The following is a 452,052-nucleotide window of genomic DNA, read 5'->3' on the forward strand; positions in this document are numbered from 1 at the left end:
TTGGTGCATTTATTGTTGCTCTCTGGGTCTTCACTTACAAAAAATCCACAATAAATAGTACAAGAGAGGAATAGTTCATGGATTCAGAGACCTTTCAGAAATTGGATGGTGGAGAGGAAGAAACATTTCCTAAAATGTTAGATGTGGGTCTTCATCTTCAAGAGGATGTGCAGCGTCCATCATTAAGGACCCTCATCATCTGAAACATGCCCTTTTCTCATTACTACCATCAGGAAGGAGGTACAGGAGCCTGAAATCCTACACCCATCATTTCAGGAATAGCTTCTTCTCCTCCGCTATCGGATTTATGAATGGTCCATCAATTCTACCTCACTATTCCTCTTCTGCTCTATTTATTTATTTTTTATAACATATTGTAATTTTTAAATTTTGCATTGTACTGCTACCACAAAACAATTCATTTCATCATATACCATATGTCGGTGTAATAATCCTGATACTAATTCTGACCTCAGTGAATTCATTGTCGGGTCTCTGGTCCTCAAGCCTGTGTTTGGGGACGGTCTCCATGTCTCTCTAATTCTCACAGGTCCTCCAGAAGTTGCCCTCCTCCTCTCTGAACTCGGACCTCAGGAAATTGTGGGCTGCAGACTCCCCACCTGAGAGCTGAGTCTATATGAAAGGGTTTTCTTTCCTTCCTCTCCTGAGGACCCGCTCTGCGTCGGTCTATTCGTTGTGGTGCAGAGAGCTGTCACATTCCTACAGCTCCCAATGTCTCCCCCCACACGTGACAGCCCAGGCACTGTAGACACACACACACCCGTTCTCCTGTTGTCCATTGTCCCTACAGTCTCGTCCCATCCTTTCCTCCAGTTCAACAGCAGCCTGCGATTGCCTGTTAGCTTGGGAAAAGATAAAGATATAGATCATCTTTACTTCAAAACATACAATGAAATGTGTTGTCTCTGTTAACGTCCAACACAGTTCGAAATGTGCTGGGGGCAGCCCAACAGTGTTGCTACACACCTGGCAATGATGCAGCATGCCCACAGCTTACCAACCCTGACCCGAATGTCTTCTTGGAATGTGGGAGGAAATCGGACCACCTGGAGGAAAACCACATGATTACAGGGAGAACTTGTAAACTCCGTACAGACAGTGTCAGGAACTGAACCTTGATCTTCTGATCACTTGTGCTGTAAGGTGTTATACTAACTACATTACTGTGCTGCCCTCAAAACATCACCATGCCATCCCATTCCTCCAAGGACTGACCTAGACATCAATCTCTGAGCATATCCTGAAACTAAAGATCTCTCCGTGCATCATTTCTTTTAGAGGCCCTGATGTTTGTCACTTTCCACCCTCTGAAATGACCCAGCAAGTGACTCAGTTGCAACTTTACTGTAAACAGAGGAAGAGTAAAATGGGGTGAAGCACCCAGCATCAACCTGGACTCTGGATCGGAACCCAGTCAGGTTGTTCCAAGCCTGGCCAAGCATGCAACATTCTCCGCACAAATATCCAGGGACAGGGACAGGGAGAGCCGTCTCCCAGACTGAGGGAATGTGATTGCTCTGTACACATCACCTGATGGACAGATACAGAGCCGATCCTCAGGAAAAATCATTTCACACAGAGGCAGCAACCAACTCCTTTCATTGACTCTCAGGTGGGGAGTCTGCTGTCCACACCTTCATGTGGTATGAGTTTAGGGAGGAGAAGGACAACTTCTGCTGGGCTTGTGAGGAATACAAGGACATAGAGATGACACCAAGGATGGGAAAGGATCAGGAAAATTACCGGTTATTTTCTCCAGCAATAGTTCTGCAGGAAACCTCTGAGGAATTATTCTGAGCTTCTAATTTCACCAATGGGTTCACACTCACATTTTTCCCTCCAGGCACCTGGATCTGAAGAATTATGAGGAAAGGTAAGGGAATGTGAAGCATCCAGTGACAAAGAGAATGTCTCTCTCTCTCTGCCTCTGATGATAATTCTTTCATCAATGCTTCCCAGCAATGTGTTGTTCAAGCTTCCTGAGAATTCCACCTGAAGGATATAATTTGTGCAGAGCTTTCTTGACTTGAGCTCACCTAATGTAGCCAGAGAAGATAATCTGTCTCAGCACCCACAGAACTGAGAGAAAGAAAACATCTGTCCTTCCCTGTCTGGTGGCTCTGATCAAAAGTAGGTAAAAGGATGATTCTGGCTCAAGTGTGTTAGCTCTCCAGGTCTAATAGCTACCAGTACAAGTTAGCCATGACATGTAGTAATCTGGCCTCTTTACTGGAGGTACTGTGGATTCCCACTCTGTCAATGGTCAGGAGTGTGGTTATATGCAGGTTGGATGTCACAAGCCCTGCACCTGCATTTGTTAATTGTCATCTTATCTAGAGTCATTGAGCCCTTGTGCTTCCTGTTTAATCTTGTCAAGCTTATTTTGACTGCCATGGGTTTTCCGAGTCCTGTGATTATTTAAAACGGACCCACAAAACTCACCTTTTACCTTTCAGACTTTTAGAGTCTTAGTGCGATGAAAGTTGCTCTCCTTGCCTGGCCTCGGTGATGCTAAGCCGCCGAGCTAATGGACCACATGTTGTCTCTCCTGGGAAGTCACCGGTCCTTGTTTTATTGTTAAAGAACTCTTCATGCAGCGAATGCCTGATCAAGTTCGCATAGCCCTAGCTAATCCAACCGTGAAGGACTATAGGGAGTTTGCTAAAATAGCTGATAGTCTACACTCAGCTAGGCAGCGGTGTATCATTCCTTCTCCTTTCTCTACCTTAATAAACGCGGTCAGCAAGGACCCGAACTCAAGGACGCCAGCAGCGGCGAAATAGACGGTGCCGGGCCTGTGTTTTTACCACGCTCGCTTTGGTACAAACGGTAGGAAATGCCGACAACCTTGCAGCTTCGAAAGTGCCAGTGCTTCAGGACATCAGAGGTCAGTGAACATCGTGGGTTCCAGCAGATTGTCCTCTGCTCGTTACGGACACCCATTCACGGGTGCTCAAGTGAGTGTGCTGCCGACATCGCCTGTTGATTGGCAGGCAAAGAACAACAAAACCTCGCTGGAGACTGCCAATGGCAGCACGATCCAGACTTGGGGGACACGACGGGTGACGCTCTGCTTCAGAGGGCGATGTAACAAACGTCACTTTGTCCTGGCTGAATTGGCTAGACTTCTGCTCGGTGCATATTTCCTGTGTGCCCAAGGATCTGATAACTGCTGGCTTCTGACGTTGGGTCTCAGCGGCTGTCTACGAGAGGCAGTCAGCCACAGCATTATTTTCCCATTGATATATTGTATATCAGTTGTAAGCTCTGATATGTAGGCCAGGTGCCATTGCTGCCGCGCAGACCAAGGGTCTGATATACTGTGTGGGGTCAAACAAGCACTGTCAACTGGCGACCCTCCAGAAGAAAACAAAAATGGTGCACTGTCAGATAGAGACCGAGAAGCTCACAGTCAAACGGTGAGTGGCTGCCGCACGCCTCCGACCGACTGTTCGTGCACAGCACCCACACCATAGACTGTAAGGTCAGTAATAATGGCTACAGGTGCGTTGAGGAGTGGGTACGCCAGTCGGGCCGCGTTGGAAAGAGCTTGTCTGGTATCATCAACTGTCATGGCCATGTCGGCTGATCAGTCAAGCACGTGAATAGGGTTATTGTCTTTAATCTCACTATACAGGGGAAGCATAACTACAGCAGTTCACGGAATGAAGCGGTGACAGAAATTCAACATGCCTGTAGTTTATTACTAATGCGGGGTGGTGGGAAATCCATAATAGCGGCTAATTTTAATAGGAGGGTTTTCGCGCCTTCTGCAGAGATACAAAGGCCGAGAAAGTCAATGGTTGGCAACCCAAACTGTCATTCAGCAGGATTAATAATCAACCCACGTTGACTTTGCGATCGAAAAGTGTGCGGAGTTGAGATACGTATTCGGACTTTAATGCACTGGCGATAAGTCTGTCATTCAAGCAAACAAAAAGAAAATCTAAGTCTTTTAATAGAAGGTTTTGGAATCGGCCATTGGAAATACTGTGCTGCATTTTTCAGCCCAAACGGGGTTATCGCTGCCGTTTTGGGAACGTCCTCCGAGCACTCCAACACCTGAAGGTAGCCCCTAACTGGATTGACATTGAAAAAAGTAACTGTCCGGCTAAAGAAAAGTCACGGATGTGTGGGACTGGGTAACAATCGGGGGGTGGTAGCCTCATTAAGGCGGAGGTAATCACCACAAAGGCTGCAACCACCGTCAGACTGAGGGACCCTATGGATGTCACAACCACGGATTCGGCAGCGCAGTAGATACGGAAATTGCGCTTGTGAATTTGTGCGCGTCAGGAAATTATTATTTAACCGTTATAGTATTTAACTCTATTCCTGTCGTCGTAGTGCTTGTCGAGACTTGGACAGAGCATAGCAACGCTTTGCTGTTGGTTTGTATTCGGCCTTCCCTGAGATATTGGACTTTTAAATCAACCGACTCTGAAGACTAGCGGTTTTCGTTTAATGTTTGGATGTTTTTAGCCGCATTGTAGGCTTTGTTTTCCTTTGAGTTTTAGTTAACGGCCGTGTTTGGGCTTAGCGTTTATTGTTTTATTTTCCCTTTAATACTGTTCGTATTAACGTCCGTGAACTATCGACCTGCTTCAGTGTCGCTCACTCTGCACTTGGGCCATATCCGAACCGGGCTGACGACAAGTCTCGACCAGAAAGATGGACCCAGCAGAGAGAGAGCAGCTGAACTCGACCGTGAGAGTCATTGGTCAGGTAGGGGATAAGCTACAGGCAGTGGAATCTCTTCTCGGTGAAGTTACGGAGGCAATGAGGCAGATAACCTCATGCCGACAAGCCCAGTCTCACTTGGAGGAACAGGTATCGTCCCTAGCCGCAGCTGTTCAACAGCTCACCACAGACAATCGGACTCGGGTGTCTGTGATTTCCACACTCACAGCTGCTGTTCACGAACTTACTTGTGAACAGCCAGCATCAGCTGACAATCATTAATGCTCAATTAATGCCAGCTCAATTCAGCAGCTTCAGGCCACCTCAGTCCCACTCCCAGCATCTCGTAGGACTTCCTTTTTCTGCTGCACTGACAATCTGTGCTACTAATGCTTCTGCTCCCGCGCCCGGACCAGAGTCGACTCCCACGACCATTCAGGAACCGAGTATTCCACCAACAGGCAGATATTCTGGTGATCCCGATCGTTGCAGGAATTTTATTACCCAATGCGAGCTGACACTCCAAGCCCAGCCTGGTCGTTTTGGTGATGATACACAAAAATTGGCATACATGGTCAATCTTCTTGATGGACCTCCACTCAGCCTGTTCAACACTTTACAGGAGCAAAGACACCCCACACCCCAGTCGTTCCGACATTTCATGGCGGAGTTAAGGAGGGTTTTTGATCTTTCAGTACGGGGTCAAGAGGCTGCCCACCGACTCTTGGAACTGCGCCAAGGCAGAGGAACGGTGAGGGCCTATGCAGTCTGTCACGTACCCCGTGACCGGGTTAAGAACCAGCAGAAATGGAAAACACCTTGGAGTCTGGTATTAGCGTAAACTAATAGTGTTTATTAGTAAACTAAGCAATACAGTACTATAAAATGCAAATATATGAAACAGGTTAGCAATGATATATACAGAAGTGTGGAAATAGGAACCAAAACCAGACTCTTTCGAAGTTAGGGGTAAATGGATGGAGTCTTACAATGGTGAAGAGTTCAGTTCAGTTCAGGTTGAGGTAGTTGTTTGAGTATCGTTGGAGAGAGAGAGGGGTGATTGTCATCGATCTTCCCGTTGTCTTCCTGTTGTGGTCACTGACTATGACCATACCACGTACGACCATTCTTCAGTGGTAGAACTATCACCCAGGCAAGGGAGGACACACAAATAGTTCTCCACCGGTTGCACCTTCTCACACTAAGCTACCGATCAATTCCCCAAATCGATCCTCCAAACCCCCACCTTCACGTGGGTGCACAGTGCTCGCTCAGTGTCCCGTGGTGTGTCTGCCTGTGTCTTAGCAGACCTGCTTTTTATCACCACATGCTGGACACTGGCTGTCCATCAACTGGCTCCACCCTGCCATCTCTGCAGGAATCTTAACAAGCAGGCAAAAGTGTCCTTGGAGAAAAGTAAACAATCAGCCGAGGAACCATACCATTAAATCTTGTCTCGCTCTCTCTCGCATTTGCGCTGGATGCCTTCCCCCCCCCCCCCCCAATAGCAGCACAGTTCATAGGGTCAATTCTGGACCCTGTTTCAAACTTGGTTTGCCCATCACACCTCCCCCCCCCCTTAGGAAATTTTTACGGGGGTAAAAATTTAAATGTAAATGTACATTGCAGAGTCGAATGCAATACATAAGTAGTCATCAATTAACAGAGTAAAACAGATATAACTTCAAATCTAACATCTAGATAAACAATCAGCAATCACGTTGTCAGTACCCTTTATATGTTTTATTTTGAGGTCATACTCTTGTAATATCAGACTCCAATTCAGCAACCTACTATTATCTTTTAAATTAGTCAGAAACACCAGTGGATTATGGTCAGTGTAAACTATTAGTGGCTTCTGTGCAGGACAAACATAAACTACAAAATGCTGTAAAGCCAGAATAAGGGAGAGTAATTCTTTCTCCACAGTGGAGTAATTTTTCTGGTGTACATTAAATTTTCTGGAGAAATAAGCCACTGGGTGTTTAATTTCATCCTCATCTTTCTGTAGCAATACTGCCCCGGCAGCCTCATCACTAGCATCCATTGCTAGAGAGAAGGGTTTTGAAAAGTCAGGTGCTTTGAGCACAGGATGGTAACACAATATAGTTTTCAGCCTCTCAAAGGCTTCTTGGCAAGGGTCAGTCCATACAAATTTCTCCCTCTTTCCCAAGAGCTTGGTAAGAGGAAGAGTGATATCTGCACAGTTTTTACAAAACTTCCGGTAATACCCTACCATTCCTAAAAACCTTCTCAGAGCTTTCTTGTCAGTCGGAACGGGGACTTCAGAAATAGCCTGCACCTTAGCTTGTGCTGGAACCAGCTGACCCTGACCTACTACATACCCCAGATATGTGACAGTAGCATAGCCGAACTCAGTTTTGGTGAGGTTCACTGTTAGATTGGCTTCAGACAGCCGTTTGAACAGCTTTTCCACAGCCACAATGTGCTCTTCCCACGTGTCACTCCAGACCACTAATTTGTCGATTATAAGCCCCTATGTTTTCTAAACCTCTAATTACCGAGTCAATCATCCTTTGAAATGTCCCTGGAGCATTTTTTATTCCAAAAGGCAAAACATTATACTCAAACAACCATGATGGTGTGACAAATGCTGGAATTTCTCTAGCCCTGTCAGTTAAAGGAACACACCAATATCCTTTCAGCAAGTCAATTTTTATGATGTACCTAGCCTTTCCCACTCTATCAATACAGTCATCTACCATCGGGATAGGATAAGGATCAGTCTTTGTGATGTTATTCACTTTCCTGTAATCAGTACAGAACCTCACACTACCATCGGGTTTCGGAACAATCACGCACGGGGATGCCCAGTCCGAGGTAGATCGCCTAATAATACCTGCAGCTAGCATATGTTCAATTTCTCTTTCCATCAATTTGCTCTTTTCTAAATTCATTCTATAGGGATGTTGCTTAATGGGCTGGGCTGAATTGACAATAACTTCATGTACTGCGACCATGCATTGCCTCGGGATATCTGGACATAAATCTGTATGCCGGTTAATTAACTTTGGCAGCTGCACTCTCTGTGTAGACTCCAAGTGACAGACCTTATCAGTAAAGTAGGTCAAAATAACAGAATTCTCCAGTCTGGTGGACATTATATTTAACTTATTAAAATGCTCCTGCCCCTCATCAGATTCCACAACCTCATTTGTTTTCATGACAGCACTGACTGGTACTGTTTTAGAGTCATGATAAGGTTTGAGCATACTCACGTGAACTAATTGATTAGGTTTGCGTCTATCAGGAGTTTTGATAACATAGTTCAAAGAGTCAATCTTTTTAATTACCTCATATGGACCCTGGAATCTCGCTTGGAGGGGGTTGGCCATTAAGGGAAACAAAACCAGGACCTTATCACCAACCTTAAACACCTGTTCTTGTGCTCTTTTATCATACCAATGCTTCATTTTGACTTGGGAGTCTTGTAAATTTTCCCTTGCAAGGTCGCATACCTTACTAAGCCTCTCGCGGAATTTTAGAACATAGTCAATCACACTGACGTGCACTGTTGGGTTAGTCCACTGCTCTCTGGGCAAGGTCAATGGTCCTGAAACCAATCCAGACTTTAAATTTACCTTATTCAAAAGTTCAGAAACACTTTTCTCAATATCTTCAATAATATTCACATCACCAGCTTTTATCTCATCATTAACTTTTAGAACACCTTCTAACACAAGTAACTGAGAATACTCAATTTCCACTGGCACCAGGGTTAACCCCTCACTCACTGAACCAAGTCCATCTGACACAAAAGGACTGCATTCCTTTTTAACTAAGTCAGACACCTCAGACCTTACCTGAGTCTCAACACAAGGTTCAGTACCCTGAGAATCCACAAGTACCTCAACAACCTGAACACAGGCAAACGGGACAGCTGCCTCTTCTAGGCTACCAATACCAGTCCCAGTTTCAAATTCCAGGTTCCCCTGATCCTCCCAACTACTCTCTGGGGAAACTCCCATCCGGAGTAAACTCAACCTTGCGGGTTAAAACAACCTCGTCTGCCAACCCAGCAGACCGCCGCAAGGTAGTGGCATTCTTTTCATCTCGGAATGCCCTTTCATCATCAGGAAGACACTTAAATTCTTCAGTTGCAAACAGCTCTTTCAAGCTATAAAAATCATCAGTGTCCAACACTGAACCGCCCAGCTGCCACATCTCCCTCTCACTCTCCTCCGCCTTACTATCCTCCAAATCCTGTTGCTACAGGGACAGTAAGAAAGTCTCGGATAAATCAATGTTTGTCTCAGCAGCCTTTTTCGACATGCTTCTGGTTACCGTGCAGGCAGGATAAACTTCAGCATCTACGGGCGGGTTCTCAGCAGCCGCAGGCTTACTCATTAGTTGCACTGCTGAGTACACATTCCCACCTGCAAGGTCGTTACCCAGCAAGACATCCACATCATCCATCGGTAGTTCAGACTGCACCCCTATTGTGACTGGTCCGGATACTAAGTCACATTTCAGAAATATTTTATGCAAAGGTACGGCCTCAGTCCCTTTTCCAATGCCTGTTATCACATTCACTTCACCAGTCTCCGTCTCAGCACTGAATTCCAACACTTTCCTTAGGATCAATGACTGACAAGCCCCGGTGTCTCTCCAAATTCTCACTGGATCCGGGGTTGACCCCTCCTTTACAGATACCAACCCGTTCAAAATAAACCTCTCGCGTCCTTCCTGAACTCCGTCTGACCCCTGCTTCCTTAGCGGTCTGTTAACTGGCTCAATGCAGGCAGTTGGGGTTGTCACCTTTCCTTTTCCTTTATCTCTTTTTGGAGCGAAACACTTAGACGCTATGTGACCAGCCTTCCCACAGTTAAAACACGTTAAACTGGGGAACTTCCCTCCAGACTGCTTCTCATCCTCCTTACCTTTCCCACTAGTCCCCGGCTTACTTTCTGACTTAGCCGGTGGGCTCTCTCTATTATCTCTACTACCCCTCTGGTAGCTCTGGCTCGAGGAAAACTTTACCTTATGGGTTAAGGCATACTCGTCCACTAACTTGACAGACGTGGACAGGGTTTCTGCCGCTTTCTCATCTAAGTACGTCCTCATACCCTCAGGGACGCAACTTTTAAACTGCTCAATCAGCATCAACTGTTTCAGTTTGTCAATATCCTCAATGGCCCCTTTTGAGGTGCACCAGCGATCAAAGTACATCTGCATCTCACGGGCAAACTCCAGATATGTGCGGTCCCACGACTTCCTCAAATTTTGGAACCTTTGTCTGTATGCCTCCGGAACCAACTTGTAAATCTTAAGTATAGCCCCCTTTACTTCATCGTAATCCCTTGCGTCTTCCGCAGACAATGCTGAATAAGCTTGTTCAGCCTTCCCCTTAAGTACACTTTGTAACAAAACAGCCCACTTCTCCTTCGGCCAGTTCTGATTCATAGCGACTTTCTCAAAATGTAGAAAATACCTATCGACATCAGTTTCCTCAAACGGGGGTACCAACTTAATTTCCTGACTAACCTTGAAACCCCCCGACTGGGTCTATCACTTGTCCCCCTTCTCGCAATGACTTTATCTTTGCCAGCTCAAACCGCCTCTCTTTTTCTCTTTCTTCACTCTGTCGTTCTGCTTCTTCTCTCTGTCTTTCTACCTCCAGTTTCTTTACTTGTAACTCAAACTCGTGCTGTTGTGCTCTTTTCTTCTCGGCCTCGAGCCTCAATCTTTCTATCTGAACCTGGGGCTCAACCCTGATAGGTTTACTTTCAGGAAACAACTCCAACTCCTCTACGTGAAACACCTCCTTGGATACATAATACTCGGCTATGGCTCTCTGCATTTCTGACTTCCTCACTGTCGGCTTCACCTTCAAAAGTTTTAACCTTCTCGCAATACTCAGCAGCTCCAACTTCCTGGCATCCTCTAATGCCTCTAAGGTTGGCTCCGCCAAAAATATATCAATGTCCATTTCTGCTGATTTTCCACACAACCAAATAAATTAAGGGAATTCATTCCAATCAATTCAACAAGCCCCCCACACAAATTTGTTCAGATCCCGGACAAAGGCCCCAATTTTGTCACGTAACCCGTGACCAGGTTAAGAACCAGCAGAAATGGAAAAAACCTTGGAGCCTGGTATTACCATAAACTAATAGTATTTATTAGTAAACTAAGCAATACAGTACTATAAAATGCAAATATATGAAACAGGTTAGCAATGATATATACAGAAGTGTGGAAATAGGAACCAAAACCTCTTTCAAAGAGAGGGGTAAATGGATGGAGTCTTACAATGGTGAAGAGTTCAGGTTGAGGTAGTAGTTTGAGTATCGTTGGGGGAGGAGAGAGAGAGGGGCGATGCCATTGCTATCGATCTTCCCATTGTCTTCCTATTGTGGTCACCGACTATGACCATACCACGTACGACCATTCTTCAGTGGTAGAACTATCACCCAGGCAAGGGAGGACACACAAATAGTTCTCCACCGGTCGCACCTTCTCACACTGTGAGCCATTGATCGATTCCCTGAATCGATCCTCCAAACCCCCACCTTCATGTGGGTGCACAAAGCTCATTCAGTGTCCCATGGTGTGTCTGCCTGTGTCTTAGCAGACCTGCTTTTTATCTCCACATGCTGGACACTGGCTGTCTATCAACCGGCTCTGTCCTGCTGTCTCTGCAGGAATCTTAACAAGCAGGCAAAAGTGTCCTTGGAGAAAAGTAAACAATCAGCCGAGGAACCATAACATTAAGTCTTGTCTCTCTCCCTCTCTCATTTGCGCTGGATGCCTCCCCCTCCCCTCTCTCTCAATAGCAGCACAGTTCATAGGGTTAATTCTGGACCCCGTTTAAAACTTGGTTTGCCCATCACAAGTCAAATTCCGTACCCTTGCAGTAGAGACGGGATGGACTGAGATATCACTCATAACTGCCTTCCAGCGTGGTCTGAATGCAGGAGTCCAGCATGAGATCGCTGTCCGGGGTGAGTAGGGTAGTCTAGATGACCTGATTAATCTGGCTATTCGAGTTGACGACCGGGTAACTGAGTGGCGCAGGGAAAGAATGTTTCAAACTTCCTACGCGCCGCCAGATCACCATCCTTCCCTGCCCTCTCCCCCTCCTTCACCACCCAGCACCCAGCCCACCGAGGAGCCTATGCAAGTGGGACGCATGCGCCTGTCTCAGGAGGAACGAGAGTGGTTCCTGCCTTTACTGTGGTGATCCAGGACTCTTCCGGGTGGCATGTTCCAAATGTCCAGTGAAAGAGAATACCGGTCAGCAGGGAGGGGAATCGTGATGGGTCAGTTCTCTCATCAGTCAGCTTCCCCTAATTCTGTAATGCTCGCAGCTTCCTGGTCATGGAGATCTCAGGCCCATGAACTTTAGGCATTTATCGATTCTGGAGCAGCCGGAAATCTCATGGACATCTCTCTCGCTCAAAGATGGGGAGTTCCAACTCAGAAATTAAGAGTAAAGGTCAATGTCAAGGCGCTGGACAGTCGACCTCTGGGAACCAGTCAGATCCAGCTTTCCACCCAACCCCTCCAACTGGTGCTCGAAGGCGACCATCATGAAGAAATATCTTTCTATCTGGTTAATTCACCTGAACTGCCACTGGTACTTGGTCTCCCCTGGTTATCCCAATATAAGATCGATTGGTCTCTGAAGGTACTCCAAGGGTGGGGACTGGCATGCCCATCTACTTGTCTGGGTCCAGCTCAGGCTCCGTTCCATGAATCCCCTCTTGTGTCAGCTAAGGATGTGGACCTGTCTGGGATTCCAGCTGAATATGTGGATCTCCTTGATGTTTTCAGTAAAAGAAAGGCCACTAGCCTGCCCCCACACCGGCGATACGACTGTGCCATAGATCTACCTGGCACTTGTCCAGCTCTTTTTCCCCCTCTCGTCCTGAAACAGTGGCCATGGAGGAATACATTAAGGAGGCATTGAGCATGGGGTTGATCCGTCCGTCAACCTTGCCAGCAGGAGCGGGCTTCTTCTTTGTGAGTAAAAAAGATGGCAAACTCCATCCCTGCATCGATTATCGGCCCCTGAACAACATCACTGTGAGGAACCGCTACCCTCTTCCCTTGCTGGCGTCTGCGTTTGAACATCTCCAGGGAGCAACAATATTTTCCAAAATTGATCTGTGCAATGCTTGCAATCTGATTCGCATAAGAGAAGGGGATGAGTGGAAAACAGCTTTCGGCACCTCTAGTGGCCGCTGTGAATACCTGGTGATGCCTTTTGGTCTGGCCTATGACCCCGCTGTATTCCAGGCCTTGGTGAACGATGTTCTCAGGGACGTTGAACTAGTTTGTGTTTGGGTGTTTAGATGACATCCTTATCTATTCCCGCTGTCATCAGGAGCACGCCCAGCATGCCCGGAGAGTACTCAGATGCCTTCTTGAAAATGACCTGTATGCCAAACCTGAAAAATGTGATTTCCATAAAGACCAATGTCGTTTTGGGGCTATATACTTACCCCATCCAGTGTTCGAATGGACCCTAGTGAAGTTCAGGAAGTTGCAGAGTGGCCCAAACCATCTACAGTCAAACAGGTACGACGCTTCATGGGGCATGCCAACTCTTATCGCCGCTTCATCCGGAATTTCGGCTCCATCGCAGATCCAGTTAACACACTGTGCAAGAAGACCTCAGCAGGATTCCGTTGGACGGACGATGCCGACCAAGCATTTTCCGAGCTAAGGCGACGTTTCACCTCCATCCAGTATTCCATGTTTCCCAGCTTAAGCCGGTTACTACCTCGCACCTGGCCCCAGTCACCCCACCTGCCGCTCCTCCCCGCCTAGTAGATGGTTCCCTTGTCTATACTGTGCGGAGACTCCTGGCATTTAGCTGGGTACATGGTAAGGACCAGTACCTTGTGGACTGGGAAGGGTATGCCCAGAGGAACCTACTTGGATCACAGCAAAGGACCTCTTGGATAAGTCGCTGATCCGGGACTTCCAGCGGACACAGGTCCGTGGCGCCTCAGGGGCTGCGCCAAGAGAAGGGGGCCCTGTCACAACCACAGATACGGCAACGCGGCAATTGCACATTGAATTTGCACGTGTCAGGTAATTATTATGTAATCGTGATAGTATTTAACTCTATTCCTGTCAACGTAGTCCTTGTCGAGACTTGGACAGAGCATAGCAACGCTTCGCTGCTGGTTTGTACCGGCCTTCCCTGAGATATTGGACATTCAAAATCAACTGACTCTGAAGACTAGTGGTATCCATTTAATGTCTGGATGTTCTTTTCAGCCGCAGTACAGGCTTCATTTTCCTTTGAGATTTTTAGCTAACGGCCCCATTTGGCCTAGTGTTTATTGTTTATTTTCCCTTTAACACTGTTCGCATTAACGTCCGTGAACTATCGACCTGCTTCAGTGTCGCTCACTCTGCACTTGGGCCATATCCGAACCATGGTGACAATGGAGGGGCAAAGCCCAGCGTACAATGCAGCATCTATAGGAAGAAGTACAGTCGACGTTTCGGACCGAGACCCTTCGTCAGGACTAACTGAAAGAAGAGATTTCAAGATGGCAGTATCTCCCTATAGATGCTGCCTGGCCTGCTGCGTTCCACCAGCATTTTGTGTGTGTTGTTGTTTGAATTTCCAGCATCTGCAGATTTCCTCGTGTTTATCCTACAGAAGGTCTACTTGAGGAGCACAGGCATGGACTGGCAGGCCAGTTGTAGAAATGTGGTACTTGGCCCCATCTTTTGTGATGGTACTGATGAATGTGTGCTGGGTAGAGTTTTGGAATTCACCCAGCAGTCGAGTAAGCTCATATGCGGTGGTGCATATGCCATCGTGTCTGGACCCTACTGCATTGGTGACCTCCAGCGAGGTTTTGTTCCTTACTTGCCAATCAATGGACGATGCCGTCAGCACACTCTCACTTGAGCAGCGGTGTCACACAGGAATCGTCACCCTGAAAAGTTGTCCGTAATGAACAGAAGACAATCCTGGCAGCTGGAACCCACGGTGCTCACAGACCTCTGACGTCCTGAAGCACTGGCCTTTTCAAAGCTGCAAGACCGTCTGAACTTAGCGCTTGTACCAAAGCGAACGTGGTAAAAACACAGCCCCAGTATCATCTATTTCGCAGCTGCAGACATCCTTGAGTTCGGGTCCTTGCTGACCGGGTTTATTAATGTAGAGAATGGAGAAGGAATGATGCACCGCTACCGAGCTGAGTGTAGAATATCAGGCATTTTGGCAAACTCCCTATAGTCCTTCACAGGTGCATTAGAGGGGTATGCAAACTCGATCAGGCATTTGCTGCTCGAAGAGATCTTAAACAATAAAACAAGGATGGTGATTTCCCTGTGGAGACAGCATGTGGTCCATTAGCTCCGGTGGCTCAGCATCACTGTCTAATGACAGACACACCCACAACATGTAGACACATCCCTGACCAGTGATGGGCACCACCAACATAACCACATCCCTGATCAATGATGCACACATCCCAAACGTATAACCACAGGACTGACCAATGATAGGCACACCCCCAACATATAACCATACCATGGCCAATTATTCCCAAAACACAGGAACCCCGCAATTAGTGCTAATCGGAAGTCCACTTTAAATAATCACAGTACACAGAAAACTCATGGCAGTCAAAATAAGCTTGACAAGATTAAACAGGAAGCACAAGGGCTCAATGACTCTAGATAAGATGACAATTAACAAATGCAGGTGCAGGGCTTGTGACACCCAACCTGCATATAACCACACTCCTGACTATTGACAGAGTGGGAATCCACAGTACCTCCAGTAAAGAGGCAAGATCACTACATGTCATGGCTAACAAGTACTGGTAGCTATTAGACCTGGAGAGCTAACACACTTGAGCCAGAATCATCCTTTTACCTACTTTTGATCAGAGCCACCAGACATGGAAGGACAGATGTTTTCTTTCTCTCAGTTCTGTGGGTGCTGAGACAGATTATCTTCTCTGGCTACATTAGGTGAGCTCAAGTCAAGAAAGCTCTGCACAAATTATATCCTTCAGGTGGAATTCTCAGGAAGCTTGAACAACACATTGCAGGGAAGCAATGATGAAAGAATTATCATCAAAGGCAGAGAGGGAGGACATTCTCTTTGTCACTGGATGCTTCACATTCCCTTACCTTTCCTCATAATTCTTAAGATCCAGGTGCCTGGAGGGGAAAATGTGAGTGTGAACCCATTGGTGAAATTAGAAGCTCAGAATAATTCCTCAGAGACTCCCCACCTGAGAGTCAATGAAAAGAGTTAGTTGCTGCCTCTACGTGAAACAATTTTTCCAAAGGATCCTGAGTGCAAATCCATCAGGCAATATGGGACAACTCTCCCAGTCCCTGAACATTTGTCCAGAGAATGTTCCAATGTTTGGAGCAACTTGACTGGGTTCCGAACCAGAGTCCAGTTTCATGCTGGGTGGTTCACCCCAGTTTTATTCTTCCTCTGCTTACAAATAAAGTTGCAACTGAGTCACTTGCTGTGTCATTTCAGAGGGTGGTAAGTGACAAACACCAGGGTCTGTGAAAGAAATGATGCACAGAGAGATCTTTACTTTCTGGAGACTCCCAGAGATTGGCGTCTAGGTCAATCCCTGGAGGAACTGGATGGCATGGTGCTGAATTGTGTGCGTCACAGTAACATAGTTAGCATAACACTTTACAGCATGCGTGATCAGAAGATCAGGGTTCAATTCCTGACACTATCTGTAAGGAGTTTACAAGTTCTCCCTGTGATCGTGTGGTTTTCCTCCAGGTACTCCAATTTCCTCCCAAATTCCAAAAAGACATTCGGGTCAGGGTTGGTAAGCAGTGGGCGTTCTACATTGTTACCAAGAGAGTAGCAACGCTTGTGGGCTGCCCCCAGCACATCTTTAAGCTGTGTTAGATGTTAACACAAACAACACATTTCATTAAAAACACAAAATGCTGGCAGAACTCAGCAGGCCAGACAGTATCTATGGGAGGAGGTAGTGACGACGTTTCGGGCCGAAACCCTTCATTGTATGTTTCAATGTACATGTGATTAATTAAGCTGATCTATATCTTTACCTTTATCCAAGATGACCAGCAATTGCAGGCTGTTGTTGAACTGGAGGGAAGGATGGGACAAGACTGTAGGGACAGGAATGGACAACAGGAGAACGGGTGTGTGTGTGTCTACAGTGCCTGGGCTGTCACGTGTGGGGGGAGACATTGAGAGCTGTAGGAATGTGACGGCTCTCTGCACCACAATGAATAGACCGACGCAGAGCGGGTCCTCTGGAGAGGAAGGAAAGAAAACCCTTTCATATAGACGCAGCTCTCAGGTGGGGAGTCTGCAGCCCACAATTTCCTGAGGTCCGAGTTCAGAGAGGAGGAGGGCAACTTCTGGAGGACCTGTGAGAATTAGAGAGGCATGGAGACCGTCCCCAAACACAGGCTTGATGATGAGAGACCCAACAATGAATTCACCAAGGGCAGAATTAGAATCAGGCTTAGGACACTGACATTCAGTATATCATGAAATGAATTCTTTTGTGGCAGCAGTACAGTGCAAACATAAAACTGAGTATATGTTACAAAATTAAATAAATAGAGTAGGAGATGACTAGCAAAGTACAATTCATGGAACAGTCATAAATCTGATGGCAGAGGAGAAGTAGCTATTCCTGAAATGATGGGTGTAGGGCTTCAGGCTCCTGTACCTCCTTCCTGATGGTAGAAATGAGAAAAGGGCATGTCCCAGATGGTGAGGGTCCTGAATGATGGACTCTCCCTTCGTAAAGCTCTACCTCTGGAAGATGAAGACCCACATCTACGTTTGAGGAAATGTTTCTTCTTCTCCACCCTCTGATTTCTGAATGGTCTATGAATCCATGAACAGTACCTCACTATTCTCTTGTACTGCTTATTTATGGATTTATTGTAACTGAAGGCCCAGAGAACAACAATAAACTCACCAAGATCCAGGTCCCAAAGGAGGTAGATTTTCACTTTGTGGTCTCCACCGTTTCCCACTCCACCCAGAGCAGAGAGGATGGAGGGGGACCATGGGTGGAGGAAATGTCTATGAAGGATGAGGTTGGGTGGAGAAGCTCCAGAGGTGGAGTTAAGAGAAGTTAATATGACTGTGAAGGTCAGAAGGATGGGGGTTGAAAGGAGAGTTATGTAGAGAGAAGTAGGGGCTTAGGAGAGGTCAGGAATGGGTGTGTACCTTAGCAAAGTCGCATTAACTTCAATAGAAATGAGTAAATAGCAATGTCCTAAACAAGACACTTTTATCTTCAATAGGAGGTTCACAATGGAAGGAACCAGTGGACAATAATGATTGTTCCTATAATTCCCTGTAGGTGCACCTCAACTCACAGAATGGAGGGAGTATCCTTAGGGCAAGGAGGCTTTGACCTGGCCAAAAACAGGGTCTATGGACCAACAGAGAGAGAGATTCCTTCTCTCATTTCCTGAGATTCCAGTTCTACTGGGCCTCCTACAACAGACATTGGTGGAATGGTGGGGAAGAATGGACATTGAATCCTCCAGCCCCTGCACCCAGGAGCTGTGCTGGTTGTGGGGAATATTTGGGCTGGAAGACGGCCTTGCTTGGAGACAGTGAACTTATCTCTGAGGGCGGTGAGCTGATCTAACAGGCTGCGCCAAGAACACATCTCATGGGTCTTCAGATCAGTCGAGGGCAGACCCCTGAAGTAACCTCTGTAGTTCGTGTTGCCACATCCATCACTCTGGTATGACAGGGGTTCATTCCTCTCAGCATGTGATAGTCCACTTTAAACCCTCTTTCTAAAGTTCAAAATCTCATTCACTTTTAATTGTTATACATTGCACTGTTAGTGCAATATGATTTATTTATTTAAGATATTTTGACTTTATGAATTTTGATCAACAGTACAATGATTTTCAGGGATGAATAAATTAGTAAATAAAGAGCTTTATTCCAATTTTTAAAATATCTTATATATTTCTTGTACGGATGGTTTTAAAGGGGATGTAGCACACAAGAGTGGCAGTGAATTTCCACTTATAAAGGCAGAAGATGAGAAGGCATGATGCTTCTCAGGTGATAAGTTATCCAATAACAGGATATCTGTGCAAAACTTGGAAATGTTGCAAAAATACTGAAATTTATTAAAAATCACACTCATAATTTCAACAAACCTCACACATTCCTATACAGACTCACTTTCATATTCACACTTATAGACGTCAAGTTAGATTGTGCCTTTTCACAAGCGCATACAAGCCATATAATTCTGGAGTTGTGCCAGTCCTGCAATGCAGCTCACAGCTCACAGTGGGTCTTGAACCCACAATCTTCAGAGCACGATGCACTGTGAGGGCCAATGAGAATGAAAAAAGATGCTTCACTGAGAAGAATGTTGTCATTAGATCTTGCAGGCCTCTGCTTGGAATCTTTTACAAGTCTAGATAAAACAAAATGAGATTGCTATTACTTGTCTTGCTCCAGACAAAATTGAGTTAAGACCAACTTTGAGGGGGTAGAATTCTTCTATTCACTGCCCTGGGGGTTCTGCCAGAAGAGTCAAAGCTCCTTGGGATTCATGGTCAGCAGGAGGGCTTGAATGGGAACAAGAACCACAGAGTGTTCATCACCTTTGTTGGCCCACAATGGTCTGTTGGAACTCTGACAGCTCCTTGTGTGCAGTAGGCAAAGGATGGGGCAATGACAAGATACCTTGCCGAGACCCTGCATACATCACTCCCAGCAAGGGGAGCAAGCTACCTTAATATTTACTCATCAGATTCACGCATCAGATCTCATGCAACAGCAGAGGGCAGCAAAAGGCAAATGGAGGCAGAAACATACCCAGCATTTCCTTGGATCAGAGCTTTAGCTGTGTGGGTTCACTGTCCATTGTCAGGAGCAGTAACTCCACCAATGTAGGACATAAATTGGTGCAACAACACACACAAAATGCTGGTGGAACACAGCAGGCCAGGCAGCATCTATAGGGAGAAGCGCTGTCGACGTTTCGGGCCGAGGCCCTTAGTCAGGACTAACCGAAAGGAAAGATAGATAGATAGATAGATACTTTATTCATCCCCATGGGGAAATTCAACTTTTTTTTTCCAATGTCCCATACACTTGTTGTAGCAAAACTAATTACATACAATACTTAACTCAGTAAAAAATATGATATGCATCTAAATCACTATCTCAAAAAGCATTAATAATAGCTTTTAAAAAGTTCTTAAGTCCTGGCGGTTGAATTGTAAAGCCTAATGGCATTGGGGAGTATTGATCTCTTCATCCTGTCTGAGGAGCATTGCATCAATAGTAACCTGTCGCTGAAACTGCTTCTCTGTCTCTGGATGGTGCTATGTAGAGGATGTTCAGAGTTATCCATAATTGACCGTAGCCTACTCAGCGCCCTTCGCTCAGCTACCGATGTTAAACTCTCCAGTACTTTGCCCACGACAGAGCCCGCCTTCCTTACCAGCTTATTAAGACGTGAGGCGTCCCTCTTCTTAATGCTTCCTCCCCAACACGCCACTACAAAGAAGAGGGCGCTCTCCACAACTGACCTATAGAACATCTTCAGCATCTCACTACAGACATTAAATGACGCCAACCTTCTAAGGAAGTACAGTCGACTCTGTGCCTTCCTGCACAAGGCATCTGTGTTGGCAGTCCAGTCTAGCTTCTCGTCTAGTAAGAAATTTGAAAGCAGTGGGGGGAGGGGGAAATGCGAAATGATAGGAGAAGACCAGAGGGGGTGGGTTGAAGCTAAGAGTTGGAAAGGTGATTGGCGAAAGTGATACAGAGCTGGAGAAGGGAAAGGATCATGGGACGGGAGGCCTCAGGAGAAAGAAAGGAGGGGGGGGGAGCACCAGAGGGAGATGGAGAACAGACAAACAACTAAATATGTCAGGGATGGGGTAAGAAGGGGAGGAGGGGCATTAACGGAAGTTAGAGAAGTCAATGTTCATGCCATCAGGTTGGAGGCTACCCAGCCGGTATATAAGGTGTTGTTTCTCCAACCTGAGTTTGGATTCATTTTGACAATAGAGGAGGCCATGGATAGACATATCAGAATGGGAATGGGATGTGGAATTAAAATGTGTGGCCACTGGGAGATCCTGCTTTTTCTGGCGGACCGAGCATAGGTGTTCAGCGAAACGGTCTCTCAGTCTGCGTCGGGTCTCACCAATATATAAAAGGCCACACCGGGAGCACCGGACGCAGTGTACCACACCAGCCAACTCACAGGTGAAGTGTCACCTCACCTGGAAGGACTGTCTGGGGCCCTGAATGGTGGTGAGGGAGGAAGTTTAAGGGCAGGTGTAGCACTTGTTCCGTTTACAAGGATAAGTGCCAGGAGGGAGATCGGTGGGAAGGGATGGGGGGGACGAGTGGACAAGGGAGTCGCGTAGGGAGCGATCCCTGCAAAAAGCAGAAAGGGGGGGAGTGAAAAATGTGTTTGGTAGTGGGATCCCATTGGAGGTGGTGGAAGTTACAGAGAATTATATGTTGGACCTGGAGGCTGGTGGGGTGGTAGGTAAGGACAAGGGGTACCCTATCCCGAGTGGGGTGGCGGGTGGATGGGGTGAGGGCAGATGTGCGGGAAATGGGAGAGATGCGTTTGAGAGCAGAGTTGATGGTGGACAAAGGGAAGCCCCTTTGTTTAAAAAAGGAAGACATCTCCTTCGTCCTGGAATGAAAAGCTTCATCCCGAGAGCAGATGTGGCGGAGACGGAGGAATTGTGAGAAGGGGATAGCATTTTTGCAAGAGACAGGGTGGGAAGAGGAATAGTCCAGGTAGCTGTGAGAGTCTGTAGGCTTATAGTAGATATCAGTAGATAGGCCGTCTCCAGAGATGGAGACAGAAAGATCAAGAAAGGGGAGGGAGGTGTCGGAAATGGACCAGGTAAATTTGAGGGCAGGGTGAAATTGGTGGTTCAGGGGGCTCTGTGGGTCTCGAGCTGAGATCACGAGAGGATGTTGTAGGAATCCAGCAATGTGTCGGGCCCTCTATTGTCACCAAGTGATTCACAGTCATAGATTTCCTTCTCAGGAGACCAATCATTATGGATCAGTCATAACATCTCCTCCTCACTGACAGTCAAGGATGTGTGCTGAGCTCATGGCTCTACTCTGTCCAAACTCCTGTGGCTAGGCCCTGCTCAAATACCATCTACTTCATTAGGAGTTCGAGGAGACTCAAGAAGGTGCATCCATCTTTAAAGACCCTCACCATCCGGGACATGTCTTCTTCTTGTTACCATCATCAGGGACGAGGATAGGAGTCTTCTATCATCAGATTTCTGAACACACCATGAACTCTATCCAGCCGCCTTTTGCATTATTTATTTTGTAACTCCTGGTAACTTTTATGTATTGCAGAGTTCTGGGACCAGAAAACAAGTAATTTCACAACATATGTCAATGATAATAAACTTGTGTTGTAGGGGAAAGAATTGTGAGGGTAATAATTAGTAAATAGTGCTGTGTATTGTGAAACCACAGACAAAAGCAGAGACATAAAATGCAGAAGCGAGGACACCCAAGTTTCAGTAACTTCACTAATTATGCAATAGCATGTACTCACTATTGTGATAGAAAATTGGATTTATTGCTATACCTATGGATAATCATTTTATTCTGCAATTTGACCTGAACTCAATTAACTGTCCCTGTAGATGCCATTCTGTTGTCAAAATATAGTTTTACAGGTAATCTCATCAACTGAGAATGTAAAAGCTGCATCAAATTCACGTTCAGCTAGATCAACTTTGCCTGGTTTCCTGGTGTTCAAATGGTTAATTTAATATCAGAGAAAGTATGCAGAATATAGCCTGAAACTCTCACTCTTCTCAGACATCCACAAAACAAATTACACCAAGGATTAATTGACAGGAATATCAGAATCACAAGACCCACCCTTCCCTCTCCCATGCACAAGCATTGACCCCCTGGACTAACTAGTCTATGCCAAACAGGATGTCCTATCCAAGCTTATCATATTTCTCTGATTTGAGCCCCAATTTCTCTGAAAGCTTCCTATCCATTTACATCCAACTACCATTTAAAAGTTGTTTTTGTACCTAACTCAAGCAATTCCTCTGGCTGCTCATTCCACATGTATACTACAGTAAATGTGGCTGAACTGGTTCAGTTAGTTAATGGTGACAGCTCCAGGATGTTGATGGAAGGGACTCAATGACATCATTGAATCTCAGGGATAAGTGGATTGATGTGCTCTTGATGGGGGTGGTGATTGTGAATTATTTCCCATTTCTCAGCCTATGCCTGATTGGAGGAATGAAGGTTCCGAAAACATTCACTCTTTCTCACTCTACAGATGTCATAAGAGACCATCAATGTTTGGGTGGATGATCTTTCATTGGAGGAGTTTTGATGGAAGATCAACAACTCAAATCACTCAATTTATTTCAGCCTCCGTGGACACAGCCTGACCGTCTGAAGGTTTCTGTCTTTCTGGAGAAAGCTTCTCACCTCAGTCGTGTTCATCACCATCTGTGAGGAATCTGTGGTGATGCTTTTCTGTTTACTGGTCAACCATTTCCGTAATTCATCAACCACCTTCAATGAAATGAGAATGATACATTAGTCACACCCAGTTTTAACGAATTTTATTTTTGCACAATTAAATTGTTTGATTCTTTGAGCTAGTCATGAGTTTTGAAGCTGTCTTCCAATTTCTGTTATTTATTTTTGCAATGGTCATCGCTATCTATTTTTGTGATGGTTATGCAAATATCATAATGTGGTTTTGAGTGGTGAGAGAAATCTTTACACACCAACTATTATTTTGTGGCATGCTTTAAAGAATTTGTTAATTCCTACCTAGTAGAATAAAACTACATTTCACTCACCCTTCAGAGTCCCAAAGCCAATTAATTTTATTTAGAATTCAATTTTATATTTTAACTACATCCCATTGGCACCTCCAATGGATCACTCAGACAGAACCAAGTCCACCAAATTTCTTTTATCAAAGAACAATGAAATCATGATCTTTGAAAAAATTTACAGAGAGGTAGAGAGCTTCTGGGTAAGGAGGTAAAAGTTTATCAAGGGGGGATGAAAAAGAACTTTAAGGGCACAATCACATCAGCCTGATCTTATTAAATGGCGATGAAAACCTGAAGGACCATGTGGCTGACTCTTGCTTCAAATTCATGCTTCAGTAAAAGACTCTCTAACCATTCATCACTATGATGATTATATGCGGAGAGTAAGATCAGGAGGAGAAATTCATAGAGTTGTGGAGTCATAGAGCAATACTGTTTGGATAGAGGCACTTGGACCCGACAAGCTCATGCCAACGATGGTGCCCATGCCGTTATTCCAAATTCCTGTGTTGCACCATCAGACATTGAAGCAGAATTAGTCCATTCGGCCCATTGAGTCTGCTCCTTTCAACCCATGACCCTCAAATCCCCAACCCTCCGTGTACATATCCAAATACTTCTTAAATGATACCACTGTACCTGCCTCAACCACTTCTTCTGGCAGCTCATTCCATTTACTCACTACCCTCTACCCCTCAGGTCCCTTTTAAATTTTTCCCCTCCCATCCTAAATCTATGCCTCTAGTTCTGGTCTTCTAACCATGTGGAAAAGCCTTATCATCCATCTTATATATGTTTCTCATTCATTTAAAAATTTCTGCAAGGTTGACTCTCGTTCTGCTACATTCCAAGGAACAGAAACCTAAGCTGGTCAACCTCTCCCCATAACTCAGGCCCTCTAGCCCTGGAAACATCCTCAAATATTGTCTGCACTCTTTCCATTTTAACCACTACTTTCTGATAACAGAATGACCAAAACTATACACAGTATTCCAATTGCATCCTCACCAACAACTAAAGAAACTGCAAACTACTGTTCAATCTCCAATGCTCAATGCCCTGACTAATGAAGGCCAGTGTGCCAAATGCCTTTTTCACCACCCTGTCCACCTGACACTGCTTTCAAACTCATACTCCTAGGTTCCTCTGATCCTTTACATCCCAGTTGCCCAAACATTCGCAGTATGTGTCTGTAGGGAAGAGATTCTTACCCAGCGATTGAAAACACAGTAAATAAGGAAAACGAACAGACCCTGGAGACTGTTGATGACCGTGAATAAGTGGGAGAACACTGCAGTGCTCTTATCAACTTGAAGTATTCCAAAGATCCACGTGGATCCCAAAACAAACATCCGTGCTGCAGCTTTAATGGTTAGGGTTCTGTAGAGAAGAAGGAAAAAGAAACCAGGTGAATGAAAATCACAGGAATGATGAAATTCCTTTCATGTGGGATCTTTCATACCCACAGGACTTTCTCAGCAGCCAACAGCACATTCTTGTGTTTATTGGATACATTGCTGGGCCCCAGGCATCACTGGAAAGGATATTGCTTATTGCATCAACACTGCCCTTGAGAAGATGGTGGTGTGTCACTGCCTGGAAGTGCTGCTTTCCTTCTGGTGCAGGAGCTCCATGAAATGGTGGGAAAATGAGTCCCAGGATTTAGACCCAGTTACAGCAGAGGAGCAGTGATATATTTCCAATTCAGGATGCTGTGTTACATAAGACAGGAAGCAGGTGCAGAAATTGCCTCTTTGAACCTTCCCTGTGATTTGGTAAGATCACGGTTGGTCTAATCTAATCTTGGCTTCCACAATGCTCTCCTGTTCTCCACAAACCCATTGACACTCCCATTTGTCAATTTCTGCCTTAAAAATATTCAGTAACTGCATATATGCATCATTCTATGTCAATTCATTATCTTTCAAGTTAAGAAGTCTCTCCTGATTCCACTTTGTAATGTGTCACCCCCTATCCGGAAAGTGTCCATTACTCTAAGTAATGAACACCATCCTCTCACACCTTCTCTATCCCCTTCATAATCTTCAATTTTGCAAAGTGGGCCATTCTCAACCTTCTAAACTATAATGAGTGAAGTTCCATTCTGCTTAAATGTCTCTCAAACATCAACCCAGCCTAGGAATCAGCCTGGTAAACTTTCTCTGCAGTGCACACCAGTTAATTTGTGCACAAACAGCAACACAACAATGTGAGATCATCTGGTCATGTTAATTTTGAGTAAATTGACCTCTTCTTTTCATGAAGAACCCAGAGGCCAAGAGTTGGGTTTGGAATGCCTGATGCATCAGACACCAATGATAGGCCAGCGGGTTATTGTCTTTGGCCTGTGATCAAACCTCAGTGTTAGTAGAAAAGATTTGATCAACTGACTGCTAGGGCTCCATGCTAGTAGAGCTTGGGAAATAGGGCTGATATGCTTCAGTTATGTTTAGGGTGGCTGATGGATTTGGTTGTGATGCTACCACATACCCTCTGGCTCCATAAACAAGAATGGATCCTGAGGGTGAGTGGGAAGAAGCCTTCAGAGCTGCTGAGAATCACCTCATCTGTCTATGCAATCTATCCCCAGAAGGAGTACTTCTGTCATTAAGAAACATCCAAATCCTTCGGAAAACCCAATGGCTCCTCCTTATCTACCATATTTATTATTAGATTCATGATAGGAACCATGAGCTTCCCTTCATGATACAGTGTTGGCTCTGCTTGGTCATGCTCAGATTATTGAAGTGTCTCCTGAATGAGACCTTAATGATGTGTCCCATCTTTTAGTGATACCATCAACCTTACATTGTCTGTGCACCCATTCCTGATCATTGGGTTTCAGGGTAAGTGGCAGCAACCGTGTCAGTCCTGACACTGTTCTCAAATGGCATGGATGCAAGTATATTTCCCCCAGGCATCTTCAGCCAATGACTGAACTCTGGCCGACTAGCTCCCCACTTCCAATCTCGCATCGGCAGAGATCAGCACCATGGACAGAGACCCTTGCTGGGAACCTGCTAACTCTCACCCCATTTACTCACCAGGAATCAATTGTAAAACAATATACTAGTATTAAAGATAGAGTAGATTTGCTGTTACAAATCAACAAATATCATGACATACACTCAGTGGTCACTTTATTAGACACACCTGTAAACCTGTTAGTTAATACAAATATCTAATCAGCCAATCATGTAGCAGCAATTCAATGCGTAAAAGCATGCAGACAGGGTCAAAAGGTTCAGTTGTTAATGAGAATGGGAAAGAAAATGAACTAAGTGATTTTGACTGTGGAATAGCAGTTGGTGCCAGATGGGGTGGCTTGAGTATCTCAAAATTTGCTGTTATCATGGGATTTTCATGCACAACAGTATCTAGAATTTACAGAGAATGGTGCAATTTGTTTTAATCCAGTGAATGGCTGTTCTGTGGGCAAAAACACATTTTTAATGTCAGCGGTCAGAGTAGAATAGACTAACAGGTTCAAGCTGTAAAGAAGGTAACAGTAACTCAAATAACCACACATTATAACACTGAAGTTCAGAACACACAACACATCAAACCTTGAAGCAGATGGGCTACTGCAGCTGAAGATGTTGGTGTATCTAATAGATATGCCTAACAATGTGGCCGCTAGTATGTCTGTGATAATAAAGTTTTTCAGTGCTAACAAACCTGATTCTGATTCTGAAAGGTGAGGTATGTGCAAGGAGATCTTGGTGTCCCCTCCCTATAGTTATCTAAAGAGGATACAAGTGCATATATTTACTCTGTAACATCAAGGATGCCTCAGACATTTGGGACCTAGCCACATGGGTCATGTGCCGTTGGCTCTCAGTAGGAGTGTCTCTGTGTTTTGCCAGATCATGAACAACAGCAGCTTCCATGTCAGGACTCTGCCCCATGACAGGGTCCTGAGAGGCTGGGCTAGTGATGAACACATAGTGGAACATAGAACAGAGTACATGGCACAATACAGACCCTACAGCTCATGATATTGTGCTAAACTTTTCACCTTCTCCAAGATTAAGCTAACTCTTCCCTCCCACATAGGGCTTCATTCTTCTTTCATCCATGTGCCTATCTAAGAGTCCTTCAAATGCCCCTAATGGCCACTATATGCCTCATATCATCTTATATACATCCATCAAATCACTTACTTGGTTTCCTTAAGCTTCGACACCTCCTTGTTGCGCGAGTTGAAATGGCGTCTCAGTAAGTAGAGAGTTGAAAATAAAAGGACTGTATTGACCTGGAAAGAGAGAAAGAGAGAGTGCGAGAGAGGGAGAGATTACAAGAAAGAAAGAGTGTGTGAGAGTGAGAGAGTGTGTGAGAGAATGATGGAGGGAAAAAGTGAGAGAGACTGAGAGAAAGACTGATTTTCATGAGCAAGACAGAACGGATCCCCCAAATCCCACACTGAATCCACCCCTCCTACTTTCCATTCTCACTCACTGACACTCACACTTAACTCCTCAATGATCTCTCTTTCTTTATCTAAAACTCTACTTGTCCCCACAAAATGCTGCAGCATTGATGCAAAGAAGTACAGTTGATATTTTGGGCCAAGACCCTTCAGCAGTACTGGGGAGATTCAAACTTCTCAAGGGTAGATATCCCTGGAAGTGACTTAGCAGCGTAGTAATTAAATCACAAACAAGAGTAAATCTGCAGATGCTGGAAAGCCAAGCAACGCACACTAATTGCCCCTGAAGAGTCTCGGCCCGAAAGGTCGACTGTACTTTTATCCACGGATGCTGCCTGGTCAGCGGATTTCCTCCAGCATTATCTGTCCGTTATTTCAATTTTCAGCATCTGCAGCTTTTCTCTGTTTCTGCTTGTCCCCCTTGTCTCCCCCTCAGACTCTCCACTCATATATTTTGGCAAACCAACTTTCTTCTAGTTGTAACCCAGGAGATGGGGTTTTCCACATAATCTGGATCCTAGGAAACCCAAGAGAAGAATTAACTGGGAATTGTTCACCCTTCACCACTGTGATGAGTCATTGGGATCTGTGAGATGGGAATTCCAGGCCAGAAGGTTGGGAAGCAGCCCCCAGTTTCTCTGTTTCTTTCCTCCACCCTGCCCTGAATCAATGACCCGGTGCCCCTCAACCTGCCTATTCCTCCTCACTGCTCTTCTTAATTATGCAGACAGACACAACCAAACCCAAGGACTAGGCCCACCCTACTCAGTGATAATTAATAGGACGATGAAGATGGTGGAAAGAGATACCATACTTCAACAACAGGAATTGCTTTTAGATCAAAATCTTTCATCATCTCCAAAGTGTGAAGCATTTGATGAACTGTCCCAACACTTGGGGTAAAGTGGTATCTAATCTGCAAATGTGCCGATGTCTCAAAGGGACGAAAGCAACCATGAAGATTCCGTTATCACTGGGCCCAGTGCACACACGACTCAGAGAGGGTCTGGGGGTGGGGGGTGGAACTAATGGAGGAAACTACCCAGGATGTGCAGGCTGGGTGCATCCCTTGTGTTGGTCAGTGGCTGGAGTTCAGGATAACACAGGGTTCAGGTTGATGGGGGCAGTGACACAGGGTTTGAAGAGAAAGCAATAGATCAGAGGTCAAAGGCCAGCCCCTAGGTCAGAGGTGCGATTCACACACACCTGAGGGCCAGGTTCACTGATATTTCTTCAGTTATCAAATGTGCTGACCACGCTGAGTGTCAGACACATTAACATTGAGAGGACACGATGCTTCTCACAGTCCGTGAGTGATTCGTGAGGGGTTGTTACACTGGACACAGCCCCACAGCAGAGGCACCACCCTTGACTGTGGTCCTTCCCCACTGAGCTTTTGCAGTGTCTGCACCGAGCTTCAGTGCATCCCCCAAGCTCGTCCTTCTCAACCCTGGGCACCGAGAGACTCCAGAGCACAGTGATATCTGGTGTCTGTGAACCCTGGGCATAGAGACACACCATGTAGACACACACAGGGGCCTGAAAGTGAAGCACACAACAAGAGAGAACCCTGGTCTGGAATGGCTGGTGTGTAGAGAGAAACAGGAAGCTTACCAGAATCACGAAACAGACCGGACCCTGGAAACTCCAGTTAAACCCCGACTCGTGCTTCAGCCAACAGCTGTGAAGATGGAAGAGTTTCGTCACTGGGTGGCAGTCAGTTTGTGAAATACATTGAGAACATCAGCGGATCTACATTGCAGGAAATTGGCAGCCAATCTCTGCATGGCAAGATCCCAAACAATAGCAGTGCGCTGATGACCAATCAATGCCATTGGTTAAGGGACGTTGGCCTGAATGTGGGGAAAAACAGGCTGTGTTCTTCTTTGATATAGTTTTGTTTGATAAGTTCTGTCTGTCTGAAACTACAGACAGGACTTGACTCTGATATCTCCTCCAATGACAATGTGACTCCCCCTCAGCTCTGCACTGGAACTCAGTCTCTGTCCAGAGTTGGGCATCTGCTGTAAAACTGGCAGGGTGGAGCCATTTAGCACAGAATGGACTTGAGAAGGACGGGGAGGGGCACCACCCCGTCTCCCCCTCGCTCCACATGCAGAGACTAGGGTTAATAGTGACCAAGTCCAACAGCATCGGGCAGCTGGTGTTTCAACAGAAACCTTGTTTGTCTCTCTCATTGTGGCCATTCCCCGAAGAAGTTGAGGAAATGATTGGCCATTAGCCTATCAGCTCTGCAATGTTTTGTGATGCTGGGATCTCAGCCAAACTCACTTCTGCAGGTCCTTGGATAGAGATCAGTGGGATATCAGGTCACTGCAAACTCTCCCCTTTGATCACAGGTTAACAGGCTGCCGAGGTGGATGGACACTTGTTCTATCAGGGTGTAAAGACTGTGGACCTAAACTAGGGAAATGGGATCCAGTCAGGGTAGATTGAGATGCCAAATGGTCTTCTCCTTTTCCCCTATGATTCCTGGGATTCTCCTCTGGCCCATGGCCAATCTCAGACTTCTCAGTGGTTCAGCAACTGAGAAAGCATCAAAGGGGAGTTGATGGGAATGTATGGGAGGATAAGATGCAGGGGTAGAGGGAGATAGGGAGAGGGGCAATGGGACTGATGGGCTAAATCTGCATGAAGCCAGCATGGACCAGATGGACCAAATGGCCTCTATCTGCATCACTGTCGGTTGTATCACTATCACATTTCCTTATCATTTAATACTCACTCAGTCTCTGTTCCATAGCCTTCAGGGTTTATTGCCGCTGAGATAATGACGATCAAAGCAGGAACAGCATAAGCAGAAACGTACAGGTATCTTGGTTTGATGATATGTCTGCGAGTGTAATTGGTGACTGTCAGGTGACTGGATGTGATAAAAAGCTGCAAACTGTCCAGGAACATCCAGACGAAGACGGCAAGGAAGAGGTAATGCAGACACCCGGCAATCAGGGCGCACACAACCTAAAGAAAGAGACAACACAGTGGATAGTGAGCAGCTCGGGGCAAAAGCAGAGGGCAGTCAGAGACAGGGACGCAGGCAGGAACATGCAGAGACACACAGACGGTTACAGACAAGTGAAAGAAACAGAGAGAGATAACCACAGCTAAAGATATTCACACGGACACAGTGAAAAACACAGAGTCAGAAACGGACTGACATTGGAACTGGAACACAGAGCGAAACACAACGTTTTCCAGCTCCCCCTTACGTCTTCTCTTCTCCTCACCTGCCCATCACTTCCCTCTAGTTCCCATCCTTCCACTTCCCCCAAGCTCCACATTCCTGTCCGATCAGATTCCTTTTCCTTCAGCCCTTTAACATTTACACCTATCACCTCCCAGCTGCTGTATTCGTACCCACCCCCACCACCCACACTCCTTCCCCATCACCTCATCTCACCTATCACCTCCCAGCTGCTGTATTCGTACCCCACACTCCCCACCACCCACACTCCTTCCCCGTCACCTCATCTCACCTATCACCTGCCAGCTTGTATTCCTTCCTCCTCCTCTCCCTCTGATTCTGACATCTGCCACCTTCCTTTCCAATCCTGATGAAGGGTCTCAGCCTGAAATCTCAACTGTTTATTCCCTCCATAGATGCTGCCTGACCCGCTGAGTTTCTCCAGCGTTTTGTGTATGTAACTCAGAGATACTAACACAGAGACACTGAAATAAATCAGTACACCAACACATGTACACAATGGAAGAGATAATGTGCAAACATATAAAGAACACGGTGGTGATACACACCAAAGATTTATTAATGAGTAGTAATTCAGTGATACAATTAGAATAATACACAAAGGAGATGGAGGAACTCCAAGGGTCAGTAGGTATCTATGAAGGGACACGGACATTAGACGTTTCACATTGCCTGACCTCCTCTGTTCCTCCAGCTCCTTTGTGATTTGCTCCAGGTTTCCAGTGTTTACAAACTCTTGTGAGTCCATAAACTTAGAACAACTTTGGTACTTTTTACAAAATATCTTGTTGCAGCTCCAGATCTGCAAAGTGTGCTGATGTCACTCATTCTCCAGTGACCGGGAAACTCAGTGACACGGTTAATCCACTGCACCCCAGGGTGAATGTGAATGGGGAGGTTTGGACCATGAGGTCATTGGGCAGGAGGGCAGAGGGAGGGAAAGGGCAACGTTCTGTGGTGACAAGACCGTGGGGAAGGGGAGGGTCTCCAATGCTCGGAGGCTTTGGCCACTATTGCAATGAGGATCTGATTAAAGGGAAGGCACGTTGGTCATGATGAGTCAATGGAAGGAGAGGACACCAGAGGAGAGTGGTGGGAGAGCATGGACTGAGATCCCACCACTCCCACATTAAGTCTGGCTTTTCTGCAGAATTTGACTAACTGCACATTCAGAAGACATCTGAGAATTAGAGGTGGTAATTTGGATTTCTTACCGGCTGTTTAATCCGTATTCCGATCAGAAAGATGAACTGTGCCAGGAAGAGGGTGATACTTAGGTGCTTGTGGAGATTGGTGTTAGCATTCTGGATGGATTTGCAGTTGACAAATATGGCGATGGAGGCAGCGAGGCAGAGCAGGGAGATGATGAGGCCCATGTAGGTGATCATCTCCAAGTGCCAGTCGTCAATCTGCAAGCACAAAGTGGGGAACCACGCTCAGGAATCGGCTGTGATAGAGTCTCCAGGGACAGCATTAGACGGAGTTACTGCAAGTTCACACTCATGGGATGTCCAGCCCCTACAGTCCTGTGTCAGTGATTCTGCTCCACACATGGCTCCTCCATCTTCTCTTTATACAACCCATCAATTCACCCCTCCACCACTTATCACTTGATCCTGACAATCCAGGATCTCTGATACTGAACCCTTACTCTGTAAACTTAAAGTAAGATTCGCTTTATTTGTCACATGTAGATCAAAACATCAGTACATATTGTGAAATGTGTTATTTTATGTTGATAAACAACCCAGACCGAGGATCGTGCTGGGAGCAGCTGACAAATGCTGCCACTCTTCCAGCACTAATTTAGCATGTCCACAACTCACTAACCCGAACCCAAACGTATGTCATCAGAACGTGGGAGGGAATCAGGGCACCTCGAGGCAACTCTCGCGGTCACGGGGAGAAAGTACAAACCCCTTACAGGCAGCGGTGGGAATCAAACCGCAACTGGTGATCACTGGTGGTACAAAGCGATTGTGCTCACCACTACACTACCGTGTTGCCCACATCTGATACCGTACTGTATCCCTGGCACAACTAATAAAGGCAGGAAGGCTACAGTGCCACCCATAACTAATACCGTACCATAACCTTGGCACGTCTACCAAAGGTAGGAGCAATAATTGATCTGCTGGAGGAACTCAGCGGGTCGAGCAGCGTCTGTGGGAGGAGAGGAACTGTCGCTGTTTTGGTTTGAAACCCTGAATCAGAACCAGAACATCAACTCAGTCCTGATATGGGGTTCGAACCTGAAATTTTGACAATTCCTTTCCCCCTACAGATGCTGCTCGACCTGATAAGTTCCTCCAGCAGATTGTTTGTTGCTCCTCAGTCCAGCGTCGGTGGTCCCTCGAGTATCTGTAATAAGGGTAGGAATTACATCATGAATGATGAGGACCTGGTGTGTGGAGGAACAGTGTGTACAAGTCAATGTATTCTCGAATAAAGGTCACTAAGGCAGTAAAGAAGGCATCGGTTACTTCCCTGTATTAGTCAGGCAATAAAATATAAATACAGTACAGGCAGGAAATGCAAAACTTTAAGCAACATTGTCTAGACAACAGCTAGGGTACCGCTGAGTGATTTGCTACACTTGTTCTCTGTAACTGTGGCTACGTAATTTCCTGAGAAATGGTGACAGAGCGACTCCTCCTCTTACAAGCCTCCTACCAACATTTGGTGGTTATCCTGTCTCCCTCCGCACTATGGGAAAGTGTCATGAAAAGTATCAGTGCAGAGGGTGAAGAGGTGATTCACGAAGCCCTAGGTCACCCAACCTATCCTTATAAGACATGCTTTCCAATCTGGCAAATCCCCCCTAAATCTTCCACATCATTCCTATAGTGAGGCAAACAGAACTGAACACAGTTCTCCGAGAGCGATCTAACCCACAGTTATATCGAGTTGGAATATTTCTTTGTGGTTCTTGAACTCACTCACCCACCACCCCCCCACCATCTGACTAAGGAAGGCCACCACACCATATGCCTTCTGAACCATCCTTTTGACTTGCATGGATCAGTGTTTTGTTTTCCTTGCAGCAGAGGGTGCTGATGGAGCACAGAGTGAATAGATACTGGGAAAATTTACACCATAGCAGAAGAGTCGAAATGCAGACGGCAGAGGTTGAGCGGGTGGGGTAAGGAATTTGAAGGGATTTGTGGAAGGATTGTTTTCACCCATTGGGACACACTGCCTTGAGGGGGTGGCAGAGGCAGGTGCATCACCACATTTCAGCGACATCTAGACGAGGATTTGTATCACCAGTATATAGAAAGCTACAGAACAAATTTTAATGTAGGTGACCCTCGATGATCAGCATGGAGAATGTGGGCTGAAGGGTCTGTTTCTGTGTTTGTGTCTCTCTCACTCTGACTCTCTTCATTCACCCTTTTCATCTGACTACAGATTTTTCTGTTGAATGATTTCTTACCTCAGTCTGAACTGGAGCCATTAAAACAGCAAAGCTTGTCAGATGGTTACACTGGCAGATTATATGGGTCTGATTGGAATGGATCCGTTCACAACCATCAGATAACCAGACACTTCTCTCTTTGGTATTACTCCAATAGACACATTCTGGCTCTTCGCCATCTTCCTTTTCCTGTTTCCAGATAAGGACAAATTCTTTTAACCATTATTGACAACATTTTAAGAGCAAGTTAAATATTTATATATCCCAAAGTAGTAAAAAGGCAGAAATTGTTAGGTACGCCCCAATCCCATAGATACAGCAAACAGAATGATCTCCTGTAGGTGGGAAACAAGTCACAGAACTGCACTCAACACAAAAGAGGGAATATCATTCTAACCAATCCCATGACACTGTTCCATCAAACAGCCACGGGACAGGAGACACTGGTTAGAAACAGAGCGAAGCTCCGTCTACTTTGTCCCATGACACTGACTTGCCGAGGGGTAGACAATATAAATGGAAAATGCAACTCCTAGAATATCCCAACAAACTTTTGAAGTGCAGGTAATAAAATTAGAAAAGATTACCTTTATTTGCCACATGAACATCAAACCTTTGAAACATACAGTGAAATGCATCATTTGTGTCAATGACCAACACAGTCTTTGATGAAACCCATGTGGTCACAAAGAGAAAGAACAAGCTCCTTACAGACACTGGCAGGAATTGAACCCGCCTTATTGCTGGCACTGTAAAGTGTTATGTCAACCACTCTGCTACTGTGCAAACTCGATGGCTGAATGGGTAATTACAGTAATGCAGTAATGGGTATTTTCCTTTCAATGAACTGGCGGTTGTACTTTGTAACCAGTTACTCAATGACCTGAGAAATGACAGCAAGGGACTCCTCCTTTGATGTGTCTCACCACCAGTCTCTAAACATTCCCCCATCTCTCTCAGATGAGGGATCTCCACTTCCTCTATCAGGCCTCATTGTACTGTCCCTGAGTAATGGTGACTGGAAAGGCCACCATAAACTGACCTGAAATGGCCCAAACCTAGTTTCCATGGAAATGTTATATCTAAACCCAGGATCTGTGCCTGTTCAGCCTCCCATTTTGCATTTTAGCAGGAAGCTCATTTTCAATTGGGGAACATCACAGATTGTATCTACAAACCTGGTTGAGTTTCAGAGTCAAATTGAACTTTTCCTTCCGATTAGAGCTGATGGCCTTGTTGCTGATGATGGCGGCTATCACCTTGGAGTTTAATGACACATTGTTCTGAGATGGATGGCCGCCTTTAACCTCTTGGTTCAGCAGGGATTCCAAGTCTTTGAATACAATTAAGGAAACAGCCTGAAACTCTGTGGAGATAATAGATCAGCCTTTGGTGAATGTGGAGAAACATCACTGTAACACTGCAGCAACTGGATATAAAGGCAGGTCAACACAAAACACGTCCATTGCAGTAGCGCTTTGTAAGTCTTTTGAGTATTAAGATCGATGGGGAGGGAGAAGGAGATCATCATGTGGGCTGCTTTATTGTGGATGGTGTTAAGTCAATTTCTGTTGGTTAAGCTATACTCTTCCAGGTAAATGGGAGTCTATCACATTCCTGACTTGTGTCTTGTGGATGGTTCAAAATCTGGAGATCCACAGAAAATTGTGCCTTTCTGGGAAAGGATACAAGACCTTAAGACCAAGGATCAGAATTAGGCCATTCAGCCCATCGAGTTTGCTGCACCATTCCATTATGGCCGATTTATTATCCCTCTCAACCCAATTCTCCTTCTTTCTCCCCTTAAACTTCGATGCCTTGCTAACCAGAATCAGAATTAGGTTTAATACAGAGACAACTCTTTTTCCTTTATTAGGGAGAGAGAAAGTCTGGGGTATGTTGAATTACCAGGTGAAGGAGTAGTCTTTGGGGTACTGCAAATCTGTGTCTTTATTGTTCCTTTGCTGCACGTCCAGTGCTTGGTAGGGGGCACCGATTCTTTTTTGTTGGTGGGAGAGGGGGAGCTGAGGGGTACTTTGGGGTTCTTACATTTAACTGTCATTCATTCTTTGGGGCACTCCTCTGTTTTTGTGAATGATTGCAAAGAAAAAGAATTTCAGGATGTTTACTGTATACATTTCTCTGATATTAAATATACCTATAAAACCTTTGAAACATCTGAAACCTTTAAAACCTTAATATCACTGGCATATGTTGTGAAATTTGTTGTTCTTATCATCGCCCTCATATGTTAACCCTTTCATCCCCATAGTCATTCTATTGAACTTCCTGCTGACCCTCTTCATGATCAGATGAGCAGATATCCTGAACGTAGCAAATATCAGTCAGTCTGCAATCTACATGTTAAGGTCCATAAGACCATAAGAAATAGAAGCAGAATTAGGCCATTTGGTCCATCAAGTCTGCTCCACCATTCAAATATGGCTGATCCTTTTTTTCCCAAGGATTATTGAAATATTACAACTAAAATATCCAATATCTCAGTTGCCACATCTCTTTAATGATCACAGGATCAAGATGCATGCATCAACCTTGAATTCTATCAGTCTACCTGATACCAATTCTCTCATGATGGTGACCGTATTTAATTCATTCTGGTATTATCCTCATTCATGGAATGTTCATAATGGTTTCCAGTGCCAATGATCGCCAGTTGAACTCCCCACCACTAATCTCACACTTACTTTATCAGCCTCATTTTCAAAGGTGCAGTGTTTACCCGGATCTCTCTTTCCTTTCTGTAGTTAAAGCTTCTATTTCTCACGATTTACATTCTCTCATGTTTCCTGTCCTTTGGGGCAACAACAATCTGTCTACTGCTAAATGTTGCCCTTGTTTTCTCTTTCACTGTCTGCTGGTAGATCGACCAGTCCACATCTCCCTCCCACACACAGGATCCCGATATGAATAGGGGTGCAAGGGGTCAAGCCAGAGCTTTGGCCTCAACCAAACTTTGCCAAACAAGTTTTCTAGTGATCACCGCATTGCTTTTGTGGGATCTTCTCTGCAAAATTGGCAGGTGCATGTCCTGCATCTATACGGTAACCACAGTTCTAAGATCACAGAATGCTCTGGGTCATCCCAATTGGGATGTGAGGGTGATATAGAGATGGAAATCATTCACTATTTACAACAAACAAAGCCCATCCCCACTCTGTATCATTCCTACTGATGGGAAGAGCTGTCTGACTCTTCAGCATGTCCAGCACCAGATCTCGCAAGGTTGACACCTGATAACAAAGAACCACCCATAATCACGACACAAAACTTGGGGAAAAAAAGTAAATTGTGAGGAACTTAGGAAGAGGAAAGGTGTCAGAGCCAGAGTACAGAAACAGCAGGTACTGAAAGCCAAATTAACAGTAATTACTCTGAACAGCAGAGCAGGTATTTTACAATGATTGTGAATGAGGATTGCTGGTGAGCAAGCATGGAACCGTCCCACAAGGGGCAAGGCAAGCTGAGAGGTTACTAATGTCATCTTCAGCTTTAACTTGGACTGGATGAAAACCAAGGAGGTCTTTGAAATGAGACTACTGCATCCAACACCAAGGAAGGTAGGAAGGTATCACAACAGTCCTGAGTATGAGGTATGAGCGCGCGCACACACACACACACACACACACACACACACACACACACACACACACACACACACACACACACACACACACACACACACACACACACACACACACACACACACACACACCATCTATGGAAGGGAATAATTTGACATTTTGGGGTGAGATCCTTCATCAGGACTGTTTAGGAAGGGGCAGAAGGTGGAAGGAGACTGTGGACTGAGATTGTTACTGAGGTGATTAGGAAAGAGGCACGAATAATCCTGAAGAATTTTAATAAAAGGAGGAGAGTTAGTGATCAGAGATAACAAGAAACAATCCATACACAGCCTGAAGCCTTTGCAAAGTCAGCAGGGATATGGGACCACATGGAGAGCTCTTTGAAAGAGCCTCTGCAAGCAAGATGAGCCAAATGGGCTAGTGCAGTTTCCCACTTTAACTTCAACATACTTGAGCCCTAAAATACAAATGAGGATCAGTACCTGTGGAAACTGCTTGATTAGAGCTTGAATGACCAGATCATTACGTTGAACTTTTGCGGTCATGATCGGGCTGTGCATATGACTGAGAGTCACCACTCCCAGAACCTGCCCTGCCTCAGTGGTCTCTCAGGTTCATACGGAGTTTGATACCATAAATTGGATCTTAATGTCAATTACACATGGATTAAAATCAGTGGCCGAACACTGCTCATTCTGAACTACGTTTGGTTTCTACTCAAGGCAGAATTGTCTTCACCGAGGTTTACACAATAAGATCAAACACAGCAGCATATTTTGATGTAGCGGAACACAGACTGATCCCACAGAGTAATAGTTCAGTCAACAACCTGGGCAAGGTAGAACATCCCCTGTGAATGAGTCTGTAAATCACTGGCCAAACTCATTCTTATACCATGTACACAAGCATGGGAAAAAGACAGAACATTTACCAATGTTATTTTCTCCAGCAATGGTTCTCCAGTAAATCTCGAAGGAATTATTCTGAGTTTCCAATTTCACCAGTTGGTCTCCACTCGCATTGTTCCTTTCAGGCACCTTGACCTTAAGAACTATGAGGAAAGTTAAAGTAAGGTGAAGCATTCAGAGGCAAAAAGGATGTTCTCTCTCTCTCTCTCCCTCTCTCCCTCTCTCTCTCCGCTGATAACTCTTTAATCAATGCCTCTCTGCAAAGTCTTGTTCAGGCTTTCTGAGAATCCCATCTGATGGATACAATTTGCAATTGGGCTTTCTTGGGCTGAATTAGCTCATTGTAGAAAACAATTAGTCTCAGCTCCCACAGAACTGAGAGAAAATACTCATGCATATTCTTCACTGTCTGGTGGCACTGATCAAAAGCAGGTAAAATGATAAATTCTGGCTCAAGCATGTTAGATCCCCAGGTCTAATATCTTACCAGCACCTCCTATCCTTGGCACAGACAGTGATCTTGACTCTTTATGAGAGATAGTGAGGATTCCCACTCCTATATCGCGAACACAGAACCTACACTGAAGTTTCATAACTTCAGTCTTTTTCTCAACTTCAGAACGTCCTCCTAGATGTTATTTTTGAAGTGTGGTGGAATTAACATAAAAGATGATTGAGCTACTTTGTGTTTGGTTACCATGCTAAGAGGAACTGCAGAGAAGATAGAGCAGGAAGATGCAGTCGATGAGGAACATCAGATCCATTGACAGACCAGAGAATGTTCTTCACTGTTCTTCTTTAGCAGTGAAGGTTGTGAGATAATTTGATAAAAATCTTCAAGATTGTCAATGGTTTGGGCAGTGTTAATGAAGAGAAAGTTCTTTCATTAAAGAAGGGTGGAGAACCAATAAATAGAGGTTTAAATGTGACTATTGTTGAACCAGGGGTGCCAGGAGGGAAACCCTTTCCACACAGAGAGTGGTCATGCAACTCACAGCTTGGTTGGGAAGTGGAAACATTTCAAGTTTTCAAGTGAGAAAATATGTGGAGTGTTGGAGAGATTGTAATTACAAGGCAATCAAGAAACAGAGGATGACCAGACTGTAATGTCCCTGTAGAGACCTAGTATGGGTTCAATGTGCAGAATGACCTGCACAACAATGCTCCTATGATACTACAGTGGGGGGGAACATCTTGGACTAGGATATTTGCAGACAGTGAGGTCACAAAGAAATTAAATAACTCTTTATATAATGTGAAAGAGGGTTTGGGGATACATCTTGTCTGGAATACAAAGCAGAAAAGGTTGGTTAAAGTGAACGTAGGTCCCTTGGAGAACAAGAAGGGGGAATTAATATTGGGAAATGAGCAATTGGCCGAGGCTGTGAATGACTATTTTGTGTGGGTCTTCACGGTGAAGGGCATGCCTAACATGCCAAAGAGAGATGATATGGATGCGATGGGAGGTGAGGACCTCGATACAATAGCTGTCACGAGGAGGTAATGCTGATCAAACTTGTGAATCTGAAGATGAACAAGTCCCCTGGTCCTGATGGAATGCACCCCGGGGCACTGAAAGAAATGGCAGAAGTTATAGTAGAGGCTTTGGTGATAATTTACTAAAATTCTCTGGACTCTGGGCAGGTCCTGGCAGAATAGAAAACAGCAAGTGTCACGCCACTGTTAAAAATAGGACGTAGGCAAAAGGCAAATAATTATCGGCCAGTTAGTTTGACATCTGTAGTTGGAAAATGCCTGAAGCTATCATTAAAGAAGAAATAGCAAAGCATCTGGAAAGAAATGGATCCATCAGACAGACAAAGCATAGATTCAGCAAAGGCAGGTCCTATTTGACAAACTTACTGGAGCTCTTTGAGAATATAAAGAGCACAGTGGATAGAGGGGAACAGATGGACGTTATTTACGTGGATTTCCAGAAGGCATTCAATAAGGTGTCACATAAAAGACTTATCCATAAGATAAGGATGCATAGAGTTGGGGGTGTTGGATAGAGGATTGATAAACTAATATAAAGCAGAGAGTTGGGATGCATGGATGTTACTGTAGTTGGCAATCAGCGGCGAACGGTGTGCACAGGGGTCAGTACTGTGCCCACAAATGTCCTCGATATACATTAATGATCTGGAAGAGGGGACCAAGTGGAGTATATCTAAGTTTGCTGATGACACAAAATAGAGTGGAAAAGCAAATTGTGCAAAAGATATGGAGAGTCTGCAGAGAGATATAGATAGATTAAGTGAATGGGCAAGGATCTTGCAGATGGAGTACAACATTGGTAAATGCGAGTTCATCTGCTTTGGAATGAAAACTGGAAGAGCAGATTATTATCTAAATTGTAAAAAAAAAAATGCTGCTGTCCAGAGGGACTTGGAAGTGTTTGTGCATGAAACTTTGGTTTGCAGGTGCAACCGGCTATCAAGAAGGCAAGTGGAATGTTGGCCTTCATTGCAAGAGGAATTGACGATAAGAGCAGGAAGGTTATGCTGCAACTGTAGAAAGCGGCCAGTGAGTGAGTGGGCCAGTGAGTGAGTGGGCCAGTGAGTGAGTGGGCCAGTGAAGGAGTGGGCCAGTGAAGGAGTGGGCCAGTGAAGGAGTGGGCCAGTGAGTGAGTGGGCCAGTGAAGGAGTGGGCCAGTGAAGGAGTGGGCCAGTGAGTGAGTGGGCCAGTGAAGGAGTGGGCCAGTGAGTGAGTGGGCCAGTGAGTGAGTGGGCCAGTGAAGGAGTGGGCCAGTGAGTGAGTGGGCCAGTGAGTGAGTGGGCCAGTGAGGGAGTGGGCCAGTGAAGGAGTGGGCCAGTGAAGGAGTGGGCCAGTGAGTGAGTGGGCCAGTGAGTGAGTGGGCCAGTGAGTGAGTGGGCCAGTGAAGGAGTGGGCCAGTGAAGGAGTGGGCCAGTGAAGGAGTGGGCCAGTGAGTGAGTGGGCCAGTGAGTGAGTGGGCCAGTGAAGGAGTGGGCCAGTGAAGGAGTGGGCCAGTGAAGGAGTGGGCCAGTGCGTGAGTGGGCCAGTGAGTGAGTGGGCCAGTGAAGGAGTGGGCCAGTGAGTGAGTGGGCCAGTGAGTGAGTGGGCCAGTGAAGGAGTGGGCCAGTGAAGGAGTGGGCCAGTGAGTGAGTGGGCCAGTGAAGGAGTGGGCCAGTGAAGGAGTGGGCCAGTGAGTGAGTGGGCCAGTGAGTGAGTGGGCCAGTGTGTGAGTGGGCCAGTGTGTGAGTGGGCCAGTGAGTGAGTGGGCCAGTGAGTGAGTGGGCCAGTGAAGGAGTGGGCCAGTGAGTGAGTGGGCCAGTGAGTGAGTGGGCCAGTGAAGGAGTGGGCCAGTGAAGGAGTGGGCCAGTGAAGGAGTGGGCCAGTGAGTGAGTGGGCCAGTGAAGGAGTGGGCCAGTGAGTGAGTGGGCCAGTGAGTGAGTGGGCCAGTGAAGGAGTGGGCCAGTGAAGGAGTGGGCCAGTGAGTGAGTGGGCCAGTGAGTGAGTGGGCCAGTGTGTGAGTGGGCCAGTGAGTGAGTGGGCCAGTGAGTGAGTGGGCCAGTGAGTGAGTGGGCCAGTGAGGGAGTGGGCCAGTGAGTGAGTGGGCCAGTGAAGGAGTGGGCCAGTGAAGGAGTGGGCCAGTGAGTGAGTGGGCCAGTGAAGGAGTGGGCCAGTGAAGGAGTGGGCCAGTGAGTGAGTGGGCCAGTGAAGGAGTGGGCCAGTGAGTGAGTGGGCCAGTGAAGGAGTGGGCCAGTGAGTGAGTGGGCCAGTGAAGGAGTGGGCCAGTGAAGGAGTGGGCCAGTGAGTGAGTGGGCCAGTGAGTGAGTGGGCCAGTGAAGGAGTGGGCCAGTGAAGGAGTGGGCCAGTGAGTGAGTGGGCCAGTGAAGGAGTGGGCCAGTGAAGGAGTGGGCCAGTGAGTGAGTGGGCCAGTGAAGGAGTGGGCCAGTGAAGGAGTGGGCCAGTGAGTGAGTGGGCCAGTGAAGGAGTGGGCCAGTGAGTGAGTGGGCCAGTGAGTGAGTGGGCCAGTGAGTGAGTGGGCCAGTGAGTGAGTGGGCCAGTGAAGGAGTGGGCCAGTGAGTGAGTGGGCCAGTGAGGGAGTGGGCCAGTGAGTGAGTGGGCCAGTGAGTGAGTGGGCCAGTGAAGGAGTGGGCCAGTGAAGGAGTGGGCCAGTGAAGGAGTGGGCCAGTGAGTGAGTGGGCCAGTGAAGGAGTGGGCCAGTGAAGGAGTGGGCCAGTGAGTGAGTGGGCCAGTGAGTGAGTGGGCCAGTGAAGGAGTGGGCCAGTGAAGGAGTGGGCCAGTGAGTGAGTGGGCCAGTGAGTGAGTGGGCCAGCGAGTGAGTGGGCCAGTCAGTGAGTGGGCCAGTCAGTGAGTGGGCCAGTCAGTGAGTGGGCCAGTGAAGGAGTGGGCCAGTGAGTGAGTGGGCCAGTGAGTGAGTGGGCCAGTGAGTGAGTGGGCCAGTGAAGGAGTGGGCCAGTGAAGGAGTGGGCCAATGAGTGAGTGGGCCAGTGAAGGAGTGGGCCAGTGAGTGAGTGGGCCAGTGAAGGAGTGGGCCAGTGAAGGAGTGGGCCAGTGAAGGAGTGGGCCAGTGAGTGAGTGGGCCAGTGAAGGAGTGGGCCAGTGAGGGAGTGGGCCAGTGAGGGAGTGGGCCAGTGAAGGAGTGGGCCAGTGAGTGAGTGGGCCAGTGAAGGAGTGGGCCAGTGAAGGAGTGGGCCAGTGAAGGAGTGGGCCAGTGAGTGAGTGGGCCAGTGAAGGAGTGGGCCAGTGAAGGAGTGGGCCAGTGAGTGAGTGAGTGGGCCAGTGAAGGAATGGGCCAGTGAGTGAGTGGGCCAGTGAGTGAGTGGGCCAGTGAAGGAGTGGGCCAGTGAAGGAGTGGGCCAGTCAGTGAGTGGGCCAGTCAGTGAGTGGGCCAGTGAAGGAGTGGGCCAGTGAAGGAGTGGGCCAGTGAAGGAGTGGGCCAGTGAGTGAGTGGGCCAGTGAGTGAGTGGGCCAGTGAAGGAGTGGGCCAGTGAAGGAGTGGGCCAGTGAGTGAGTGGGCCAGTGAGTGAGTGGGCCAGTGAGTGAGTGGGCCAGTGAAGGAGTGGAGATTTGAGGCTTTGACTCGAGAGATTCCGGCAGTTTTGGCAGTTGGACTGTGCAATCAAGTCAATCAAGATTTGAATAGCTCAGCAGAAAGCCGTTGATCAGACAATCAAGATTTGAATAGCTCAGACTCAGCAGAAAGCAGCTGATTCAGCAATCGAGTTCAGGTGACCAAGCAGTTCGAAAAGCTCAAACAAATAAATAGGGGGGTAGCTCAAGCGGAGCGGCTTGTGGAAAGTGCCCAGTGAGTGGGTGGGCCAGTGAAGGAGTGGAGATTTGAGGCTTTGACTCGAGAGGCTTCGACAAGAAGAGGCGGAGGACGAGCTTGTTCCCAGTTAGTCTTTACAATGCCTGCTGAGACGGTGATGTGCCTCTCCTGTGAGATGTGGCAGTCTTGGGGGAACTCCCCTCTCCCGCAGAGTCACATCTGCCAGAAGTGCTTGCGGCTGGGAAGACCGTGTGAGGAATCTGGAGCAGCAGCTGGATGACCTTCGACTCATAAGGGAGAATGAGGCAGTCATAGATGAGAGCTACAGGGAGGTAGTCACACCTGGGCTGCCGGAAGAAGGTCGTTGGGTGACAGTCCGAGGGGGGAAAGCGAAGGAGAGTAGACAGGTAGTGCAGAGCACCCCTGTATCCATTACCCTGAATAATAAGTTTACCGTCCTGGATGCTGTTGGCGAGGACGACCGACCAGGTGTGAGCCACGGTGGCAGGGCCTCTGGCACTGAGTCTGACCCTGTGGTGCAGAAGGGTGGCACGGAGAAGAGGAGAGCTGTCATCATTGGAGACTCTATAGTCAGGGGAGCAGACAGGAGATATTGTGGACGTGAGAAGGACACCTGCATGGTTTGTTGCCTCCCGGGTGCCAGGGTCCGGGATGTCTCTGACCGGGTGCATGACACCCTGGTACAAGAGGGAAAACAATCAGAAGTCGTGATACATGTTGGTACCAATGACATAGGCAGGAAGAGGGATGAGATCCTGAAGTGTGAGTTTTGGGAATTAGGCAGAAGGCTGAAGAACAGGACCTCAAGGGTGGTGTTCTCTGGATTGCTGCCAGTGCTACGTGATAATGATGGTAAGAATTGGAGGAGATGGCAGTTGAATGCGTGGCTGAGGAGTTGGTGCAAGGGGCAGGGTTTTAGATTTTTGGATCATTGGGATCTCTTCTGGGGAGGGTGGGACCTGTACAGATTGGATGGGTTGCAACTGAACTCGAGGGGGAGCAATATCCTTGCAGGTAGGTTTACTAGCATGGTTCGGGAGGGTTTAAACTAATTTGCAAGGGGGATGGGACCCAGAGTGAGAGAGCAGTGAAAGAAGTGCATGGAGTAAAGCCAGATCTAACATATAAAGAGACTTTGAGGAAAGAGAAGCAGAATAAAGGGTGTAAAGGTAGTAAGGTAGAAGGGCTAAAGTGCGTGTACTTCAGTGCAAGAAGCATCAGGAACAAAGGTGATGAACTGAGAGCTTGGATGCATGCATGGAATTATGATGTAGTGGCCATTATGGAGACTTGGCTGGCACCAGGGCAGGAATGGATTCTCAATATTCCTGGATTTCAGTGCTTTAAAAGGGATGGGGGGGGGAGGGGAGAAGGGGTGGCATTACTGGTCAGGGATACTATTACAGCTACTGAAAGGGTGGGTAATGTAGCAGGATCCTCTTTTGAGTCAGTATGGGTGTAAGTCAGGAACAGGAAGGGCGCAGTTACTCTATTGGGAGTATTCTATAGGCATCCTGATAACAGCAGAGATCCCAAGGAGCAGACTGGGAGGCAGATTTTGGAAAGGTGCAAAAATAACAGGGTTGTTATCATGAGTGACTTTAACTTCCCTAATATTGATTGGCACTTGATTAGTTCCAAGGGTTTAGATGGGGCAGAGTTTGTTAGGTGTGTCCAGGATGGATTCCTGTCACAGTATGTTGACAGGCCAACTAGGGGGAATGCTAGTACTAGGTAACGAACCGGGTCAGGTCACAGATCTGTCAGTGGGTGAGCATCTGGGGGACAGTGATCACCGCTCCCTGGCCTTTAGCATTATCATGGAAAAAGATAGAATCAGAGAGGACAGGAAAATTTTTAATTGGGGAAGGGCAAATTATGAGGCTATAAGGCTAGAACTTGCAGGTGTGAATTGGGATGATATTTTTGCAGGAAATGTACTATGGACATGTGGTCAATGTTTAAGGTTCTCTTGCAGGATGTTAGGGATAAATCTGTCCCGGTGAGGAAGATAAAGAATGGTAGGGTGAAGGAACCATGGGTGACAAGTGAAGTGGAAAATCTAGTCAGGTGGAAGAAGGCAGCATACATGAGGTTTAGGAAGCAAGGATCAGATGGGTCTGTTGAGGAATATAGGGTAGCAAGAAAGGAGCTTAAAAAGGGGCTGAGAAGAGCAAGAAGGGGGCATGAGAAGGCCTTGGCGAGTAGGGTAAAAGAAAACCCCACGGCATTCTTCAATTATGTGAAGAACAAAAGGATGACAGGAGTGAAGGTAGGACCGATTAGAGATAAAAGTGGGAAGATGTGCCTGGAGGCTGAGGAAGTGAGCGAGGTCCTCAATGAATACTTCTCTTTGGTATTCACCACTGAGAGGGAACTTGATGACGGTGAGGACAATATGAGTGAGGTTGACGTTCTGGAGCATGTTAATATTAAAAGAGAAGAGGTGTTGGAGTTGTTAAAATACATTAGGACGGATAAGTCCCCGGGGCCTGACGGAATATCCCCCAGGCTGCTCCATGGGGCGAGGGAAGAGATTGCTGAACCTCTGGCTAGGATCTTTATGTCCTCGTTGTCCACGGGAATGGTACCGGAGGATTGGAGGGAGGCGAATGTTGTTGCCTTATTCAAAACAGGTAGCAGGGATAGTCCAGGTAATTATAGACCAGTGAACCTTACGTCTGTGGTGGGAAAGCTGTTGGAAAAGATTCTTAGAGATAGGATCTATGAGCATTTAGAGAATCATGGTCTGATCAGGGACAGTCAGCATGGCTTTGTGAAGGGTAGATCATGCCTAACAAGCCTGATAGAGTTCTTTGAGGAGGTGACCAGGCATATAGTTGAGGGTAGTGCAGTGGATGTGATCTACATGGATTTTAGTAAGGCATTTGACAAGGTTCCACACGGTAGGCTTATTCAGAAAGTCAGAAGGCATGGGATCCAGGGAAGTTTGGCCAGGTGGATTCAGAATTGGCTTTCTGCAGAAGGCAGAGGGTTGTGGTGGAGGGAGTACATTCAGATTGGAGGGTTGTGACTAGTGGTGTCCCACAAGGATCTGTTCTGGGACCGCTACTTTTTATGATTTTTATTAACGACCTGGATGTGGGGGTAGAAGGGTGGGTTGGCAAGTTTGCAGACGACACAAAGGTTGGTGGTGTTGTAGATAGTGTAGAGGATTGTCGAAGATTGCAGAGAGATATTGATAGGATGCAGAAGTGGGCTGAGAAGTGGCAGATGGAGTTCAACCCGGAGAAGTGTGAGGTGGTACACTTTGGAAGGACAAACTCCAAGGCAGAGTACAAAGTAAATGGCAGGATACTTGGTAGTGCAGAGGAGCAGAGGGATCTGGGGGTACATGTCCACAGATCCCTGAAAGTTGCCTCACAGGTAGATAGGGTAGTTAAGAAAGCTTATGGGGTGTTAGCTTTCATAAGTTGAGGGATAGAGTTTAAGAGACACGATGTATTGATGCAGCTCTATAAAACTCTAGTTAGGCCACATTTGGAGTACTCTGTCCAGTTCTGGGCGCCTCACTATAGGAAGGATGTGGAAGCACTGGAAAGGGTACAGAGGAGATTTACCAGGATGCTGCCTGGTTTAGAGAGTATGGATTATGATCAGAGATTAAGGGAGCTAGGGCTTTACTCTTTGGAGAGAAGGAGGATGAGAGGAGACATGATAGAGGTATACAAGATATTAAGAGGAATAGATAGAGTGGACAGCCAGTGCCTCTTCCCCAGGGCACCACTGCTCAGTACAAGAGGACATGGCTTTAAGGTAAGGGGTGGGAAGTTCAAGGGGGATATTAGAGGAAGGTTTTTCACTCAGAGAGTGGTTGATGTATGGAATGCACTGCCTGAGTCAGTGGTGGAGGCAGATACACTAGTGAAGTTTAAGAGACTACTAGACAGGTATATGGAGGAATTTAAGGTGTGGGAGGCAGGGTTTGAGGGTCGGCACAACATTGTGGGCCGAAGGGCCTGTAATGTGCTGTACTATTCTATGTTCTATGTACAGGATACTGGTGAGGCCGCACCTGGAGTACTGCGTGCAATTCTGTCTCCTTACTTGAGGAAGGATATACTGGCTTTGGAGGCAATGCAGAGGAGATTCACCAGATTGATTCCAGAGATGAGGGGGTTAGACTATGAGGAGAGATTAAATCACCTGGGTCTGTACTCAGTGGAATTCAGAAGAATGAGAGGAGATCTTAAGGAAACATTTAAAAGACATGAAAGACATAGATAAGGTAGAGGCAGGAAAGTTGTTTCCACTGGTAGCTGAGACGAGAACTAGGGGAAGTAGCCACAAGATTCGTGGGAGTAGATTTAGGATGGAGATGAGGAATTTACCGCTTTTGATTCTCAGAGAGCGGTAAATCTGTGGAATTCTCTGCCCAAAGAAGCAGTGGAAACTACCTCAATAAATATATTTAAGACAAAGTTGGATAGATTTTTGCATAGTTGGGGAATTAAGAGTCATGGGGAAAAGACAGGTACCATAGAACCATAGAACACTACAGCACAGTACAGGCCCTTCAGCCCTCCATGTTGTGCCGACCGATATAATCCTTAAAAAAATACTAAACCCACACTACCCCATAACCCTCCATTTTTCTTTCATCCATGTGCCTGTCCAAGAGGCTCTTAAATATCCCTAATGTTTTAGCCTCCACCACGATCCCTGGCAAGTCATTCTGGGCACTTACAACCCTCTGTGTAAAAAACTTGCTCCCGATGTCTCCCCTAAACTTCCTTCCCTTAATTTTGTACATATGCCCTCTGGTGTTTGCTATTGGTGCCCTGGGAAACAGGTACTGACTATCCACTCTATCTATGTCTCTCATAATCTTGTAGACCTCTATCAAGTCCCCTCTCATTCTTCTACGCTCCAATGAGAAAAGTCCCAGCTCTGCTAAACTTGCTTCATATGACTTGTTCCCCAAACCAGGCAACATCCTGGTAAATCCCCTCTGCACCCTCTCCATAGCTTCCTCATCCTTCCTATAATGAGGTGACCAGAAATGAACACAATACTCTTAAGTGCAGTCTCACCAGAGATTTGTAGAGTTACAACATGACCTCTCTACTCTTGAACTCAATACCCCTGTTAATGAAGCCTAGCATCCCATAGGCCTTCTTGACTACCCTATCAACCTGTGCAGAAACCTTGAGGGATATATGGATTTGAACCCAAGGTCCCTTTGTTCATCCACACTCTTAAGTAACTGACCATTAATCCTGTACTCAGTCTTCTGGTTTGTCCTTCCAAAATGCATCACCTCACACTTGTCTGGATTGAACTCCATCTGAAATTTTTCTGCCCAACTCTGCAGCCTGTCTATATCCTCTTGTAACCTTCGACCACCTACAGTTCCATCCATAACTCCTCCGATCTTCGTGTCATCCGCAAACTTACTCACCCATCCTACCACCTCCACATCCAGGTCATTTATAAAAATCACAAATAGCAGGGGTCCCAGGACAGATCCCTGTGGCACTCCACTAGTCACCGACCTCCAGGCAGAATACTTTCCTTCCACAGCTACCCTCTGCTTTCTTCCTTTAAGACAATTTTTTTATCCAAACAGCCAAGGTTCCACTTATCCCATGCTTCATGACTTTCTGGATGAGTCTCTCATGAGGGACCTTGTCAAATGCTTTGCTAAAGTCCATGTAGACCGCATTCACTGCCCTACCCTCATCAATTTCTTTTGTTACCTCTTCAAAAAACTCAATCAGGCTCGTGAGGCACGATCTTCACTTCACAAAGGCATGTTGACTATCCATGAGTAGACTGTACTTCTCCAAATGCTCATAGATCCTATCCTTAAGAATCCTTTCCAGTAGTTTGCATACCACCGTCGTAAGACTCACCGGTCTATAGTTCCCAGGTTTCTTCCTATTACCTTTTTTAAACAAGGGAACTACATTTGCCATTCTCCAGTCCTCTGGCACTTCCCCTGCAGCCAAAGAGGATTCAAAGATCATAGCTAATGCTCCTGAGATCTCTTCTCTCAATTCCCACAACAGTCTGGGGTGTATCATATCCGGCCATGGGGATTTATCAATCTTAATGTTTTTAAGAAGATCCAGCACTTCTTCTTCCTTAATCTTCACATTGTCCAGCACACAGGCCCGCTCTACTTCGACTTCATCCTGATCAAGATCCTTTTCACTTGTGAATACTGAAGCAAAGTATTCATTTAGGACCTCCCCAACCTCCTCCGTTTCCAGGCACATGTTGCCCTCTTTATCCTTTAGCGGTCCCACCTTCGTTCTCGTCATCCTCCTATTCTTCACATACGCATAGAACGCCTTGGGGTTCTCCTTAATCCTACATGCCAAGGCTTTCTCATGCCCCCTTCGAGCTCTCCTAAGTCCTTTCTTTAGCTCCTTCCTGGCTACCCTGTATTTCTCATAAGCCCCTCCTACTGCTTGCTTCTTATATCTAACATATGCTTCCTTTTTCCTCTTGACAAGTTGCCTCACATGTTTAGTCAGCCACGGTTCCCTTTTCCTACCATTTTTTCCTTGCCTCAGTGGGACAAACCTATCCTGAACCCAGCTCATGTGATCCCTACACTTCTCCCACATTACTTCTGTGCTTTCCCCTTTGAACATCTGTTTCCAATTTACTCTCGCTAGTCCCTGCCTCATCCCTTCAAAGTTAGCTCTTCCCCAGTTAAGCACTTTACCATTTTGTCTGATTTTCTCCCTTTCCGTAGCTATGCTGAAGCTAAGGGAGTTGTGGTCACTCTCACCAAAATGCTCCCCCACCAAGAGGTCTGTCACCTGACCAGGTTCATTACCCAGAACTAGATCCAGTACAGCCTCTCCTCTCATCAGCCGGCCCACATACTGTGTCAGGAATCCTTCTTGAATACACCTGACAAATTCAGCCCCATCTATCCCCCGTGAACTCAGGAGGTGCCAGTCAATATGAGGGAAGTTGAAATCACCCATAACTACTACCCTGTATTTCCTGCACCATTCTAAAATCTGCCTGCTTATCTGCTCCTCGGTGTCCTGAGGGCTATTTGGAGGCCTATAGACTACTCCCGGTACAGTGATTGATCCCTTCCTATTTCTGACTTCCACCCAGACTACTCCGTGGACACTCCTTCCTTTCTATAGCCGTGATACTATCCCTGACCAGTGATGCCCTTTTCTACCTCCCATCCTGTTCCTTTTAAAACACCTGAACCCCGGGACCTGCATCATCCAATCCTGCCCTTCCTCCAACCAAGTTTCAGTAACGGCCACAACATCGTAACTCCACGTACTAATTCATGCTCTAAGTTTATCCTCCTTGTTCCTAATACTCCTAGCACTGAAGTAGACACATTTCAACCCCTTTAACTGGCTACAATTATGTTCTGTCCCCTGCCTGTCCTTCCTCATCAACTCAGAACTCTTAGCATCATGCCCTTGTCCTTCTACCTTAATCCCCGCACTCACATTCTGATTCCCACCCCCTGCCAAACTAGTTTAAACCACTTTATCAAACCTGCCCACCAGGATATTGGTCCCCCTGGGATTCAAGTGCAACCCGTCCTTTTTGTGCAGGTCACACCCGCCCCAAAAGAGGTCCCAATGATCCAGAAATCTGAATCCCTGCCCCCTGCTCTAATCCCTCAGCCACGCATTAATCCTCCACCTCATTCTATTCCTATTCTCACTGTCATGTGGCACAGGCAGTAATCCCGAGATTACTACCTTTGAGGTCCTGCTTTTCAACTTCCTTCCTAACTCCCTGTAGTCTTCTTTCAGGACCTCTTCCCTTTTCCTACCTATGTCATTAGTACCAATATGTACCACGACCTCTGGCTGTTCTCCCTCCCACCGCAGGATATCTTGGACGCGATCAGAAACATCCCGGACCCTGGCACCTGGGAGGCAAATTACCATCCGAGTTTCTTTCCTGCGTCCACAGAATCACCTGTCTGAACCCCTGACTATAGAGTCCCCTGTCACTACTGCCTTCCTCTTCCTTTCCCTAGCCTTCTGAGCCACAGGGCCAGATTCTGTGCCAGAGGTACGGCCACTGTTGCTTCCCCCAGGTAGGCCGCTCCCCCCAACAGTACTCAAACAGGAGTACTTATTACTAAGGGGTACAGCCACAGGGGTAATCTCTAGTACCTGACTCTTACCCTTCCCTCTCCTGACTGTGACCCACTTGTCTGTCCCCCGTGGCCCCGGAGTGACCACCTGTCTGTAACTCCTCTCTATCACCTCCTCACTCTCCCTGACCAGACGAAGGTCATTGAGCTGCATCTCCAGTTCCCTAACACGGTCCCTTAGGAGTTGCATCTCGATGCACTGTGTGCAGATGTGGCCGTCCGGGATGCCGGAAGATTCCAGGACTTCCCACATCTGACACCGACCACAGAAAACTGGCCTCACACACATACTACCTCCTTTAGCAATCAGCAACTGCCTCACCTCGTCCCGTTACTGCCAAAGCTCGTGGAGCCAAAGCCTTCTCACTCCGCTGCCTCTGACACTGCTGCCCGCTGGATATGACTGCCTTCTTTTTAAACTGTTCGCTCTCAACTGGCTGATGTCACACGCCTGCGCAGTCTGGCCTCTCTCTTCCCCCAAGAACTCAAAATGTCTTCCCGCTGGAAATCCTTAGGTGCTTTCCCGCTGCCTTCTTTTTCCGGTAGGTGGAGATGAGCCCATGGCCAGATCAGCCATGATCTTATTGAATGGTGGAGCAGGCTTGATGGGCCAGATAGACTACTCCTGCTCCTATTTCTTATGTTCTTATGCTCTAACCCTTGGTATAATTCTTCTGCTTTTCTATAACTTAGTGCCTTGTATTCACAGTGACAGAGCAGGTGACAGATTGTCCCATGCCTCAGTTCTACACTGGATGGAGAACTAGACACTATGTTCTAGAGACAGCAGCGAGCGTGGGAACAGAAAGAATGGGACTACACTTAGTTGCTGGCAAAGTCAACACCATATAAGCAAGAAACAGCCTCTTTCATTGATCATTTCTGCTGAGTTCTGGGAAACAGGAAACTTGGCTGACAGTGATCTCATTATCAGATTTCCTGGGAAGATGTCGTAACATGTGCAAAACATGAGAACTGACTCTCACCGTCAGTGACACAGCAAGTTTCAGCACAGCCTTCCAAAGCAACCTCATGTAACCAGAAATAAAAGCAGAAAATGTTGGTCAAATCAGCAGGTCAGGCATCCACTTTATAATGAAAAACGGTTAACTTCTTCAACATGAACATTAACTGTTTCTCTTTCCACGGACGCTGTCTGACCAGTCAACTACTTCCAGCATTTTCCTTTCTTCCATATTTCCTGTCGCTTGATTGATTTTTAAGCTTTAGAAATATTAAACAAAGATTTCTATCAAGAGCCAACACGTTAGTCATTTTCAAAACCAGATGATTATTTAGAAATTAATCTCCACATTTCCTTCCTTTAGCTTGAAACTAGTTTCACAGACTCGATAACTAGCAATGAGGGTCTTTGCTTCAGTGGTTAGTGTTTTCAGAGTCCAATACTTTACCGAAAGAGTCTGTTTCTATGGTCTTTGACTTTGAACTGGGTAGTTTCAGAGCAATCGCCATTGCCATGTTCTCCAAGAGCTCCACTATGGCCGTTGCCACCGTCAGTCTTTGAGTGGTGTTCATGCTCTCCAGCCGCGAACTATTAAGAACATTGTTTACAAACGTTGTCAAATCCTAGAGGTGAAAAGGAACACTTAATAAATTAAGAAGCAAAATACTACAGATGCTGGATGTCTAAAAAGTGGAAAAAGTTGGTTTTCCAATGAAGGGTCATTGAACAAGAACATTAGTTCTGTTTCCCTCTCCACAGATGCTGCCTGACCTTTTGAGTCCAGCAATTTCCATTTGCTCTTCCCCCAGTTCTGTGGAAGGGTGACTAACACAAAATGTTGACTAGTTTCTCTTTCCATCGATACTGCCAGACTGGCTGAGTTTTTCCAGCATTTTTGACTTTAATAGGAACTAGCGGTGGAAAGAATGAGAAGCTGCACGTTCCTGGGTGTCAATGTTCTCGAGATTCTATTCTAGGCCCAACACATTAATGTGATCATGAAAACACGTTGGTGGTTATACTTCATTAGAAGTTTGAGAGATTTGGTATGTCACCAAACCTTCCAGCAGATTTATGCAATGAATTCTGACTGGTTACAGTACTGCCTGGAATGGAGGCGCCAATAACAGGGTTGAACGAGTCTGAAAAGGGTTGTCCAGTCCGCCAGACCCATCATGGTACAACACTCCCAACCATTGAGGACATCTTCAAAAGGTAGTGCCTCAAGAATGCAGCATCCATCACTCAGGACCATCACCACCAGGACAAGCTCTCTTCTCATAACTACCATCAAGGAGATAGAGAAGCCTAAAGATGCACACTCAGCATTTCAGGAACAGCTTCTTTCACTACCATCAGATTTCTGAATGGTCTGTGATCCTCACTATTCCACTTTTGCACTATTTATTTATAATAATTTTAAAGTTCAAAGTACATTTAATATCAAAGTATATATACTATATACAACCTTAAGATTAATTTCCTTACAGGCAACAACAAAACAAAGAAACCCAACAGAACTCGATCAAAATGAAAACAGTCAAATTATAATTATTTGTTATGTCTTGTACTGTACAATTACTCAAAACAACAGATTTCACGACATGTCAGTGATGATAAACTTTATTCTGTGATTCTCAACACTGAACTAACTCCACAACCAATAGACTCTTTTTCAAGGACTCTATGACTCAGTATTATTTATTTACAAGATTTATTTTCTTTTGCACACTGGTCATTTGTCACCCTTTGTTATTTATAGTTTTTAATAAATTGTATTGTATGTCTTTATTTTCCAGTGAATGCCTGTAAGGAAATGAAACTCAGTGTTGTATATGGCGACGTATATGTACTTTGATAATAAATTTACTTTGAACATTGGCAGTTCTATTAGTTTTCCTTTAACAAGTTATTTTCTTCAATAAAGGATTTGTATGCCTTTCTGTTTTTTATTTCTACTGTATTATTTATTGAATCTTTCTCCACCTACATTCCTTTTTTCTCCCCCTTCTACTCCAACACCCTTTTTCTCTCCCTTCACTTCCAACTTTGACTACCTCTCTTTCTCCATTGCCTTCTGTTTCACTGCTCCCACTTTCTCAACCATTTCCCTTTCTCCACCTCTTTTTGATCCCTTCACGTTGACCCTCATCCTCTGGTAACCAGCAGAGTGCAGACACTATATGGCAAGTGCAATGTTGTATTGTGAATATCCTATGATTCCATGAGAAAGGTGATGTAAGAACATTCCACTATTCCTTAAAACCCATGCAACCTAACTCCATCTGGTGATCTTCCCCCATCCCGTTACTACCTCCAGTTAACAAAACCCATCCCTCACGGGTCTAGAATCCACCTTTGACCCAACATTGATGGGTCACTGAGGAGTGTTCTGCGTTTCCACCATCATCTGGGTGTACAAGTCTTTTCAAATTTCACTCCTGAAAGGCATGGCTCTAACTTTCAGACTCTGCCCTCTTGTTCTGCTCTCCCTACCCCGACCACACTCCATTCTCCCTCCCTTCACATCTACTCCTCTCCTGCTCTGTTTTCCATAATACATAGATCATAGCACAGTACAGAACAGGAACAGACCATTCAGCCCACAATATCTGTGCTGAACATGATGTCAAATTAAAACCATTTCTCTTCTGTATCCACATGATCTATATCCCTCCATTCCCTGAAACGTCATGTGTTTATTGAACAGTGTCTTAAACACCACTATTCCCACCATTACCTCTGACAGCCTGTTCCTGACATCCAACACTCTGTGTAAAAACCTGTCCCACACATCGGTTTTAAACTTCCCCACTCTCACCTTAAATGCATGTCCTACAGTATTTGGTGTTTCTACCCTGGGAGGAAGATTCTGACTGTTTACTCTGTCTATGCCTCTCTCAGCCTCTGCCTCTGATGCTCCAGAGAAAATGACCCAAGTCTGTCCAGCGTCTTCTTATAGGTTGTAATGTGAAAACAACAAATCACCTTGCCAGTTCTGGCAGAAAAAATCCCTCCCCCCCCCCCCCCCCACCCCAAGTACTGTACTTTTTAGATACAGTATCTATGCCCCTCTTTCTGACAATGTATTCAAGATCCTCTGGCTGAGAAAAGTATCTGTTCAACTTCCTTCCCAACCTCCTGCCAAATACTTCATGTCCATTGTTACTGATGTTTCTGGATAGGTGAAAAGACCTTTACATATCCTCAGTGCTCTCTGCTTCAAGAAAGCCAACTTTATCAATCATTCCTCAGTCAAAATCCTCCTGACTATATCCTTGTAAATATCCTCTTTACTCTCTCCACCTCAGGAACACACCACTTTTACCCCAGGATAAAATTGTTGGGCTTCTAATTCCTTACCTTGGTATCATTTGTCCCACTGAAATTCTGACAGACTTTATTACGGTAGCAATCAGCTAACTTCAGCACATCTTCTGCAGAGTTTAACTGGGTGGAGGAACAAGACAACAGTTAAATATACCAGGACATCCAAACAAACAGAAATAATCAAAAGTAACATGCAGGGTTTCGGCCCGAAACGTCATCGCTACCTCCTCCCATAGATGCTGTCTGGCCTGCTGAGTTCTGCCAGCATTTTGTGTTTTTATCATATAAGCCTATCTCTTTGTTGAATATGGATTATAAAATAATAGCAAAAATTTTATCTAATAGATTATCTAAATATTTACCAAAATTAATACATATGGATCAAACAGGCTTTATTAAAAATAGACAATCGGCAGATAATGTAACTCGGTTACTTAGCATAATTCATTTGGCACAAAAGAGGGAGGAAACGAGCGTGACAGTTGCTTTGGATGCAGAAAAAGCATTTGATAGATTGGAATGGGACTTTTTATTTAAGGTATTGGAAAAATACGGGTTAGGAAAATCTTTTATAAACTGGATTAAAACCTTAAATACTAATCCCAAAGCTAAAATAGTGACAAATGGCCAAATTTCAACATCATTCCAGTTAACAAGGTCAACTAGACAAGGCTGTCCATTATCACCTGCCCTATTTGTATTGGCAATAGAACCATTAACTGAATTAATTAGAACTGATTCAGATATTACAGGCTTTAGAGTTAACCAGGAGGAATATAAGATAAATCTATTTGCTGATGATGTTCTGATTTATCTAACAAACCCATTGCATTCATTGCATAAATTATCTTTCAGCTTGGAAGAATATGGGAAAATATCAGGGTATAAAGTAAACTGGGATAAAAGTGAAATTTTACCCCTTACTAAAGGAGATTATAGTAAATGTCGATTAGTAACTCAATTTAGATGGCTGATAAATAGTATAAAATATTTAGGTATAAGAGTTGATAATAACATAAGAATTTATATAAATTAAATTATTTGCCATTATTGAAAAAAATTCAAGAAGATCTTGATAAATGGATGATGTTACCAATAACATTAATAGGTAGAGTTAATGCTGTAAAAATGAATATATTTCCTAGATTACAATATTTATTCCAAACATTACCAATACAACTACCGCAGAAGTTTTTTCAAGAGCTGAATAAATGTGTGAGGAAGTTTCTTTGGAAAGATAAGATGTCAAGAATATCGTTGGAAAAATTGACATGTAAATTTGACCTAGGAGGGTTACAACTCCCAAATTTTAATAATTATTATAAAGCAAATCAACAGATTTATTGTATCTTTTTTTGATGAAGATAAACCAACATGGATTAGAATAGAGTTAGATAAGATAGGAGAAAATATACCAAAAGATTTTATATATAAATGGGAATCCAGATGGATACGGGAAAAGAAAGAATCTCTTATACTAAAACATTTGATTGATTTATAGAATAAGATAAATGTTGATGATGAGATAAAGAAATCTTTATTAGCAAAGAGACCCCTAATTCAAAATAGACATTACTTTTACAATGGATAACCAACTTTTATATAGCTGGTTTCAAAAAAGGATTAGATATATAGGTGACTATTTTGAAGGAAATTGATGTCATTTGATCAACTAAAAGATAAATATCAAATATCAAATAACACTCTTTTCTGTTATTTCCAATTAAGGGCTTACTTAAGAGATAAACTGGGTCAAACAATGTTAATGCCGAAGCCTAATGAAATAGAAATTTTAATTCAAAAAGGAAAAATTTAAAAATTTACTTATTGTATGTACAATTTGATTCAAAAACAGACAATTAAACAAGGAATTCATAAGTCAAGACAAAAATGAGAAACTGATTTGAATATTAAAATTGATGAATTAAGTTGGTCAAGACTATGCCTTGACAGTATGACAAATAAAATAAATGTCCGACTTAGATTACTACAATATAATTTTTTTACATCAATTATATATTACACCACAAAAAATAAATAAATTAAACCCAAATTTATCTGATCAATGTTTACTATATAATCAAGAAATTGGTACTTTTTTACATTCTTCTTGGTCTTATTTTAAAATTCAACCGTTTTGGATAAATTTAAGAGTTTTATTGGAACAAATCATTGGAATACAACTTCCACATAACCCAATATTATTTTTACTAGGTGATATTGAAGGGATAAAACTGAAACTTAAATTGAACAAATATCAGAAAAAAATTATAAAAATTGCATTGACAGTAGCCAAAAAGGCTATTACAGTTACTTGGAAATCAGATTCATACTTAACTATGGACCGTTGGAATAATGAAATTTTTAGTTGCATTCCACTTGAAAAAATTACTTATAATTTAAGAAATGAATATGATATATTTCTGAAAATTTGGCATCCTTATTTACAGAAGATAGGATTAAATATATAGGCCCTTTGAAGATAAAGTTATTAGCCATTTGGGGAAAGAAATAAATATATATATTAAAGTTATTTTCAATTCCATGGAGCATGTGGGGATCTTCCAACATCCAGGCAATCTTTCTGTCTTTCTTCTTTCTTTTTCTCTTTTCTTCTTTTTTCTTTTCATTTCAGATGGGGATGTAAAGGGAGGAAGGGTTAAGGGGAGGGGGAGGGCTGATATTATACTCAATTATTCTATTATACTATTCATTCTAAGTAATTATCTTAAAAATTGAATAAAAAATATATATTAAAAAAGGATAGAAAAATGGTAAAAAAAATGAATTCAGACAGCATGGAAACAGGCTCTTCAGCCCATTGAGTCTATGCTGACCCTCAAACTTCCATTTATGCTAATGCTAAATTCATTCCTTTACATTCTCTTTACATTATGAAAGAAACATTTATGAGGCTCTTAAATAAGGACAAGAATGTGCAGAGAATCATAGATATGGATGTTGTGTAGGCACAGCGGATTAGTTTAGATAGGTGATTAATTACTAGTTTCCAGCACTTTCGTTCCTGAAAGGCATGGCCCTAACTTTCAGACTCTTTCTGGGACCTTCCTATGCCCTCTCTACCCCGTCCACACTCCTCTCTTCACATCTGCTCCTCTCTAGCTCTGTTTTCCATAATACATAGATCATAGCACAGTACAGCACAGGAACAGGCCATTCAGCCCACAATATCTGTGCTGAACATGATGCCAATTTAAAACTAATTCTCTTCGGTACCCACATGATCACTGACAGCCCAAGAAACACTGTTGACTCTGGTGAGGACTGTATATGCAGGAAAACATTCCAACAGATCCACATCCAGGGATAATGGAAGTTAAGTTTGCGCCTTGGAGAAACGGAGTGAGTGAACATCAGAAGAACTTTTCATACCTGCTGGGCGTTTGCTGAATAATCCAAGTTGCACTGCGACGGTGTAGAGTTCTGCTTCTCAGAGACAGGACAGGAAAGTGGATCCACTGGAATGAAGATGGCATTTGAGAGATCAGTGCATCTACCTGCCGACTCTACCCCCACCTTCCTGCTGTTCACTGATCAGGCAGGGAAGCACTGACCTCTGTAACTCCAAGCTGGTGTACTCCCACAACGAGCAGCATCAGACCCGGACACACAGGACTGTGACTTGACACCACATCTTCCTGACCCCAAGAACAACTGTGGATGCCTTGCCCAATCCCACACCCACTGGCACCCAAAGGAACCGATACCATGGTTGGCATTGTACTTGAAATGTTGGCACAAGCCACACTAATGTGGAAATGTTGGTATGGGCCTCATTGCTGGTTTGGGAGGGACAATTTGTAAACATCTCCACAGCCATGAAACCAGTTAAATGTGTAAGTGATCAGCCCTTTCAGGTTGGAGGAACAACACCTCATATTCTGTCTGGTTAGCCTCCAACCTGACAGCATAAACACTGAATTCTCAAACTCCCAGTAATTTCTCACCCTCCCCCTTCTCACTTTTCCATTCCCTACTCTGGCTCTCCTCTTATCCCTTCTCTTCTCCTCAGCAACCTATCATCTCCCTCTGGTGTCCCTCCTCCTCCCCTTTCTCCCTCAGTTCACTCTCCTCCCCTATAAGCTTTCTCTTCTTCAGCCCATTTTACTTTCTCCACCTCTCTCCTCCCAGCTTCTTACTTCCTACCTCCTCCCTCTCCCACCTACATTCTCCCTCACCTGACTTCACCAATCACCTGTCAGCTTGTCCCCTTCTCTTCCCCCACCTTCTTATTCTGGCTTCTTCACACTTCCTCTCCAGTCCTGATGAAGGGTCTCAGCCCAAAATGACGACTGTTTATTTCCTCTTATTAGATGCTACCTGACCGGCGAGTTCCTCCAACATTTTCTGTGTGTGACATCAGGACACATGTTTGATGTGAAGTTGTTTCAATGGACTGGGGTGAGACCATTCAGCACCAAGTGACAAGGTGCTGAATTTAATTATCTCCACTATACATTAAATAATCTTGTCCACACTCCCCCATCTCTCCAACCCCACTCTCTGCTCACTCATCACCTTCCCACCGCTCACTGAGACCAGTCCAACCTGTTCCTCCTGCAACTGACCTGCGGACTGAGGCCATGGGGCTGAACATCGTGGGGTGAGCTGCCCGTGTCTGAGATCAGTCTGAGGACTGGGGCCAGGGGGCTGAACATCGTGGGGTGAGCTGCCCGTGTCTGAGATCAGTCTGAGGACTGGGGCCAGGGGGCTGAACATTGTGGGGTGAGCTGCCCGTGTCTGAGATCAGTCTGAGGACTGGGGTCAGGGGGGCTGAACATCGTGGGGTGAGCTGCCCGTGTCTGAGATCAGTCTGAGGACTGGGGCCAGGGGGCTGAACATCGTGGGGTGAGCTGCCCGTGTCTGAGATCAGTCTGAGGACTGGGGTCAGGGGGGCTGAACATCGTGGGGTGAGCTGCCCGTGTCTGAGATCAGTCTGAGGACTGGGGCCAGGGGGCTGAACATCGTGGGGTGAGCTGCCCGTGTCTGAGATCAGTCAGAGGACTGGGGCCAGGGGGCTGAACATCGTGGGGTGAGCTGCCCGTGTCTGAGATCAGTCTGAGGACTGGGGCCAGGGGGCTGAACATCGTGGGGTGAGCTGCCCGTGTCTGAGATCAGTCTGAGGACTGGGGCCAGGGGGCTGAACATCGTGGGGTGAGGTGCCCGTGTCTGAGATCAGTCTGAGGACTGGGGTCAGGGGGATGAACATCGTGGGGTGAGCTGCCCCTGTCTGAGATCAGTCTGAGGACTGGCGCTCTGGGGTCATGAGGAATTCCTCATCAGAGTGCTGCAGACCTTTGGAATTCAGTCAGCCCTGGTTTCTCAAAAGTCTATAGAAATTCAAGGCTGACCTTTGTAGTTCTTTGGACACCAAAGGTGCTGGGGATCGGGCGGAGTTGTGGAGTTTAGAATTGGTGGGGAATGGTTATTTACTTGACCCTGTTGTGGAGGATCGGGCTTGAGGACAGGGAGCTGGCAGAATCATGGGGAGAGTATGAAAAAAATAGAATGGGACTATCTTCTTTGTCTTGACAAACAATAGATCATGTTATCAATGAGGAACCGATTGGTTGGGTGCTAATCGTCTGAGAGACAACATGATTAGCGGCACGCACAACACGCTGGAGGAACTCAGCATGTCGGGCAGCATCTGTGGAAACGAACAGTCAACGTTTCCGGCCGAGATCCTTCGGCTTGTTTGCTACTCTGATCAATGAGTAACCTATTGGTTAGGTGCTAATGCTGTATAAATTGCAGAAACAGTGTCTGGAGACAGGCTGACCTCATGTGATTGGATTTATAGTATAAATTTGAATTGTAACCTCATGTTGATGGAGACATGTGGAAAGGTTCCCCGTGAATTCACGAATTAAGGCAGTAGCTAGCTTCGAGCCTACTTTGTGCTTGATCAGTACTAAATTCTCTAACAGAATCTGGCAACAAGGATGGGATCCCTATGACATGTGATCCCAATGAACCCATCAGAGAAGCCTTCATATCGTCAATATCGGACCAGCATGCCCGCCCATGAGACTTGTTTGAAAGATAGAGGTCAGACCGGGGTAGGGACCGGAGCTGCCCCATACCGGCCGGTGATCATCTCTGAGTTCAGACTCAGAACAAGACAGGCTTTGGAAGAAGAGTCCTGAGAGCTCTGATTAAAAGATGGTATTAAAATGAAGGCAATTAAAGGACGATATTAAAATGAAGGCAACTGAGACCTTGAGATTAGAACCTAGATCCATTGGCCAATGGAAAAGGGAAAGAAAATTATATGGAGAATACGATTGTATGTCTTTGAGTGTACATCTCTGTTTGTCTTAAGGGCTTACATCCTTTGTAGAGAATAGTTAACAGGCAGGTAAATTAGATAACAAGAACGGCAAACCCCAGAAAGGAAATCTGAAAAATAATTCTGAATCAACACCACACGCCAGGACTTGGTCTGCTGATCCCTTAACGACAACACCCACAAACAGGAATACCCGATAGAAGATAGAAACAATATATGAAGACGGAGCAGCTCTTAGGGGACCCGTTTGCTCCCCAGGGTCGCCCGCGGACAAGATTTCCTTGGAAACGGAAGATAGCAGGTACTCTAACTCTCTCCAGGGATCTCTCTGGGTGGAGTGGTGAGGATTGGTTTTATGGCAGACCCTTTGATCTAAAAAAAGATTCAATATTCCAGACTCACTCCCCTAACTGACGCAGCCCCAGACTCACTCCCCACTGTTCACTACGCACCCTAGACTGGGCCAGCTCCAGACTCACTCCCCACTGTTCACTACGCACCCTAGACTGGGCCAGCTCCAGACTCACTCCCCACCATTCCCTACACACATTGCACTGACCCAGCCTCCACTCCCACTGTCCTTTACACACTCTACGGTGACCCAGCCTCACTCTCCAACCCCCACTGTCCCCAAAACACCCCTCACTGACCCAGCCCCAGCCTCACTCCTCACAATCCACTACCCACCCCAAAGTGTCTCGTTGACAGTCAATGATACTCAGAAACTTGTAGAGACACAAGATGTTCTGTAGATATTGGAAATCCAGAGCAACACACCTACAACTCAGCAGCTTTGTCAGAGACTGCGTAGGGAGAAATGGAGTTGATGTTTCAAAGTTTAAAACCCTTCACTAACGCTTTGAAACACAAATTAATTTTCTTTGCACAGGATCTCCCTGACTTGTATTTCCAGCATTGTCTATTTTGATTCTCAGCTCTCAGTAATCATTCTATTTTCACCTGTACAGGCCAGCTGAGTGTCTCCCTGCTTCTGGTGATATCCAGCTTTGCAGACGCAGTAAAAAGACCCAGCAGAGTTGCGACAGGTCGTGTTCACTCCGCACGCATTTTTATTCTGGCATTCATCCACATCTGTTGTAGAGAGGAAGAGAGGTACAAATATTACCAACACAGATGTAGTCATAGAGTCATAGAGGACTACAGCACAGAAACAGGCCCTGCTGCCCATCTAGTCTGTGCTGAACTGTTATTCTGTCAGCCCCATTGACCTGCACGCAGAACATAGCCCTCCATACCCCTCGCATCTATGTACTTATTCAAATTACTGTTAAATGTTGAAATTGAAACTGTTTCCAATACTTCCACTGGCAGCTCGTTCCACTCTCACTCCACCCCTCTGAGTGAAGATGATGATAATGATTACTGGAAAGTGAATGGTGTATGGAGTCCCACAGGAACATCACTCAGATCTTTGTTCCTCATACTCTACATCACACATTATTAACCATTTCCTGAATGGATTCCCCTGGATCTAGCATCAGGGAGGCACAGTGCTGCATCTACTACAGATGCTGCTCCACAGGCCACAGCACCCCGGGTCCAAATGGAATTCAAGTTCCTCCGCAGCAGTTGCAATTTAGGAAATGACTTGTCATTGGGAGATCTCTCTCTAAAATGAACAAGTTGTCTTAAAAAGTCATCCATAATATCCTGGAATGACCCTCTGGATTCACGATAGGTGTTCGATGTTCGAGGCCTGGTGTTTGGTGAATACTGTCCCCTGGAATAAATGCTGACGATTGAGGTCTGATGGTCCAATCAGAAGTCCAGAAGTCAAGGCCCATTGGCTGGAGCCAGATCTGCAGATCTCCATGAGTCCACTGGAGAGGAAGAAACCTGGTGTCTGTAGGCCAAAGTCTGGTCCACTCGAGGCCTGTCCTGGGGTTAAAGGCTTGAATTTGGGATGCTGTGCTGGATTAGTAATGACCACAGCAGCTAAAACTTTCAACCATTTTGGATGTGATCCTAAAGGTTGTGTTGCATCGTTTCCTGTTTCCAAAGTTTTATGCACACTTGACAAATAATCCAGAATCTTGAAACCTGAATCTCAAGGATGGAAATATGGTGACCTTGCTTAGTCTAGCCTATGTGATAAGGACCACCAATGTGGTAACTCACAAACTCCCCATGAAAGGATCTGGAAGTCAAGCAATGAATGCCTTTTACTGATGTAATTGAACCTTATAAACCTGTGAAGTCTATCACCACAGCAAAGGGCATTAAACAGATGAAAAACACCCACTTCTGAAATGTTCATCTCCCTGATTTGGAAAGAATTGGGAATTCTTTCCCCATTACACAATCTGGCAATTCCCACCTACAGCCCTTTAGTGCATTTTTTCCAGAATAACTGCAGAAATACAAGTACTGTAGTCAGCTTTTAAGCAAGCTCTCCAGTGTGAAATGCAAATCAAGTCTGCAGAAAGTGCTGAGCAGATCAAGTTGTGTCAGAGTACAGTAAGTGTGTAGAACTGCACACTGATAAATTACAACAGAACAAGCCAATTCTGAAAGAAACAGCAAAGACAAGTGCAGTAAGAATCCTAATAATGTAATAATAATCCTAAGATGTTGGCCAGAGAGCACAAGGATGAAATGTGTGATGTGTGGGTGAAGGGTGACGTGGGTGCTATCTGACCAGGGTATTGTCTCTACAGACCTGAGCCTGTAGTGCCTGAAGCAACGGACACGTGATGGGTCAACCTGGACAAACGATCGACCCAAGTAGTGGTGGAGCACTACAGCATAAAAGAATGAACACACCTCTGGTGAGGTGTCTTGGATTTGGGCTCACCGCAGGTTAGGTTGCGACTGACGCTGTGGACCAATTGGGATTGGACACTCACAGACCTCCGTTGATACCCCTGCCCCCCCTTACCCCATCCCTATCTATAATTTTAGTCTGCTTCTCTTTCTCTCTCTTCCCCCCCCCTCACTACAATCTCCCCCAGCTCTACCTTTCTTTCTCTTTTATTTCCCATAATTCTCCACCTTCACCTAGCCCATTTCCCTCCAGCCTATCACTTCCCAGCTCTCTACTTCATCCCTCCCCCCACTTCTTATCCCCCCTCGACCATCCCATGTTACTTCACTCCTGATGAAGGGTTTCAGCCCGAAATGTCGTCACTACCTCCTCCCATAGATGCTGTCTGGCTTGCTGAGTTCTGCCAGAATTTTGTGTTTTTATTTATTTCCAGCATCTGCAGATTCACTCATGTTGCACTACAATCACCAAGATCCTTTTCCATAGTGAACACTGAAGCAAGGTATTCATTAAGTACCTCTGCTATTTCTTCCGGTTCCATACACACTTTCCCACTGTCACACTTGATAGGTCCTATTCTTTCACATCTTATCCTCTTGCTCTTTATATACTTGTAGAATGCCTTGGTGTTTTCCTTAATCCTGCTCACCAAGGCCTTCTCGTGGCTCCTTCTGACTCTCCTAATTTCCTTCTTAAGCTCCTTCCTGTTAGCCTTATAATCTTCTAGATCTCTAACATTACCTAGCTCTCTGAACCTTTTGTAAGCTTTTCTTTTCTTTCTTTCTTTCTTTTTAAATCTTTTTATTAATTTTTTAAAACATTAGTGAAATATGAATACAAAACGTTTGAGAGTACATAATTAATAGTTTAAATAAACAATCAGATATGTAATAATCAATATATAATGCCTCCCAAACTCATAGTATTAATGTAAAAGAGTCGAAAAAAAGAAAAAAAACCCCAACAAAAACTAAAAGAAAACTTTAAAAAAAACTAACCAACATGGGCAATTGCATAATGTTAAATACATACAGTAGTGCCGATAACTCCGAACCTCCATCCAAATAATTAAGGATAATAACAGTAAGGTTTAGGATCAGACCATTTAACTCATATGAAAATGTTGAATAAATGGTCTCCAAGTTTCCTCAAATTTAACTGAAGAATCAAAAACCACACTTCTAATTTTTTCTAAACTCAGACAAGAAATAGTTTGAGAAAACCACTGAAATACAGTTGGTGGGTTAATTTCTTTCCAATTCAGTAAAATAGATCTTCTAGCCATTAATGTAACAAATGCAATCATTCGTTGAGATGAAGCGGATAGACGATTATTATCTATCATTGGTAAACGAAAAATTGCAGTAAAAGGATGCGGTTGGAGATTGATATTTAAAACTCTTGAGATAATATTAAAAATATCTTTCCAATAATTTTTTTTTTTTGTAAACAAGGACAAGACCAAAACATATGAGTCAGTAAAGCAACATCAGAATGACATCTGTCACAGGTTGAATTAACATAAGAATAAAATCGAGCAAGTTTATCTTTAGACATGTGAGCTCTATGTACAACCTTAAATTGTATTAGGGCATGTTTAGCACAAATAGAGGATGAATTTACCAATGATAAAAAATTTTCCCATTCCTCAGTAGATATAGGACAATGCAATTCTTCTTGCTATTCCTTCTTAATTTTTCCTGATACATCTGGCTGTACACTCATAATCATATTATAAATGATAGCTACTAAACCCTTTTGACAAGGATTGAGGGCTAAAATTCTTTCTGTAATGTCCAATGGACATTCTTTCGAAAAAGACTTTAATTCATTATACAGAAAATTTCTAACTTGCAAATATCTAAAAAAAATGGGTTTTAGGTAAATTATATTTATTAGATAGCTGTTCAAAGGACTTAATGTTATCATCCAAAAACAGATCACGAAAACATGTTATACCTTTTGTTTTCCATAAAAGAAAAGCTTGATCTATAGATGAAGGCCGAAAAAAGTAGTTAGATATTATAGGACATGACAGCATAAACTTATTCAAGCCAAAAAATTTACGAAATTGAAACCAAATTCGTAGTGTATACTTGACTATAGGATTACTGGTAGTTATCTGTTTATTCATTTTGAATAATGAAAAAGGAAGTGAAGATCCTAAGACTGAGATCAACGAAAAATCTTGCACAGATTTACATTCCAAATTTACCCATTGTGGGCAAGCAGCTGTAGTCAATTCTTGTGTCCAGAATATTAAATACCGTATATTAACTGCCCAATAGTAAAATCTTAAGTTCGGTAGAGCCAAGCCGCCCTCCTTCTTAGGCTTCTGTAAATATTTTTTGCCTAGTCTAGGATTTTTGTTCTGCCACAAATAAGAAGATATTTTAGAGTCAACCATATCAAAAAAAGATTTAGGAATAAAAATTGGTAATGCTTGAAATAAATATAAAAATTTAGGTAGTATCATCATCTTAATGGCATTAACTCTGCCTACCAAAGACAAAGATAATGGAGACCACCTATTAACCAGTTGCTTAATTTGATCGATTAAAGGTAGAAAATTAATTTTAAATAAATCTTTATGTTTTTTAGTAATTTTAATACCTAAATAAGTAAAATAATCTGTAACAATTCTATATGGTACATGATTATAAATTGGAACATGCATATTTAATGGAAATAGTTCACTCTTATTAAAATTCAATTTATAACCAGAAAAGTTACTAAATTGAGCGAGCAAAGAAGAAATAGCAGGAATAGATCTTTCAGGGTCAGATATATATAATAACAAGTCATCCGCATATAATGATACCTTATACGTCGTCTCCCCACGGGTAATACCAAAAATATTGGGTGATTCACGAATAGCTATAGCCAAGGGTTCTAAAGCAGTGTCAAATAATAAAGGACTTAAAGGACAACCTTGCCTTGTACCACGAAATAGCTGAAAAAAAGGGGATCTTTGATTATTGGTAAAAACCGAAGCTAAGGGTTTATGGTATATTAATTTAATCCATGAAATAAATTTTGAACTAAAATTAAAATGTTGCATTGTATTAAATAAATATGGCCATTCGACTCTATCAAATGCTTTTTCGGCATCTAAAGAAATGACACATTCTGGTATTTTCGATGAAGAGGTATAAATAATATTAATTAATTTTCTAATATTAAAAGATGAATAGCGATTTTTAATAAATCCAGTCTGATCTTCAGAAATAATTCGAGGTAATATATTTTCTAATCTAATAGCCAAAATTTTACTAAAAATCTTAAAATCCGTATTCAACAAGGATATAGGCCGATAGGATGCGCATTCAGTAGGGTCTTTATCTTTTTTAAGAATTAAAGAAATAGAAGCTTCATAAAAAGATTGTGGTAGTTTACCTATACTTAATGCATCTTTAAAATTTTTACAAAGCCAAGGAGAAAGTATGGAAGAAAAAGATTTGAAAAATTCTGTAGAAAAACCATCTGGACCAGAAGCTTTACCCGAATTCATTGAAAAAATAGCCTTTTCTATTTCAGACTCCATAATAGGTGTGTCCAAAAATACACTATCCTCAACAGTTACTTTTGGAATATTCAATTTCCTTAAAAATTCATTTATTATAGAAGAGTCCTTAGTACATTCTGATTGATATAAGGAATTATAAAAATCTTGAAAGGCTTTATTTATCTCTTTGTGATCGATCGTCAAAGTACCATCTTGTTTACGAATCCTAGTAATCTGTCATTTATCCGAAACAATTTTCAATTGGTTAGCTAGTAATTTACCAGACTTATCTCCATATATATAGAATTGGGCTTTTGATTTAATTAACTGACTTTCAATCGAGGAGGATAATAGTAAGCTATGCTCCATTTGAAGTTCCACTCTTTCTTTATAAAGTTCTTTGCTAGGGGTCATTGAATAAATCTTGTCAATTGCTTTAATTTTATCAACTAGTGTTAATATTTTAGAATTAGTTTGTTTCCTAACTCCAGCAGAATATGAAATAATCTGTCCTCGAATATATGCCTTAAAAGTATCCCACAAAGTTCCAATAGAGATCTCTGCTGTAAAATTTGTTGAGAAAAACAAATCAATTTGCTGTTTAATAAAGTTGACAAAGTCAGGATCCTGCAATAAAACAGGATTAAACCTCCAACCTTTAGTATTAATATATGAATCCGTCATCTTAATAGATAACTTCAAAGGTGCATGATCAGATATGGTAATAGAGTCATATTTACAATCTATAACATCTGTAAGTAAATGGTGATCAATGAAAAAGTAATCAATTCTTGAGTAATTATGGTAAACATGGGAAAAGTATGAAAATTCTTTGTCGTTAGGGTGTAAAAAACGCCAAATTTCACAAATAGCTGAATCAATCATAAAAGAGTTAATGAGAGGCCGATTTATTCGGAAGAGTTTGGGTGGGCTTGGATCTATCCATCAAAGGGTTTAAACAACAGTTAAACTCCCCACCCATTATCAATCTGTATTGATTCAAATTAGGAAAGGATGTAAATAAACATTTAAAAAATTCAGGACAATCAGTAATTGGAGCATAAACATTAACTAAAACAACTTTTTGATTAAAAAGTAGACCAGTAATAAGCAAAAATCTACCTTGCGGATCTGAAATTGTTTCATGATGTATAAAAGAAGTTGATGAATCTATAAAAATAGAAACACCTCTTACTTTGGCTTGCGAATTTGAGTGATACTGTTGGCCCTTCCAAAACCTAAACAACCGTTGACTATCCACCTTCCTTACATGAGTCTCTTGTACAAAAATAACATTAGCATTCATTCTATGGAATACTTTTTCCATTTGATCGGATGATTTAAACCATTAGTATTCCAAGAAACAAAGTTAATAGTCCTATCCATATTGACAATATTTATTACAATTAACACATAAGTTTGAAAAAAAAGTTAACTCATGAACCCGGAAGAAGGAAGTAAGTTCAAGGAGAAACCGGAAGTCACGGCACTGCAACCATTTTTGTAGTTTCATATAAGCCCATGAAATAAAACTAAGCAGAAAGCAGGCAAAAAGAAAAGAAAAAAGAAAAATCACCCTCCCTCCACCCTCAGAACCCCTGGAAAAAAGCCAAAAAGAGGCAAGCAAGCAATCTAATACTAAAATTACCCCCATGTCTCAAGACGGCAACTCAGACATAACAAAGTTAAAAAAAAATACAAACAACCCACATTATAAGAGAGGGTTGGTATAACAAAAGTTAAAATATAAAATTAGTATTATAAATGTATATAAACAAAAGGGTTAAAAAGGAATTAAAACGATAAAACCCATAAATGACTAATACTGGATTGGTATTTTAAATGAAAGTTTAGAACTTTCAAACACATCAAAACAGATATGACGTTCCCAGCACTAAAGTCTGTCGGGAAGAAGAAACGACATTTTTTTTTTAATCTTAATATTTAAATGTTAAGAGTATAAAAAAAGTATATATCAGCTTAAAAAGAAAAGCAAAAAGGAGAAAAAAAACCCTAATAAGTTATTTTCAACACTAATAGATTAGTAATATGGAAAAATAATAAAGTCAAAATAAACCAAGCAAAAAAAAAGCTTTAACCGTATATAAGAAATACATGTAAGCCATACCCAAAAAAAACCCAAACATCATTCTATAACAGATCCAAATCTATAGGCTAAATTACATTAGTCAGCCCAATAGAATGTCATTGTTCCAGAAAACTTTGAGCATCCGCTGGAGATTTAAACAGCCGAAAAGTTCCGTCCCCAAGAGTGACTCTCAAATGTGCTGGAAATAACAGCGCTTGCTTGCAGCCTTTCTGGTGAAATTTTGACATAACCGATCTAAAAGCCCTTCTTGCCCTTAAAACTTCAGGGCTATAGTCTTCCAGAATGCGAAATTTAAACTCTTGATAGCAAATCATACCCTTTTTTCGAGCCGCCCGAATCAAACGTTCTTTGGTATGAGGGTAATGGATCCGAAGAATTACATGTCGTGGATTCAAACTTGAATCAGACCGAAAGCGGGAAACACGGTGTGCCCGATCGATTACCGGGGGAGAGTCCAGTACCTCTTGACCCAAGACATCCATTAGAAATTTAGAGAAGAAAACGGTAAGATCACCGCTCTCAAATTTTTCCGGAATCCCAATTAATCGAAGATTTTGTCTTCGAGAGCGATTTTCCAAATCAGTAATTTTAACTTTATAACGATCCATCTGTTGAGAAGTCGAAGTTTGCTCTTCTTGTATTTTTTCAATTATATGATCTTTCTTGCGAGCGGCTTCTTCAAGAACCAAAATACTTGCTTGTTGTTTTTGTGATTCCAATGAAAGTGTTTGGAGCTTTTCTTCAGCTAATTTCAAACGTTCATCAAACTGAAAAAACTTTACGGTTATTTTTCTCTCCAGTTCTTCAAATTTGTCTTCTATAAGCTTCACAATTGATTCTAAAGTTATCGGTTCTTTCGTCTGTTTCGATTCTTTTGCTCTAGACATTTCAGCAAGTTGAGAATAATTCAAATAGTTAAAAAGAAAAATTCTGTATGTTTAGACCCCTTTAGAATAAGTATAAGAAGATCCTTTAAGGGGTGTTTGTAGGTTAAAAAGACGTAAAAGGTTTGGAGCAAAGCCTAGAAGCAGTTTACTCCATGAGCGCCATCTTGAGACCTCCTTTTTTTCTTGACTAGCTTTACTACAGCCTTTGTACACCACGGTTCCTGTACCCTACCATAACTTCCCTGTCTCATTGCAACGTACCTATGCAGAACTCCACACAAATATCCCCTGAACATTTCCCACATTTCTTCCGTACCTTTCCCTGAGAACATCTGTTCCCAATATAAGCTTCCAAGTTCCTGCCTGATAGCGTCATAATTACCCTTACTCCAATTAAACACTTTTCTAACTTGTCAGTTCCTAACTCTCTCCAATGCTATTGTAAAGAAGATAAAATTATGAGCACTATCTCCAAAATGCTCTCCCACTGAGAGATCTGACACCTGACCAGGTTCATTTTCCAATACCATCAAGTACAGTCTCTCCTCTTGTAGGTTTATCTACATATTGTGTCAAGAAACCTTCCCGAACACAGCTAACAAACTCCACCCCATCTAAACCCCTTGCTCTAGGGAGATGCCAATCGATATTTGGGAAATTAAGATCTCCCACCACGACAACTCTGTTATTATTACACCTTTGTTATTAATACTGTTGCTGCCAAACAAGACATTTCACAACAGATGTCAATGACAATAAACAGAAATCTGAATCTGATTCTGATGGAGTCATGTATTAATGACCGAGTATAACTGGGGTGACAATGGGCAGTGGGACAGTGAACAGGATGCCAGTAAATCTGCTCACCTTTAATATGGCCCTGAGAATGGGTTGAGATTGGGGCAGAACATAGTATTAATGGTAAGACTCTTGCCAGTGTGAAGGATCAGAGGGATCTTGGGGTCCAAGTCCATAGGACGCTCAAAGCAGCTGCGCAGGTTGACTCTGTGGTTAAGAAGGCATACAGCGTATTGGCCTTCATCAATTGTGAAATTGAATTTAGGAGCCAAGAGGTAATGTTGCAGATACATAGGACCCTGGTCAGACCCCACTTGGAGTACTGTGCTCAGTTCTGGTCGCCTCACCACAGGAAGGATGGGGAAGCCATAGAAAGGGTGCAGAGGAGATTTACAAGGATGTTGTCTGGATTGGGGAGCATGCCTTATGAGAATACGTTGCGTGAACTCAGCCTTTTCTCCTTGGAGCGAAGGAGATGAGAGGTGACCTGATAGAGGTGTACAAGATGATGAGAGGCATTGATTGTGTGGTTGGTCAGAGGCTTTTTCCCAGGGCAGAAATGGTTGCCACAAGAGGACACAGGTTTAAGGTGCTGGGGAGTAGGTAAAGAGGAGATGTCAGGGGTAAGTTTTTTACTCAGAGACTGGTGAGTGCGTGGAATGGGCTACCGGCAATGGAGATGGAGGCGGATAAGATAGGGTCTTTTAAGAGGCTTTTAGATAGGTACATGGAGCTTAGTAAAATAGAGGGCTATGGGTAACCCTAGGTAATTTCTAAAGTAAGTATATGTTCGGCACAGCATAGGTAAGCCCAGTAATTTCTAAGGTAGGGACATGTTCAGCACAACTTTGTGGGCCAAAGGGCCTGCATTGTGCTGTAGGTTTTCTATGTTTCTATGTTTCTATCACATCTCAGTCCCAATAGCTCTCCCAGCCCCTCCACTGAATGGGCTCCAAGAGTAAGATGTTGTTCCATGTGGGAATTTGGGATGCAGGATTGGAGTAGTAATGACCACAAGAGCTAAAACTGTCAGTCCAATCAGACACCGTTCTCAAAGTTGTGTTGCATGATCTCCTGTTTCCAAAGGACCTGTTTAGTGAATAAATTCTTGTCCATGTATCTAAAAACATTTGGAAACAATGATAACACAAATAAAACCCAGTTGTTTACCAACCACACGATTTACACAATGCAGATCCTGTGAGTTAATTCTTTAATTCCAAGAATATCTTCAAGACAATCCAGGAATTTTGATAACACCCACACAGCCTTGTGATTAATTCTCACTTTCATGGTGATATAAAGTCTCTACCTTCACAAAGCACCCCTGCAGTGAGGCTGACTGTCACTGGAGATGCCTGAAAACCTGCATTGCAGTTGCACAGGTAGGAACCCGATGTGTTGTAACAAGTTGTGAGGGGGTGACACGGAGAGGCTTCACACTCAATGATATCTCCTACTCATCTCTCACTTTCAGTGGCCAATGGTGTGGCTTTAGTTCACATGGACCAAACTACATGTGAACTTTGGTGGGACCTGATGAAGACACCTTGCTTCAATTCTGTCCTGATCATCTCTCTCACCTTTTCTCCAGTCCATCAACAATTGCATACAATCATACAGAAATGAGAACATTATCATTTTCGATGCCAGTTTCAAAGCTGCTCCTCTTTTCTCATGGTCCATTGCTGACTCTTACCCTCCTTCTCACGATCACATCCATGTCCGCATGAATTACTCAGCTCCTCACTGAACCTGCACCTAGAGGGTGACTGTTTAATTCACAGTCTCTAACACATTCACAACTAATAATTCAGAACTTGAATTTTATTCTTGACTTCATAGTTATTTAAAGTCCTCACCTTCACAGCCCTGATTGATTGCATTGTACCCATCCTTGCATACACACTTGTAAGAACCAACTGTGTTCCAACACTTTTTGCGAGGTCCACATGAAGTCGTTTCACATTCATTGATATCTGTGTAAAGAGGAAAAATTCTTTACAATCGTAAACATTTTGCTCTCCATTACAAGTGGATTCTACTGTAGTTGGTGGAATTTAGAAAATTACATCCGGGTGCCACGGTAACAAGCGGATAGCCCAACGTTATTACAACTCAGTGCATTCCGAAGTTCAGAGATCAATTCTGACACTGTCTGGGAGGAGCTTGTACATTCTCCCCAGGAGTGTGTGGATTTCCTCCAAGTGTTGTGGTTTCCTCCCAATTTCCAAAGACGTAATGGTTGTAGGCTAATTGGTTATTGTAAAATGTCCTGTGATCAGGCTAGGGTTAAATAGGTGGGTTGCTACAGTGTGGCTCATTGGACCATAAGGCCTGTTCCATACTATATCACTAAGTAAATAAATAACATTAAAGTTGACTTTTGTAGTGATGTGAATTTTAAAAAGTGCCAGATTGTCTTCAAAACCATTTGGTTCACACATACCCTTCATGGAAGGCCACCCACTGTCCTCACTGGTCCATGGGTCAAGTCCAGACCCACCAATGTGCTTGACATATACATATCGATCCCATCTTCACACCAACGATCCCCCCCCCCCCCAAATTAAATGCAGCATCTCCAAATTTGTGGATGACACGAAGCTGGGCGGCAGTGTTAGCTGTGAGGAGGATGCTAAGAGGATGCAGGGTGACTTGGATAGGTTAGGTGAGTGGGCAAATTCATGGCAGATGCAATTTAATGTGGATAAATGTGAGGTTATCCACTTTGGTTGCAAGAACAGGAAAACAGATTATTATCTGAACAGTGGCCGATTAGGAAAAGGGGAGGTGCAACGAGACCTGGGTGTCATTGTACACCAGTCATTGAAGGTGGGCCTGCAGGTACAGCAGGCGGTGAAAAAGGCAAATGGTATGTTGGCATTCATAGCAAAGGGATTTGAGTACAGGAGAAGGGAGGTTCTACTGCAGTTGTACAAGGCCTTGGTGAGACCGCACCTAGAGTATTGTGTGCAGTTTTGGTCCCCTAATCTGAGGAAAGACATTCTTGCCATAGAGGGAGTACAAAGAAGATTCACCAGATTGATTCCTGGGATGGCAGGACTTTCATATGAAGAAAGACTGGATCGATTAGGCTTATACTCACTGGAATTTAGAAGACTGAGGGGGGATCTTATTGAAACATATAAAATTCTAAAGGGATTGGACAGGCTAGATGCAGGAAGATTGTTTCCGATGTTGGGGAAGTCCAGAACGAGGGGTCACAGTTTAAGGATAAAGGGGAAGCCTTTTAGGACCGAGATGAGGAAAAACTTCTTCACACAGAGAGTGGTGAACCTGTGGAATTCTCTGCCACAGGAAACAGTTGAGGCCGGTTCATTGGCTATATTTAAGAGGAAGTTAGATATGGCCCTTGTGGCTAAAGGGATCGGGGGTATGGAGAGAAAGCAGGTACAGGGTTCTGAGTTGGATGATCAGCCATGATCATACTGAATGGCGGTGCAGGCTCGAAGGGCTGAATGGCCTACTCCTGCACCTATTTTCTATGTTTCTATGTTTCTATGAATACTGTGTAGCACTACCATTACGTTAAATCAACTGGTTAAAAAGGCATATGGTGTGTTGGCCTTCATTAGTTGGGGATTTGTGTTCAAGAGATGTGAGGAAATGTTGCAGCTCTATAAAACTCTGGTTAGACCACACTTCACAATCATCCATACTGGAATTTATGTATTTCCTGGAGTGGTACTCATTGAGGGGTGTATGGGGTGTCTAGGGAGGGGTAGCACCTCTGATGGGGAGGGGGGTGTGCTGTGCCCTTTTTCAGGGCAGCTCATCCATCTTTGGTCCCCACCTGGCACTCAGCTCTCACCTGTGGCTCCAAGTAGCTGTAACACACGCAGAGGCCACGCCCTGGTAAACCGTCTCGGCAGACGGGCCAAACCAGGTGAGGGTAGACGACGGGTCTTCGACCCTCGGTGAGGTAGAGGATCTGTCTGACCCAGTGTGTGAAGTCTGGCCCTGGCAGATTGAGCGGAGGAGACCAATTAATGGTCCAACGGTCAAGAAGGCGGCCAGCAGGTGTTGGTGGAGCGCTAAGAGCATGACAAGACATGTAGACATCTTGATCATCCACCGCAAGAGGTGGTGATCTCTTTAAACTCACCCGGCAGAAGGCAAAAGCAAACCACCGCTGTAACCTGCCACGTACATGATTGCCCAATATGTCGGAGCGGCGTGGAGGCGACCTAACGATGACAACGTACTCATTGAGGTCTTCTGCTGCTGTAGGTCATTCACTTAAAGGTTCAATATATTGTGCATTCAGAGATGTCCTTCTGCACACCATTGATGTAACACATCGTTATTTCAATCACTGTCACCTTCCTGTCCGTTTGAACCAGTCTGGCCATTCTCCTCTGGCCTTTCTGTTGTGTATTTAATATTTCAGAAATATTTGAGTAATATTGTAAATATATTCTTTGATTAAGTGTTCTGGATCATTTAAACGAAACAAAATGTACACGTGTTATCCCTGGCTCTGTCTCCGTGGTTTTGCTTTTAATTAGTTTTATGTTTCAGAGTTACAAAACATAACACTTTCTCATTACAAGGTGTTTTCACTCACAGAACTGCCAATCACTGGATGCTCTAGAGTCTTGTGTGTGAAAATCCAGGAGATCAGCAGTTTCTGAGATACTCAAACCACCCCGTCTGGCACCAACAATCATTCCACAGCCAAAGTCAGTTACATCACATTTCTACCCCATCCTGACATTTGGTCTGAACAACAGTTGAACCCTTTGACCATGTCTGCATGCTTTTGTGCATTGAATCGCTGCCACATGATTGGAAGATTGGACATTTGCATTAATGAGCAGGTGTACATGTGTACCTAATAAAGTGGGCACTGAGTGTACATTCATTGACACCATTAATTGGACTGTATCATCAACTTAAACCTCAACCAAACTCAGTCACCTGAGGGAATTTAAAACTCACCATAACATTTGTTTAGTGATGGATCAAATTGATAACCCGGTTGACAGCTGTGATTTTGGGACAGAATGTCTCGGAACATACCACAGCACAAGATAACTAGAAGAAAGAAAATGAGGCAGTTAAACGTTTGTTCCGCCATTTTTATTCCTTCTCTCCTGAAACACAGCACCCCAATACTGAACATAACCAGGGCTGATGACAGCTATGGGAGGGAGAGAGAGTTAATAGCCCCACCTCCTGAGATGGGTAAAACCAGTCCTTGGATTGATGGCGTTGAACACAGAAGTGTCAGTGCTTTGTTCTCAGTGACCAAAATCCAGCCACCGGTATTGACTTCTGACACTGGTGTCCAAAGCTCACATGACTCCACATCACCTGTTGAAGTTATCTACACTGGGTCGAGAGGATGATGGTTATAAGGTAATAACTTCCTGAAACTGGTGGCATGAGAAATAAGTTTGCCTTCATTTGCACATTGGTTGTTTGTCAGTCTTTGTTTATGTAGAGTTTTATGTAAATTTTACTGTGTTGCTTTATTTTCTCATAAAAGTCTTCAAAAAATAAATCTCAGGATAGTACATGGTAACTTATATATACTGTGATAATAAATTTACTTTTAACTTTGAAGTGATAAATATTAACTAATACCCAAACAAGGTGTTATGAGATAGAATTTGTGAGTTCATGGACATTTCAGAAATCTAATGACAGGACTGATGGCAGCTGTTTGGAAAACATTGAGTGTAGGTCTTCAGGCTCTGTACTGCTTTGTTGATGGGACTATTGAGAAGAGGGGAAGTCCTGGATGGTGAGATACAGGAACCTTAGATCCCACAACACCAGGTTCAGGAACAGTTATTACCCAGCAACCATCAGGCTCCTAAACTACCAGGGATAACTTCACTCTCCTCAATGATGAACTGATTCCACAACCTGTTGACTCACTTTCAGGAACTCTACATCTCATGTTCTCTGTATTATATACTTACTTTTTTTTATTATTTGCATGATTTGAACTGTTTTGCAGATTGGTTGTTTGTCATTCTTTATTATTTATAGTGTTTCATAAATTCTATTGTATTTATTTATGTTCCAGTAAATGCCTGCAAGAAAATTATTTCCAAGGTAGTATATGGTGACATATGCTTACTTTGATAATAAATTTACTTTGAGCTTAAGATTTCCAGTTTAACTGTAATTTTCTCTCAACTGTCAACAAAGGAACTAATTATTTTCTGTCACATCCCTCCAAAAGATGACCTCCAACGATTGGAGTGTTACACCATTGGACTTGCCAGCAAGCTCCACTGCATCAACATGAACATCAACATATCCTGGGCTCAATACAACCAATGTGCAAATGAAAGCAAACTTCAGTCATGAACAAAGCACATCAGTAGCTATACTTTGTTAGGAGTTTGAGGACATTTGGTATGTCAACAAAGACTTGCAAATTTCTATGGAGGAGAGTAGTCCGACTGGTTGCATCACCGCCCGGTGTGGAGGCTCCAACGTACAGAATCAAAAGAGTCAGCAGAAGGCAGCAGACTCAGCCGGTTCCATCACAAGCACCACCCTCCCATCATCAAGGACATTTTCAAAAGACCGTCATCAAAAGGCAACATTCTTCATTAAAGAATCTCACCATTCAGGACATACCCTCTTCTCATTACTACCTTTCAACAACTGCAGTACTACGCTGTAGATGTTCTGCAATTCATTGGTGGCCAGCATACTATTCTATGTTGTACTCTGCTGGGGCAGCAGGGTGAGAGCAGCTGATGCCAAGATCAATAAGCTCATCAGGAAGGCTGGTTCTGTTCTGGGGGTGGTACTGGATTCCCTGGTGGTCGTGTATGGAGGAGGATGCTGTAGAAGCTACGGAGCCTTATGGACACTCTGGACAAACAGAGGAGCACCTTTAGTAATGGACTGATTCCACCGAGGTGCACCACGGAACACCACAGGAGATCCTTTCTCCCTGTGGCTATAAGACTCTACAACTCCTCCTCCTCAAATATGTAAGTACATGGTTTCTTTACACACCTGTATTTTGCACGATGACTTTTAAATGCACATTTGTATTATTTTTCATACCTCAATACTTACATTTTGTATTTTAAAGTATATATTTCTGACTGAACAATCTTGCAACAATGGTTTCCTTCAGGATAAATTAAGTTTTATCTTATCTTATTGGGAAGAGGTACAGAATCATAAAGGCACACACTGTACATTTTGGGAACAGCTTCTTTCCCACTATCTTCAAACTTCTGAAAAGTCCAAAATCCCATGAACACTACCTCATTGTTCCTTCTTTTTGTACCATGCATTTATTTTATAATTTATAGTAATGTTATGTCTGCTCTGTACTCCTGACATAAAACACAAATTTCATGTCATATAAGACAGTGATAATAAATCTGGTTCTGATTCTTCTGTGCCAATTTCTCAAGGATTCAATGCCTCAATTTTGCAAATATTTATCTATTTCCACCTTAAATATTCCTAATGATCCAGCCTACACCAACCTTGTGAATTCAGAGATCCAGGGATTCTCTATCCTCAGGGAAGAAATTTCTGTGCATCACAACATGGTGCCACAGGAGGTAAACTTGGTTTTCCTGGAATTTTTCTCCCCTGGGAGATAAACAGACAAAAGGAAATAGTTGCAAGATAACGGGATGGTCATTTCTCTTGCAACTAAAGCACGAGAAAATCTGCAGATGCTGGAAATCCAAGCAACAACCACAAAATGCTGGAGGAACTCAGCAGGCCAGGCGGCATCTACAGAAAAGATTAAATAGTCAACGTTTTGGGCCAAGACTCTTGAACAGGACTGGGAAGGAAGGGGAGAAGTCAGAGTAAGAAGGTGGGAGGAGGGGAGGAAGAAGTACAAGGTGGCAGGTGATAGATCAGTCTAAGAGAGGGGTAGGGGTGAAGTAAAGAGCTGGGAAATTGATTGGTGAAAGAGAAAAAGGACTGTAGAAGGAGGAAACTGATAGGAAAGGACAGAAGACCATGGAAGAAAGGGGGAGGAACACCAGTGGGAGGTGATGGGCAGGAAAGGAGATTAGGTAAGAGAAGGAAACAGAAATGGGGAATGGTGAAGGGGGGGCAATTATTGTAAGTTAGATAAATCGATATTCATGCCATCAGGTTAGAGGCTATCCAAAAGGAAAATAAGATGACAAAGGGATGCTGGAAATGGACCGAGTGAATTTACAGGCAGGGTGGAAGTTGGAGGCAAATTTGAAAAAATCGACGAGCTCAGCAAGGGTTCAGGAAGCAGCCTCAGTGGAGTCATTAATATAGCATTGGAAGAGTTGGGGAGGCAAGTCCATTCACATAACCAACGAAAAGGCAGGCATAGCTGGTTTGAAGGAACTGGGATTGGCTGTAAGATGGAGGAGAGTGGTGATGGAGGGGAGTTGGTTGGGTCTGTTACCCAGAAAGAAGCAGAGAGCTTTAGGGCCATCCTAATGAGTGATGGATGATTACAGGGACTGGACACTCAAAGTGAAAATGAGACCATCGGGGCCAGGGAACGTAAAGTCATTGAAAAGTTTCAGTGTGTGTGAAGTGTCAGGCACATAGGTTGGAAGGGACTGAACTAGGAGGATAAAACAAAGTTGAGGTATGTAGACACAAGTTCAGTGGGACAGGAACAGGCAGAAACAATGGGTCTACCTGGACAGTCAGGTTTATGGACTTTGGGAAGGAGGTAGAAATGGGAGGTGCGGGGTAAGGGAACTCTCAGGCTAGTGGTAGTGGGTCGGAGATCCTCAGAGTCAATGAGGTCGGTGATGGTGCATGAGACAATGGCCTGGTGCTCCTTAATGGAGTCCTGCTCAAGGGGCAGGTAAAAGATGTCTGAGAGTTGCTGCCTGGCCTCAGCAAGGTACAGGTCAGACCGTCAGCACACCACTTATCTGCAGGTTTGGTGGTGACAGCGCGGAGAGAGTGAAAAGCTACACGTTCAAAGGGACTGAGGTTAGATTGTAAAGATGAGTGTTACGGTTCATATGGTTGATCGGCAGTCAGTGATAAAAAGACCCAGAGCAGAGTGTCCAGGAAGAGAAGGCGGGTTGAAGACAGGAGAAGGGGCCATCGGTGCAGGCTGGAGAGTTCTTGCCTGCAGGGACAGAGATAGAGGCAATGGAAGAAGAGTTCGGCATTATTGCGGGCATGGCGGGTGCTGGGGGACAAAGGTAAGGCTCTTGCTGAGGGCAGAACGTTCACACGTTCAGAAGGAGTGAGGTTGGAATTGTAGAAAGGAGTGCTAAAGTTGTTACGGTTGATGTGTCATCAAAAGTTAGCGATAAAAAGACCCAGAGAAGGCAGAAGACCAGATCAGGGTGTCCAGCAAGAGGAGAAGGGGTCATTGGTGGAGGCTGTAGAGAAGTAGGAATGGAGATGGAAGCAACAGAAGAGCTCAGCATCATTGCAGGCATGGGGGACAAAGGTGAGACTCTCACTAAGTTCCACCTCAGAGAGGGGAAGGTCAGAAAGAATTAAGAAGACTCAGCATGGATGAGAGCTAGGATCAGAGAAGGGAAGAGGTTTGGTAGTACCTGAGGAGGGATGAAGGTTGGGTTGTTCAATCATCAACTCACGGTCCCAACTCATTATCTGTAAGTTACCACTAAATGTCTCTAGCAGGAAGGGGAAAGCATTGATATGGGAGTGGGACAAAAACAGAGGCTCCATGGATCCAGGAGCTGTGGCGGGGCTTGAGAGACCCATTCCCATGGAAACTATTTCTGTGGCAATGCCTGCTTTCTTGCTGCTGCAGACATTTAGTGGTGAATTACAGGCAGTGAGTTGGGACAGTGAGGTGATAAAGCATTGATCAACACGAAATGTAAATGTAAACTGATTTGCCAGTAACTTTAGTAAAGCTGTACACCAGCTTCTTTCTGATGTGCTCGCAAGTACTGCGGAGGAATCCCATCAGTCCCAATATCCCACAAAGTAATTCCAAGGCCACGTTGTCTGCTTCATACTTGCTCATGCTCCAATGTCTAACAAGAGGTGGAGATCAGTGAGGGTACATGGACACAATTTACTCGGATGTTTGTTGTATTCAGAGTATGAAAGAAGAGGTTTGTTATCTGTTTGCCGATGAATAATGTTTGCTGACATAGCGACACAGTTTCACAAGGGTGGGGAAGATATCTGGATTCAGCAGCTCTAAAACGTTTTGCATTGGGTTGAAGGTGGCAATTCAGCCTATTGAGTCTCTGCTGGCTCGCAGAGCAATCCCAACTATTGCCCAATCACCCATACTCTGTCCGACCACACAAGTTACAACGGCCAATTAATCTCCAACTTGCACAACTTTGGGATGTGGGAGGAAACAAACTCATCATCAGGAAAACTGCAGACACCAATTCTTATATTCTTGGCTTAACTCTTTCAAGATTAAACAAAAGAGATGCTGGAAATATTGAGCAACAGTTCTGATGAAGAGTCTTGGCTCGAAACATCGACTGTTTACTTTCCTACAAATATGCTGTCTGGGTTTCTGAGTTACTCGTTACAGTTTCAAATCCTTTTATGCCAAGATAAATCAACCGAGGAATTGCTAGACATTGATAAAGAACTGTAAAGCGCAGTACAGGCCCTTCGGCCCAAGATGTTGTGCCGACATTTTAACTTATTCTAAGAACTATCTAACTCCTCCCTTCCACATAACCATCCACTTTTCTTTCATCCATGTGTGTATCTGAGTGTCTCTTTGTGTATCTTCCGGTTTAAGAAGACGTTGGTGAACCTCAGCGACTTCTGTCTGGTGGTTAACGAAACAAGGAAAGCAACTAAATATTTCGTTAAGCATACTTCTTCTGGAAAACAATCATCCCAAGTAATTGTCTATAACTTCCCTTTGGACTTGGAGGCAATTCGATGTGGCAGAACTGAGGCAAGGTGCGGAATTATCGCTGAGAGCATGGAAGAGTGTGAAAGGTCGGGCACAGGCCAAATTGAAGCCAAGGGGTCCAGGCACCAGAACAGATCAACACCATTGAACACAACGTGCAGACGCAGATTTACAGGCTGAATCAAGATGGCAAAGTCCGTGTAACCGTTTGGCAGAACTTGCTGTTCGGACGGAGACTTCAGCACCGGGACAGATTGAAAAGCTCAGGCCTGAAGCAAGGTATGAGCCGGTTCTGATCGCTGCTCTACAGCGTTTACTCAGCTCTGCGCTGGACTCTGGGACTCTCTTTCAGTTCAGAAACACTATTTGTTTGTGGTCACTGTCTGTATGGTGTTTGTTTTTCATCGCACGTTGGGTGTTCAATGGTCTTCTTTTTATGGGTTAAACATAGAAACATAGAAAACCTACAGCACAATACAGGCCCTTCAACACACAATGCTGTGCTGAACATGTACTTACGTTAGAAATTACCTGGGGTTACCCATAGCTATTTTTCTAAGCTCCATGTACTTATCCAGGAATCTCTTAAAAGACCCTACTTTATCCACCTCCACCACTGTTGTCGGCAGCCCATTCCACACACTCACCATTCTCTGTGTAAAAAACATACCCCTGACATCTCCTCTGTACCTACTTCCAAGCACCTTAAAGCTGTGCCCTCTCGTGCTAGCCATTTCAGCTCTGGGAAAAAGCCTCTGACTATCCACATGATCAATGCCCCTCATCATCTTATACACCTCTACCAGGTCACCTCTCATCTTCCGTCGCTCCAAGCAAAAAAGGCCGAGTTCACTCAACTTATTCTCATAAGGCATGTTCCCCAATCCAAGCAATATCCTTGTAAATCTCCTCTGCACCCTTTCTATAGTTTCCACATCCTTCTTGTAGTGAGCTGACCAGAAACGAACACAGTACTCCAAGTGGGAACTGACCAGGGTCCTATATAGCTGTAACATTACCTCACGGCTCTTGAACTCAATCCCACGGTTGAAGGCCAATACCCTGTATGCCTTCTTAACCACGGAGTCAACCTGCACAACAGCTTTGAGTGTCCTATGGACTCAGACCCTCTGATCCATAACACTACAAAGAGTCTTACCATTAATACTATATTCCGCCATCACATTTAACCTACCAAAATGAACCGCCTCATAGTTATCTGGGTTGAACTCCATCTCCCACTTCTCAGCCCAGTTTTGCATCCTATCAATGTCCTGCTGTAACCTCTGACAGCCCTCCACACTATCCACAACATCCCCAACCTTTGTGTCATCAGCAAATTTACTAACCCATCCCTCCACTTCCTCATCCCAGAAGGGTTCCCAGAACAGATCCCTGAGGCACACCACTGGTCACCGACCTCCACGCAGAATATGACCCGTCTACAACCACTCTTTGCCTTCTGTGAGCAAGCAAGTTCTGGATCCACAAAGTAATGTCCCCTTGGATCCCATGCCTCCTTACTTTCTCAATAAGCCTTGCATGAGGTACCTTATCAAATGCCTTGCTGAAATCCAAATACACTACATCTACTACTCTACCTTCATCAATGTGTTTAGTCACATCCTCAAAAAATTCAATCAGGCTCGTAAGGCACAACCTGCCTTTCAAAAAGCCATGCTGACTATCCCTAATCATATTATGCTTCTCCAAATGTTCATAAATCCTGCCTCTCAGGATCTTTTCCATCAAATTACCAAACACTGAAGTAAGACTTACTGGTCTATAATTTCCTAGGCTATCTCTACTCCCTTTCTTGAACAAAGTAACAACATCTGCAACCCTTCAGTCCTCCAGAACCTCCCCTGTCCCTGTTGATGATGCAAAGATCATTGCTAGAGGCTCAGCAATCTCCTCCCTCACCAGCCTGGGGTACATCTCATCAGGTAACAAAGACTTATCCAACTTGATGTTTTCCAAAAGCTCCAGCACATCCTCTTTCTTAATATCTATATGCACAATCATTTCAATCCACTGTAAATCATCCCTACAATCGCCAAGATCCTTTTCCATAGTGAACACTGAAGCAAAGTATTCATTAAGTACCTTAGTTATCTGCTCTGGTTCCATACACACTTTTCCACTGTCACATTTGATTGGTCCTATTCTCTCATGTCTTATCCTCTTGCTCTTCACATACTTGTAGAATGCCTTGGGGTTTTCCTTAATCCTGCTCACCAAGGCCTTCTCATGGTCCCTTCTGTCTCTCCTAATTTCATTCTTGAGCTCCTTCCTGCTAACCTTATAATCTTCTAGATTCCTATCATTACCTAATTATTTTAAACCTTTCACAAACTTTTCTTCTCTCCTCGACTAGATTTTCAACAGCCTTTGTACACCAAGGTTCCTGTACCCTCCCATCCTTTCCCTGTCTCATTGGAATGTACCTATGCAGAAAGCCACTATATATATATATATAGTTTATTTTTAGCTTCTTTGTTTCATGGCTGCCTGTCAGGAGATGAATCTCAAGGTAGGCCTGCTAATGGTACACCTCCATGGCATAAAAGTTGGTCAAGAATCCCATGAAATACTTCCAGACCAGTGACTATGTGGGTTAAATACAGAGTAACACTCCCTCTGTACCGTCCCATTAAACATATCCTGAGCAGGGATATTGTGGGTTAAATACAGAGTAACACTCCCTCTGTACCGTCCCATTAAACATATCCTGAGCAGGGATATTGTGGGTTAAATACATGGTAAATCTCCCTCTGTACCGTCTCATTAAACATATCCTGAGCAGGGATATTGTGGGTTAAATACATGGTAAATCTCCCTCTGCAGTGTGCCACAAGCTGCTGGGGCACTGGAGCAGGAATCTGATCACAGACCCAGTACTGTGCACACAGTGATATTAATTGAGTAACAAATCCTGAGGTGCAAACAAAGTCAGCGTCAAAGTTCAGGCAGAGATCAAAAGATCCAGAGAAATCCAAAAACCAGAATCAGGCAGGGTTGATATTCAGAGGGACAAAGTTCAAATACAAATGCTGGAAAGGCTCAGGAAAATTCTTTGGCAACAAACAGGTGAAAACACAGGACTGAAATACACTGAACAATAAACAGAGAGGCGGATGATAGGTGGAGCACAATGAAACACAGGTGGCAGCAATACAGGTAATAATGAGAAATAGGTGAGAGACGGAGTACTCCGTAATACAGGGGCCAGAGCAGAGCAGGAGCGGGGACAGGAGCACATGGCAATACAAACCACAGATTGACAGCTAAGGGGAAACACACAAAAAGACAGAGTTCAACTGGAGGTACTGACACAAGCACATCTGAGGCAGGGACATCATGGGGTAAGTACAGAATGAAGCTTTCTTCACATTGTCCCATAAATATATCATGGGCAGAGACAACATGAGTTATATACAGAGTGAAGCCACCTCTACCACATCCAATCACACAGATGTGAGGGGGCAGACCAGAGGCTGAGGTCTGGTGTGGAATTCCTGGATAAGGGCACAGATTGAGAGCCTGACTGAAGCTGTGAAAGAGTCTGTCCCAGGACAAAGGTACCAGGGTTTGGAGAGTCCACTAACAGACCTGCAGCTCATAATGTACTAAAATTCATTTGGAAAGTCCCAGATAATTTGAACTGTGACTTCCTCTTCTAACTGGTGGGGAAATGGTGGAGGCTTCATCACCAGATCATGAGGATATACTCGATGACAACCCCTCCTACACGTAGAAACTTAGAAGATAGGATGAGACCTTTCAACCCTTCAAGCCTGTGCTGTCAGTATGATAATTATAGCTGGCCCTCCATCTCTGCCCATTTTCCTATTTCTGTCCCCAGTCAAGGATCCAGAGGGAATAGGAGACTTGGCCTATACCTTTAACAGACTGTTCTCGCCTAATCAATCAAGCCAGGATGCACACACAGTTTGTGGGACGACCTTCCAAACATTGGCTCAGATACTCCCCAACATTGGTGGAACCGACCATTGTCCTCCACCAGCTCTCAGGAAGTCAGTCTCCAGGCCAGGCCAGGATGACCTTGGAGAACTTCAGGGCTTTCTAGAAGCAAACACTTGGGAAAACCAGATGACTGGCAGATATCACTCTCGTGACACAGGGTGGTTGTTGCCATGTTACTGATTCATGTGCCAGCCAAAAGCCATTCAGCCCAAGTCAGAGTAATCCCTTCTGACTTCTACCTGGCTGAGGTCCAGCACCAACTCTTTTTACTTACCCCTCGAAAAGGAACCCACTAAGGAACACCAGGCCACCGTTGCCCACACTACCACCAACCTTTTTGGCTCTGAGGATCTCCCATCCACCACCACCAACCTCATAGTTCCTGCACCCCACACCTCCTATTTCTACCTCCTACCCAAGATCCACAAACTCATTTCACACATGTCTGCTTACTCCATCCTCCCACCACCCTCCCAGGGATAGGGTTCCTCTTGTCCTCACCTAATATCCCTCCAGCCTCTGTGCCCAGCACATAATTCTCCAAAACTTCCACCACCTCCAATGGGATCCCACCACCAAGCACATCTTCCCACCCCACCACCCCCAACCACCACTTTCTGTTTTCCGCAGGGATCGCTCCCTATGCAACTCCTTTGTCCACTTGTCCCTCCTGACACTTACCCTTGCAAGCGGAACAGGTGATACAGCTGCCCCTACACCTCCTCCCTCGTGACCATCTAAGGTCCTAAACAGTCCTTCCAGGTGAGGCGACACTTTACCTGCAAGTCTGTTGGGGTCATTTACTGTGTTCGGTGCTCACAGTGTGGCCTGCTGTACATCGGTGAGATTGACGTAGATTGGGAGACCGCTTCACTGAGCATCTACAATCTATCCGCCAGAACAAGTGGGATCTCACAGTGGCACCTTTCTAATTTCACTTCCCATTCCCTATCCATTATGTCCATCCATGGCCTCCTCCACTGTTGTGATGAGGCCACATTTAGGTTGGCGGAACAACACCTTATACTCCGTTTGGGCAGCCTCCAACCTGATGGCATGAACATTAATTTCTCAAACTTCCAGTAATGCTCCCAACCCCAACCCACATCCGCACCCCTTTTCCATTACCCATCCCTTTCTTCCCCCCTCATCTCATCTCACCAATCAACTTCCTAGCTCTTTACTTCATCCCTCCCCCGGTGGTTCTCACTCCCCTAGCCCGCCTTTTAAATCTACTCCTCAGCTTTTTTTCTCCTGTTCTGCTGAAGGGGTTCGGCCCGAAATATCAACTGTACTTTATTCCATAGATGTTCCCTTACCAGCTGAGTACCTCCAGAATTTTGTTTCTGGTGCTTGGATTTCCAGCATCTGCAGATTTTCTCTTCTTCGTGTCCTATTTCCCTTCTTATTTCCCTGTTTCCTGGCAATATTCTCCCTCGGATGACCATCAATTCCCCTTTGGTTATTTTGCTTTTTACCTACACTAAGAGGTAGTTTCCAGTAAGAATTAACCCTGTTTATTCTTGAGATGTGAGAGGCAACTGGAACACCCAGAGGAACCTCGTGTTCACAGGAAGAACGTGCAAAGTCCACAGACAGTCCCTGAGATCAAGACTAAACCTTGGTCCGCTGACTCTCACTTCCTCAGAAGCTCGAGTCTAGTCACCTCCCTCAGCACCGATTGCAGCATTTTTGCTCAGAGATCATTCACCCACTGGGCCATGTGCTGGTCCTTTTAGGGTGATGTCTATTTTGTCTGAGATCTGGTCCAACATCCTCAGAGAGTTGGTCCACCGATTTCCTCTCCCTCTTCAACCAGGAGAAGGTGCTCAAAGGGATGGGCAAAGAATACCTTTACTGGACTCTGGACTCATTCAACTGGCCCAGGACTTACTTCTGAACACTGCCACAGAACAGGCCCCTCGGTATTCTGCTGAACTAATTAAATTAGTAAAGAAATTAAACTAATCACTGCTGACAACACAATGTCCATGTGCAGATTAACTGCCACCTGACATCACCCTCTCCATATCCGCAACTGATCAACGGTTTGTTGTCTTTTGCACATTGGTCGTTTGTCTATCTTGTTCTGTGCGTTTTTCATTGATTTTATTGTACTTCTTTGTTCTACTGTGAATGCCCGTAAGTTAATGAATCTCAGGGCAGTATTTGGTGACATACACATACTTGGATAAGCAATTTACTTTCAACTTTGAACAGAAACTTGACAAACAACCAATGTGGAAAAGAAGACAAAATGCCAGCTATTCTCCACTGTTCTGTGCACTCACCTGTACCTAAAAAGGACACAAAGGTCTCTGTCAAGAGCCCAGTGATCATAAGCTTATAAAACTTTACTTTTATAGCAGGAAAACAGGCCCTTCAGCCCAACTGGTCCATGCTGGTCCATCCTCCCTGCTAGTTTCAGTAGCCTACATCTGGCCCCAAACCCTCTGAGCCTTTCCACCTTCCCCCCATGTACCTATCAAAATCCCTCTTAACGGTTGAAATTGTGCCCACCTTGACTACTTTCTCTTATAGCTCACTCCAGGTGCTCACACCCTCCATGAAAAGAATTTACCTTTACAGACAGTGTAATGAGAATTTCCCACCCCTACCAATGGAGGATGACTCCCATCTTCAGCCATCCTCCTCTTCCTGAACACCTTGCTCTGGTCTACAAAGTTCGAAGAAATTTATTATCAAAGCACGTATATGTCACCGTATTGATATTCATTTTCTTGTGGGCATTCACAGCAGATACAAAGAAACGCAACAGAATCAATGAAATGCTACACACAAAGACAGACAAACAACTGATGTGCAAAAGATGATAAGCTGTGCAAATAGAAAACAAAATAAATCATAATAAATACATAAATAATATTGAGAACATGCATGCTTATTGCTTTGGAGCTTTGTATCTCTAACTGACAACAGGTCATCAACTGTCAACTTCAGCACACCTCTCTCTTACTTGAACCTGATGACCTTTGAGCCCTCCGCCCTCTCTGTTCCAATCCCAATCTGCCCATCAACCCTACTGAGAAAAAGGGTTCTATTGTAGTCTTGAAAATGGAAAGGAATGGACAAGCAACAGGAATATGATGAGGAAAGTTAAGGGAGAGGGGAAGACAAAGGGCAACAGGAGGGAGGAGGAAGAAGGGAGGTAGAAGAGTGGAGAGGGGAGGGAAAAGAGTAGGCCAGAGACAGAAAGAGAAATATTCTAGAACTAACACTTACCCAGAAGAGGCAGGCAGCTGCTCATGTTGCCGAGACCCATTCTCTGCACAACTCGCCCTTTCTAGTGTCAGCTGTCACTGTGAGCTCTGGGTTTTATACTCCGTATAATCTCACCATCACACTGACTCATCAATGCAGAAGGAAATGAAACTCTCTTCCCGTCCTGATGAAATTCTCAGCCCAAAACATCAACTCCTTACTCCCCTCCATAGTTGCTGCCTGACCTGCTGAGTCCCTCCAGCATTTTGTGTGTGTTAGACTGGATTTTCAGTATCTGCAAAATCTCTTGTGTAAAGTGCGGCATTGTGGCATTATGTCCCAACCATCAATTCAATAGGGGGCCGTGCACAAAGTCGTTGAGAGCAAGGTTTTTGCTGAGACACCACTGAAGTCACGCCTGTATGCCTATTCACCACCATCTGAAATTCTGCCAACAAAGTTTCTATCCTCAGCACATTTATAGCTGGTATTTGAGGTATGCCCAGCTACACAGTCATGGGTGTAGAGAGAGTAGACCACTGGGCTAAGCGTTCATCCCTGAGGTACACCAGTGTCAATTGTCAGTGAGTTGGAGATGTTATTTCTGATCTGCTCAGATTGGTCTTCCAGTTAGGAAGTCGAGGATCTAATTACAGAGGCTCAGGATCTGGAGATTTTCAATCAGAACTGTGGGAAAAATTGTGTTAAAAGCTGAGCTGTAGTCAGTAAACAGTGTCCCAACATAGGTATTTGTATTATCCAGTAGGTGCAAGGCTGCATGAGGAGCCAATGAGATCGTATCCACCGTAGACCTATTATGGCGATAAGCAAATTGCACTGGGTCCAGGTCCTTACTGAGATGGGAGTTAATTGTAGCAATAACTAACCTCTCAAAACACTTCATCACTATATATGTGAGTGCTTCTGCACGATAGTCATTAAGGCAGATCACCTGCTCTTCTTGGGCACTGGTATAATTGCTGCCCTTTTGAAGCAGGTAGGAACTCCCACTGTAGCAACAAGAGATTGAAAACCCCTCCCAATCAGCCCAAGACCCTTCATCAGGTCTGGAAATGAAGGGGGAAGAGGCCAGAATAAGGAGGTGGGGGAGGGGAGGAGTACAAGCTGTCAGGTGAAGGGGAAGGTGAGTGTGTGGGAGAGGGGGTTGAAGTCACAAGCCGGGGGGGGGGTGATCATTGGAAGAGGTAAAGAACGGGTAAAGGGAAAACCATGGAAGAAAGGGAAGGAGGACAGGAACAAGACGGAGAGATGAGCAGGTGAGGAGAAGGGGCAAGAAGGTAACCAGAATGGAAAAATAGAGAAGGAGGGAGGGGAAGCAAGAGGAGGGAGAAAGGTAACTTCACATAATTCCCCCTTCCTCTTTCACTCGTTTTCCATTCCCGTCATTACCCTCTTACCCTTTTTCCTCTCATCTTCCTTTCTCCTCCCTCTCATCCCCCTCTGTCCTTCCCTTTCTTCCAAGGTCCTCTTTCCTCTCCAATCAGATTTCTTCTTCTTCTTCAGCCCTTTATCTCTTCCACCTATTCCCCCACCCATCTTCTTACTTCATCCCTCCTATTCACCTTCCCCTTCACCTGGTCTAACCTATCACCTGCTAGCTTGTTTCCCTTCCCCTCCCCTCCCCCACCTTCTTGGTAATGCCCCTTTGCTTTCCCATCCAGAAGAGGGTCTCAACTCAAAATATCGACTGTCTATTTCCCTCCATAGATGATACATGACCTGCTGGGTTTCAGTCATGAGTTCCAGCTGCTGGAACAATACAGACTGTGGGGGGAGCTTCCAGATGGAAGTCCTGAATGAGTTTTACTTGTTTCACTGACATTTGGTCTTCTGTAGTTAGAGTGACCATAACATTGGGGGCTTATCAAGAAAACACAATCAACATCCTTTAACAAATCAGAATCAGGTTTATTATAACCGGCATGTCATGTGAAATTTGTTAACTTAGCAGCTGCAGTTCAATGTAATACATAATATAGAATAATAATAATAAAATAATAAGAATAATAAATAGATTAAATAAATTACAGTATACATATATTGAATAGATTAAAAATTGTGTAAAAACTGAAATAATACATATTTAAAAAGTAGGGTAGTGTTCACAGGTTCAATGTCCATTTAGGAATTGAATGGCAGAGGAGAAGAAGCTGTTCCTGAATCACAGAGTGTGTGCCTTCAGGCTTCTGTACCTCCTACCTGATTGTAACAGTGAGAAAAGGGCATGCCCTGGGTGCTGGAGGTCCTTAATAATGGACACCGCCTTTCTGAGACACTGCTCCTTGGAGATGTTCTGGGTACTTTGTAGGCTAGTACCCAAGATGGAGCTGACTAAATTTACAACCCTCTGCAGCTTCTTTCAGTCCTGTGCAGTAGCCCCTCCATACCAGACAATGATGCAGCCTGTCAGAATGCTCTCCACAGTACATCTATGGAAGTTTTTGAGTGTATTTGTTAACATACCAAATCTCTTCAAACTCCTACTAAAGTATAGCCACAGTCTTGCTTTCTTTATAACTACTTCGATATGTTGGGACCAGGTTAGATCCTCAGAGATCTTGACACCCAGGAACTTGAAGCAACTCACTCTCTCCACTTCTGATCCTTCTGTGAGGATCAAATGAAGGTTACAGCCTCCACCCAGTCCAAACAACATACTGTAAACGATTAATTTTGTCTCTGCTACTCTAAAACCATTGTGAGAAGGATGTTGAAGAGATAAGCAAGAAATTTACAGAAACTGGGCTCAAGGCTTGGGCTGATGTTTAGATTAGCCGTGGACAGTGAAAACACAGGATGCGGTGTGAATGGGAACAATGCTCAGGAAACTACACGTATGCACCAACATCTATGTATGTGGACGGGGGGAAAAAAGTTTGTAGCCTGTATTTTACCCCCAGGGACAGCTAGGAGTGATGTTGTGTTGAATCCATCTTGTTTATATTTCTTTGTCCAATCACCTACACTCAGTGGCCACTTTATGAGTTACCCCCTGTACACAATAAAGTGGCCACGAAATGTATGTTCATGGTCTTCTGCTGCTGTAGCAGACCCACTTCACATTCACTGTGTTGTGCATTTAGAGATGCTCTTCTGCACGGCAGTGTTGCAATGCAGTTATTTGAATTACTGTTACCTTCCTGTCATCTTGAACCAGTCTGGCCATTCTCCTCTGACGTCTCTCATTAACAAGGTGTTTTTCACCCACAGAACTGTTGCTCACTGAATGGTTTTAGTTTATCACACCATTCTCTGTAAACTCTGGAGACTGTTGTGCCTGAAAATACCAGGAAATCAGCTCTGAGAAACTCAAACCACCCCGTTTGGCAACAAAAATCATTCTGCAATCCGTCATTTAAATCACTTTTCACCTCATTCTGATGTTCGGTCTAAACCTTTTGACCCTGTCTGCATGCTTTTGTGCATTGAGTTGCTGCCACATGATTGGCAGATGAGATTGTTATGAATGTGGAGCAACTCTGAGGGGCCGAAGGGTGCAAAGTCGCCCCCTCCTTTTTGAGAATCGCAAGATTGCTATTATTTCAGGTCTAAGACCCAGGAAATGAGAGAGAGAGACGCAGAATACACAACCAGGTGGAATGTCTCCTGACATAAGTGGAACGGAACCACTGATTACTGCTATTGTCTCTTGGAGAAGGAATTGTGTATTGAGTACTGTACTATTCATTGAAACCCCTCAGGCAACAACCAGAGTGGTCTGGTTGAGGGATTGCATCATCCCAACCTGATTGACATCTGAGACCCCATGAGTGAGGATAAAAGACGGGTCTGGGGAACACACCTTAGACACACCAGGAGAAACGCTAGAAATCCAGTGACAGCGTTTTATAGCAAAAGCCGGTGAGAGCTCGTGTGTGTCCTCCCTTGCCTGGGTGGCGGGCTCATCACGGAAGAACGGTTTAGCTAAAGGAGAGGTCATACTTGAACGGCCACAGCAACGAGACACCGATGGATCGAAATCATAAAGGAAGGTTGGCAAAACACTTAGCGGTAACTGTTCCCATTCTCCTATCTCTCTCTCTCTCCAACAATTGCAACACAGCGACAAACAAACGATGGCAGCCTGTGTGAACTGAAACGAACTGTATATTCCCATCGGACAATTCATTATCCCCTAGACAACAATAGAGCTTGTTTCTTATTGATTATTATTATACCCGCACTTTTAGGTTTAGTATTGACGACGTATATTATCTGTATATTTGCATTGATATTATTTTTGTGTATTTTAACTAATAAATACTGTTAAAAATAGTATCATCAGACTCCAACGGACGCCTCTATCTTTGCTGGTAAGTAACCCAGTTACGGGGTTCGTAACAAGATACTTACATTAACGAGCAGGTATACAGGTGTAGTGAATAAAATGGCCACTGAGTGTGTGTCTCATAGTGGTGGACACCTCCACCATGGGGAAGTGATTTTGTACTTTCTGCCCCAGTTATGCTGCCTATAGAGTTCCAGTTAAAATCAGATCAGACCTGATCCCGTTGACGGTGGATCAGGTTTGAGGAACTGATTCTCTTTGCTGTTTCCTGATGATGAGGAATTGCAACGATTAGCAACTTTTGCAGTGTTGAATTGGACTGGGGCGCCACAGTAACACAACACTATCACAGGTCGGGGTGTCAGAGTTCAGAGTTCAATTCCAGTGCTGTCTGTAAGGAGTTTGTTCATTCTCCCCGTGGGTTTCCCCCAGCTGCTCTGGTTTCTTCCACAGTCCAAAGACGCACTGATTGGGGGGGGGGGGGGGGTTAATTGGTCCTTGTAAATTGACCTGTGATTAGGCTCGGGTTAAATCAGTGGATTGTCGGGAGGAGTAGTTTGTTTGGTCAGAAGGGCCTGTTCCATCCACACTGTATCTCTACATAAAATAAGCAAAATAATTGTTATTCCCCTTGTAGTTTAATTTTCTTACGCTTTTTGGTATTTTATATAATTAACTATATAATGTACATGTAATTGCTCATTGTGTTTTTAATGCATTTGCATCTTTCTAGAAACTTCTCAGTTTCGGTGGTGGAAATCACATTACTTGAATCGGGGCTTTCTTATTGGTTAATTTAAGCAATGGAATTTGAGTGGTTTTGGAATAAGAGAACCAGACCATGTTGGTTTGTTCTCTTTTGTCTCGTCTCCTTTGATCATCTGCACGGAACTTTGCCTCAATCAACTGGGGATATTGTCAAGAATCCCTGCCGCTCTTGGCTATTCCTTTTTCTCTCTTCTACCTTCTGGGAGAAGATACAGGAGCTTGAAAGCTCGGAACTCCGGACACAAAAACAGATTCTTCCCCACTGCAATCAGATTCCTGAACCAGTCACCTCTTTCACGCACCCTTCCCGGTGAGGCTACCACACACTCAGACTCTTCACTCTACCTCTCCCGGTACCTTTCACATTGCTTTCAGTACCGTTTCAGAATGCATGGCCATCGTTGTGTCATTCTGTTGTCCCGTGCTCATGTGGGATTTACATTCAGTGACCACTTTATGAGGTGCACCTGCACATCTGCCCTTTAATGCAAATATCTCATCGGCCAATCATGTGGTGGCAACTCAATGCATAAAGCGTACAGACATGGTCAAGAGGTTCATTTGTTGTTCAGCCCAAACATCACAATGGGGAGGAAGTGTGATCTAAATGACTTTGACTGTGGAATGAATGTTGGTGCCAAACAGGGTGAATTGAGTTTCTCAGAAACAGTTGACTGTCTGGTATTTTCACGCACAACAGTCTCCAGAGTTTACAGAGAATGGTGCAAAAAACTAAAACCATCCAGTGAGCAGCAGTTCTGTGGGTGAAAATGCCTTGCTAATGAGAGAGGTCAGAGGAGAATGGCCAGACTGGTTCACGTTGACAGGAAGACAATAGTAACTCAAATACAACATGTTACAACAGTGTTGTACCTAAGATCATTTCCAAACACACAACACATAATAAGGCTACAGCAACAGAAGACCACAAACATGCAGAGTTACACTCAGTGGTGTAGGGTAATGTACAGCGATGCTAGAAAGTTTGTGAACCCGGTAGAATGTTCCCTATTTATATATATATATATATTTATAGATAGATAGATAGATATATAAATGACCTAAAATGTAATCAGATCATCACCTAAGTCCAAAAACTACATAAAGAGAACCCAATTCAATAAATAACACAAAAACTTTATACTTGTTCATTTATTTATTGGAAAAATGATCCAATATTACATGTATTTGTTGGAAAAAGTATGTGAACCTTTGCTTTCAGTAATTGGTGTGACCCCTTGTACAGTGATAACTTCAACCAAACGTTTCTGGTCACTGTTAATCAGTCCTGCACATCAGCTTGGAGGAATTTTAGACCATTCCTGCTTACAAAACTGCTTCAACTCTGGGTTGTTAGTGGGCTTCCTTGCATGAACTGCTTGCTTCAGGTCCTTCCAAAACATTTCTATAGGATTAAGGTCAGGACTTTGACTCGGCCATACCAAAATACTAATTTTCTTCTTTTTAAACCAATCTGTTGTTGATTTACTCTTGACTTTCAGATTATTGTTTTATTGCAATATCCAACTTCTAATGAGCTTCAGGTGATGGACTGCTCCCCTGACATTCTCCCATAAAATGCCTCGATACAATTTTGAATTCATTGCTTTCTCAATGATTGGAAAGCAGCTCCAAACCATGATGCACCTTCCACCATGCTTCACAGTTGGAATGAGGTTTTGGTGTTGGTGTACAGTGACATTTTTCCTCCAAACAGAGAAGTGTGCATTTCTGCCAAAGAGTTAAACATTTGATTCATCTGTCCACAGAACGTTGTCCCAAAAGTGTTGTAGAACATCCAGGTAGTCTTTTGCAAACTTGAGATGTATGACAATGTGTTTTTTAGAGAGCAGTGGTTCCTTTGTGGTGTCTTTCCACGAACATCATTCTTGTTCAGTACTTTTCTTCTAGTGGACACGTAAAAAGAGACTTTAGAAAGTTCTGGAGATTTCTGGAAGTCTTTTGCTGTTACCCTTGGGTTCTTTTTCACTTCCTTCAGCATTGCACGTTGTGCTCTCAGTGTGATCTTTGCAGGGTACCCACTCCTAGGGAAAGGAGCAACAGTACTGAATTTTCTCCGTTTGTGGATAATTTCTCATACTGTGGACTGACGAACACTCAGATCTTTAGAAATGCTTTTGCAGCTTTTCCAGCTTCATGCCTCTCTACAATTCTCTTTCTAAGGTCCTGTGAAAATTATTTTGATTGAGGTATGGTTCACATAAACAGAGCAAGCTCTGTCTATAACGTGACTTTGTGTGTCATTTTTATACAGCAAGCTACCCCTACAACACACTCTAATCTCATCTCATTGATTGGAACACCCAATTCCAAGTAGCTTCTGTGGAAGACATTACCCCAGAGGTTCACATACTTTTTCCAACTAATACATGTAATATTGGATCATTTTTCTCAATGTAAATTAACAAGTGTAATGTTTTTCTATTATTTATTTAATTGGGTTCTGTTTATCTAGTTTTAGGACTTGTGAGAAGATCTGATCACCTTTTAAGTCATATTTATGTAGAAATCGAGAAAATTCTACAAGGTTCACAAAATTTCTAGCACCACTGTAACACACACAAAATGCTGAAGAAACTGATCAGGCCAGGCAACTTCTATGGAAAAGAGTACAGTCAACATTTCTGGCCAAGGTCCATCAGCAGGACTGGAGGAAAAAAGGGATGAGGAGTAGAATTAAAAGGTGGGGAAGGGGAGGGAGAAACACAAGATGGTAGGTGAAACCAGGTGGGGGAGGAGTGAAGTAAAAATCTGGGAAGTTGATTGGTGAAGGAGATACAGGGCTGGAGAAGAGGGAATCTAATAGGAAAGGACAGAAGGCTAGGGAAGAAAGAAAAGGGAGGGGAGCACCAGAGAGAGATGATGGGCAGGCAAGGAAATAAGCTGAGAGAGGGGAAAGGGAATGGGGAATGATGAAGGGGGGCAGGGGACCCTTACCAGAAGTTTGAGAAGTTGATGTTCAGGTTGGAGGCCACCCAGACAGAAGACAAGGTGTTGTTCCTCCAACTTGAGCATGGCCTGATTACGACCGTAGAGGAGGTCATGGATTGACATCGGAATGGGAATGAGAAGTGGAATTAAAATGGGTGGCCACTGGGAGATCTCACTTCTTCTGGCAGATGGAGCTTAGATGCTCAGTGAACGTAAGAACATAAGAAATAGGAGCAGAAGTAGGCCATCTGGCCCATCGAGCCTGCTCCACCATTCCGTAAGAAGATGAAAGCAGTCTCCCAATCTACATTGGGTCTCACCGATATACAAGAGGCCAAGCAGGAGCACCTGACATGGTATATGACCCCAGCAGACTCACAGGTGGTGTTACCTCACCTGAAAGGACTGTTTGGGACCCTGAATGATAGTAAGGGAGGAGGTGAAGGGGCAGGTGTAGCATTTGTTCCACTTGCAAAGGTAAGTGCCAGGAGAGGAGAGAGAAAGGGACAAATGGACAAGGGAGTCACATCAGGACTGATCCTTGCGGAAAGCAGAAAGTGGGGGAGAAGGAAAGATGTGCTTGGTGGTGGGATCCACTGGAGATGGCGGAAGTTTAAGAGAATTATATGCTGGAGGCATAGACTGGTGGGATAGTAGATGAGGACAAGAGGAACCCTATCCCTGGAAGGGTAATGGGAGGATGGGCTGAGAGCAGACATGTGTGAAATGGAAGAGATGCAGTTGAGGGCAGCTTTGATGGTGGAGGAAGGGAAGCCCCTTTCTTTGAAGAAGGAGGGCATCTCCTTCATTCTGGAATGAAAAGTCTCATCCTGAGAGCAGATGCGGCTGAGGTGGAGGAATTGAGTGAAGTGGATGCTGTTTTACAAATAACAGGATGGGAAGAGTTATAGGCAAGGTAGCTGTGAGAGTCTCTGAGTTTATAATAGATATCAGTAGATAAGCTGTCTCCAGAGATAGACAGAGAGACTGAGACAGAGGAGGGAGATGGTGGAAATGGACCAGGTAAATTTGAGGGCAGGGTGGAAGTTGGAGGCAAAGCTGATGAAGTCAATGAGCTTGGCATGGGTACATAATTCATAACCACTGACATTGAATTGGGGTTCAGGTGGCCGAAATTTTACCTTTTTACGGACTTTTGGATTATCGGAGTCTGTGCACACAAAACAGTTGTCCTTGCCCGACTCCGGCAATGCTAATCTATCAGAGCTATTGGAACACGTGTTGTCTCTCCTGGGAAATCACCATCCTCATTTTATTTTTATAGAACTTTCATGCAGCAAATGCCTGATCAAGTTTGCATAGCCCTTGAAAATGCGCCCGTGAAGGACTGTAGCGAGCTTGCTAAAATGGCTGATAGTCTACACCCAGCTAGGCAGCGGTGCATCATTCCTCCTCTTCCCCTTCCCTGCCTCAGTAAGCCCTGTCAGCCGGGCCCCCAGCATCAGGGCGACCGCGACTGTGTTCTTACCACGCTCGGTTTGATACGAATGCTAGGAAGCGCTGACTGCCTTGCAGCTTCGACAGTGCCAGTGCTCGGACTATCAGAGGTCTGGGAACACCATGGGTTCCGGCTGCCGGGGTGGTCTACTGTTCATTATGGACACCCTTTCGTGGTGACGCTTCCCGTGTGACACGGGTGCTCAAGCGAGTGTGCTGCTGATGAGAAAGCAGCGAGTGACGATACTTCGCTGGAGGCTGCCGACAGCAGCGCGATCCAGACTTACGGGACACGACGGGTGACGCTCTGCTTCAGTGGGCGATGTTACTTGTGGGACTTTGTCCTGGCTAAAGTGACTAGACCTCTGCTCGGTGCGGATTTCCTGTGTGCCCAAGGACTGTCAGTCGATCTTTAAGAACTGCCGAATTGTGGATGTCAAGGACTTTGGGTCGTTACCCTGCCCCCCCCCCCCCCCACCCACCCAGTAAGTTCCCCACAATGACCGGAGTTATTGGTGAATTTCTGTCACCGCTTCATTCCACGAGCTGCTGACCTTATCCTCCCCCGTATAGTGAGTGCACTTAAAGGCAACGTCCCTAATCACATGCTTGATTGGTCACGGATTTGACCAGGGAATTTGATGATACCAAACAAGCTCTTTCCAACACGACCCGACTCCAGACATCCCACCCTGCAAAAATTCATTTCAGGGAGGTAGCACCATCAATTTGCGGGAGAGAGGTGGGATGTCTGCAATAGAGAAGCTCCTTAGCAGCGAGTCAGCTAGTTTAAATAACGTTAGCTATGCTAACGAACGAATGACACCTGTTAAACTCACCTCAACAGTCATTTAACCCACCACGGGCAATAGAAAAGTCACTGTTGCAAACGGTGCAGCGAGCAACACTGTCATTATTTTTTACCTCTATTAGGCAGCTTTAGTGTAGTCTGGGGTGAAGTACCTTTCATAATTTCTTTCTATGGAACACTCTGCCATGGTGCGCCCTCGCTCTCTCTCCCTCTCCCTCACCCACTCACTCACTCGCTCACTCACTCGCTCGCTCTCAAAAAAAATCGATTTCCGGGACATTGTATGTAATTTGCGGGCGTCGGGGAGCCGGAACTTCCTGGAGAGGTAGGATGTTTGCCCGCTCCCCAATGCACTTGTCGCCATTACTACTGACGCTTCAGACCGTTCTGTGGGTGCTGTGCAAGAACCGTTGGTCGGAGCCGCTCACCTTCTCCAGCCGGCTGCTCCAACCCGCTGAGAGGAAGTACCGCACGGTTGACTATAAGTTTCTCAGTCTCTATCTGGCTGTCCACCATCATCATTTTCTTCTAGATCCAGAGGGTCCCCATTTCACAGCGTTCATTGACCACAAACCCCTCGTGCATGTGATGGCCAAAATATCAGACCCTTGGTCTGCAAGTCAGCAACACCACCTGAACTACATCTCAGAGTTCACAACTGATGTACCACGTATCAACCGGAAAATTAATGCCGTAGTTGATTGCCTCTCGCGGTGAGCCACATAGAGGTTGATTAAGCCAGCATGGCAGCCAACCAAGCTACCGACCCCGAGCTCCAGGCTTACCAAACAACAGTCATAGGCCTGCGGTTTGCTGACATTAAGTTTGGGGAAGCTGTGGTTTCTTTCCTCTGCAATATCTCAAACAGTCACCCTCGCCCCACAGTGCCCACAAACTGGAGATGGACTGTTTTTGACTCCATACATGGCCTCTTGTGTACAGGCCGGAAGGCCTCACAGAAACTGGTTACACTAAAGTTTGTGTGGCAAGGCCTTAGGAAGGACATGCATGATTGGACTGCAGCCTGTGTGAGAGTGCCAATGGGCAAAATTTGACCATCAAGATTGGCATCTTTTGAGGACCCTGAGCAACAGTTTGACCATGTCAATGTGGACCTTGTTGGTCATCTTCTCCCCCACCCACCACGCACCCCAGTTTTACCTCCCTCCTTACCATGGTGGACAGTACCACCAGGTGGCCAGAGGTCATCTCTCCAGATTCGACGACGGCCACAGACGTGGCTCGGGCATTCATCAGCACCTGGGTTGCACGGTTTGGCACCCCATCTGATATTTCCTCTGACCAAGGTCCTCAATTCATATGAAACCTCTGGGCTGCAATGACCCAGAATCTCGGGGTGAGGGTACATCACACTCTGGCGAATCACATGCAGTCCAATGGCCTTTCCGAGCAGTTTCACCACTCCTCAAAGGCTGCTCTGAGGGCTTCCCCAGTGGATGAGTGTTGGGCTGATCATCTCCCGTGGGTCCTGCTGGGGCTCAACACGGCTCTAAAAGAGGACCTGCGTTCACCTGCGGCCGAGTTGGTATAAGGGCAGCGGTTATCAGTGCCGGGTGATTTTATTCCTGACACTACGACCATCTGGTCAGCCTCTCAACAGCATTCCACCCTCCTCAGTAAATTTAATTCCTTTACACCTATTCTTACCTTCTACCATGGTGTACAGCACTTCTGGGTTCCTATTGGCCAATGTTCTACCTCATTTGTTTTTATCCACCATGACGCACCATCCCCTGAGGCCCCATAATGATGGCCCATTCCACATTTTGGATAAGAAGGGTAAACTTGGACGTATTTCAGTAGATTGCCTTAAACCTGCCCACCAAGATTTCGAAGATTCTGCTACCGTGCCCCTGCCGTCACGACACGACCCTGAGCGCGTCAGCACACCTGCGGTTCCTCCACCCATGGACCATGGCATCCGAGCAGGGCGGCTCGTCCGAGCTCCGGACAGGTTTACAATGCCAGTTTTGATGAACTCTGAGGGGGACTGTGTACGGTAATGTAATTGGTGGAAACATACAGAATTCACAACCACTGACAATCAGCTGGGATTCACTTTAAGAGGTTGTTCTGATGTGATGACGTATAACATGGAATTTTGTTACCGCGCTTTGTGTTCAGTGTTTTAGGGTACAATACGTGAATTGTTACTGTTTTTCAAAAACATAAAAACTTCACATCGTTTTATTTGTGAAAATATACAGTGACCACTTTATTAAGTACAGGAGGCACAGAATAACGTGGCCATTCGGTGTATTATTGCTGTGTATACTGTTTACTCTGTGGGCTTCTTGCAAACAAGGAACTTCACTGCAGCCTGTATATAACAAAAGGATAAGCTAAACTAAACTAGAGGCAGATACATGAGGGAAATTGAAGCAACTCTTAGATAGGGATGTGGATGATCGAAAACTGGAGGGCTATGTTGGAGGAAATAGTTTGATCTTATAGTAGGTTAAAGGGTCAGCACAACATTGTGGGCCGAAGGGCCTGTACTATGTTGTATTGTTCTATGTTCTGATCTATTTGGAAGTGCTCAAGTATTTGAGTGTTTCACTGAGCCTCATGGTTAAGGTCTTGATCACAATGTAATGGATAGACCTGATTCACTGGTGTATGGTCCTGTGCAACCGGTGTTGTTGTTGGTGTCAGTGGAAGGGTTTCAGGGACCTAGACAGAGAAACCTGTGTTTTAATGAGGAATATTTCAGGGAAGTGGATTGTTACAGAACAAAATCTGGTTGCAAAGTTTCACAAAGTTCCTGCTGTTACGTACCCGTGGGTATCTTGTACTTGTCACGTGACAGTGGTGTTGAAGCTATACTGGACTTAAGGTAATGGTCTTGTGATGGTGGCGTGATATCATTTTCCCACCAGTAGAGGTCATGTGACAGTTTTTTTTACAGGGTATAAAAGGAGGACCCCTCCCTGTGAGGAGGGGCAGTTCGTGGCTGGATTTGCCATTACGACTCCATGCCACTGCATGGTCCAATATTATGACACAGTTTGGTTGAAAGGTGGAGTTTTATTTAATGCCTAAAGTTTAAAAGGTCATTGCCGGCAGTTTCTTTATAATACTGCCAGTTAAAAGTCAGTGGAGAGTGAAGATCGGAGTTCAGGAGTTAAAAGATCGAGGAAAGTCGATTTCGATGGTGAAACAGGTTCGACCTTGTTTGATCCTCATTCAGAAGGAATTCGTTGGCTGTGTCCATGTTAACCCCTGCAAATAATAGCAGAAAGGGTTGGGTACAGTTTTGTAAAGGAAAGATCAGTGCCTTTAAGCTGTTTCATTTTCATCTTCGTAAATTCTCCGGGAACAGTATAGTTCGACTGGGAACCGCCGCAACACAACACGAAAGAGAATTTAAATCGTCTAAAAAGTCTCTCCTTTAATGGACTGTAAGCATTTTGAACTTTCGCAGTACTACTTTGAAGAACTGTTATTGCAACATTGCTTTAAGAACTGTTTTTGCTTTATCGCTTTAAGAACTGTTTAAGCTGCCGCACAGCAGCTGATTTCCGGTTGCATTAGCTGTTTGTTTACTTTTGGGGGTTTGTTTTTCAGTGTTTAATAAACGTTTTGTTTGTTATTAAAAAAAAACCCTGCCTCACTTATATATTTGTTGTTGCTGAATCCGTGTCATAAATATGGGGGCTCATCCGGGATGAACCATTTTTTGAGTTTACATGCTTGTTAAATTTTGAATCGGTGTTTTGGAAAAGGGGAATACTCGATTCTTTTGTTTGATTGGCTTGTGAGTGGTATTCAGCAACAATGAATATTGATGAGTTTCTGGCTTCACCAGACGCGGAGTTATTAGCGAAAGCGAAAAAAAATGAGGTGTCTGAGATAGCTAGTAGATTGGAACTTAAAGGTATTTCAAGGTCTACATCAAAGGCTCTAATACAGAGAAAAATCGCTTCACACTCTGTGGATTCGGGTGATTTTGATGAATCAATTTTAGAGTCGTTTCCAATAAGTAATCTAGAGATGCAGTTGCAAATCGAACAAATGAAGTTGGAACAAAGTAAAGCAGAATTGGAGTGTTGTAGGTTAGAAGCTGAAAGTAAAGAGAGGGATTTTGAATATGCAATGGTGGAATTAAGGTCTGAGAATCAGTCTTCTGTTTCTAAAAAACCGTTTGTTGTTAGTCAAGAAATTAAATTGGTCCCTCCATTTAGTGAAACAGAAGTAGAAAGATATTTCCAACATTTTGAAACGATTGCTCAGATTTCAGAGTGGCCAAAAGATAAATGGTCAGTGTTGTTACAGAGTGTAATTAAAGGCAAAGCACAACAAGTTTACACAGCTTTAAATGCTGCGCAAGCACTTGATTATGATATTGTGAAACAGCAGATTTTGAAAGCATATGAATTGGTCCCAGAAGCGTATATAGAAAGATTCAGAAGTTTGAAGAAGTCTGTGGAAAAACCTTATGTGGAATTTGCCTATGATAAAGCTGTGTGTTTTGAGAGATGGGTTTCCTCTAAAAATATAAATGGCGACTATAATAAATTGAAAGAGCTGATTTTAATGGAGGAATTTAAAAGAAGCATCCCTGTTGAAGTAAGGACCTACTTAAATGAGAGGGATACTGATACATTGCAGGACTCTGCTAGATTAGCTGATGAGTATGTTTTAATCCATAAGAATAAATTTCCTCAGGGCAGAATTTTTAAGAGGAAAAATAACATGGAGACTCTAGGTAAATCAGAAATTAAATCAGAAGTTAATGAGAAAGGTAAGGAGGAAGGAAAGCCTGTGAAGGAAAGACAGTTTGGTCCTATTTGTAACTATTGTAAGAAACCTGGCCATGTAATAGCTAACTGTTTCCGATTGAAAAAGAAAGAGAAGGAAGCAGTCCCAGATGCTTGTGTGCAACATACTGAAACACCTGTAAAATTACAGGGTTTGATAAACACAAATGAAGTTTTGTTAGAGTCTGACCAAGTTAAAAAGGGATTTTATAACTGAAGGGTTTCTATCCTTGAAAGAAGGATCTACTCTGGTGCCAATAAAAATCCTTGTGATACTGGAGCTTCTCAATCACTGATGTTAGACAGCGTATTGAAGTTTAATGAAGAGTCTGATACTGGTGAGGTAAATTATATACGAGGTGTTGGGAGTGCCTTTATGCCTGTACATTTGCATAAAGTAAATTTAAAGTCAGGGTTAGTTACAGGACTTGTTAAAGTAGGATTACAACCTAGCTTACCTGTGAAGGATATTTCTTTATTGTTAGGTAATGACTTGGCAGGTGGACGTTTTTCCTGAAGTGCATTTGACAATGGAGTCAGAGGAACCACAGATGAATTCTAACACAGATTCTTCCTGTGTTGTGACTAGAGCTATGGCTAAAAAGATTGATGCACAGAATGAGGTTGTTACTCATGACTGTTCAACTCAGGATTCAAGTTTTGAGGATGTGTCAGAGACTTTCCTACCTTCATTGTTTGAACAAGATTATTGGAGTAAGTCTGACTATGAAGATTTATCTCTGTCTCGAAAGGAGATGATAGCAGAGCAGAATAGAGACCCTGAGATTATAAAATTAAGAGAACAAGCTCTACCAGATAGTGAGATTGAGAAGGTGCCAGTAGGATATTATTTTGAAAAAGGTGTGTTGATGAGGAAGTGGAGATCGCCTACAATTCCTGCAAGTGATGAATGGAATATTGTTTACCAGGTAGTTGTCCCTAAAGTTTATCGAAATGAGATTTTGACTTTAGCTCATAGTGTGCCCTTAGGTGGACATCAAGGGGTAAGGAAAACTGTGGACAAGATTTTAAAACATTTTTACTGGCCTGGTCTAAGAAAAGATGTGGCGATATTTTGTAGAACATGCCATACTTGTCAAATTGTGGGTAAACCAAATCAAGTTACACCAGTGGCCCCACTGCAACCTATTCCAGCATTTGGTGAACCGTTTTCTAAAGTTATTGTAGATTGTGTTGGTCCATTACCAAAAACAAAAACTGGTTATCAGTATTTGTTGACTATCATGTGTACTTCGTCTAGGTTTCCAGAGGCAGTACCACTTAGGAATATAACAGCTAAAACTGTGGCAAAGGCTCTGATAAAATTCTTTACTTATTTTGGATTACCTAAGGAAATACAAACTGATCAAGGCAGTAATTTTATGTCTGGATTGTTTCAACAGATAGTTTATAAATTGGGAGCTAAGCAAATCACTTCGTCTGCATACCATCCGGAATCGCAAGGTGCCTTGGAGAGGTTTCATTCTACCCTCAAGAATATGATTAGGACATATTGTGTGGAAAATGAAAGTGATTGGGATGAGGGTATAAACTTACTTTTATTTGCAGTAAGGGAATCGGTACAAGAATCTTTAGGTTTCAGTCCATTTGAACTTGTATTTGGGCATAGAGTTAGAGGACCTTTAGCTTTATTAAAAGAACAGTGGATTAGTAAGGAAGTACACACTAATTTGTTGGACTATGTTTTGAAATTTAAGGACAGGTTACATAAAGCTTGTAGCTTAGCCAAGGAAAATTTAAAATTGGCTCAGGAGAAAATAAAAACTTGGTATAATAAAGAAGCCATTCCACATTTTGGATAAGAAGGGTAAACTTGGACGTATTTCAGTAGATTGCCTTAAACCTGCCCACCAAGATTTCGAAGATTCCGCTACTGTGCCTCTGCCGTCACGACATGACCCTGAGAACGTCAGCACACCTGCGGTTCCTCCACACATGGACCATGGCATCCGAGCCGGGCCGCTCGTCCGAGCTCCGGACAGGTTTACAATGCCAGTTTTGATGAACTCTGAGGGGGACTGTGTACGGTAATGTAATTGGTGGAAACATACAGAATTCACAACCACTGACAATCAGTTGGGATTCACTTTAAGATGCTGTTCTGACGTGATGACGTATAACATGGAATTTTGTTACCACACTTTGTGTTCAGTGTTTTGGGGTACAATACATGAATTGTTACTGTTTTTCATAAACATAAAACACTTCACATCGTTTTATTTGCAAAAGTATACAGTGGCTACCTTATTAAGTACAGGAGGCACAGAATAACGTGGCCATTCGGTATATTATTGCTGTGTATACTGTTTACTCTGTGGGCTTCTTGCAAACAAGGAACTTCACTGCAGCCTGTATATAACAACAGGATAAGCTAAACTAAACTAGAGGCAGATACATGAGGGAAATTTAAGCAACTCTTAGATAGGGATGTGGATGATCGAAAACTGGAGGGCTATGTTGGAGGAAATAGGTAGTTTGATCTTATAGTAGGTTAAAGGGTCAGCACAACATTGTGGGCCGAAGGGTCTGTACTATGTTGTATTGTCCTATGTTCTAATCTATTTGGAAGTGCTCAAGTATTTGAGTGTTTCACTGAGCCTCATGGTTAAGGTCTTGATCACAATGTAATGGACAGCCTGATTCACTGATGTATGGTCCTGTTCAACCGGTGTTGTTGTTGGTGTCAGTGGAAGGGTTTCAGGGACCTAGACAGAGAAACCTGTGTTTTAATGAGGAATATTTCAGGGAAGTGGATTGTTACAGAACAAAATCTGGTTGCAAAGTTTCACAAAGTTCCTGCTGTTACGTACCCGTGGGTATCTTGTACTTGTCACGTGACAGTGGTGTTGAAGCTATACTGGCCTTAAGGTAATGGTCTTGTGATGGTGGCGTGACATCATTTTCCCACCAGTAGAGGTCATGTGACAGGTTTTTTTTACAGGGTATAAAAGGAGGACCTCTCCCTGTGAGGAGGGGCAGTTCATGGCTGGATTTGCCATTTTGACTCCATGCCACTGCATGGTCCAATATTATGACACAGTTTGGTTGAAAGGTGGAGTTTTATTTAATGCCTAAAGTTTGAAAGGTCATTGCCGGCAGTTTCTTTATAATACTGCCAGTTAAAAGTCAGTGAAGAGTGAAGATCGGAGTTCAGGAGTTAAAAGATCGAGGAAAGTCGATTTCGATGGTGAAACAGGTTCGACCTTGTTTGATCCTCATTCAGAAGGAATTCGTTGGCTGTGTCCATGTTAACCCCTGCAAATAAAAGCAGAAAGGGTTGGGTACAGTTTTGTAAAGGAAAGGTCAGTGCCTTTAAGCTGTTTCATTTTCATCTTCGTAAATTCTCCAGGAAAAGTATAGTTCGACTGGGAACCGCCGCAACACGTGAAAGAGAATTTAAATCGTCTAAAAAGTCTCTCCTTTAATGGACTGTAAGCATTTTGAACTTTCGCAGTACTACTTTGAAGAACTGTTTTTGCAACATTGCTTTAAGAACTGTTTAAGCTGCTGCACAGCAGCTGATTTCCGGTTGCATTAGCTGTTTGTTTACTTTTGGGGTTTGTTTTTCAGTGTTTAATGTTTTATTTGTTATTAAAACCCTGCCTCACTTATATATTTGTTGTTGCTGAATCCGTAACACTGCAGAATTCCTGTCTACCCCACCCTCATGTCCTTCAGCAGGGCAAGGGGGTGAACCAGTTATAAAAGGGTATAAGAGCATTCTAACTGGCTGCATCACTGTCTGGTTTGGGGGGGGGGCACTACACAGCAGTGGGAAAAAGCTGCAGAAGGTTCAAACTCAGCCAGCTGTATCATGAGCACTATCCTCCCCAGTATCGAGGATATCTTCAAAAGATGATGCCTCAAGAAGGGGGCATTTATCATTGGGGAACCCCATCACTCCGGACATGCTCTCTTCTCATTGCTGCCATTGGGGAGGAGGTACAGGAGCAGGAAGATACACACTAAATATCTTAGGAATAGCTTTGTCCTCTCTGCATTGAATTTCTGAACAGACAATCAACCAGCCCATGAACACCACCTCAGTATCTTTGTTCAGATTGATTATTGTAATTTACAGTTTTTAATGGATTGCACTGTAATGCTGCTGAAAAACAACAAATTGCATGACATAGGCCAGCGATATTAAACCTAATTCTGATTCTGAATAAAGGACAGCTTGAAGAATTGTGCAGGGACACACACACACACACACTCACACACACACACACACACACACACACACACACACACACACACACACACACACACACTCACACACACACATGCACACACACACACGCACACGGTGATATACCTATCTTGAGAAATACTTATTATAATGTGGATTTTATATTACTTAGTTGTTATTCTTTATTCACTCACTTACTCCTTTATCCCCATCAAAATGAGAATATATATATGTAATATGTGTGTGTATGTATATATATATATATATATTTGTGTGTGTGTGTGCATGTGTGTGTGTATAAGTACACGGGGAAATCTTTTCTGTTTAATGGATTTGTTCACTGACTTTTATGAATACTGCAATGGGGGCCCTCAACTTACAAGTAGGAGGGGTTATCCCCCACAGCTAGACATTTCCTCTAGCTCAACGCAGGGTCATTTACTAGAGACCTCAGCCTTGGAATCACACGTTTGTTGCCATTTTTGTTATTATTTACATTTCTTGGTTCTTATTTGTTCAGGGAGTAGATCGATTAAGTTTTATTCTAATTTCAATGATACATTGACAGATAAATACAAATATGGCTAAGGACAAGGTAAAATTCATTTCTTTTAATGTCAATGGGCTGTTAAATCCAATCAAACGTAAGAGAATTTTATCCAATTTGGAACAATTTGATTCATACTGGGAAAAATGGTTTAACTACATAATGCCTCATAGGCCCGATTTTATTCTCACAAATCAATGAATCTGTTGGAAAAGAAAAGATCACTCCCTACTTGTACATAGTTCTTTCCTTTTGCTTGTTTTTTCTTTCCACTCTTTTCTATAAGTGTGGACTTCAGATAAATACTATGTGGAGATTTGTGATATATATGATTATATAATATATATGTACAAGGTCTGAAATACATCTTATGGAAATGTTTGTTTGATGATGAACTTCAATAAAAAAATAAATTACAAAAAAAAAATTGGTCATTGTAAATTTTCATGTGATTAGGCTCAGATTAAATCGGGGAATTGCTGGGCCGGGCATCTCGAAGGGCTGGATTGGCCTATCCTACGCTGTATCTCAATAATAATAAATAAAAGAAGGGATTAGGTTAGTCAGGCATTTACCTAGTTTATCAGTTCAGTACAACATTGTGGGCTGAATGGCCTGTTCCTGTGTTGTACTGTCCCTATAGTACTTTCTGCCCGTTACACCGCTGGCATTTAGGGCAGCAATGAAGTTCCTCCATCTGTCTGTGTAGAAGGTTTCTTCATTGCTGTTTCTGTAACAATTGTTTTTTTACCAGTCAGGGTGGCTCGTCCAGAGCTTAACCCCTGAATATGGAGAACCAGTGGACAACTCTTCATCAGGCCTCTACCCTTTGACCTGTTTAGCACGGGTAGCCCTACGAGCACAATGTCCTGACTCCAGCCAACATTGCTCTCAGAATCACTGAGGCACACAAGCCTCCAAACCACAACCAGGCTGTGGTGCTCTTGGAGGATGTTACTATCGGACTCAACAGAAATAGTGTGAAAGTGGAGGATGAGCCATGATGTGGATGAACAGAGGAGCAGATCTGAAGGGTCAGATGTCCTGTGCCTGCTCTTTATTCTTCTGAACCAGCTGATCAGAACTGAGACAGGATCGCTCAGTGGGCTTGAACTGGGAGGTGGGAATTGAAATTCCATGGTCTCTTGTGTTCCACACTGTGAGAACAGGTTTCAATGAGAAAAACCAAAACTGAAATAAAGACATTATCAGATGATCAGAATTTGATGATCTTCATGGCTTACACATCTGTAATGTTTATCCATTTGTAAATTATTTTTGGATCACCCTTTCTCTATGAGACAAGTGGCTCCCAGTGTTGACTGTCCCCCAAAATCACACGTTACTGTGGCTGGAAAAGCTTCTGCCTCACATCTCCGGTGATCCAGGTTCGATCCTTACCTAAGGAACTGTGTGTGAGGAGTTTGAGTTTGTTACTGCCCCTGGTAGATCTCGTCCAGTCCGTCAGTGGTAAAGACATCGCCACCATGGAGTTCTGCCACAAGAAAGCAGCATCCATCAACAAGGACCCCCACCATCCCGGCCAGGCTCTCTTCTCATCACTACATCATGCAGAAGGTACTGTAGCCATAAGTCCCACACCATCAGGTTCAGGAACAGTTATTACCCCTACAACTATCAGGCTCCTGAATTGGTGTGGATAACTTCACTCACCTCAACTCTGAACTGATTCCACAACCTACAGACCCACTTTTAAGAACTCAGCAACTTATGTTCTCGGTATTATTTATTTTTATTTCTACAATTTATCCGCTTTAGCACATTGGTTGTTGGTCAGTCTATGTTTCAGTATAATTTTTTAATAAATTCTATTGTTTTATTTTCCTGTGAATGCCCATGAAAGTGAATCTTGGGATAGTTTATGGTAACATACACATACTTTAATAATAAATTTACTTTGACTTTTTCGATCATTCAGTTCATGAACTTACCAGCAAAACCCTAATCACTCCCTCACCACGACAACACCATGACCCCTTAGTGCTACAGTAAACATCTTCTCTAAACTCCTAATTGTAACATCTTGTAATTGTTTAATCTGATGCTCTATAATGCTACCCTAAACAACAAATTCCACAGCATAAGCCAGTGATAATAAACCTGATTCTGTTTCTTCTTTCTTGCATAGTTTGATAATTAATGTTAATTTATGTTTCTCTTGTGAGTGATATGTAACTGATGCTATGTACCTGTGATATTATTGCAAGTAAGTTTTTCATTGCACTTGTCCTGTTATGTACCCGTGGCACATGACAGTGGTACCCTTGTCACGTGACTGGTGTTGAAGCTATACTGGACTTGGGGTAATGGTCTTGTGATGGTGGAGTGACGTCATTTTCCCGCCAGTAGAGGTCATGTGACAGTTTTTTTTTACAGGGTATAAAAGGAGGACCCCTCCCTGTGAGGAGGGGCAGTTCGTGGCTGGATTTGCAATGTTGACTTCATGCCACTGCGTGATTTAATGTTATGACGCAGTTTAGTTGAAAGATGGAGTTTTATTTAATGCCTAAAGTTTAAAAGGTCATTGCCAGCAGTTTCTTTATAATACTCCTAGTTGAGAATCAGTGGAGAGTGAAGATCGGAGTTCGGGAGTTAAAAGATCGAGGAAAGTCGATTTCGACGGTGAAACAGGTTCGACCTTGTTTGATCCTCATTCGGAAGGAATTCGTTGACTGTTCTCGTGTTAATCCCTGTGAAATAGCAGAAAGGATTGAGTACAGTGTTGTAAAGGAAAGGTCAGTGCCTTTAAGCCGTTACATTTCATCTTCGTAAATTCTCCGTGGGTAAAGTATAGTTCGACTGGGAATCGCAGCGACACGACGTGAAAGAGAATTTAAATCATCTTAAAAAGTCTCTCCCTTAAATGGACTGTAAGCATTTTGAACTTTTGCAATACTACTTTGAAGAACTGTTTTTGCAACATCACTTTAAGAACTGTTTAAGCTTCATTGCTTTTAGAACTGTTTAAGCTGCCACACAGCAGCTGACTTCCGGTTACGTGAGTGTTTTGTTTACTTTTGGGGGTTTTTCAGTGTTTAATAAACATGTTATTTGTTATAAAAACCCCTGCCTCACTCATATATTTATTGTTGCTGAATCCGTAACAGTCCATACATGAATTATACACATGACAATAAACTGGACTTTGTGCAACAGAACATATTTCGAACCAGTCGTCACCCATTTTACTTCTACTTCCCATTCCCATTCCAGATGTCAGAACATGGCCTCCTCTACTGCCACAATGAGTCCACACTCAGGTTGGAGGAGTGATATCTTATATTCCTTTTGGGTAGCCTCCAACCTGATGGCATGAATATCAATTTCTCAAACTTTCAGCGATTTCCACCCCCCCCCCCCCACCTTTCACCGTTTCCCATTCTTGTTTCCCTCTCACACTTTCTCTTCGTACCTCCCTTCACCTCCCTTTGGTTCTCCCTCCCCTTCCCTTTCTTCCATGGTCTTCTGTCGGATTCCCCCTTCTCCAGTTATTTATCTCTTCCGCCAATCAACTTCCCAGCTCTTTACTTCACCCCCTTCCTCTCTCCCCGTTTCTGAGTGTGCCCACAGGAAGAATAATCTCAGGGTTGTATGTGGTGACATGTACATACCCTGACAATAACTTTTACTTTGATCTTTGACACCTTGTACTTCTTCCTCCCTTCCACCCACCTTCTTAATCTGACTACTTCGCCCCTTCCAAGCAACACACACAAAATGCTGGAGGAACTCAGCAGGTCAGGCAGCATCTACGGAAAAGAGTACAATTGATGTTTTGGGCCGAGACCCTTCAGCAGGACTGGAGAAAAAAAGATGAAGAGAAGATTTTAAAGGTGGGGAGGGGAGAGATAAACACAAAATGATAGGTGAAACCAGGAGGGGGAGGGATGAAGTAAATAGCTGGGAAGTCGATTGGTGGAAGAGATACAGGGCTGGAGATGGGGGAATCTGAGAGGTGAGGATCGAAGACCATGCAAGAAAGAAAGGGGAAGGGGAGAAGAGCACCAGAGGGAGGCAATGGGCAGGCAAGGAGATAAAGTGAGGGAGAGAAATTGGAACGATGAATGGTGAAGAGGGGAGCATTACCGAAAGTTCAAGAAATCAATGTTCATGCCATCAGGTTGGAAGATACCCAGATGGAATAAGAGATGTTGTTCTTCCAACCTGAGTGGCCTCATCGCGACAATTGAGGGGGCTATGGATGGGAATGGGAATTAAAATGGGTGGCCTCTGGGAGATACTGCTTCTTCTGGGGGATGAAACTTAGGTGCTCGGTGAAAAGGTCTCCCAATCTACATTAGGTATCACCGATATACAGGAGGCCACAGTAGGAGCAATGGACACAGTATATGACCCAAGCAGATTCGCAGGTGAATTGTCACCTCACCTGGAAGGACTGTTTGGGGCTCTGATTGGTCGTGAGGGAGGAGGTGTAGGGGCAGGTGTAGTATTCCGCTTTCAAGGATAAGTGCCAGGAGGGAGATCGGTGGGAAGGGATGGGGGGGACGAATGGACAAGGGAGTCGCGTAGGGAGCGATTCCTGCAAAAAGCAGAAAGTGGGGGTGGGGAGGAAGATGTGATTGGTGGTGGGATTGCATTGAAGATGGTGGAAGTTTCAGAGAATTATGTACTGGACCCAGAGGCTGATGGGGAGGTAGGTGAGGGAAGAGGAACCCCAAGCCTGGTAAGGTGGCAGGGGAATGGGGTAAGAGCAGACATGCATGAAATGGAAGAGATACAGTTGAGGGCAGTGTTGGTAGTGGAGGAAGGGAAGCCCCTTTCACTGAAAAAGGAGGACATCTCCTTCGTTCTAGAATGGAAAGCCTCATCCTAAGAGCAGATGTGGCAGAGACGGAAGAATTGAGAGAAGGGGGTAGTGTTTTTACAAGTAGCAGGGTGGGACGAGGTATAGTACAGGTAGCTGTGACAGTCCATGGGTTCGTAATAGACATCAGTGGATAAGCTGTCTCCAGAGATAGAGACAGTGAGATCGAGAAAAGGGAGGGAGGTGTTGGAAATGGACCAGGTGAATTTGAGGGCAGGGTGGAATTTGGGGGCAAAGTTGATGAAGTCAACAAGCTCTGCACATAAAGCGAAATGATATTGGCTCAAAGGATCAGGATAACGAAACAATTTGGGTAGAAATAAGAAATAGTAAAGGGAAAAAAGCAGTGGTGGGAGTAGTCTATAGGCCTCCAAACAGCTTTAACTCAGTTGGTCGGAGCATAAATCAGGAAATAGTTGGGGCTTGTAATAAGGGAACAGCTATAATTATGGGGGATTTTAACTTTCATATTGACTGGACTAATCAAGTCGGACACGGCAGCCTTGAAGAAGAGTTTATTGAGTATATTCGGGATGGGTTCCTTGAACAATACGTTACTGAGCCAACCAGGGGGCAAGCAGTCTTAGATCTGGTCCTGTGTAATGAGACAGGACTAATAAAAAATGTCCTAGTAAAGGATCCCCTTGGAATGAGTGACCATAACATGGTCGAATTCCATATTCAATTAGAGGATGAGAGGGTTGGATCTCAAACAAGCGTACTGAGCTTAAATAAAGGAGACTATGATGGTATGAGAGCGGAATTGCTTAAGATGGATTGGGAAAATAGATTAAAGGGTAGATCGGTACTTGATCAGTGGTGTATATTTAAGGAGTTATTTTACAACTATCAAGAAAAATATATTCCACTGAAGAAAAAAGGGTGTAAAAGAAAAAATAGTTATCCGTGGCTAAGTAAAGAAATAAAGTAAAGTATACGACTAAAAAGAAAGTTATATAAGGTAGCTAAATCTAGTGGGAAGACTGAAGATCGAGAAGCTTTTAAAGATCAGCAGCAAATAACAAAAAGATTGATTAAGAAGGGGAAGATAGATTATGAAAGTAAATTGGCGAAAAACATAAAAGCAGATAGTAAGAGTTTTTATAGTTACATAAAAAGAAAAAGGGTGGCTAAAGTAAATGTTGGTCCCTAGAAGATGAGACCGGGAAATTAATGGTAGGGGACATGGAGATGGCGGAAACGCTGAACAAATATTTTGTATCAGTTTTTACAGTAGAGGACACTCAAAATATCCCAACACTGGATAAACAGGGGGCTCTAGGGGGAGAGAAGCTAACTACGATTCAAATCACCAAGGAAATGGTACTTGATAAATTAATGGGACTGAAGGTGGATAAATCCCCTGGACCAGATGGCTTGCATCCTAGGGTCTTAAGGGAAGTGGCGGTCGGGATTGTGGATGCATTAGTGATAATTTTTCAAAACTAGCTGGACTCGGCAATGGTCCCGGCAGATTGGAAAAATGCTAATGTAACTCCTTTATTTAAAAAGGGCAATAGACAAGGCTGGGAATTATAGGCCAGTTAGCCTAACATCTGTGGTTGGCAAAATGTTGGAATCGATAATTAAGGAAACAGTAACAGGGCATTTGGATAAACATAGCTTAATAGGACAAAGTCAGCATGGCTTTACAAAAGGGAAGTCATGTTTAACAAATTTGTTGGAGTTCTTTGAGGACATAACATATAGGGTAGATAAAGGGGAATCAGTGGATGTGGTGTATTTGGACTTCCAAAAGGCATTTGACAAGGTGCCACACCAAAGATTATTACTTAAAGTAAAAAATCATGGGATTGGGGATAATATTCTGGCATGGGTGGAGGATTGGCTTTCTAACAGAAAACAGAGAGTTGGGATAAATGGTTTATTCTCAGACTGGCAGTTGGTGACTAGTGGTGTTCCGCAGGGGTCGGTGTTGGGACCCCAACTCTTTACAATCTATATTAATGATTTGGAGAAAGGGACTAAGTGCAACGTATCAAAGTTTGCTGATGACACAAAGATGGGAGGGAGTGTAATGAGTGCGGAGGACATTGAAACCCTGCAGGGGGACATAGATAGGCTGAGTGATTGGGCAGACATTTGGCAGATGAAATATAATACTGACAAGTGTGAGGTCTTGCACTTTGGCAGGAAAAATAATAGAGCAAGTTATTATCTAAATGGAGAGAAACTGGAAAGTGCTTCTGTGCAAAGGGGTCTGGGGGTCCTGGTGCAGGAAACACAAAAAGTTAGTGTGCAAGTGCAGCAAGTGGTCAAGAAGGCCAATGGAATGCTGGCTTTTATTGCTAGGGGGATGGAGTATAAGAACAGGGAGGTCTTACTGCAGTTGTACCGGGTATTGGTGAGACCACACCTGGAGTACTGCGTGCAGTTCTGGTGTCCATATTTAAGAAAGGACATACTGGCTCTAGAGGCAGTGCAGAGAAGGTTCACTAGGTTAATTCCGGGGATGGGTGGGTTGATGTATGATGAGAGGTTGAGTAGATTGGGACTCTACTCATTGGAGTTCCGAAGAATGAGAGGCGATCTTATTGAAACATATAAGATTGTGAAGGGGCTTGATCAGGTGGATGTGGGGAGAATGTTCCCAATGATGGGTGAAACTAGGACTAGGGGGCATAATCTTAAAATAAGGGGATGCTGTTCCAGGACTGAGATGCGGAGAAATTTCTTCACTCAGAGGGTAGTGGGGCTGTGGAATTTACTGCCCCAGAGAGCTGTGGAAGCTACTACACTCAATAAATTCAAAACGGAGATAGACATTTTTCTGGATAAAAATGGCATTAGGGGATACGGTGAGCGAGCAGGTAAGTGGACATGAGGCTAGGTTTAGATCAGCCATGTGATCTCCTGGACCAGTTTTCGATAGCCCAGATGGGTCGGAGAGGAATTTTCCTGATTTTTTTCTCCTCAATTGGCAACTCGTTTTTTTTTCCCCGGGTGATCACATGGGTTTGGGCGGGATGAATAATAAAATAAAATGGGCGGCATGGTGCCCTGTTGGTTGGCACTGTTGCCTTGTGGGATTCGGTGAAAACTAGGGTTAAGATTGGATCAGCCATGATCTTGTTGAATGGCGGAGCAGGCTTGAGGGGCCAATTGGCCTACTCCTGCTCCTATCTCTTATGTTCTTATATTCTTATGCATGGGTGCAGGAAGCAGCACCAATGCAGTTGTCAATGCAGTGTAGGAAAAGTGGGTGATGGACACCAGTGTAGGCTTGGAACATAGACTGTTCCATGTAGCCAACAAAAAGGCAGGCACAGCTGGGACCCATGCGAGCGCCTCTGGCTACCTCTTTTGGTTGAAGGAAGTGGGAAGAGCCAAGGGAGAAATTATTGAGAATGAGGACAGGTACCACCAAACGGAGGAGAGTGGTGATGGAGGGGAACTCATTGGGTCCAGTGTCTGGAAAGAAGCAGGGATCTTTGAGGCCTTCCTGGTGGGGGACGGAGGTGTATAGGGACTGGACAGCCACAGTGAAATTAAGATGATGGGGGCCAGGAAACGAATCAATGAAAAATCCAGAGCTTGTGAAGTGTCACAAATATCAGTAGGAAGGGACTGAGGTTGGGGGGGGAGGGAGGGAAATAAGACGGAGTCCAGGTATGCAGATATGAATTCAGTGGGGCAGAAACAAGCTGAAACAATAGGTCTACCTGGGCAAGTGGGTTTGTAGATCTTGTGCAGGAGGCTGAAACAAGAGGTGCAGCTTGCGAGGCTTATGAAGGGTCTCGGCTCAAAACGCCCCAGGCATAGATGCTGCCTGACCTGCTGAGCTCCTCCAGCACATTGTGTGTATCACTCTCGATCTCCAGCATGGTGCAGGACCTCTTGTGTCTATGTGGCTAACTGGCGCCACCAACTGGGCTTTATTGATACTGCAGCACTTTTTGCCATAAATTCCAATACATGAATGCTCACCAACTACAGGTAATGGAAGGAGTTTTTCACACCTTATTGTAGCTTCTTTAACATTGTCTTCTTGAAAAAACTTAGAAATATTGTAAGAACCTGTACAGGCTTCCATCTGTTTATACAGAATGCACACACAGAGACAGACTGTCGAGCATGTGGCAGTGTTTCTCTTCCTCAAAATCCACTCCCACTATCAGTCTATCATTCTGTTCCTTTATCATCTTTCCTCTAAATTCTTCAATTCCATTCACCCCAACTCGGAGGGATTTCCACTTATCATTCAATCGATAGGTAAAGAGGTCTGTCCATAAACCATGAGACATTAAGAGCAGAATTAGGCCATTTGGCCCATTGACTCTGCTCTGCCATTCAACGATGACTGGATTTTTAAGTCCATTCTTCCAACTTCTCCCTGTAATCCTTAAAACCCCTTACCAATCATCAACTTATCAATCTAACTTAAATACACACAATGATTTTGCCTCCACAACTACTAGTGGTAATGAATTCCATTGATTCACCTCTCCCTGACTTTGTCCAGTCTGAGTCTGTACCCTTGTACCCTAACAATGCAAATATCCTCTCCATCCTCTCCCTCCACGTCTGTGAGGCCGGTGTTCTGTACTGGGTGTCAGACCCCCAGCCTCCCGGACGGCCACATCTGCACACGGTGCATCGAGCTGCAGCTCCTTAGGGACCGTGTTAGGAAACTGGAGATGCAGCTCGGTGACCTTCGTCTGATCAGGGAGAATGAGGAGGTGATAGAGAGGAGCTATAGGCAAGTAGTCACACCGGGGCCTCAGGAGACAGATGAGTGGGTAACAGTCAGGAGAGGGAAGGGCAGGAGTCAGATACTAGAGAGTACCTTGTGGCTGTACCCCTTAAGAATAAGTACTCCTGTTTGAGTACTATTGGGGGGACAGCCTACCTGGGGGAAGCCTCTGGCACAGAGTCTGGCCCTGTGGCTCAGAAGGGTAGGGAAAGGAAGAAGGCAGCAGTAAGAGGGGGTCAGACAGGTGATTCTGTGGATGCAGGAAATAAACTTGGATGGTAGTTTGCCTCACAGGTGCCAGGGTCGGGGATGTTTCTAATCGTGTCCATTATATCCTGAAGTGCGAAAGTGAACAGCCCAAGGTCGTGGTACATATTAGTACCAAGACGTAGGTAGGAAAGGGAGGAGGTCCTGAAATCAGACTACAGGGATTTAGGAAGGAAGTCGAGAAACAGGACCTCAAATGTAGTAATCTCAGGATTACTGCCTGTGCCATGCGACAGCGAGTATAGAAATAGAGGCAGGTAGAGGATAAATGAGGGTTTGAAGCAGGGGGCAGGGATTCAGATTTCTGGATCATTTGGGCCTCTTTTGGGGCAGGCGTGACCTGCACAAAAAGGACGAGTTGCACTTGAATCCGAGGGGGACCAATATCCTGTTGGGGAAAGTTTAAACTAGAATTGCTGGGGGGTGAGAACTGAACTGAAGTGATGGAGGAAGGGGCAGTTGGTTCACAAATAGAGAAAGCTTGCAGACAGTGCAAGAGGGAAGATAAGCAGGTAATAGAGAAGGGACACACTCAGACTGATGGTTTTGAGATGTGTCTATTTTAATGCAAGAAACATCATGAACAAAGTGGATGAGTTTAGAGCGTGGATCAGTACTTGGAGCTGTGATGTTGTGGCCATTACAGAGACTTGGATGGCACATGGGCAGGAATGCTTACTTAGAGTGCCAGTCTTTAAGTGTTTCAAAAAGGATAGGGAGGGAGGCAGAAGAGGTGGGGGCGTGGCACTGTTGATCAGAGATAGTGTCACGGCTGCAGAAAAGGAGGAAATCATGGAGGGATTGTCTACTGAGTCTCTGTGGGTGGAAGTTAAAAACAGGAAGGGGTCAATAACTCTACTGGGTGTTTTTTATAGACCACCCAATAGTAACAGGGACATCGAGGAGCAGGTAGGGAGACAGATTCTAGAAAGGTGTAATAATAACAGAGTTGTCATGGTGGGAGATTTTAATTTCCCAAATATTGATTGGCATCTTGCTAGAGCAAGGGGTTTAGATGAGGTGGAGTTTGTTAGGTGTGTTTCAGAAGGTTTCTTGACACAATATGTAGATAAGCCTACAAGAGGAGAAGCTGTACTTGATCTGGTACTGGGAAATGAATCTGGTCAGGTGTCAGGTCTCTCAGTGGGAGAATATTTTGGAGATAGTGATCACAATTCTATCTCCTTTACCATAGCATTGGAGAGGGATAGGAACAGACAACTTAGGAAAGTGTTTAATTGGAGTAAGGGGAGTTATGAAGCTATCAGGCAGGAACTTGGATGCATAAATTGGGAACAGATATTCTCAGGGAAATGTATGGCAGAAATGTGGCAAGTGTTCAGGGGATATTTGCATGTGTCAAGCCACTGGAGCAGGGATCCAGTACTATGCATACAGTCACATTTTTTGAGTAACAAATCCTGAGGTGCAAACAAAGTCGGCGTCAAAGTTCAGGCAGAGATCAAAACATCCAGAGAAATCTAAAAACCAGAATCAGGGAAACAGGCAGAGTCAATATTCAGATAGACAGAGTTCAGATACAAATGAAGGAAAAGCTCAGGAAAATTCACTGGCACAATCTAGTAACAAACAGGTGAAAACACAGGACTGAAATACACTGAGCAATAAACAGAGAGGCAGATGATAGGTGGAGCACAATGAGACACAGGTGGCAGCAATACAGGCAATAATGAGAAACTGATAAGAGACAGAGTACTCAGTGATACAGGGGCTGGAGTAGACAGGAGCACATGGCAATACAAAGCCACAGACTGTCAGCTAGGAGGAAACACTCAAAAAGACAGAGTTCAACTGGAGGTACTGACAGCGTGGCGTTCTGCATAGGTACATTCCAATGAGACAGGGAAAGGATGGTAGAGTACAGGAACTGTGGTGTACAAAGTCTGTTGAAAGTCAAGTCAAGAAGAAAAGAAAAGCTTACAAAAGGTTCAAAAAACTAGGTAATGATAGAGATCTAGAAGATTATAAGGCAGGAGCTTAAGAATGAAATTAGGAGAGCTAGAAGGGACCATTAGAAGGCCTTGGCAAGCAGAATTAAGGAAAACCCCAAGGCATTCTACAAGTATGTGAAGAGCAAGAGGATAGAATGTGAGCGAATGGGGCCAATTAAGTGTGACAGTGGAAAAATGTGTATGGAACTGAAGGAGGTAGCTGAGGTATTTACTGAATACTTTGCTTCAGTATTCACTATGGAAAAGGATCTTGGTGATTGTAGGGATGACTTACAGTGGATTGAAAAGCTTGAGCATATGGTTATTAAGAAAGAGGATGTGCTGGAGCTGTAAGAAAGCATCAAGTTGGATAAGTCTCTGGGACTGGACGAGATGTACCCCAGGCTACTTTGGGAGGCAAGGGAGGAGATTGCTGAGCTTCTGGCGATGATCTTTGCATCATCAACAGGGTCGGGGGAGGTTCCAGAAGATTTAAGGGTTGCAGATGTCATTCCATTATTCAAGAAAGAGAGTAGAGATAGCCCAGGAAATTATAGACCATGGAGTCTTACTTCAGTAGCTGGTAAGTTGATGGAAAAGATCCTATGAGGCAGGATTTATGAACATTTGGAAAGGTGTAATATGATTAGGAACAGTCAGCATGGTTTTGTCAAAGGCCTTACGAGCCTGATTGAATTTTTTGAGGATGTGACTAAACACATTGATGAAGGTAGAGCAGTAGATGTAGTGTATATGGTTTTCAGCAAGGCATTTGATAAAGTACTCCATGCAGGGCTTATTGAGAAAGTAAGGAGGCATGGGATTCAAGGGGACCTTGTTTTGTGGATCCAGAATTGGCTTACGGAAGGCAAAGAGTGGTTTTAGATGGGTCATATTCTGCACGGTGATCAGTGGTGTGCTAGGGCTCTGTTCTGGGACCCCTTCTCTTCGTGATTTTTATAAATGACCTGGTGTGAAGTGAAGGGATGGGTTAGTAAATTTTCTGATGACACAAAGGTTGGGGGTGTTATGTATAATGTGGAGGGCTGTGAGAGAAATTGATAGGATGCAAAACTGGCCTGAGAAGTGGCAGATGGAGTTCAACCCAGATAACTGTGAGGTGGTTCATTTTGGTAGGTCAAATATGATGACAGAATATAGTATTAATGGTAAGATTCTTGGCATTGCGCGGATCAGAGAGATCTTGGGGTCCGAGTCCATAGGACGCTCAAAGCTGCTGCACAGATTGACTCTGTGGTTAAGAAGGCATGCAGTGCATTGACCTTCATCAACCGTGAGACTGAGTTTAAGAGCTGAGAGGTAATGTTACAGCTATATAGGACCCTGGTCAGACCCCATTTGAAGTACTATGCTCAGTCCTGGTCACCTCAGTACAGAAAGGATGTGGCAACTACAGAAAGGGGGCAGAGGAGATCTACAAGAATGTTGCCTGATTTGGGGAGCAGGTCTTACAAGAATAGGTTGAGTGAACTTGGCCCTTTCTCCTTGGAGTGACAGAGGATGAGTTGACCTGATAGAGGTGGATAAGATGATGAGAGGCATTGATTGTGTGGCTTTTTCCCAGGGCTGAAATGGCTAGCACGAGAGCGTATAGTTTTAAGGTGCTTGGAAGTAGGTACAGAGGAGATGTCAGGGGTAAGTTTTCTATGCAGAGAATGGTGAGTGCGTGGAATGGGCTGCCAGCGATGGTAGTGGAGGCTGATACGATAGTCTTTTAAGAGACTCCTCAGTAGGTATCTGGAGCTTAGAAAAATAGAGGGCTATGGGTAACCCTGGGTAATTTCTAAGGTAGGGACATGTTCGGCACAGCATTAGGTGCCGAAGGGCCTGTATTGTGCTGTAGTATTTTTTCTATGTTCCTATGTCTGCTGTATCCAAGCCTCTCTATCTGGTAGGTTTTCAATAAGATCCCCTCTCATCCTTCTGAATTCCTGGCCAAGAGACATCAAATGCCCTCTTTTGTTAACCCTTTCATTCTCAGCGCCATCCTTATGGACCACTGTAGCTCCAACTGCCAGTGAATCCTTATCTTAGACCAAAGTCAGCACAGATTGGTGACCACACCTCCTTCTCAGTGACAATCAACACAAGCACACTTCAAGATTGGGTACTTTTCCCTCTGCTCTACTTCCCTCTACACATAAGAAACACCTAACATTCCATGCCCAGAGGGCATTTCAGTAAATCAGATCACTTGGCTGTCCTTCTCCTACCTGCATCCAGCCAGAGGTCAAACAGCAAAGCTCCAGAGATCAGGATAACAAGGACATGGCCACAGGAGGCAGAGGAGGAGCTACGGGATTGGTGGATTAGGTCATGTTCAAGGACTCATCAGTGGATCTGAATCAATACGCCATGGTTAGAACAGATTTTATTAAACAGTTGTAGATGAGTGTGTCCCAACAAAACCATTCCGAGTCTTCCTCAATTAGAAGAATCGGATGAGCCATGAGATCTACAATCTGCTGAGGGCCAGATCAGAGACATTCAAGTCCGGTGACCAAGAAAGTTACAAGAGCTCCAGGAGCAAGCTCTGGAAGCCATCTCTTGGATGAAGTGGATTAAACTTGAATCAACAAAGAATGGTCAACAGCTGTGGCAGGGCTTGAATGCTATCACCCCTTATATAGTTAAATCAAGCGACAGGCTTCACTTCCAGGTGAGCTCTATGCCTTTTATTCTTGTTTTGACCTCAAAGCATGGATGAATCATCAGAAACTCCCACAGCCCCTGATGATGCTGGGATTTCAGACTCTGAGGCTGACATGCAAACAGCCTTCAGGAAGGTGAACCCACAAAAAGCAAAAACCAGCCCAACTGGCCAAGTACTAAAAACCTGTGCTGGTCAACCGGCTGCGGTGTTCACTGAGATCTTTAGCCTCTCATTTCGGCAGTCTGAGGTACTTCACTGCTTCAAGCAGGTTTCAATTATACTAGTGCCCAAGAAGAACGTGGTAATCTGCCTCAATTACTATCATCCAGGAGCACTTACATCCACAATCATGAAGTGTTTTGAGAGGTTGCTGATGAAATATATCAACTCCTGCCTGAGAAGTGACTTAGTTCTGCTCCAATTTATCTACCGGAGAGGCCATCTCATTAGCTCTTCACTCAACTGTGGAACATCTGGACAGCAAAGATGCATACATCATGATGCTCTTTATCGACTACAGCTTTACCAATGTTCTTTATGGAATACCCCCTTGTTCAATTGAACCCTTGATTTCCTCACTGAAAAGCCCCAGAAAGTTTGAATTGGGAACAACATCTCCTCCACAATCTCCATCAGCACATGTGCACCATAAGGTTGTGTGCTTCGACCCCTGCTCAACTCGCTTTGCATTTATGACTGTGTGGCTAAACGCAGCTCCAATGTCATGTTCAAGTTTTCTGATCACACTACTGTTGTAGGCCAAATTGAATCATTATGTAGGAGGAAGACTGGAAATCTGGCTGAGTGGTGCCGTAACAACAACTTCTTACTCAACATTAGCAAAACCAAGGAGCTGATTATTTTCTTCAGGAATGGGAAACCAGAGGGAAACCATGAGCCAGTCCTCATCGGAGGATCAGAGATGGAGAGAGTCAGAAAGATTAAATTACGCTATGTTATTATTTCAAAGGACCTGTCCTGGGCCCAGCAAGTAAGTGCAATTACAAAGAAAGCACAGTAGTGCCTTTTACTTCCTTAGAAGTTTGTGAAGATTCAGTGTGACATCTAAAACTTTGACTAACTTCCATGGATGGGTAGTGGAGAGTATATTGTCTGGCTGCACCACAACCTGGTATGGAAACACCGATGCCCTTGAACTCTGACCAACAACGAATCTGGATGTCAGAAGTTTGCGAGGAGGGGAATTCATCCAGGTCCACAGCCCGAGTAGCAAAAAGCTTATCTGAGCTCTTACCAGTGATGGTTTAGCATTTGGGATTGATGAGCAAGAGCAAATTAAAGGAAGGCAGGTGAAAGCACAGTAGCCATAGTCTGAGTGGTGAGAGTTAGAGTGTTGAGGCTTTAGCTCGTCGAGTCTTCAACAAGGAGAGGCTTCAGTCAGAGAAGGTAAACAAAAAAGCTCTAGGTGAAGTTTTTTTTTGCCCTTCCCTTCTTTACACCTGCTCGTGCCAGACAGGATAGTTGAATGCTCCTCTTGCAGGATGTGGTATGGTAGAGAGGCCTCCAGTGTCCCCGATGACTACAACTGCAAGAAGTGCATCCAGTTGCAGCTTCTAAATCTGCGTTAAGGAGCTGGAGGTGAAACAGATGAACTCCAGATCATTCAGGGGGTTGAAAGAGTTATAGGTTAGACATAGAGAGGTAGTTAACCTAAGGTGGAGGACACAGGAAACTGGGTGACAGTCAGGAAGGGGGAAGGGATAAGGAGGTTAAGGGCAGGACCTCCAGTGTTGTGAGCTCAGGATTGCTACTCGTGCCATGTGCAAGTGAGGCCAGAACTAGGAATATTATGCAGTTTAACATATGGCTAAGGAGCTGGTGTACGAGAGAGGGCATAAGATTTTTGGATCATTGTGTTCTCTTCCCGGGAAGGTGGAACCTGTACAAAAGGGATGGTTCACACCTGAAATGGACAGGAGCTACTATCCTAGAGGGAAGGTTTTTTAATGCTGCACGGTGGGGTTTAAACTAGAGTTGCAGCGGAATGGGAACCAGATTGCTAGAACAGTTAGTGGGAGGTTGTGGAGATAGATGTTGATAAGACCTCAGATTAAGTCAGGAATCATAAGGTTGAGCAGGATGCGACTAATGCCCTGAGCTGTGAATACTTCAATGCGAGAAGAATCATAGGAAAGGTGGATGAGCTCAGGCCGTGCATCAACACCTGGAATAACGACATTGTGGCCATTAGTGAGACTTGGTTGCAGGAGAGGCAGGACTGGCAGCTGAGTATTCTGGAGTTTCCCTTGTTTTAGACATGGCCGAGCAGGAGGATTTAAAGGAAGAGGGGTGGTATTACTAGTCAGGGAAAATGTCACATCAGTATTCTGTCAGGTCAGACTGGAGAACTTGACTAATGAGGCATTATGAGTGGAACTGAGAAATAAGAAAGGTATGACCACATTAGTGGGGCTATATTGTAGACCACCCAATAGTCATCGGGATTTAGTGGATAAATTTGTAAAGAGATCGTAAGAACATAAGAACCAGGAGCAGGAGTAGTCTATCCGGCCCATCGAGCCTGCTCCGCCATTCAATAAGATCATGGCTGATCTGGCCATGGGCTCATCTCCACCTATCTGTCTTTTCCCCAGAACCCTTAATTCCCCTAATACGTAAAAATCTATCCAACCTTGTCCTAAATATATTTACTGAGGTTGCCTCCACTGCTTCATTAGGCAGAGAATTCCACAGATTCACCACTCTCTGGGAAAAGCAGTTCCTCCTCATCTCAGTCCTAAATTTACTTCCCCAAACCTTGAAGCTATGTCCCCTAGTTCTAATCTTAACCACCATTGGAGACAACTTTCCTGCCTCTATCTTATCTATCCCTTTCATAATTTAAGCTGTTTCTATAAGACCTCCTCTCATTCTTCTGAATACCAGGGAATACGGTCCCAGGTGACTCAATCTCTCCTCATAATCTAACCCCATCGTCTCTGGAATCAGCCTGGTGAACCTCCTCTGCACTACCTCCAAAGCCAGTATATCCCTCTTCAAATAAGGAGACCAGAACTACACACAGTACTCCAGATGTGGCCTCACCAGTACCCTATACAGTTGCAGCATAAGCTCCCTGATCTTAAATTCATTCCCTCTAGCAATGAAGGCCAACATTCCATTTGCCTTCCTGATGGTCTGCTGCACCTGCAAACCAACATAAGGTTGTTATAGTAGGTGATTTTAACTTCCACATATTGACTGGAATACTATAGAAGGACTAGATGAGATAGAGTTTGTCATCTGTTCAGGAGAGTTTCCTTCATCAGTACATAGAAGTCCCAACGAGAGAGTGTGCGATACTGGATCTGTTATTAGGGAATGAAACAGAACAGGTGTCATTAGTTTGAGTAGGGGAACACTTTGATTCTAGTGACCACAATGCCATTAGTTTCAAAGTAAATATGCAAAAAGATAGATCTGGTGCATAGGCTGAGATTCTAAATTGGAGAAAGGCCAATTTTGATGGTATCAGAAATGATTTGGCAAGCGTGCATTGGGACAGACTGGTTTCTAACAAAGGTGTACTTGGTAAGTCGGAGGCCTTCAACATTGAAATTTTCAGGGTATACGCCTGCAGAATAAAAAGTAAAGATAACAAGTGTAGGGAACTTTGGTTTCCAAGCGATATTTAGGACCTCGTTAAGATTTTTAAAAAGGAGGTACATAGCAGGTATAGGCAAGCAGGAACAAATGAGGTGCTTGCAGAGTATGAGAAATGCAAGAAAACACTTAAGAAAGAAATCAGGAGGGCTAAAAGAAGGAATGAATTTGCTTTATCAGACAAGGTGAAGGAGAATCCTCAGGGATTCTACAGATATGTTAAGAGCTAAAGGATTGGTCCTCTGGAATATCTAAATGGTAATCCATGTGCACAGCCAAAACAGACGGAGGAGATCTTAAATGAATTTTTTGCATCTGTATTTACTCAGGAGATGGACACAGAGTCTATAGCAGTGAGGCAAAGCAACATCAAGTTCCTGGATCCTGCACAGATTACAGAGGAGGAGGTGTTTGTTACCCTGAGGCAAATCAGGGTGGATAAGTCCCTAGGGCCTGACAAGGTGTTCCCTTGGACCTGTGGGAAGCAAATGCAGAAATTGTCGGGGCTCTGGTAGAGATATTTAAATTAACCTTAGCAACAGGGGAGGTGCCAGAGGATTGGAGGATGGCCCATGTTATTCCGCTGTTTAAAAAATGCTCTAAATATAAACCAGGAAATTAGAGGCTGGTGAGTCTGACATCAGTTGTAGGAAAGTTATTGGGAGTTATTCTAAGGGACCAGATACATAAGTATTTGATAGACGTGGACGGATTAAGGATAGTCAGCATGATTTCATGTGTGGAGGGTCACATCTGATCTATCTTGTAGAGTTTTTTGAGGAAGTTACCTGGAAAGTAGATGAAGGCAAGGCAGTGGATGTTGTCTACTTGTACTTTAGTAAGGCATTAACAAGTTGGTCAAGAAGGTTCAGTCGCTCAGCATTCAAGATGAAGTGGTAAATTAGATTAAACATTGGCTTTGTGGGAGAAGCCAGGGAGTGTTAGTAGATGGTTGCCTCTCTGATTGGAGGCCTGTGACTAATGTTATGCCACAGGGATTGGTACTGGGTCCTTCGCTGTTTGTCGTCCATATCAATGATCTGGATGATAATCTGGTTAACTGGATCAGCAAATTTGTGGATGACACTAAGATCGGGGGTGTAGTGGACAGTGAGGAAGCTATCATGCCTTACAGATGGATCTACATCCGTTGGAAAGATGAGTTGAAAAATGGTAGATGGAATTTAATGCAGACAAGTGTGAGGTTTGCACTTTGGTAGGACGAACCAGGGTAGGTCTTACACAGTAAACTGTAGGACACTGAGGAGTGTGGTAGATCAAAGAGATCTGGGAATACAGGTACATAATTTGTTGAAAGTAGCTTCACAGGTAGGTAGGATTGTAAAGAAAGCTTTTGGGACATTGGCCTTCATAAATCAAAGTATGTTATGTCATGTGGGATGGGATGTTATGTTGAAGTTGTATAAGACATTGGTGAGGCCTAATTTGGAGTATTGTATGTAGTTTTGGTCACCTACCTACGGGGAAGATGTAAACAAGATTGAAAGAGTACAGAGAAAGTTTACAAGGATATTGCTGGGTCTGGAGAACCTGAGTTATAAAGAAGATTGAATAGCTTAGGACTGTATTCCTTAGAACGTAGCAGATTGAGAGGAGATTTGATAGAGGTATACAAAATTATGAGGGGTATAGATAGGGTAAATGTAAGCAGGCTTTATCCACAGAGAATGGGTGGGACTGCAACCTGGTTATGGTTATGGGTTAAGGGTGAAAGATGAAAAGTTTAAGGGAAGCATGAGGGGAAACTTCTTCACTCAGAGGGTCGTGAGAGTGTGGAACGAGCTGCCAGCACAAGTGGTGCATGTGAGCTTAATTTCAACATTTAAAAGAAGTTTGGATAGGTACATGGATAATAGAGATACGGAGAGCTATGGTCCCTGTGCAGGTCAGTAGGAGTAGGCAGTTTAAGTGATCTTGGCATGGAATAGATGACCTGAAGAGCCTGTTTCTGTGCTGTACTTCTCTAAGACTCTATAAAAGGAAAATCCCACAAAAGGTAGTGGATATGGCCCAGTCCATCGCAGATATAGGACTCACACCAGCAGGTTCAGGAACAGTCATTACCCCTCAACCTCAACTTCACTTGCCCCATCATTGAAATGTTCCCACAACCTATGGACTCACTTTTAAGGTCTTTTCATCTAATGTTCTTGATTGTTTATTTATTTATTATTATAAAAACATTTCTTCTCAGCTCTAGCTGGTAAAACCTGAGGTGCCGGAAGAGCAAGCACTCTCGTTTCTCAATTGCTAGGGACTTTCAGTCTATTCTGGTGGTGTTTAGTATTGTGGCTTTCTGAAAATTTACAGTACAAGATATTGCTGTGTAGCCGTAATTGTTTAATGCTATTGTGTAGTGCCTTTGGGATGATACCAGCTGTAGATATTACTATTGGGATAATGTATACCCTGTTCATGTTCCATAGTCTTTCAGTTTCCTCTTTTAATTCTGCATATTTCTGGTGTTTTTCCACTTACTGGTTTCTGTAAGTTATGCATGTTTGAAATGGCTGTATCTATTAAGTAAGCTGTTCTTGCTTTTTTATCTTGTATTATTATATCTGGACAGTTATGGATTGTCCTGTCTGTAATAATGGATTGGTTGTAACTTGTGGGGTTCTGAATCTAAACCTGAATGAGGCTTGTATTTATAGTAAGGTGTGATTTCTTTTATGAGTTTGCATTTTAAAGCAAGATTTTTGCCATTTGATTGTGCCTGTGTAAGTAACCAGACTGTGTTAAACTGCTACGGGATCCTGTATTGTACTTGGATTGTTTCTGTTTTTCTTGGCATTCTCTACATTTATCATCTTGTATTTTTTGGTCTTCTATTGTGTATTTTTCAGATTCAGATTCAGATTCAGTTTATTGTCATTTAGAAACCACAAATGCAATGCAGTTTAAAAATGAGACAACGTTCCCCCAGAATGATATCACAAAAGCATATGACAAAACAGACTACACCAGAAAATCCACGTAATGTTTGGCAATCCCCAATCCAGAGTCCAGAGAGGTTGCTGCGTATTAATATCACGTTACCGTCTAGCGCATTCCCCGGAAAGGAGCTCCAAATTCACCAGACAAAAACAAGACCAAAAACTAAAGCTACAAGACCTGCACAAAACCATATAGTTACAACAGTGCAAACAATAGCATAATTGATTTTAAAAAACCAGACTATGGGCACAGTAAAAATAGTCCAAGATGTTAAAGGACTGTAAGTTCAAAAGAAATCACCACAGTTTCCACAAGTCCCTAGGGTCCCAACAGACTCGCCATCCCACGCCAGTGGCAGAAGGGAATACCCCCGCTATGGACTTCCAAGGCGCCGCCCGACTCAGCCTCACAGACGCAGCACACACCGAAAGCGACCCGAGTCTGTCGAACCTCCGAGCCGACGACCATCCCCTCCGGCACAGCTTCTCCGAGCACCATCCTCTGCTGAGCATATTAAGACGGCCCCGCCAACGGTCATTGGCAACGCGACCCTGAGGACTGGGGGCCTGTTCTTCCCAGCAGAGTCCTGGACCTCACAGCAGCAGCAACAGCAGCAACGAAGAAGGTCTTCCTGGAATTTCCCGATGTTTCTCCGTGCTCCCACGTCCGTTTTCAATCAATTATAATTGCGCACAGCACTCCACTTCACAAATAACAGATAATCAGCTCCGGAGTGGCCACTGCAAGCTGCGTCGTGCCGCCATCTTGGATATATTTTTTGAGTTAACCACCTGGTCCTGTATTGCCACAAGGAACCCTTTTGTTTCTGGGAAGAGTCTCCAACTCCGAGCCAGGTGTTGAATGCCCCCTTGTTGACAGTTAGTCTGCTCAGATCATGTGGATGTCTTCCATGGAGTGTCAAGCTCTTCTATTAACTTCTTCTTCAAAAGTGATAATTTCTTCATTTTCCTGGATGGTGCTCTCATTCACATTTAGTGGTATATACTTATCGGAATTGACATGCTTGCATGGAATGCTGAATCCTGCTTTTGGTGATGAAAATATATCCTTCGACGTTTTATCTGACTGTTGTGTAGATTTTTAATGTCTTTATTCCACTTCCCCCTTCTGTCCTAGGTAGTGGTAATCTAAGTGTATTTGAATGTACGGTACATATGTTTCCTAAAATTTGTCTTTTTCAGTTCTTATTTTTCTTTGTAAATTTTCCAAATCCGTTTCAGGCCAAGATATTATGCCAAAAGAATATGTTAATATACATAGGTATAGCAAAAGTTTTTATTGCCTTTGTCATAATTTTACTGTTGAGCTCTGTTTGACAGATTTTCTTAAGCCGTGAAGTAAATTCCATCAAAAGTTTTTCCTTTATCGCACTATGATCTATTTTCTTCGCTTGTTGATATCCCAGATACTTATGTTTCACATTCATCCACCAGTTGTATCATATCCTGACGCTCTGTTCTGTATTCTATTAGCTCTTTTGCATCTTTCTTTACGTTTAATGTTCCCCAGTCCAGAGATTATGTTTATATCTTTCAAAAATAGTTCTACTATTTGAATAAATTGTTTTAGCTTTACTGATGATGGAGTATATCATTTCAAATCATCCGTGTATAGAAGGTGTGTTAAGGAATAACTTATTTCATTGTTTCTGATTTAATACCCAATTTTTGTCTAATTCAGTAAATTAGAGATCAGGTTTAAAGTTACACAGGGCCATAGTGGACTTAGGGAGTCGCCTTAGAAAAAGCCTTGGTTTATTTTAGTAACAGTGGTTGTTCTTTTTTGGTTGTTGATAGATAGTGAGGTTATAGTACGACTATTTTTTTTTGTATTTACACAGTTTGTTGCCTTTTGCACATTGGTTGAATGTCCAAGTTGGTTCAAAGTTCAAAGCAAAATTTATTGTCAGAGTACATACATGTCACCACATACAACCCTGAGATTCTTTTTCTACGGACATACTTAGCAAATCTATAGAATAGTAACTGTAAGCCGTAAACATCAGGAACCATTACCTGTAAATAAACTGTGTAAATGCAGATATAAATAAATAGCAATAAATAACAAGAATGAAATAACAGAAACCTTAAATGAATGTAGCTATCCCCTTTTGTTCAAAAGACTGAAGGTTGAGTGGTCGTAACTGTTCTTGAACCTGGTGGTGTGAGACCTGAGGCTCTTGTACCTTCTACCTGATGGCAGCAGTGAGTAAAGAGCTTGACTGGGTGATGAGGATCTTTGATAATGATACTGCTTTTCTAAGTCAACGTTTCATGTAGATATGCTCAGTGGTTGGGATTGTTTTATCCATGATGTATTATGGTTATTATTTTATTAATGATTTATTGAGTATGTCCACAAGAAAATGAATCTCAGGATTGCATATGGTGACATATACAGTTGCAAGAGTAAGTTGTGAACCCTTCGCCATTCCCTGGTTTTCTGCATTAATTACTCAGAAAATGTGGTCTGATCTTCATCTAAGTCACAATAATAGATAAACACAATCTACCTAAATGAATAACACACTGACAATTGTACTTCTCCTTGTCAATACTGAGTACTCCATTTAAACAATCACAGCCGAGTTTCAAAAATGTATGTGAACCTCTGGGGTGACGTCTTTTACAAAAGCTATTTAGAGTCGGGTGTTCCAATCAATGAGATGAGATTGGAGGTGTGGGTTGGAGAGGTGCCCTGCCTTATAAAAAAGGCACACAAAGTCAGGTTACTGACAGAACCTGTGCTTCGCAAGGAAAATCTCTTTATGTACACCATGCCTCAATCAAAACAACTTTCAGAGGACCTTGGAAGAAGAATTGTAGAGCTACATGAAGCTGGAAAAGGCTACTAAAGCTTATCTAAAGACCTGAGTGTTCATCAATCCACAGTAAGAGCAATTGTCTCCAAATGGAGGAAATTCAGTACTGTTGCTATTCACCCCAAGAGTGGCCATCCTGCAAAGATCACGCCAAGAGCACAACGTGCAATGCTGAAGGAGGTGAAAGAGAACCCAGGAGTAACAGCAAAAGACCAGTAGAAATCTCTAGAACTTGCTAAAATCTCTATTCATGTGTTCACTATAAGAAAAGCACTGAGAAGGCCTTGGCAGACAGGAAGAAGGAAAACCCCAAGACATTCTACAAGAGGATAAGATGTGAGAGAATAAGACCAATCAAATGTGACAGTGGAAAAGTGTGTATGGAACTGGAGGAGACAGCAGAGGTACTTAATGAATACTTTGCTTCAGTATTCACTACGGAAAAGGAACTTGGAGAGTGTAGGGATGATTTACAGTGGACTGAAAAGCTTGAGCATGTAGATATTAAGAAAGAAGATGTGCTGGAGCTTTTGGAAAGCATTAAGTTGGATAAGTCACCGGGACTGGATGAGATGAACCCCAGGCTACTGTGGGAGGCAAAAGAGGAGATTGCTAAGCCTCTGGTAATGATCTTTGCATCATCAGTGGGGTCGGGAGAGATTCCAGAGGATTGGAGGGTTGCGAATGTTGTTCCATTATTTAAGAAAGAGAGTAGAGATAGCCCAGGAAATTATAGACCAGTGAGTCGTACTTCAGTGGTTGGTAAGATGATGGAGAAGATACTTAGAGGCAGGATTTATGAACATTTGGAGAGGCATAATATGATAGAAATAATCAGCATGGCTTTGTGAAAGGCAGGTCGTGCCTTATGAGCCTGATTTAATTTTTTGAGGATGTGACTAAACACATTGATGAAGGTAGAGCAGTAGATGTAGTGTATATGGATTTCAGCAAGGCATTTGATAAGGTACCCCATGCAAGGCTTATTGAGAAAGTAAGGAGGCATGGGATCCAAGGGGACATTGCTTTGTAGATCCAAAATTGGCTTGCCCAGAGAAGGCAAAGAGTGGTTGTAGACAAGTCATATTCTGCATGGAGGTCGGTGACCAGAGGTGTGCCTCAGGGGTCTGTTCTGGGACCCTCTCTCTTTGTGAATTTTATAAATGACCTGGATGAGGAAGCGGAGGGATGGGTTAGTAAATTTGCAGATGACACAAAGGTTGGGGGTGTTGTGGATAGTGTGGAGGGTTGTCAGAGATTACAACGGGATATTGATAGGATGCAAAGCTGGGCTGAGAAGTGGCAGATGGAATTCAACCCAGATAAGTGCGAGGTGGTTCATTTTGGTAGATCAAATATGATGGCAGAATATAGTATTAATGGTAATAGTCTTGGCAGTGTGGAGGATCAGAGGAATCTTGGGGTCCGAGTCCATAGGACACTCAAAGCTGCTGCACAGGTTAACTCTGTGGTTAAGAAAGCATACAGTGTACTGGCCTTCATCAATCATGGGATTGAGTTTAGGAGCCGAGAGGTAATGTTGCAGCTATATAGGACCCTGGTCAGACCCGCTTGGAGTTCTGTGCTCAGTTCTGGTCACCTCATTATAGGAAGGATGTGGAAACCATAGAAAGGGTGCAGAGGAGATTTACAAGGATGTTGCCTGGATTGGGGAGCATGCCTTATGAGAATAGATTGAGTGAACTCGGCCTTTTTTCCTTGGAGTGACGGAGGATGAGAGGTGACCTAATAGAGGTGTATAAGATGATGAGAGGCATTGATCGTGTGGATAGTCTGAGGCTTCTTCCCAGGGCTGAAATAGCTAGCACGAGAGGACACAGGTTTAAGGTGCTTGGAATTAGGTACAGAGGAGATGTCAGGGGTAAGTTTTTTACACAGGGTAGTGAGTGCGTGGAATGAGCTGCCAGCGACAGTGGTGGAGGCAGATACAATAGGGTCTTTTAAGAGACTCCTGGACAGGTACATGGAGCTCAGGAAAATAGAGTGCTATGGGTAACCCAAGGTAATTTCTAAGGTAAGGACATGTTCGGCACAGCTTTATGGGCCAAAGGGCCTGTATTGTGCTGCAGGCTTTCTGTTTCTATGTTTCTAATATGTACTTCCCCCTTTAGAATATTGTGATCCCAATCCTGGAAACTGGGAGGCAACATACCATCTGGGCATCTCTTTCACTTCCACAGAGTCTCCTGGGGGGTACTTTTCTAATTATCGGATCTCCTATCATTACTGCATACCTCTTGTCCCCATTCCCTCCTGAGCCACAGGGACAGACGCTGCCAGAGACCAGGTCACTGCAGCTTCCCTCTGGTAGGTAATCACCCCCAACAGTATTGAAAATTATATACTGGACTTATTATTGAGGGGAACTGCCACAGGGGTACTCCACATGGGCTGCCTTTTATCTTTCCCTCTCCTGACTGTCACCCAGCTACCTGCCTCCTGCAACTTAGACAGGACTATCTCCCTGTAGCTCCTATCTATCACCTTATTCTCCCGAATGAGCCACAGGTCATCCAGCGGCAGCTCCAGTTCCTTAATACCATCTCTAAAGAGCAGCAGCTCGACGCATTTGTGCAGATGTAGTTATCAGGGAGACTGGAGGTCTCCCAGAGTTCCCACATCTCGCACAAAGAACTTGCCGCTAACTCTGGGTCCATTCTCAATGCACCGGCTATATACTAATAGACAAAGAAAGGTGGGGGGGGGGGGGGAGCCTCTGCCTGTCCTTGCCAAAGCCTGTTGAGTCAAAGCCTCTCACTCTAACCCTGGCCCACTCACTCAGAGGCTGCTGCACTTACTCCTCACTTCTTTTTATTGGCCCTTGTTAAGTTTCTAATAACCCAAGCAATTTCCCACTCCACAGACGTCTCGTCAAGCCACGCTCACCTTTGAAAACTGGCACATAAACTCCACAAGGAACTGACTCCAACTCTCTCTGTGACCTCCTGCTGTGCCAATACTTCAGAGCACCAGCAATCAGAGTTCAGTTCCCACCGCTGCCTGTAAGGAGCTTGTACATTCTGCCCATGACCACTGGGCTTCCCCTGGGTGCTCTGGGTTCTTCCCGCTTTAGTAGGTTAATTGGTCACACGGGTGTAATTGGGTAGCACGGGCTCATTGGACCAGGGCCTGTTACCATGCTGCAAATGTCTAAATAATACAAATAAATAAATAAGTTGCGTGGTTTGCGGCAGAGTTTTAGGAGTAAAGATTAGGGTTAATAAGTTATGGGCGTGTTATGTTGGTGGCAGAAGCATAGCAAAACCTCTGGGCTGTCCCCAGCACATCCCCAGATGTGTTGGCCATTGACACAAACAATGCATTTCACCTTATGTTTTACTGTACATGTGATAAATAAAGCTAGTCTTTTTACTTCATTTCCCCCCCCCCCAACCTGGTCTCACCTATCAACTGCTAGCTTATACTCCTTCCCCCCCACCCCACCCCACCCCAGACACATTCCTCTTCCGGCTTCTTTTCCAGTCCTGCTGAAGGGTCTTGGCCCGAAATGTTGACTGCTTATTCCCCTCCACAGATACTGCCTGACTTGCTGAGTTGTGTGGGTGCTGCTCTCCATCCAATGGACTTGGTTACACCTACTCTAAAGTCTCTGCAGTCATTGTGGGTAAACAGTTAAGGGTTTTTACATATTCATTTAGTTTCCTGGGAGATGTTCTTTCTGTCAGTGGGAGTGCAATACTAAAGTTGATTTTGGGTATCCCAGATTTTGGTGTATGGGAATTTATTTTTGAGCATTTTAAGTCATCTCCGCAGTTGTTTAATAGCAGTCTGGGATCTTTGTGGGTGGTTATTAATGCTAATTGAGAAGATAACATATTAAATTTCTGGGCTTAGTTCCAACATCTCCAGGACAAATTTAGCATGAATAAATTTGGCTATTTGAAAACTGTCCAATTGTTTGCACTAGGATTAGGGTGAGGGCTAGGTTTCTGATTAGAGTGAGGGTTTCTGATTAGAGTGAGGGTTTCTGATTAAGGTGAGGGTTTCTGATTAGGGTAAGGGTTTATAATTAGGGTGAGGGTTAGGTTTCTGATTAGGGTGAGGGTTTTGATTAGGGCAAAGGTTAGGTTTCTGATTAGAGTGAGGGTTTCTGATTAGGGTAAGGGTTTCTGATTAGGGTAAGGGTTTTGATTAGGGTGAGGGTGAGGGTTTTGATTAGGGCAAAGGTTAGGATTCTGATTAGAGTGAGGGTTTCTGATTAGGGTAAGGGTTTATGATTAGGGTAAGGGTTTTGATTAGGGTGAGGGTTAGGTTTATGATTAGAGTGAGGGTTAGGGTAATAAAAGGGGTTTATCAATCCGATAGGATCAGCCATCATCCTAATCATGAGTAAGGAGCTGGGGGCTCAGAGGAAGTGCCAAGTTATCCGTGAGAAGATTTCCTACCTAGGGAAATGAAACTGAGAACCAGTCATGATATATTTCCATTCATGGTGATGGATATGTACAATAAGAAAAGATGTACTTATACAGGATCCTTCAAGATTTTCCAAGGCGCACTACAACCAGTGAACGGTAGAATGTAGAACACAGAATGCATAGATGCAATATTCCTATTCAATGGAGACACCTCCTCCCTCATCACCTATCAGGGCCCTAAACAGTCCTTCCTGGTGAGGCAGCACTTCACCTATAGGTCTGTTGGGGTCAACTACTGTATCCGGTGTTCCTGCTGTGGCCTCCACTACATCGGTAAGATCAGACACAGATTGAGGGATCGTTCAGTGAGCACCTTCACTCCATCTGTCGCAGCAGGTTCTCCGAGTGTTCACCCATTTCAATTCCACACTGGCATGCTTGTCCACAGCCTCCTCTACTGCCATGTTGAAGCCAGATGCAGGCTGAAGGAGCAACACCTCATTCCATCCTGGTAGTCTCCTATTTGATAGCATCAACTTCGATTTCTCTAACTTCTGCTAACCACTCCCCTCTGTTTTCCTCCCCCACCCCCAGCTTGTTTTCCATTATTCCTGTAGCATTCACAACCCTTCTCTCCTACTACCCTATCCTGATAACATGCTCATCTTCTGTCTCAGGTTCTCCACCTCCTTCCCCTCATTCCATGGTCAACTGTCCTCTCCAATCAGATTCCTTCCTCAGCGCTTTACCTTTTCCACCTATCATATCATTCACCCCTGTCCCACCCACCTACCTGTCCCCTCTCACTTGGACTCACCTATCACCTGCCAGCTTGTGGTCCTTCCCCTCCCCTACCTTTTAATTCTGTCTTCTGCCCTCTTCCTTTCCAGTCCTAATGAAGGGTCTCGGCCCAAAATGTCAAACCTTCATTTCCCTCCATAAAAGCTGCCTGACCTGCTGAGTTCCTCCTGGTTTTTTTGTGTGTATTACCCATGCAATGGAGCCATTTGACCTGCGTTGGCCAAATACTCCTCTAAAACTTTGACTGGAGTCATTGACAAACACCAAAAGATCTGCGGATGCTGGAAATCCAAAGCAACACACACAAAATGCTGGAGGAACTCAGCGGGCCAGGCAGCATCTGTGGAAAAGAGTAAACAGTTGACGTTGACTCGGCGAAACATCGACTGTTTACTCTTTTCCATAGATGCTGCCAGGCCTGCTGAGTTCCTCCAGCATTTTGAAGTAATTGATATAAGCTGCAGTCTACCATCACTGCAGGACCTGTATGTGTCCAGGACAAAGAATTGGGCAGGAAATATCACTACCCACCCTGCAAACTGCCTTTTCCAAATATTACCTTCTGGAAAGTTCTACAGGACTATTAAAACAAAAACCACACCATCTTAAAAGTTTTTTCCCCAAGATAGTTAATCTAATTAACCAATCTAGTTACCCACCCACTCCCTCTTATCTATTACCCTGGTCACTGCACTGCACTGTTAACACTTTATACCACTTTTTATAATGAATGCTACTTTCATTGAAAAAATATGCTGGTATTTATGCACATTTTATTTCACATCCGTACTTTAACCTCTAACTTTGTTTTTCTATAATACTTTAATCTTTAAAAGTGTTGAATGTTGTTTTTTGTTGCAAGTCACGCCCTGACCAACATATCACAGCAAGTTGCTAATGCAGTGGATTCCAGTTAATTTGGAGCACATTGGGTCCAATATATTTTGGCCCAATTAAGCAACTGCCCCAATTAGCTAAATTTTCATGGGGATAGTTAAAAAGCTATTAAAAATAAGACAAACTACCATTTAACTGCAACAAATTGCATGTTTAAATGAAATACAGAACAAATTAGAACACAACCTATACTACTACGTACTATAAAACTGTTGTTTCCTAATAGTTATCGACAGAGGAATTTGTCCAGTGTACACTGCTGTGACCTTTGTTTAACTTTAAATGAACAAAATCAGCACAGACACATAGAGCAGATAAGGGACTACCTTCATACAATGCTTTAGACCAGGGGTGTCAAACTCATTTTAGGTCACGGGCCGGATTGAGCAAAATGCAGCTTCATGCGGGCCGGATCAGTTGGACGCGTGCAAACGCAGCTTTCGTTGCCTCCATTTTTTCAGCCTGCTCTCATGTGTCTCAGTCTCTGCTATAACTACAAAGTGTTTCACTTTACAAATTCCGTTTCTTATGAAGAAGACTGCCGAGCAAGACTGCCGAATAAACACTAAAAACCCTGAAAACCTGGTACCTGAATAAACTCAGCATTAGCCATATCATACGCCATAGGCGCTTCGATTACTGGGGCCAGCTTTAATAGTAATTAGATATTATCTCGCGGGCCAAAGATAATTCCACCACGGGCCCTGAGTTTGACATATATGCTTTAGACAATTACATCCTCCAAACCTTCATTTTCATTGTAATGTTCCAGATAATTGTCAGTACCTTCAAATTCTTTGTAGTTCCTAACCTGTTGAAGTAGTGAAATTGCTACTGTGGGAAGTGGCCTTGATGAATTTTTCCATGTTTTGAGAGGGTATGATAAGCATTAGTTCGATGTGCTCTTGCCTAGGGTGGAAATTGCATCATTGCATCCTGAAAGTGTGAAGAAACATTTTCTAGAATAGTTTTTCGACTTATTTGATTGGGGCGGGGGGGTTGGTCTTTGTGGGGTTTTTTTGCCTCTTCCAGAGCATAGGAGTGGTGAGTCTGGGGGTAACTTAGTGAATTGTCCTGAGAGTAAGTGTGTGTGTGTGTGTGGGGGGGGGGGCGGGTGTATGTGTCAGGCTTAATGGCCCAGCTGGTCTCTTAAAATCAAGTCTAGAGTCATGTGCACAAGTACAAGGAAAAACTTACAGCTGCATCACAGGCAAATACACTTATGGCCACCTGTACACCTGTTTGTTAATGCAACTATTTAACCAGCCAATCATGTGGCAGCAACTCAGTGCAAACACGGTCAAAAGATTCATTTGTTGTTCAAACCAAACATCAGAATGGGGAAGAAATGTGATCTAAGTGTTTCTGACCATGGAAGAATGTTCTGTCAAATGGGGTGCTTTGAGTATTTAAGAAACTGCTTGTAGGAGCCGTGTGTTCTGTTACGTATTTATGATGATTATTATAGTCACACTAGTGGGGGTGTGGTAAAAGCAAAGGAAATAATTCTCACTTATTTTGTAGCAGCTTGTGGCTTGTGACCGGTGGAGGTCATATTGTTACTGATCACTCGATATCACTGAGATAATACTTAATACCGCTTCGTAATTGAATGTTTGTTAATTGCTAATAAAAGATCGATATAAGAAATTCATCTCTTTGGAAGAATCGTTTCACTGGAGCTGAGGGTCTGTCATGCAAGTATAACAATCCTGTGCCAGTCGCAGGTTAGTGGCAATTATTTTGATTCTTGGATTCGTTTTTGCTACTACATTCCTGGGATTTTCACGCACAGCAGTCTATAGAGTTTACAGAGAATGGTGTGAAAAACAAAAAGCATCCAGTGCACAACAATTCTGTGAATGAAATCGCTTTGTTAATGAGAGAGTCAGAGGAGAGTAGTCAAACTGGTTCAAGCTGACAGGAAGGCAACAGTAACTCAAATAATCACGTGTGACAACACTGATGTGTAGAACAGCATTGCTAAGCACACAAAACGTCAAACCTTGAAGTGGATAGGCTACAAAAGCAGAAGACCACGAAAATACACTCAGTGGCCACTTTATTAGGTACAGGGGTACCCCTGTACCTAATAAAGTGGCCACTGAGTGTATATTCAGGGTTAAGGACTGTAAACTGTATTGCCACAGATATGCTTATCCAAAGTAAATTTTCCTTCAAGGTTAGTTTGACGTCCAGGGGAAGATAGCAGTATGATTGGCACAGAAGATTAGATCGGGTTTCCACCCATCCAGGATTATCTTGGATTCTCTAGGAATTGAAAGGTAATCTCTCAGACACTGCCTCAGCTACCAAACCCCAGGAGTCATGGTGGCATCAAAAAAATAAATTGCTGACGTTTTGAAGAGAAATCTTTCACTGGATAGGGTAGGTAAAGGCATGATATCAAGTGACGAAAACTTCTGTGATATGTCAAACCAACCTTAATAACCCTAGGCTCAAACGGTCCAACTCAAACAGAACATGGAAAATTATGGGGAAGAACTCAGCAGGTCAGGCAGTATGTGTGGAGAGAGAGAGAGAGAGACCAAGTTACAACTTCAGGTTGAGAATTGGATTTATTTATCACATGTACAGTGGCATGCAAAAGTTTGGGCACCCCGATCAAAATTTCTGTTACTGTGAATAGTTAAGTGAGTAGAAGATGAACCGATCTCCAAAAGTCATAAAGTTAAAGATGAAACATTCTTTTCAACATTTTAAGCAAGATTAGTGTATTATTTTTGTTTTGAGCAATTTTAGAATGAAAAAATAGGAAAGGAGCACCATGCAAAAGTTTGGGCACCCCAAGAGATTTGAGCTCTCAAATAACTTTTACCAAGGTCTCAGACCTTAATTAGCTTGTTAGGGCTAGGGCTTGTTCACAGTCATTGTTAGAAAAGGCCAGGTGATGCAAATTTCAAAGCTTTATAAATACCCTGACGCCTCAAACCTTGTCCCAACAATCAGCAGCCATGGGCTCCTCTAAGCAGCTGCCTAGCACTCTGAAAATTAAAATAAATGATGCCCACAAAGCAGGAGAAGGCTATAAGAAGATAACAAAGCGTTTTCAGGTAGCCGTTTCCTCAGTTCATAATGTAATTAAGAAATGGCAGTTAACAGGAATGGTGGAGGTCAAGTTGAGGTCTGGAAGACCAAGAAAACTTTCTGAGAGAACTGCTCATAGGATTGCTAGAAAGGCAAATCAAAACGCCCGTTTCACTGCAAAAGACCTGCAGGAAGATTTAGCAGACTCTAGAGCGGTGGTGCACTGTTCTACTGAGCAGTGACACCCGCACAGATATGACCTCTATGGAAGAGTCATCAGAAGAAAACCTTTCCTGTGTCCTCACCACAAAATTCAGCTTCAGAAGTTTGCAAAGGAACATCTAAACAAGCCTGATGCATTTTGGAAACCAGTCCTGTGGACTGATGAATTTAAAATAGAACTTTTTGGCCGCAATAAGCAAGGGTATGTTTGGAGAAAAAAGGGTGCAGAATTTAAATGAAAAGAACACCCCTCCAACTGTTAAGCACGGGAGTGGATCGGTCATGCTTTAGGCTTGTGATGCAGCCAGTGGCACGGGGAACATTTCACTGGAAGAGGGAAGAATGAATTCAATTAAATACCAGCAAATTCTGGAAGCAAACATCACACCGTCTGTAAAAGAGCTGAAGATGAAAAGAGGATGGCTTCTACAACAGGATAATGATCCTAAACACACCTCAAAATCCACAATGGACTACCTCAAGAGGTGCAAGCTGAAGGTTTTGCCATGGCCCTCACAGTCCCCCGACCTAAATGTCATCGAAAATCTGTGGATAGACCTCAAAAGAGCAGTGCATGCAAGACAGCCCAAGAATCTCACAGAACTAGAAGCCTTTTGCAAGGAAGAATGGGCAAAAATCCCCCAAACAAGAATTTAACGGGCTACAGAAAGCATTTACAAGCTGTGATACTTGCCCACTAAGTACTGATGATGCAAGGTGCCCAAACTTTTGCTTCGGGCCCTTTTCCTTTTTTGTTAATTTGAAACTGTAAAAGATGGAAATAAAAAAGTAATCTTGCTTAAAATATTAAAGAAATGTGTCATCTTTAACTTTATGCCTTTTGGAAATCAGGTCATCTTTTACTCGTTTAGCTATTCACAGTAACAGAAATTTTGACTGGGGTGCCCAAACTTTTGCATGTCACTGTACATTGGAAACTACAGTGAAATGCATTGTTTGTGTTAACAACTAAGGGTGTGCTGGGAGCAGCCCACAAGTTTCACCACACATTCCAGCGCCGATATAGCACGTCCACAGCGCTCGGCAGAACACAGAACACAACAAAACAGAACGTACTGAGCGACAAAGCAGCAACAGCACCATATTGAAGGCATAAAATTGGGAGGAAATTGCCTAAACGATGCTGGTGATGTTGGAATTAAAGAAGGTAATACATCTCCACCACATTCCACTGAATCTGCGAGCCACATGCTGGAAATAATGTATGTGGTGCACCACAGAATGATTTCTCTATTATCTGCATACAAGCAACTCATCCAAGTCTATACTTGTAATGTGTTGTCACAGCACAGAAGCGTAGCAGTTAGCATTACGCTTTCCAGCGCTAGTTAGTAGTGATCGGGTTTCAATTCCTGCCGCGGTCTGTGAGGAGTTTGTACATTCTCCCTGTGACCATGTTGGTTTCCTCTGGATTTTCCAGTTTACTCGCACATTCCACAGACACGGAGTTAGTAGGTTGTGGGCATGCTATGTTGATGCTGGAAGCTTGGCGGTGCTTGTGGACTGCCCCCAGCACAATCCCCAGACAGCAAAACACTGCCTTTCACTGTATGTTTCAATGTACTGTACATGTTACAAATAAAACTCCCCTTTAATCGTGCAGCAAGTCCGATCCACGCAGCAACCACCACAACTCAACATCCTTACACTTGGACGTCACTGGTGGAGGGTTTAAGCTTCAAGAGCAACCAAGCCCCAGTTTAACACTGCTGCAGATATAATAATCTAAATAATGTGATTGTAAAATATTAATTACAAACAGAGGACCTGCATTGTCATGTTGGTCTGGATGAAATACTGAGCACCTATAGAATTTTAGATGACATGCCAAAATTGCACAACTTCTCTACTCTCTTAGAAGTTTGCGCAGATTCGGCATGTTATCTAAAACTCTGACAAACTTTTGTCGATGCACAGTGGAGAGTATCCTGACTGGTGGCATCACAGCCTGGTATGGAAACACCAATGCCCAAGCATACAAAATGTGGTGGGTACAGCCCAGGCCGTCACAGGCAAATCCCTTCCCACCACTGAGCTCATCTACATGGAGCACCACCACCAGAAAGCAGCGTCCATCATCGAGGTCCTCTCACTATCCAGACCATGCTCCCTTCTCGCTGCTGCCACTTGACAGGAGGTACAGGAGCCTTAGTTTTGTACCACCAAGTTTAGTAACAGTTATTATCCTTCAACCATCAGACTCCTGAACAGAGTGGATAACTTCACCTACCTCAGCACTGAACTGATCGGAGAACACAAACAACAGACACCTCGCTTTCCACTCATGTTCTCTGTATTACTGATTTACTTATTTTTTTGTATTTGCACGGCCTGTCTTTTACACATTGGTTGCGTGTCAGTCTGTTTGTGCGTAGTTTTCATTGATTCCATTGTACTTCTTTGTTCTACTGTGAATGCCCGCAAGAAAATGGATCTCAGGGTAGAACATGGTGACATGTACGTACTTTGAACTTTGAGCAGGATTGGCAGGACACCCTGATCGAACTGGAATGTTGTTTTAGAATATCTAACCAAAGTGAATTTCACACATTTAGTTTGATGCCATTGTACTAAGATTAAGGAATTAGGCTTTGCAGAGTCTATGAGGGAAGGGAGAGGATGGGGAGGGGTGTTGTCCACTGCTTTCAAGGAAGATGTATGTCAGCAGGCTGCAGAAAGTTTTCGAAGTTTTAGAAATGTTAGAGGAGGAGGTAAAGGAGGTGGTGGGGGAGTTGCACCACTAATCAGAGACAATATCACAACTGCACTGAGGGGAGACATGGTGGAGGGGTCAGACACTGAGTCCATTTGGGTGGAACTCGGGAATAGGAAGGGTGCAATCACACTGATGGATTTGTACTGCAGACCCCCTAATAGTTACCAGGACATTGATGAACGGATATGTAATCAGATTAAGGAAATTTGTAAAAATAACGTGTTGTTGTCCTCTGGGGAATTTCAGCTTCCCTAATATAAACTGGGACCTTCTTAGTGTAAGAAGCTCAGAGTGTATCCAGGAAGGTTTCTTAAATCAATAAGTAGACGTCCAACAAGAAGAGGGGCCATAGTGGACCTGGTGTTGGATAATGAGCCTGGCCAGGTGACTGACCTTTCAGTGGATGAACAGTTAGGGTACAGTGACCACTACTCCTAACTTTCAGGATAGATATAGATAAGGATAGGTATGGTCTTCGTGAGAGTTTTAAATTGGAGTAGGGCAAATTGCGAGGGCATCAGGCAGGAACTAAGAAGCATAAATTTTTATGGTAAGTCCACATCAGACATGTGAAGTGTGTTTAAAGATCGATTGCACAAAGTACAGGAAAGTTATGTTCCTGTTAGAAGGAAGGACAGGGATGGAAAGACAAGAGAACCTTGGATTTCCAAGAGAGGTGATGAATTTAGTCAAGAAGAAAAAGGAAGTGTATGTAAAGCTTCAGAAGTTAGGATCAAACAAAGCACATGAGGAGTATGAAGAATCCAGAAAAGAACTAAAGAAGGGAATCAGGAAAGCCAGGAGGGACCAGGAACAGTCCTTGGCAAGAAGGATTAAGGTGAATCCCAAGGCATCAAGAGTAAAAGGATAACTAGGGAGAAGGTGGGACCACTCAAGGATAAAGGGGGGAACATTTGCATGAATGCAGAGAATGTGAGTGAGGTAGTTAATAAGTACTTTGCTTCAGTATTTACCAAGGAAAAGGATATGGAGGACCAGGACATCAGTGCAGAGTGTATAAATACTTCAGGGCATTTAGAGTAAGGAGGAGTAAGTGTTGGACCTCCTAATGAGTATTATGGTGGATAAGTCCCCAGGGCCTGATGGGATTTACCCCAGGTTATTGAAAGAGGCAGGAGATGAGATTACTGGGCCCTTGACCAGTATCTCCATGTCCAGTCTAGTCACAGGCGAGGTTCCAGAAGACTGGCAAGTGGCTAATGTTGTACCTCTATTTAAGAAGGAAACAAGGGAGCTATAGGTGATGAGTCTCATGTCAGTTGTAGGAAAATTGCTGGAGAAAATTCTTAGTGATAGGTATATGAGAATTTGGAAACCCATGGCCTAATTAGGGAGAGCTAGTATGGCTCTGTGTGTGGCAGATCGTACCTAACCAACTTGATTGAGTTGTTTGATAAGGTGATGAGAGAGATTGATGAGGGGTAGGGCAGTGGATGGTGTCTACATGGATTTTAGTAAGGCGTTTGACAAAGTTCCTCACTAGAGGCTAATCCAGAAAATGCATGGAATCTGCGACAAATAGATTAGATTAGATTCAACTTTATTGTCATTGTGCCGAGTACAGATACAAAGCCAATGAAATGCAGTTAGCATCTAACCAGAAATGCAAAGAATAGTGTTATTTACAAAATAACTGCAAATAAAAAGTGTTACAGCAACAAATATAAAAGTACTGAGACAGTACAATATGGGTGCAATACTGCTCAGCGTTGTGCCGTGAGGTTCAGCAGGGTCACAGCCTCAGGGAAGAAGCTCTTCCTATGCCTGCTGGTGCGGGAGCGGAGGCTCCTGTAGCGCCTACCGGATGGGAGGAGAGTAAAAAGTCCATAGTTAGGGTGAGATGCATCTTTGATAATGCTTTTCGCCCTGCCCAGGCAGCGTTTATGTTAGGTGTTCTTATTGGTGGGCAATTGGGTGCCGATAGTCCACTGGGCAGTTTTCACCACGTGCTGGAGTGCTTTACGGTCCGATACGGGATCATTGCCATACCACACTGAGATGCAGCTGGTGAGCATGCTCTCAATGGTACAGCGGTAAAAGTCCATCAGTATCCTGGGGCAGAGGTGAGCTTTCTTGATGCTCCGCAAGAAATAAAGGTGCTGTTGCACCTTTTTGCTTAGGATGGAGGAGTTCAGGGACCAGGTGAGATCCTCGGAAATGTGGACACCAAGGATTCAAATAGGTGATTTGGATTCAGGACTGACTTGCACATAGAAGACAGAGTAGTGGCTGAAGGGATTTATTTGAGCTGGAGATCTGTAATTACTGGAGTTCCACAGGGATCTGTGCTGGGACCTCTGCTGTTTGTGATGTATATAAATGACTTGGATGAAAATGTAAACGAGTGGGTTAGTAAATTTGTGGAGGATACCAGGATTGGTGGAGCTCTGGATATTATAGAAGACTGGCAAATAATACAGCACAATATAGATCAGTTGCAGATATGGGCTAAGAAATGGCAGATGGAGTTTAACCCAAATAAATGTGAGGAGTTGCACCTTAGGAGGGCAAATGCAAGGAGACAGTGCACTATAAAGGGCAAGGACTTTGACAGTGTTGCTGAGCAGAGAGATCTTGAGATCCAAGTTCATATCTAGTTGGCAGTAGCTGCACAGGTCGACAAGGTGGTTAAGAAAGCTTATGGAATGCTTACTTTTATTAGTCGAAGCATTGAATTCAAAGGTCAGGAGGTTATGTTAAAACTTTATAAAACTCTGGTGAGGCCACATCCAGAGTATTGCATCCAGTTCTGGTCACCTCACTATAGGAAGGGTGTTTAGGCTTTGGAGAGGGTGCAGAAAAAGTTTATCACGATGAACTCTGGCTTAGAGGGCATATGATGTCACGAGAGGCTGGATAAACCTATTGTTTTCTCTGGACTGCCTGAGGCTGAGTGGAGATCTGATAGAGGTTTACAAGATTATGATTGACATAGATAGAGTGGACAGAGAGTATCTGTTTCCCAGGGTTGATATGTCTAACACCAGAGAGCATGCATTGAATGTGCGAGGGGATAGGGTCAAGGGGGATGTGAGGTGGAATTTTTTTTACTCAGGGAGTGGTGGGTGCCTGGTAAGGTGGTAGAGGCAAATACATTAGAGGCTTTTAAGAGATGTTTGGATAGACACATGGATGTGAGCAAGAGGGAGGGATGTGGATATGGTGTAGGTATGAGGGATTAGTAGTTGGGTGTTTTCGATTTGCTTTTTAGCTGGGTCAGCACAACAATGTGGGCCAAATGGCTCATTCCTGTGTTGTACTGTTCTAAGGGATGGACATGAAGTGAGAGGACGTAAGTGTGGCAGAGGAGTAAGCAATCTCATCCTCTCTCACCTCTTTAAGTTCCACCATCAGTAACTTCATCTCCTTAGTTCCCACTTTTCCATACTTCCCTCCACATCCCACCACTTCCACCAAGATTTGGACAGCCCTCCCACAACTGAAAGCACAGACATGAGGCACTGCCTCAGGAAAGTAGCTTCTCTCCTCGAAGATCCCCACTATCCGGGTCAGGACCTCCTCTCACAGCTGCCACCAGGCTCAGGAACAGCTACTTTCTTGAAGTGACCTTCACAAACTTAATTCTGCCTCAGAAAAACTCCAGCCCACCTTTTGCACTTCCATGGTGTTGTCCCTGAATGCGCTATTGCTTACACTAATGTCTTGGTTTTTTTTTTGTTTTTTTCCCTTCACAATCCCGAGTAATTTATATCCTATGTTTTGTGTGAATCTACATGCTGGTAATGTTGCTGCAAGCATTGTCTTTCATTGTAGCTGTACCTCACCATGCTTGTGCATGTGACGATGAACTCAAGTCGACTTGACTCCCAATTCCAGTCTGTGAGGAGAGCTGTAAATGCAGGTTGATATTGAGTTTGTTCCTGCATCATACCTGGTGGCACAAATACAAATTTCTGTATAACATCAAACCACTACCAAAGTCCTGTACACTGTGCTGGACATCTCATTACAGGAACAGGCAATGGGAAGGTGAGAGTATGACCGACAGTGCCGGGGATGGAGACTGGTTGGCTAGGATGGCTTTTCACTGAAGAAAAATGTCATTAGAAATATCACAAACCACCCCAGTCTCTCCCATCACCTGTCTCCCACACCCTCTTCATCCCCAACCCTTCTAGACTCACCTCACCAACTCCATAACCCAAGCCTCAGCTACCAAATCGAAATCTTTGATCTCACTCAAACTCCGCTGTACACGCCACACCCTAAATCCTTCACCCTGACCCCAAACTCCTGCCTTAGTGATTCTCGAGCCTCTCCAGCCTTACACCCCAACCTTGCACCCTACTTTGTTTACCCATCTTGCTTTGTGATCTTCCCTTCTACACCCTACATTGTGCCCCCTTATGCACCTCACTTTATTGCCCCCTCTTTGTGCACCTCACTTTTTGCACCCACGTTGGTTCCCCCCTTGGGTATCTAACATTGTGATTCCCTCCTGTGTACCCTATACTGTATTGCATCCTGTCCCTTCATCTGTATGGTTCCCCCAATACACCCCACTATGTGAAACCACGTCCCCTCCCGCACCGTGCACCCCATTCTAAGGTCGCACTGTTCTCTGAATTTGTGACCCTCCCCTCCTGCACCCCTGCCACCATCGCTGTCATTCCGTGCAGAACGGAAACACAGGGCCCGGACGCGTGACTGGCAGCCAGCCCGGCCAATCCCAGCCGGTGGTCCTCCCCTTGGGACCCCGGCCACTCTCGGGCTACCGGCCAATGGACGGGGTGGAGAGGCGGGCTCCTGATCCGACGGACGGCCGCGCGCCCAATAGGACGCGTCGGTGGGCGGTACGTCCGCCCCAGCGCGTTGGGGCTGAGCCTGGGATTTCCCAGCCAGTAATGGATGCCACTTGGCTGGGATTGCAATGGAGCAGCACTGAGATTGTAGCAGGGTCTGCAGTTTCCAGCAACATTCAGCAGGCTCTGAGTGCAGGGACCCAACAAGGAGAGAGTGCAGCCTGAGGGATTTCAGGTGCAAAAACCCATCTTCCTCCAAAGCCCTGTATGTGGTTTATCCCATTGCAAAACAAAAGTGGGATTTGATTGTCTTGAATGAAAAAGTGCATATTGGCATGGAAGTGCTTTTCATTGTACAGTGACATTGCACTGAGCTGCACTTATATTTCTTGGCTGTAAAGTTTCAGGTGCATAGAAATTAATTTTGGAGAATTGAAGATTGAAGAGTGTGTCTTTATTGTAGTTGCTGAACTGTGAGTCTTGGTACAGTGACTGTTGTAAAGTGGACCTCTTAAAGAAATGTTCCCCACCCAGACTATGGATGGTGTTATTGTGTCTTCCAAGGGCAAGGTGTCTATTGTGATCTGTTGCGAGGGAGGGGTTGGATTCACAGCTAAGCGCTGTCTCAGAGCTAAATGTGTGAATGAGCCGTGACACGTAAAGGTGGATTCTCGTTGCATTGTCTCGTTGCTGTCCCCTGCGTGGACAAACCCTGAAGTTGCAACCATCTGAATTATTTGATTATGATCAGTTGTCTTGTGTTTAAATTAAATTGATCAAATACCATTTTTCTTTAAATGTCTATGTTGTGTCACCTGTACAATAAGGGAATTGTTAGTCCCCTAGAATGTCATTATGCAGCTGTTGTACTTTGAAATACTGTGCATGTCTATTAAATGAATAAGAGAGTGAAGCATTGTTTCTGAATGATGTAAAGGAAATAGCATGCTATTTTAATATTGTATTGAGGTACTGGCTGGTGTTTGAAACAATACAATTGGTCTTTAACAGCCCTGATCCAGCCAGGGCAATAGGGCAGAGCTCCCATTCTTAATCACACTGAGTGTGAAAATTGTGCTTATGTCACTGATGGGCGAAGGGCAGGTTTTGGTTTGATTGCGGTTTTTACTGCTCAGCGCTGGTCACCCATGCATCATTACCTCAAACAGGAGAGCAAAGAGAGGATTAAATAAAGGACAGTACTCTGTTATTACATTGTGTGAAACTGTGCTATTTTTGTATATAATGTGAAACTATACTATTTCTGTATGTTGTGCTGGCAGGTCTCCTGTGACATTGCTCAAGACAGTTTGGATAATGCACTGCTCTGTAAAGACTGCACAGTTCCACCACATAATGCAAAATGTATGTTTCAACTCCTAAGGTAAATTTCAGCCTTGCAGCTGGTTTTGATTTTTTAAAGACATCAATATTTGTAAGACTTTCAGAATTATTGTAATTTTCATATACTGTATCAAGGATAGCTCCATTTTGCTCATTTTACAATTACAATAGCTTAAATTTGTTACAAGTATTGCAGTAGATTCAAACTAGAGTTGTTTTAAACTAGTAGAAGCACATACAGTCAGTGGCCACTGTATTATGTATCCCCAGTTCAAATGGTTCAACTTAATGTCAGAGAATGGATACAGTATACAATCTGAAATCCTTGCTCTTCACAGACATCCACAAAGCAGGGGGAAAAAATTAACAACAGAAAAATATTAGAACCCCAAAGATCACCTCCCCTCCCCTCCCATGCACAAGCAAAGCATCAAGCCTCCCTCCACTTGTCCCAGCAGAAAGCATCAGGCCCCCCCCCCCACCACTCTCCAAGCTCCCAAAGACCATGAACTATAGTCCATCAAGGACTACTGTTCATTCCGAAACTCCAACATCTCAATGGGCTCTCTCTCTCACTAACGAGGGTAAGAATGATATCCCTCCTGCCACAGTGAGGAGGGGAGGCCAACTTCTCACTGTTTCAATGTTACAGTCTGCAGAATCACTTATAAAGTACTTTAAAGAAAGTGGCCGCTGAGAGTATGTTCGTGGTCTTCTGCTGCTGTAGCCCAACCACTTCAAGGTTCAACATGTTGTGCGTTCAGAGATGCTCTTCTGCACACCGCTGTTGTAACGTGGTTATTTGAGTTACTGTTGCTTTGAACCTCTGCCCTCTCTCATTAACAAGGTACTATCACCCACAGAACTACCGCTCACTGGATACACTTCTTGTTTCTCGCACGATTCTCTCTAAACTCTAGAGACTGTTCTGCGTGAAAATCCCAGAGATCGGCAGTTTTCAAGCTACTCAAACTTCCCTTTCCCTGTCTGGCACCAGTAATCATTCTACAGTCAAAGACACTTGGATCACGTTTCTTCCCCATTCGGGTGTTTGGTCTGAACAACAACTGAACCTCTTGACCATGGATTGAGATGCTGCCACATGATTGGTTGATTATATATTTGCATTAACGAGCAGGTTTTACCTGATAAAGTGGACACTGAGTTCATCTCTCAGTATTGCGAAGAGTACACTTATAGTTCCATGTAATGCACAATGTCTTCTTTTGCACATTGGTTGTTTGTCAATCTTTGTTTATTTGCAGTTTTCAAAATGCTATCGTATTTCATTATTTTTCTATAGGTGACTGTAAGAAATGAATGTCAAGGTAGTATATGGTGACATATAGGTACTTTCATAATAAATTTACTTGCATTTGACTTTCAATTTCAAAGGCAGCTCTATTTTCCTCCGTAACCAATTTCCTACTTTCAAGCAGGGGCTTTTTGTCGGGGCATACTCAGTAGTCTTTTTCCACTGTTGTGTAGATCATGTGGCGTAGACCACAAGTAGACTAGTAGCAAAAACCAGTTAAAGTTCAGTGAAGGTGTGACGTGTCAGAGTCTGCCTGATTAATGTGAAATATGAGCCACTCAGTCTGATTGCTGGGACCAAGGGTAGATGATGGACACTTCCTCTTTGTCATCCACCGTCCTTGACGTTTCTGGTTTGAGATGATGCCCATAATGCACAAAAGCATGTAATAAGGCCATTCGTCCCATCAAGTCCGCTCTGCTATTCCATCATAGCTGATTCATTATCCTTCTCAACCCCATTCTCCTGCCTTCTCCCCGTAACCTTTTAAAGCCCTTACTAATCAAGAACCTATCAACCTCTGCTTTAAAGACAACCAAGGATTTGGCCACCACCGCTGTCTGTGGTAATGAATTCCACAGGTTCACCACTCTCTGGTGAAAAAAATTCCTCCTCATCTCTCAAAGTCACTTTCTTCCCTGAGATTCATTTTCTTTCAGGCTCTTATAGGAAAATAAAGAAATATTAGAATTTGTGAAAAATTATGTGTAAAGACTGACAAACAACCGATGTGCGAAAGAGAACAATTTGTGCAATAAAGAAACAATACTGAGAACATGAGTTGTAGAGTCCTTGAGAGTGAGTCTGCAGGGTGTGGAATCAGTTCAGAGTTGAGCTGAGTGAAGTTATCCACACCGGTTCAGAAGCCTGATGGAACTGGTTTATTACTGTCACGTGTACAGGGAAAAGCTTGTCTTGCACACTGTTCGTACAGATCCAATGCATTGAGGTAAAATGATCGTGCAGAGTGCTTGTGCTCCTTCCCCTGCCCCCACCACCTTATTCTGGCATCTCCCCGCCCTGCCCTTGCAGGCTTGTTGAAGCATCTCGGCGGTCTTTTTATTCCCCTCTGTAGGTGCTGTCTGACCTGCTGAGTTCCTCACTGTATGTGCGTGGCAGCTGCAGAATCCCTTGTGTTAGCAATGCAGAATAAAGTGCAGCAACTACAGAGCAAGTGCAGTGCTGGTAGACAATAAGGAGCAGGATCACAGTGAGGCACATTGTGAAATCAAGAGTCCATTTTATCGTACTGCTCTGTGGCTATGACGTTCCCCTCTGGGGCTAGTGATTGGGGCAGTGATACGTTGCTAAGGTGAGGACAAGAGAAAAGAGGCTGAAGTAATCCAGGAACGATGTTACTAGGAGAAAGACCATCAAGGACTGGTAATATATTATCTCTATTCTGTGCTTCTTAAGGGTAACCTTTCAATAACCAGCATCAGCTCATTATGGATGTTGTCGCAGAGGGATTCAACAGAGATGAGGACTGACGGAGGACCCCATCAGTTGCGAAACTGGCAGTCATGATGTCTGTCACAGAAAAGTCTTACCCTTCCTCAACGACAGAGTGACAGGTCAGATTTCTCTCTTCTCTTCCCCGAGCAATTCTACCGAGGGGTTTTTTAAATTATAATTCGGGGGTGGGGGGGAGATTGCTGTGGAACTGCCTCAGTTTGTGGAAGTAATAATAAATGATCTGGGGGAGATCAGCGAGCCACGCAGCATCTCGGGGGAGGAAGGACCTGTCGAGGTTCTAGGTTGAAACCCTGCATTGGGACTCTGGCAGGGTTTTGACCCGAAAAGTTGAAAATTCCTCTGTCACCCATTGACCTGATCTCTAGATACAACTCAGTATTATTTATTTACTTTTATTTATGATTTGCACATTTTGCTTTCTTTTGCACACTGGTTGTTTGTCAATCTTTGTAATCTAGTCTTTCACAAATTCTCCTGTATTTATTTCATTAAACTCCTGCAAGGAAACGAATCTCCGGCCTGTGTTATGGTGACCTGCACGTACTCCAGTAATAAGCTTGCTCTGAACTTTGAGTTCCTCCAGCACATAGTGTGTGGCTCTGAATTCCAGCATTTGCATCTCTTGCCAGTTGAAAGTAAAAATTGGATGAGCTTACCGAAAGTTGCTGGGTGGTATTAATCAGACTCTGATTATCCACGCTTTGCTTTCACTTTTTTGTTGCGAAGAAGTTCCATGTGGAGATGTGGCAAACAGCCCGATACCACTTGGGCAGAAAGTGGCTCTGGTTCCTACTGGCCTGTTTGTACCCAGCTGTTCACTAACTTTGGAAGCTGCGTGCAGGTGTATTGATCATGTACTAAGTTGCGTCCTCGCACAATATTTATTTCCTTTCTCTGTCTTTTTTTGTCTTCTCAGGCAGGCTCCCTTCACCCTCCCCACCAACTCCCTACTCACACCTAGTTTTATCTGTTGCCTCTGTTTTCTCATTGTCTCAACCTGTCAGCCACGACCACCTGCCACAGTCACTCACCCTCACCCCTCTCCTCCCCTACCTGGCCCGTTATCTGTCCCATCCCCCAGTAACCTAGGGCTTCTGTCTCACCAGAGCTTCCCTGGACGTGACATCAATGTAATTGGACTGGGACAGGCTACTGGTAATGTTCACACCGAGGAACCTGAAGCTCTCTACCCCAACACTGTTGATGTAAAGAGGAGCATTTGCACCGTAACCCCCTTGGCTGGTGTGTATAGTTCCTGGTGTGCAGATGAGTCTTGAGGGGTGGGGAAGCTGATGAGAACATGGGGAGAATTGGAAAAAAGTGGATTAACATAGAGTTAGTGTAAACACTCTTGCTGGTTTACCAAAGGACCTGTTTCTGAGCTGCAGTTCAGCCCTGGGTTACGAAAGGATGCTATTCCTGATAACTGTCTGTGTCCTGGACTGTCCACGAGTCAGGAATTTGGCCTCCTGGCAATATATCTAAATAAAAACACAAGCCAACCAAGGGAATCCTGTGGTTAATTGGGGCATTTAATTTAAACTTGAGTCAGATTTCTCTGCACAATGCAGTGATACCATTGTGAGCCAAGTTCCCACACAGCAGATGCTACCTGCAGTTTTGCAGCAGCCAGCAAATTCAACCCACTGCCCTCCCAAACACTCGCCCGTTTGTCCGGATTGTACATAAGTCAAGTGTTTGTAACATGGGGAGGACTAGTATAGGAGTCTTTGACTCTCTATGAGTTGATCATAGTGTATTACAGCACCTACACGGGCCCTTTGGCCCATCTAGTCCATGCCTAGTCCCATCTACACCTGGATCGTTTCCCTTCGAACCCTGCCTATCAATGCCCCAATCCAAAACTTGCTTAAATGTTACAGTTGAACCTGCAGCTGCCACTTCTGCTGGCAGCTTGTTCCACGCACATACCACCCTCTGAATGAAGAAAATCCCCCTCAGGTTCCCTGTCAATATTTCACCTTTCACCCTAAACCTGTGACCTCAAGTTCTGATCTCACCCAGTCTGAGGAGGGAAAGGCTGCTGTAGAGTCTAATGACCTGATGGTGGCTCATTAATCCTGCTCCGACATCGGGATGCAGTAGAGACCTGCCTGTTTCAGACGCATTGGATATAGAACACTACCCCACAGTCCCATCCTTTTGGTCCACGATGTTGTGCCGACCTTTTAACCTACTCCAAGACCAGCCTAACATCCTCTACCACCATGCCTGGCAGAGCATTCACCACTCTGTGTAAAAAAAAAACAGAACACAAATTTTGCTGACATCTCCCCCCTATACTTTCTTGCAATCACCTTGAAAATATGTGCTCTCGTATAGGCCATTGCCACCCCGGGAAAAGGCACTGGCTGTCCACTCTAATCTGTGCCTCTTATCAGCTCGTGAACCTCTATCACTAAGTGTCTCATCCTCCTTCACTTCAGAAAAGCCCAGGAGGCAGCAACGTTTATTTGCTGGAAGGTATTGCTGACAGTTGGCTTGCGGAGAATCATCACACCCCCACAAGCCAGCTATCACTGCGCCAAACATTTAGCCAGGGTGAAAATAGGAGCGGGAGTAGGCCTTTCGGCCCATTCCATCCAGTTTGATCATGGCTGATTACTGCAGGTCTTCTCTGTATCAGATTCCCATGGACCTCAATAACCTAATTTTTCAAAGTTACCTACCTGCAGTTTAAATGCTTACAATGAGCTTGCCTCCACGGCACAGAGTTCCAGATATTAACTATCGTCTGCAAGAACGGGATAGCTTTAAATGGCTCCATGTTCCCTCACTTAAGGAGCTCCCACAAGTGAAAACATCTCAGCATCAACTCTGGCACCAGCTGAAGCCCATGTGTGTGGAGAGCTTTTCTGAACATCCAGCTCTCAGTCACTTTGCTGTGTGACCGACGGTGGCTATTGCATGATCAAGTCAGTTACTAAGAAAGAAACTCGCACACGAGCCACCAAGGCTGCCAGTGATGTATTAAACGTGAAGTGAGTACTTCCCTCTGTGGATGCCACCCAGCTTGCTGGATTCATCCAGCGTTTGTGTGTGGTCTCAGGATTTCCGACATCTGCAGAACCCCTTGTGCCTCTGATCGCATGAGGGTGCAGGCCCAACACTGATGGCATCAGGGCGGAAATGGCTAATAGGAGAGGGCATCATTTTAAGATGATTGGAGGAAAGTATGGGGGGCGGGAGGGGGTGTCAGAAACACAAGAGCTTCTGCAGATGCCGGAAATCCAGAGCTGACACACAAAATGCTGGAGCAACTCAGCAGTCAGACAGCATCTATGGAGAGGAATAAACAGTCAACGTTTCAGGATGAGACCCTTCATCAGGACTGGAAAAGGAGGAGGGAGAAGCCAGTGGGGGCGGGGAGGGGAGGGAAGGAATGCAAGCTGCCACTAGGTGAAGCCAGGCGGGGGAGAGGGGCTGAAGTGAGAAGCTGGCAGGTGATGGGTGGAAGGGGTAAAGGGCTGAAGAAGAATCTGATAAGAGAGGAGATGAGAGGTAGTTATTTTTTAATTACACAATGTGGTGGGTGTATGGAATGCACTGTCAGGGGTGGTGGTAGAGGCAGATATATAAGGTATATATTTAAGGTAGAGTCACTTAAGAGACTCTGAGATTGGCATGTGAATGAAATGAAAATGAAGGGCTATGTGGGAGTAGTAAAATGTTAGCACAATATCATGAGCCAAAAGGCCTGTACTATTTGGTACCGTTCGATAGATATCACTACTTGCCACCAAGATTGAGCAAATTCTGAGACTGACACCAAAATGTTATGCGAATCAGTTCAAGAGCCCATCGTTCTTCCAGACTCCAAAGACCAAAGGAGGCACTGAGTCCCACGGGGTGGAAGCAGGTCACCCTACCCCTTCCCCTCACACCAGAGCTCCTTAAACCACCACCATTTCTCTTTCATTCAGGTGTCTACCGCCAATCCCACCACTGTCCTGTCAGGAGTTTGTGCGTTCTCCCCGTGACCGCACGGGATTCCTCCAGGTGCTCCGGTTTCCTCCCACATCCCACAGGCGTCGGTTAGGGTTGGTAAATTGCGGGCACGCAGTGTTGGCATCGGAAGTGTTCTCCCTCGCGCAATCCTCACCGCTTTGATTTGACACAAACAATGCATTTCACTGTATGTTTCAATGTACGTTTGACAAATAGAACTAATCTTTTACCTTTAACTTTACACTCTAATGTTTATAGCCAGCACCCGACGTAGGGAACGAATCCAGTGAGGCAGCAGGACTCTGATGTGATAAAGTAGCCTGTAAGATGTCCTTCTGAATTTGACTTCCCTTTTAGTTTAACAGCTTTAGAATGGGTTATAAATTGTCATTTAAATGTTGGCAACAGAGAGGTTCCAGGTAAAGGGTCTCGACCCAAAGCATTGATGGTCTGTGTCCCTCCGCAGAAGCTGCCTGACCTGCTGAGTTCCTTTGTCATCTTTTGTGTACCTGAAGGTTCCCTTGACCCAATCTCCAACCGCAAAGTCAGAGTAGGAACGAGTGTGTGTTTGAGCAGTCGTCAGGTTTGTGTAGAAACTAACAGCATTATAGCAGTCCTTCCTACCTCCCTTCCCTCTCACCCAGCTTCACCCATCACTTTCCAGCTTGTATTCTTTTCTCTACCCACTTCCTTCCCCTTCCTTTCCAATCTTGAGGGGGAAGGGTCACAGCCTGAAACAGCAACTCTTTATTCCCCTCCATAGATGCTGCCTTACCTGCTGAGCTCCACCGGCATTGTGTAGCATCAAAGCAGATTGTGTTTGTCAATGTTTCTGCTCTCTACATACCTACATTATCTCACCAGCAACATTTCCCTCCATCCCTATTCCCTCGTGCATCTTGCTTTCCCTTAATATATTAATGACATTTGCCTCAAGCACTCTGTGTACTAATAGCTCCAGTCAGGAGAACATAGAATTCTACAGCACAGTACAAACCCTTCACCCCTGATATCGTATTGACCTTATAACCTACTCCAATATCAATCTAGGCCTTCCCTCCCATATAGCCCTCCATTTCTCTTTTTTCCATGTGGCTATCAAAGGGTCTGTTAAATGCCCTAATGAATCAGCATCCACCCCCGTTCCATGCATTTACCAAGCTCAACGTAAAAACAACTGCCTCTGCCATCCTCTGGTACTCTTCTCCAATCATCTTAAAATTACGCTCTCCCGTATTAACCATTGCTTCCCTGGGAAAAGGTGCTGGCTCTCAGTCTAATCATCTTGTACATCTCCAGCAAGTTGCCTCTCACCTTGCTTCACTCCAGAGAGAAGCCCTAGCTCACTTAAAGTCATGCTCTCTAATTTAGGGAGTATTCATGTGAACTTCTTTTCTAAAACTTCCACGTTCTTCCTACTCTATAATGAGTGAATAAAGAGCTTCCTGAAATTCTTAGTAGGTGAGTTATCGATCACTTTACCCTCTCGATATCTGCTCTGCCAGATAAGCATATCTGCCCTATCAACGTCTTTCATAAGCTTAAAGGCTTCCACTGGATCTGATGAGGTGAAGCAAGGCCATTGAGTTTACACCAGCTGTCAAGATCCCACTTATACAGAGGCTACACAAATCCCACTTCATTCTTTCCACTTTCCTCTACCCATTGTCTTCCTCTCCTCCCACACCTGATTCCAACACACCTCTACACACGGGCAGTTCTTAAAGCTCACCACGTGGGTTTCCTCCCACAGTCCAAAGACCTACCAACTGGTAGGTTAATTGGTCCTGTGATTACATTGGGGAATTGCTGGGCAGCATGGCTCAAAGGGCTTATTCCCTTTCTCCCAGTTTCTCCTATCACCTGCCTCCTTGTACTTCTTCCTCCCCTCCTCCCACCTTCCTACTCGGATTTCTCCGCTTTTTTTTCCAGACCTGACAAAGAGTCTCAAGCCAAAACATTAACTGTTGACTCTTTTCCTTAGATGCTGCCTAAACTGCTGAGTTCCTCCAGCACTGTGTGTGTGTGTGTGTGTGTGTGTGTGGCTTTGGATTTCCAGCATCTGCAGATTTTCTCATGTCTGTGAAATTAAAAAATCCCAGGAGATCAACAATTTTTCAGATACTCAAACCACTCTGGCATCAATAATCATTGAAAGTTCAAAATTAAAAGTAAATTTGTTATCAAAGTATTTATATGTCACTACATACAACCCTGAGATTCATTTTCTTGTGGACATACTCAAAAAATCTATAATAGAGTAATAACCATAATAGAATCAAATTGTGTGTTCAGTTAGTGTGCAAAAGACAGCAAGGTGTGCAAATGCAAAAAGTCAAGAAATAGTGATAATAAATAAATAAGCAATAAGTATTGAGAACGTGAGATGAAGAGTCCTTGAAAGTGAGTCCATAGGTTGTGGGAACATTTCAGTGATTGGGTGAGTGAAGTTCTCACCTTTGGTTAAAGAGCATGTGGTTGAGGGATTCCATGGTCAAAGTCACTTAGATCACATTTCTTCCCCATTCTCATGCTTGGTCTGAACAATATCATGTTTCAATTCCCACTCATGTTTGTAAATTCTCCCCGTGACCGCGTGGATCTCCTCCGGGTGCTCCGGTTTCCTCCCACGTCCCAAAGACGTGAGGGTTGGTAGGTTAGATGGGTCACATGGGTGTAATGGGGTGGCATTGGTTGTTAGGCCGGAAGGGCCTGTCACCATGCAGGATCTCTAAAATAAAACTTTTTTAAACAGAAATCAGTTTGCGATTTGTGTAAATGGCCGGTTGATGGTCCATAGGCTGAAGAGCCTGTTTCTGTACCTCTCTATGGCTCTGTAACTTCTAGCCATCAGTGATGATTCTTGCCCTTCAATCACAATGTTTGTACAGAACACAATGCCAAGTTAAGCCAAGACCTCTGTAAGAGAACTTGCCACAGACCTTCCCCCTTTTACCTTTAATGCATTTCTCTGGCTCTGTGATTCCTGTGCTGTGTGACTGCGACGCTGCAGCTAGTGGGCTTTGCATTGCACCTGTGCATACACGTGCATGTGACAATAAACTGAAGTTTCACTTCAAAAGAGCATCAAAACAGAATTAATACATACGGCGACAGGACTATCCCTTGGACAGATTGGTAGCTGCTAATCAGGCTCGGACACAAGCTAAGTCTGTCAATGGAAAAGGAGCAGGAGAGGAATGTAAAATTAGTGAGTTATGGCCAGTCTGACATCTGGCAAGAAGATCATATCCCACAGGGCCTCACACTGTGCTCTATTTATAGATAAGTGTTAAAGGTTAATTAAGCAAAGGTGTAAAAATGTTGGGTTTAATGAGGCATGGTGTTCCTTTGTGGGTTGGTTCCAATGGAGCCAGCGGCATAGAAGGTGCTAATTAATTTAGGAAGATATGAAGGGATTTGGAATTTATTTTGCGGTATGTTTCTCTCTGCTCCTAGATCGGGGAGTGAAAGCGGCTCTCTCCAGCTGTCAATGGGTTAACTTGATGCTCAGATTGAACAGCAGCAGTTAAAGAGAAGAGAGGTTCTAATGATAGCTCGTCAACATTTAGGGTGCCGCACTGTACTGTAGCAGTACAGCCCAGGGCGTCAGATTTCAGAGTTCAGTCGCTGAATGTACAGACATCCTCTGTCATGACGCTTATACATTCTTCCCACGAGAACGTGGTTTCCTCCGGTTGTTCCAGTTTCCTCCCACAGTCCAAAGACACCCCTGTCAATAGGTTTATTGGTCGCTGTAAATTGTCCTGTGATTAGGTTAGGGTTAAGTAGGTGGGCTGCGGGTGGTGAGCTCGTTTGGCTGGAAGGGCCTGTTCTGCACCTTATCCCTAAATACATAAACTAGAATAAAACACTTATCCTGGAAAAAATGCAAAAACAGAAACCACTGGAAACACTCAGCAGGTCAGGCAGCATCTGCGGAGAATGAAACACAAGTTAACACTTCAGGTCAAAGACTCTTCATCAATAAGAGTCACGATTATTTATCATAGAACATAGAACAGCTCCTTGGACCCACAATGATGTGCCAAACCAATTAAATTAGTAATCTAATAACCAACTCAGCTAATCGCTTCTGTATACACAATGTCCATATCCTTCCATTCTTCTCACAGTTCTGTGTCTATCTCAATGTCTATTAAAAGTCCCAAATGTATCTGCCTGTATTACCACCCCAGGCAGCACTTTCCAGGCATCCACTACTCTCTTTTTTTTAAAAAAAAACTTGCCCCTCACACGTCTACTTTGAAATTACCCCCCTCACGTTAAATGCATGCCCTCTGGTATTAGACATTTCACCCCTGGGAAAAAGATACAATCTGTTTACTCTGTCTGTGCCTCTCATAATTCTTGTAAACGTGTATCAGATCTCCCATCGGCCTCTGCTGCCGCAGAGAAAACAACCAAGTTTGTTCAACCTCTTGGATGAAATGTACCCGTTGGAATATACAGTGAAATCTGTCATTTGCATTAACGATCAACAAACCCGAGAGTGTGCTGGGGACAGCCTGCAAGAGTGGCCACACATTCCAGCGTCAAGAAAAGTTTACTTTAAGTCGCAAGGTGTGGGTGAATGGCGGGGGAATATTTCAAGAGGATGAGGTCAGGATTATCGTGGTAATCTGGTGTTGGTGAAGCCGTCCTTATGAGTTGCTGATGTAGCCAATGTACTAAAAAGGAAACAATTATCTGGGTCACCGATATACTGTTGTTTGCTTCTTGTCTGTGCTGGGTAATAGAGATTTCACAGGGTTTATCCCTTAATATTTTACAATTAGACAATTGCTTCAGACTAGCAACTGTAAGCAAAGAAGAAGCACAAAAATAGAAAGGTTACCCATATGAGAATGGATAAGGTTAATTAGGTTTGGACAGACATAGGTGCAGAGTAAAGCCATTCGGTTCATTGAGTCTGCTGATTTTCCCACTCAACCTCGTTCTCCTGCCTTCTTCCTGTAACCTTTGACACCCTTGCTAATCAAGAACCTACCAACCTCCGTTTTAAATATACCCAATGACTTGGCCTCCACAGCTCTCTGTGGCAATGAATTCCACAGATCCACCACCCTGTGGCTGAAGGAATTCCACTTCGGCTCTGTTCTAAATCTCTCTATTCTGAGACTGTGCCTTCTGGTCCTAGACCGCCTCACTATTGGAAACGCACTCTCCACATCCACTCTATTTCGGCCTTTCAGTATTAGGTATGTTTCAATGAGAACGCCCCTCATTCTTCTAAACGGCAGCAAGTACAGGCTCAGAGCCATTAAACACTCCTCTTCATCCCTGGGATCATTTTCATAAACCTCCTCTAGCTCCTTAAATGGGCCATGATTGAACCCATGGGTATTGGGAGAAGGGAGTTTCCATCTATGGGAGCAGAGAGAAGAAATTGACAAATAAATTACAAATCTCTTCATATTTTCCAACATATAACTCAATTAGTGACGTGTTCCAAAGAACTATAAAGCTGCACCTATCTGATGTTTTTCACTCCTCGGGATATCCCAATCCATTTCAAAGCAAATTAATTACACTAGCACGAGGTTGTAATGTAGGAATACAACAGCTCTCACAGGCAGCGATGTGCTAAGGGGAAGACACAAGATGCTAGAAATCTTGGACAACACGCACAAAATGGTGGAGGAACTCAGTAGGTCACGCGCCATCTATTGTGGGGAGGGTGGGGGACGAAGAACAGCTATGCTCTTTGGTAGGAGCTGAAGAATAAATATTGGCTCAGGTTTCAGGGCCAAGGAACTGCTCCTCTTTGAAATGGTGTCTTGAAAACATTAAACTGCACGTCAGGGTGGACTGGGCCTCAGTTTACATCTGAAAGATGACACCTAACTCACGTACTCAGCTCTCTGGAGTGAGAGCTGAACCCACAGCCACCTTGCACTGATGTGAGGACAAGACCCACCGAATAACCTCTGACCCCCATAAAGTCAACAAACAATGATTTTATTGTTCTCCATTTTTACCCCATGTTGAAGTTTTCCTCACCAAGCTACTGAACATATCAAACTGATGCAGATAGGGTTAAATATTTCCAATCAGGAAGCTCATGTTAATGGCCTAATTGTTGGCAGCGCATTGAGAATGTTTAAGAGAAACTTATAAATCAAATCCATCATGTAACGTAACTTCCCATTCTGCACTCAGAAAAGCAGCCAACGTAATCCAGGGCTACTTTACAGCCTGGTCTTTTTCCATTTCTCCGCTCTCTCTCAACGGGCATAAAATACAAAGGCTTAAAGACACTTCTATCTCACTGATCGGACTCTTGAATAGACCTCATGCACTAAAAGGTGAAGCCTTGATCTCCCAATTTACCTCCTCATGTGCTTTGCACTTCATTTGCCCACTTGCACTTCCTCTCTAACTACAACACGACATTTTGCATTCTGCTTTCTTTTTACCACGTCATTGTGATAGCATGTGGCTGGATCTGTCTGGAGCAAAGCTCAAAGTACATTAATTATCAAAGTATGTATACCCTATACAAACCCTGAGGTTCGTCTTCTTGCAAAGAAACACAGTAAGAATCCACGAAAGAAAGCCGACACAACAAAAACTGTCAAAAATCCAGTGTCGTTAAAAAAAAAAGAACAGATCGTGCAAACAATAAAAAAGCAAATGGTTAATACAGGATGCTGCAATGCCAGGTCGTACAGTCAGTTTAAAAACTCAACTCCCAAAGGGAAATTACAGGCTGCAGATTACAGTGATTGTAGTCCAGAAAACGTATACTTAATAAAATAGTAGTTTTCTTTGCTGCCCGCAAAATGTTGCTTTGTCTCTCTAGCACCAACTTTGTCAGAATTGTCCCTGTCAAACTTTTCACAGTATATGACAATAATAAGCTAAAGCAAACCAATAACAGGTGTCCCCGATTGTTCTCCTCCCACCTTCTTATTCCAGCTTCTACCCCTTTTCTTTCCAGACCTGATGAAGGGTCTTGGCCTGGAATGTCAACTCTTTATTCCCTTCCATCAATGCTGCCTGGTTTGCTGAGTCCTTCCACCATCTTGGGTTTGTTGTTCAAGAGGGGAGCTTGTCGGTTTTCAAGGTAGAGCTGGGGGGTGGGGGATGCAAGTTAGGAGCTTGGTAAAGACTGGCAATACATCGGTAGTCCACAAATTAGTTGATTTTTTTGGGCCCTTTATCTAAGAAAGGATGGTGCTGGCATTGGAGAGAGTCCAGAGGAGGTTCATGAGAATGATCCCAGGAATGAAAGGGTTAGCGTATGAGGAGCATTTGGTGGCTCTGGGCCTGTACTCACTGGGGTTTAGACAAATTGGGGCAGGGTGTGGGGAGAGATCTAATTGAAATATGAAATATTGAAAGACCTAGATGGAGTGGACTTGGAGAGGATGTTTTGCGTAGTGGAGCACAGCCTCAGAGTAGAAGGACATCCCTTTAGACAGAGATGAAAATGAATTTCTTTAGCCAGAGAGTGGTAAATCTGGTGAATACATTGTACAAATGGCTGTGGAGGCCAAATCATTGGGTATATAGAGCTGAGGTGATAAGTTCTTGATTAGTAAGGGTGTAAACATTTATGGGGAGAAGGCAGGAGAATGGAATTGAGAGGGTAATAAATCAGCCGTGATCAAATGGCAGAGCGGACTCGATGGGCCTAATTCTGTTCTTGTGTCTTATGGCATTATGATCTAATTAGAATCATTGATGGGATTGAATTTGGTGAATAAACCATGTGATTATTGGACATAGAAGTAATGATATTATAAATCTCTTCTCTTCCAGCTGTCAAGGTCATTGAAAGTATAAGACAGTTTGCAAGAGGGCACAGTTGTTGCATCAGTTCAATGGAGAAAAACAGTCATCAGGAATTAATACAATGGGACGAAGAGCTGCAGACCAACATCAACAAGGGGTTTTGCAGCCCCGATGACGTGTTGAATCTGTCCGGAGATCAAGCCATCAATGCTAGACTTCTGCAACGTAATCCGGGAGGGGAGAGCGGTGCCAGTTTGCACGTAAGGGGCATGGGGGAGACACGTGGTGGAACCACCTGTCTTCCAGAGTGTGAACAGTCCCTTGAGGGTGTCCCAGCACTGCTGAGGACTCCGCCAGGCTCAAGACCCAGGGTGGAATTTGAGAGCCAGTACTCGGACTGCCCTAGCTATAAGCCAATGAGCCCATTAGAGCGACAGGTCCACGTTGGACACAAGGAGCAAATTCACTCTGATCCAGAGCCTGTGAGAACCAAACTTGGACCCGCTCCAACACACCCCATGTTAAACGAGAACTTGACTTCTGGCCCAAGCCAATGTGGCCAATCAAGTTCTTTCTCCACTTGTCTGCCGGAGAATATCTTGGACGGAATAAATCTGAACATGTCAGAGGTGGGAGGTAAGGAGTTGTTGGCAACCTACATGCAAGATGAACAGGACATGCACACGTTAAATACAGTTCGTGGCACTGCTGTGGATGGGATATTGTATAGGTTTGATTTGTCTTGTGAGAGAGAAGGAAGCCAGTACACGCCGCTGGATCAGATGACCTACGAGTATGATGTAGCCTGCGGAGAGGAGGTGCAGTATACTTCCTTGGATCCGGTCTCTTACAGCTTCGATGTGTCTTGTGAGCCCGGAGAAGACATGGATACTTCTGTCAATCCAATGTCCTATGAGTTTGAAGTTGCTTGTGCAGGAGACGATGAGGAAATGGGGTGCTTTAATCAAGGTTCCCTTGGCGATGGCAAGGAAGATGCTGCGTTGTCAGCTGACAGTGGCGGAAAGGCGAGTAGTGACTCGCACAGCGCTCTCTGCTCTTGGCCTGAAACAGAGCTTGTCACCAGTCCTCTCAAGCATCAAAGTAACGTGGAGAGTTCCTCCAGCATTACGTCTGGAAGGAATGAAGGCGGCTCCAAGGTCATGGCTGCGAATGAGATTTCCGTCATTATGTCCCGAGACCAGGCATTGCCGGTGATGGAGGTCCATCAGACAGATCGAGCTCTGTCGAGTCTGGGCGCAGGTAATAGTGCTAAGTCAGAGAGACCCAGTGCAGAATTTAAAACACCCCAGGTACTAGGATTGGTTCATTATTGGCATACATATGTACCAAGATAGAATGAAAAGCTTGTCTTGCATACAGCCTGTTCCTCTGCTGATTTCCTCCAGCGTTGTGCATGTGTTGTTTTGCATTCTGTTCATACAAATCAGAATCATTACGTAGTACATCGAGGTAGAACAATGCAGAATAAAGTATAAAAGCTACCGAGAAAGTGCATAATGTTCGTAGTAAAGAGTCCAATTTATTGTAGGAGGCCATTCAGTAGTATAACAGTGGGATAGAAGCTGTCCCTGGGCCTGATGACGTGCTTTCGGGCTTCCTTTTGCCCGTTGGGAGACGGGAGTATGGAGTCCAGGGCGGGTGGGGTCTTTGATGATGCTGGCTGCTTTACTGAGGCAGCGAGAAGGGTAGACAGTTCGTGGAGGGGAGGCTGGCTTGCACGGTGTGTTGAGCTGTCTCCACAACTCTCTGCCGTTTCTTGCAGAGCAGTTGCGTCGACAAAAATTGGCCAAGAACAAAAGGAGAGACCACACCGATCCTAAATAAATTTTAGAATGTTAAACAAAAATATAAAGAAGGAGAAGGTCAGGCCGTGGAAGAAGGAGGGCTACCTGGAATTGGAGTGAGGATTCTGGGGAATACCTAGTAAAGGTGCTCATAAGCTTACTTGACCATTACATCAACGTGATTGGACGAGAACAGGTTGTCGGTAATGTTCATTCCCAGGAACCTAAAGCTCTCAACCCTCAAGGTCAAAAAAACTGTTCCAGAAAATGCTTCTGCACAACTTAGTGAAGCGATTTCCAACACTGGCAAGAAAATGTTGGTAAACCTCAGTGCTGATGAGGATTTGCTGTTTTTTGTAGAGGTTCTCTCTCCACAGACGCTGCCTAGCCTGCTGAGCTTTCCGACATCTTCTGTTTTTGTTTCATAATGCCATAGAACTGTAAGACCTTGGAGCGGAATTAGGCCATTCGGTCTATTGAGTCTGGTCTGCCATTCCAACATGGCTGATTTATTATCCCTCTCAACCCCATTCTCCTGCCTTCATCCTGTAATCAACAACCACTACTTTAAATATACCCAATAACTTGGCATCCATGGCAATTAATTCCACAGATTCACCACCCTCTGGCTAAAGAAATCAGTCCTCACCTCTGGAGTTGTCCAGGGTTGTCCTTGTATTTTGAGACTGTGCGCTCTGGTCCTAAGTTCCCCCAATATTCTATCTAGTCCTTTCAGTATTCAATAGGTTCCAATGAAATCCCCCACCCCCACCATTCTTCGAAAGAATGAGTTTCAGATTTACAGCATTGGCATTTTGTTTTGATGTGTGACGCAGAATTTAATCTGTTCACGTATTTTTAAACAAACACGTTAAATGCATCTTGAATTTAGCAATGAGTATGCTTGATGCTGGCATTAAAATTGGAAATATACTCCTCTTCATTTAGAAAAGAATTGTTTGCTGATAGTTTCCTGTGCGTTACTTCTTGCTGGGATATTGCAGAATACTTCCTTATCGGAGTCCTGATGAAGGGTCTCAGTCCGAAATATTGACTATTTACTCCCCTCCGTAGTTGCTGCCTCGTCTGCTGAGCTCCTCCAGCATTTTGTGCTTGCTCATGTGCTCTTTAAACACAGGCTCTGGCTGTGTGCACGTTCGTGACTGAGAGTTCCACTGTGCCGAAGTAGTGAAATTGTTTCTGGCATCTCCAAGCTTCAATGCCTGAAACATCAGAGATCAAAACAGTTCTTTCTGCTTATTTCTCGCCAACAATCAGTGACAAAAAACACTGCTTTTTCGAGCACAAACACACACAACTAATACGATTTTAAAACGATTTGTTTTAAGCTGGGAGTAGAGTATAACAGCCACACAAGTAGTGCACGTGACTGCCGCTGGCTGGAAACTGTTCAACAACAGTCTCCTGTCACAATTAAGTGGCAGAGTGTCCCAAATAAACGAAGAGAATCCCAGCTATTTTCTCTTTTTTTTTTATTTTTTAAGATTTGTCCCAAATGGGCCACTGCCCCAATTAGCCGATGGCCCAATTAATTGGAATTCACTGTACATGTAAATGTATATGGCGAATAAAATTGATCGTTGATCCATGATATTGGGATACTGATACAGCAGAATCACATCAATAGATTACTCACATCAAATCGAAAACTTCCTAAGTAAGCCATTGTACAACATTAATATTATTTTGTACCTGTTGCTGAGTCAAGTCAACCCAGTGCAAGGATTGAATTAAACTTGGTAGATTTGGAGTTCTCTGTCATGTATTGCACGTCTCTAGAGCTACTGTGAGAAGTGGCCTTGGTGAATTTTTCCATGTTTTGAGAGGTTATGATAAGCATTAGTTCGATGTGCTCTCGCCTAGGGTGGAAATTGCATCATTGCATCCTGAAAGTGTGAAGAAACATTTTCTAGAATAGTTTTTCGACTTATTTGATTGGGGGGGGGGGGGGGGGGGTTGGTCTTTGTGGGGTTTTTTTTGCCTCTTCCAGAGCATAGGAGTGGTGAGCCTGGGGGTAACTTAGTGAATTGTCCTGAGAGTAAGTGTGTGTGTGTGTGGGGGGGGGGGGGGTGGGTGTATGTGTCAGGCTTAATGGCCCAGCTGGTCTCTTAAAATCAAGTCTAGAGTCATGTGCACAAGTACAAGGAAAAACTTACAGCTGCATCACAGGCAAATACACTTATGGCCACCTGTACACCTGTTTGTTAATGCAACTATTTAATCAGCCAATCATGTGGCAGCAACTCAGTGCAAACACGGTCAAAAGATTCATTTGTTGTTCAAACCAAACATCAGAATGGGGAAGAAATGTGATCTAAGCGACTTTGACTGTGGAATGATTGTTGGAGCCAGACGAGGCGGTTTGAGTATCTCAGAAACTGCTGATCTCCTGGGATTTTCACACTCAATAGTCTCTAGAGTTTACAGGGAGTGGTGCAAAAAACTAAAAAAACATGCAGTGAACGGTAGTTCTATGGGCGCAAGTGCCTTGTTAACGAGAGAGGTCAGAGGAGAACGGTGAAACTGGTTCAAGGTGACAGTAACTCAGATAACCAGGCATTACAGCAGTGGTGTGTAGAGGCACATCTATCAGCATCAGACCTCGAAGTGGATGAGCTACAGCAGCAAAGGAACATACACTTAGTGGCGACATTATTGGTTACAGGAGATACCTTATAAAGTGGCTACTGACTGCAGGTTCAGGCAGCACACAGAACTTAAATTATATAAAGGTCGTTGGCTGCTGTTTACTTTCACTGCAGAACTTGTATGTGTCCTGGGCAAAGTAAAATCATTGCTGGCTCTACCCACCCTGCAAACTGCCTTTTCCAAAAACTCCCTTCTAAAAAGTGCTATAGGGCCATTAAAATAAAAACTTCATCCTGTCTTAAAGGTTTCTTCCCCTGGGCAGTTAATCTGATCAACTAGTTCACTTAGCTCCCCACCCGCCTCTATCTGTTACCCTGACCCTGCACTGTAAACACTTCAAACCATTGTTTATATTGTACATACATGCTGGCATTTATGTACTTGTGCACATTTTATCCAATATCTGTACTTTAACCTCTAAATTATTTTATATAATTCGTTATTCTTTATAATTGTTGAATATTGTTTTGTGTTGCATGTTGTGCCCAGACCAACACACTACAGTAAATTCCGATTACATGTAAATATATATGGTGAATAAATTAATACAAATTATAAAAGTTTTTTTTAAAACTGTGCCAAACCAGGCATAGTGCAATCAGAGGCAAGTCCATGGTAGTGTAAGAGGTATTGTTCCATAGTGTTCAGTTGCTGAGGTAGGGTTAGGGTTGTACAGGTTAGTTCAAGAACCTGATGGTTGTATGAAAGTACGCAGCTGTGGCTGAACCTGGTGTTTTGGGACTTCAGGCAATCAGCAGTGAGAAGAGGGTATGACCCGGATGGTGAGGATCATTGATGACAGAGGCCAGCTTTGTTGCCATTGTAGTGATACATTAATAAAAGCTTTGGCTAGCGTGTGGTTTCCAGGGTTACTGTGTCTCCAAGCACTTAGGTTTCGGCTTGTAACCTGACAGTCGCTACAAGACATCCTGCTGAATGTGTGGCCCAGTTACCGTTGTATCAAATGTCAGCATTCCTCAAACTGCTACTTGCTCTGAATGAAATATTGTTGCAAAGTCTCCTTTCTCTGAAGAGCCAGCAGCCACCCACGTGGGTTCTTTCTGCTGCAGTTACAATGTTTCCAGTGTACAGAGTGCAACTCGGGAACAACTGAGTCAGCAGGGCAGATAACAGTCTCAAATTGTAAATGGGCACTGCACTGACTTCCCGCTGTCGCAGTCCTCTCCTCTGAGCATCTCACCTGGAAAATCGGGGCTTTGTTTTTGTCTGGTCCCCAGGGTGCAGTGGAAAACATAAAACACAAGAGATTCTGCAGATGTTGAAAGTCCAGAGCAACACACACACACACACACACAAAACGCTGGGATAACTCAGCAGGTCAGGCAGCGTCAATAAATAGTTGGCGTATTGGGCCAAAACCCTTCACCAGGACTGACGGGGAGGGAGAGAAGCCAGAACAAGAAAGTGGGGGTATGGGGAGGAGTACAAGCTGGCAGATGATTAGTGAAGGCAGCCGAGGGGGAAGGTGTGTGGGCGAAGTGATAGGAGAAGAAGGTAATGGTAAGCTGCAAGATGATAGGTGAAGAAGAAATCTGATAGGAAAGGAGAGTGGGCCATTGGCACTGTTCCCTCTAAGCTGTATGGGTGCTCAGCAGTGCAGTAACTGAAATGCTCCCGTGCACATAGCCTTTGTTGCCGAACAGCTGGAATTTTCATTTATATAATGTTAATATAGTTGTGAAATACCTTGTAATTATTTCTACGTTAATGAATACAATCCATACATTTTCAAAATAATAAATGTAATACAACCTTTACTTTGAAGCATTTTAGAGCTTCAATGTATTTACATTGTCAATGGTTCAAGTTACAACATTGTTACAAATTGTAACAATAAACACAGAATGGAAGTTGGTAGCTCATTATTAATAAACTGCCAGCCCACTGAACGCTGACGCCATCTCGTCAAAATATTTTACTTTTGGCATTATGTCTGTCAATTGTTTTGACTGCCTGACATCATTTATCTGCAACAACCCCTCATTTTTTCCCCAGCTACATGGACCAACCATTGTTCTGAGCAGGAACTTTTCCCGTGGCCTGAAAACTACACGGCACTTTAGACCATAGGATACAGGAGTAGAATGAGGCCATTTGGCCCATGGTAGGAGACTACTCCACCATTTCATCATGGCCGGTCCAATCTTCTTCTCAGCCCCAATCTTCTGCCTCCTTCCCCCCCCTCCCCATATCCCTTCATGTCCTGACCAATCAAGGTTCTAACAAACTCTGCCTTAAAATATGTGTAAAGATTTGGATTCCACAGCTTCCTGTCACAAATAATTCCACAGATTTATCACTCTCTGGCTAAAGAAATTCCTCCTTATCTCTATTCTAAGAGTCTTAGACTCTCCCACGATAGGGAACATCCTCTCCATATTCATTCTATCAAGGCCTTTCACCATTCGATGGGTTTCAATGAGGTCATCTCTCATTCTTGTGAATTCTAGTGAATACGGGCCCAGAGCCATCAAACGCTCTTCATATGACAAACTGTTCAATCTTGAAATTATTTTTGTTAACCTCCTCTGAACCCTCTTCAGTTTCAGCACATCCTTTATAAGATAAGGGGCCCAAAACTACTCACAATATTCCAAGTGAGACCTCACCAGTGCTTTATAAAGCCTCAACATTACATCCTTGCGTTTATATTCTCGTCCTCTTGAAATGAATGCTAACATCACATTTGTCTTCCTCACCACAGACTCAACCTGCAAATAACCTTTAAGGAATCCTGCACGAGGACTCCCAAGTCTCTTTGCACCTCAGTTTTTATTTGTATTTTCTCTTCAAATAGTCAACCCTTTCTTCTACCAAAGTGCGTGATCATACACTTCCCAACACTGAATACCATCTTCCATTTCTTTGCCCATTCTCCTAATCTTACTAAGTCCTTATGTAGCCTCTCTACTTCCTCAAAACTACCTACCCCTGCACCTATCTTCATATCGTCTGCAAACTTTGTAACAAAGCCATCAATTCTATCATCAAAATCATTGGCACGTAACGTAAAAATAATCGGTCCCAATCCTGTGGAACATCACTAGTCACTGCAACCAACCAGAAAAGACTCTCTTTATTCCCACTCTTTGCCTCCTGCCAATCAGCTTCTGCATGGTCCATGCTGGAATCTTCCCTGTAATACCATGGGCTCGTGGCTTGCTAAGCAGCCTCATGTGTGGCATCTTATCAAAGGCCTTCTGAAAATCCAAGTACACAACATCAAACAATTCTCCTTTGTCTATTGTGCTTGTTATTTCTTCAAAGAGTTCCAACTGGTTTTTCAGGCAAGATTTTCCCTTGAGGAAATGATGCTGACTGGGGTCTATTTTATCAAGTAATGGCTCTGACACCTGGAACTCACACCATACTGCTGGAGTCTCCCACAGTGAAGACTAGTGCTTATTCAGTTTGTCCACCATTTCATTATCCCCTAGTATTACCTCTCCAGCATTGTTTTCCAGCAGTCCAAAACCCACTCTCATCTCTCTGTACACTTTAAGTAACTCAAGAAACTTTTGACATCCTCTTTAATATTATTGGATAGCTTACTTTCGTATTCCATCTTTACCTTGTTAATGACTTTTTTAGTTGCCTTCTGTTGATTTTTAAAAGCTTCCCAATCCTCTAACTTCCTTCAAATTTTTGCTCTATTATATGTTGGCTCACTCTTGTTAGCCATTGTGTGTCGTCTTGCCTTTAGAAAACTTCTTCCTCTTCGGGATGTATATATTCTGTATCTTCCGAATTGCTTCCAGAAATTCCAGCCGGTGCAGCTCTGCCGTCATCCCTACCAATGTTCTTTTCCAATCAATTCTGGCCAACTCCTCTCTCGTTTGCCTCTGTAATCTCTTTTACTCCACTGTAATACTGATATATCTAACTTTATATTCTCCTTCTCAAATTTCAGGGTGAATTTGATCAGATTATGATCACTAGCCCCTAAGGGTTCTTTTACCCTTGAGCTCGCTAATCAGTTCCGGTTCATTGCAAAACACACAATCTGGAATAGCTGAATCCCTAGTGGGCTCAATCACGAACTGCTCTAAAAAGCCATCTCGCTGGCGTTCTAGAAATTCCTCCTCTTGGAATCCAATACCTACCCGATTTTCCCAATCTACTTGCAATCTTTTGCTTTGAAACTCATCCTGTTGACTGCAATTTTGCCCTATGAACAGCCTCTGCTCACTACACATTGCCTCTGTTTGTAAACCGAAAACCTCACCTTCAGCACTGTCACTCTGATTCTCATCCCCCTGCCAAATTAGTTTCAACCCACCTGAACAGCCCTAGCCAACTTGCCCGCAAGGATATCGAAATTCCCCATGACTATTGTAACATTGTTCTTTTGGCTTGCATTTTCTATGTCCCATTGTAATTTGTAGACCACAAATTAGACCATGTCCTTACTACTGTTTGGGGGTCTGTATACAACTCCCATCAGGGTCTTTTTACTCTCGCAGTTCCTTAGCTCTATCAAAAATGATTCAACACCTTCCAGCCCCTTTCTAATGATTTGATTTCATTTTTACCAACAGAGCAATGCTGCCTCCTCTGCCTCCTGTCCTTTTGCTACAATGTAAATATTTGGACATTAAGCTCCCAGCTATAATCTTCTTTCAGCCATGATTTAGTGATTTCTACAGCATCATACATGCCAGACTGTAATTGTGCTACAAGTTCATGTATCTTATTCCATATACGGTGCACTTTCAGATACAACACCCTCAGTCCTGTATTCACCCTTTGCGAATTTTCAGCCTTTTGCTTTGAAACTCATCCTGTTGACTGCAATTTTGCCCTATGAACAGCCTCTGCTCACTACACATTGCCTCTGTTTGTAAACCGAAAACCTCACCTTCAGCACTGTCACTCTGATTCTCATCCCCCTGCCAAATTAGTTTCAACCCACCTGAACAACCCTAGCCAACTTGCCCGCAAGGATATTAAACCCCCTCTGGTTCGGGTGCAACCCATCCCTTTTGTACAGGTCATACCTTCCCCGGAAGAGATACCAATGATCCACAAATCTGAACCCCTGCCCCCTACACCAGTTACTTAGCCACGTATTCACCTGGCAAACTGTTCTATTCTTACCGTCACTGGCACATGGCCAGAGATTACTACACTTAAGATCCTGTTTCTCATCTTTCTACCTAGCTTCCTAAAATCTCTCTTCAGGACCTCCTCACCTTGTCACTATGTCATTGGTGCCAATATGTACCAGGACTTCTGGCTGCTCACACTTACCATTGAGAATGCCATGGACACTATCCAAGAGATCCCTGATCCTGGCACCAGGGAGGCAACGTACCATTTGGGTGTCTCTATTGCACCACAGAACCTCGTCTTTGTTTCTCTGACTAGGTAATCTCCTATCAACAGTGCAGTCCTCCTCACCTCTCTGCTCTTCTGAGCCACTGCACCAGATTAAATGCCACTGTATCTAAAGTTATATACTTATTATTGAGGGGAATGGCCACAGTGTGCTCTGCACTGGCTGTGCATTTCCTTGTTTTTTGTAATTTATTTTTTATTGAAGTTCATCATCGAACAAACATTTCCATAAGATGTATTTCAGATATTGTACATATATATCATATAGTCATATATGCCACAAATCTCCGCATAATATTTATCTGAGGTATACACTTATAGAAAAGAGAGGGAAGAAAGAACAAGCTAAAGGAGAAAATTATGCACAAGTAGGGAGTGATCTTTTTTTTTACAACATATTCATTGATTTGTGAGGAAAAAATCAGGCCTATGAGGCATTATGTAGTTAAACCATTTTTCCCAGTATGAATCAAATTGTTCCAGCTTATGATTAACAGATGCTGTTATCTTCTCCATTTTGTAGATGTCCAATGTAATTTCCATCTATGCATTTAAAGTTGGGCTCTCCTGTGATAACCATTTTCTAGTAAGAGTTTTTTTTAACCAGCCACCAGCAGTATATTCATTAAATATTTATCTCTTTTCAACCATTCTTGAGGTATATACCCAAAATATATGGTCTTACTTTCTAAAGGTATTTCACATTTACAGATGTCTTGTAGGACATTGTGTATCCCACTCCAATAGTCTTTGATAACGGGGCATTCCCAGAAAATATGATAATGGTTTGCATTTTGTTTTCCACAATTTATCCAGCAAACTGGGAGGTTACTATCATAATGGGATTTCTGAGAGGGTGTAATAAAATATCTTATCAAGTTTTTCCATCCGAACTCCCTCCATTTTTGTGAACTGGTACTCTTCCATTGGTACCTCCATATTATTGTCCATTCTTCCTCAGATATAATTATTCCACCTTCCTTCTCCCATTTTGTTTTAATGTATGAAGTCGAATGTGTTTTAAGATTCGACTAACCCTTATATAGGCTTGAAATGATTCTACTACTGTTATCTGATTTATATGACAGACAGGCATACTTTATTGATCTCGAGGCAAATTGGGTTTCATTACAGCCTCACCAAGAATAGTGAAGAAATATAGCAATATAAAACCATAAATAATTAATAATAAGTTAATCATGCCAAGTGGAAATAATTCCAGGACCAGCCTATTGGCTCAGGGTGTCTGACACTCCGAGGGAGGATATGTAAAGTTTGATGGCCACAGGTAGGAATGACTTCCTATGCCACTCAGTGTTACATCTCGGTGGAATGAGTCTCTGGCTGAATGTACTCCTGTGGCTAACCAGTACATTATGGAGTGGATGGGAGTCATTGTCCAAGATGGCATGCAACTTGGACAGCATCCTCTTTTCAGACACCACCATCAGAGAGTCCAGTTCCAACCCCACAACATCACTGGCCTTACGAATGAGTTTGTTGATTCTGTTGCTTTTCTAAAGAGCTCTATCAAACATGTTCTTGCCTTGGTTACATTTTTAACCGTCCTAATAACATATTGTCAGATCTGTAAGTACCGATAAAAATCTTGTTTTTCTAATAAGTGTTTCTCTTTAAGCATTTCAAAACTGAACAGTGTTCCTTCTTTCATTATGTTGCAAAGAACTGTTATTCCTTTAGCTGTCCAGACGTTAAATCTAGCATCCAATTTATTTGGTGTAAAATCCGAGTCATATGCACACCGTATAAGAATTGCAATATCTCCCACTAATTTATATTCTCTTATAATAGTTTTCCATATTTTAAGAGTCCATTTCACCCATGGGTTATCAATAGTATTTATGTACCTTTATAGGTTGTTATCAGCCAAAATTGCCTGTATGCAGATGGAAGTATCCCCTCAATGTTTTTCTATTGAGCATCATATGATGGGTTGCATCAACATATCACAGCTCTCAACTGTGCTGCAAAATAATAATCTCTAAGAGAAGGGAGGCCCCATCTCTCCCCCCCCCCCCCCCTTTCCTTGGCTAATTGAAAAGTTTTGAGACAAACTCTAGGCTTTACCCTGCCAAATATATCTTGATAACATTTTGTTCCATTCATTGAATTGATTTTGATTAATCTCTATTGGTAGGGTCTGAAAGAGATATAATAGTCTGGGCAGTATTCATTTTAATAGATTCAATCCTTGAACTGAGACAAAAAGGAATTAGGTTCCATCTTGTTATATCTTCCTTAATTTTTTTATATATAGGCTGATAATTGCATTCTGATAATTTTGCCAAATCTTTTGGCATAATGATGCCCAAATATTTGAAAGACTCTGTTTGCCATGCCCAGGGATATCTACTTTCATTTTCTCTTGGTGGGCTATAGTTATATGAGAGTAATTGGATTTTATCTATGTTGATTTTGTATCCTGATAATTGACCATATTGTTCAAAGGATTGCATCAATTTAGGTGAAGAGTATGTTGGTTGTCCTAGATAGATCAAAATGTCATCTGCGTAGCAGGCCAATTTATGCTCTGTTCCTTTAATAGTAATTCCCCTGATATCTTCATTTTGTCTGATGTATTGAGCTCATGTTTCCAGATATAATGCGAAGAGTAGCGGTGACCATGCACAACCCTGTCTCATGCCCCTTTCTAGGGTAAGACTATTTGATAAATATCCATTAATTTTAATCCTAGCAGTAGGGTTGTCATATAGTGCCTGTATAGTTTTAATAATTGTGTCATGGAAACCAAATCTATGTAAAACTCTGTGAAGAAAATTCCAATTAGCTGAATCAAATGTCTTTTCAGCATCCACGTTTATCATTATTACTTCGATTTTATTTTTTTGTATATGGTCCATAATGTGAAGTGTCCTTCATATATTGTCTTGTGTTTGGTGTTGTTGTATAAAATCTGTCTGATCGTTACATATCAGTATGAGTAGAAACTCTTCTAATCGTTTGGCCATGATGGAGGGAAATAATCTATAATCTACATTAAGAGTGGATATTGGTCTAAATGACCCACATTCCATTTTATCCTTGTCTTCTTTTGGTATAGCTGAGATTATCGCTTCCTTCCAGCTGGGTGGCATTTGTGCCTTTTTTAGAGCCCATTTCAGTGTGGGGAGTAAGACATGAATTAACTCATTTTAAAATTCTTTGTACCACTCTGCCGTATACCCATCTGATCCTGGTGACTTGCTTAATTTAAACCTACTAATTGCAGCTTTTAGTTCAACTTCAGTTATGTCAGCGATCATCGTTCTGTTTTGTTCTTCACTTAAAGTGGGTAACTCTAGAGAATTCAGGAAGGTGTCAATTTGGGTTCTGTTTCTCCCTGGAACTTTGGAATATAGAGTTTTGTAGAACGCTTCGAAAGCTTCTTGAATTTCACTTAGCATTTTTTTTAATCATTTTTGTTCTTGGATCCCTAATTCTATGAATTGTATTTTCTGCTATATTTTTTTTCAGTTTCCACGCCAGTATTTTCATAGACTTAGATCCATTTTCATAATATCTCTGTTTCAGAAGCATTAAATTTTTCCCGATTTCTTGTGTAGCCAAACTATTAATTTCATTCCTAATTTTTAAAATTTCCTCTATTGTATCCTGTGCCAAATTCAATTTGTTTTTTTTTTCTAGTTCCTTCAGCCTATTTTGTAATTCCTCTAATGTTTTATTCCTTAATTTTTTCTTATATGAAGATATTGCTATAATTTTTCCTCTTAAAACAGCCTTCAGAGTATCCCATAGAATGGGAGGTGAAACCTCTCCGTTATCATTGAATTCTAAGTAAAGACCAATTTCTTTTTTAATTTGTTCCTTAAAGTAGGAATCATTGAGTAGACTTGAATTTAGTTTCCAAATAGTATTCTTTGGCTGTAGGTCAAAATCAACAGATAAATATATTGGTGCATGGTCACTTATATCTATTGTCCCAATTCCACAGGTGTTTATTTTGTCTTTGTGTTTTCCAAATGTTATGAAATAGTCTATTCTTGTATATACAGAATGGGGGGAGCAGAATAATGAGTGTAATCCCTTCTGTTGGGGAAAAGGTCCCTCCATATATCAACTAGACCAACATCCTCAGAAAGTGTATTAACTTTCTTTTGTAAGGATTTCATTTCATAGGGTTTTCTATTGGAAGAGTCTAACTTTGGTTGTAATTGTAAATTTAAGTCTCCCCCACCTATCAGGAGACTTTCTGTTTCCGTTACCATAATATTAGTAATTTTCTGAAAGAAACTAATATCACTTCCTGGGGGGTGCATATATATTCAATAGAGTAACTGAATTTCTGTCTATATTCCCCCTTAACAGAATATATCTGCCCTCCTTGTCTCCCATTTAGAATACTTTTTCAAAATTCAGCTTGCTTCAGATGAGAATAGCAACTCTTCTCCTATGTCCTGATTTATATGAAGAGAAAAACAAATTAGTGAAGCCCATTCTCTTTAGTTTTCCATGCTCATTATCACTTAAGTGAGTTTCCTGTAAATATACTAGATGGGCTTGTTCTTTTTTCATTTTGGATAGAATTTTACTTTTTCCTTAGCCATGTGTATTTATCTGTCAATATATCATTGAAATTAGCAGAATAAAACTTAATCGATCTACTCCCTGAACAAATACGAACCAAGAAACGCGAATAATAAAAAAAAGTCAGCAAAGGTGTGATTCCAAGACTGAGGTCTCTAGTAGATGACCCTGGGTTGAGCTAGAGGAAATGTCTAGCTGTGGGGGATAGCCCCTCCTACCTGTGTGTTGAGGGCCCCCATTGCAGAACCCATAAAAGTAAACAAATCAATATCCATTACACAGAAAAGATGTCCCTGTGTATTCCTCCCATATATATATTCATTCTCATTTAGGTGGGGAAAAAGGAGTAAATGAATGAATAAAAAAGAATAATTGAATAATATAAAATCCCCATTATGGTAAGTATTCCTTCAGATAGGTATATCAACATCTATTTTTGCTTCTGTTTAGCTTATCAACACATTTAAAGTTAGCCAAACCTTATGGCTCTACTGGAGGGGGTGAGGACTGTCTTCGGAAAACTCACAGTCTCTTCCTGATATATTTCTCTCATCCTCCTCCCATCCCCTGCTTTCTCGATTCTCTCACTATTTTCCAAGCAGAGCGGGATAACTGCTAGGCCAGGTGTTCCCTCGGTTTGATCCCGCTGACGGGCAACCCTCTGGCCTTCATGTCTGTAGTCGCCTCTTCCACTGTCTGATATAGTTGGATCCCATTGTAGTAAAACACCTGCAGGGTACGGAGTTTGGAATCTAATCTTTCCTTGCTTTAATATTCGCTTTACTTCAGAGTATTCTTTACGTTTCTACAGGACCACTGGGGGGTAATCTTGATCAAAATATATTAATTTGCCATCCAAAAACACCCTCTTCTTTCCCTAGGCACTTCGTAGAATCTCCACCTTGGTATTGTATCGAAGGAATCTAATTACTATTAAGCATGGCTTATCTTCTCTGTCTCCAGTAGGCCTCGGGGCAAGCGCACGATGCGCCCTCTGAATTTCAAGCTCCATAGTCAAAGGAATCTCCAGCGCGTCTCGCAGCAACTTTCGTACAAACTCCATTATAGACAAACCCTCTGCTCCTTCGGGAACATTGTTTATCCTGATTTTTTTTGCCATGATCTTCCCTCCTGGTCAAGCAGTTTACTTTCTTGTTGATTTAATATTTTTATCATCTTACTTAGTATCCGTTCCATGTTTTGCACATGATCGTCCACCTTCTCAATTTGTGTCTCTGCCACCGCTATTTTTTGATTGACGTGGGCAAGCTCTGGCTTGATATCATTTAGTTGTTGTTTTATATCTTTTTGGAACTCGCATATCTCATCCAGAATTTTTATCATATTTGCCGCTTCGCCTGAGAGAGGCCCATCGTCAGCCTGGCTACCATGCAGTCAGGTAGGAGAGCCGCTCGCTGCACCCCTCTCGGCCGCAGGCTCCGCAGTGATGCTTTTTTTATCTCCATTCTTTTTCCCCATTCTTGCACCCTTTATTAATTCAGATATTTTTGAAAGATCTTATATTTGATGGATTAACGGGGCAAAATGTGCGGAGGTGCTATTGATTTCAGCTGCCATTCTGGACGATGACATTACTGGAATCCCCTGGCTGTGCATTTCCACTCTTTCTCCTGGCAGTCACCCAGTTACCTGTCTCCTACACCCTAGGGGTGACTACCTCCCTGTAGCTCCTCTAACCTCCTCATTCTCCCATGTGAGATGAAGGTTTTTAATCCAATTCCTTTATATATTCTCTCGGGAGCTGCAGCTTGGTGCATCTGCTGCAGATGTGTTTATCTGGGAGACCTTAACTGTTAAGAAAATCGCAGCTGCATAGCAACAAAGGTTAGGTGCATGGGAGCATTTCAGTTAGTGCGCGGCCATGCACACACACAGCTTAGAGTGAACAGTGCTTACTTGTGTTATGAGTTGTGGTTTGTGTTTGTTTGATTTGAAAAATTGTATATTTTAACTTTCTGGTAAGCGATCTTTCAAAAAATAATAATCTAATAATTTTAAATTAAAAAATCGTTAGAACAAAAAAACCGTGCAGTTGTCAGGCCATGTAAAACTTTTCTCCTCAGAGCAATGGTTGGTCTGTGCAGCTGTTTAAAAAACATAGAGGGAATGGTAAGCATGGAAGAATGGGAAGCAGGAGGGACACCAGAAGGAGAAGATAGGCAGGTGAAGAAAAGAGATGGGTTAAGAGGGGAGCCAGAATGGCAAATGGAAAAAAGGTGGGGGTGGGGGGGGAAGTAATTACTGGAAGTTAGAAAAGTTGATGTTCATGCCTTCAGGTTGGAGGCTGCCTGGACAGAGTATGTTGCTCCTCCATCCTGAGAGCGGCCTCATTGTGGGAGTAGAGGCGGCCATGGACCGATGTGTCAGAATGGGAAGTAGAATTAAAACGGGTGACCAGGAGGAAACAACCTTGTTTATCATTAAACCAAGATATTATATGACAAAGGGTTAACGTGGAACAGTGCAGCACAGGAACAGTCCCATCAGCCACAATATCTGCACAGAACACATTGACAAATCATACTGTCTCTTTTGCCTGTACATGATCTATATCCCTCCATCCCGTGTATATTCATGCATCTGTCTAACAGCTCCTAAGTGCCACAGTCGCATTTGCTTCCCCTGACAGCTCATTCCACTCTCACTTTTTTTAAAAAAAACTTGCTGTACACATCCCTGTAAATCTTCCCCCCTCACTTTAGATGTATGCCCTCTAGTGCTTGACATTTTTTCCCCGGGGAATAGATTGTGACTATTTACCCAATCAATGCTACTCATAAGTTTACAAACTTTATCAGGTCTCCCCCCAGCCTCTGCCACTCCAGAGAAGATTTTTTTTTTATCGAAGTACATATATTTTCTTGCGAGCATTCACAGTAGATACAAAGAAACACAATAGAATCAATGAAAATTGCACTAAACAAAGGCAAACAACCAATGTGCACAAGACAACAAACTGTGCAAATAGAATAATAATAAATAATATTGTGAACATGATTTGTAGTGTTCTTGAAAGTCAGTCCATAGGTTGTGAAATCAGTTCAATGTAGGGGTGAGTGGAATTGTCCATGCCGGTTCAAGAGCCGGATGTTTGAAGGATTAATAACTGTTCCTAAACCTGGTGGTGTGGGAGTTGAGGCTTCTGAACCTCCTTCCTGATGACAGCAGCGAGAAGAACAGGGCCTGAGGGGTGGGGGTCCTTAATGATGGACGCCACTTTCGTGTGACAGTACTCCTTGGCTTCTCCTGTGATGGTCTGGTCTGTAGACCTTTCCATGTTGTTTCCATACCAGGTCGTGATACAACCAGTCAGCATACTCTCCACTACACATCTGTTGAAGTTTGTCAATTTTCAGATGGCTTGCAGAATCCCTGGACCCCACTGCTGCCGATCGTTGTAACTGTCGAAATCCGCCATGTCCTTCTCCAGAGAAGATGACCCAAGTTTGTTCAACCTCATGCCCTCTGATCCAGGCAGCATCTTGGTAGCCCTCTTCCATACCCTTTCCAAAGCCTACACATCCTTCCTACAACGGGACAACCAGAACTGCACACAAGGACAGCCACTTCCCTTCAACCATTTGGTTCTTGAACCAATCTGTGCAACCTTAAACTCCACAGTTTAGCTACACTATGACCACAACAATCACTTTGCACTAAAATTTAATATATTCTAATTGTGTTCTTTCCTGTACATGATTGGGAGTCAAAGCTGAGTTTAGTCAGTGTTGAATATATTGTCATATGAAGTAAATAAATATTTATACAGCTACATTATGACTTTGTTACTCTTATACTCTGTGTCCTGGTAAATGAAGGCAAGCATGCCATATGCCTTCTTTACCATCCTATCTACGTGCACTGCCACTTTGAGGGAGCTGTGGACTTGGACCCCAAGATAGAGTAAGTAAGGAGAGAGATATTTGCTGGGGTCTTTGGTAGGTAATAAAGATTTTGGCTAATTGGCAAAAGGCTGAACGTGACCCCAAAAAAGGGTGATGGAGGCAGATTCAATGTTACTTTTTAAAAAGAAATAAGGGTATTACATCTGAGGAGGAATATCCAGGTTGTAGGGAGGATAAATAATTAGCATAGATTCAACGGAACAGAAGTAAAAAAGGAGTTAACTTAAGTTGTTGAATTCGGCATGAGAACAGAGAACGATATGTAGAGGCAGAAGATGAGCTGCTGGTTTCCATTGGACCATAAGACACGGGAGCAGAGCTCGGACATTCAATCCCCATCGAGTCTGCTCTGCCACTCGATCATGGCTGATTTATTTTCCCTCTTGTTGCACTGATCATTCCGGCGGCTCTGCGAAACTCGACTGAGAGTGGCGGGTGGGTCGAGGGGTTCGGAGCAAGCTTTCCCATGGACTTAACTTAATTTCTACCCACAGAGATGAAGGGGTCTCCGGACAGCGGTGAACCAGTGACACTTCGCTACCACCGGTACCTGAGCAGCCCACAGGACGTGGAGCCGAGTCAGTAAGTGCCTATCCGCCATAGCTTCCTTGTTCTGCCTTCCCTGTTTAGTGGCGTTTGTGTAAACGAGCTATCATGTCATTCTGAACTAGAAACCGGGAAGATGCTGCATCGTTCCAACCACTTTGGTGTCTTTCTTCAGTAGCCCCAGTGATCTCCTGAACTGGTCCAAGGGCAGTCACATTCAAACTGCCCCGAGGTTCATTTCCTTGCAGGCGTTTACAGGACAGGAAAAGAAATGGCAATAGAATTATCAAAGAAAAACTATACATAAACAGACAAAGACCGGGCAAAAGCAGACAGACAGTGCACGTTAAAGTGACAGTGAGAACCTGAGCCCTTGAAAATGAGTCTGTAGGTTGTAGAATCAGTTCAGAGTTGAAGTGAGTCAAGTTCACTCTAGTTCATGAGCCCAGTGGTTGCAGGGTAATAACTGTTCCTGATCCCTGCTGGTGTGGTACCAAAGGCTCCAGTACCTCCTACCCAATGGTAGTAGCAAGAAGAGAGCATGGCCTGGGTGGTGGCGGATTTTGATAATGGTCTTGTGGCAGAACTTCACGTAACTGTGCTCAGTGGTGGAGAGGGCTTTGTCTGTGATGGACTGGTCTGTGCCTTCCGTTTCCTGTTTCCTGAATTCAAACTATTTATTCCTCTTGCAGGAGAGTAGTGGCTGCAGGAAAAGCTTGGGTGGAAGAGGGTGTACAGGGATAAGGCAGAGAGTAATTATTTAGTCTTGATGCTTTAGGTGCTCTTAACTCGGCGTGTTGGCATTATGACAAGTTGACTTTTGACTGCCCATTGTATGCCGTCTCACTTTGCGACTGGAAAGTTGCGACTGGTGTTGTACCACTGGCCACTTCATTAGGCACACCTGTAGCCAATCATGTGGCAGCAACTCAGTGCATAAAAGCATGCAGGCATGGTCAAGAGGTTCAGTAGGTGTTCCAACCAAACATCAGAATGAGGAAGAAATGTGATCTCAGTGACTTTGACCGTGGAATAGTTGTTGGTGCCAGACAGGGTGGTTTGAGTATCTCAAATGCTGTTGATCTTCTGGGATTTTAATGCACAACAGTCTCTGGAATTTACAGAGAATGGTGCGAAAAACAAAAAAAAAAGCAACCAGTGAACGGCAGTTCTGTGGGTGAAAAACACCTTGTTAATGAGAGAGGTCAGAGGAGAATGGCCAGACTGGGTCATTAACAGGAGGGCAACATTAATTCAAATAACCACACATTACAACAGTGGTGTGCAGAAGAGCATCTCTGAATGCACAATCTGTTGAACCTAGAAGTGGGTGGGCTACAGCGGTGGAAGGCCATGAACGTACACAAATACACTCAGTGGCCACTTTATTAGGAATCTCCTGTACCTAGTAAAGAGGCTGTCCGAGTGTATATGGAGGATTTGGATGTGAATGTAGCAGGGACAGTTAGTACATTTGTAAATGACACAGCATTAGTGGGGTTTTCGATAGCGAGGGGGTTAGTCGTAGGCAACAGAATGATATTGATCAATTGGTTGTCAGAGCAATGGAAGATGCAGTTTAAGCCTAAGTGTGAGGTGATACCTTGCAGCATGTTCCACGCACCCACCACACTCTGTATAAAAGTGATTTGCCCCTGATCTCCCTTCCTATACTTTCCATCAATCACCTTAAAATTACGCATCCTCATTCTTGGTCAGTACATTACGTAGTGTAAGCATTACGGAGAAAAAAAAACACACAAAAGCATCGTAGCCTTGATGTGGCCCCCTGAGATGATCAAAATTGTTTATTGTCATTCCTCAGTACACAAGTGTAAAGGAGAACAAAATGGTTGTTCCTCCAGATCTGATGCAGCATAAATAACACAATAAAAAAGATAAATCTGAAAGTAATCCAATGAAACAATGTGCAAGCAAATATTTGATGTCCTTGCCATTGCTCAAGAGGCTTCCCCACCCAACTCCTGCCCAAATCTTAACATTTGATCTGGACTTCACTTAACATCTGTGATTGATGGAGGAGGGATGTAGTCTTTTCAAAGACTGAGACTGGATTGTATTGCACGATTAATGAGTTGTGGGTGGAGCCCTTTGTACTGCCACAGTGGTATCGCATGCTCGCTGCCATTGGCCTAATGCAAAGCAAGGGGTGGGGAGAGGGTTGCAGTCACCAGTCACCTTGCTGCAGGCACACGCACAAAATAAACAAGAGTCACTGCTCCCGGTAACGCTGTCTCGCTCTGTTTCTGTGGACAGGTCAAAGATGGATGAGCACTTCGCTGAGCAGTGTGTTGATGGCAGCACAGAAGCAACCAGTGCCTCGGTGGCCAGCTACGCTCCAAGCCTCTGCCAAGCTGCGTCCTGGGACAGTGCAACGTCCATGAGGGCGGACGGTGTGGGAAGCCCCACCCTGTCCGTGGGAGGGATCTCTGCGGGGTGTGATGTTGAATCTTCAGGGGCCACCTCAGCTCTTCAGTTAAGCAGAAATCCTTCGGCTGTCGATGGTGACCCTCCTGTCCTCTCTGCCTCGGGCAGTCCTGAGGGGCCTGGACCAAGTGGCCAGGTGGTGCAGGCTGCTGAAGGAGAAACTGAGACAATTCCACCAGCATACTCTTTGTTTGCTGAGAAGGAGAGATTTCAGGGAGGGTTTGCTGGTCAAAATGGTGATGTCTTGACTGAAGGTACATCAGTCCAAACACATCTGACATTGAGTCCATCCAGACAGGGTCAGCGCAGTGGAGAAGGTCTGGAGTCACCCCCAGCCGATTCCCCCGGCCTTTTCTCGCTACAGGTTTCCATGGCGAGGGAGGAGCACTCCATTCCCCGTTCAGCCTCAATGGAGTCCTTGTGCAGGCCAGCAGCCAAGACATTCAGGAAGGAGAATCTGGGAGGACCAGGAGAAGATACGAGGGCAAGTTCCGGCTCTGACTCCGAAGGGACATCGGAAAGGCTCCATTCCCCTGAAAACGAGGAGACAGCTCCCTCCAAAGAGTCAGGAGCACCAGAGTCGGCCTCCTCATCCAATGTGTCAGCTTTGGTTGTCAGCCAAGAACCAGATTTGAAACAGTTGGACGATTGTCCAGAAATGCCTGAAAAAGCCCAAGCAGAAGTGCGGCAGGAGTGTGAGAACGAGGAACAAGGCACTGAGGGGCGGCAAGACTGGGAGAGCCAAGAACTTGTGGTAGAATGTGATGCAATTTCTAAAGAGGCTCTACCCCCACTTTCTGGTTCAGGGTCGGAAGAACCGTTAGAGCCGCGAGCTAACCTTCCAGACCAGCTCAAGGTCAGTAAGCACCAGAACGTTGCCACAGATTACCCGATGGAATGCGCCAAACCAGTGGAGGGACAAGTGGCGGCCAGTGTGTGTGATGGGGTGGAAGGTTCCCCACTGACATCTGCTGAGGTGCCGGGGAAGGCCGGAGCCTTTGGCGAACCCGTCCAGCTTTACACCTGCACCAAGTGCAGCGTTTACTTCCAGGTCAAGGGGCACCTTCGCAGGCACATGCTCGACCACTTTGATGGGCAGGGCAGCGAGGGCTCGGTGGGGGGGGCGCACCCTTTCAGTTGCCAGGAGTGTGGCTATTCCTTCTGTGAGCCGGCATCCCTCCAGTCCCACATGAGCCAGCACCAGGCGCGCAGGGTCAGCTTCATGGAGGCCATCCAGGAGCTGGCAGAGCCCCGAGCAAAGGGCTCTATCCGCACCACGGGTGCCAGCCCCCCCTCGTCACTGGGGGAGCACGAAGGGGTACACTCCCACCCGGGAAAGCTCTGCAAGGCCCAGGCGACAGCGGGCAAAGAGCAGCAGGAGCATGGTTTGCTCCTCCAACCGGACGTTTCTCGGGAGGTCAGTGTTCCGTGTCCGCCCGGCCCCAGGCCACTGCCTCCGGCCCCGAGAGGAGAACCGCATGCGGGCAAGGACTATCCCCATACCCGCCGGGACGAGGCAGGCTGTGTGAAGCTGAGTCAGCCGCCCCTCTATCAGCGGAAGCCCGGCTGGCCCCTGGGCAGAACAGCTTGGCTACCCGCTCACCAGGGGTCTGGGGAACCACCCGGACCTTCTGACAAATGGGAAAGCCCCCAAAGGTTCCTGCCGGGCATTCCGGAGCGAGTGCCACCACCTTCCGCTGCCAAGGACCTGTGCCACTATCGGGCCAGGCAGCCCCTGCTGCAAGGCGGAATGAAGAGCACCGGTTTCAAAATGCACTCAGCCATAGGCATGGCCAGGAAGGTCCGTCCGCATGTTGTCCAGTACACATCACCCGTGGGCCTGTGCCAGTACCCTGGGTTGCAAGAAGGTGCCAGGCCGGCCCTTCTCCCCTTGCCTGAAGAAAGTTATCATCCTCAAAAAACTGACTCCACTGCCGACCTGCACTGGAAGGGAATGGAGGCGGGCAACGAAGTGGGTACAAATCTCGGAGCCACCTTAACCTACAGGAAAGTGGTGATTGACCACTTCTTGCCCAGGATGAGTGGCAGTGGCCGTGCAGCCCACAAAGATTTGGAGACAGGAGATGCAGAAGCAGCAGTGGGAAGCAGAGCCTGTCACGCTCCGGCAGAGCCTTGGCCGGAGGATCCCGAGCAGAAGGCACCAGGGTCAGCAGGGCTCGCTGGTGGTGCCCGAAGCCCTCGTGTGAGGAAGAGAAGGAAATCTGGAGAGCCGTCTGCAGCTTCCTGCAGGCCCAGAGCAGTGAAGAGGCGCACGAAGGAGATGCTGGCAGCCGTCAACATTCCCTCAGACCTCCCTGTCGACCAACGGCAGCAGCTGGTGAGAATGACGCCATTAATATTGCTGGAGAAAATAGACAACCAGTCAGAAAGCAAACCGGCTTCGGAGGACCAGGGGCTGGAATCCAATTTAGAACCATTAGGCATCTGTCCAGAGAATGAACTTGCAAATGGTCTTTCACAGGAGCCGACAGAAACCCATTCAGTTCACAAACCTACAAATGTCTTTTCTCAACTTGAACCCATGGACACCCAATCACACTGTAAACCTGCCAACAACCATTCGCAACACAAGTCCATTGAAACCCATTTGTATGACTCAACAGAAGACCAATCATCATGTAAATCCTTAAACAGCCACCCACAACACATATCTTTAGAGACCCATTCACATGAGCCCATGGAGATCCATTCGCTTTACAACCCCACTAATAGCCATTCACTGCGAGAGAAAATGCATTCACGTTGTGAATCTGTCTGCAGCCATTCACAGCCTGATGTCTTGAGCAACTGTTCACAGTCTCACCCCTTCTCTGAAGAAAGGGAATTGGATTCTTCTTTGGAAGTGCAAGCTGACAGGGCGATCTTCTGGGAAGTACCCAGTGAAGATATGACAATGGATCTGATGAAAAAGTCAAAAGATCTTTTGAGCCGGAACTTATTACGGATGTTTCCATTAGAAGAGAGAGAATGCCCCTACTGTCCGGATAAATTCCACACCGGGATTGGCCTGGCCAATCATGTGCGAGGGCACCTCAAACGGGTTGGCATTAGCTACAACACACGCCATTTTGTTAGTGCAGAAGAGGTCACAGCTATCGAAAAGCAATTCTCGTTACAGAAGCTGAAGAGGAAAGGTAACTTCACTTGCATGTACAGTGCATTGACTAGATTGTTGTGTGTACCAGTTGTGATTTACACGCAGCTGCCAAGTTTGTAAATGTATGTGTAGTTTAGTATTTAGATTAACGAGTCCCTCATTCAGGCTGTAGCTCCAGTGAGCTCTGTGGTACGTGAAAAGAGGCAGATGATGATCGTTGCCCACTCCACCTTCCCAAGTGAATTCTGCAGATGAGCAACACACCCACACACCCACGCCCACACACACACAAAGTGCTGGAGGAACTAGCAGGTCAGGCAGCATCAATGAAGAGGAATAAACAGTCAATGCAGCCTGACCTGCTGAATTCCTACAGCACTTTGTGTTGGGTTCCAAGTTACATGTTTGTTCCCAGTGATGTTCAGCCTTGTAGACTGAACTTGGGAAATATTGCTTGTAGTGTATGCCTTGGAAATATTCCATATTCCTTGTAGTCTTTGGTTAACAGGTATCTGTTTATCTCAGTTTTAAGGTGGATTGTTAACCTCCCTCCCAATTTTTGCCAAAGATTTCTGCGGCTTATGCATTTCTAATGTTATCCAACAACGCCGCTGAAAGATCTGATTTAATTTTTTAGAATTTGCAGTCTCTCTTGTGTGACTTAATCTTCGGGAATCCAGTTGCAATTCCAGTAGATGGTCACTGCACTCTCTCCAGGAGGGGTCCTTCCCAAGACGCAGTGCCCGGAAGTGAACACAGAAGCCCAGGTGCCCTCTGCACATGCCATGGAACATTTCTGTGAGAATTACTGCTGAGTAGCCCATAGTTGGAGAGCTGATTTACTGGGATCAGTTAGGACATAGGATGTACAGCTCAGAAACAAGCCCTTTGAACCATGTTGTCTGTGCTGGATTGAACCAAATCTCTTCTGCCCATTTATGATCCATATTCCTCTATTCCCACCACACTTACAGCTTCTTAAACACCGCTATCATATCTGCTTCTGCTACTCCCCCACCCCCCCCCCCCTCCGTTCAGGGCCCCCACCACTCTTTGTGTAAAAATAGAATATGCCATACACATCTCCCATAAATTTTCCCCCTCTTGCGTTAAATGAATGAGTTAACGAAGGAAAGATGTGCATGGGATTTGGAAAAGTTATCAGGGCAGGTGTGTGTGTAGGGAAGTTTACTTGGATTGGTCATTTAGGAAAAGTTTTTTCACTGCGAGTAATTTTGCTCCACTGTTCCCTTTCTCAGCCCTTAAGTTCCGTGGTGGTGTCGTGGAAAAGTGCAACCTGTGTGGTGCCAGTTTCGATTCCCGGGCGGGCATGTCAAGCCACGCGCGCGCTCACCTGCGGGAGCTGGGCGTGATGACCTGGAGTGCGACCAGCTCCCCCATTGACCTGCTGAATGAGCTCCTTCAGGACCAGGCCCCTCCCAGCCTGACTGATGGCCAGCCCGTCCCAGACGGTGCCTCTGCGGGAACCCCCACTCACGGGCCAGGAGCCACGGCAGGGGGTTCAGAGGCTCCGAGCCCCCGTCCACTGGGTAAACCCTTCGCATCCATCAACTGCAGCTCACCACCGCCAAGAAACAAGGGTGAGTTGTACAGTAAACATCGTGTCTGTGTGAAATATTGTAAACTCTTCTTGTGTATTGTTACCGTGGCTGTTGCTCTAATATCACTCATCTCTTCCAGGAACACACATGCTCAATTTAGTCACATAATTAGCCCTGTGGGAATAAATGATTGTTGTGCCAAGATTTATGTCATTAAGCTGGAAATAGTGCAAAGAAGATTTACAAGGGTGCTGCCAGGACTCGAGAGGCTGAGTTATAATGAGATTGAGCTAGCTGGTACGCTGCACCAAACCAGATGGTAATGACTGACATGAGGATGGTGGCAGTGTAGAATTGCACTGGTACGTTCTGGGGAAGGTGGAATTTTACCAACTGTCTCAAGTACATCCTCCGCTGAGCCTTTTTGTTACTGAGGGAGATATGGTTCTCCCTCATAAGGCTGTGTGCAAAGATGATGCCCAGGAGCTCGTTGGTAATGAGTGGGTGGAGAGGAAACACATTTCTCCTGACATGAATATGCATCTTCACGGTTTTGAGGGCATTCAGCCGTGAGTTGTGGTTACACATGGACACGAGCCCGTTTACTTTCTCAGCCATTGGAAAGCAAGCTCTGAGGACAGCTTACAGAGGGAGATTAAAAGTTTAAGTGAGTGGTCAGGAGATAGGCAAATAGAGCAAAATGTGGTGAAATGTAAACGCTTGCTTTAAAATAGATTACTATTCTCAGTGGCCACTTTACTAGTTACAGGAGGGTAATAAAGTGGCCACAGGAGTTGAAGGCAGTGTGATCTGCTGCTGTAGCCCATTCACTTCAAGGTTTGACATATTACGCTTTCAGAGGTGCTCTTAGACCATAAGACATAGGAGCAGAATTAGGCCATTCAGCCCATCGAGTCTGGTCCGCCATTCCATCATGGCTGATCCTGGATCCGTGACCCTAATCATCTCCTCTGATGATTGTGCCTTGACCAATCAGGAAACTACCAGCTTCCGCCTTAAATGTACCCAAGGACTTGGCCTCCACCGCGGTCTGTGGCAGAACATTCCACAGATTCACTACTCTCTGCCTAAAAAAATTCCTCTTTACCTCTGTTCTAGAGGGTTGCCCCTCAATTTTGAGACTGTGCCCTCTAGTTTTGGATACCCCCACCACAGAAAACATCCTCATCACATCCACCCTTTCTAGTCCTTTTAACATTCAGTAGGTTTTAATGAGATTCCCCGGCATTCTTCTAAATTCCAGTGAGTACAGACCCAAAGCTGCTAAACGCTCCTCATATGTTAATGCCTTATGCCAAGAATTATCCTTGTGAACCGCCTGTGTACTCTCTCCAATGACAACACATCCTCTCTGAGATATGGGACCCAGAACTGTTGACAATACTCTTAAGTGTGGCCTGACAAGTGTCTTATAAAGGATCAGCATGATCTCCTTGCTTTTATATTGTATTCCCCTTGAAATAAATACTAACATTTGTCTACCCTGCTTGTTACTTCTTCAAAGAAGTCTAACCGATTTGTCAGGCAGGATTTCCCTTCACAGAATCCATGCTGATTTTGACTTATTTTATCATTAGTCACCAGTTACCTGGATTATATGATTGTTCCTCAGGATAAAGTTAGTTTGAAGACTGATACTCATTAATAATAGACTCCAATGCTTTCCCAACCTCTGAGGTTAGGATAACTGGCCTATAACTTTCTTTCTTTTGCCTTCCTCCCTTCTTAAAGAGTGAAGTGAAATTTGCAATCTTCCAGTCCTCCAGGACCACGTGGTTCTTCAGAACCAGAATCAAGTGGTTCTTGAAATATCATGACCAATTCGTTTATTATCTCTTCAGCAACTTCTCCCAGGACTCTGGGACGTAGTCCATCCAGTCCAGGCGACTTATCCACCTTAAGACTTTTGAGTTTGCCTAGCACTTTTTCCTTTGTAATAGCAATGGCACTCACTCCTGCTCCCTGACCCTCACAGACTTCGGGGACACTGCTAGTGTCTTCCACAGTGAAGACTGATGCAAAGTACCCATTGAGTTCATCCACCATTTCGTTGTCCCCCATCACTACCTCACCAGTATCATTTTCCAGTGCTCCAATATTAACTCTCACCTCCCTTTTACTCTTTATATAACTGAAAAAACTTTTAGTATCCTGCTTTATATTATTGTCTAGATTGCCCTCATATTTCATCTTTTCCCTTCCTATAGCTTTTTTATTTGCCTTTTGTTGGATTTTAAAAGCTTCCCAATCATCCAACTTCCCACTCACCTTTCCCCGAGTAGGCTCAAACACAAACTGCTCTAAAAAGTCATCTCGTAGGCATTCAACAAATTCCCTCTCTTGCGATCCAACACCAACCTGATTTTCCCAATCCCCTTGCATATTGAAGTTCCCCCATTACAATTGTGACATTATCCTTGTTACACGCCTTTTCCAGCTCCCTTTGCAATCTCAGCTCCACATTTTGGCTACTATTTGGAGGCCTATATATGATTCGGCTGGTGGCGCAGTGACATCAGCGCCAGACTCCGGAACAGAGGTTCCTGGGTTCGAATCCAGTCGGGCCATTCCCGAGTGCACTTTCCATCAGTGCCAGGTTGAGTGTTGAGCTCAACTCGACCTCGTAAAATAAAGGAAAATACTGCGAAATATCTGTGTGAGGAATGGCGTGCCAATAGTCTTTCATTCCGCGCCTTGTAAGGCATGAAAATGCCCGACGCTGGCATCATCATCATTATATATGATTCCCATAATGGTTTTTTACCCTTGCAGTTTCTTAACTCCACCCATAGAGGTGACATAGCATTCTCTGACCCTATGTCACCTCTTTCTAAGGATGTAATTCCATCTCTTACCAGCAGAGCCACACCACTGCCTATGCCTTCCTGCCTGTCCTTTCAATACAAAGTATATCCTTTAATGCTAATCTCTGAACTATGGCCTTGTTTCAGCCGTGTCTCAGTGATACCAACAATCGTCATACCAACAATCTCTATTTGTGCCACGAGTTCGTCCACCTTATTCTGAATGCTAGGCGCATTTAAGTACAGCGCTTTCAGTCCTGCATTCTTAGCCCTTTTGAATTTTGCCTCTGTGGAACAATTTAACTCTTTACTTTGTCTGCATTTGTTCCCAATCATGTTTACATTCATGTTACATCCATCATCTACCTGTAAACCTGCTGCCTTATCCTCAGCTCTATCATACTGGTTCCCCCCCCCCCCCCCCCCCGCCATGTTACTTTAAACCACTCCCAAAAACTCTAGTAAACCTGCCCACAAGAATATTGGTCCCCCTCGGATTCAAGTGCAACCTGTCCCTTTTGTACAGGGCACACCTGCCCTAAAAGAGGTCCCAATTATCCAGAAATCCGAATCCCTGACCCCCTGCTCCATTTCTTCAGCCACGCAGTTATCTGTCACCTCATTCTGTTCCCATCTTCACTGTCACGTGACACGGGCAGCAATCCCGAGATTACTAATAAAGTCTGCACACTGCTAAGTGTGTTTTTAAATGTTGCTGCTGTAACGAAAGAATTTTCCACTTGGGATCAATAATAATAATTATTATTATTATTATTATTATTATTACCACCGCCACCCTTGAGGTCCTGCTTTTCAGCTTCCTTCCTAACTCCTTGTATTCTGTTTTCAGGACCTGTTATCCTGTTTTCTGTTTTTGTTATCGCACCATTCTCTGTAAACTCTAGCCTGTAGAGTTTACAGACCCCCTCGGTTAATGGTAAGGCTCCACGGCATAAAAAAGGGTTGGGAACCCCCTGTATCGAGAGACTGTGGTACATGAAAATCACAGGAGGTCAGCAGTTTCTGAAATACTTAAACCCACACTCATGCCGCAGTCAAAATCACTTGGATCACATTCCTTCACCATTCTGATGTTTGGTCTGAACAACAACTGAACCTCTTGACAATGTCAGTGTGCTTTTATGCATTGTGTTTCTGCCGCATGATTGGATGATTAGATGTTTGGATTAACGAGGTGTACAGATGTAACTAATAAGGTGGCCACTGTGTATTTAAATGAAGAAAGACTGCAGTAAGCTGTTGCCCGATGGAATCTGTAGACGTGAAATACGAGGGGTGATTGATATGTTCGTGGCCTAAGGTAGAAAGAGTCAATTTTAGAAAACCTAGCACATTTATTTTTCGACATAGTCCCCTCCTACATTTACACACTTAGTCCAGCAGTCGTGGAGCATACAGATCTTGGACCTTCAGAAAGTGTCCACAGGTGGGTGATTGATAAATTTGTGGCCTAAGGTAGAAGGAGTTAATCACTCAAAGAGTTGACCTGCATGTGCATGTAACAAGAGTTGTATATCCATATGCTCCATGCCCGCTGGACTAAGTGTATAAATGTGGGAGGGCACTATGTTGAAATATAAGTGTTCTAGGTTTTCTAAAATTGACTCCTTCTATCTTGGGCCACAAACTTATCAATCACTCCTCGTACAGAAAGCTAATATGCAGGTACAGTAGGTAACCGGGAAAGATAAATGGGGTTATTTCAAGGGGATTGGAGTATAAAAGTAAGGAGGTATTACTGCAGAAAGACCAATCTGCTGGAGGAACTCAGTGGATCAAGCAGTATTTTGGGTGCAGGAAAGAGATTGTCAATGTTTTGGGTTGAAACTCTGCATCAGGACTGAGAGTGGAGAACGGAGATGTCTGGTCTGAAGAGATTCAAGATTCATCTTTATTTATCCAGTGTACATTGAAACGTACAGTGAAATGCTCATTTTGTGCTAACAACTAACTAGGGCAGCCTGCAAGTGTCACCACACATTCCAGTGGGAATGTAGCATGACCGTAATGCTCAGAAGAACAACGCAGAGCAGAGCAGAGCAAGCAACAAAACAGCAACAGCAAAACAAGCCCCGCCCCTCCCTCCCACCCACCATGCACACACACGATGAATGGAAGGTTATTGGTAGGACAAGGGCCCAAAGTGATTGGTGGACTGAGGAGGGGTGGAGGGTGATGGACAGATGGAGCCAGGTAGGGGAGGAGGAGGGGTGGAGTTGGGAGATAGAGGCAGTGGGATGACAGATGAGGTCTTGTGGTAGTATAAAGCTACATCGAGAATGCTCTATCCAGTTATGGTTCCTTTATTTAAGGAAAGATGCACGTTAAGCTTGTGAGCAGTTACTTGAATGTTTGCTAGAACATTCCTGGATAGGGCAGGGTAGTTTTACGAGGGAAGGGTTGTCTTACGAGGAAAGGTGAGCAGGTTGGATCTGCATTCTTCAGCGCTAAGAAGAATGAGAGCTGAGTTTGTTCAGGCATGTAAAATTTTAAAGGGGGCTTGATGGGGTAAATGTCCCTCATGAGACTGGAGCACGTATCTCTGAATATGAATCCACCCTTTAAAGACTGAGATGGACCTTTGAACGAAATTGAGAGATTTTACCTGGGAATGTGAATCACAGGTTATGGGAATAGGATAGGGAAAGTAGACAGTCAGTCTTGGATCTGACATTCTCTAATTGTCGGATCAGGATTAAAGAGCCAAATGGTGGTCTTTTGGTGAGGACACCTAAAATATTTATTTAACTTGCTCACATTTCCTTATTTGCTAATTTAATTTGGAGCAAGTTTTTATTTTACACAGTGGTGGGTGCCTGGGATGCATTGCCAAGGAAGTTAGTGGGGGCAGATACAATAAAGGTGTTTAAGAAGTTCTTAAATGGGGACGTGAATGTGCGGAGGATGGAGGGATATGGACATCGTGTAGGCAGAAAGGATTAGTTTAGTTAGATGTTTAATTGTGAGCCTGTTCCTGTGCTGTATTGTTCTGTGCTCTACTAATGTCTTCATTTGCTATGTAAGAGACTCCCATTACCGTTAGCCACATTTTAATGTATCTATGAATATTTCATAGTTGCTAATATTCTTCTTTCCCTTTTATCAATGACTTTACTGAAAACTGAATTTTCCCAGTCCTCGGGTTTACTGTTTTTTTGGCAACATTATATGACCTCTGATTCAATAATGTCTTTAAATTTTCTTATTAGCCATAGCCGGGCATTTTGCCTTTGGTTTTCTGTGCCTTAAAGAGACAGATCAGATGAGATAGATGCTTTATCGATCCCAAAGGAAATTACTGTGTCACTGTAGCATTACAAGTGCACAGATATACAAATATTAGAAAAGTAAGAGGAGAGAGTTTAAACTAGAATTGCTGGGGGGTGGGAACTGAACTGAAGTGACGGAGGAAAGGGAGGTTGGCTCACAAATAGAGAAGACTTGGACACAGTGCAAAAGGGAGGATAGGCAGGAGATAGAGAAGGGACGTGATCAGAACGATGGTTTGAGATGTGTCTATTTTAATGTGAAGAGTATTATGAATAAAGCAGATGAGCTTAGAGCATGGATCAGCACTTGGAACTATGATGTTGTGGCCATTACAGAGACTTAGATGGTGCAGGAACAGGAATGGCTACTTCAAGTGCCAGGCTTTAGATGTTTCAGAAAGGACAGGGAGGGAGGCAAAAGAGGTGGGGGCATGGCACTGTTGATCAGAGATAGTGTCACGGCTACAGAAAAGGAGGAAGTCATGGAGGGGTTGTCTACAGACCCTTTGTGGGTGGAAGTTAGGAATAGGAAGGGGTCAATAATTCTACTGGGTGTTTTTTATAGACCACCCAATAGTAACAGGGATATCGAGGAGCAGATAGGGAGAAAGGAGTAATAATAACAGGGTTGTTGTGGGGGGAGATTTTAACTTCCCATTGATTGGCATCTCCCTAGAGTGAGGGGTTTAGATGGGGTGGAATTTGTTGGGTGTATTCAGGAAGGTTTCGTGACACAATATGTAGATAAGCCTACAAGAGGAGAGGCTGTACTTGATGTGGTATTGGGAAATGAACCTGGTCAGGTATCAGGTCTCTCAGTGGAAGAGCGTTTTGGAGATAGTGATCACAATTCTATCTCCTTTACCATTGCATTGGAGAGGGATAGGAACAGACAAGTTAGGTAAATGTTTAGTTGGAGTAAGGGGAAATATGAGGCTATCAGGCAGGAACTTGGAAGCATAAATTGGGAACTGATGTTCTCAGGAAAACGTACGGAAGAAATGTGACAAATGTTCAGGGGATATTTGTGTGGGGTTCTGCGTAGATATGTTGCAATGAAACAAGGAAAGGATGGTAGAGTACAGGAACTGTGGTGTACAAAGGCTGTTGTAAATCTAGTCAAGAAGAAAAGAGGAGCTTATGAAAGATTCAAAAAACTAGGTAATGATAGAGATCTAGAAGATTATAAGGCTAGCAGGAAAGAGTTTAAGAATGAAAGTAGGAGAGCCAGAAGAGGCCATGAGAAGGCTTTGGCAGACAGGATTAAAGAAAGCCTCAAGGCATTCTACAAGTATGTGAAGAGCAAGAGGATGAAACGTGAGAGAATAGGACCTATCAAGTGTGACAGTGGAAAAGTGTGTATGGAACCGGAGGAGATGGCAGAGGTACTTAATGAATACTTTGCTTCAGTATTCACTACGGAAAAAGATCTTGGTGATTGTAGGGATAACTTGCAGCGGACTGAAAAGCTTGAGCAAGCAGATATTAAGGAAGAGAATGTGCTGGAGCTTTTGGAAAGCATCAAGTTGGATAAGTCACCGGGACTAGATGGGATGTACCCCAGGCTACTGTGGGAAGTGAGGGAGGATATTGCTGAGCGTCTGGTGATGATCTTTGCATAATCAATGAGGACTGGAGAAGTTCCGGAGGATTGGAGGGTTACAGATGTTGTTCTCTTATTCAAGAAAGGGAGAAGGGATAGCCCAGGAAATTATAGACCAGTGAGTCTTACTTCAGAGGTTGGTAAGTTGATGGAGAAGATCCTGAGAGGCAGGATTTATGAACATTTGGAGAGGTATAATATGATTAAGAATAGTAAGCATGGCTTTGTCAAAGGCAGGTTGTGCCTTACGAGCCTGATTGAATATTTGGAGGATGTGAAGAAACGCAGTGATGAAGGTAAAGCAGTAGATGTAGTATATATGGATTTCAGCAAGGCATTTGATAAGATACCCCATGCAAGGCTTATTGAGAAAGTAAGAGACATGGGATCCAAGGGGACATTGCTTTGTGGATCCAGAATTGGCTTGCCCACAGAAGGCAAAGAGTGGTTGTAGATGGGTCATATTCTGCATGGAGGTTGGTGACCAGTGGTGTGCCTCAGGGATCTGTTCTGGTACCCTAACTCTTTGTGATTTTTATAAATGACCTGGATGAAGAAGTGGAAGGATGAGTTAGTAACTTTGCTGATGACACAAAGGTTGGAGGTGTTGTGGATAGTGTGGAGGGCTGTCAGAGGTTACAGTGGGTCATCGATAGGATGCAAAACTGGGCTGAGAAGTGGCAGATGGAGTTCAACCCAGATAAGTGTGAGGTGATTAATTTTGGTAGGTCAAATATGATGGCAGAATATAGTATTAATGGTAAGGCTCTTGGCAGTGTGGAGGATCAGAGGGATCTTGGGGTCTGAGTCCATAGGACAGTAATAGTGCTACGCAGGTTGACTCTGTGGTTATGAAGGCATACGGAGCATTGGCCTTCATCAATCGTGGGATTGAGTTTAAGAGCCGAGAGGTAATGTTGCAGCTATATAGGACCCTGGTCAGACCCCACTTGGAGTACTGTGCTCAGTTCTGGTCGCCTCACTACAGGAAGGATGTGGAAACCATAGGAGGGTGCAGAGAAGATTTACAATGATGTTGCCTGGATTGGGGAGCATGCCTTATGAAAACAGGTTGAGTGAACTCGGCCTTTTCTCCTTGGAGCAACGAAGAATGAGAGGTGACCTGATAGAGATGTATAAGATGATGAGAGGCATTGATCATGTGGATAGTCAGAGGCTTTTCCCTAGGGCTGAAATGGCTAGCACGGGAGGGCATAGTTTTAAGGTACTTGAAAATAGGTACAGAGGAGATGTCAGGAATAAGTTTTTTACGCAGAGAGTGGTGAGTGCTTTCGGTGGCGGTGATGGAGGCGGAAATGATAGGGTCTTTTAAGAGACTCCTGAATGGATACATGGAGCTTAGAAAAATAGAGGGCTATGGGTAAAGCCTAGGTAGTTCTAAGGTAAGGACATGTTTGGCACAGCTTTGTGGCCAAAGGGCCTGTATTGTGTTGTAGGTTTTCTGTGTTTCTGAAGAATAAAAAATAAGTTACCTCAACAGTCTAACAGGAGGGGTTCTTCACTTCCCCGGCTGTAGCTTGACTCATTCTAGAACCTAATGGCCAAGGGTAAGAATGACCTCATCTAGCGCTCTTTGGAGCAGCACAGTTGTCTCAGTCTGTTACTAAAAGTGTTCCTCTGTTCAGCCAAGGTGGCATGCAGAGGGTGAGAAACATTGTCGAGATTAGCCAGGATTTTCTGTAGGGTCCTTTGTTCTACCACAGCCTCCAGTGTGTCCAGTCTGACTCCTCTAACAGAGCCAGACTTCCTAATCTGTTTATTGAGCTTGTTGGCATCACCTGTGTAGATCCCACTGCCCCAGCACACCACCGCATAGAAAATTATACTGGCGACAAGAGACTGGTAGAACATATGATGGAGAGCCCTGCATATGTCAAAGGACCTCAGTCTCCTCAGGAAGTAGAAGCAACTCTACTTAATTAATAAAGTGATATTTCTTTGTTTTCTTCTATGTATTAATATTATCTATGTTAACCATTGCTTATTAAATTAAATGAAATTCTTTGACGTAATTTACCATCCAGCTACCTGAGACAACTCATACCTCTACAGTTTGTTTCATTTAGATCTAAGACTTCGATTTCAGATCAGACTAAACAGTTTCGAATCTGTATATAAAATTCTTTCATATTGTGATCGTTCTTCCCTGCAGGCCTCTTAATTGCAAGATTATTAACACTTCATTGTGCAGTGTAAGAGCCTGAAAAGTAATGGTCTATCTCTTCACAGAGGATGAACTCATCTTCTGCAAGTCAACAGCTGATTTCGTTTACCCAATCTATATGTAGATATATATATATAGATATATAGATAGATATATACGTCCCTTATGATTACAATCTACTCAATTTTTCTGTTCTAAACACTTATCTTTAATGTGATGCTGGTATCAAATCTCAGAGAGCAGTGACAATCACTGTACTGGAGTCTTCAGAAGAGAACGGCCAGGCTGATTGAAGTTGGCAGGAAGGCAATGGTTACTCAACCACACATTACAACAAGGGTGTGCAAAAGAGCATCTCTGAGTGCACAACACATCAAACGTTAAAGTGAATGGGCTGCAGCTGAGAAGACTTGGTGATGCTGGCGTCAGATCTCCGGGAGCAGTGATAATCATTGCACTGGGGACTTCAAACTTGCATGAGCACAAGAAAAGCTAATAAGGTTTTCAGTATCAGGTATATTACCACTAGCACGTGTCGTGAAATGTGTTGTTTTGCAGCAGCAGTACAATATGCAATACATAAAAATTTACTATAAGGTACAATTTTATATATATATATATATTTTACATATATATAATTTTGCTCTCTGCACTATATATAGTATATATATTATATATATAATTTGATATATATATTGCAAAGAGAGCAAAATAATGAGGTAGTGTTCATGGACCATTAAGAGATCCGATGGCAGAGGGGAAGAAGCTGTTCCTAAAATGCTCACTATGGGTCCTCAGGTTCCTGTATCTCTTCCATGAAAAGTGGGCACCTCCATAGGACCATAAGACATGAGAGCAGAATTAGGCCATTTGGCCCATCATGGCTGATTTATTGTCCCTCTCAACCCCATTCTCCTGCTTTCTCCCCATATCCTTCAACACCCTTACTAATGAAGAACCCATCAGCCTTCGATTAAATATACCCAACGGCTCCAGGGATGAAGAGGGTCCTTAGTGATGCCACCTTCTTGAGGCATTGCCTTGGAAAGATGTCCTCGATGGCGGGAAGGCTAGTGCCCAGTGTGGAGCTGGCTGAGACTACAACACTCTGCAACTTTTTCTGATCCTGTGATGTGGAGCGGTGATATAACCAGTCAGAATGTTCTCCACGCTACGTCTGTAGAAATTTCCTAGTCTTTGGCGACGTACCAAATATCAGCTCCTAATGAAGTATAGCTGTTGGCACGCTTTCTTTGTGATTGCGTCAATATTTTGGGCCCGGGGGTAGATCCTTTGAGTTGTTGATGCCTAGTATTTTAATGGAAAATTGCAATGACAGTGTTTTCAGTTCTCTATATAAAGAGCCACTTCTCTGAGAATGAGGTGGAAATAGGCGTAGATTGCAAATGGAAGGGTTAAGTCAAGATTGTGTTCAGTTTTAGGTGGCTTTACCTGAATAGGTGCCCGACAATCACACAGCTGATTCTTCGACTCAAAAGAGGAAGGAGATGGGATGAGGAGGTGAGATAATATTTGGCAACAGGTAGGTTCAGGTTGTGTGTAGTAAGGAGGAAGCAATACAATCAGATTCAGGTTTATTGTCACTGGCATATGTTGTGAAATTTGTTGTTTTGTGGCAGCAGCACAGTGCAATACATAAAAAACGAATATAAGTTACAATAAGAAAAATAAATAGAGACAACATCTGATGGCAGAGGGGAAGAAGCTTCTTCCTGAATCATTGAGTGTGAGCCTTCAGACTCCTCTCCTCAATGGCGGTAAAGAAAAAGGGGCATGTCCCAGATGGTGAGGGTCCTGAGTGATGAGTGCCGCCTTCTTGAGGCATCACTTCTTAAGGTGTCCTCATGTATTTCAGGAGCTAGACCCAGCAATGAGAAAGGACCGGTGATATAATTTAGGGTGGTGTTCAACTTGGAAATTTGGGTGCTGTTTCCATCTTCCTGCTATTCTTGTCTTTCTTGCAAAATCTTGTGCTTGGCAGATGGAAATTGAAGGTGGAATACAAGGTAAATGAAAGGATTCTTAGCCATGTGGAGGAACAGGTCCATAAATCCCTCAAGTTGCCTTGCAAGTTGATAGGGCGGTTAGAAAAGCTTATAGTGCATTGTCCTTCATTGGTGGAGGATTGGGTTCAACAATTAGTAGGTAATGTTGCAGCTCTATAAAATTCTGTTTAGACCACAGCTGGAGTATTGTGTTTGGTTCTGGTTACCTCATTACGGGGAGTATGTGGAAGCTTCAGAGAGAGTGCAAAGGAGATTTACCAGAATGCTGCTGAATTAAAGAACATAGTTTATGGGGAAAGTTTGAGCAAACCGGTACAAAGCCATGCTGACTGTCCTTAACAGGCCATTGTTTCCCAAATCCTCATAAATCCTATCCCCAAGAATTCTCTCCAATAACTTCCCTACCACTGACGTGAGACTTACCGGTCTATAGTTTCCAAGATTATTCCTAACCCTGCATTCTCAGGAACAATGGACACTTTCAGTGGGCACGGGCACGTGTATAATTGTTGCAAGCAGACAACAAAGGAAGGAATGGCAAGTTGGAGGAAGAATGGAGTAAGATAATATGCTGTTCCCCTCCTCCTCCACCCCACTCCTCACATTTCCACATGTTCAACTTCAGGTTTATTGTTATTCAACCATACCCACATATACAGCTAAACACAACAATGTCCCTCTAGGACCAGAGTGCAAATCACAGCACATGTAGTCACATACAGCACTAAAATAATATTAACAGATAAATGAAAAAATAAATTATGTAGATGTACAAATTGACATCAAGTTCATATATGACATATAGTTAATTATACAACAGTATAATGCTAATGGTGCTATCATAAATAATGTGTACTGGGTGGTAGCAGGGTGTTCAGAGGTCTCACAGCCTGGGGGAAGAAGCCGTTGCCCAGCCTAACAGTCCTCATTTTTATACTGCGGTACCTGCTGCCCGATGGTAGGAGGTCAAACAGATGGGAGGGGCCCTTGACAATGCTGAGGGCTCTGAGTACACAGTAGTTCTAGACGTACTGTAAATTGACCACCTATTCTTTCTGACCAAACTAAACTGGCTGACTAGGAGTCAGACCAAGATTTCATTGGTGTATATTGCAACTCTCATCATATTCCAGTTTTGGCAAATGGAAAAAAAAGTCTCAGGAGACACACAAATTTATTATTAAAGTAGATTCCTCTTCCTTCGCTTAGCAGAAAAACAAAGAAAAACCTAAGGGGTTGTTCTCCTCTGAATCAAAATGACCAGAGCACTTGCCCTGTGAAAACAGTGAACTCAGACTGAAGCTCTGAAACATAGTGGTTAATTCCCTGTGTTGCTGTTCACAGAACCTTCAAATAAACCTGATTGATTCTGGCTTTGGACTGAAGGCTTTTTGTTTAATGTCTCCCAGGATACAATCTAAATCTTTTCCAAGATACCATGGTGCAAAAGACATTGAAACATTCACATTAATTACCTTCAGGGTATCAGATGTTCACAGGATTTGAAACAGTGTTGGCATATATAATTACAACTGCCAATCAAATATTTATTATCATACAGCCTACAAAATGCATCTTGTTGGGTTAATTGGGTTTCTTCATTGATCATTTTGAAGTGCTGAGTGATCTGTACTGGATTCTGTTTTAGAGGCAAGGGTAGTGATTACATCATGTGAACTACATATCATATCTGGCTTATTTTGGTCTAAATCAGTCATCCTGCCACGTGTATTCTGCAAGGCTTGCAGAAGTAAGTAGCGATAATCAATGTGGCGTATGTGATTACAGTAAGAAAGTATCTAATTATAAATCCATCGTAAATAAATGCATTCACTGCATCTCTCTGGATACTCACTACACACACTTCATTCAGTCTTAATAAGCAGCACATAAAAGCATAACTTGGCTTTTATAAGGTTTCTTTAATGCATCAAACATCCTAACACTCCATTACTGCATTCACTTGGGAATAACTAATACTATTGTAAGCACATCCAACTCCTGACAGCCATTTCAGACACACTTCATTGCTGAATTCTTTTCCTAATAACCAGTGCATGTTTTGCTGTAATCAGTTCTTACCCTCAGATTATAAGTGATTCATTATGATATTTCCACTTTCTAAATTAACAAGCCCAACACTGTTTTCCTTTCCTGGAGTTTTAAAAAATATATTTTAGTAAGAAATTTCTCCCCCAAAATCAATGTCCTTTTATGTCCAGAAGTTACTACATTGTGAATTTTGTATATTTTCTATCCATTGTATCCATTATAAATTCCCAGTGACCAACCATTTTAATTCCTATCCATATTCCCATTCCAACATGTCTGTCCATGGCTTCCTTTTGTGTCACGATGAGGCCATTCTCACGGTGGGGGAGCAACACCTCATATTCCATCTAGGTAGCCTCCAACCTGATAGCATGAACATCGATTTCTCCTTCCAGTAATTTTTCTATTCCCCACACTGGCCTCTTACCTGTTCTCCTCACCTGCTTATCACCACCCTCCCCCCCCCCACCCCCCAGTGCCCTTCCTTTTTCCCTTTCTTCCTTGGTCTACTCTCCTCTCCTATCAGATTCCTTCTTCTCTAGCCCTTTAACCTTTTCCACTCATCAGGCTTCACCTATCACCTTCTAGCTAGTCCTTCTCCACCCCCCCCCAACCTATTCTGGTGTCTCTTCTCTTCCCCCCCCCCTTCCAGTCCTGCAGAAGGGTCTCAGCCCAATATGTCAACTGTTTAGTCATTTCCATAGATACTGCCTGACCTGCAGAGGTCCTCCGTTATTTAGTGTGATTTACTCTGGATTTCCAACATCTGCAGAATCTCTTGTGTTTATAAATTCCAAGGGCCATTTTTATAATGGAAACAGTTCTTGTAGTTATGCTGTAGTTATATATTCCTGCCATTAGATAGATAGATAGATAGATAGATACTTTATTCATCCCCATGGGGAAATTCAACCTTTTTTTTTCCAATGTCCCATACACTTGTTGTAGCAAAAACTAATTACATACAATACTTAACTCAGTAAAAATATGATATGCATCTAAATCACTAACTCAAAAAGCATTAATAATAGCTTTAAAAAAAAAAGTTCTTAAGTCCTGGCGGTTGAATTGTAAAGCCTAATGGCATTGGGGAGTATTGACCTCTTCATCCTGTCTGAGGAGCATTGCATCGATAGTAACCTGTCGCTGAAACTGCTTCTCTGTCTCTGGATGGTGCTATGTAGAGGATGTTCAGGGTTTTCCATAATTGACCGTAGCCTACTCAGCGCCCTTCGCTCAGCTACCGATGTTAAACTCTCCAGTACTTTGCCCACGACAGAGCCCGCCTTCCTTACCAGCTTATTAAGACGTGAGGCGTCCCTCTTCTTAATGCTTCCTCCCCAACACGCCACCACAAAGAAGAGGGCGCTCTCCACAACTGACCTATAGAACATCTTCAGCATCTCACTACAGACATTGAATGACGCCAACCTTCTAAGGAAGTACAGTCGACTCTGTGCCTTCCTGCACAAGGCATCTGTGTTGGCAGTCCAGTCTAGCTTCTCGTCTAACTGTACTCCCAGATACTTGTAGGTCTTAACCTGCTCCACACATTCTCCATTAATGATCACTGGCTCCATATGAGGCCTAGATCTCCTAAAGTCCACCACCATCTCCTTGGTCTTGGTGATATTGAGACGCAGGTAGTTTGAGTTGCACCATATCACAAAGTCTTGTATCAGTTTCCTATACTCCTCCTCCTGTCCATTCCTGACACACCCCACTATGGCCGTGTCATCAGCGAACTTCTGCACATGGCAGGACTCCGAGTTATATTGGAAGTCTGATGTGTACAGGGTGAACAGGACCGGAGAGAGTACGGTTCCCTGCGGCGCTCCTGTGCTGCTGACCACCGTGTCAGACCTACAGTCTCCCAACCACACATACTGAGGTCTATCTGTCAAGTAGTCCACTATCCAATCCACCATGTGAGAGTCTACTCCCATCTCCGTTAGTTTGTGCCTTAAGATCTTGGGCTGGATGGTGTTAAAGGCACTAGAGAAGTCAAGGAATGTAATCCTCACAGCACAACTGACCCCATCTAGGTGAGAGAGTGATTTGTGCAGCAAATACGTGATAGCATCCTCCACTCCCACCTTCTCCTTATATGCAAACTGAAGAGGATCCCGGGCGTGCCTGGTTTGTGGCCTCAGATTCTGTATTATCAGCCGCTCCATGGTCTTCATCACGTGCGACGTCAAAGCAACAGGTCTGAAGTCATTCAACTCCTTTGGTTGTGGTTTCTTCGGTACCGGGACAATACAGGATGTTTTCCACTGTCTGGGTATTCTTCTCTGCTTCAGGCTCATGTTGAAGATGCGCTGTAGTGGTTCTCCCAGCTCAGTCGCACAGGCCCTCAGTAATCGTGGGGAAACTCCATCCGGTCCAGCCGCCTTGCTGGTACAGATCTTCCTCAGTTGACCTTCCACCTGTGCAGCCGTAATCCTGGGCGTGGGCAAGGTCTCCTGTGAGTGGCTATTTTCCTGTGAGGGAAGTAAGCCTGGTGTGGAGTTCTGCGGTGAGGATGAGATTGTGCTGTCGAACCTATTGAAGAAGTTGTTCAGCTGGTTCGCTTTCTCCACATCTCCACTTCTGTTTGCCCCCCGCTTTGCACCGCATCCGGTGATGATCTTCATCCCATCCCACACCTCCTTCATGCTTTTTTTCTGCAGCTTTTGTTCTAGCTTCCTCCTATACTGCTCCTTTGCCCCCCTTATCTGTACTCTGAGTTCCTTCTGAACTCTTTTAAGCTCCAACCAATCACCATCTTTAAAGGCCCTCTTCTTCTGGTTTAGGAGGCCTTTGATGTGACTAGTGATCCAGGGCTTATTATTGGGATAGCAGCGAACAGTTCTAACAGGAACAACGGCATCCACACAAAAATTAATATAGTCCGTTGTGCATTCAGTGACCTCCTCAACGCCCCCACAGAGCCCCCCTTGCAGTACATCCCAGTCAGTAGTACCGAAGCAGTCTCTCAGGGCCTGTTCAGCTTCAGGAGTCCACTTCCTAAAAGAGCGCGTGGTAGTGGGATGCCTCATCACAATTGATTTATATCTGGGCTGTAACAAAACCAGGTTGTGATCAGCTTTCCCCAGTGCAGGCAGCGGGGATGCAATATATGCATCCTGTACGTTTGCATACAGCAGGTCAATAGTCCTATTACCCCTGGTGTAACAATCCACGTACTGGGAGAAAGCAGGTAGTGTCTTGTCCAAAGTCACATGGTTGAAGTCCCCTGTAATTAACACCAGTGCCTCAGGGTGTTGTGTCTGAAGCCTAGCAACAGCGGAGCTGATGACGTCACACGCTACCGTTGCGTCGGCACGCGGCGGGACATACACATTCACCACAATAACGCTTGCGAATTCTCGAGGCAGGTAATATGGCCTCATACTCACGGCGATCAGCTCAATATCTCTTTCACAAACACTACAAACATTAGTAACGCTATAGCCTCTTGGATTCTCAACCTTAAAGTTCAAAGTAAGTTTACTATCAAAGCACATATCTTTCACTATATACTACCCTGAGATTCATTTTCTTGCGAGCATTCACAAGAAATACACAGAAACACAATAGAATTAATGAAAAAACACACACAACAAAGACTGACAGCCAACCAATATGCAAAAGACAATAAATTGTGCAAATACAAAAAAGAAAAAAAAACAATTTATAATAATAAAAAAGATCAAAGAAAAATTTATTATCAGAGTATATATACATCACCATATACAGCCCTGAGATTCTTTTTCTGCAGGCATACTTTAGCAGATCTATAGAACAGTAACTGTAAGCAGTAAACATTGGGAACTGTTAACTGTAAACAAACAGTACAAGCGCAGATATAAATAAATAGCAATAAATAACAAGGATGAAATAACAATATAACAGAGTTCTTAAATGAGTGTAGCTATCCCCTTTTGTTCAAGAGTCTGATATTGAGGGGTAGTAACTGTTCTTGAACTTGGTGGTGTGAGTCCTGAGGCACCTGTACATTCTATCTAATGGCAGCAGTGAGAAACGAGCATGGCCTGAATGGTGAGGATCTTTGATGATGGATGCAGCTTTCTTACAAGTGTTTCATGCAGATGCGCTCAATGATTCGGAGAGCTTTACCTGTGAAGTACTGGCCTTTTGTAGGATTTTGCGCTGAAAGGCATTGGTGTTCCCATACCAAACCATGATGCAACCAGTCAGCACACATCTATAGAAGTTTGCCAAGGTTTCTGATGACATGTCAAACCTCCGTAAATTCCTGAGGAATTAGAGGCCCCATTGTGCTTTCTTTGCAATAATATTTATGTAATGGGACAGGTCCTCTGAGATAGTGACACCCAGAAATTTAAATTCACTGACCCTCTCCACCTCTGATGATTACTGGCTCATGAACCTCTGGTTTCCCGCTCCTGAAGTCTACAATCAATCTACAGTCTGCATTGAGTGAGAGGTTGCTGTCATTACACCACTCAACCAAGTTTTCAGTCTCACTCCTGTATGTTGATTCATCACCCTCTTTGATACAGCCCACAACAGTGGTATCGTCAGCAGACTTGTTCACGGTGTTGGAGCTGTATTTAGCCACACAGTCATAGGTGTAAAGTGAGTAGAGCAGGGGGCTAAGTACACATCCCTGCGGTGCTCCTGTGCTGATGGAGATTGTGGAAGAGATGCTTTTGTCAATCCAACCTGACTGGGGTCTACAAGTGAGGAAATCCAGGATCTAATTTCACAAGGGGGTAATTGAGGCCCAGGTCTTAAAGTTTACTGATTAGTTTAGAGGGGATGATGGTGTTAAATGCCAAGCTGTAATTGATAAAGAGCATCCTGGTGTATGCATCTTTGCTGTCCAACTGTTCCAGGGGTGTGTGAAGAGCCAATGAGATAGCATCCGCTGTAGACCTGTTACTTCGATAGGTGAATTGGAGTGGATTCGTCACCACTCAGCCAGGAGCTGATATGTTTCAACACCAGCCTCTCAAAACACTTCATCACTGTAGATGTAAGTGCCACTGGGTGATAGTCATTTAGATAGGTTACCATGGTCTTCCTGGGCACTAGTATGATTGAAGCCTGCTTGAAGAAGGTGGGTACCAGGCATTGTTGGAGCAAGAGGTGGAATAGAGAATAAATATCAAGAACATGAGATTGTAGAGTCCTTGAAAGTGAATTCATAGGTGGTGGAATCAGTGCATTGTTGGGGTGAGTGATGTTGAGTGAAGTTATCTCCTCTAGTTCAAGAGCCTGGTGGTTGTAGGGTAATTTCAAGTTCCTAGGTGTCATAAGAACATAAGAGATAGGAGCAGGAGTAGGCCATCCAGCCCATCGAGCCTGCCCTGCCATTCAATAAGATCATGGCTAATCTGTCTGTAAACTCAGCTCCATCTACCTGCCTTTTCCCCTACTATGTAAAAACCTATCTAACTGCAACTTAAATATATTTAGTGAAGAAGCCTCAACTGCTTCCCTGGGCAGAGAATTCCACAGATTCACCACTCTCTGGGGAAAACAGTTTCTCCTCAACTCCATCCTAAATCTTCTCCCCTGAATCTTGAGACAATGTCCCCTAGTTCTAGTGTCACCTACTAATGGAAACAACTTTCCTACTATCTTATCTATCCCTTTCAAACTTCTGTATGTTTCTATAAGATCCCCTCTCATTCTTCTGAATTCCAGAGAGCATAGTCCCAGGCGTCAGTATCTCTAAGGATCTAACCTGGCCGCAACATATTGATGCAGCTGTAAAGAAGGCAAGACAGTGGCTATATTTCATTAGGAGTTTGAGGAGACTTGGATTGTCACCTAAAACACTCGAAAACTTTTACAGTTGTATCATGGAGAGCATTCTGACTGGCTGCATCACCATCTCATATGGGGGGGAGGAGGGCTACTGCACAGAATTGAAGAAAGTTGCCTCCGTGGTATCCAAGACATCTTCAAGGAGTGATGCCTCAGGAAGGTGGCATCTATCATTAAGGACCAACACCACCCAGGACATGCCCTCTTCAGGTACAGGAGCCTGAAGGCACACACTCAGCGATTCTTCCCCTCTGCCATCTGATTTCTGAATGGACAATGAACCCATGGACTGTATAATCACTACTTTATAAAATTTATTCTCTGTTTTTGCTTTACTTATTTTAACTTAACTATTTAATATACATATACATAACTGTAAATCAGTTTTTTCCTATATTTATCATGTCTTGCATTGTACTGCTGCCACAAAGTTAACAATTTTCACAACGTATGCTGGTGATTCTGATTCTGATTAACTGTTCTTGAACCTGGTGGTGTGGGGCCTGAGGCTCCTTTGTCTTCCTGATGGCAGCAGCGAGAAGAGAACAAGGCCTGGGTGGTGGCGGTCCTTGTTGATGATGCTGCTTTCCTGCGACTGTGCTCCTCGTAGATGTGCTCAATGATGGGGAGGGATTTACCCGTGATGGACCGGGTGTATTCATTTCTTTTGGTAGGCTTTTCTATTCCAGGGTATTAGTGTTTCCATACCAGGCCGTGATGGAACTAATCAGCATAGTCTCCTCCATGCATCTATAGAGTTTGTTAAAGTTTTGGTTAACATGCTGAATCTTTGCAACTGCAGAGAAACTTCAACTCTCCATGGGGGATGAAAAGGTTGACACTTTCCAGGGTTGACCTTAAGTCTCCAGGAACCTATTGCCTGGATGGCACTGTGCACCAGAGAAAGATGCATTGAGGCAGGTTGTTTTCAATTATATGATTGAGTTTGGGGGTGTTTTAAGATGGTGGCTTCAGAAATCCAACCTGATTTGACAATTGACTCTACATTGCAATAATTGTGAAATAGCAGAACATGCAAAATAAATTACATAAAAATAAATTCAAAGTGCAAGATGTTGAAGTTATGACTGAACATCTTTCTGTTTCAATGACAGCCCGACCTTGAGAACTGATCAGTATTTACTGAATCATTAAGGGAGGAAGAATGGATAAGGTATCATTTATTTAGAGATACAGCACAATAATAGGCCCTACTGGCCCAACAAAACCCATGTGATTAATTAACCTACCAACTCATACGTTGTTGAAATACGGGAGGAAACCCATGTGGTCATGGGGAGAACGTACAAACTCCTTATTGACTACGGTGGAACTGAACACACGTCGCTGGCACTGTAACAGCGTTACGCTAATTGCTACACCACCATGCTGTCAAATAATTTCTGTTCCTATTATTCTTAATTATTTAAGATTACTTTTAAATAATTTATGAAAATGGTTTGAGCAACACACACAAGATGCTCGTAGAACACAGCAGGCCAGGCAGCATCTATAGGAAGATGTACAGTCGACGTTTCGGGCTGGGACCCTTCGTCAGGACTTGTGTTTGCGTTATGAAAATGGTTTGTGTGTGTGGTCGAGGGGCAATGATTGTTGTGCTTCTGGCCTGGAGATTCTGCATGGGGAGGCAACTTCTCAATCACCCAAGTCAAAGAGGTGGTTGGGAGGGGGTTGCCTCCTCATGGCAGACATAATGTACCTAAACACTTCGCTCTGGCTAATTAATGTGGAGTGAGTGGCTGCCTGCCGGGCGTTTGGGCTGGTAACCTCAACTGATGAACTGGTAGTTGGCTGGACAGCACCTTCAGATTCCTGATGGAAATGGAATGACGCCTTCCGTCATTCTTCCGCCTTCCTACCGGCGGCGCATAGCCACAGCCGACCTGGTCGCGATGGCACGGCTCACCCGTTCCCAAATCGACTCCCTCTGCGTGTCAGATCCTATCATGGTCAGGTCCACTGGTGTTTTTCTCTGATCTCTCGCCTACGGGAGGAACGGAAAGCAGGTGGGGGATGTGGGCCCCAGAGAAGATTAAGGAACCAGAGCTGGAATACACCAGAGAACCTTGAGACCCTTCTTTGATTCCCACACTCACTGGTAGGAAGCGACCAAGGGCAACATGGAGAAGTTCTTCACCCACAAATGGATTCAGCTCTAAGAGAGGGTCAGAGAGAACTGCGTAAACTCCAGAGAGAGTTCCAGCAACTTCTTCTGCAGTCGAAGGGAGGAGTTACAAGAGGTGAAAGGCTGGCAAGCCCAGCACTTCTTTGCCAAATCCTCCGAGATCATCTTCCAATGCTGGGTCTGCAGGGTGGAACAGGATAAGATGTGCTCACGTTTCTTCTTCCAGAAGGTTCATGGGGGGGAGCTCAGTGATCCACAGCCTTAAGGAAGAGGATGGCTCAGTTGCATCCTTGCAGATGGATATATTGAGGATCTACAGATCTGTCTATGCCAGTCTGTATGATAGAAAGGCCGCAGACACCCACAGCCTCTCAGAACTTCCCGTCACCTATCACGAAGGTGTTAGACGACAGCAAGCGGGAGAGTCTGGACCAGCCACTGACCCTGGAGGAGCTGACAAGTCCCATCTGTTCCTTTGACTTGAATAAAATTCCCCAAAGTGATAGCTTACCAGCTGAGTTGTACTCAGCACTGTGGGACTGTATGGGCCCAGACCTGCTTGAAGTGTACACTGCTATGCTTCTAGCTGACAGCATGTTGGACTCCATGAGGAAGGGCACCATTACTCTCATCTACAAGCAGAAGGAGAAAAGGGATGACATCAAAAATTGGAGACACATTTCGGTCTTGAATGTAGTCTATAGATCCTGTCCAAGGCCATTGCCAACAAGGTCAAGTGTGTTCTGGGACACGTGATCTACCCGGACCAAACCTATGATATACCTAGCATTAAGATATTCGACAGCCTTGTGCTTGTGAGGGACACCATCGCCTACATGTAGGACAGGAGGGTGGATGCCTTCTGGTCAGCTTGGACTAGGAGTAAGCCTTTTACATAATGGATGTACTCTCCAACATGGGCTTTGGGGAGGGAATAAGTAAATGGGTTCGACTGTTCTACACAGACATCTGTAGCGCAGTCCATGTCACTGGGTGGGAAACAGACAGCTTTCCCATCAAGTCTGGAGTCGGGCAGGGTTGCCCACTCTCCCGTCTTGTTTCTGTGTTCTTTTGAACCCTTTGCCGAAACCATCAGGAAGGACGAGAGGGTCGATGCTGCCAGGCAGTGGAAGGACCCAAGTGAAATCTTCCCTGTACATGGACAACGCCACCGTTTTCTGCTTCGATCCATAATCAGTTTGCGAATTGATCGGCATCTGTGACCAGTTTGAGTTGGCATCAGGATCCAGGGTTAACCATATGAAGAGTGAAGCCATGCTCTTCACAGCTGGCCCGACCAATCGGACCATCAGGTCTGATTATGTGAAGGTGCTAGAGATCTGGTTCAAAGGGGCCAAGGTGTGCAACAAAAGAGGGACTGGGAAGACAAAACAGAAATAGGGACTGGAGAGGGCACTACCTGGGAAGTAGTGGGAATAACTACTAACTGGGAAAGAACCTGGTCACCAAGTGTGAGGTGCTGTCTTGGCACAGGTGTGGCCCATTCCTCCAGCTTGGGAATCACCCATCTTGTTTGTGTGCTGTATAGAACCCTTCACTGAAGCCTTCAAGAAAGATGAGAGCAGAAGAGGGTTCATCTGGGGGTCCGAGATGGTGCTGATCAGACAGATCATGATGCACAATTCCCTGGACTATAGGGGCAAAATGTGCCCAAAGTCGCCCTCACCCTGATGATCAACTTTGTGGGTGCGTCAGGCTATGCATGGAACCTAAATACATGGGCATCAAGTACCAATTTTGTGCCGAGGTACTATCTGTCCCCAGTCTTGCAAAGGAAGGTTCTGGCCCCGTTGCCACACTACCTGTCCTTCATGAAAAGTTCTTATGGACCAACACCTTTAACCACAAGGTCATCAGACAGTGGTCAGCATAGAAAGTCCAGCAGACACTGCGGGAAAAGGACTGGATCGATACATGGGGTGGTTTCCCAAGCAGACTGTCCAGACCATCTGGCAGAATGCCTCATTGCCAGGCCTCACCTACAGCCACCAAGCCCTTGCCTGGCTGGCAGTGAGAGGGGCCGTCCCAGTCAGATTCCTTTGTGAATGCCCGGAGCATCACTCCCACTGCGTACTACCTGTGGGATGACTGTAGTGAGGAAGAGACAGTAGCTCACCTCTTTGTAAACTGTAGGTTTGTGAAGAAGGTGAAGATGAAAAAGATGAAAGGGCCATTCCTGCGTGATAAAGGAACCTAATCTACTGACTGTTCCCAGGAACACACACTGAGACAAGCATCAAATGCTGCTGGCAGATCATCAGTTGGGTGAAAGCCGCTCTTTGGTCTGCCTGAAACTTGTTGATCTACCAGCTCACCAAGATGTCTGTGGGAGAATGCTGCTGACTGGCACATTCCAGGCTGCAGGAGTATGTGCTGAGAGACACACTGAAGCTTGGTGCAGGTACCGCAAGGTCTTGTTGGAGAAGGATCATAGTGTAAGGTTCTTCTCTTACTGGAAAGGGAAGGGCTGGGTGAAAGGGGAAGGCCTCTCAGTTATTGTAGTTAGTATATCAGCCCAGAGTGTCACTTGAGTGGCAGCAGTCCCATTGATGTGGATGTATGTAATAGAACTGTATGGAAAGCTTTGAAGATGTATGTAAAAAATGAAAAGGCATTGAACAGTTTATTCTTGTAAACATTTTTTTTACTATGAATATAAAGTTTTAAAAATCTCTGAAAATGTTAGCCTACTGGACACAGCCAGTCCATCAAAGGCAAAGCTCTCCCCCACCATAGAGCACATCTACCGGCATACAAGGATCGCTGCCAGACGAAAGCAGCAACCGTCATCAAGGAACCACACCATCCGGGTTATGGCCTCTTCTCACTGCTGCCATTTGAGAAGGAGGTACAGTAGCCTTGGGTCTCACACCACCGGCTTCTTGGACAGTAATTACCTTACATCCATCAGGCTCCTGAACCGGTGTGGATAACTTCACTCGCCTCAACCCTGAACTGAATCCTATAACCTATGGGCTCACTTTCAAGGATTCCACAATTTGCATTCTCAGTATTATTCATTTACTTATTTTTTTTGCACAGTTTGTCTTCTTTTGCACATTGATTGTCAGACCTGATGTGTAGCTTTTCATTGATTCCATTGTATTTCTCTGTTTTACTGTGAATACTTGCAAGAAAATGAATCTCAAGGTAGTATGTGGTGACATATACATACATTGATAATAATTTTTCTTTGAATTTTGAACAAAGGTAGGTTCAAGATTAAAGTTGACCTTCACAGTTCAAAAATACACTATTCACTTTTATAACATTTAAAAGATTTCTGTAGCAACGATCAATTTCCCTTTAGAACAGATCTAGCTAATATCATCTGACCCATCTAACCACTGGTGTCATTGATTTCTTATGGAACAATGTCTCACTATGTTCTCTGTCTACCTTTTGTTGATGAAAATAAAGAAGGAATACCTAGCAATACCATCTGGCCTTTCAATCATGGTCATAGTTATGTCAGTAGAAAAAGAATAGTGAAAGGGGGACCTCTCCTCTCATCTCTAGATACACTCAGTGGCCACTTTATTAGGTACCTCCTTGGGTAAAATCTTCTGGGGTTGTTACTGTATTCAATCTTCCCTATGCGGGCTCCTCTATATTGGTGAGATCTGGCATATATTGAGGGACTACTTCATCGAACACCTTCAGTCCATCCACAAGAACAAGTATTTCCCAGTGGCCAACCATTTCTATTCCAATCCCCATCCCGACATGTCAGTCCATGACCTCCTCTTCTGTCATGATGAGGCCACTGTCAGATTAGAGAAGCAACACCTGTATAGATAGCCAGCAACCTGATGGCATGATATTCTGGTATTTTTTTAACCCTTCCCCTTCACTCTTCTTCATTCCCCCACTCTTCTCCTCACTTGTTTGTCACCACCCCTGGTGCCCCTCCTTCTCTTTCTCCCATGGTCCACTTTCCTCTCCTATTAGATTTCTCCTCCTCCAGCTCTTTACCTTTTCCACCACTCACCTCCCAGGTTGTTACTTCATCCCTCCTCCTCCGTGCACCTAGTTTCACCTGTCACCTTCTTGCTTGTACTCCTCTCCCCCCCCCCCTTCTAATTCAGGCATCTTTCCTTCTTCCTTTACAGACCTGATTAAGGGTCTCTTCCCCAGACGCTGTTTATTTAATTACATAGTTCCTCCAGCATTTTGTGTGTGTTGCTCTGGATTTCCAGCATCTGCAGAATTATTTGTGGTTATGGATGTTTTCTTGTATGTGTTATATTCTGTTTTACAAAAAAAAGTTTACTTTTATTGCCAAAAAGTGGTTTGCTTTTAGAGGGGGTGTACAAATAGGGTGGTGATGACGTCAGTTGGGTGATCCGCTATGCGGTGTTCGACTGCTCCGGCCTGGATTCCAGTCTCTTTCCTGCTGCATCACCTCCTCCTCCTCTTTCCCGGTGATCGAGTGCGCCGCGCTCGCTCCCGCCTGGCCGCGCGCTCTCTCCCTCTCCTAAGATGGCCGCCGCCGCCGCCAGCCTGGAGGACCTGACAAAGGCCGAGCCCCGCGACTGCCCTCCGATGAAAGAACCGAGCGGCGGAGGCGACGGTAGGCAGGCCGGGGACGAGGAGGGCAGTGTTCGTGGGGCGGTGGTGGTGTAGAGGTGGGGAGGGAAGGAGTCCTCCCTCATCCCCCGGGCTGGAAGGGTTTGCGGCCTTGCGGCGGCGGTTAATTGTGAAAGAAGGGGGGGAGGGAGGGGGTGGTTGCTGGGGTCACCTGTAGCACCCCGGGCTCTCAGTGACCCACCTCCTAGCGTTAACGTCCTCCCACTTCTTCCTCCCTCCCCCCCCCCTCCCCCCGAGAGCGCCAGAACCCGCCTCCCACCTCAGTCCTGCCAACCTTGCAGCACTTGCCATGATTCCAGGCGTCCCTTTGTACGGAGGGCTGTTCACATATACGCCCGCATTCCCTTCTGCTCGGCGAGCCTGCAGATCCAGCACGCAGTTTGTGTTTTCTTTTGTTAATTCCACTAATGCAATAAAAAAAAGTCAACCTTCGTTTCAAGAATGCGTAGTTTTCCTTGTTACGAAAAGTTTTGGATTTCTGGATGAATTGATGCTCACGTGCCGAGCTTTACTGAGGTGATTAGCTTTCATAATCCATAATGTGCATCTAGTTTCGTAAAGCCTAGAAGCTGACAAGGGGATTTAGTTTTTTTCCTAAAGTTGGGTTTTAAGCAAGTCGATGCTAACTAATATTAATGTATAAGATGAGCCCTTTCCATACTTGTAAGGTGCCATGGTAGCGTAGTGGTTAGCACAATATAGTACCAGCGGCCTGGATTCATATACCGCTGCTGTCTGTAAGGAGTTTGTATGGTCTCCCTGTAATCACGTGGGTTTCCTCCCCCAGAACAAAGACGTACCAGTTGGTAGGTTAATAGGTCATTTCAAGTTGTACTGTGATTAGACTAGGGTTAAATTGGGGGGAGGGGGAGGTTTGCTGGGCAGTGCAGGTTTAAGGCAGGAGGGACCTAGTTCACCCTGTAACTCGATAAATAAAAATATTTTTATTTCTGATTGAAAATTGCTATCAGGATTTCTTTTGTGGTCATTTTGGATGTTATTTTCTATATTTAAAAAGTGCTAGGGGAGGAGATGAATTAGGAGGAGTTGTTTATGTGAACTTAAGATATTTGAAGATTTTGCAGGAAAAGGCTAACAAGAACAGCATGTTTTATGTCCATGCTACTGATCTCTGCTCTTCACATCAGCTTCAAACTCGGGGGTGGGGGGGGGGGAAATCCACTGGAAGAGCTCAGTGGGTCAAACAGCATCTGTGGGAGAAAAGGGATTGTTGATGTTTTAGGTCAAAAAACCCTGCACCAGTTCTGAAAATTCCATTCCTCCCACAGATGCTGCTTGACCTGCTGAGTTTTCTCAGCGGATTTTTGCTCTAGGTTTTAGCGTCTGCAGTCTTTTATGTCTAATCAGTGAAAGCTGTTACCTTGTGAAGAGTCAAGCATTGAGATAAATGTACACAATACATTTCACTATCATTTCCTCTGCCAAAACGAAGCTAGCTTTCCAAAATGACGCAAAAAGGAAGTTTTGAGACTGCAAGACTTGTAAATGTAAACAAGAATGTTAAACTTATGTACTGGGATATAGGAAACTGTTAAAAATCTGTAAGACCAATAGGTGAGTAGTATGTGATGCATCAGGTGACGTTTTGGGCATTTTATATGGTCACTACATTAGGAGGGTATCTGAAAAGCCAAGCATTGAATAAATGGTGCTTGCTTATTTTAATTGACTTTGTTGGAAGGAAGTTGGTGTAAAAGCTGAACGAATAAGACCATAGCCTGCTTGTTTTTCTGCTGTAACAACAAGGTTTTATGAAATTATTACTGTATCTTTACCAGCAGGATGTAAGGTGTTGTTTATACGGTAGAAGGAATTTTTTAAGATAGCTTTTAATGTCATTCTTTAAAAGAGCCTCTTGGATAAAAATGTAGTGTGATAGAGGAAGTACATTGTGTCATCACATTCAAGTTTATCATTGACATGTTGTGAAATTTGTTGTTTTGCTGCAGCAGTAGATTGCAAGACATAAAAATTCTAAAAGTTGCAAAATAAATAGTAAAATAAAAGACAAGTAACAAGGTAGTGTTCATGGACCATTCAGAAATTTGATGGCAGAAGGTGAGAAACTGTTCTTAGAAAGTTGGCCATCTGCCTTCAGGCTCCTGTACCTCCTCCCTGATGGTAGTAATATGAAGAGGACATGTCCCCCCATTGGTGAGGGTCTTTAATTAGGCTTGAATATTTGTCTATCTTAATTGTTAGACACACATAGATCCAGGCTTAATTAAAGATTCTCATCATCTAGGCCATCTTTAGCTATATAAATGCATCTTATTATAAATGTGTCTTGCTATACACAGTTACATACTTGGAGTATGTTGTGGCTTTGGCTGTCAGTTTGGGAGAGTAACTTTCAAGTGAGATTTTGCAGGATAAGTTACCTTTCCTTTTAACGATTCTTGTGGAGCATTGGACAGAAATTTAGGAAGTTGGTTTTGTTTATTTAGAACAACAAACTATTTAATAGGAGTTTTAAAGTTTAAACAAAGTTAGATAGAAGCAGACTGCTTGCAGTAGATGAGGAGTTAAAGATAATTTTTTTTTTTTCAGAACAAAGATCTCCACTCAGAATTGTAACTGCAGAATTCACCTGCACGGTGACCAAGTTAAGCAGGACTAAGCAATTTAATCCAATTGGTTCTTGGCAGCAATTAATCATATTAATCCACATGCTTCTCGTATGTGACTTTTCATTCAACCATCTATTCTGTTTAAATGCTGCTAATATTTCTATCTCAGCCATTTGAAAAGAAGACTTGTTTGAATGATTTCCATCTTTTATAGTGTGCTGCCACTGTTTATTGCATTGTCATTGTGAAATGTCATTAGCACTCAATGCACTTCAACTGTCTCAGTTGAACTTCCATATGTTGTTGGGTGTTCTTGCAAGCTATTAATTGTCTAACATCTCCTGACTTTTAAACAAAAGCCTTCTTGAAAAGAAAAATTAACTTTTTTTTTAAAACGGTATTCAGATTTATTTAAAATGAAGCACTTAAACGTAGAGTAAGGACCAGATTTTTTTTCTCTTAGATTTAACATATTACTTGATTTGTTTATCTATTTGGCTATGCCACCCTTAATTGTGAGTTGATATTCTTACAGTAGGGAGTTGCAAGCAAAACTTGAGAAATAATTTCCAGAACCTTTTAGTATTTAGCCAGTCACAGGGAAAGTTCAGATGAGGATGTGGGGTGATCATGAGAAAGTAGCTTTGCAAAACTGAACGCAGTTATTTTTAACACTGCTTTGCAGGTAGGTTTTTAAACAAACAGAGTACTTATGATGAATGTGATATTTGAACTCTTGAATTAGCATTCAACCAGCAAACCAAATATATTTGGCTTTTAACTAGGTCACGTTAGGATCGTGCAAATCCTGTGCGCCTTTTGTGATGTGTTAGATTTTTGACCCACTCTGAGGTGTAGTGTGGCTTGTACTGTTTACAGGAAAATCCCTTTAAGCAGCACTCTTGAGTCAGAGAGGAAACACCTTTTTAAGGTCACTCAAGAGTGCAATGAACTCTTTAACATTACGCTGTGACATTCGAAAGCTACAGCAAAAAGCCATTCAGTGATGGAACACTCAGAAATCTGTTTAGATTTTGCACATTTTCGGCACTTCGATTCAGTAATATTTGTTGCTTGGATACCATGTGTATTCAGCTGTTCTGTCAAATTTTGCTTAGGCTGAATGTGACCAGGTAGTGCCATGGCACTTTTCATTGATATATGAAGAGACAATAAAATGTTTGTACCACATCCACATTTTTAAACCTATATTACTGAATTTTATTTTTCCAACATTTAATGTGGAAGGGCAGAACATCTGAGGTATATGTCAGTAGAGAAGCTGTTTCTGGCCTAGTACTGAGTTTGATAGGATTAATGTAAGATTTATTGGTCAATTAATAGAACCAGTTGGAGCATCGTGCTTAATGTGAGGGTAGGGAACACTAATTTTTTGTGCAGCTTTCTTGCAGTTTTTCTGTTTGTGTGTAGTAATTGTCTTATGTAATCACAGAGTTGCACAAACTATTGATCCTATTGAGACCATAAGACATTGGATCAGAATTAAGCTGTTCAGGCCATCAAGTCTGCTTCATTATTCCATCATGGCTGATTTATTATCCCCCTCAGCCCTATTAGAACATAGAGCATAGAAATCTACAGCACATACGGGCCTTTGGCCCACAATGTTGTGCCAACCATGTAATCTACTCTAGAAACGGCCTACAGTTACCCTACCACGTACCCCTTTATTTTTCTAAGTTCCGTGTACCTATTTAAGAGTCTCTTAAAATACCCTATTGTATTTGCCTCCACCACCGTCGCCAGCATTGCATACCATGCACCCACCACTCTCTGTGTGGAAAACGTACCCCTGACATCCCCTCTGTACCTACTTCCAAGCACCTTAAAACTATGCCCCTTCATGTTAACCATTTCAGCCCTGGGAAAAAGCCTTTGGCTGCCCACACAATCAATGCCTCTCATCATCTTGTACACCTCTATCAGGTCACTTGTCACCCTCCGTCGCTTCAAGGACAAAAGGCCGCGTTTACTCAACCTATTGTCATAAGGCATGCTGTCCAATCCAGTCAACTATTCTGCCTTCTCCCCATAATCTTTGACACCCTGACTAATCAATAACCTATCAACCTCTGCTTTAAATGTACCTGATTACTTGGTCTCCACAGTAGTCTGAGGTAATCAGATACACAGATTCGCCACCTTAAGTGTAACTACAGCAGTGGTGATGCACCACGTGTCTGTTTGTCACTCGTCTATAGAGTTCAAAGTAAATTTATTATTAAAGAACTTAAGTCACCATATACAACCCCGAGGTTCATTTTCTTGTGGGCATTCACAGTATACACAAAAAAACACAATAGGAACAATGAAAGACAGCACTCAACAGGATGGACAAATAGCCACTGGTGCAAAAGATAAACTGCAAATTTTAAAAAAAGAAATAAACAATAAATATCAAGAACCTATTGTGAAGAGTCCTTGAAAGTGAGTTCATAAGTTGTAGGAACAGTACAGTGATGGGCCTAGTGAAGTTATCCCCTTTGTTTCAAGAGCCTGATAGTTAAGGGGTAACAACTGTTCCTGAACCTGGTGGTGTGAGTCCTGAGGCTCCTGTACCACTTTCCTGACGGCAACAGTGAGAAGAGAGCATAGCCTTGATGTTCGGTCCGCCAGAAAAAGCAGGATCTCCCAGTGGCCACACATTTTAATTTCACATCCCATTCCCATTCTGATATATCTATCCATGGCCTCCTCTATTGTCAAAATGAATCCAAACTCAGGTTGGAGGAACAACACCTTATATACCGGCTGGGTAGCCTCCAACCTGATGGCATGAACATTGACTTCTCTAACTTCCGTTAATGCCCCTCCTCCCCTTCTTACCCCATCCCTGACATATTTAGTTGTTTGCCTGTTCTCCATCTCCCTCTGGTGCTCCCCCCCCCCCCCCTTTCTTTCTCCTGAGGCCTCCCGTCCCATGATCCTTTCTCTTCTCCAGCTCTGTATCACTTTCGCCAATCACCTTTCCAGCTCTTAGCTTCATCCCACCCCCTCCGGTCTACTCCTATCATTTCGCATATCCCCCTCCCCCCTCTACTTTCAAATCTCTTACTATCTTTCCTTTCGGTTAGTCTTGACGAAGGGTCTCGGCCCGAAACGTCGACATCGCTTCTCCCTTTAGATGCTGCCTAGCCTGCTGTGTTCTACCAGCATTTTGTGTGTGTTCTTGATGATGGATGCTGCTTTTGTGTCACAGCACTCTGTAGATGTGCTCAATGGTGGGGATGATGGACTGCACCCTATCCACTACTTATTTTTATGTATTGGTGTTTTCATACCAGGCTGTGATGCAACCAGTCAATATACTCTTCTTCACAAATCTATAAAAGTTTGTCAGAGGTTTAGATGACATGCCAAATCATCAGAAACTTTTAAGAAAATAGAGGTGCTGCCATGCTTTCTTCGTAATGGCACTTACATGCCGGACACAGGACAGATCCTCTGAAATTCACACAAGGAGCTTTTGAACCTTATGGATTAGTTTTGAGCGGATGAGAGTATTGAATGCTGAGTTGTAATTAATGAATAGCATACTAATGTATGCATCTTTGCTATCCAGATGTTCCAGGGATAAATGAAGAGTCAATGAAATGGCATCTGCTGTTCACCTGTTGTACTGTTAGGCAAAATGGAGCAGATCCAAGTCACTTCCTCATGCAGGAGTTTATATATTGCATCACCAATCTTTCAAAGCACTTCATCACAGTGGGTGTAAGTGCAGGTTATCACATTCTTAGGCATCAGTTTAATTGACGCCTACCTGAAGCAGGTGGGTACCTCAGATTACCAAAGCAAAAGGTTAAAGATATTGGTGAACTCTCCAACCAGTAGAATAGTACAGATTTTCAGTATTCAGTCAAGTACCTGCCTGGGCCATCTGCTGCCCATGGGCTCACCTTCCTGAAGGATGCTCACATGTTGGCCTCAGAATAGTCTGAAATCACAGGGTCATCAGAGACTGTGGGAGTTCGTGAAGGTGTATATATGTGTTTTGATGTTCAAAGCGAGCATAGAAGACATTGAGTTCTTGCGGGAGTGAGGCTTGTCACCTATATCACTTGGTTTCACTTGGAGGTGATAGCTTCCAGTCCTGCCCATAGCTTTTTAGCATTCTTCAGTGATTCAAGTTTAGTCCAGAAATACCACTTTGCACATGAGATGGTTTTCTGGAGATTGAACCTAGACCTCTTGTATTCTACTATGTTGCCTGACCTGAATGGCACTGATCTGGCCCTCAGTAGATTGCAGATCTCATGGTTCATCCATGGCTTCTGGTTGGGGAAGACTGAATGGTTTTGAGGGGACACACATGTCTCCGACTATTTTTATAAAGTCAGTGGCAATTGTGGTCTTTAACAAGGCTCAGTCCACTGATTCATAGCCACTTCTTTGCCTCCCACGACTACTTATTTGTTGTCCTTATCTCTGGAGCCTTGCGCTTTAACCTCTGCCTTTATGCAAGTTGGAGAGGGGCAGCCAAGTGATTCAATTTCCCGAAATGCGGTCTAGGCATTCCTAATTGTAGTTTAGCAGTGGTTGATTGTGTTGGAATCCCTGGTGCTGTAGGTGGTACTGATGATAATTCATCAGAGATTTCTTTAAACAAGCCTGATTGAAGTCCCCAACAATGATTTAAAAGGCATTGGAGTAAGCAGTTTCTTGTTTGCTAATCATGGTACACAGTACCTACAGTGATGATTTAGTGGATTCAGGAACTGCTTCAGGAGGATATGCAGGAATGCTCGATAAAATCTTTTTCAAGTTAAAGGAGATTATTGTACTTAAGTAGCTTGTGGAGAATTTTCATGAATGGGAATGATCCTGAAAAGCTCCCTGGGCTTTGAAACCTCTGTCATGTATTTCATTGTCTTGGGGAATAATTGGCATAGTGGTTTTAGCGGAGAAAAAAATTCCTCCATGCATTTGTTTGATGGAAGCTGTCAGAGTTGTGGGGAAATTTGCATTTTGCATTGTTCAGGAATGCTAAAAACACTAAATTTTTCACTGGCTTGTGACAGAAAGTTATGTCCTCAGCAAGGGCCTTCCTTACCTCAGTGAGTTTCTGCACCTCCTACGACGCTGAGCTCTTCTTCCTTCACCTCTCTCGTTGAGTCTACTCTTTTAGTAAGGATTCCTCACCTTGCAGCAGTGACCCCTTTTCCCATATCCAAACTCCCCCCTCCTTTCTGAGACACCCCTCTCTAGTTCTCTACCTGCTCTAGATCTTTTCATCTCTAATTGCCAATGAGATATCAACCAGCTGGATTTCAGTACTCCTTTCTCCTCTTTGAACTTTACCCCCTTAAGAAAAAGAGTCCCGATGAAGGGTCATGGCCTGAAACGTCAACTGCTGAATTTCAAGGTATATTCCCCCTGCCCTGCTCAAAAATGAAGTGACTATGATAGAAGCGGTAAAATCCTGCTTGACAAACTATAGGATTGGAGATGTGATTTATAGAAACAACTGTCTTTTTTTTGTGTCAGCAAGTTGCTAAGAAAGAATGAAGTTAACCAGAAAATTCAAAAGTTGTCTCCAAAGGAGTAAAGAGCAGAGTAGAAGAGCAGATGCATGTGAACTGAGTATGTTTGCTCCCAGTTTGGAGTTAGTGTTTTGGCATTCTTGTGGCGTGAACTGAATTAATGGTATAGAGATGAAATTTATTTATTTTCCAACCAGTAGTCATCCAGATGCTATTCAATCAGTTCATAGCAAGTTCAAATCTTGTAAGGTAATATTATTACACTGTCAGCGACCAGGGTTCAGTTCCACTGCTGTCTGTAAGGTGTTTGCCCTGTGACCTTACAGGTTTCTTCCAGGTGCTCCAGTTTCCTCCCACCTTCCGAAAACATAAAGACAAAGTAGGTTAATCGGTCACATGTAATTTGGTGCGCAAGTCATTGGATCACGAGATCCAGTTATTGTGCTGGACCTCTAAATATCTAAAACTTTATCTCTAAATAAAGTTAAGTTAATACGTTGTGACTTTTAGAACTATTTTCAGTAAAAAGAAAACATCAGAAATTCAAAAAGAGTCATTTAAATTTCTATGTGTATGAATATTATTTTGCTAATGCATCTGCTGTGGATAATGTAGTTTCCTGTAAATCCCAGTCAAATTAAAAATACTGCCAGAGCTATCGTGGCATTTATTGAATTAGTTCAAGCCTTTTATGTTGGCACAGGAGCATCACTACCACATAGAATTACGTGACTAAACAAATACTTAGTGCTTGTGCAGAAACCAGTTGATGACAGCCAATTCTAGTTCATTTTAACTTGCTGGCCAATTTGGACAGCTTGGGTTCATTTTGTAGTGCTTAACAAAAATATCATCCGTCTGTTGGGATTTTTGAACATATGGCTCAGTCTAACACTGAAGATGAGTAATCAGATATCACATACATGCTTAACCTCAGAGGGTTAGGCACACAATTTGTTGTGTTAGCTGTAAAGTTCCTCTCCAGTGAAGGGAGAGTTAAACTGGTGAATCTCTTGAAATACCTGGAGAAAAAATTGACATGTTCTGTAGTGAGTTTTTAAATTTCTATTTACTGTTCTGAATTATAGCTTGCTGCAGTGAAGTAAATGTTTCCTCCTTTCAATTAACAGTTTTGTACTAGAAATCTTTGGTAGTTGGTTACATATTTAGTTAATTTGGTGTTCTCAACATGTTAAATCGCTTAATATGTTCAATGAGTAATCTATATTTGAATGAAAAATTATTGGTCAGCAGACTAAATATTATTGTAAAATTGTCCTCAAAATAGCTCATTGTTAACATTGTCGAATGCCTAGGGGTATGAAGCTTGCCATACCATATTACAGTGTGATAAATGCTCTTTGATGTTTTTGCCAGTATTGGGGTTTAGACTACTGACTTTCAGCTGTTTAGCATTTTTTGACAATGCATAAAAATTACAACTAATCCACAATGATGTTTTTCCATTACATCAGCGATAGTTGTAACCTTATAGAGAAAATATATTGTCCCTGTGAATTAAAGTTCTAGGATTAGAAGGCCACACTTAAAGTACTGTATCTAGATAAATGTTCCCTCATTTTGGGAAATATTTACAGTTTCAAACAGGATTCTAAGCTCATAAAACCCTCAGCTTGTGGAAGGCTACAGGTCCTGATGATGAGTCATTATAGTGAAAAATAGCAAAGGAGATTTTGGAAGAAGCAACAAACAATTAAAGAAACAGAAGATTTTATTGGAAAATGTACCAGAAACTATAAATCTGCATTACCCTTTGAGTGATTATAAAACCACACCAATACAGTAAAATGTTGCCTGAGCAAAAATTTTAATCTACACATTGAAAAAATCATATGTATAAACAGTTATGGACAACACAACCTCTCAGATATCTCCACAGCATCCAGGAAAGATCTAACTTGGTCATCTGCATATCTATTTCTGCTGAGAATACCTCGATCCATTGTTTTTTTCCAGTCCAAATATTTATCAATCGCAGTCATGAATTTATTCAGCAATCAGACCATAAAGTTTTCTGGGATGGCGAATTCCAAAGATTTTACATCCTTCTTCATTAAAGCTGTTTCTTCCCTTCTCAGTCCTTCATCCTGTGCCTATCACGCCCTAAGTCTAACAGTTCCTCTGATGGAAAACTGATTAACAGAAGCAACTCTTCAAATCTTCTAATTCTTAGTGAGATTGTTTTTTGTCTTCTGAATTAGAAACAGAAATTGCTGGAAATACAGAGTCCGGTTGAAGAGCTGTCAGTCTAAAAACATTAACTCTGTTTCTCTCTCCGCAGATGCAATTGATTCTGCTGAGTGTTTCCAGCACGTTTTTGTTACAAGTTATTACATCGGTATTTCTCATTGTAAAGAAATTTTGTTTAATACAATCTCCATCTATATACATTATTCCAGAAATGCTTTTTAATTTTGTAAGGCTGCTTTTATATCAACCCCTTCCAATAGAATGGAACTTAACTTTTTGCCTTTCTAGGTGTTTCTCTGGAAATGCCATACACTTGACTATACAGATCTTCGTAGACAATGTTATGTCTATGCTCTTCAGTATTTTATCTAAATTTTCCACTTCCAGTTGTGGTTTATGGCTGTCAGAACTGGACTATTAGTAAGGCTGAATACAAAAAAAATCAATGCCTTTGAACTTGGATGCTGGAAACTCTTGTTTGTTGGGAGATCCAACGGGTCAATACTTGAAGAAATGCAGCCGGGCTGCTCACTAGGAGGCTTGATTATGAGACAAAAGCTCAGATTTTTTGGCCACATCTTGAGAAGACAAGATTCCTTGGAGAAGACTCTCATATTAGGTAAAACAGAAGGTAAAAGAAGGAGAGTATGACAGAGGCTACGATGGATAGATGATATTATTCAGACAATGCATATGACCTTGGGGAATCTTAGAGAGGGAGTTTCCAACAAGAAGGCTTGGTGTGCATGAGTCCACAAGGTCACAGAGTTGGACTCGACTTAACAACAAATTCTCATGTTAGCTTCGTTACCTGACCAGCACAGTAAGATCATCCTGTTCACCAATTTTTATTTTTGTCTTCTTGCAATTTAGATTTCTATTCTATCATTGTGTCTATTTATATTCCCTTCCCCGTCTTTGTTTCTTTCCTCCCATCATTAAAACGCAGTAGCAATCCTATCTACATCCTATTTGTAACAGCCTGCCAATATGAAAAAGAGCCAGTCCTAATAATTGTAGAGCCATAGCACAAAAGTAGCCCTTTTTGGCCCATCATTTGTATCAAATGTTGTGCATCCATTTCTGCACTAATCCTACCCTTGACCATTTTATTCTCTCTATAGTTCCCATCAGTTCCTTCTAAATTACACTCATCTACACTAGAGGTAATTTGCCATGGTCGATTAACCCAGCAAACCTTTTGAATTTGGGTGGAAAACACAGCCCAGAAGGATTGAAGCTTGTGTTTTCTCTCCTTTAATCAGTCTTCTGTTAAAATTACTGTAGTATTTTATATGATAACCTAATAAATGGCTCTTCAAAATTAAATTAGGCTCCATTCACCAATTTCTGCCTCTTGCTAGTTTCTCGTTCTTGTTAGTCTTAGAAACAATATTGGGATTTATGAGCCTCCTGTTTACTACATTCATAATAATGGATTCCAATATTTTCCCATCAACTGATGAGGCCAACTAGTACTTTGTTCCTATTCAGGAAGATAGGGAATTTGTAATTACCAAATGTGGTGGACAGGAAGGTTCTACAACGAGTAGTCAAAACTGCCCAATGCATCATCGGCACTAGCCTACCCACCATGAAGATCGTACATACAGAAAGATGCTGGAAAAGGGCCAGTAACATCATGAGGGATCTCACCCACCCTGCTGATGAACTGTTTCTTTCACTCCCATCATGGAGGAGGCTACATAGCATTCACTCCTGGACCACAAGTTACTTTCTGCAAGCAGTAAAGCTGATCATCACCCCCAACCACCACTACTTTCTTTTACATCATTTTCTTTCTGTCACCTTATATAAAATCACTCTTCTGCCTAGCATCACTCTATATATATATATACACACACGCACAATCTATAAATATGTTATCTTTATATATATTATAGGATTTTTATTATTGTGTTCTTTATCGTATTGTGTATTTTTTTGTGCTGCATCAGATCCGGAGTAACTATTATTTCATTCTTCTTTACCCTTGTGTACAAGAAATGACAAACAATCTTGAATTGATATCTTTGTAGCCATGTCTTTTCAGAGCTGAGGTGCTGTAAACATTGTATTTGGGAAATTTGTCAGTGTTTAGTCCCATTAACTTCTCCAGTATTTTATCTCTTACAGCATTAAGTTCACCACAGTTGTGAGAATGTCTCATCTGACTTTCAACATTGAAGACGTAGAATATTTCTTCTGGCTCTGATCAATGGAGTCCACAGTTACTTTTGGTTTTTTTTCCTGTTTAGCTTTATGAATGCTTAAAAATATTTCATATTTCTTATCCTAGTCTTACTTCCTGTCTTAATGTTTATAGCATTTTTAATCATCTGCAGTTAATTGAAAAACTCTTCCAAGCATCACTTACTGCAAATTTCTGTAACAATATAAGCCATTTTTAACTAATGCTATAGTGTTGCTGCTGCCAGATAGACTTAATATACTTACATTTGTTTTCTCTGAAGAAATGTATTAATCCCAATAGACACTTGAAAAATTGCTTTCAGTGCAGTATCAAAGGATGTAATCTAGTTGTGCCACTATTTCTTCACAATTCAAATGAATAAAAAAGAGAAAGGACCACTTACCACCCAAAGTCCTGTACAGACAGCACATGAAGATTCCCTAGTATCTATGGTTGTATACAGCTGCTGCTGTGTATTTCTGCTACTTCTGACCTTGTCATATGTAAATTTTGTACTACAAATGCAAACCGAAGATATAAATAGCCAAGTTATTTTTCAGTGAAATCTGTTCCTCTGTTGTGGTAAAGCAACCACAGAGAAAACTGCTTTGGTGTGTCCAAAGAGCACTATATGAGGTAATTCTTGCCTTCAGCCATTAGGCTCTCTAATGAGTCAATCTATAGCTCTTGTTACACTGTTTGAGGTAACTTATTCGTTATTTTTTCTTACTTCTAATATTTGTATATCTGTGCATTTGTAATGCTACTGTTGACACTGTAATTTCCTTTGGGATCAAGAAGTATCTATTTATCTATCAAATAGTAGTATTTTGTATACTGATCTCTTAATGCTTTCTTAGAATGTGCATGGTTGCCTAGCAAAAAAGCCATTCTAAACTAGGAATGTGAGCCCCATTGCGTTGCAAGTCACTTCAAACTATGCTCTCAATTTTACATGTTAAAATTTAACAGCTGTAATTCTTCCTTTTATCCTCGTGGTTAAAACTTATCTCTTGGTTTGGTTCTAAGCTACACAAGAAGTTCTTTGATTCAGTTGCTTAAATAGTATCTTTTGGGAGTCTCACATTAATTTTGATATTCAAAGATAAAATTAGATTTATTTGTCACATGTATATTGAAACATGCATTGAAATGCTTTGTTTTGCAGCAAAGACCAATGCAGGCTGAGATATACAGGCAGCCTGCAGGTGTCGTCATGCTTCTGACATCAACATAGTTTGCCCACAACTTACTAACCCTTAATTATACAGTGGCATGCAAAAGTTTTGGCACACCAGTCAAAATTTCTGCTACTGTGAATAGCTAAGTGAGTAAAAGATGACCTGATTTCCAAAAGGCATAAATTTAGAGATGACACTTTAATATTTTAAGCAAGATTGCTTTTTTATTTCCATCTTTTACAGTTTCAAAATAACAATAAAGGAAAAGGGCCCGAAGCAAAAGTTTGGGCACCCTGCATGGTCAGTACTTAGTAACACCCCCTTTGGCAAGTATCACAGCTTGTAAACGCTTTCTGTAGCCAGCTAAGAGTCTTTCAGTTTTGTTTGTGGGATTTTTGCCCATTCTTTCTTGCAAAAGGCTTCTAGTTCTGTGAGATTCTTGGGCCGTCTTGCATGCACTGCTCTTTTGAAGTCTATCCACAGATTTTCAATGTTGTTTAGATCGGGGGACTATGAGGGCCATGGCAAAACCTTCAGCTTGCGCCTCTTGAGGTAGTCCATTGTGGATTTTGAGGTGTGTTTAGGATCATTATCCTGTTGTAAAAGCCATCCTCTTTTCATCTACAGCTTTTTTTTACAGATGGTGTGATGTTTGCTTCCAGAATTTGCTGGTATTTAATTGAATTCATTCTTCCCTCTACCAGTGAAATGTTGCCCATGCCACTGGCTACAACACAAGCCCAAAGCATGATCGATCCACCCCTGTGTTTAATAGTTGGAGAGGTGTTCTTTTCATGAAATTCTGCACCCTTTTTTCTCCAAACATACCTTTGCTCATTGCGACCAAAAAGTTTTATTTTAACTTCATCAGTCCACAGGACTTGTTTCCAAAATGCATCAGGCTTGTTTAGATGTTCCTTTGCAAACTTCTGACACCGAATGCTGTGGTGAGGACGCAGGGAAGGTTTTCTTCTTGATGACTCTTCCATGAAGGTCATATTTGTGCAGGTGTTGCTGCACAGTAGAACAGTGCACCACTACTCCAAGTCTGCTAAATCTTCCTGAAGGTCTTTTGCAGTCAAACGGGCATTTTGATTTGCCTTTCTAGCAATCCTACGAGCAGTTCTCTCGGAAAGTTTTCTTGGTCTTCCAGACCTCAATTTGACCTCCACCGTTCCTGTTAACTGCCATTTCTTAATTACATTACGAACTGAGGAAACGGCTACCTGAAAATGCTTTACAATCTTCTTATAGCCTTCTCCTGCTTTGTGGGCATCATTTATTATAATTTTTAGAGTGCTAGGCAGCTGCTTAGAGGAGCCCATGACTGCTGATTGTTGGGTCAAGGTTTGAGGCGTCAGGGTATTTATAAAGCTTTGAAATTTGCATCACCTGGCCTTTCCTAACAATGACTGTGAACAAGCCATAGCCCTAACAAGCTAATTAAGGTCTGAGACCTTGGTAAAAGTTATTTGAGAGCTCAAGTCTCTTGGGGTGCCCAAACTTTTGCATGGTTCTCCTTTTTCTTTTTTTCACTCTAAAATTGTAGAAAACGAAAATAATACACTAATCTTGCTTAAAATGTTGAAAAGAAAGTTTCATCTTTAATTTTGTGACTTTTAGAGATCAGTTCATCTTCTGCTCACTTAACTATTCACAGTAACAGAAATTTTGAACAGGGGTGCCAAACTTTTGCATGCCACTGTATGTCTTCAGAATGTAAGAGGAAACCAGAGCACTCGGAGGAAGCCCATGCTGAAGAATGTGCAAACTCCTTACAGACAGTGGCAGACATTGAACCCTGATCTTACAGCTGGTGCTGTAAAGCATTATGCTTACTGTGCCACCCTCCTGGTTGAGGCAAAAGATAGAGATGCAAAATAAACGTCATGTTCTTTAAATGCTTTCCAGTTATGATGGAATGGATAGGACTGGCTTTACTTCAGTGTTGTCAGTAGTAAATCACTCAGTGGACCTTCTTTAGGTAGCTGACGGTAACTGTTTGAGTGACGGTGTACTCTCATGCAACTGTACAGGTAGAAAAAGCCTGTCCTGAGGATGGGAGACAGGAGCAGTCCTAGTACCTTCATTTTAGTCTTTCCTAATTCTTGCTTTTTGGACGCCAGACCTGCAGGAAATGTATTTGGATATCTTAACTGGTGAAATAACTTTAAATTTATTTTTTTCAGTGGTGATAATTGATCCAGATGATGATGATGATGATGAAATGTCCACTCTGGAGATGGACTTGCCACCTGGGCATAGTCCTGGAGAAACTGAATTGCAAGAAAAAAATGGATTTATGGGAACACTGGACGGTAACTCGCATCCCAAGCAGTCACTTACCAAAATTGCCTTGGTCACCCAGGGGGAGGATTCACTACAGTCAAACAAATGTGAGTTTATAGCAGTTTTCTTGATCAGTGAAGAGATGACAAAATAATCTGAACTATATCCACTCTGGTGTCTGGGTAGGAACAGTGTTAATTTTACAGCTTTTTTTTGCATGTTGTGCTATATGAGGGATAACATATGTACTTTAGTACTGAATTTAGGATATCATTTCCAAACCGGGTAAAATACTGAATGAAGTAATTAAATATGATACAGACCATGTGCTAGACTGCATTTTGTTCTCGCATAATTAGCTTGTGAAAGTATTTGGAATCTTATTGTATGATGAACAATTGTTTGCATGATCCATCAGTACTACGCACACTGGAGTGCCATTGATAAGATTATATTTTCACTTACCAACAAGAGATTCTGCAGGTGCTGGAACTCCAGAGGAACAAACACAAAATCCTGGGGGAATGTAGCAGGTCAGGCAGCATCTGTGGAGAGGAATGCACAGTCAACATTTCAACTGACACCATTCGGTCGGGACTGGAAAGGAAGTGGGTGGGGGGGAGAGTACAAGCTGGCAGGTGAGGGGACCAGTAGGTGGGTGGGGGAGGGGAGAAGAAGGGAGAAGCTGGGGGGTGATAGGTGGAGAAATTAAAGGGTTGAAGAAGAAAGAATCTGATAGAAGAAGACAGTAGACCATGGGGGGAAAAGGGAAGGAGTTACAGCACCAGGAGGAGGTGATGAGCTGTGTTTAGAATTTTTTCTAATATTTTGGAAATACAACAACTTAGAATTTGCCTTAGAAACATAGAAAACCTACAGCACAATACAGGCCCTTAAGCCCACAAAGTTGTGCAGAACATGTTCCTATCTTAGAAATTGCTAGGGTTACCTGTAGCCCTCTATTTTCCTAAGCTCCATGTACCTATCCAAAAGTCTCTTAAAAGACCATATCATATCCGCCTTCACCACCGTTGCCGGCAGCCCATTCCACGCACTCACCACTCTGCGTTTTTAAAAAAAACTTATCCCTGACATCTCTTCTGTACCTACTCCCAAGCACCTTAAACCTGTGCCCTCTTGTGGCAGCCATTTCAGCCCTGGGAAAAAGCCTCTGACTATCCACATGATCAATGCCTCTCATCATCTTATACACCTGTCAGGTCACCTCTCATCCTCAGTCGCTCCAAGGAGAAAAGGCCGAGTTTACTCAACCTGTTTTCAAAAGGCATGCTCCCCAGTCCAGGCAACATCCTTGTAAATCTCCTCTGCACCCTTTCTATGGTTTCCACATCCTTCCTGTAGTGAGGCGACCAGAACTGAGCACAGTACTCCAAGTGGGGTCTGACCAGGATCCTATATAGCTGCAACATTACCTCTTGGTTCCTAAATTCAATTCCATGATTGATGAAGGCCAATACACAGTTTGCCTTCTTAACCGCAGAGTCAACCTGCGCAGCTGCTTTGAGCATCCTATGGACTCGGACCCCAAAATCCCTCTGATCCTCCACACTGCCAAGAGTCTTACCATTAGTGCTATATTCTGCTATGATATTTGACCTACCAAAATGAACCATTTCACACTTACCTGAGTTGAACTCCATTTGCCACTTCTCAGCCCAGTTTTGCATCCTATCAATGTCCTGCTGTAACCTCTGACAGCCCCCCACACTATCCACAACATCCCCAACCTTTGTGTCATCAGCAAACTTACTAACCCATCCCTCCACTTTCTCATCCAGGTCATTTATAAAAATCACCAAGATTAAGGGTCCCAGAACAGATCCCTGAGGCACACCACTGGTCACCGACCTCCATGCAGAATATGACCTGTCTACAACCACTCTTTGCTTTCTGTGGGCAAGCCAGTTCTGGATCCACAAAGCAATGTCCCCTTGGATCCCATGCCTCCTTACTTTCTCAATAAGCCTTGCATGGGGTACCTTATCAAATGCCTTGCTGAAATCCATATGCACTACATCTACTGCTCTACCTTTATCAATGTGTTTAGTCACATCCTCAAAAAATTCAGTCAGGATCGTAAGACATGACTTGCCCAAGACAAAGCCATGCTGACTTCAGGTGTCCCCTACTTTACAAATGCTCACTTTACGCCACTTCGCTTTTACAAAAGACCTAAATTAGTAACCTGTTTTCCCATTACAAAGAAGATTTTCACTGTTACGTTTCGTATAAATTAATGGTTCTTCACTTTGCGCCATTTCGGCTTAAGAAAGGTTTCATAGGAACGTCTACCTTTGTAAGGGGGAAGGTAACAACTGTATTCCTAATCATATTATACCTCTACAAATGTTCTTAAATCTTGCCTCTCAGGATCTTTCTTGGAGACCTTTTCTGAAATCCATCTCAAAGTTAGGAAATGAAATTGAATCTGGTCCCTGCATTGACATTATTGAAAATAAGTAGACTGTATAGGCATAAATGCAACAGGTGTTAATTCCTACTTGAAAAGGTCATGCGGCTCAAAGAGAAAATGGAAAATCAAAACAATGTTTTGTGATCGAAATTGATGCTGAATAAAGAGCAGAGGACTGTTGCAGATTTGGACGATGCTGCATTTCATCCACGAATGCCTGTCACTGAAAGGGTTCCATTTTTTGGAGATCATTATTGCTTGCCTGCATCAGTTTAGAAATTCATAGAGAAGAAGCATTTAAGCCTTTAAAAAGCTCCGTGTATGTTTCTGCACAGTTTTGCTTTTGTTCATAAAAATGAATTATAGAGCTGTGTTTTCAGCATGTTGAATCAGGTCATTATCCTCAACAGCAGGAATTTGACCTTTGCAGCTGAACTGTATCAATAAATAAATTTGAAATATTTGGCAGTATTTAGCAAAAATATTGTTAATATAGGGCAGAGGGTTTAAATTAACCTTATTTCTTACACTTTGTCCCATGGAAGTGGAGAAGGCTCTCTGTGGTGATAGTGTCACAGAAAAACACTTTTGTCTTTCAGACAGCACATTCTGCTCATGGGATACTTACTGAGAAATTCAATTTTTGATGCTGTGTACATGCAGTCACTGTTTAGATAAAAGTAGCATGGTGTGAATGGTAAGAGCAATATTGTTGCCATTTCTACCAATACTTGAATAGAGAGAAAGAAACCTGTGCTTAATTAGTTCCAATTATATTTACTGTTTTGGTTCACGTAAAACTGAATATGCTGGAACTTGAAGTTGTTAATGTAATTTATGCCTCTGCAGAAAAAGGTGGAAATTTTACAGCTTCACTAGACTTAAGTGTTAGTCATGTAAGTGAGTTGATGGTTTATTTAGTTTTCTCAGCTTGTTTATCATCATAACCAATCTGAATACAAATGCAGGTGGATCTCCTATCATATCAGTTAACACAGTTGGTTCAATGGTTCATTTATTTTCAAAGTATACAACTTTACGATGCTTCTCCAGATAGCCACCAAACCAAGAGGAAAAAAAGAGCGACAACATGATCACCAGCCCCCAAACACCCCTTACCACAGGAAATGCAAAAAGAATATCAATTCCCCCCCACCCAAAATCCCTACCCCGCACGAAACGCAGAAAGAATCCCCCTCTCCTTGGGCAAACGAACCAAAAAAATGCAACAAGAACCTTTACCCACAGACCCCCCCCCCCCCCCCCCCGCACAAAATGTCACAAGAACATCGACTCCCAAATCCCCCTCCCCACACAAAAAACCGAGAAACGACAGGTGAAAACGCACAATATAAAGGTCTGGGGGAGAAAGGTCTATAGTCCAAATCAATTTCCATATCCATAATACAGGAAAACCCCGGTAACATCTTTCGGGAACGTTGGCAGGCCACACAGGGCCCCTCCTCCGGCAGCAGAGCGATCCCACCAGCAAGTAGGGGCAGGCAGCTGGCTTGACCTTCCACATTCACCTTGATATTTCAACCTCCCTTGTCACTTTAATCAGCAAACAATGGGGTCAAACACCAGCTCATGGCCACCCACAGTCTTCTCGCCTCAAGGTTCACATTCCCTGCCTCCCGGAATTCTCTCGGAGACAGCAAAGCGCCGGAACATCCAAACGATTTCTAAACTGCAAATCACAGGCTCTAATAGTTCCGGAAACACATCCAACATGAAAAACAGGCATAAAAGAACTGAAAAAAAAACTAGTTTTGTGGTCTATCCAGAAGATGTTAACAGTGGGAGTGTTAAACCTTTTCATAAAAATGAATTAGAAAGCAGTGTTTTCGGCAAGTTGATTTAGGCCATTATCTTGTCATAAAAGGTGACAATTTAAGTCACCAGCATTTATTTCTCCTTTGGGTTTATCCACTGGTCTTTGTGCTTCCCTGTTTTAAAAAAAATGCAGTTAAGATGGCGATAAGCACAAAGCTATAAAGTACTACATATTCATATATTTATATGTTGTGCTTCACATTCATTTCATGACATCAAAGGTCCAATAAAATATTTTGGTCACTGTTGCAATAAAGCATCTATGGTTACCAATTTGTGCACAACATTCTTTTCCCAAACAACAGTATGATAAAGGCTAGATAATCTTATTTTTAGTGATGTTGATTGAGAGTTAAATACTGACCAGGAATAATTCTCCTCCTCCTCTTTAAAAATAAAGTGAAGGAGTCTTACACACTTCCGAGGACAAGGACAGGAATTAACATTTCAATTGAAAGGCAGCATGTTCTCAGGACTGCTGTGAAGTATCAGTCCAGGCTCAAAATATGCAGTACTAGAGTGCGTTTTAAAGATGTTTTTGAAGAATGAACATTTGTTTGATTGCTCAGGATTTTTGACATTTGGCACATAACAATTGAGCAAGATGATAAGGTGATGTTGAATTGCTTATTTTTTCCAGAAATGCTAAAGATGAACTGTTGAGCTAAGAAATGCCTTGATTGTGGATATAAGCAGAGGTTGAAAGCTACTGTAATAACAATGTCACATTCATATTTTTGCTCCACATGCAGAAAGAACCTATAGAATTTGAAATTGGATAAGCCATGCTTTGAATTATTTTGGGCATATGTGTTTTCTGAAAGGATACAACCTGGGAAAGAAGGTTGTATATAGGATCATGGCTCAACAAACACAGTATTTTGACTGGTAAGAATTTTAAATTATCAAAACTTTCCAGGTATGTCAGGATTGACCATGTGTGTTTTTTTTTTGCTTTAGTGCTGAATTCCTGTCAGTTATGTGGCACCTGCTTTGAAACTCGTAAAGGATTGTCAAGTCATGCACGCTTCCACCTGAGGCAGTTTGGAGTACCAGATTCAGAAAGCAGCGGTGCCCCCATTGGTACATTGTACGAACTGATGAAAAGAAAAGGGATACCCAATGTTTTACCCTCAGCTTTGGCTAATGATAAACCACAAAGCTATGCACCAAAGGACATGTCTGGGTTAAAGCAAGAGGCTCTTGGAAAACCACTCGGAGAGGAGTGTCAAGGTGAAACAACACCAGCAGCTAAATCACCAAAGCTGGGCATCAGTAGCCCTCCCAAGAGTCATTCTCAGACATCAACACTCAAGAAAGTGCATCCCATTCTACCAAAGCCTGTATCCAGTAAATCTCCAGAGCCAGGGAAAGCAGGTAGATCGTTGATGAACACTCCTCAGACATCAGGAGAACTACTATCAAAAAAACTGTTTTGGTCTCCTCAAGATGATAATACACCTTTAAACCTCAGTAAGTTATGGTCACTATTGGGTTTTAAGGTGGTCTAGTTTATAAAGTCTCAATGATATTTATGTTTTAAAAAATTAAATTCCCATTGATCGCAAAACTGGCTGAATTGAACAAATTTATTGAGTCGTCAGCTTTTGTCAACTCAGCCTTGGGGATGGAGGAGTTTAATTACTTGATTATATTCTTGTATCTTGTGGAGAAGGAGCGATGCCAACAATAATTCCCTATTTCACTCTTAAAATCAGGATTCATCATACATCACTGGTTCTTTTCCACCATGTTAAAACCTCATTGTCATTAACCTTCCTTTACTCCTTCATGAGTTTCTGAGGCCCTCACTAATTCTGATTACCTCTTTCTGTTGCTTCACTTAGCTGATTTTTACACTGGGCTTTGTTTGCAAACATGGATTTTTCAATAACAAAGATAGTGGCATGTTTAATTTCTTTAGTTTTTTTTAAACTGTATGTTTCTTTTGTGCCTTCATTACACTTCAAGGGTGCATCATTGGAAACAAAGCTTGGAGGCCAAATTATTGGTTATATTTGAAGCAGGGTTTGGTTGTTTCTTGATTAGCAAGGGTGTCAAAGCTTACAGGAAGAAGGCAGGAGAATGAGATTGAGAGAAATGTTCTACTTCCAAATGCATTAGGCTGAAAGAACTTTGCATACAATTCACGCAGTGTGTGGATTTCTGCCTAGTGTTTTTTTTTCACGAAAGCTGATTAAGTTCTTGGCTTGTAGCATATTGCAGCAAAAAGTTCTAAACACAATCTTACTTCTGTATTTGCTAATTGAGGTAGAGAAATGACAGGTTTTTCTTCAGCATGATGTTGTCAATTGATTGGAATCTGTTACTTAGTCTGGTGTTTACAGTGCTTCAATTGCATTTCTACTTGAACTGAGGGCAACAACTTGTTAAAAATGGTACTAGAGGGCATGTATCTCAGTGAGGAGTCTTGAAGTAGTTCAGATCTGTAGAAAGGTTAATTTTACCAGTTTTGGTCTCTAATTTCAAATTTAACATTTGACATTATATAGATTTTCAGGCTGCTAACTAAAGTTGAAGCTTGAGGAGCTTGACACATTAGCAATCTAGCTGGCAAATTGACGGAGCTGGAGTGAGAGGGATAATGAATAAAGTTGGTCTCCATATACAGAGCATTAGGGTGAATTTGGGTAAAAGTTATATCACCCATCAAATTGGAAGGATGTAACCAGTTATGTTTCGTAATGATCTACATTGGTGCCACCATTTTATAAACAGATTATGGCTAGAAAATCACATCACAAAAGGTAGAAACATAGTAAGTCTTGTACATGTAAGTATTGTATTATATATTAATAGATAAAGCAAATGGCAAAACTATGGCAAATTGATTTCACTGTAATCAAATGTAAGGTTATCCATTTTCTGTGTGAAAAGCTGCAAGTGGCAGAGGTCTGAAGAGTTGAAGATTTGTGCATGTATCTCATAAAAATGCTATGGATGGGTAAAGGCTAAAGAAATATCATTCTTTAATCAGATAACTGATGGATGGAAGTTATAGCACATCTATATAAAGTCGCGGTTAGTATATGGAGTTCTAGGTATAATATTTCTGCTACATTTGGACTGAGATTGAGATTTGCCAGAGGTATTCTTGAACATGGATTAAGTTATGAGGATAACACAAACAAGGGCGTATATCCTGGAATTTGGAAGGCCATGGGGTGAAGTTTTGAAGGCATTTGAGAGTCCCTATAGATAAGTTGAGGAACTCCTCAAATAGCAGAACAGGCTCCAGAGTCTAAATAGCTTACTACAGTTAAAGACAAGTAAATGGGTCTTTATTATGAATGAAAATTGGACAGAGGTCATTAATGAGCAATCTCGCATCCATGGGAGAAGAGAAGGTCTGTTAAATGAAATGTAGTTCGTACCACTTGTGGTTTCTGCTTACTTCTGTTTTATACTGTATTCGAGTATAGATTTAGAATATGCAACAGTCCCATGATACCATCCTTATAAAGGAAAGAATTATAAACCATTGAAACTCATCCCAAAAATAGGATAAAAATGTGCCTGTATCATTGTTACCTGATTTATTCTTTAATAAATAAAAATTAGCTTCTAGACTTGAAACTAAAGGTTCAAGCTGGCATTTGATCTTAACCACATAAAACAGTTAATTTGCTAGGGTTGGTTGAATGTATGTGCTCACAAAGTGCCAGGGACCGCTACCAATCTTAAAAACTTTTGGAAAAAAAAATTTTGCTTGCAGTTAGAGGATCATAATCATTGTTACAAATTCATAGTTGAGTTTTTATCATATTTCTGAAGACATTTTTCTCCTGTCCCATCTCAAGTTTATTTTTAAAAAAGAGCAAGCAGTAGAAGTACTTTTTTTTAAGCATAGGCGTGTGGAACTCTGCTTTGCTATCATGGACACCTTCCTTTCTTTGCACTTTTTGAGGAAATCTGTGTGTTGTAATGCTTAACGTAACTGGGTGCTATAGAAACTTCCAGAATTCTAAGAAACTGCTAATGTAATCTTCGCAAACCTTCAGTTTTAAAAGCTTAAATTCAATGATAAACGAATCACCAACTAGGTATTAGCATCAACAGAAATGTGTTTAATCAAAGTTCAAAGTAAATTTATTATCAAAGCAAAGATAGGTCAGCATATTACAGAGATTCATTTTCTTGTGGGCATTCTCAATAAATCAATAATATAATTATAACTATAGTAGAATCAGTGAAAGACTGCACCAATTTGGGTGCTCACCCAGTGTGCAAAGGACAACAACCTGCACAAATACAAAAAAAATTAGGAATAAATATCAATAAAATGAGACGAGGAGTCATTGAAAGTGAGTCTATAGATTGCTCAAACAGTTCAGTGATGGGGCCAGTGAAGTTCAAGAGCCTGATGGTTGAGGGATAATAACTGTTCCCAAACTGGCTGTTATGAGTCCTGCAGCTCCTTCCTGATGGCAGCGATGAAAGAAGAGCATGATCTGGGTGGTGGGGGTCTCTGATGGATGCTGCTTTCCTGCAACATTGCTTCATATAGATGTGCGCAATGGTGGGGAGAGATTTACCTGTGGTGAACTGGGCCATATCCACTACATTTTGTAAGATTTTCTGTTCAAAAACATTGGTGTTTCCATACCAGGCTGTGATGCAACCAGACAACATGTTCTCCACTGCCCATCTGTAGAAGTCTGTCACAGTTTTAGATGTCATGCCAAATCTTCACAAACTGCAAAGGAAATACCGTGCTTTCTTCATAATTGCTCTTGTGTGCTGGGCCTAGGACAGGCCCTCTGAAATGAGGAATTTAAGTTGCTGACCCTTTCCTCTTCCTGAAGTCAACAATCAGCTCCTTGGTCTTGCTGATATTGAGTAAGAGATTGGTGTTATTGCATCACTCAGCCAGATTTTCAATCTGCCCCCTATATGCTGGTTCAGCCAACAGCATTGATGTCATCAGTTAACTTGAATATGGCAAAAATGGAACAGCTTATAATAGTGATAGATTGGATGCAAACTTGATTCAGTGCCAGAAAGCAAAAGGTAATAGTTTCTGGAAGTTCTAAAGACTGGATTTTTAATAAATACCTGCTTAAATTTATTGGCCATAATTAAGTTTGAAGATGGTGCCAAAATTGAGAGCTTGGTTAATGGTGTGGGGAAAAAGTTATAGTCCACAGTAAAATAGCAGTCAATCAGCTGAATTGATTCCAGAGAAATATGAGGTAATACATAAGGGTGTAGTTAAAGGTAAGGGGCACACAGAAGATGGTAATTTACTAAAAATATTTATACCACTTTTAGTGCTCAGTATAAAATAACTGATGGATGTTGACGCATGTCCACAATTTGACAAAGTTGCATATAGATTTGGTGAGGCAGCTTAGTGTTCTGCATGCAGTTTTGGTTTTATTGAATGAGGGGTATGCTTTCATAGGCATTTTAAAGAAAGGACACATGGGTTGATTCCTGGGATGAATTGTCTTATAGAGGAAGATTGAATGTGTACATTAGAGGTTAGAAGAATCAATTATGACTGAGGGTCTTGACAAGTTAGATACTGAGAGGATAGTTTTCCTGTTGGGGTTTGGGGAATCTAAAACTTATGAGTATAATTTCAGGATAAAAGGATGCTCATTTAATTTGGCAATGAGAATGGGTTTTCTTTTATGAATCTTACATATTCTCCACTTCAGAGAGCTGAGGTTCAAGTCTGAGAGTGATCCCTAGTCGGTGTTGAAGTTGGGTGTTATGGAACATACTGATTGGTATAGATCAGCCATAATCTTATGATGCAGACTTGAGGCACTGTGTGGCCTATTTTTTATGTCTTTTTATGCACAGCATACATGGCAGAAACAGGCCGTTTGGCTCCAATTAGTCTTTGCTGACATTTATGCTCCATTCAAAATCTTTCATCTTCTGAATTTGTCAGTATAATGTATTCCCCTCTCCCTTGTCCAATCTGCCTTGAAATGGACTTGCACCTTTTCCTTCAGTGTGTTAGTGAGTTCCCTATTTTCATCATTTTTGTACTAAAAATTCTTCTGAATTTCATAGTGGATTTTTTTTTTGTAACCATCTTGTATTGATGACCTTTGTTTCCATTTATAAGAGGTTTCCATTATCAGAGCTTTTCATGATTTTAAAACCTCTTTTTGGTAACTCTTCAAATTTTTCTCAAGGAAGACCCAGTCTGTTCATTCTTGGTTGAAGAACAAAGATGTTTTGCTTTTAATACCCAAGACATTGAATACGAGGGTAGTGATGTTATGTTGGCACTGCATAATATATAATATGGTAAATATTATGTATAATTCTAGTCACTACATTACAGGAAAAATTCTTGTGAATCTTCTTTCTGATGCTAATGCTGGGAAATATTAGTTAAGGATAGAGATTAGCTTACCACAATTGTTTTCTTTGGAATAGAAGAAGCTGGGGTCGTGGTTGGTTTAATCATGTTATTAAAGATGTAGTTCTCTGTTGAAATTCAGTTTTCTACCATTATTCATTTTGGACCAAATAAGGTTGACTTATTATCCTTAGCAAAATGGTTAGCGACTGGGAAACATGGATTTAATATAAAAGTTAGAAAGATTGGAGGTGACTTGTTGAACAAGAATGTTTTGGCACCAAATCTAATGGAGTGCCAGAATTTGCTGGCTGAAAACGTAGTGGAGCCAGAACACTATATCACAATTAAGAAACACCTGAATGAACCAGTGCTTTGCCTTGAAGTCTGCATACTGAGAGCCAAGGTGTGGAAATAGTCTGGAATACTGAAGTAGTGGAAATAGAAATAACTTTCCAATAAACCTAATGGACTAAGTGACTCCCTTCCATCCTATAAATTTCTCACGTGTGTGTGTGTATGATTTTGATGCTTTCATACTTAGCTGAAAAGCCAAACAGATCACTCTATTTCTAGGAATAGACACACAGTTGCTATAATTTCTCAAAAGTACCATTTAGAAAAACCAAAAGTTTTTAATCCTTTATTACAAGCTATTTAAAGCTGAATGAGATGATATATATAAACATTTTTCATTCTCGAGGTATAACAACCTCTTGAAATGAGTGTAGGATTTTAACCTTTATCCAGATTAATTATTGACATTTCTGAAATATTTCTGTTCTTAACTTGCTTAATCTCCAATTTCAGTTGTAATTTGGCACATGTTTAAAATAATGTCTGGGACCTTTGCTGTTGAATGTCTTTGTACTGTACATTTCTAAAAGGTGACCTTATATTTACTGTGTTCTTCAAAGTGTCATGCAAATGCATTATTTCACATCCTGCTTTGTGACATTTATCTGTACTTTCTCTAAGACTTAAAGGTCTTGTCACCAAATCAACATAAATATCCAAATTTCTATCAGGCCTTGGCACTGCAGAATTTTAACATGACAGTGATAGTACTTATCTGAATTAGAGATAGTGTGAGCATTCCTTTCATTTAAAATGAGATCTGTAGGTAATTTGAGAGTAAGCATTTTAATGCTAAGTTTTGGATCTGCTGTAGTATATGGAATTTTTATTTTCCATATTTAACTCATACTTTACCATTCTTAATATTTTTAGCAACATCAATCTTCATTTCATTTTGTACAATAGTCAAGCCTGTAATTTTCTTAATTGTAGGTTTTATCGAACACCTTTTGTAAATCACTAGTCTAGCTGTCAAAACCTGCAGTTTTTCCTAGATTAGTTAAGTTTGGAATTGAATATTATTGGAGTAGTGACACACAACCCATCAGTTTTTACCAGAGAAGTGTAACTACATTTCTACCACCCCATGAGTCTCTGCATCCAGCACACCATTCTCTACAACTTCCGCATCTTCAATGGGATCCTACCACCAAACTTATCTTTGCTTTCCACAGGGATCACTCCCTCTGTGATTCCCTGCCCGCTGAAGAAGAAGTACTGCACCTGCCTATTTACCTCCTCCATTACTTTCGTTCAGAGTCCAAAGGCAACACTTCACCTGTAAATCTTTTAAGGTCATCTACTGAATCGGGTTGTCCTGATGCAACCTCCTCTGCATTGGTGAGACCTGATATAGATTGGAGGGGGGGCCATTTTATCAAGCACCTACACTCCCTCCACAGAAAGCAAGATTTCCTGGTGACCACCCGTTTTAATTCCAATTCCCATTCCGACATGTCGGTCCATGGCCTTCTCTCCAGCCAGGATGAAGCCATTCTCAGGTTGGAGGAGCAACATCTCATATTCCTTCTGGGTAGTCTCCAGCCTGATGGCATGAACATTGATGTCTCTAACTTGCTGTAATTTTTTCCCCGAACCCTAACCCTAACCCCAATCCCTTCCTTCTTCCATTTCCCACTCTGGCTCTCCTTTTCTCCTCACCTGCCAATCACCTCCCTCTGGTAACACTCCTCCTTCCCTTGCTCCTGTGATCCACTCTTCCCTCCTATCAGGATCCTTCTCCAGCCCATGACATTTTCCACCTATCACCTCCCTGCTTCATATTTCCTCCCCCACCCACCTGGCTTTAGCTATCATCTTCTAACTTGTACTGCTTCCCCTCCTCCATCTTCTTATTCTGGCTTCTTCCCCCTTTCCATTCCTAAGGAAAGGTCTCAGCCCAAAATGTCGACTGTTATATTCATTTCTATAGATGCTGCCTGAGTTGCTGAGTTTCTCCAATGTTTTGTATGTGTTGCTCTGGATATCCAGCATCTGCAAAATCCCTTGAGTTTAGATATTTCTATCAGTAAGAAGCACACAAAATGGTATGCTTTGTTTTATCTGCCAAGTCTATTTCTATAAAGAAGATTGCTGATATACATAGAGTGTTATGACAAGTTTTATTGGAGCTTGGGGCCAATTTTGTTACTGACTTGCTACAACCAACAGCAGCATGGGTTTGATTAAAGATGATTTGCTCTTTAATTGGAAGAGCTGTTCTACAAATAAACAAATAAATTATTGTAAATAGGTTGTGAAAAATTTGTCATCCGTGACTTGTGGGATGTCATGATTTTGTGGTCTGTATTAGGCTTTGTCATTTTTTTATTCATTGTTTCTAGCGGCAATAGAATTTGGTTTGAGTGAGAAGCAATGAACTAATTTATTTGATCTCAACTTCTGATATGAAGTTTCGAAATTTCATTTAATGGTGGCTAAATTTAAACACCAGCTTTGTGTCAGATGCATCATTTAATATTAAAGTTGATAGGGAACTTATAACTTCATATCATGATCATTATAATTTTACATTTTAAAAAATTCCTGACTTTTTTATGTTGTGATCATGGTGTGTTTCAGTATATAGGAGTGTCTATTTGTCACTTCTGTCTTAAATCGTGAGTGTTGGTGAGTATAGCATTTATGTGATTAGGGATACTGGAACTGATATGTGATATTTTGAGGATCATATGAATTCCCAATGAAATTTTAGTCACACATTTTTATGACAGAATGTTCTTGTGCATAATGCTAATTCAAAGGTCTGATAGACATACAGTAAGTCTACATTTATTAAATCTATGATTTTATGATTTGATTATTGTAGATAGCATAGTGTGTGTGTATATATATATATATATAGAGAGAGAGAGAGATGGATATATTTTTTAATATATATATATACACACATTATTCTACTATTAATTTTCTCTGCATTTAGTGCTGTGAAGATCTTTAGCAACTCTTGGAACATTTCAGACATGTCTTTCTTTGAATCTAGTTATGTCTTAAGTATCAATTAAAGAAACCTTTTTCTTGCCCCTCTTGACTATTCTCATTACACTTCCAGTTGAGACTGTGAGGGGTGGGGAGAGAGTTTGCTTCTTGTTAACATTAGTAATCAATCATAACTCTTAGTTGAACTACACTGTCTTTATGTTGCAGCTGCTAGTGTAGCACAGTCCTCTTTAAAATTTCTTTGTTTTATATTTTTTATTCTGTTGCAAGTATTTTCAGTTCACCTCAGGGGTTTTATTTCAACAGGTTCTTAATTAGGTCAGAAATGAACAAGGATAGATGTGTGATCATGAAAGTTTTGAAATTACATTTAATGTTAGCTAAGTTTAAGTGCCAGCTTTGTGTCAGATGCATCATCTAGTATTAAAGTTGTTGGGGAACTTACTAATTTCATATCCTGATAATTGTAATTTTGCATTTTCAAAAATCCCAAGTATTTTCTGGTGTGATTAATACACATACCTAACACTGGCACCAATTTAATTTTAAACTGCACTTTGTAGGTGGCATTGCTTCCACAGTTAAAGCTGTTCACGTTTGCTCTGGTACCTGCCTGGCTGTGTATATTTTATTTATGCTACTGTACGCATGGTTGTGCTTTGGACCCTTTTGTCTGTGGTGCTTTGTTTCCATGTACTTCAGTGACCTTTATTTTATAATGGTGGCAGTTGTCTGTTTCTCTTGAGACTTTGTTTTCTGTTTGAGTTCTGTTGCCTCATAAACCACTGTCTTTTACTTTTGATGGGGATGCTGGAAGTGGAAGGCAAGGGGTTGTTGTGCATCTGGCATTATAGATTTGCTGTCCTGTGATGTGGACTCTTCATGGTACTGACATAACTGTTTTATAATTAATGTCCCAATTGAAATAACGTCATGCAAGTCAATCTTTTCTCCTCTCATCCCCACTTCAAAAGAAAAATAGATTTTCTGATGACAAAACTTACGAGAACATAGGATGAACAAGCTGGCATTGGCAAAACTGCTGTAGACAGCTTATCAGTTGTATTTTGTTACATATTGTTTAGTTTTATTTACTTTAACTTTTTCTTTTTTCAATCTTGAGCAGCAAACCTTTGGCCCAGAGATGTGCCTGGTACCTTCAGTAGTTCTGCACCTCTTTACCTAAAACAACACTGATAAGCAATAGTGCTTATCATGTGGAATGACTTGGATACAAAGAGAACACGTGTGGTTTCTTGGCAAAAGCTCTGTGCATGCTGGAGTCCCACAGCTCCATCCCAAGTTGGCAGCCGAACTAAATGGATGAATTAGCTGAACCCGGCATTCTCATTCAGAGTCTGTGCATAAGATTCTTCCACCATGAGTTCCTATTGACTGACCAGGAATGAAACTAATAGCTGATTTTAATTTATTTCCTATCCACACTACTCAGTATAGATCCTGTTGAGGTTCCAGTTGAATTTATATAAAAGGCTAGGTCAGTCTGATACCAGGTATCAACTGCTTCAGCCCTAAATTTCCATCATTAGTTAAACCCCAAAAGTCCAAATACTGTAAAATATGGTTACTGGTTTAATCCTTCGAGCTACAGAATGTTTCCTAGATTACATTGGGAATAGCAAGGTTGATGTATGTGAGAGGTTAATGAACATAACACAGATGCCGTTCTAACGGTGTTAAATACGACTTCTCTCTTTCATTCACAGCAGTAAACAGTGAACACATAAGCTGTCGGTTGTGTGGTGCCTGCTTTGAAACCCGGAAGGGGCTGTCGAGCCATTCCCGAGCTCATTTGAGGCACTTTGGAGCGGTGGATGTGGATTCTAAAGGATCTCCGATTGAAGCTCTGAATGAATTCATTAAGAAAAAAGGGATCCAGAGTGCTTTATCATCCATGCTACCGATGAAGAAAGCACACAGCTACCCTAAAGTGTCTGCCCTCAAAGCGGAAAGGAGCAATTTCAAATTAGGGGCACCAGACAAGAAAACATCTGTAACATCCCATTCAATGTCAACACAGAAAAAGCTGAAGCACGTTACTATGAGAATGCAAATGGAACCTGGGATTTCTCAGGCCTCGACGCCTAATAATGGGCTGACTTCAGAAAATTATTGGCCAACGTCACCTATAAATCTGTGTAAGGTCTTAATTAGTGATAGGTGGGCAAGATACTGTATTTTGTATGTTCCTCTGGTCATGTTGACCCAAGGGGTGAGTTTGTGGCATCTGTATAGATGTCTGTGTGCCAGGCCATTCTGCTCTCTCTGCAATGGAAAGGTAAAGAGAAATCCACTGCAGTAGGAATCTGTGAGAAACGGTTTGAGGGAGGCGGGGGGTGGGGACTGTTGGTGGTAAACATGCAGTACTCGCAAGCACAGTTTGAATTTTTAGCTTAGTAACACAAGTAATTTATTCCTAAGCGCTCACAGAGCTTTACAATTGCAAATTTCAAGTTTGAAGGATCAAACTGTGTTAATCTGCTCTTTTTTTCCAGGACCATGTCATCTTTCAGTTAGGCAAAAGAGTAAACAATATTATGTTGCATTCTGCATGTTCTCAACATATTTAATTGCTTTCTGAGCAACAGTTTGCTTTGATTTGAGTCTAGTTACTCTGGTGAGTTGCTTAGCAAGTCCTTACAACCAGCAGTGATGTGAATGGTCATTTAATCTGCTTCATATTAGTTAATGATTGCCGGCTAGTTAGGACATTGGATGATCTCCCAGCACTTGCAGAGGTGCCAAGGGATCTTTTGTGTTCACCTGAAAAGGTAGAAGGCACTTAAGTTAGAAGTGTTACCTTCAGGGTGACAATACTTAAGTCTTGTGGAACGGAGTTAGGTTACGTACTGAGACTTGAAATCAACAGTCATTGGGTGTTACCATTGAGTAACAGTCAAAAATACCTTGTCATACGGTCAAGATGCAGCCTGTCAAGTGATGTTTTTCTTTTGTTCGTGAAGCAATCACAAGGTAGTCCTATCCACTAGAAAAAGGCAGTTTAAGAATAGTATATGTGTTGCATTCATCCAGCATTTTAGGGAACTATTTCTATTCAATCTTGTCTTTCCTCAGAAATCCACAATGTTGCAGTGCATTAACTCGTGTGAAAACAAGAGTGCTAAAAGTATTTCTGTGTTACTGAAAAAAGACAGAGAATTAACTGGAAGCATCTTTAAATCATCTGATGTACTGAAGTGTTTATTGTTCAAGTTTGTCATTCAATCATACACATGTATACAGCTAAATGAAACATCAGTCCTCTGGGTCCAAGGTGCAAAACAGAGTATATATAGTCATAATTCATGCAGCCACGATATAATAGCACAAGTCACTGAGTGGCATGGTCTGAAGATTGACAGGTTGACATAATGTGCAAGGTGCACGTTCATGTAAGAAGGTGTAATGTTACTGACACTATTATATATTAAAAAACAGTAGCTTAAATCTGTGAAACACCAGTAGTAAAAGATGAAAAAATGACTAGGGCATTTAGGTTGAGTGTATGTGTATTATGACCTGTAATACAATACATGTATTATTTTCAATATGCAAAGCAGGTTTCCAATGTTATTGTAATCGTGTGTGGGTAGTGATTCAGTGTGTATTTCAGCAGTTTGAAGTTGTAAAATCCAGTTTTTCTTGTCGACATTGCAGCTTTTGCTGTTGCTCAGGAATAGAGTAGTCTTTGGCACTTCTGCCACTATCTGTGGTGAGGTACATGGGAAAATTCTTTCCAACATTTTCTCTTCCCTCAGAGTTTAATTGGTAAAAGTAGTGCCTGTTGTAGCGACTTCAACAGGGCCTCTGTTCAATCCCAAATCTGCTGGTTAGATGTATTAGCAAAGGAGATTGGGGGAAACAAAACAATGATCGTGGTTCCAGAATATTGCTTCCTATATTAAGGAGATGCAAGTGGATTTTGTTATGAAGCGTTTGTAGATCCCTGGCTTTCAGTGTCTAGGCTTGCATTATAACCATTCATGTATTTGGACTGCCAGAAAGTTGCTGGAGTCCAAAGGACAGGACATAACACATAAGACTGCTATGATCATGATTTAGGAGGGCCAATCAGAGGTCTGGATGGAGGTGGGGGCTACTGGGTGGGGGTTTTGGTGACTGCACATTATGAACCCATATGATATGGTTCTCCATACATTCCTTATGCCAAACCCTGGGTGTGGCATGTGCAAACCAAGTGTTTCTCTTTGGGAATGCATGAAGTAACCCAAGCCACTTTCTTCTTATGCTTAAATTACACAGCATTGTCCTGTCGCCCACTTGCTCCTCATCCAAATAAAGGCTTGTGGCACAAGGAAACCTAAAGTGGGCCAATCAATTTCACTTTCATTTAAGGGGAAATCTTTTTTTTAAAAATGTTCATTGCAATTTCCCCTTTCTTTTATTTACAGCGATTGATTCAGCACCTAACAAAGAGACGCGTTGTGAATTTTGCGGTGATTACTTTGAGAACCGCAAGGGGCTGTCGAGTCACGCAAGGTCACACCTGAGGCAGTTTGGGGTGACTGAATGGACAGTTAATGGTTCGCCAATAGACACATTGAAGGAGCTCATGAAAAGGAAAATGCATCCTCTTGAATCATCTGTCACACCTGGGCTCAAAATGCCCTCAAAGCCAGCGGCGACTAGCATGAAATCACCAACCGAGGACATGCAGGGGGATCCCTTCTCACCCACCACGGGTAGATCAACTAAGTTCAGTCTGACCATTCCATCCGTCCAGCAGGTTTCATCAGGATCACTTATACACAAAAAGGTTCAGGGCCAATTTCTCTCCCCATCACCTTTGAAAAAGATGAAACTGAACCCGCTGAAAAAAGTGAAACAAGAACATTTCCAAATAGAATATAACCCTGAAGAGGCAGCAACCTCACTGAAGAGCAACAGTTATTTACCAGAGCAAATGTGGCCACCCAGAGGAGATACTTCACCCTTCCATTTAAGTAGGTCTTTAATTCCCTGTTGCTGAGACAGTTTTGTGTACTTTTATCTTAGTCAAGCGAGAAGTGTAATTATTATGCTCTTGGAAATAAGTAGAAGATAATGATTATGCGGAAGTAAGTTAGAAGTTTTAAAAATGTGTATATGAAATGAAAGACAGCCCAAGTCATACAAATTATTAAATTTCGTGAGCTGCCTGGGGTATTAGATTTGAGATAATGCTTAGAAAGTTATATGAATCACTCTGCCCTCTTGATTCCTTTTCTTTTCCCTGTCCTTCTTTTCTATGGTGCATTGCAGTAGTCAATCTTTGGAATGTGATCCATCTGATGCTCCATTACACCATCTGAAGGCTAAAGTGGTTTAGAAATGCACTGATCTAGAGCAGTCATGAAAATAGTTTTTTCCATAATGCTTTAAAATCTCTTATTTCTGAAGTCCATATTAATTTTTATAATGATATAACAACTCCTGTGTATGGTCCATTTTTAATATAAACCAATAGCTTTTAACTGTAACACACAGGCTTTGGACAGTAAATGATATTTGGGAATTGCCATGCATGTTAAGTAGATATACCTAGGAATGGTGAGTGTATCTTTTGACATAAATTATACTCAAATTTCAATGCATTTAATTTTACAGAGCCTGTTTGTGGAACTCCAATCTGTACTTCCACTGATTTTATTTTGTAACTGAGAGTCCCATTGAGTAAATGTTGGGGAATCTTTTTTTAAACAAGTTCATTCTTACCCTTATGAGACCATATGATATCAGACTAGCTGGCTCACTTTCCTGCCACTTGCTCTTTAACTCCTGTTGTATATAACACACTACACTGTGTTTCAATGAATCTGTGCCAGAATTGAAGATAGAAAAGGGTGAGGAGTAGGGAGGTTGTTGTAGAAGTTGCTTATGAAATCTTTTTCGAGAGAGCAATTTGTGAAAGCTATAGGAAGAACACTGTAAGTGCTGTAAAGTGATTTTTAAAGCTTGAATATTATACTTCAAATCATTGTTCTGGTCACTGAAATATGTAATCCAGGGAGTAATATGGAAAACATTATGAGATGGGCTTTATAAATTCTGAAGATTAGTATATTTTAGGCCATATTTTGCAGATTAAGAATTGCTATTATAAAATGACTTTTAGTCTCTTGTGTTAAAGACACATTCATCATTTTGACCTTGCAACAGGACTTGCTACAGTGCTTAGTCACTGCTGGGGGGGTGGGGCTTGAGTTTGGTGCTCTTCCAATTGTGCCTTTGGATCTTTGAAAAAGTAGATGGGGGTTTAGGCTAATTCCATCAGTACACCACTTAGGTTAAATGTTGCACTTAAGCACCCAAAGGTAATATTAAATCTGCAACCTTTGATTTACCAGCAAGCCATACAGATCTACCATTAAAACGTGCCAAGATACTGACTATCTAATCCCTTGCACTTCAAAACTAATCTGTCATCCAGAAAATTACTTTGCATAGAATTGAATTGCTGCACACCTCTAATTTCCATATTAATATGAAGCAGAGTAACACTAGATTGCAAAACAAAAGCACCTTAATATAGACTAGGGGTTCCCAGTATGATAGTGGAGCTTCAGGATTTCACTGTGTGGAGTTGTTGAGAAAGGAGTTGGGTGTGATCCTAGGTTTTTAACCAATCTCAAAGGAGCCCTACACTTAACCTCACAATTCCATGATGTGTGTGGGTTAGAGCTGAGAATGAGGAATTGGGTTTTGAGGGAGGGAGAGAGAAAACAAAAATACTTGTGGCTCTCTTGTATGAACTTGTCATTGAGTCAAAAAAAAGTAGCCCTGTTCACTTACATTGTTGATGGCATCTCTCATTACTGATAAAACTTCCTTATTTGATTTCCCTGATTAAATAGTCATTTAATACTCAAAATACTCAAAACACCTTTCAGATTATTACTTGTCACTTATTTATATATTTAGCCACAACCCTCTTTTACTTTAATGACAGTAATTGAATGATGACTCTTAACACAAGAAAATCTGCAGATGCTGGAAATTCAAGCAACACACGCAAAATGCTGGTGGAATGCAGCCAGCCAGGCATCATCTATAGGGAGAAGTGCAGTCGACGTTTCGGGCCGAGACCCTTCGTCAGAACTAACTGAAAGAAGAGATAATAAAAGATTTGGGAGAGGGAGGGGAAGATCCGAAATTATAGGAGAAGACAGGAGGGGGGGAGGGATGAAGCTAAGAGCTGGAAAGGTGATTGGCAAAAGGGATACAAAGCTGAAGAAGGGAGAGGATCATGGGACAGGATCCTGGTGAGAAAGAAAGGGGGAGGGGAGCACCAGAGGAAGATGGAGAGCAGGCAAGGAGTGATTGTGAGAGGGACAGAGAGAGAGAAAAGAGAGGAGGGGAAAGGGGGGGGGGATATATATATATATATAATTAATAAGTAGATAAGGGATGGGGTAAGAAGAGGAGGAGGGGCATTAATGGAAGTTAGAGAAATCAATGTTCATGCCATCAGGTTGGAGGCTACCCAGACGGAATATAAGGTGTTGTTCCTCCAACCTGAGTGTGGCTTCATCTTGTCAGTAGAGGAGGCCATGGATTGACATATCGAAATGGGACGTGGAATTAAAATGTGTGGCCACTGGGAGATCCTCCCTCACCACCATTCAGGGCCCCAGACAGTCCTTCCAGGTGAGGCGACACTTCACCTGTGAGTCGGCTGGTGTGGTATACTGCGTCCAGCGCTCCTGGTGTGGCCTTCTATATATCGGTGACACCCGATGCAGACTGAGAGACCGCTTCGCTGAACACCTATGCTCTGTCCACCAGAGAAAGCAGGATCTCTGAGTGGCCGCACATTTTAATTCCACTTCCCATTCCCATTCTGATATGTCTATCCATGGCCTCCTCTACTGTCAAGATGAAGCCACACTCAGGTTGGAGGAACAACACCTTATATTCCATCTGGGTAGCCTTCAACCTGATGGCATGAACACTGATTTCTCTAGCTTCTGTTAATGCCCCTCCTCCCCTTCATACACCATCCCTTATTTATTATTTCCCCCTTTTTTTTCTCTCTCTCTGTTCCGCTCACAATCACTCCTTGCCTGCTCTCCATCTTCCTCTGGTGCTTCCCTCCCCCTTTCTTTCTCCCTAGGCCTCCCGTCCCATGATCCTCCCCCTTCTCCAGCTTTGTATCCCTTTTGCCAATCAACTTTCCAGCTTTTAGCTTTATCCCTCTGCCTCCCATCTTCTATCATTTTGGATCTTCCCCTCCCCCTCCCACTTTCAAATCTCTTACTATCGCTTCTTTCAGTTAGTCCTGACGAAGGGTCTCGGCCCGAAAAGTCGATTGTACTTCTCCCTATAGATGCTGCTTGGCCTGCTGTGTTCAACCAGCATTTTGTATGTGTTGCTCGAATGCTGACTCTAGTCCTTCCCATTTGCACTTTTTGTCATCACGTGTGTTCCACTACCATTTACATTCCTTGGTTCCTAGCCCTTTACTAAGGGAATAACATCTAATTTAGTAATGCTACAGTACACTGATCATTTCTCTCAAATTCATATTAAAAGTTAGAATAAACATAAGAGATTCTGCAGATGCTGGAAATCCAGAGCAGCATACAAAATGCTGGAGGAACTCAACAAGTGAAGCAACATCTGTGGAACAGAATGAATAATGTTTCACACTGAGACCCTTCCTCAGGACTCATGATTCTTGATGAGGTCTTGGCCTGAAACAGCAATAGTTTGTTCCTCTTCAATGAATACTGCCTGACCTGCTGAGTTCCTCCAGCATTTGTTTGTTAAAAATTAGAAAGTGCTTTGCAACCAAAAGTACCCAACTGTTGATAGTTTAGTGGGAAAAAAAATCTGCTGGACAAACTTAGTGGTTCAAACAGCATCAGTGAAGGCAAAGGGGACCAGCAAGGGACCCTCCAATTTTTTGGCATGTTGGCCTTCATAAAGTACAAGGGTTGAGATGTTATGTTGAAGTTGTATAAGATGTTGGTGGGGCCTAAATTGCAGTTTTGTGTGCAGTTTTGGTCACTAACCTACAGGAAAAATCAATAAAATTGGAAGAGTAGAAAAGAAAATTTACAAGGATGCTGCCGAGTTTTGAGGATGTGAGTTATAGGGAAAGGTTTCCGGGAGTGTAGCAGAATGAGGGGAGATTTGATAGAGGTATTTTTGTGTGAAATCAGGTTCATAGGTTCAGTGACGATGTCAGCTAAATGGCAGGTAGTGGGAGGTGCTGCATTGCTCCTTACACAGTCCAATCCCTGCCTTTCAGCAATGTGATACTCTTGACACTTATGGCAATACTGTGACACTTGTATAACCCCTGTGGACGTCCCACCATACTACATACAAAACATAACACTATAGTCATTCATTTATTATGTGCTGTGTCATACGACATAGCCAGTCATGGTCTCATGACCTTGATTGTTCTTGGCAAATTTTTCTACGGAAGTGGCTTGCATTGCCACCTTCTGGAAAGTGTCAAGGCACATGACCCCAGTCATTACCAACATTCTTCAGAGATTGCTTGCCTTCAGTGGTTACATAACCAGGACTTGTGATGTGCACCAACTACTCATACAATCATCCACCACCTGCTCCCATGGCTTCACGTGACCCTGATTGGGGGCTAAGCAGGTGCTACACATTGCCCAAGGGTGACCTGCAGGGAAGCGGAGGGAAGGAGCGCCTTACACCTCCTTTGGTAGAGACCTATCTCCACCATGCCACCCAAAACATGATAATACTCTGAATTATCAACCCTCCAGTTACTACCCAGTGTACTGCATTAGTCCACCAGCCTCCCAATGGCCCAAAAGACCACCAGCTTCTCCCCAGAGTACAGTAATTATAGAGCTGACTCCCTAATTTTCTGATCTATTTACTGACTGCTGGATATGATCAGCCAGGTGAGGCATGTTCCCAGACTTGGGGATGTAGATGCAGCACTTCTGACCAATCACAGCACAGGAGGTGCCACCTTTCTCCACGAGCAGTAGTCCAAGGCCATCTGATTTTGCAAAGCCACCATCCAAATAGCCATCATCTCAGCTGGCACACTGGTCAGTGCATCCTCTGTGTGTTTGAACGCTGAGGCCATCTTGTTGGTCAGCAATTCCATCACAGAGGCCATGCATATCAGTTCCGGGACAGACTGGCCATACCATACAGAGAAAAGGCTTATCATCCAGAACCTTTCTATCTCTGTGGTATGCCTCTTACTGCACCAATCCTCTTGAGCAGGATGCTCATCCAGACTAGTGAGGCAGTATACCCCAGATAGCAGCTGTTCTACCATCCCACAGGAAGCCACAGGTAGGCCCAGGCACCATATTTCCAGTACATACCATTTAATGTCCAGGGAGTATATTTGGTGTTGACACAGTCATCTCAGGGTATTGCTGTCACTCTTACTCACTGCCCCACTGATTGTGTGGACCTGTGCTATCATATTGTCTTCACCAATACTCCTTTTTTTTGTTATTCCTGGCTAGAATGGACTACTCCCTCCCAGCAACATACACAAAATGCTGGAGGAACTTAGCGGACCAGGCAGCATCAATGGAAGAGTCGACATTTCGGACCAAGATACACCCTCCCAGAACATGTTGTAGGATCTCACAGTGATCACCATCATCACCACTGCCTTTAGCAGCCACCACTTTGCCATTCTGTAATACAGCGAGACACAAACCCACTCCCTCCTGGTTAGTCACTGAGTACTCAGACAGACTATCCCCATTTCCCTTGGTAGCACCACCCATTGCGTATTCCCTGATGCAGGCACCTGAATCTCCCTGCGCTCTGGTGACCCTTTGGGTACTGCACCCAAACCTTCCCTGATTCCCCTTCTAACTCCAGCTCTTTCACCTTGGAGAATCCAACACTGCAAAGTACAGGACATCGAGGACCCTCCAGGGCCCACTAGCCAGGAGTTCAGATTGTCCACTGCCAGCTCCAGCAAACTCAGCCACCCAGTAAGATCAATTACTTGATCTGTGCGTTCCTGTGCTCAATCAGGCCTGCCGCCTGTGGGATAATAAAGGATGTGCAACATTCACAGTATGCCGTACTCCGCAGGCCACCCTGTACTTTGGCGTCGTGTGTAATATGAGCCATTGTCTAAGTGGGGCAGGTGGACATCACCCATCACCCAGCACTTGCTGCTGCTGAAGATCTGCCATTGGCCTTTGCAGAGCCTCCAGCAAAGGATATAAGGAACTCTGAGCCGAGTGCAAGGAATCCTGCGGAAGGCAGGTTGTTTCCCAAGTGAGGGCTTGGGGAACAACTCATCTTCCTTAACAGCTTCCTTGCCTCTCTTTCCCTGGCTTTTCTCCCTCCACATGGCATAGAGGATGGAAATGAGAACCCCATCCATCTGCCCCTCGGGACCCCAGCTCTGAGCAACACCGAAACATTTTCTTATAGTCCACAGACCACATCTAATTTGTGAACCCATCTATGGGACCTTTCCCTGTTGTAACACATTGATGGTTTAGCACTTACACTTCATTTCTCAAGTTATCCACCACCTTCTCTTTCTGTGAGATTGTCTCATTCTGCTGCTTTACTGTGACTGCCAGCACCCCTCTGGTTCCCTTTCCCCTCGGGGAACCCTGCCTCATTAAGTACAGATAGAATATGGTGTCTCATTTCCACCCTGCAGGAGTTCAACTTGTCTGACCAGTCTACTGCAGCCCATAGTTTGCCAGCAGGTTAGTGAGACTCCCAAATCTCACACTGTTGTCAGTCCCCTCCTCACACGGGTTGGGGGGGGGGGGGTGGTCTTAATCTTATTTTTCCTTCTAAAGGTATTCATCTTTTGTTCAGTCACTGAACCCCGTTCGCAGTGCCAGTTGTGTGAAATCAGGTTTGCGGAGTTAGTGAGTGGGACTAGAAGGCACTAAACATACACATGGTGGCAGATACTTATTTAAAGTATGCACCTGGGCCCTCTTCACTGCAGTACATCTTCGCTGCTTAGTTTCGATGGCACCACAACCCTCAGCCCATGGCGACCCAGAAAGCAACGAGAACACATGATTTCTGTGTGCTAAATTTAAACTCTACCAGTGACGTGATGTCATCAGCTATATGGCAGGTAGTAGGAAGGGCTGTAATACTCCCTACACAGGCCATTCCCCACCCCCACCAGGGAGTGGCTTTAGGTAAGTTTGACACTTACTACAACAGGTATACAAAATTATGAGGGGTATAGATGGGGTAGGTACAAACTGGCTTTTCCATTGAGAATAGGTAGACTAGAACTAGAGATCATGGATTAAAGTTGAAAGGTGAAATGTTAAATGGGAACATGAGGGAAAACTCCACTTGGGATGCTGAAGGTCTGGAATGAACTGCCAGTAGGTTTGATTTCAACATTTAAGAGATGTTTGGATACATGGATAGGAAGAGTATGGAACGCTATTGTTCAGTTACGGCCCGATTGGACTAGGCAGAATAATAGTTCAGCATGAACTAGTTGTGCTGAAGAGCCTGTTCCTGTGCTGTAGTGCTCTATGACTCTTTATCATGCTCTGTTAATTAGAAAGTCTTGGGCTTCTCAATTTTGAAAAAAACTCATGAGGAATTGGGATTTTCAACAACAGTGCTTCCTTTATTGAATATCTTTAAAACCTTGAAGCTTCCCAGTGGTGATAATGAGATGAAAGATGTTGCAAGGGCAAATAAATAAAGACTTGATCAAAAATGTAAATAAGAGTTAAAAGCATTCTGCCTCTTCAGTCTCCTGTGCTGTTCCATACAATTACAGCTAATTTGATTATAACCTAAACTTCACATTCCATTTTACCACCAGTAACCTTTCTCTTGCCTTTCAAGAATCTATTTAGTGCCTTAAAAAATTCAAGACTGCCCCCACTGCCATTTTAGAGAAGATGGTTTCAAATGCTCTTCACCCTCTATTAAAGGGAATTTCACCTCATTTGTCTTGAATGGGCAATGCCTTATTTATAGAGAATGAACAGAATTCTACATTCTCCCATAAGAGGAAACAATTCAATGTTCCCTCTTTTTTTTAACAGCTGCATGGACCAACCATTGCTCTGAGCGGGAAATTTTTATGCGGCCTGAAATCAGCAGGCACTTTAAGTTAACATTATATAAAAGAAAATTCCATCTGTGTGGTAACAAAGGCCATGTGTGCGGGAGCATTTCTGTTGCTGAGCAGCTGCACACCTGTGCACCTTTCAGGGAACAGTGAGAAACATGTTCACCAGCTTGCCATCCTCCAACACCTAGAATGCTTCAATCAGTTCAATTACACTCCAGCAAATGCAAGCCAAGCTTTACCTTCACAAACAGCACATCAGTTCAAGTCGCTGTTAAGCGACATCTGAACTGCTTCCATTGCACTTAGATCCTTTCAATAAGGAGATCAGTACTGTGCACATTACTTAAGGTGTCCTTTCCAAAATGGCACGTGCAACCAAATTTTTGGTATGCAGCATCCAGTGCTACCCTTCGATTCTTTAAACTCCACACATAAATAAGAAAAGATACATTACAATTATATTTACTAAAAAATCAGGCAGAGAATGATATTTTTTTACAACCCGTGAGTAGTGAGATTTTTACAGAAAACATCTCATGGGGGCTTGGTGCCAGCTAGCCAGTTGTAAGAACACATGATGTTGGTTGGTATGTTTTGAAATCCTTGCAAACTTAGTGTGAACATCAGTATTTGGATAGATTGGTCTACAATAACAATACTATTTAGAAATTGTTATTTTTAATTGTCTAAAAATTAATATTAATAATTTTTGAACAGGTTTTTTAAGATTCTTCATCTAGTTCAATCTGGCCCTGTTATATTTTTATTAATAATAAAACAATGATTACACATACAGTTTCAAGAAAAAGTTTGTGAACCTTTTGCAGTAAAATTGGCTTTCTGTATTGATTACTCAAAATGTGGTCTGATCTTCATCTAAGTCACAATAATAGACAAATGCAATCTGCCTAAACTAATAATGTACAATTGTACTTTTCATGTCTTTATTGATCATGTTGTTTTATCATTCACTGTCCAGGCTGGAAGAAGTTTGTGAGCCCTTGAATTTAGTAACTGGTAGAACCTCCTTCAGCAGCAATAACCTCCACCAGACATTTCCGGTAGCTGCTGATCAGACTTGCATAACAGCAAAGATGAATTTTAGATCATTCCTCCATACAAAACTCTTTCAGTTCATCAGTATTTCTGGGACACTTTGCAAGAATAGCCATCTTCAGGTCATGCCACAGCATCTCAATTGGGTTAAGGTCTGGGCTCTGACTTGTCCATTCCAAAACACAAATTTTCTTTTTAAACCATTCTGGTGTTCATTTACTCTTGTGTTTTGAATCATTGTCTTGTTGCATCATCCAACTTGTTTTAAGCTTCAGGTGACAGACCACTACCCTGACATTCTCCTGTGAAATGTCTTGATACAATTTTGAATTCATTGTTTCCCTCAACGATTGCATACTGTCCAGGCCCTGAGGCAACAAAGCAGCTCCAAACCATGATGCTCCTTCCACCATGCTTCACGATTGGGATGAGGCTTTGGTGTTGGTGTGCAGTGCCCTTTTTCCTCCAAACATAGCAATGTGCATTTCGAACAAGAAGTTCAACTTATGCAGCTTGATGTATCTCTACAGTTCTTCTTCTAAGGTCCTTGAAAATTGTTTTGATCAAGGCATGGTGCACATAAACAAATCTTTATTGAGAGGAGCAGGCTCTGTCAGTAACCTGACTTTGTGTGTCTTTTTTATAGGGTAGAGCACCTCTTCAACCCACACCTCCAATCTCATCTCATTAATTGGAACACCTGACTCCAAATAGCTTTTGAAGAAGGCATTATCCCAGGGGTTACTTACTTTATTGAACCTAAAATGTGATTGTTTAAATGGTGTATTCAGTATTAATGTGAAATACAATTGTTTGTGTGTAATTCGTTTAGGCAGATTATGTTTGTCTATTGTGACTTGGATGAAGATCAAACCACATTTTATGAGTAATTGATACAGAAAACATTAATACAGATAATTGTAAAGGGTTCACAAACTTTCTTGTAACTGTAAAAAAGCAACAGAACTCATCTTTTTCCTTTAAGTAGTTATTGCTAATTCATTCATCAGTGATGAACTCTGCTCAAAATTACAGTGGCTCACAAAAGGATTTTTTAGAAGATTACTGCCAATTTGGCCATACTCTCAAAAAGGTTCACTAACCCTCTCTGCATATTATGGGGTAATCTTTCTGCTTTTTTTGTTCAGTTTTCCTCATACTAAATAACGTTATGTTAGCATTCCTAATTGCTAACTGTACATGTAAATGGTCTTTTGTGAATCATACATCAAAGCTCCCAGTTTCCTTCACACCTTAATGGGGATCAAAAATATGGAAAGGTTTGGTGAAGGAATTGCACATTTTAAGATGTTGGTAGCTGAAAGATGTACTGTCAATGATGGAACAATGGAAACAGCAAATATTCCAGGAGAGAATTTGCAGTGAATATATTTTGAATGAGTAAAGGATAGAAGAGATTACATTTAAGGAAAGGCAAGGCTATGGAGAGATTTCTGAACAAGGGCAAGAATTTAAAAGTCAAGGCATTGTTTAACTAGGAGCCAGTGTTGCTCACAGAGTACTGAGCTGATGGATGAATGGATCTTAGAGTCATTAAGGACAAAAGCAGCATTGATGCCAAATGTATATAGAAATTAGAATGAAGAAGGATCACAATGAGTGAGTTGACAGAGTCAAACCAAGCAGGAGCAGAATTAAAGTAGTCATTAGAAACTAGATCTTGTAGATGGCATGGATGTGAAACTGAACTGGAAGACAGATATGAAAGCAAGGTCACAGATAGTTTTATTTTGTTCCAGAATTTCCTGGACTGGTGGTTGTCCTTTGCAAAGCTTACCTAAAGGTTAAGTATGACAATTTGGATCTGTTTCAGATGTCATAGTGATGGAATCATTAATTGGAGGAAATGTCAGCTTGTCTGTTAAAGTGAATATTGAACATGTAATCTTAGTGACAAAGTCGAGTGGTAATGATCAGTTTATTTATTTAAAAAAATAACAAATGCCTGTCTGCTCTTATATGGCCAGTTCAACAATGTATGGAGTGGCAAGGGTTAAATGAGGGATTCATGAAAGATTATGGTGTGGCTGTTGCTGCTTTTTCACTGGCTGTAGATAGGTAAGCAAAGAACAGAATGGGTCAAGTGTAGTCCCACACAATTGGACATTGTGAGAATTGGAGAAGGATGGTTTTGTCAAAGGCTGAGCATTGGTTTTGGACCAGTTACCCAACTTAATTTACTTTAATTCACTGTTTTATGCTGGTCTTCGGCTAGATAGAAATTATTGCTGTATGTTCTTGAGTTAAGTTTGTATTAAACAGTTATGTCATTTAACTACTAAACTTTGGGTTCTCAGCACCACTACATCATGACCTGAGCATATAGCCATGTCATACTAATAATGATGGTAGTGATTCTGTTGGATTGTTAAAGACTTAAAAGATCCATTGAAATTGTGTTTCTGGTATACACTCAGTGATCACTTTATTCAGTACACCTCAGAATGCATTGTGGTCTTCTGCTGCTGTAGCTCTATATGTTGTGTGTTCAGAGTGCTCTTCCGGATACCACTGGTGTAACGTGTGGTTACTTGAGTTACTGTCACGTTCCTGTCGGCTTGAATCGGTCCGGCCATTATCCTCTGACTTTTTCTCATTAACAAGGAGTTTTCGCCTACAGAACTGATGCTTACTTGATGATTTTTGTTCTTCACATCATTCTCTATAAACTCTAGAGCAAGGGATCCAATGGACCCCTACCATTAACCTAGGGGTCTGTGGACCTCTAATTGGGGGCCCCTGCTCAAGAGTCTGTTGTGCGTGAAAATCCCAGGAGATCAGCAGTTTCTAAGATACTCAAACCTCTCCGTCTGACACCAACAATAATTCCACAGTCAAATTCACTTAGATCACGTTTCTTCTGCATTCTGATGTTTGGTCTGAACAGCAACTGTTCTGCATACTTTATACATTGAGTTACTGCCGCATGATTGGTTGATTAGATATTTGCAAGATGTACAGTTTTACCAAATAAAGTAGCCACTAAGTGTATATAATAAATTTGTGGCGTTAAATTGTTGATTAGTTTCTGGACCTTCCTACATCTTATAAAGGAAAATTTTGACAAAGAATTTTTAGATAAGTGATTAATTTTTAGCTGTTCAGCAGTGAGAAGAATATTCTATCAATAGCCAGCAACCACTCACTGTGTTGTTAGGAATAACAATATTAGAAAGTTGGAATTAAATTATTGGAATGTTTCCAATACATGTCTGTAACTGGGGAACTTACTTTTAGTTCTTTAGATAAATAGAAATAAAATGCCACTGTTAGTAAATCAGTGACTATGAAATGCCTGGATTGCCAAAAAACTATTTATTTCATAACATCCTTTAGAGAAGGAAATCTGCTGATCTTCCTCAGGTGTGTGACATCAGACCCGTAGCAGTGTGGTGACACTCTAAATGGTCCAGCATGTCACTTGTAGAAAACCGCTACATCAAAACAATGTAAAAATAAAACGTGATATCAAGATCAGAAATGATCATGACTACAGCATATAGAGTATATTTGATCCTGCTCAGTTTATCACTCAATCTGGGAACTTTTCTGAAATTGGATACCTATCTCACAACTTGGTAAAGGCCTGATATTGTTGTACTTGCAGAATTGTACCTTTCAGCCAGCATCCAGAGTACTTCATCATGATCATTCACCAACTGACATGGCGGACCTACCAGATGTGGCAGTGTAGTAATAATAAAAGGATAAAAAGGAGTGGCTCTATGAGTCTTTGGTGTTAGGCATATGTTGCGTCTGCAGTCCTTGGACCAGTATTGAGTCACATTCGTTGGTTTGATGGCAATGACAGTGAAGGCTTTGCCAGACCTTGATCTTGATGACCCATGGCATCAGGTTATTCATGAATGAGAAAATCACCTTTTTGCTGACCCAATCATAACATTACATGAAAGAAGCATGGAGAAGCACAAGAACTCCAAATATATTTTGTCCATCACCGAGACCAAGCTGGCCAACTCGTGAAGGAAATAACTGACAAATTGGTATAACAGATGGTGAACAACTTCCTAACTTTGCCCTCATCATTTTACCAGTTAACCATTATAGTACTGATTGAAAGGAAGACAGACCAGTCTTTCTAAAAATAAAGTCCAGTCTTCAAACTGAGTATCCTCCACCCTATATGGCTTGCACTGACAGTATCCTCATAATGCATTGCAGTCATGATCTTTAGAATAAATTCAGAACAGATCTAGAAGCTAAATATTGCCCAACCAAGTCATCAGAAAAATTATATTCCACCTAAATCTTAATCTCATGGCGTAGTATTTTCTTCATTCAACCATTATAATCAGGCTGGAAAATTAACCTTGATGCAATGAAATGGAAAGAACATTATGGCAAAACATTAAGCGTGTCCACAAAAGTTATCCTCGTGAAGGACTGTGAAACTGCTAAATAGCAAAAGCAGCCTGAAATAGACACAGCTACAAAATATTACAACTAATGGGTTGGATCAAAGTTCTGTCTGTCCTCGGGGTTGAGACAAGATTTGATTGATTGTGACTTCAAGAAAACAAAATTGAAGTTGAAGGGAATCAGAAGGACTTGGAAATTGTACAGAGGAAAATGCTAGTGGTTGTTGAAGGTGCCTGGGGACATTGCTGCAGAAGTTCTGTGTTAATATCTAAAACCCATCCATCTTTAGCTGCTCCAGCAATATCCTTCTCTCCACAGTCGGTAATGGAGTATTTTTCTGTATTGTAAAATGATCAATTTCATTCACAGCTGCTCAGTATATCAGGACCTGGGGAATATTCAGAGAAGTGCTGATAATGTTACGTGTGATCGGAGAGAGAGAGAGGGGTTAACTACTAGCTTTTTTCATTGCCAGATTCCCCAAACAGTATCTTGGAGGTCACCATTATCTGGAAGTTTAACCAGGGCAATCATACCTGTACTCTGCCTTTAAGAATAGGTGAAATATTCCATCGTTCAACAGTTTCAAGTTCCTGTATGTCAACACCTCTGAGGATTTATCCTGGGATACTACATATTGATGCACTTACAAAGAAGGCACAAATGTATATATATTTCATTAAGAGTTTGAAGAGGATTGTTATATCACCAAAGATGCTCACAAATATTTACGGATGTACCTTGGAGAGCATTCTAACTGGTCGCATCACCATCTGGTATCGGGGGCCACTACACAAGATTGGAAAAAACTGCAGAAAGTTGTAATCTCAGTCAACTTCATCATGGGCACTAGCCTCCCAAGCATTGTGGATATCTTCAAAAGGCAACGCCTCAAAAAGGTGGCATCCATCATTAATGACCCTCATCATTCAGGAAATGCCCTCTTCTCATTGCTACCATCAAGGAGGAAGCACAGGAGCCTGAAGCCACACCCTCGACATGGGACAGTTTCTTCACCTCCGCCATCAAATTCCTGAATGGACAATGGACCCATGAGCACTACCTCTGTATTTTTCCCCCCTTTTTTAAAATTTATTCATTTACGGGATGTGAGCATCGCCAGCTAAACCAGCATTTATTGCCCATCCCTAGGTGCCCTTGAGAAGGCAGTGATGAGCTGCCTTCTTGAACCACTGCAGTCCCTGAGGTATAAGTAAATCCACAGTGCTTTTAGGGAGGGAATTCCATGGTTTTGATCCAGCAACAATGAAGTATCAGCGATACATTTCCAAGTCAGGATGGTGAGTGACTTGGAGGGGGATTTTCAAACGGTGCTATTCCCAGGTATCTGCTGTTCTTGTCCTTCTAGATCGTAGTGGTCATGGGTCTGGAAGGGTCTTTTTGCACTACTTAATTTCTTTTTGATGTATACTTATTGTAATTTATAGTTTTTATTATTGCAATGTATTGCTGCTGCAAAACAAAAAAAATTATAACATATGCCAATGGTATTAATCCCGATTCTGAGATGTTCAACAGAGTGACCTGCATCCTAACTCAATCTTTCCATCACCTACATCACAGAAGTTAATTGCACACTGGAATACCCATGTGGATCAGTACAACTTAATTAGCTGAACAACATCAGCAATAAAATGGTTAATTTTATTAGCACCTAGTTCCGCAGTGTTCACACCCTCCAGCAGTAGCTCACTTTAGCTGTAGTGCCTTGTATTTACAAAATGAACTGCAGTGGGCTGATGGTTGCTTTAATAACATCTCATCAACCATTGATTTTCACCATTCAAATATGGGGCAGCAGATACCTGCAGTCACAATTATCTTACAAGTTTCACATCCATCCTAGTAGACACTCACTACCCTACAGTGTGAACACTGACTCACCATCATCTTCTCAAGGATAATTGGAACAAGAAGTAATAGTTGGCCTTGCCACTGATGTTTGTGTTCTGTGGATGTATATTTTGTCTCTAGTGTTTGCATTTTGCTGGGTCCTGAATTTATCAGACTTCAACTGCATTGGGCTAGAATATACAACACTCTGAAAACAAGGTTATATCTTTTGAGGGTGGAAGCAGGGACTAGATTTAGAGTTGAATAAAGTGTCTCTTGTGTTGGAATCCTTTTGCAATGATCAACAGTGTACTGTTTGTCTTGCTAGTTACTTGCTGTCACTGAATGTTTATAATCTGTACAAGGACATCTTATTTCCTTCAGAATGTCAATACCTATCAGTCTTGGTGAAACTGTTTCCTGTTTCTTCTACCAAATTCTACATTATTGCAGCTGTTATGTCCTTGCCCTATTACTCAAACAGCCTATATCCCTCTTTACTCCCTCTGAAACAGCCTATATCCCTCTGAACTTTTTACTGTATTACACTCGATTCCCTCAATCCTAGATTGACACTTGGGACCACCAACACCAATATTTGGGGTACTGTCTTTGTGTCAGTAATCTAAAGCAAGAAATTACCAGTTTATTCCGTTGTCTGTTTTCCACCAACATCAGTTCTTCCCCTTCTCCCCCCCCCCCATACAATTTACTTTAATTTTGCTTAATGAGGGAGACCCTGACAGTTCTTAGAAAAACTAGAATGTAGAAACTCCATTGGCATCTACATTGAGGTCCATTTCGGATGCTGAATCTGATTGTGCTGTTACGCTATGTTTAACAATCTGACTGTAATCCAATTGTTCTTTGTTACATTACATTTAGTGTTATATTTCTCTTTGGAGTGAAGGAGAATGAGAGGAGAGTTGATGGAGGTGTGTAAGATGATAAGAGGCATAGGTAAAGTGGACAAGCAGTATCTTTTTTTCCCCAGGTGATAATGGTTAATGCAGAAGGACTCATTTTTAAAGGTGATGGGTGGAAAATATAGGGGGATGTCAGAGATAGTTTTTTTTAATGAGTGTAAGTACATAGAATGCGGTGGAGATAGAGGCAGATGCATTAGAGATGTTTAAGAGGCACTTAGATAAGCACATGGATAAGAGGAAAATAGAGGGCTGTGTGGGAAAGAAGGGGTAGATTGGTTGGAGTAGGTTAAAAGGTTGACACAACATCCTGGGCCAATAGCCCTGTTCTGTTCTATCTTAAAGTAGCTTTGGTGATTTTGCAAAAGAACAGCCTGTGCTCGCAACTGTTTGCAGACTGATCACAATCACCCAAGTAGGTGGGAAGAGCATAAATGTGAAGTTGCTGTTCCTAAGTCACTGTTCTAATGGAAGATGTGGGTGACTCTGCATGGATCCTTATTAAATATACCAAAGTCATGGACTGTAAGTTTGAGATCTTGCTGGTAGCTCCTTTCTGTGCAGTTTTAAAATCAACTTTTCCCTTTTAACCAGCCATTAAGCATATGACAAATTGAATCAGTCCAACCTATGAGTCCAACAGGTGTGTTTCTGCACAAATGTTGGTGCCATTGTCAGCTGTCTGCCAAAAATGTGTTAAAATTTAGTGATTGGTTTAGCGTAGTATTCCAGCACAGCAGAAAGTCAGACCTTCAGGATCTGCTCTACATTGTTGAAGAACCCATAATCGTGCCAGGTTTTTATTTGGTAAAATAATATTGCATATTTTATTGTTGTAACACATTTTTCAACGTCAATGAGTATAAACATTAGAAAATGTATTCATTAGAACAGTTCAGTTTGAGTATTGTAGTTTTGTACTTCTTGGGATCTGGATTTGTGATCTTGATTAATGGAAGGAGACACTCTGTTTTCGTCCTCTTTGCCATCTGAGTTCTAAATTGCTTATTAAGTACTGTGTTCCAGATTAATCAGGTACTCTGCTTACCTCTACTGATGCGCGTTTTATATTTTAGCCCCTTGCATGGCAATTATTATTGTGTATTTCACTCCCACCCCACTCTTGCTACCGCACTCCCAAAGGAAAAAATATTCAAAGCTTTATAAATCTTGAGCTGCACAATATCTTCAGTCTCAATTTCTCTACCACCTCTCCCTAGATGAGCAAAACACAGCTTGGGAATATCATTCAAGGATTTATCAGATTCACACCAACTAAAAGTATATATGAAGTTTGAAAGCTCTTAATGGTCATAAAAATAAAACCACGTTTGATTGTGTTGGAATTGGAAATGTACTGAGAAAAGGAAAATTCATTCCATGTCTCATTCATTTAATGTTTCTGGGTGACAAATTTTTTTTGTATTTGTAAATGTTTTCACCCTCACTTTACAATGTTACAGCTATATAAGACCTTAGTAATACCCCATTTGGAATACTGTGTTCAATTCTGGTCATCTCATCACAGGAAGGATGTGGATACTATAGAGAGTGCAAAGGAGATTTACAAAGATTTTGCCAGGATTAGAGAGCATGCCTTATGAGAATAGGTTGAGTGAACTTGGCCTTTTCTCCTTGGAGCAATGGAGCATGAGAGGTGACCTGGAAGAGGTGTATAAGATGATGAGAGGCATTGATCGTGTGGATTGCCAGAGGCTTTTTCCCAGGGCTGAAGTGGCTAACAGGTGTGGGTATAGTTTTAAGGTGCTGGGAAGTAGGTTCAAGGGGTCAGAGAAAAGTTTTTCACACAGGAAGTGTTGAGTGCATGGAATGCACTGCCAGCGGAGGTAGTAGAGGCATATAAAATAGGGTCATGTAAGAGACTCTTAGGTGGGTACATGGATTCTAGAAAAATAGAGGGCTATGCAATAGGGAAATTCTAGGCAGCTTCTAGAGTAGGTTACCGTGTTGGCACAACATTGTGGGCCAAAGGGCCTGTTATGTGCTATAAATTTCTATGTTTCTGTATTTACCTCCAATTTACTTTTTAATGATCTTGTTTTCAAATTAAAACTCAAATGAAGTTTCTATTTTTTGGTAGCAGTTGATCAACCCAGCAAAGATGTCCGTTGTGAATTCTGCGGTGAATACTTCGAGAATCGCAAGGGGCTGTCAAGCCACGCCAGATCACATCTGAGACAATTTGGGGTGACAGAATGGACTGTGAATGGTTCACCTATTGACACACTGAAAGAACTGATGAAAAGGAAGGGAAAGCCTGAACCACTAGGCCAAGAACCAGAGCAACGAGAGATGCAACAGGATCCTCAGAGCTACCAGTATGATGAGAAACCTATTAAGTCATTTGGACAGCTCATCAAATCGCCAGTTAAGGATTTGCAGCAAAAGCATATGACACCCCCAGCTAGAAAAGTATTGACCTATACATCTAACGGGCAACATCCAACTGTGTCACCTCTGGGGAAAAAAATACCCATGGGTTTTGTGTCAACTGCATCACTAAAAAAATCCATGTCAGACGAAAGAAGCATGCCACAAGAGTTGAAGCCTGGCTATACTACAGAGTCGGGTTCCTATAAGCCGAAGGCCACTTGGTCTCCACAAGAGAAGGTGACGACGCCAGTAATTGGTAAGTCAAGCTACTTTGAATACTATTTGCTATCATCATGCTGAATGTTTGGCACAAAATAGAGAGCCATTGGGCAAGCTGCTGTGTACTTCTGGCACTGACACAGCAGCTGGTCACAAAAAATTCCTAGGGTACCCAATTTTCTTTTTCTTTCTGTCTCAGTCACTCTGTGTGTCTCTGTGTCTCTTCCTCTCAATCTGGTGAAAATGCTTGGCATTTTGGCATTCTTCCTCTGCATCCTCTAAGCTGCGTAGATTAGGCTAAGGATCAGATTGCTGAACCAATCTGTCATCCACTTTCAATCCTGCTCAAATATTTAATTAAAACAACTAATTAAGATGCTACAGGAGAGGGTAGGGATACCAGATGCAGGCTTGCACCTTGCCATATCCTAATGCAACTCATTGCAAACTCAGTAGCCTACAGTGCTATAACTGCACCCATATGTTGTCTGTGTCTGAGCGTCATAGATGTCATGTGCCTCTTCTGAGGATGTCAGTCATTTTAGGAAGACTGGATATATTGTCCATTTCTAGATACCTTGAGAGAGCACTGAACTATCTTCAAAGACAGTTATAAGATTGAGTTGCATGCCAAATCACCCAAGAAGGCATCAAGAGTTGGCATAGTGAGGAATAAGAACCAAGATAGGAAGGCAGGTGAAAGGCAAAAATATTACTTGTTTCTTTTCCATTTTACTTGTTTTTGAAGTCAGATTACTGAAGCAATCTTATTCCCCAATCCATTTCATGCTCTGCAGTTGTCTCCCTCAAAATTTTGTTTTGAAAAGTAATCTGTGCACTGACCTGGCCATGCACTGAAGCACACCTCAGGACAGCAGAAGGAAAGGATAGTAGCTGAAGTTAATTTGAACAGCCTGCCAGAAAAGAATTATTATGTAGTTATAACGATACTGGCATGTCAAAAAACTGCCTGATAAGGTGATGTTATGTATTTATTTAGAGATACAGCACAGTAACAGGTTCTTCCAACCCAAGTACTTCACACTGCCCAGTTACAGCCATGTGACCAATTAACCTACTAACCTGTGTGTTTTTGGAATATGGGAGGAAACTGGAGCACCCAGAGGAAACCAACACGGTCATGGGGGAACATACAAACTGCCTGCACTCAGTGGCAAGAATTGAACCCGGGTCACTGGTACTGTAAAGCATTTCACTAACTGCTATGCTGTCATGCCATCCATAATATTTATTGATTTATTGGTAATGAAATAGGTTTTCTGGACATATTTCTTTAGCAATAAAGACAGATAAATTCACAGCTTTTACTTTGTAGAAAGATTTGCAATGATGAGAATACTGCTATATTCCAAGAGTAATATTCACTTTATTGAAAAATATTGACCCCTGACAAGTTAAATACCTTGCAGAATGAGTTAATCTATTTGATTATCTTTAAATTTTGGAGAAAGCTTATGATTTTATTTGAGTTTATGCATTGTCGGTTTTATCTGTGCATCTCTCCCTAATTTGTGACAGAAGGAATATACAACAGCTGAAATAACTAGCTCAAATCCATTACAGAGCCATTTTTATTCCATTAACCATTGCCAAATATTTTGATGTTTATGGTATAGATGCTTGAGGTTGGGCGTTTAAACTGCTGGTGTTTTGCATAAATTCATCATTTTCTGATGGAGCATTAAAGGATTCAAAGTACAGTAATACTGAGTACAGTAATTCTCAGTATCAACAGTATACTGAGAATTATCTCTCATAGTGATGTGGAATAAAACAAACTCTATGTGAAAAGCCAATCCTTGTTTTATATGTGTGTTTTTTTTCAGTTTCTCTTTGTCTCCTTCAGGCACTGACTTTCTCGTTTACAGGCCTAAGGTTGGGACCAGCCTTTTATATGTGCATTCTTCACATTGGAGCCCTAGACTGAGAAATCTGCAGATTAAGTCATGGAGAGCAATGCAACTGGGCCTAATTTGACCTTGTCCAAAGAACTCTCATGCATCATTGTATGAAAGATCAGGAACATCCCAGCAGATTTTAGTGTAGGCTCCTCCTGTCCCACAGCAGTATCCAGGTCTTCACTATCATTTATAGTTCTTTCGCTTTGCTCCTGTCTTAAGACCAGCTAATTCAACATTAGAAGTCATTCCTCGTAGAGCAATTTCCTTTGCTTGCCGAACCAATAGCCAAATCCACACTGAAATGTGTGGTTCCCTTCGAAGCAGGTTCATGCACAGGAATCAACATTAAAATAGGATGGTACAAGATCCAGTCGTGGAGTTCAAAAATCAGTTTGATAAGATGGTAGAATTTTACGCTTGTGTAAGGACCGGTGTATTAGGACCTGGAACATTCTCCCTAACACAGTGGGGAGAAAACAGAATCTCATAATAATGCATTTTGAAAGGAAGATGAATAATTATTAGATAAAGGTTACTTATCCAGGTAGATGGGCAGTTGATTGGGAGTTGGTTTAAAGTTGGTGATCTAGCAAGGCGCACTGGCTAGACTTCCCACCTCCCATGCTACAAATGGTTCAGCTCAGCATGCACAGAACAGACTACAGTCTTTACAGTTGGGACTGTTGTATATTAATCTGACTAATCAGATTAATATTAATCTGATGGCTGCGTAATGAAGCAGCTGGAGTCACATTAACACATTGATTTGTGTCCTGGTCTCTTCCCTGCAGCCGCAGATACTTGCTGTGAATTATGCGGCCACTACTTTGAAAACCGGAAAGCTTTAGCCAGCCATGCCAGAGCCCATCTCAGACAGTTCGGGGTGACCGAATGGCACATCAACGGCTCACCGATAGACACCCTGAGGGAATGGATTCGCCAGAAGCCCAACATTAGCCCGGGTACCTCTCTGAACTGTGTGCAGGACCGTCCCCTTCCAAAGCCCATCAGAAACAATATCAAATCTCTGGTTAAGGAGTTGCCAAGGGAGCTGTGTTCACTACCAGGGGGTAAGACGGTGAAATTGGAGCCAATGCAGCCCAAAACAGTAGAGCTGGGCTTTCCAGCCTCACCAGTACAGAAGAATCCAGAGACAGAAAAAATGCCTCCGACTGAGTGCTACACTCCCACAGATCTGAGCCAAAGCAGCATAACTGAATGCACCCCGAGCTCCTCCATGCCATCCGAGGACGAGGAGCCACATCCAAAGAAAAAAAGAAGTAAGTTTGTATTCAGTATGTAAACAAATATTTTGCAGAACTTAAAAGGAAAAAAAGAAATTGGTCACTTGTTTCTGTGCAGCGTTCTCATCTTAAAGGTGTAGGTTGGAACTGCAAATAAAGACAGAATAACTGTCAAATTTGACCTACCACTTTAAGAGCCAGTTCCTGTGAAGCCCTTTTAGTGTTAACCACTGGCCGTAGGCCACTTAAACAAAAGTAAGGACTTCAACTTGACACTCTAATAATGTTTTCTGTGAATTTGGTGCGTTAGACTAGTTAGAGAAGGGACTTGTTAGGGCAGATAGTTAACCCTCACTAACAATCCATTGGACATCATATAACTATTTTGATAACATTTGACTACTTAGAAGCCTTTATTTCAGTTGTCTTAGCAGTTGAGTGATGTATTAATGTTGGAATGGGGAGAGGTTAAACATTACCCAGTATTTATACTGTCCCTTTAAAGTTATACAAATGTTCCCTTGCATAAATCCTAGCAAGCTAGTACTCAGGCAATTGCTTAAAAACTCCTAAAACTTCTTGCAACAGATTTAGTTTTTGGTGTGATCTTGATATTTTCCTGTACATCTTTCCTAAATGAGGGCTATTCTATACAAACCAATATCCCATAATCCAGTTATATTGCATGGCATTTTATTTGATAAGTTTTGTAACTAATGTTCTCAATCTCCAATTCTTTCAATTTTTGTTCTCAGTATGTGAGCAGTAATGGCATTTATTGCCCAACTTTGACTTCTCTTGAAGTTGGCAGTTACTCATCTTCATCAAGTGGTCTGTTGAATGATTACTGCATTTGCATGCTTAAGAGCAGTGTTACTCTATCAACATAAGCCATTGATTTTATTTAACAAGGACTTATCTTCCCAATACTTGCTAATTTTTTCAAATTTGGACAAATGCAATGTTAGCATTAATTTTGAAAGAACTAGAATATAAAGCAATGATTTAATGCTGAGGCTTTATTAAAGCAATAGTCAGACCACGCTTAGGATCCCTTATCTAAGAAAGGAAGTGAGAGGGTCCATGAAAGGTTGAGGATGATCCCGTGAATTAAAGGGTTAATAAGGAGCGTTTGATAGCTCTAGGTCTGTACTCACTGGAGTTTAGAAGAATAAGGGGGATCTCACTAAAACTTATCGAATATTGAAAGACCTAGATAGAGCAAACTTGGAGAGGATGTTTCCTATTATGGAGGAGTCTAGGACCAGAGAGCACAGCCTCAAAATAGAAGGATGTTCCTTTAGAAATGAGATAAGGCAGAATTTCTTTAACTAGAGGTTGAAGAATCTGTGGAATTGATTGCCACAGACATCTTTGGAGGACAAGTCATTGGGTATATTTAAAGTGGAGGTTGATAGGTTCTTTGATTAGTAGGGGTGTCAAAGGTTAAGACAGGAAAATGGGGTTGAGGGGGATAATAAATCAGCCACGATAGAATGGCAGAGCAGACTCAATTGGCTGTATGGCCTAATTCTGCACTTCTGTCTTAGGGTCTTTCTGCCATAGCTTTTTTTCTTTTCACTTGAAGTAGATTTTTCTACACTTGCTCAAGAATCTCAGCAACCCTTTAGTATTGGTAAACTAGTTTATTACTGCTAAATGTACCAACGTACAGAGAAAAATTCATCTTGTGATTTGTCCGTACTGATTTTTTCATTACAGTAGTGCATTGAGATAGTACAAGTAAAAGAATAACTGAGTGCAGAATAACTTGTTACAGAGAAAGTGCAGTGCAGGTAGACAATTCAGGGAGGTGGTTAAAAAGGGTATCAAGAACAAGCCAGGGAACTACTGATGCACAACCTGACATCAGTAGAGAGGAAGTTCATGGGAATTCCAAGGGGCAAGATCTACCAGCATTTAGATAAGCAAGAGTCAGATTAGGAGGAGTCGGTATGGCTTTGTGTATGGGAAGCCTTTCTAGACGAGTCTTCTAGAGTTTTTTTGAAATGGTAACCAAAAGGGTTAATCAGGGAAGGGTAGTGGATGTTACCTGTTTAGACTTTAGCAAGGCCTTTGACAAGGTCCTACACAGTAGGCTAGTCTGAAAAGTGTGGCCTCGTGAAATCCAGAGACAGCTAGTTAGTTGAGTTCAGAGTTGATTCTTAGAGGTTGGAAGCAGAGAATTGTGGTTGAAGGTTTTTTGGAATGTAGGCTAGTGGTATGCCACAAGGGTCAGTGTTATTCATTATTTGCATAAATGATATGGATATCAGTGCAGGGAGTTTGATCAGTATGCTTGCTGATGACACAAAATTACGAGATATTGTTGACAGTGAAGAAGGTTAGCAAAAGAGAAGTTTGTTCAGTTAGGGAGGTGGGCCAAGGAGTGGCAAATGGTAAGTGTGAGGTAATGTATTTTTGAAAGTCAAACCAGCGTAGGACAAAAGGCATTTAGCATGCTAGTCTTCATCTGTTAGGTTCATTATGTTGCAGTTGTATAAGTCATTGGTAAGGCCACAGTTGGAGTACTGTGTACAGTTTTGGTCACCCTGTTTTAGGAAAGATGTGCTTGAACTGGAGAGATTGTAGAAAAGACTTACAAGGATGTTGTCAGGTCTAGAAGGCCAAGGCTAGGTCTTTATTCCTTGGAACATAGGAGAATGAGGGGCATTGTAGAAATCTAAAATTATGAGAGGCAAAGGTAAGGTGGATAATAACGTTCTTTTCCCCATGGTAAAGGAGTCCAAAACAAGGGTGCATAGATTTGGAGTGAGGGGGAAAAGAGTTAAAAGGGACCTAAGGGGCAACTTGTTCACACTGAGGGTGGTGAGTATACGGAATGAACTGCCAGAAGTAGTAGTTGAGGTAGGTCTAATAGTATCATTTAAGAAACACTTGGAAAGGAATATAGAGTGACAGAGCTTAGATGAATATTGGCCGAACTCTGCAAATTGGGACCGGCTGGGCGGGCACCGTGGTCAGCATGCACTTGTTAGGATGAAGAGCCTGTGTCTGTGCTATGTTGCTCTATGATTCTATCATGTATGAGGGCATAAAGAGGTAGATTGTGCAGTCAAGAAGTTAACATATTAAGGAACTGCTCAGTAGTCTTAAAACAGTGGGATGAAAACTGTCCTTGAGCTTTGTGGTACCTGCTTCCAGGGCTTTTGCATCTTCAGTCTAATGGGAAGAAGGAGATGAGAGAATGTACAATATAAAACCATTTGACCTATTTTGCACTGTTTTTACACTTATCATGTTCCCAAATGCTTTCTTCATAATATTTCAAGATACATAATGCATAGCCTCTCAATTCTTGAAATAAGAACTGCAGTTCATCTTTTAATTGTTCTGCAATTATTTTTGTTCTCTTTATCAGTTGCATTGTTTATACAAATTAATCATGCTGTGCACAGCATTAGAACTTTAAAACATTGAATCCTTGAAGATGAAGTTTTGCCATAACTCCTGTTACTGTTTTTGGTCTTCCCTTTCATGTTTTCATTGGGTAGTGACTGAGATTTGGATCCTGGCCATAAGAATCCCTTCAGTAATTTGTTGAGTCTGCACACTATCTGACTGTGGGGGAGGCGGGGGAGGGGGATTGTTGCAGCAAGGCTTTTCTGTGCATTGTGTGGAGTGGGGGGAGTCTGAGACCAGGAATAGTCATATGTGCAAGATCACCAAATAATGCTTTAACTCACAGAGCAGTTGTGAACTGATATACTCAAAGTCAGAAGAGCTAGCTCAGAAATAAAATGCAAAAAGGCAATTTTGCTTTGAACTATTGACATCATACTTTGGAACAGCTGTGTTGATTCATTCTCACCTAGCAGCCCTCTAAATGTTATGAAGATATGTTATGATCTCTAAATGTTATGAGAGATGTTATGCTAGATGTTTACTATCCAGCCAATGCTGTTTATGTACTATAATTCACAACATTCTGTACAATGTTGTTTGTGGTCTTTCAAAGTGTTCAAGTGCAGCGTGACACAGTGGGCTATCCAAGGCAACAGAAAATTTATTATTTAACGTTGTCCTTTTCAATCTCCATCCAATCCAGATTACTCCAACCCACCTCAGACTTACCAGAGTTGGTGAGTGAATGAAGGTCTGGTGTCATCATTATTCCAGTTTAGGATTTAATCAAAGAAATACCTTTGAGTGATCACTGTTTTGAAGTGATTTGGGTTAGTTTCTTGTAGTTCCATACACAACAGAAGTTCAGTGAAACTCCTTGCTTGCATAAAGATCACAAGTGCATACCTGACTGAACACTATACAGTTAACTTGCAGTTAATTTCTGCAATTAATTGTGTGTATGTATATAAAAAATACATATATACACACATGCACATACATACAGTGGATTCCAGTTAATTGGGCCATTGGTTATTCTAAGCAAATGTTTATTTGGACATCTCTTAAAGAACAAAGCCTAAATTGAGAAAATAGCTAGGATTCTCATCATTTATTTGGGACTCTATGCAGCTTAATTGGAGCAGAAGACTGTCACCAAACAGTTTCTAACTAGCATGTATTGCATACACTTGCATAGCTATATATGCAATACTTACACCGTGCTTAGAGCTATCAGTTTCTTAATAGCGTCAGTTTGTGTTAAAAGCAGTGATTTTTGTCACTGATAGTTGGTGAGAAAAAAGCAGTAAGATAATTCGGAAATTGCTTTGCTCACCGAGATTTCAAAAATTCAGGCTTGGAGATAGCAAAATGGCTGAGAGTAAGAACGAACCAATTCCACTTCAACAAGTTATGAATTACGAAGGTATCAACAATCATCTTGAGTGTTACAATGAAAATGATGCAATAATCTAAAGCAGCCTTTCTCAACCTTTTTGTCCTGGAGGAACCCTTGAGATCATTTTCAGGTCTCAGGGAATACCTGTGTATAAATTATTATATCTACAGCTCACGGTACGTTATCATGATCAGTAAGTTGTAGATATAATAATCCAAAAATAATTGTCAATGCTCCTTTGAGTAGAGAATGAATTTTTAGCCAACCTTTCTTGGAAAAAAAAGTCGGTAGTTAAGCTAACCATTGATGGGGCACCATCAGTACAAATGCCATCACAGTTCCTCCAGACAGACCTTTTGTTTCCAGATATGAAGGCAAAACATTAAATATATCTTGGCCTTTGCTTGTTTTGGACAGCTCTTTGCAACAGAAGAAGGTTTTTTTAATTTCACCATCATTTACAAATCTTACAAATGCTACAACATGACATTTATTGGTGAAATCTGTTGACTCATCAACCTGGATAGAGAAGCTGTTGTTTTTCAGTTTATCACTCAAAATGTCTTAAGCATCATGTGACATGTCATCATTACATCTACTTATTGTACTGTTTGAGAGTGAAACCTCTTCAATTTCTTGTAATCAGAATCAGGTTTATTATCACCAGCATGTGTCATGAAATTTGTTAACTTAGCAGCAGCAGTTCAATGCAATACATAATATAGAAGGAAAAAAAACAAAATGAATAATAATAATAAGTAAATAAGTAAATCAATTATAGTATATGTATGTTGAATAGATTAAAAATCATACAAAAAGCCAAAATAATACATACAGGTGTCCCCCGCTTTACAAATGTTCGTTTTATTTCACTTCGCTTTTACAATAATTTTTCCCATATAAATTAATGGTTCTTTGCTTTATGCCATTTCGGCTTAATAAAGGTTTCATACGAATGCTCTACCTTTGTAAAGGGGGGGGGGGGGGGGGGAACACCTGTATTTAAAAAGTGAGGCAGTGTCCAAGGGTTCAATGTCCATTTAGAAATCGGATGGCAGAGGGGAAGAAATTGTTCCTGAATTGCTGAGTGTGTGCCTTCAAGCTTCTGTACTTCCTGCCTGAGGGTAACAGTGAGAAAAGGGCATGCTCTCGGTGCTGGAGGCCCTTAATAATGGATGCTGCCTTCCTGAGACACTGCTCCTTGAAGAAGTCCTGAGTGCTTTGTAGGCTAACACCCAAGATGGAGCTGACTAAATTTACAACCCTCTGCAGCTTCTTTCGGTCCTGTACAGTAGCCCCTCCGACCCCCATACCAGACAGTGATGCAGCCTGTCAGAATGCTCTCCAAAGTACATCGATAAAAGTTTTTGAGTGTATTTGTTGACATACCAAATCTCTTCAAATTTCTATTGAAGTGTAGTCGCTGAATTGCCTTCTTTATAACTGCATCAATATGTTGGGAGCAGGTTAGATCCTCAGAGATCTTGACACCCAGGAACTTGAAACTGCTCACTCTCTCCACTTGTGATCCCTCTGTGAGGATTGGTATGTGTTCCTTTGTCTTACCCTTCCTAAACTCCACAATTAGCTCTTTCGTCTTACTGACATTGAGTGCCAGGTTGTTGATGCGACACCACTCCACTAGTTGGCATATCGTGCTCCTGTACACCCTCTTGTCACTATCTGAGATTCTACCAACTATGGTTGTATCATCAGCAAATTTATAGATGGTATTTGAGCTATGCCTAGCCACACAGTCATGGGTATAAAGAGAGTAGAGCAGTGGGCTAAGCACACACCCCTGAGGTGCACCAGTGTTGATCGCCAGCAAGAAGGAGGTGTTATCACCAATCTGCACAGTTTGTGGTCTTCTGGTTAGGAAGTCAAGGATCCAATTGCAAAGGGAGGTAGAGAGGCCCAGGTTCTGCAACTTCTAAATCAGGATTGTGGGAATGATGGTATTAAATGCTGAGCTATAGTCGATGAACAGCATCCTGACATAGGTGTTTGTGTTGTCCATGTGGTCTAAAGCTATATGGAGAGCCATTGGGATTGCATCTTCTGTTGCAGTAGGTTTAGGTCTTTGTTGAGGCAGGAGTTCAGTCTAGTCACGATCAGCCTCTCAAAGCATTTCATCACTGTAGATGTGAGTGCTACCAGGCAATAGTCATTAAGGCAGCCCACATTATTCTTCTCAGACACTGGTATAATTGTTGCCTTTTTGAAGCAAGTGGGAACTTTCACTAGTAGCAGTGAGAGATAGGAAATGTCCTTCAATACTCCTGCCAATTAGTTGGCACAGATATTCAGAGTTTTACCTGGTTACTCCATCGGGACCTTCTGCCTTAGGAGGGTTCACTCTCTTTAAAGAGAGCCTAACATGACCTCTGAGGCAGATCACAGGGTCATCAGGTGCAGCAGGGATCTTCACAGCTGTAGTTATATTCTCCCTTTCAAAGTGGGCATAGAAGGCGTTGAGTTCATCTGGTGGTGAAGTAATGTCTTCCAAACTCCGCCAGAGTTGTCATACATCCGATGTCACCTCCAATCTCATTCAAAATTGTCTCTTCACCCTTGAAATAACCCTCTGCAGATCATACCTGTTTTTCTGGTACAGGCCTGTATCGTGTCCTAGCATTTTACCCACTATAATTTTACATAGTGTCATTATTAGAGTCTTACCAACTGTGTGACTTTCCCTTTTCTGAGTATTAAGTTCTGCTACTAAATAACTTGCTTCCAGAGTTGTTTTTTTTTACTGACTGTGATTTTATTAACAAAAGCTTTACTCTGTTTGTTTTGTGATTTCAATAACCGTCAGACTTGTCTGTAAAACACAGGTTAATAAAATATAAAAAGGAATGGTATAATAAATAAATAAACGGTATAAACGAGAAAACCACTAAAATTACAAAAAACTTCACAATGCAATTCACTTGTAATCTACACAATCCACTTTTTGCAGTATTTACAAGAACAGCAAGCGGCAGACCAGCAGCTGAGTCATGACGTGTAAAAATTCCTGCTTTAACATGAAAATTTTTCTCCCAATTTTGTACTACACTGGTAGAGTTTGTTAGCTCCCAGTCAGCGGCACTTAAGGGAAAGTTGGAGGAGGTAATTCAGGGGAGAGAGACTGACGTCACTGCCCAAGGTGGACGTCTATTCACTGCTCGGAAGACGCACTTCATGCTCCTCATCAGCCTGTTGTCCTCCCCTCAATGCAATACAGCACTCACCAATTATCAACCTACTGTCCTCCCCTCTGTCTAATACAGCACTCACCAATTACCAGTGGCCTCCCCTAACTCGCATCAAAAACTGAGAGTGGACTCAACCAAATGAACGCTGTCCTACTGCACACTGCCATACTGGGCTGAGAGATGGCAAATGAGATTGTTAACAGGGTTGCTCAGTCACTGCCCACCACAGCATCACATGTCACACAAAGTTCAAAAAACAATTTTTTTTTAATCACTGCCTCTTGCAGAACCCCAGTTGAGAAACCATGGTCTAAAGCATTGTTTGGAGGCACCCATTATCTCTGCACTGGGTGTCTGCGCTGATTTTGTTAATTTACAGTCAATCAAAAGAAATGGTAGATGAATTCCTCTGTCAATAACTATTAGGAATTAATACACAGTGTTATAGTACTGTAGAGGTATCGGTAGTGTTCCAGTTTGTCCCATACTTCATTTAAATACATAAATTGTTCCTCAGATAAACAGTAGTTTCTTGCTTTTTGTACCTTTTAACTACGTATTTCCATGAAACCTTGACCGATTGTGGCAGCTGCTGAATTGGGCCAAAATGTACAGGTCCCAGTGTGTCTCAAATATATATATCAAGGGTGCTTAAGACTTTTGCACAGTACTGTATTTGTCAACGTGGAGCAGAGAGCAAGTTTGTAAATCTGGCAGGAGCAAAGGATGTTTGGAATGGCAAGGTGGAGCACTGAGGGAGGGGTGTGAGACAGAAGGCAGAGAAGGAATACCGAGGTGGGGGTGTGACACAGGTGCAGATACTCCCAGCCCTGAGATGCCAGGCAAGGTTCTTTAATTCAAAATAATTGGTTTATCAATCATTACAATGTCTCTCTAGTGTTTCCCATTTGATCCCCTTTCCCTTTTCCCAACCATGATTCCCCTCTCCCTGCCTCCTTCCCACTCTCAGTCCACAATAGAGACCCATATCAGAATCGGGTTTATTATCACTCACATATGTCATGATTTTTTTTAGTAGCAGGATAGTGCAAGACGCACACACACACCCACACATGGACACGCACAAGCAGACACTTAGGGAACCTGTACTTAGTAGTCCAATTAAGCACGAAGTTTCGCAAAAATTGTTTAAAAAGTATTTAAAAGACAAACTACCATTTAAATAAATAACAGATTATGTATTTAATGAATGCAGAACAAATTAGAACACTTTCAATACTACTACAGTATTGTAATACTGTATTAGTTCCTAATAACACACAAAATGCTAGAGGAACTCAGCAGGCCAGGCAGCATCTATGGAAAAGGGTACAGTTGATGTTTTGGGCTGAGACCCTTCATCAAGACTGGAGAAAAATAATGAGGAGTCGAAGTTGGAAGATGGGGGAAGGAGGAAGAAACATAAGGTGGTAGGTGAAACCGGGGGGTGGGGGATGAAGTAAAAAGTTGGGAAGTTGATAGGTGAAAGAGATACAGGGCTGGAGAAGGGGTGTCTGATGGGAAAGGACAGAAAGAAAGGGGGAGGAGCACCAGAGGGAGGTGATGGGCAGGCAAGGAGATAAAGTACGAGAGGGAATGGTGAGGTGGGGTCCTTACTGGAAGATCGAGAGATCAATGTTCATGCCATCTGGTTGGAGGCTGCCTAGACAAGAATATAAGGTGTTGCTCCTCCAACTTGATCATGACAGTAGAGGAGGCCAATAACTGACATGTCGAAATGGGAAGTGGAATTAAAATGGGTGGCCGTTGGGAGATCTGGCTTTTTCTGGGGGACAAAGTGTAGGTGCTCAGCAAAGCGTTCTCCCAATCTATGTCGGGTCTCACTGATATACAGGAGGCCCCACTGGGAGCACTGGATCCAGCAGATGACCCCAACAGACTCACAGGTGAAGTGTTGTCTCTCCTGGAAGGACTGTTTGAGGCCCTGAGTGGTAGCGAGGGAGGAGGTGTAGGGACAGGTGTAGCACTTGTTGCACTTGCAAGGATAAGTGGGGAGGGACAAATGGACAAGTGAGTTGCATAAGGAGCAATCCCTGCAAAATGCAGAAAGTGGAGAGGAGTGGAGATGTCCTTGGTGGTGAGATCCCATTGGAGATGGTGGAAGATACGGAGAATTATGTGCTGGACACGGAGGCTGGTGGGTGGTTGGTGAGGACAAGAGGAACCCTATCCCTGGTGGGGTGGCAGGAGGATGGGGTGAGGGCAGACGTGTACGAAATGGAAGAGATGTGGATGAGGACAACATTGATAGTGGAGGAAGGGAAGCCCCTTTCTTAGAAGGAGGAGGACATCTCCTTTGTCTGGAATGAAAAGCCTCATCTTGAGAGAAGATGCAGTAGAGATGGAAGACTCCTCATCTATTTTTCTCCAGTCCTGATGAAGGGTCTCGGCCCGAAGCATCATCTATACTTTTTTCCATAGATGCTGCCTTGCCTTCTGAATTCCTCCAGCATTTTGTGTGTGTGTTGTATGCATGTATGTATATAATACGGTGGATTTGAGTTTTATATATATATTTACATTTATATATATTCCACGTTAATATTACCAATCCCCCTCTGAATTCACACGCGTTTCTTAAGCTTGGTGGCTATGATGCCTGATAGGACCTTCCATGTTGGTGACAGAGAGGTTATATGCTGTTCCGCATAGGTTTGAACCCCATCAGCTAGATCATCTCAGTCTTGTTATGGGCATAGGTTCAAGAGTGGATTGACCTCCTGTACATGGATGAAATTGAGCTGGAATGAAAGAGACATTGGGATGCCATTTGGACTGGAAAAGTGCAGCCAGATGATAGTGAAAAGAGGCAAACTCATCAAGACTGAAGGAGTCGAGTTACCTGAAGACCACATACCAGGAGTACAGGATGGCTCCAAATACCTGGGGATCCTGCAAGCATACAGAAGCCACGATGAGGATGCGAGGAAGGGTGCGGCATCCAAGTACCTCTAAAGAGTGAGACAGTTCCTTTAAAAAAAAACACCTGAATGAGAAGAACAAGATCAGAGCCATGAACACATTCAACCTACCAATCATCAGATACCCAGCCACAGTAGTGTGCTGGCCAAAGAAAGAAGTCTCAAAAACTACTAACAGTGCATGGAGGATTCCACCCAAAGTCCAACATTGAGCAATTGTGCACCCACCAGAATAAAGGAGAACAGGGTCTTGGAAATGTCAAGGCCACAATCCTGGAAGAAATGTGAAATATCCATGAGTATGTCAGGAAGATAAGCATGATCTGCTAGGAGAATACCTCAGACGGCAGGCAGGAAACATGGAAATGGAAGTGGGTGAAGCAGAGCCAGAGAACCAGAGGCCATGGCAGCACAAACCACTCACCTGAGATACCATTGCCAGATATGAGAGGTGGCTGACATAAGTCCTACCAATGACTGGAAGTGGAGGACGAGGGACAGCACAGAGGCACTTGGCTGCACAAGGACAGGCATTGAGCACAAGAGCAAAAGAAGCAGGGTCTGTCACACCAAACAAAACCCATGATACAGACTGTGCACGGAAACTGCTGAAACTATCCAGCAGGGTGTGAGATACAGGCAAGAACAGCATTCACTGAACGGCACAACCAAGTTGCAGAAATTGTGTACAGGAATATCTGCGCTGAGTATGGATTGGACACTCCCAAATCCAAATGGGAAACACCCAAGGGGTGATATAGAATGATAGAGCTAAGATCCTGTGAGACTTCCAAATACAGACTGATAAGCAGGTACTGACCAACCAACCAGACATGGTAATATTGGACAAGGAACACAAGAAAGCAATAGATGTCCCGAATGACTGTAACATCAGGAAGAAAGAATATGAGAAGCTAGAGAAATACCAGGGCTTAAAAGAGCGGATAGAAAGGATATGGAAGGTTAAAGCCCGAGTGATTCTGATGGTGATAGGAGCACTTGGAGCTGTGATACCTAGACTGGGAGAATGGCTCCAACAAATCCCGAGAAGAGCATCTGAGATCTTGGTCCAGAAGAATGTACCATTGGGAAAAGCAAGGATACTGCGCTGAGTCCTCAAGCTCCCAGGCCACTGGTAGAGGACCTAAAATTGAGGGAAAAATACACAAACACACCATCCAAAAGGGGTGAGAAAAGATCTGTATATACACAGTGAATTTTTTTCCCAATAACTTGCCCAAATTAGATGTTGCACAAACTATTTCTTGGGTCCACTGTTTTGGTATTCTTAAACTAATAGTTAAGATATTGTTATTATTTTGATTATTTTCTACGTTCAATCTAGATGGTAGGTATTGGCAGGCTAATTATCCCATTAGGATGGTTGAGAGTGCAGAGATATCACATTATAGATATTTCCCTATCGTAGTCTTACCCAGAATAAACACATGCAGACATATGTATTTGATTATTAGTTACTACTGTCAAGTCAAGTCAACTTTTATTGTCATTTCGACCATAACTACTGGTACAATGCATAGTAAAAATAAGACAATGTTTTTCAGGACCATGGTTTACATAACACAGTACAAAAAACTAGATTGAACTACGTAATAAAAAAAACACAGAGAAAGCTATACTAGACTACAGACCTACACAGGACTGCATAAAGTGCACAAAAACAGTGCAAGCATTACAATAAATAATAAACAAGATGGTAGGGCAAGGTGTCAGTCCAGCTTCGGGTATTGAGGAGTCTGATAGCTTGGGGGAAGAATCTGTTATAGAGTCTGGTCGTGAGAGCCTGAATGTTTCAGAACCTTTTCCCAGACGGCAGGAGGGAGAAAAGATTGTATGAGGGGCGCATGGGGTCCTTCATAATGCTATTTCCTTTGCGGATGCAGCGTGTAGTGTAAATGTCCGTGATGGCGGGAAGTGAGACCCCGATGATCTTCTGAGCTGACCTCACTATCTGCTGCAGGGTCTCACGATCCGAGATGGTGCAATTTCCGAACCAGGCATTGATGCAGCTGCTCAGGATGCTCTCAATACAACCTCTGTAGAATGTGATGAGGATGGGGGGGTGGGAGATGGACTTACTCAGCCTTCACAAAAAGTAGAGAGGCTGCTGGGCTTTCTTGGCTATGGAGCTGGTGTTGAGGGACCAGGTGAGATTCTCCGTCAGGTGAACACCAAGAAATTTGGTGCTCTTTACGATCTCTACCGAGGAGACATCGATGTTTAGCGGAGAGTAGTCGCTCCTTGCCCTCCTGAAGTCAACAACCATCTCTTTTGTTTTGTTCACATTAAGAGACAGGTTGTTGGCTTTGCACCAGTCCGTTAGCCACTGCACCTCCTCTCTGTAAGCTGACTTGTTGTTCTTGCTGATGAGACCAACCACGGTCGTGTCATCGGCGAACTTGATGATATGGTTCAAGCTGTGTGTTGCAGTACAGTCATGGGTCAGCAGAGTGAACAGCAGTGGACTGAGCACACAACCCTGGGGAGTCCCCGTGCTCAGTGTGATGCTGTTGGAGATGCTGCTTCCGATCCGGACTGACTGAGGTCTCCCAGTCAGGAAGTCTAGGATCCAGTTGCAGAGGGAGGTGTTCAGGCCCAATAAGCTCAGCTTTTCATTCAGTTTCTGAGGGATGATTGTGTTGAATGCTGAACTACAGTCTATGAACAGCATTCGAACGTATGTGTCTTTCTTGTCCAGGTGGGTTAGGGCCAGGTGGAGGGTGGTGGCAGTGGTGCCATCTGTTGAGCCGTTGGGACAATACACAAACTGCAAGGGGTCCAGTGAGGGGGGCAGCAGGGTCTTGCTATGCCTCATGACGAGCCTCTCGAAACACTTCATGATGATGGATGTAAGTGCAACGGGACGGTAGTCATTCAGGCAGGACACTGAAGACTTCTTCGGCACGGGGACGATGGTGGCGGCCTTGAAGCACGTTGGAATGGTGGCGCTGCTCAGGGAGATGTTGAAGATGTCAGTGAGAACATCTGCTAGCTGGTCTGCACATCCTCTGAGCACTCTACCAGGATGTTGTCTGGTCCAGCAGCCTTCTACTACTCATGAACAGAAGCCTTTTCCATCCTTTCCCTCATGTCTCAAGAGTTGGTTACTACTGCCAGCCAACGTGTCCATACCTCCTGCTTAACTACAGCTAACTAATTTCTCAGAATTGGGAAACTTCTGCTTTGCATAGCTTGACTTATTGAAAATGAGACCTTCATTGTCAGTCTTTCTGTGAAACCAACTATTCCATGACAGCTCTGTAATTCAATGACTATATGCTTAGTGATGGTCTGGAAAGACAATATCCTGTCACATTGACATCTGTGTGTCATAACAAGGTTGTGAATTTTAAAAATACAGACAGAATATGATGATGCTATAGTCCATCCTTCATCCTTGGGAGTGGGACAGGTTTTGTGGCTCTGCACTTCTGGCTTCAAATGCCCTGCTACTATTTTGAATATTAAATCTTTTCTGTGTTTGAATTCCTCCAGTCCATCTCAATTGAATGGAAATACACAATGAACTTCTCATAATACTTTCCTAGAATTCCTTTCAAATTCACCAGGAACTAAAACTAAAGCATTTTCTTTGTAGTTTCATAATTCAACTTCTAGAATCATTTACAGCGTAGAAACAGGCCCTTGAGCCCAACTCGTCCATGATGACCGAGATGTCTTTCTGAGCTGGTCCCATTTGCCTGTGTTTTGCCCATATCCTTCTAAGCCTTTTGCTGTCTTTGTAACTGCCTAAATGTCTTTTAAACATTTGAAGCTATTGGTTCTGATGCTTTTAAGTTCATTGTTCATCTAAGCTGACTTTATTCTTTCAAACTGAGATGAAAAACTAAACACGACGAGATTTGGTGTCCAAAGAAAGTTTCTGTCTTAGCTTCTGTGAAGTGTCCCATTTGAAGCTTTGTTAATTTTTCTGAGTTTCTACTGCTATATGTTTAAAATAAATTGATTTTACAACAAGTTTGAGTTAATATTTAGGCAGATCTCCTGCAGTCCATTGCATTTAAAGTATTGCAAATGTCTCATGTAAATATCACTGGGGATTCTCAGCGGACTTGTGAACCCTTCTATCATTCTAAACTTGGAAAGGAATGGAACAATATATCAGAATAAAAAGATGAGACCGGTACTTAATTAGTGGCAGCCAAAATATTTCAACATTTCAAATAAATCAAAAATGCAGTTGTCTGATAAATAAAACATTGTTACTTGCTAATATTCAAATAGTTGTGTGGGGCTAAATTACTTTTGAGAGCATCTTGGAGGAAAAAATATTCTACTTTTCATTTTGTATTCAGTAGAGCATGGTTGGGAGGTTAATGACCAAACAAAAATTTATAATAAAGATTTTATTTTCTTCTGTAAACAAACAGGTAAAATCTATAGTCTTTTTGCCACCAGGTGTAAAAGTCTAGTAAAACTTGACATCCAACCCTATCCAATCAAGAATAAACCTAACGGATAAAGTTAATGTGTTAGTTTGTGCAAGGTGCTATCTTAAAAGATCAAAAAATTCCACAAAAAAAAGTAATATTGCAAGGAAGTGAACACAGAAGTAAACTTCAGTGTGTTGTTGATAAGTAAGAATAGTGATGTCTGCTTTATTGAGGCCCTCAGGTGGTCAGGGTTGAGCATGAATGTTAGCTGTGAACATTCAAGCCAGGGCAGTATAATATGGAGAACAGCAGGCTCCCGCTTTCCACACAGCTGATAAATCCAAAGGAATGGAAAAGACTGATGAATTTTGACACCAGTGGCATTGCAGGAATTGCCAGTCAGCATTGAACTCAACATAGGATTACCTTAGGGACTCCAGCTCCAGATTTTTTTCTCTGGGTTTACTCTCAAAGCCTTCCCATGAGTGGGTGTAGCTGCAAGGCAGTAGTACTTGAGATCAGAGCTTTCCTTCTCCTAGTTGAGTGGCCAGCCTCGGCTCATGAGCCCCATCTTCCCATAATGATTGGTTTTATGGCACCAGTAACACGCCTTACCCCTTCTCCTGTCAGGCTTCGTAGCTAAGCCACATGTGAAAGGCAGGAGCTGGACTTGGTTGTCAGAAACTATTTGAGACACGTATCAGTGGGAGCATTTATTGAAATATGAGTTGTGAGGATAACGGGTTTTGTAAGGAAAGCAGTTGTGTAATTTCAGTTGTGAAATGCACTGCAGATTATCTTTTGCTTTTGTTCAAATACTGCCATCAACAGCCTATCCAAGAATGCATCTGGGTATGCAAAAGAGTCAAAAGTTCATCTTTCGCCTCTGAAACTTCAGAAGTTCCACACTTTGGTTGATGAAGTTCCTCATTTGTATGTGGCTCTTGCTATAGTTTGATCAGTTAGACTTTTCATTTTTATTTAGAACAGAACAGACACTTCCGGTCCAACATGTTGCACCGCCCTGCAACCCATCTATTTAACACTAGACTAATTACAGGTCAATTTACAATGCCGGTTAACCTAGTGACTGGTACATCTTTGGATTATGGGAGGAAACAGGAGCACTCGAAGGAACCCCATGTGATCACAGGGAGAATGCATAAACTCCTTACAGGCAGCACTGGAATTGAACTCTGAATTCCAACACCCCAGGCTGTAATAGCATTACACTAACTGCTGTGCTACAGTGGTGCATGTGTAAGATTTATTTCTTTGAAGGTTGGAAAATTGCATTCTATCTGCAGATGATCATAGTTCTTCTAAAGAAGAGATAAAAGATTAGCTCTTAATCACATTACATCGAAACATACAGTAGAATATATCATTTGTGTCAAGTCAATTAAGGTTGTGACAGGCAGCCTTTAAGTGTCACTACACTTTGGATGCCAACATAATACAGGTCCACAATCCCTTATCCGAAATCCTTGGGGCCAGTTGCATTTCAGAATTCAGAATTTTTCGGATTTCAGAATCCCTCCTTATTGGTTCCGGATACCAAAAATCACGTATGCTCAAGTCCCTTATTTAACCTGTCTTAGTGCAGGTGGACTTTAGGACCCTGCGGAGCACCAGACCTACGCACATCCTCCCATATACTTTAAATCATCTCTAGGTTACATGTAATACCTAATACAATGTAAATGCTATGTAAATAGTTGTTATACTGTATTGTTTAGGGAATAGTGACAAAAACTTTCAATAAAACATAAAAATATACAGCTTCAAACGAACCGAATCAAACACGTGGTAAATGCCTTATTGGAATAAATGTAGAACGTCACTGTCACTATAAAACTTCAGTAACATGTCTTTCTGTTTCTTTAAATCATATACAGTGGTAGTTCCAACACCATATTCTTCAGTGAGACGCCGCACAGACACACCACGATCAAGCTTCTGCAATAACTCCACTTTATGCATTATTGATAATGATAGATGCTTCCTTCTCCTTTTCTCATTGTTACCCATAGGGGTATCTGCAGCTCTTTTTGAGATTTTCACAATGAAATTAAACACAAAGTCAACAGTGAACACAAAATATTAGCAAACAGCAAATGCACGTGTAACCAGTACGAGCGCTGAGCCACAACTGACGTCTGGCGGACTCTGCTAGTGCTGCCACGTCACACCTGAGTGACGTCAGCTGTTGACGAAAAAAACGGTTTTCGGAGCTTTTTGGGTTTCAGAATTTCGGATAAGGGATTGTGGACCTGTATACCCACAACTTACTAACCCTAACCCATGTCTTTGGAATGTGGGAGGAAACTGGAGCACCCAGTGGAAAGCCACATAGTCATGGGGAGAACACACAAACTCCTTACAGACAGTGGCAGTAATTAAACCCCAATCTTCTAACTGGCACTGTAAAGCATTACATTTAATACTGCACTACTGTGCCACTTTAAGATCTTTTTAGTGTTTGGCACTATTTTTTGTATGGCTCATTGTTTCAAGAACACTCTATAAATATGGCTCTTTATTATCTTCTGAGCTGAAGCTGTAAATTTCCATATTGCTGTGGCTTGGTATTTTCAACAGCAAATGAAATAAAATCTCAAGTTGAGGATGAACCTTCACTTGTATCAACTTCATTAAAGGAGTTGGGAAAGTACAGCCTTGTCTAGTCCTTGTTGCTTTGGGCCTTCATCACATTCTGTATAATCCCAATTATGCCTAAATCAATTTGTGATGTTGAATTTCTTTCTTCACAAAAGACAGATGCGTTTACCTTATAGTTTTCTCGCATCTAATGAAGAATTTCGAAGATCTTGCATCAAGTTCTCTGTATTTGACATTATAATTAAGTTCCCAAATTTTACTTTGGCATTTTGCTATTCCAGTGAAGCTGCTGTGATGTAATTATCAATACAAGCTATGAGTTCTGTTTTAGCTTCATATTTTGAATCCTAGTGAATTGGAAGTTTCTGAAAGTAAATTTTTGCAGATGGTCAGAAACAATTGCTTTCAGACTAACCTCTGTCCCAAGACACTGACACCATTTTACATCCTGGCAATTAGCAAAGGCTGAACCTGTAATCCAGGTAACACAATCCAGGTATCATGCTCAGGCCTCAACTGAGCTTCTGTCACAGGTCAGCCCATCGACCATACTTTCAGTTCGATATCATTATGCCTGCTCCATTCCTGTCTCTGCACATTTGCTGCACCTTCCATCCATCCTGTTTTTAAACTATTTCTGTTCATGCCATTTTCCCATACTCGGCTTGACCTTGTGCAAAACCCTGCCATACTTGTCCTAAAGCCCATTGTGTTGATTTTTAATCACATCTTTACCTCAGCGATGGGGAGGAGGGATAATTAACAATGGATAATGAATTCTGGTGACATTCACATTCAGCTTTTCAATACATTTTTGAGTGATTCATAATATGGCAAAACAAAGACTTCAAGTTTCTGTCCTTGTTTTTAAATCCTTCCATGTCCTTGCCTCACCTTCTTGCTGTAATTTCCTTTATTCCTAAAAACACTTATTATGTCTGCAGTTAGAGAAATACCGACCTTGTGTGCGATCCAAATTTCCATAATTGCCAATCTTTCCTTCAAAAGGACCCCAAACCTTCCTTAGGTGTCTGCTCCCTAAACTATTATACTTGGTTTTCCTCCTACAAGATGTTTTGCAGCCTACATCAGTCCAAATCTTTGGCCTTCTGCCCTAATTATATGATTTGTGTTAAGTTTTGAGTCCTAATATTCCTTGTGTTTTTTTTTTCATCAAGGACATCAGTATTTCACTGCATAGATTGTCCTCAACAAATGCAAAAAAAAGACACAAGACTGCAGTTGCTGCAATCTGGAACCACACAAAAGGGATGGAAGAACTCAGTGTGTCAGGCAACGTGTGTGAAGAGAAATGAACAGTCGATGTTTCAGATCGATGTTCTTCATCTCCCCTGTTTTTTCTGGTCCATATACCCGACCTGCTGCAGTCCTCCAGTGCTTTTTGTATTGATATATAATAATTGTCTTAATGGTGCAATATACATTTATGTAATTATTCTGTTCCATGAATAGATCTGTTTCCACTGTTATTTGCAGTCAGAGCCAGAGAACCACCAATAGTGGCTTCCCTTCCCATTCTGCCATTGCTGCTTCTGGTGTCCTTAATGTCTTGGTGGCATAGTGACATCAGCGCTGGACTTTGGGGCGGAGGGGCCTGAGTTCAAATCCAGCCGGTTCCTGTGCACGCTTTCCGTCCGTGCTGGGTTGAGCATTGAGCTAGCAACTCAACCTCATAAAAAAGAAATGTTTCTGCTACAGAAATATCAACAGCAAAAAAAAATGATGGCCTATGTGCTCTCTCGTGAGTTGAAAGGCAATTTTTCTCTCTAAACTCTCTTAGTTTGCCAGCATCGTTCTTGATTCTCGTGTTGTTTCTGAACTAACTGTGTTTGTCAGAATCCATTACTCGGCATGCAGAAATTTCCTTCAAGTAAATAATTTCTTAGCTGCCAACACCTCCAATTTCTGTGACAACTGCCTGAAAGCAAACCAAACAATTTGCAATCTTGGTGTCTTATTTGACCCAGAATAGAACCATAACGGCCGATGCACTATTTGTCTCAAGCTCTGTAACGTTGCTGGTGCAGCTCTTCTGCTTCTGACATTGTTCTTGCAACTCAACCATTCTAAATGCATTACTGGCCTCCCTCTATGTAAAGTTAAGGTGTTAGTAACCTTGTTCCCATCATCTATTAATCTTGCTTACCCACGCCTCCCAGTTTAAAACTATCTCATTTATAAACTCTCATCCTTGTTGTTAAATCCCTTTGAGGACTTGCCAGACCCTGCTTTGTGATTGGACTGTAGCCTTTCACCCTCTGTGATGTCCTCCAATTATGGGTGGATCACCATCAATTTTCTGAACAGATAATGAATCCATGAACGCTACCTACTATTTTTCTCTCTTTTTGCATGACTAATTTATTTATATATACATCTCTTATTTTAATTTATAGTATATTATGTATTGAACTGTACTTTTGCTGTAAAACAAATAAATTTCACAACATATATCAGCAATAATAACCCTAACTCTGTTCATCTCTGAATGTAATTGATACAGATTAGTTGCTTCACCTGCAGCTGCTAAGGCCCTAAGTTTGAGAACTCCAAATCCTCCTGCTTGCTGCTCTTTCCCGCATCGAGGCATTCCTTAAATCCTGCCGGGCTTTTCCCCTTCCGTGGCTTAACGTCATTTATTTTTGCTCAGCCCCTTGTGGATTGCCTAGAGGTATCTCTGCAATGTGGATGGTTAGAGGTGCTTTGTCGGATCATTCGGGAGACAGAGGCAGAGATAGATAGAGTTTGGTATGATTTGGTAAGGGAGTAATACAAAGAGATCTCGGAGTCCTTGTTCATCAGTCACTGAAGGTGAATGAGCAAGTGCAGCAGGCAGTGAAGAAGGTTAATGGAATGTTGGCCTTTATTACAAAGGGAATTGAGTACAAGAGCAAGGAAATCCTCTTGCATTTGTACAGAGCCCTGGTGAGACCACACCTGGAGTATTGTGTACAGTTTTGGTCTCCAGAGTTAAGGAAGGACAACCTGGCTGTAGAGGAAGTGCAGCTTAGATTCACGAGGTTAATTCCTGGGATGTCTGGACTGTCTTACGCAGAGAGGTTAGAGAGACTGGGCTTGTACACGCTGGAATTAAGGAGATTGAGAGGGGATCTGATTGAAACATATAAGATTATTAAGGGATTGGACAAGATAGAGGCAGGAAATATGTTCCAGATGCTGGGAGAGTCCAGTACCAGAGGGCATGGTTTGAGAATAAGGGGTAGGTCATTTAGGACAGAGTTAAGGAAAAACTTCTTCTCCCAGAGAGTTGTGGGGGTCTGGAATGCACTGCCTCGGAAGGTAGTGGAGGCCAATTCTCTGGATGCTTTCAAGAAGGAGCTAGATAGGTATCTTATGGATAGGGGAATCAAGGGATATGGGGACAAGGCAGGAACCGGGTATTGATAGTAGTTGATCAGCCATGATCTCAAAATGGCGGTGCAGGCTCGAAGGGCCGAATGGTCTACTTCTGCACCTATTGTCTGTGGAGGTGTCCAGTTATGGGGGTTCAGGGAGAGAATTTGCACTGTAAGGAGCTTTCTGCTTGTGGCGTGTGGGAGGAAAAGGGTTGCACTAAGAGAGGCCATTTGTAGGCAGGGTTAGGGAGTGGGATGTGTCGGGCCAAACTTGGGTGAATGGGGAAGGTTCATAGAGCAATAGGCCATTCAAAGGAGGCTGATTGGATTTGTTTTGTGGAAAAGGAGCAGAAGTAATTAATAAACACAAGGGAGTCTACAGATGCTGGAAATCTTAAGGAACACACACAAAGTGCTGGAAGAAGTCTGCAGGTCAGGCAGCATCTATGGAAAAGAATAAACAGTCGACATTTAAATACATGTGACCTGTTTGCTGAGCTGATGTAAAATCTCCATGCCTTGCACATGATAGCATTATTGATTACTGAGTATTCCTTTCTCCAGTTACACGGTCTTTTAAAACCTTTTAGAATCAAGCATTTCTATTGGTTTGAACCTACTTGCATTTGGGAATCTATTAATGTCTCAAACAATAATGTGAAGACTTGATCAAAATGCTTGAAATTTTAACCTTGTGTCTAGATTTTATCCAGCAGCATTTTGAAAGGAATTGTGTTGAAGAACATTGAAAAGTTGGAAGGAACTAATTGTTCATTAGTAAATGCTGATGGTTGAGTGGGCTCTGGGGCTTCCTTTACTTTGCATCTTTTTCCCATTCCAACTACCTGGCATGATGCATGGATGAGGAATGAAAGCGAGAGTCTGTGTGGGATGTGATTGAAAGTGGAGCATTTTCCTGCTTTGCAGTTGTTGAGAATTTCCTAGTCAGATAGGGCTTCACCCCCATGATACAGAGCTCCCAGCCTAATGCTCTAACCTTGCCTACATACCCCAGGTGTCTTCCATCTTAACTCCTAAAAGTAGCCCCTAGTGGTACGTTAATTTCTATTTCCATTTCACACACCATCTGCTAAAGAAATCTGCAGACGATCATTGCTAAATTAATGAGCCTTTTAAGTGCTGTGGGCTCCTGTCCACTAGGAACTAGGCTGAGACCTGCCAGAACCTCAAATTAAGTTAGGAATTAAACTGTGGAAGGCAGGGTGGTAACTGAATCTTAATTTCATTTTGGACAACAGAGCACCCAGTCAAGTTAGGAACCTGTGAGTATTGTGGAGTGACACTAACCACGGGTGTAGGCCTCTCCAACCACATGCGTGGCCATCTGAAATCTGGATTGAAAAGGAAGTTACCGAGTCTGTCTCAGTTTGAGGAACTCCACGAAAAGGCTGAACCTGCACTCACCGACACATGTGAGACCCTTTGGCTTTGTATAACTTAACCAAAAAAAAGAGAAACTAAATGTAAACTTTTGACAGTGCTGAAGAGAAAGCTTGTTAAATTGCAATGCACTGTAAAAGGAAACTGTATGTGTGATTATACATGCTGTGATCCAAACACAAAGTTGGTCCCCACTAATGAAGTTGAGCGTCTATTCCATGACGTGCTTGAGAATGCAAAGCCTAACCCTAGAAGTTCAGGGAATAGTTGCAGCTTCTGCTTGCTTTTATGTATGTAAGTTTTTGTTCTAATTTGCACGTGAGTGGATTGTATTTATTGTGCCTTTGTTCTTGCACTCTTTTCTGTATAGAAACGGAGCCAAGGTGCTTAATTCATTGTAATGTGTAAGTAAGTTAAACCGGTATAAGATTGAAATCAAGCCCCGTTCGCATGCGGTTTGGTGACTCACTCTGCAGGCACAAATTTCAGAGTTCATTGAATTCTGGGAAAGGTTGGTTAATGGCTGAGAAAGTAGAAGAAAATGGATTGTTCTGACTCACTCTGTCCTGTTTAAGTGTAATCTTACATAAAATACATTTGGCAGTAAATGTGAAAGTGTATGGGGGCTACTTTTCTGATAAATGGTATTTTTGCTTGATTCATGGCATATGTATAGTAATTGTCTGTCCTGTCTGGTAGATGCAGTTAAACCCTCCAAACTACCACTTGCATTAGCCAGAGAGGTGTTGTGCCTTCAAAATATCATGTTCCAAGAAAGTGACTTTTTCCCAAAACAGGGCCCTTCAGTGCAACTGAAAGCTTTAAGAACTGTGGTAACATGATATGTTCTTTGATATGTAACTGGATTGTTTGCATGCATATTGTAGTCAGAATACAAGTTATTGTATTCAAATTATTTTCACTCTAAACAAAAGTACCTGCTGATGCTTAAATAGTTTTGTGTTTATTGATTTGGCCAAGGATATAGGATCATACATTTGGCAATGGACTATTCTTAATTAGAATTTTTTTAGTGGCTTACTGTCTCTCTATACAGGCAAATATTTTTCTCTGCTGTCCAGAGTAGTGCACATCCATGGGAATAATATAGAAGTTATTGCTGTTGAACAGTGTGATCTTTGGAGGGTTTAAGTGTGCAGACAGGTTTTCAGTCTAACCTTACCACATCTGAAGTTGTCTTTGAAACTGTCTTCCCAAAAAGGTTGAGTGGATGTAATGTTTAATGTCTTAAAAAGCTAACAGTTTCTCTTTCATGTTCAGACAATGAGCGTAAGCAGCAAAAGCCAGCGGCATGCACAGAGAGCTTGTCTCCGAAACACGAGGAAGGGAAGGAGCCAAAGACATTCAGGTCAAAATCAGAGGAACCAAAACCTCTCCGAGTGAGACCTGTGATCTTTCCAGTCCTGAAACCTGAACCTCTCTCACTAGTGAAGTTCATAGGAAACATCTATACTCTGAAATGCAGGTAAGTGTGCCATTATCATGTATTCGGTTCATGTCGCCTCATTATAAGAAAGATGTGGAAGCTTTAGAGAGGGTGCAAGGATGGATGATACCTGGATTAGAAAGCATGTCTTATGAGGATAGTTTGAGTGAGCTAGAGCTTTTCTCTTCGGAGGGGAAGATGAGAGATTGATACCATGTGGAACAGGCCCTTCAAGCCACACCATCCAGCAACCCCCGATTTAACCCTAAACTAATTATGTGACAATTTACATTTAATGACCAATTGCTAACCAGCACCTCTTTCGACTGTGGGAAGAAACGGGAACAGCTGGAGACAACCCATGCATTCCACAGGGAGGTCATATAGACTCCTTACATTGGACGCTGGGATTGAACTCCAGCGCCCCGAGCTGTATAGGGTTGCTCTAACCACTACACTGCCATGCCATCCTATGTCAGTGATGTCTCGGCTACAACTTTAAAATGTTTGGTGGAAAATAAGGGGGAGTGACGGGGTGTCAGAGGTAAAAGTTTTTAGAGTGGCGGGTGCATGGAACGTGCTGCCGGAGGTGGCGGCAGAGGCAGGTACATTAGGGCCATTTTAGAAATTCTTAGGCACATGGATAAAGAAAAATGGGATATGTGGGAGGGAAGGGTTAGATTCATCTTGGAGTAGGCACAACATCGCGGGCCAAAGTTGCTTTCCTGTTCTATGTATTGTCAGTGGTTGCTTTTCTTCAGAAAGCTGTTCTTGGGATGTGGGTGAGGTCATTTTTTGTTGGTCTCTTAATTCCCTCAATTTAGGCTTGAACCACTGTCTCCTTGTTAAGTTTGGTCTCTATTATAGTGTTAAGTTTGAATTGGTAACCATCAGAAAGCATTTCAGGAAAGTCAATGGCTTGATGTAGACTAGTCATGGTGTTCTCACAATCTTGTTGCACTTGACTTTGGAGGGTTACTTCAGTAGAAATTGTAGATGGATCCATCACCCTCAGAAGTGCTCACGTTCCAGGAATTATCCTGTTATTCTCTCTCCATTCTCTAGGTATAGAATGTTTAGCTCCCACCCTCATACTAGGTATATTTTTCCTACTCAGCTTTGTAATGAGCAGCTGCCTCTGTGCTACAATCGTCTTCAGAATGTGCACTTTGATGTGAGACAACAGGATGGCTGTGCTCACGTCATTGTACTGTTCACTGATTCGATAGGACCTGTCTGACAGGTTAATCAATTAGGCAGATGTTACGAGTAAGTTAGAGTTGTTGTACGTCCTAGTGCTTCAGTAACATGCTGCGGAGTTAGGTACTAATACCTTTTTGTTTAATTCACAGGGTTTATTTTGACATTGACATTGGTGCACATTAACATCAAAATGGATAAAAACTGTCCTAATGATCAGTAGTTTTGAACTCCATGTTGATAAATCAATAGAGGCTGAGCTCCATTCCATCCTGTAGCCTTTGACCCAGGGCATCGACACTAAGTCTCGTTCCATATCGTACTTAAGAAAGTCAGAAGCTTTTACAAGACCCTGGTTTTTTTTTAACAAGTAGTACTGAGCTGGTATCCTTGTTGTGGTGTCTCCTAGGTGGCTGCTCTGCTGACTGGACATCACTAAACCTGCAGAGCAAAAAAAACAGCGACATGAGAAATGTGAAATAAAAACAAAGAATTTGGGAAGTACTCAAGCAGGTCTGGTGAGACTTTCATTAGGTCAAACTTTCATTGGCACTTGAAACAGGAGCACAGTAGCATGGCGGTTAGCATAACACTATTACAGCACCAGCAGCCTAGGTTGTCTGTAAGGAGTTTATACATTCTTCCAGGACTGTGTGGGTTTCCTTCAGGTACTCGTTTCCTCCCACATTCCAAAGACATACAGTTTAATAAATGGGCATGCTGTGTTGACATTGGAATACTTGCAGGTTTCCCCCAACAGATCCTCACACTGTGTTGATCGTTGATATAAATGATGCATTTTACTACATGTTTCAATGTACAGATGAACATTAAAGCTAATCTTTAGTTGTCTGGAACAGGAAGCACCAGAGAGACGTTCTGTAGTTATCAGTAAACTAATTGTTTGAAATCAAATTACCTTGCTGGCTGTGTGTCCACCCACGCCACCCTCTGCCCCTGATGCTCCTTCTCTGCCACCTGTCCCATGGTGCTCCATCCTTGCCAATCCCAACATCCTTTGCTCCTGCCAGTTTTACAAACTCACTCAGCTCCATGTTGACAAATACAGTACCATGCAAGACACTCTAGCTATATATATTTGCCAAAGACTTTTGCACAGTACTGTATATAAAAGGAAGAGAATGAATACGGCAGGGTTGAGCGGAAACCAAAGTTAAAAATGGAGTCCCTGTGAAAGGAGAGCCACAAACTAGAGAAGCAAACTGTTTCAGATTCTGGCAACCTGAAATAAAGACCAGTATTAGAAAGAATTGAAATCAGGCAGCATATGTGAAGAGAGGAAGAATTATTGTTGTAGATTGGTGACCTTTCAACAGGATTGGCCAGTTCTGATACAGATGTAAAAGGCCCATTATCTGAAATGGAGACATAAGAAACAGATGCTGCAATCTGAAGCAGCATACAAAGGAGCTGGAAGAACTGAGCAGGTCAGGCAGCATCTGTGGAGGGAAATGGGCAGTTGATGTTTCAAGTTGAGACCCATCGTCTGGGCTGATGAAGGCTTTTGGCCTGAAACGTTGCCTGTCCATTACCCACCACTTGCTGACCCACTGTAACCTCCAGTTCTTTTATGTGTTGCTCTCATCGTCTGGAATAGTTGAATTCATTGTTGAGTCCTGAGATCTGTCATATGTCCAGTCCAATGATGAATTGCTGTTGCTTAAAGCTTACTGGAAAGGCTACATTGGAACAATGTAAAAAACCAAAGGCAGACTGCGGGTGAGATGGAAAACCAACCTGTTCTGCCACATTCTTCCCCAACGTGCAAGGAGTGGCACAAATGGCATGACGCTTCACAGCACAGCGATTGGGGTTCAGTTCCCATTGCTGTCTTAATGAGTTCTATATGTTCTCATCATAACCGCATGGATTTTTTCTGAGTGCTCCGGTCTGTCCTCACATTCCAAAAGGTGTACAGGTGTTAAGTTGTGGGCACGATATGTTGGTGTTGAAAGCAAGGCAATGCTTGTGGGCTGCCCCCAGCACATCCTTGGACTATGATGGTTGTTGACACGAGCAACTTATTTTGCTTTGTTTTGATGTACATGTGACAGTTAAAGCTAATCATTTAATTTTTAACAGGTTTTGTGATGTCGAGTTCCATGGGCCCCTTTCAATTCAGGAAGAATGGGTGAGACACCTACAGCGACACATCCTGGATGTGAACTTCTCAAAGGTGGAGGCTGCTCGTGAGGAGATCTCCACATCTGCGGAGCCTGAGAAATAGGTTAAATCTGCTGCCTGTGTCGAAACCTGGGTAGATGGGGTCAGATCGACTATTGCAGTCTCTCTCCAAGGCACATGCCATTATTTTTTATGTTCTAGTTTAGTGACGTTGGAAAGGTTCTTCTTTACCTTTGAACGTTTGAGTCCCTGTGTAGTAATGAAAGTACTGCCTTACGTGAGTTTCCTTAGAGTAATTCTGCATTCACCTCATACAAGTAGAATGTTTCGAGGAACAGCATAGCCCTGATTAATTTCGTATAATCTAGAAGCAGCCATGTGTCTCAGTCCAGTTATAGAGAGCCGCAATGCGTGGGGAGGGTGAGGAAATAAATGGCACTAATGCAGCCTGGGGCAAAGGTTTAGCTTGTTGAATATTCATTTGGCTGTCCACCATCAAAATCCCAGGCAGGAAATCTTGCATTAATCCTGCCTGGGGTGGGATGAAGAGAAAGGTAATGAGGCAGAGAGGTGGCAAGAACATCTTAGTCCATTTTTTTAAATGTGCCACGTTTTAAACTGCAGCAAGTAAAGCTTAAATTTCATGTGTAGCTGGAAAAAGACAAGAAATGGACTCTGCAGGCTGCTATCTGCCTTCAGATCATTGTATTGATGCAAATACAAGTAAAGGTTTGGAAGTAGTGCTGTAGTTTGTGAAAGGTAACTTTGCTTGTCTGGTTACAGGCTGCAGGTCACCTGACCCTGCATGGTGAAGGTGCGACTAGTGAAGCAGCTGTCCAGCACTGAGTGATGGCCACTGCAGTTTCTGATCCTTGGCCCTGAGGTAGTTACTTTGCATGCTGCCAGCCTGTAGTACGAGAATGGGCAGTGGATACTTCAGCATAAACAGCAACTCCATCAGCATATGAAGGGGTGATATTTTGGAATGGATTTGATTAGAAACAGATGATGCCATTGCTGTGAATTCCTTGCACACTCCTACCATGGGTAGATCAAACCATCTGTATCCCAACTAATGGGCATGTGGCTGTAAGGATGAATAGCAGAGAGTGGGTGGGGTATCAGGATGGGGCGATGTGAGCCTAAAAGGGGAAGTTGATTCCTGAGCGTCCATGCTACTAATTTTACATTTTGGTCATAGATGTTTCAGAGTTTAGTTGCTTTTTTAATATTTAGTGATGGGGCTATTTGCTTTTAATGTGTTTAGGTCACCAAGTGGCAGTGCATTTGCGCAGAAAGATGTAGGTATACTTGATAGTTTACTGTACAGATGCCTTATTTTTCCTTTTATTGTCGGGTACTTGCTGAATGATAGTTGATTTTTAGCGAAGTGTAAAAGCAAGTCCATGAATCATCTTGTGCTCCCTTTCATGCTCAAGGGCTCCCTCACCACCTGTGTCTGACTCGATGCCAGTGGAAGCAAGGTGCAGTGGTCCTATCGGACCCGAACCCAGCCCCATCTCTGCTCACTGGCCCAATCCCATCAGGGTTACATGTTCGTTTCGTTAGTTGTGCATCCCTACTATTGGGATGATATACCCTTCACTGGTCCTTTGCAAACTGGGTAATGTATCTGTGGGGAGGAAGGGGAAGGAGTTCTCCCAAGGCTGCTTATTAGATGTTTGTTGAATTCAAATCTCTCTTTCCCCTCTCTTTCCACCAAAATCTGTCTCAGAACCACACTTCTGATCTGTAAGTGGGGCACAAACAGCTGATTCATTTTTATTGACTGTTTGAATTAAAACTTATTGTTTGTGGTCACTATCTATTTTCAGTGTTGTGATGTGGGTCTATGCATCTAATGCAGCTGGACTCTGTGACCAAAAAAAAATCTTGTTACCTGTTTGTTCCTGTAACTGTGTATTGTAACTTGGAGTGTACTGAAATATACCTTCATAACCAAAGGTGCTATGAAATTGGTTGTTGGGTATCACAGAAAAAGATTTTGTTTTTCAGAATGGACTGTGTCTCAATACATTTACAGAGCCCTACATTGAACCTGTAGAAATTCATTGTATTTAAATCCAGCTCCAATGCTCATTTGGGTAGTTTTAATGTAGTGGGTTTTTTTTTGTGTATTGGTGACAAAATATATTTTAGGAATATTTCATTTGATGTATTTTAGTATTGTGTGGAACCTTAATAATTCTCACCATCACTGCCAAACCTGTCACTGCCATTGCTGCTGCTTCACCTTGAGTTTGCTCATAAATTTGGCACTTGGTAATATGGAGGTGAGACTCTTCAGTGCATCACAGGGACCTACTCACACTTCCTGAGGTCATGATCCACAAAGGTCTGTACGTGACCGCATTATGTTCGTCTTAAATCCTGCGAGTTTGTCTGCAAATCCTGAGATCTCAGATCTCCCAGTTGCTGTGAGGCATCTCCCTCTTGCCTTTTACCCACTTCTAGAACCCTAGGAATTGACACTTGCGCTGTTGGATCTTGGTTTGTGTTTGTAACAGGTTTCGTCAATTTAAAATTTTAAAGTACTGATTTTGGTGAGTCTTTCTGAACTGGGGAGTTTTATTGCAATAGTCCAGACTTTGCCTGGAGTCTTCCTGTCTGTGGGAATGCTATTCTGAGGCAGCAAAATGGCATCTTAATATTTTGGTGGTTTGTTTTCTTAGCGGTGTGATTTTCATCGGGTTGTGTCTTTGGTTTTTGAGATTTGCCAGAGGCTTCCTTATTCTTGTGGATGGTTTGGTCATATTCAGTGGCACTGTGAAGTATGTTTATAACTGCTTAAGCTCCAAAAGGCCTAGCCATCAAACTCAATGGCATGGGAGCAGCCGGGTCCCAAGGTCTATAATCTCATGGTTTTTCAGTCATAGGAGCCCCTTTGGTCCATAGCCTCTGTGCTGAGTCAGTGAAAGTGTTATTCGATTAATCCAGCTTCTCTGCCCCTCCACCATTGAACTACTGATATCCCCCTTAAAGAACATACTTATTCTGTGATAGTCTCAGTGATCAGTCTCCTATAGGAACAAATAGCTAGTCTTTTACTTCAAAATTCAAAAGGAATCTTCTGTGTAGTTGTTAGTCTGGTTGTTGGGACTGAAACATTTCCATCTATTATTTCTAGAGGTGAGCCCCACGACTATATTGGTAAAAATGAGGTGGAGCAAGCAACCAGTGACTTTCAGTGTGGTTGCTTGTTGCCTTCTAGGAATGTAAAAAGAATTTTAATATTTTGGGAGTACAAATGTTGTTTACAGTTTCTTAGGGCTGTGACATAGATGATTCTCTGGTGGCGGTTGATGTATTGGTATTTTGCTGTGTTTTATTGATGCAGTACTAACTTTATTAAAGTGCTTTTTTTAATTCCTGTATCCTGACCTGCTATTGCATGTGCTGTTGAATATTACTGATTCTCAACTCTTTGTATTTTAACCCAGTCCATTTTTTAAAAAAGTATTACCTCAATAAAAATGAATTTGAATTTTGTGCAGCTTGTAGCTTCACAGTTTTAATTTCCCTTTTGTGAATACCCTAGAATGTTGAGGATGTGGAGTGAAGCCATCATTGTGTATCATCAGTTTTACTGTCTTATCCATCTGCTGACAGAAACAGTGTGTGTATTCTGTCTTTGCAGTTTAAATATCCTTGCAGATGAGTGGTATTATGGTTTTATTTCATTCCATCTTTTTGACTCCTACATCACATATAGCAGGAATATGATTGCAAGTCGCACTAAGTACTAGGCACAGAAGATTCTGTTATACACGCTATGGAGCCCAGTGAGGTACTCTGCCTTGGGTTTTGCAAATACAGTGGATTTCAGTTAACTGGGACGCGTCAGGATCAGTGCATTTTGGCCCAATTAAGTGCCTGCCCCAGTTTCATAGAAATAGTTAAAAGGTATTAAAAAAAAGACAAACTACTGTTTAACTGAGGAACAATTTATGTATTTAAATAAAATGCAGAACAAATTAGAACACTACTAATACCTCTACTATAAGACTATGTATTAATTCCTAATAGTTAATGATGAAGGAATTCAACTGCTGTGTTCAGTTTACTGTAAATAAAATCAGCGCAGACACTTAGTGCAGATAATGGACTGCCTTTGTACAATGCTTTAGACATTTTTGTACCCCAAATCTTCATTTTCATTATAACATTTCAGATGATTGTTTAATACATTTGCAATTCCTAATTTGTTTAAGTAGTGAAATTGTTTTATTTTCACTCCCGGCCATTTCTGGTATCTCGAAGCCCGAATGCTTGGAATTGTGGTGAGCAAAACATTTCCAAATTGTCTTACTGCCAACTTTCAGTGACAAAAATTACTGTTTTTTGAGCACTAACACATGTAACTGATGCTATTTAAAATCTGATCTGCAGTGTAGTGTCTAATGGTCATACAAGTTCACGCGACTGACTAGTTAGAAACTGTTCGGCAAGTCTGTCCCAAAAAGTGGCATAGTATCCCAAATAAACAAGGGGAATCCCAGGTATTTTCTCAATTTAGTCATTTTTCTTTGAGTTGTCCCAAATAAACAGCCGACTGATTAACCGGAATCCACTGTGCTTCTGAATTTATAATAGGTATTCTTATTGAGTAATTTTTATTAAATTTTATGAAACCACTCAGAAAAGATAATTTTAAAATTAAAACAAGAATTTTAGCATTTAATCTTTCAGTAATAAGTTCAACAGCAATGTATATTTTGTCTTAATCACACGGATTGAAGCCCAGTTTTAGGTGATATTTAGTATTGATTTAAAGGTGGGGATGAGGTACATGGTGTTTGGCTGCGAGGCAGTTGACAACCAAATGTAGAGCTATGTAGATTGGAAATATCATGATCAGCTCAATGTTTTGTACCCTTTCAAAATGTGAATGGCCTAACTCAAAATTTACTTATGGAACTGTTGTTCTGTAAAACTGTTCCACTTAAAATGCACCAAGGACAGTCACATGCACAAAGTGTGAAATACAGAGTAGGAATCCGGACATGTACCCAACAATCCAGCAGTGCATTTTGGTAGTCTGGGTGAACAGTCTGTAATCTGACAGTAGTTCTGATTAGTGTTCGAATCAGAGTTTATCATGATTTTTGATAAGCTTGGTAAATCATATGCCATGTCCCAGATCACTGCTTCAGCTGCCCTAGTGGGTAAATCACGGATTCTTATAGGCTGTAAATTACTAGGATTGGAAAAATCTCGTTTATTTCCTAATCCCTACTGAATGTGTAGACCTTGCTCAGAATACATCTTTGGGCTTTGACATATAGCAGCTGACCTACTTTAGAGAAGTAAACCACCTAGGCTTCTTGCTTGTGATCACATTTGTATGATGACACATTTTGACATTGATGTATCCTGTGTCTCACCAACTTACTGACAAATCTTGCTGGTTGAGATGGATAGAGATACTGTGTTAGAACCTTCCCCCCGCCCCCCCCCCCCCCAGACGTTTGTATAATATAGGTTATTGTCTCTTCCATTTCTTCTGTTGAGTTATGTAGTTATGAGCAAGAGATGTATAGATTCATTGGACATTACTTGTTTTCCCTCATCTTGACCATAATTAAGACATCTTCCGCACTGAAAATATGGCTCGGACACTTTATCCTATAATAAATGAATATTATTTGGATCTTTCAGTTGTCCACAAGAAATGTCCAAATGCACAACTGTGACTCTTCGAACAACAGTTTGTTTGAGCATTGTTCTTGCTGTACAGAAACCAAGTTTGGCTCCTTTCTTTCTGCTCCCTTCCAGTTTTTCCAGTACCCTTGCTGCTTTGATAATTTCAGATTCTTAGCAGAGACTACTAATGTGGCCAAAAAGGACTGCTTAAGATCAGTGGAAAATCAGCGGTGGACTGGGCTGTATAGATGTCATTTTGGCAATCCTTACAAAAGAATTGCAGCTTTTGGAGCTGAGTTTTTCTCCCAGTTGATCTGCATGGTAACCCAGCATTGGCATATTCATCTTGAGAACAGTGCAATAAAATTCATATGGGATATGAGATCAGGACTGGTATGTCAAACTCCGTAGCAAACCAGTTCCCACCATTGAAATAGCTGCTTGTTTAGGGTGTATAGTTGGGTGTGTTATGGTAAACTTAGCCAAGATGATTAACCTGCAACTTGCTGTGCAGCTTTTTACTATGGAAATTGCAGCACAAATGAACGGTTTTTGTACAATGGTTATACATTTTCAGATCTTGGAATAATGTTTATTTTAAAAAAACTAATTAACAACTTAGCATGCTGGGTATTATTTGTAAGAGTAGTTTCCAATATTGGTCCCCAAAATATCTGGATTCAAAGAACAACTTTTCACTCGCAGCTGGGGACACTAAGAAAAAGAGCTGTATGAAATTGTAATATGAGCCATCATGTTCTGCCTGGCTTGCAGCATCAAAAGATAACCCGAGTGAACAGAAATTGCTTTCTCAACTCTTGAAAGCCTGAGGTTAGGAAAACACTGAGGAACTGGTGAGAGGTGGGTTAGGGAAGGTAGGGATAAATGCATTAACTGTGACTTGGTTCTCTTTCTGTATTTCCTTTCATGGGGGGGGGGGGGGGGATATTTTGGAAGAAGGTAACAAGTGTTGGAGATCCGGAAAAATCCTGGAAGTACACGCTGTAAGAGTTCTCTTACAGATGCTGTCTGGCCAGTGTCTTTCCATTATTTTGTACAGTTCAACTCTTAATTCATATCAATGTAATGCATCCTGTGGTTAATTTAAATATTTATTTTTCTTGGTTAGAGATTCTGGTTTTAAAGCTTTTCTGGAGGTGTGATGATACTCAGTCCATTCCTCTATTGATTTTTCCTCACCCTTTCCCCACCCACAGTACTATTAACAAGCTGTCATTCTGCTTTTGTATAGATGTATTTTGTAGGTTTAAGAAGTCACTTTTACACTTGGAATTTTAATTCATGTCTTAACGTGTTTCACTGATGCCAGCTCCAGGATGACAAAGAATTGGAGATTTTTTTTATTTGGCCAGGATCCACTACAGAAACGTTAATATAGATGTCACACATTAACCTGATGTTCATGTTGAGATTGTAAGACATCAGCTGCAGTATTTGACCTAGTTTGTACTGAGATGTGGTGAATAAAATATTAATGAGTAGTTAGGCTCGTTAGGAAGATGTATGGGGCATAACCCTAAAGTAAATGAAGCAGTTAGAAAACATGCTCCATGTAATACGTGGCATAGTATTTCAAGATGTTCCTGTAATATTAATGGTAGGTATAATGTTTTTGCCTGTTAAACATGTTGGGCTGTAGGATTGTTCCCCTTGCTTTTGGTAGCTAACATTCCTAACAGATACCTAACTTGAGATCCAGGGAGGTAAAAGCTTTTTTAAAGTGGGAAGACATCAAACTTCAGCCACTTTCAAGCACAGAAACTTCCATTCTTCAAAGTGAAATATGCTATACAGTAGACAGGACTTGCATTAGCATTCACAGCTGAGTTTTCATTCAGTATTACCCTGCATTTCTTACCGGTATTTGGTAGCCACTATTTAAACTGGGCAATAGATTAAACAGAAAACTCAGTGTATAAATAATCCTGCAGAGCACAATCTCAACTGGCATTTTCTCTTTATACCCAATGAGGACCAGTAGAGATTAATAAATCTAAGAATAAAAACTGTTGTTCATGGTTTTAAAGCACTATCCAAAACCATGGTTCAATAGCTACAGTGAAGAATTTGTGCTCAGGTTTGACACATTTTTTTAAAATGTAGTCTTTAGTCTCTACTGCTGCTTATTCCTTTCCTGCACTGTTCAGGTTCTGTTGCTGGGGTCAGTGGAACACATTTGTAATTAGGTAGACACTGCATTTTATAATTTTTTTTAAATATGTAAACTTGATTGCGCACACAGCTGTATAGGGCTGTATTTACTGATTTGTAATTGAGTCATTTATAAATTTAGTATATGGTAAAGCTTCCAAGGAAGATGTGTACAACACATCTTAACTCAACTTTCCACACTAACTTGTGTTCTTAAACTGTTGAAGGTTAAATAAACCAAACTGGAAGCTGGTGCCTCAGAGCTATAAACTGTTACTGCTGTACGTTACTGAAGGTTGTGTATCATTTACTCCAAATAAACAAAATGTATGAAAATTAAAACTGTTTATATATTGGTAAATTTAATATGTTCACACCTGTGCACAGTATCCTAAGGGAAAATTTGCAAAGAAGTACTTTTTATTGGCAGTTTAAATTACTGTGCACAACACAGGTTAACTTCAACTAAAATAAAACCACCATCTTCATTCAAAACAACAGGGCAAGCCATGCTGCAGTCTCTAACCTTACCCCTGAAGAATTAGCAACTGCTTTCCTAATGGTTCCAGTTTACTGCAAGTGAAGATTGAAAAACATTAAACTAAAGATATTTAAAGTAATTTAGTGTTTAAATTTCAAATAAGTAATATGCTTAAAGTCTTTTAGAGATTCCTTGCTGCCCTGAAAGGAGATGCTGTAATTTTTTTTGCCATAGTAATTTTGCCTGCATACAAGGCTGAATTGGTGACCTTCTGACGCAAAGCTATGATCACATTTATCCTCGTGATAGAACTTCCATTGCACTCCTAAATGGCTTTCACTTTTCCATGTTACCAATGCGCCTCTTAATTCTCAGGTACAATTGGACACTTCTTAATTCCCACTAGATATTCCTCAAAATCAATGAGCCAAGTCTTTGTTTGATACAAGTATTCCTGCATTATCATTACCACAAGATACTCTCAAAACATTGAAATGACAATTGCAAATGGAGGGACAAGATAAACAGGTTTATCTTGGCTGTCAAGGGCAATATTCCCAGTAAAATCTCACTCATGCAATGGTCCAATAGATACCATTATCAATTAGGACAAGGTGATATTTAAGAACCAAGACACTGAGGATGCATTGGAAGTTTTAATTGACAGTTCTACAAACATATACAGTTCTGTATAAAATTGAAAACAAAGTACATTTAAATAGCCTAAATAAAGCTACAGCATAGAAAAGCAAAGGGAAGGTGAGGGGGAGAAGAAATGGATCTACTTTCTGCAAATTACGCAATGCTAAACTACACATTCCTATTGAGCTATGCCATCTCTGGTTTTGATTTAAATTTATTCAATACTGAAGTGTACTTGAATCACCTAGCACTACAGTCCATTGGTAAATAGATCTGCATTTGGTTTGAAAACAGAAGGTGCAAATGCAATAAAGTCAAGTCAGGCTTATCAGACTCACCAGGAAAGTTTACTGTTTTCATGTTGAATATCATTTGAACTTCACAGGGAAGTCCACACTCTGCAGGAATGCAGTATAGTCCCAAAGCAGTCCAGATGAATTTCACAATAATCATATTTGCATTTACAGATCTAAAACAAAGCAACATGCTCAAAGTGCTCATTTACCACCCTTCATGCGGAAGCTAATTAATACAACAAAATAATCCAGTTACCCAAATTCTGCTGCATATTTACAACTCATCTGTACACAAACCAAATGAGAAATTTTTAAACCAGCATCTTAGCTATGCAACTGTTCTAATGGACCAAATGGAAATAATTCTTAGTTGCGTAGCTTGTAATCAAGACAGCCAGATCTTACAAATTACAGATCACTTAAGCTTGGATTACTGCAAACAAATTTCATGCCAGTCCTCAAAGAAAAGTTAGGGTCAATTGAATACCATATTAAATACATTACATAAACCAAGTTTATTTTTAAAAAATCACATCAGATGTGACAGAAAACTAGACTTTGTATCAGCTGTGTGGGATGAAACTGCAATACAGCAAGTGAACACAAATCTACTGGCAAGTTAAAAACACAAATTCTTAAACTAGTATAAACCTCAATAGCTGGTATGGGATAGAATTGTATCTGCATGTCTGCAGAAATCAACCTAAAATTTATTCCAATTGCTCCTCTTCTCCCTTCAACATCTCATCTTCTTCTTCAGCTGTCAATTCCTCCTCCTTCTCTTCTGCACCACCGTCTGCTTCTCCCACTGTGTCTTCCTCTGCCTGTACAGTCTCTCCCTCAACCCCTTCCACTGCCTCAGCCTCTCCCCTGGTGCCTTCCATTTCTGTCTGCCATCCAGCCCCTTCCCCGCCCGTTTCACCCGTCTCCACCTTATCAATGCCTAGTGCTGATTCCTCCCCCAAACCCCAATCCAGAGCTCCCTCCCCAGCCCCTTCCACTCCTTCAGACTCCTCTCCCACCATCTCCCCAACATTTTCATCACAGGGATCTTCCATATCCTCCTTTATTCTAACTGCATCATCCTCTGCCTCTTCATTTTCCCCTTCTTTGCCCTCAACATCCATGGAAGGATCTTTCAAGGTATCGCATTCAGCAGATTCATCAGCAGCATCTTCCTCATCTTTGTCTGGGTCATCAGTGAAGGGGTTCTCACCCTGCAAAAGGAGAATGTTTAATTAGAATAGCATTTCCCCAAAAATATCATTCCCCACGGAATCAAAATAGCCATATATTCAATACTCCAGTGAGACCAGATCACAAAATCCCAAACCCCAAAACGTACACACTTCCACTTATTAAAAACACTGACCAATTTCAAAAAAATATATAGATTAAACTCAGTCATCAGATTCCCCTAATAAACACAACTATCCAATCATAAACAAAAAGTGGAATTTACTCAAGACTTCCTTTGCATTCCTTATTCTTTCGGTCAAGTTTAAACAAACCAAACAAACTTAAGATCCTGATAGAAGTATAAAACCCAAAACAGAACACGGGGTAAAGGGCCTATACTGTTCAAAATGTTAAGCCTAATGAACTTAAGTAAACCTACTCTTCAAGAGTCCATAAATTCTATTTTATAGACTTTCACTTTTCAACCCATATTTCTGGCACCAATTGGCTGTCAATACCTATGAAGACTTGTGTGTTCAAACTGAAATGGAACTGATGATACCAAATCAAACACACCCCCAGTTGTAAAGCAAAAAGATCTTAAAGTTTGCTGCAGAAATGGGACCAGATTTATGGAACAATGGCACCAGGAAGGAGAGAGCTGTTCCACTGGGATCAACTTCATCTCAATCATGCTGGGACCACTGTCCTGGCAAATCCAATGCTTAATAAATAAAGAAATGAAAAAGCAATGGCACAGAATAGGAATCAGTAAAATAACAAGTGTGGAAGAAAAACTACAAATAAAATTATGCAGCAGAGAGCAGATACAGAGTTGGTAAAGTAAAATCAAAATTCACTATTCTTTATCTGATGCAAGTAGCATTTTCAGTAAGTTAGATGAGTTGACATAGAAAGTAATGTACAAGCACCATTTAATAGTTGTAATGGAGATGTGATGGCAGGTGACCTAGAATGGGTGCTCATTGTTCCAAATCTCACAATGATCTAGGATAGAACACGGCTGTTGTTCTGATACCTTAATTAAGTGTTGAGTTGTGATGAGAAGTAGTATATAGTAATTTCAACTCATTTGGGTTGAAATCATGAATAGCATGGGTAGGGATGGATTCCCAATAACTCAGCCGAACATAAATGGAGAAATACCCAGGGCATGTATGATCTATACAGTATTACTTAGCAAACCAAACTGGCAATAGTCCATAGAAGAATTTGCAGAATTTGTCAGGGATCACCTTTCAGAACTACACATACTAAAACCCAACAGCAACAGGCTGATTTAGGTCATGAGTAATAAAGAAAGATTAATGAAAGATCTTGTGGTTAAAACTGCCCTAGGAGATGGGAACCATAATACGATGGATTCCAGATTTAGTTTAAGATCAAACACCATATGACCAAAGCCACAGAGTTAAATAAGGCAGTTATAAAAGCATGAAGGTGGAGCTGTCCAAAGTGGTTTGGGAAAAGAATCAAGTCAATTGATCAATAGCGGCAGATGTTCAATACATGATTCCTAACATTCAGTTTATCCCAAAGAGAGGGGTTCCAGGGAAAACAGGCACAATCTGTGGTTAAATAGGAAGTCAAGAATAATGTCAAATTAGACAAAGTGGCAATGGACTTAAGTAGATCACAGGTCTGGGAAGTTTTTAAGGATTCAGCAGTTTCTAAGAGATGAAGCTTGCATAATTTTAAGAGAAAGCTTACATGTAACATTAAAACAAACTAAGACTTTCTATGGATATACAGACAGGAAGCTGGCAGCTACAGTAAGTGTGGTATCTCTAAAGAATAAGAAACACAGAAAGGCAGATATATGAGAAAACCTGTAGATGCTGGAAATCCAAGCAACACACACAAAAGGCTGAGGAATAGATTTTAAAGGTGGGGGAGGGGAGAGAGAAACACAAGGTGATGGGTGAAACCCGAAGGGGGAGGGATGGAGTTAAGAGCTTGGAGGTTGATAGGTAAAAGAGTCAGAAAGCCGTGGAAGAAAGAGGGGAGGAACACCAGAGGGACCTTTTAAATCTACTCCTCAGCATTTTTTTCCAAGTCCTGCCGAAGGATTTCAGCCTGAAATGTCAACAATACTTTTTTCTATAGTCAATGCCTAGCCTGCTGAGTTCCTCCAGCATTTTGTGGATTTTTTTTGCAGGTCTTCACCTTTAAGACAGTACAATTATCCCTATGATAATACACGCTAGTATCAAGTAACAGTAAAGCTCCCAATCACATTTAGAGCCCAGGGTTTTAAAAGAAGTGGCTACAAAGCCAGTGGACACATTTTTTCGAAGTTTTCCAAACCCGATAAATTCTAAGAGGACACCAAAGGATTGGAAAACAACCGATTTGACTCCCTTGTTCAAAAAAGACAAAACACAGGGCACTGTGGGTCAGTGAGTTTAACATCTATTGCCGGTAAATGCCAGAGTCAATAATCAAAGAAGCAGCTATTAATTTAGTAAAGTTGAATATAACCAAACCTAGTCAACATGGTTTTCTGAAAGCTAAATTACATTTGTGACAAATCTGAACAAATTACTGATGTAACGGGGAGATTTAACCTGGATATATAGTGTATTTAAATTTCAAAAGACTTTTGACAAAATGGTATGTAAAAGGCTGGTACATAAATTAAGAGCCCAAAGTATAGGAAGTATTAGCATGGATAGAAACGTGCTCTCACAGAGAAAACAATTGGAATAAGTGAGTCAGATTGGTTCTTCACCCTTATGAGTTTTGTTTACATTAATGACCTGGAAGAAGATGATAAAAATGCAAACTTTTCAAGTTGCCAATGATGAGGGAAGTAGAAGGGCATGCTGAGATGGGGATACTGTAATTCTGTAATAGGATGTATTTAGATTAAATGACTGGACAAAATCCAGCAAATGGAGTTTAATATGGGTAAGTGCAAGGTCATGCACTTTGGTAAGAAGAATCAAAAGGCACATTACTACAGTACTGTGCAAAGATCTTAAGCACATACCAAAAAAAATCCATAAAACAAAGATACTTCCAAAAATAATGAAAAGTTTCTAAATATCAACAAATTTACTATTAAGAGCAGTAAACAGTAAAATTAAATCAAACCAATATTTGGTGTGACCACCCTTTGCATTTAGAACAGCATCAATTCTCTTGGGTACAGTGTCGTGCAATTTCCATAAAAAAAATATCAGCTGTAAATCAGTTGTTCCAAGCATCTCCTGCAGATTTTGACTATCTCACTTGCTTCTGCCTCTGCAGGTAAACCCAGATAGCCTCGATGATGTTGAGATCAGGGCTCTATGGAGGCCATACCATCTGTTGCATAACTCCTTGTTCTTCTTTTTGCTGAAGATAGTTCTTTATGACCTTGGACGTGTGTTTGGGGGTCATTGTCTTCTGCAGAATGAAACTGCCACTGATCAAGTGCCTCCCTGATGGTATTGCGTGGTGGATGATAATCTGCCTGTCATTCTCAGCAGTGAGCATTCCATTAAATCTGACCAGAGCACCAACTTCACTTGTAGAAATACAGCCCTAAACCTGCAGTGAACCCTGCCATGCTCCACTGTTGACCGCAGACACTCATCCATGTAGCACTCTCCAGCACTTCTACAGCCTCTTGTTTGAGCCAAAAATTTCAAATTTTCACTCATCAGTCCATAGCACTTGCTGCCATTTTTCAACACCCGAGTCCTTGTGTTTATGTGTGTAGATAGGTCTCTTGGCTTTGTTTCCACTTTGGAGGAATGGTTTTTTTGGCAGCAACTCTTCCATGAAGACCCCTTCTGACAAGATTTCTCTGGACTACAGAGGTGTGTACCTGGGTTCCAGTGGTTTCTAAGAGTTCTCAGCTAACAGCGGTGCTGGACTTCTCCCAATTTAGAAGGGTCAATCAGTCTGATGTACAAATGCAAGAAGTTTGTGAACCCTTTGCAATTATCTAGTTTTCTGCATTAATTACTCAAAACCTGGTCTGATCTTCATCTAAGCCACTATAATAGACACACACTATATGCCTAAACTAATTATGCACAATTGGACTTCGCATCAATACTGAGTACCACATTTAAACAATCACAATTTAGATTCAAAAAAAGTATGTGAAACTCAGGTAATGCCTTCAACAAAGGCTATTTGGAGTCAGGTGTTCCAATCAATGAGATGAGATTGGAGGTGTGGGTTGTAGAGGTGCTCTGCCCTGCCCTATAAAGAAGGACACACAAAGCTAGGTTACTGGCAGAGCCTGCTCTTCTCAAGAAAACTCTGTTTATATGCACCATGCCCCGATCAAAACAACTTTCAGAGGACCTTAAAAGAATTGTAGAGCTGCATGAAGCTGGAAAAGGCTACAAAAGCATTTTAAAAGACCTGAGTGTCCATCACATTAAGAGAAATGTTTTACAAATGGAGGAAATTCAGTGTTGTTCCAACTTTGACAAGGAGTGGGTACCCTGCAAATATCACACCAAGAGCACAACGTGCAATGCTGAAGGAAGTGAAAAAGAACCCGAGGGTAACAGCAAAAGACTTGCAGAAATCTCCAGAACTTGCTCAAGTCTCTGTTCACGTTCACTATAAGAAACACCAGGGACGAAACCACTGCTCTCCAAAAAAAAACCTGTCTCAAGTTTGCAAAAGACTACCTGGATGTTCTACAATGATTCTGGGACAATGTTCTGTGGACAGATGAGACAAAAGTTGAACTTTTTGGCAGAAATGCACACTTCTCTGTTTGGAGGAAAAACAGCACTGCACACCAACACCAAACCTCACTCAACTGTGAAGCATGGTGGAAGAAGCATTATGGTTTGGAGCTGTTTTATTGCCTCAGGGCCTGGACAGCTCTCAATCGCTGAAGAAACAATGAATTCAAAATCATATCAAGACATTTTACAGGAGAATGTCAACAGTAGTGGTCCATCACCTGAAGCTTAATAGAAGATGGAAGATGCAACAAGAAAATAATCCGAAAGACAACAGAATGGTTTAAGAACATTAGTGTTTTGGAATGGCCAAGTCAGAGTCCAGACCTTAACCCAATTGAGATGCAGTGGCATGACCTGAAGAGGGCTGTTCATGCAAGTTATCCCAGAAATACTGATGAACTGAAACAGTATTGTATGGAGGAATGGTCTAAAATTCCACCCTGCCATTGTACAAGTTTCAGCTCATCAGGCCGGTGCTTATGCCAGCTTCCGTGACGTGAAGCCACTGAGAGTACAAGACCTCCCACCCCACCCCCGGATAGGAAGCCAGTCTATCATGAGGTTAACCCCCAGCATTTTGCCAGAGCCATTTTCAGCTGGGTGGACTGGAGCAATGTGTGGTTAAGTGCCTTACTCAAGGACACAACACGCTGCCTGGGCTAGGGCTCAAACTCACAACCTTCAGATCGTTAGTCCAACACCTTAACCACTTGGCCATGCCCCACACACAGGAAATATTTGGTAGAGGTTATTGTTGTTAAAGGAGGTTCTACCAGTTATTAAATACAAGGGCTCACATACGTTTTCCAGCTTGGTCTGTGAACAGTTGAACAATGTGTTCCAATACAGAAATGAAAAGTACAATTAGTTGTGTTATTAGTTTAGGCAGATTGTGTCTGTCTATTATTGTGACTTAGATGAAGATCATACCACATTTTATGAGTAATTAACGTAGAAAAACAGGTAATTGCAAATGGTTCACAAATTTTTTCTTGCATCTCTTGTCTGCTGCACTCAGTTTCCATGGCTGACTGCTCCATTTCTGGTCCCCAACCACGCCCATATCTTAGTGTTTCTTAGAAGAGTTTGCACAGCTCATCTTGAAACTCTTGTCTGCTGCTAAACTTCTGCTTGGCAGACCTTACTGATGCAGAATGACCACCTTTGTGTCTTCTTGCTATGCTCAATCTTTCCATAATGTAAGAATTGATTATCTGCCACACTTTCAACTTTTAATTTGGTTGTCCTTCCCCCAGTTTAATTCTACACCATGTTCTGTTTCAGTTAATTAGTTTACTTCATTCAACTCATTATGTAATTAATCATTAGCACCTGTTTGTTATCTTTGTTTAATCATGTACTGGGCTACAGGCCCACAAAGTAATTAAGGCTTTTTGTTTGAAAAATGGTGTATTACTTAATATGCTACACTTTCATAGAAATATTAAAAAAATTCTCTAACATTTCAGAAAATGAATGTTTGGAAATTAAAATTTGCTCTTTTCTACTGACACATGTAGAAGATAAAAGACATTTATTTAAAACAAAATGTATGTTAAAACATCTAGAGTGCCTTAGACTATTGCACAATACTGTAAATGGAGACCGCAAATGAGTGACGTTCAGGTGCCTTCAGCTGTCTTGAGAACATGAATCACGAAGTTAGAAGACAGGTGCAACAAATAGTTAAGGTGGCAAACAGCACGACTGCCTTTATAGCAAAGAGTTAGAAATTTAAGAATAGATGCTTTTATTGAAGTTGTACAGGGTACAACTTTTGGTCACCGAATTACAGGAAGGATATTAATAAGGTTGAAAGAGTGCAGAGAAGGTTTACAAGGATGTTGCCGGGACTTGAGAAACTGAGTTACAGAGAAAGGTTGAATAGGTTAGGACATTATTCCCTAGAGCGTAGAAGAATGAGGGGAGATTTGATAGAGCTATATAAAATTATGACAGGTATAGATAGAGTGAATGCAAGCTGGCTTTTTCCACTGAGGATAGGGGAGAAAAAAACCAGAGGACATGGGTTAAGGGTGAAGGGGGAAAAGTTTAAAGGGAACATTAGGGGGGGACTTCACACAGAGAGTGGTGGGAGTGTGGAATGAGCTGCCAGATGAAGTGGTAAATGCAGGCTCACTTTTAACATTTAAGAAAAACTTGGACAGGTACATAGATGAGAGGGGTATGGAGGGATATGGTCCAGGTGCAGGTCAGTCGAACTAGGCAGAAAAATGGTTCTGCACAGCCAAGAAGGGCCAAAAGGCCTGTTTCTGTGCTGTAATATTCTATGGTATTGGTCGGTCAGGCCATATCTCAAAAGCTTTGGTTTCTTTCCCTAAAAGGACATTGGAAGGAGTCCAAAAGAGACTGACCAAGCCAATTCCTAAAGTGAAAGAGCTATCCTATCAAGAGAAGCTGGACAGTTTGAGGTGCCACTATTCAAACATGCAAGATCCTTGGGCAGCTTGATAAGACAGATCTTGAGATGTTTTCACTAGCTAAGAGAGTCATCAACTCAGGGACACAGTTGCAAGGGGCCACTGGTTAAGAAACTTTTATTTGCAGAAGGTAGTGAACCACTGGAATTCTCTGGCAAGGGCGATGACACAGATAAAAGAATGATAAGGAATTGTGGATTCTGAGCAGAGTTAAAGCTAGCAAAGTTCAGCCATGATCATACTGAATTACAGAGCAGGCTTGAAAAGTTTCATCTTATTTTTTCCAACAGAACCAGCTCCTAACAGTGCGTGTATCTATACATGATTATCTCAAACAACATGCAGAATCAGTATCAGGAGAAAAAAATTTACTCTGGGCCATTGCTGTACCTTTTTGTATTTCTCCAGCATTGCTGCAATGTGGCGGTTTTTCAGGATACTCCTAGCGACAACAAGGCTGGCCTTCTTGGCTTTCTCCAACATTATCTTGTGAGGAAACAAAGGACAGTTAAAGATAAGCTTAAAACAGACAAATCTTTCTTTTTGCATTTAGATTATTTTAAGTCTTGTATTTACTAGGTGCAAGGATTCCATTTCTGCAATCATTTTAGAATAAAGAACATCCCCAGAACTATCTGAAATCATCTAACAAAATAAGCATTTACGAAACTTAGCCTTGGAGATGCTGGACAATATATTTTCCTAACCAACCACAGGTGAGACTTTTAAAGTTCTTGATTCTGTTTAAGAAAAACAGAATCTCTACAGATAAACATGCTTATTTTCAGACATCAAATTCAAGGCAGTATCCACACATGAAATTATAATAGATTTTCTTTAGATAAAAGACCATTGAAAACCAGTTTAGAATATTGACCTAGATAAGGGAGAGGCTAGCTGATACCAAACTACTTAAAGAACTTTACTAAAATCAGGCTCCATGAAAATTGGTACATGCAGCAAAGCAATAAGGTACAAGACCTACACATACAGCACTAAATTAACTGGAACAAGATAATAAACTTCAAGGTACAAGCTATACGAGAGGATGATTACATTAGACTTACCATTCACCTCAGGTGTCACACTAACAATATAACAATTTTTGTGCATTGAACAAACAAATCCCTCAAGCAGTACTTCAGGAAACTAAGTACTATTCAAAATAAGTGTAATTTGTTGTTAGGATTAAACCCATGTGCTCTCAAAGGACAGAAAAAAACAGATTTTGAAGGCACAGGTTTCTTGAAAAGGGTGAGGGTATACAGGAACCCAAAGCTGAGATAGGTTGCAAAAGGCCAAAATTTGCAAAACATCAATGGTCAATTTACCTCTTCTTGCTCCTGATATAAACTGACATATAACTGACATATAAAGTTAATTTCTAGTGAGAAAATCACAACTAAAATTTACTGTTTCCTTTCCCCACATTCATGTATTCTTCTCATTTTGTCTTATTTGAATCCAGAAAAATTCAGTGGAAATCAAGAGGGGAGGGGGAGAAACAATGCTCTTAATAACTCCCTTTTCCTTTCCAGTCCAAATGAAGGGTCTTGGCCTGTAACATTTTTCCTCTACAGATGCTCCCTGAGTTGCTGAATTCCTGTAGCATTTTATGTGTTGCTCATAATGTCCTGCAATTGTAGGATCTCTTATGCTCATATTCAAAAGGCATTTCTTCCACACACAGAGACTTTCCACCCCAAATGATTACTGGATTTGGTTACTCTCCTAAAGTCACTAACATCATTACAAATATAGTCATTGTAGTGAAGGTATTTAATTATCAAAGCAATGGACCCTTGGATAGGTAATAATTTCCACCAACAAAATGGCTAACACTACCACAATTCATGAAAAACCTGGAAATGTAATTCCAGATTCACACTAAATGAAAGAACCACGAGTGTCATCACAAAAGCAAGTTACTATTTATATCCGTGACTGCAACTGCATCTCCTTCTCGTACCACAAAGCACTTACCTTGCGATTCCAGCCATGATCAATAGTTTTCAGGTGACGCATAAGGAGAGCATTCTGCATCGGTATAAACAGATCACAGGCCACACAGTGTGCTGCCTCTACCTTCTTCATGAAATGGTCCAAGCCAACATCTATAATACAATTACAAATTATTAGATACAGCTAAAAAGCTACAGCAGTTGTTCTACAAAAGAAACATTCTGATTTCATGAATTCCCCAATCCAAGAGTAATTTGTGAAGAAACTCCAGAGACAGTAGGCAATAAGAGATATGTGGCTCAAATAAGGAAATGACCAATTTCTTTCCTTTTTCTGACAAGAAAAACACTCTACAGCCAGTTTACAAGCTGAGGCCCAAAATCCAAGATTAGTCCAACTAGTGCTGTTCTGCTGTATGAAAATTATACAAGATGTCCCATTCGTTCCAGTAGTGCATTAAAACTAACCCACATTTTGGTGGAGCTAGCTACGTTAGTTACAAAGCATAGTCCAATTTACCTTGTAGCAGGTCTTGCTGCTGCATAAGCTGCTTCTTCAAAATTGTTTTATCTCCAATTTGCTCCCGACGCTTCTGTGTCTTCTGAATCTTGTTTAAAATATATTCCTAAAACAGATCAAAACATTAAGCATATTCAATATGGGATATTACTATTGGACTTGTTTCAAACATTATAAGGTTGTTAAGTAAGATACACATTCACCATTTACATTTATTCATTGACTATTCATACACACATGTAACTAAAAATATATGGATACCACATTGATAGAAGTAATTACATTATACTAAAACAAGAACCACAAGAATACATACATGTAAAAAGTCAGCAGTTTGCTTGTCAAGCTTGGACGCGATGAATTTGAAAGTTTCGCTATGATATTTACTGTCCATGTGAGCAGTAACCTCCTCATCTTCAAAGGTACGAAATTTACAAATAGAGCAACCATACATTATCCTACAACACAAAAAACGCAAGGTTAAAAACCTGACAGGCTGAACAATTAAGAGTTGAGGAATTTATTGCTATATTAATGATAATCACCTTTCTGTATGACGACCCCGATTTTTCTTTAGTTTGTTTGCCTTCTTCTTTTCTTGCATTGTGGGAACTAATTAAAACAAACCATAAAAACTTAAGTCAGTAAACACATAGCTCCTCTATAATATACTTTGACAGTCCCATCAGAAAATTCTTTAGATCCATAATTAAAACATTAGCCGCAATCATCGTTTTCTACTTGTCAATTCTTTCTGCTCCTGAATAAGAGTTCAGTTAGAGAAGTGGTCAATTTTACATAAAACTATACAAACCACACAACCACCGAAAAAAAACATACACAGATGTGCATAATGACCAGAATAAAAACCCAGATTGACATTTCCACCCTGTTAGAGGGTTCTTGCTGCAATTAAAATACTCGGGGTTCAACTGATGGTAATATACTGCTCATTCACTATACAACTCATTCATCAGTCATTTTGAAATTTATCCATTAAAATTACTATGCCAAGCCCCTCAAACTAATTTCTTAATTAGCAGAAAAAGTGACTAATTTTTTAAACTTCTTTCTCGAGTCAGCAGTTCAAGTACCACAGGAATTTCTTTTAAACAGATTGATTAAAACAGTCTATTGGTCTATACAGTATTGCCTCAGGGTTCTTTTGGCGAAATCAAGCACTTCCAAATGTATTACTTTTTATGTTTCACTGACACACATTGCAACCAAGAGCAATCACAAAAATCTGTGAATTTATGAGGGGACATAATTTTAGGGTGCTTGGAAGGAAGTGTGGGGGTAAAATGTCTGAGTACGTTTTGTTCTTTCAAAAAAAAAAGACAGACAGGGTGGTGGGTACCTGAAAACCCCTGCCAGAGATGGTGCTAGAGGCAGATGCATTAGGGGCATTTAAGAAACAATCTGATAGGCACATGGATGATAAAAAAGATGCTAGACTTTGTCATAAGGTAGGGTTCATATGATCTTAGAGCAACATCATATGCTGAAGGGCCTGTACTGAGCTGTAACGTTCTATGTACGCTATTTTACACCACTGGAATCAAGTTGCAAAACTTGCCAGTTGGTGGTTAGTTAACACAAATACATAATACATATAACAAAATACATTCAAAAGCAAGTTCATCAAATGCCACAAGTCATGATTTTCGATAACTTGTTCAACAATTCTCATACAATGATTAAAAACACACACAACTCTTCTTACTTTGCTGTACTCACCCCAGATGGAGTGATGAACCGTAAAATAAAGGAAGAAAAATCTGGTGTATAATTGAGAATATCAGAAGGGAGAATGTCATAAAAATATTAATCTTACAGCGCTTTGGTTTCTTGTCCGCAGAATCTTTACCTTCAGCAGTCTAGAATTAAAATAAAAAGATCATTATTAAAGCATTCCACAGTGATTGGTCTGCTCCCACTGTTTAAATAACACAATATTAGAAAGTGTGCTGAAGTGAAAAATCAGTTGATAACTTTCAGGAATATACATTAAACTATTCTGTATAACCAGCATGCCTGGCAGGTTATGATTTAGACTTTCGTTACTAGTAAAAGACACTTAGTTGGCATTTCAAATAGGATTGATTTATAAACAGACCTGTATTGTTATTAATATCAGTTTTCCTTCTCAACCACAAAACACATCACACTTGTAAATATCCACCTACAGACCCCAGAAAAGGTGTACTTTGCAAGTAACTATTCGCACACTTGTGAAGATGGTAAACCTACATTTCCTCAGAATTCTCCCATTATGAGTGTGGTGCTAGCAAAACTACCTCTACAATCAATCCTATTTTCACAGCTGCATTCACAGACAAGATCATGACTACTACAGGTCCACTGGTTACACTGGCCATCATAAGTAAGCGCTATTGTTCACCAAACGATGGAAGCACAGGAAATACATTACACAGATATCTATTCAATCTGTGTCAGTCCAAGAGAAAGGGAGCTCTCCAGCCTAATCCCACAACAAATTGCACAGTCCTGAAGGTCAGGGGTATTCAAACACATACCTAATTATGTTCAAGTGTGGTTATAGTTTCTGCTTCCTCTATTTTTTCAGACAAAGCTTCACATCCCTACCACCTTTTGTGTGAATTAATTCTTCCATCAATTAAGCAATAAAGGTTCATACCCAAATCGATTCCAATAATTTTCCTGTCTCTAAAGCAACACCAAATATCCTGTGATTACTTGGTTTGTCCCCCATTTCCATTTTTAAAATGATCTTTAAAAATCAACCAGGGCTTTTAATGCAGTTGGCACCCAGCAATCTTGGACACTCAGCATGTTGTTTGATATGTTGGATGTTTAATACTGCGAGTTATCCATGAATTGCCTTTCACTCCACTACCACAAGATGGCAGAAGCTTATATAAATGGAATAACAGATGTTAAGCATAAACTCGGTATGAAACAAGCCAGCTATATTTCGCAAAGCAAACCAAACCAGGAACAAAATAATTAAAATATACCAAAAGCATTTGCTCTCCTCATCACACCTAGGAAGAATTCTGTTTTTAGAAGGTATTTAACATCACTGGCATCAAGATATCACTTACACCTCCATCACCGGATTCACAGCCATCATCATCTGCTGAAACAAAACATAGGACAATTATATACCAAACCAATAATAATGGATAATGAGGTAGAATTTTAAAACTGACTGGAATAAATGATTAAATAAATATTTGTAGTTTTTCACTCTCAGTACATATCACTCTCTATAACAAATTTGTGAGTGTTAAGGATAGAGGAAAATATTAATGTATAATTCAAAATCATGCCACTAAGAACATTTTGGTAGCACAATGCTTTACAGTACAAACAACCCAGGTTCAATTCAAGCCACTGTCTGTAAAGAGTTTTCCTGTGACCACGTGGGTTTCCTCCGGGTGCTCCGGTTTCCTCCCACAATCCCAAGCAGTACTGGTTGGTAATAAATAGTTACTGTAAATTGCCCCATGATTAGAATCAGATTAAATTGGGGGATAGTTAGGTGGCATGGCATGAAGAGGTGGAAGGGCCTATTCTGCACTGTATCTCAATAAATAAACCATAAAAAACATAAGCTCAAGCACAATATAAAACAAATTAAACATTCCTATAGCTATCTAAATAGTTCAGTGACAAAGGCATACACCTAGTGGCCACTTTATTTTCACTCTTTAATGCAAATATCTAATCTGCCAAGAAATGTGATCTTAAGTGACTTTGACTGTAGAATGATTGTCGGTGCCAGTCCTGTGATTTTCACCAAAAAAAAGTCTAGAGTTTATAGAGAATGGTTCGAGAAACAAGGAGCGTCAGTTCTGAGCAAAAACACCTCGTTAATGAGAGGTCAGAGGAAAATGACCAGGCTGGTTCAAACTGACTAAAAGGAGATAGTGATTCAACTAACCACACGTTACGAGAGTGGTGTTGAGAACAGTGTCACTGAACGCACAGCATGTTGAACCTTGAAGTGGATGGGTTACAGCAGCAGAAGACCACACTGGGTTCTACTCCTGTGCCCTACTTCCTCAGAAGTCTGTGGAGATTCAGCTTGTCATTAAAAATCTTAGGAAATTTCTATAAATGTGTGGTGAAAAGTGTCCTTAATGGCTGCATTACAGGCTGGCATGGGAATACCAATGCCTCTGAGCCGAAAATTCTACAAAAGGTAGTGGATTCAGCCCAGTACATCACAGGTAAAAGCCTCCCAACAATTGAGCATATCTACGTGAAATATTGCCATAGAAAAGCAGCATCCATCATCAAAGATCCTCAACACCCAGGCCATGCTCTTTTCTCGCTGCTGCCATCGGGTAGAAAGTACAGGTGTCTCAGGACTCGCACCACCAGGTTCAAGAACAGTTACTATCCCTCAACCATCAGTCTCTTGAACAAAAGGGATAACTATACTCATTTAAGGACTTTTATCTTGTTATTTCATGCTCATTATTTATTGCTATTTATTATCTACATTTGCAGCTTGTCTACCGTTTACAGTTACTGTTCTAGATTTACTAAGAATGCCTGCAAAAAAAGAATCTCAGGGTTGTACGTGATTACATGTATATACTCTGATAATAAATTTTACTATTAATTTATTACCTAATGAAGTAGTCACTGAATGTATATTTCTACTCAACTATTGGTCTGTACTGTTTTTCACAGCCGTCTAACCCCAGGTCATCCCACCAAGAAATCCAACCATATTCTCCACCCGCCACCCCCCAGACTGACGCAGTCAGCTGTGCTCCTATCCTGCATCTATATTCAGCCCAGTTAAATTGAAGCAAACTACATAATGGACAATAAGGTGAAGACATTTCTATTCCACAACTACAAATTTGATTCCAAACTCAGAATGAATTGCAAAACTACTAGTTTTATCTTATTTGCCAACTTTGCTACTCTGAAAAGTTCAAATGAAATCTCTTTTGGAACCAGATATCAATGAGTGTTACTCATACAGCTTAAATTTTAAAATGGAATTAGTGAAAAACTACAATATTTAAAATACAAGGAACCAAAATTTTAAAAAGTGGTCTGACTGAATACCATCTGTACCTAAATACAGCAGAAAATCAAGTTCCAGGGATAAGTTTCAATCATTTGGCACAAATCCTTCCCATCTCCAAGCTTGAAGTGTGCACAATGTATAGGACTACTCAAAAGCGGTTTGTTTACCTTTGTGTAAATGTCCTTATGTGAAGGCAATAGAGTGAACTGAGCTAAACTTATGTGCTACTTGCAATCAAATGGTTTGCAGACCATTATCACCAAGGTCAATGATTTGGAAGGCTCCAGGAGACAGAAGTGAATGGAGAGAAGCTGTGGATACAAGCATACCTGCATCTGATCCCTCTTCAGTTTTTGCCTGTTTGTTCTCTGGCTCGTCAGTACTACCCGTAGATGTTTTCCTCTTCCTACCAAAGCCCGCATTTGTTTTCTTCATCTGTTAAAAATCAAAGACAGTTCAATTCCCACAAATTAGGTGCCTTTCATTTAAAATCACTTAAATAAGTATGCCAAACAAAATCTTCCACTCTGCGTGTAGGATGTGTATAAGCCATCTTGAAACACTCCAGTTTTTAATGCCTTGACTTCCAAAGGAACATAAAAGTAATTTTCCTTCCCAGATTAATAAATCTGGTGCCTTCTTTAAATCAGGACCTGTGATCTTGAGGGAACCTGTTCCCCAATCACGTGACTTACGTTCCAAGATATTGCATTTCTAATACTGATAGCAAAGATTACAAAGTCCTTAAATCCAATGATGCCTCAAAGCAAAAGCAATATTATGGGCATAACTTGAAAAACTGAATGTTGTGCTTAAAGGAGGATTTAAACCACTACATTTTGGACTAGCTGAAGATATGACACAATTCCCTATCGTATTTACAGTATCAAACACATCAGACAGTTAACAAAGAGGTTTTTGAGTTTATAACTCTGCAATATTCATCTTACTCCCATACAACATTCTGGACTACTCTGGATCTACCAGTTCATTTGTAACGAAAGCTATTTTGTCACCAATTTTGAAAGATCTCATAAAATGCTTCCCCGTTCCATAGATAATGTAGCATGTCTGGTGAGTATCCTCCCATGACCAAGACACATAGTAGTAGTGTCATTATCCAGCTACTGCCTAAAAAGTTAGTCAGCACAAATATTGAGGAAATTGACAACAGAAAAGTTAAAAGATGAAATATCCACAATTATATGACTTAATACTGCAAAATCCCTTTGCAAGAACTCAATGCTGCCAAATACTGGAGCTAAAAAAAAGATTTTCAAGACCAGGGTAGAAAAAACATCCTACTTTCCTTACAAAATCAAGCATATTTTAACTAGATCGTATTTTTTATCAATACATAAAGCATCCAGAAAGTTCTACAGTAAATTAAGAGACTCAAGCTACTTATGACTGATTGACTGATCACAAGCCAAGAATGGAGCAAGTCTTTTGATAAAGTTTCACTAATTACTAGGTTGTCAAAATACTTTTAAAATGGCCCACATTAAACTAAACAAATTTCATGGAACTCTAAATAATAGTTCCTGTAAATCAGAGAACAAAGTACAGCATTGCAATTACTAGCATTTTAGTTCATACATACTAATTACAAATCAAACATCTAACTGAGGTGTAAGAAATGAGTGCAAAGTGCAGCTGACCACAAAATGCATAAGGTGGCAGCAAGACAAGAGACAGTAGAATAGACTGAATACAGTTATATTCCCAAAAGAAATGAGAAGAAACAATATTAAATACAAACACAGACTAACTAACATGAGAAATGGCAAATTGTAAAGGTAATTTAAATTTAAGACAGTAACTCACTTTTTATCTCAAGGTTTTAAAAGTAGCTCAAACATTTGCAAACACATGGATATTTTCCCTAGTTTATTGCAGTCTAGCAAAATCTCAAAGAATTGAAAAACAGCAATCATAAGACTCATCTTCAAAGCCAAAAAGGTTCAGATCAAGAGCTAATATACAAGAATTTGATGCGTTTGAAAGCATCTAGACGCACAGTGAGGCGCGTGAATCTGCATTTCTTTTTAAGAACAGGAGATAGTAGTAGATTCCTTTGAGGAGCAGCTGACCAAAAAGTGGAAATAGTGTTATGTGCCTGGATATTAGAAGCCATTTTGATATTAATGACAATCTCTAACGATGTGTCATAGTTTTTTTTAATGACAACTTACACAAATGACCTAGATGTAATTACCAAAGGGATGAATGCCAAATTTGCTAATGACACAAACATAGGTAGAAATTTGAAGAGGACAGACACTATAAGGGGATATAGATTTGTTAACCAAGTTGGGGGGGAAATTTGGAATGGATTACAGGAGGTTCCCAAGTTATTAAAGACCTGATTCACATTAACAACTTTACCCAAATTCTCCCAGACTCTGTTCACAGGCACAGTACTCAAACCTCTTCATCAGAAAATGATGCAAACATTAGCCACAGAAAAAGCCAATGCCTTTTCCAAACTCTCCTTCAGTTAAGATCAAATGCCGAAAACCCTGAGCCACCTCTTGCAGTACGCATTTTTTTTAATTAAACTGCCAATAGATTAGCAGATCAATTCTCCAGGACTGCATTCAGACAAACATTCAAATATACTCTTATAAATCAGTCTCCAAGCAATGCAACTTTGGCAGAAATTGTTTTGAAGTTTAGTTTCCAATATCTACATACATGAAAGCTCAGTTTATGGCCAATTCTCAGGAATGGGACCCTTAAGTAACATGGGAAATGTAGAGGAATCTGGATGCCCCAGTGCATGAGCCACAACAAGCCCTTTTGTAGGTATAGCTAATAATCAGTGGAATTAAACAAAATTCAAAAAGAAGGAAGGTAATCTTGGATATTGGTAAGAACAAAGAATCAGGTTTATCATCACTCACATGTCATGAAATTTGTTCTTTTTTGGGTATGAAACTGCTGCAAAAAAACAAGTACCATGACATAGGTGAGTGATGATAAACCTGATTCTGATAAGGGTCTCTATTGTGGACAGAGTGGGAAGAGGCACTCTTTCTCTGGTACCTGCCCCACACCCCTCCCGCAGTGCTCCACCCTCGCTCGCCATTCCCAACATCCTTTGCTCCTGCCAGATTTACAAACTTACTCTCAGCTCCACATTGTCAAACATAGTACTGTGCAAAAGTCTTAGGTACTCTAGCTAGTATTTCTATATAGTACAGTATACTTATAGTACAGTGTACTTCTGCACAGTACTATATAGAATATGCAATTTCAATAGAATCATTTTAGTTAAGGAAAGAACATCAGGGAAAATTAATAAAATTGATACTTGGAATGGATGAGTCTTAATGAGGAAAGGTTGTATAGACAATGTATATTGCTGGAGAGGGACCTGACCAAAACATACAAGATGATGAGGGGTTTTAAAGGGCGGCTGTAGAGAGAAAGTATACTGTGTTAGAATCTTAAATGGGGCAGGGTCATATTTGAAAACATGGAGTCACCATTTAAAATATGTGGTCACCAATTTAAGACAGAGACAGTGAAATTTATTTCCCCCAGAAGGTCATGGGCCTTTGGACTCCTCTTCCTCAAAAGAAGAAATAAGATACTTCCAATAAGAAAATGAAAGGCTCATATAGCTAGAAATGCAAAATCAAGATGACAATCAGATTATCCATCACCTTATTAAATAGCAGAGCAAACACAAGGGTACAAATGGCATATTCCCCATCTAATTCATATGCACAGGAGCCTACTATAATGATAACATACAAACTTATATGATAGTTGGCAATGTATTAGACTGATAAATGATTAGTCTTCAAACTGCCTAGTATCTATCTGTCTGACCCAGGAACAAAAGCATGCCATTCAAGCAAGTCCTATTTTTTAATTTTGCCAACGCTGATTTCAATAGTCAATATTCAATAGTTCCATTTAATATTAATGAATGTATACCATATACAACCTGAAAATCCTGATTTACACTTTCATGTTTTATATGTTTAATTTTGAGTGCTGCTCATAATGCTATGTGCTACCGCAAGTAAGGTTTTCATTGTACCCGTGCAGACATGTACAATGCATAACACAATAAACTTAACTGAATTTTCAAGTCAAACACTTGGTTCCCCAATATTCCAAAACAAATGAGCCTGGCTTCCAGATCAGAGTCCAACTAAGCACATGTCAGGTTTAGGTAGACATGCCATCCCCATATTAAGAATGACCAATTTAAGGACACTTCTACATACAAGAAATCTTCCGTTTTATTAAATTCAGAAGTCCAATTTAGGTACAAGCAGTAAATAGTTTCTTCTCTTTCCCCACTTCTAGTAAGTGTACTCTTTTGATGCTATTCATTACAGTATCATAAGACCGTAAGACGTAGGCCATTCAGCCCATTGAGTCTACTTCACCATTCCATCATGGCTGATCCCAAATCCCACTCAACCCCATACACCTGCCTTCTCGCCATATGCTTTGATGGTGGTGTGATTACCGTATTAAGTGATTTTCATGTATTTCCAATGTATAGAGAAAGTTGACTTATGGACATCTGTAAAAAATGCAATCTATGCAATGGCTTGATATTTTATCCAACTCAGAACAGGTTGTTTAACACTCCCACACGTCTTCCATTCTTGATGAATAGTATTGCACACACAGTTCACCCCACTTTTTGTACTTGGGCTCTAGGCTGGATTGGCAATGGGTGCTATTTTCTTTGACTCCCAATCAAACCCTGTCTTGCATGACAACAAAGTGCTACCAAATGCCAAGGAATACCACAGGATTCAGCATAGGAGCTAGTGTCATTTATAATTATTTATCATTTATGAAATTAATTCTGTTCTAATAATACTAAATTTAAAGCAGTTAATAACAAAAGATGCAATTTGTAAAAGAAGGTAATGAGATTTGACAGAAAAGAAACTGGTTGAATAAAAACAAAATATGAAGATACATGAGGCACTGTAATTAGAAAGCAAGATCTTTGGACTTGACAACAAGCTTGACTATAACGATTTTTACCCACAAAGTTAGGATGTATAGCCACACAGGAAGTGTTTTTAAGCTCAAAAATAATCCTGTATCTGAAGCACTACATACAATGTAAGTCTCCTAATGATAGGGGATGAAGTACGAAAACAGACTCAATAACTCATCCCACAACCCAGAGGAAGACAAATATCAGAATTTCGATATTTAAAACTATGATAGCTTTGGTCAAACTTGATCCTGCACATTTTCCTGTTCATTCGAAATTAAACACTGAGAAAATTACATATTTATTTTGGTAAAACAATAGCAAAAATAAGAATGTACTTCTGGTAAAAAAAACCTGCAGTAAACTTGAAAATTTACACGGTTTTATGCCAATAGATGAGATTTAAGGGTACTAGAAATGCATTGTGCAAGGTGGATCAAAGATGCATCCAGCCTGACAACGTGTTTTCATAAAAGAAAACAGATTGCCATCATGAAAATTGAGGCTTACATCGCTGCCACTAGATAGTACCCAAAAACAAATACTGCTACCTTTGCAAGTTAAAAAAAATCATCAGATTCAGAGATCACATTTCTGAAAATTGTTTCAAGTTTGAAACTTGGCAAGAAAATACTACAACCCCTTAAACACCTAAAAGTATTGCTGCAGTATGATTATAGAATCTCATTCATTTCTGCATGCATACAATATTCAATGCATTTGATTCTTAGGTAGCTGGTTCAAAAAGCATTATGTGCCCTTACATTATCAACTATTATTACATATTCAAAACGTAGGCTTCCAGTTCACCAAGGGAAATAGTACCATGCTGTTTTAAGTATAAAAAAGATCTCCTACAGTTCCTTTCAAGAGTATAAAATCTGATTTTATTCTACTTAATTGCTTAATATAACAATAGAAATATATTTGCTGCATCCATGCTAGAAGTGAAAGATAAAAGATCAGAAACACACCTCCTATTATTTTGTACTATCACTAGAAGCAACAACTAAGTTTAATACAGCATCTATGGCAAAGTAAACAATACGATTCCAAATTTAACATTATGAACACAATAAAAAGGAAATACAGTGGATTCCAATTAATTGGGCCATCAGTTAATTGGGATAGCCACTTATTTGAGACAACAGTAACAAATCAAGAAAATAGCAGGGATTCCATTTGTGGGGAACAAACCACTTAACTGGGACAGAAGGTTGCTGTTGAACAGTAGCGTCAGTCATGTGCACTTGTGTGGCGTTGGACACTACACTGTGCTTAGAGCGAACAGTTTTTAAATAGCGTCAGTTGTGTATGTATGCATTATATTACCCATCTGGTCCAATTTCTAAACCAGTGAATCTTGATTTTTTTTTACCTCCAAAACAAAATTTTTGGTTTCAATTTGGATCAAATTAAAACACATCCCCAATTGGCAGATGTAACTGGACAGCCAAAATCTACAATTGCACGCAATGAAAGCAGTCCAGTATCTGCACTAGGTGTCTGCGCTTATTTTGTTCATTTACAGTCAAACAAAAGAACACAGCCACATACAATGGATGAACTTCTCTGTCGATAATTATTCAGTACTAATACAGTTTTATAGTACTGTAGTAGCATTGGGAGTGTTCCAATTTGTTCTGTATTTCATTTAAATACATACTTTGTTAGTTAAATGGTACCTTGTCTTTTTTTTTTACACCTTTTAACTATTTCCATGAAACTTTGGCTAATTGGGCCAAAACGTACTGGTCCCAATGTGTCCTAATTAACCTGAATCCACTGTATTCATTTTTGTATTCAAGACAACACCATAAAATATGTTTTATAGAGCATCCTTAAAGTTTAGGGTATGTGCTTGTATCCTGAGTTATAGTTGATTTAACACTAAATTCAGGTACTGGAAATTAGTATTGCTCAGTATTACCTATTCTCCAAACACTGATGCACTGGTTGGAATACACAGAAGACATCTGCCTTTCAACAATGAAAATAAAGCAGCTAAAGTTTTCCATAGTCCCTTTAATACTGCATTAATATGCAAAGCATTTTTTCAAAAAAATGCTCACTTAAACAAAAAAAAATCCTATCCTAATCAAAAAAAAGGACCACTTGCCTGCTATATTAAAACAATTAAAAATTCCCATTCCTTCATTTGTCCTATTCATTACTGCTTAAAATAAAAGGTATTAAAAAAAAAAGGTACTTACGCCTCTCATTCGAATCTGATTCCTCCTTTGCTGTCTGCCACCTCCTAACGATCTTCCCGATCCCTGAACTCTGAACAGGTCCATAGGGATAATGTTTGGGGAGAAGAGCGAAGGGAGGTTCCTGGTGGAGGAGGCGGTGGCGGCGTTGTGGCCCCTGCCTCCCATCGACAGCTCATTCCAGCGTGCAGACATCCGCCCGGAACTTGCAGGTGACATGTAGGGGTCGTTCCGATTGGGTCTGTTATATGGCCGGTCTCTAGACCAGTTCTGGCCCCACTGGTTAGTTGGGCCGTATGGGTCACGTGCTCTGTTCTGGAAATGATCTCTGCGGTTCCCGTAGGAGCTGTCGTAGTGGTCATAGCGACCTCCATAGGAATCGTTATAATCAGGCCCATATTCACTGTAACCGTAGCCAGATCTGTACAGATCACGGTCATTCAGTGAAGACCCGGAGTCGTAGGACTCGTAAGGTGTAAACCTGAAAGAGTCGCACAGTAAGCAAGGAATCTGGTCAGTAGCTGGAAAGCATGATGGCACAAGTCTGCCAAGTCGTCACAGCAGACTAAAATCTAAACAACAGTTTCAGCTAATCACAGAACATATGTGATTTGCAATAATAAGCACTGGCTGAAATGGCCAGCCTGTAACAAACACTTATTTCGATTACTAATGGGACTTTGAAAAATTTAACTGATAAATAAACAACAAAATACTCTTTTTTGGGTGCTAGTTTTCTAGTTTTGTCTTGGCAGTGCAGTCAGTATACACTGCTTTTTATAAGTACGTTGCTATACAGTTCACAGCAGAATGGAAAAATCCACCATTCATTGGATTTTAGCCATTTTAAAGTTATATGCCATGGGGAAGCAATGGCCAGGGAGGATGGGGACAGTAGGATGTACGAGGAAGAGTGGAGGAAGAAATTACAAAGCTATGAACTCAATGGCAACCTTAAAATGACAAAGTAGAATTTTGGCTTCAATATGCTTACATCATTGGGTATTACCTTTATGAACCAAAGCTCATCCTTGAAGTCAGCAGAAACGATGGGAATTTTTTCACCATGCTACACATTCTATGTCAAGTACAAATATTAGTTCGGATACTCTACTAAAGCACCATTTACATTGCCAATCTGAAACAAATTTAAATCCAGTTTCACAAGGAGCTTAAAGTGCACTTTATTTCCCTATTTTAAATGCAGCATGTTTCTAGATGTTTGTGATATAATGAATCCAAAAGAACAGACAGAAGTGGCCTGCAGAGCGGAAGCAAGGCTGATCTTGCATCAATAACTGATCTGATTGTGTAAATGGAATTGAAACTGCGCCAGGTTCTTGCAGCACATGCAGTACAAATAATTTTTGGTATACACAGTATCAACTTTTCACCCCCAATATGCCAATAGTGCAAGTACCTAATTTCAAATTTCAGTCAAATCCACTAAAGGAGCCAGATATGCACTAAAACCACCCTGCCCCAACTCTCATCTATATCACAGGAAAATGTTGAATTCTAAGGCTTGATTCTCCACAAATTAGTACTTGGAAGCTTGGCAAGGTAACACTCCTATCAAATATTTAACACTTCTTAAAACACATCAGCTTTCCTTAGAAAAGTTTCACTTTGTTTTTCCAAAATTCCATTGAGATATTTGGCAAGATGCATTAAACATCTAGTTGAAACTAGCTTACAGTGTACTGGTACATCCAAAAAAAGGCAAATAAGACTTTTCCTCTATCTGAATTAAAGTAGGTTAGTCTGCCCATCAGGCTATCAGTTAGATGACTCATCTACATCAGAACTTGTTACTTACCGGGGTCCTCAACGTATTTGCTAAGAAAACCAATGCTATTTAAAAACAAATTGAACCTATTCCATTTTCCTGATACTCAACAACACTTATGTTTCTCTAACAACCTTCTGAACGTTCAGACATAGGCTCCAACTGTATTTGTCCTCCTTTCATTCATTTAAGGGACATTTTATTACAAGCCTCTGCCATACTCAAAAAAATTCTTAACACAAAGTTGATGATCATGCAATTATTGTGGAAAATAGCAACTTTAATAATTAAAGCTTTAAGATGCATAGTTCAAAAGCAATCTGGTTATTCATTTTGAAAATAAATTGAGAGCAAATTACTAATTCGGATAGTGAATCACCAATTCTTTCAGAACAGCAATATAAGATATTCGTCCATTTGGTTAAAAATACTGATTTAATTAAATCAAAACTTTAATTCTGCTGAATCACAAACGGACCATTCAAAATGTTTGTGGAATGATCAAATGAAAAAACCCAACAGAAGCTTATTTAAGTCATACAGCGTCATCCCAAAATCAAACTGTAATTCTAATCATTTACCTAGCAATGAATTTCTTAAAACTTCCAAGTCTTCCACGTCTAACAACCCACGAGTCACACATACAACCAGTATAGAAGAGGCAATGACAGATGAACAATGGTTTTTAAATATAAATATGGTAGTTATAAAACTATGTTCTTTATCCATTTAAAAGCTCGTCATTAAGTATTTCAATTATTTTTAAGCAACCAAAGTTGTCCAACAAAAATATAAGCGGTCAATGCCACTGAAAGGAATTTATATATATTACACTACTCTTCCTGTTTGCTCCAGCAAATACCTGTTGTCCTGGTAAGTATCTTGCACCTGATTTTCAGACTCTAACTGAGAAAGCATATCCAGGCGCTTGTTGATTTTAGCAATGATGGTGTCTGTAGCTGTGTTTTTGGGAGCTTCCCAGTTCTTGTTGCCAGCACTGTAGCCATAATTTGTTGCAGTACTGGGTATAGTATCTTGGGTATAACTGTAATCATAGCCATCATATTCTGAAATTGAAGAAGTATTTTTTGGATTAGACACGCAATTTTTAAATTTAAAAACTGTCTTTCTGAAGTACAGACATTTGCCCTGATGTAAACTATTACAATTTTCAAATACCGTATATGCCCATGTTCCTCAATTATATTGGATAATCATTCAATCACCTCTGCTTTCACCATATCAGAATATGTAGCCTTTTCCAGCTTCATGCATCTCTACAATTCTAGGTCCTCTGAAAGCTTCTTTCATCGATGCATAACGCACATAAAGAGATCTTTCTTGAGAAGAGCAGGTTCTGTCAGTAACCTGACTTTGTCTTTCTTTTTTATAGGACAGGGCACCTCTACAACTCATACCTCCAATCTCATCTCATTGATTGGAATACTCCAAATAGTTTTTGTAGAAGGCATTAACCCAGAGGTTCATATGCTTTTTGGAATCTAGACTGTGATTGTTTAAATGATACACTCAGTATTGACAAGTACAATTGTTTGTGTTATCACTTCAGGCAGATTGTGTTTATTATTGTGACTTAGAAGATCAGATCACATTTTACAAGTATTTAATGCAGAAAACCAGGTAATTGCAAAGGGTTCACAAAATTTTTTTGCAACTGCACTCTGAATCCCCAAGTAGTCAGACTGTAATTTATTTGATTCCTCTTAATGCAATGGCATATTTAATGCAGTAACATAGCAAAAAACAATTAGGACATTCAGCTCTTATAATTAAGATCTTTTAGTTGAATATCACTTTCAAACACTAATTTCACAGTCCTTCATTTATCTTAATATCAAAATAATTATCATTTTCTATGCAAAATATACTCAGTAAATGAACATTCACAGCACCCAAGTATCAGAAGCTTCAATATCCTGAGTAAAGAAATTTCTTTGTATCTCAGTCTTAAGTGCTTATCTTTAAGATTACAAATCTTCATTCTAGACAGGTCAGCCAGGGAAAATGTCACAACGACAAAGCCTGTATCAGTTACAGAATAACTGTCCTAACTCCCACCATCACATGACTCAGCCTGGTGAGCTTTCACTGCACACCCTCTCTTACAAGTATCCTTCTTCAGAAAGGGAGACCAGGTCTGTGCTCAATATAGTAGAGGCAGTCTCACCAGGACCCTAACCAATTCCAATGTCTTCACTCTTGTACTCAAATCCTTGAATAACAGTAGACTTTACCTTTACACTGTGGTGTAACTTCATATTAATTACCAGTCATTCACATACAATGACACCCAGACTGTTCTGTATCCCAATATCTATTTCTGCCCTTTGACAGGTCTTGTTTTTTGTCCTGCAGGGTGTCTAGCCACCGTCCTCACCAGGCAAGCCTGCTGGTGGAGCCGGTTTAGTCGCCAACCACCCAACCATGCAAAAGGTAGTATTGGGTTATGTGGTACCAGTAGCACTCAGACCAGTGACCTGTCAAAGGGCAGATGAACCCTCTCGTAGGATCAACGGCCATCTAGCAAACACGTGCCGTGAAGCACAGAAAGGGAAGCCCTTGCATCGAAGCTTGGTCTGGCCATTCACTACAACAGAACATTCCCCAGCTGTCTTCTACGCCACCATGCCGCTGGATCCGGGAGGGGATATCGAGAGGGTGGGTCTGGACCTGTGCAATCCCCCACTCACCTAAAATCCATTCACGCTCACACTGTTCCTTTCTGAGGAATGGGGTATCCTCAACACACCCAAGTCCTGTAGCAACGGACAAGTGGCGAAACGGTAGGCTTAACCAGCTGGGAGCCATAGTCACAAGTCTGCATGCAGGCGGCAGGGGGAGAGTGGTCGCACATGGATTACAGAGCGGAGATCCGATGAGGCAGCACCCTCTGCGTCTGAGTAGCCCTGTTAGGGAGGCACTGCTCATCCTACAATTAGGGAAGGGCCTAGAAAAGGTGGCTCAACAAAGCCCACTCACACCAACCTGGCCAGTCTACCGCGGCTAGCGGGTCGTCCAACTCTAGCGGTAAGAATCACAAGCAGACTCTGATTGTCGCCTCATGGAACATACGAACTCTGTTGGACAATGCTAACTCTGATCGCCCAGAGAGACACACTGCACTTGTTGCTCATGTGCTCAAGGACTACAACATGGACATTGCGGTTCTCCAGGAGTCCCGACTTGCTGGAGAGGGAGTGCTTTGTGAAGAGAAAGGAGGGTACACATTCTTCTGGTCTGGCAGGCCTGAAGAAGAATGAAGAGAATCTGGTGTGTGCTTGGCTATCAAGAACTGCCTCACAGCAAAGCTACCAACCCTGCCTGTTGCTGTAAATGACCGAATCCAGACCTTGCGTACACCTCTGCAAGGAAAGCGCTGCCTCACCATAGTCAACGTTTATGCTCCAACTCTGACTAATCCCAGTGAAGTCAAGGAGCCATTCTACAGTGAGCTGAATACCACCATCAGTAGCATGGCAACTTCCGATAAGCTGCTGTTGCTGGGAGACTTTAATGCTCAGGTTGGCAAGGAGTCCACTGTGTGGCCTGGTGTGATTGGACGCCAAGGGGTTGGCAACAGTGACAGTAAGTCTACCGCTCCTCTCGATGTGCACAGAATTCAAACTGTGCATTACGAACACACTTCAGACTGCCAGACAAGCTCAAATGCACATGGATGCATCCACGATCTAAAAGCTGGCATCTCATTGACTGTGTCATCACCTGACGACGAGACATCTCTGACATTCATATCACCAGAGTTAAGCATGGAGCTGAGTGCTCAACCGATCATCAAATGGTGTGGTCGTATCTATGTCTCCCTGGCTCCCTGGCCTTTAGCATTATCATGACCAGGAAAAATTTTAATAAGGGGAAGGGCAAATTATGAGGCTATAAGGCTAGAACTTGCGGGTGTGAATTGGGATGATTTTTTTGCAGGGAAATGTACTATGGACATGTGGTCGATATTTAAGGATCTCTTGCAGGATGTTAGGGATAAATTTGTCCCGGTGAGGAAGATAAAGAATGGTAGGGTGAAGGAACCATGGGTGACAAGTGAGGTGGAAAATCTAGTCAGGTGGAAGAAGGCAGCATACATGAGGTTTAGGAAGCAAGGATCAGATGGGTCTATTGAGGAATATAGGGTAGCAAGAAAGGAGCTTAAGAAGGGGCTGAGAAGAACAAGAAGGGGGCATAAGAAGGCCTTGGCGAGTAGGGTAAAGGAAAACCCCAAAGCATTCTTCAATTATGTGAAGAACAAAAGGATGACAGGAGTGAAGATAGGACCGATTAGAGATGAAAGAGGGAAGATGTGCCTGGAGGCTATGTAAGTGAGCGAGGTCCTCAGTGAATACTTCTCTTCGGTATTCACCAATGAGAGGGAACTTGATGACGGTGAGGACAATAGGTTGATGTTCTGGAGCATATTGATATTAAGGGAGAGGAGGTGTTGGAGTTGTTAAAATACTTTAGGAAGGATAAGTCCCTTGGACCCGATAGAATATTCCCCAGGCTGCTCCACGAGGCAAGGGAAGAGATTGCTGAACCTCTGGCTAGGATCTTTATGTCCTCGTTGTCCACGGGAATTGTACCGGAGGATTGGAGGGAGGCGAACGTTGTCCCCTTATTCAAAAAAGGTAGTAGGGTTAGTCCGGATAATTATAGACCAGTGAGCCTTACGTCTGTGGTGGGAAAGCTGTTGGAAAAGATTCTTAGAGATAGGATTTATGGGCATTTAGATTAATCATGGTCTGATCAGGGACAGTCAGCATGGCTTTATGAAGGGTAGATCGTGTCTAACAATCCTGATAGAGTTCTTTGAGGAGGTGATCAGGCATATAGATGAGGGTAGTGCAGTGGATGTGATCTACATGGATTTTAGTAAGGCATTTGACAAGGTACCACACGGTAGGCTTATTCAGAAAGTCAGAAGGCATGGGATCCAGGGAAGTTTGGCCAGGTGGATTCAGAATTGGCTTGCCTGCAGAAGGCAGATGGTCGTGATGGAGGGAGTATATTCAGATTGGAGGGTTGTGATTAGTGGTGTCCCACAAGGATCTGTTCTGGGACCGCTACTTTTTATGACTGTTATTAACGACCTGGATGTTGGGGTAGAAGGGTGGGTTGGCAAGTTTGCAGACGACACAAAGGTTGGTGGTGTTGTAGATGTGGTAGAGGATTGTCGAAGATTGCACAGACATTGATAGGATGCAGAAGTGGGCTGAGAAGTGGCAGATGGAGTTCAACCCGGAGAAGTGTGAGGTGGTACACTTTGGAAGGACAAACTCCAAGGCAGAGTACAAAGTAAATGGCAGGATACTTGGTAGTGCAGAGGAACAGAGGGATCTGGGGGTACATGTCCACAGATCCCTGAAAGTTCCCTCACAGGTAGATAGCGTAGTTAAGAAAGCTTATGGGGTGTTAGCTTTCATAAGTCGAGGGATAGAGTTTAAGAGTTGCGATGTAATGATGCAGCTCTATAAAACTCTGGTTAGGCCACACTTGGAGTAATGTGTCCAGTTCTGGTTGCCTCACTATAGGAAGGATGTGGAAGCACTGGAAAGGGTACAGGGAGATTTACCAGGGTGCTGCCTGGTTTAGAGAGTATAGATTATGATCAGAGATTAAGGGAGCTAGGGCTTTACTCTTTGGAGAGAAGGAGGATGAGAGGAGACATGATAGAGGTGTACAAGATATTAAGAGGAATAGATAGAGTGGACAGCCAGCACCTCTTCCCCAGGGCACCACTGCTCAGTACAAGAGGACATGGCTTTAAAGTAAGGGGAGGGAAGTTCAAGGGGGATATTAGAGGAATTTTTTTCATTCAGAGTGGTTGGTGCGTGGAATGCACTTCCTGAGTCAGTGGTGGAGGCAGATACACTAGTGAATTTTAAGAGACTACTATACACATATATTTAGAGGAATTTAAGGTGTGTGGTTGCACATGAAAATAAGGCAAGAACACTTCCATGAGCTGCTGAACAGACCAGGAACTATCTCTGATGAAGCACGAGGCAGAGTACACTCTCAACCCATACTGTTCGAGTTAGATGCTCCCCCTACTATTCACAAGGTCATCAAAGCCATCAAACAGCTAAAACCCAAAGCACCAGGGTCTGACGATATTGCAGCTGAGATCTACCAGTATGGTGGTAACAAACTGACATCATGCCTGCACCAGCTGTTCACAAAGTTGTGGAGAGCTGCAGAACTACCACAAGACTTCAAAGACACATCAGTCGTGACCATCTACAAGAATAAGGGAGACAAGAGAGACTGCAACAGTTACCGTGGCATCTTTCTTCTGTCAATTGCGGGAAAATGCCTCATGAAGATCATCCTTAGACTCTTGAGAAAGCCAGTGTGGTTTTCGAACAGGCCGTAGTATAGTGGGCATGATCTTCTCATTGAGGCAGCTCCAAAGCTCCAACAGAAATGTGTTGAGCAGCAGAGAAGCCTCTAAGTCACACTTGTTGATCTAACCAAAGCGTTTGACACTGTTGGTAGAGGTGGCCTGTGGAAGCTCCTACCAAAATTCGGTTGCCCCCCCCCACACCTAACCAACATCATCCATCAGTTCCACGAATGCATTGAAGGCCGCATCAACGTGTGGTGAGTTGTCAGACCCATTTCCCATCAGCAATTGTGTAAAACAGGGTTGTGATTTGGCTTCTACTCTGGACTATTCTTCGCTGCTGTTCTTCAGGATGCCTCATCAGACCTGAAGTCAGGGGTCTTCTTACAAACAAGGGTTGATGACAGGCTCCTCAACCTCGTAAGACTGAGAGCAAAAACAAAAGTCAGGGACATTGTGGCGTATGAGCTACAGTTTGCTGATGACTGTGCACTGGGTGCCCATTCTCTCAAAGACTTACAGGAGATCACCAGTTGCTTTGCCAGTGCAGCCAAAAGCTTCAGACTGACAATCAGCCTGAAAAAGACGGAAGTTTTGTACCAACCTGCTCCTGACTCAAGCTACGAAGAGCCAACTGTCCTCATTGATGACACTCGTCTCAATGCTGTCTGCAAGCTTTGCTATCTTGGCAGCATAATAACATCCTCAGCTTCTCTGGATGTACAGATTAAGTCAAGAACCAGAAAAGCCTACTTTGCCTTTGGTCAGCTGAAAGATCGAGTTTGGTCACAGAGCATCACGTTGGCCACCAAGTGCAAGGTATCATATCAGCCTTGCTATACAGATGTGAGACGTGGTGTCTATATCAGAGTCACTTACCCCAGCTTGACCAACTGCAGCAGCGTCACCCACGTTATCTGATGAAGATCACCTGGCGAGATGAGGTCTCCAATACTGAGGTTCTCTCTCGAGCCAGAATGCCAGTGGTTTCAACCTTGGTGATGACAGCAAAACTGCGCTGGGCAGGACATGTTGTCAGAATACCTGACGGAAGACTGCCCAAGGACATCTTGTATGCCCAACTGTCCAGTGGTACCCGAAAACAAGGAGGCCTGTGACTACAGTACAAGGATGTTCTGCACAGGAGCCTCAAGAAAGCCGACATTGTCCCACCAACATAGGAGCTCAAGATCGCTCACACTGGACGGACACCATCAGAAAAGGTGTGGACGCTGCTGAGAACAAGCTCAGAGGCAAAAGAGGAAAGGCACAACAGAGCTGCCAAGTATGTGGCCAGCAGTGTCTGTCAAAGATTGGTCTGTGCAGCCATTCCAGGACGCACATATCAAACCCCACTAACTGAATGAAAGGAACCATCATCATCCTATGGGATGGATAGCCAGAGAGAGAAAAGATTTCTGCTCATATTTCCTTACAATCTCTCACAGCTTAGAAGCATGATTTTTTTTTAACTCTTCTATTAGTAGATGACCTTACATTTTCCCTTATTATAATTGTAGAGAGATTAGGAAACAGAAAAAAAAAAGCAAATGTGCTGTATCCAGCGAGATACATCACATGGTAATCAATCACCATTTTTACACTACCCTTGACACTAACCCATTTTACTCTCCCCACATTCCCATGAATCCTCCCCAGATTCTATTGCTCAGAAACATAGTAGGAGCAATTTATAGCAGCCAATTAACCTAGCAACCCACATTTTTGGAACATTGCAGGAAAGCAGTTTGGTTATAGGGAGAACATCTAAACTCCACAGAGATGGCATCACAAATCAAGATCGAACATGGATCACTAGAAATATAAAGCTACAGTTCTGCTAACTGACCACATTTCCCCAAAGCCTCACTGCATCTCCTCACAGTCCAAACTACAAATGAATGTATAGGTCTCCTGATCTATATACCTGGCATCTAGATGGTACACAGCTGGCGCCCCAACATCAGTCCATATGGCAATGCATTCTTCACAGACCAACAAGCTTATTCCCACTACTTTCCATCTAGTTTTCAATCCACATCATCTTATTACTCCTTCTACCAACCCCCCACATCCATTGAAGTACACCACATTTACAGGGGGATCTTATTGAAACATATAAAATTCTAAAGGGATTGGACAGGCTAGGTGCAGGAAGATTGTTTCCGATGTTGGGGAAGACCAGAACGAGGGGTCACAGTTTAAGGATAAAGTGGAAGCCTTTTAGGACCCAGATGAGGAAAAACTCCTTCACACAGAGAGTGGTGAAACTGTGGAATTCTCTGCCACAGGAAACAGTTGAGGCCGGTTCATTGGCTATATTTAAGAGGAAGTTAGATATGGCCCTTGTGGCTAAAGGGATCAGGGGGTATGGAGAGAAAGCAGGTACAGGGTTCTGAGTTGGATGATCAGCCATGATCATACTGAATGGCGGTGCAGGCTCAAAGGGCCGAATGGCCTACTCCTGCACCTATTTTCTATGTTTCTATGTTTACAGCTCAGCCTCCACATCTATTCTGCAACTTACAATCTCAATTAGCCTCAGTAAATTGTCAAACAGGGATTCCCCATGTATAAATGCACAATGACTGCCCAAATCAAGCTAGTGAATTATCGCTTCACCACCAAAACCACATCCGTATCCATCTTTGGATAGGAAAACCAATTCTATACCAGGTTCAGTCCAACAAGAAGCCTATATACATTAATCAAGTACCTTTAACAACAAACCATCATTTTTCTGCTAGTTTATAGTATTCTCAGCTTCTAATGTCAAGTTAGAGCAATCATGATACTGACATCACTGCCATCCATCCAAGCCTCCATGAGGTTTTTATACTTGCTCAATACTTGGTGAGCAATTCTAATTCACAGAACACAAATGTAGAGAGAAGTGGACTCAGTCCAATACATCATTAGCACATTACTCCCCATCATCAGAAGTATCTACTTGAGAACACAAGATTTATCAACGATCCCCAACATTCAGGCCATGACATCTTCTTGCAACTACAATTGGGCAGGAGATACAGAAGCCTTAAGTTCTTCAGAACCATATTCAAGAACAGCTAATTCCCTTCAATCCTGAAACAATTTGCATAACCCTAATCACTAATACAATAATAGCAGCCCATTGAACTACAAATTAATGTATTCTAATCATGTTCTTTCCTATTATTTTGTATAATTTATGTTTATGTTTCAAGCAAGGTCTTCATTATACCTATCCACACACATACTTGTGCATATGACAATAACTCAACTTTGACTTAATCACATAAACCTGCTCTGCCAGTCAATAAAATCAGGACTAGTCCAATATTATTCTCAATACTTTTTCCTAATATCCCCTCATATCCCTCAATTCCAATGTGGCTTAAAGGTCTACTTAACCTCCTGAGATTTCTGAGAAAGAAAATTCCAAAGATGAATAACCCTCAGAATAAACTGCTTAAATAGATTACCCTTACCCTGAAAATACTCTATGTGCAGATGTTTCACCAAGGGGAACTACCCTTTTCACATCCCGTTTTTCAATCACCTATAGAATCTTGAATTTCTATATCACCTCTCCTTCTTCTAAAGGACAAACAACATAGCCCAACCTACTCAAATCTAGATTAATTTATTCCACACCTTCAATGGAAGCAAACTGTTACTTAAATATGCAGACCAATAATGTGCACAGTATACCAGATACTTCTATTATTAAATTGCCATCATTCCATTAACTTCCTAATTACTTGCTGTTCGTAATTTTTTGGGGTTTCATATATTAGGATCCTCAAAACCTTTTGAGGTAATCTGCAGTATTAATGTTTAAATAATTTTCTTTTTTCAACTTTCCTTTCTTCTAATGCAGGGGATCTCAACCTGGGGTCGTTAAAGGTAAGGGTCCATGGTATAAAAAAAAAAGTTGGGAACTCCTGCTTTACAGAAATTGTATCAGCAGTGAACTTGGCTACAGTACAGTATGCAACTCAAGATCAATATATTCAATGTATTTTGACTGTATCCCTAGATCAATGCAAATAGAACTGTATAAGCAAGCATGGTAGGTCTTCTTAAATATTTGTATAGAAATCTGCTCTCCCACAATAACAAAGTGTGTTGATACATTAATGTACAACTATCATCTGTAGCTTAAATTAATTTGAAACTACTATGTGCAAAACATATTAGGTATATTGAATATTCATGTAATTCAAAGTTAATAGAAGAACTTTACAATACAATGTGCATTCATGATACAACTGGAAATCAAAAGTATAAACATAGGATAGCCATTTTAAGACCTACAAGATTCATTTATCTTACCTTGTGAATTGGTGGCTCCAGTATTCCAAGAATCCTCAGTTCCATAACCTACAATAAAATACAGCCAGTAACATTTAATGAGCAAGTCAATATTATAATGTTTGAATACTGTGTATAATCTATTATGCATATTAGTTCATAAAGTTAATTCAAGATTGTCTTTGATTTCCATTCCAGCTCTATTTTCAGCTACACACTGCCTCAATTACTACAATATCCCTAGTTAAAAGGGATCCAGGACAATCTTAAATTATGAAACGGACACAAGCAAACCAGTCAAGTCCACTAGGATTTCCTAAACTGTGCTCTAATTCCCAAAGTATCCAAACTACCAATTGCAACATTCAATATAGTCAATAAAACAGCATCTACTACAGAAGGAACATCCAAAACTTTATAAACATTAGAAGAGATTTGGTTTCCTCCCAAGCTTAAGTAATCAATTCTTGAAATCCCTCCTTCATTCTAGATGTTGAGCAAAAGAAACAGCCTCTCACTCCTAGTTTGTCAATCCTAGCAATACTGAGGGATATTATGAGTGCAAATGGAGTACATCAAACTAAGAAATGCAACTGCATTTTGCTTCACTTATAGAACTGTTTGGGTCTCTAGTTGGTGGGAAGGGCAGAGGTAAAGGGGCCAATGGCATACCTCTCAAGGTGACCTGAGAATTGGGAAATGCACAATATGGAAAAAATAAATCAGGGAGTCACAGAGAGAATAATCACTATGGAATGCAAAAATGAAGGGAAAGTTATGTCTGATGGTGAAATCTCTTGTACAAGTTATGGTGAATAACAGATCAAATGTAGATACAGGCTGCTAAGGTGAAAGGTGAGTATCCTTGGTCTGGTTGATATGTAAGGAGATTAAGAAATGAACCAGTCATGATTGAAAATGAAGTCAACGAAAAGTGAACACAAGTTTCTGCAAATGCTGGAAATCCAGAGCAACGCACACAGAATGCTGCAGGAACAAAGGTCAGCAACATCTACGGAGAGGAATAAACAGTCAACATTTTGGACTGAGGCAGTAAATGTTTATTCCCCTCCATAGATGGTGCTGACCCTCTAGGATTTCATGCCTGCCCAACTAAGAGCAGTCACAGTTAAGGAAAATGGAAAAGATCTCAAATTGAAATTATTCAAAGGAAAACAGAATGGAGTTTAAAGTTCAAAGTAAATTTATTATAAAGTACATATACGTCACCATATAAAACCCTGAGATTCATTTTCTTGTGGACATACTCAGCAAATCTATAGAATAGTTAAATATAACAGGATCAATGAATGATCAACCAGAGTGCAGAAGACAACAAACTGTGCAAATGCAAATAAATAGCAATAATTAGAACATGAAATAATGGAATAAAGAATCCTTAAAGTGAGATCATTGGTTGTGGGAGCATTACACTGATGGGGCAAGTGAGGGGTAGTAAGTGTTCTTAAATCTGGTGGTCGAGTCCTGAGGCTCTTGTACCTCCTACACGACAACAGCAGCGAGAAGAGAGCATGAGCTTGGTGGTAGGGATCTCTAATGATGAATGCTACTTTCCTGCAACTGGATTTTATGTAATTGTACTCAAAGGTTGGGAGGGCTTTACTCATGAGGTACTGGGCCGAATCCACTACCGTTTGTATGATTTTTCATTTGAAAGCATCAGCGATGCAGCCAGTCAATATACTCTCCACTACATATCCAACAGAAATTTGCCAAAGTTTTAGATGTCATGCCAAATCTTGGCAAACACTAAAGATGTAGAGGCACTGGCAGATTCTCTTCCAAATTACACTTATGTGCTGAGTCCAGGACGGGTCCTGTGAAATAGTAACACTTAGGAATTTAAAGTTGCTAACCCTCTCCACCTCTGATCCTCCTATGCGGTCTGGCTCGTGGACCGGTTTGTGGACCTCTGGCTTCCCTCTCCTGAAATCTATAATCTTGGTTTTGCTGACACTGAGTGAGGGGTTGTTGTATGACACCACTGAACCAAATTGTCAATATCCCTCCTGTATGCTGATTCATCACAACTTTTGATTAGGGCCCACAAGAGTGGTGTCATCAGCAAGCTTGAATATGAAACTAAACCTGTGCTTAACCATACAGTCAAAGATGGAAAGCAAGTAGAGCAAGGGGTCTAAGCACACAGTCTTGTGGTGCACCTTTGCTGATGGAGATTGTGGAGGGTCCCTTACTGACTGGAGTCTAAAAGTAAGGAAATCCAAGATCCAATCGCACAAGGAGGTATTAAGGCCAAGGTCTTGGAGCTTATTGATCAGTTTTGAAAGGATGATGGCATTGAATGCTGAGTTGTAGTCGATGCTAAGAGCATCCTGATGTATGCATCATTACTGTTCAAGGTTGAGTGAATAGCCAAAGACATGGCATCTGCTGTATACCTGTAAGCAAATTGGAACAGATCCAAGTTGCCTCTCAGGCAGGAGCTGAGATGTTTCATCACCAACCTCTCAAAACACTTCATCACTGTGAATATAAGTACAACTAGGCAATAGTCATAGAGACAGGTCACCACACTCTTCCTGGGCACCGGTATAATTGAACCCTGCTTGAAGCAGGTGGGTACCACACACTGCCAAAGTGAGAAATAAAGATCTCAGTGAACACATCAGCCAGTTGGTCATCACAGGTCTTTAGTACATGGTCAGGTACCCTGTACGCCAGCTTCAGAAACTGAGATCATAGGCTCATCAGGCAATTGGGGGGGGGAGGTTCACGATGTTAGCTGGAAAGCACAGTCAAGACACTGAAATTCTTTGGATCTGTAATGAACAGTGCACACTAAAGTATCCTCTGGTCATCATCCTCTCAGCAAAGTGTTGAAGCCAGGTCTATAATTCAAGACATAGCAGACTTGCCTGTCCTAGCACTGTTGAAAAATGGAATCTTTAAATTGTTTTCCAAAAGTAGCCACAGGCAACACATCAAACTGTCTTCATTGTTTATCATGAAAACAAGATTAGGAACACGCAAGAACAAATTACAGAAATTTTAACTCGCTTGTCTGGACTTCAGAAAACTAGTGAAGATGACCAAAATGGGCACTAAAGTAGTGTAGCAGTTAGCACAAAGCTATTACAGCTTGGGGTTCCGAGTTTGGAGCTCAATCCCAACGTCCTTTGTTAAGAGTCTCTGTACATCCTGCCTGTGGGATTGTGTGGGTTTTCTCCAGGTGCTTCGCTTTCCTCCCACAGTCCAATGAAGTACCAGGTATGTTAATTGGTGATTATAAAATTGTCCTCGATTAGGCTGGGGTTATATCACGGTTGTCCGGGGTTACTGGGCAGCACAGCTCAAAGGGCCGAAAGTGCCTATTCTAAATCAAAACAAATAAAAAGGAAACCAGAATCTGCAGCCTGCGCCTATTCTAGATGAAAATAAATTAATCAGGAAATCCAGAATCTGCAGTCTCAACATCATAGCCCACTCACAGGTTGAGATTAGAACAGCAAAAACTGAGAACATCATATTTATTATTAGGCATTCAAAAAGTTTTTTGCTTATACTTTTAAAAGTTTCAAAAATCTATAGCATTCAAATACATCTTGCTTAGGTGCTGCCTTTCAATATTTCACTCCACTGATGGAACGACACCTGCTGGATAAAGCTCTAAAGGAAAGCTGCCAGGTGATTGTCTATTCAAGTGTAACATTCCACAGTGACAACTGAAGAATATTACATTCAATATTCAGAACTCACATTTTAAAATTAAACATATCTAGGTTTTAACCAAAAACTCATCTAATGGTATGCAAATCTTGTAGATCCTCTTAATTGAAATGAAGATTCATGACAGACAGGATATTTTATCATATATTTATTTTAACGCCACAAATTAAAAGGACAACTCAGCTTAAAATCAATAACATAAAAAGAGCAACACCAACAAGGCATTTTTGTAACATTTTATGAAAAATAAGAATACAAAAATGAGAGAAGATCTTATAAAAACATAAAGTCATGAAAGAAATAAGATAGAGGCAGGAAAGTTATTTCCACTGGTAGGTGAGACTAGAACTAGGGGACATAGCCTCAAGATTTGTGGAAGTAGATTTAGGATGGAGGTGAGGAGGAACTGCTTTTCCCAGAGAGTGGTGAATATGTGGAATTCTCTGCCCAATGAAGCAGTGGAAGCTACCTCGGTAAATATATTTAAGATAGATAGAGATAGATAGATAGATAGATACTTTATTCATCCCCATGGGGAAATTCAACATTTTTTTCCAATGTCCCATACACTTGTTGTAGCAAAAACTCATTACATACAATACTTAACTCAGTAATAATATGATATGCATCTAAATCACTAACTCAAAAAGCATTAATAATAGCTTTAAAAAAAGTTCTTAAGTCCTGGCAGTTGAATTGTAAAGCCTAATGGCATTGGGGAGTATTGACCTCTTCATCCTGTCTGAGGAGCATTGCATCGACAGTAACCTGTCGCTGAAACTGCTTCTCTGTCTCTGGATGGTGCTATGTAGAGGATGTTCAGGGTTTTCCATAATTGACCGTAGCCTACTCAGCGCCCTTCGCTCAGCTACCGATGTTAAACTCTCCAGTACTTTGCCCACGACAGAGCCCGCCTTCCTTATCAGCTTATTAAGACGTGAGGCGTCCTTCTTCTTAATGCTTCCTCCCCAACACGCCACCACAAAGAAGAGGGCGCTCTCAACAACTGACCTATAGAACATCTTCAGCATCTCACTGCAGACATTGAATGACGCCAACCTTCTAAGGAAGTACAGTCGACTCTGTGCCTTCCTGCACAAGGCATCTGTGTTGGCAGTCCAGTCTAGCTTCTCGTCCAACTGTACTCCCAGACAAGGTTGAATAGATTTTTACATAGTAGCGGAATTAAGGGTTATGGGGAAAAGGCAGATTCATGGCCAGGCTCAACAGGCCAGATGGCCTACTCCTGCTCCTATTTCTTATGTTCTTATTTTGTAATCCCATGCCATTGAGATCAGATGCACTGTCAAACTCTGGTTTCAACATCTTACAAGCAGCAGCTAGCCTTCACTGGTAGCCCAAATTGCAAGACAACTTGACACAACCCAACATAGATTTTTATTTTTTTAAAATGGAATTTAAATTTTATGTTCCTAGACCTCAGACTGTTCCTTAAAGGCACAATTAGCTGTATCTACTCCTTAGTTTTTCTTAAGATTGAGAAGTGTATGTAAACAGCTAAAATTGACACATTCAGAAAAAACGTTGGATAAGTACATGGATGTGAGACATATGGAGGGTTATGGACTGGTTGTAGGTATATGGGACTAAGCTAAGACCAGCTCAGCACTGACCAGATGGGCCGAAGGGCATGTTGTGAGATGTAAGGTCTATAACTGTGGCATATAAATACTTCCTGATCAGAAATCAATTACCAAACAGCAATTAATCTCATTATAATAACACCACAAACATATTTGTACCATGTAGTACCAAACAAGAATTGTATTATCAGGCAAACACGAGAAAATCTGCAGATGCTGGAAATTCAAACAACAACACACACAAAATGCTGGTGGAACGCAGCAGGCCAGGCAGCATCTATAGGGAGAAGCGCTGTCAACGTTTTGGGCCGAGACCCTTCGTCAGGACTAACTGAAAGGAAAGATAGTAAGAGATTTGAAAGTGGGGGGGGGGGGGGGAATGCGAAATGATAGGAAAAGACCCGAGGGGGTGGGATGAAGCTAAGAGCTGGAAAGGTGATTGGCGAAAGTGATACAGAGCTGGAGAAGGGAAAGGATCATGGGACGGGAGGCCTCAGGAGAAAGGAAGGGGGGGGAGCACCAGAGGAAGATGGAGAACAGGGATTATCAGGGATGAGATATTTAAATTTAAGCCTCATCTGCTTCATTAGCTTCATCAGAAAGATCCGAGAAGAGAATTGTAAAGAACAGCAGCGTTCTTGTGTTACTTCAGTAACTACTCCCTAAAGGGATACTACTTAAGGAATGCAAGGAGGACATAGGGGCAGTCAAAATTTGACAAATTATGGAATGCAAGGTATGAGGTGATTAATTTTAGTAAGAAAAGTCATACAACCAGAATACTGTTTAAATTGGAGGCAGCACAGGGATCTGAATATATTTTAATGAAACAAATTAGTATAGCTACAGAGACAGATATAAAGCAAATAACATGTTGGACTTTACTGCAAAGCACATGTACACAAACAGGGAAGACTTGCCACCTATTTTCTACAACTTTGCATGGTATTATTGATGACAAATCTGGACATTTTCTATTTTAACATTGCACTGTCTTCCTAACTTCTCCTCAATTCCAGACTTACTGTATTCCCCTTCAAATCCCTATACTAAATACCTCTCTCTCAGCTCCCCTCTCCAACCCCTGGTTTGGGATGCTGAACAATTGCAAATCACCCTTACTTTTCAACACTATCCATGCATCCCTGTTGACATATTGCTCAAAGCTTTCGCCAAAATCACAAATTTCACTCCAAAATCCTTTGAGAGAATCTGACTGCAGATGCCCAAAGTTACAAGAACGAGCAGATGGGTCCGAGGTGATTTACTGGTCAATGGCTCATTCTGTGGAAGTGGTCGCATCTCACTCAGCTACCCTTATCATTGGGTACATCACAAAGGAGAAATATAGCAACCCCATGGATTTAGCACCACTCAGTAGAGGCATGGAGGCAGAGAAGAATGCAGATGCTGAAATCCGGAACCATAAAACTCTATCGTTAAAACACAACAGGTTGAACAGCACCTGTAGAAGAAAATAAATTCTCGACGTTTCAGGGTTTTCACCTGAAAGACTGACAATTCCTTTCCTTAGCAGATGTTGCCCGACCCGTCAAGTTCTTCCGGCAGATTAACTGTGGCATAGTTAAGATTCAACCTTGGATCTAACCACGCTTCTTCGTTGTAACAATGGATGAGGAGCATCGTGCAAGAGAATGTGCAAATACACGCCACTTACACCTTTTTGCTGATAAAATCGAACTTGCACTTCTCAGGGAATCCCGGGGTCAACCGGGACCCTAGCACATACACTTGATCAAACAGGAGTGGAAGTGATTTACGTCCACGCGCACGTCAATCCCAGGGACACGCGCGGACACGGCGGGAGGGCGCGCGACCCGAAAAATCCACGCTGATTAGGTGCCGCCATTTTGTAGCGTCGTGAATTTTTTTTTCTAAATCTTCATCCCGGGAATCATAATATGCACCCTTTAAAATTTGTACGTGGATCGAGTAGTCGTACTCCCCTCTCAAAACAAGATGCTGCAAAATATCCCAAACCGCCACGGAAAATAAACGATTTTACTGTCAATATGTAAACCATTCACATGAAGACTGATCAAAACCGATTTAATTCACAATAGAACGTCTGTAATGCTTGGAAATCAAACACTTATTCTAATAGATTTCTAAACTACTAAACATTCCGTTTCAAACAAAACGACACAAGTTCCTGTAAACCTAACGCAATGGTTTGAGTGACACGTTAATTAACCAATTCTGTATCAGCATTCTAGTAGCCTACAATCCCAAAGCCAATCACGACTGATTGGGCGGGACATCAACCACCCAACACGTTAGGTTGGTTTCACGTTAAAATGACGCGACCAAGGCGGAAATTAAGGACAATTATTTAATCATCCCACCCCTCTCCTACCGTCAAACAAACGCATTTTTAAAATCACAATTTAAGAAAGGATCGGCTCAAAACAAAACTGGAATACCGTAGAAAAGTTAAATCAAAAGGCTTCACTATTTACCTGAATACCAAGAATCCATTTTGATTTCGTTAAATTCAAAAAAAGCCCTGTCCCCGCTGCTGGAGAATTTTCTAGCTCCGGAAGGACCGCCCTCCGCCGCCGATTGGCTTAATCTATACGTTGACGCGAGCGGTCCTTCGTTTTCGGTAGGATATATTAACTGTCATTCAAAAGACGTAACGATGCCTATTTGCGAAATAGCTGCCTACACTCAATTATTCTGCATAAACTTCCACTCGTAAGCTTTCTTAACATTACAAAATGAATTAGAGTTACAGCTAAAATCTTATAAGGATGAAGCTTGATCAAAGTTTTATGGAAGCAGAATTAGACATAACAATCATACTCTCTTGTCCACGTTTCCATATTATCCTCAGAAGTCCAAACGCTCAAAGAGAGAGTTAAAACAATTCTCCCAATGGCTCACTCGATATTCTGAGACAAATCTTAGTTGCAAGCTTACCAACCAGAGGAAGTTAGCTTCTCTATATCTATATTTGTAGCGTTTGTGTTGCTGAGCAGATCCCCTCTACCTAAGCCCAGGGCTTTGAGCAAACTCAAAGGTCAATACATACTGAGATATTGAAGGGGTTTTGGGAGAAAATTCTGGGCTGAATACTCTGGTAGATGAAGATAAAGAAGCCAATAGCGAAGTATATAAATTTGAGAATACTTAATTATCCAGAAATTAATCAACATGATTGTGGAACTGGAGGAAGTTAAAGTATCAAAAGAAACTGCTATTAAGAGATTGAAATTTATAAATTGTGGCTTTTTTAAATCTAACAGGCACGAGCAATAAGCAAACAAAATTTGCTGGCTGTTAGGATATGGGCAGTTTCAGAGGCCCTGAAGTTCATAGAATTTATTATTATTACAATGGTGGTTAATTTGGCCAAATTAAACGACTGCCCCATTTAGCCAAAGTTTCATGGAAATAATTTAAAAGGCATAAAAAAGACCTTTTAACAGAGTAATAAATTATGTATTTCAATAAAATACAGAACAAGTTAGAACACTGTCAATACTACAACAGTACTATAAAAATCTGATACTGTAAAACTATAAGTATTAGTTTCTAATAGCTATAGAGAAAGGAATTTATTAACTACAAATGAACAAAATTCTGTACAGCTACCTAGTGCACATAACAGACAGACTTCATGCAATGTTTTTGACCACTATGTCCTCATTTTTTTTGTAACATGTAAAGAAAATGTCAATACCTTCAAATTCTTCAGTTACTATGATGATAAGTAATTAATTCATTTCATTTTCCCAGTTATTTCTAGCTTCTGCATGCCTGAAAGCTTGAAACCGCAGTGAGCAAAACGGTTCTGAATTCTCTTCCTGCTTATTTCACACCAATTATCATTGACAAAAATCACTGCTTTTGTGTCTAACAGCCACACAGGTTCACATAACTGATACGAGTTAGAAATTATTCGGCAACAGTGCCCTGCCCCACTTAAGCAGCATAGTGTCCCTAATAAACAATGGGAATCCCTACTATTTTCTCAATTAGTTTTTCTTCTTCAGGAGTTGTCCTAAATAAGCAGCTGCCTCACTTAACCAATGGCCTTATTAGGCACAATCCACTTTATTAGTATTCAACACTGCCTTGAGATCAAGGGTAACTTGCTTCCATTGTGGCTCTGTATGAATAGTCAGCAGAACATAATATTAAACAAGTAACCAAGTTCAAAATAAGTTATTCATTATCAAAGTTCATATATGTCACCAAATACAACCCTGAGGCTCATTTCCTTGTGTGCATTCACAGTAAATACAAAGAAATAAAATAGAATCAATGAAAAAATCTTACAAGATGGACAAGTAACCAATGTACAGAAGACAACAGGCAGTGCAAAACCAAAACAAAATAATAACAATAAATATTGAGGACACGAGACGAAGAGTCCTTCAAAGTCAGTGTTGGTATGAGTGAAGTTGAGTGAATTTATCCCCTCTGGTTCAAGAGCCTGATGGTTGAGGGGTAATAACTGCTCCTGAACCTGGTGATGTGGGTCCTAAGGCTCCTGTACCTCCTTCCTGGCACTGGAGCTGTACTTAGCCTCACAGTCATGAATACAAAACTGGTGTTTGCAAGTGAGGAAATCAAGGATTCAGTTGCACAAGGAGGTATTAAGGTCAAGGTCTTGAAGCTCATTGATTAGTTTTGAGGGGATGATAGCATTAAATGCCAAGCTGTGGTCAATGAAAAGCATCCTGATGTGTGCATCTTCACTGTCCAGACATTCCAGGGCTGAGTGAAGAGCCAATAAAATGGCATCTGCTGTTGACCTGTTGTGACAGTAGGCACATTGGAGTGAGTCCAAGTCGCGTCGCTGCTCAGGCAAGAGTTGGTAGGCTTTATCACCAGCCTCTCAAAGCAGAGGATATGGTGCAACTGGACAATAGTCATTGAGGCAGGTTACCACATTCTTCTTTGGCACCGGTATAAATGAAGCCTGCTTGAGGCAGGTGGGTACCTCAGACTGCTGAAGTGAGAGGTTAAATATATCAGTGAACATTCCAGCCAGATCAGGACAGGTCTTCAGTACTCGGCCAAGTACCCTGTCTGGGCCAGGTGATTTCCGTGGGTTCACTGTCCCAAAGGATGTCCTTGCGTCAGCCTCGGAGACTGAAATCATATGGTCATCAAGGGCAGGGCTGTGGGAGTTTGTGAAGGTGCCTCCATGTTTTGATGGTCGAAGCGAGCATAAAAGGCATTGAGCGCATCTGGGAGCAAAGCCTTGTTGTCACCTATGTCACTCGGTTTCACTTTGTAGGAGGTGGGAGTATTCAAGCGCTGTCACGGCTGTTGAGCAACCTTTAGTGATTAAAATTTGGTCCAAAATTGCCACATTGCATATGAGAGGTTGTACTTGGACCACTTGCATTTTACTTGGTCACCAGACATGAGTGCCATTGATCCGGACTTGAGCAGGTTGGATCTCATGGGTCAACTAGGGCTTCTGGTTGGGGAAGAGTCTGAATGATTTTGTGGAGATACGCCCATCTATGATTGTTTATATAAAATCTGTGACAATCGTGGTGTATTCATTCATATCTTCTGATGACTCCTTGGACATGGCCTTGTCAGCAACTTGCGCTACCCCGTAGCCACTCCTCTGCCTCCTGCAGCCACCTCTTTGTAGTCCTCGCCTCTACAGCCTCTGCCTGTACACAGGTAGGAGGAGGTCAGACAAGTGATCAGATTTCCCAAAATGCAGTCTAGGCCTGGAATGGTAGGCATTCCTAATCGTAGTATAGCAATAGTCAAGTGTGTAGGGGCTCCTGGTGCTGCAGGTAATAAATTGATGATAATTAGGCAGAGATTTCTTCAAACAAGCTTGATTGAAGTTGCCAACAATAATTTGAAAGGCTTCAGGGTAGGCTGCTTCTTGCTTGCTGGTCATGACAATCAATACTTCAAGTGCCTACTTAACATCTGCCTTTGGCAGTATGTAAACTATGTAAACCGACAGGATCACAGAGGAGAACTCTCTTATAAATAGAACACTCAGCACTTAATTGTTGGATGTTCCAGATTGGGCGGGGCGGGGCAAGAGCATGACAACACCACTGCGTTGAATCACCACAAAATGTTAATCATGAAACATAGATCCCCTCCTTTTGCCTTCTCCGAATCAGCAATCCAGTCCATCATGTGTATTGAGAAACCCTTGGGTCTCACTAACATATCCGTCTTGTCTGGAGAGAGACATGTCTCTGTGAAGCAGAGTCTCCATGAATCAATACCTCAATTTCCTCTGGGTTCTCATTCTTGTTCTCCAGTGACTGTATGTTTGCTAACAAGTATAGGAAGTTTCACAACTTGGTGTTTTTTCAGTCTGGCTTGGAGTCCTCCCACTCTTACGGCCATGGCGATGTGCTTTCATCAGCTTAAAGCTGCCAAACCTGTGGACTTGAGAGTTAAGCTTGCTAAATCCTTCAGAAGATCATGAAATTGCTAGTGTGTTAAGACAATTCAAAATTACATTACTTAAGGGGAAATTACAGGCTGCAGATTGCAGTGAAAGTAGTTTAGAAGTTTTATAAACTGCCTGCAACAGGTTGCCATGCTTCATCAGAGCCATCCTGCTTCCACCTTTGATTCGGCCAATGACATCGAAGTCATCAGCAAACTTAAATCTGGCATTGGAAAATCACAGTCATAAGTACAAAGTGAATACAACAGGGGGCTAAGCACACAGTGTAGGTTTCAAGTAGCAACTAAACCCAAGGCTGTGGTAGAGTTAGGTAACTACAAAGATGGAAATTGATGTTCTTTGTGATGGCATGGATATGTTTCCTGAAGCTCACTTTGGGGTCAAAATGTCACCACAGTGTTGTGAATTGAGTTTTGTATACATATCTGCGTAATGATGTTGTTTGTGGCTAAGGCTCACAGTTTGTGATCAAAGACGAACTGAAGAGATCAAGGATAAACCCTTGCAGGAACACCAGATAAAATGGTTGTGATGTGAAACACCACTGCCGGTGATTCACTGATTACGTCTTTCTATTTTTATCATGAGGGGGTGAGAGAACCCAGGTAATTCTGGCAGGGCTAGTATTTATTATCCATCTCTAGTGGTCTTTGAGATGGTGGGGATGAGCACCTTCTTGCACCACTGCTGGGGAGCGGGTATCGGGGGTATCACGTATCAGCATCAGACTCCTGAGCAGGTCCAAATGACTTCACTCACCACAACTCTGTACTGACTCTACAACCTATGGACTCAGTTACAGAGACCCTTTGCAACACATGTTTTCAGAATTATTTTTATTCGTACAGTTTGTCTTCTTTTGCACATTGGTTAGTTGTCAGTCTTTGCCTGTTTAGTTATAGTATTTCATAAAATTCTATTGTATTTGTTCTTTTTACTTGGAAATTCCAACAAGGAAAGGAATCTCAAAGTAGTATATAGTATCATATACATACTTTGCTAATGCAGAATATGACCCGTCTACAACCACCCTTTGCCTTCTCTGGGCAAGCCAGTTTTGGATCTACAAAGCAATGTCTCCTTGGATCCCATGCCTTCTTACTTTCTCAATAAGCCTTGCATGGGGTACCTTATCAAATGCCTTGCTGAAATCCATATACACTATATCTATTGCTCTACCTTCATCAGTGTGTTTAGTCACATCCTCAAAAAATTCAATCGGGCTTACAAAGCACGACTTGCCCTTGACAAAGCCATGTTGACTATCCCTAATCATATTATGCCTCTCCAAGTGTTCATAAATCCTGCCTCTCAGGATCTTTTCCATCAACTTACCAGCTACTGAAGTAAGACTCACTGGTCTACAATTTCCTGGGCTATCTCTACTCCCTTTCTTGAATAATGATAGATAGATAGATAGATAGATAGATAGATAGATAGATACTTTATTCATCCCCATGGGGAAATTCAACTTTTTTTCCAATGTCCCATACACTTGTTGTAGCAAAACTACTTACATACAATACTTAACTCAGTAAAAAAAATATGATATGCATCTAAATCACTATCTCAAAAAGCATTAATAATAGCTTTTAAAAAGTTCTTAAGTCCTGGCGGTAGAATTGTAAAGCCTAATGGCATTGGGGAGTATTGACCTCTTCATCCTGTCTGAGGAGCATTGCATCGATAGTAACCTGTCGCTGAAACTGCTTCTCTGTCTCTGGATGGTGCTATGTAGAGGATGTTCAGAGTTATCCATAATTGACCGTAGCCTACTCAGCGCCCTTCGCTCAGCTACCGATGTTAAACTCTCCAGTACTTTGCCCACGACAGAGCCCGCCTTCCTTACCAGCTTATTAAGACGTGAGGCGTCCCTCTTCTTAATGCTTCCTCCCCAACACGCCACCACAAAGAAGAGGGCGCTCTCCACAACTGACCTATAGAACATCTTCAGCATCTCACTACAGACATTGAATGACGCCAACCTTCTTAGGAAGTACAGTCGACTCTGTGCCTTCCTGCACAAGGCATCTGTGTTAGGTAATGGAACAACATCTGCAACCCTCCACTCCTCAGGAACCTCTCCCATCCCCACTGGTGATGCAAAGATCATTACCAGAAGCTCAGCAATCTCCTCCCTCGCTTCCCACAGTAGCCTGTGGTATATCTCATCCAGTCCCGGAGACTCATCCAACTTAATGTTTTCCAAAAGCTCCAGCACATCCTCTTTCTTAATGTCTATATGCTCAATCTTTTCAATCTGCTGCAAGTTATCCCCACAATCGCCAAGATCCTTTTCCGTAGTGAATACTGAAGCAAAGTATTCATTAAGTATCTCTGCTATCTCCTCCAGTTCCATACGCACCTTTCTGCTGTCACTTTTCTACTATTCTCTCTTGTCTTATCCCCTTGCTGTTTGTGTACTTGTAGAATGCCTTAGGGTTTTTATACTTGTGGAATGCTTTGAGGTTTTCCTATCAGAACCTTTGATATCCCTCCTATTCTTTCCTCCTAAGACCTTCCTTTCCAGTCCTGATGAAGGGTCTCGGCCTGAAATGTGAACTGTTTGCTCTTTTCCACAGATGCTGCCTGGCCTGCTGAGTTCCTCCAGCATTTTGTGTCAGCCCTTGTATCAGCCATTTCTATCCTGGGGCAAAGTCTTTGGCCGTCCAGTCATTCTGTGCCTATTATCATCATTTATTGCCCTTTCCTGTATTTCTTTCTCTGTCTTCATAGATGCCACATACTTTTGCTGAGTGTTTCTAGCATTTTCTGATTGTACCCCTCCACCATTTATGGCATGTTTGCTCTCAGCCCCTTCCCCATATTTGCCTGATTAGACGCTCCATTCACCTTGCTAAGCCTTTACTTTATCATGTACTCATCTCTGCTGTACCATCTGCAAAGCGCACAGTAGTCACTTACCAGGCTGTCCTAACAGCACTTCCCAGATCCATGACTTCTGCCAGCAAGGGTGGCAGGTGGATGGGGAACACCATCTACAGGTTCCCCTCTAAGTTGCACACCATCTTGATTTGTAAATACATGCTGAATACTGGAGGAGCTCAGTGGGTCAGACAACATCCGCGGAGAGAAGAGGATAGCTAATAATTTGGGTCTTTGCTTGGACTCATTTTTGTCTATAATTATAAAGTGATTGAAGGAAAGTATTATGAGATTGCCAGAGATTGCTTTTTGAGATAGTGATTTAGATGCATATCATATTTTTACTCTCTGTTTTACACAGAGAGTGGTGGGTGTGTAGGATACACTGCCAGGGGTAGTGGTAGAGGCAGATACATTAAGGACATTTAAGCAACTTTCTTTCCAAGTTAAAAAAACACAGTTAGTTTGTATGTTTGAAAATTGGTTTACTCTATTTACAGCTATCAACTGGGAGGGCTGGGTACTGTGCTGTCTCTCTAAACAATATTAAAAAAAGGATGCAGTTTCCTCCCCAATAGAAAGACCCAAACCCAGGGGAAGGAACATCTTTATTTATACTGCAAGTGTAAGTCTGGGATACCTGGTGGTCTGTTACTTTAATTCTTTATTGCACACTTTAGGAGCAAACTGAAAGGGCACACGGAATTGATGTTCAAAATAACAGGCGGTTTATTAAAAAAAAACTGGTGTGCACCAGTCAAAGTTGATATACCTGAGCATGAATTTGGTAGATATTTTACATTCTCAGTTGATGAGCTGTGGCATTTAAGTCTGGCAGCCCACGTCTGTATAAGAATACCAGGTATGACTTCTGGAGGGCTATTTTTCAAGAGGTAAGGAACAATACCAGGCCAGGTTGGAGGTGACTTTGGAAGCATGTCAACTCTGGTAGGGTTTACAGGACATTGATTCCTACCAAGTGAAACCCAACATGGCGAATGGCAATGATGCTTCACTCCCAGATGAGCTCAGTACCTGTTCTGCTCACTTTGAAAAGGAGAATAAAACTACAGCTATGAGGATCACTGCAGCACCCAGTGACCCTGTGATCTCTGTTTCGGAGACCGATGTCAGGCTGTCTTTCAAGATGATGAACCTTTGAACACTTGCTGGTGTTTTCAGCACCCCGCTTCCAGTGGGATTTCACTGAGTTACAACACTTGAGTTAAAGCATTTCAGGATGTATATCGTATACATTTTGCTGACATTAAATTGAACCTTTGAACCGTTCAAGGCAACAGGCCCTGATGGAATACCTGTACCAACCAACTGGCAGGATGTTCAAAGACATTTTCAATCTCTCATTACTACAGTTGGAAGTTCCCATCTTGTGGTGAACTACATATACCTGTCTGGACTGCTCCTGTGGCTCCTCCCACAGACCCCTGCTGACTGCTCCTGTGGCTCCTCCCACAGACCCCTGTATAAAGGCGACTGAGGCCTGTTGCCCTGCCTCATTCCCCAGGATGTAGTGTTGTTCATTCTTCCAGTCAATAAAAGCCGATACCTCGCTTCCTACGTCTCAGCGTGAGTTATTGATGGTGCATCACATCTGTATCAAAAGGGCAACGATTATACCAGTGTGCAAGAAGAGCAGAGTGAGCTGCCCCAGGTTGTAAATCTAGTCAGCTCCATCTTGGGTACTAGCCTACAAAGCACCCAGGACATCTTCAGGGTGCGGTGTCTCAGAAAGGCAGCGTCCATTATTAAGGATCTCCAGTACCCAGGGCATGCCCTTTTCTCACTGTTACCATCAGGTAGGAGGTACAGAAGCCTGAAGGCACACACTCAGTGATTCAGGAACAGCTTCTTCCCTTCTGCTATCTGATTCTTAAACGGACATTTATCCTGTGAACACTACCTCACTTTTTTAAATACAGTATATATTTTTTTTACACTATTTTTAATTCATTAAATATACATATACTGTAATTGATTTACTTATTATTATTATTTGTTTCTTCTATATTATGTGTTGCATTGAACTACTACTGCTAAGTAAGCAAATTTCACAACACATGCCAGTGATAATAAACCTGATTCTGATTCTCAGCGTTTCAGGAAAAGTTTCTTCCCCTCTGACATCTGATTTCTAAATGGGCATTGAACCCATGAGCTCTACCTCGCTTCTTCTATTTCCTTTTGTTTTGCACTACTTATTTAGCTATTACAGTATGTATTTACTCTAATTCAGTTATTTCTGTCTATTATCATGTATTGCATTGTACTGCTGCCAGAAGGTTATCAAATTTCATGTCAAATGCCTATGATATTAAACCTGACACACACAAAATGCTGGTGGAACACAGCAGGCCAGGCAGCATCTATAGGGAGAAGCGCTGTCGACGTTTCGGGCCGACCCTTCGTCAGGACGAACCGAAAGGAAAGATAGTAAGAGATTTGAAATTAGTGGGGGGAGGGGGAAATGCGAAATGATAGGAGAAGACTGGAGAGGGTGGGATGAAGCTAAGAGCTGGAAAGGTGATTGGCGAAAGTGATACAGAGCTGGAGAAGGGAAAGGATCATGGGACGGGAGGCCTCAGGAGAAAGAAAGGGGGAGGGGAGCACCAGAGGGAGATGGAGAACAGGCAGAGTGATGGGCAGAGAGAGAGAAAAAAAAACAAACAACTAAATATGTCAGGGATGGGGTAAGAAGGGGAGGAGGGGCATTAACAGAAGTTAGAGAAGTCAATGTTCATGCCATCAGGTTGGAGGCTACCCAGCCGGTATATAAGGTGTTGTTCCTCCAACCTGAGTTTGGATTCATTTTGACAATAGAGGAGGCCATGGATAGACATATACAGTCCCTATAGATGCTGCCTGGCCTGCTGTGTTCCACCAGCATTTTGTGTGTGTTGTTGTTTGAATTTCCAGCATCCGCAGATTTCCTTGTGTTTGCATATTAAACTTGATTCTGATTATCTAAGGTGTTTTGATTAAACAGTTCAGGGTATCAGGCAAAAAAATGCACCTAATTTATCATAAACAAAATGCTGGGGGGTGGGGAGCTCAGCAGGCCAGGCAGCATTTTGTGTGTGTTGCTTGGATTTCCAGCACCTGCACTTTTTCTCTTGTTTGTGATGGGATAGCTTTAATTCATCTGTATTTGTCAAAGCAAGCTGCTTTGAATGACACCTAGTTGCGTGTGATATTAGTTACAGTCAATTTAAAGTCAAGGAGCGCATCTACCACCTAGGAAAACTAGGAGGAACGAGCCTGCGAGCGCACGTGATCCGCCCAACCCGGGCCGCGGTTCACGTGACTCGTTCTTCCCAGCGCGCGCCTCACGTATCCCGCCCTCCCCGGCTCTTTCGACGTCATTAAGGCCCGAACGTTTCTGACTGAAGCGGGATCACAATGGACGGTCGCTATGGAGGTTAGTGCGATCGGGGATTTTTCATGGTGATTCTTATCCATCATTAAAGCTCACAGCTGAGTTATTGAGAACTATTTGATGTCGCTCTGACGTGATCGCTACAAATAATTCCTAGTTGGGGCGCCTTTGATACTGGTTTATATTTCCTCATCTTATTCGCTGATTGGCTAAGTTACCGCCAGTATTCCATATGATAGGTTAATAGCGCTGTCAATTACTACCCGCCAGCCTGGCTCTCCTAGCGCTCGGGCTGATGCGTTTTATCTTTAACTGGTATAGCGTTTAAAGTAAATCGGGTAATACGGCTGTGCATGGAAATGACCAATTCAAAATATATTTCACTTATTTTTGGTTTAAAACGCGATCTTTGCGCATGCGATGCTGTAGCTGGCACGCGATTTCCACGTGTGGTTGTGAATTTAAATGACGATTTTTTAGAAAAACACTTTTTTGAGAAGTTTATGTGTGAGTCCTGCATTTGTACACATCTAATTTACTGCAGTATGTTCATTCCAGGCGAGAAGGTGGTCACCGGACTCCCGCTTTTCTTCCTGCAGCAGTCTCGCTTTAACGCCACAAAATGGCGTCGGCCTCCTTCCCGCCCCCGCCCCGCGTGCGCGCGCGCGCTCACTCGCGCACTCTCGCGCGCGCCCGCATGGTCGGTGAGATCCTGACTTTGCACATCGCGCACGTTTTGGAGTTTCCCCACATTAATCCTTAGCGATGCCAAAACTGCCGTTAGAGACTCTCTACCTGCAAAAAAAAATCTCGCGCCCTTATAAAGTCCTTTATAAAACACTTTCTCATTAATGTACTTCCCAAGAACATGTCAGGACACCAGAAGTCTTGTTGCCGTGTTTCAACTCGTAACATAAACAATTCCTTCTCCCACCAGATGCCGCTCATTTTGCTGATTTCCTCTAGCAAATTGCTATAACTTGTGTCTCAGATTGATAAGTGCAAGGTTGTCTTTTTGTTTGACCATCTCAATTTCCTTAAGATGGCATGTGCCATGCTTGAAGTATCCCTTGATCCAATGGTTATATGCAGTACACTTCCTTTGAAATTAACGTTAACATGTGCACAGAAACTGGGAGTGCTCACCTGGTCAGGCATAATTCATGGAAAATTAAACGAGTTGATAAACATGCTAAGATACATGATGCAACAACAGGTGAAGGTCATTTATTCCAGGAAGTACAGTACATTCCCTCTGTAACTTACAATTGTCCACTAATTTTCCTTTGTTAATCTTCTGTTACTTAAAGCAACAATTTATAGCAACCTGTCACCTACCTAATCTTTGGGTTTGGGAGGAATCTTGAGTACCTGGAGTATGTGGGTGAGAGGAGAACATAGAATCTACACACAGACTGCACCCCAAGTCAGTGTGAAGTGCAGGTCTCTGGACTGCTGCTACTACTACTCTGATGTCCATTATTGCTTCTCTCTCCATAGATACAAGTTGAATTGTTGGGTGTTTTGTAAACTTTTTATTGGACCTGATTTATTTTGCTTTTTGATCAATGTTTGGTATTTGAATTTCAAGAAAGCCTTGTAGCTGCTTCTGTATCTATTTTAATGAGGATAGCAATAATAATTGCAATGATCTGATTACTACGCTAAAGCAAATCACACCAGAAATGCACAGCAGGACAGGTAGAAAGAGAGGCTGTTGTATTTGAAAATGTCTCCTCATCATGTTGATAATATGGCCATCTTGGCTTAAAGTTAACTTGTACAGAATTAATTGTGTTCACTTGTCTCTTCTTGCTAGATAGATGCATGCCTGGTATCAGCATTGGTTGTTGAAGCAGATGTAATAGTCAATTCTATATCATCTCCACTCTTTTATTCCTCTCTATTAAAAGCAGAAACATTATTTATTGCAAAATATAACTATCCTTGTCCTTGCACTCGGGTGTCTTAAATTATGACTTTGAGGAAAATTGCAGTTGCATCCATACAACCAAAGAACGTGGTTCCGTCTTGCTGATAAAGTTGTGTGCCATACTGTTTTTGTAGTTTTGTTAATTGTATTTGAATTTAATCTAGTTTACTTAAGGATTTTACTCGTGTATTGATTTCTTTTAAGCTGGAGTGATTATTGTTCCTTCAGAGCAGAGGTATTAGCATTGCAAATATAACAAACAGCCATTTTCAAACAGGCATTTGAGATGTTAATATTATTGGAAGCAATATTGCTTAGTAAATTATTCCATATCTGAAGTTCCCCAGGTGCTTCCTTTATCCCTACAATCAATTACAACCAATTGCATGCTTGCTAATTATGATGAGTATGGATGGATAGAACTGAAGAGGGATTATGCTTTATCCAGCTGTATTTCCAGCTTTTTAGTATTAACTAATTCCAACCTTACTTGTTCCTTGACCATCTGCCTTTTGATTGTATTATATTTCTCCAGTCTTAACAGTAGAGTTATGGTAGGCACTCACATGAGTTAGACATTGATGACTCTGTTAACCATGCTACAGTGGAAAAAATCATCTACAATGCAAAAGTCTGAGATATTGGTGAAATTTAAATGATGCATTTTCCACACTTTTGCTCTATCCAATTCTATCACTTTTATTAGTGGCTTGTGATTCTCAAGCAGTTGTAAACTTTTATTCTAATTTTATTCATGAATGTAATCATTGGGTTTTCAAGTTTGAAAAGGATAAGATTCAATTTTATTTGCAACCTTTTGCAGATCAGAGTAATGATTGTGCTGTCTTAAGTCACTTTGGCCTAGTGGTTTAAAGTGGTGACTTTTTCAATAACCCCAGACAAGCAATTGTGTTTTATTCTTATGGAACTACAGGTGTATGTTTACTCCTAACCACTTTATTGCTTAAGTTGAAAGTTAAATCTCCTACTGTGCTGATGGTCAAAATTTAGCTCAGAAGCAAAATTATCTTTGATATTTGTTTCCTGCTTGAAAATAATTGTAGCTTCTTGGGGCAGTTTATGTTGAAAAATGTATTTTGAATTTCCATCTGCAGATTTTTGTGCTCCTAGAACTTTGAACATTACAGCACAGGAAAAGGCCTTTCAGTCCATGATTTTGTCCCAAGCTAAACTAATCCCTTCTGCTTACATAATATTCATATGCCTCAATTTCCTGCACATCCATGTGCCTAAGACTTAAGCATCTCTATTGTGCTTGCCTCCACCACTAGAAAAGTGTGCATGCATTCCAAATTCAGGTTTCCCCCACTATTCGAAGGTAGAGCATTCTTATGAAATGGTTTGTAAACCGGAATGTTGTAAAGTGAAGAAGCAATTACCATTTATTTATATGGGGAAAATTTGTGAGTGTTCCCAGACCCAAAAAATAACCTACCAAATCATGCCAAATAACACATAAAATAATAGTAACATATAGTAAAAGCAGGAATGATCTGATAAATACACAGCCTATATAATGTAGGAATACTTTTCTGCAATTATTGCAGCACTGTCCACCGCAGCGAAAATCTCATGCAAGCACTCCCGACAGAAACACTCTTTCCAGTAACCTTTAAACAATGAAGCTACCAAAGAACACATAAAAATGCACAGCCTATATAAAGTAGAAATAATGTACATTACCGGAATCAAGAAGAGAGCGAGCACTCTGATGATGGTGTGTTAGGCTGAGTCGTCGGAGGTTGGGGTGGTGGGAGGTAGAGGAGACTGGGGTGTCATCTCATCGTCGTCTGTTTCCATCAGGGCAGGCAGGTCACCTTCTATGTCTGCCTGCCTCGATGTCGAAGGTTGAGATACGTCGTCTGATGTGGAAGGCTTGAAAAACAACAGTATGCTTGACTGCTTAGCCTCGCACATTTTTCTATCATACACTTTGTAAGCACTCAAACCATCCTGCAAATATGCCTTAAACCTACGTACCCTTTCAAAACTAAAGCCATACTTTTCTGCAATCATCGCAGCGAAAATCTCACGCAGTTGCTTCCCATTCAGTTCCTGGATGTCTTCACTTTTGGACCGTTGCATTTGGCTTCAGTTATTATCCTTTCCTCTTCATCAGCTCTTCATCTCTCAGTTCTTGGTCATGGGATGCCAAAATCTCTTCAACATCATCTTCGTCAACTCCCACAAACCCTTAGCCAAACTCGCTATGTCCTTACTTTATTCATCACGATTGAAACGCTTTATTATGTCTAGTTTTACACTAAGTGTAACACCCTTACGTGTTCTTTTAGGATTTTCCGATACCTTAGAACTTGTCTTGCTAATGGATGCACAAAATAAATCGACATAAAGCACAGATGCTCACAGGTACGTGTTTAAGCAATGCCGGCTAGAATGCAATTCTGGGGGAGGAACTTGGTTGCTCGGCGCGCTGCCTTTTTTCGTAACAGTGAAAACTCCTTCTGTTAGTGAAAACGGATAACTAATGTAGGTCTTTCGTAACGGTGAGTTGACGTAAAGCAAACATTCAAAAAATGGGGGACATCTGTATCCACCACTTCATTGTTTTTTTTTTAACAAAAGTTTAGAGTTAAAGAACAAATAGGTCCTCTAGTCCATCTAGTCTGTGCTAGTATGGATTTCTGTGTGGTCTCTTCTATCTGCACGTGGACCATTGCCCTTCAAAACACTCTCATTCACGTACCTATCCAAACTTGCGTGTTACGATTGAATCCACATTTGCTGGGAACACACACACACAAAATGCTGGTGGAACACAGCAGGCCAGGCAGCATCTATAAGGAGAAGCAAAGCACTGTCGACGTTTCGGGCCGAGACCCTTCGTCAGGACTAACTGAAGAGAAAGATATTAAGAGATTTGAAAGTAGTGTGGGGGAGGGGGAAATGCGAAATGATAGGAGAAGACCGGAGGGGGTGGGATGAAGCTAAGAGCTGGAAAGGTGATTGGCGAAAGTGATACAGAGCTGGAGAAAGGAAAGGATCATGGGACGGGAGGCCTCAGAAGAAAGAAAGGGGGGGAGCACCTGAGGGAGATGGAGAACAGGCAAACAACTAAATATGTCAGGGATGGGGTAAGAAGGGGAGGAGGGGCATTAACAGAAGTTAGAGAAGTCAATGTTCATGCCATCAGGTTGGAGGCTACCCAGCCGGTATATGAGGTGTTGTTCCTCCAACCTGAGTGTGACTTCATCTTGAAAATAGAGGAGGCCATGGTTAGACATATCAGTGAGAATGGGACGTGGAATTAAAATGTGTGGCCACTGGGAGATCCTGCTTTCTCTGGCGGACAGAGCGTAGGTGTTCAGCGAAACGGTCTCCCAGTCTGCGTCGGGTCTCACCAATATATAAAAGACCGCACCGGATGCAGTATACCACACCAGTCGACTCACAGGTGAAGTGTCGCCTCACCTGGAAGGACTGTCTGGGGCCCTGAATGGTGGTGAGGGAGGAAGTGTAAGGGCAGGTGTAGCACTTGTTCTGCTTACAAGGATAAGTGCCAGGAGGGAGATTGGTGGGAAGGGATGTGGGGGGGGATGAATGGACAAGAGAGTCGCGTAGGAAGCGATCCCTGCGGAAAGCAGAAAGGGGGGGAGGGAAAGATGTGCTTGGTAGTGGGATTCCGTTGGAGGTGACGGAAGTTACAGAGAATTATATGTTGGACCTGGAGGCTGGTGGGGTGGTAGGTGAGGATAAGGGGAACCCTATCCCGAGTGGGGTGGTGGGAGGATGGGGTGAGAGCAGATGTGCGTGAAATGGGAGAGATGCGTTTGAGAGCAGAGTTGATGGTGGAGGAAGGGAAGCCCCTTTGTTTAAAAAAGGAAGACATCTCCTTTGTCCCTACATGATTCCCTTGTCCATTCACACCCCCCCCCCCCCCCCCAACACAGACTGGGAGACCTTTTCGCTGAACACCTGCACTCGATCCGCCAGAGAAAGCAGGATCTCCCAGTGCCCACACATTTTAATTCCACGTCCCATTCCCATTCTGATATGTCTATACATGGCCTCCTCTACAGTCAAGATGAATCCAAACTCAGGTTGGAGGAACAACACCTTATATACTGGCTGGGTAGCCTCCAAACTGATGGCATGAACATTGACTTCTCTAACTTCTGTTAATGCCCCTCCTCCCCTTCTTACCCCATCCCTGACATTTAGTTGTTTGTTTTACTCTCTCTCTGCCCATCACTCTGCCTGTTCTCCATCTCCCTCTGGTGCCCCCCCTTTCTTTCTCCCAAGGCCTCCCCTCCCATGATCCTTTCCCTTCTCCAGCTCTGTATCACTTTCGCCAATTACCTTTCCAGCTCTTAGCTTCACCCCACCCCCTCCGGTCTTCTCCTATCATTTCGCATTTCCCCCTTCCCCCACACTACTTTCAAATCTCTTAGTATCTTTCTCTTTAGTTAGTCCTGACGAAGGGTCTCGGCCCGAAACGTCGACAGTGCTTTTCCTTATAGATGTTGCCTGGCTTGCTGTGTTCCACCAGCATTTTGTGTGTGTTGTTTGAATTTCCAGCATCTGCAGATTTCCTCATGTTTGCTGTTCTGCTGGGAGCTTGTTCCACGTTTGCACCATCTTGTGAGTGAAGTAGGTCCCCCTCATGTTCCCTTTTGCCTTAAACCTATGACCTATTGGCTTTTAGTCTCACCCAAATGATGGGGGGAGAAAAACTTGTAGATTTACCTCATCTTTAGTATACCCTTATAATGTTGTATACCTCAATCAAATCTCTCCTCATTCTTTTATGCTCTAGGGAATAAAATCCTTGCCTATTTGACCTATTTTTGTAACTCTATTCCTCAAGTCCTGGAAATATCTTTGCAAATTTTCCCGCACTCTTCCAAGCTTATTGATGTCTTTTCTGTAGGTTTGGTGGCCAGACCTGTACATAAAACTAAACTTGGCCTTGCCAACCTCTTGTACAGCTTCAACGTAATATCCAACTGCTGTTTTCAGTGCCCTGATTGATGTAGGTAAATGTGCCAAAGCTCTCTTTACAACCTTGTCTACCTCTGATGTCACTTTCAAGAAATCAGGGATCTGTGTTCCTGTGTCCCTTTGTGTTACTTTGCACCTCAGTACCCCAAGTGTCATCCTTGTTGTTGCGTGAACAAAGTCACCGGAGTCTGTTTATTTGATAAAATGAGACAGAGCAGGTGTCATATTGAGACCCTTTTCAGAGGGAAAAGGCCTGTATGACCTGACACTACACATTTTGTATACTAAAAATGAAAGGACATTTGAGACTAAAGATCAAAGGACAATGGCATATTTACAGTGAGTCCTTTGAACTTACTTTCTAAAGTCCACATAGACATCAATTGGTATATTGTGGACACTTTGCTTGGGATCATGGTTTTCATGACCTTGTGGAGCAGATGGATTTGAGCACCTCTACATCCCTTCATTTGATAGTCAAAGGCTTTGCAAAGTTGAGAAAAGTTCTGTACAGTGATCCCTACTTCGTTTTTCTTTGGCTTGTTGTAGTGAAAACTATACCACATTATGGTTCTGGAAGGAACTTTTTTCCCCACTGAGTAGTGATTGAGCAGGATCCTTGCAATAATTTTTCTTTGAATTACCACATTCAGGCTTGCCTGCTTTCAAGTCAAGTCAACTTTTATTGTCATTTCGACCATAACTGCTGGTACAGTGCATAGTAAAAATGAGACAACGTTTTTCAGGACCATGGTTTACGTGACACAGTACAAAAACTAGACTGAACTACGCAATTTAAAAAAAAAAGAGAAAGCTATACTAGACTACAGACCTACACTGGACTGCATAAAGTGCACAAAAACAGTACTAGCATTACAATAAATAATAAACAGGACAATAGGGCGAGGTGTCAGTCCAGGCTTTGGATATTGAGGAGTCTGATAGCTTGGAGGAAGAAACTGTTATATAGTCTGGTCGTAAGAGCTCGAATGCTTCGGAGCCTTTTCCCAGACTGCAGGAGGGAGAAGAGATTGTATGACAGGTGCCTGGGGTCCTTCATAATGCTGTTTCCTTTGCGGATGCAGCGTGTAGTGTAAATGTTCTCACAGTTATGACATCCTTTGTTTGATAAAAGTATTATGTTTTGGTGCTGAAGGGGTTTTGAATGCTCAGTAACCCTCACTTTTCAGTTGTTGTTGAAATAATTGTTACCAACCCCTAGATGGACTGGTGCAGCACTGGAATTGTGGTGGATAGTATGCTTTGAAAACAAATGAAACCACAGATACTATATATTTGAAACAAAAAGGAAGGTGCTGAAAGAACAGAACCAGTCAAGCAATATTTGTGGATGGAGAAACCAGTTAAGTTTTTTTGGATCAGCAACCCCTTCTCCGGTTATACTTCACTGGCTGAGTTCTCCTAGCATTTCAGGTTTTTTTTTCTGGTTTCAGAACCTTTACTTTCCATTTGTTCTTTATTACTGTTGAATTCATTGCAACTTTTCTAGATATGCCTACCTTGAAGATGATCTCCTTTCTGATCAAAATGCACCTACATCCTCATTTCTTTATCCAGTCCTGAGGAAGGATCAGTGACTGGTTTCTCTTTCCACAGATGCTGCTTAACTGGTTGGGTTCTTCCAGCATTTGTTTTTGTGCCATTGTCCTTGGAATGCTTTTTGCTGCATTGGACTTTTAACTGCCTAGATAAGCTCTCCATATATCTGCAGAATGATAGTTTTCATAGTGGAAAGATCTGTGCTTTTTGCAGTTATAAACACAAGAGATTCTGCAGATGCTGGAAATCTAGAGTGACACAAAATGCTGAAGAAACTCAAAACTGGTCAAGCAGCATCCATGGAAGGGTCTCAGCTCAAATCATCAACTCATTATTCCTTTCCATAGAGGCTGCTTGACCTACTGAGTTCCTCCAGCATTGTATGTATTTTTAAGTTATCAGCTGTTCCTGGATCTTTTGTTCTCTTTTCATTCATACCATCTGTTTCTTGGACTGGAAGTATGTTGTTGGATGTTGGCCATAAGTTGCTTCTACTTAAATGTGATGTTTCAAATCTGCCCCTGTCTATCCTTGTAGGCAGTCTGGACTTGTGTGAGCTGTGGGTGATTTGATTATTGTATTGTCCCAGGTTCCTTATAGCAATGGGGAGGGCAGGTATCATGCCAGGTTCTTGGCACACTGTAACACTACAATAATCTCTTTTAGTATCAGTAGTTTCATCCTTTGGACTGTATCATGAGTGCTAAGCTAAGTACTACAAACCTGTGCCATAAAGGGTGAATTTACCATTCTCTTTCTATTTGTATCTGCTTGTTCTCCCATGTTTCATGAACTATCGTATCAAGCTTTCCTGCTCGTGTTATTAGTTTCCTGCCAGTAAATTTTTTTATATATATAAATATATATATTTATATTTTTAAAAATTTACACGCACATGCACGTACGTTTTGCCTGCTTTGCCTTGACTTGAAATTCCCATGGATCCTGAGTTGTGTGTTTATTTGGATCAAGTTACCTGGTATCCTAAAGCTTTCATGGGAAACAGATGGGACAGAAAGAGCAAACACGAGGAAATCTACAGATGCTGGAAATTCAAACAACACACACAAAATGCTGGTGGAACACAGCAGGCCAGACAGCATCTATAAGGAGAAGCATTGTCGACGTTTTGGGCTGAGACCTTTCGTCCAGACAGAAAGACATTGCTGAAAAGAAGAATCCTCATGAAAGTGCGCCAAATCTGTAGCAAAGCTTTAAGAGAGACTGGGTGTGAATTAGATCTGGGTTTCCTGTGGTATACAGAATGCTGGAGGAACTCAGCAGGTCAGGCAGCAACTATAGAAATGAATAAACAGTTGACTATTAGGGCTGAGACCTTTCTTCAGGACTACAAAGGAAGGGAGACGATGTCAGAATAAAAATGGGGAAGGAGGATAGCTAGAAGGTGTTAGGTGAAGTCTGGTGGGTGGGAAAGTTTTAAAGGGATGGAGAGGAAGGAATCTTATGGGAATAGAGAGTGGACCATGGGAGAAAGGGAAGAAGGAGGGTAATAGGTAGGTGAGAAGAGGTGGGAGGGGGGAAGTTACCGGAAGGTAAAATCAATGCTCATACAATCAGATTGGAGGCTACCCATGTGGAATATGAGGTGTCCTTCCACTTGAGAGTGGCCTCATCATGGCATAAGGACCGACGTGTTGAAACTGGAATGGGAATAGGAATTAAAATGATGTGCCACTGGAAAATTCTGCTTTTGGTGGATTGTGTGTATATTATTTACAGTTTTTGTCATCTAGATGTTAAACTTGCCCACTTCCCATAATTTGTTGCCTTAAATAAGTCATTAATTTTCATTCTGCAGGTAGATCATTTGTAAGCAATATAGGCCACATAACATGTTCATAATTATGATCTGAGAGGAAGTGTAATACATCTGTTGTACTGCTAGGATTTGAATTTGGAGAACCACGTGAACTGTTTCATCAGTTTAATTTTCAAATCTCTGCTTGATTATATGCTTTTTAATTCTGTCTTCCAATCTTACGATAAACATCTTTTATGATGTGGAAAATAGTCTCATTCTTTTGCTCAATCTTTAAGCCATTTAACAGAGCTTTCATTTATTATTGTCTTTCTCTGCCTGATAATACCTTACCAATGCAGCATTTTTCCCCCCCATTTGTCTTGTATGGGGATCCTTTTGTCTTTGATTGCGTGACAAAGGGGAAGTGGGCACCATGGTAGCATAGCAGTTAGCTATAACAGCTCGGAGTTGAATTGAATTCCAGGGCTGCCTACAAGGAGTTTGTTCTCCCTGTGTTCTCCTCTGGGTGCTCCAGTTTCCTCCCACGGTCCAAAGACATTCTCGTTGGTTAATTGCCCTGTGATTTAGCTAGGGTTAAATTGGTGGGTTGCGGGTAGTGTAGCTCACTGGGCTGGAAGGGCCTGTTCTGCCCTGTACCTCTTAACTGAATATCATGACTCTCAAATACCAACTCGTGCCCTCATGTAACATACACAAAACTTGGCAGGCCAGGCAGCATCTATAGAAAAGAGTATAGTTGATGTTTCGGGCCAAGACTACTCAACAGAGGAGGTGCAGCAGCTAATGGACTGGTGCAGAGCCAACAACCTGTCTCTGAATGTGAACAAAACAAAAGAGATGGTTGTTGACTTCAGGAGGGCACGAAGCGACCAGTCCCCGCTAAACATCAACGGCTCCTCGGTAGAGATCATTAAGAGCACCAAATTTCTTGGTGTTCACCTGGCGGAGAATCTCACCTGGTCCCTCAACACCAGCTCCGTAGCAAAGAAAGCCCAGCAGCGTCTCTACTTTCTGCGAAGGCTGAGGGAAGTCCATCTCCTACCCCCCCCCCCCCCATCCTCATCACATTCTACAGGAGTTGTACTGAGAGTATCCCGAGCAGCTGCATCACTGCCTGGTTCGGAAATTGCACCATCTCGGATCACAAGACCCTGCAGCGGATAGTGAGGTCAGCTGAGATCATCAGGGTCTCTCTTCCCGCCATTACGGACATTTACACTACACACTGCATCCGCAAAGCAAACAGCATTATGATGGACCCCACGCACCCCTCATACAAACTCTTCTCTCTCCTGCTGTCTGGGATGAGGCACCGAAGCATTCGGGCTCTCACGACCAGACTATATAACAGTTTCTTCCCTCAAGCTATTAGACTGCTCAATACCCAGAGCCTGGACTGACAGCTTACTGCCCTATTGGCTTGTTTATTATTTATTGTAATGCCTGCACTGTTTTGTGCACCTTATGCAGTCCTGGGTAGGTCTGTAGTCTAGTGGGTTTTTTTCTGTGTTGCTTTTTACGTAGCTCAGTCTAGTTTTTGTACTGTGTCATGTAACACCATGGTCCTGAAAAAACGTTCTCATTTTTACTATGTACTGTACCAGCAGTTATGTTCAAAATGACAATAAAAAGTGACTTGACTTGAACAGGACTAGTAAGGGAGTTCTGATGAGGGGTTTCGGCCTGAAATGTTGACTAAATTCTTTTTCCATAGATGATTCCTGGCTTGCTGAGTTTCTCCAGCATTTTGTGCATGTTGCTTGGATTTCCAGCTTTTACAGATTTTTTTTCTTGTCCCTCATGTAGCATGGCTGATGGAGACAGAAGCTTGGACTTTTGCATGTAATTAGTGATGAGGTTGTTTGAATTCAACATTAATGAATAAATTTGTTTAAAAGCTTTAGCTTTCCAAGTATGTGTTTAAATGGAAAATTGAATTACAAGAAGTGCCTTTTCCAGAATCTTGTATCATAACTGTATCTTGGTGGGAACTTGAATTTGGAGACAGTAATGCCATTATGTTGGGCTACTTGTCCACTATCCCATCCAAAAGGGCTGGAATTGTCCACTTAAGTGAAATTACAATATTATACTAAATCTTAAGTATTATTTACAAATCAGTCATTCCAGCAGTGGTCTTCCTTGAAAAAATGCAGAAAATTGAAGAAATCTATAAGAATCTCTTGTGCTTTCTGCTGTAGAGTTTTTTTTTAAAGTATGTCTCCATTTGCTTGGATAAAGGGACCCAGAGTTGCTTGTTCTGCTCATTAAAGGTACAGGTTCCCTCTGGAGGGTGCCACTTTGTTTTTGCTTATTACAAGAGATCAGGGTAGAAATTCACAGACTTTTGTGGCAAGTATTGTGAATGGTAGGTGCTTTTGGCATACTTTCTCGCCATGAAATTTAATATTAAGCACACTGAAACCTGATCAATGTTTATTCCCTGAAGAGGAGTTTCCATTATTTTGTTACGTATATGTGCAGTCGGGGTAGTTATTACTGTAACTATGTCATGTTTCCCTTTCTCTCGTTTTGTGTCCCATTTTTGCATACTTGTATAGATGTTATTTATTGGTAGTCCTAAATTGTGTGTTACTTTAATGGGCATCTCTAATGTATGTAAAATCAATAGCTTCAGTACATGATCTGCAAATTTAATAATGGTCATGTCCTTTGCCCTCTAATGTATCTCAAGCTTTTGTTATTGTACCTGATTTCTATTGAGTTTGTATAGGATATTCACATGTATCTATGACAAGGTGTGAGAGCTGGGAATCATTGGAACAGTGTAATAGTCTTTTTGATATCTCTGGCTTGAACATTTTTTGCCAACTTCATTAGATTTTTTTCATTTAAATCTAAAGGATCTTTGTTAATATGTTGTAATTGAACATTAATGCAATCATGTTAACCTGTTTTATTGTGTGCAGTCATCTGGAACAAGATTTATATACACATGTCTTCCCTCTAATCACATTGAACTTCTCAATTTGTAGGTGTATTAGCTTGAACTTATTCAAGTTCTGCAATAACGGAATCCTGAGCAAAACTATATTCATGCTATATTTAATATTGTGAAATGTTTTTGTAACTATATTTCTGCTGCTGCATGGTTAGCTTCATTGTATTTTGGTGCTTATAATCAAGTATCTTTGTTTTACACATGATTACTTATGAAGATAAAAGCTTGTTAACCCCACAGACCATTTCTTTACAGTCAACCCTCCTTATCTGCAGGTTCCGCATGCACAAATTCAACCAACTGCAGATCAGGAAAACCCGGAAGTTCTCTCTCCAGCACTTGTTTGAGCACATGTACAGACTTTTTTCTTGTCATTATTCCCTAAACAATACAGTATAACAACTATTTACATTATTAAGTATTATAAGTAATCTAGAGATGATTTAAAGTATATGGGAGGATGTGCATAGGTTACTGCGAATCAGGAATAAAAAAAATGGAAGTTCTTTAAGTCGGAACAAATACATCCAGTATAATTTAGTGTCAGTTAGTCAAACGTTTGGCTTAGTATATATTTAACTTTTCTATGCATATAAAACACTTAAGAAACGTATGTATTTCAATAATTAAACCACTGCATTGCTTAGTAATAATTATAGCTTTCATCGGGGCAGGGCCTTCACATGCTTCATTATTCTCACTTTATCCTTTAAAATTGTTCCGATCGTTGACCAACTGTAGCCTAACGCTTTTCCAGTGACTGATGGCGTTTCACCTCTTTCTAATTGCTTTATTTTTCCGCTTTATTTTCAATCGTGATTGTTTTCCGGAACAGAAACACTGTGGGCGGCAGGTCCTAAAGTCCACCGTCTTGAGCATCCGCTTTTTTTGGTCCTGGAACCAATCCCCCATGGATAAGGAGGGTTGACTGTACATTTGAGTCCACTGGTTATCAAGTGTACAGGACTATCTTAAAGATTTAAGTATTACTGCTGTGTGGTAAGCCATACAGATAATTCTGTGTATCAGTTGACCATTATTAGGAGCTCAATATATTGCAAGTTGCTCCAGAATGTATGAATGAGAAGAAATATCAGCTAGGATTTTTGTGACCACCGTGTGGATTGTGCGTAGATGGAAGGGAGGGATGGGGTTTGTTTCCTGTTGTTTGTGTTCTTTGACTCTTGCAGGTTGCCCCAGCACATCCTTGGGTATGTTGGTTGTTAACACAAACAACACATTTCACTGTATGTCTCATTGTACATGTGATAAAGTAAAATCTTAATTTATGTAGATATATGAAGTTGAGTTGAAAGTAACCCTAGATTTGCCTGATTTTCATCTCTTCAGTTTAAAGCAAAGTTGTTTGAAGACAGCCTGTCAGCATTCATTGAAATATGTGGAGGATTATCAGTTTATGGTTTTATTTTTAATTAGTCAATCTAACCACCACAATTACTGTCTGATTTTTGTTTCTCTTAGAGTATGGAGAAGACGATTCTTGGAACACAGGAGGAGACGATGGTCAAGGTGATTATCTTTTGAATTTTATCACTAATATGTAGGCTTAATGGAATCAGAATTATCTGGGTTAAAATATTTTTATTGTAGTTGATGCTATAATGTGCATCATAGTTGCAAGCATATGATTTTAATGTATAGATTTTTATATCACTCTTAACTAGTTCACACCAGCTATTAAAGATGAATAGACTCTTCTCGAGCTCCCAGCCAGGTACAAGTATTGATTATAACTGATGTTTCAATGGGATGAAGATGGCGGAGTTTGTCATCAAAACGTCGGTTATAGTCAATACCTGCACCTAGTTGGAAGCTCAAGGAGTTTATTTGTTGTATATGCCAGTAAAGCATTAGATCCTTTTTTAGCTAATAAAATTTTTTGCCCAACGCTACAAATCCAAATATCTATCTAATTTATGTCAATAAGTAAAGTGGATTCCGGTTAATCGAGGCAGCCACTTATTAGGGACAACACTAAAGAACAAAAGCTATCGAGAAAACAGCTGAGATTCCCGTAATTGTGTGTTTGCATTCAAAAAGCGGTAATTTTTTTTATTGTCGCTGATGATTGACGAGAAATGAGCAGTAAGTCAAGTCAGAGCTGTCTTGTTCATGATGGTTTCAAGCATTCAAGCTTGGAGATATCAGAAATGGTAGTGAGTGGAAAATGAAGCAATTTTGGTGCTTCAGTAAGTTGGGAACTATGAAAAAATTGAAAGTATGGACAATCATTTTGAATGTTACAAAGAAAACAAAGATTTGGAAGATACAGTTGTGGAAAGTATTGTATGAAGGCAGTCTGTTACCTGCACTAGGTGTCTGCGTTGATTTTGTTCATTTACGGTCAGTCAAATTCCTCCATTGATAACTAAGGAACTAATACAGTTTTATAGTACTGTGGAGGCATTGATAGTGTTTTAATTTGTTCTGTTTCATTTAAATAGATACTTTGTTACTTAGTTAAACGGTAGTTTGTCTTTGTACCTTTTGAACTATTTCCTTGAAACTTAAAAATGTACTTGGGCCAAAATGTACTGGTCCCAATGTGTCCCAATTAACCGGAATCCACTATTAGCAGTTGTCTTGATGCTCACTATTCTGGGGATAGGAGTCTGCTGTGACTTAATTTTAAATACAGAAGGTTTTAATAAGGAAAATGCAATGTTGGGGTGGGGATAAGTTTTCTTTTTGGCTTGCTCCCAGTTGACCATCTCTTTCCCTCCTTAGCACCCCTGAAAAAATAGATTTATGGAATGCCATTGAGTGATCCAGCAGAGTCGTAAACTTCCCTTTGAAAATTAATTTGGAGCACCGGCATGGACAAGTTATGCCAAAGTGTCTCTTTCCATGCTTTGTAACTGAATCAATGAAAATATTGACCTTGAATGCAAGCTTTGCCCTCAATGAAATAAGTGTTATAAAGTTGAATTGCATTCTCTCAAATATTTTTAAAATAAAAATTGAAATTTGATGTAGGTTCTCTGCAATGGAAAATTGAGAGCAAAGGGGAATTGGAACTAGATCACTTCAGTGTGCAATAGGGAAGCTCTTTTTCCAAGTGTATTAGAATTCTGAAACTATCTTTTTCCCTCTTTATTTTCTTCCATGTTAGCTCCCATTCTGCATGCTTATTCAAAAAAGCTTTCTTGAATAAGAGTTTGCTAATTATAAGTTAGCTTTGGATAAAGAGCGGATCTTTTTATGATTGGATTAAAATTGCAGAATTGACTTTAATGGCTAACTGACCTGGTTCTATTGTTATGTTTGTTTTCTTTTAGTATGAATATCTGATTGTGTCTTTTCTTCCTGTTAGGGTATGATGACTATGATTACAATTACAACCAAGATAATTCAGGAGATTATTCAGGAAATTATGGCTATAACTCTGGCTATAAAGCTTGGGATGCTCCTAAAAACCCTAACACAGAAACCATCGTCGCTAAGATCAACCAACGCCTGGACATGCTCTCTCAGCTAGAGTGTGATAACACACCAGGTTCCTCTTCTCGGTCTTCAGGCCAATATAACAGGTATCTTCTGGAAGGTCACTAGTTGGTAAAATAGTGTACCAAAAAATTCAAGAAATTGGACTTGAGACTGATGTGGCACTTGTAAATAGGCTAGCATCTGTGTGGGCTCTACTTCTACCCCACCCCCTCTCGCCCAGCCCCAAAGAGAAACTGGTGCTTGCCTACAATATGGTGAGAAAACACTGGTTTATTCATGTTACATTTTAATGCTGCCATATTGAAACTTGAACTTGTTTGAGCATGGATACAACATAAATTTAACCAGCATTGTTTAAACCAAAATTAATCCACCTTATGTCTCACTTGGTATTTTGTGCCAGACACTCGAATCATTTTGAGAACACCTGGATTGTCGGCATAATTGACCCTAGGTTTGGTTAATTGTTTTAGGAACGTGAATGGGTCTTCAAGGATTTTCATCTACAATGCAACCTGTGCTTGGTAACGTGAAGAGTATAGATTGTAGTAACTTGTTATAAAATGCCCAGTGTTTCCAGAAATTAGGTTAAATTTACAGCAAATTAAAATAATCAAGGGCTGCAGTAAATGTTCGATAGTAGAGTAATTTGTCTTTTAAACGTGGCCGAAGTTTATTTTTCTTTCCCCTCCCATTCCCACAAAGAAAAATTGTAACTTGGAACATTTAGAAGCTGTTTGCTTCACTACTGAAATGTATACCATTTTTGTTACTCAAATCTATTAGCTACTGTAGTTACTAATTTGGACATTGTTATAGACAACAACATAAAACCACAAACACCATGATTACCTGAAATATCCTGTTTAGTCTTTAGTCTGCTTTCACTGATTGGCAGGCTTGTGCCATCGTCCTTTCCAGCTACTGATTAGATTCCTTGCTTGCTCTGCAACTCTTTCAGGTTTACACCTTATGAGTCCTATGACTCCAGGTCTTCAATGAATGACCATGATCCGTACAGATCTGGCTACGGCTATGGTTACGGTGATTCTGGACCTAATTATAACGATTCCTATGGAGGTCACTATGACCACTACGACAACTCCTACGGGACTCGCAGAGATCAGTACCACAACAGAGCATATGGTAGCCAACGGGGTCAGAATTGGTCTAGAGACTGGGCTCCAAATAGGAGAGCAAACTGGAATGACCCCTACATGCAGCCTGGAAGTTCCAGGCGGATGTCTGCACACTGGAATGAGCTGTCAATGGGAGGCAGAGGCTACAATGCTGCCTCCTCCACCAGAAACCTCCCTTCGCTCTTCTCCCCAAACATTATCCCCATGGACCTGTTCCGAGCTCAAGGCTCGGCAAGAGCGTTTGGTGGCAGACAGCGAAGGAGAGACAAGCCACGAATCAGAGGCGTAAGTACCTTTCTTAAAAACAAAAACATTTTATTTTATTCAGTGGCCTGTGGGATTAAACAGTAAAAGATTTTAAAAAAACAAAAGTTGCCATTTTTTTTGTGCAGAGCCCATTATCCTTTTTAAATATAAAATTAGGTCTTCATTCTGCTAATGTGCCTGACCTTCAATATAATTTTCAAACTCCTTTCAGTTTTTGAAGAATTTGTAGCTGCCTTGGTTGAGAATTAGGATAAATATTCAGATTTTTAAAAAATTATTATAATTGTTCTTAAGCTTTCTAGGATCATCAAAGTAATTTATTGTGTGGTGTTTCAATTTGATACAACATTTTATAAAAGTCTTGTTTTCTCTCTCTACTCTTGCATTCCTCGCAAAGCAGTAGCTGTTACCAATGAATGAGACATGGCATAGAATATTGGCGTGATTACAGCTTTGCTGGCTATTTAGGGACTTCACAGATGAGGCATGAAGTTGGTTGTAGCTGATTAATGGTGCTATCATTGCCATTTGATGGGAATCAGCCTCATATACAGGGACACTGGGTTAGGGGTAAACCTTTCTGGTTAGGTTTTTAATTGTTCTTTACAAATATGCTGTGGAAAAATATCTTGATAGTAGTGAAGAATATGTAGTATAACCTGACTTGTATTTTGCATTTTCAAGCAGTAATTAGCTACATAGCATTTGCCTGATTCTGATCTGAATAACAGGTCAATGAGCTTCCAGCTGTTAATATAAGATTTTATAATAAATTTTCCGGCCTTTGTTAAATTGAACCTAAAGAAACTCTGGAATTTATAAAAATCGGCCTTTGACATAAGTAAATTTAACTTCAGCCTTTGACATAAGTAAGTATTTAAGAAGTTGAAATTTGATTCTAATGTAAGCTGTCTTTGTTTCCTATTAGAGAAAGAAGGTTATAGGTGGTCCAGGCAGAAAGAGGAAACAGTCAACAAGTAGTACTGAAGACCCAGAAAACAAGCAAGCAAAAACAGATGATGATGATGGTGATGGTGAAGGTGAAGATGATGCTGGTACCGTACACTACTTTGTTACTTACTTGGACCTTGTACCTTGGCAAAGGGAGAAGTATGTGTAAATTTGTCTGCTTATTTAAATTGGAGTATAAATGCTGAACAGAGAAGATGCAGAAAGCTAGTAAACAGAATCTTTATTACAAAAAGAAAGGGACTACAAAAGTAAAGCCACTTTATAACTTTGGAGAGCTTTGGTGAGTGTACACTTGGCCTACAGTTTTGGTGATTTTACTTGAGAACAATTTTTTTTCAAAAAAAAAATTGCCTTGGAGGTAGTACAGTGGAAGTTCAGTGAATTGAACTTTGGTTCAAAGACTTATTTTTGTGAGGTATGCCAATTTTTCTTATAATCTGAATTTAAAAGAATAATAAATTATCAAAGTGAAACAATCAGTTGTTAAATGACTTGGCTATTCTGTGAGGCTATTTCCCTAGTGGATGAATTCAACACTTCCAAAATAGGGGCTATCCATTTAAGACAGATGAAGAAAATTTCTTAAAAATTGAATATTTGGAATTTGTTTTCTCTGAGTTATGTATACTCAAAGCAGAGATATTTTTGTACTCTGAGGTATTATGGAGATGAGGCAGGTAAGTTTATCACTGGAAGAGCATGCTCCAGGGCCATTTTGATTACTTCTATTTATGTGCTTAAATACAGCTTACAAGGAATGAGATTAAATGTTGACCACTGTAGTGCAGGGTGTTAAGTATGTAATTGGTTATAATTTACAGGATTGTGCAGAGAGAATATTTTAGATAGAAATGTTGAATTGAGAATGTTGTGTGATCAGTAAGCAGACTAAAATGTTTGTCTGGGATGTATGCAAATTAAGTTAATCCCTCGAAATCATGATTGTAGTTAAATCATGTTAGTGAAGTAATGTTGCCATTTTTGGAAGCATTAGCACAATTTTGTCTCTACAGTTGAAACCCTTCTGTGTTGATCAGATGTGATTACCTCTTAAGTGATTATTTTTGTTGTTTTTGTTTTAGAAGATAAAGAAGACGATGGAGTTGATTCGGTAAGTATGGCTTCATTTGACCTTTCTCTAAAAGTACTTCAACCAGGAAAGACGTAGATTTACTTTGCTGTTATTTAAACCCAGAAGGTTTGTTTGGTGGTTAAATGAGGAATTGTGATGAAGATAGTGAGGAGACAGAAAATGTCTCAATGTTAGGTAAAATCTCTGTTGAAAGACTTGTGTGAATGGTTACATTTTACCTATAATCATTGTGGCTTTACAGATTATTTCATGGGGTGTAGATTTCTCTTCTAAAGTGATCAATAGTTGTCCATCCCTATTTGTTATTCGACTTGAGTGACTTGCAAAACAATCTAAAGTTAACAGTTAAGAACCTGCCCTTTTGTTCTCTGATTAGAGTTGCCATGCTGAAGAAAAGGTAAGTTTCTTTTCCTGAAGGGCAGTGATGATCCCAGTTAATTTTTGTGGCTGTCTAGTGGTTTTGTATGTACTGTTTCTCTTGGTGGCTTTTTATTGGAGATATTTAACAGCAAGTTTGATTAGATTTACTCACATTAAATTCCCTATTTGTCATTTGAGCCAAATTATTGGTCTTCCCTTTGGCTCAATGTACAGCAAAACAGTGGTGCTCTGAAGTCTTTAATCTCAGTTGACACAGGTTGATCTGTTGGCTAAGTAAATTTAGTTTAATCACATGACTTTGTTTCAATATAGTGAGGTAGGAGGGTAAACACTGCCGACCAATATTTGGCAGCACATCTATAGATGTTTGTCTTTAAAATGGTGTCTTTTAAAGTGTTACACAGAATGTGAGGCATTTGGACTATTGGGTGAATATAAAACGGCAGAAAAATTCTTGGTTGAATTTTCAGCGTGATAAAATTTTATATGCATTGAATAAAAATATCATTTATGAATAGGTTATAGAATCCTTATAGCTGTAATGCTTACAGTGATCTTTGGGTTTAACACAGCAATATAGCAGCACATTCAATTTCCACACTTTGATAACATTGGATTAATCTGGTTCACATGGAAGTAAAACACTTTGGATTAGCATTCTTTCTGTCTGTCCTCTAGTCGGTAGATAACTTGAATTGTGGCTAATAAAGCATCTTGCAAAGGCACAGTAATGTCCCTTACAGCACCGGTGACCTAGGTCCACTGTATGTAAGGAGTTTGTACATTCTCCCTGTGACAGCGTGCATTTCCTCCCACGTTCCTTATGGGTTAGTAGGTTAATTGATCACGTAGGTTTAATTGGGCCAGAAGGGCCTTTAATGTGCTGTATCTCTAAATGAGTAAACCGACAGCACTATCAAAATTGATAGTTATTGCTAAATATGGAGTTTATCTCACTGTGGAGAGATCTCTGAGCATGTATTAGAAAGAAATAAAAGTCCATGTCTAATATTTGATATGGAGTTTTATCTCTTTATAGTGCACTCTTGTAATTGAAAATGTAGCCCAGCATCATTATTGGAAAAATTACATTTGTGGTAGGTAAAGCAAAGTTTGGTGTTAGAATTGGAGTTAAGAGGTGTGCAAAAATTAGTATGCACTTTAAACTTTAATGTACCTGCATAGTGGTTAGTGCAGCACTTTTCAGCATCAGTAATTGGGGTTCAATTCCCTCTGTGTGCAAAGAATTTGACCGCATGGGTTTTCTTCAGGTGGTCTCATTTCCTCTCATATTCTAAAGAAGTTTGGGTTATTGAGTTATTAGCTTGCTATGTTAGTGCTGGAAGCATGGCAACACTTGCGAGCTGACCCTAGCGCATCCTCCGACTGTGGTGGTCATTAACATGAATGCCTCATTTCACATGTATGTTTCAGTGTTTTGATGTACATGCCACAAATAAAGCTAATCTTAATCTTGTCTTTTTCAGGGCGGTGAGGACAAGGATCCTAATGAAAAGAAATCAAAGCGTTGTAAGTTTGGTCACAGAACCCTACAGTCTGTTGCATAACCGAGTAGTATCAATTTACTGATATGCCAGTCTATATTACGTGTAAATTTCATCATTTTTCCATTATTCTTCTTGGAGTGACTCATACTTTGAGCATTTTCTGATTAATGGAGTTTAATTAATGAAGTTTGTCCCAGTAGAAATACATCTGAATTAAAAGAGAATTTGCTGTGATTCCTGTGTTTGCAGATGATCATTGTAGATTGGGAGAGGATGTATTGATGCTGGGAAGCTATTCTGCAATGATCCTTTAAATCTTCCTGTATTGTTGCCTTGAGAATCCCTAAGGCCTCTACTTTGTAGCTGATCTTGTTCTACCTTGTCACTCATCCTCTCCCTCATCCCCCCCTATTACAACATCTGGTCAAATTGCTTATCTGAAATCAGTCCTAGATGTCAAAATTAATCACCAAGTGCCACGGTAGCAGAGTGATTAATGTGAAGCAATTAAGCTCAGGTGTCGGAGTTTGGTGTTCAATTCTAGAGCCCTCTGTAAGAAAGTTTGTATATCCTTCCTGTGTCCTTGGGGTTTTCCTCCAGGTGCTCCAGATTCCTCCCACAGTTGTACTGGTAAGTGGGTTAATTGGTCATTGTAAATTGTCCTGTGATGAGGCTAGGGTTAAATTGGTGTATTGGTGGGTCTGAAGGGCCTGTTCTGCACTGTTATCTCTACATAAACAAACAATAAAGAAAATCACAGCTGTATTAGGAAAAGACATTTTTCAGGAACAAAATAATCTGGGAGTAAAATACCCCTAGTCTCTAAATATTGTGCCAGAATTTAATAATATCATTAAAGAAGTGGGGGGGGGGGAGGAGAACTAATGTTTATTTCAGCAAGTTGAGGATATATGCTGTACCCATTGTTAGCCTGTGTTTCTGAATATTGCATGCACTTCTGACGGCCAAATGAGAAAAAGAACATTCGGGCACAGAAAAATACGTGGAGTAGATTTACAGGAGTATTACCAGATGCAAAGGTGTACATCTCAAAAATAGAATTCAAGAAGAGGAGGTTGAGTGCAATATGGCAATTAACATTTAATACATTTACAAATGTTCAGCCTGATTTAGGCTTCGTTTTAACACCTGTAATAACGGTATTACCCATTACTATTTTTTCCCCCCCCCCCTCGAACAGCTCCAGCTATGCAAGAGAAGAAAAAGACTGGCAAGCCCAAGAAGAATCGTGACCGTCTTGCAGAGAGGTAGTGCTTGAGGGTAGTTGCAGCCAAGTTTGAGAAGTGTTGGGAGATTAACATTGCAATCAACTTTTTTTTAAAAAATGTGCAGTATAATCAGTAGAGTTCCATGTAGTTTACTTAAAAGATCAAAGCTGATTGATTTGGCATGTGAAACTGCATTATCCTTCTTGTTTCTGCCCTTGCTTTCCACAGTAGCAGAACCGTACGAGTATGGATGAACTTGTGTCGTCCTCTTGTACACAACTCTCAAGTCATTTTAGAGTGCAATGTTAAGTACAATCGAAAAGATTATTCAAATTAAGAGCATTCAGTTATCTGATAGAAGATAAGCAATGTCTGTGACATGTATATCTTAGTTGCTTTGCCAGTCACCTTTATAATTAAGTTTGATCTTAATATTACAAATGTAATTTCATTTGGTTAAATACAAATCAAATGTACTTGGAAGAGTAAGAAAATACTTCATTAGGTTATGAGTATGGCCAGGGCAGGATGAGTTCCTAAGCTAATTTTTTTGTTTCTTACAGGATAACATATGCCTGTTCAGTCTGTAAGTTTCGTACGTTTGAAGATGAAGAAATTGCTAATCACATGAAAAGCAGATTTCATAAGGAAACTTTAAAATTTATTGGGTCCAAGCTCAAACCTGAAACTGCTGACTTCTTGGATGTATGTATATTGAAGTGTTTTTGAATTTTTTAGATTTCAGGATATAAAAGCTTGAGGCATTTCCTTTTAAAACCTGATCCTTATTTGGCTCCCTCAGTTGAATGCTCAATGACTTGCCTCAATGATGAATAAATTGTAAGGTTTGATTACGTATATTGGCATTATACAATTGCAGTCACTCCTATCAAATTTCTCCTTCAGCCCTTTATCTTTTCCACCTATCACCACCTACTTTCTCACTTCATATCCTCGTCCACCAACACATTAACTTTCTTCCACCCCGCCACCTTGTTATTCTGTCGTCTTCCCCCTTTCCAGGTTTGAAGGATCAAGGCCTGAAATGTCAGCTCGTTACTCCTTTCCATCGATGTTGCCTGACCTGTTCCTCCAGCATTTTGTTTGTGCTACTCTTGTAACAAGTTACATGCTTTCCTTGTTTACATCTCTGCAGTGCTAAATGTGTTCATGGATCATGGATTACTTGGTAGTAATTGTGAACTAGAACCTGTTCCCTGGTAAAAATGACACCTAATACAGAGTCTAGATTAGTATTCTTTGCCATGTAATTTATAACTACAATGTATTGATTATGTGTTGACAGATCTTCTGATTTGCTGGCACTTCTATTAATCTGTTGACTTGAGCAGCTGAATTTCAAAGCTTCTCATTTAAAATGTGACAAACTTCATTAATTGTTTTCAACTGAGCAACTTTTGTGTATTGAGAACTAAATTCAGAGAGTGCTGGTGATTTGAAATTTTAGTAAACTGATATTGACTATCATTTGATCCTACTGAAATTTAAAGTTCATTCAATGTATTTTATACTGTGATTCAAGTGCTTTCTACCATGGAAAATGCGCAAGAAAATGTAGATATTTTCAGACTTGGTAGTGAAGATAATTCTGTTTAAATTTACTTTTTTGGTGCTTAACTAAAGTAATGATTGTACCTATTGTGCAGTTTTGAATTTTATAACCATCAGGTGCTATAACTGTCTCATTTTACTTGCATATACAGATGACCCCTGCATTATGGCTGTTGGGGTCCACTCTTACAGAATTTGTAAATCACTCCAAAAATTTGAGGTGTAGAATAAAACTAGCTCATGCAGAATTTGTGTAGGGTGAGGAAGAGAAAAAGTAAGTAAATAAATGAGCACAAATTATTTTCCCTTCAACTCTTATTTTAATGCGTACACAGATAAAACAGCTTCATGTTATGGAAGATCATAAGTATTTTCTAAGTACATACCCATCATGACTTGGGGGCCACCTGTACACATGTTCAACATCAGTGACTAGTCAACATGTGAAAATGGATTCATTCCTTGAGCCAGTTGACTGATCAGTGCAGAGCTGAGATCCTGCAAGTACCCCATCTGGTCCGTGTCAGTCATTAATTAGTTGCAATCAGTGAGAGTGGGAGATGTTAAATACTAACTTTTATATACAAATTGTCTTTGCATTTTGTTTCAGGAATACATTTCAAACAAGAATAAGAAAACACAAAAGCGTCGAGAGCAGATAGGAGATGAAACTATTCTTAAAAAGCAATTAATGCAACTAATGCAGCAGCACAATGTACTTCAAGGTATGCTGGAAACCAAAATATCTTTTGTATTTAATATTGTTTAAATTATATCTGTACAAGGTATAAAATTGTAGCAATTTGTTCTATTTTCCCACAATGATTTAGTGATGCAGTAGGCAAGCACTCTGTGAATGCAGGAACTGAAGAATTTAAGCTTGTGCACAAGAAAATCAGTAGGGAGGAGTTGTCCATCTGGCTCTGCCCTGCCTTTTAATGATTGTGGTTGATAATAAGCTTCAACTCCTGTTCTGTCCCACTTCCCTGTTCTTCAATCTATCAGATATTTGGGACACAGAACATACAACAGTACAGCACAGATCAAGCCCTTTGATCCATGATATTGTGCCAGTCTTTTAACCTACTTCATGATCAATCTAATCATAGTACAAAGCCCTCCATTTTTCTTTCATTCATGTACCTATTTAAGAGCTCCAGAACAAAATCCCTAATGTCTACCACCTCAACAATGTGTTCCAGGAACTTGTCACTTTCTGTTTTGAAAATAAAAATATCACTATCTGACATCTCATCTAAACTTTCCTCCACTCATCTTAAAAGAATGGACTCTGATAGCCATTGGCACTCTTGGGGCTCGGGGGGGAACTGCTGGCTATCCACTTCATAAATACCTGTCATAATCTTACACCCTTCTGTTAGTTACTTCTCAGCCTCCTTTTCTCCAAAGAGAAAAGCTGTATATTGCACAAACGGAGTATAAATATTTATGTTTAAATACTTAGTGATCCAAAGGCCAGATATTGGTATAGTTACTTATATTACTTATCATTCTTGCTCCTTTCCTTCTTCCTTCTCCCATCCTTATCAAGAAGTTTTACTAAGTCTGAAAATCGTTTTGCAGCCGTGGAGCTTAAAAGACTGTCAAGTTTATTAAATTAAAACTTTACTACACCTGAACTGGGCGTGGGAAGTCAGGGAGACCTCTGGTGTCCCTGACAACGATATCTGCAAGAAATGCATCCAGCTGCAGCTCCTAACAGACTGCGTTAGGGAACTGGAGCAGGAGCTGGATGACCTCCGGATCATTCGAGAGACTGAGCCGTTTATAGATAGTAGCTTCCAGGAGGTAGTTATACCTAAGGAACAGGGCACAGGTAATTGGGTTACCGTCAGGCGAGGGAAGAGAAAAGGGCAGGTAGTTCAGGGTTCCCCTGTGGCCATTCCCCTCCAAAACAGGTATACCGATTTGGATACTTTTGGTGGGGGGGGATGGCTTACCTGGGACAAGCTGCGGCAGCAGGATCTCTGGCACTGAGTCTGTTCTGCAGTGCAGAAGGGAGGGAGGAAGAAGAGGAGAGCAGTAGTGATAGGGGACTCCATAGTCAGGAGTACAGACAGGAGATTCTGTGGTCATGACGGAGAGACTCCTGGATGGTTTGTTGCCTCCCAGGTGCTAGGGTCAGGGATGTCTCTGGCGTGCACAGCATTCTGAAGTGGGAGGGTGATTAGCCAGATGTCGTGGTACACATCGGTACCAATGACACAGGTAGAAAGAGTCAGGAGATCCCCAAGAGTGAGTACAGAGAGCTTGGTAGGAAGTGGAAAAATAGGACCTCGAGGGTAGTAATCTCCGGATTGCTGCCTGTGCCACGTGCCAGTGAGGGTAAGAGTAGGATGTTCTAGCAGTTGAACACGTGGCTGAGAAACTGGTGTAGGGGGCAGGGTTTCAGATTTCTAGATCATTGGGGCAGGTGGGACCTGTACAGGAGAGACGGGTTACACCTGAACTACAAGGGGACCAATATACTTGCAGGGAGGTTTGCTAGTGTTATTGGAGAGGGTTTAAATTAGATTTGCAGGGGGATGGCAACCAGAGTGCTAGAGTAGATAGTGGAATGGGGGTAAAAATAAATGATGTTAGTAGTTCATACAAAGTCACAAATAGTAAGGTGGTGTGTGGTGGTAATAATCTTCTGAGGTGTGTATATTTCAATGCGAGGAGTATTGAGGGAAAGGCAGAAGAGCTGAGGATTGACATGTGGAATTATGACATCATAGCCATTACTGAAACTTGGCTACAGAAGGGGCAGGACTGGCAGTGCAATGTTCCAGGGTTCCGATGTTTCAGACGTGATAGAAGCAGAGGGATGAAGGGGGGGTGGGGGGGTGGCTTTGCTAGTCAGGGAAAATATTACAGCAGTGCTTCGGCAGGACAGATTAGAAGGCTTGTCTACTGAGGCCATATGGGTGGAGCTGAGAAACAGGAAGGGTATGACCACATTAATAGGGCTGTATTATAGACCACCCAATAGTGAGAATTGGAGGAGCAAATCTGCAGAGAGAGAACAGACAACTGCAGGAGACAAAGTTGTGATTGTTGGGGATTTTAATTTTCCATGCATTGATTGGGACTCCCATACTGTTAAAGGTCTAGATGGGTTAGAGTTTGTGAAATGTGTTCAGGAAAGTTTTCTAAATCAATATATAGATGTACTAATTAGGGAGGATGCAATATTAGATTTCCTATCAGGAAATGAGTTAGGGCAGGTGACGGAAGTGTGTGTAGGGGAACACTGGTTCAAGTGATCATAATGTCATTAATTTCAACTTGATCATGGATAAAGATAGATCTGGTCCTCGGGTTGAAGTTCTGAACTGGAAAAAGGCCAAATTTGAAGAAATGAGAACGGATCTTAAAAAGCGTAGATTGGGAGAGGTTGTTCTCTGGCAGGGATGTGATTGGTAAGTGGGAGGCCTTCAAAGGAGAAATATTGAGAGTGCAGAGTTTGTATGTTCAGGTCAGGGTTAAAGGCAAAATGAAAAAGAATAAGGAACCTTGGTTCTCGAGGGATATTGGAACTCTGATAAAGAAGAAGAGAGATGTATAACATGTATAGGCAACCGGGAGAAAATAAGATGCTTGAGGAGTATAAAAAGAATAAGAAACTACTTAAAGAAATCAGGAGGGCTAAAAGAAGACATGAGGTTACTTTGGCAGTCAGGGTGAAGGATAATCCTAAGAGCTTCTACAGGTATGTTAAGAGCAAAAGGATAGTAAGGGATAACATTCTTCCTCTTCAAGAACAGAGTGGTTGGCTATGTATGGAACCAAAAGAAATGGGAGAGATATTAAATGGGTTTTTTCATCTGTATTTACTAAGGAAACTGGAATGGAGTCTATGGAAACAAGGCAAACAAGTAGGGAGGTCACAGAACTTGTATAGATTAAAGAGGAGGAGGTACTTTGCTATCTTGAGGCAAATCAGAGTAGATAAATCCCCAGGACCTGACAGGGTATTCTCTCGGACCTTGAAGGAGGCTACTGTTGAAATTGCAGGGGCCCTGGCAGAAATATTTAAAATGTCAATATCTACGGGTCAGGTGCTCATGTAGGATTGAAGGATAGCTCATGTAGTTTCATTGTTTAAAAAAAGGCTCAAAGAGTAAGCTGGGAAACTATAGGCCGGTAAGTTTGACATCGGTAGTAGGTAAATTATTGGAAGGAATACTAAGAGATAGGATCTACAAGTATTTGGATAGACAGGGACTTATTAGAAAAAGTCAGCATGGCTTTGTGCGTGGTAGATCATGTTTAACCAATCTATTAGACTTTTTCGAGGAAGTTTCCAGGAAAGTGGATGAAGGGAAGGCAGTGGATGTTGTATACATGAACTTCAGTAAGGCCTTTGACAAGGTCCCGCATGAGAGGTTAGTTAGGAAGACTCGGTCGCTAGGTATACATGGAAAGGTAGTAAATTGGATTAGACATTGGCTCAATGGAATAAGCCAGAGAGTGGTAGTGGAGGATTGCTACTCTGAGTGGAGGCCTGTGACAAGTGGTGTGCCACAGGGATCAGTGCTGGGTCCATTGTTATTTGTCATCTATATCAATGATCTGGATGATAATGTGGCAAATTGGATCAGCAGATTTGCTGATGATACAAAGATTAGAGATGTAGTGGACAGTGAGGAAGGTTTTCAAAGCTTGCAGAGGGATTCGGACCAGTTGGAGGAATGGGCTGAAACATGGCAGATGGAGTTTAATGCGGACAAGTGTGAGGTATTGCACTTCGGAAGGTCAAACCAAGGTAGAACATACAAGGTAAATGGTAGGACACTGAGGAGTGCAGTAGAACAGAGGGATCTGGGAGTACAGGTACATAATTCCCTAAAAGTGGCGTCACAAGTAGATAGGGTTGTAAAGAAAGCTTTTGGTACATTGGCCTTTATAAATCAAAGTATTGAGTATGAGTTGGAATGTAACGGTGAGGTTGTATAAGACATTGGTGAGACCGAATATGGAGTATTGTGTGCAGTTTTGGTCACCTAATTACAAGAAGGATATTAATAAGGTTGAAAGAGTGCAGAGAAGGTTTACAAGGATGTTGCTGGGACTTGAGAAACTGAGTTACAGAGAAAGGTTGAATAGGTTAGGACTTTATTCCCTGGAGCATAGAAGAATGAGGGGAGATTTGATAGAGGTATATAAAATTATGATGGGTATAGATAGAGTGAATGCAAGCAGGCTTTTCCCACTGAGGCCAAGGGAGAATAAAACCAGAGATTAAGGGTGAAGAGGGAAAAGTTTAAAGGGAACATGGGGGGGGGGGGGCTTCACGCAGAGAGTGGTGGGAGTGTGAAATGAGCTGCCAGATGAAGTGGTAAATGTGGACTCACTTTTGACATTTAAGAAAATCTTGGACAGGTACATGGATGAGAGGGGTATGGAGGGATATGACCCAGGTGCAGGTCAGTGGGACTAGGCAGAAAAATGGTTCGGCACAGCCAAGAAGGGCCAAAATGCCTGTTTCTGTGCTGTAATGTTCTATGGTTCTAACTTTGGGTGTTGCTGGGTAGAATTTTACAATTGATGTTGGAACTGGATTTAATTTGTAAATGAAAAGTGATTGAGTGGGTTCTCAATCACAAACTACTTGTAATATGCTGGAGATCTGAAGTGAAATGGAACATGTTTGGGGCGCTTAGCAGGTCAGGCTGTATTTGAACAGGGAAATTGAATGGTATTCCAAATGGATAACCTTGCTGTTATGGAGAAGAGTCATTGACCTCAAAACATTAATTCAGTTTTACTGTCTGCAAAACCTTCTATCTTTATAGACTGGACAATTTAAGACTGTACTGTAGGGGATCCTTTCAATTTATTAATCACTTATTTTCTTTTGCCATCACTGACTCCTGGTTCTATGGCAGGTTTTGGTATGGAACAGTGCATGAAGAAGGTGGAGGCAGCTCATTGCATGGCTTGTGATCTCTTCATCCCAATGCAGACTGGTTTCATTGGACAACATTTAAGGTCACCTGACCACATCAGGAACCGAAAAGTAAGTGAACAGCTTCAAAATAAATCGGAGCACCACAATGCGCCTCATCGAGTTCATGCCAGTTCCCAACAGAGCCATCCCATTATTCCTATTTCCCTACCTCCCACCCTGTGCCCTCCCTTAATCTGCACCCTACAGGATAATTTCTCTAATCAGCTTCTCTTTGACTCTCTTGCTATCTTGTATACTGTAAGTTAAGCAATTAACCTATTGGTATGTTTGAGAAAACCAGAGCACCATGGGGGAAACCCTGGTGGTCACAGAGAGAATATGCAGAGTGGCAACTGAGATCAGGATTGGAGCCAAGCCAGTGGATCTGTGAAGCAGCAGTACTAACTACCCTGTTATTGTACCCTGTTCTTCTCTCAATCATCTACCTCCAACACCCCCCCCCCCCCCCCCCCCAAACTCCCATGGTCAGTCATGCTATCTTGCACTGATGTGTCCATGCTTTCATTTGAAGGGAGAAGTGGGGGTAGAATGCACAGCCAGACTTGTACTTTCACCATTTTCCAATGGGTTATGGTATTTTGTCCCCTATAACTGCCTCGCCTGTGGTTGCTGGAGTTACCTGAGCTGCCTTGCTGTGATGACAAGCGGGCATCAAACCACTGATTTAACTGCAAGGGGATAGAGATGTTTTAAATGAAGAAGGGTTCGTTGTGAAGTCACTTTTCCCATACATCATCTCTTGACTCTTTCCAAGCAAATATGCTTTCCCAGCACTAATGACAGCAGGAATTTTACAATAGGGTGTTATTTTAGTAAAAATTATAAAGCAGGGCTGTACTGAAACAACGGAACTGCTATCCATAAATTCTGACAGGCAGTTGAATCATCACAGACTGGTTGCAACACAGGAAGTGTCCTTTCAGTTGCTCCAGTGTGTACTGATTCTACATGAGCAATATAGGTAGTCCCACTGCTCTGCCCAGTATTACTTTGGCTAAGATTGAAAATTATATTATTTTGAAATATCAGTTCTGGGGTAAACTTGAGTGAGCAGCAATAATGAGTGTACACGTTGCTAAACGTTATGTATACTTTGCTTTTCTCCAAAAAGAACATTTTCATAGTCTGAACAGTCACATTTTAACAATGTTTATGCTGTGTTGCTCCTTTCTAGCTTGCTCTTTACAGAGCCAAAAATGGTAGCCTGGTTATTGCTAAGAGCATTCTGAATAACAGCAACATCGCAACAATGTTAGAGAAATATGTCAAGGTAAGAATGTTATTTTTATATAGTGTCTGCATTCCATAATTTTGGAGCCAGAGTTGTGTATTTGGGCTGAAGTGTGTGTTTCTGTTCTGTAGTATTCTTATGACTCTATTCCTGTTTGGCTTAGGATAAATTTCTGTTGCGTTATCCCAATAACTTGTTAGCTTTGAAAGCATTAAACTTTAAACTTTGATTACAAATCATTGTTTCCTTTGTGCTTGCTGGAATTGATATAACTTTGTTCTAGCACTAACACTGATTTTGAAATAGCTTGTGTAAACATTTTTCAAGTAATATTGTAATACTTCATGCAAATAAAACTAGTTCTGAAATGAAGTAGACATTTAGTTTTGATACTCAGGATTTCTGTTTCTAAGTAGGTTTTGATTTATGAATGCTCTGGAACAAAATGGTGCCTCTTGTAAAAGGACTATACTCTCTGGATGATACCCCTTTGGTGGTAAACCTTAGATTACCAGTCAACTATAGTGAATTTTATTTGTTATGATTAATTCTACAGGGTGAAAAACCATTCACCGATGATCCAGATGACAAAGATGAAGAGGAGGGAGGATTGCATGAGGGTGAGGGTGACGCTGAGGATGATGGGCTCAATGATAGTACCAATGAAGGCGAGAAGAAAGAAGGTGGAGAGAATGTGGGAGAAGGTGAAGGAGAGGGGGAAGGTGGGGAAGGAGAAGATGAAGGTGGTGAGGGTGAATATGGGGAAGAGAATGTCACCATAGAAGGAGTAGATACATCTGAAGAGCCAGTTAATACAGTGGATGAAGAAATGGAGGAGACAGAGGGAGACCCTGAAGCTGAAGAAGACTTGGGAGAAGCAGACGATGATGCAAACAAGGACCCTGAGGAGTGTCTTGAAGGTGATGAAGATAAGATTCTGGAGGGAGAGGTTGATGCATTACCATTTGATACAGATTTAGAGTAACTTAGCGTGACTTCCTGAATTGATGTGGACAAATTATCTTATCCCCTGTCATTCTCCGAAGCCTATATTAGTTCTAACGTTTTTCATTGTTTTGAACTTGCAAGTAGATTTGTTATTGCTGTACTTGAGTTCCAGCTGATTGTTTCATAGTTTCAAGAGTCTAGTAAATGCTTCCTATGTACTGTACTGAATGGCTTTTCATAATGTAGACCGTATTCTCTCCTCAATATTTGTGTGGAACATTTTACAATAAACATTCTTTCTATAATTGGACTGATGTGGTAATCTGTCCTGTTAAAGGAATGTTCTCAGCCCATGAAAGTGAATGTGCTAATTGAAAGTTGTATAACGTACTGGTGTTCCTAATTTTTTTAAAAAGAATAGCTTGTGTTGGAGGGTAGAATGATTAAGTAAACATGTAAGCTAAGAGAAAGGTGATAAATTGCTGGATCATGTAGTGTAGTGGTTAGCACAACACTTTACAGCAGCAGTGATCTGTGTTGATTTCGTGCTGCTACCTGTAAGGAGTTTCTACATACTCCCATGGTCAGGTGAGTTTTCTCTGGGTGCTCCAGTTTCCTCCCACAGTTCAAAGACCTATCAGTTGGTAGGTTAATTAGTCATTGTAAATTGTCCTGTGATTTGGCTAGGATTAAATCAGGGAATTGCTGGGTGGCACTGCTCAAAGGGTCTGCCACGCACCACATTTCAATAAATTGCTACAGTAATGCTGCTTTCCTGAACTAAGATATTTTTGTGGAACCCCTCGAATTGTTTCCCAATACCTTGCATCTGAAAAGGTGGTATATTCTTGCAGAAGATACTGGAAATGTAAATTTATTATCAAAGCTTGTATATGTTGCTGTATACTACCCTGGGGTTCATTTTCTTGCAGGCATTTACAATAGAATAAAGAAATATAACAATGAAAAAATACAAAGACTTGACAATGTGCAAAAGAAGGTAAACTGCAAATACAAAATAGACAAATAATTGTAATAATAATAAATTAACATGCGTAATACAGAGAACATGAGTTGCCGAGATCTTGTGTGAGTCCATGGGTTGTGGAATTAGCTCAGATTGAAGGAGCCTGATGATTTTTTTTTATCCACTCTTACTTTCATTACCAAATATCAATCTTACTCTGCCTCATTTGCAGTGCCTATAAAAGTATTCACAACCCTTGAAAATTTTCATGTTTTATTGTTTTCCAACATTGAATTGCAGTGGATTTCATTTGGCTTTTTTGACACTGATCAACAGAAAAGGACTCGTGTGAAAGTGAAAACAAGTGATCTAAATTAAAATATAAAACACAAAATAATTGATTGCATTAGCATTCACTCCTTTAATATGACATACCAAATCACATAATTAGTTAAATGGAGACTTGTGCAATCAAGGTGTTTCAACTGATTGTATTTAAAAATACAACTGTCTGGAAGGTCCAACTGCTGGTGAGTCAGTACCCTGGCAAAAACTACATCATGAAGACAAAAGAACACTCCAAGCATCTGCAAAAAAGGTTATTGAAAATCACATGTCAGGAGATGGACAAAAATTTTCAAGTCACTGAATATCCCTTGGAGTACAGTTAAATCAGTCAAGAAATGTAAAGAATATGGCACAGCTATAAATTTGCCTAGAGCAGGCCACCCTCAAAAACTGAGTGACTACAAGAAGGGGATGAGTGAGAGAGGCCACCAAGAGACCTATGGCAAATCAAAGTTAAAACACCAAAGTTAATGTCCTGGAGTGGCCAAGTCAAAGTCCAGACCAAAATCCAATTGAGAATTTGTGGCTGGACTTGAAAAGGGCTGTTCACTCATGATCCCATTGCAATCTGACAGAGCTTGAGCAGTTCTGTAAAGATGGGGGAAAATTGCAGTGTCCTGTTGTGCAAAGTTGATAGAGACCTATCCGCGCAGACTCAAGCTATAATCAAGGTACATCTACTAAACACTGACTTGAAAGGGGTGAATACGTAAGAAACAAATTATTTTGTGTTTTATATTTAATTGATTCAGATCACTTTGTAGAGATCTGTTTCCACTCTTTCAACAGAGAGTTTTTTGTTGAAGGTGTTTTTTTTTAAAAAAAAGCCAAATTAAATTCACTGTGATTCAAAGTTGTAAAACAATAAAACCTGAAAACTTCCAAGGGGGGGTGAATACTTTTTATAGACACTGGTATATTCAGAGACCGTTTTCACAGCAATTTGAGGAATTGACCCACAGCTAGCTATAAAAAATAATTAAGAGGGATTGTTAAGTGAACCAACCAATGCTCTGAGCAGGAAAATTTTACATGGCCTGAAAATGACGCAGCACTTTCAGAAAACGTTATATAAAAGAAAATATCAGCTGCATGGCAATAAAGGCTATGTACTCAGCTTAGAGGGAACAGTACTCACAAAGGAAAGAAATGTTTCCTCTCTCTAAATGGCTGTGCCTATGTTATTAAGCAATAACCGTTTGTTCTAAATTCTCCAGCGAAGGAAACATCCTATTCACATTTGTCCTAGTTTATATAAAGTCAGTTGCGTCTTTTTAAAATTCTGGCGGACACAAATCCAGTCTGGCAACCTTTCCTCGTTAGACAACCCACCCATTCCACATGAAGGCACACCAGACTCCAGATGCTGGGATCGGGAGCCAAAAAACACTACTGGAGGAACTCTGAATCATGAGCATCTGTAAAAGTAAAGGGATGGTTGGCTTTTCAGGTCAGGACCCTGCATTAGAACTGAGTATTTTATTCTAGCTGTTCCAAGTTGTTATTTCAAGAAACCTCTGAACTGCATCCAATATGTTTACATTCTTCTTGAAATACTGAGACCAGCATGCACAGTATTCCAAATATGGTGCCTTCAATGTGCTAAATTGAGTATATATCCTTTCTACCTTTATATTTAACCTCTACCACTAACACTTGGTTTTCATAACTTGATATACTGCTATATTAATTTCTAGTTAATTGTACATTTGGGTAGCACAGTGCCACTGCAAGTAGAGCTGGTACCCCAGCACTAGAGTCCAGTACGCAAGCCTGACTTCAGGCTCTATCTGTGTGGTGTTACATGTTCTTTACTGCATAGGCTTCTTCTGGATACTCTGGTTTCTTCCCATGTCCAGCATGCTGCTGGAAAGTTAACTGATCACAATGGATTGCTTTTAGTTGTTACGTACCCCGTAACTGGGTGTCTTACCAGCAAAGATAGAAGTGTCTGTTGGAGTCTGGTGATACTATTTTCAACAGTGTTTATTAGTAAAAATATACAAAACAATATCAATGCAAATACACAGATAATACACGTTAGCAATACTAAACCTAAAAGTGTGGGTATAATAGTAATCAATAATAAACCAGCTCTATCGTTGTCTAGGGGATAATGAATTGTCACTTGGAAATATAAAGTTCAGTTCATACAGGCTGAGGTAGTTGTTGGTCAATGTGTTGTGATTGTTGGAGAGAGAGCACATACAGTAACAGCAATTGTCTTGCAAACCTTCCTTTACGATCTTGATCCGTCGATGTGTTGTTGCTGTGGCCATTCAAGTATGACCCCTCCGTCCTTTAGCTAGACCGTTCTTCCGTGGTGGACTCGTCATCCAGGCAGGGGTGGACACACACACAAGCCCCCACTGGCCTCACTATAAACACTGAGTTAAAATTTACCGATCCTTCGTTCAGTCTCCGATGCCCCACACTTTCTCGTGGGTGTCTGATGCTCACTAATGTGTCTCCTGGTGCGTCTGAGGGGTGTCACCCCAGACCTCACTTTTATCCCCACTCACGGGGTCTCAAGTGTCAATCAGGTTTGAATGACTTAGCCCATCAAACCAGCCCACTCCAGCTGTCCACTGAGGAATTACAATGAATAGAATAGTACCAAGTAAACAATCCTTCTCCAAAAGACAATAACAGTAAATCAATGGCTCCTCTCCTCTTTTATCAGTAGCAGATGTTCCAACTTGTTTACCTCTTATCTGTGTCTCTCTCATTCTCTCTCATGAGCTGTTATCAGTAACAGCTGTCCTGGCATGTTTTCTTTTATCTCTCTTACTCTCCTTGTTAGCAGCATCGAAATAGTAACGGTTTGCGATTCTCCAAAAGGGGGGCATGGGCAACTATGCACCCTCCTGCCCATCAGAGTTGTTTATCCTTCGTAACACCCCCATCCTTCTAGGAATTTTCACCAAAGGGGAAAATTAACTAATACAGAGTCTTACAGAATTACAGAATCTAACAAAATACAGAAGGTTCTTTTTAACTACAGAGCAATACAGATACACATTCAACTTAGCATCTCGATAAGCAGTCAGCAATTACATTATCACTTCCTTTTGTTACGTACCCTGTAACTGGGTCACTTACCAGCAAAGATAGAGAGGTCCGTTGAAGTCTGATGGTACTATTTTAACTGTATTTATTGATAAAAATACACAAAAATAATATCAATGCAAACATACATATAATATACATCGTCAATACTAAATCTAAAAGCGCGGGTATAATAATAATCAATAAGAAATTGCTCTATCGTTGTCTAGGGGATAATGTATTGTCCGATGGAAATATAAAAGTCACTTTAGTTCATTCAAGCTGCAGCTTTTGGTTGGAGAGAGAGACGAGGTTTTTAGAACTTGTCTGGTTTTCCGTTTTATGATGTCGATCCTTCGAAATGGCGTCGGTGGTGATCTCTTCCTTAGCTAAGCCGCCTTCCGTGGTAGGGCCTCAATCCCGGGGCAACGGGAAAGGACACACGTGGGCCCTCCACCGGCTATTGCTGTTAAACGCTGTCACGGAACTCCTAGCGTTTCTCCTGGTGCATGTGTGTGAGGGGCTGTTCCCGCAGACCCTCTTTTATCCCCACTCATGGGGTCTCAGATGTCAATCGGGGGGGAATGATGCCATTCCCCAACCAGCCCACTTTGCCTGAGGGCATCCATGAAGCACAGTATTTTAATACACAATTCCGTCTCCAAGAGACAATGGTTGTTTCCCGTAGCTTTGTATCGCCGCGGGGCTAAACATTCCAAGCGTGTCTCTCTCATTTCCTGGGTCTCCTGACCTGAATTAATAGCGATCTTGCGATTCTCAAAAAGGGGGGGGGGGCACAGGCGTAACACTTTAATATGCTGTATCTTAATATCAAATTCTTGCAGCATCAGACTCCAACTTAATAACCTCCTGTTTTTATTTTTCATGTTAGCCAGGAATACCAACGGGTTGTGATCTGTGTAAACAATTAAGGGTCTTTGCGCTGAACAAATGTACACTTCAAAATGTTGTATTGCCAAAACAAGTGCCAACAATTCCTTTTCCACGGTAGAGTAATTCCTCTGGTGCACATTGAACTTCCGAGAGAAATACGCTACCGGGTGCTCCACTCCATCCCCTGCTTTCTGCAATAGGACTGCCCCTGCAGCCTCATCACTTGCATCAGTCGCCAGGGAGAAGGGTTCTAACAAGTCAGGTGCCTTTAACACAGGGTGATGGCACAATATGGTTTTTAACTTTTCAAAAGCATTCTGACAAGAATTGCTCCATTCAAATTTATCCTCCTTCCGTAGGAGTTTTGTAATTGGGAGAGCAATATCCGCAAAATTTTTACAGAATTTTCGATAGTATCCCACCATGCCCAAAAACCTTCTCAGTGCCCTTTTATTGGTGGGTACAGGAACCTCGGAAATAGCCTGTACTTTTGCTTGCACAGGAGCTAACTGCCCCTGTCCTACCACATACCCCAAGTAGGTGATTGTGGCATGACCAAATTCACTCTTTGCAAGGTTCACTGTAAGTTGGGCTGCAGACATTCTTTTAAACAGGTTTCCTACAGCCTCAATGTGCTCCTCCCAGGTGTCACTCCAAACTTACCACATCATCAATATAAGCCTTGGTGTTGGTTAACCCTTTTATCACTGTGTCAATCATCCTCTGGAATGTCCTTGGTGCATTTTTCATTCCGAACGGCAAAACATTGTACTCGTAAAACCCGGATGGGGTGACAAAGGCTGAAATTTCTCGAGCCCTGTCCATTAAAGGAACGCACCAGTACCCCTTTAACAAGTCAATTTTTGTGATGTAACTCGCCTTCCCCATTTTATCAATGCAATCGTCCACCCTAGGGATAGGGTAAGCATCTGTCTGCGTGACAGCATTCACCTTTCTGTAATCGGATCCAGAATCTTATGGTACCGTCCAGTTTTGGTACGACTACGCAGGGAGAGGCTCACGCAGAAGAGGATTCGCGGATTATACCAGCAGCTAGCATATGCTCAATCTCTTTTCCTACTAGCTTGCTCTTTTCCAAATTCATCTGATAAGGGGATTGTTTAATAGGCTGGGTCGAGGTAACAATCACATCATGCTCTGTTCCTTTACACCTTCTTGGAACATCTGGACATAAATCTGTATGCCGTTTAATGAGCTGTGTTAACTGCTCCCTCTGTTCAGGCTCTAAGTGATTGACTTTATCAGCAAGGTTTGCTAAAATAACAGAGTTCTCTAATCTGGTGGGTACTATACTTATCTTTTCAAACCGCTCTGGTTCCTCCTCAACACTCCTTTCTGCCTCATCAGTTTTCGTGACTGCACCGACCACCGCGGGGGTCGTTTCATGATAACCTTTCATCATGTTCACATGAACCAACTGGTTCGGCTTTCGTCTATCAGGTGTTTCAATCACATAATTCAGTGAGTCTATTTTCTTAATCACTTTATATGGTCCTTGAAACCTTGCCTGTAGGCGGTTGGTAACTACAGGAAATAGGACCAAAACCTTATCGCCCACGTGAAACTCTTGCTCTCTCGTTCATTTGTCATACCATTGTTTCATTCTTGTCTGGGAGTCTTTAAGATTTTCTTTTGCCAAGGCGCATACCTTATGAAGTCTTTCCTGGAATTTTAAAACATAGTCAATCACACTGACTTGAACGTTCGGACTAGACCACTTCTCTTTAAGTAGGGTTAAAGGTCCTCTGGGCCTGTGACCAAAAACGAGCTCAAATGGACTGAACCCCAGAGATTCCTGAACTGTATCCCTTACTGCAAATAACAGAAGTGGTAATGCATCATCCCAGTCTCGAACGTTTTCCTGACAATAAGTTTTAATCATAGTCTTTAGTGTCGCATGGAATCTTTCCAACGCTCCTTGGGATTCCGGATGGTATGCAGAAGCTAAAATTTGTTTGACTCCCATCTGAGTCATCATTTGCTGAAATGCTTTGGATGTAAATGTACTCCCCTGATCCGACTGTATTTCCTTAGGTAGCCCCACTGTGGTAAAGAATTTAATAAGTGCCTTTACCACCACAGGGGTCCTAATATTCCCCAGAGGCACAGCCTCTGGAAATCGTGTAGCGGCACACATCATCGTCATGAGGTACTGTTGCCCACTCGCAGTTTTAGGTAAAGGACCCACAAAATCCACAATGACTCGGGAGAAAGGCTCCTCAAAAGCGGGTATTGGTCTGAGAGGTGCCTTAGGGATAATCTGGTTGGCTTTCCTACCACCTGACATGTATGGCACCTTTTACAATATTCAGTAATATCTTTTCTCATGTTTGGCCAATAGAAATCTTTCATAACCCTATCCACTGTCTTCCTTACTCCCAAATGTCCACCTAAAGGTCCCTTATGAGCTAAGTTCAAAATTTCATCCCGATACACCTTCGGAACTACCACCGCCCAATCCTCATCGACCGGCACCGTGGTGGGCCTCCAATTCCTCATCAACACACCCTCCTTCAGGTAGTAACCCTCTGGCTCTTTCTTCATCTGTGTCTCAGAAAGAACTGACTCTCTCAATGCCACCAGTTCCTCGTCACGTTCCTGCTCTTTTATAAATTCTCTTCTTGCTAAGGGTAGGTCTACCTCTTCTCTTTTACTCTTTTCTACCTCTCTATTTTCCATTGCACCATCCCCTAACTCCTCTTGGTACAGGGTCGGTAAAAACGTCTCAGCCAAATCAACACTGGACTCATTTAAACTGCCCTCTTTCTCAGCCGCCTTTCTTGACATGCTGCGAGTGATCGCGCATGCCGGATAGATCTTAGAATCCAGGGGCGGGTCCTCAGCACTCACAGGCTTGCTTGTCAGTTTCACTGCTGACCCCACCTCACGACGTCCACGTCGTCTCTCGGTAATTCTGACCGCACCCCTATTTCAACTGGTCCAGATACCAGGTCACATTTTAAAATGATCCCATGCAAAGGCACAGCTTCTGTCCCTTTTCCTATGCCTCTCAAAACTACCTCTCCAGTCTCAGGACCAAAATCTAGTACCTTACTTAGGATTAATGACTGATCAGACCCAGTATCTCTCCAGATCCGCACTGGAACTGGGGTTTCTCCCTCTTTCACAGACACTGTCCCTTCTGAAATAAATTTCTCACGTCCCTCTCGTATTTTATCTACCTTGGCCTTTCTCGTCGATTTGCTGATTGACTCAATACACCTTGTAGGGACTGCTGCTTTCCCTTTTCCTGTCTCCTTCTTCGGAGCAAAACACTTAGATGCAATATGACCAACCTTTCCACAATTATAACAGGTCAAGCCAGGAACTTTCCTGCTAGCCTGCTTGTCTTCCTCCTTACCTTTACCACTAACTCCCAGCTTATTCTCTACCTTAGCCGGTGGACTTTCTTTACCATCCCTACTACCTTTCTGGTAACTCTTATTTGAGGAAAACTTTGCCTTGTGGGTTAGGGCATATTCATCTGCGAACCTGGCAAATTCGGATATGGACTTATTCGGCTTCTCGTTCAAATACATCCGGATATCCTCCGAAACACAACCTTTAAATTCCTCAATCAGAATTAACTCTCTGAAACGATGGAAATCCACCTCCACCCTTTCTGCTGCACACCAGCGATCCTAGAGCACACCCTTCTCATAGGCAAACTCTGCATACGTCTGACTCCACACTTTCTTTAAATCTCTGAACTTTTGTCTATATGCCTCAGGTACCAACTCGTAGGCCCAAAGGATAGCCTGTTTTACTTCCTCATAATTCTCAGACTCCTCCTCGGACAACGCCGCATATACCCGTTGAGCCTTCCCTTTTAATACACTTTGTAACAACGCCACCCACTGATCTCTGGGCCACTTCTGATTCACTGCCACCTCTTCAAAATGCAAGAAGTAACTGTCAACATCTGTCTCCTCGAACGGAGGTACTAACTTAAACTCCCTACTAACATTAAACTTCTCCTCTCGGTCTGCTCCTTGGACTCTTCCCTGTTGCTTTAACTTCTCCATGTCCAGCTCATGCTGCCTCGGTTTCTCCTTTTCCTTTTCCTCTGCTTCCAGCTGTTTTAACCTAAGTTTATGCTCCCTCTCCTTTTCAGCTCTTTCCTCCTCCCTTTTCGTCTCTAACTCCCTTAGCTGGAGCTCATACTCCCTTTTCTTCTGTTCCGCGTCCAACCTTAATTTTTCCAACTCCAACTGAACCATCCCAACAACAGGTTTCTTTTCCGGGAACAGATCCAATGCATCAGGTGTGAACACATCCTTGGATATATAATACTGGGCTATGGTCCTCTGTATCTCCCACTTTTTCATTGACGACTTCACCTCTGTGATATTTAAACCTTTCGCAATATTCACCAAGTCCGTCTTTGTGGCATCCTCTAGCGCCTTCAAAGTCGGATTTGCTAAAAATCTGTCTATATCCATCTTTGCTGGTTTCCCGTCTGGTTACCCACGCAACCAGATCAAAGTCTGGATGTACAGCCCGATTCACTGCCCCCCCCCCCCCCAATTTGGTATCAAATCTCAAGACGAGGCCCCAATTTGTTACGTACCCCGTAACTGGTGTCTTACCAGCAAAGATAGAAGTGTCCGTTGGAGTCTGTTGGTACTATTTTCAACAGTGTTTATTAGTAAAAATATACAAAACAATATAAATGCAAATACACAGATAATATACGTTAGCAATACTAAACCTAAAAGTGTGGGTATAATAGTAATCAATAATAAACCAGCTCTATCGTTGTCTAGGGGATAATGAATTGTCACATGGAAATATAAAGTTCAGTTCATACAGGCTGAGGTAGTTGTTGGTCGATGTGTTGTGATTGTTGGAGAGAGAGCGCATACAGTAACAGCAATTGTCTTGCAAACCTTCCTTTACGATCTTGATCTGTCGATGTGTTGTTGCTGTGGCCATTCAAGTATGACCCCTCCGTCCTTTAGCTAGACCATTCTTCCGTGGTGGACTCGTCACCCAGGCAAGGGTGGACACACACACAAGCCCCCACTGGCCTCGCTATAAACACTGTGAGTTAAAATTTACCGATCCTTCGTTCGGTCCCCGATGCCCCACACTTTCTCGTGGGTGTCTGATGCTCACTAATGTGTCTCCTGGTGCATCTGAAGGGTGTCACCCCAGACCTCACTTTTATCCCCACTCACGGGGTCTCAAGTGTCAATCAGGTTTGAATGACTTAGCCCATCAAATCAGCCCACTCCAGCTGTCCACTGAGGAATTTCAACGAATAGAATAGTACCAAGTAAACAATCCTTCTCCAAAAGACAATAACAGTAAATCAATGGCTCCTCTCCTCTCTTATCAGTAGCAGATGTTCCAACTTGTTTACCTCTTATCTGTGTCTCTCTCTCATTCTCTCTCATGAGCTGTTATCAGTAACAGCTGTCCTGGCATGTTTTCTTTTATCTCTCTTACTCTCCTTGTTAGCAGCATCGAAATAGTAACGGTTTGCGATTCTCCAAAAGGGGGGCATGGGCAACTCTGCACCCTCCTGCCCATCAAAGTTGTTCATCCTTCGTAACAGTGTAAAAGTGAGGTAGAATCTGAGGGGAGTTGATGAGGAATACTTAATGGTAGGTACTGACCAAATGACCTGCTTTTGTGCTGTATGATTCAGAATTTCCAGATTCTAGATTTCTCTGCACCTCGAATCTCTACAAACCCTTTCCAGTTAGATTAGCAACTATATTTTTTTGTTGCCAAAATGTACCATTTCCACATTTCCCCATTTTATAGGACCAGGAAATTGATTAGGAGAGCAAGAAAAGTATGAGAGTAAACTTGCAAAGTGCATGAAAGCACAAGGTTAAAAACTACAACTATGAAGATAGAAAAAAGACTAGTGAAGACAAAAGTGGAAGAATTTGTTATTTATTTAAAGATACAATGTGGAACAGGCCTTCCAGCCAAAATGAGGCACATCACCCAGCAAGTCACCAGTTTAACACTCGCCTAATTACAGGACAATGTACAATGACCCACCAACTGGTTCATCTTTGGACTGGGAAGAAACTCACAGGGAGAATGTAGAAACTCCTTACTGGCAGTGCCAGAATTGAATTGCGGAATGCCCTGGACTGTAATAGCATCACGCTAGTCACTACACTACTGTGGCGCCCCAACGATGTGTAACAAAGAAATAACTTTCATTAAAAAGAACACTATAACTGTCCCGAAATGCTAGGAAAATGATTCCACTGAAAGAAGGAACTAAAGGGAATTAGTGTAAGAAAATAGTGCTGGACAAAACGATGGAGCTGATTATATTAAATCCACAGGCAGCCATAAAATTAGTGATGCATTTTTTTTCATGTTCTAAAATTTTATGGGTAATGTGGTGGTCCCTGCATTTTGGAAGATGGAAAATGTAACGTCATTATTAAAGAGGAAAGGAGAAAGAAAACTAGAAACTATGGACAGTATAAACTAAGATTAGTAGGAAAAGTGATAAACTCTAGTAAAAAGGATACTATAATAGGACTCTTCATACATAGTCACAGTCATTGTAGAATAGGAAGCAAAGAACTATTTGGATCTTGATGATGACCTTTGATAAAGCTCCACATTATAGGGCAGCACAATAGATAGTGGTTAGCGCATCGCTTTACAGTACCAGCAATCATCAATCAGAGTTCAATTCCTGCCGCTGTACGTAAGGAGTATGTACATTCATCCCGTGGCGACATGAGTTTCCTCTGGGTGTCCCAATTCCTACCAGATTCCAAAGTTGTATAGTCAGGGTTGGTGAGTTGTGGGTATGCTGTTGGCAACACCTGTGGGCTGCTCAACACAATCCTCAGACAATGTTGGTTATTGTAGCAATGTTTTGATGTACATGTGACAAATAAATCTCATTTTAATCTTTAAATAGGTTGGTGTACAAAATTAAACTGCATGGGATTGGGATGTAGTTGCAATGGATTGAAAATTGATTGACAAACAAGAAAGAGAAGGAATAACAGATTTTTTGTGTGACAGGAATGGGATGTCGTGGGGAATCGTTTCACCGATCACTGATGGTTTGAATGAGGAAACTTAGAATAAAATTTCTAAATATGCATATACCACAAAGCTCTGTACTGTGGGCATGGGGATGGTGTAAATAGGCATCAAGTTATAAATCTTTGGAGGAAAATGGAAAAGTAGGTTATTTAAATAGATTATTTTAATCTGTATTTAGGTCAGGAAATATCAATGTGCAAATGAACATATTTCAACTTAGCCTACATTCCTTGTTAATTGGTTATTCAGAATCAGGTCTATTGTCACTGGCATGTGGTGTGAAATTAGGAAGTCGAGGATCGAATTGCAGAGGGAGGTAGAGAGGCCCAGGTTCTGCAACTTCTCAATCAGAATTATGGAAATGATGGTATTAAATGCTGAGCTATAGTCAATGAACAGCATCCTGTCGTAGGTGTTTGTGTTGTCTAGGTGGTCTAAAGCTGTGTGGAGAGCCATTGAGATTGCATCTGCTGTTGACCTATTGTGGCAATAGGCAAATTGCAATGAGTCCAGGTCCTTGCTGAGGCAGGAGTTCAGTCTAGTAGTGACCAACCTCTCAAAGCATTTGATCACTGTAGATGTGAGTGCTACCGGGTGATAGTCATTAAGGCAGTTCACATTATTCTTCTTAGGCACTGGTATAATTGTTGCCGTTTTGAAGCAAGTGGGAACTTCATCTCATTATCTGACTGCGTGATTATATTGTTTTCATATTTACCTTTAACATAATTATACTTTTGCTCCTGATGTGCTAGTACAGCTTTTAGTTGATTGAGGAAAATTAAGACTGCAGACAGCACAAAGTAATGGTTTTACTGTAGTAGTAATCCCTGTCCACCATACACTTAAGACCTCCACTACCTACAGCAAGGAACTTGAAACCAATCACTGAAACCCCCAATTTCACTGAAAGGATAAGTGAACCAAGCTCAGTGTTCTCTCCTAGATCAACATCCCAGAACTTAGGCTTTAACTGTACTTCTGATCCTTCCATAGAGCAGGATATCTTGGCCATCTGACCCTGGGAGAGAGGGTTTTGAAAGGTGATCAATGTGACTGACTTTGGGACTGGACAACCCCATCGTAGGCTTTTACTAGGATTGGTCACAGTTACATTGTGTTGAAATGATAACTACATCAGGTGAAGTGATTATGGTTCCTGAATTAATTTAGAAGAAACTTCTTACCATTCTAAATCAGCAAATTGCCATCTTACCCATGTCTAAAATCTTTCAACACTTGTCCAAACTGTTTGCATGTTGTTGTGATTGTCTATTAATACAAAACCTTGTGCCAGATGGCTGAGTTTGTAACAGTCGCACCCTTTATGGTGTTCATGATACCACACTTAATGGGATAAGAGAAGTAACATAGAAGTCATTATTTGGTGTTCTTGACAAAATCTGAACAGCTTGATACTACCTTGGTGCATTAGATGTGTCTACTCCAAATATGTAGCTCAACAAAGTTGTGGTTAGTTGCTAGATGGTTAGCTCTGTAGTATTTGACCATTTGAATGGAACTTAGGCTTGTCAAGTTTAACACAAAGCAGAAAATTACCTGATTGCTATGCTGGGATCATGACCACTCTAGAGCATATTATTGCATTAACAGATAACCACAACCATGATCACAAATCCAACCTAAACTATAGTTCTGCAAAAACTAAATTCAGCAGAGACCCACTTGAACCCTAACCCACTAAATGTCTGGAGCTTGAGCTTGTAATCAACACTGATTCACCAGAGAGATAAGCATGGGAATCCAAGAACAAGGCACAGTCTATTAAGATTCGTCATCGTCGTGGCTATCCTTCGAGGTCGAGGATGATGGCCTTCATTCCGTTGATCTATTTATGGGCTCTCAAGTCTATTAAGATTATATCATTGTCTAAACGAGGAACTTTGCTGCAACTTGCAGTGGCCATGTGGAAGAATATGCAAATTCTTCAGTTTGAAACGATGAGAATATCTGCAGTTGCTGGAAATCCAAAGCAACACACACAAAATGCTGGAGCCACTTGACAGGTCAGGCAGCATCTGTGGAAGTGAATAAACAGTGGACGTCTTGCTCGGGTTGAGACCCTTCTTCAGGGGTGAAAGGAAGGGGGTAGATGATAAAAGGTGTCCTGCCATAGTCTTGTTCAGAATCAAAAATTTATCACTAGATGTGAGATAGCATCTTTTCTATTCATATGAAAACCATGGCTCGGTGCAGATGAAGGGTCAACTTGAAACATCTGCTGTTCACTTCCCTCCAATAGATGCTACCTGACCCACTGAGTTCCTCCTGTATTTTAAGATATTCTAATCTACTGTGAAATCATTCCATAACATATGTTTGCATGATATGAAAATCAGAGTTTTCCCCTTAAGTAATGTACCAAATTCAGTAATCAAAAGAAATAGCAGATGCTGGAAATCTAGGGGAAATGTTTTTAAAGAGGTTTAAACCCTTCCTGCTAGCACGCCTAAATATAAGGACATCTAGTCCAAATAAATCTATTCACTTTTGATTTTAAATTTAGCGTGGAAAGACAAAATTAGATGAACAGTATGCCCGTCAAACACAAGAGATTCTGCAGATGCCTGGAAGAACTCAGCAAGTCAGACAGCAGCTATGGAGAGAAATAAATATTCGACTTTTCCATCAGGACACTGTATTTATGTTAATCTGTCCATTAGTCTTATTTTTTAAAAAAAACTTTTATTCATGATAAAAAAAAGCACCAAGGAATACGCTGTGCAAAACACGTTATATTCATGCTCAATTCATATCTTTAAAACCAACGCATCATTGCCTTTCAGGTGTCCGCTAGTCTTTGTTATTTCAAACAGATTTTATTCATCATTAAAGATATACGGAAAGAAATATATTAAATGCAAAGAAACCTTTGCATTTGTGCACGGCACGTTCAGTAGCGCAAACTTCACAGAGGGAACAGTCACAGTATGGCCCCCAACAGATCTAGTCAGTTTACACAGAAGCACCCATGATAAATCTCAACCAGAATGATGGACTTGGTATCGTGCCGCTGATCATTGAACTTGCATTGCGTCCTGAGACCCGCCCACATGCCTCAGTCCTGACCAATGGGCAGCAGCTAGTGGTACATCCGGGTGAGTGGCAGCCCGCTGGACCCCGGTGGGGACTTCTCTCCGAACCCAAACAAAATGGATGGTCGTTATTCAGGTCAGTGAATCGAGTCTTGATAGGCGCCTCATAAGATTTGATATGCCGTGTAGTTGATATGAAGACCAGGTAAAATAAATCCCCCAAGCGGTAGTTTTTTTTTTCTGTTGTTGTAGGTTAGGCAAGAATTCATTCGCTTCAAACCCAATGCTGCCACTGATTGGCTGCGGCTAATGTCAGTGGAGGATCTCCTGCCACGTGATTGGCTAGTCCGCATGTCAATTTTCAGTTGAGTGCACGGATACCAAAGACCTTTCGTTTTGGCTGCTGGTTCTGATGTATTTGTTCTCCCCCCCCCCCCCCCCCATCCGAAGCCATCTCTGGCCGAGTGCGGCCCTGGCACATGCTGGCAAACTACTGGTAGTTCGGCTGCGGTGGGTGTCGTATTTTCCCCGGAGGCTCACTCCGCTCCTCCCTCACAAAATGGCGCCTCTTCAGTGGGACGACGTGTTGCAGTTCGCCCCCTTTCCCACCCACCCTGATTCCCAGAGGAAATGCGGTTCCCCCACGTCCAGCGGCCGCAACATTCCGGATCTGACCAAGGATTTTCGAACTCCGCCATGGACGGTCCCAAGCCCGTCTGCGAAAGGAGGAGGGTTGGATATGGGGCTAGCAACCCCATCCCATAAAAAATTCAAAGCTACAGAAACGCCAACTGAAGCTCCAAAGAGCTAATACTTAGGAGAGGAAGGATCTTTGAAGATGGGCTACACCAGGGGACAACCTGAAAGACTGGTCCAGTACAGAGGACTCTAGCGAGCCACTGTCGGTTGGTTGGCTATGCCCCAGTAGTGTTGATGGGCTTAACCAACCAGACAAGGATTTTCTACCTAAAACGTTGGCCCTGTTCCATTCCCCAAAGATGATACCCGACCTGCTGAGTATTTCTGTTAGCTTCTGTTTTTACTGCAGATTGGTAGTTTGGTGATGAGAAGAACTTACTGCAGAATTTTTGGGTTACTGCCCCTTTGGCTCCCAGGCTACATCCCCAGAACCTCCCTGTCCCTTTACAGCCATTACATACAAACTATAAAGAATTTTGATTTGTGATGCACAAGGAAGTAGGAATTGCAAATTCAAAGCAGAGATACATAAATGCAAAGACATACTGAAATCTATTTAAAGCTCCAAATAGAATTGTTTCTTTAGTTCCAGTAAATCCAATTTCACCAACAATTTAGAGTGTACATTAGTAGTCCAACTATTCACTACTTCATTGTTTTTCTACCTTTCAATTCGATGGATGGGCTTGATGCAATGATAGCGGCTTCTCAACATCAGGCTGAATGTCACTCAGGAGTCTCAAATCTCCAAGTTCAGTAGATTGTAGTCTGTTTGGTTGCTTTGAAAGAAGTTGGGTTACTGCACTGAAACCACACTCCATTAAATTACATCTTGACTTTTTCCATCAGTGCAGGATGGCGTTCAGAGATGTCTTTCTGCAACCAAAAGTCTTGATATGATTTTTTGAACCTTGGCTTCAGCTCAAAGTAATTTTGTAGTGAGATCAGTTCTCCCTCTGTTCTTCCTGTTAATTCCTCTTTACAAGTGTTCAGGAATGGATTTATTACCCAATCTGGAATTTGGACCCGAGGGAAGGTCTTGAAATCTCTCTGACATGTTTTTATGCAGCTCATCCAGGTGGGCACAGTATACTTGAAGATCAGCACCTGGCATTCTTTCTTTATCTTCCAACTCAGCAAGGCTTGGAAATGGGAAAAGGTCGTAATGGCAACGATGCACAACTAGGATTAACTTGGACAGAAATGTGAAGAAGACTGATTCACATTTCATTGCAAATGAAGATTGATTCCATTAAACTTTGTGACTAATTCTGATAAAAAAGCAGTGCCATGTCTAATATTCTTAAGTTGGTTACTGAATGAAACATTTGAATCTTTAAATAATTTTATCACAGTTTCAAAAGGTGCATGAAAGTGTCTCAGGCAATTTCCTTTTGAGAGCCATCTGACTTTTGTGTGCAACAGCAAGCATTTAAACTGTTCATCATCTTCAATACAAACCTCGTGAAATGGCTAAGAATTGAGAGCAAGAGAGTATGTACTGCTGTGATAATAGTATTTAATGATTTGTGTTGTGTATCACTTAGACTTTTTGGACAAGATGTTGCCTGTGAACTAACAGTGAATGGTAAATATGTTAAGTATAGCTTTTTTCAAGAGGGTAATAACCCCACAATGGTTTCCTGTCATTGATGGTGCCCTATCTGATGCACAAGTAAGAATCTTGGTGTGCAGAATGTCCCCCTCTTTGAAAAATTGACATAGTGTTGGAAAACCAAGATCTCATCATAGTAAGAGATTGTGGTTCCCTGGTTGGCATTGATCCTTCAGTATGCATCTGAAGTAAAAGTGTGTAGCTGGGAGAGATATTACCAACACCTCTGATTCCACTTGCATGGTATGAGAACAAGGCCAACATCAGAATCAGAATCAGACTTTAATCGCCAAGTACCTATGCACATACAAGGAATTTACTTCCGGCAGATGTTGTCTCTCTGCTCATAACAATAATAATGATAAATATAAATGAAAATATAAATTATACATACAGGTATAATGCAACATACCCACTTTCAAGGCTTTTATTACATGAGCTGGACAGAATAGAGTCAACAATATTCTTCCCAGAAAAAAGTTTAACATCCCCAGTGATCAAGAAAATGTAAGTTGAAAATGGAGGAGCAACCCATGTTTACATCTCAAGTTCTTTCTGGGCCATACTGAAACCAAGAAAAACCTTGGAAGGGATGTGCTATTTCCCATCCTACCTATCCATCCACTGCATCATTGTTTCCCTCCATTGGCCTCAGCAGAACACAGATTGAGATTGAAAGCATGTCACCCTCAACGGAGAGGGGCTGAAGAAGAGCAGATGACTTTTTGTAGTGCAGTAAGATAGTGGTTTGCATGTCTTTAGCCATGCCCATGTGTAGAAGTTGATTCATATGTTGGTTCCTCTAAACATAAGTTACCAAATGTGTGCTTCTGTTTGAAAGATATTTAGAATTATTATATAATGCACATTAAATGTTATGGAGAATATACTGTATCATGCAGAAGTATGCAAACATCTGGAAGAAATTGGCCTTTGCTGGCTGAGTGATAAATATTGGCAATACTCTGAGAACAACTACTGAGATTGTTATTAGATAGTGTCATGGCATTATTTAACTCCACCTGTGATGTTACCTCCAGCAGTTCAATTTGCACTTGGTGTTGCCCAGTAATAAAGTGTCAGCCTACATACATGCACAAATACCAGCAGGTTTTGGGTTTAATTCTGGTAACTTGAGGCTGCAATTGAGTGCAATTCTAAGCAATTGCTGGATTTGCCATTTTCAAGTGAGGTTTTAGTTGAAGTCCTGTATGTTCTCTTGTCTTGACATAAAAACTAATAAAACAAATCAAGGATGCTATATTAACTCTTGACCAATATTAATAACTCAGACAAAAAAACCAAGGTGTTGAGTTCCCTAAACTGCAAATGTATGTTGTGTACTTCAGAATTACTTTATTCACTGTAATATGTTTTGGGACATTGTGGAGGTTGTCCTGTGGCTGCTACATCTGCCATCTATTACTACAGATCAAAATTTAGTGACCGACTTTAGTAGATTGTTGTTACATTCTATGCTTCATAATTTTACTTCATAAATGCTGTACTTTTAAAAAGAAAATCTGAAGTAAACCAGAACATTTTATACAAGTCTTTCATTTTACAGGTTCATATGGAAATTGGGATACTGAATCATCTGGTGCAGGTACTATCAGTGACAGAGGGGGAAAGACTGATGTGCACACTACTCAAGTCCCTGTTTCTTAATTGTTTGTCCTGCTGCTTATGTATAAATGATGACTATATGAAAGACTCAAGAAATTCTGTACTGGGAAGCCTCCCACTAATTGATAAGCAATGCAATCTTGTTCTTTTTTTAAAATGTGAAATCAACCACTTTGTTTTCTGTTACATTGGTATAGTGCACAAAGGATAGTAGATTCTCTTTTATTTGGTATATGGGAGGCTATCACATGTAGAAGTAGGAACCTCATCCTTAAGGCTCACGATGAGTCGCTATACTTCAAAATTACTTCATTGGCTGGTATTGAGAATTTAGTTCATTTGGTGGACTTAATACTTGTGACATTTCATTTTGGAAACAAAGTCAAAAGTTGAAATATTGTTGGAATATTTTACCATATCAAAATAAGTGTACATTTTTATAGATTATCTGATGGTAAAATATTTACTATTGACTTTCATATAGAAAATGGCAGAGAACTAGATCTACCTGCAAGGTGTGATAATTTGTACACCTTCCATACCATAAGACCATAAGATATAGGAGCAGAATTAGGCCATTTGGCCCATCGAGTCTGCTCCGCCATTTCATCATGGCTGGTCCATTTTTCCTTTCAGCCACAATCTCCTGCCTGCCCCCCCTCCCCTGAATTCCTTCATGCCCTGACCAATCAAGAACCTATTCTCCTGCCTTAAATATACATAAAGACTTGGCCTCCACAGCAGCCTGTGGCAGTGAATTTGACAGATTCACCACTCTCTGGATAAAGAAATTCCTCATATTTGTTCTAAAAGATCACCCTTCTATTCTGAGTCTGTGTCCTCTGGTCTTGACTCTCCCACCACTGGAATCATCCTCGCCACATCCACTTTTCCAAGGTCTTTCACCATTCAATAGGTTTCAAAGGTTACCCCTCATTCTTCTGAACTCTAGTGAATACAGTTCCAGAGCCATCAAATGTTTATATGACAAGCCATTTAATCTTGGAATAATTTTTGTGAACCTCCTTTGTTTCTAAGTTGGGGGCCTGAAACTGCTCGCAATACTGCTAGTGAGGCCTCGCCAGTGCTTTATAAAGTCTCAACATTACATCCTTGCTTTTATATTCTAGTCCTCTTGAAATGAATGCCTTTGCCTTCCTCACCACAGACTCAACCTGCAAATTAACCTTTAGGGGATCCTGCACAACACCACATCAGGTTTTTGTATTTTCTTTACATTTAGAAAATAGTCAACCCTTTCACTTATGCCAAAGTGCATGAACATACACTTTCCAAAACTGTATTCCATCTGCCACTTTTTTGCCCATTCTCCTACTCTGTCTAAGTCCTTTTGTAGCCTCTCTACTATCCCAAAACTACTTGCCCCTCCACCTATCTTTGTATCATCTGCAAACTTCCATCATCCTAATCATTGACGTGCACCATCCTGCACGTCAGGCCTTTCCAATGGCCGAACATTTAAATTCCCAATGATTGTCTCATAGCTCCCAGCTTTGAATTATCTGGCTGATAATTTCTTGAACTGATAATATCAGTACATACATTCGCACTGGAATGTGCAGCAACACTTGCCTTAAGTTGTGTTGGTTGTTAGTACAAACGGCACGTCACTGTATGTACATGTGATAAATTAATTTGACTCTGAACATAAGTAAAGTGTTGTTAACACTAAGTTGCAAACTTTGAAGGGCTTGCAAGCTTGTTTAACCCTAGAACTTTGACTTATCATTGCAGTACATTCTTATTTCCTCTTCAGGCTACGATGACTATAACTATGACTATGGACAAAGCTCTGGATCAAACTATGGCTATGGTGGCAAATCATGGGACTCTCAGAGAGGGAATGCCAATCAAAATTCTGAATCCATTGTTGCTAAAATTAACCAACGGTTAGATTTGCTTTCTCATGACAGTGACGAGCAGGAAAGGTATCTACAAAAGTTTCAAAGACTTTGTATTGGTTAGAAGATTAATTTAGTTGGTGATTATTGCTCTATATTGGTTTAGCTATTTTGAGTTTCACAGATTAGACCTCTAATTGCATTCAGTGGATCATTATCCTTCATTTTTTGTTTCAAATGTGGATGCATTGTTAACACTTAATGTCCTTTTGACCTATTATTTGTTTACATATTTTTCTTTGTTATATGGAGATTCTGGTGATGGACATTAAGGATAAATAAGTTATCTTTGAGTGCAGGTACTTAAATACTTGTTGGATTAGTTTCTGGTCACACTTACTGTTACTTCATTGAACCATGAGGCCATCACTACTTGCAGCCAATATGCTCCAAGCTGCTTTAGTCTTATTGTATCTCTTCTGGGGGTAATTTTATGGATAGGTCAACATCCATAGTTTTCAATTGGTTGAAGAGAAATATTTTCCGTATCAGTCAGTTTTATTATCATTGTTCAATTGGATTAAACAAACCTTGTGCTGAATTGATGCATGCTTATCAAAGCAAGATGCAGCTGTTCTAGTTTTGGAGTAATAGGACTCTCATAACAATCGGATTGTTGTGACTATCAGGTGAAGGATTCCCAGTAGATCCTAAGTAGCTTCATCCATACATGCAGTGTGCTGTTGATTTAAGTAATAATGGACAAAGGAATATCCTTGATCTTATCTCAGTAGCAGAGAACTGTAGCAGCCTGTGCTTCATTACTGACTCATTGGTTTTTGGCAAATATTTACTGTATCACTGGATTTGAGGTAGTAATATTGATGTTAAACACAATGGATATTTAATTAAAGAACAGGCTGAAAATAGCATACAGCTGGATGTGCTAATTGCCATAAGTTAAATGATGGAGATTACCAGTGTTTCGGCCTTTGTAAGTGACAGAGAATTTATTGAGATACAGTGTGGAATAAGCCCCTCCAGTCCTTGAGCTGTGCCGCCCCGATTTAATCCGAACCTATTCATGGGACAGTTTACAGTGACCAATTAACCTACCAACTGGTAGAATGATAGAACTTCTAGTGGTGAGTAAATGCTGAGCCGTTAGCTTCTCTGAGTGGTTGGATTGCAGACCATCAGAGTTTTACCCTACCTTGGGTTTGAATCACTATAGCGAGCCCCTTGGCCCAACTAATCCATGCCAAGCAGGTCTCCTGCCTAACCCCATCTACCTGCACCTCCATAGCCCATGTAACTATCCAAAATTCTTAAATGTTATAATTGACCCCACATCTATCACTTCTGCTGGAAGCTTGTTCAACACTCACACTGAGGGAAGATGCTTTCCTTCAGGTTCTCCTTAAATATTTCATCTTTCACTTCAAAACTACGACCTCTAATCTAGTCTCACCTAACCTGAGGGGAAAAGCCTACATGTGTTCACCCTATCTATACTCCTTATAATTTTGTATACTTCTATAAGATCTCCCTTCATTTTCCTGTGCTGCAAGGAAATAGGAGGTCCTAACTTGTTCAACCTTACCCTACAACTCAGTTCCTCAGGTCCCAGCAACATCTTTGTTAATTTTCTCTGCAGTCTTTCGATCTTACTGATATTTTTCCTGTAGGTAGGTGAACAAAACTGCATACAATATTCCAAATTTGGCCTCAACAACATCTTATACAATTTCAGCATAATATCCCAAATCCTGTGCTAAATGCCCTGATTTTTGAAGGCCAGCGTTCCATAAACTCGCTTATGATCCTGTCTACCTGTGATGCCACTTTCAAAGAACTCTGGATCTGTTTAATGCACACATCAGAGCCCGACCATTCGCTCTGTAAATCTTACCCTGGTTTGTATTTGCAAAATACAACACCTTATGCTTGTCTGCATTAAATTCCTGCTGCCATTTTTCAGCTCATTTTCCCAGCTGGTCCAAATCATGCTGAAAGCTTTGATAACCTTCCTCCTTGTCCGCTAAGCCCCTGTGCTTGGTGTTACCGCAAATTTTTTGATCCAGTTTACAATATTATCATTTAATTCATTAATATAGAAGATAAACAACAAAGGACCCAGCACTGATCCCTGTGGCACACCACTCGTCACTGGTCTCCAGTTGGAGAGACATCCATCTCTTACCGCTTTCTGCCTTCTCCTGCAAAGCCAATTGTTGTGGATTCAATTGACTACTTCATCCTGAATACCAAATGACTTAACCTTCTGGACCACCCTCCCATGCAAGACTATGTCAAACGAGTTGCTAAAGTCCATGTAGAAAATGTTCGCTGCCTTTTCTTCAACTTTCTTGGGTTGTACACAGAGTTTTATACTAAGTAGTTGAGTATGGAATGGGGGGGGGGTGCTGATTTGAGATAAGAGAAAATTTTGAAATTTAAAGATCATGCAAACATACAAATAAGGAGCAGGGATAGATCTCTCTGATCCACAAACCTGCTCGGCCATTTAATAAAGTATGGTTGATCTGATTGTAACATTGATTCTGCATCCCCATTTACACATGGTAGAACCTATCTACTTTAAAAATATTCAAACACTGTGCTTTGAAGAAGAGAATTTAAAAGACTAGAAATATTTTGCTAAAGGGATTTTTGAGAAATAGGCCATTAACCCAACCATTGTGTCCATCTCTATAAATTTCATTTACCAGCATTTGATCCATAACCTTTTGTGCTTTGGCAATTCAAGATTGTTTTTAAATGTTGTTAGAATAATTGGCTGTAGTTAGTGTGTTACATATTACAAGTGTACTAGGAGTGGAAAAACTTTTTCCTGGATCACCTCTAATCTTCTTCACCTTAAACCTATCTCCATGGCTTTAGACATTCCTGTTAAGGGGGAAAGTTTTTCACTACTCATCCTCCTGTTTGTTATAATTTTTTCTATCAATATCGAGTATACAAGGAAAACAAAGCCAGCCTGTTCAGTCTCCTCATTAAGGAAAGTTCCATCCAATGCTGGTTAATCTTTTCGGCACCTTCCCTATAGAAACACATCTCTTTTACAGTGTGGTGACCAGTGTACACCATATTCTAGTTATGGTGTAACAAGTTTTGAAAACCTCTAGGCAACACACACAAAACAAAAATGTCAACTGTTTACTCTTTTCCATAGATGCTGCCTGGCCTGCTGAGTTCCTCCAGCATTTTATGTATGTTGCTTGGATTTCCACCATCTACAGATTTTCTCTTGTCTTTGAACATAACTGCTATGTTCTTATATGCTATGCTGCAGTTAATAAAGTCCAGGATCTCATATGCCTTTGATTTAGTTGTTGATTAAACTGTACTTATTATGTACACGATTAATGCTTAAAGCTGTTAGGTAGCTATTACTTTGTCAGGCTGAATTAGACAGTATTTCTAGTACTAAACACATTCTCGTGCTTGTTGGTAAGCATTTGGATTGTTAATTAGTTTCCTTTCTAAAGTCATCAGTTCTATATATTTGTCGTATATTGTCTCAGGTGTAAGCTTTTCATGTGTTAAAATAGTGACGTGACAGTAATAAGTATGTGGGAACTTTTAAATTGAATGTTACCTTTGCATTCACACCATGACGTTCCCTGAATAGAAGGGATTAATTTAATTAACTCCTAAATTTTAAAACATTTTGATTATTTTAGTGAACTGTGTTGTTTCTTCATTTCTTTGATGTCTATTTTGAATTTGAAATTTGAAGGATTTGTCTGGGAGTTGATTTTCCATTTTAATATCAGAAGCTCTTCTAGAATAAGTTGTGATTATTTATTTGCATATTACAGGACAAAAAAAAACTTTTTCGTCAAATAAAAGTGAACCAAGATTGAATTTCTTAGTGATAGGCTGTAGGTTAATATGTGGTATTGAGATGAACGTTAAGGAAAAAATAATACTGGATGCTGCTTGTACTCCTTTGTGCCTCTACTGAAGAATGTTTCATTACCGCACTTGGCAATAAACAGAGCATAAAGTAGGGCAGCAATGAATCGGTAGCTGATTTTTCTGCTAATTCACAACTCCAACAACCCAACTTCAATCTTGATTTCTGGTGTTGATGTCGATCTGCCTCTCTACCAGAGGATTTTAGATTCAGACCTAGGGAATAATTGTCAAATACAGTTTACTTAAAATTACATACTGTTTATTAGCAAGCTTGCATTGCTCAGTTGATCTACAGAGTCCTTCTCATATAACCAAGTGAACCCTGGGCACTGTCCAGGGCTGCTTGCTAAACGTTCGTTATGACATTGCCAGACATCCTTGATCAGTGGTTACACAAAGCAGCTGTCCCATGCAACAAGCACTCCTTTGTTCCTTACGTCAGTGTCTTGAGCTACCCTACGGTTAGTTTAGTAAGGCGCGATTAGTTATCTTGCAACATTATTCACATAGTGTGACTAGTCAAGCTACAAACAAGTCAGTCAGGTTTTAACCCTTTTTATTCTGTATGTAATTGCTCATTGACCGTGTGGAGTTTCTTAATCTCTGTGTGATTTTATAGATTTTCTGCTGGTGAACCAATTTCCTCCCATATCAAAAATATAGAGTGGAAGGCTTTAGAAAAGCTTAATTACTAATCCGAATTCTTGCCAACAAACATGAGAATATATTCAATACCGGAAATGCTATTTTGGATTAGTGTGGATGGGCAAAATGACTGGCATTGAAGTAAGTAGTGGGCTGGAGGGCCTGTGTCTGTGTTATGCGACTCTGTGAAGACACGGATCGGTTTTTAATCAGATATAACAAAGTAGGTGAGTGGTCAGATACTTGGGGTGGAATTGATTGTCGTGGAAGAGAGAATAGGTTAGAGAGAATATAAGTGGGGGAATAGGATTGATGGGAGTGCCCTGAGAGACATGATTGACTTTGGGCTGAATGGACTCCCACTGTGTCATTAGAAAGTATTAGTAATGTAAGGACAGTTAATGTGGAGGTAAGTGTAGTCTGGTTCCATCCACGTATTGACCATTATTAGTTCTCACATGGTTCAGGGATTAAGAATAATCTGCATGTTGGGAGTGCATGTGTAAGTGGGTTAAAACCATTTATGTATTAACTTTGGGGGAAGGTCAGAGTCAATAATGAGGCTCTTAAATTGGTAATAGCTTAATTATCACTGGTCTGTCCATTACCATAGTCTGTTGCTAAATTAGGAAATATTGTTTGTTTTTAAATGCAAAACACCGTTATTGTTGTTTGAATTTTTACTTACTGACTAGATTCCTTGCCTGCTGTGCGGCTCTTTTTCAGGTTTGCACCTTTTGAGTCCTACGAATCCAGGTCTTCACTGGATAATCATGATCTGTTCAGATCAGGCTTCGATTACAGTGAATATGAACCTCGTCATAATGATTCCTATGGAGGTCGATTTGACCACTTTAACTACTCCCCCAGGAACCGCAGGGATCATTTCCGTTACAGAGGACGTGATGGCTTTGGCAAGTTTCGGAGTCAGAACTGGTCTAGAGACTGGGTTCCAAATAACAGACCTTACCGGAACGACTCTTTCTCATCATCAAGTTCTGAGCGACTGTCTGCATACTGGAATGAGATGTCATTTGGAATGGGTGGCAGGGGCTATGCTGCCCAACCTAGGAATCTCCCTTCGCTCTTCTCTGGTTATGGCACACAAGGAATGGGAAAACAGTTTAGAGGTGTCGGACAGCAAAGGAGAGACTGGAATCGAATTAGAGGTGTAAGTAAAATACTTTTTAAATTTTGTAACGTCATAGGCTAAAGCATTCACTTGGGTGAGTTTCATAAGAAGCACAAAGAAGTCACATTTCAAGTGTCTGATGCAGTCCCTTGCTGGTCCTTAATTGCTTAGAAGTAAAATATAAAGATTAGTTGAAACAGTCAAAAGTATTGAATGGATTGGAATATCCAAATAGACCATTTATAGGTGCTGTCTGTAGTTTTGGGAGAACCTGTCCCTTATCCCAGCTTAAAAGTTCTGGATATAGAATTCAAACCATTTAGAGTATTAGCAATGAGAATTGCTGTTTGTACACAGGATAAATAACAGGATCTAAATAGCGAGGTGGTTGTTCTTTAAATTTGGTTTCTATTTCTTGTATTGCATCTGTTTCATTGGAAAAATCAGTGTGTGCATGTAGAGTTTAGAAGGTTTAACATTCACTACTCCACCTTCTGTATAGGGTTTGTACACTTCAGTTAATTTTCATTTAAGTGCTTGGGTGTGTTCAACCATTATCGTAAACCAATGAATGACAGAGCTACACGTAGTATTGAACACAAAACTTTTGATGTGATTAAATGTGTAAAAACATTAGAATTGAAACATGGTCTCCTCTGAGTCGTAGAAAGAGATTAGCTTCTTGTTTTGAGCTTCTGCTAGAATTGGAAATGTATCAAAGTGATGTGAACTATTTGTGCTCTGTGCACTTGAGGAACATGATCTCTTTTAGCTAACAGAATCAAAGGGAAATGTTGACCAATACTATAATATCTTTGTGACAGAGGAGAGGTAGAGGTGGAGTAATAGGTGGAATGAAGAGGAAGCAATCAACTGGAAGCAATGATGAACCAGACTTCAAAGTATCAAGAACAGACCAGTCAGATTATTCAGACAGTGAAGAAGGTAATTTTTTAAAAAAGAATATTGCACCTTCTTCCTTTTTGACTTAATTGTCATTCTAGATGAGGAGTTTAAGTAACTTATTCATCTGTGGAAGAGCTAATCAAAACATACTAAATATGACAATAACCATTTTTTATGTAGCACTTCCCAGTAGGACTGATCAGGCAGGAGTTGGAACAATAACTATCTCTACCTCTCTGGGACTAGATTCTGTCTTTTAGGACTTTTTATATGTATGTATTGTATATCAAGGTTGGAACTTGGGGATGTTCTAGGTTGTGTAGTGCATTTGCCAAATAAACATTATGGACCTGTACTTTTTACTTAAAACATTTCACAGCTTGTTAAACTACACCCAGGATATCTTCCTGGCCAGATAGTCTTGGATTTCATTTTGAAACAGGTAGTTCATTATGTGCTCTTTTTTTTGCTGTTCTACAACATTTAAGAAAAATTAATATTACAGTGGTCCTTTTTTCCTTCCTTACTTAAGAATTCAAGCAAATTTTCTGTTGAGAGAATTATTCATTTTCCAATGAACTAGCTCTTTACATTCTTATGATTTTTTTTGCCATTCCAGTTTTTATTTAGGTAGCAAATATTGATTAGTATATTAATTGTCTTTTCAGAAGAAAAGGAGAAAGATGATGGAGGTGATGTTGAAGATACTACTGCTGGTGATGCATGCGCTGTGAGTATTTGTGGAATTCTTGAGAATACAGCATGGTAATGGTTTCAGTGTCCCAATGGTTTGGGTTTCCAGGGATACATCTGGAGAGCTCTCAAACCAGTTTAAAATTCATTGTTCAGAAAGTCCATGTGCTCTATTGTTAGTACTACTTGATGCATTACATGTAAAAATGACTGATCTGAGTGGATACAAATTTGATATTTTTATGCAATTAATGTTCTTTTAAGAACAAGGATGGAATATTTTGAATACTTTCTTTAGCAACCTGGTCACAGGTTCACTGCTTTTTCTGTGTATTATTAGACATGATAAAGTGCTAAAGGGCATTACTAGCAAGGGGTAACAATTATAGTCCTTATGAAAAAGTAGTGGCTAACAGTCACCTTCAGCCATTGCAGACCTTTAGGTGAAGGGGCATCCACAGTGCTACTGGGAAGGGAGTTTGAGGGATTAAACTCAGTGATGATGAAGGGCCTATATTTCCAAGGCATGTTGGTATACCGCCTGGAGAGAAACCTGCATGTCAGGATCTTCCATGATCTTATTGCCCTTAAGTTTGTTTGAGGTCATGGATTTTCAAAATGTTATCCTTTTACTGCTGGTGTGGTAACTAATGTTTAAAGAATTGATGTAGAGTCAATTAAATGGGCTGTTTTGTCCTGGATGGTGTCCAGCTTAATGAAAATTGTTCGTTCTGCACTTATTGGGGCATGTAGAGAGTGCTCCTTCAAACATCTGATTTGCAACTTAAAGGTAGTGGGATGTTCTAGTAAAATTAGTTTACCTTTGATTCTTAGATAGATTAGAGGAGAAATTTAGTTTGACATTATTATTATTAGTTATGGTAAAGTTTGGCAAGTTCTAGAGAAAATTATGGTAGTTTTAAAGCAACCTCCAGGAGATGCCAGTTCACTTCTGCACCAAAAATTTCCATAATTACCTACTTGAATCAATATAGTTTTGTAACAACTTGGGATAGTTTATAATTGTATCATTTAAACTATTCTTTATATTTAGAGTATTGAGGATAAAGATTCAAGTGAAAACCCTGTAAAGGAGAAAAAAGAAACTGCTGAGGGTGAAGATAACGAGTCCAAGAAATGTAAGAGTGCTGGTTTTGCTGCGAATTTTGTTTGTGTGTATGTGATAGAATATCTGTGATGTTAACTCATGTTTTTGTTAGCTGGTGATCTACAAGAGGAAGCTGGTCACACTAAAAAAAAGCTATATTATAAAGAGAAACCAAAGAAGAAACAGCGGGATCGCGTTACAGAAAGGTAATTTAAATTTTGTATCTTAACAGGTTCCTTTTATAAATATATTTATCTTAAACATAGGAAAAATGTTCTCATTTTCATTTTTCAATCTTTTTATTGATTTTCAAATAAAGAATATACAAATCAGAGGACGAGTTTAGCAAACAGATAATATAAAAGACATATAAACCGCAATAAAAAAAAAACAAAGTATATAATGTCAAAATCAGATAGGTAAAATGTTATGCTGTTATATATACAATGGTTAAAAAAAACAACTCCTCATAGCGATCATAAAAAAAGATTGGAAATTTTATTTGATAAAGGGAAAAAAAAACCCATTAACTAAACTGAAACAAAAAAAAGAGAAAGAAAAAGAAAGATTGGGCAGTCCAATTGAGGATAAAAAAATTTTAAAAAGAGAGAAAAAAAACCATCCTTCCAGTCATCTCCAAACCTTCATGGATAAAGGTTTTCCCAAAAGAGAATAAAGAAAGATAAAAAATAAATTAAATCATGTGAAAATATTGAATAAAGGGTCGCCAGACTTGTTCAAAATTAAAGGATGTATCAAATGTCCGGCTTCTAACTGTCTCCAAGCTTAGTCATGACATAATGGAGGAGAGCCAATAGAAAACAGTAGGTGGGTTAGATTCTTTCCAGTGTAGCAAAATAGCTCTCCTAGTCAGTAAAGTTGAAAAGGCTATCACATGTTGAGCGAAAGCAGACACTTTGCTTGCTTCCTCTGGAATAATCCCAAAAATTGCTGTAAGTGAATTAGATTAAACATCCACATCTATAACTTTAGATAATATTTCAAACACATCCCTCCAAAAATTGTTTAAGCTTACACATGACCAAAATATATGAGTTAGAGTAGCCACTTCTGCGTTACATCTGTCACAAATAGGGCTTATATTAGGAAAGATATGCGTCAATTTATCTTTGGACATACAGGCCCTGTGTACTATCTTAAACTGAATTAAGGTATGGCGTGCGCAGATAGATGAATTATTGACTAGATAATAAATTTTACCCCATTGTCTGAAAATGAATGTTGAAGTTCTACTTCCCAGATGCGTTGAACCCTATCATTAGGTGACATGCAAGCATTCATTAACTGTTTATAAATGATAGCTATTAATCGTTTTTGAAAAGGTTTAAGCTGAAAAATAACATAAGCCAAATTTAAAGAGCAGGCCAAGGGGTAATTCGGTAAAAAATCCCGTAAAAAATTCCTAACCTGTAAATATCTGAAAAAATGTGTATTAGAGATATCATATTTATCCATTAATTGTGAAAAGGACATTAAACAGTCCTGTAAAAACAAATCTAAAAAAGTTTTTATTCCCTTAATTTTCCATATTAAAAAAGCCTTATCCAAAGTTGATGGTTTAAAAAAGAAAAGGATTTATTTCCTGGATTAAATTGATTTATCATGCCCGTGATTTAGCTGCGGTTATAACTTAAAATCAAAAGTCTCCTTATTTTAGATTATATAGAGGTACCCGTCTGGGTTGTCCCCTTAGTCCTTTATTATTTAATTTGGCTTTAGAACCCACTTGCTATTGCTCTTAGGGATTCTAATTCTGTGCAGGGTATTAAGAGAGGGGATAAATTACATAAGGTTTTGTTATACGCGGATGATTTATTAGTTTACATTTCAAATCCTAGGAAATCTATTCCTTTTATGTTATCTATATTTATGGAATTTGGTATTTTTTCTGGATATAAACTTAATTTACATAAAAGTGAATTTTTCCTATTAATAATTATTCGATTATTATGATCAAATGCCTTTTAATATTGCCAAAAACCATTTCACTTACCTTGGTATCAAAATTACTAAAAATTTTAAAGACCTATATAGGTATAATTGCTCCCCTTTAGTTGAATATACTCAACAGGCGCTTTCTAAATGGTGGCACCTATGTCGATGTCATTGATAGGTCGAATAAATGCTATAAAAATGGTTATTCTACCAAAATTTCTATATATATTTCAAGCAGTTCCCTCTTTTGTTCCAAAAACAGTTTTTGATAAAATAGAGTCTCTGATTTTGTCTTATGTTTAGAATAATAAAAGCTCTAGAGTGAATAAACTTTTATTGCAAAAACCAAAAAAAGATGGAGGACTGACCTTACCAAACTTTAGATTTTATTATTGGGCAATTAATATTCGTTATGTTACTTTTTGGATTTATGATATAGATGACCAAGATCACCCTTCATGGTTACAGTTGGAGGAAAATTCAGTAATGGGGTTTTTGTTAGCTTCTTTATTAGGAGCTCCCCTTCCGTTTTCGTTCTCCAGAATAGGTAGACAAGCTCTCAACCCTATTGTTAAACATACTTTAAAAATTTGGTTTCAGTTTCGTAGATTTTTTGAATTAAATGATTTTCTACTTCCTAGTAATATTTATTCTAATTTCTTTTTTAAAAATGTTCTCAAATGACTCACAAAAGACTGATTTGCTAAATAATTGGGTGGTCGGAATTTAAATGTCTGGATTTTGAGGCTGTGGAGTTTACTTGCTTCAGTCATATGAGTAAACATTATGCAGTCTTATGATAACTTATAATTATTTTTCAGAAATCATGTCTGCTAGTTGTGATTAAATAGTTGATTTTTATTTTGTATTGACTCAATATTGAAAATACTATGGGCAGAAGTCAGAAATTAAATATTCTAGAGCAAATGACTTAAGATGCCCCACATCCATTCCACTACAGGCAGTCCTGGGTTACGTATGAGTTCTGTTCCTGAGTCCATCTTTAAGTCGGATTTGTACGTAAGTCGGAACAAGTACATCCGGTATTATTTAGCGTCAGTTAGTCAAACGTTTGTCTTAGTATATAGTTTATATTTTACCTTTCTATGCATATAAAATACTTAAGAACCATATGTTTTCCAATAATTCAACCACTGTGTTGCTTAGTAATAATTGTAGCTTTCATCGGGGCAGCGCTTTTCACATGTTCCATTATTCTCACTTTATCCGTTACCCTTTAAAATTGTTCTGATCGTTGACTGACTGTAGCCTAACACTTTTCCAATGACTGATGGCGTTTCACCTCTTTCCAAACCCTTTATTATTTCCACTTTATTTTCAATCGCGATCGCTTCCTGTCAATGGAACAGAAACACTGCGGGCGGCGGGTCCTGACCTGCGCCAGCTCCCGAGGTCCGCTGGGTCCTAAGGACCACCACACTAAGACAGGCTAAATGGGACAAGTGGGGGCTGTTCAGGGTTTGGGTATTTGATCCTCCACAATATTCTGCGTGGGAATTTAAACTGGAGGGGGCAGTGTTTTTTTTTTAATGAGGTCAAGTTGTGAGCTCGACATCAACCCGGCATGGATGGTACAGGAGTCACTGGATCGACATCAACCCGGCACGGAAGCAGTCTGTCACTAAATCGAACTCGGGAACCTCCGTACTCTAGCCCAGTGCTGATCTGACTGCGCCACCAGCCGACTGGAACGGGAGGAGGGGGCAGGGTCAGGGTGAATCTTACTAAGAAAAATTTAAGCCAAATACAAAGTTAAACACTCACACAGTGTCAATGGCAATGACTTAAAATGGCGGAGGGCCATTTCCTCGTTCGTAAGTACGAGTTGTCCGTAAGTCAGACGTTCGTAACTCGGAGACTACCTGTATTTACAATGCCATTGTCTACAAGTTGTCTTTAAACACTCTCCACTTGCCAAAAGAGGAATGCTCCACTTCATTGGTGCCCCATCAACCATCCTAAATTCCATTTCATTCATTACTAATGCATAGCAGCTGCTGTGTGTGGCATCTACAAGATTCACTGATCTTACTCCCAAATCTGTAGCCACTACCACCAAATAAGGATGAGACTTTGTCTGTATGGGAACACTATTGTTTTTGAATTCCCCTCAAATTTGGAATCCTTTCTGATTTGATATATATTGCCAGCAACGTTCCCTCTAATTTGTAATGACTAATGTGCGCAAAACTCTTGTGCTGTGCAATTTTTTGCCCATTGACAATATGTGGGCACTGTATTTTATATACAGTGGCATGTAAAAGTTTGGACACACCTGGTCAAAATTTCTGTTAATGTGAATATCTAAGTGAGTAAAAGATGACGTGATTTCCAAAAGGCATGAAGTTAAAGATGACATATTTCTTTAATATTTTAAGCAAGATTTCTTTTTTATTTCCATCTTTTAAAGTTTCAAAATAACAAAAAAGGAAAAGGAAGCAAAAGTTTGGGCACCCTGCATGGTCAGTACTTAGTAACACCCCCTTTGGCAAGTATCACAGCTTGTAAGCGCTTTCTGTAGCCAGCTAGAGTCTTTCAGTTCTTGTTTGGGGGATTTTTCCCCCATTCTTTCTTGCAATAGGCTTCTAGTTCTGTGAGATTCTTGGGCCGTCTTGCATGCACTGCTCTTTTGAGGTCTATCCACAGATTTTCGATGATGTTTAGGTCGGGGGACTGTGAGGGCCTTGACAAAACCTTCAGCTTGCGCCTCTTGAAGTAGTCCATTGTGGATTTTGAGGTGTGTTTAGGATCATTATCCTGTTGTAAAAGCCATCCTCTTTTCATCTACAGCTTTTTTACAGATGGTGTGATGTTTGCTTCCAGAATTTGCTGGTATTTAATTGAATTAATTCTTCCCTCTACCAGTGAAATGCTCCCCATGCCATTGGCTGCAGCACAAGCCCAAAGCATGATCGATCCACCCCCGTGTTTAACAGTTGGAGAGGTGTTCTTTTCATGAAATTCTGCACCCTTTTTTCTCCAAGCATACTTTTGCTCATTGCGGCCAAAAAGTTCTATTTTAACTTCATCAGTCCACAGGACTTGTTTCCAAAATGCATCAGGCTTGTTTAGATGTTCCTTTGCAAACTTCTGCCACTGAATTTTCTGGTGAGGATGCAGGAAAGCTTTTCTTCTGATGACTCTTCCATGAAGGTCATACTTGTGCAAGTGTCGCTGCATAGTAGAACAGTGCACCACCACTCCAGAGTCTGCTAAATCTTCCTGAAGGTCTTTTGCAGTCAAACGGGGGTTTTGATTTGCTTTTCTAGCAATCCTACGAGCAGTTGTGTCAGAAAGTTTTCTTGGTCTTCCTATCCTCAACTTGACCTCCATTGTTCCTGTTAACTGCCATTTCTTAATTATGTTACGAACTAAAGAAACGGCTACCTGAAACACTTTGCTATCTTCTTTAAGCCTTCTCCTGCTTTGTGGGCATCATTTATTTTAATTTTCAGAGTGCTAGGCAGCTGCTTAGAGGAGCCCATGGCTGCTGATTGTTGGGACAAGGTTTGAGGAGTCAGGGTATTTATAAAGCTTTGAAATTTGCATCACCTGGCCTCTCCTAAAGATGACTGTCTTGTCTTGTCCATACTGCACCAACGGCTGCCACTGGGCTATGAACGTGCAGGAGTGGTGTGTGGTTAAGTGCCTTGCTCAAGGACACACACGTTGCCTCAGTTGAGGCTCAAGCTAACGACCTTCAGATTGCTAGTCCAATGCCTTAACCACCTGGCCACGCACCAACACTGTGAACAAGCCAGAGCCCTAACAAGCTAATTAAGGTCTGAGACCTTGGTAAAAGTTATCTGAGAGCTCAAATCTTTTGGGGTGCCCAAACATTTGCATGGTGCTCCTTTCCTTTTTTTTCCACTCTAAAATTGTACAAAACAAAAACAATACACTAATCGTGCTTAAAATGTTGAAAAGAATGTGTCATCTTTAACTTTATGACTTTTGGAGATCAGTTCATCTTCTACTCACTTAACTATTCACAGTAACAGAAATTTTGACTGGGGTGCCCAAACTTTTGCATGCCACTGTATAGAGGTATATTCATTTTAACAACTAGAACAACACTGAGAACTTTGATCTCCTTTGGGTTTGATCATTTTCACTCTCCTTCATCTGCCCTCTAACAAAACATACATAGCAGGGCTGTAGCAGGTAATGAAGGATTTTCTCACTGGAGCTTTAGTACACCATCCATATGTGATTTGCTTGCTAAATGACGCTTTAAAAAGACAAGTTTGCAAATATCACTGTATTTCTTCCCACTTGAAAATTCTCAAGTAACTTTTACACTGCAACAATACATGCAGGTAATACCAGTTTCTGTACTGGACATGAATATTTCTCATAACTGCACATTCCTGACCTCATGAGCTTTTGTGTAGCAGTTTCTACTGTTTCATTAACTATAAGTTCTCTTGCATTTCACATCCTTTGCTTCTTTGGATTTTGACATAGTGGATCAATAATTTCTTCCCAAAAAAACTGTATAAATAAACCAGTTCTAAAATCTGCAGACAAATCATTGCAAACTCCTCATCTCAACACTGTCTGCATCAGAAACCGAAAAAGGAAATGTGATTGTGTATGATCATGAAATATGCTTAACATGCCAACAGAGTAGAGGGTGACAACCTTTTGTGTGCTAGTAACAAAGGATGTGTGTGCGCACACACCTGCACATCTTGGAGGGAATATTGACTGCCAGTCCTTCATCAGTACTGTGCCTATGTTGTTGAATTCCCTGTCTAACAGCGCTACAGAAGCTGAAGAAGGCAGCACGCTACCGCCTTCTCAAGGATAATTAGGGAGAGGCAGTAAATGTTGGCTGGAGCCTGAAAAAAGAATAAATAAATGATCAGGCATGCCTAGTGCTTTTGCTTTGTTTGGTAGGGGTGGTTGGACAGAGAATTGTACAGTCTAGTAACCACAGATTAGAACTACAGTTATGATTTTTGTAAACATTTAATTTACTGGCCCCTTTAGAATGAACCTCTAATCAGATTTAAAAGAAAACCTCAAGTTGAATTCACCTTAAAGCAGTGATCATTAAGATTAGCATATTGAATTAAATAGATGCTGGTAGAACGCAGCAGGCCAGGCAGCATCTATAGGAAGAAGTACAGTCGACGTTTCGGGCCGAGACCCTTCGTCAGAACTAAGTGGAAGAAAAGATAGTAAGAGATTTGAAAGTGGGAGGGGGAGGGGAGATCCGAAATGATAGGAGGAGTGGGGGGTGGGTGGTGAAGCTAAGAGCTGGAAAGTTGATTGGCAAAAGGGATACACAGCTGGAGAAGGGAAAGGATCATGGGACGGGAGGCCTAGGGAGAAAGAATGGGGGAGGGGAGAACCAGAGGGAGATGGAGAACAGGCAAGGAGTGATGGTGAGAGGGGCAGAGAGAGAGAGAAAAGAGGGGAAAAAAGGGGGTAATAAATAAATAAGGGATGGGGTAAGAAGGGGAGGAGAGGCATTAACGGAAATTAGAGAAATCAGTGTTCATGCCATCAGGTTGGAGGCTACCTAGACGGAATATAAGGTGTTGTTCCTCCAACCTGAGTGCGGCTTCATCTTGACCGGAGAGGAACCATGGTTTGACATATCAGAATGGGAATGGGACATGGAATTAAAATGTGTGGCCACTGAGAGATCCTGCTTGCTCTGGCGGACAGAGCGTAGGTGTTCAGCGAAACGGTCTCCCAGTCTGCGTCGGGTCTCACCAATATATAGAAGGCCACACCGGGAGCACCGGACGCAGTATATCACACCAGCCGACTCACAGGTGAAATGTCGCCTCACCTGGAAGGACTGTCTGGGGCCCTGAATGGTGGTGAGGAAGGAAGTGTAAGGGCAGGTGTAGCACTTGTTCCGTTTACAAGGATAAGTGCCAGGAGGGAGATCGATGGGAAGGGATGGGGGGGACGAATGGACAAAGGGAGTCACATAGGGAGCAATCCCCGCAGAAAGGGGTGAGAGGGAAAGATTTGTTTGTTAGTGGGATCCTGTTGGAGGTGGTGGAAGTTACAGAGAATTATATGTTGGACCCGGAGGCTAGTGGGGTGGTAGGTGAGGACAAGGGGAACCCTATCCCGAGTGGGGCAGTGGGAGGATGGGGTGAGGTTAGATGTGCGGGAAATGGGAGAGATGCGTTTGAGAGCAGAGTTGATGGTGGAGGAAGGGAAGCCCCTTTCTTTAAAATAGGAAGACATCTCCTTCGACCTGGAATGAAAAGCCTCATCCTGAGAGCAGATGCGGCAGAGGTGGAGGAATTGCGAGAAGGGGATGGCATTTTTGCAAGAGACAGGGTGGGAAGAGGAATAGTCCAGGTAGCTGTGAGAGTCCGTAGGCTTATAGTAGATAGCAGTAGATAAGCTGTCTCCACAGATCAAGAAAGGGGAGGGAGGTGTTGGAAATGGACCAGGTAAATTTGAGGGCAGGGTGAAAGTTGGAGGCAAAGTTAATGAAGTCATTGAGCTCAGCATGTGTGCAGGAGGCAGCGCCAATGCGGTCATTGATGTAGCGAAGGAAAAGTGGGGGACAGATACCCGTATAGGCTTGGAACATGGACTGTTCCACAAAGTTAACAAAAAGGCAGGCATAACTGGAACCCATACAGGTGCCCATGGCTACACCTTTGGTTTGGAGGAAGTGGGAGAAGCCAAAGGAGAAATTAGTCAGAATGAGGTCTAATTCCGCTAGACGGAGGAGAGTGGTGGTAGAGTGGAACTGGTTAGGTCTGGAATCCAAAAAGAAGTGGAGAGCTTTGAGATCTTCCTGGTGGGGGATGGAGGTATATGGGGACTGGACATCCATGGTGAAAATAAGGTGGTGGGGGCCAGGGAATTTAAAATCATTGAAAAAATTCAAAGCATGAGATATTCTGCCTGGGTAGCCTCCAACCTGATGACATGAACATTAATTTCTCTAACTTACGTTACTGTCCCTCCTCCCCTTCTTACCCCATCCCCTATTTATTTATTATTCCTTTTTACCCCTCTCTTTTTTCTCTCTATCCCTCTCACAATCACTCCTTGCCTGTTCTCCATCTCCCTCTGGTGCTCTCCTCCCCCTTTCTTTCTCCCTAGGCCTCCCGTCTCATGATCCTTTCCCTTCTCCTGCTGTGTATCCCTTTTGCCAATCAACTTTCAAGCTCTTGGCTTCATCCCTCCCCCTCTTGTCTTCTCCTATCATTTCGGATCTCCCCCTCCCCCTCCCACTTTCAAATCTCTTACTATCTTTTCTTTCAGTTAGTACTGACGAAGGGTCTCGGCCCGAAACGTCGACTGTACTTCTTCCTATAGATGCTGCCTGGCTTGCTGCGTTCCACCAGCATTGTGTGTGTGTTGCTTAAATTCCCATCATCTGCAAATTTTCTTGTGTTTGCGTTTTTGAATACAATAGCCACAGTTTGAGTACTGCATAAAATTCAGATCAACACCTTAAAGGAAATAAATGATTACACAGGAGAGAGTGCAGAAGGAATTTATGAAAAAGTTGTCAGGACTGGAAAATCAAGTCTTTGGAAAAAAAAGAGAAAAAATGAAATAACCTGTGTTTATTTTTGTGGAAGAAAGAAGGCTAAATAGCGCAGGGGAAGAGGGTGATGGTTGATTTATAGCCATAAATAGATAGATTAGAGGGAATGTAAAGGAAATGTTTCCACCTAGAAGATGGTTGGAATTCACTACCTGTAAGGGTAGTAGAGGCTGCAAACCCTTATCGTAAACAGGTAATGGATAGTCATATGGATCCAGTGCAGGAAGGAGGGATTAGGCTGGGTAGTTTTTCCTTCTATCTTGTGTTAATTTGATGTCTGCGTGAGGCTACTTGGAATTAGTAGGCTTCAATTCTGCAATTGAATACAGGAATGTTGTATAAAAATTTTTCAGACATAACAAAGCTTTGTCATTTCAGGATAATGTACGTCTGTTCAGTTTGCAAGTTTCGCACCTTTGATGATGAAGAAATTTTCCCCCACTTGGAAAGTAAATTTCATAAGGAGAACTTCAAATTCATTGGGACTAAGCTTCCTAAACAAACAGCTGAGTTTTTGCATGTATGTTAACTTTGTATTTTAACATAACCTTTGTCAAAAAATTTATTTACTTATACAGTGGAAATTAAATGTATACTATGAGATGCCCATGCTCAATATCTCAACTCAAGCTGGGACTGATAGCTCATTGCATAGTTTAGTTACTATAGTTGCGCAGTATACTGAATTAACAGCCCCTGCTGAAATTTTGGGGATGCTCTTTATTCATCCTATTGAAACTGAGACAAATTCTGTTGTTTACCAAAGAGATTTGCTGCCCTAAAATTCTGTATGCTCAAAAGATGTTAATGGATGTTCTGAATATGTCATCTGGCATGTTGACTGTTTGGTTCCAGCTATTTCAGTCTTGACATCCAGTCTGAATGATAGGCATATATTCCTGCTTCAGTCCTTTGCTATCTGGAATTTTCATTTATCATTGCTGTGATATTGTGTTGCCAACCCACGATTTGCCTATCAATTAAAATGTCAAGATGGATATAGTAAATTGTAGCCACAATGCTTAAGTTTCTGGTAGCAGCACCAGATTTTTATTGTCATGAACAATTGCTCTTCTCTTCCAGGAGTTTATTCTGAATAAGAATAAGAAGACTCTAAAGTTCCGTGATACAATGGAAGATAAAAATGCAATTAAAAAGAGGATCCAGGAACAAAACCTGTTGTATGGTGAGTATTGCTAAGAGGGATAAAGAGTATGAGAGTTACATACTTAAACATTGTGACTCAGATCACATAGATCATGGTATCCATATTGACATTCTAAAAAATGCTAAAAGCACAAAAGGTCAAGCAGCATCCCTAGAAAGAGCCTTCAGTTCAGTTCTAAAGAACTCTTGATCTTTTGTTTCTCTTTTCACTGATCCTAGCTGACCTGCTGATTGATCCCAACATTAACTTCAGATTTCCTGCAAAGAAAGTTACTATCTTTTTGTTTTTTCAGTGTACTAATCAGTGTATTGATTCTAAATTATTGGAGATTACTGAGCCCCAATAATCAGAAAATAAAGTATTGTATGTTGTGGGATAGTTTTACTTCACATCTTTATTTAATGTGCTAATTTTCTTTTTCATTCTATTAATGCTGATGAAACAATCAGTGATTTTTTTTTGTCATTGACCTCAAGACTTACTCATAATTGTTATTACTTCTTGAGTTTTCATTACCTTTTTCCACATCTCATCATAACTATCCATTGTCCGATTACAGAAAAAATATGAATCCCAAAGAACTTTTTTCGTAGCATAGTGCTGGTGGAATGATAGGCACAGGAATATTTTTGAGATGAGTACTTACCAGGAATGTCAGGTGGTTCTTCAGAATAACATTTCATCTAAAAGAAAGCAAGTCTGACAATGAAGCAATCTATTGCCACTGGAAAATGTATGCATCCATATTACAGTGACTCAACTGTATTTCACGTGGATAGATTGCACATTCAATGATTTCCATGAATTCAAGAACACTCTGCTTACAAATCCATTTTGATTACTTCTGACCAACTTCTACATGCTTGTTAATAACTGCCCATGTGATTTTGACTGATGCAAAAGTCCCAAGTTTTTTCTCATTTGTCTTCAAAAATAAGCAACATTTACCTAGTCTTTCACTGCTTCTGTTACTACTGCAGAATACTGGTTCATTTTTGAACTAGAGTCAGTATGTGACTCCCTGTGGTCTGCAGTAGAATGCTGTTAATGTATATGCTATTGTAAACAGAACTGAAATGGTATCTTTGCTAAAATATACTCTGCAGAGTTACCATTTTCATGTGTAACATATCCACTATTTTCTCATCAACTAATGTCTTTTTAATGGATTTGGGAACATTCCTCAAAGCATGAATTACAGTTTAGGTCTCTTCCACCGACCAACAATTTATGTTGCAGGTATTAGTATTGACAATTTCATGAAGAAGGTGGAAGCTGTACACTGTATGGCTTGTGAAATGTTCGTTCCAATGAAATACAATGCTATCCAGCGACATATGAAGGCACCTGATCACAACAGGAACAGAAAAGTAAGTTTTCACTCTTTAACAACACTTTATGAGTGGCTGTCTTCCATTCATCTTACACACCCCATTACAAAAAATAATAATATGCGACAATCTCTGAATGAGAGAAATTATTCTGCAGGTATAATAGTGACTTGGATGGAGATTGAGGTATAGGACATAACATTAAAATGAAAATTTAGATATCATGTATCTGACATTCTTTTTGGGAATTTAACCTGCTTAAATTTATATAGCTCAATATGCTCTACAGAAGTTAATATGTGCTGGGGGAAGCGTGTGTGCAGAGGGTCAGGGTGGCCATTAGATGAATGTGGCAGAAATTTATCTTCAGAAGTGTTGGTATTTCTAGATTCCAACTTGACCGTTCCTAAATTTTCATGACTGGCCTTTGGAAATTTGAAATCATCTGCCCTGTTCCTAATTTGTACCAAGTACCCACTTATATTAGCATTGTACTCCCATACGTAAATTGGCATCTATGTTAGCAATGGCTTGATTTTTTAAAATTCTTGTTTCTTAGGACAACTTGTACTCAGGTTGCACATACTCCCTGAAAGCAGGAGCTTCTCTTTCTTCCCAGCTTCCAAAGAGTGTGAGATTGGTAGATTAGTTGGCCGCTGTAAATTGTCCCAGGTATCTAGGTGAGTGACAGAATCTAAGGAAAGTTGATGGGAATGGGGGGAGAATAAAATGGACCTATTGTTATTGGTACTCGATAGTCAGTGGATTTGTAAGCAAATGGGCTTGTTTCAGTACTGTGTTGATGCTATGACTTTCCGTTTAGATTTTCTAGGCCGTTTCTCTATAACTCTCCTTGATTCATGCATTCCTGACTTTAATCACTCCATCACTTAAAGCAGTGTCATTAATGACCCAGGCTGTGGCTCTAAACTAATTTCTCTCTGAACTTCTCCACCGCATTTCTCAGTAAATCCTAACTTTTTCACCAACTTTGTCACCTATCATTTCCTGTGGTGTCAGACTTGCTTACTAGCATTTTTGTGAAGTGTTACGAAATGCTTTATTATATAAAAAATGTAATTTTTTGAGGGAAATGTTTTAGAATACTTAAGACATGAGGTGAAGAGGTTTATTGACGAAAATTGTAGGCAGTGGGTTCTTGAGCTAAAAAGGAAAAAGCTATAAATTTTATGTTTTCCCATAATGTACCGTAAATTAAAAATTACCCTGTAGCTTTGTTTTGATGCAATATTAAGGATGATGAATGGCGTTGCCAGAAATTAGGGGATGAAACATATCAAAAATTCACAAAAAGCAATGATCGCAAATCTCAGGATTGTAGAGCTGGGGAAGATTAGGGAAGGCAGTGCTGAGAAATGCAGTAAATCATTAGCACAGCAACAGACTGTTTAGACCCAAGTGATTCATGATGACCAAGATTCCCAACTAAGCTTGTTCCATTTGCTTCTGTTTGTCCCATATCCCTCTAAATCTTTTGTATCCATGTACCTGTCGCTGTGCCTTTAAAAATGTTGTTAATGACTTAACCACTTCCTCTATCAGTTCATTCCACATACTGATCACTTTCTGGTTGAAAAGTTGACCCTCAGGTTCCTATTAAATCTCTGTCCTCTCACCTTAAACCCATGTCCTTTAGTTCTTAATTTGTGTTATATTTGAATGCACACGGTATATGGAATAAGATGATCCTGTAGCACAGATGGAGATTGGCAGGTATAACATTGCAGATAGCAATGATATGGCTGAAAGAAGATCATAGTTGGCAATTTAACCCAAAGATACACCTTGTATCAAAAGGACAGGCAGGTAGGCAGAAGGGGTGGGGTAGCTTTGCTGGTTAAAAAAATGAGATCAAATCCTTAGAAAGAGGTGACACAGGATCAAAAAATGTAGAATCCTTGTGGGTAGAGTTAAGAAACTCGAAGGGTAAAAAGATTCTGTAGGGAGTTATGTACAAGCCTCCAAACAATAGTCAGGATGTGGGATATAAATTTCAAGGGAAAATAGAAAAGGCATGTAATAAAGTCATGTTTTGGACCCCTTATCTAAGAAAAGATGTGCTGACATCAGAGAGGGTCCAGGGGAGGTTCATGAGAATTATTCCAGGAATTAAATGGTTTATGTATGAGGGGCATTTGATGGCTCTGGGCCTGTACTCGCTGGAGTTTAGAATAATGAATGGGTCCTCATTGAAACCTATTGAATATTGAAAGGTCTAGACGGAGTAGTTGAGGAGAGGATGTTTTCCACAGTAGGTGGGTCTGGGACCAGAGGGCACAGCTTCAGAATAGAGTGACATCCATTTGGAAAAGAGATGAGAAGGAATTTCTGTAGTAGCCAGGTGGAGTAATTGAGTATATTTAAAGCAGAGGATGATAGGTTGTTGTATCAAAGGTTACAGGGAGAATGGGGTCCAGAGGGATAATAGATCAGCCATGATGGGACAGCGGAGCAGATTCGATGGGTTGAGTGGCTTAGTTCTACTTCTGTGTCTTATGGTCTTAATTACCCATCCCTTGGAAAAAGACTAGATTCAGCCTATCTATGTTCCAATGAAAAAGGTCCCAACCTGCTCAACCTCCCTTCATACCTATGGCCCTCAAGTTCCGGCAACATCCTTGTAAATCTTTTCAGCACCCTTTCTAGCTTAATAGCGTCTTTCCTGTAACTGGACTAATTTTCCAAATATGGCTTCACCAAGTCTTGTACAACTGTAACATTACATCCCAAAGTCTATATTCAAGGCCACTGTGCCAAAAGCTGCCTTTTCTCAGCGTCCTACCGTTACTGTAAAAGTTCTACCCTGGTTTGCCTTCCCAATTTAAATTTTGTGTTTGGACTAAAGACAGAGATAAATCAGTGACTATGTTTTTCATGGTAGCAGCTCTGCTGCTAAGACTATTGAATGGCTTTAATGTGTATTAATGTAATGTGGTGCTTCTTCTGTGTGAAAAGGGATCATCTGAAGCTGAATATGAGAACTCCCAAGTCCTGGTGAGAGTGACTAGGTTCTTAAAGCAACATTTCTTCTGTTTTCAGATGATGCTTGAGCACTCAAAGAGGAGTGGCCTTCAAGTAGCAAAGTGTATATTAAATAATCGAAATATTGTGAGCATGTTGGAAAAATATCTTCAGGTAATTCTTATTTGCATGCTATTGCATATGGCAAAATAACTGGATGGATTTCAGTTAGCTTGTTGTAATTCAGGTTGTAATTCAAAACTCCAAACACCTTAATGGAGGTAAGCTGTAATAACAGATGAAACACCTATGGCAACAATACCATGATGTTTGCATACATACTTGTTTCTCTGTTAACAATTTATATTTTGTAATTGTGATTACACTTACATAATCAAACTGTGAGAATGGAAAATACCTTAGTAATTGTGGCAGTGTGATAGAGCACACGTTCAAAAGAAACTGGTGGGTGTCTGCCAATTCATGTTATAACTAAAGCTACAAAGGTCCAAAGGTTAACTTATAGCATGATTTAATGGTTTATTTGACGTGTCTACTGCTCTATGGGGTCTAAAAGAATTTATTTGGATATGTGTAAGTAGTACAAGATTGGTCTTAAATAGGAAATCCTCTGGACTCATTTGGAATCTCAAAGGGAGACCATTCGGTCCTTGAGTCTGTACTATTAGTGAAATAAATATTGTTAATAACACTACACCACTCATTATCTATAAACTTTAAGAAATTTCAAATATTTATCAACTTTCTGAGTATGTATGTCTTACAGATTATGACAACTCACTGTGATTAAAATACAAATTCTCTTCGCTGCCTCCCATTCTTTTACCAGGAATCTTCAGTCTATACCATTTGTTTAGCATATCAGTTGTAATGGTAATATCTGGTGTTGCATACTTTAACAAAGGCCATAATGTTGTGAACTTTTAATTAAAGTCCCTTCAAGATGGTGCCAGTGAAACACGGCAACATTCTGCAGGCTATATGCAATACTCCTAAATATACCTCTTTTGAATTACTCTCACTGAAACCTGCAGCATGTAATTTCCTTTTAAGCAATATACTTTTAATTCAACTTAATCATCTACAGTTCTCATGATCTTCTGAAGGACTTGTGGACCAAGCAGGTATGGCATCTTTAAGCAGACATCACAGGAGGATGGGACTCCAGGCCAGGCTGAAACACAGAGAGATGAGGCCCCCTCTACTCACCATCTTGTTAGCAAATGTGCAGTCACTAGAGAACAAAATTGAGGATCTGAGTGCAAGACTGCTGTGTTGGAGGGAAATGAGATGTGTTCTTTGTTTGAACAAGATGTGGCTTTCTCTCAGCACGCCAGATACAGTGATCAGACCTGAAGACTTCTTGATCCACAGAATGGACTGAACTACTGATTTGGAAAAGGCACAAGGTAGTGGTGTGTGGTCCGATGTGGTGGTTTTGTCGAACTTGTGTTCCCTTGAACACCTAAAGCTTAAATCCCATCTGTTCTATTTACCCAAGGAGTGACCACAGTTTACATACCACCAGCAGCCGAAGATGAAGTGCTTGAGATACTGCATGATGCCGTCTCCAAGCAAGAAACAGTCCATCCTGACACATTTCATATCATAGTCAGGGACTTCAATCGAACTTGTTTGAAGAAAACCCTGCACAATTACAATCAGTATATAATCTGTAGCACCAGAAGTCCCAACAACTAGACCACTGTTATACTAAGATAAGGAATACCTACCATTCCATGCCTAGACAGCATTTCAGTAAATCTAATCATTTGGCTGTCCTCCTTATACCTGCATACAGACAGAGGCTAAAGAGCCAAGCTCCAGAGTTTAGGTCAACAAAGTGGTGACTGCAGGAGGCAGAGGAGCAGCTACAGGATTGCTTCGAGTCAGTGTACTGGCCGGTGTTTGAATGAATATACCATGTTGTCACGGACGAGTGTATCCCCACAGGATCATTCAGCGTCTTCCCTAAGCAGAAGGCCTGGAAGAACCATGTGCAACCTGAGGCATTCAAGTTTTGTGATCAAGAAAGTTGCAAGAGGTCCAAGTATGATCTTTGGATAGCTATCTCATGGGCAAAGTGACAATCTCCAACTAAATTTGAATCAACAAGGATGCTCGACAGATGTGGCAGGGCTTGAATGTTATCACCTCATATAAAGTTAAATCAAGCAATATAGGCAACAACAGGGCTAGACTTTCAGATGAGCCCAATGCCTTCTATGCTTGAATTGACCGTCAAAATATGAAGGAACCATCAGGAACTCCCATAGCCCCCAATGATCCTATGATTTCAGTCTCATGAGGCCTAAGTGTGTGTAGTCTTCAGGAGGGTGAACCCAGGAAAAGCATCCGACCCAGACTGGGTACGCAGCTAAGTACTAAAGACCTGTGCTGATCAACTGGCTGTTCACTGAGATCTTTAACCTTTAGCTTCAGCAGTCTGAGGTACCCACCAGCTTCAAGCAGACTTCAATTATACCGGTGCCTAAGGAGAACGTGGCAACCTGCCTCAATCACCATCGTCCAGTAGCAATTACATCCACAGTGATGAAGTGTTTTGAATGGTTGGTGATGAAACATATCAACTCCTGCATGAGAAGCAACTTTGATTGGCTCCAATATGCCTACCAGAGCAAAGCTCTGTAGCAGATGCCATCTCATTAGCTCTTCACGCAACCCTGGAATATTGGGACAGCAAAGATGCTGTTTATTAACTACAGCTCGGCATTTAATACCATCATCCCCTCAAATCTAATCAATAAGCTTCAAGATCTTGGCCTCAATATCTCCTTGTGCAATTGGATCCTCAATTGCAGACCCGTCAGTTTGGATTGATGATAACACCTCATCCACGATCTCCATCAGCACAGGTGCACCACAAAGCTGTGCTCTTAGCCGCCTGCTCTCCTCACTTTACATTTATGACTGTGTGGCTAAGCAAACCTCCAATGCCATTTTCAAGTTTGCTGACGACACCACTCCATATGCTGAATCAAAGGTTGTGAGGGATCAGCATAGAGGAGGGAGACTGAAAATCTGGCGGAGTGGTGCCACAACAACACCCGAGTGCTGAGACAATGTCAGCAAGACCAAACAGCTTATTGGCTTCAAGAGATGGAAACCAGAGGTCCATGAGCCAGTCCTCATTGGAGGATCAGAGATGGCGAGAACTTTAAAGTCCTTGATGTTATTATTTCAGAGGACCTGTCGTGGGTCCAGCATGTAAGTGCAATTACAAAGAAAGCACGACTTTATTACCCCTCAACCACCAGGCTCTTGAATCAAAGGGGATAACTCCACTCAACTTCACCCGCCCATTATTGACATATTCCAGCAACCTATGGAGTCACTTTCAAAGACTCTTCATTTCATGTTCCCGATATTTATTGTGTAGTTATTTATTATTATTTCTTTTTGCATTTGCAGTTTGTTGTCTTTTACACACTTGTTGAATGCCCAAGTTGGCGCGGTCTTTCATTGATTCTATTATGGATTTCTGAATTGACTTTATTACTTACATCCTTCATATACATGAGGAGTAAAAATCTGTACGCTACATCTCTGTCTAAATGTGCAATTTATAATAAATAGTATGTACAACAGGATAGTTAATATAACATAGAAACACAGTTGTGTCAGCATGAGTTAAGCAGTCTGATGGCCTGGTGGAAGAAGCTGTCCTGGAGCCTGTTGGTCCTGGCTTTTATGCTGCCATACTGTTTTCCAGATGGTAGCAGTTGGAACAATTTGTGGTTGGTATGAGGAGGTCCCCAATGATCTTTTGGACCTTTTTTACACAACTGTCTTTGTAAATGTCCTGAATAGTGGGAAGTTCACATCTACAGATGCACTCAGCTAGCTGTCTGCACTGCTCTCTGCAGTTCTCATACCAGGCAGTGATGTAGCCAGTCAGGATGCTCTCAATTGAGTACCTGCAAGAAAGTGAATCTCAGGGTTGTATATGGTGATATATATGTACTTTGATAATAAATTTATTTAAACTTCGAATCTTTATTTCAGAGTATAGTATAAATACCCTGATAAATGCTGCATGACAGTGGCTGCACCTAAGGCCCAGATCATTCCTTGGAAGATTTACATCTCTCCAACAGGAGAAACTTGCCAGTTTTGTTCAGACCTAAAGTTTTAATAGATCTCATGGTAAATTGTTGTAATACGCTTGATGGTTTTAAATTTTCTCCTTCACAGGGTGAAAATCCATTTACTGAAGAAGATTCTAAAGATGAAGCTGGCGTTGACAACCCTACAAAGGGTGATGGACTAAATGAAAACATTAAATGTGAAAATGAAGGAGATAAAGGTGAAACATCAGAAGGAATGGGAGGTCAAGAGCTAGAAGCAAGTGAAGGTGGCAGTGAATTAGTCAGTACGCCTAAGATAGTTATAGAGCCACCTGAGAGGGAGGTGGATGCCACTGATGAAGAGCCTGAATCCAATTTGACAGCAGACCAAGATGCTGAAGAATCCATTCCAGCAGGTAAAGATCCTGAACTACCTCTCCCAGCTGAAGGTGAAGGCAAGATCTTGGGAGTTGGTGCTGGACAAAATCCTGATGAAACTTCCCCAGATGAAAATGATGATGCAGAAGAGCCAGAATAATTGTCATACAAATAGATATTACTTCTTTGTTTCCTTTCTTCTGGCATTAAATTTTTCAAACTAAATTGGATCTGAATAAAAGAAATGTATCTTAGTTGACAAAGATTCCGGTATGGTTCTAGGAGATCCTAAATAACTCCCAAATCTGGGACAGCTCTCTCCTTCCTGGTTTTGTCTAACTATTTTTATGTGGAATACTGTTCTTCTGTGAAAGTGCTTTGTGAGTGCATTTACCCTGTTAGTTTAAAAAAAATCTTCCAGAGTAGGTGACGTTGACTTCGGCACCACATTCAAGGGTTGCACAGAACTTTGTGGAAATGATTTTTCCTGGTTAGTTTTTTGGTTTTTACAGAAGGAAATTCAGAAGTGAGATTATACGGACACTTGCAAGAACATGGGGATTTTTTTCCCTACACAATATGGAAGTTCCCTGTGTTTAGTAGCATGGTGTGACTCCTCAGAACTGTCTGCTTGTGTCTGTCTTTGAACTGAAGATGTTAAAGGGGGCTTCAATAAAGTAGGTTCCTTCAGGAAAAACTTGCTTGGCTATGCTGAGTATTCTCACATTTCCTGTAAAGGTGAATAGAAGTTGTACAATCAAACTTTTAACATTTGTTTATCCAGAAGTTTAAATGAAACACAACTTACTGGAGATATGACAACATATGTTTTTAGTTGGGTTTTTTGAATAAAAGTTGGGTTTTGGCAACACTATCTGGGTAATATCTGGATCAAGTGTAACCTTTGTTTTGCTACTGGAAAAAGAAGGAGTTGCTTAACTTATGGAAATTGTATACAATAAAATAAAACCTTTTTATAAATGTGTGTGTGTGGATGTTTGTATTATCTGTTTGCTGAACTTCTCTGATTCGTATATTTTACAAAAAAAAGATAATAGTCCTGGAGTTAGATATAAGTCTTACGGTGTCAGGTAAGTTTAAGCAGTTCAGTTCACTCTGTGTTGCGTTGAGTTGAATTGATGGAGAGAGTTCATTGAGTTGATGTTTACGTTGGCAGTTTTAGTTGTTCTTGCTTCCAAAGTCTTTAGAGTCACTTCGTGTGAACCCCACACAGACCAGATGGACAGAGCCCCTTCTAGGGAACCGTCTACTAACCCATGGCACGGGTTCACCACCAGCAGACCCTCACAGGCAAGCTCTTACCCACACTGGTAATCACAGGTCGAAATTAATCGGTCCATGGCCTCCACCCTCGTGGTGGTCTTAAACTCCACCGGTGGTTTCTCGGGTAGCTTCCGCACTTCTCCTGTGCCGTGTCTCCTCTGCCGTTATCAAACCAACAGCCTCAACTTTTTATAATCCATTCGAAATTCCAGCCATCTGTTAGCTCCACCTCTCTGAGCTGTTACCATGGTGACTTCACAGCTCGTGTCTCAGCTGGCACCATACTCTCTCTCTCAAGGTCACAATTAAAAGTGTTATCAAAACCAAGTCAGAGTCCTCTCTCTCTTTTAATTGCCTCCTTGTTCATTAGACTGCTGAATTTTCTAGCAGTTTCTCACCTGCGTAACACATAACAATCAATTTGAACATCTTCCCAACTACTGAGGTCAAGCTAACTAGCTTATAATTTCCCTTCTTCTGCCTGTCTCCCTTCTTAAATAATGGACTAACATTTGCAATTTTCCAGTCCTCCAGAATCATGCCAAAATCTAGTGATTCTTGAAAATTATTACTAATGCCTCCACAATCTCTTCAAGCTCTTCTTCCAGAACTCTGGGATGTAGTACATCTTGTCCAGATGACTTCTCCACCTTCAGACCTTTCAGCTTCCCAAGCATCTGTTCCCTAGTAATAGCAATTGTACTCACTTCTGCCCTATGGCACTGCTGAACTTCCAGCATACTGCTAATGTCTTCCACAGTGACAAAGCGTGCAAAATACTTTTTAGTTGGTCCACCATTTCCTTGTTCTGCATTATTACCTCTGTACCAATTACTTTGTAAATCTTCAGGTTAAAACCTTTTGTCATGCCTGCCTGCAGTGGTACATTTTACATTTTGCCAAATGTTCTCACTTCTTGGTGACAATGCACAGTGGTAGATTTCCATCTGAGGTCTCTGTCTTATCTGGCTAGTCAAACTATTGATATGTGCCAATTGGTTCTTTAGCTATGGACTGCATCAGACCCCAGCTTAATTCTTCATTCATCCCATAGCCATGTCAGTGCATTTTTAGTTGTAT

The 452,052-nt window shown here is 42.0% G+C and overlaps 5 protein-coding genes across 12 annotated transcripts; 3 read left to right on the plus strand and 2 right to left on the minus strand.

The window, feature by feature from the left end:
- Positions 1 to 19,038: 19,038 nt before the first annotated feature.
- Positions 19,039 to 74,942, minus strand: LOC140739663 (adhesion G protein-coupled receptor E3-like). The gene is made up of 13 exons (XM_073068037.1): positions 74,919 to 74,942; positions 56,855 to 56,941; positions 53,940 to 54,114; positions 39,148 to 39,267; positions 35,790 to 35,977; positions 34,630 to 34,800; positions 32,408 to 32,602; positions 30,714 to 30,949; positions 29,582 to 29,648; positions 27,702 to 27,793; positions 24,750 to 24,918; positions 23,180 to 23,266; positions 19,039 to 19,124 (listed from the first exon to the last, which is right to left on the minus strand). The coding sequence occupies exons 1-13, from the start codon at positions 74,940 to 74,942 to the stop codon at positions 19,086 to 19,088; spliced, it is 1,650 nt and encodes a 549-aa protein (XP_072924138.1). The 3' UTR covers positions 19,039 to 19,085.
- An 82,206-nt stretch (positions 74,943 to 157,148) lies between these two features.
- LOC140740139 (uncharacterized) lies at positions 157,149 to 312,974 on the plus strand. Its single transcript, XM_073069075.1, has 14 exons — positions 157,149 to 157,256; positions 167,772 to 169,004; positions 186,564 to 186,651; positions 188,893 to 192,218; positions 193,441 to 193,782; positions 236,155 to 236,361; positions 241,485 to 241,997; positions 251,913 to 252,344; positions 254,619 to 255,170; positions 273,602 to 274,150; positions 276,827 to 277,315; positions 299,863 to 300,036; positions 301,286 to 301,490; positions 304,755 to 312,974. The coding sequence occupies exons 2-14, from the start codon at positions 167,834 to 167,836 to the stop codon at positions 304,897 to 304,899; spliced, it is 8,193 nt and encodes a 2,730-aa protein (XP_072925176.1). The 5' UTR covers positions 157,149 to 157,256; positions 167,772 to 167,833; the 3' UTR covers positions 304,900 to 312,974.
- A 1,573-nt stretch (positions 312,975 to 314,547) lies between these two features.
- LOC140740140 (A-kinase anchor protein 8-like) lies at positions 314,548 to 357,470 on the minus strand. Of its 2 annotated transcripts, none has more exons than XM_073069076.1 (13): positions 357,356 to 357,470; positions 349,585 to 349,632; positions 339,754 to 339,958; positions 337,106 to 337,583; positions 330,241 to 330,346; positions 327,963 to 327,994; positions 326,711 to 326,753; positions 325,419 to 325,485; positions 325,190 to 325,331; positions 324,874 to 324,979; positions 324,376 to 324,506; positions 322,783 to 322,878; positions 314,548 to 315,268 (listed from the first exon to the last, which is right to left on the minus strand). In XM_073069076.1, exons 1-13 carry the CDS (start codon positions 357,372 to 357,374, stop codon positions 314,762 to 314,764), a joined length of 1,980 nt encoding a protein of 659 aa, XP_072925177.1. In that variant the 5' UTR covers positions 357,375 to 357,470; the 3' UTR covers positions 314,548 to 314,761. The 2 variants fall into 2 exon arrangements, with proteins under 2 accessions (XP_072925177.1, XP_072925178.1); XM_073069077.1 differs by having other exon boundaries at positions 327,963 to 327,997; positions 357,356 to 357,463.
- Positions 357,471 to 367,527: 10,057 nt separating this feature from the next.
- Positions 367,528 to 400,902, plus strand: LOC140740141 (A-kinase anchor protein 8-like). Of its 5 annotated transcripts, none has more exons than XM_073069079.1 (13): positions 367,540 to 367,633; positions 382,295 to 382,342; positions 384,147 to 384,363; positions 385,242 to 385,704; positions 386,615 to 386,741; positions 387,741 to 387,769; positions 389,620 to 389,662; positions 390,842 to 390,908; positions 391,433 to 391,574; positions 393,052 to 393,166; positions 398,336 to 398,466; positions 399,593 to 399,688; positions 400,206 to 400,902. In XM_073069079.1, exons 1-13 carry the CDS (start codon positions 367,615 to 367,617, stop codon positions 400,632 to 400,634), a joined length of 1,926 nt encoding a protein of 641 aa, XP_072925180.1. In that variant the 5' UTR covers positions 367,540 to 367,614; the 3' UTR covers positions 400,635 to 400,902. The 5 variants fall into 5 exon arrangements, with proteins under 5 accessions (XP_072925184.1, XP_072925180.1, XP_072925181.1 ...); XM_073069080.1 differs by having other exon boundaries at positions 389,620 to 389,659; XM_073069081.1 differs by having other exon boundaries at positions 386,615 to 386,726.
- Positions 400,903 to 416,021: 15,119 nt separating this feature from the next.
- LOC140740143 (A-kinase anchor protein 8-like) lies at positions 416,022 to 450,672 on the plus strand. 3 transcript variants are annotated; one of them, XM_073069085.1, is made up of 13 exons: positions 416,022 to 416,105; positions 419,851 to 419,889; positions 421,687 to 421,858; positions 427,088 to 427,532; positions 428,318 to 428,438; positions 429,068 to 429,129; positions 430,147 to 430,231; positions 430,313 to 430,406; positions 440,099 to 440,240; positions 440,804 to 440,906; positions 442,128 to 442,258; positions 445,280 to 445,375; positions 449,438 to 450,672. In XM_073069085.1, exons 1-13 carry the CDS (start codon positions 416,087 to 416,089, stop codon positions 449,846 to 449,848), a joined length of 1,920 nt encoding a protein of 639 aa, XP_072925186.1. In that variant the 5' UTR covers positions 416,022 to 416,086; the 3' UTR covers positions 449,849 to 450,672. The 3 variants fall into 3 exon arrangements, with proteins under 3 accessions (XP_072925186.1, XP_072925188.1, XP_072925187.1); XM_073069087.1 differs by lacking the exon at positions 445,280 to 445,375; XM_073069086.1 differs by lacking the exon at positions 419,851 to 419,889 and having other exon boundaries at positions 416,036 to 416,105.
- Positions 450,673 to 452,052: the final 1,380 nt, after the last annotated feature.

The sequence above is a fragment of the Hemitrygon akajei genome, chromosome 16, assembly GCF_048418815.1.
Source record: "Hemitrygon akajei chromosome 16, sHemAka1.3, whole genome shotgun sequence".
Classification (NCBI taxonomy): domain Eukaryota; kingdom Metazoa; phylum Chordata; class Chondrichthyes; order Myliobatiformes; family Dasyatidae; genus Hemitrygon; species Hemitrygon akajei.

Coding starts and splice junctions, on each gene's coding strand:
- LOC140740139 (XM_073069075.1), top strand. CDS start 167,834: ATGGAGAAAAACAGTCATCAGGAATTAATACAATGGGACGAAGAGCTG. Junction 192,219..193,440: donor ACAGAAGCTGAAGAGGAAAG/GTAACTTCACTT, acceptor TCCCTTTCTCAG/CCCTTAAGTTCCGTGGTGGT. Junction 277,316..299,862: donor ACATCCAAAGAAAAAAAGAA/GTAAGTTTGTAT, acceptor TTTGGACAACAG/AGCACCCAGTCAAGTTAGGA.
- LOC140740141 (XM_073069079.1), top strand. Junction 384,364..385,241: donor TCTTCAGGCCAATATAACAG/GTATCTTCTGGA, acceptor CAACTCTTTCAG/GTTTACACCTTATGAGTCCT. Junction 393,167..398,335: donor GCAGCACAATGTACTTCAAG/GTATGCTGGAAA, acceptor GTTCTATGGCAG/GTTTTGGTATGGAACAGTGC.
- LOC140740140 (XM_073069077.1), bottom strand. Junction 337,584..339,753: donor GATACTTACCAGGACAACAG/GTATTTGCTGGA, acceptor CGACTCTTTCAG/GTTTACACCTTACGAGTCCT. Junction 324,507..324,873: donor GCAGCAAGACCTGCTACAAG/GTAAATTGGACT, acceptor ATTGTATTATAG/ATGTTGGCTTGGACCATTTC.
- LOC140740143 (XM_073069085.1), top strand. Junction 440,241..440,803: donor AAACAGCTGAGTTTTTGCAT/GTATGTTAACTT, acceptor CTTCTCTTCCAG/GAGTTTATTCTGAATAAGAA. Junction 445,376..449,437: donor TGTTGGAAAAATATCTTCAG/GTAATTCTTATT, acceptor TCTCCTTCACAG/GGTGAAAATCCATTTACTGA.
- LOC140739663 (XM_073068037.1), bottom strand. CDS start 74,942: ATGGATGTGATCGTGAGAAGGAGG. Junction 56,942..74,918: donor ATGTGATCGTGAGAAGGAGG/GTAAGAGTCAGC, acceptor TCCTCCACCCAG/TTAAACTCTGCAGAAGATGT. Junction 35,978..39,147: donor TGCTGGAGAAAATAACATTG/GTAAATGTTCTG, acceptor TTATCTCCACAG/AGTTTCAGGCTGTTTCCTTA.